This window comes from Malaclemys terrapin, chromosome 1, assembly GCF_027887155.1.
Source record: "Malaclemys terrapin pileata isolate rMalTer1 chromosome 1, rMalTer1.hap1, whole genome shotgun sequence".
NCBI classification, from domain to species: domain Eukaryota; kingdom Metazoa; phylum Chordata; order Testudines; family Emydidae; genus Malaclemys; species Malaclemys terrapin.
This window is the reverse complement of record NC_071505.1, coordinates 163,260,703-163,837,418: the sequence shown is the minus strand read 5'-3', so window position 1 is coordinate 163,837,418 and position 576,716 is coordinate 163,260,703. Positions and strand designations below refer to the sequence as shown.

The 576,716-nt window shown below is 40.7% G+C and overlaps 1 protein-coding gene across 3 annotated transcripts; it reads right to left on the bottom strand.

Annotated features, from left to right (window-relative positions):
* Nucleotides 1-250,554: 250,554 nt before the first annotated feature.
* On the bottom strand, nucleotides 250,555-551,205 carry EPHA3 (EPH receptor A3). Of its 3 annotated transcripts, none has more exons than XM_054046029.1 (17): nucleotides 551,029-551,205; nucleotides 528,486-528,550; nucleotides 453,573-454,233; nucleotides 350,446-350,601; nucleotides 349,184-349,519; nucleotides 321,684-321,808; nucleotides 316,983-317,145; nucleotides 312,821-312,923; nucleotides 312,279-312,346; nucleotides 305,740-305,865; nucleotides 297,698-297,883; nucleotides 288,544-288,605; nucleotides 284,925-285,134; nucleotides 273,307-273,456; nucleotides 270,980-271,173; nucleotides 257,947-258,102; nucleotides 250,555-254,542 (listed from the first exon to the last, which is right to left on the bottom strand). In XM_054046029.1, the coding sequence occupies exons 1-17, from the start codon at nucleotides 551,114-551,116 to the stop codon at nucleotides 254,437-254,439; spliced, it is 2,955 nt and encodes a 984-aa protein (XP_053902004.1). In that variant the 5' UTR covers nucleotides 551,117-551,205; the 3' UTR covers nucleotides 250,555-254,436. The 3 variants fall into 3 exon arrangements, with proteins under 3 accessions (XP_053902004.1, XP_053902008.1, XP_053902012.1); XM_054046033.1 differs by having other exon boundaries at nucleotides 316,983-317,142; XM_054046037.1 differs by lacking the exon at nucleotides 250,555-254,542 and having other exon boundaries at nucleotides 257,943-258,102.
* Nucleotides 551,206-576,716: the final 25,511 nt, after the last annotated feature.

Genomic DNA, 576,716 nt, shown 5'->3' with positions numbered 1-576,716 from the left:
TTGTCAGTAGCCACTGCTCTCTAATACAGGTCTTGTCTGAGATCATCACTGACTTATTCATTCATGTGGTACAAACTCTAATATCTTCAGTTATATTTTCCTAGCAACCACTCCAACTGGAGAACCTCACCGATAGTCCCTCAAGATCAGATATGGGAACCTCAGTGTGGTGGGTGTAAAATGATCTACAGATTAGTCACCGATTTGGTAAATCATTGCAGCCGTCTCTTTTCTTTCCCTGAAATACTTCATTGTATACTTTGTATTAATATTTGATTTAGACCTGGCTCTACAAAGGTCATGAACTGAGAGAAAATCCCTAGTTATTAAATTGCATATCAGTTCAGTTTTATTAAACCACTTGGGTCTTCAAATTACAATAGTATATTGGGAGAAAGTATTTAAGGTTGCTATTTGCATTTAAATAAGCTTTGAAGTATGGAGAATAGACGCAGAGTTTTTCAAATAAAATTTCCTACTGCTATGAAGAAAGAGGTTCTGAAGTAGGCAGCCTCCAAAATTTAGCAAATAATTGCCATGAACACTTTACTTGTTCAGCAGAGAGGAAATTTTAAGTGCTGCTTATAAAACAAGTGCCATGGCAGGGGAAACATAGCAATTGAGTAAGTTAATTTTCAGCAAAATATTTCTTTTCCTCATCACTGTTTAGCTGAAGTCTACATTTTGAAAAGTGATTAGTGATTTTTGGCTGCCTCGCTTGAGACCCCTTAAAGGGCAGAGACCCCTTAAAGGGCACTGATTTTCAGAAGTGCTGAGCACCCGTGCTCTGAAAATGAGACATTTTAAAGGTGTATTAAGTTGGGCATCCAAAAAATGAGGTTGTTTTTGAAAATTTGAGTCTAAGGCTGCTGCTAGAACTGAGGTTCTTTCCATTTGGTGCCATCCACTGTGAGCTGAGAACTGAGCAGGGAATTAAAAGCCCATACACCTATTGGACAGTATGTCTTCTCTTCCCCTTTTTAATACAATGATACTGTTGTTTGCTTCTCGTTGGTCTTATCCTTTGAAAATCTGGAAGTGTTTGCAAGGAACTGTGGGGCTACTTGTCTTTGGACTTGGACTTGCTTGCTGCTTCCAATATTATTAGTTGTAAATTGCTAATTGCCTATGCAAAATTTTCCCCCTTCCCTTGGTCATGTTTATAGTGGATTTCCCAAGATAGGGGTTTTCCTACTGTTTCTGGGCTATTGGTTCTCTGTGAAATCCTTAGCATTACAATCCTTATTTGGGGTTCTCTTTCTTTACCACCTCTCCTTGATTGTGTGTCCTAAAAGAAGGCAAAAAGCAAAGGAGGGAGGAACTGTAGAAACAAAATTCTGTCAAGTGACCTTACCATGATAACACAGAGGATGCAAGGAACAGTTTCACTGCTTCTAATCCCCTCTGCTGTCTCCAATAGCCATTACGATTTTGGGGGCATGCCAGTTAACAGGTCACAAATTTTCACTAGAAATAATTCTATCAACTATTCAATTCACCGGATACATTTCATTAGTCTGAATCAAGTGGAACAGTTTCCATTAAAGATGTTTGACTTGGAACAAACTACCAGAAAAAAAACAAACATTCAAACTTTTATGGGTGTCACTTTCTAGATCAAGCAAACTACTGTGTCAGGGAATCTGAATGTCCATGCTAATGTATACTCCTTATGGCGGTACTGGTTTTCCTGAATAGGATGATGACTGTCAAAGCTCTGCAGGTCACTCACTATTGTCAAAAAGAAACAATCTAAAAATAAAACTGCCAGATGTTTATGGGAAAAGAGGAGTTACCGTACTTTCTCAGCTCAAGTGGGTGAAGATGAAATACACAATAGTGATTAAGAGATTACAATGTAGTACTGAGTTTTCTCTCTTCTTCCTATATTAAATCAACTTTAGATTAATATTTTCATCAATTGTGCACAATATGTCATAAAAAGTAGAGCTAGGAGTAGGTAAAATAAGTTCAATGGATCATTATGTGAAGCAATCATTCGGAAGACAACAAGAAGATTAAGACAAACATGCTTCAGAATGTTCTACAGAAGCTGAAATTCATCCCCACACTGAGGGCAAATGCAACACTTTACATGATATTCAAGCGGAGTGAAGTAGGCCCTGTGCTGGCCTCCACACAGGGTAGTTTCACCCTTTCTGCAAACATTAATGCCATTACAACTTGACCTCTCAATGATTTGCAGGAAGCAAACTCAAAAAGCCACACAGCTGTCGCAAACTCATTTAAAGTTTAAGTGAATATATGTGGAAAATGTTTTTAGACTATTTGCCCTGCTCTAATGATCACACATGTGCCCTCGGTGTATTTTTTTTTTTGCATTGCTTTGTAAGTAGTTAATACTATTGCAGTTACTAATTTCTATCAGTCCAAGAGAACTAGGACAACAATTTCCTGTCCAAAATGATTTATGATCTCACTTTGTTTATGTAAATGTCCAAATTTTAATTGTGAATTAAACTACTGTGGTAATGTGTCAAACAATTTGCAAAATATATTTAAAAGGCTCACTAAACCTGTTTCCACTTCACAAAGCTTTTCAAGTTCATGCCACTTTGATTTAAAGCAATAGAGATGAGGCACAACAGAATACAACACTGAGGCCAAAACCTTTCTACAGATTAGCCCATCACAGTAAATAGAAGCTGCGTGGCTAAAAGGGTACGTCTACACAACAACTAGACACCTGCAACTGGCCCATGCTAGCCAACTCTGGTTAGTGCCCCGCACACCCAAGTCAGCTGGCCAACTGTGGGTTTTTCTTTGCTGCATAGACATACCCAAACAGAACACAAGGCTTTAAACACACACCCCTGAAAATTAAACACTGGCCAAGATACACAGTTTTGCCAGACAATTGGCAACCAATCTGGAATGAGATAGCTTTAAAAAAGATTGAATACACGATTCACCGTTCTGTTTCACCAGGGCAGTTATACCAGTTTTATGCTAGTGTAAGAATGGTAGGAGAATAAGAGCTATAGTATACTGTGAAGGATATTTTCAAAATGCAGCTTCTCTGAGTATGCATGCAGCTTTGTGTGCATGAACACTTGCACACATGCACATCTGAGTACAATCACTTGTACGTGCAGTGTGCAAAATATACGCATGCAAGCTCTGTTTTGCTAAATGGGTGCTGCATGTGCAAATTCTATGTGAAAAAGAGACGGTGCTTGAAAGAGAGGTGAGCATGCACTTGTGCAAAGAAAGAGGTCGGAGGAGGCTTCTTTCCAAATATGGCCCTGTACACCTCTCCATTTCAAATGCATATGGGGCTGATTTTCCAAAAATGAATTTTTTCAATGGAAATTGTGTTCCTAAATCTCTTAGGCACTTTTGAAAATCTCCCCCACAGGACCTAACTGGCCAATGCACTTCTATAGAATAGATATAGTATATGAATCTTTTTCTTTCTTGCCACTTCCCTCTTCATGTTTTAGCCTTCTTCCAAAACTCATGACTGTATGCCTGTCATGTAAATTGATCTCTCAATGCTTTGTGGATATCCAATCCAGGTACCAAATCTTGGCTTTCCCCCTTAATCATCTTCCTTCCATGATCATTGCAAGGGCCATCTTACCAATATAAAAGTCTTGGGTTTCCAATGGACATCCAACATTCCCTCTAATTTTTTCCATCCATGTGCGGAATGAATTTTGTTATGTGCACCAAAACGGAGGTGGTGTGTAACATCACCTCCATATTGGTGCAAATAACAAAATTCATGTGGTGGGTCTGGGGCTGAGGGGTTTGGAGTATGGGAGGTGGCTCAGGGCTGGGGCAGAGGATTAGGGTGCAGGGGGTGAGGACTCTGGCTGGGAGTGCAGGCTCTGGGGTGGGGCTGAGGAGGAGGGATTTGGGGTGCAGGAGGTGGCTGAGGCAGGGGGTTCGGGTGTGTGTGGGGGTGCAGGCTGGGAATGAGTTTGGGGTACAGGCTGTGAGAGGCTCAGTACTACTTGTGATAGCAATATTGCCAGTGATGGAGCAGTGGTGGTGACCAGCAGTGGATGTGCCATGTTCTCTTTCCTGCCTGAAACCAGATGGGATTTCCTGGGCATGAAGTGCAAGTTGACAGCTGTGCTGGAGGAAAAGATTCTTCAATTGGAGGAGCAATTGAGATGTTACTGAGAATCACAGAAACTCAGGAGTACCTAGGCAACCAAGTTTGGGAAACAACAGTATCTAAAGTTCAAGGAAGAATGGAGTTGACCACAAAAGGATTTGGTAAGAGATGAAGTCGGTGAGGAGGGCTGGCAGTTTGTAACCATCAAAGGCAAGAGGTCATGGTAGCATTCTACACAGCTATAGACAGATGAGGATACCAGAAAGAAGAAAAGCAGGAGGAATTCCACACAACTAGAAATTTCACATGATAGCAGGTCATCAGCTGGGAAACTATGGAAGATACCTTGCAAGATCTAGCAGGTCCAAGGGAATGGAGATATGTATAGGACATGATTGGATGGCAGCTAGGAACAACCTAATTAAGCTTATCTACAAAGAATTCTCCATCCATCTGTCATCACCTTGTGGTCAGAGCAGGAGTCAGGCTAGGTCAGCCATCAGGAGGTCATAATTCAAGGCAAGCCAGAGGGCAAAATGGAGAGTCAGGTGTCAGAAGATAGGAAGGAGCAGGTACTGCAGAGGAAGCAGTCCTAAGCAGGGAGATTCCCAGTTGCATAGACAACTTCCTGTTCCTGTGCTGGGTTTATGTAGAAGCTGTGAACCAGTCAGGCCCCCCCAGTGTTCTGCCAGTTGGATTCCAGGACTGGAATACTCTGTCAGGGTTCAATTTCTGATCTGGCAATTGTTAGCAGGTCACTGAGTGGCAGGTTGAAACTCACTAGCTCTTGACAGCTCTGTGGCTCTTGAGAACACTGTCCAAGGTAGACAGACAATCCTTGCTGGAGTTCAGTGCTCAGAACAATCAAAAGAACATTCTGCAAGGGACAGGTAGAGAACAGGATGCTGTGCTGCCTTCCCAGAATCAAAACATCAGCTGTAACTCTAAAATGGAATAGTCAGTCAACTTCAGAAGCCAAGTATCTATTGATGATGGTTCATATCAGCACAAATGACATTGTGTTGTAGGATATCCAGGGATACTGGAAATAGGGGTGCTGGGTGTGCTGCCACGTGGCCTGGCTTGAAGTAGTAATAAAAAACCCCAAATGCATGGTTTCCCATCATCAGCACCCCCACTATAAAAATTGTTCCAGAACTCTGAGGGCATCATGCAGATACTAGATTACTTCAGAGACTCAGAAGCATATTGATGAAGAAGAACATCCAAGCAATCTTCTTTGAGATCCTCCCTGTCCCTTGAGCAAAGGAAGGCAGAAGCTTCTGGAAGTGAATTGCTGGCTAGATAATTGGTGTAGGGTCAAGAGCTTTGGTTTTGTGGAACACTGGTCCACTTTCTGTGGAGAGTGGGGGCTGCATAGTTTGGATGGCTTAGAATTCAGAGAAGGGGGACTGATGTCCTTGGGGACAGGCTGGTTAGAGTAGTCAGGAGAGGGTTAATTTAATAGCAAAGAGGTTTTTTTTTAAAAAAAGATGGAAGATATGAGTGCTCAGTTAGCACCAAATCCAAGATGTTGAGAATGAAATTAAGGAACCAAAGGACATGGAGAAGAAATTCCTGAATTGCTTAGACACCAATGCTAGGAGCCTAGGTAATATAAAAGACAAACTGGAATTGCTGACTTATGAGCATAAATTTGATTTAGTATTATTGAAAACTGGTGGGATGATTTGCATAAATGGAATTTTAAAAATGAATAGTTATAACTCATTGAGGAAGGGTCAAGTGTGCAAATGGGGAGGGAAGGTGGTACTCTAGGTCAAAATGGCATTACCTGTTTCCTCGACACCGATAACTTGGAAGAAAATGACCCTGAATGCTTATGGATCAATGTCTAACAGATCAAGCGCAAGATGGGGGTACTAGCTGGTGTCTGCTACAGAGCACCAAATCACACTAGGGAACAGGATTATTGCTTCCTTAAGCACCTATCTCCAGTGTGTTGGGGAAAAAAAGCTGTGTGATCACGGGGGGTCTTAAATCTGAGTGACATATGGTGGAGGTTTGCTAATACTAACATATGCTGTTAGTACTAAAACATCCTTGAAATTTCTACACATTATAGATCACAATTTCCTAACTTAAAAAATGTTGCAGACAACACAAGGAAATTTTATTAGACCTTGTCCTAACAGATAAAGAACTGATCACTGAACTAATATATATATATATATACACACACATACATACACACACACACACACACACACGCAGTTTTAATAGGGCCAATTTCACAAAGCTGAAAGCGGTTATGAGCCAGATCAGATGGAAAGAAGATTTTAATCAGAAAAATGTGAATGATAATTGGGAATCATTTAAGAACACCTTACCAGATTTCCCAAAAGTCACAATTGAGGAAGGAGGATGTGCTGGTTAGAAACATGACCTGGTTTAGAGGGGAAGTCAAGGCAGCTGTAAAAACTAAAAGAATAATATAGAACAATATAAACTTCCCCTATCTTCCATTTAACGAATATAAATCAGAAATTAGGAATTCTAGAAAATTGATATGCAAAGTCAAGGAACACAAGGAGAAATCTACGGCCCAGAGAGTTAAGGACAATAAAGAGTTTAAAAAAAATATTAGGACCAAAAAGAATCTGGGCAATGGTACTGGTGTATAATGAGATGGAAATGGTAGAATTATCAGTACAAATGCAGAAAAGGCAGACGTGTTCTTTAAATATTTCTGTTCTGTATTTGGGGAAATCAGATGATGCAGTCTCATCATATGATGATGAAACATTCTTTCCATTCCATTAGTATCTCTGGGGGTTGTCAAACAGAAGCTACTAAAGTTAGACGTTTTTCAAATCAACAGGTCCAGGTTACTTACCTCTCAGAGTTTTAATAGAGGTGGCCGAAGAGCTTGCTGGACCATTAATGTTGATTTTCAGTAAATCTTGGAGCACTAAAGAAGCTCCAGAAGACTGGTAGAAAACTAATGTTATGCCAATTTTTAAAAAGAGTAAATGGGATGACCGAGGTAATTATAGGCCTATCAGACAGACATCGATCCCAGGCAAGATAATGGAGCAACTTTTATGGGACTCGATTCATAAAGAACTAAAGGAGGGTAGTGTAATAATGCCAATCAACATGGCTTTATGGAAAATAAGTCCTGTCAAACTAATTTGATATCTTTTTGATGAGGTTACAAGTTGGCTTTATAAAAGTAATAGCACTGATGCTATATACTTTGACTTGGTGCCTCACAACATTTTGGTTAAGAAACTAGAATACAAAATTAATATGGCACACATTAAATGGATTAAAAACTGCTAACTTTAAATGGGGAAATCATCATCGAGCGGGTCTGTTTCTAGTTGGACCCCACAGGGATTAGTTCTTGGCCCTACACTATTTAACATCTTTATCAACAACCTGGAAGAAAACAAAATGATCACTAATAAAGTTTGTAGATTACACAAAAATTGGGGGAATAGTAAATAATGACGAGGACAGGTCAGAACGATCTAGATCGCTTGGACACAAGCAAACTATGCATTTTAATACAGCTAAATGTAAATTGCTACATCTAGGAACAAAGAACGTAGGCCACACTTACAGGATGGAGGACTCTCCTCGAAGCAGTGATTTCTGAAAAAAGATTTGGGGATCAAGGTGGATAATGAGCTGAACATGAGCTTGCAGTGTGTTCAAAACAGCCAATGTGATACTGGGGTGCATGAACAGGGGAATATTTAAATGGGAGTAAAGAGGTTATTTTACCTGTGTATTACTGACGCACCTGCTGCTGGAATATTGTGTCCAGTTCTGTTGTCCACAATTCAAGGTGGACATTGATAAGTTGGAGAGGGTTCCGAGAAGTGCCACAAGAATGATAAAAACAAGCATTAGAAAACAGGCGTTTAGCAATAGACTCAAGGAGCTCAATCTTTTTAGCTTAACAAAGAAAAGGTTAAATAGTGACTTGTTTATAGTCTATAAATATCTACATGGGGAACAAATATTTAATAATGGGCTCCTTCAGTCTAGTAGAGAAAGATATAACATGAACCAATGGAAGCTAAACAAATTCAAGCTGGAAATAAGGTAAAGTTTTTTTAATGGTGAGAGTAATTAATAATTAGAACAATTTACCAAGGGTCGTGGTGTATCCTCCATCACTGATCATTTTAAAATCAAGATTGGATGTTTCTCTCAAAAGTTATGTTCTAGAAATTACTTTTGGGAAGTTCTACAGTCTGTGTTATACAGGAGATCAGACTAGAGGATCATAATGGTCCCTTCTGGCCTTGGAATCTATGATACTGGTGTACTTGGTTCTTTCTTTAGGAAGTACATGAAGTATCTGCTAGTTAAGTAGGTCTAGATAGAAGTATTTGTCTTGTAGAATAAATATTTAGTTCACCGTAAAAAAAAATTCGGAATAAATCTTTGGAGTTAGAGTAATAATTAAGGCCCTATTCACAGAAAATACTTGGATCTCCTTTCTCGACTACTTTTTCCTGTGTCTTAGGGTGAAGTGACAGCATATTCCAGCTTAAAGATTGTGAGCCTGATTCGCCACTGCCTTGCACCTGGTGTAATCATTTGCATCTGGAAAAAGAGTGTAGAATGTTAATACTCTGATTTAGGAGCATTTCCACACTTTTCACTGGTGCAAATGACTATACAAGATGCAAAGTTGTGAAGAATCCGGTTCAATAGGAGTTTGGGGGGTGTCTACAAGTTATTTTACTGGTATTGTTTGATAGAAAATTGATCAACTATCATTACAGGAGACTCGCCTTATATTCCATATTTCACTAATCTGCTATTAAAGATAGATAAACCAAAACTCTGACTGGAAGCAGAGTGAAACTACAAAGTTTTAATAGCAGACGCTTGCAGAGAAGGCTCCTAAATTATTCAGGCTTTGCTACTTTTACAAAATATACTTCAATAAATTCATTAGTATGTTATCTTTCCTATGAAACTACAATAGTCAAAAGAAATGGACAAAATACATTTTGAGATGCAGCATGCTTGATTTAAAAAAAAATCCCAATTGTTTAGTCTCAAATTCACAAAATTCAGATATTTACAAATGACTCTCCCAGTCATTAATGAAGACGGGTGAGGTTCCATTATATATTTAGTTAACTTTAATTATTTTCATCTCTTATTCTATCAGTTTCTCCAGACAGTTAACTATTTAAGATGCCTTCAAATTGCTTCTGAATACAGACGTTTCTAAAAGAATTGTTTCTGTCAGAATAAAGTTAACTGAAATTCAAAAAAAGATTTAATCAGAAAGAAATACTCTGTTTTTACGATTACACTCTGGCTACAGAGTTACAGGTTGTTTAATTACCAGGCTGCAAATTCTTCTCTCTCATGGGAATTTGAAGACATTATCCAATTCTCTTTCAGCTGCCTTTTGGGATTCAAGCTGGTTCACTGAGAAGCAACTAGACAGCTGGCAATTCCCCACCTCCTGCACTTACCACAAGCAGTTTACAATATTGAACCCAATAGCCACAACAGAGGTCAAAACACCAAATCTCCAGCAGCACAGACAAGCCAGGAAATATAGTTCAGAATAACCAGTCTCCTCCATCTGACTAAGAAACCTGCATGAGCAGCTGAACTTGGACATTATATAGGAAAGGAGAGCAACAAATCCATACATCTGATTCAAATAGGCTTTAGTGGCCAAACACATAAATGTATTCCAAATTGGCTCCTTGAAGACGGCCTCCAAGGGCCAAAGGATTCCAAAAGAAACATTCAGATTAAGGCAACGGGTTTCCATGTAAACATATAGCTACAACAAATAGGAAAATGAGTTCCAAATCACACATTAAATGTATATCACATTGTTAAGCTTTGCATTTCTCATATGGACGGATTCTCCTCTCCCCCACTGTAGGGTGAAACTTAACCCTGTGCAGGGGGCCAGCACACCTCTGCAATACTTTTATAGATTTTTAAAGTCACCAGGGACTATTACAATCCTCTAAACTGACCGCTGGGAGAAAACAAATGATATACTTTCATTCAGTAATTTGTGTTTCTAACCCATGAATTTGTGGTTGAACTAGAGCATATCTTCGAGAAAGACATCCAGTCTTGAGTTAGAGACTCCAAGCAATAAAGATTCTACCACCTTCGTAATCTGTTCCAATAGTTAATTACCTTCATTGTGAATAATTTGCATCTTTTTGCGGTAAGGACTGTCTTTTTGTTCTGGGTTTGTGCAGTGACAAGCACAATGGGGTCCTGGTCCAGGACTCGTGCTCTAAGGCACTATCACAATACAAATAAAAATCAATAATAAACCCTTTGTTGGTCCTCTGGCCTCATCCTTTTAGAAGTATTACACTGGTGCAACTCTAGGGGAGATACTCCTGATTTATGCTGGAGAACAGAAGAATATGGGCTGTACTTGGCACATCTTGTTCCCAACAGCATTTTAACTATAACAGTTATACATTTTGAACTATAACAGTTATATATTTTGTACACATAAAGCTGAAAGAATTGGGTAATAGTAATTAAGATAAAAACAGGTATGTCTGAAGCCTGAAAACTAAATGAGTTTGTACTAAAATAGTTCATAGGTATGATGAAGAGTCAGGCTGACAAGCACATACAAAACTTGTCCTTGAGTTTTCTATTAACATATAGATTATAAGGAGGAAAAGTTAATGTGTCCCTGGAGCTAGAATTTAAATTGCTTTATCTTTTTTCTCTGATAACATAGGACCTTTCACTTATAGACAAGGTGGATTTTTCCATAATATCACACATCTGCTCGGTAGGACATCTTCCCTTTTTCCTTCATAGCAAGCTCTGAGCAGCTGTGATTAGTGGGAGGAACAATGCACTGCAGTAGAAAATTAATTGCTTCAATCTACGTTGTTCTTCCCAACTCTACAGCTCATTTTCTGCTAGGCCTTGCACCACCTGCTCCCTCACAGTCCCAATTTTACCTCCCGCATGGCCTAGGGAGGCAGAATACAAAAGGGAATCCAATAGCCTGGACCCTTGCTTGAGAGTCATTAAGCAGGTTGTAACAGATCTAGGCAGAGTTGGGAACATGTTATTGCCCAGGTCTTCACAAAGATAACAGGAAAAATCGGTCATAAAATGAATATGCTTCAATCCATAGCTTTGCTGTAACTCAAACTAACAATCCTTTCTCCTAAATCACCCTAGTGAAGACAGTTGGGAGAAGTACAGAGTATGGTAAATGAATTTCGAGCAATAAATGTGCCTTGCAAATTCCCTTTGTCTTACATGGATTAAAAAAAGAACACTAGATATTTCCTTTCAATTTCCTGAGGATCTGTTGTCAGTTCTTTGAAATTGTCTCTTTGAGCATAAAATGAAAACTTTTTTTTTTCCATTTCACTGCTGCATAAGAGAAGAGGTTTATGGAACTGTTGAGACTCATCACTATTAAATCATCTAAGCAGAAGTTGTAGTACTTTTGATTAACATAGCAGTGTACCTTCATGTAAGAAGCAATATCGTACTTACAGAGGCTGGCACACAGCCCCACTTAAGAATAAGTTGTGAGTTATTTGTCCTGGTGTTCTGGGGTTTATGCCAAGTTTATACAAAAAGCTGATTAAATGCCAAAGTGAACTGTTCACCAAATTTTGTCATTATTTGTCAAAATTGTTAAGAAACTAGGACTTGTCTTCATGGAGACATCCAGAAAAGTTGATCCAAATTAACTAAAGATGTGAATTTGAAGAGTGTTTGTTAAACTGCATTAAAAGCTTGCATAACTCTCTTTTCAGAATTAAGGCTTGTCTATACTTGAAATGCTACATTGGCAAGTGCTTCAGTATCAGATACAGGGAGATACTACCTACGCCAACGGATGGGTTCCCCCCATCAGCATATGTAATCCATCTCCCCGAGAGGTGGTAGCTAGGTCAATGGAAGAATTCTTCCATCAACCTAGCACTGTCTACACTGGGGGTTAGGACGGCTTAACTACATCACTCAGGGGTGTAGGTTTTTCCACACACCTGAGAGACGTAGCTATGCCGATTTAAATTTGCAGTGTAGATCAGGCCTTAATTTGGTTTTATTTTCATTCACTTCCAAAATGAATTAAACTAAGGGCTTGCCTCCACTTAAAACACTGCAGCAGCACAGCTATGCTGCTGTAGCACTTCTGTGAAGACACTACCTACACTGACAGAAGGATTTCTCCTCTTGGCATAGGTAATCCACCTCCCCAAGAGGCGGTAGCTAGATTGACAGGAGAATTCTCCCTATCGATACCATGCTGTCTATATCAGGGGTTAGGTTGATTTAACTGCATCACTCAGGGGTGTGGATTTTTCACACCCCTGAATGACGTAGTTATACCAACCTAATTTCCTAATGTAGACCAGGCCTAAATTGAAGTAAGACCACTTTAATTCCAAATAATGTCTACACATGGATTTAATATAGATTAACTAATTTACTTCAAATTCACATTTTTAGTTAATTCAGATTAACTTTCCTGGATGTCCTTGTGTAGACAAGCCTCTAGTATTTGAGCAATTACAGAGCAGGTTGAATACTGTTAAAACAAACCTTAAAAATGGAAAATTCAGCCAAATGGTATGTTCAACAAATATTTGACCAGCTCTGCTTATATGCCACTTTACGACATCCTACACTGCACAGAAAGCTTTTTGTATATGTGAAGAACTCAATTATGTACATTTTCTGTGTCACATAAACAGCTCAAGACAGACATACTTGAGATGAGCAGTGCTTGAACTACCACACTGCTGGCAGCTTGCATGTACACTAGATTTCTCTGAGCTGGGATGCCCAGGTGAACTGCTGGTAGTTCTGAATATGAAGCGAGTCACCTAGAAAATAAGAGACTTAAAAAAAACTTGAAATAAAATATACAATAAAATGAAAGATTAAACAGGATTTTACTGAATTTCAGCTCTTGTGCAGCCACCTCTGAAGTACAGCTTTTAGGAGAACTAATCCTTCAGGGTATTATTTCTTGGTGTAATGTCACAGTGTAGGACAGCTGGGTGATGACAACGACATCCCCAGCATTGCTACTTTTTTGGGGTGGTATTTAAAGGAACGACAAACAGTGATATCAGCAGCACCATGTTCAGAATAGGCTCTGATCCTCAACTACAGCAGAGGAGCACTTGGGAGCTTTTCCAGGAAGTGAAGCATCTCAGTGACACAGTTTCTGTGAAATTTGCCCTCATTGTTATGCTGGCTGTACCTATTCTGCGAATAAGCAGAGGGCTTCATACCTCTAGACATTCAAAGCTGGCACCCTTCTCCAGCACTATATTACTTGAAAAATATTTAATACAAATAAAATAATGGACTGGTAGCAGGAGCACTTGAAGTGGAAGAAAAGAACAGTTCTGTCATGCCGAGAAGTATCCTGAGTTGGTGACAAGGGCACAGCAGAAAGGCAAAAGGTGTTGCAGGAACAAGCATTGTAGCTATAAGAAGAACTTCAAATGAACCCCTCTTTTTCCTTTCTTTTGCTGCTGAAAGTGAGGCAATGATCAATAGAATGAAATACAGATTTTATTTTTGTTACACCTTCAAAGAAATATTGAGGTGGGCAAGATTTTTCATCTGTAACTTTTTTCACCAGAAAACGTGCAGTCAGGTCAATCAAGACTTTTCACAAATTTGTATTGGACTTGCCAGATTTTTTTTATTTTTTTTGGGGTGAAAAAACATCTGAAAATAAATGGTGTTTTGAACCAAAACATTTTGGTCTTGAAATTTACATCAATTATTCATAAAAAACAAGGTTTCTAAATGCTTGAAAATGAAATGTTTCATTTTGCACCAAATGTAACATTTTGTTCAACCCCAAAAATTGTTTTTAACTTTTCAATTTCCCAAAATTTTGAAAATTTTGTTTTAAGTCAACTTGAAATTATTATTATTAATATTAATTTTTTCAGTATGGCCAGTGAACCAAAAAAAATCAGTTATTTGTATAATTCCAGTCTTTGCTTCTTTTGGACCCAGCCTGATCCAGATCTCCCATTTACTTCAATGACAGCAGAGCACAGTTCCTGTTTAATGTTAACTGTAATGCACAGATGGGATCTGCACCTCCTAACAGGGTCAAGTGAAAAAATTCATAATTCAAATTTATGTTTGTTTTGCATTTTTTACTTCCCTCCCATTTTTTATCTTTTAGTCTTTATTTGTTCCTTTTTCTTCCATTTTCCTCTTTACTTCTCCCCACATTTTAAAAAAATAGATTTTTAAAAAATGACTGGGTGGTGGGAAGGAGAAGTAGAGATAAAAGAAAAGAGAAGGAGAGAAAAGGAGGGGAAAATTAAATAAAGAAAATATTCAAAAATTGTGATATATTTCAAAGTATGTCAATTTTTTATAAACATTGTCAATTTAAAAAATGCCATTTTGTAATAACAAGCTTTCATTCAGTACATTTTGACGAGCTACAGTCATATACATGTTACAGTTAGGGGCCAAAATTTTTTTCATTAAAAGGCACAATGCTACTTGATCTTAAAATACTTATGCATTTCTATAAAATCCTCATTTGGCAGTGGAGAAGGGCAGAAGAAAAGTCTAATTAAAAATAAAGGAGGAAAAAAAATCAGCGGCTGCGAAAGCTTATGCATTCGGGTTTTTGTTTTGCCTTAAAACACGTTGGGTGAAAACCCTGGCCCTACTGAAGTCAATGGGAATCTTGCCACTGACTTCAGTGGAACCAGAATTTGACCCATTGTCTTTTATTGGTAGGCTGAATACATAATGATGCAATAGATCAGGGATCTGCAACCTTTGGCCTGCGGCCCGCTAGGGTACGCCCCCTGGCAGGCCGGGCCGGTTTGTTTACCTGCCGCGTCCACAGGTTCGGCCGATCGCAGCTCCCACTGGCCATGGTTCGCCGCTCCAGGCCAATGGGGGCTGTGGGAAGCGGCGCGGGCCGAGGAATGTGCTGGCCACGGCATCTCGCAGCCCCCGTTGGCGTGGAACAGTGAACTGCGGCCAGTGGGAGCTGCGAGCGGCCGAACTGGTAGATGCAGCAGGTAAACAAACCGGCCCGGCCTGCCAGGGTGCTTATTCTGGTGGGCCACATGCCAAAGGTTGCCGATCCCTGCAATAGATCATACTGAGAGTCAGTTCTTGATTTGTCTTCCCAACATTTTGAACTGGTGCCTATATGAATGGTTTGATACCCTGCATGGGGTCGGAAGCGCATTCACCTTTGCAACAGACAACCACTGTCTCGGACACTGCTTCCTTTCTGAGCTGGGCCATCACAAGAGGAAGGTAATGCTACAGGCTTTCAAAAGGTACGACAGCTCCCATTCTGGCACCTCCTCCCCCAGCAGCAATCTGCTTCCAGACACTCCACCCTACAACAGGGCTGCTGGCTGTAAAAACCAGAAGACAGCTCTAGATTTAAGTTTGTATTGGAAATGACATCCCCACATACATCTGGGAGTTCAGTTCCAATTCATCTCACCTTCAGTAGTGGGAGTTACTCTGGGATCCTTCTTTGATGTACTGGAATTGAGCCTTGGCACAACTCTGACAAACAGTCACAGAAGAATATAGCAAATCTATCTAACGGGGGACATCTGTGAATGTCTGAACTAGCACCAGCAATGCCAGTTATATGGCAGATTCCTTACATCATTCTTTCTATTCACTTCACTATTCATTTTTATTCTGTATTCATTGGTAAGCATTTAAAGGGTTGAGGCCTTTTTGATACGATACAAATTATCGGCAGCCAATTCTACTCATTCAGGATCTATGGTATGGCAGCCCAAGATTTTCTTAGCATTGTCAAAGCTAGGCAAAGTATATTTAGAAATGTTATAAATAACTCATTTTGGCAGACTGTAAAGTTGCATCCTCAGCATTTTTTGAGCAAAAGTCTGGTTTTAATCCAGCTACAGTCTCAGATGTCTAATTCACATACCCTGAGCAACATTAGCAATGGTAGATATATTTTTATCCAAAGGGGTTGTTTGTGGAGGTGGTCTTTTTAAAATCTAGCCACAAATTAAACTATCATATTCAAAAGTTGTAGAAAAATCCATTAATTCTGTGGGTACAGATGCTGATTTTGTTGTTGTTGATTTAGACTTTTGGACTCTGGTGTATTTAGAGAGTGGGAGAGGGATGATGTTGGTATGACAAATCAAGATTTTAGTCAAGTGACAGATCCCATCATTTTTTGTGATCATCTTTTTGTACATCATCTAATAACTCAGTACAGTATGATTAAATTGAATATTTCACTTTCTTTCCCAAGATTTCAACGTTCCTAGTTTCCCAGTCAGGCATTGTCCTTAACCAGGACTGTGTATATAGCACTAAAGCCATTCATTTCCCTGCTCCTCACTGATAGAAGTTTCCATGGCCTTATGTTTTTCTTCCACAGAAAAGGATTCTCTCCCCACTTCAAGCAGCTCAGTTGTAAGCACATCCAATTTTTCCTGTTGATCCAACTGCCATGTTCTAGCAAAGCATTTAAGCATGTGCTTAACTTTAAGCATATGAGGAATCCCAGTGATGTCAATGAGACTTCTCATGTGCTCAAAGCTACATCCATGAGTAAGTGCTTTGCCGACTGGGGCCTACTGTGCCTTTTGCTTGCCTGAAATCCTCCATCCTGGTGCCTGAAATACTCCATTCCTGTTAGTAGGTGTTGCTCCTGCTAGGATAGTTTTGCTAAATCACTGATGCAGGTGATTTGTTTATTTCTCCCACCTATCTATATGGGGACAAGAGTTGCTCTTTAGAGACAGAAGATCTAGGGTCTGGGCTAAACAGTCCTGGTGTATGAACCTGAGAAGACTGGCAGCCATGTGTGGGAGAAGACTGCACTTAGAGGATTTACTAAGGTTTCCCAATTTTACAGGTTATAACAAATAGCAGGATTTTGTCAAGTTCTGAATGCATCACTTATAAATAAGAGAGTGAGAAGGAGCTGTCCAGCAGTCTGAACAAAAGTTCATCACTCAAACTATTGCTCCTTTGAGGTACCAAAAATAGCTTCACTACGTTAGGGTGGTTCCAGTTCAAAGCCTAAATGCAGTCTGTTCTGGGGCTTGTCATCGACAATTTCAACTCTCTGAAAGGAGGGATAAAGCTGGTATCTTGTGTGCCACTTCCATGATGGCCAGAAACTTCAGCAATGCTCTGAAGACACCTCTTTCACTTTCTCAGGTAAAGAATGATGCTGGTGAAGCATATGCAATAGAGAGGCACTCCTTGGTGGAGATAACCCATTTTTTCCTAGTCTACCTACCTACTGAGGCACAACTGGCTCCTTCTAAACCCTCTTGCCATTATTCCCTGCTGTCTATGGCCTGACTCCTGACAAAGTTGGGAAGGGATCCTCTCTGTAAGGCAGGCAAGCCGCAAGAGGAAGCCAGATGGCAGTTGTGAGCTGTTAGAGAGGCCACAGAATGGATGAGAAAGGCCCAGAAGAGAAAGCTATTTGGGAGGCAATGAATACAAGAGCTAATTTATATTTAATGATTAAAGAGGAGATTAAAGCCAACAGCATCATAATTTTGACTAAGCAGCTGGCGGATTTCTTTGTCTTTTGGTCAATAACGTTGAATTACGAGACTTGGGGAACTTCAAAAGTGTTAAAAGATGTTATAATAATAAGGGAGCTCTGTAATTATAGAGAGATTATTGCATATAAGATCTATAAGGATTGCACTTAAACAGCCTCATCAAACTAATTTGCACTATGACTCATTGATTCCACAGATTAGGACTTCAGGTGGGAGAATGAGTAGCAGGAATGGATGAGCACTTAAGAAACAAAGTCCTCGTTTTCATGCTAATATTCTTGTGTCGTAGGGAAGAATGGAAGAGAAATATTAAAATGCTGTGGTAGCGATACCATAGTTGCAGTTGAGAAGGCACTTCCATTGGTGTCGAGCTGAATTGTTTCTCAAGTGAATGTTTAACAAAGTTGTTCATGAGACAGCCACAGCTGTAGAGCTACTGCAATCCCAGCACATTTTGTTATGATAAAAAAATCAATTCTTGTCTGATATTATCAGTGTTACGGACATTCATCTAGCACGCGGGGATTTAAGTGTTAATATATTTTCATCCTTCTTTCATTAGGCAGCAGGAACAAGTTTTACTCTCCTGGGACTGTTCAAAAATGCTGATCTTTCTCCACCAGGGCATCTAGTGGTGTTCCCTGTAATATTAAAAAAGTATTGATTAAAAATATATATACATAATATTAAAACACACATTTACTGTGCCTCCCAAGCAATCCCATACTTTCAGTCTGTGTATTCCTCCCCCCTTCCCCCTTCTCTGTCATCTTCATCAGCTCATCCTTGCTGTAACCAGTTCAGATTGCAAGCACTTCAAGGCAGGGACAGAGTATTTGTTCAGGGCATAAAGTGCTGTGCACACCTATGGCACTATGCAGGGACTGTCCTTAGGTTCATGTTTGTACAGTACCTAGCACAAGAGGGTCCTGGTTCAGGACTAGGACTCCTTAGTGCTACAATACTACAAATAATGAATCATTATTATAGTAATCACATGCCATTCTTTGTACCATGTTGTATTGTACTGCAATATTGTTGTAGTAACCAGGCAAGGTACTAACAAACTTCAACAGGACTTTATTTTTAAAGTGGATACCCCTTTACCAAGCTGCTGCTGCACCCTCGGTAGCTCTCACTCAGCCTTCTCAACTCCTCCCCCCTCCTTCCTGTTTCCTGTCCTGTCAGACTCCCAACAGCCAGTGCTCCCAGTTCTAATAATTACAAGCAACTTCTAAACACCACAAATATACCTGATTGCACTTGGAAGGTTTGACCGAATGCCCATTACAGTGAATAAAAATGGAATCCTATTTCTTTCATTCCCCCCCACATAGAAATCAGAAAGGTGTCATTAAAGCACAGATTCCTGTATTTTTGTATCCTGTCCTGCTGTGCATATTCATTGCTTCAAACACCGAATACTAATTTATTGCTGGTTTTCAGCATTATGTACACATTTTTGTTAGTCTTTTGTTTTTATGGCTTACTTGCATATGGTCCGGGTACGGGATGGGGTGGGTGGTGGGGCTGTAGTGAGATTGTGAGAAAGCTCCTTCCTATTCCACCGCTCACTAAGGCATGTGTATGCTCTTTGGGGGCATGGGCTGTCATTTGTTGTGTGTCTCTACAGCAACTTCAACACAATGGGGCCTAATGTAATTATGGCATTTAGGCTCTACCACAGTATGACTATGAAGTAATAATTTGGATTAGGGCTGTCAAGAGATACCAAAATTAATCGCACAGTTAAACAATAATAAGATACCATTTATTTAAATAGTTTTGGATGTTTTCTACATTTTCAAATATATTGATTTCACTTACAACACAGAATACAAAGTGTACAGTGCTCACTTTATATTTATTTTAGTACAAATATTTGCACTGTAAAAACAGTAGTATTTTTCAATTCACCTAATACAAGTATTGTAGTGGTAATCTCTTTCTCATGAAAGAGAAACTTACAAATGTAGATTTTGTTTGTTACATTACTACACTCAAAAACAAAACAATACAAAACTTTAGAGCCTACAGGTCCACTCAGTCCTACTTCTTGTGCAGCCAAACGCTAAGACAAACAAGTCTGTTTACATTTAGGGAGATAATGCTGCCCGCTTCTTGTTTGAGATTGCACTACAGTACTTTCTGAGGTGAATTGAAAAATTCTTTTGTTTGCCATTGTGACCGGGGTCCTCGTGGGGAGCCAGCTGTGGTCACACAATTAGGGTGAACTGCAAAGAATGGGACAGACAATTCCCAAAAAGCTGGTGGATATTCCACTACTTAGATTTAACAAGCCAGCACAAAACAGCTTCTTTATTCCTTACTGGTTACTCAGAAGTCAAACACAGTTCCTTTAAAGTGATCCAGCCTCAGGCCTCCATCCAGGCACCCACATCAAATATGATGAAAATTTCTGTAAATCTTATTTCATCATATAAAAGAAAAGGTTCTACCAATCCCAAAGGATCAGACACATTACCTCCCAGGTTAATGAATATTCCAGATCTTACTCAAACACGCACTACAATCAGTTCTTATTAACTAAGGGAAATTTTATTAAAAAACAAAAGAGAGTATGGTTAAAAGATCAATATACATACAGACATGAGTTCAATTAATTGAGGAGCAAATTCATAGCAGAGATGGTGAGCTTTGTAGTTGCAAAGAGTTCTTTAGAAATAGTTCATTGGACTATAACCTATGTCCAAATATCATATTCAGGGCATGCCAGCATAACTGGGACCTCAGTCTTGTGACTCAAACTTCCCCTGATGAAGTCTAAGCAGATCTGAGATGACAGAATCAGGACCCAAGGATCTTTTATACAATTTCATGTCTTTTAACAAGTTGAAGCAAAGGGTAATTAGGATGACTTTGAAGGAGGTCCATCACTGGTACTTAGCTATATGAAATAACTTAAGTCCATTTGCTTGTTCCTCCACCATTCACAGTACATTTCAAAGAGAGAGGAATACTGAGGTATCCCACGTTTACAATTCATTTAAATGGTAGGATGTTCTTTTGACCTCTGAATTATCAGAATACAGCATCGACAGATACTGTTGATTTCATTATCAACCCTACCCACACATATGTAAATACACACAAACATAAACATTATCCCTCCACATGTCTTTTGAGGGTTATTTATTTTGCAGGATGTTTAACCATTTCTGGCCATGCGTCACAGCCATTTTTACAGTGCAAGTATTTATTTATCAAAAACAACAATATCAAGTGAGCATTGTCTACTTTGTATACTGTGTTGTAATTGAAATCAATATATTTGAAAATGTAGAAAAACATCCAAAAATACTTAATACATTTCAATTGGTATTCTATTGTTTAGCAGTGCAATTAAAACTGTGATTAATCACAATTAATTTTTAATCACAATTAATTTGAGTTAGTCATGAGAGTTAACTGCGATTAGTTGACAGCCCTAATTTAAATAGCATGTTTTTTTATGGTTAAAAAAAACATTTCTAATTGTAATGGTTTAATATTCAAAGATCCTTGGAAATATAAAATGTCCCTAATCCATTAGCCCACCATGCAAAGAGATGGGATATCGGTCTTCCTATTTTATGTGGGAGGATGGGAACAAATATTCTTGAAAGAGCAAAGCAGTTTGTTACCATCTTTTCTTCTAGTTACTGCAGATAGAATGTGTGACAGGCCTGGAAAGAAAAGTCACTTCAAATTGCAAAAGCCTGACAGTGATGAGCAGGCTTATGGCACGCAGCCTCAGACAATCCTGTCCCTTTCTTGCTCCATTCTTCCCAGCCATCTCTCCTGGGTCACAATAGCCTGGATAAAGGAAGAATGACCACTATCGACCAGCTCAGGTTTATTTTTAGATAACGTATTACTATAGGCTGCTTTTACAGCCTCTCTTTTTTATTTCGTAGTTTCTTCTATTTAAAAGTGCCACTTTAAACTCAGAAGAAAAAAAATTCCCCACTGTAAACTGGAAAAGTACCTCACCCACTGTCTTCTAACAGCCCTGATGGGCACTTTCTGTCATATTGGCCATTCATTTCAGTTTTACAGCAGCAGTTTTCACTTAGGCCCTTATCCTACAAATATGTACTTATGTGCTTAACTTTCTGCACATTAGTAGCTCCATTGAGTTCACACTGGAATTATTCGCTTTTGCAAAATGAAGCACCTGCTTAAATGTTTGTAGGATCGGAGCCTTTGGGACAGATTTCTAAGGTATTTAGGTGCCTAAATATCTTCCAAAATCTGGCTCATCCCTTTTTCAGCACCACCCAGATGGATTCAATTCTGTATACACTGTGCAAAATGTAATGCAGCCTTTAATCTCAGGAAAAAGATATGAGGCTTTAGAAAAGTAAAGCTTCTTGGCTAGCAGGTGCCTTTGTGTGTTTAACAAAAGCAAAGCTTAATTGAGGTATAGAGGGGAAAGATCTGCAATGTCTCATTTGACAGGGTTACTGGCGTATCACCAATCAAAGGCACCAATATCACTGGTTTAATCAGTAAATTTCCAACCTGGGAGAATAACTCATTAACAAGGCGCACAAAAGAAAAAGCAGTTCAATGGTTTTTTTTTCCAGTGACAGATAAATAAAGCTCCCTTGTCATGGTACATTCTATGTAGCTGGGAGAAGAGTATAAAAAATAGACATTGATCTAGAATCCTGATACTTCAGGCTTTATAAAAAGGGGGGAGTAGGGGTGGGGGTGGGAAGCTGTTCAATCACTGACACAAACGGTCTTCCTGAAGCTGGTAAGAGGCTTGTACTGGTATCTGTGACCCATCAGGTGACCCCAAGTCAGAGCAGAGAAGCCCTCTACCTCGATGGAACATGCTTGAGTGACACAGATAATGAAGAAGGTTTGATGGGAAATTGGAAGGGCAGCTCAACAAGATCTAATCTGCATTGAGAGGCAAAACATTCATTCCCTACCCACTATATCTTTCCTGGCGGCTGCAGCCCAGGCTGCTGATTATTGTAGTCTCTGGCTGGGATTATGGTCTTCTAAAAGATGTTATTTGGAGACCTTATTTGCTGAGAAAGAGCTCTTTGCCAACAGTAAATCATTTCATTATAGTATTTACTGAACATTCAGGTAGCTTCCCCCCACTCCAGAGCCCAATAAAACCTGAAAGGAAGAGAGGTTTGGACAGATTGCCATTCCAACTGACTTCCTTTCCACCCCTAACCCCTCCCATTTAAAAAAAAAAAAAGACTGACTAGTTAAGGAAATAGGTTTTATTGGTGCTTGGGAGACGTCATGGGGCTCTGGGGTGGGGGAAGCTTCCTGAATGTTCAGTAAATACTATAATGAAATGATTTACTGTTGGCAAAGAGCTCTTTCTCAGCAAATAAGGTCTGCAAAGAACATCTTTTAGAAGACCATTTTACTATTAAGGGTATTTTAAAAAAAATCATAGAAATTGAATTTGTATCCTTAACCCTAAAGAGCTCTATAGCCACAGAACCACAGACATACAGCCATCTCCGAGGTATGGAGAGGTGGCTAGGCATAGAACTAGGTCATTTTGCAAACAATAGTACAAGAGGGGGAAGAAATTTTGTAGTATAAGGTCCCTGGAGCAAATTTATACTCCAAGAAGTGCCATGGAATCTTTAGCATGTGCAGAGCATCTTTTAAAGTCTCATCCAAAACACCCCTGCCCGGCAAAGTGCATTGTATTAGATTAGTCTTCAGTACCTCAGAACAACGATCAAGTCTACTCAGCAACAAAGAGTCCTGTGGCACCTTATAGACTAATAGAAATATTGAAGCATAAGCTTTCGTGGGTGAATATCCACTTCACCCACGAAAGCTTATGTTCCAATACTTCTGTTAGTCTATAAGGTGCCTCAGGACTCTTTGTTGCTTTTTACAGATCCAGACTAACACGGCTATCCCTCTGATACAAGTCTACACAGATGTGCCAATAGAGCGTCCTGCTGTCTCAAACGCAGGGGTAAGGCTGCTGCTCCAACTCCTGAGTAGCTCAGATCGAGCACTAGTTCTAAATTAAACAAACCTCTGAACTCAATCACATGGTCACTTGTGTACCTCCACAGCTATATAAGAGCGTTTACAGTATAGGGAGAGCCCAGGAATTGTAGGAAAGGCTGTACAGTAATATTGAAAACATTTCAGTTTATATATCTTTAAAAAAAATTGATTATTTTAACTGCAACTTTCTGCAGAGCTCAATGTTGTAAAATTCCAGGGCTCTATGCACCATGTAAGGCCCATGCTCAAGGTTTAAATGGGAATTACAGGGTGCACAGAGGCTTGTACGTGCTCTTTGCACAGAGGTAAACTTCATCCTAAAGCCTGAATCCTGCGAACACGTAGGAGCATGTTTAACGTTATGCGTGGGAATAGCGCTATCAGGTTTAGTACATGCATACATGTTTACAGGAACTGAGCTCTGGAATCTCCTGGGTTTGGTTTTCAATCAAACAGTGATATTTAAATTAATGCCTACGTGAAATGAAGATGGCATTTTCCTATTTTAAAAGACAAAAGAATTGGAGAATTTAGCATTACAAAACATAGAACAACAACAACTGGGTAGAGGGCTAAGATTTGTGCATTGGGATCTATGGTTGGGGCAATTCCACCCTCCCCGCCCCCCCTCCTTTTCTTGGCTTAGAGGAGGCCTCTACATTTATTTTGGTTTGTGTTATTAGCTTGAATTGTTAATACATGGCAGAGGTCCTGGATAAATGCTTTTTAAATAGTACGTATAAATGTAAATAAGATACCAAATAATTGGTGACTAATGTAAACTCATTACTGAGTTGACATTTACTGGCAGCTGACTTCACTGTTTTCATTTATTTTTTCAAGTTGGCTCCTTTAAACAAAAAAGAGTAAAGGACAAATAGGAATAAAATTGCTAGCTCTTTTTAAAGACATTTCAGTTGATTATTTTCATTATGTATTATCTTGGATTCATTAAATGTCTGGCTATATATCAATCTCTGCTGAGTCTGCCTGAGCCTGATTTGCTCTCTGGCATTACCTAAATTCCCGAGGTTTCTACTAACAAAAGCCAGGACTCTGTATATAAGGAAAAAATGACAGCCTAAAGATTAACCTGCTTGTTGATATTCATGTTCCAGCACTTCCCCAGATGAACAGAATACTCAAGGGGTCAGGCTTCACCCTAATCAGAAAAGAGAGAATACAGATTGTTTTGATCAGCACTACATGTGTCTGGAAGGCTAATCCAAAATTAATTAGATTTGGGCTGCACAGAATTCATTTGGATTTGTAAACATGGGGACGGGGGGACGAGGATTATGCAGATAGAGAATGGATAAAGGTAACTAATTTGTACAGTGATGATGCTTTAATAATGTCACAAATGTGCTCCTTTGTCTTAATAATTGCCAAAAACAGGGAATATTTTACTGTAAATTAGTGTGTGTGTAGACAGCATTTCATGCAAAAATGAAAATATTTTACCAGCCAGAATGAGAATCAGATGGAAAACCATTTAGTAACCATTGTTTAAACAACATTCAAATGAAGATTTCCATTCTGAAAAGCTCAAGTCAATTAAAAAAAGTGCAACTCTCCTTTAAAAAAAGACCCACCCTTTGGTCTCAGGAACCAAATCTGTGGATCATTTTGAAATAACTATTAGCTTGGTAACATGTAAAAACTATGGGCCAAGTTTCCAGCTGTTGTCAATTAGCATTGCTCTAGTGATTTAAATGACACCAAGCCAAGCTACACCAGATGAGGATCTGGCCCCATATACCAACACTAAAGAAAACAATACAAGGCTATAGTATTATTTTTGTAGTACTTAAATCCCACAATTACTAATAATTTCAGCACTACTGAGCTATTGCCCATATCAAGAAGAGTTGTGTGTCTAACTTCTCATATACTGGAAAATTTTGCCCGCTAGAGGGCACCTAAAGAGATGAAGGGCACATATTGCAGTGAGGCTCAAGTTCTGCAAGCCAATTGATAAGAGGGGGACAATCAATTCATAGAGGCAGGGAGGGAAATGGGAAAACACGTTAAAAGAAGCTATGAGCATTTATAAATGTTAGCAAAATTGCCTTTGTGTTGAGGGAGGTAATCTTTATTAATCTGCTAGATTACACATTCCTTCCATCCTCTATGTATGGAAGCCAAGGCGGATAAGAAGATAGCTATCTTAGGAAGTGAAATGTGACTGACATACAACTCGGCTGTTTCTCATTCTAGTCTCACAAATGAATTATCACTGTGTGATTTTATGTCCTCCTTTCACCTACTGTTGTAAGAGTGAAGATTTACAAAAAATATTAATACTAAGATTTAATCACATTTTGCGCATAATAAAACTCACTGGCTCTGCATATAAAATTATATTAGAGGCTGAAAAGGTAATATGAAGATTTTACATAGCAATGATAGGCAACTAGTATGGAGTATACTGGGTCTGACTAAATGTTAGGCCAATAGTCCAAAAATAAGAAAGGGAGACAAGAAAAATAAAATGCTTGATTAATTAGGAAGCTCTTAATTAATTAATTAGTACACTGTTATGAGGATTGTCTTTTTGTTCTGTGTTTGTGCAGTGCCTAGCAAAAAGGGTCCTAATCCCTGATTAGGGCTTGTAGGTGCTACAACATTAGAAATAGTAAATTACTACTACTACTTTGGAGAAAATGATTTTTTCTACTACCTCAGTTTTCTGGTGTAAAAAGTTTTACACTAATAAAATTAGATTTAGATCAGATCAAGGGAGAAAAGGGGAGTACTTGAGGGGTTTCCCTCACAAAGAAGAGCATTGAGAAGTATGCTTTAGAAAGCACTTCCTACCTCTGAACCACAAAAGTGGCTGTATGTCTGAAGGATAATGAGGTCCCATAGACCACCTTTGGAACTTGCTGCTGGTTGGACACCTAGCTGTGGGTTTTCATTCTGATTGTCACAGGAATGAAATGAGAAAGGCCTCCCTTCCTGTGCATCCATTCATTTCCTTCAGATATTACTACCTTTGTAACTTGGCCGATCTGCTATAGATTTGTGACAGCTGCTTTCATTTGGTTCTGGATAGAAAACAGGAAAAAAATCTAGGCAGGCACATTAAAAGAAAAATAACCCCAGAAATAACTAAAACATTTTAAAACCTAAAATAACTGTATTTTAACTGAAGCAAAATCACAACAGTAAGTTTTGCTACTACTCTTTCTGCTGCTGTTGCACAACGTCAAAGAAGTATTGTCTTACAGAAACCACCAGCTACTCAAGGTATACTGATTGCTATCCAGAAATTATCATAGTTAAGAATACCCCCACAGGCTTGATCTCTCTCTCTTTCATCTCCTCCATTTAACATACTGTAAAAATTAAGACAAACTGGTGAAACAAGACAACACAGGTGTTCACTGCAAGTATTCTGGGTAGTGCCAATGAATATTTTAGTTCTTGTTTACACAGGGGTATTTTGCACCAAAGAAGCTAACACAGATGCAAACCCTTAGTTTAGGCTTGCTCTACCTGTGTAAAAGGTAATTTACATCAGTACTCCTCATCCTGGTTTGAAACTAAAAAAAATTCCAGTGTAAATAAGGCTTTAGTATTAGTGGTGGTTCAATGTCAAAGGTTTGGACACGATCGCCAAAGTTCAGGGACCAAAATGCATTAGAAGTAGTTAAAAAAATTCAAATGAAAATTATTTTGCCTGAGAGCATAGATAAAAATCACCAACCCAGAGTCAATCAAGACAAAGGTGCATGTCTGGGGGGGGGGGGGGGGGGTAGGAGGAGGAGGTAGAAAGGGTGAGGAACGTGGACACAAAATTATAACTCCTTCTGAGTCTGAAATTCTAACCTAGTAGTCAAAAATGGTTAGATGATGCTCCCATTTTCAAAATACAATCCTGCATTTGGGTTTGTACAATATCATGTTGCAGTCACTTTTACATAGTTCTGGTTTGAACGCTAACTTCTGTGGGAAAATGGCAGCCTGTAGGGGGTTAGTGGTCAGATGGACAGGTGTGGCAGGCAGCACTATGAGCTTGGAAGGGAGAAGTAGGTGTCACCAAATAGTGTTCAGGCAGATTCAGACCGATTCAGACCTATTACTGAACCCTTCACCCTATGCTTGTAGTGACGTGACAAAAATCACAGGATGCTGACATGATCCTGAATTGTGACAGATACAGGTTGTCCCAATTTCTCTCCTATTAAGAGGTATTGATGGTATTTTTATACATATTACTGTAAGCATGTGGCTCCTATACCCTAATCCAGACAAAACATAGAATCTAAACAAATCATCCCTCCTGGGCTCTGATTTATTAACAAGAAAAATACTTTCAAAATAATACAAACCGCAGGCTTGGCTGCATTTAAGTCTTCCTTTCCTGTCTCAAACCCTACCAGTCTCTCTTCATGATGACTACTCCTACCTCACCTATATCCAAATGGGTTAACAAGCCAGCCACATCAGTGATCAGCAAATGCTTTCTAGTGGGATCACCACCTGCTAAACAGGGTGTGGTTTTCAAGACAACACTGACAGCCTGTTTTAATAATATATACACAATGGTTGCCATTTGACTTTATGCACTTGTTTGCAAGCATTTTGTTGGCACACTATTCCCAGTATTCCCTGTGTTATGAGTGTGAAACACTGACAATGGTCATTAGGCAAAAGGCAAAATTGTAAAGAGTTTAATGGTGAGTGCTGTGCACATGTGCACTCATGTATAATTTATATGTGTTTCTGATTTTCGGTTTTAACTGATAAACACTGATAAAACACTAGAAATCATAAATCAGTGTTTATACAATAAACACTCAAAATGGTTATGTGTATCTACGGGTTTGTCTACACAGATCAGTAATGCACACTACAGGGGTGCGATTTCTACAGCGTACTGACATGTTGCACATTAATTGGTCTTTGCAGACCATGCTAGTGTGCACTAAAGGTCCCCCAGTACACTTTAACGTAGTGCTGATCGAAACACTACTATGTTAAAGCACACTGGGGAACATTAAAGAGATGACTTGTTACCGTAAATACTACTATAATGAATAGCGCATGTAACATACATGAGTTATTACAGTATATACACAAAGAAAAAGCCCCGTAACTGCCCAATTTTTGGACATCTACATGAAATACATAAAAATAACTCCCTCCAAATGACATTAATAAACCCCTAAAAACAGACGCATTAAATGTACATATCTGCTGCCCCTTTGGCGCCACAGAAACACCATTTTGTGCACATGTACATCAGGTGTAAATAGGGTGACAAATGCACTCAAGTTTACAGCTGGCATTTTTCAAAAGTCTCAGCCTTATGAAGTCCCCAGAAGTTCAATGAAGATGATATGAAATGATCTATTAGAGTATCTTGATTCATTGTCTTGGGGATATGCAAGACATTTTTGTATACTATTGCTTTGACTGGGAATGAATAGTTGAAGGCTAACAAACAATACTGATACTAGAGGCTTCCTCATAGTAAATAAATAACTAAAATATACATGGGAAGTTCGAGCCTGACTTTAAATACCGTGGGACCAGACTGGAATTCTACAGGGAGGCAGTGTCAATGGTTAGTGATGAGGACTCAAAGCCTGGGTGGCACACAGTTTTTGTACCCATTTAACTAGTTCAGTTTGGATGTGATTTGCTACAGCCCCTCCTGTTGATGCAGGTATATTGTCATCATGGCACTTGTCGGTACAGGGACAAATGTACAGGAATAAGCTACACCAGCATAAACATTTTTATACTAGTATAACTGGACCCACACTAGGGAGGTCTACTGCTTTCTCTATCTCTGTTTCTAAACCGATATAACAACAGCAGAACAAAAAACTGTGTGTAGACGTTGGAGTCAGATGTCCTGGATTCTGATCCCCCACCTGTCACAGATTTGGGCTAGTCACTCTAACTTTTCTCTGTCTCAGCCTCTCTGTCGGTAAAGAAGACTGTCATGGGGTGCATCACTCACTGCTGAGCTAGCACCTCCTCCTGGTCTCTCTGGCAATTTTCTTAAGACAGACGCCCCCCGTGTATGGTCTGCACATTGTCTCTGCATCTGCCTGCAGCCCCCCTTGCTGCCTCAGGAACCATAGTGCCCTCTTTGTGACTCAGCTCTCTGGCTGTGTCACCATCTGTGTTCCCCCTTGGGGGGGGGGTTCGAGTCTCAGTTCAATAATTATGCCACATCCCCCATGGCAAGTCGGAGGGACCCAGGCCTGCTCACTACTCCGGTCCCAGCCCAAGGACCCTGTGGATAACAGCCTCTGGCTACGCCTCTAGTTCTTTTCACTGCTACTATGATGCCTTGGGCCACTTCCCCATGGCCCCAGCACCTTCTTCGTCCTTGCCTCAGGGCACTCAGTTGCTCAATCGCTGCAGCCCACCAGAAACGCTCTTTGGCTCCACTAGTCCCTGCCAGTAACTGCCCTGTCTATGGTGCTGGCTTCCCTTTAGCCTGCTAGGGACACATCCTCACCCCTTGGGGTTCCAACAGCAACTTACCTCAACTCTGCCCTGCAGCTCCTTTTATGTGAGCCTGCTGGACCCTGATTGACGGCTCCTTGCAGTCTCTCTCCTATTGGTTCGGAGGGCTCACCTCCACTGCTCCCTGCTGAGGTTAACCCTTTCTACATCTGTGTGGGGTCAGTGCCCCATCACAGAGACCTAATAATACTTTCGGTCCCCAGTATTATAAAACACTTTGAAAATCTCATCAAGTTACTATTCAAGTTATGGGCAGTGCTGATAGCTTTCTGTTATAAGACCATGATTTTGGTTGCTTATAATTTTGTCAAACTAAGTGTTTGGGAGTCAAGTTTCCATGCTGGGTGTTTGCCTCAGGCTAAACCTTTATGAAAACTTTCAGCTGAAATGGTTTCCAAAACAGGGTCAGAGAAAAACACATTGTTTTGCAATATTAAAAAAACCTTATACATACCATGATTTTGAGAAGTCTGAGCACCCATGGTATACGTCAGGGACCTTAAATTTTGCAGGGTGGTAGCCTTTTTGTCAGGGGTGTTCCTTTCCATATTCCTGTGAAAATCTGCCCAAATTTGGCCAAGATACCAGTCTTAGAAAAATTTTGAGTTGCACAGACTCGGTAGAAATGTCTTAGCAGCTAAAATAGCCAGAGATTCTGTCATCACTGGACATGTTCTAGCCTCTGAGAGCCCCAAATGCTGATTAGACTGTGCATGCACCCCCCCACATAACAAATGACCATGCTCAATCCTAGGGCTTCAGAGGCCAAATTGGATTTTCCCTGTAATTGCAGCTAATGTCTGTTCCATGCCAGGCACTGGAATGGAGAGCTGCCAGCCTCTCTCTCCTGTGCTCTCAGGGCTCCCCCTTCTGCCACCTTGGCAGCACGGAGGATGTTGTCTGATTTGAATGCAGAGGGGACAACAGCCAGACCAAAGTAGATTGGACAAGGAGCCTGGTGAGAATGGGATAGGTATCTGTGCCGGGGTGTGTGAGAGAAACTGGGACTTGGAGTTATAAGAGGAACTGGGCACTGGGGGGAGTCTGGGTCTTTTTGGACAAGGAGATTGGGAGCTGGGGGATGGAGGCAGAACTGAGGGGGAAATTGGAGGTGGGGACTGGAAGCCAGTTGATGGTGGTGGTAGAGAGAACACAGAGCTCAGATGAGGGGCTGTTGTGGGGGAGCTTCAGACTGGCAATCAGTAGGATGGAGGAATGGTGGAGGGGAAATATCTGCGGAGGAGTCATGGTGTATTACTGTAGACACACCAACAAAGATGGGACCCATTGAGTTAAGCACTGGAACAATGCATTATGAGACTGTTTAATCCTGACGAGCTTATACTAGTTGCATGGGATGGAGTCATTTGGTGTGGCAGGTTCCTCTTAGGTCCAGGGAGATTCCCTATCAGAGATCCACTGAAGTTATTGCTAGTCAGACCATTAACACCTTTGCAGCTGTGAATCCTGTCTGAGGATGGGATCTCGAATAACCTTCTCCACTAGATAAGATAATTAAGATGAAATTCTGCAAGGGCAAAATCAAGATAAGTTTTTTTTTTCTTTATTTGCAATTTTTATGACAATATGAATTCAAAATTCACAATGGCTATAAAAGGTTTTCTATTGCTGCAAAATAATGTGAATAGATTTAAATGATTGGAAATTGGTAATATCTTTGATACAAATGTCTCATGCCAGTTGGGAGAGCTTTTGTTTCGGACAGTATTTTTCTGCTTCAATTGCTGGATAAAAGAAACTATCTTTAATTGAACAAGGGTCAATATTTCAAACAGTGGTACACACTAACACCTACTCCCTTGGCAGGACTTGAGGAGATAACCAATACAGTCATTGACGTCCCATACCAAGGTAGGTTTTGCATTCGAAGAATTGGTCAGATATTGACATGGGGATGAAGAATGGTGGCACTTTGTTCATCTACTTTAGGTGGTCTATGGATGCAGTCCCTACAGCTCAGCTCTGAAGTCAAAGACCCCAGGCTTCACTTTAAAGCAACAAGGAGATAATCCTAGTGTTCTTGCCAGCTGTCAAGGCTGTATCCCCACTTTGAACTTTAGGGTACAAATGTAGGGGCCTGCATGAAAACTTCTAAGCTTAACTACCAGCTTAGGTCTGTTCCGCTGTCACCATCCCAATGGATTCCCTCCCTGGGAAGCCTTGAGAAACCTTTAATCAATTCCCTGGTGAATACAGATCCAAACCCCTTGGATCTTAAAACAAGGAGAAATTAACCATTCCCCTCCTTCCTCCCACCAACTCCTGGTGAATACAGTTCCAACCCCCCTGGGATCTTAAAACAAGGAGAAATTAACCATCCCCCCTTCTTTCTCCCACCAACTCCTGGTGAATACAGATCCAACTCCCTTGGATCTAAAACAAGGAAAAAAATCAATCAGGTTCTTAAAAAGAAGGCTTTTAATTAAAGAAAAAGGTAAAAATCATCTCTGTAAAATTAGTATGGAAAATAACTTTACAGGGTAATCAAACTTAAAGAGCTCAGAGGACTCCCCTCTAGTCTTAGGTTCAAAGTACAGCAAACAGAGATAAACACTCTAGTAAAAGGTACATTTACAAGTTGAGAAAACAAAGGTAAACTAACACGCCTTGCCTGGCTATTTACTTACAAGTTTGAAATAGGAGAGACTTGTTTAGAAAGATGTGGAGAACCTGGATTGATGTCTGGTCCCTCTCAGTCCCAAGAGCGAACGCACTCCCAAACAAAGAGCACAAACAAAAGCCTTCCCCCCACCAAGGTTTGAAAGTATCTTGTCCCCTTATTGGTCCTTTGGGTCAGATGCCAGCCAGGTTACCTGAGCTTCTTAACCCTTTACAGGGAAAAGGATTTTGGAGTCTCTGACCAGGAGGGATTTTATAGTACTGTACACAGGACAGCTGTTACCCCCTTCCCTTTATAGTGGCACTTTGTTCATCTACTTTAGGTGGTCTATGGATGCAGTCCCTACAGCTCAGCTTTGAAGTCAAAGACCCCAGGCTTCACTTTAAAGCAACAAGGAGATAATCCCAGTGTTCTTGCCAGCATTCTCTCTCTTAAGAAGAGCCTCCAATGTCCAACAGTACATTTGTGCACAGTGGCTCCCACATGCCCTATGAAGCCAAGTTCAGTTCTATTAGTCTGAAATCATCCTGTAAGAGAAGAAACAAAAAGCTGCAGGAATATAACTATTGATCCAGCTCATGGGCTTAAGCCACCGTTGCTGTTTTTTACTAACATAGTATTATTGTTCAATAGCCCAGGGCTCTACCTTTTACCCAGAAGAATCTTTCAGAATGCATATCCACCAATGTATGTATACCAGTGTAGGTATGGACACCTTAGGGAGACTAATGGTTTTTGTAGCCTGATGGGTGGATATTGGGGGTGTTTACCACCATTTTGTTTTGTAGTGGTTTTATTAATTCAGGTTTTTTTCCCCAAACCATGGCAAGGGTACTAGAAATTTGGAAAGGAATGCCTGTTTGTTAAACCAAATTAGAATTAATTCTATCAGGGAATGCTGCAGAGACAGTTATTCCACTTAAGGTCAAGACTGATTGACATTCTAGAAATTATATTTAAATATTTTGTTTAATTGGATAAGAGGAATAAACTGTGCACTGTGACAAAAATGCCTTTGGAGGAGCACCTATGCTACTTCATCATTAAAAATATAGACTAGCATTAGACCCTGTGGGCCAAATCTTGAGATTCTTGAAATCAGATGGAATTTTACCTCTCTGAAGTGAAAGACATCTCACATTGTAGCGGTTATTGAGGCATTCCATAACATAGGGAGAGTGTCACTATCTCACACAGCTGATCCTCAGCTGGGGTAAATTTCTTTGAAATCATTGTAGCTGTTCTGATTTACCCCAACTGAGGATCAGGCGCCTAGAAACAAAGAAGTGCGGAGCTAGAAGGCACAAAATTATTTAGGCTGAGCATCCTTCCCTTTCCCCTGCTTATGAACTCTTTGAAACCTTTTGTATGTATTTTTATTTCCCCCCAATAAAATTCTTATACTCTTTCTATAAAGATTCACATTCTTACATGTGGTCATTGACTTCATACTACAGGAGGAAATAATCTTTTCTATTTCTGGGTCTTTCAGCATAGCGAATGCATCACTCCTCCATCTGCATAAAATTTGCCTTTTGGCACAAGAGAGAGCAACTGATAGCTTAGTTTAGTTATTTGTTGAATCTTTAACCCTGAATAATCATGTACCAGAAATCCATTTGCCAAACATATAATCCTGTAATATCAATTTATAGTTTATAATTAAAAAAAATTATACTCATTTGTATTTGGCAAGCATTAGTTTTATTCTCCTGTTTAGAGATGAGCTGAAATCAACACAGCTGTTTTTATTTAAAAAAACTTATTAAGTGCTGTTGGGGATATAACTCACCATTTTCACTATGTATGGGGTCTGCAAGTCAAGATCTCTGTTTGTATACCAGTGGCACTTAAAACTTCAGGACAGCTCAAGGAATAATATTTTGTTAGTTTGCACTTGAACCAGCAGAAGAATAAAAGTTCTTTCCATATGCCCATCTCCTCCTACTGCACCAAAATGTTTTGCTTCACTTATGAAGGGCTTGAATCAAAAGTTTTCTAACAAGATGTTTTTCTTTCTGGAAATACCATTTTTGTTGAAATTAAAATGTTTTGCAAGAATCTGTCCATTTCAATGACATTTCATTTTGGGGAAAAAAATTGATATAAAACATTTTAGTATTGTCTAAATGTTCTGTTTTGACTTTATCAGAAGTTCTGATTTTTCATTTTGAAGATTTTATATTATAAATATAGAAGTAAAAATGTTTCAACTTTAACAAAATAGAACATTTTGATTATCAAATGATTTTTTTTTTTTGCAGTTTCCATTATGCGGAAAATTAAAAACAAAAAATACCCTACCTATTCGGAATAAAAACAAGATTCAAAATGTCAGAATTTCTAACAGAACAAGATGTTTTGACTAACTGTACTAGTGACTGTGTAGTGGATATCAGAAACAAAAAGTAGAACTATTTAGAACTAAGTTTAAAATAAAAAAAAACTATCTTAAAAGAATATTAAAGTTGCCAAGTCAAGGACTCAAAAGTTCAGAAATGCCAGAATGAAGATGGGCAGAGCACACGCTATAATGCAGAAGGTTTATGCATGGATATCAAAACAAATTTGAAGGCAATTAACATTTGTGTCTTCCCTACCAGATATGGTCACATGAGATGTCACTTTTTTGTACGACACTTCTCTACAGAACTGAGTTTGCACTACATTTTATTAATTGTTTGCCTTACAGTAGTAGTGGCTAAAGGCCCCAACCAAAATCAGGGCCCCTTTGTGCTAGGCAGTGTACAAATATATATAAAAAACCCCAGCTACTGCCCCAAAGAACTCTCAAACTAAATAGATAAGACAGACAGATGACGAGAGCAAACACAGAGGCACAAAGAAATGAAGTAACTCGTCCAAGGTGACACAAGGTAAGCCCAAGGTCAGTGGCAGAGCTAGGTCTAACATCTAAGTCACTTGCCTTAGCCATGTGATCACCCTGCTTACCATCTTATCTCCTATTATTATTATTTGCATTACTTAATTCTAATTTTTGTTTCTTTCAGCTAGCATGTAGATAGGAAAGAGGGAGACATTCTATTTAATGGTCAGTGCTTCGGAAGGGCCAGCTAGAGTGGCAGGTGTTTTTTTCTTGTTTTTTTAAGGTATGGAAGGTTTTGGTTCAAGCTCCACTGAGAGTGTATCAATTACTGTTTTTAAGAGCTCCTTACAACTCCCTGCAGCCCAGAGATCAAATGTGAAAGGATAAGACAGTACAACCCAAAAGGGACGAGGAGTCCCATAGTTCACCGATTGTCTCTCTCTCTCTCGGGTCTACCTTGAAGTTCTGACCCACTTCGATCCCTACATGCTACCTCACACAGTTCAGGGGCCATACAGGGAGGAATTTCCCTGTCCAGAGGTAGTGCAGGATCAGTGTAGAGCAGTGGTTCCCAAACTTGTTCCGCCGCTTGTGCCGGGAAAGTCCCTCGGGGGCAGGGCCAGTTTGTGTACCTGCCGCATCTGCAGGTTTGGCCGATCACGGCTCCCAGTGGCCGCGGTTCACTGCTCCAGGCCAATGGGAGCTGCCGGAAGCAGCAGCTCAGCCTGCACCATTTCCAGCAGCTCCCATTGGCCCAGAGCAGCAAACTGCGGCCACTGGGAGCCGCGATCGGCCGAACCTGCGGACGCGGCAGGTACACAAATCGGCCCGGCCCTCCAGGGGCTCTCCCTGCACAAGCGGCACAACAAGTTTGGGAACCACTGGTGTAGAGGTTCCCTTTCCCACAGCCCCTGGTGTAGGGGCAGAGGTAGACCAGCTCCAAGGTAGTCATGCAGAGGTTGATGTGAGCTAGAGCAGCTCTGGAAGTTATGTGAATTTACTCCAGTGTTCAGCCCTGAGGGGAGGTACAAAAGTAGCTTAATCCAATGTTGCCCTGCTCTTGTGTTGTGCAATTTGTGCTGTCCCTCCTGAGATGCACAGCACAGAATCTAACTCAATGGGCCTGTCATCAGGCATCTAACCTCCTGATGATCCACTGAACTTGGAACCAGATGTCTGATGACTATTAAGCCTATCAGAATTTAGTTTGGCTCTGCAGTCTAGAAGTCAGGCAGGTGTATTACAGCCAGGAAAACGCTGGCCTTTACAAACACAGTAATCCTTTTCCCAAGATCACTGCCGGGTTGGAATGTTTATGTGGATAACTACTCTCCACCAGCTTTTGCAATAAGAATTGGTTGAGCAGATTTGTAAGCACTGAAAATGTCAAATTCTATACTTGACTAAATGTTCCTTCTGCCTCCTCAGAGTATGTGGAATTGTTCCTGCCTGAAATTCCTCAGACAGATGCCCAGTCCAATGTGCAGCATTTAAATGCCTTCCAGTGGGGTGCAGATAACCTGATGACTGCTTACGCAAAACACTTTCCAATGTGGCCACACATTTTGGATGCCCTGCTTGAGATCTCTTAAAATGGAGGCATCCAAAATGAATGTCTACATCTTAAAATATGACTGTAAGCAAATACTGGAAGATACTGCAAACTTCTGCAGTCTAGAAGTCAGGCAGGTGTATTACAGCCAGGAAAACGCTGGCCTTTACAAACACAGTAATCCTTTTCCCAAGATCACTGCCGGGTTGGAATGTTTATGTGGATAACTACTCTCCACCAGCTTTTGCAATAAGAATTGGTTGAGCAGATTTGTAAGCACTGAAAATGTCAAATTCTATACTTGACTAAATGTTCCTTCTGCCTCCTCAGAGTATGTGGAATTGTTCCTGCCTGAAATTCCTCAGACAGATGCCCAGTCCAATGTGCAGCATTTAAATGCCTTCCAGTGGGGTGCAGATAACCTGATGACTGCTTACGCAAAACACTTTCCAATGTGGCCACACATTTTGGATGCCCTGCTTGAGATCTCTTAAAATGGAGGCATCCAAAATGAATGTCTACATCTTAAAATATGACTGTTAGCAAATACTGGAAGATACTGCAAAAATTTCATCTTGAGTGTTCTGACAATGTGAAATCAGCACAGGTTTTCCTAACGAATGATAGCACTGATATACAATTATGAATTTTCTCTTCCTTCCACTGAAAAGATAATAGGCAGACCTGGGCCCTGGAGGACTTATAGCTTTAGATTTCAAAAAAATCCCACAAACAAAACACAAGAGAGAGAGCACAAAAACCTACTTTGGGGCAACGAGCTTCCCATTCTCTGAAATCACTAATGATAAGTGGATATCAGAAGGTTTAGATTAACACCCAGACACTTACCTCATTAGTCTTTATAACCTACAAACATGGGCTGGATATCTCAGAAGAGCAGGCCTTCCTCTGAGAATCTAAGGTATTGTGATTCTGTTTGGGTCAGAAACACCATAACAAAACCAAAAACTTTTCAGACAGTATTTTGGCACTTCCCTTTCTGCTCCCAGATGGATTCAAGGAGTGAAGAAAATACTTCTGCACAGACATCCTGGGATTTCACAAAGCAGAGTGGCTAATGCAGCACGTAGATTGAGAGCACACATTTACATAAACCACATAGTAAAGAATAAAGCAAATCATTCACAATGCATAAAGTATTCAGAGAATTACACCTTTTTATCTGTTTGCAAACCGTAGATCAAGTGGGACCTGGTCTGTTTGAAGCTAATGTGTATGATTGCAATATAGCAAATAACAACAACAATAGAGGATTGTGAAACATGTACATTTATTCTATATTCCAAACTAGTGAATTTCATCAGCTAATGGTTCTTGATCCACAGGTCACTTGGAAACCGTTTATTAAGAATGTCCAAAATTCTTCAGTCCCACATTGTTTCCTTCTCCTGCTTTCACCACACTTATAAATCTTCATCCCTCATTGCAGGGCTTCTCCTCCATCTCTTCATCCCTGAAGAGCCTCCCAGCCAGGAGCTGCTCCTTCTCAGGTCTTAATGAATCCCTCCACACTCTGAGGGAAGATTGCTTCTTATTTTCCAGGGCACTCCTTCCCAGTATGCTTTGCTGCAGCCTTCCTACTGTATTTTCCACTGCATGCATCCGATGAAGTGGGTTTTAGCCCACGAAAGCTTATGCTCAAATAAATTTGTTAGTCTCTAAAGTGCCACAAGTACTCCTTGTTCTTTTTGCTGATACAGACTAACACGGCTGCCACTCTGAAACCTAGTAGGAGTCTGTCTTTCTGGGCTGGGAGGCTTGCTCCCAGCTGCAGTGTAGACATACCAATGGTGACTGTGTTTTTTTGGACCACTGTATAAGGTAATGTGGCCATCAAAGCACAATGCTCACTCACTCTTCTTCCAAATGGAATTGCTATCAGAAAGGCCATTCTGATCAACAAGTGTTTGAGAGGCTTGTGCAAGAGGCTCGTGCAAGAGGCTCCATATCCAAAATTATCTTGTCTCCATTGATAAGCGCTGGGAATGCACACCTCCCTGCTTGTTGACATAGTACACGTCCATGGTGATGCCTGTAAGCTCATTAACTATGCGCTGTTGCAGGGATGGCTGATAGGGTCTGAGTTTCAGGATATGACTATGGAGACTGAACCTTTGAAACATGTGGGAGTCATGTACTTGGAGGTCTAGACAATGTGCACCCCAACCCGGATTGGAGGGATTGGGAGTGATTGTGACGGTAGGAGAGTGGGGAGCAAAAAGTGTGCCCTATAGAACTTTGTCTGTATAGTGGGAAGTGAAGATGCAGTAAAGTGCACTAGATAACCGAGTGGCTTTCGCCCAGATATAGAAGGCACCAAACATGGGAATCAGTCTCCAGTATGATTGATGGGCTCTTGAAGCCCTTATGGGCATGTCTATGCTACAGCTGGGATTCTGAAGCCCACCCGAGCCCCAGGTGGCTAGCCAGAGCTGCAATGTCCACACGGCTATTTTTTGCAGGCTAGCTCAAACCCGCTAGCATGAGTCTGTACCTCCAAACTGGGAGCCCGATATAGACCCAGCGGTGTGTGCGCGTGCATGCACACGCTTCCAAGATAAGGGCCAGATAGATGTGCTAAATGATTATATATTACTGTACAAAGAGTGACTGCAAGAAGCTAGATTAAGAGAAGATCTAGACTGAAGGATAGTTCTATTCACTCTCCACATTGGCAGCATATAAGGAATACAGGTGGCTGTGAGTGCACTCCTTTATATATAGTCGGGCGATGATGTTACCCTCATGCAAAATCTCCTATGCACCCCGATAGGCATGACCTTTCAAGGCAGTTCAACAGCTGAAAACCAGGGGCGCTATATCCCACAAGTAGCAGATATTGTTTTTATAACCTGATTGGAAAATGTAAGTAAAGATCCCATACAGCACACAAGAATACATAATTTGAAGTTTGCAGTGTTTTGATTAGTTGCCTAAATCACATGGTTAAATCTGCTGCAGATTTAACAACCAATATCCTCATATTTACCAGAGCTGTCTGGAGGACAATAATTCCATTTCATACCAACCTTCTGCAGTATCAAAGTTTGTTTTCATTTTGCATCAGAATGAAAACAAAACCCTTCTTTGCAATAACAAAACAAAAATGTGTCAAAATGGCTATTATTAAACTGAAAACCTAAGCTTTTCAACCTGTCTCTCTCTCTCCCCCCTTTCCCTTTCATCCAAAGTGGCCAGAGTGTCCTTGACCACAAAAACCTTCCTGACAAAAACTTCACTGAAACTGATAAGTCTCCATGAAATGTTTCAGATTCGACTAACCATATTTTGACTAAATTTCATGTAGTTCAAAATGTTCCAACCAGCTCTAATGTTTCTCAATAACACTGCCTGCATTACAATTGGAGGAAGTAACTTCAAAGTGACTAGTAGCCTTTTGCCCGAGAAGAAATCTCTTCATGCAGATGATGGTCATGCATCCCAGTGGCAAATGGCAATGTTAGCCATCCATTCCACATACATTCTCCAGTTAAAATTATTAATTAGATTTGATAAAACATAATCCTATTTGAACACACCCTGCACAAAATGACTGAATTCTTATACTGTATTTGTGTTGGTATTTTGATAAGAAAAAGGAAAGGTAGGGTTCTTTTCTTTTAATACTTCATCTGTTCTTTACCAGAGCTAATATCATTTTGAAAACAAGCTTCATGTGATACTTTCAGTACCAGCATATGGATCAGGGTACTTTCAGTGTAATGGAAGCCCCTCCTCAATATATGTTCCATTCTATATGCATCTGAAGAAGTGGGCTGTAGTCCACGAAAGCTTATGCTCTAATAAATTTGTTAGTCTCTAAGGTGCCACAAGTACTCCTGTTCTTCTCAGTGCAGGGGGTTACAATGTATGGTAAATAAGTTCATTTACTCTACAGAGACTCCTAACAGAACCTAGGTACAATGGTCAAAGATGGTGTTTCACCCTTCATTTTGAGCTCCTTGTTTCTTGTATTATTTGAATACCTAATATGTAGTTATTTTATGACTATGAACAAGACTGGGATAAATACTGACAATGACTTTTAATGGTGTCTTTTCTAGCCATAACAAAACTCAAATGAAGATCGAATCCACTTACTGCATCTGTTAGGCCTATGGGCCTATATTTAAATGTGTATGCGGAAAAACTGTGTACTGAAAAGCCTGATGACAAGATTTCTTTTTTTCCTCCCTATAGGATTAGTTTGATAAAAGAGCCTATTTGAGCATTAGACTCTGACTCTTGTGTGCTTCCTTTCCCCTCTTTTAATTGTAATCCTTTCAAAGTCACTTTTTCTCCTTTATGTCTATTACCGCTCCGTATGGCGATAATACACATCCCTTTACACATGAACCTAATGCTTCAAGCTAAGTGGAATGGGCCTATCCAATTCAGCGTTAATATGTACAGGGTGTTTTGCAGCCTCACCTGAAGTTAGCAAGAGATAAAAAGATTTATTCCCTAGGTCTTCAAATGGTAAAAGAACTCATCTTATCTTGTTTAATCATAAAGCTGGGTTTATAGCATGCCTAAAGAACAAGAAAGTAAAAATGGAGCCAGGATTATAGTCAGCTCAAGGGAGTGTGGCAAATACAATATTGGGGGGAAAAGTACATTTCATTCTCTCTTTTGTCCCAGTGAATCAAAGACCCTCTGATTGATAGTGTCACATACTACCCATCAGAAAAGAATTAAGTGGCCAGGGAGAATGTGCTTTTCTATCAAAGAGCTGGCAAATTGCGAGATGTAAAAGCCCAAAGGTCAGTGTAAATCTCCATATCAGAGAGAGAGTAGAATGGAGGGGGAGAATCTATTACAGGCAATCCAATTCCTACATCCAGATCTCTGTGAAAAATACACTTTCATGATTCTGTGTCTCATTTTTCAATCACTGTCTGTTTTCTCCATTTACATTTTTTAAAGTGTGTATCAAAGTGATGAGCTATGTTGATGAAAAATGAAAGATTTCATTTTTTCTATTTATCTTTCCTATTCATTGGGATATTTTTGTCTTGTAGGGATAAACATTTCTACCTGAAGATGAACTGAACCTAGGGAAAAGGTCACTGTAATATGCTCCCAAGCACAGTATAGTGGGTTTTAAAACTATATTATCCCCTCCCTGGTGGCTGGAGTTCATCAACAAATCTATTTTGCTCTGGAGTAAAGGGATGTTGATAGAATCCATTTTGCTTGGTTGTTCTGATAACTGGGCCGAGAAATTTACCCTAATTATGAGCTCATCTGTAAAAAGTGAGTGTAAGTTCATAAGCTGTCACAACAACAAATGTTGCTGAGAAAAAGGTATGAAAGGGAGACAGACTGAATAAGTCCAAAAACAAAGGCCTACTGATGTAACTCAAGGACTGTGTTAAAATTGTGCTTGGTAAATAAGAAAAGTGTAGAACCAGAAATCAGTGAACCAAAATTGGGGTGTCAGAAACTAGGCCTAATTGGTGAACTAAATAACGAGGGGATGGGCTGTGCCACCTACCACTCCTTTGTGTTTTGAGTTAGTTTGTTTTCTTATTCTCAAGAAAGCATTTTGGGAGAAAAATTGGCTACTGAAGAAAGCTTCACCATCATGGCCACCACCCCATCATCTCCTACCACACAGACTTTTGGTATCCTGGAAGATGCCCTGACCAGACCAGGCCAGAGGGATGACATCAAAACTTACTCCAGCTGAATCCCCACCATGACCTGCACTGAAATGGGATTGGACTTTAACAACAACAGCTCCAGCCTCTCTCAGCTAACTTTTTCTCTTTCCCCAATAAGGACAGTTATTACCATCTTTGATACCATTTAAGAGACTATGAAACAAAGGTTTTTCTTTCTAAAAACTCTCTCCAATGAAAGGGAAAGGCCACAAGAGATTTTGTTAACCTTTGAAATCAAGACTTTAATTTTAACTGTTTTTCCTTCTTTTTCTATATCTTTAATAAGAGGTTAAAAAGGATTGTTATTGGTTTGTTTGCCATGGTACTAAATGGGCTGAGGTCTCAGTGTATGAAACCTTGTTTAATACTGCTTAACTATAGACAGTGACTGGGGTACGTTAACACCTGTGACTCTTTGGCCCACATATTTCATCTAAATTAATAGAACAGTATGTCCCTTCCCCAGCTGCAAGCAAATAGGAAAACATCTCTCTGTTATGTGAAGAAAGGAGATTTCTGGGTTAACAAAGTCCACAGAGCCACTGCAATGGGAACTTCGTGCTGCTTTCAGCTTGGGGGCAGAACCAGACTTGTCAATCACTGGCAGCAGGGAATGCCCTGCCCTTGAAGTTCCTTCCAGTTGAAAAAACTTCCAAAGTCAAGATAATTCAATTCTACTTTCCTAAATTACAGATTATGTTAAATATATTTTGAGGAAAAGTAAACAGTACAACAATTCCTCCAATGCACAGCATGGAAAATTCCTCTTAATGACAAGAAACCCAAATCTTCGGATGTCAATGTCCATCTGTTCTGGATGATCAAATTGTTTTCATGGTGGCTGGCTATGTGAACATTACTACTAAAAAAACAAAAGAGGAAGTTTTCAGTTAAGCACAGATACATTTTTTTATTCTTCATTGTGCTATAGGTGTTGTGACAGACCCAGACCAGTGTGGTACAGGAGTCTGGTAGAGGACAAATATACTGGTCACTGGATGAGTAGTTTTCTGTCCCTGAGTGACCAGAGCAGGGGCTGCACTAGAGGAACCTGCAAGAACCAGTTAAGGCAGGCAGGCTAATTAGGACATCTGTAGCCAATTAAGCTGCTAGAATCAATTAAGGCAGGCTAATCAGGGCACCTGGGTTTTAAAAGGAGCTCACTTCAGTTTGTGGTGTGAGGAGTGGGGAGCAAGAGGCGCAAGGAGCTAAGAGTGAGAGGGAGTGCGCTGCTGGAGGACTGAGGAGCACAAGTGTTATCAGACACCAGGAGGAAGGTCCTGTGGTGAATGGAGTGAAAGTATAATGTCCCTCTAGCAGGGGTCCAATCTCGGTAGTGTTGTTAGAGGCAGAATGAGGCTCCATGGTAGTGTTCCATAAAACTTCTAGCCCTACAAAATTTTGTTTGTTGCTTAAAAGTAGATCTTATGCTGAGGTCCAAGATAATTCAGAGGCCAAGGAGGGTATCATATTTCAATTACTCCCAGAAACACTGCCTGAGTATCTTTAGATACTGTAAGTTGGTATCTAGATTATGTGTTAGTAACAAATATTGCCAATCAATTTAGTTTCCATCTGTACATGTGGAACTTTGTGGAATGCAGATGTTATAGTTTAAATGGTTCACAATTAACAGTTATGTCACTGGAACATGAGTCTTTAACAAAGGCAGGTAAAGCACTCCATATGCTTTAAAGCACATTAACGTAAACCTATTATGTTAACATTTGCATCCATTTTTTTCTGTTGGACATTTAATGTCTGGAAATCAGTGGGCTGTTTTGGGAGAACTTCTAGCAATTTCTTTCTGTGTATTTACAGCATTTCTTTTTGAAACTTCACTATTGACTTGATCATTGTCCAGCGATCCAATGCTTTTCCATTTAAGTCTGTTAGGGCCTGAATCTAGTCCCAGACATTGTCTCCTTTGCACTGTTCCAAGGGGATGGAGGGTTCCCCTACCATAGAGGACAAAAATGGCATGTTGGGGGCAGAGACAGAGTGATATTCTCTGGCAACTTCAGTTTATGGAGCAGCCCCTAGAGATCCAGTTTAACCGGTGCAATTTAGAGAAAAAGCCAATTTTAGCACCATCTTTCTTCCCACATAAGTACTTGGCCATCAGACAATATAGTAATTGGCCGTGTTTCTAATGCCATGTTTGAGTTACACCATGTGTGAATTACTTCTACTTACTACAGTAGAGCTGTTTTTGATTTACAGCATGGAAATGAGACGAGATTTAAATCCATAGGGCCAAATTCTGATCCATTGACTTCAATCAAATTACACCATTGTAACTGGGATCAGATTCTCATCTATAGCATTCATAATATAAATGGACATTCTGGGATTTTCAATAGGTCTCCTATGTAGTTGGCATTCCCCCCCACCCCTGCCTTTAGATATTGGTCTATTGGTAAGAAATCCCGCTCCTTCATGCTTACTTATCAGCAGAAAAATGGGATACATTTAAAGGTGAGCTTGTAACCTAAAATTGGAAGGAGCATCTACTGAGCCAGCAAGTGAATTAGCTGAGGGCTTCATTTAGGCCTGGTCTACACTGGGAGGGCGGGGAGGGGGAAATCGATCTAAAATACGCAACTTCAGCTATGAGAATAGCATAGCTGAAGTCAACGTACCCTCGATCGACTTAGAATCACTTCGTCCTCGTGGCACGGGATCAACGGCTGCCGCTCCCCTGTCAACTCCGCTTCCGCCTCTCACAGTGGTGGAGTTCTGGAGTTGACGGCAGAGCGATCGGGGATCGATTTATCCGTCTACACTAGACGCGATAGAGCGATCACTACCCACCAATCCAGCGGGTAGTGTAGATGTACCCTTAGATTTGAAGTCAATACATAGTGTAAGGAGCTGGACATGCTCTGTTAGGTAACACATACCTGCATAACATTAGGTTATCTCTAGAGACCCGCACAGATACAAAAATTTGGATCCGCATCCAATCCACGGCCACGATAATTAACTTGTATCTGGCCCACTATCCACACTCCACCTTTTATATGTATCTCGCTGCTAGAGCCCTGCGCGGATACAAAAATTTGGATCTGTATTTGATCTGCAAAGATGGTAAACAATAGAACTGCATCCACAGATGCAGATATCGGTGGATTTGCAGGGCTCTAGTCATCTCCCCAGGCACTGCTCCATTTATATTTATGGCCGCTTTTACTAGGTTTGATTGATGCAGTGTTTCCATTGACTTTTGGATTTTAACTGTGTAATTATTGAGTTAATTATATTAATCTGTCATACGAACATTTAATATCCCTATAAACAAATGGTAGAATTTTACTAACGTTGTGGGTTAATTGCACGTTGATTTACTTGATTGAATTTGAATGGGCAGTAGAAAGCAACCATTCAAAGAAACAGGGTGATAAAAAAAACTAGAACTGTAGAGGGCAAAAAAGGTGCACGCTAGAAAGATCCAATTAATAAAATGCCTTACCTTATAGTCAACAGATACCTTCTAATTAAAATCCTCTGTTTTATGGGGGATAATGGGCCAGATTAATGAGAGAGAGAGATGATTAGATTGCTTCTTCCAGAATGAAAACACAAATGTAATGAACAAATGGAAAGCTAACACTTCATTTATCTGCTCTCAAGGATTAATTTATTTAAAAAACCTCCAAATAGTTCTAGTAAAAATTACTAAATTCCTACCTGTTTATGGTCCAAATCTGATCATGCCAATGATTACCACAGACCTAAACATTTTGTGCCACAGCTGTAAAACATTGAAAGCAGTGGCAGGGAACAAAGAGAAACTGAAAACTCTCATGGGCCAATGTCAGTTCTGTTGATGGCAAACATGTTTTTGTATCTTCAAGCCAGCCTCTTAGAACTCAAGCTATGGGGGAAAAAATGTTTTTTCAATTAGCTGGCAATTCCCTTAACTGAGGAAAGCATCACTACATTGGTTACCCTCGTGTTTGAATTCAGAATAATTTTACTGTAGTCAAAACTTGATTACTACTTTTTACTTTTAGCTCTGCCCAGCCAGTACAGCTATAGAACAGATAGGTGGAAGATGTTCTATCATTACTGCTACTCCATATGAATATTTACAGTAGGTTATTTTTGATTGGGTATAACCAAAGCCCAATTAAAGACAGGTGTAACAGCTGGGACATTCTACTGTTTATCATAATTGTTGCAGTGTTTATGTATGCTCCTACCATCCATTTATTGCCCTTTGTATCCTCTTGTTGCAAATATATTAACATTTGCTTAATAAAAATGAAAAATAAAAACCAGTTTTTAGACAGGAATTCAAGTTATCACCTGGCTCTGTATTTTGACATTATTAGATTTCTTTCAAGGAGTACCATCTAGACACACAATACTTGCTGAAAACCTTAGGGAAATCATTTAGAAGTTTTTGTTTCGTGTTGAATAATGGTGCTCTAGAAATTCTTCTGTAGAGGATACATTTCCAGAGAATCTGATCTGTCATTTTAAGAAAAATGGTTAATGCTACTAGAGTAATTATTAGATTCCTAGAGTTTTTTAGAATGATAAGTAGAGTCCGAAACTGGGCAATCTTTCAGACTCAGCTAGTGACAAGGAAGGCTCCAGGAAATGATGAGATGTCCCAGGCCAACGAAAGATGAAACATTTGGCAGCCACATAAACGTGCAGTCAGCTTTCTGTTAAAGTAACGGGAGTATTGACTCCCTATGAACTTTTGAAATGTCTCCTCAATTTCAGCTGTACATGGAACAGCTAGCCCACAACTATACTGTTTCTAATATGGCATTCTGGGGTTATAGGTGCTGACTTCCTCTATACCCAGGGGGTGCTCAACCCCCACTCCACCCCTTCCTCCAAGCCCCCACTCCACCTTTTCCCAGCCCTGCCCCAACCTGCCCCTCCCCCGAGCGTACCCCACTCCTCTCCCTCCCTCCCAGCACCTCCTGCATGCCGTGGAACAGCTGATTGCAGCAGGCAGGAGGCGCTGGTAGGTAGGGGGAGGAGTTGATCAGGACTGCTGATGGGCGGGAGGCATTAGGGGGAGGGAGGGAGCTGGCTTCTGGTGGGTGCTAAGCACCTGCTTTTTTTCCCCCCATGGGTGTTCCAGCCCTGGAACACCCACAGAGTCGGCGCCTATGGCTGGGCTAATAATATGAAAGGACTCCTTGCTTGTAAAAATAAACTGGCTTTTTATTAAAAGACCTATTTACAGAGATGTGGAATCTGTAGTTTGCATTCTAGCTATGTGCAAACAGACTGGCTTCCTAGTGCCTCCCCCATAAACTCTTCCCTCGTGCAACCTGCGGTCCTACAACCAAGTTGCATGCAGATTGTTTCATTTACAGTACTAGTAATCTCTCCACAATCACTGTGGTAGTAATCTTAACAACTGTAAAAAAACTGCAATAATTCCACACTGTGATGTTCCATTGAGCAGCAGACCCTCCAAGTCATCCAAACCAACACTTGTCCCTAGGTGATGGCAAGATTTCCCCACTATTGTATAGAGGGTGAAATGGTTATATATTGGCTTTAATTATGATCCACAATCAGGTAAATATAAGAGGTGCTCAAAGATGTAAAATATCCATCTCCCACAGTTAGGGTATGTCTACACTACGAAATTAGGTCGTATGTATAGAAGCCGGTTTTATAGAAATCGGTTGTATACAGCCGATTGTGTGTGTCCCCACATAAAATGCTCTAAGTGCATGAAGCCGGCGGACCGCATCCACAGTACCGAGGCTAGCGTCGACTTCCGGAGCGTTGCACTATGGATAGCTATCCCACAGTTCCCGCAGTCCAGAATTCTGGGTTGAGATCCCAATGCCTGAATGATGCAAAACAGTGTCGCGGGGGGTCCTGGGTACATGTCGTCAGGCCCCTCCCCCTCCGTCAGAGCAACGGCAGACAATTGATTCACGCCTTTTTATCTGGGTTACCAATGCAGACAACATACCACAGCAAGCATGGAGCCCGCTCAGCTCACAGTCACCATATGTCATCTGGATGCCGGCAGATGTGGTACTGCATTGCTACACAGCAGCAGCTAACTAATTGCCTTGTGGCAGTAGACGGTGCAGTATGACTGGTAGCCTTCATCGGCGATCTGGGTGCTGGCAGACGTGAGGCTGGCAGACGTGGGGCTGCATTGCTACACAGCAGCAGCCCCTTGCCTTTTGGCAGTAGATGGTGTATTAAGACTGATATCCATCGTCGTCATATTGCAGTTCAATCATGGGCACTTGGACAGACATGCTCAGTCCTATCGAACCGTCTTGACGATGATGGCTATCAGTCTTAGTACACTATTTTCTGCCAAGTGCCCAGCATTTTCTGCCAAGCACCCAGAAGATGCCGAGGGCTATCAGTCATGCTGCACCGTCGGCTGCCAGCTTAAGATGTAAAAAATAGATGGACCAGATTTGTTCTGTATTCATTTGCTTCCCCCTCTCTCCGTGAAATCAATGGCCTGCTAAAGCCAGGGTTTTGAGTTCAATCTTTGGGGGGGCTATTCTGTGTGACAGTTGATTGTGTTTCTCCCTGATGCACAGCCACCTTTGTTAATTTTAATTCCCTGTACCTGTACGCCATGTCGTCACTCACCCCTCCCTCCCTCCATCAGATACTAGTTTTGCGCCCTTTTTCAGACCAGACGCCATAGCACTGGGATCATGGAGCCCGCTCAGATCACCGCGGCAATTATGAGCACTATGAACACCACACGCATTGTCCTGGAGTATATGCATAGCCAGGACATGCCAAAGCAAAACCAGGACCAGCCGAGGAGGCGATTGCAGCGCAGCGATGAGATTGATGAGGAAATTGACATGGACATAAACCTCTCACAAAGTACAGGCCCCAGCAATGTGCAAATCATGGTGTTACTGGGGCAGGTTCATGCCGTGGAACGCCGATTCTGGGCCTGGGAAACAAGCACAGACTGGTGGGACCGCATCATGCTGCAGGTGTGGGACCATTCCCAGTGGCTGCAAAACTTTCGCATGCATAAGGGCACTTTCATGGAACTTTGTGACTTGCTTTCCCCTGCCCTGAAGTGCCAGAATACCAGGATGAGAGTAGCCCTCACAGTTGAGAAGTGAGTGGCGATAGCCCTGTGGAAGCTTGCAACGCCAGACAGCTACCGGTCAGTCGGGAATCAATTTGGAGTGGGCAAATCTACTGTGGGGGCTGCTGTGATCCAAGTTGCCAGGGCAATCAAAGACCTGGTGATATCAAGAGTAGTGACTCTGGGAAACGTGCAGGCCATAGTGGATGGCTTTGTTGCAATGGGATTCCCAAACTGTGGTGGGGCAATAGACGGAACCCATATCCCTATTTTGGCACCGGGAGCCAAGCCACTGAGTACATAAATAGATTCATAGATTATAGGACTGGAAGGGACCTCGAGAGGTCATCGAGTCCAGTCCTCTGCCCGCATGGCAGGACCAAATACTGTCTAGACCATCCCTGATAGACATTTATCTAACCTATTCTTAAATATCTCCAGAGACGGAGATTCCACAACCTCCCTAGGCAATTTGTTCCAGTGTTTAACCACCCTGACAGTTAGGAACTTTTTCCTAATGTCCAACCTAGACCTCCCTTGCTGCAGTTTAAACCCATTGTTTCTGGTTCTATCCTTAGAGGCTAAGGTGAACAAGTTCTCTCCCTCCTCCTTATGACACCCTTTTAGATACCTGAAAACTGCTAACATGTCCCCTCTCTGTCTTCTCTTTTCCAAACTAAACAAACCCAATTCTTTCAGCCTTCCTTCATAGGTCATGTTCTCAAGACCTTTAATCATTCTTGTTGCTCTTCTTTGGACCCTTTCCAATTTCTCCACATCTTTTTTAAAATGCGGCGCCCAGAACTGGACACAATACTCCAGCTGAGGCCTAACCAGAGCAGAGTAGAGCGGAAGAATGACTTCTCGTGTCTTGCTCACAACACATCTGTTAATACATCCCAGAATCATGTTTGCTTTTTTTGCAACAGCATCACACTGTTGACTCATATTTAGCTTGTGGTCCACTATAACCCCTAGATCCCTTTCTGCCGTACTCCTTCCTAGACAGTCTTTTCCCATTCTGTATGTGTGAAATTGATTTTTCCTTCCTAAGTGGAGCACTTTGCATTTGTCTTTGTTAAACTTCATCCTGTTTAACTCAGACCATTTCTCCAATTTGTCCAGATCATTTTGAATTATGACCCTGTCCTCCAAAGTAGTTGCAATCCCTCCCAGTTTGGTATCCGCAAACTTAATAAGCGTACTTTCTATGCCAATATCTAAGTCGTTGATGAAGATATTGAACAGAGCCGGTCCCAAAACAGACCCCTGCGGTACCCCACTTGTTACGCCTTTCCAGCAGGATCGGGAACCATTAATAACAACTCTCTGAGTACGGTTATCCAGCCAGTTATGCACCCACCTTATAGTAGCCCCATCTAAATTGTATTTGCCTAGTTTATCGATAAGAATATCATGCGAGACCGTATCAAATGCCTTACTAAAGTCTAGGTATACCACATCCACCGCTTCACCCTTATCCACAAGGCTCGTTATCCTATCAAAGAAAGCTATCAGATTGGTTTGACATGATTTGTTCTTCACAAATCCATGCTGGCTGTTCCCTATCACCTTACCACCTTCCAAGTGTTTGCAGATGATTTCCTTAATTACTTGCTCCATTATCTTCCCTGGCACAAAAGTTAAACTAACTGGTCTGTAGTTTCCTGGGTTGTTTTTATTTCCCTTTTTATAGATGGGCACTATATTTGCCCTTTTCCAGTCTTCTGGAATCTCTCCCGTCTCCCATGACTTTCCAAAGATAATAGCTAGAGGCTCAGATACCTCCTCTATTAGCTCCTTGAGTATTCTAGGATGCGTTTCATCAGGCCCGGGTGACTTGCAGGCATCTAACTTTTCTAAGTGATTTTTAACTTGTTCTTTTTTTATTTTATCCGCTAAACCTACCCCCTTCCCATTAGTATTCACTATGTTAGGCCACTATGTAACCACAAGGGGTACTTTTCAATGCTGCTGCAAGCCCTGGTGGATCACAAGGGACGTTTCACCAACATCAACGTGGGATGGCTGGGAAAGGTAAATGATGCTCGCGTATTCAGGCACTCTGCTCTGTTTCGAAAGCTGGAGGAGGGGACTTTCTTCCCGGACCAGAAAATAACCATTGGGAATGTTGAAATGCCTATTGTGATCCTTGGGAATCCAGCCTACCCCTTAATGCCATGGCTCATGAAGCCGTACACAGGCAGCCTGGATAGTAGTCAGGACCTGTTCAAGTATAGGCTGAGCAAGTGCCGAATGGTGGTAGAATTTCCATTTGGACGTTTAAAAGCGCGCTGGCGCAGCTTACTGACTCGCTCAGACCTCAGTGAAAAGAATATCCCCATTGTTATTGCTGCTTGCTGTGCGCTCCACAATATCTGTGAGAGTAAGGGGAGACATTTATGGCGGGGTGGGAGGTTGAGGCAAATTGCCTGGCCGCTGATTACACGCAGCCAGACACCAGGGCCGTTAGAGTGCAGCAGGGTGCAGTGCGCATCAGAGAAGCTTTGAAAATGAGTTTTGTGACTGGCCAGGCTATGGTGTGAAACTTCTGTTTGTTTCTCCTTGATGAACCCTCCCGCCCCTCCTACCTGGTTCACTCAACTTCCCTGTAAACCAACCACCCCACCTTCCCCTCCCCTCTTCGAGCACCGCTTGCAGAGGCAATAAAGTCATTGTTACTTCTCATTCATGCAATCTTTATTAATTCACACACAACTAGGGGGATAATTGCCAAGGTAGCCCAGGGGAGGGGGGGGGAGAGGAGGGAAGGAAAAGGACACACTGCAGTTTAAAACTTTAGCACTTATTGAAGGCCAGCCTTCCCATGCTCGGGCAATCATCTGAGGTGGAGTGACTGGGTGGCCGGAGGCCCCCCCACCGTGTTCTTGGGCATCTGGGTGAGGAGGCAATGGGACTTGGGGAGGAGGGCTGTTGGTTACACAGGGGCTGTAGCAGCGGTCTCTGCTCCTGCTGCCTTTCCTGTAGCTCAACCATATGCTGGAGCATATCAGTTTGATGCTCCAGCAGCCGGAGCACTGACTCTTGCCTTCTGTCTACAAGCTGACTCCACCTATCATTTTCAGCCCGCAATTCAGCTTGCCACCTCTCCTCTCGTTCATATTGTGCTTTTCTGTAGTCAGTCATTGACTACCTCCACGCATTCTGCTGTGCTCTTTCAGCGTGGGAGGACATCTGGAGCTCCGAGAACATATCATCCTGAGTCTGCCGTTTTCTCCTTCTAATCTTCGCTAGCCTCTGTGAAGGAGAAACATTTGCAGCTGGTGGAGGAGAAGGGAGAGGTGGTTAAGAAAAGACACATTTTATCGCTAATCCCCTCGTCGGAGGTGGAGTAAAGAAACCGGTTTAAAGGGCCCTTTAAGTCGAAAAAAGGGACTCAGCCGTGTGAACATGTCCAGGCTTAATTCGATTTAATGCTGCTAAATTCGACCTAAACTCGTAGTGTAGATCAGGCCTTAGTCTGGAGCCCTGGCTGCAAATGTTCTGGTTACTAGAGACTCCTATCTCCTAGCTTTCCCCCTTTATATTGACCAGCTGAGACCATGGGCCAACGTGTGATGCTGATCAGCTGTGTCAGCTGATTCCCAGCACCTGCCCTGCTGGGCTTCTCTCTGGAGCAGGGTCAGCTTCTCCCTGTTTCCCACCATTCCTTGGGTTATGCTGCTGAAGAGGCAAATCCCAATGCATATGGCATGGTACAGCCTTCTTGTGAAACATTTGCATCTGCCATATACACATTACCCTCCTGGAGACTGTGATAGCTAAGGACTCATGAACCGTGATGAACTATCTAGAGAAGGGGGTCTGGTTTAAAAGTGAAACCCACTGTACCCCAGATAGTGTCTGTACACCCAGCACAAAATACAGGTCACAGTTGTTTTCACTTCCTGCTCTAATGAAATGCTATCACAAATATTTTCATTAGTAGATTATTCGCCTTGTCAAATTATATCTGGCTAAAATGGAAACACACCTTTCAACATCACATCTTACAGCTATGAAACATGGACAAACAAACTTTTTCTTTCTTTAGAAATTCCATTGTGCAAGCAGATCATAAATTACACATATAGACAGATAGAGAACATATTTAAAGGAAGTTGTTGTAATAAAGTCAGTGTAGGATGAAACTGGTGTATAATTCTATACATGTTAAAGGAGAGTCATAACTTTGACATTAAGAAGTTTGTGAAAGCCATTTGACATGATTCACAAAAGCATCCATAATTCTCAAAGTTACCACTGCATAATACCACATCTATCTCTAAAATCACTCTTGAGGGTAAAACCCTTCATAAAAATGTGTTAACATTTTCTGGTCTATTACACCTAAAATGCATGCACCCCTGCTAGTACATTAAGCCATGGTACTGAGACATTTAACCCAGGCTTATGTTCAGAAGGGTAGTACATTTAGGGAAGAGGTTTCAGCAACTGATTTTTCCTCAGTTCTGTACTACCATCAATTGATACAAATCCACTCCAGTCAATGCCATCTACAGATATACAGCTTTTGGGGGAAGGGAGAAAAATTATTACAATTAAAGCATGATTTTGGCCAAACCACAGATATTAGAGTTAAGCATGGTAAAACACCCATGGGTTCTAAATCTTACACAAGCCTAACTTTAGTGAACTGAATAAAAATCATCTTACTTTAGGAGCTGAGGCCATATTTAAAGTACATCACCAGGAAAACAGAGAAGACTACATTTATGCCTACAGTAATTATGCTGAAACTTTCTGAATCTTTCCACAGAACTTAGATACCTTGAATCACTCACAAGACAACATTTCATTTCCCCAAAAAGGCTAATGGGCTATGTACTGCTTTTCACCTTTCTTATCTGGAATGATTAATTACAGCTCATAACATCAAATGGCTCAAAGTTGATAAGAATATAACATATTGAAGCCAAAATTGATGATTGTCCACTGAGACAAATTTGTTATTAAAATATTTACTATGAAGAATATTTTTGAAATTGCATTGTATTTTAGCTAAGTCATGGTGGGGATGTTGTGGAGAAGTGGGGAATGGGAGAGAAATTATTCTCTGTGTAACTTATTATTGGGGCAAAATTATATTTGAGCATTTATGCCCACAAACACAAGTATATTTCAAGTTAAAAGTACCTCAGAAATTAACTGCCATTTTGTAATATTTTTAGGAGAAAGTGTTTTATTTCATGTTCACATAATACTTGGCAATATACTTTAAGATTCTACCCGCTGAGTATGTGTTTTTCCAGCCATGGATTAATTACACGGTAGTACAGAAATGTGACTAAATTACATAGCATTGTCATACTGGACAGAAAACAGACACTGCTTGTCAAATGTTTCCCAAAATTCTGCTCAATTATGGTAGCTGTTCTAATAAAATATGTTTTACTTTTAAATACAGACACAAAGTGACTAAAGATGAATTCAGTTTTTACTAATAAAAATCTGTTTCATAGTAAAAAGAGGAAGGGTATTTGCTACTGCTACTCATATTTATTTACACGGGCACTTAGCATGTCCATATAGTTACCACCACTAGCATGAGAATTATATTTTTTATTTTAATCTCTCATTGCTCATGAAATATTTATAAAAATTCATAAATATTTCAAACACATTGTAAAAGTAAAGCAAGCAGGATTTGGCCCAATTAATCTATTTCAAGCCAATGGGACTACTACCATAAGGCAAATAGTATTTGCCTGTTGTGTAAGCAAGAACCTGTGGGGTGGTCTTTAACAACAAAGAATAGTTGTGATGTTCTGTACCTTGTGGGAACACCCTACAACCCCACATTCATCCTTATAATATGATTGTGTGGTATCTAATGCAAAGTTTGTCATGTTGGATGTCTTTGGAAGGCTCATGATGTACTGAGCATTGTTGTTATAGTAATGTTATAGGTTGTAGTTTCATATATATAGTCATGAGGCTGAAAATGTGTCCTCATGGCTTAAAGCAAGCCCAGGCAAAAACTCTCCAGGAACAGAGTCAGGGCATGTATGGGACAAACCCAGCCCAGCCTCACAGGAACAAAGGACACAGGGCTAGGCAACAACAAAGCATCTGTTGGACTCTTGAGTGAGTCACCCACCCCCCTTCCTTTGGCCAGTTTGGGACTGTGATGAGGTAATGGTCCCCTGACTCTGAGGTGGGGGGCAAAGCCAAGAGGGAAGAAAGAACATGATAAAAGGGAGAGATGTTTGCCATTCTCTCTCTCTCTCTCTCTCTCTTCCACCTCCATCTACAGACATCACCACCAAGCAACTGAAATGCTGATCAAAGGGAAGAGCCTGGCTGACAGTCAACCAGCCAGCCTGTGGTGAGAAGCATCTAAGTTTTTAAGGACATTGAAAGTGTTAAGATCAGCATAGAATGTATTTTGCTTTTATTTCATTTGACCAAATCCGACTTGTTATGTTTTGACTTATAGTCACTTAAAATCTATCTTTATAGTGGATAAATTTGTTTGTTTATTCTCTCTGAAGCAGTGCGTTTGATTTGAAGCAAGTTTGGGATAACAAGCCTGGTGCATATCAATTTCTTTGTTAAATTGACGAACTCATATAAGTTTGCAGCATCCAGTGGGCATAACTGGACACTGCAAGATAGAGGTTCCTAGGGTCGTGTCTGCGACCGGAGATATTGGCCACTGTCATTCGGTTGCACAATCCTAGGAGCAGCTTACATGCCAGAGGCTGTACATGAACAGCCCAGGAGTGGGGGTTCCCACAGCTGAGCAGGGTAAGGCTGGCTCCCAGAGTCAAGTATTGGAGTGACCTAGAAGATCACCGGTCCAGATAACACCAGGGGAATGTCACAATAGTACATTGTTTTTTTAAATATATAATTTTTGAATGAATTTTTATATCAACTGTCATGCTTATTTAATATATTTTACTCTTATCTTTTAACACTTCTACGATGTTTGTATGTAATCATTAACTCATACAACAAAAGATATTTTGCTTTAGGGTCCTATCCTGCAATCTTTGCATATTGTGTGACTGCATTGTGGCTCAACAAGAGATGCAGAAGTAAATGGCAGTATCTTGAATTCATTCATTGCCTTGATCAAAAATTCCATTTTAATTACGTAACTCATCCCAACCCAATTTGAATCTTTGTCCCCCTCTAGTGGATGCATCACATATAAGCCTTGTCTATACTTACAGTGCCATGTAGGGTACTTATAGCTGCAAAACACAGTGATAAAAGCAGGCTGCATCCATGCAGTGGTGTGTAGCTACAGGCAGCAGTGAAAGGCTTCAGCAGGAGGGAGGCAGCAAAGAGCATTTCCCCACTACATAAATCACCACTGTGCTGATTGCCATCACTAGGTACATGCACCACTTAAGTCTCACTTTAAGCCTGCAAAATAGGAAATAAGTGAGATTCAGGCCATATCTACACTACAGCTGCTACAGCAGCACAGTTTTGGCACTGTGGGATAAATGCTTCCTATGTCAACAGAAGGGTCCCCTCTTCCCCCTACAGTGAATTGCTGTAGTTAATTCACATTTCCTAGAGGCGGTAGCTAAGTTCCTCTGTCTACCTACCCACGTCTACATCAGTCCTCAGCAAAGTAGCTAGGTCTAATTAATGTGTAAGTGTAGATCAGGCCTTAAATGTGTATAACTCATGCATGGAGTGAATTTCACTCATGCAGCATTGATTTATCTTACAAGACTGACTTTAGCATGGCAAGTGGTGATTTTTTTCCAATTCTTAGAATGTATTGAAATATTTCTATTGGGATAGAACAAATATTGTCCTTTCAGTGTTTACCCATACAGGCATCAGTGTGTGAGATCTTTTAGTTTATTTAAACCTATGTATAAATGTAACAGACAGCCTTGATGTGGAAACATTTATCAAACCCTGCAATAAATCCCTTGCAATGGTAGTTCTGAATGCTATTAGAGACAGTACACAGTAATCAGATTGTGGACAAGGAAGAATGACAAACCACCACCTGAGATATAGTCACACGGGCTGGTGTTTTCAATAAAAAAAAAAAGTGATGTCAAAGGAATAGTCAAAATACAGGTTTCTCTCTTGCCCTCTCTTTTTTAAGCTAAACGATTTAATTTCCCTCTCTGTACTGAAAATGAACAGTGAAGGAAAATCCCATACATATAGTTGCTATTGCTGGATAGATTGCTCAGATTTGGCTCAAGTAATTATTGAGCAATAGCGTGTGGAGGCCCAAGGCAATATCAAGAGCCAGGACACTGTAAAAACCCACAACTCTAGGCATGAGTTGTGTTCTGAATGGTGTTGTCTTGGCTGCATCTGCACACAGAGCCTCTCTTTGTTGTGTAGGCTTAACTGCTTTCTCCCAGCCTTCTTCCCACTGTTAGACCTGGCAGTGGATAGGTGATGGCTGATCCAAAACCCATTCACCCCTGCCAAAGGGGAAACTTTGTATAAGTAGTTGACAAACAGAACTGATTTTACCAGGGTTATTTGAGCAGCATTGGGGAAAAGACCAGGTAGCACAGTAGAAGCTTCTTAGAAGAGTCAAGAAAATGCCAAAAAAAAAAAAAAAAAAAAGCACATATTCATATTAAAGATTCAGTATCCAAGTGTTGCAATTTTCTGCAGTCCAGAAGGCTGAAAACAGAAGCCTGAAAGATTCACCAACTCACTGGATGTAAAAGCATGTAGACGTAAGGAATGGATTTACTTTCCTAGTTAGGGCCTTTAAAAATAATTAGCTCTATATTTTTATTTTTTAAATCTTCTTTAATAGAACTGGTAACAAAAAAAATCTTTTTCCCTTTTTCAAATTTTAAAATTTTGAATTTGAGAAGTGTCAACCTGTTTTATTATAAGCCACAAGTAAACTGAATATGTTAATCTCTTAGTGACTCTGGTTAGCATATTAAGGCAGCACCACACAAGTCCATAGTTAAGGTCACATTGAATTTTGCACTCAGAGCAGCAATTCAACTACTTTGCGATGTATGAAAAAATACAGCATATCACTCCCAAGAATACAGACTAAGCACAGGATAATTTTTTAGAGAATTCACAAGGAAACGCATTAGTTTATACACTTACATTAACACTGCATCCTTTAATAAATTTGGCACCCAGTGTCAGAACTATTTTATCCCAGATGATCTCAGTAATAGAGTACTCTTCAAACTTCCTAAACTCACTGAAATCTTAGCTGAAGGCAAAATGAAAAAAAAAGAAAAGAAAAAGTGCACAAACCCAGCATTGGACATCAATCATTCTATTACAGTCAACAGCAAAAATGGGGAGAAACAACAATAAAAACTGAAAAATTGAAGTTTCCAGTTTCAAAAAAAAAAAAAAAAAAAAAAAAGGAAAATGCAAACAAACTTTTGTGAAAGTTTGATTTAGAAAGAGAGGCCATTTCTCAACAAAGAAAGTTTGTAATGAAAATTTTCAACCAGTTCTAGGAGAGCCTAACCCAATATTTACACATTTTATAAACCAGCTACATGGTCCACGTGAAGCCTGAAGCCAGTTTTGGGCAAAGTTAAAGTTGCTTGCTAAGGACTATTATTGACAGGGATGTAATTATTTGGACAGGATTGTCTTTGGGACCAGTTCATCAGAAACCCATGAAAAGCAGATAAATCAGGGACTAGTCATACATTAAACAAAGCTCTAGACATTGCTGGAACACATGAAATAATATTTAAAGAGACAGCAATGTATAGAACAGAAAAATCGAATCTTGTTTTCAGGCAACCAAACCAATCTGTAGAAGCAGAGAGTGCCTGTGGCAAATATGGCACTCCAGATAAAAATCCAGCAAAAGCATAAATATGGCACAAGTGTAAACAAGGAAATCTGTATGCAAAAATACACAGAAGAATACAAGAATTAAAATGAACAACCCCAAGACAGCACAGACCATGTATTAGTGGGTACAGTCACTGAAGTAGGTGCAGGGTTATCTCTGGTTTCAGCTGCAGCTGCCCAGCCACACCAAGAGCTCAGAGAGGTACCATTCTGGTAAATGACACTAGATCAAGCTTAAATTGGCTACTGGAGCAGAAGTCAATGTAATACACATAATACCATAACAATTAAAAACCTTAAACTCTCTTGCTCAGAAATGGTTTAGATATGGAGGAGAGCTACTGGATGTACAAGTTACAGTCACTGCAATGTGTAAAGACAATGCAAAACATATGCAATTTTACATTGCAAATACAGAAGTAGTACCAGCATTCTCGGGGGCAGCCTGGATCTTAAACTAATCAAGTCAGTAATGACAATGGGTAATATTTCAACTCCAGTTCCATTAACACCTGCTGTGTTACTTAACCTAATAATAGGCTACACTGATTTATTTCATGGACCTGGGCAGTTTCCTGAGAAATCGAAAATTAAATTCAATACATATGTTATCAAAGCTATGTGGTAATAGCCACAAAAATTCCAGTTACATTGGAAGATTGATTGGCTTTGACAGTTGCCCTCAAACATTCCAGTCTCAGCACATGTTTAGCCATTGACCACAGGGAATGGGAAGAGTCCACAGCAGTAGGAGCATAATCACTTACTGGGAAATTGCAACGTGCCTATATCCATGACACCTACACAAAACAATCAAGAAAGACCATTATGAGATGCCTAAATTTGATGAGGTAATAAAAAAAAGACACGATGCCCTGTCTGCATATTGGTAGATAACATGTGGTAAAGAAAGTTCAGTGATATCCCAAAAGGAAGATACAGAGTCACCTGGATACTTTTTGGTATTTATGCAGCCCAAACAGTGTGTAAAAGAAATTGAGGAAAAACCTATGCTTGAGTACTGTGTTAAAAAACACGATGCCATTTTAAGCGCTGTATTACTCTAAAGACCTAGAGAAAAGGGGTTGAATTAAATCTGGACAAATATATTATTAGAACAATTGTAGTCCAGTGTTTGGGTGACATTCTTGGAGGTGAGGGTATCAACCTAGCAAAAGTAGCAGAAATCACTAACATGATACCCCCAGAAGACTGTTATGAGCTCAAAAAGAACCAAGAAGGTGATTTACCTTGCACATTTTGTGCTCTTTCTTACAAAAAACTTGGCACCACTAAGAGAATCTCCTAAAGGAAGGCTCAACATATCAACAAAATTCTGCCATCATCAGACTATCTGCCATTACTTGTGTCTGTCAATGAGACAACAAAGAGGAAAGACCTGGTCCAGGAAGAGGCACTCAAGCAGGGGCTGTTGCTGCAAGATAGGAAGACAATGGTTTATGCATCTACATAGAATCATAGAACTGGAAGGGATCTCGAGATGTCATCTAGTCCAGTCCCCTGCACTTGTGGCAGGATTAATTATCTAGACCATCCCTGACAGGTGTTTGTCTAAGCTGCTCTTAAAAATCTCCAATGATGGCAATTCCACAACCTCCTGAGGCAATTTATTTCAGTGCTTAACCACCCTGATAGTTAGACAGTTTTTCCTAATATCCAGTCTAAACCTCCCTTGCTGCAATTTAAGCCCATTGCTTCTTGTCCTATCCTCAGAGGTTAAGAAAAACAATTTTTCTTCCTCCTCCTTGTAACAACCTTTTACATACTTGAAAACTGTTACATCCCCTCTCAGTCTTCTCTTTTCCAGACTAAACAAACACATTTTTTTCAATCTTCCCTCATAGGTCAGGTTTTCTAGACATTTAATCACTTTTGTTGCTCTTCTCTGGACTCTCTCCCATTTGTCCACATCCTTCCTGAAATGTGATGCCCAGAACTGGAAACGATACTGCAGATGAGGCCTAAACAGATCAGAGCAGAGTGGAAGAATTACTTCTCGTGTCTTGCTTACATCCTCATGTACATGGAAATAACCTATGCAGAGATTGAAAAAAAAATGCATGCAACAGTGTCCAGCTGTGAGTGCTTCCATCATTGTATGTGTGGGAGAAAAGTTACCATGGAGTGTGACCACAAAGCATTTGAAGGCATGGCAATCAGAAAAAAAAAAATCCCTAGCAACATCACCATTGAGACTGCAAAGAATGATGTTGCACCTGCAGAAATAGGATATTGCGGTATAACACAGAACAGGACAGGATATACTAAGCATGGATCTCTCACGGTCATTGTTTCTGGCAGGGTGACACAATATGGAGGAGTCATTTGAGGCAGTGGTTCTCAACTTTTCCAGACTACATACCCCTTTCAGGAGTTTGATTTGTCTTGTTTACCTCCAAGTTTCACCTCACTTAAACTACTTGCTTACAAAAATCAGACATAAAAATACAAAAAAGTGTCACAACACACTATTACTGAAAAACTGCTTACTTTCTCATTTTTGCCATATAATTATAAAATAAAATCCATTGGAATATAAATATTGTGCTTACATTTCAGCATATAGTATATAGAGTAGAATAAACTAGTCATTGTCTGTATGAAATTTTAGGTTGTACTGACTTTGCTAGTGCTTTTTACGTAGCCTGTTATAAAAGTAGGCAAATATCTAGATGAGTTGATGTTCAGCTAGGGGTATGCGTACCCCTGGCTGAGAACCACTGATCTGAGGCACTGGATCATTTAGTCATGTCCTGTTTACTTGTGCCAGGCAAAGAATTGTCAGAACCAAGTGATGCAACACAGCAGGATGCCCAGTAATCTCTGTTGCTAATAGATAAAAGACAAATTTGTTAGTCTGCCAGTGTGACGGGGCTGAGTGCAAAACAAGCTGGTGCTTGGGGCGGCACATTTTTAGGGGCGGCATTCTGGCGCGGGCCATGCCGCCCCCAAAAATGTGCCCCGGCCGCCCTAACTCACCTCCGCTGCTGCCGCCCGCGCGCCACTGCTCGCCCTCCCTCCCAGGCTCTCAAACCTGGGAGGGAGGGAGGGGGAGATCCCGAGCAGCCGCGGCACGCGAAACAGCTGATTGGCGCACCACGGCCCCTCAGGATCTCCCCCTCCCTCCCGGGTTTGAGAGCCTGGGAGGGAGGGGGAGCAGCGGCACGCAAATCAGCTGTTTTGCGCGCCGCGGCCGCTCTGGATCTCCCCCTCCCTCCCAGGTTTGAGAGCCTGGGGGGAGGAGGCAGGGCTGGGGATTTGGGGAAGGGGCGGAGTTGAGGCGGGGCCGGGGGTGGGGTAAGAAAAAACGGGGGGGGGGGCAAAATTGTTTTTGCTTGGGGCGGCAAAAATCCTAGAGCCGACCCTGGCTGAGCGGCCCTGCACTGGTACCGCAGGGGTTAACCCTTCCTTCCTAGCAGAGGAAGCCATGCCCCGGAAGCTCTGCTGGCCATGCTCCAACTGGAGAAGAGGTATAAAAGCATGCAGAGCTGCTTGGACAGGGCTAACCGCCGGAGGGAAAGGAGGTACACCGCCAACTCCTGAGGAGGGACAGATGGCACACCAGGATCCAGAGGCCAGCCAAGCCGGGATGCACCCTGACGTCCAGACGGAGTACATCGCAGGAGAACAGACTGGAGGACCCCCCTGAGCGGAGAACCGTGCATTTATGGTAGGAAGTGACCCAGAGGAACTTTAGAGGCAGACCGCGTTACAGCCACACCTACGCTTAGCGTGTTATGGGCGGATCCCCACTGAGCTGGTGGCAAGGGGAATTTGCCACTACCAGGGCCCTGGGTGGGGACCCAGTGGAGAGGGCAGGCCCGGGTCCCCCTACCATCTCCTCCTCCCTCCCCCCGCAAGCACCCCGGGAATCCTATGGACTCGGGCCAATAGGCCACACTATCCTGCCTGAAAGGGAGATTACATGGACGCTGGCCATTGGGCCACACTGCCCTGATACTTGGAGCGAGTTGCAAGGACTCCAGCTGCTTGGCCACACGACCCAACTTGTGAGGGGGATTGCATGGACTCTGGCCATTAGGCCTCACTGCTCCAATGTGGTGAGCAATTTATATGGACCCTAGCCATTGGGCCACACTGCCCTGACACTCGGGGTGGCTTACTGGGACTCTGGCCGCTAGGCCGCACTACTCCGCCTGTGAAGGGAGAGTTATATGGACTCTGGCCATTGGGCCATTCCACCCTGACTCTTGGGGCGAGATACATGGATGCTGGACACTAGGCCGCACTACCCTGCCTGCAGGGGGAAGGAGGGGATTTATGGACTCTGATCATTGGTCCGTACTGCTCCAACGCTGGCAGCGATTTACAAGGACTGTAGCTGTTAGGGCCCACTATCTCGGGCCATTAGGCCGCATCAGGCTGCCCACAGAGAGGCGAGCATGAGAACTTGAGAGTGGCGAGGTTCCGACACCCATTCCACCCCTGCCACAAAGAGCGGTGCGGTGCCAGGCCCGCCACACACAGGCATAGGTGACCGAGCACTAGATATTCTGGCCTTGATCCTCAGGTCCTGTCAACTACCCCTTAGCACAGGACCTAAGTGAGTGGCTGTGTCACAGTTACATTCCCCTTATACATGGGCCAGGTGCCCATTTCTCTTCCAGAACTCTAAGTACCTTTCCCAGACCTGAGGAAAAGCTCTGTGTAAACTCGAAAGCTTGTCTCTCTAACTCACAGAAGTTTGTCCAATAAAAGATATTACCTCACCCACCTTGTCTCTCTAAGATCCTGGGACCAATCTGGCTACAATTACACTGATAAGCACAATTTAGAGCAGACTCAAAACTACTCTATCTTTTGTTGGTCGTAGAAGAGGGTGAATAAATGATTTTTTTTAGTTCACTAGCAATAGCAAAAATTGAAAAACTTCATTTTGGGTCAAACAAAAAGTTTTGTTTAACCTGAAAAGATTTTTTTGTTTTTTAGTTTAAGACATTTTTTTAAAGCTAAAATAAGAGTGAAGCAAGATTTGAAACCAAAAGTTATTTCAAATAAAAAAAATATCAAATTTTCAGAATAAAACAAAGTCTAAATATTAATAAAACTAAGTTTCTTTTCTAACCAAAACAATTTGGTAAAATCAACACAAATTTGCTAAGTGTTTAAATTGACCTGAATCTTCATTTGTCGGTGAAAAAAAGTGTTGTCTGAAAAATGTTGCGCTGCTCAAAAGTAATGGTGCCTGGGGGCTGTTATGCCAGCCAGGGATAACAGCAGCAAAGTGTATTCAAGTCACTCCCTCCCGTAATCCCAACACATCACTGGCAAACCCTGAACACATCTGTTATGCTGAGGCGCATGAGATGGGCATAAGACAAGGTGATGTAACTGGTTCAGTTGCTCCTCAGCTGGCTGAAAAAGGAAGATTTACCAGAGTAGAGCAAAGAGGGCATACTAGGTTTTGAGGATCTGGCCTTCTGTAAGGAGGAACTAACATTTATGGATGATCCAGTCTTTAAAGTGAAAAGTATGGGGTTTCCAGAGATCAGAAATTGCAAAAAGTTTTTTCAAGCACATGGAGACATAGGAAATATAAGCACAGGATCAGAGATTTGTGGGTTTGACCAGACACAATAGGATCTTGATTTTCAAAAGTGTTGTGAAATCTCATCTCCAGTTGAAGTCACTGGAAACTATAGGTGTTTAATCTAATTTAGCATTATTCCTGTAAAGCATAAATCACATTGGATTACATAGGGCCAGATTCTGGTACCCTTACCAATAGTGTTATCTGAAAGAAAAAGGACAGAGAACATCTAAAAATCCAACAAGCTAAAAGTTGTCACAGTTCTAACACAGAAGCACCTGCCTTTTGGCAGGTCCTCCTCACAAACAGAACACTAAGTCCCATCCCCCCATCCTCTCTCTGAAACCACACGCACCTATAACCCAGTCAGTGAAGGACAGGGAAGCCTATTACATCCATTGAAATCAATGGCACTACTTCCAGACTAAGGTGTTCTTCAATATGAATAAGGGATCAAAATATGGCCCAGAGGTTAGCAGGCTGTCATATGATACAAATGGGATGGCCCAGTCTAAATATGATCACTCAATATAATATTGCATAAAATCGAAGACAGTATCAATACTGTTATGAATACCTGTTCCAAAAAGGGGACTTGAAAAAAAGAAAAAAAAATCATCAAAATTTTGCTAGGAAGTGAGGGGTTTTTTGGGGGGGTGGGCGGTGGGGTGTTAGCTTTAGAGCCACTGAAAGTGAGTAATTTATTTGCATTATACATTTCGAGAGCGTGAATCCTTAGATAGTTCATGTTCTGCAAATTTCCACCACCTTTCACACTGCAGCTGTTTTTAGTTTTCACTGCAGAGTTTTAAATAATTCAGTGAGTTCTTGAGAAGCAGGGAATGTTTTGCATAATTTTGAAGGTTTATTATTATTTGCTCAAAATGCTGCTGATATCAACAGGACTAGCTCTATGGGAGTTATAAAGATGCCCTGTGAATAGAAATTCAAAACAAATTCATAAAGATAAATGGGAGGGGAAGGAAGAGAAGAGAAAAGCATCACAGTGTCAACATATTTTGAAGCTAAAGTACAAAGGTTCTGAAAGTGATGATCAAGATGTAGAAGATTAGTTATTGTTTTACATGTGTTGCCTTTGAATACTTGAAAGGATAATATTCCCCTTTAATCATCCTACAAGCCACATCATCAGTTTCCAGCTTGAGTTCTCAACCATTTTAATTCTTGGGTGTTAATTCATTAATTCAACCCTGCCACTCTCTCCGCCTATTGAAACCAAAAGGAAATCACTAAAATTACATACCTACCTACACCCCCCCACTCCGAGTGCCAACATAAAAATACCATATTTAGAAAACTCTGCTCTATCGGTGTTACTAAAAGAAAGGATGGGATATTAGCTTCCAAATTGGAGATTAGACAGAGCTAGGCATACGCAGATTAAGCAATTGCTTAGGGCCCCAAGCAGCTTAAAGGGACCCCTTATTTGCTTTTTTAGTATGTGTTGTGTGTGTGTGTGCCGCCCCAAAATATTCCTGCTTGGGGCCCCCCAATAGGCTAGCACCGCCTCTGCTGGAGATTATGTTTTAGACCTGATCCTGAGGACTTTTGTCAAAATAGCTTTTAAAACAAGAGGGTTATAACTCCTAAAAACACTTATTTTTATTAGCCAAGGATAGATTTAGTGAAATTTTAAGGATGTGAACCCCAACACAGGATGTTTTTCAATCCATGGTCTTCAGACATTGTAGAAGTCAAATACCATCATCTTCGCAAGTATCAATTAAATCATTGATTCCTACAGAGTTAGTACGAGAATCATCTCAACAAATTCTTGCAGAGACTGATGCTTTGCAGGCCTCAATGACCTCTTTAGAAGGTAAATTTGAGGCACTGACTCTTCAGATCAATAGTTTAGATAGGAGAATGAACAGTACTGAACACTTTATTTACCTCCTTGTTTCCATGCACAAACACTGCAATAAAGTAATATGTCAAAACCCTTTCTGGCCTTTGATTTGATTAGCTTCAAATCCAGTACAAACCTTCTCCCTAGGCTGTGGTTCCTGGGGGGAGAGGGGGTTCATCTCAGAAGACTGCTCAGGTGAAGGCCCTAGAGGTTCCCTCTCTCTCTCTCTCACACACACACACACACACACACACACACACACACACAAAAGGCATTCTTGTGAGGTCATCAGACAAAGGACCTAATAAGAGAAGTCATTCCTCCTCCTCCTCTATTTAGTAGTGAGTGCAACATTTGCTTTGAGGAAGCATGCCCTCACCAGAAGAACCAGCAACAACAGCCAGGGGAGAAGATGGTAGGGCACACATGCTAGATCACTGATTGCAGTTATCCTGGATAACTGTTGATAGTGGGGAGTTCTGCACAATTTAAATTGGGGGTGGGGGGAGGGACATGATCACCCCATGCATCGCCTCTGGATCTAGAGCAGAGGTTTTCAAACCCCCACGGGGGTCACGGAGGAACATTTTTTTTGGTGGGGGAACAGCAACGCCAGGAAGCTAAGGAAGGGAGCACCACCTCCAACACCTGACTCACCTCAGCAGGCCACCCAGCTTGTCTGGGTTGGGGAGGGCGGGGGCACAACCAAAAATTGTAATTCATACGTGAGTTGGGGGTGGATGTGGCGCTCCCTCCCTGGGCCCTGTTGTGTGGGGCTAGCCCGAGCCCCATCTCTGAGGTGAGTCAGAGGATGGATGCGACGGGCCAGCTTGAGCCCTGCTGAACATTCCTCAGGAAGCTCGCCCCACCAGTCTGAAAACCTTTGGATAGAAGTGTTGCTAAATGGAAGGCAGAAATCTTGGGGAGGGAAGTGACCCCACATGTCCCCCCCGTCACATCACTTCTGCCTGCTTGAAGTATCGAAGTTTTAAAGCAACTGGGTCTAACAACTATTCTGCTTCACTGAAGACTTCTAGGACTTCACCACCACTCTGAGAGTAGACAGTGGGTCAATTCAGGTGGACTGTAGGGTCCAGATGATTGCGGTCCTTGGCAGGGAAGAACTCACTGCCATGGAGATTTTTCTTCTTCTTGGGTAAGAGTTGACAGTCACACTCTCCCAGAAGGTGCCGTCTCCTCTGACAGTGGAAGCCTGTGTCACACTGGTCATAATAACCATTGTGTGATGTACATACAGAAGATGGGTCTAAATACTAAAACTTATGATCTCGAGGTCTGTGAGCAAATCACCGATAAATGAACCATATACCCCTGACAGGCTGTGGAGAAGAGACACTTATCTCACTCTGGCAAGTTGTGCAAATCTAGTATTGTATGGTTCAGGAAAGACATGCATTTACAGTCTAAGTAAAATGCTAATCAATAGATTCTGGGGGCTGGCCATAGGTGCTGGAACTAGGGGTGCTGCAGCATCCCCTGGCTTGAAATAGTTTCCATTATATCCAGGGTTTACGGTTTGGTTCAATGGCTCTCAGCACCCCCACTATACACATTGTTTCAGCCCCTGGGGGCTGATGGAAAAAACTCCCCCAAAACAGCAGGGGATCGTGCAGTTTAAATGGAAGACAATTAACTTTTGAAACTGGAGTGCAGATATTCCTTCAATCTATGAGGACAAGGAAAACTGGCTGAAAATTACTTGAATCTCTTTGGCATAAAAAGCAACAGAGAGTCCTGTGGCACCTTTAAGACTAACAGATGTATAGGAGCATAAGCTTTCGTGGGTGAATACCCACTTCGTCAGTTGTCACCCACGAAAGCTTATGCTCCAATACATCTGTTAGTCTTAAAGGTGCCACAGGACTCTCTGTTGCTTTTTACAGATCCAGACTAACACGGCTACCCCTCTGATCTTTGGCGTAGTTATCCACTTCCGCGAGAAGCAGTAGCTATGTCAATGGGAGAAGCTCTCCCATCAACATAGTACTGTCTACACCAGGGATTAAATGGGTATAACTATTTCGCTTAGGGATTCGGGTTTTTCAAACCCCTGAGTGACACAGTTATACTGATTTAAAATCTGTAGCGTAGACCTGGCATGAAATTACTCTTACAAGATGGTGTGTACTATTCCTTTGGGAATAGCAAATGAGAGTTCTGAGAGTGTTCAGTGGACAAGGGTCTGAGAACTGCAGAGGGACAGTCAGAGGTCTTTGGGGTTGTGCCTGTTGCTAACAGAGAGTGAAGCTTGAAGGGCAGTTCTTGTGTGACCAGAGGCTTGTGGTTGCAGGGAGGTAATACACACCAGGTACTGACAAGACTTCCTCATAAGAACATAAGAACGGCCGTACTGGATCAGACCAAAGGTCCATTCAGCCCAGTATCCTGTCTACTGACAGTGGCCAATGCCAGATGTCCCAGAGGGAGTGAACCTAACAGGTAATGATCAAATGATCTCTCTCCTGCCATCCATCTCCACCTTCTGACAGTGTCTAGGGACACCATTCCTTACCCATCGTGGCTAATAGCCATTAATGGACTTAACCTCCATGAATTTATCCAGTTCTCTTTTAAATGCTGTTATAGTCCTAGCCTTCACAACCTCCTCAGGTAAGGAGTTCCACAAGTTGACTGTGCGCTGTGTGAAGAACTTCCTTTTATTTGTTTTAAACCTGCTGCCTATTAATTTTATTTGGTGGCCCCTAGTTCTTATATTATGGGAATAAGTAAATAACTTTTCCTATCTACTTTCTCCACATCACTCATAATTTTATATACCTCTATCATATCCCCCCTTAGTCTCCTCGTTTCCAAGCTGAAAAGTCCTAGCCTCTTTAATCTCTCCTCATATGGGACCCTTTCCAAGCCCCTAATCATTTTAGTTGCCCTTTTCTGAACCTTTTCTAGTGCCAGTATATCTTTTTTGAGATGAGGAGACCACATCTGAACACAGTATTCAAGATGTGGGCATACCATCAATTTATATAAGGGCAATAATATATTCTCCATCTTATTCTCTATCCTCTTTTTAATGATTCCTAACATCCTGTTTGCTTTTTTGAGCGCCTCTGCACACTGCGTGGACATCTTCAGAAAACTAGCCATGATGACTCCAAGATCTTTTTCCTGCTTTGTCGTAGCATGAGATTCCTCATGCTAAGGACAGGTGGTGAAGAGTTGCCTCATAACCCAGGACACCCTGAAGAGCATCACAGTGACATCAATTTAAAGGGGCTCTAAACTGGGACTTATAAAGAGGTTGGTGACATAGTTGCCTCTGGAGAGGAGAGCAATGGTGTCATGGACCCAGACACGGACAGTCAGACATAGTGGTCAGAGCAGGAGTTTGGAAACAGAGCCAGGGGCAAAAGCCAAGGATGGGGCATAGAAGCAGAGGTCTGGAGAAAGGTAGGGGTCAAGCAAGAAGGATTCAATGTAGCAACCAGCCAGGAATTCACCTACTTGCTCAGTCAACTTCTTGTGCCTCCTTCTAACTTAAATTGTCGGAGAGGCCAAACATCTCCTCCAATCAGGAGTTTTGTGGGTAATTCCACTAGTGAATTAAGATACACCAGTTCAAGCTCCCTGCTAGTGACAGTGAGCTGATGGGTGATGGCTGTGGTCTGAGGATTACCTCAGAACCTAGAGACCTGAGTACAAAACCCACAATCCCTCACAACTAGTCCTTTAGATCATCATCCCTGATGAGTCTGTGGGGTCCAGAGAGCAGGGAGAAGAGTTCACCATACATATCTCTAAGCTCTCTCCCCTGAGGGGAGTTTTAAAAAGAAATTCCAGGAGGTAGGTGGTTGTTAAAGGCATGCCCTTCAGCTGTTTTCCTCCTCCTTTGGAGGGTATGCCATTAACCTAAGGCAAGAAACTGTTCCTTATTATATAAAGTTGTGTGGTATAGCATGTTTGTTTACTTTTTTCAGATTCAGCCATTTGTATCTCTTAATGAGCAAAAAAGGAAGACAATCTCAGTTGAAAAGTTATGTGTTTGCCTCCATTCTTTCTGCTACCAGAAATGCTGCAAGCTGCACTTTGATATAATAAAGATCAATATGACTGTATTACAACATTTGAATCTGGGGAACAAACAGCATTAGGTTAAATGATAATCTTATTACCTCTGTAGAAAGCATCAATAAATGGGAGCCTTTCTTGCTCAGAAAGGCAAAAAAAACCAACCAATCAACCAACAAACAAAAAAACAAAAAAACAAAAAACAAAACAGATTGCCAGTTAAAAACACTGCATCTTTAACACAAATGAAAGATCAATATTCTTTTCAAATGCACAACAGGCAACTGCCATCAGCAAACTTAATTACTACAGCAACAATGCTATCTCAGTGGGAGTATTTGCAGGTACTTCTGGTTCTTTTCTGTTAAAGATACACATTCTAGTGCTGAGTCTATTCAGGAAACAGTGGCAATCTGGCTCAAATATTACATTTCTTTATCCATTAATATTATCAATCCTGATTTTTCTTTACCTCTGTTTTACCTCTGACAATATCCTTACAAGAATCTTCCAACCTTAAAATCACAATTCAAAATATACATCATAAATGTACAGTGATTATAATGCCACCTAATTTTCCTCTTGTTTATTTTTCCTTTACTTTTATTTTAAGTCATGGGAGTGACTTCAAAATATATACATACTTTTTCAAGCAGTTTTCTTGTTGAAATGAATACTGCTGACAAGACGACAATGGAAGCTTTTGAGATTTGGTGCTGGCAAAGACTTGTTTATTTCCTGGCTAGAAATGACAACGAATGCTTATGTTAGAAATGCTATTGGCGAGAAGCTATCTGAAATCAACAAGTGAACACATGTGTACTTTGGTTACATCTGTCATAGAGAGGGAAATAACTTCAAGAAAGTTATCCTGGAAGGAATGGTGGCAGGTCATCGTAGCAGAGGATGACCAGCGAGGAGACGGATAGATGCTGTGTGGTGGATGGCTGGGAGGTCAGCTGTTGAGTGCTCGAAGTGAGCAATGGATTGAGAAGGCTTCTGAAAATTCTGCTATGATGTCACCAATATTCAGACATGAATAAATGAATTTTACTTATTTACTTGTTGCAACAAGTTTCTGATTAGGAGACAAGAGGCTAAGATTTGTCAAGAGTGACTTCTGATGTTGGGTGCCCAACCTGGGACACCTTAATAAGGTCCTGATTTTCAGAAGTCAGGGGCTTAACTCTTACTGAAAATCTGGCCTCTTTAAAGCATCCCAAACTGGACACCCCAAATCATTAGTTGCTTTTGAAAATTTTGGCCTGAAGCCTTCTTCTTGCCACAGTAGTTCTATAGTACAGGCAACAGCTCTTCAAGATTTTCTACATATGCTAGCAATACGCTTCAGCTGTTACTAGGACCAATCACTTCCGAGGAAGAAAAGGTAATTCACTGTTCATGTCCATTCATGCCATAGCCTCTTTGCTGAATGAGCCAAAAGGGGTGCCTCTAATTGTGGTGTAGGTACTTTACATACAGACTATTGTTATGTAAATCACATGCAGGGAGCTAGGACTAGAATCCTGATCTTTGAGCTTCAAAAAGACAGTTCTCTCTTAGCTAAAACAGTTCTTTAGTTCAGATATCTCTATCAGTAGGCCCCTTATTGTCAGTGAACCACTGGAAGGTGACGTTACACACACCCACACCTACCTACTCTGTATTACAACTTGGTCATGAGAAACCTGTGATGTGACTAAGTGGACAAAGCCCAGTGACTCCTTTCTTGTAAGGCCGAGGAGAAACATCATATATTCTTTTGGGGCACTATCAACATGAACCAGTGACTGGGGTTGGGGTGGTAAAAGAATTTATATCCGCTCAGTATCCTGATCCAGTCCTTATGTTTTGGGCATTTAATTTCTTTTTGTTAGTACTTTGTTATATTAAATTATTGTGATTGTTAAAGAACACACTCACATGCTTTAAACATATAAAAACACTAATGCCCAAAAGAAATACAAGAACATAGAGTAAATTGTGATTGGCTTTGAGCAGGTCTGTAAAAGGAAGAGCCTATGTAAAGAGCTACTGAATCCTCCTAGCACAAGGACAGAGCACAACAACATTCTCTTAGAGCTTAGTCTCATCAGAAGCAAGTCATCTGGAAAACAGTGGGGAGAAGGTGAGGCCATCCCCCTTCCTCAACCCCAGAAGCAGCCCGCTGAACAGGGCCAGTGCATCAATCTGTACCACTCTCATGCACTATGGTAGAGCCCTGCAGCTCCACGGATATCTGCTTTATAGCTGTGGATATCCGCATTTGCAGATATCAGTTTTATATCCGTGCAGGGCTCTATTAATGAAAAGTGAGTTTCAGATTCAAAAATGGGAAGACTTCCCCTTGGAAACTGGAGGCTATTTGCTTCTCTCGCTGATTTTATTAATAGTTTAATATTGAAGAACTTTCATTGAAATCCTCCATTAATGTACTTTCAGTAGAACTATGCCAGTTTCCACTAGCTGAGAATCTGGCCCACGTACTTCCCTGAGAGAAATAATAGAACTTCCAGGAATTCAATCCTAAACTCCTCATCCCAGAGTATGTAAATAAAATAAAGAAAATAAATATATGGAGATATACCTATCTCATAGAACTGGAAGGGACCTTGAAAGGTCATTGAGTCCAGTTCCCTGCCTTCACTAGCAGGACCAAGTACTGTCCCTGACAATTTATTTTTTTGGAGGGGGGAGGGGGTGGACGGTTGTCTGGAAAACTGTTCAAATCGGTGTTGAAGGAGACTAGATTTTTACCTGCAAGTAGACACATGGATGGATTTGGTTTTCTGAGGAGATTTGCTTTGAGTTTTCTGATGATGGCTGAACTATATTTAACCTGTTTACAACCAGAGATTCAGAAAAGTAGATTCAGAAAAGCCAGCCATTATCTTTGTTATTTTAGCACAAGGATTGAGCCTATAGATTATATGCAGGGATAATGCTCAGTGAAATATGCAAGGTATCATTAGTACTTATAGCGTCTCCATATATTTGTCTAGTTTAAAACTTGATTCATTCTTGAATCCTTATGTTTTTTGCTGGTGTTAAAACTACACTTCTTGAGCATTAAGACTGAGTTATTGGTGAGCAAAACAAAACAAAATGGCTGAAGAAAAACCCTCCAAATTTGGGGTTGAATTGTACCAAGAGGCACTGGGAATGGTGTAGAAATGCACTACCCCAGTGGAAATGGCAGGATACATTTTGAGTATTCATTCTTCTCACAACCTAATCCTTTCCTGTGTGCTATATTCCCAAGAACTGCATTCATCTCGATGTGTCAACATCAAAGGCTAGCCTAGCTAGTGCCTCTCAAAACACACCTTTGATTAAACTCATGCATATCTGTGTGCGGACAAGGCCTTATATGCTAAAATGCACAGAACCAATCTCCTTTTCTCCTGATTGTTTTCTTTTAAAACATACCCCAAACAAATTAAGGCCTTGATTTAGGAAAGCATCCCTATTAAAGACAATATTTAAGCATGTGATTAAGTCCCAATGAAACAGGTGCGATTACAGATGTGCCTACATGCCATCCTAATGAAGGCCTAAATGCAAGAGAGACCTGTGTACATGGACTAGTCAGGTTACATACTGAACAAGAAAAGTCAGCGTTTTCAGTATTGCCAGTCCCAAGCATTCAAAAAAAGTCATGCATCATTACCACCCCCCGCACCTTCTCCTCTACCCCCTCCAAAATAAATAAATAAATAAATAAATAATAATTAATTAATAATAATCAGGAGATTGTTTTAAAAACTAATAATTTTGGATCCTCCCTCCCAGTCTTCTGGTTTTGTAGCCTTTATCATGCACTCAATTCATATTGTCAAGCTTTTCTCTACAACCATGAGCGCTTGAAACTTAATTACAAAAAAAACCCTGAGCTTCTAATGACATAGGCTTCTCCGTGCTATGGTAATACAAATAATATTGCGGTCTCTTGATTCCAAGACTGGGGGTTTAAGAAACACACCAGATATGAGAGTTGCAATAAAATCAGAAGCGCTAGCAAGTCTAGGGTTCACAGAGTTAAGATTTACTCATTCACTTTATACAAGTTAGTATTTTTCATTACTAACATTAATTCCCACCTACATATACATGATCTGGATTAGTTAGTTTTATTATGCATTATTGCATTCCCTGTGTTTCAATTTGTCAACCATTAATTTTCATAGTCTTGTTGGTTCTTTTTTGTTTTATATTAAAATGCATTGTTTTTGATCTCAAAGACTGCTGCATTTTTGTCTCTCTCTCCATCTGATCTAAAAATGTACTTATATTGAAAGTACCAATCAGTTTCAAAAGGAAATTTGACTTTAGATTGGTCTAGTTTCTTACATTCAAATCAGGGATTATCCTCACACCAATTTTGCTCATAAGAACAAATCCCTGGTTGGGACTTTAGGCACCGCTATTGCAGTGTCAAGTCGATGTGGATATGATACTGGTATATATATCGCTAAGTGTCTTGCAGTGTTCAATTTAGTTACACTGAAATATAATAAGCTTATTATGATGAATTCCTAGCAAAAATTAAACCTCCATTAAAGTCAGTAGGCCCATTATGTATACATTATTTGTATGAAGACCTACTTGGTTTGTTTCTGTTTTCATATATTGTATTTGGCATGACCCACTCTTCTCTGAACTTAGATTTGCAATAGTTCTTCCTGCAGGAAGAGAACATGCGATTTCTAGAACTGTGTGGTAGTTTGCTTTTGGAAAGCACCTGTGCCCCACCCTGCTAATATGTGGGTTGCCCTGAATACAGGATCAGATGGACTGAGTCCGACATCATGCACGTGGACTGGCTCATTAATATCCATGGTTTCAGTGAGAAAAATAATTTTGGACTTATTTAAAAGAAACAGAATCTTTGTTTAAATATGGATTTGAGATGAAGTGTGAATTGAGAGTCTTTGCCAATTGAAGGGTTACTGAAAAGGCACAAGTCCCCAGGTCAGAAGGGATCCTCCTGACATAACAATACTGCACCATCCTATTTAAAAAGAAACCAACACACACAACCTCCTCTCCCTCCCACCCCAAACCCTTCAATACCACAGTTCTGATTGAGTTATCTGTATGTCAAAGTTTAAGAAGGTTGATTTTATTATTATTATTATTTTTTTTTTTGCAACATCCATGTCAAGCTTTAAATAAAGCGGTATGGAAATTGCCTTAGCTGTCCTCACATATATTACTTTGCTCCTGGCTGGAAACTGTTTAGAAGGGAAGAGAAGGGGCTGGTGCCAACTTGAATATGATTGCACAACAACATAGCTTCTGCAGCATATGTTTCTTCCCAGCTTGGAGGTGTTCATATAATGGGCCTCAATTTCTGACCATTTTAAGTTTGAAACCAGTGAGCGACAGGTTTCTAATTTAAGACCTACATGGGAGCAGATTCAGCTATCAATAGTTTAGCAAATTATATTTTAGTTCACATGTAATCCAGCTCGCTACTCTAGCCATCCACAATTTGTGATATGTGGGAGGAGGAAAGCTAGTAGGCAACATATACAAGACAACTCATGTTGGGTGTTTTCCTTTTATTCTTCCAATTTCACTCTCTATGTAAAATATGGGCGATTTCTCTCCCCCCCCCCCTTTTAAAACAGTCAACTCAAACCAAACAGGGTAAAGATGAGCAAAATTGCCAACTCTCAGAATATTTGGTGCTTTTCTCTAAGTCTCAGCTCTTGTAGTCATGTGATTAACCTATACAAATCTCAGTTTCCAGTAAGCAAAAGTTTCTAGCCTTCATGGTTGTGCAGAAAAGCTCGAAGCTCAAAAACCAGAAGAAACAAAGATATGTTTTTTTAAACTCATAACTGTTGGCCAATCTCATGATTTTTGAATGCTAGGTGTTGGCAGTACTGACACCGAGCTGTGAAGATCTTCTAATTACAGGCTATCCTTCTCCCTCTCCTCCCCAACATCTGATCTCACTTTCTTTCTCCCAACCTCATTCAAAAACTTACTGACTAGCTAAGGATAATACAGACAACACAAATGCTCAAGAAAGTACTATCAATCTGATCACATATTATTCTTATCCAGATTATGCACAAACTTTTCCATCTTCCTAAATGTACCTATCTTAATGCGAGTTTGTAGCTGGTGTCCAAGCAAAAATTTGCTTCCTTGATAATAATAATTCCCAAGTATCTAAAACTATTTGTCACTGTTTGAGAAAGTCATTTCCAGTCTTTATCAACCCAGCCCCTTTGGCTGCAAGTACTTCTGCCAGATTTACTTTGAGTCTACATAGATCACTAAAGAATGAGAGAATTCTCTAATATTATCATGAGCTCACAGGAGCTAGTAAAAATAATTACTTTAGAGGATGCCATTTCTGTGCTCAGTTGGTCCTTCTGGTGCACCTTGTTCATACCTGTCTCAGTGCTAGGTGTTACGGTTTAGCTGAACAACATAGGGAATAGTGAAGAACATAGTCTTTTAAAAATTGAACCTAGTGCTCACAATGGCTCTGGAGATTAAAGTCCTCTCTACAGCTAGGAGACAGGTAAAAGCAGCAAGCTCCCCACACATAGCCCCAACTTCACTTCTAGACCAGACATCCCAAATCCTGTTCTGAAGGGATCATGGAAAACAGTTTTCAATCCAGTCTCTCTGCCAGGAGCACCGCCAGCTTTTTTGCCGCCCTAGGCGCCCTGCCCCTGAAATACTACCGATGCCCGGGGTGACCGAAGATTCGGCCGCCGCGGTCACCGCCCCCCAAATGTTAGTACCCTAGGCGACTGCCTAGGTCGCCTAATGGGTTGCGCCAGCCCTGCTCTCTGCTGTAAATGCCAGTTATACAGGAACTGCATGTTGCAGAGTCAGATTCAGATCTTACATCGCAAGTTCACAAGAAATTCCAAAAAGTTTGGTTTCATTCTAATTTGGCACAAAACTCCAATTCATAGGAATTCTTTTCCCACAATTGTAAAGCCCCCATTTTGGACAACTCTAATAATGAGGCATAATTGTTCCGAGCTGAAACTAGACAAAATTAATTATGTGACCCTCCTTTAATTCTTTGTTGATTGCATCCCATATCAGTCTTTGCATGAGTTTGTCTGTGAACTGCGGCAGGCTAACCTGATGGTTACCAGGGTAATCTAGTCAAATATTGGCACCACATTAGCTTTCTTCCAGTCTTCTGGTAGCAAACCTTGGAACAGTGGGAAAGTTCCAAACAACATTAGTAGTTTAGAGACTTGTCCTTCCACAGTATATTTAGGTTCTAGATTTGCATCTTAGTGACCATGCTGTGTTTTGGATCAACCCCTTAATTAGCCTTAGTGCCACAGGCACATCTCCTGCAGTGTCTACACTGCACACCTTACAACGCGCAGCTGTGCCACTGCAGCTGTGCAATTTAAGGTGTGCTGTGTAGCCGCTCTTCATGCTGGGCGAGCGCTCTCCCAGTGAGAGATGAGGGGTGGTAGCTTTGTTGTCAGGAGCGCGGCTCCCTCCGCCGAAGCATTGTCCACACCGGTGCTTTTCGTCATTAAAACTTTTGTAATTCAGGAGGGTGTTTTTTCGCACCCCTGAATGACAAAAGGTTTAACGACGAAAGTGCCAGTGTAGACAAAGCCTAAGATGCTTACAAAGCTTGTTTTGCACGTGTTCTGATAATAGTTTCTCTGTATTCCAGTCACTGAAAGGTGCTCAGAAGCAAAGGCTATTTTACTTACTTAAAATAAACACTTCATTTTCAAATGGGTTTCCTAGTTTATTTGTGGTGCTTTTCAGTTTTGTCCACCTTCAGGTAATGGCCAATGCAAAGTGCTTGTTTACCTTTAAGAACAAGGATACCTGAGTTTCAAACTTTTTCACTGCTTTGCACGGCCAGTCACATAAAGGACATTAAGTAACTTTATTTTTTCTCTCTCCCTGGTAGTGTATCGATCACGGAAGATAACATCACTTGAAAAAAATCATTAAAAAAAGACTAGCTACAAAAAGAAATATATATCGTTCAAAGCTGTTTGTGCTTCTGGGAGCACACTTGAGTACCCATCTGCTCTTTCAGCTCTACTGAAAACCACAGAGCTCCTGTTCCTGATGCTTTTTAATATGATTCTTTTTCGCTTTGTAAAGTCAAATGTCATTTCTCATTTCCAGTGTGTTTTAGCATCGACTAGATTAGTTTTTCTTAATGGGGTTAGGTAGGAAGAGGTGGTGCTGGATCTGAAATACTTATATATCTAGGCTGTTCAGAATTATAAACATATTGTTACTTTTAGAAGCAACAAAAGGAAATGGTTTCATTAAATATTCACTGTGGATTCTTTTCAGAGCTGTGCAAATGATTAGGAAAAGAAATTCAAATCTTGCTGATACCAACCCTGTTTTGCTTCATTTTCACTACATATTATCATTATGCTATAACACAGCTGAACTAAGTATCCAACGCTATACCGATCATGACTTCAGAGTAGACAAAGACAAGTCCTGTACAGCACTGTGACAGCTGATTATGGCTAAACCCTGGTCACAGCAGGATTTATTATTAGTAGCTGACATGATATCAAACACAACTTGTTCTTGGCTACACTAGCCACGAGGTTCTGGTCAGCACTGTGTTAGCCAACTTCATTCTTCACAGTTGTATCCTAACAAAATGGAAAGCAGTAGTTAACACAAACTCATTTAGTTCACTGAAGTTAATCCTAAATCTCATGAATGAGCTGGATGGACCCTATACCATCCTTTCATCAGTCCTATGGAGCTCAGGGTGGAAAGATAAGATAGCCAGAGACCCCAAGTCAGGAAAACATCCCTAGTCAGAAAAAACCTTAAGAACATGGTAAGTCCCAGTGAAGTTAAGAACATGCTTAAGTGCTTTCCCAAATAAGGATACATTTAAGCATGTGCTTAACGTGCTTCCCTGAATCAGGGCCAGAGATTGTATTCCTTTTCCACATAACCTCCCTGCGGAACCCGCACTTTAAGAGGGACTGTTTGGGCAGCTGTTGGCTGTAGATGTCCATTGGAGTTGTGCTCCCAGAGCTTGGGTGTGTGTGTGGGGGTGGGGGGTGGGGGTGGGGAGGGGTGCATAATGCAGGTGCTCAAGATATGCGAAACAGACGGCTGCAGCCTTGTGTGCATTCTGAGGGCCTCTTAGGTAAACACTAGATACAAGATGAAACAAATGGAGGAAACCTCCTTTTAGAGGAACCTTGTGGCAGTTAGCTCCCTTTAAACATCCCCTTCCACAGAAAGTGAACAGGAATGGGGTTCAGACACCTGTTTTTAGAAGATTTTAGTCAACTGTGAAATGAACAGTTAAAAGAAGACACTGTACTCTGCCCCTGTAATCCAACAAATAGGGAAGTGGATCTTCATTTTGGGGTGGAAAAATACTACAAATACCTGACTCCGTTGGACACAGTTAAATGAGCAACTTGTATTATGGAGCTGTAGATTACACTATAATAGTATATGCCACAATGTTCATGAAACAACTGCTTAAGAAAACAGGAGTCTTTCAAGTGTACTCCATCTTTATGTTCTAAGAAGAGCATATATGCTATATATAACAACGTTCTCAGATCCTGGAGACTGGGTGATGGCACATTCCTTGATCCAGTTTGTAGGGGTCAATTTGCAGACAAAAATATATTTTCAAGAGACTTTCACCAATGTGGCAGGTGGACTTTTTCCAAACAGAAGTAGGTGAATTCATTGAATGACTTTTAGTAATATCAAGACCCCCATCTAATGAGCAGGCCAAGTTATTCTTCTTTCTAGCAAGAAAAATCCATTAACATATTGAAAATGAAATAGAGAAGTGAGAGAGGAGTAGAGAGTTCATGTTTTTTAAGTGAAGGGGGCTGAATCAAATTCATGAATAATTAGAAATACTACTGTGTGCTTGGTGAAATTTTCCCTTGAAATAAAGTAATTTTTTATAGAATATGCTTTTAGTTGTGCCTTAAATTTGTGCACCAATATAGGACCCATACATAGAAAGTATATTATATATATATTTATATACATACACAAAATTATGACACTTTCTGCAATTGCTTCATGCATCACATGTAAAAGTCAAAAAGCTTGCATCTGTTTAAAATTTGCTTTCCTAGCTATGATTAAATCATTCACTACCCAAAACAATGCCTAATAAATTTGACTTACAGACCTGTTTGAGATGCTAATGTAGAACATTGAGCAATCTGAGGAGTGGCTAGACTACAGGCAATAAATGCTCCCCTTACAAACATTAAGGAATTCAATGCTCTGCTAATGAGATCACCTCTATTATCTGTCAAACTAAGCTCCATTAGCTGTGCCATAATGCTGAAGATAATTAGTGCAGGCTTGTCAATTTGATTTTTGCTAACTTTATGGCCTTTTTATTTTATTCTTTATATTAGGATCCCTTTGGGAACCCATGGTTTGAATGTTTGCCAAGCAAAAAGCATTCATTCTGGACCAAACAAAACACTGTGTAATTAAGAGGTGTCATGCCATTTATTGTGTACCACGTGGCCCACCTTTGGCTATAAATGCAAAGATTTGTCAGATTCAATTTCTCTGCTGTAATTTCCTATCAGAGAAAATGTGATACAAGGCAGGGATCCAATTTCCCATTTCTATTTAGCATTTATATTGACAAAATTAATGATTTTATCATCATCTTTGGCTTGCTGCTAAATAGGAGACATATATATTCCCTCGTGGAATGGTAATATATAGATGCATTATAAAGTCATTGTCCCATGAGGAAAGGTACCTCATTTTATTAAACCCACTTTGAGGTCGCAAAGGTGAGTGATGGGAAAGGAATTCTGGAACATTCACAAAACAGACCCTGGAGAGCATTTCTAAAGAAGGGTGAAGATGTGCAGGTCCCTTGCATGTTTATCGTGACAGAGGATTCAGGAAGTCCCAGGCTGATGAACTAATACTGCACTCATGGGACAAGTTTTAATTCTTAAGATTTCCAGAGGGAATCCCATACAATATGTATACTGCACATTTTCCAAAGCTGCTGTACAAGAAGGTTCAATTTCCTCTTCTCCGAATAATAGACAGACCAAAGGAAAATGAAGTTCTAAAGATCAGGAGGAAAATGAATTTTATAAAGATGTAATGTAGTGTAATCATACTATATGTACTATTTTAATAGAAATCCAGATTCCCTTGTTACAGCTCTTGAAATTGTTAACTGGACCAGATAGTCATATCTTGTACCGTCAGCATACTAACAAGGGCAGAAATCCTTTCCTCATAATCAAATCATCTTTATGATTTTGCTAGAGGTCACTTGTATTAATTTACTGCTAAAATAATACAAAGTGGAGGGCATTTTAAATCCCTTTTCATGAATATTTTATACCTCAGATAAGTTTATATGGTTTCTTTTGCAAGTTAGACTTACATTATGAGGGGTTTCATTTTAGTGTGTACCTGCAGATTCATCTGCTGTGGAGTGGGGCTAGTGAGGGGTAAGAGGGCCAAGCTTCAGAGGGTGTGGAATATTCAAAATAGCATGGTGGAATGGCTCTGTATTCTGTGCATAGTAAGCACAGTTGCTGTAATAAAAATCACATGTACATCAAAAAGCCTTTGCCTTCAGCTCCAAAAAACCCACAGGTACTTGAGCTACAGGAATTTTTCTTTCACTCATTCAATCCACACATACAAACCTTGCACATTATAGTGGGATAGGTCCAAGCAAAGGGGTCATTCAGATTCAGAATCTGAAGTTCTGGGGCATTTCTAAAGCTATATACATAGCAGATTACTAAGCGGACAACAGATGTGCCAATATTTCAGAGGCAATGCCCACCATAGACTTAATACTTCTTAAGCACTTGACACAGAAGTTCCAATCTCTCTCCCCTCCACCCCCTTTTAAGCTGGAACCCCAACCTCCACGCCTTGTGATGACAGTAAGGGGATGTCCATTCCTCAGCCCATCTGCCTCATGCATGTCTACTTTTTGTTGTCCATACTCTCAGATTTCCTTTTGTGTCCATTGTGTTTCTCATCATCTCTCTTTACTTTCTGCCTTCTATTTTTATTCACATTCACTCTGTTTGTTACCCCATCTTCTCTCTATCCAATCACTCATAGCTACATACTGCTCAGAAATTTTCCATCATTTTTTTTTTGGCGGAGGAGGGGGGGGGGGGGCGGAGGGACAGAAAAGTGCCATTTCCAAAAAAAAAAAAAAAAAAGTGGAAATTCTCTACAGAAAAAAAGTTTTTCAATTTTCCCATGGGAAAAATAAATAATCAAAACAAAATATTTAGTTTAGGTTGGGTCAACATGAAACAAAATTGGATTGATATTTTTCCTCTGTATTTGTTAAGTGCCTGGCATATTTTGGGAACTCCTGCAATATAAAAGATAAATAAAAAAAACAAAAACAAACAAACAAAAAACAACCACCCACTTAATATTAGTTTTGGCTACGGCATATCAGCCAGTATACTTTTTTTTTTTAAATCCTTTAACTATTTTTATCAGTGAAATAAAGAATATACTTACAATACCAATAATAGGGAATTAATATAGTTAAACTTGGTGCTGTACTGGGAGTTTTGTGCAACACTAACAAATTTTATATAATGAATGAAATAAGTGTGCAAAACCATGTTCTTGGGAAAGATGCTACAACATTTTTATAATAAAGTTAGAACACTTTTACATTGCACAGATTACAGGTGGACCTATTACTGTATAAACTGGATTCAATTAATGACCATTTGTAAGGCACTGAGATGCTCCGATGATACTTTGCAGTTCTACAGCGTCTATATAGCGTCAGAATTAGTTTATAATAAGGATATCTGCACTCAAGTTAAAGACAACAAATGTAATAGTGACTTCTGTTGCCTGGTATGGTGGTGTTCTATGATGGGTTCATCTTTGTCAAGACTGATAAAATTTAATGGAAGCAATAAGATTTGCTGAACATTTTAATTATTTTTGTTACAACGGCCTATATAATACCCCCTAGATCTGCATGGAGGAAGACCCTTAGCACAGGAATCTCCACTCTAGTGCATGGAAAGCAGCTTAGATACCTTTATGGCACTGTCCTCCCACCCACAGAACACTTAAGAGGCTATGCTAGGAAAGGGGATGGAGGCTGGGAGGAAATGCGGGTGTGCTGGGGAGGGATATCTCACCTTGAAGAAATTTCCTGGTTAATTCACAGGGCTGACAACGTTATGATTTAAAAAACAAAATACAGTTCTCATAATAGTTGGTGTTTTTCTTAATGCCCCAGCTGCTCCTGGTGTCTTGTGGTTACATGAGAAACTCCACTTTCTTTTTTTGAAAGAAGGAAGCCTCTAGCCCTTCTGATTGTTGAGAAAAGCTTGCAAACATGAATGCTAAAAGGCACAAAAACCACAAGGCAATTAAAAAGAAACCTAATCAGAACAAATATCATGATCTGTAAGCCAATTGATGATTTCCTCAGGCCTGACTCATGAGTTTTCTAGGCTCGGAGTTGGCACTGCCAATTTTAATACAGCCTATATTTTTTTCATGGAGCGCATCATGGGGCAGCCTCTGGTTCAATGGAGACAGCCTGTCAGTAGTAGTTGTGGTGGTGGAGCAGAGAGAGAGAGACAGAGACAGACAAGTACCAAAGCAGCTCTGGAGAATCCATAAAGATGGCCCTGAATTCTCACACATCTGCCAGGTTTGGAAGAAGGCCTTGCAGCCATGCCTACAGAGAAGTAACTCTGGAGCCTCATGACAGAATGACATCAGGGATGCATGCAGGGTGTCCCCACAGAGGGACTATTGCAAAGATACACAGATTTCCTCCTCCTACCCCCTTTCCTGGGCATTTTATGGAAAGAGTGAGGATATCAAGCCTGAAAGTGTTCCTGTCTATTTAAAAATGATTATTTGGATCCATCTTTTATGACAATCATACATTGTGTGTAAACTTCAAAAACCTTAATCATCTGACAGTGTGAGTCTGACTTTCCTACAAAAAACTTGCTAATTAAAAAAAGTCACATTTGCATAAACACAAATTGATACATTTCCCCCCCAAATACATATGTTTTGGTGAGAACATGAAGCTAAAAAAAATTGAAATAGACAGTGGTGCTTTAAGTTTAGAAGCTACTCTTATACTAGAATAACTCAACAATGATATGTTAGGACACTCATTACATATGCAAGTGTAAACAATGGCTTGGCATTAATACAGGATATATAGTTTTGGCAGATTTATATTTTTAAGCACAATTCTGACAGATTTCAGTGTTTATTTTAAAGCATTTTTTCCCTATTTTTTAAATCAATTTATATGCAAAATTATGAGATTTTTAAGCATTCTTTCCCTGGTTTTTATTATTTAAATTTTCACAGTTGCAGGAAATTATTGGGGGGAGGCAGAAGGAAGGGGTTAGACAGCTATTGAGCTTCAAAAATGTAAAGCTTTATAACAATTAGCACAAAAATTGTCAACTTTGCACGTCAACATATACAAAGTAAATAGCCTTAAATAAAATTCAAACAGCATTTTTCTTACTTTGCATATCTGTACATTTCAATGATCTATGGAAATATTTTTTCATTGGTTTGTGTGTGTATGGTGAAATTAACATTTATAGACATTTACTGATAAAAATCTAATCTGTCTAAGCCTAATTATATGGCTTGTGTGATGGGGTATACAAACCCCACACTGAGCCTGAAGGGGCAAAAATGCACTACTGGGCCCAGACAGCCTCATCCCTCCAGGCCTGCCAAGCGTGCTCCAACTGGAGGAGCAGGCTATAAGAAGCTCAGAAGCCCAGGTACAGCGTAGTGGACAGATTGCAGGGAAGAGGACTCCTTCTCTGGGAAGCCAGACAAAAAGAGGTCTCCTGGAGGTGGATTTACTACAGGAGAAGCTCTTCACTGAAGACGCTACTATGCCAATGGACATGCTATAGTGGTGCTGCTAAAATGCTGCAGTGTTTTAAGTTAGACCAGCCCAAAGTCTCCCCATGTTAATTCATCATAGTATTTTTACCCCATTAACCTGATACTGTTGAGACATTTCAACTTTTTCTATAATAGACTAAATATTAAAAATCCTAAAACTTGAAAAAACAAAAACAGGTTTTTCTACTTTAGATTTGAAGATTTGGCGGGTAATCTAACTTGTAAACACCAACATCCTTTGCATATATGATACGATACAGATCACTGTATTTATGGGTATCCCAAAAGGTACTAATTCCCTTTTTACCTACACCAGCATAGATCAAGAATTAAGTGTGCTGAAGTCAATAGAATTACACCAGTGCTGCAAAGAAGATTAGAGAATATAGTCCGGATTCTACTTCAGGGAAGTTGTAGGACCAAAGCAACTCTGGAGAATCCATAAAGATGGCCCTGAATTCTCACGCATCTCACAACAATCAGGAGGGCTAGAGACTTCCTTCTTTAAAAAAAAAGAAAGCAGAGTTTCTCATAAGCGCACTGTGGGCCAAATCCAGATCACCAGACACTTTTGAATGAATCTCAAAATTGTATTTACTTATTTTTTTTTTTTTTTATTTTCTCTGGAGTCTGGACTTCGACTATACCTTCACAAAAAAATAAGTGATTACCTCTGCTTATCATTTGCATCCTCTCTGGAAGAGTGTGTTCCACTGTGTTACTGTGAGATGGGGAGGGGACCCTTACAATAATTTCAGAGAAATAGTTTTGTATCAAAGAACCTCCACGTCAAAGTGGAGGTTTCTTTACTGCCAGCATCGGAAACCATTGCTGATCACATAGTCAAGAAAAAAAGTTATTCTCTGAGCTACTGAGAAATATGTGCAAGCCAAACAAAGTGACTTTACCTTCCAAAAGGAAATAATAAAAAAAAAGCCAACACACTAATTTCTTATGCCAATATTTCAGGTGCTGCTTGACAAATAAACTGTTGAGAATGCAACTTTAAACAACAGACAGGCAACATTTCAGTTGCTTTCCAATAGTGACAGGTGCAAAAAGGCTTGAGGAAAGTGTGTTCATTACGGGCAAGGACTTAAAAATTGTGGCTTAATTTAGGTCATTTATCATTCTCCTGAAAGCCCCTTTTGTACAATTGAATTCTGAAGTGTTTACTATTAGATCATCCCAGCTGCTGCAGTATCACTCAAAGCAGATGTTTCACAGAAAGAAAGAGAACAGCTAATTTTCACAGAAATGTGGTAACTGCGAGTCACTTTTTGGCAGTTCTACCAGAGAATGTAAATACACCATGCAGGTGCAACCATACACAGCCATTTGTAGGAGATGCTCTTGGAGTAAGTGACAATAGTGAGAGAACCCTAAAGGATTTCACTCCTAATGGAATCAGAATCAAAACCACATGATATGGACTCTGGCTTTCTAACTTATTTTCCATTTGAAATGATTGGGTAATAAAATTAGCGGGGATAATTATAGGGCAGTCTCAGCTATCTGCTTTTCACTAAAAATAAGAGGCAACTGGAACTCCTTGATGTTGCAATGTTAGAATTATTCCCTGTGTGATACTTGTGTCAACTGTAGATTCACCTCACAAGCTAACAAATCCTTTGCACATTCCTTTGAGAGGAAAAGCAAACTTATTTTGCATGCAACCTGCCCCCCAGCCCCAACAGTATTGTATTATTATGCAAAGATGTATGGAATTAGGAACTGGTGGAATGGAATTGAAAGGTATCCTACTGTTTCAATGACTGAACATAAGTGCTAAAAATTTGCCTGCTCTTCCTGATGGTTAGTAATAACAATTCTTTAGCAAAGGAACAAGGTGTTTTTTTTTTTTAAAATAAGAACATGAATGTGTATTTCTGTTCCAGGGGGGAAAAAAAGGAACAATGAATTTGCTGAAGTGTTTAGAAGACAGTTGTGGAAATGCCTGCTTAAAACACTCAGGTTCCGCCAATGATCAAACCCAATACAGGACAGTTTTGAGATAAATTTAGCTTAATGGCAGGCATTTCTTGCTTAATCATTACCTTATTTTTTATTAGAGATGAGGTACTTCATTAATGCACACAAGGGAACTTTTAGTACTTCCAGCAGGGTCCATATGAGCCCGTTATCACACAATATGCTAGCATGAACTGGAATTTATGTGGCTTAAGGCACTATGTAGACAAGCCCTTAGTATCCAGTGACATTCTGATTAAAAATTAGCAGTTTATAATATGAGTAAAGCAAATTTTAAATGGATTAAGAACTAGCTGACAGATCTCCAAACAGTTGACAATGGGGAATAATCATTGAATTGGAGAGGTTTCTAATGGGGTTCCATAAATATCTATATTAGGTCAAACACTATTCAATGTTTGTGTCAATGTTATGGAAGTAAATATAAAACCACTGTTGATAATATTGATGGATGACACACAGATTGAGAGAGTGGCAAACAATTATTAGGACAGATTGATCTGGATTGCTTGATACACCGGGCCCATTCAAACAAAATGTGTTTTAATACAACCAAATGCAAAGTTATATGCCTATGAGAAAGGAATACAGAAGAGGAGGACTATCTTGGAAAGAAGCAACTCTGAAAAGGAGTTAGGGGTCATAGTGGATGAGCAACTGAACATAAAGTCCCAGTATGATGCTGACAATAAGGGCTAATGCAATACTTGGATATATAAAACGGGGAGTAGTGAGTAGGAGTAGGGAAGTGATTTTACTTCTGTATACCCAGCATTGGTAAGACTGATACTGGAATACTGCATCCAGTTCTGATACCCACATTTGAAAAAGGATCAAATGAATATCTTAGATGTCTGTATACTTATGCAAGAAGTATGGCGAATAAACAGGAAGCATTACAAACACTAGTAAATAATCACAGCTATGACAGTTGGCATCACAGAGACTTGATGGGATAATACACAAATGGAATATTGGCATAGAAGGGTGCAGTTTGTTCAGGAAGGACAGGCAGGGGAAAAAGGGAGGCAGTGTTGCCTTATATCAAAGATGTATACACTTGCACTGAGGTGGAGATGGAAATAGGGGACAGACTTGCTGAAAGTCTCTGGGTAAGGATAAAAGGGGTAAAAAACAAGGGAGATGTCATGAACTGGTTGAGAGTCTGAAAGTGGAATGCAGCTTAGGTGAAAGTGATCACAAAATGGTAGAGTTCATGATTCTAAGGAATGGTAGGAAGGAAAACAGCACAATAAAGATAATGGATTTCAAGAAGGCAGACTTTAGCAAACTCAGGGAGCTGGCAAGTAAGATCCCATGGGAAGCAAGTCTAAGGGAAAAAATATTTCGAGAGAATTGGCAGTTTTTCAGAGACATTATTAAGGGTATAAGAGCAAACTATCCCACTATGTAGGAAAGAAAGGAAGCATGGAAAGTGACCATCCTGGCTTAACCAGGAGATCTTCCTACAGAAGCAGAAGCTAGGTCGAATTATGAATGATAAATATATATATAAAATATAAGCATGTAGGGACAAAATTAGAAAGGCCAAAGCACAAACTGAGATTAAACTAGCTAGAGACATAAATGGGGGTAGGACCATTATTTAATTGATTGGGGGGGGGGGGGGAAGGGAAGAGATACAACAACAAAAATGTGGAAATACCGGATTTGTTTCAGTGAAAGTGAGGCAAGATCTGAGGCTAAAATAGGTGAAGAACAAGTTAAAAATTACTTAGATAAATTAGAGGTCTTCAGGTCAGTAGGGCCTGATGAAACATTCTTGAATACTCAAGAGCTGATTGAGGAGATATGAGTTTTTGAAGATAATTGCTAATGGTTCGTAGAAGATGGGAGAGATTCCAGAGGAGCAGACGAGGGCAAATATAGTGCCAATCTAAATCCAGGGAATTACAGACCAGTCATCTTAACTTCAGTATCCAGAAAGATAATGAAGCAAATCAAGCAATCCATTTGCAAATCACCTAGAAGATAAGTAACAGAGTCAATGTGGATTTGTCAAAAGCAAATCATGTCAAACCAACCTAATAGCTTTGACAGAGTAACAACCCTTGTGAATAGGGGACCGGGGTAGGAGGTTGGGGGGGGGGGAAGTGGTAAATGTGGTACAACTTGACTGACCTTATCATCAAACTGGGGAAATATAGCCTAGATGGAGCTACTATAGGTGGGTGCATAACTGGTTGGAAAACGGTTCCGAGAGAGTAATTGTAATTACCAGTGGCCCACAGTCAAGCTGGAAAGGCATATTGAGTAGGGACCAGCAGAGATCAGTCCTGGGTCTGGTTTTGTTCGATATCTTCATAAATTATTAAGATAATGGCATAGAGAGTACATGTATAAACTTTGTGGATGATGATACCAAGCTGGGAAGGGTTGCAAGTGCTTTGGAGGATAGGATTAAAATTCAAAATGATTTGGACAAACTGGAGAAATGGTCAGAAGTAAATAGGATGAAATTCAATTAGAATTCAATGAAATTCAATGTTCCTGCCTAAGTGGAGTACTATCAATTGCACACAATCAAAATGGGAAATGATGCCTAGGAAGGAATACTGTGGAAAGGGTTCTGAGGGCTATAGTGGATCACAAGTTACATGAGAGTCAACAGTGTAATACTGTTTTTTTTTTTTTTTTTTTTTTTTTTTTTTTTTTAAGTAAACATGATTCTGGGATGTATCAGCAGGTGTGTTGCAAGCCAGACATGAAAAGTAATTATTCCGCTCTACTCTGTGCTGATAAGGCCCCAACTGGAGTATTGTATCCAGTTCTGGGTGCCACATTTCAGGAAATATGTGGACAAATTGGAGAAAATCCAGAGAAGAGCAACAAAAATGATTAAAGGTCTAGAAAACATGACCTAGGAGGGAAGATTGGAAAAAAAAAAGTGTTTGTTTAGTCAGGAGCAGAGAAGACTGGCGGGGAGAAGGGAGGGACATCAAAATTTTCAAGTACATAAAAGGTTGTTAAAGGAGGAGGGAGTTAACCTCTTAGGATCAGACAAGTAGCAATGGGCTTAAAATGCAGGAAGGGAGGTTTAGGTTGAACATTAGGAAAAGTTTCCTAACTGTCAGGGTGGTTGAGCACTGGAATAAATTGTCTAGGGAGGTTGTGGAAGCTTCATCTTTGGAAGTTTTTAAGAGCAGGTTAGACAAACACCTGTGAGGGATGGTCTGGATAATACTTAGTCCTGCCTTGAGTGCAGGGGGCTGGACTAGATGACCTCTTGAAGTCCCTTTCAGTCCTACACTTCTATGATGTTGAAAAAAATTATTTAAGGTCTGGAGAAAATAAGTCACAATGACAGAAGATATGCTTTAGCCAAACAAGTTATTGAGCTGAGAACTGGGGTGAACTAGGTGAAGCATAGCAGCGTGTGAGATACAGGAAGGCCAGACTAGATGATCCAAAAGTCCTTTTCAGCCTTAAACTGTGTGAAACTATGGGGCCTAACGATCAATAAAAATCCTAGATTCAAAAAAGATCTTTTACAGCCGTTGTCCAGAGATTCCCTTCTACACCCTCACCACTATCTTCATATCAAATTACTGAAGTCTCAAGTCCAATTTCTTAAACAAGGAGGAAATATTATTGGCTTTGTGCCCAGAAGCCCCTGAGAATTACCTACAGATATGTGGCTTTTTATCTGTCACAGACTCTTACCTCCCTCCAGTCTTTGTAGAGAGAGACTGACATCATCCACAGTGAAATCTAACAGGAAGTTTAAGTCTCTGATAAGCATGGTCCCTGCAGGAACTGTCACCTGAGGTTAAGGTATAGTGTTTACCCAAGTTCCTATAAAACCCTACCATATTTTAGAAATCATTTCCTTGACTTTCTAAATCCTCAAGGAGCAGTTTCTAGAAAAGCACTTCCATATGGCAGTAGGCTCAATGGGAGATTCAACTGGCCCAGGCTTTTCTCTCATGAATAATGTAAAGATCCCAAGGTTATAATTACATTTTGAAGATTAAGGTGTACACAGGCAGTTTTCCTCTTTATGCCTATGTACTCCCAATTCAGGAAGTTCCACAAAAGTGACCAGCAGAGTAAATGTTATTAGTTCAAGTTAAGCATTTTCATTCAAAGGGTCAGCTGGAAACAAATACATTGTGGAAATCTGAGACGGCAATTTCTCAAAAATCCATGAGATGTTCCCTTTCCACCCACAACAGAAGAGATAGGATCTAAGGCTGTGTCTACATCTGGAAGGTCAGGAGTTGCTCTGATAGCTACTTATGGATTCTCTATTGTAGACAAGGCAAGGCCGGGCCCAAGATCTGCCTTCTCAAAAGGAGACCACCTTATTGTTTACTAGTAATATTTCATTTATGTGCAAAGACGACTATACAAAGACCCCCCAGGCATAGTCTGGCAAGGAGCTCTGAGTCATATATATTTAGATTCACTTCCTTAAGACTCTGTGTAAATGGTTTGAAGTCAATGACTCAGAGCTCCTTGCCAGACTATGCCTGGGGGTCTTTGTATAGCCGTCTTTGCACGTAAATGAAATATTACTAGTTTATATATATATATACACACACACACACACACACACATATAATTTGATATCACACAATATACAAAAACAATTTAATATTTATAATCATGCATTCAATGGAAATAGCAAATGCAGTAAATTTTTGCAGCTTCTCTCCCCCCGCCCCAAAAAGGAGGTTCAAGTCAAGGAATATCACCTAGCCTGTGGGAAGCAAGAAGTTACCACTGTCATCTCACATTCCAGGTTAATGGGTTACAAGAAATTTCCATTTTGTCACCACCGATTCCAGTAATGATCAGACAAATGCAAGGCCCTTGCACCTGTTATGAGTAAATTGTTGAGAAAAAACATGGAAGGGCAGGTAGTACCCCTTCCTCATTTGCTAAACCACCCTCCTACCTTCTTTACAACACCAGTGGATCCAGGATTTCACCCATGATGTCAGTGGGAGTTTTGTCATTGATTTCAACAGGTCCAGGATTCCCCTCCCCTCCAATGTGTGCACTGAGGACCAAATACTGTTCTCACTTTATATATCAATGGATTTAATCCAGATTCACACTGTTAAAATTGTAAACATTGGCCTGCAATTAGACAAAAATCTGTAGGACCCCCGTTTTGTTTGCTGTGCACAAGCCAATATACACACTGAATGAGGCAGGGTCCTGAAGAAATAATAGCATGTGATCATGCAATTAGAGACAGTATTGTAATTCACATGCACAATGGGGCACAGTGAATGAGGATATGAGCACTCAAAGGTCAGATAATGTCAAAGTGAAGATTGCACAATTCACAATCTTAACATTCTCAGACTCCAGGGTTTTTAAAGTTGTTTTTCCTAGTACTTTAAAAAAAATACATAACAAAGAACTATTTCAGAGACCCGGTCACAAATTATTCACAGTTTCAGCAGGAAATACTAATGGTACCCAGTAAAATGAGGTCCCAATCCTGACTGGGACCTCTAAGTGATACTGGAATATAATATAAATAATGACTGACTGGATTGTTTTCAGGACAGTCCCCTTCTTGGTCTTACCCACCAAGTTTATTCAGGACAGACATATGCTGTCAAATGGTGGAAATATTAATTCCATCCTTCTCTCTGCTGAAGAAGCAAGTACATAAAATGTAAGGAAGCCCAGGGATAATGGTTCTCTCAAGATGTTGTGATAACTGGTATTTCTTTGTCACTTGTTTAGACAAGTTCTTTGTTACATACAAGACTCTCTAGTGAAAGTGGAGAGGAAATGCAAGGAAATTCACCAGTGAATACCACTCCTGGATGATTTTTATAGACCTCTTCATGATCTTCAAAGATGGGTCCTTTACTATTTATATTATACCGGAGCATTCTGACACTCTAGAATAGCATCTCATTTGTCTAAACATTTTCTTTTATAGCTTGTTTATTATGTACCATAGAAATAAAGAATAATGCTTTATATGTTTATAATAATACTAGATGACTAGCCCAAGCCACCACCTCTGCTGCTTCAGCCGCACTATTTTTTTCTAGTGCGCTAGGTCAAGCAGAGCTAGCCAAGCTGTCTACCTATGTTGGGAAGCACTCTGCCAGCTGCTGTGTAGCCATACCCTTAGGTATTTTAGCACATTTCAGCTAAGAATCTCAAAGAACTTTTCAATAATTAAACCTCACAATTTGCCCAGGTGTATATATTATAACCATTTTCTAGATGGGTAAACTAAGCCAGAGAGCAAGGTTAAGGGCCTGATTCCGATTTCATTAGATTATATACTTTTGGAACAGAAAGGTTCTATCTCCCCATATGTTTGTATAGCACCCAGCACAATGGGACTCCCTACCTCATTGGGTTCTTTGGGCGCTTCCACACTACAAGTAATCATTTAACACATTGTAAAACGAAAAGTAACTCCACTTAAAGTAGTGGAGTTAGACTGATGGCAAGCAGGGGTAAGAGAGATTAGAACCATGCTATAAGTGACTTGCTGAAGGTCATACCTCAGGTCACGGTGACACAGCTGGATAGAGAAAATAGAAATTCTTACTCACTCCCTGGCTTTAACCACTAGACAATGCATCACATCATCTGTGCAATATAATGCAGCATATGAAAATTTGTATTACTGGTAAAGAACTAGTGAGCACAAGGGTCAAAAAAATGGAACAGCTCAATCTCATTCCATTCAGGGTCAGTAGTGGTTATCTCATGTTTTCAGATACAATCATACCTTTAGCTTAATCTAGAACAGATTATGTTAACAGATGTTTTTCGGTGGGGAGTGGGTGGGGGAAGACATAGTATAAGTAATTTAGAAATTAATACCTTCACCCTCAGCTGATTTTACTCTATTTTATGAAAATGAATCTCAGAACAATACATTAAAATAAAGCCATTGCACTTCCTCTTAACATAGAAGTAGCAGTTCATGGCATTTCTACTCTGTTATGTTTCTAAATTTCAGGGAAATTTCTCTATTCATAAGGCCTTCTGTATGTTGTAGTTGATGCCATTCTAGTGTGTGTACATCATAAAAAAGTAGTACAGAACTGCCAGAATAAGCAGGTACCAGTCATCCCTTCAATAGAGGAAGTAATGAAAGACCTTGCCTTCAGGCTCCATTAGGCATTTTTAGCCCTGAGCAAGACTGAAAAATGGAGTCTTGCTTCACTTTAGATAAATTGCTGTAGCTTATGTAGTCAGTGATTCTGGTTACCTTGGTAAGGAAGCATACATTTTAAATAGATGCAATCACTGGGGAACAGGGGATGGAGGGTTAACAATTTTTGCCTGAAACATACTTCCAATGTCTTGCATGTTCCTCATCAGCAGGGGTGCCTCATGCCATCTGGTTAACAGAGTAGGAAAGAAAACCATGACACGACATCTGGAGGATATTAAATGATTTTAAATAGCACATGTAATGTAACCAATATCTTAAAGATCTACAAATCATCTCAGATACCTCATGCTGGGACACTCAAATGTTGATGCTTATGGACTGGATGCAAGGAGCACGGGGAAGATTTTAGGGTTATTTCTAGGGTTCTAGTGTGCTAACAGCTCATATTATTGCTCATATTAATTAACATTTACCTAGTGCTGCAAGAGTAGACTGAACGAAGGTAGAATGTCAACAGAAAATACATTTCTTTATCTGAACCTGCTAACAAAAGTGTTGTGCCTTTACATATTCCTCTAAGGGGAAAAATAAATGAGACTGTCACTTGTAGACTGGAAGGACTGTGACTTAGTTATTGTGTGTCATCTACATATTAAATTAGTTTAGGGGTCTCAGTCTAGCTGCCTTTGAGAAAGTGTCCATCATATGGTCACGACCTTCTGTTACTACCTACCTGGGCTGAAGCTGAAACCAATTATTTACACAGGGCCAAAAGTGTTCCATGTACTTTACAGACACACACACAAAAGGTACAATTATCTTTTACTCCGGGATATCATGTAATTGGGGTTCAGTAAAGCCTACTGAGTGGTATCCAAATACCACCTTTTCCACCTTCAGAATGTCCACAGAAGATTAACCTTTTCTTGGATCATGAGAGTGAAAAACCCTTTCCTGAATTTCAAAAAGGAAGGCTAAAAATCATTGTTCTAATCAAGTTTTAAAATGATACATTTTGATCACAAAGAGGCAATATACGTGCTGCTGTCCAGAAGCCAGCATGTGGGTAACCTGGCAGAAGGCAATGTGATAAATTCAGGAACTGAATGAAATGACAGGAAGACTAGAACTGAGAGAATGGCTCAATATATAACAATTGTTGGTTTTTACAGGAATATTTAAAAGGAAGAGAAACATGAATGGACCAGTGGCTATTTATGATGGAGGTGCAAGTCATGGCTCCATGATTCAGGTTGAGTTGATGTATTTAAAGGAAAACAACCCGTAAGTCTCACTAGCTGAGGATGAACTACACTGGATGAACAACAGTACAAAGCAGAACAAATTAATGCTTACCCCCTTTCTCAGTGCAAGTTCCTATCTCCCAGCATTCCAGATGCTGAAAGCTCATTTGGGAAAAAGTCTAAGATCAACCAAAAGGGATTGTGAAGTCATCGTGAGCTTGTTTCTAAGGAACAAAAGGCCAAATTCTGCTGTCCACAATAACTCCTCTGATTGAATTATTCCAGATCACTTCCTGTTTAAATGAAAGCAGAATAGGGCCCAATGTCATACCTCCCGGAGTGAATAACTGACAGAGCTATTTCCACACATATAGATGAGGCTCTTCCACCATTAAGATGAGGAATTTGTGCCACACAAGAAGAGCCAACAAGTGCTGCTCTTCACACTGGCATAAATCCAGAGTAACTGTTGAAGTCAGGGGAATTACTCCAATTTATACCAGTGTGAGCAGGATTTAGTCACTGGTAAAGAGGAGCTAATGATGTTCTTTCATTTCAGTGAGATGCTATTATTGAATAAAAAGTCAGCATTGACATCCTAGGTCAGGGGTCGGCAACGTTCGGCACGCAGCTCGCCAGGGTAAGCACCCTGGTGGGCTGGGCCAGTTTTATTTGCCTGCTGACACGGCAGGTTCGGCTGATCGCGGCCCCCACTGGCCACGGTTCGCCGTCCTGGGCCAATGGAGGCAGCGAGAAGCCGCGGCCAGCACATCGCTCACCCACGCCGCTTCTCGCCGCCCCCATTGGCCCAGGACGGTGAACCGCGGCCAGTGGGGGCCGCGATCAGCCGAACCTGCGGCGTCAGCAGGTAAATAAAACTGGTCCGGCCCGCCAGGGTGCTTATCCTGCCGAGCCACGTGCCGAACGTTGCCGACCCCTGTCCTAGGTAGTACATTTTGATGTGTCCAAGGACTTTGCTGTTTTTTATATTTTATATATATATTTTCTAGAGGTGTGAGATTTCTAAAATGCACCAACATGTTAGGTACTAACTGGCATTTGTAGACCCTGCTGGCATGAATTAAAAGTTCCCTAGTGCACATCACTATACTTTTCTGGGGTGCATATTTATCTTTGCATATTACTTTCTTATTAAAGACTTTTACTATTTAGAAATACTGCATAATAAAGCATGATGCCTTCATCCCAAGAATTTGAGGTTTCCGAGTTATTTATTAAGTGAATTAAGGCCTATAAACAAGTTATTTTTTCATACTGAAATTCTCAAGACTGTCATAGTATGACTGTTGCTCATATTAACACAGATAATATTTTAGCCTTAATTTTTTTTCCTTTGACCATTCAGAATTCTTTGTATGAGAAAGGGCTTCCTGACCTCTACCTCTGGTTCCCTTTTAAAACATCCTACTTATGACCCCTTGTCTTTTCTATCTTCAGGAAAAGATAGCACTGCCAATAATTTCCATCAAGCAAGGTTCTGAATATTTCAGTATGGTTTTTTCCTTAACTTTTTCCCCTCCAAGTGTATATTTTCCCCAGTGTACATCTAATTTTATTAACTTGACTGTAAAGCTCTTACTTGCTGACCCTGTGAAAACCCTTATAGTCCATTTAATGCCATTTTCCATGTCTTGGGACACCTCATAACATAGTCAGAAAAAGATAACAAGATGTTCTTGCAGTATAATACAAAGTGCTGAGAATATTCAGAATATTGTCAATTGTCGATGCCTGGAGGTATCAACAGAACAATTTCCATCATTACCTTTGGAGTTAAAAATAAACACCAAAAATATAATTTTTCCTATTGTTTAAAGCTGAGAAAAGATCTCTTCTATAAAAAGTATCAGCTCCTTCATTTTCTACTATTATTTAGTTTTGAGTATGTTATGGACTCAATATGCAACATCATTCTTAAAGTTGTTCATAATTCCTTTACGTTGAAGTCAACACCCAGCAGAGTTTAAAGACATAAAATACTTCAAGTCTCGACATTTATTCAAGACTCCCAGTGTTTTCCTTCCAAAAACAATTCAAGCATTTATTACCTGAAGGTCAACATGACTGGATGAAAAGGTGAAGGTCCATAAATAGGAACATCAATTAAATTTTTACTGTTATTATGCATGCCTGGATGAATTAAATATTATTTCAAAAGTTTACTAAATAGGAGACAGTAAATAGTGTAGTCTTTAACCTCAATGTGGCAAATTGAGGTAAACCCAAGGTGGGGGGTTTGTTTTGTTTTTACAAGTATCGAGTGTTCTAAATCTATTTAGATTCAGTGGATACATACTGATCACCAAGACATCGCTAACTATACATTTGGACACCTAAATCAGGTAAGATATTCAACTTGAGTAAAACACTAAAATACTGCTAAATTTTCACTACACAAAAGCAAAAATTATTCTCATAGCTTTGCATAAAAACTTTTTAGTCCTGTAATGTATTAAACGATCAGGTATATCAGCATCATATTGACCAATTTCTGCGTTGTGAGATTAATTTGTCTTAAACTACACTTTGCTATACTGTTAATCACAGAGTGGTGGACCCTGGTATTTAATATTACAAATATACAGAATAGGCTCCTTGAAAATTGCTTCGTTTTGTCGGGCAAACAAAACCACAAAGGCTGAAATCCCTGTTAATTATTATGCAAATCCCTATAAAAACGGGCATGGATGAAATAAAAGACATTTTACTTATTAAAATGCAAATTCTGGCTTCTGAGCCTCTCCTGCGCAAGTTGACAAAAATCACTGTGTCCTGAAATATAGTAGGGGAGATTTGTTTTCCCTTATTTTCTACTATACTTCCTTTTCCTACCTCTTCGCCCTTCCTATAGCTATATTTTGGTGGTTCCTCCTCCTTCTCTCTTTCAGTAGGAGTCCCAGAGTGCTCTGTTGTTGGCTCGCTCCTATCTCTACACCTTTGCCAGGTGATCACATCCTCTCACCTGGCTTTAGTCAGTCATCATATGGATGAGTCTCAAATCTGCACATCCATCCCTGACCCATCATCCCTCCATCCAATTCCACATTCCAGCCTGTCTCTCTGACATCTTCTCTCCCCCTGGAAGTTCCACCATCAACCCAGACTTAACATGGCCCCAAAACACATCCATTCTCCCTATTTTGTCACCATTGACCATACAGTCAATCCTGTCACTCAGGACCATAGTTTGGATGCTATTTTTGACCGCTTCCTCTCCCTTGCCCATCAAACCCAGGTTATTTCCACATCTTTCCACTTCATCCTTCTCAACAGATCTAAGATCTGACCTTTACCTTCTGAGGACAGAGCAAAATCTCTCACCCATGCCCTCACTTCCTGTTCTGAATAATACAACCTCTTCTCTTGTAGCCTCCCTGTCACCGCTGTTGCTTCCTTCCTTTCATACAACATTCAGTTGTAACCTGCCTATTTTCAATTGAAACGTCTTTTTTCCAGTTTTTAAAAAAAGTGAAAATAAAGAATTTCTTAAATTTCATTCCATTAAGTACTTTTTACTCTCCAAAGTGTTTCTCTAACACAATTATATTGCATTCCAGACAGCAAATTTCAGCAGTTGAAGGGATTTGACTTGATAGCTTATTTGAAAAGTAAGCTGCTCATAAAAAAAAATGCTTGTTTCTGCTGTTCCTGTGATATTTCTATTGTTTATGGAGGTGGAAATTATTATTGTCAAGAACGCTAGAAACCTACAAAAACTTGGTTGTTGAAACATCATGAAGGGAACCACTGTTTTATTTGTCTGACACAAAAGGTTGCTGATGCCTCCTGGGAAACTTTGGCAAAACAGTCCCTCCTCATTCTATTGTTTTTTTTTTCCCTTTTACACAAAGAAATTATGCAAATTTTCTGAAGTAATAAAATAAATGGCAGAATAATGGTCTCATTGGTTTCTTAAATTTCATCTGCTCCTGCTGCTTGTTCTGCAGCTGGAGTCAGTTCTCCATTTGTGACACCACACTTGGTTCTGTGAAGATGACTGATTTTGCAAGGAGAGGTTGTGACTTTACCTGGGAAATAAGCAGCAGCAGGTAAACTCATCCTTTTTACAAAAAGAATGTCTCCAATAATATAAAACCTCAGATGGAGAGAAGTGTCCCAACACCACCAAATATTCCAGCACAATGAGCAGAATGATCCAAGAATTACATTAGCTAACATGGTGACCTTATAATTAAAAATTGAAATCATCACAGCACATCTGATCTATTGAGCTAATAATTAGCATTGCTGGTGCCATTTGTAGGGGCGTCAATAAAACCCACAGAGAGCTGTTTGTTTTAAAGATGTCAAGGCTACACACAGCCTTATTAAATCAATACTAAGTCATGGTGACATAACATCCCCTAGTACCTGCGGGCACAAATATGTTAATGAAGCCTGCAGGCCCAGTGGGCCAGAAGTCTGTGTGCAGCTAATTAGGATGGAGCTTAATTTTGCTGCAATCCCAACTTTCTCACAAGATTGGGCTCACTCACCCATGCCCAATCACAAGCCCCATTCCAGGGTCCATTTCCAACCTTTCCTGCACCTCTGCATATCTCAAACCCACATCTGCACCCAAACTTCAGAGTTGGGTTGCCAACTCTGAGGTACAAAAACCCAGGAGATGAGAATGGACAATCTGGCTCAACTGTGGGAGGGCAGAGCTCAGTGCCACTTGGTCCCTCCATGCCCCACAAACTCTGTTTGAAATGGTGACACACTAAGGAGTGTAAGGGGAGAGTGTTGAGCTATTGACGGGCTCTGCAGACCCCGGCCTGGCCCCACATTCACCACCAACACTACTCACCTAGGCTTAAGTAGAATGCTTGGGTCTCTCCCACAGGCAGCATACCCCAGACCTCAATCCAAGGCAGGCTGTTCTTCATCCTGCCCCCATAACTCAGACTCAGTGGAGGACCAAACAAAGAGTGATCCCTTGTACAGAGAAGAAATGTGGAGGGAAAAGATGGGCCAAGCCGGGGAAAGGGAGGTGCAAAAACTGGGACTTAAGATTCACAGCTTTCCCAGGACACACACAAAAAAGGATGACGCTGGGAAGACCTGACCGTTGTCAACACAACTTTGAGGTAAGGGACTAAGACAAAACTAACTTCTACCATCAAGGACTTTCATCACAAAACGTCAGCAAGGTACATGAATGTTCCCAGTTGAGTACATATATACAGCTTTCTTAGGTATCTGAGTCAGCGTTGGACAAATGTACCCCATTCTCATGAAACAGGCATGGATGGTGTGAGGATTTGGGAATCTTTCTGTACAGTTTATTAACTATGTGAGATCATGAATTCTCCATATCTGCATCAGGCTTCAAACACCATTTTGAATGTGCATCTCATTGCCTGTTTGCCCCCCTGTTGGGCTGAAGCTCCAACAGGTAAAGATAAACAACTGACCATATAGGATAGCTGACTAAGTACCTAATCATTGGAAATCTATTCACTCTAGTCAAGAGACTGGCCCTTGCCCAGAAGGGCTGGTTTAAGAGGGCAAAGTTGCCTTGGTAACAGTCACCTGGCCACGGTTTGTACTCATGTGTGGAAGCTGGGAAGGGTGTCAATGGACACAAGGGGCTGAAAGTTTTAAAAAGGCAGAAACTGGTCTGCTCATGGGCCATTGTCCTCTGTAGATTATAGAATATCAGGGTTGGAAGGGACCTCAGGAAATCATCTAGTCCAACCTGCTGCTCAAAGCAGGACCAATCCCCAGACAGATTTTTGCCCCAGATCCCTAGATGGTCCCCTCAAGGATTGAACTCACAACCCTGGGTTTAGCAGGCCAATGCTCAAACCATTGAGCTATCCCTCCCCCTCTGATCCATGACCGAGAAACAACCCAGTTTGTAGCAGCCCACGAGTCATGCAGTGAAACAGAAATGACCCTGGACAACCTAAGGGACACTGAACCAGCCCAAAGAATGCCCTGGAGTGAGGAGGGAACTGAGGCAGGGATGTGCATGTAGTGTTTACTGCTTTATATGGTCTGTACTTTACATGATTAAGTAAAAGAGCATAAATGTGTTAGACTCTATGCAAAGCATGTGTTAACTACTTCACAGCTGCTGTGTGCCACTGAGAGCTTCATATACCTTTTGAGAGACAGTGTGTTTAAGTACCAGTGAAGCCAAGGGACCACTGATGCACCCAGAGGGGTTAGGCAGATAAACAGCGGCTTCCAGCTCTCAGAAGGGGATTCCAGATAGAAGGTCTGTGCCTCAAGTATGCACTCTGGAACCCTGAGATGGGGGCAGTGCCTCGACTCCATTCATGCTTGAGGGGCTTTAAACACCAGGGGAGATCCAGAGACACAGAGGCTTGGATTCTCTGCACAGCAGGCCTAGGAAACTGCCAGGTGGGGGTGCTTATTAGAATCTGTACAGATGGCTCTAGAAAATCTGGCCAACCCCATCATCTGATCCTGAAACATTTCCACCTTTCTACTAGCTCTTCTCTGATCTTTATCCTCTCAGATAGGTTTGTTAACATGAGGCTTTTGTGATTAAGGCATTCGTCTGGGACTAAGATCACTTCTCAGCTCTTCTGTGGACTTCCTGTATGACCTTGAACAATTTGCTCAATTTCTCTATGCCTCAGTTCCCCATCTATGAAGTGGGGATAGTACTTCCTCCCTCCCATCTTTTGTCTTGTCTATTTAAATTGTTCTCTCTGACTATCGACTATCTCTGATTATGCATATATACAGCACCAAGAAGAATGGGGCCTTGGTCTCAGTTGGGTCTCTAGGCACTACAGTAATACACATAATAAATTATAAAATCTTTGATCATTGTCCTTGCAATGTATTTATTTAAGGATTGCCAGCAGAATTGCCTCCAATGCAGGACTACTACATTTCAACACAAGGATTTCTATTTCAACAGGACTTTTGTTATAGCTCCTCATTTTAGTAATACCAGTTTACCTCCCCTCTCTATGGAGAATGGAGTAGTTTGACTGTATTTTTGACATAATGGTGTCCAATTTGCAGATATCAACATTTGGACTCTCTCCTAAACTATTAGGAGTTGAGCATGTCATTAGAAATTACAGTAAGGTCTCACATTGATCAGTTGCCTCCATTTCAGACTGCATTAGTGATCACTGTAGTTTAAGTGATTTAAGATCACATTTAGTTTAGGTTACAAAACCATGAAGGTTAAAAAGAAAACACCTTGAGTCATCCTGGACCTCTCACCAAAGTGTAGAATAAGCTGACTCTTCCTTAATGCCTGTTTAGTCTTGAAAATGTAATAGAAGTTGGCAATGAAAAAAATGTTCCTCCATTTGCCATAAACAAATGAGTCATTTGAGTGGAGCACTTGACATTTTCTAAAATTTAAACTTAATTACAATGAAGAAACCCCATTCATAGATTAACCCAGACTCTCAAATTAGTAGTTGATCTAGTCATTAGAAACTGTTGTACTTAGCAACTTTTGTACTGTTTCCACAACTATTATATTTTTGTGAACAAGTGATGGGCCTTTAAGGGACTTTTTTCCTATTGTAAAGGCATCTTTGCTGAGGAGCTGTCAATCCAAATATGGATTCCAAGGGGTGGGTTAGCTGTTGTGAGGAGACAGGAGAATATAAATCTTCATGGATATAAGCTGCACTGTCAGATTCATCACTCTACAAATTAACATCCGCATAGTCCTGCGGAGTGGAATAATCAATTTCTACCTCCAAAATTCTTTGGCACAGAGGCTTAGCAACTGTACTGGTTTCTGCATTTGCCTTCCTAAGAGTTGGAACAGAATCAGTTTCTAGGACTAGCTTAAGACTTGTAGTTTTCCCTCTAATTCTGTTATTAACTGCTATCTTTCTCCTCCTCCAGCCTTCTCCTGTTCCTTCTCTCCTATTTAGCACCTCAGGAATTAACTAGTATACTGCCTAAATGAAAACCAAATTAAAAAAAAAAGGAAAAAAAAAGCCAGACACACCTTCAAAGAAGCATCACACTAGCGCACCACTGCTATATCAACTGTATAAAACACAGCCAGGTTCTTATCTAATACAATATTGATAATTGCAAACTGGAAACAGAAATCAAGAGACAAAGCACAGTATAAATCCAAGGATGAGTGTCTTTATAATCAATGTGTCAGAAGAGAAATTGAAACCTTTATTCTTCAGAAATTCTGGCAGCCTGTTTCACTGTACAAAATACCAAAGAAGTTCAAGAACAATACTATTTCTGAGAGCTTGAGAAACTAAGAAATATTCTGCAAAAAATAAGCCAGGAAGAAAAATTCTTCAACTTTTGGAGACAAGAGATGGCAGAAAGAGCCTTGGGATATATGAAAGCCTGTCACCACATCAAATGAACAATAATACAGAATGGACACATGGTGCACCCTCCCCTCCCCCTGCCCAGGCACAGATGCTGTGTTAGCATTGGCAACTCTTGTATACCTTGTCATGCCAATAAAGTTACTGAAAGCGAAATTGAGATTAAATCCTCTGCAAAGGAAGATATAGACTAAATAGACTTCTTTTTGCACCTGCCATTACCAGATTCCACTTTTTAGATAGCTGCTATCAACATTTCCACGTGAATGGGAGGAATCTCAAACACTCCTGCTCAAGTTGTTGTATGTCTTTCTTTCATACTGGTCTTTGCTCATCAGGTGCTTGCTGCCTGTTACCCTGGGTACTTAGAACTATCCACTGGAATTGTGGTTTATTTCACTCATTCTTGGCTATCCTTCAGGCACTATTGTCCCCACTCTCTATTGATTTCTTTCTTGGAGCTGACCAGCATTTCTCTTCTGCATCAGGATAAAGCTGACACTCCCCATTTGCTCACACTATAGACATATCTGAATACAAATATGTTTAAAATGTATGTGCTTGATATTGGCCAAAGTTTTCAAAAGTCACTGAAAATTCAGCATGATTTTGGGTGCCCAAATTGAGGCACCTTAAAGGCGTCTGATTTTCTGAAAGTACAGAGCCTACGCCCTCTGAAAATCAGGTCCCCTTTAAGGTGCCCTAGGATAGACACTGAAACAATTCAGACCTAAATAATTATTATTAGCCATTTAAATAGTCAAATTAAACAATAACATCATAATACCAAGCTTGTACATAGCACTTTTCACCAGTAGATCTCAAAATGCTTTACAAAGGAGGTCAGTATCATTACCCACATTTTACAAATGGGAAAACTGAGGCACAGAGAGTTGAAGTGACTTGCCCAAAGTCTCCCAGCAGGTCAGTGTCAGAGTCAAGAATAGAACTGAGTCCCAGAGCAGTGCTCTATTCACTAGAGCCCACTGCATCTAAGACAGAATTATCTAGATCAGGTTCTTATAGCATGAGGGTTTCACCATAGTCCATTCCCTGCCAATGAAGAAAACATTTTTCAGTGCTTGGTCCAGTTTAGTTTGAAATAACACAAGCAATAGGACCTCCAGCACTGGAGAAGACTGTTCCATTATCTCTTGGATCTCACTATAAAGACAATTTTTCTGCTAGTCAGGGTATGTTTTCCCTTGGTTTTACTTTCTACACAGCATTTTAGGTTTAGTCAATTTATCAAATGGTTTTCAACACAATCTGGATCTTAGATGCTGATATTTTACTTGTACTACTTTATCTTACATTCAGCCTGAGGACAGAATCAACACAAATATCTAGGAAAAGCACAAAGTTGGAATAATATATGTTTTTTTGCTTGCCCCTTGTGATCCACATCCAGGGAAAAACAAACAATTTTCAATTGTTACACAATAAATCCCTCTGTGTAGCTGCTGGAAGTATTCTACCTGTGACCTTTTGTGGGTTTTACAGACACTTAAACCGCTCCCCCTTGCTCCACACATAGGAGGAAACTTTTGTAATAGCCGTGGGAATCTTTTCTTTAAAGAACGAAAACATCATATAGATTAAGTTTCAAGGTTGAGTTCCTAATATTAACAGTACCTTTTTGACAAATTGACTAAACATGTAAGCACAGAACGGTGTGTGATATCAGTAAGCTTTTGTGGGCCAGAGGTAAATGTAGACCTAAAATGAAGAATGATCTCACAATGAAGTCCTATTGCATGGTACAGTTCATACCATGTATCAAGAATCTATACACGTGCATGTTGACTTTTTGCACACCAGTGCCCTTTCTATGGGTATATTTCTTTGTGTTTTATTATATATTGCTTTTTTGTTGTGCCTGAAGAACTATATCCATTCTGAGCTTTCCAACAGTGCATTTGCTAGGTCCCAAACTCCAACTAGTCACAGCATGGTTGTTTTGCAAAGCCATTACTAGTGTGTGGAAATTTATATTTTACTGCAGACATTGCCTGTGTTAATGTGGTCTTTTGAGAAGACTCCAAGATCAGAATGTAACTAGAAGTAAAATTTGGGTGTAGAACAGTAGGACTTAAGGACACTATGGGCCTAATTCAATGTCCAGTCAAGTTAATGGGTATTGGATCAAGCTAAGTATGGATGAATCTCAGAGATAAAGTTTCATTTTTAGCAGTCACACGTTGGATGCTCTTTAAGATGAAGATGGAGTGGGGCTAGTGTATGTTTTATTTCATCAGGAGAGTGGCGTTAAATAAAGTTTATGGTTTGCATTAATAATGTTGTGATGGTGTACCCCATAAGGCTTCATGGGATTATGTTTATGAATGTATATATGATATAATTGGAATATGTTTTATGCTACATATGCCACGTAACATATCTATGTAAAGGTTATGATCTACTGAATACATTCCTCCTATTTATATGCATGTATCATTTTTGTACTTGAAGTTAGGAATATTGGCTGTATACTTGCTTGATAGCCTTAGTTAATTTGCACATTTGACCAAATGCTTAAGTGCCCAATCAAGAACCACTTAAGCTAACAATGAACTCTAAGACGCCAATCCACATCGGAGCTTTCCCAGGAATGTGGCTTGGCTGGTAAGAAACTCAGTCATGCATGGACATGTGACTTGCCCATGTGACTCCAAAACTCCATCTTGGAGCTGGACTTTGCATAGGAGAGAGGAGGGTGTCTCCACTCACAAGAGAAAGTCTACATAAATCCCTGGGAGACCCCTCCATTTTTGTCTTCAGCTGGCCAAAGAGCCTCTCCACCCCGAAGGATACCTGAAAGAAACTGGAACAAAGGACAGTAACTACAGGGGGTGTGAGTGGTTGCTGGACCCAAACTAGAAGGAGACTAGCCTATAAAAGGAAGCTTACTGGAACTGGTGAGGTTTTATCTGTATTCAGTTTTCTTAGACATGGACTTGCGTGTTCTATTTTATTTTGCTTGGTAATTCACTTTGTTCTGTCTGCTATTACGTGGAACCACTTAAATCCTACTTTCTGTATTTAATAAAATCAATGTTTTACTTATTAATTAACCCAGAGTATGTATTAATACCTCGGGAGGCAAACAGCTGTGCAGCTTTCTCTATCAGTGTTATAGAGGGCGAACAATTTATGAGTTTACCCTGTATAAGCTTTATACCGGGTAAAATGGATTTATTTGAGGTTTAGACCCCATTGGGAGTTGGGCATCTGAGTGTTAAAAACAGGAACACTTCTGAAAGTTGCTTTCAGTTAAGTCTGCAGCTTTGGGGCACGTGGTTCAGACCCTGGGTCTGTGTGGGAATAGACTGGCGTGGCTGGCCCAACAAGACAGGGTGCTGGATTCTCAGGCTGGCAGGAAAAGCAGGGGCAGTAGTAGTCTTGGCATATTGGTTGGCAGTTCAAAGGGGGTTTCTGTGATCCAACCCATCACAAATGTATACTGTTTACCTGACAAACCACAATTATTCAGTCAAGTGAATATGATTTAAGATTGTGCCTTCAGAACAAACATATTATGTATCTGTTTTGTACAAGCATGTGCAAAGACTCGCACATGAATCATCCCTGCTATCCTGCATGTCTACCAAGAGGCCCAGAACATTCTTACCGAAAGGATTAAAATCTGACTCAGAGAATGAAATGTGTAAAAGGAATTTATTCACATTTCTTCCCTAGGAGTCCCACTTAGAGATAGGCGAACTCTTTCCCACGAGATAAGTTCTCATCCATAGCTCAAAACTCAAAATGAATGTGAACAGAATCTTTGTCATTAAAATAATTGCCTCACAATTTTAAGTTTTCTTGAACCTCTTATTAATGAGTGGAAGTTAATACCATGAGTAAGACCATTCCAATTCTTTCTCTATCCCTTCACAAGAGGTATAGTATTACAAGTCTCCTGTAAGAGAATGTTCTTATATCACTACTGGATTTCTAGACCAAAAAGGTTTGAATAAGTCTATGAACTTTTGGATGCCTCTTACTTGAGTTGAATCTCTGGCTATTTTGAGGTTAGCCCATCAATACATTTTTATTTATTACTATTCTAACTACCTAACACTAGAAAGGCATAGCACTTTAGTTCTCATTTTTCACTATACCCTGCAAAAACTCCACTTAAATAACTAAGCTACCTTAGTTGTAATGCCTTGACATGATAGAATATGTTTTGTGCACTTCGAGTATAAAAATGGCTAAATGATTTCCCTGACTTCACAACTGTGGGATAATTTAGTCTGAGGCTGAGAGCTTTTCTGGCAAGTTTCAGCAAAGCACAGGGTGTTTTTTTTTTTAATATAGTCCAGAAAATAGGAAGTTAGACAGGAAATGCTGGCATAGCCTTAATTATGGTCTAGCTCAGTAAATGGCGCCACCACAAGAGCATATGCTAATTTTTTTTGGAAAAGGACTGTCATCAAAAAACTCTCTTGTTCCTTAAAAGTTTTATTGCTGTTAGTGGTAACGATCAGCTTTTTCACCAGCTATTTTGTTACTTTTGGCAAAGGCATATATACACACCATCAGGTGGCTGTCAAAACTGATCAAATGGGTTTTTATTTGATTCAAAGAGCCATTTCTTGATAACAGTCTTTTTCATAACTGCACCATTATGTTGCAATACTGGAGGCTCGTCACTGGAGATATTCCTTCTGGATGTGCAGCTACACAAAGAAATCATGGTGTGCTGCTTTCTCAAATTTGGAGCTGAGCTTTCTCACTCTCTTTTTTAAAAAACAACAAAAAACACAGAGCCAGGTTGTCCTCAAATTTGCCTGAACAATGACACACATGTAGAGCTTACCATATGTCCTCAAGAACGAGTGGTAGATCCAAGGACATTTTCTTCTCTTGGATCCCCAAGAATTCATCATTACTGGTGTCATACATCTTATTGCTTCAGGGAAAAGCAGAGCCCACTCTTCTTGAAGGACTTTTTGTTGTCATTGTTCTTAATTTAACACATGCTGACCAAGGGGAAGAAATGTCCTCATAATACTAGACTATATTTTCCTTGGCTATTACTCAGTTCAGGTGTTTAACCCCCTCCTTTTCTCCCCCCCCCCCTTCCCTTCCTCCTGGCTCAAATGCAAGAAGCTACAAATCAGCAAAAACAAAGACTGGCCACTAAGCCTAAATCACTAATCTCCATTCTTTCTGAAGTGCTAGTTAATAGAATTGAATGAGCACTGTTAGCCTAACATATATCACTACCACTTCCTTTTCTGAATACTACCCTCCTAATTAACCAGTTGGTAACTAGTTTTCATGGCCTAATTAATAAGTATAGCTGAAGCCATGCAGCATGGTGTCACTGGCTGTTCTAGGGACTGGCACACAAAGATCTGTTTGCCTATATGTACTCATTACTTAGGGGAGGTTATAAACTGCCCCCCAGTGTTCTGTTAAAATTTAGCTAAAAGGCCCACTTCTTTGGAGCCCCCTTCTGCAATATGGACATGTGCGCTGTACAGCTTAAATCCCAGGACAGTTGTCCCCCACCCCCACCACACTATAGATACTTGAGCTGGAAGATCTAACCTGTTAACCACTGTGAATGGCACATACAGAATTTCATAGGATTATATTTTCTCTGCTTATCTGGAGTAAGGCAATACCCTCAGCTGCCTCAATCCAAGAACCGTTCATTGAGTGGAGCCACAGTTAATCTTTTTTACAGGAATACATTTATAACGAACAAGAGGAGTTCAGAACAGGCACCCCCAGACAGACATTTTTAGAAGCATTTTTTGCACTACATTTTCAAAATGTTAAGTGCCACATGAGTAAGAAAGTTTGTTAGTGTTTTGTCTACCCCAGTTAGATTCTGTGAGAGCTTGTTATTTTCCCAACCAGCTAAACATTATGACTCTTTTCGCTCCCATCTTTTTATTGAAAAAGGGAGAATGAGCAAGATAGCAGCACAGCCAGTTTCAAATACAAAAATATAGGACCTCCCACAAAGCACCCAAGCCACTATGTCCAAGGCTTAACGGGCAGCTTTCCCCCACACCTGCCCCAGACTATACTTCTGTGCCAGTTGGGAGGGTCAGCAGCAGGAGGTTCAGAAAGGCATTCAAAACTGATAGGTGTTTGTACAAGTAGATAAGGCAACAGTCAATGCTTTCCTAAAAAAAAAAAAAAAAAAAAAAAAAAAAAAAAAAAGTGTGTAGGAACCAAATTTGCCATATACCCCAGCCAGTGCAGGACTTATCTCAACTTCCAAAGCCTCTTGTATTCCAACACCATTGGACCCCGGAGCATGAGTAGTAAATGTGTAATAATATCCCAAGCTTGGGGCCTAGTGCAACTGGAAATTTTGGCACTATTCCCTAAATAGGTCCCCAGTTAACACAGACCAGCAGCAGTCATCTTTCCCAGACAGAACTTTCCTCTCGCATGTTTATTCTCAGGAGTTTGTATTAAACTTTTTATAACAATACTCAGAAGGTTTTAAAAAAACAAAACAACCCAACCCCCCCTAACCTGCTGGTGCTACAAAACCTCCTTCCTTGTATACTAGTGTTTGTTATCAGTGTTGCCTGCTGCAAGTGTATAGCTCCTGATTGCCTTCAGTCAAAAACGCTGCTTCATTAACGCAAACATTTCCACCTGTGCAGGTTGGGGACCTGAACAGCCAATTAATTTCCTGTGAAAGCTAACCAAGGAAGTATACACTCATCCTATCTGAGGGCTAGATTCACAAGAGCATTTAGGTCCCTAAATGACACTTTAGGTGGCTGAATCCCAGAATGAGGCCCCTGTGAAAATCACAAGACCGCCATTCAGCTGCCACCAAACTCTGTAGGTGCCTAAACTTCCTTAATACCTAAATTTTTTGCAGCAAAATTTCCCTAGATGTCTATGTTTCTGCCTCTGTAGATGCACACTGCTGCCTTACTCCAGGTTTTCAGACAGCCAAGTGCCAGAGCAAATGCAAGAACTAGGGGAAAATTGGAATTCCTCTGCCTAAATTGCCTGAGGGTCCCAATCCAGTAAGCCTACCAAATCAGGCCACTGTAGGTGCACCCACACCACCGCAGCCAACCTCCTCTCTCAGAGTCGTAATGTTTAGCCTAGTGGTTAGGATATTCACAGGAGCGCTGCCAGCTTTTCTGCCGCCCTAGGCAGCGGAAGGTCCCGCCCCGAAATGCCGCCCCCCACAGAGGCGGCGGAAGGTCCCGCCGCCAAAATACCGCAGCGGTTGCTGCCCCCCAAATTGTAGTTCCCTGGGCGACCGTCTAGGTTGCCTAATGGGTTGCGCCGGCCCTGGATATTCATCTAGGAGGTAGGAGATGCCTCTTCAAAGTCCTCCCTCTGCCTGAGGAAAAGGAGGTATCTGAACAAGGCTCTACCACCTTTCAGGTGTGCTTTAACCATGAGGCTATAAGATAGGATATGGACCTCCATTTCGCCTGTTGAAACTGTTCCATTGTGGATAAATAACTGAAAAAGTCATTGGATTGGGGGTAGATCCTGGGTCTTCTACCTGCCAGTTGAGTACTCTAACCAACAGACTACACAGTCATACATTCTCTTGCTTGTTTCCCTCACCCCACCCCCAACACCACCACCTAAATTTCGTTGTTAGTCTAGCCCTGATCCCCTTCCTCATAAAATCAGTGGACTTTGAGTCTCTGACATTTCTCTCTTTCAGGTAACAGCTCTCTCAGGGCTAAGGTTTTTGGTTTTGATTTTCAGATTTTACTTTTCTTGGTCACAGGTTGCTAGTAAATTGCATGGGTGGGGAGACAGAATTATATATCAGATCAATAGTAGTCAAAGATACAGCTGAAAACGGATGGGGCTATTTAGGAGGGAAAGAGTTCACTTGATGAAATAGTATCAAGAATATTGAATATGAGGAGAAGACAAAAGAAAAGGAGGTTTCCCTGGGTTAAAATGTCTACCATCCAATTTTCTATCCGTCGGTGTGGGAGCTCCCCTCAAGATGAAGATAGAGAAGAGAGTGGAAGGTAATTTACATATAGAGAGCGGAACTTTGACTCTTGATTTTTCTACAAAGCCTTGGTACAACATAGAACATTCAGGTCAGAACAGATATGAATGATTGCAAAGGTTACATTAAAAGGAAAATCCTGGTGCATCCTAGACTGTAGAGCTCCTATTTGTGCCTCCACAATGTGCTTTGATAATTATGAACATTTGAATGGTCAGCCGTGAACTTGTCCTACGCTATTAGAATACTGAAATTGTGGCAGATGTCTGGATAGCTAATTTCCCCTAGATTTCTCAAAAAAACCCAAAACAAAACTAGGACTTTAATGTCATAGTTTTAGCCTGAATACCTACCCTACTGATAGAAAGATATCTATCGTGTAATAATATATACACATACTTTCCCTTGCCCAGAGATGATAGTTGAAAAGGAAGATATCTGTCCTAGTGTTATTTATGAAATATATCTTATAAGCATATGCAACTCTTCTCCATAATATATAACCTGCATACCTTGTATGTAGTAACAGCCTTCTATAACACTATTAGTTATGCCCTATGTTGTATATAGTTATTTTGAAAGTTATATTCATGCATGTTCTCTATTTTAATATAACTATAATGCTTAATCATTGTTTGTTAGCGCAAACAGAAGAAATTAAGCAGCAGCAGTGCCATTCCTTGTAAAGAATGGAACTTGCAACTCCAAGTCACATGGAAATCACTAGGAGTAATATTAGGAACACCTCCTATTGATGATTAATAAGCAGGAATGAAGATGTCAAAAGAACATGAACTCTTAAATAAACAGTGTCAAATCCTTGGCTGCACTGAGGCGCACACAGCAGGAGGTGCATGGTAGCATAATGCTCACCTTTACGCTCCCTCCCTGCAAAGGCTATTCTAAGTTATGTCATGCACCAATAACCCTGAAGTTGGACAGATATAGGTAGGATATGGGAAAGCCTTGGCTACACCCATGACAGTGGCAGTGAGTTGACAGCCTCTCCATACTATGGAGACCCCATTTTTTAAATGGAGTACTGGAATGGACTGTGGCAGGGACAGAGCTGTGATGACAGAAAGATGGAAGAGAGCAGTAAGGAGCCATATGGATGTACCAAGCTCTGTGATGGCTCCCCTGAGCCTTACATGTACCTCCGAGGACTCATGGGTTGTGGGGTGTCAAACCCCTGTCTGTTCTGGAGTAGGGCAGCAAACCCCTCCTCTGACTGCTCTCTTGGAAACTGCAAAGGGAAACTCACTGAGGCCTTGGCTACACTTGCAGATGTACAGCGCTGTGAGTTAAACCTGACTTCGTGCAGCCGAGTAGGGAAAGCGCTGCAGTCTGTCCACACTGACAGCTGCCCAGCGCACTGTCATGGCCACATTTGTGGCAATTGCAGCGCTATTGGGAGCGGTGCATTACGGGCAACTATCCCACAGAGCACCTTTTCCCGTTCTGGAGCCGTGGGTTGTGGGAAGGGGGCGTGGGTGCGGGGGATTCTGGGTCCTGTCCCAATGCCCTGTGATGCATTGCTTCGCATCCCAGAAATCCCTTTGTTTCCGTTCACCTTTGGCGCCATCTTTCAATGGTTTCTGTGCAGCGCGATCTGTCTGCGGGAAATGGAGTCCGAACTGCTGAGGCGTATGCTGACGAGTCTCGCCAGCACATCACGTTTGGCTGTCAAACTATTCCTTAAGATCCAAAGTGACAGTGAGAGTGAGGGTGAGAAGTCCGACGATGCTATCGAGCTGCGTAACGCGTATGACACGAAATTGCTTGTGGCATTCATGGACATGCTCAGCACTGTGGAACGCTGCTTTTGGGCTCGGGAAACAAGCACCGAGTGGTGGGATCACATCGTCATGGAAGTCTAGGATGATGAGTAGTGGCTGCAGAACTTTCGGATGAGAAAAGCCACTTTCATGGGACTGTGTGAGGAGCTTGCCCCCATCCTGCGGCGCAAGGACACGAGATTGAGAGCTGCCCTGCCAGTGGAGAAGCGGGTGGCTATTGCAATCTGGAAGCTGGCAACTCCAGACAGCTACCGGTCGGTCGCAAACCAGTTTGGAGTGGGAAAGTCGACCGTTGGAATCATGTTGATGCAAGTTTGGAAGGCCATTAATCGCATCCTACTCAGAAGAACCGTGACTCTGGGTAACGTGCAGGAAATAGTGGATGGCTTTGCACAAATGGGGTTCCCTAACTGTGGAGGCGCGATAGATGGGACGCACATTCCTATTCTGGCACCACCCCACCTAGGATCCGAGTACATTAATCAGAAGGGGTATTTCTCTATGGTTCTCCAGGCACTTGTGGATCACCGAGGGCGTTTCATTGACATTAACACAGGCTGGCCCGGAAAGGTGCATGACGCACACATCTTTCGGAACACTTGGCTGTTCAGGAAGATGCAGGCCGGGACTTTTTTCCCAGAGCGGAAGATCACAGTAGGGGAAGTTGAAATGCCCATTGTGATCCTTGGAGATCCCGCTTACCCGTTAATGCTGTGGCTCATGAAACCCTACACAGGGAGCCTTGACAGCAGCAAGGAACGGTTCAACTACAGGCTGAGCCGGTGCCAAATGACTGTGGAGTGTGTCTTTGGCCGTTTAAAGGGCCGCTGGCGATCTCTGTATGGGAAGCTGGACTTGGCCGAAAACAGCATCCCTGCGGTTATATCCGTGTGCTGTGCCCTCCATAGTATTTGTGAAGGGAAGGGTGAAAGCTTCACTCAGGCATGGACCTCTGAGGTTCAACACCTGGAGACTGAATTTGCACAGCCAGAGAGCAGGGCTATTACAGGGGCCCAGCGCGGGGCTGCAAGGATTAGGGATGCCTTGAGGGAGCAATTTGAGGCTGAAAACCAGCAGTGATATCTGGTGCCCTGCAAGTGCAGTAGTTCCAATCTTTAGGAATCAGTGTTTGCTGTTCTGGATGAGACATTCGAGGAGATTACCGCGATGTGATAAACCACATCAATGCACTATTCCGCATCTAAGCATGCCTGCCTAACCCTCCTCTCCCAAAGAGCCCGCACCAAAAAAATTTCTTCCCGAAAAAAAAAAAAAAACCCACTTACCGGGAACCTGCTCTTCTGTTTGTCCTCCACCAAGTACCGGCCGCTGCGACTGGCTACCTTCCTCCTGGCTTGAGAAGAGCTCCTGGCTGCATGGCTCCAGGGATTCCGGGGTGTCTCCATCCGGCCCACCACCATCACTCCCGTTTTCCTCCTCCTCCCCCCCCCCCAGCTCTGAAGTGTCCATGGTGGTGCTCGGAGTGGAGGTGAGGTTAACCCCAAGTATCACATCCATCTCTTTGTAGAATTGGCAGGTCACAGGGGGAGCACCAGAGCGGCCGTTCACGTCACGGGCTTTGTGGTAGGCACTCCGCAGCTCCTTCACTTTAATCCTGCACTGCAGGGCGTCCCGGTCATGGCCCCTTTCCATCATGTCCTTTGATACCTTCCCGAAGGTATCGTAATTCCTATGGCTGGAGCGCAGCTGGGACTGGACAGCTTCCTCCCCCCAAACACTAATGAGGTCCAGCAACTCGCCATTGCTCCATGCTGGGGCTCGCTTGGCGCGTGGAGGCATGGTCACCTGGAAAGATTCACTGATAGCACTCCACATCACGCTGGGCTGAGCAAACAGGAAGGAGATTTTTAAAATTCCCGGGGAATGTAAAGGGTGGGTCACATGGTTGGTTACCTGAGGCCAGGGCAGTAGAGTTTGAACTGATGACCAGAGTGGCTAGAACAGGCATTGTGGGATACTGCCGAATAATTCTGGAGGCCATTCACAGCGCATTGGGCAGCCACACTGGCGCTGCAGCACTGCAGCAGCAGCGCAATACTCGCTATTCCTCTCGGAGCGGTGGAGTACATGCAGCGCTGCAACCACGGAGATACAGTGCTGCAAATGCCTTGCCAGTGTGGACGGGGAGAGAGTTACAGCACTGGGGGAGCCTTTACAGTGCTGTAACTCGCAAGTGTAGCCAAGGCCTGAGTCTTCCCTCCCCCTCCCTGGTGTTTGCCTGGGAAAGGGAGCTCAGCCCCCCAGGCAATTCTTTGATAGAAAACCCTATCACAAAGCTGTGGCCATTCAAACTGTGTATTTTGATGGAAATTAGGTACCTGTAGTCTATGAATTAAGACCAGCTAATGAGTTTGAGTAGCCTCCATCTCACTTAGTGTTCTTGTCCCAAACAAATAGAATTACCTTGCCTGCCAAGTTGTCAAAAAACATGTGAAAGGAGCCCTTTTACCTGTCTCTCTGCAAGCTAAGCAGCCCTTTCTGGCAGCTGCAATGCTGTGGAGTACCACTCTGGAACAGCAGGCACTCCGCCCCCTGCTAAGAAAAGCCATTCTTACTTCTGCTAATTTTGAAATGCTTCAAAATATTGGCATACGAAAGGCTGAATCTATAGCTGGGTTGCCTAATTTGCATACCACCAAGGATGCATGTAGGACAGATGTGGGCAGCACTGATACCACATCCGAAATACTTCCTGGATGAATGTATCACTAATGAACTGACAAGAATTGACTTTTTGTAGATTCACCACCCAGTTGCCTGTAACTGAGCTGTACTGTTCCTTGGCTGTCATCCTAACAAACTGCAGGTGGGCAGGGAGTTGAGGTTGTGCCATTACAAATTATCAGCTGTTAGATCACAGAGTGCACAAGGAAGAACCACAGGTGTGTATTAATAGCTAAATTTCTCTCTAGTCATTTAATAATTGCTTCTAATGTGGCTTCCATGTAGGGTAGACACGTGGACTGCAAAAGCATTCTGATGAAGCTTACTACATTACATGCGAGGAATACTTGTGTGCTAGATTACAATGTTAGTGTTTTCTTTCTTAATGTGCTTCTTATCTCTGAGTGGGCATGCATGCAGGATGATCTACAGTGTCATAGCAAAGAGCTTCCACAGTCCCTTTCAATGCTACTCTTGGGAAAATTTGAGGGTTTTTCTCCCCTTTCCTTCCTAAAAAAGTTTTTTTTTTTTTAATTGCACACCACACAGATTTAAGTGGGGTTGCACAGGCATAAAGGAAGGTCAGATTTGGCCTGCAAGGTGTGGGTTATATTTTTATAATGCTCACACAGAGAAGCTGTCTGACTCTGCAAGTCATTTGCATTATTGCTCAATAGTACTTTTTTGGTCCTCATTACCATAGTATCTGACCATCTCACAATGTTTGATGTATTTATCCTCAACACCCCATTGAGGTAGGTGAGTGCTGCTTTTCCCATCCATTTTACAGATCTGGAACGGAGGCAGACAACCAGTGACTTGCCCAAGGTTACAAAGGAAGGCTGTAGCAGAGCACAGAATTGAACTCAGGTCTCCTAATTGCCAGGCTACAGGGATAGAGCACTAGACCATCCTTCCTCAATGGATGGTAACTAAATGATGCAGCATAGTAAGTAGTCTATTGTACTTGCAACTGAGAGACAAAGCACCACAGCATAAAATAAGCCCCTGTTGTTGCTTTCAACATGACTTGAACAGACAAATGGAGTATTGGCTGTTTTGGGAAAGGAACTTTGTTGTTTAGTGCCTGGTGCCAAAAGAATATGTTTGGCTCTTATTGTCTAACAGGATACTTATCGAAACAGTAGTGCATATGAAACCAAAAGGTTGAATTTTCTTTTGAATTTTACTGAAATAAAAATCATAATTTTTAAAGAGAAAAGTAGATTTAAGTCAGTGGTAATTCTACGAGAGTCCTAAAACGATTAAGTCATTGTAGATTTATGAATCATAACACTGAGTCCCATGTGGTAAGCATCCCCATACCCTGAAAGTCTCATGTCTTATCCAACCACCCTTCCAGCCTGAGAGGGTTGGCCATGTTTACATCATGCATCCCAGAACTCACTCCTGCTGATAAAAATGCAAGGAGACAACTTGAGTACCTCCTTCTTCCCCTATTCCAGCCCCCTTCTCCTAACATCCCTGATCATTGCCTCCTTCTCATGCTACCATGCTGCTTATGGTGCTTTCAGAACTACCCCTGAAATGCAGGGCCACTGAGAGCGGGTTCGGGCCCCAATGAAAATTTTTTTTCAGGCCCCGGCAAGGATGGACTGCTAAACAGCCGGGGAAACCAGGCCCCGGGCCCCCTTCCGGACCACTGGGCCCCGGTAATTTGTACCGGCTTCCCCCCCTCTCGTCGGCCCTGCTGAAATGCTACAAGTGTGTATCTTTGGCACTGAAATCCTTACTTTTGTCTCCTGTAAGGTCTGTTGCAGTAAAATGTTTTTGATTTGGTCTTGCTTGTTGTGTATTGTTAAGGTTTTATTGGAGAAGTGGTGAGATTCTCTGATGTTTTTTGTAGAATGTGATGCATTGGAGAGGATTTTTCTTTATAAAAACGGATTTCCTCTACAGGAGACATACAAAATGCTGCAACTGGCTCACTGCACAGTAGGTGGAGTGAATCACTTTACTACAGAGATGAGTAAGCAGCTATACATAAGGCTCACAACAGGCTCTGACTCGCACCTGCTAGACTGTTTCAAAGAACAGAAATGTCTCAACATTCAGGCCAGAACGTGCTGCCTTTTGCCAATTCTGCTGTGAGGGAACATGCTATTTGGCAAGTAAAAGACAGGTCAGCAACCAATTCTTTCTCCCCAGTGTCACTTTAGTTATTTTAAGTTCCTTCCGGGGGTGAGGGTGAGGTAGTATGTCACTTTCATTAATTGTATTTGCCAAGCAGCTGTATTTACAAAAAGCCATCAATATGATTTACTTTTAAAAAAAACTTGAACTTTTCCAGCCTAACATTTCTGGATTCTGAAAGGTTGATACACCCATTAGTCCAGTACATTTCTGCATCTTGTTTTCCCTCCCTGCCACTTATTTGTAACTAGCTATAATTGTCTCTTTATGATGGGTTGGGCCCCTTAGGATGCCACCTGATGTGCAGAGATACCACTGAGCCCACCTGTTATGCCAGTTTGGGCATCCTTTTTACCTGCCCTGCTGGATCAGGCTAATAAGCCTGCTGCAACACACAGAGGCAGGGCTACCCCCAACTGCAGAATGAAACAGACACTGAGATCAGTTCTGGGAAGGCTCAGCTTAAAGGACTTGCTCTAGCACACAGTTGTCCACCTCCCTGGAGTGCAGGCCCAAAGATATATTATAAAATCCACCTCCTCCCTCAATGTGGAGGAAGGTATGCACAGATTCTTGCCTCCCCTATTAGAAATTACAGAAACTGGGTTTAATCATAAAGAAAACAAAGTTTATTAACTATACAAGACAGATTTTAAGTGGTAAAGGGGGGTAACAAACAGAACAAAGAAGATTATTGACCAAATGAAATCAAACATGCAAACTAAGCTAGTTTCACTAAGAAATTGGCTACAAATAGCATTTCTCACCCTAGATATTGTTGTAGGCTGGTTGCAAAGTTTGTGGTTCAGAGTTCCAGTTATATTCCTTTTCAGACTGAACCCCTTTCTCAGTCTGCCCCCCCCCCCCCCCCGCCTTCCCTTCAGGTGGCTTTTGCAGACTTTCTTAGGGTGACCAGATGTCCCGATTTTATAGGGACAGTCCCGTTTTTTGGGTCTTTTTCTTATATAGGCGCCTATTACCCCCCACCCCCTGTCCTGATTTTTCACACTTGCTGTCTGGTCACCCTAGACTTTCTTGGGCAGCCAGCCCAAGAGGAGAGGAGGAGCCCCATTTACCTTCCTCCCCACCCTTAAACAGGATTTACATAAGGTGGGAATCCTTTGTTTCCCAAACTTGACCCTCCTGCCTTTCCTTACAGTGGAAAGTGACAAGAAATCCCAGGTAATGCTTTCGTATCAGGTGACAAGACCACTTGACTCTGTGGTATCACAGCGTCCATAAGTCAGTGGCAGTATGGAGCATCCGCAGGAAGGCCAGGCTTTTCACAGTCCATTGTCCTTGCTAATGGGCTATCCGCCCTGTCTGGCTTTTCCATTGTTGTACTTGAAGTGTTAGCAGTGGGTGTCACCTAAAGTAGCATAGTTGAAATACAGATACATAGCCAATATTCCTAACTTCAGATACAGAAATGATACAGGCATACAAATTGGATAATCACATTCAGTAAATAATAGCCTTTTCAATGATATCTCACATGAGCCATCTTGCATAAAGTATATCTCAATTATGTCATTCATATCATAAGCATATTTTCATAAAGAATATGGAATGACACGTCACTCTTATTCCCATAAAGTACTGAGCATATTTCTCATTGATTGCACTAACGCTCATGAAGGCAGCTGAGCTAATCAACCGCAGCCTCCGGCTGCTGTGCTCAGCCAACAAGCCACTCATGACTGAACAGATGTTACTGCTTTTCTGGGCCAAAAGAAACTTTATAAGGTTTTCCTCCCTTTCAGGGACAAGTGCCAGAACAGTCAAGAAATGGGAAATATATAACTTTGTACCCATTTCTAAACCAGAAGGGAAATGCTGATGCTGGATTCGTCAAAACGATCTACATGGCCAAATTCTGCTCTACTCACACTGGTGTTATTCCCATTGACTTCAATGGCAGTGGTACTTGCATAAGCGAGAAGAAAAACTCTCAATTTCCAAAGACAATCAGGTCCCACAATTTCTAAAAAAAAATATAAATTAACCCAAAACTACTTCAGAGAACGATGAGCTGCTGAATTTTAGAATGAATCCCAAGAGCTAATAAGGAAGAAAGGTTTGTTTGTTTGTAACATTTTTATCTTATCACATTAAACTTAACAGTATTCTAGATAAGTTTGCACACTTCCATTTAAGCTTTTATTTTTCAGACACTTCAATTAAAAAAAATTAGTTATTTGGCTGAAGTATCTGAAGCTTGTTTTCAGCCCAAACTTCACTTTTTTTTTTTAGAATGTTAAGTGAAATTCCATTTGCCTTTAAAAAAAATCCAAATCAGGAAAACAAAAATCAGTTAACTAGTTACATTTTTCAACTGTATTTTACACACTTTTGTTAACTCATAAGTCACTCCCATTTGCTATGGGTTTTGCCATCATACTCAGAGGACTGGTGCCTTTTATAAGTTGGAATCATTTAAACTTCAATATTGAAGTTACAAGCAGTACAGATAGGTTTTGTGTTTACACTGTGAATACTGAATCATAATGCAGTGCTGCATCTGGAGCATCACACCTTTAACCAAACAGAGTGGGATTTATTTCAATAATTAGATGTTCCAATAATGTGCTCTGTGAACATCCAAACTGATGATTTTGAAATCATTGTCACTAAGCATTTGGACAGAAAATCCTGCACCACAAAATGGCTCTCTTTGGCTTTGTTTCTACAGCCATTGTGTGAACACAAACAACATTTGCAATACCTGTATGTGATAAAGTTATCAGGCTGCTGTTCACAGGACATTTTGAGTGAGTTGGGTGCACAAAGGACTCCATTTATCTGCTTCTAACCAGTGATGTGAGAGAACAGTTACATTTTCTATTTCTATCCCCTCATCCTTCCACTTCATCAATCCAGTTGCTCCTCTCCACATCTCACTGGCCGCTCATGTGCCCACCCATATTCCCCCTCTGTACTCCAAATATTTTCCTCTCAAAATCTCCAGCCCATCAAATTCCCCATCTGCCCCCATTTGTACCAGTCACTCCCTTTCTGTTCCTCCCATTCCCCAACACTCCCTTATTCCCATTCTTGCATCCCACATCACCTGCATCCTCACATTGTCCTGTCTGGTGACAGTTTCCCCCCCCATGAGTCATTGGAGCTGCCAATTTCATTAAGAGCTATTCAAGTGGAAACACCACTGTGTATTAGTCCTCTTGAGTTGGGGTAGCCTCCCTTCTACCTGAAGAGGCTGTAGGGAAAGGACAGCTCTCTTAACTGAGGGCCACCTGGCTTCAGTTCCATTGAAATTAAATGGGAGCTGTCAGCCATTCATCATAAGGGCAAACGTTTGAGATATGACTGCATAAGGTCACGATAGCTTGACTCAGTAATATTTTGTAAGTTGGTAACTCTGCACGGAGGTGAACAGTCAAACTTCTAAGTTTTAGCAAGCCAGTGAACCAGAATGAGACTGTGCAAAGAAGCACGAACATATTAAACACAAGCTTTGCCTGTAGGCTCACTGTGAGATTAATCCATGAGAACAGTGGTTGCCTGTGACTGTGAACCTTTTCAAACATCTAAGCTTGTAAACCTCTAAGAACTGGATTCCATTCAAGACATTTGTGAAGCCCTGGTGATACAAACTTGGAAGGGTTTTTACAGCTCTGACTACAGGTGTTTATTAGAATGCATTATTCCATATGGAAATATTCAAAGCTTCATTTGACTCTAAAAGTTAGGTAGACTATTTTAACATAAATCTGTGCTTATTTACGTGTAAAAGCTATGCTATTGAAATAGTATTGGTTGAGCTTTTAAATGAACCAAAGCCAGGAAATTCAAACTTATGGATCTCATAGCAACTGCAACTCAGTCCTCTTGTGGATACAGGGCCAAGTTCTGATCAGAGATGAGTCCATGTGAGTATTTAAAAGAGAGAGAGAGACTAAGCAGGTGTAATTTACCCACTGAGGGAGCAGATAGTATAAATTACACCAGGATAGACCCCTTTTGACTTACCCCCCTCCCCATTTACAAAATGGTAACTTATCTCATCCCCACTTCACACAGTGCCTCAGAATTTAGCCTCTTTTGCCTAAGGGAGCCTTTGTTATTATACTAACTAAACCATAGACACTGGAGCACCTACGGAAAAAAAATTAGTGGGTGCTTAGCACACATCGGCAGCCAAGCTGCCCCCTCTCCACCCAGTGCATCCCGCCTGCCGATGGCCCTGCTGATCAACTCTTCTCCCTCCCTCCCAGCACCTCCCGCCCACCATGATCAGCTGTTCCACAGCGTGCAGGAGGCACTGGGAGGGATGGGTCATGCTTGGGGGAGGGGGCAGAAATGGGCAGGAAGAGGCAGGGTGGGGCCTCAGGGGAAGTGGTGGAGTGGGGGCAGGGCCTGGGGTGGGGTGGAGACTGAGAACCCCTGGGCAAAGGAAAAAGCTGGTGCCTGTGAACTAAAGGCTTGTCTACATGTAAAAAATGTATTGCTATAGTTAAAGTGGTACAATCCCCCTAGGGTGGATACAATTTTACTGGTATAAAGATGTTTATATCTTTGTAGCTATTCCCATACAGGAAGAGGAGTAATTATTCTTTATATTGGAATAACTGAGTCCACACTACGGCTTTTACTAGTATAACTATTTTGTTTAAAAAAAAAAAAAAAAAAAATCACACAAAGTCCTAACTGACATGGTTAAACGTCTACAACTTAAGTTTAGATCAGGCCTTACATATTGAGGGGAAAAAGAGGAAAAGTAACATATGTAGCAGGAAATGCAAAGAATAAAAGGGAGAAAGATCAAGATACAAGTTAAAATACGGAATAGCCTACTATAATGTGGATGCACTGAATGACTTACCAGGTGTTCTCCTATCTCTAACTTCTACAGTTCAATAAAGGTTCAAATAAGGAGCTCAACTTTCCACCTCCTCAAATCTGCTTTCTACAATTTTCCTTGCCTTTGGTTCAGCACAACTGTCTTCTTCTCCTATAAAGACCTCCATACACTCCTTAGTTTGAAGGAAATGTTGCCAGGTGCAGCTGAGACTCTGCTAGACCCTAACACCTACAATTTGAATTCTCTTGTAATTTTGCAGTCTTCAAGACATGATACATCTCAGATACCAGCGCATGACAGATCTCCCAAAACTCGAAGCAGAGATGCCTTGCAAAAACACAGCCAGGCTCTTCTCATCTATCAAATAGGTAGCATGGTGTGTGAGGATGAGGAGAGAGATTGGCTGTAACTCGATTTTTGCCTAGGATTATAAAGAGCCTGATTTTATATTTCAGTCTACAGGCTGTTCTTGAACTATCTACTTCAATGTTGATTTTTGGCTATTTGCTGCCCGCATTTATACTTGGTGTATGAAAGGTCACCTAAGTCACATAGCTTTTTTCTGCTTCCTGACTGGAAGACATTAGCAAACAGGAAGGCCATCAAATGTTTTAAGAGGTCCATGCAAACAGCTCTTCCAGAAGTCTTTGTTTATGTTTGGATAATTTGAGAGACTTTCATTTTCTGCTAATATTCTTGCTAGTAAAAAATATTCCTCACATGAATATCAACAGAAGATAAGGGAGCCTATACAGGAAGGATAGGCTTCATCTAAACCAAAAGGAACCAGATTGCTGGCATGTAAAATTAAAAACTGCTCTGTGACCTTTTTAAACTAAGGGCAGGGGGAAAGCTGACAGGTGTGGAGGAGCATGTGGTTCAGACAGAGACATCCCTTGGGGAGGATCTATTAATGGAGATTCTCTGTATCGAAAGGGTGGAAGATGATAAAATATGGGCAGAATCTGATGAGAAACAGTCAAATGAAAAAGAGTCCCATTCAATTACATCATGTAATGTCAGGCAGTTAAAAAGTGACAAGTTTAAATGTTTATATACAAATGCTAGAAGTCTAAATAATAAGATGGGTGAACTAAAGTGCCTTGTTTTAAGTGAGGATATGGATATAATGGGCATCATAGAAACTTGGTGGAATGAGGATAATCAATGGGACACAATAATACCAGGGTACAAAATATAGTGGCACTATATGTGAAAGAAAGCATAGAGTCAAATGAAGTAAAAATCTTAAATGAACCCAACTGTACCATAGAATCTCTATGGATAGTAATTCCATTCTTGAATAAGAAGAATATAGCAGTAGGGATATACTACCGACCACCTGACCAGGATGGTGATAGTGATTGAAATGCTCAGGGAGATTAGAGAGATTATAAAAATAATAAAAAAACCCTCAATAATAATGGGGGATTTCAACTATCCCCATATTGACTGAATACATGTCACCTCAGGATGGGATGCAGAGACAGATTGACACTTTACATGACTGCTTCTTGTACCAGCTAGTCCTGGAACTCACAGGAGGAGAGGTAATTCTTGATTTAGTCCTAAGAGGAGCACAGGATCAGGTCCAAGAGATGAATATAGCTGAACCGACTGGTAATAGTGACCATAACATAATACACTTTAACATCCCTTGGGGGAGAATGGGAATAAAGGCTAACACCACAGCAGCCCCCACAGTAGCATTTAATTTCAGAAAGGGAAACTACAAAAAAAGAGAAAGTTAAACAGAAATTAAGAAGGTACAGTGCCAAAAATGAAATCCCTGCAAGCTACATGGAAACTTTTTAAAGACACCATAATAGAGGCTCAAATTAAATGTATACTTCAAATTAAAAAAAACAAAACAAAAACAAACAACCACAGTTAAGAGGACCAAAAAAGTGCCACCATGGCTAAACCAAAGTAAAAAGCAGTCGGAGGCAAAAAGGCACCCTTTAAAAAGTGGAAGTTAAATCCTACTGAGGAAAACAGAAAGGAGCATGAACTCTGGCAAATGAAGTGTAAAAATATAGTTAGGAAGACTAAAAAAGAATTTGAAGGACAGCTAGCTAAACACTCAAAAAGTAATAGCAAATTTTTTTAAGTACATCAGAAGCAGGAAGCCTGCTAAACAACCAATGGGGTCACTGGATGATCGAGATGTTAAAGGGGGATAAGGCCATTGTGGAGAAACTAAATGAATTCTTTGCATCGGCTTTCATGGTTGAGGATGTGAGGGAGATTCTCCAACCTGTGCCATTCTTTTTAGGTGACAAATCTCAGGAACTGTCCCAGATAGAGATGTTGAAGGAGGTTTTGGAACAAATTGATGAACTAAACAGTAATAAATAACCAGGACCAAATGGTATTCACCCAAGAGTTCTGAATGAACTCAAATGTGAAATTGCAGAACTACTAACTGTGGTATGAAATCTATCATTTAAATCACCTTATGTACCAGATGACTAGAGGATAGCTAATGTGACACCAATTTTTAAAAAAAGGCTCCAGAAGTGATACCAACAATTACAGACCAGTAAGCCTAACTTTAGTCCTGGGCAAATTGGTTAAAACTATAGTAAGAACATTATCGGACACATATATGAAAACGATTTGTTGGGGAAGAATCAACATTTTGTACAGGGAAATCATGCTTCACCAATCTACTAGAATTCTTTGAGCGGGTTAACAACCATGTGGACAAGGGGGAATCCAATGGATATAGTATTTAGATGTTCAGAAAGCCTTTAACAAGGTCCCTCACCAAAGGCTCTTAAGCAAAGTAAGCTCTCATGGGATAAGAGGGAAGGTCCTCTTATAGATTGGTAACTGGTTAAAAAATAGGAACAAAGGGTAGGAATAAATGGTCAGTTTTCAGAATGGAGAGAAATAAATAGCAGTGTCCCCAGGAGATCTGTACTGGGTCCAGTCCTATTCAATATATTCATAAATGATCTGGAAAAAGGGATAAACAGTGAGGTGGCACAATTTGAAGATGATACAAAACAACTCATGTCCAAAGCAGACTGCAAAGAGTTACAAAGGGACCTCACAAAACTGGGTGACTGGGCAACAAAATGGCAGATGAAATTCCGTATTGATAAATGCAAGTAATGCACATTGGAAAACAATCTCAACTATACATGTGTAGCAGGGTGGTTACCCTCTCCTGTCCTGAGGGTTTTAAAACAGCCCTGGAGGAGGGCTGTGGAAGGGCAAGACTCCTAGGCTGATTGGGAGGAAGCAGGCTCAGTTGGGGCCATGCCCCAATCAGGGCCCAGCTGGCCCTATAAAGGCTTGAGCCAGGTGCTCAAGCAGGCAGTCTCTCTCTGCATTCAGAGAGAGAAGGGCCTGGCTGCAGGGAGTTAGAGATGAAGTACCTGAGTAGAGCAGGGCTGGGGACAGGCTGAGGAGCTGGGGACCTCCAGCCTGGAAAGCCCTGGGCTACGGCCTAGCAGAAGGCCAAGAGGTACTGGGGGGTTGCAGAGGGCAGCCCAGGAGTAGGCCAAGACAGCAGGTCCAAATCCAACCTTGCCAGTGATGAGTAGGCGGATACTGCAGTCTGCCCCAAGGTGTGGGGCTAGACAATGACTGGCAATAGCCTTATACTGAGGTGAGGTGGGAATAGTGGGTGGGTGTTCCCTGGGGAGGGGAGACCCTAAAAGTGAGGGGTTACTGCCAGGGGCAGCACCCCCAACAGGGCACCGGGTCCGGGAGGGACATGGGGGCCAGAAGTGGCAAGGGCGCTCCAAGGCTGAGAGAGCTAATTCCCAAGATGACCAGCAGGTGGTGCCTTAGGGGTGAGTCTGCACTGTTACAACATATAATATGATGGGGTCTAAATTAGCTCTTACCACTCAAGAAAGATCTTGAGTCATTGTGGATAGTTCTTGGAAAACATCTACTCAATGTGCAGCGGCAGTCAAAAAAGCAAACAGAATATTGGAAATCATTAGGAAAGGGATAGATAATAAGACAGAAAATATCATATTGCCTCTATATAAATCCATGGTATGCCCACATCTTGAATACTGTGTGCAAATGTGGTCACCCCATCTCAAAAAAGATATTGGAACTGGAAAAGGTACAGAGAAGGGCAACAAAAATGATTAGGGGTATGGAAAAGCTGGGACTTTTCATCCTGGAAAAGAGATCCCTAAGGGAGGATATGATAGAGGTCTATAAAATCATCACTGGTGTGGAGAAAGTAAATAAGGAAATGTTATTTACTCCTTCTCATAGGGGGTCACCACACGAAAATTAATAGGCAGCAGGTTCCAAATAAACAAAAGGAAGTATTTCTTCACACAACGCGCAACCAACCTATGAAACTCCTTCCCAGAGGATGTTGTAAAGGCCAAGACTATAACAGGGTTCAAAAAGAACTAGGTAAGTTCATGGAGGATAGGTCCATCAATGGCAATTAGCCAGGATGGGCAGGGATGGTGTCCTTAGCCTTTGTTGGCCAGAAGCTGGAAATGGGCGACAGGGGATAGATCACTTGATTGCCTGTTCTGTTCATTCCCTCTGAAGCACGTGGCATTAGCCACTGTCAGAAGACAGGGTACTGGGCTAGATGGACCTTTGGTCTGACCCATGATGGCTGTTCTTATGTTCTTAATTTAAAAGAGTTACAAATACTGAAACTAATTTGCAGTTTTTATTTGAATGAACATAGAGAAATACTTCCAGAAGTATTCACAAAGGTGTAAGAATACACACTTTCTATCAGAAGTTCATAAGGTGTGCAGCTCCCGTAACTGGCGAATGCATCTGACAGTGCATGATGCTTTAAAAAATAGAGAAGTGGTCGCTTTGAAGTTGTATTGCTGCACAGGAATTGATTTTCTTGAAAGCTATTATTTTTTTCCAGGCAGGGGAGCTCCTTCTCCTCATTTACAGTTGTGATGCAAAGAGAGGCAGGGTAGTTTCAAAATCAGACATCTGTCTGAAAGGGGAGAACAATGGGTTTTGGTGCTGAAAATTGGTGTATTTCACTAACACAAGAATTGTTTTTCTTTATGACAAAAGAACAGTATTAATATCCAGGGACTGGTTCAGCTTAACCAAAACATCTGGTCACTTTCTTGCATCTGGATTGCTCCTCTTTCTTTTTACTTTGCTTTGTTAATCTTCGTGCTGGTTAAGCAAGCAATGGCAGTAAAATATGATGCAGTGTAATCATTGGCTTGGGGTGCAGCCAGCAGGACATTATGCAAGCTGCTCCGTGTTGAGCTTGAAGTGACTGTGATCTTGAACAAAAAGACATCACACTCTCTTGGGAGGAGAGAGAATTCAGTTTTTTTTTCTGGCTCAAATCTTCTTACCAAAGGCTGCCAGTTCAGCTGTGGTGTGTGGATTTAATCCTTACAAAAATGATCTGAAGCCATCTAATTCATGTCCCCAGCAACTTCATCTGGGGCTTGAACACTGGCCTGGGAACAGCATTGAAGTAGCTGTTTCAAGCCATTTGCAATTCTTGGACTTTTGGATGCGAGAAAGGAATGCTGAACAATTCATGACCTAGTCAGAAAACTTAGCACTTCATCTCATTCAAAACATACCTCTCCACCTTTGTCACAACCCCATACAGACACTTTTAAACACTTTCCCATACTACAAGCAGACTGGATGGCTCAGGGGTCTGTTGGACATATACAGAAGCTTTTATCTCTAAATAATTTGTTCATATCTGTCTCAGCTTGGTATTTTGCAGAGGTCGTCTTTGCTCTGATGGATGATCAGTGATGTATATGGAATGATTTTGGTGGCTTTGGTCCTGTTCCTAGTGGACGGATATCAGCCAGTCAACCAACCAGCATAGTTAGAAGCAGCTGATATCCTCGTATTAGCCGAGACACCAAAGACTTAAAGGGAAGAGTGTGAACTACACATTTCCACCCCCCCCCCCAAAAACACACACACACACACCAGGACAGTCTCTTCAGGATAAATTAGCCCATGGGCAAATCTAAGATATCACTGCCCACCCTGTATTTACTCTAATGAGGAGTCCTTTCCTTCTAATACTGTATGTAGTATACAGTGTGTAGTACCTTTCAGAACTACCAATACATTATAGAATTGTTTAACTTTTTTAAAATTTACCCCATGCTTTGTTAAAGCTGGCTAGAAAAATTTCTACAAAATATTTGTTGGAATTTACTGAATCATTGAAATAGAAACATGTCTCAGAGATGGTTCAATTGCTACAAAATTCTAATGGAACCCTGTCTACCTGGTTTCCTGCTAGCTTGCCCACCCAGCTCCCGGGCAGACCATTGACAAACTGACTCAGAGTTGGGGATTCCAAGGCTTCCAGAATCCCCGGCTCTGGGCCAGCCAATCAAGTCTACTGCCCAAGATTTGGGGCTCCATTCCCCTCTTGCAGATATTTTTGAAATTTTTGGTTTTAATTCCAAAACTGAATGAAACCAAATTTTGAAATAGCAGCATCTTCCATTAAGCAGAATTATCTTTGTGTGAACAACTCTAGTCATTAGTAAGGCAGGACATCTTAATCTTCAGATATAGTCTTGCATTTTGACCTAGTATTCACATAGCCAAGTAAAAATCTTCTTTCAAGGACACTTTCTGGAAGCAGAAGATATGCCATTTGTTTGTTTTTGAAGAGCATTAATTATAGTACAAAACTTAAATTTTATGTAATAAAAGCAAAATACATTTCCATGCATAGCATGCACAATAGGGGGCTGTATATCTATGCCTGTTTATATTAGTCAATGCATTTCATAAAGCAATACGGCTAGGGATGAAATCATACATGAACATACTTGGCCCCTATACAGCACTATTCAGCTGAGGATCTCAGATTATTAGTGGCTCAACACCTCTCAGAGGTAGGCATTCAGATATCATCATCATCATCCCTAGAATTACAGATGAGCAAACAGATATGGGGAGATCAAGCAATTTCCCCAGGTCACATCATGAGTCAAAGGCAGAGCTCATTACAGAAACCAGGAGCCTCTGATCCCAGTTCCCTCTTCTTACTCCTAGAAAACACTCACTGCCTGGATCATGGGTTGAACTTATTCTCAACAAACTCAGGGGCAAAAATCTCCATGCCGGCAGGAATAGGATAGATGTTGTCTTTTGTGTTTGGAGCAAAACTTAGTCTGGTGATGAAACAAATCCAAAGCCCAGGTTCTAATCACCTGAGTGCTCTTTCTGCTAGCACCAGCCATCCCTGAAGCGAGCATGGTGGGCCACAAGAGAAATTGCCCAGTGTACCAGGGACTTCTGGTGATGGATGGCCAGCATAGAGGCCTTAAGACACCATCTCCCTTGCTGCCAATGTAGGAGGCATAGTTGAGGGAAAGGTCAGACCCGGGATGATGCTTATGCTCTGGAGAGACCTGGCTGCCATTTCAGGCTGTCAGTAGGTGGTGTAAATTGGCACAAGTCATCAAGCTGCTTTACCCTATGTATGGGGACTGGCCCAGTGCAGAGATGGAAACAAATCTGAAGGTGATATGGCACCTTTGTGTCCCATCTTAAGTGCACAGTGTGCTCTTTAGTTGGACCCAAGGCTATAACCTGAAGAATAGTTTAGAGAGAGATTAATGCAGATGTGAGTAGGACAGATGCGAAGTTCCCTAACTGACCTAGAACCAGTTTTCAGATCAGTTCTTGAGAAGCTTCTCCCACATAACTCCAGGAAGGATAGAGAGTCATGAGAGTGAACTGTTATTGATTATTCAATGATACTGAGGCCATTTGCTAGCCTCTTCAGAGACGAGGAACCATTTTGTGAGTTTCACTTACACCACAGTGTCAGAAGCTATAAATTCTGTGCAAATGTATAGGCTGGCAGTAATAATCATAAAGAAAGGAAATAGCAAACCATTACAAGAGATAAGAAAAAGGAAGTCATTATGCAATAGCACCTAATTAAAAAAAATGCACAGCACTGCAGATAGCAAAGGTCAGGGACAAACATTACAAAGAAAATGGAATATAAAGAGAAGACTGAAAAAAAAAAAACTGGAATTAGCGTCACTAACAGTGGGCTGAATATTTAAGACTGGGGTTTTACGCATGATTTTTAGAGAATCAAAGCTCCTGTCCCTCTCAATTCCCATTGAAGTTAATGGCAATTGTGGATGTTCAGGCGCAATATGCTTTTCAAGCCAGTCAATATGTATACATGTACTTACAGTGCCAGAAGTGACAATGTGAGTGTACTGATTATGAAGACTCTTGAACATTGTGGGGTCTTTGCTTCTCTTACCACAGTTGATGACTTTCCTATCTGCTGGTTCAGTGCAGACAGACATGCTTAAATGCTCTTCATTTCATTAATGAGTGCAGGATAAACAGACTTAAGAGAGCTCATTAGTAGAGCTGGTTGTGGTTGAAGTTTTCCTGTTCAAAACCTCCTCTGCCCCAACAAAAATGGCTTTTTTTTTGTCATTAGGGATATTGCCACAGGAAATGTCTCCTTTTGACAAATTTGGAGGGTCTTGTCAACTGAAAGGTTTTCAGAGTTCGGATTTTCAGTTTCTTGAAAGAAACATAAAAGGTTTGCTTTTTGTTTTCATTGACATTTTTCTTCCAAAGATGCCTTGCAAAAATTCAGTTAGGCTCGTTATATCTATAAAGCATGGCTGGTGTGAGAGGATGAGGAATTACAGCCAGTGATACAGATATACTAGGAGCCTGTTTTTTTCACCCTGTTTTACAATGGTCTCCCCGTTCCCACCATAAACACACAGATTGATGCTAGGAGCATTACTCCTGAATTACATGGATGAAAATGAGTTAAATCAGGTGCTATTGTTGGACAAACTAGACAGAACTGGAAAAATAAATTCTGTTAGTTTAGCCTTTATTATCTTTGAATTATCTGAATTCTGATTTTTACAAAATTTGTTCTTCAGAGTTGTCTGGACACTGTAGGCCAAATTTACAAAGGTATTTAGGTCCTAAAAATGTAGACAGGTACCTATCTTCCAATGAAATTCAATAGAAGTTGGACATCAAGCACAATGCCTAGTGCTTTTAAATGGTTTGGTCACTCCTGAATTGCAAAGCCTAATTTTTTTGTTTCAGCTTGTGTTTTCCTCCCAGAACAATAAAGCCACCACAGCAGACATATATGCTTAAATCAGCTGCTTCTCTCTCCCCACGTCTCTGCTCGGTCCAAAAATAACATACAGGTGCTTTTGTAAATCTCATTAGGTACCTATCTTCAGCTTCAGATAGGTTCACATAATTGTAAATCTGGCCTTTTGCACAAATATTTCAGCCTATAGTTTCAGCCAAAACTATTTGCTTCCATGCTGTGTTTGGCTTTTTGCTATTAATTACTAGTTATTCTTCATGTAGGCAAGGTCACCTAAGTCACATGGTATTGTTTGTTTTCTGACTGCATGACACACTTACAAACAGGAAGGAAGTCAAAGGTTTTAAGACATCCATGTAAAAACACTTCCATAGACACTTTCCATAGGACCATAGCATATATTTGCATTGTTTCAAATACTTCCCCTCCCTCCCCACCACTAACACTCTTGCAAATAAAAACAGTGTCTCTCATGTGACTATTAGCAGAAAACCATTCAAACAGGGTTACAAATACTGAAGCTAATTTGCAGGTTTTATTTGACTCACCATACACAAATGATTTTGGAAGTATTTATTAGAATAAGCTTTATTCTCAAAGCCTAATCAACTCCCACTGTTCTCAGTGTAACCTATTATGTAGGTGCTTAAATGGGAGCTGGGCTCATTTTAAAATCTAGATCCAATTGTGGGAGCACTTTTGAAAGTCTGGCCATCAGTATAAAACAGGATTTCCCAAATTTCTTAGTGTGGACCACGCTACTACAGAGACTGTAGACTACATCTCTGCCCTTTCATGATAGAGAGCACCTCCCGTCTCGCCTGGAACCCCACATTCCTGTGGCCACTACAACAATTGGTGCCATGAAAAAATATTAAGAAAGTAATAGGTTCTCATTGACTTTTAGTGCAATTTAGTAGCTGGCAATAAAGAAAAGAGCCAGCACCACATGCCCAGCTAGTTTATGGACCATCAGTAAGCGTTTGACAGTCTATAAAGTACTCCACAGACTATGGTTTGGGGACCAAGGCTTCAGGGCTCGGCAGGTAATTGAGTTTCAACTGTTTTGGCCATTCTTAATTATGCAGCAGCATTCCATAACTGATTTTAGATCTAGCCCAGCTCACACAAACAACAGATCTGAAAAAAATGTGCAGTTACCCCTTCTAATAGTGCTTTTGCTTCCATCTCTATTTTCAAATGAAATTCTTTGTCTCCAACAAAAAGAACAGGAGTACTTGTGGCACCTTAGAGACTAACAAATTTATTAGAGCATAAGCTTTCGTGGGCTACAACCCACTTCTTTGGATGCATATTGAGTGAAACATATATTGAGGAGATGTATATACACACACATACAGAGAGCATGAACAGGTGGGAGTTGTGTCCAACAGTCACCCTTACAAAGGCACCTATAATAAGACCCCCAACATCAGCAAAGCATAGGTCTCCTTGAGTAGGCAGAGCTAATACATCACCAAGAATAATCCTTCTGATGATTTAGAGTCCAAAGAGATATCCAGAGACTGCCATAGTGAGGACCTTTTAAGAATACCATTGGGGAAAGGAAGCAGGGGACTAAAACCTACTCCAATATTTTAACTTTATTTTCACCTTGATAGACAAGGTGTTTCGTTTCATAGCTTTAAAACCAAATGAGCCTTTTTTGCTTCCTGACTTAGTGATCGTGATAAGGCAGTGACACGGGAGATGGGGATTAAAATTTTATCTTTCACAGAAAATGTTTATCTTGCTACAAAGAGAAAAGGGACGTGGCTTGAGTAGTAGTGTTTATATGAAGTCAGTTATACATGGCAATTTAGAATAGCAAGAGTGATCATCTCCAGTTTGTGTTTCCATAGCATGGATTTAGAAATGAACAGAAAGGCTTAATGGGTAATGCTGAATCATAGCTAGCTCACTGACAGATAAATAGCTCAGTGCTTACACGTATGTAAAGGAGAACACAGGTGACAGTTGTGGTTTGGCAGTTACACTCCTTCCCTTAGGCCCTAATTACCTGCTATTGTTCAGCAGCCATAAACCTGGACAATCTAGCCACCAAAAATAACACTGTGAAAGGGAATTCCCAGGTGGCAGAGAACCATCATAAAGGCTCTAGTGCCATCCCCTCTGTAAGGGGTTTACTCACCACTAGGGCACCTCCTCCTGGTGGCTCTGGGGATTAGCTCCTTCCAGGTCCAATGCCAGTTCTGTCACTTGTTCATGCGCCCTGGTGCCTCTCTTTGTCTGCAACTCAGGGTGCTCTCTCTTCGTGGCTTGGCCTTCCAGCCAGGTCACTGCGTCTTTTCCCTTTCCAGCAGTTATCAAAACCTCCACAGCCAAAATGGCAGTCTTCTCTCTCCCTGCCTCAACAGTGCCACTTTTCCAGTGACTAGTAGGGGAATCCAGGCCTGTCCTCTACTCTGGGTTCCAGATCAGGGAGCCTCTAATCAGCAGTCAGTGTCTGCAATGTCCCACTTTGCTGCTATTTCTCTAAGCCTTTTCTCACTCTGCCTCTCAGGCTTCTGCTCCAGCACTCTTCTGGATAAACCCTTCCTTCAGGGCCTGGATTCCCCAGGGTTCTGTTCTCCCCCAGGGTTTCCTTCCTTCCCTCTCTAACATCCAGAAAATGGCTACAGGTTTCCTCACTGCAGCCCTTTTCTGATGCCAACTTCCTGACTTTATACTAGTCACACCTGTTCTTTCTGAGCTGGGCTCCATTAGCAATTGGGGTTACTTAGGCCACTTTATTCCCATCAGATGTGGCTTATCCACTTAATTGGCCCCTTCTCAGCCTCATTACCCTTCCTTGGCTAGTGTGGGATAAACACCCCACCACACCCTCTCACAGCCACTGGTGTATAGCGGATATGCTGGAGAGTGGCTGGGAGTGACAAAACATGGCCAGAGAGTTGCTGCATTCCAACTATTCTGGGGGGTCAGAAGGGCCCCTTGGGATTTGCTACAGCTGAGTGAAAATTAGTTTGCAGTATGACTGAAGTCAGCTAAAGTTGGGGCTCCCCAGCACCTCCAAACATGAAACCACTTCTATACAGATGCAAGGTTAAATTTAAAAAAAAAAAAAAAAAAGCTTTAATCGCTCTGTGCCTTGGTTTTCTCACTTGTGAAATAGGGATATTATAATTGCCAACCTCACAGGAGTGTTATGAAACCAAATTCCTTACTGGCTAATGAGAAACTCAGATGGAACGAGATCTCAGTGCAAGATATTCTTATTGAATAAGGATTCATTTAAAAGGAAACAAAGTAGTAAGAGCAGGTATGTGTACTGTAAACAGGAGACTAGACTAACATACCCTCAGTTTGTGTCCAGGTATTTCTTTCCCCACAAGAAAAATATCCTATTTGTGGAATCCAAATCTTTCCTAAGTATTTAGAAGGATGGACAACACAAAGAGAAAGCCCTGCCCTCAGGAACTTATTATCTAATGAATGCATATAAGAGAGTTCACAGAACAACATGTAGTCAGTATAGCATGGAAAATGAGGATTTTCCAGCAGTACATTAGGTACAGGAGGGAAGTGAAGTATAATAATTGGGAAGCTGTTCCAAATATAAGGAAAAAATTAAAGGCATTAAACTGGGAATAGGAAAGATTAAAACAACAAATGAGATACTCTTCTATAGGGTGATAGGATGAGATGAATGCAGAGATGCAGTTGGGACAAAGGTTATGAAGAGTTTGAAAACTAAAGTTAGAACTCTGTGCAGTGTAAGTGTAAACATGGCCCAAATCCAAAACAAAAATCTCTCCTCCGTATTGTTGGTGGAGGGAATCAAAGCACATCTTGATTTTTATGTGCTACCGTATAGGGTAATTTACAGTCCTCCTAGCGGAGATGACCCATGCCTGCCGATAGTGAGGGGCAGAATGATGGCAGCTCACTTCAGCAGTGTTACCGAGCATGCTCAGTACAAGCCTAGCAGCAAATCTGCAGGGGGCACATGAACCCCCACCCCCCAACTCCTCTGCCTCCTAGTATAGAAGCACTGCTGTGGACAGGACATAACTCATCTCACGGGTATTTCCATCCAGTCCAACTCAAAAGATGCAGAATTCCTTTTATTTTCATAGTTCAGAGCTCCTCCTCTTGGCTTATGTTTTGAACAGACCAAACCCTCCCTCTGCCTCTCGTTTTCTTCTGAGTGAATTTTACCCCCATGTAGAAAGACAGTGCAAGCCATATGCAACACTAAGTGCCTCAAAATTACTTCTGTCCAGAGTAATGGTTCCAACATAGGAGAGACCCTGATTTGTCTCCTGTCAGTGCTGTCTCATACATTATTGCATGTTGTTATGCTCATGGCATAAACACAGAAGTTAAATATAGACAGATACTGTTTGCAACCCTCTAGCAGAGTAGTACGCAAGAACCCCAAAACAGAGACTAAAAGCAGGCAGGTACCCAGGACAGAGGCACAATTCACCATTCTTTACTCTAAGCTAGTGTTTTCCAAATGGTGGGTTCCAACACCCCAGCGGGTGAGGGAAAGGTTCACGATGGGTTACCAAGGTCAGGATTAACCCTGCACTGAACCCTGTCCTAGGCCAACAACACTTGTCCCAACCTGACACAGAGGGGAGGCCCTGCAGGGGCAGCCAAGCCAAACCTGAGTGGTGCTGTGAGCCCAAGTGCCAGGTGTCACATTCTGGGATGCAATTCAGACTAGTGAGCGGTTGTGTCACTGCTTGTCCTAAGTGCGTTAAAATTCTCTGGTGCTACAACTCTCTGTCTGGATGCTCCCAACTGGCATACAAGCATGCCCATAGCACCTGTGTTGAGCAACTCTAGCTCCAGCAGCCTGCTTGTTACACCACAGCCACACTATGGTCTCCACCAGTTTTGGTTACTATGAGCCAAGTGACCCCAGCACACCACAAATCCAAAATTTCCCTACAGCCATGTTGCCTGAAATGTCCAGTCTTCTCCTGGAACACTGAAGTAGCAATGGAAAGCCGATTGCTGCAGAGGAGCATGTGGATCGGACAGAGACTTCTCTTAGAGGAGTCTCTATTGATAGAGATTCTCCAGGTTTTAGTCAGGAGGAAAGGATGGAAGAGGATAAACATTCACATAAAAAAGAATCTGATGCATCAGAAAAGGGCGGACAAATAAACGTTGACAAGTTTTTAAAGTGCTTGTACACAAATGCTAGAAGTCTAAATAATAAGATGGGTGAACTAGTGCCTTGTGTTAAAGGAGAATATTGATATAATTGGCATCACAGAAACCTGGTGGAGTGAGGACAATCATTCCGGGGTACAAAATATATCGGAAGGACAGAACAGATCATGCGGGCGTGGAGATTGGCACTATTTGTGAAAGAAAATGTAGAATCAAATGAAGTAAAAATCTTAAATGAATCCACATGCTCCATAGAATCTCTATGGATAGTAATTCCATGCAATAATAAGAATATAACAGTAGGGATCTATTATCGACCACCTGACCAGGACAGTGATAGTGACTATGAAATGCTAAGGGAGATTAGAGAGGCTATCAAAATAAAGAACTCAATAATAGTTGGGGATTTCTATTATCCCCATATTGACTGGGTACATGTCACCTCAGGACAAAATGCAGAGACAAAATTTCTCGACACTTTAAATGACTGCTTCTTGGAGCAGCTGGTACAGGAACCCACAAGGGGAGAGGCAATTCTCAATTTAGTCCTGAGTGGAGCGCAGGATCTGGTCTAAGAGGTAACTATAACAGGACTGCTTGGAAATAGTGACCATAATATAATAACATTTAACATTCCTGGCATTAGAAAAGGTTCAGAGAAGGGCAACTAAAATGATTAGGGGTTTGGAATGGGTCCCATATGAGGAGATATTAGAGGCTAGGGCTTTTCAGCTTGGAAAAGAGGAGACTAAGAGGGGACATGATAGAGGTATATAAAACCATGAGTGGTGTGAACTAGGAGCCACCAAATGAAATTAATGGGCAGCAGGTTTAAAACAAATAAAAAGAAGTTCTTCTTCACACAGCGCACAGTCAATCTGTGGAACTCCTTGCCTGAGGAGGTTGTGAAGGCTAGGATTATAAGAGGGTTTAAAAGAGAGCTAGATAAAGATAAAACCACTTTAGGTTAAGTCCATTAATGGCTATTAGTCAGGATGGGTAAGGAAAGGTGTCCCTAGCCTCTGTTTGAAGAGGGTGGAGATGGATGGCAGGAGAGAGATCACTTGATCATTACCTGTTAGGTTCACTCCCTCTGGGGCACCTGGCATTGGCCACTGTCAGCAGACAGGATACTGGGCTGGATGGAACTTTGGTCTGACCCAGTATGGCTGTTCTTATGTTCTCCTGAAAAAGAGACAAAAGCACCACAGCTCATTGCTTTAACTGAAATTAGTAAAAACTTCAAGTTAATCAGAAGTGGACTAATTTAGAATAAAAGTAAAATAATTTTCTTCAATAAAAAAGAGGTTTTAAGTGAGTTCAAGTACAAGGGATAAAGTTAGAAATGGTTTTTCACTTTCTAGTGACTAAGACTTAACAAAACTACAGTCTTGGTTCAAGGTAAGATTCTTACCATACTTCCTTACAGCAAGATGGCTGACAGTCTCCCACAAAGTACTCAGTTCCTTTGTCTTCCTAGCTGAATGATAACTGGGGTTCTTTGGACTATAAAGGAGAGGGGCAGTGAACTTTAGAAATGTATCCCTCTCAAATTCCAGTGCACCTGCTGTGAGGAAAGATGCCCTGGTGTCTGATGCAGAAGGTTCCATGCTGGTTTCTTACTCACTGGTGCTTTCTACAATACAAATTGATCTGTCCCTGCATCCTGTGATATGCCAACGAATGGCCAATTGTCAGGATTGCACCTGGATGGAGGCATTGGCATTTCCTTTGTCTGAAAAAAAATGTTTATCCACTCCCCAGACTTTTCTGGTTCAAATTAATTTTAGTAACATCGTACAGAAGGAATTCATAATTCCACAGCTACCATTGTGAAAGACATATGTTAATGTTAATACTCAGCATGTTATTAGGTTTCAGATGAGACCTCATAAGGCATATTTTGTCCAAATAGCATTACAGTAATGTGTAGGGTATGAATACAGGATTGTCTACTGGCACCAGGGTGCAATACCACTCACTCATATTTCACCTATTGTGCCTCCATCATGTCACAGGGGCAGCTGAGCCAAACCTGAGTGGTGGTGCAACCCTATGAGCCATTTTTCAATGCCACTCACTGAAATTTGACCTTGCTACACTGTCATGGGGTCAGGAGCAGATAGGCTAACTCTGGGGGCACTGCAACTCCATCAGGTCACAATGCCCATGGGACAGGAGCCATGACTCTGGAGGGAGTACGGGGTGTGCCCTCTGCACCATATCAGGATTAGAGTTGCAGTGCTGGGGCAAAGAGCACCTCTATGTAGTGATGGGTCACAACAAAACACTAAATGCAGTTGATGGGTCACCTTAGTAAAAGTCTGGAAACCACTGGTCTCTACTATCTGCAGACTGACTGGTGCTAAGCCCAACTCATGTGCTTCTCCACAAATCTGCCTAGCCTTCAAGCAGGACCAAGAAAAAAAGACTGAAATTTCAAGGAATATCTTAACATTTTAACACAGCTCTCAGTACACCATAAATTATGTACAGTGGCTGGAAAAAGTTAGTGCTTTCATGAAATCCATGAAAAATATCAGTGATTTCATGATTTCCCCTCCTCTTCTTGTGTTGAGTCTTGTTGAATTCATGAATTCACTGTCAGGTTCATGAAATCAACTGGCAAGTTTCCAAGTTGATACGTTTGAAAGAAAAATGACTAAACACTTTGTTGAACGAGCAAATACAACTGGAGTTGGACTGACACTGCCCTCCCCCAGCCCCATTATTTGATAATGATTTAAGGGAAAAATATTTTTTTTTGAAAAGGCTCACCCCAGCTCATGCACAGATTAAAATACTGAAATTCTTTTTTAGTAATTACATTTGTATTACAGAAGTCTTTACATAGTATACATGTTGAGAGGAGGAAGAAAAAATTATATGGTTTGAACTTGAGTAGAGATGTAGCATTTCAGAATTTTTCCCTATATTTGCATCCTCAGCACCTCCTGTTTGATCTCTGACGGTATTTTTATGGGAAAAGAGTGATCCATTATGACCTTGTTACGTTTCATTCCTCATCACTGAATTGCAAAGCCTGTATTCTGTCAGTCTTGTTCATCTGTGCAAGTCATCTCAATTTGTACTCTACACTTCAGATGTAAAAAGAAGAACAGGAGTATTTGTGGCACCTTAGAGACTAACAAATGTATTAGAGCATAAGCTTTCGTGGACTACAGCCCACTTCTTCGGATGCACAGTTCAGCCCTTCATAGCCCTGTGACTTTTCCTGGTCACTGACAAATTGAACAAAATATGCCTACCTAGAATGTGGGACTTCATTATATACCTCATGGCATCCCAAACTATTAGTCCTTCTTACCAAATATAATACCAAGAAGTGACCCAACGAGGGCTGAAAAAGCAGTTCCTATATATGTCCAATCTGTATCTCCAGCAACCAGCGAGACTTTCGGTCAAGCTAAAACTCCTATTGGTTGCTAAAGGTTTGATTCCTTCTTTGCATACTTCCAAAAGATACAAGATCTGAAGTCCCACCCCCGATCTCAACCTCCCAAATTTAAAACAGCATGACTGGACCATTTTCATCTTATTATATGATGGATCAGCTACTGAAGCACAAACAGGCAGAAATATAGGCGTTTCCTTTAGAAAATAATCTGTGGCCAAATTTAAAAGGCACCCATCAACCTTTCCTTAGCTTTCTTCTTCTTCTTCATTAGATACGCTGCCTCTTTTGTGTAAAGAAATAAGCACAGTACTCAAAGCTAGGCTTTTCTTAGCTGTAATCTCAGCTCTGACATTGACTAGTCATGCAACTTTTGGCCTTTCCCTTAGTCTCTCTGTGTTATCATTCCCTATTTGTAAACTACCAATTTTATTACCAGACCTACAGCAAAAGGATTTTGCAAGATATAACTAATTCTTGTCCATATAGTGTTTTGAACGTGTAAAATGCAAAGTATGTTAGTTCTTTATCCAAATGATTAAGTAGTATAGTAGACAGTAGCTAGTTTTGGATATCATACCTTCATTTTGCTTGGTTTTATATAAACCTGTGGTAATCTCATCTTCATTTATATTGAGGCCAATAATAGGTTTGCATCGGACATGAACTGTTGTTTTCACCATGCTTCATGAATTTCCTTTTGCACCTTGGTAACCTTTTAAGTTCCAAAATACATTCTGTGTGTTGACAGTACAAAATTAGTCCACCTTAGAGAATGTAGCAATTTAGAGGAAGTCTGTAAGGGATAATTTCCATTTCTAATGCATTAACCTGTTCAGCAGAATGTGATATGAAGTTTAGTAGGTCTACAAGTTCAGGGCTTTAGAATTGCCATGGTGTTTTTATATAATAAATTATATCAGAGCACCTAGGCAAACAAACCTTTACTCAGACTAATAGACTGCACGTAACAAATGTAAATTTGCAGCTGCATCTCTGAAAATCCTTATAAAATGGACCTTAATTTGTATAAAAAAGGATTTATACGATTAGAGATGTATCTCAGCTGCTATGGGTGATTTGTAGATACATAATTTCATGTCATCAGTTGCAAGCATTTTAACTAAGAATCTGAGAGAAGACACTAATTAGTGCTAGACAGGGCTGCATAGGGGATTGAGGAAATACATATGTAAGAACTTCTGGTGCAAAACATCTACAGACTTCAACTGAGTTGAAGTTTATGGTTGAAAATCATCACAATTTATGAATTTTACATACAGTACCTTGTTTAATAATTATGCATGAAAATGAACAGTAAACATAATAGATATATAGAATACATATTAAAGTACAATAGCATGCTTATTAAATTCTGTTTAAATCTACCTTCCTGGTATTCTGTTTTAAATATGTTTGGGTGACACCTTCTGGTAGAATGCAGCACTATGCTCCATTTGTGATACTAGTTCAAGAATGTACACACTGAAGAGCTAGGAGATTTAAGTTATACCCACTGTTGATTTGTCTACACAGACTCCAGGGTATAAGTCTACAGTGAACTAACTTGTCACAATAAAGGGCTCTGAAACAAGAGATGGGGCAACTGAATTAGGAGAGCAGTAAGTTCCAAAGACCTGTTAGATCATCAGGTCCACTTTCCTGCATGATCAGGATTTAGGGCCAAATTCAGATTTTGTGCAAGCTGATGTGACTTAGATTTCTTTGTGCTAATACAGAGATCATCTGCATACAAATTTGTACCCAGTTAGTTAAGTGGATTTAGTTGGTCTTCATAAGGGTTTTCACCAGTTGTTCTTATCTCAGTTTAAAAGTGATTTAGTTCTGTTCCTTAAAGCTTCTTCCTAATCAACTTAAGCTAAAATGGAACAAGTCTGGGTTAAGCAGAAATGAGCATTTTGCTAACTTAATAACTCAACTGGTTTAAAAATCACCCCTTCGGTTAAACTTGTTCATGTGAGTGTTGACAAGCCCTCAGACTTCCTTATATCCATTCAATTGATATGCAATGGAGTAAGGGCTTGTCTACCAGCACACTAGTGTGTAACAAGCCAAGGCATAAAACATCAAAGAGCATGATAGAACTTTTAGTGCATGGTAGCACGGTTCACAATGGCCAATTAGTATGTGACAAGCTAGTGCACTATAGACTTATACCCTGGAGTCTGGGTAGACAAATCAACAGTGGGTTAACTTAAATCTCCTAGCTCTTCAGTGTGCATATAATACCCACTTGATTCCCTTACACCTATTTATGCACGCTACCCATGTGTAAAGGTGTCTAAGTCAATGCAACAGGTCTTTTACCATTTTGCATTTCACTTCTGAATTTGCCTATGATAACTTGACAGAGGACATCAGTTCTTAAATCGATACCATATTTGATTCTAGCTGAGATGGACTGTTTTGTCCCACCCCCCCCAGTCTCCTTCTGGGTAATCATTTATGGAAGTTTTAGTAATGCAGATTTGTCAATTTGAGTTTGGTAACTAATCTCAATTACATTTTTTATAAACCTACTGTATTTTGTTATTTGAATGCTTTGGTTTTCCATTTAGATTGCAAGGGTATATTATGCCTTTACTCCCCACCTCTCATGCGTGTTCACTAAGTCTTTTTGGTTTGTATCATAGAAAGTTATCTGAATTACTTACGTTAGGCCTCATTGGGGGTAATGCAAATCAACTGCATTTCTGTTCATCTATAAATCTTTAATGTAATGAAAGAAGGGACTTGACATTTACTTCATGTCTTGTAATAAATCTATAGAAAACATGAATCCTCTTAATTTACAGGATTCTATGTGTCAAAGTATCAGAGGGGTAGCCGTGTTAGTCTGGATCTGTAAAAAGCAACAGAGGGTCCTGTGGCACCTTTAAGACTAAAAAATGTATTGAAGCATAAGCTTTCGTGGGTGAATGCCCACTTCATCAGAAAGCTTATGCTCCAATACATCTGTTAGTCTTAAAGGTGCCACGGGACCCTCTGTTGCTTTTTACAGGATTCTATGTTGTTTGTTTAAAAGCATCACATTTTATGTCAGTCTACCTTATCCTACTGGTCAAGATGAAAGAAGCAAGTTGGTGTTGGGGTATGTAAGGGTTAAGTAAAGACCTGGGTAACTGCTATCATGGCAGTAGGGAGTGAGGCACAGGCAAGCACTATTTCTTCGCTTGATAGATAAAGTTGCCATCCTTGTCCCTTCCCTTCTGCTTGCTAAGGATAGATAAGCGTTGCAGCTGCATAAGGAATATGATTGTCTGAAGGATACCCTTTGTGTGAAGAAGAATTATCTTCCCCCTCCCTTCCTCTCCCAGCTACATAAACGAGCTCGGGGTCATGGCCCCTTCCTCCCTCCCCTGTGAACTGCTAATTAAGGGAACTTGTGGCTACCGTTATTGTAAATAAATGCATCTTCAAGGTAAAAATATCTGTATAATATGTTTAATGCTCTAAACAGTAAACAGGGGTGGGTATAATTATATTCAGTACATTAATATTAATATTCATTATATGGGCATTCATATTATTAAATAAGGGTTTTGGGGGCATTGTAGTAAATGTGGGTATTTACATATTAGCTTAGATAAAAGAGTGTGATGTGATTAATTGCGGGTTACTTGACAATTGGGTCAAGGGGAACAAGTACCTCAATAAAGAAGTCTGTTTACTCAATCTGCCTCTGGGCTGGGTCCTCCTGCTCCTTCTTTCCATCTCTAACAGTTGGTACATGACCCAGTGAGAGACACAGAAAGATGAATTCAACACCACACAGATGTGGCTGCAAGTCATTAGAATCCAGATGTCTATGGGCATCAGAAAGGCAGACGACGTAGGATGGCCTTATACTTACGTAGCATTGAAGAATTTGTTGCAATTCCATTAATTGAATATAACCTAAAGCCCAGAATCTGATTTCCCTTCTCACATTAAGTAATACCTTATTTCAGCAGTAGTCTGCTTCAAAGTCCTGCTCCCCCAACCCTGTTTACAATGTTCCTAGATACCATAATTCAACAGTTAATGTTGTTGAACTCACATGGTCTTCTCATTGTGAATAGGGATGATAGAATCTGGACCATAACCTAGCAGCCTAAATCTAGACTTGAGTGCAAAGTTCATAAGTGGTCAATGTGCCATTAAAAATACTGGGGATAAGACCAAACATCAAGACAGAATTTATCAAATAATGCCCCATCAGGCCTGCAGCAGAAACTATGGGTAAAATTTTCAGATGTGCCCAAGTAATTTAGAAGCCTAATTCTCATTTTCAAAGTAGACTCAAGAGCTTATATCTCATTGAAAGTCCACGTGACTTAGGCTCCTAAGTACATGAGTTATTTTTGCAAATAGGAGCTGAGCTTCTGTGTCATTTAGATGCTTTTAAAATTTACCCATATAGTCTTAATTGGATGATGCTGAGACACTTACAATATTTAAGCATCAGTTACAAGAACGTATCACACTGATTGTAGCTTAGAAGTATTAAATTGGGTGGAGGACAATGCAAGAGAAAGACAGACCATGAAGAAAACAGAGCACACACCAAGGCACTAATTTAAGAGAAAAATAAGGTTATGTAAAGGTAAATGGAGCAACTGAAATGCCAGACCTGTTACAGCTGTGTCATGGGCAGCCAGACCTGGTGTCCACGGTCATGAGAGATGGGATACTGGGAGATCAGAAGCAGGAGTCAAACTTGAGATCAAAACCACAAGACAGGCACCAGGGTAAGTAGGATACCAGGAGGTCAGAGGCAGGAGGCAAACTAGAGCTCAGGAACCAGAAGTCAGAAGCCAGAAAATCAAGTGAGGGGCACAAGAAACACTAAGCACACAGTCCAGAGCAGGGTGGAGCCCACTTGTTCAGACAGCTTTCCTGTTCTGCTGCAGACGTAAGCAGAGCCAGCCGGCCAATCAGCTGCATGGGACTCTGCCAATAGGACCTGAGGGGCAGAGCGTCAGACTGGGACAGGGCTTGAAGGGCCCTAGGTAAGCAGCTGTCAGCAAGCTGCTGGGTGTAGGGTTGGAATGCAGCCACCCTGCAGACCCAGGTTTGAGACCCCTGGGTTGTGCCACGTTCAGAGCACAGATTTAAGAACCTTTAGATCAGGAGTGGCTGCGTCCTGTCAAACCTGCTGGGAAAAAAAGTAATGTACCCCTATGGAAATGAAACAGTAGGGAAGATATGTGGGAAAGATTCCCCTGTAGGGAAGAAAACTAAAAGAATTTGGAAAATGTGATGCTTTCAGAAAATGGTGCTCATGAATGAGAAGCTACAGGTGAAAAATAAATGTTTCAGGACTTTTTTTTTTTTTTTTTTTCTTGACCTGAACCTATGGAGTTAGGCTAAGAAACATGTTTTCACTGGAAAAAATATGGATAATGGGTTTCATTTCATCCTTTCTCTCGCTCTCAAAGAATTTAAGATTTCAGATGCTGTTTCGACGGACAAACTTATCTCTTACCTCCCACACATCCAACTTGAGCTCAGTTATGCTTCACTCAGGATTTGCACAAGTTTAACTGTAAGCAGAATTTGGCCCTCTGTCTTTAGGATAAAGTGTAAAAGCAAAGCTCAAATAACTGGTATTCCCTAAAGGTCCCAGGGGATTTTTTACAGCAGTAGGGTTATTCAGTCTAGGTGCTAGCCAAAGTTTTTAATTTTCATGAGTACATTTTGCCTAGCTAAAGATCTCCTGGAATTTCACATTAATGTGGTATTCTTTCTTTCTGAACTTTTACTATCTGTACTGTTAAACAGCTGCTTCATTCTACCCCAGATATGGCTGCATTTTAGTGCTGAGTAAAGTAATTCCTGTGTATATACATACAGTGAGTGGGATGGATAGTCCTACATAAATATACTATTTTTATTAATTGCTAAGCAATTTGTCTACTCCACCACCAACTTTCCCTGATGTAAAATCTGTAGCCGTGCCAAGTAAAGTCATGAAACTGCCACTCCCTCCTCCTGAAAGTCATTCTTTACAAACTCTTGTTTAAAGTGGAAATCAAACAGTTATTGTTTTCTTGTTAATGTAATACAGCTATATTATAACAACCTGTAGCTGATATACAAGACTTGGACATTCATGTTAACAGATGTTTGAGAAGGGAGTAATTTATTTGTTTATGAGCCAGCAGCTCTTGCTCTGAATTTAGTTATATATTTATTTTTAAGTACATCTTTCTCCCGCCTGAAAATATTTATTAGAGAAAGGACTAAATTGATCCCTCATGTAAATCCATGGAAGCCAATAGCAATTACATCAAGGATGAATTTGACCCAATATGGCTCATTTATATTGGTTTAAAAGCATGAGTATGAAACCATGTTTCCCATCTTCTCCCTTTCTGAAGAGGGTTGGACTATACCAAATAATAAAGTGGATTAGACACGGTAGCTTTTGGAGTATGTACTGAACTTCTCCAGTTATTTGAGGATAAGTTTTCGTATGTTTGACTTTTACATTTGGATAAAGGGATTACACTGTGAATAATGTCTGACAACTACTGCGTACATTTTATTTGCTCTGCAACATCTGTTGAAGATGTTGAAGATCAAAACCAATAAAAAGAAAATTTAAGAAAAACAAGCCTCGACAATGTACAAAATTAGAAAGCTTGTCCCTTTACTTGAAGACAAATGTTTCCATATCAAAAAAGAGAAGTCTGAAGGGGGTGGGGAAGGAGAGGAGAATCCTATACTGCTTAGATAGCACATGCTGTTTGGACATCTGAAATGGCACTATTCCAGTCACACACAATAATTTGCATTAGTGATGCCAACAAAAAATATAGAATGTGGAAAGAAAACAAACAATGGAAAAGAACAAGGGGTAAAATCAATACATAACTGAACTGAAATGGAATTTTTTAAAAGGATGCCAAAAAGTACAGAGGGGGGAAAAGGCAGAGGAAAGGTTTTGCTAGTGAGGTAATAAGATAATAGAAAGAAATTGAAAAGTGCTGCTGTGGATGAGATTGTCGTCTTGGACATGCCTTTATCTCTTTAAACAAATCGTACATTTGCAAAGAATTTGGGTGGCCCTTGAGCCTCTTTTCCTACTCTTTGAACACTGACATATGGAACATGTGTCTTTAGGGGTCTGTGTGGAAAACTACACACACACACACACACACACACACACACACCAACCAGATGGCGCTTCTTGTTTATTGACAAGTACAAGTTAATAACTTACAGTATTGCAGAGATTAGCTTTTCTTTAAACTATTTCCTCCTCAAGAGGAGCAGCTCATTTAATGATTCCAGAACCACAAAAACCACCACCACCTCTAGGAAGGTGGGGCCGGGGGGGGGGGGGGGGGGAAGAGAAAGAAACACACCCTGCCATCTGTTTTTCACCCTTATGCCTTCCCCATAATTGTTTCACCTTTTATTATTTAATAATGTATTTATCTTCACATCCAGTATAAATGTCTTTGATCAGCCATGTTACATTATTGCTTGGGATCAGGGTACCCCTGGGATCACACTCTGGCCCAGATTGGAGAGAGAATGTAGGCATATGTTTAAATGATTTCCTATACAGGGAGGTTTTCCTGAATTGGAGAAGAACCCAAATGAGGGGAAACATTTCTGTAAGAGGAAACATGTCTTAGGGTCATCAGAATATATAGTAGACTGTTAGACACTTCTGTGCTATCCAACAATCATTTTACATATTACAGTGAAGATTCTTTTATTTAAAAACCACATAACAGTATAGTGACTTGATGCTCCTAGGACTATTTGCATTCTATCCTTTCCACATCAATTCTCTGATTGGGGGAGAGAAAGGAAATAGGGGGAAAAAAGAAACGAATGAGGGGATGAAAAGATGTAGGAAGAGCTCAAGAATAGTCCAATTTTGGGGGGGGGAGGGGAGGTGGCTTACCTGAACTGAATTTCTACTCTTATGTTCTCCCATCACTCAAGCTTGTATATTTTAAGTTGTATATGCTAATTCTCTTTCACTCCCTTCTCAATCAAAATATTTTAAACTTCTTTTGAGTCAAAACAAGTTTGCTTAGACCATCTGCCACAGGTAGGGGCATAGCTGAATATCCTTGTAATATATACATATCAGCAACATTCCAGCTGATATTCCTGGAACTATTGCTCTCAAGATATCTCAGGAAACAATGTGAAAGTGTTGGACAATAGTGACAAACATTTACATGGAGATGGAGCGCTGTTTCAGTGCTCTGGTACTTTTATTTACAGTCCTCTGGTTTTGGGTTGAATGTAGAAAAGTAAAGCAATAACAATTTTGGTCTATCGTATAAAGTATGTCGAATCAATTAATGATGCAATGGATTTCCCTGGAAGACTATATTCTCAAAAAACCTGAGCCATTTGCAAATGTTTACTGGACACAGAATACCTGCTTGACTTGTCATTGAAGAGTTTGCTATTCTTACCCAAATGAACTATCAGTTCCATTTAGTAAAAGAGAACATCTAGCTAAAGGGGGAAACTTATAAGTCTCCAATTAGTAAAAATTAGCTGTAGTGTTAATTCACTTGTAGATAGATTTCTTGGCAAAGTTATTGGCTTGCACTCCCATGTCATGCTTAATTGCCAGTCTGTTTCTTCTTAATGGATGATAAAGTATGAAGGGGTTAAAGCAATTTAAAAAACAAAAATAACTCTCAGGTTATCCTTAGTCCCCCAAGTTGTGAAAGATGTGGTAGGACCAACTCCCTTTAAAAAAAAAGTGTTCTTGAAATGGAATTAGGTATCTCCTATCTGCTACTGCTGGAGCAAATCTGTTTCCTATATTTACATTAGTATAGCAACAACATAACAAATACCCTGTCATATCTAAACCAAAGAACAAATTTTATGCAGATAGTCCACAATGTCTGTATGATCCAGAAAAATCCTTCCTTATACTTAAATTTAAGAACAGGGGGGAAAACAAACATTATGTAATAGTTCTAGCAATTGGTTGGATGAATCCTAAGTGGAGATCTCATAAAAAAGTTATTCATTGTACTTTGGGTGATTACAAGTGCCCACTGTTTATTTTAGGTTACTGTCTTGATTTTTGGACAGTGCAGACATATCCTATAGATGGGGCAGCTCGTTGTTGAATCCACATTGGAAAGGCTAAAAATGCTGGGCCAGAATCTACTGTGAGAGAGAAGGTTGAGGGATTAAAATATTTTTTAAAAAAGCATGTTATATTCTTTCATCCACTCCTTCATGTGTCACTTCTGTTTTTTCTTGAAAGCTTTTGGGGACAGGGACTTCTATTACTGATATGACTTTCCACATTTTGGGTGCTGAATAAACATAGCTACGTTTAAATTAGCAGTAAGACTACTGGCTTCATTTGAGTCATTTCTGATTAGAGTTGGCCAAAAAAATATTTGTCTAATGGTTTGATTTATATCAGTGTGCTAGTAGAATTAGGGTCACTGAGTAAAATTAAGTTATTGGTGCAGAAAGAGCTACCACCATGGGACAGTTCAAACTAAAAGAAGAGCCACTGGAAAACATGAAGGAGAATTTCTCCCTTAATCATAATAGGAGCCAGCGCTAGCTATTTGTTCTAGAAGTATGAGTCATTAGAATATTTCCATTAATGAAGACACCTCTTTTCCAGCATGGCTTAGAATAAGCATATGCTAAGCTATAAAAGAAGCTGATAGAAATGCTTTGGTAAATGAATGTAACACTGGCTTTGGAAAGATCGTCTAACATTTGCTAATCACAAAAAATGATACATTTGAAGATGCTACTCAGGCTGTAATGAGGCTGACAGTATTAGCCTTAGTTTCATTGTCACTCCTGCTCTCCACCTCACCATGCTCATAGCAATTTAATCCTTTAATGAGTCAAAGGTGGATTCTTGAGAGGCACCAGGGCACAGTAGACAAGGCAATCGGCTGAGACTCAGGACATCTGAATTCTATTCCTGACTCAGCAACTCACCTACAATGTGACACTGCACAACCATTCCCTTTCCATCCTTTGTCTTGTCTATATATATTGTAAGCCCTACAGGTCAGGGACTGTTTCTTACAATGTGTTTGTGCAGTGCTCAGTTGGGGCCTCTAGGTGTTACTGCAGTACAAATAAAAAACAAATAAGGCTCATGTCAGCTACATACAACAATCAAATAGAAGAACCACCACCAAGAGCCTGTGTTGCCTAGTGGACAGGGCACTGGGTACTGGGTTCTGTCCCTGGCTCTGGTTTGCTGGGTGACCTTGGGCAAGTCATGTCCCCCAGGTCTCAGTTTCCTCACTTGTAACATGGGGATAATGATACTGACTTCCTCTGTAAGCTTCATGACAGTTAAGTATTATTGCCAGATTTATATATTGTCATGGTTAATGGTATTTTAGAGGGAGAGACTTTGGTACCCCCAAAAGGGGGAGAAAACAGTGACCTAGCTGGAAGGCCATGCCACAAAGACAGCTTCCTGAATCAGAGAGAGGCAGCAGGGCAAGTGGACAAGTGACAGAAGGGCAGGACTGGACCTGGAAGGAGCTAATCCCCAGAGCAGCCAAGAGGAGGTGCCCCAGTGGTGAGTGTATCCTGTGATAGTCTCCTAAAGTGTTGTGGTGGGAAGAAAAGGAGTTGGACTATTTGCAAGTCCTTCCCTGTTAAATTGGTCAGGACACTCTAAAGTTTTGCAAAAAGTTTAATAATAATAATAATAATAATAATAATTTGCCCAGTAAAATGAAAAACTAGAGGGTGTCAGAATAAGCGGTTTCTGTTCCAAAAAGTTATTCCTGCCAAATTTAAGGCCTGAGGAAAAAGCTTTCCATGTTTATTTTGTAACATCCTTGCACTTTGTGTGCAATATTATCTGTATTACGGTAGCTACTAATAGTAATGCCTACCTAGTGTCCCAACCAAAACCAGGACACCCCACCCCCCCAATTCTACTAATCACTGTACAAACACATAGCATCAGTAAGTTAATCTTCTAATGTATCTTACTATGTGAGATATTAGAATCAGTAGAATACAAAATTTGGAAAGTCTCTCTTCTTCCTCCTTCCTTTTGAAACAGTCTCAATCACTGAAAAGACAAATTTCTGAAATGGACTTCTGCATTAGTAACTTGGTAACTCACCCTGAAGACTCTTAAACATTTCCTCTTGTGACTGAATTCTCAGCTGGGATTTGAGCTCATGGTGTCGAAAGGCATTTGAGCATGAGAAAAGTGAAGCCTGATGGAATGAGTCACCCTGCTGATCATTTTTCAGTAAACACTAGAGTGCCTAATTGCTTTTATTTGATGCCATGTGGAAGATTCCTCTATCTGCTTTCTCCAAGGCCAGCTGTTTCTTTTTATGAAAGCATGAGAGCACCTTCTCCACTTAAGGAATGTTGGGATTGCTGTGATAGATTTTTTTTAATGTATAATCACTGTATAATAAATCAACTTAGAAATACCTTCGGTAATTACAAACATAAGCTCTTTTCTTTTTCTACTCCAGATGAACCAAAATACAATGAGAATAACACAACATGCCAATAACTTGTCAGTTCAGAACAAGCTTAAAAGGGGGCTCATTTGGTATTCCTTTCTTCTTTGTGATTCACAAACAGTGTGATGCAGAATGATCAAATATCTTTCCCGCATACCTATGTCTATGAAGTGGTGGTGAGAACCTTGTGATAAATTTAGTTGTCTTGCACCATTGACTACCTCACCTGGCCCTCAGCCCATTAATCTGTCTTCTCTGGAATTTATCCAAACCCCTGAGCATCTTCAAACAGCTGTCACTTTTGATCAACTGGACACAAAATGTTTTATCCCCAAAGTTACACCTGCCTGAGGCCCAGGATCAGCACAACTTGGTCCTACACCCGTGGTCATGTCTCTCTTCATAAAAATGTCCAAATGTAAGGTCCAATAATAAATTGCAGCTTGCAAAACTTGAAATGAGAGATTTAATAAGGAGAGATTCCCAATGGAACTCAACATTTGCATTTAGTCTTGGACAGACTCAAGATAATGGATTCTAAAACTGTGACACACTCACATATAGAAAGGCTATATTGTGTAGTTTTTAGAGGTTTGCTTCTGGCTCACTCTCACTTCTGTAAAGCTGGGCTCATGGTAGCTAGAGTTCATTGGAAATAAACAATGTAAACATCTGCAGATACTCTAGCCATAACTGGGCTAACTCTGGTCTCAACAAAGGCTCCTAGCTTTACTAGTGGAGGGATATATTTTTTTAAAGGCTCATTTTTTTTCAAATGCTATCATTTTCTTAACCATTACTGTAGCATCTATTCTATCTATGATGTCCAGAACACACACACCATGTATTTAAGGCTTTATTGGTTTTCATTTGAGATTTGCCAGTCAATGGCGTGGCCATTCCAAATTCCTGTTAAGAAAGCGAGAGGAGGGGGAAGAAAATGTAGGGAAAAAAATTGAAATTGTTCCCTTTCAGCATGGTTCAAAACAGACCCTTTTTCGTGGTGTTTTTTTTAATTATTTTTTTTGCCCCAAATCATCATTATAGAAATTGTTATCCATTATTTTTATTTAGCAGCTTTTGGAAAACACACAAAAAATCAATTCTCATTTCAATTATGGTGGTGATTTTTTGACAAACTATTAGAAATTCTTTGTTTATCATAAATTTCCTAAATTTATGGATTTAGAGCAGTTTTTCAAATATTTTTCTCAAGTATTTAAGGTTTTTGGACAAACTTTCTGGAAAAACTCAAACTAATCATGTCAGTGATTTGAAAATTAATATAGCTGCTACCACTACAATTATTGCATTTCTGTTACCAATTCCTTATCACCAGCCACCTTCATATGTTGACATCCCAATTTTATATTAAAAACTAAGTGGAAGTGCGCTATTCAAATCATGAATATCAATACAATTAAAATTTAAAAAAGGAATTGCTGACTAACAATGGGACTGAGCCTTGTAATTCTTCCTCTGAAGTCACCAGTTAGCAAAGAGACAAAGTGGGGAGGGTGGGGAATCTCCCATTGGGAAGGCAATTTAAACCCTTCTCTGCTTCTTGTAAGGATTTGGGAAGCCAGATGGAAATGCTAGGGCCCCTGATGTACTGGAGTCAGGTCAGTGCTGTCTTATTCGAGTCACATGTTTAACAATGACTAACTTGTCTAAGAGGGGGCTCATCTAACACAGAAAATCAGCTATAAAAAAACCCCACTTTTTTGAGATAGCATCTCTATATTCCCCATTTATGAGGCATGTTCCTGATATTGGTGAGTTTGGGAACTTTCCAGAAAAAACAATGCGCGTTGGGATCCTATAAGTTCCTCCTCCTGACACCAAAATTGAGACTTCAAGATCTCCCATCTGCCTCAGTTCCTTCCTTTTGACGTTTTGATAGTGTAGGTTGTTTTCAGGTAATTAGATTATTTTAGGCACTTTCTATAATGTTACAGTTCAGAGTCCAAGACCGTATGTAGATCAGTTGTGGAGCATCATGTTAGATGCCCAGGAAAGAAACCACTTCAATCCAATCTTTTACACTCCCCTCCCTCCCCCCCCCCCCCCCCCCCCGAGTCTGCACACCTACTTGCTATCTGAAGTGCCTCAAGGCAGGCCATTTTGCAGATAACTGTTTTGTGCAGTAGGCACTTAATCGCTAAACACTCACTTCCCACAACCTGTCAAGGCCCAATTGTGAGACAATGGGTGACTGCCATTTGTCACCAGGGACTCCTGGGTCAGAAAGTACAGGAGGTACAGAGGGTTTTACAGGGATCCCCTGGGTCGGATATATGCATATTATGAAGTTCAATGAAGGGTGGCATGGGAGGTCTATCATGAGCCAGTAGCCCACTGGTCATTAGAATTAGTGAAATACATATAGATAGTATTTAAGGAGTTAATTTTTAGTATAGACGATCTTGGAGTTTAGGCAGGTCACCAGGTCCTTTCAAGCAGGAGGCAGCACACACTTATCTCCTTGTCTGGTCATTTGTATATTGTATGCCTCACAAGGTAGGCCTATTTGCATATTGAGCCACAGACAAAAAGAGATTGAGAGATCAACAAAAGGAAATGTATAGGATGAAACAAATAGCAGGGGCTGTCCTGTTTATGACCAAAGATAAAGGATTGTTAGGCTATTTCTAAGGGTACAAGGAAACACACCAAATCCTTCACCTAGGAGGTAAAGTGGACCATGTATCTATTGCAGGAGAGGAGGGTCGCAGCCAAGCCTTGCTGTAAAATGCTGTAAGATGCAAAATGAGCTATAGTCTACAACCATGAGTGTATTTAGTTAATTAAGACTAGGCTGTAGGATGCCTGTTACAATTTTGTTTTATATGTAACCATGTTGGCAATAACTCTAGTTGCTATTACTTGAATCTCTATGCTTTGTTAAGTAAACTTAGATATGTTTGATGTGAAATCAAATATAAGTGCCAGGCCTTAAATGGAGAGGTGAAACTGGTAAACTGGGGTGGTACCTTTTTTTTTGGAAGCAGTAATTTTTTGAATACTGAGCCTGTCGAGTAGAAGAGGGGCTGGACACTCCAGGGAGATGCTCAGAGGGCTTGGTGTTGGAACACACCTATTGCTAACTTGCAGATTGACAACAGAGCCTGCATAGGCTTGAGAGGAGTGCTTGTGTTGCCCAGGGCTGCTGGAATTGGGGAGCTGGCACAGACAAAGCTTCCTCCCACTAAGGACAGGTGGTAATGAGGTGCTTTCACAACCCTGGGTACCCTAGGGAAGCACCACAATGACAAAAGATCCAAACGGAGAGAGAAAAATAGTTATGCAGGAAATTTCAAATGCTAGAGGAAGCATTCCTTCACTGTAAATAATGCTTCCTGCAACTTCAGCTCCCCTAAGCAAGAAGGGGAATAGCGTCTTCACGCACCAATTCACCAGCCTAGTGAGGAGGGCTTTAAAATAGGTTCAAAGTGGGCAGGTGAAAAAAGCCCACAGCTAAGCATAAAAAGGTGACTAACAAAAGGCTAGAGGTTTGGGATGGGAGGGGGGAGAAAGAATATGAAAATTTCAATAGGGACATAGGAACAACACAAGGGAAATCCGGGGTGGGGGAGGGGAGTCTGCTCAGTATCTCATGTCAGTAGACAAATGCAAGGAGTATGGGGAATAAACAGGAAGAACTGGAAATATTAGTACATAAGCTAATTATGACTTAATTGGCATAACAGATGTGGTGGGATAAAGCTCATGGCTGGAATATTGGCATGGTGGTACAGCTTTCTCAAGAAGGAAAAAAGGGAGAGGTGTTATATCATACATATATACACACTTGTTCTGAAATGCTGGATGTGGTTAGAGGCACACCATTTGTAAATCTCTGGGTAAAGATAAAAGAGAAAACCAACAGGTGACATCATGGTAAAGGTCCATTATTGGCTACCCCTTTAAAAAAAATGCTGTGGATGAGTCATTTGTGAAATAAACAAATATCCAAAATACAGGTCTATTATAATGGGGAACTTTAACTAACTATACATCTGTTGGAAGAGTAATATGGCAAAGCACAATATTTCCAATACGTTCTTTGTGTTTCAGGAAGTGGAAGACCAGGTGGACCACCATTTTAGACTCAATTCTGCCCAATGGGGAGGAAGTGGTTGCGAATCTGAAGATGGAAGGCAAATTGAGTGAAACTGATCATTAAAGAATAGATTTCATAATTCATAATTTCATAATTCTAAGAAAAGGAAGAAGTGAGAGCAGCAGTACAAGGATAATGGACTTAAAAAAAGGAGCAGATTAACTCAGAACTGGTAGTTAAGGTCCTGTGGGAAGAAAATCTAAGGGATAAAGGAGCTTTAGGATAACAGGCTGTGTCTACATTGCCACTGTCATTGCTAAAACTTTAGTCTTTTCAGACCCCTGAATAAACACCCCTCCGAGCGACAAAAGTTTTAGCGCTGAAAAGCACCAGCATAGACAGCGCTTTATTGCCAGGAGCCATGCTCCCAGCACTAAAGCTACCACCCCTCATTCGGGCTGGTTATTTTTTAGTCACTGGGAGAGCTCTCCCCCGGCGATAAAGCGTGACTACACTGCCCACATCACAGCGCTGCTGCGGCCGTGCTGTTAGGTGGGCAGTGTAGACATACCCTCAGTTGCTCAAGGAGAAAAATATTAAAGGCACAACTATAAACTAACCTGATACAAAGGAAATATAGGAAGAGGCCAATATGTAGGCTCATTAATCATCTAAAAAAAAAAAAGGAATCATACAAAAAGTGGAAACATGAATTGTTAAGGAGTACAAAATAGCATAAGCATGTAGGGACAAAAATCAGAAAGGCTAAGGCACAAAAAGAGTTACACCTAACAAGAGACATAAAAAGCAATTAAAAGATGTTCTTTAAATACATGAGGAGCAAGAAAAAATGAAGTGTCAGTCTTCTACTTAGCAGGGAAGGACAGATAACATCAAAAAGGCTAAGCTGTTTACTGTTATTTTACTTCAGTCTTCACTAAAAAAGGTTAAAAAACACAATATTAACACCATGGGGGAAGGAACATAAACTAATGGATATAAATAAGTTGGTAGGACCTGATGAAATTAATTCTAGAGTATGTTAGGAACTAGATGAATCAATGACGTTTGAGAACTCATGGAGGACAGGTGAGATCCCAGAGGACTGAAGAAGGGTAAACCTTGTGCTTATCTTTAAAATGGGAACAAAGAGGATCCAAGGAATTCTAGATTAGCCATCGTCGATACTTGGAAAGATATCAGAACAAACTATTAAAAACGGTCAATTTGTAAGCACCTAGAAGATAACAGGATTAATAAGGAATAGCCAGCATGGATTTGTCCAGAACAAATCATGCCATGCCAAACTAATTTCCTTCTTTGACAGGGTTACTGAACAAGTGGATAAGGGGGAAGCAGTATATGATCATCTTGATTTTATTATAGCTTCTGACACTGTTCCAGAAGACACTCTCATAAGCAAACTAGGGAAATGCAGCCTAGAAGAAATTACTATAAAGTGGGTGTACAACTGGTTGAAAGACAATACCCAAAGAGTAGTTATCAATGGTTTGCTGTCAAACTGGGAAGATGCATCTATTGGGGTCCCACAGGAGTCAGTCTGTCTAGTACTATTCAATAATTTCATTAATGACTTGGATAATGGAGTGAAGAGTATGCTTATAAAATTTGCAGCTGACAGCAAGCAGGGAAGGGTCGCTAGTACTTTAGAGGACAGAATTAGAATTCAAAACAAATTTGAAAAATTGGAGAATTAGTCTGAAAAAACAAAATGGATTTCAATAAAGACAAAAGCAAAGCACTACACTTAGTTATGCATTTGATTTTTCCTTCCTATCAAAAAGGGACTAACTGGCGAGGTGGTTGTACTGCTGAAAAGGATCTGGGAGTTATAGCGGATCACAAATTGAATAGTAGTCAACAATGTGATGCAATTGCAAAAAAGGCTAATATTCTGGGGTGTATTAACTGGAGTGTTTATGTAAGACATGGGAGACTCTACTCAGAACTGGTGAAGCCCCAGCGGAGTACTGTGTTCAATTCCACGAACCACATTTTAGAAAATATGTGCACAAATTGGAGAGAGAGTGCAGAGGAGAACGATAAAAAAAGTTTAGAAAACCTGAACTATGAGAAAGGTTAAAAATAAACTGGGCATGTTTAGTTTTGAGAAAAGCAGACAGAGGGGACCTGGTAACAGTTGCCAGATATTTTAGGGGTGTTATAAAGGGGACTGATCATTTGTTCTTCATGTCCATGGAAGGTAGGACAAGAAGGCGGCTTGATCTTCAGCAAGGGAGGCTTAGGTTAGATATTAGGAAAAACTTTTTAACTATAAGGGTAGTTAAGCTCTGGGAATAGTCTTCCAAGAGAGGTTGTGGAATCCTCATCTTTGGAGGCTTTTTAAAGAACAGATTAGACAAATGCCAGTCAAGGGTGTTCTCTGTTTACTTGGTACTGCTGCAGTGCAGGTGGTCTTTATGGGTGTGTATTGTACAATATATGTTCATATGAATAATCATACTGGTATGAAACATTTGCACCATTAGCCCTTTTGGGAGAAGAAGAGGAGTAATAAACAGCACTTCTGCCATTTTCCCCCTTTGCCATCTCCAAAAGATGACAATTCCAGCAGCACAGAAACCTCTTGAAAGACATGGGAGGGTTTGTGCAGTGCCGTATTAAAATATAGGAAAGAACATTTACTGAATCACCCACCACACTTCCTCATATACCTGATTTTTATTTGGAGGTTTCTGCTCCAACGCTTCAAACCAAGCCAGACCCAGATTAGCTAGTGACATCTGGCAAGATCACAACCCAAGAAGGTGTGGCTTGTTGGACAATAATTGAATAAGGCTGTATCTGGTATAGAAAAAAATTCAGCACTGTAGTTATGTGTCCATGTAATCTGTTCATGGACCTCAGCTCCTCTAGGGAGTATCACAAATTCATATGATGTTCCTGAATACTACATTTTACATTTACATCTCAGATTTAGCGGACGTGAAAAAAATACTGTAGTCAGATACTTCCCAATTATATAGATGGCCGCTGACTAGCGGAAGTTATTCCAAATAAGGTCAGAATGAGTTTCCATGTGGAATATTTTCTCCTGATCTGCCTTTTTCCAGTAGTTGGTTGTATGATTATGGTTCCACCCATGTTTGGTCAGGCTCCCCGCCCCTCGCCAAACTTGAATGTAGACATGGAGATCTTTCAGCAGGATGACATGCTATCAGCCGAGCTAAAATTAGAGTCAAATACTTCTATCTGATGTGTATATGCATAATACTAAGTAACATCAAAATTCAGGAGATAACATGGATCTCATGGTTATATGGGCCTAAATGGTCAGTCAAATGTTTTATCTGAACTCAAGCTAGTTGAAAAATTGTTTTAATGGAAAATTCCCAACTGAAAATGCAGTTGAGCAAAATTTTGCTGATGTGACAAGTTTGATTTTCTGTCTGGAAAAAAAGAAATATTCTCTTTTGGGGTTGGTTTGACCTAAATCAAAATTTGGTTGTAGAGCTCACCTGCAGAATTTTATTTAGAGGCAGTTCAACATTCAACTGCATTTCCGTAGTGCAGTGCATTGCTTCAGGGAAATTATAGTTCAGGACCCCATTCTTTCCTATTTGGTGCAGTCCCTGGCTGGATTGCATTTTTCATGATGCAACACAGTCAAGAAAGAAAGTGGCATGGTGCATGATGGAAGATAAAGTCCAGCCAGGGAATCTGGGCCATATGGGAGAACGGGGCATCCAGCAACATGAACTACCATTCCAGTGGGCAATGTGCCACAATAGGAAATTCAATTTAATGAAAAGTAGCACTTTGAGACAGTTCAAACAAATAAATGAAACATTTAGATTCAGGAATATGCTGAAAAACAAGTGCTTTTTTGGATCAAAAAATGCCAAAAATGAAACTTATCACCATTTCCAAATAAAATTGTTAGAGTCCCCCCGGCCAGAGGAAAAAAAAAAAAGATATATTTAAACTTTTTCCATATTCAAAATGAAAACAAGTGTTGAAATACTGGAATTTCCTGCTTGATGAAAAATTCAGATTTTTCAACTCAGCTCCAATTTGAGCTGATTGAATACAAGCTCTGTAATAAAACATTGCAGGCAAATAATTTGGAAGCAAAATAGGCGGCAGATCATCTGGGTATTACACCAGGCTTAGTCACTGGTTCATATAAGGAAAGTCATTTATCCTTATTTCACCAATGAGGAAATTGATGCAGAGAGACTAACCGTATTCACCCGTTTGTGGAAAGTGCTTTCTGATCCCCAAATGAAAGGCACTACATGAGTGACAAGTAGTATTATTAATCTGGATGCGTAAAAGAATTATTCATCCAGATGACTGATTAGGTATATACACCATACACATGTATATACAAAACCCATGTAAAAATAGTTTAGGAAAGAGGTAGTCAGTAATTAATGTTGGCAATTTTACATGAAATACAGACAACTAATAGCTAAGATAGCTCTACTGCTAAGTCTGATTTTCTCTGCTATGTTAGCTCAAGTGTTTTGCGTATTCCAGGATCTTAGGAAACAGGTATCTGTTGTTACCTTCCATGAAGTGAGATGAAAAAAAGATTTGCTGCATTGGTCTGTTATGAACAAATAGCTCTGTATTTCTAACTGCTCAGAACACAGCTGTCTCTTTTAGCTTAATTTCATTGCTTTAATTTTATAGATCACTATTGTATCGGAGGACACAGCATCCTCCCTAGATATACAATATAAGTCTACTTAGCATAGATTTGGTCTAAAGATCAAGGTGCCTATTCTATGCGAGTCCTATTGTTAAACCACCATCTTTGGTTCCCCACCCCCCCCAGTTTTGCCTGTTAGTAACATAAAATTTATATCATTTTATAGACTTCAGTGGGAGCTATGTGTGCTCAGCACTACAACTGGTTAGGAATTCTTCAACAAAATGTCCCCCCCCACATCAAATGCGGATATATTAAAACTATTCATTGGAAAGAGTCAGTTTCAAGTTTCCCTGACTTAAAAACAGTTGGAAACAAAGACTGTTTTGACATTTTCAAAGCAAAAAGTTTGAAATTGGACTTATTTTTTTCTTTAATACATACAATAAATTGTCAAAACTGAAACAATGTTTCAGATTGCCCAAACGAATAGTTTTTTGATTTGTCAGCCAAAAAAAGAATCGATGTTTTGTCTTGATACAGGACAAGAAAAAATTCTGAGATCTTGAAAAGTCTCATGGGATTGAAAAGCAGTTTGACTCATTTCTACTCAGCCCCTTTAAAATTCAGGGCCCTTATTTCTTCAGATTTCTATATACAGATTTGGATGCATAGCGTTTGGCACAAGTTCAAACATGTAGGCCCTAATGACTAATTTCTTTGCCTTATGGCACTGTCTGACTGCTCCGACTAGTCCTTTTTCAACTGCTATCTATGCAAAGCATACTCTCCCCTCCCTCAAATTTCATATACCTTTGTTGCTTTGTTCTATGCACCTTCCCTATTCTTGCTCTACATAAAATATTAGAATAGATCTAATTTGCACAAATATTTACTTTAACCCTCATTCTTCCTTTCCCTACCCCATATGTCTGTGCTTTTTATTTGTCTCTTCTAGGGCCTGATATTGCCCACACCGTCTCCCAAGCATGGCACTTACCACCAGAAGTAGACCCACTGAAGTCAAATTGTCATTGAGACACTATTATAACACCACAGCACAAGACCCAGGGATCACCCAAAAAAGTTAGTAAGTACAGTAACTCCTCGCTTAATGGTGTAGTTATGTTCCTGAAAAATGTAACTTCAAGCGAAATGATGTTAAGCGAATCCAATTTCCCCATAGGAATTTATGTAAATGGGGGGGGGGGTAGGTTCCAGGGAAATTTTTTTCACCAAAGTATATATTATATAGATATACACACAGTATACGTTTTAAACAAACAATTTAATATTGTTCACAGCTATGACGATTGTGAAGCTTGCTTGAGGTCAGGGGCGCTCCATGATTTCTGCCGCCCCAAGCAAAAAAACAAAACAAAACAAAAAAAAGCCGCGATCGGTGGCAGCAGTTCGGAGGCAGGTCCTTCGCTCCTAGAGGGAGTGAGGAACCTGCCGCCCCCGAATTGCCACACATGCTGCCCCTCTCCCTTGGCCGCCCCAAGCACCTGCTTATTAAGCTGGTGCCTGAAGCCGGCCCTGGTTGAGGTGGTGAAGTTAGAGGGAGGGATATTTCCCAGGGAATGCCTTGCTGCTAAATGATGAACTCACACTCAGCTGAGCCCTCAAGGGTTAACACATTGTTGTTAATGTAGCCTCTCACACAAGGGAGGGGAGACAGCATAGCAGACAGAGACAGACCCACACCTTGTGTATGGGGGGGAGAGAGATGCACACTGCCCCTTTACGTAAGCTGACCCACTCTTAAGTGCATTGTCTTTTTAAGTAGATCAGGAAGTTGAGACACCAGCTGCTGCCCCAAGCTCTCTCTGTCTCTTTCCCTCCATGTCCCCTCTCTGCTCTATATGGAGAAGGGGTAAGCGAGGTGCAGGAGCAGGGGCGAGGGGGACACCCTGACGTTAGCCCCCCCCTTCCTCCTCTGCACAGCATGTAGGCGTCTGAGAGCAGCTTCAAGGCTGAGGGCAGGAGCAGCACATGGCAGTAGGGGGAGGGACAGCTGAACTGCCAGGAATTGATAGCCTGCTGTGCGGCTGCAGCACAGGGAACTTAGGGGAGTCAGGAGCTGATGGGGGGCTGCCAGTCCACCCTGGTTACAAGCCCCTACAAGCTAGCTGTAACGGGCTGCTCTTCCTGCAAGCAATGGACAAAGCAGGTGGCTTTCAAATGATGTTAGAAGGGAACATTGCACAACTTTAAATGAGCATGTTCCCTAATTGATCAGCAACATAACAACGAAACAACATTAACTGGGATGACTTTAAGTGAGGAGTTAGTGTAACAGATTTAAAAACCAAAAGAAAGTACTTTTTCCACACAACACAATCAACCTGTGGAACTAGTTGCCAGGGGATATTGAGAAGGCCAAAAAAGAACAGAGTTCTAAAAATAACTAGATAAGTTCATGGACGATATGTCCACCAGTGGCTATTATCCAAGATGGTCAGGGATGCAACCCCATGCTCTGGGTGTCCCTAAACCACTGACTGCCAGGAGCTGGAACTGGATAGAGGATGGATCACTTGATAATTGCCCTATTTTGTTCATTCCCTTTGAAGCATGTGACACTGACCACTGTCAGAAGACAGGATACAGGGCTACATGGACCATGGATCTTACCCATGATCATTCTTTATGGCCCTCCTTTTTGTCTGACTTACAGATTGATATATGCCATTGAAATGTCTATTTTAGAACAGGGCTATCTGGACTATTGGCAGATAAATGCCAGGAGTACATGGGAGTAAAATGTGCTATCATGGTCATTTTTTATAAAGTGACAAAAAAAAATCATCAAAGTGAGATGAACGATGACTTGGCAATCAGTGAAGGTTTTGGAGTTTTATTTTTGAATGCCAATTTATTCAAAAACTATGGCTTTCAATCCACATGGATCTTATGCCACTGCTTTTATTAAAAAATACAATCTCCCTGTGCAAAATTATTGCTCATTCTTGAGTAATGAAAAATATGTATAGCCAGCAGCCTTCTGATATTTGAAAATGAAAATTGATATCCAGATATTAAAGCATCAAAGTTCAGTTAATCTTTTTAGAAAGCTGTTTGATTTTAATGCCAGAACGGCCACTTTGTTTAATGACTTTTTTTGCAACAGGTTCCCATGAGTAATAAACTTAGATTAGCTGATCCCTCCCTCACACTTCCCACCAAACCTTGTCAATATTTCTTTTAGCTTTAGGATGTAACCAATTAATGACTATGGAGACCCTCAATTTACTCTGTGCATTTTGTATTTTACCACTTTACCATGTCTTATAAGGAAAGCTGCTTATATGCACAGAGAGGGACAGCCACGAGGCCCAATCCTGCACACTTCTCTGTTACAAGTAATCATTACTCCAGTTAGTTGTCCTGTTGACATCTATGCAACTATTTGTGTGAGTAAAAACTACTTGCACAAGGAAGGGTTGCAGGACATGACTCATGCAAAGTAAGCTTATCTTTAATGGCAAAGGCAGTTGTCAAGAACACCATGTTAATGAACGGAGGGAAAGTATTATAAAAGAATTAAATGTAAAAGTCATATTGCAACTGAAAAGTATTTATGGTACTTGAGTTTGGTTTGTGGTTACTTTGCCACTCAAACCATGTTTACTCTTTCTTTCTCAGTCTCCTGAACTGGATTTTAAAGCCCAGAAGCACTTAAAAGTACCAATGTAGGCCTCAAATTCCAGTCTCCTATATTTACCAGAGTCTCTTGGCTACTCTTCAGAAAGTAAGTCTTTAAAAATGCTTTGGAGGTGGGAAAGATCAATGTGACCTACCCAATCTCTGTGCTTCAATCTCATCTGGTGATTAGCTTCTGAGTCCTCAGAAGGGCCGCTCAAGCGGCTAAGTTTACACTCCCACTTGTTTAATAAATTCTCAAAACCAGAACTGAACACTTATGAGAGGTGCTGGATTGAATGAAAGTGAATGCTGCTCTTTGTCCAACTAATAGCTGCAATATAGGCAGTGGTCATGCTAGTGTCCCTTTGCATGGATTTGCTAATGTGGCTCAGCCTTGTGCTGGAGGGACCACTTCTAGAAGTAAGAGGGTATTAGCAGCTCTATGCTCAGTCAATGATCTCAGACTGTTGACAAGGGTACCAATCAATGCCAAGTGAGGTTTTGCAATGTGCCCATGACCACTAGGATCTGGTCTGACACCTCCAACTCATCACATATGCCACCAAAGAACTTTAAACTAGTAGTAATTTTCACCACCAGCATCCTGGCTAGAGTCATGTGTAGCTGAAATGCTCTAGTTCTTATGACCAGTCTCCAGAGCTACCCAGTTGAAAATCAATGCTGAAGTTACAGTATTTAATGACAGCCACCAGTGAAAGGCTGGGATTTCCATACAAACCCCAAAATAAAATTGGTTAGGGCCAATTCATTACTTTTATTGCCTTTATTACAATAGTGCCTTGAGGCCCATTGTGCTAGGTGCTGTACAGACCCATCACCTTATACTTCAGTCCTGCAATAGTCTATGGTACAAGGCATTTTAAGTTGTTAGTTCTCCTTTATTGGGGTAGGTAGCAGAGCAGTACCATGAAAGGAGTAGAACAGGAAGAAGGCAGAATTGAGACCTTTCAAAGTTTTGGCTCAAGTGAGGGGGAGTGGGGGCGTCACATGAGCTCCCCGCCTCAGGTGCCAAAATGTTGTGGGCCGGCCCTGGGAACAAGGATATGGAAGTAGAAATTACAGCACAAGCGAGGTGGACATCAAACTCAAACAGTTCGATGTGACTAAATTGAGGGGTCCAAGAATAATAAAGGAACAGCACATGCAATTGCCAACCCATTAGAAATCCTTGCTATTGTATTTGCAAACTCAGGGGTTGTACCCTATGAGAATTGCCTATATTTAAGAAGGGGAAAAATGAGCTGGGAAACTACAGGCCTGTTAGTTTGACCTCAATTGTAAGGAAGGTCTTGGAACAAATTTTGAAAGAGAAAGTACTTAAGAGATGCAGATGGCTATTGGGATAAATTACGTGGTTTCACAGGAGTTGAATCATGCCAGACCAACTTGTTCTAATAAAGGCTCAGCTGCTTACACAGCACACTGCCCCCTACCAGCCCCTGCCAACAAAAAACACACCCCCCACTACCACACAAAGACTCACCTTCAGCCCCTGAGGTACGGGGCTTGTCTACTCCCCTTTCATCCAGCAAAGCTTCAACTCCAGCTCCCTTGTTTCCAGCTCTCAGTCTGCTAAATAACTCCTTGGCTGCCTTTCATCATCATCGTGTTTCTATTATGCCTCTGGCGCTTAGGGCAGTGACAAAGTTCCTCCACTCCTGTCTGTTTCTGGCAAGCCTTTCAATGGTTCCCCAGCTGTGCCCCAGGTTTTTCAGCTCGGCTTCCATAGCTCTTCACCATGTTGTTTTCGGGCGGCCTTGTTTTCGCTTGCCATCAGGTGTCCATCTTATTGCTACTCTGGTGAGGAAATCAGTTTCCATCTGAAGGACATGGCCAATCCATCTCCAACGCCTCCTGGAAATGATGGTGCTTAGATCCTCTTGGCTGCACTGTGTCAATAGATCTTGATTTCAGATTGTTCTTGGCCAAAAGATACAGAGGATTTTTCCGAGGCAGGTTGTATGGAATGAAGACAGTTTGGACATTTCATACTTTCTCATTCTGCACTATCAAGTAGGGTTGAAAGTATTGGCTGTCTTTATAGGGTTCCTAATCAGGGTAGCCCTGCCTGATTCAAGGCTCAGCTGCCCACACAGCACCCTGCCCCCCACCAGGCCCTACCAACAAAAGCACACCACACCACCACCAGAGAGACATAAGAACTCACGTTCAGCCCCTGAGGTACAGGAGCTTGCCTAGTCCCAGAGAGCTTGCACTCCAGCTCCCAGTGTGTTAGGTGACTGCTTGGCTGCTTTTGTAGGGTTCCTAATCAAGGCAGCCCCGGACCCTAATTAGGGCTCAGCTGCCTGCACAGCACACTGCTCCCTGCCAGCCCCTGCAAACAGAAACAAATGACACCACCAGACAGAACCACAAGAACTCCCCTTGTTGCTCCTAGGATACAGAGTCTTGCCTACTCCCTTCACTTCCTGCAGAACTCCAACTTCTCTGTTTTGGGTTGTTTCCTCTGCCAGTGGTTGACTGCTTGGCTGCCTTTATAGGGCTCCTGATCAGGGCAGCTCTGCCCCCTAATCAGGGCTCTGCTGCTTTCACAACACAGTCCCCCCTTCCAGCCCCTGCAAACAGAAAGAATCACATAACACAACACACAGAAAAACACAACTCACTTAACTGCCCCAAGGAACAGTAGTTTGCCTCCTCCCTTCTGTTCCAACCAAGCTCCCACTCAAAATCCCCTGTTTTCAGTTGTATTTCTGTCTCCTGTGCTACTGCTCTTGACCTCAGTCCTACCATTTCTAATCTTTCAAAAATGTTATAGGATCATTAATGACCACAACTGGTCAGACCACCATTTTACATGTCATCTTAGACCCAAACAACTTCAGCAGCACCGGGCACTGTGACAGCATGCTGGAGCATTCATTCAATATTAACTCCCAGGATAAAATGAACTATGACCTCCACTTCATACAGTATACTGTGGCTGGGCCTGAGGAGATTGTGAATGGTTTCATCTGATGGTCTGATTTGCACTCAGCACATATTTACAATTAGTGAAGGAACAAGGGAACAGATATTTCTTTCACCGTATCTAGGCTTGTACACCTATTGTGTACGTGTCAAAAGGGATTACTTACTGAATTATCAACAGATATATACAGTTAAAAGATTATTTTTATTTTGAGCCAAATCTTCTCCCATTTAATTAGTGCTCCCAGTCATTTCAGTAGGACCAAAACTTGGATCAGGACTGTGGCAATTTTCATCTTTGCTCATTAAACAACTGCAGCTGTAGAACACCTATCATCTGATAAACCAGAACCGCAGCAAACCTGCTATTCCACTAGAGTAAATCGATTGAATAAATTCTCAACAATTTATTTCTAACAAAACAATTTTGACAAAATGTTTTGATGAAACTGCCTTTTTTCCAGGGAAAGATAAAGATCAGTAGAAAATTTTCAACATGCTCTCCACTGTGCAAATGAAAGAAAACACTTGGACATTTTACAATTACATTGTGACTTACTATAACCTTTGATAATCCACTACTGGTATGACTGGATCATACTAATTATCCTCAACTAAGTATTTTAAAACTACGTTTAATCTTTGGCTTTTTTTTCTTTTTCTTTTTTTTAAAACATTAACTGATGTAAGGTCCATTGGTCTGGAATTCTCAGAATTACCCCCCATTTTTTTTTGTTTTGTTTTTTGCTAGCTAGGTATAGTATTTGCCAGCCTCAAGTTCTTCAGTACAATCTTGTCAAAATCATGTACATTTTATATTTGTTAGCAGTTCAGCTGCTTCATTCTTAAATTCCTCTAACATCTGGATGATTCCCATCCAGTCCTCGTAACTTGTTCTTTATCAGTTTCATTCTGTTTCACACCTCAGTGTCTGACTGCCCTTACCTGTAGAGCCCTGCATGGATACAAAATGTGGATGTGGATCTGCATCCGTAAGGATCAAGTTGTATCCAACCCATGATCCGTACTCCATCTTTTATCTGTATCTGCATCACACCTGCAGCATCACGCACGGTCAGGAGGAGTGTCTGTGTGCACGCGTGTGTATTGTATAACAAAGTTAAATGCCTTAATAAATGTGCATACTATTATTATTATTATTGTTATTATTTTTTAAAAAAATCAATCTTATTATACAACTGGCATCAGAACAAATAGCCTTTTGCATTAAAAATAATAAAATAAATGTCTCAAGCCAATAATGCTCAAAATCACAAACTCATAAAATAAAAAAGTCTGCTGCCTGTTTAGCTTGTGATTTATAAAGCCACCACACTTAGAGCTCAGCAATCCCAGTTTCTTTGCACCAGCCACTGTTATCCCTGAGGAAGCATGCAAGTGGACTACCATTGCAGGGTTACAGTGCTTAATTTTTGCCCTGGCTTGCCTGGGATGAGCCCCAACACCTCTCGGCTTGGCATGTCAGCCTCCTACGGGGGCTGTGAGGAGGGGAGCAAGGAGCAACAACAGGCACACTGTGACTCTAGGTCAGTTTCCACACATGGGTGCAGGAGCGGGGTGCAGGGGTGAGGGACACAGGAGGCTGTGATAGGGAAGAGGAACAATGACAGCAGGCACTCCATGACTCCAGGTCCATGTTCCCAGTTGAGTGCAGGAGGGGGTGCAAGGTTTAGGGACAAAGGGGGCACAGTGTAGGGGTTGGGGTGCAGAAGGGGGGGTGCAGAGGCTAGGGGTGCAGGAGGGGTGTGAAGGCAAGTGATTAATTTCTGCCCTATCAGGTCAGTTGGAGAGGGAGGCAGCTACTTCTGCAAAGAAAGTCAGTCTCACTTCCCCGCCTTTGAGATCTTATATTTAGAGCCCTGCACAGATACTGCATCTGCATCCAATCCCCCATCTGCAAAAATGGTCTGCGGATATCCATGGATTTGCAGGACTCTACTTACCTGAAAAGAGCATGCTGCCCTCCCACCCCCATCACCTTCTCCGAGGGAAACATTACCCATTATTTCTTTCCTTATTCCATCCTACTACCTATCCTCAGTCATTACAATGTCTCCCAACCCCACCAGCTTTAGCTAGATTTCCTCATGGTGTTCTGGTATCTTGTCTGCAGGGTTTTGATTGGATTTTTGAATCCATGTGCATATGCCCTGAGGCTTTCCCACGTCATAAACAGCCTAGACTACATTGCCCTGACTGTAATAACAGAAAACCTCCAGAAGTCAAGAAATGTATAAGCAACAGCTTGTCCATTAATTTCTCAATCCCACTGACACTCAAGATGGATTTCTTCAAGGAAAGGGTGTGTGTGCATGAGAGAGAGAGAGATGGGGTGCTAACATGAATATTTTGTAAATGAAAGAAAGCACCGAGTTAAATTTAAGATTTGGGCTGAGGTTCAGGTCATTTGTTTTTCTTTATCTGATTCAGCTACTGCCATAGAAAATTGTCTGGGAGAACATTTGCCCTACACTACAGAGTCAATATTTCCCAGTCAAACTGAACTTTGGTGGGGAAATTGTTTTCATTTTAGTGCTACCCTTTAAGGCTGGGCAAGAGGGAGACTGACCTTTTATTCACCGCTACCCCTATGTGCTGTTATGGGAAATGAGAGTGAATGTCACCCAAAGCATCAAATGCATTAAAGGCTTGTGGAAGTGGTGTAGTGAAAGTAACAGTTATAGGTCTAGTATGGTTCAGACCTGGAGCAAGATAGACAAGTAAGTGATAGGAGGAAGCCTAACATAAAGATAGAGGGGACCACATCCTGCACAGAGACTAATCTCCGAAATGGGTCAGAGGGGGAACTTTGAAATCTGAGAAGAAATGTGATTTGAAATTAAAGATAAACAGGGACAGATTTGAAACCATCCAGTGAAAAAGCCAAGGCTAAAGAGAGATTCATAGTATCTCTGGGAGATATATTCAGGCAGGAGATGGAAAAGTGATTATAAAGTAGTGCATTTGAAAAATTCTATCTTGCGGCAGAGGACATATAACAACCTTTCCCCCCACCACAAACACATTTTTTACAATGCTTTCCTTTACAATATACTATCTTTTTAAGGTTTTATTCCATGCCTGCTAGGGTCAGTGCTGCCAACTCTCAGAATTTTGATCACGAGTCTAATCAAGTTTTTCTTAAACCTCCAGCTCCTGCTTTCATGCGAATGTGTAAGAATCTCACTTTTCATTGAAAAAAGGCTCAAATGTTTGTGGTTGTGGAGAAAAGCTTTAAGCCATGACATCTAAAGGCTCCAACACTAAAGGAAACAGGAAAAAAAAAAAAACCTATCGTTTTTAAATCTTATAATTTAAGCCAATGAAGATTTTTTGGGGGGGAGGGTCTGACTCTCAATTTTTGAATTCTTGGTTTTGTCAATAATGTAATTGTTCTTCATAACTTGCAGTGACATGATTCCCAACCCCCAAAACGTTTTTGGAGGAGATAGTCTATAAAAAGGGGACCACAGACTAGCAAATCATGTGAATTTCTGAAACACTGCCCTGCAAAGATGTGCAATATACGAGTTCCATAGAGTGAGTCTAGCTGAGCTGTGAATTTGAAAAGCCTACTCTATCTTAAGTAGTTTCAGCAAATAAAATCCTAATATAAATTTGTCTGAGATATATTGGCTTGGGAGAGGTTACTCTCATGGAGTTGTCTGACAATTTTCTTTGTCTTTAAAATCATGCTTAAAATAAAGCAGAGGACAGGTAAAAGTATTTAGACCATGTCAGAATATTTTCATCCATTGGCTTCAAATTTTGTGGGCAGTTTTCCACTTGAGACACCATTTAGCTAATTTAGATGTCTTCACAATCAGTGCAAAGTCTGGGACTAATTTTCTAACTCATCTAAATTGTGAGGGTAATTTTGTGCCTGTAATTCCTTACACTTGCAAAATGGCTAAGGCCAGGATGAAAAATTGGCCCCAAAATGTAAAAACTATGGGTAAAATCCAGTTCTCCCTCTGTAGTCAATGGGGAATTTTGAATTTGACATCAATGGGACCAGGACGTTACCCTAAGTGCCCATAACAACTGATCTTCCTCTGTCATTTGAATAGGCAAAGTTCTGTGACTAAGCGACACAGTAAAAACCATGTACAATATAGAAATTAATTTGCAGACCCAGCAACAGTCAGGCAAGTTTCTGAAAATTTGAAAACAGTTCATCTTTACAGGCTTGAGGAAGATTATTTATTGCCAATCTGGCAACACCCACAAGAAAGGGTAACTGGGAAAGAGGAGAAATAGGTATCACTTATCCACATGAATTCATAATATAGTTTCACATCTTGAAGGTCCTTCCTCTCTAATGGAATTATCAGTGTATGGAAACATAGATATAATAAAATTCCTTTCTAGTGAAGTAGAATGAAAGCCCATTTGTTCCTATGGATTGCTATGGGAAAACTTGAATTTCAGTTAGAGTGAATCTCTATTTCACTGAGCAGCTTCAATGTAAAACTGTGTCTTCACTGTAATGAGTCTGCATGGTGTCTGTCCATAAACTTTCAGCTATGATTTCATGTATGCATTTTAAAACAGACTCCCTAACTAGAATTTTTTTTAATTATTTCCTTTCTTTCTTGCTGAATTTATTGCTGCACTTATCAAGATTAGAGTTAAAAGCTTATGCACATCCAGAGTATAATAGCAATTTATTAGTCTTTAATCAATGTGTTAAATAAAGCAGAGCATTAAGTGCTTTAAATCGTACAAAGGTACAGATTCCCTCCTGGAAAGAAAAAAGATATAGAGTGAAAGCTGAACAAGTAAGGTACTCGCATAAGACAGATACATACTAAACAAGTGTTATTATGGAAAATGGCAATTAAGATTGTCTTAATTAACCTGTCATTTTGTATTTATCATCATAATGTTTGTTTTACAAAGCTTTATTAAATCTGGCTTTATGACAAGCAGTCTGCTGGCAGCACATCCTGCTGTGCAACATATGGTGTTACACCTAATGAATATTAATGTGTGAAATACAAATGGTCTTCAGGGACAAGCACCGATGGCTGGGAAACTCCTGCAGATGGTATTATTATTCGGAAAGGTTAACTCACGTGTTTCTCATCAGGTCTATTTCACAACTACCTAGGATCCTGTGGCAGAATCTTAATAGAAAGTTGTAACGCTATTAAGTAGTACTTTTCTTTCTTATTTGCCTGTTTTACAAGCATATATTATAGTCAGATATCATGCCTTAGGTGTTTCTTATCTAGGTAACACAAATAATAATCACTTTCCATTTTGAAACTAATTCTCAGTGTCTGCAAACATTCTTGCTAGGATGAAAACATTTAATTGAGTGTCTCTGAGAACGTCATGAAATATATTCTAATCTTAGGTCTGTGGCACATTGTGCATCTCAAAGCTTATTCCTGTACAAGCCTAGAAAAAGATCTTTTGAAGTTTACCAAGATATATTTCATCTATGGTTAGACTCCAATTGCTTGGACCTTACAAGCTTTGGTACAGAATACAAATATATTCAGCTGTTCTTCCCTGCGTGTTGGATCTTGGTTGCAAGAAATAAGTTCATGAAGATAGTTCTGTTTTTGCAACATTTACCAGAGTTGCAATAAACTATGGAAACAGGACTGGCTCTAGTAGGCACCAGCAAACCAAGCATGTGTTTGGGGCGGCACAATTGCAGGGGCAGCATTCCAGGAGGTTTTTTTTTTTTTTTTTTTGCTTCGGCAGTTTGTTTTGTTTTGCTTGGGGCGGCAAAAAACCTAGAGCTGGCCCTGTACGGAAATACCACGCTAGCAACCAAAACTACATCCCAAGTGATGATTCAAAACTCAAGTGTCCTTTAGAACAAAGTGTGCTAAATAGATAGAACAGACTTCCAACTTTTCTATTGTGTCCTCTGTTTAAGTACAGTAATACTTCTAGATTAATCCACTGCAGTTTTAAATCCCATTCCATCTATTAATCATTTTTCTTAAATATTTCTTAAATAAATTCTTCTTTAGGTAAATTATAAATATATACACATATTCTGCACTATCCAAAGACCTCAACAGATCATACTTAATACTTACTCTATTAAAAATATCCCAAACCTCATCACATTAAAAAAAAAGTTAAGCTTGCAAATTTAAGAACTCAGATGTCAGGCAATGCCACAGTTGATGTTACATGTGCAACTTTAATTCTATCGCCATGAACCTACGCAGAATTACAGTATTATTCCATAAGTGTTTGTCAAACAATGTATGAGGAAAATCTAAATCAATATAAACTCCACACCCAGAGGGCACACATACATCGGGGCAACCTTTGATGTGTTTTAAAATAAAACATAACAAGGAGGGTGAAGCTACATATAAATCTATACAGTATCCTCTACTGCTTTATACATTTTGCACATGTAGGGTACGAGTTATATGGGCTTACAGAGAAGGGCAAAGGAAGAGACAAGCAAAGAGCAGTGGGTAGGGAATCTCCGAGGACAGCAAGAACAGGGTAGGAATAGCACAGAGTGAATTTAGGTGGCCAGTGATAGGAGGAGAGAAGGAGCAGTGGGAGAGAGACTTTGTGGCCAATAATTAAGGAGTGAAGGAGCATCAAGGGAAGAGTTCTTGGGTGCCCAATAGAAAAAAAAAAAAAGGAAAAAAAAGGTAGAAGCAGCAGAAATATGTCATTTAAACACACGTTAAAAAAATTGATGGGCCAGTTTTTGTAAAAAGACACTTTACTTACAGTACTGCAGACTGGGAATGTGCTGCTTTATTCAAATATAAGGGGTCCCACAGGGATCAGTCTAGGTGTGGTTCTATTCAATATCTTCATCAATTATTTAAGATAATGGTATAAAGTGTACACTTATGAAGTCTGCAGAGGATACCAAGCTGGGAGGGGATGCAAGTGCTTTGTAGGATAGGATTAAATTCAAAATGATCTGGACAAACTAGAAAAATGGTCTGTAGTAAATAGGATGAAATTGAGTAAGGACAAATGCTAAGTACTCCACTTAAGAAGGAACAATCAATGGCACATATACAAAATGGAAAATGACTGCATAGGAAGGAGTACTGTGGAAAGGAATCTGTGGAGTTTAGTGGATCACAAGCTAAATGAGAGTCAGTGTAACACTGTTGCAAAAGACAAAAAGCTAACATATTTCTGGGATGTATCGGCACAAGTGTTGTAAGCAAGACATGAGAAGCAATTCTTCCACTCTACTTCATACTAATAAGGCCTCAGCTGGAGTACTGTGTCCTGTTCCGGGCAACACATTTCAGGAAAGATGTGGACAAACTGGAGAAAGTCCAGAGGAGAGCAACAAAAATGATTAAAGGTCTAGAAAACAAGACCTAGGAGGGACAATTGAAAAAAATTGGGTTTGTTTAGTGTGGAGCAGAGAAGATTGAGTGGGGGACATGACAACAGTTTTCAAGTACATAAAACATTACAAGAAGGCGGGTGAAAAATGGTTGTCCTTAACCTCTGAGGATAGGACAAGAAGCAATGGGCTTAAATTGCAGGAAGGGAGGTTTAGGTTGGACATTAGGAAAAGCTTCCTAATTGTCATGGTAGTTAAGCACTGGAATAAGTTACCTAGGAAGGTTGTGGAATCTCCATCATGGGAGGATTTTAAGAACAGATTAGACATACACCTGTCAGGTCTCTCTCCCGCCAACAAACAGTGGCTACACTGCGCGCCTTTTAGCAGCACGGCTGTAGCAGCACAGCCATGTCATTAAAAGCTACATAGTGTAGACAAAGCCTATGTGTTCTCTCTCACTCACACACACACCGGTCACGATACCCAGTAGAATCTCCCACCCACATGGTGTTAGTTTCTGGGCAGACGCAGTCCTTGTTTTAGGTGTGGCACTTTGTCTCACAACTAAGTTAAAGGAAGGGTGCATTCACACATCAGTTTAAATGAGGTATTAAGTCAACCCATAAACAGGTTTCACCCACTTCATAACAATATTATTTTACTTTTAATTATGCTTCAACATTATCAAAAGGAAACATCTGGATGATTCCAAACTATCTGTTTTTTGAATTTCCAATCTGCAGTAAACTGTGAAATTTTGACTTTTCATTCCAATTCAGAATGAAAACCAACTTTGAAATGTTGGAACTGTCTGTCTATAGAAGCACTCGGCCTGTCTCCTACAATAGCCCTGGTTGCCTGCTCTTCACCAGGAAGCAGGGAAGAGGGGAAGACAGCTAGTCAGAGGGAGTTTTTCCCTGGGAAGGGCTGTAAATATTGTGAGAGTGAAACTTCTTGCCTCGAGGTTGTCTCTAGCAAAGCAAAAATCACATTATTTGTGATTAAATCATGAAAGCTGGTCACAACGTATCCTTTGTCATCATCCCAGCAAGACAGAGGTGCAGAGCTAGGGATTTCAGAGAACTGTGTCGTGACACACAGAAACAGAGAGGTAATTACAGTATTGCCAACCCTGAGTCAGAAACCTCCGCTCCCCCCAAACTTAAAAAAAAAAAAAAAAAAAAAAGATTTTGTGGGGTTTGGTCTTTTTGATTTTTGAACTGCCCCTTCCCTTTCCTTCCCTTCTGGGTGTATGAAATAATTAGTATTGCCCACACAAATTTATTGGGTAAGGTGATTTTGGCTCCCACTACAGGCACTCTCACCCTCACATCACCCTGACCCTTGCCCAGCAATTCATTCTGCCTAACCTCTAAATCAACCTATCCTCCCCCTCCCCCAAGATCCCCCATCAGTTCTACCCCTGCTCCACATCTGCCCAGCTTCCGCCAAGCCTCCCATCAGTTCTGCCCCCTCATCCCTTCCCACCTCAACTCAGTTCCTCCTGAAGCTGATGGCGTTCTTCACCCCCTCTCCCAAGCTTGGGGTGGCTGCAGAGGAGTCCCCTCCCTCACTTCCAGACTGCTCCAGGGGACAGCTCCAGGGTTTCTCCACCCCTTTGCCAGACCTGGTATTGAGTGGAGAGGGGCAGAAGAGCCAGAGAGGAGGAGGGAGAGGAGCTTCCCTGAGATGCCTACTGGGCTCCTTCTGCTCCCTCCCCCCATGACAATGGCGTTAGCTCCTGAGACAAGGGAGACAGGACTCTGCCTCCTTCCTCAGCATCTCTGACTGGCAGCTCTACCCAGAGGTGGTGGGCAAGTGAAGTAGGCTGCCACTCAGAAGGGGTTACCCCTCCCCAAGCAGGGCTCAAGGTCCCTTGAAGGCTGGAGCTTCTCTGATCATTGCCAGACTGGCTCTAGTCACCGCCAAAATCCTGTCACTCACCAAAAAATCATGAGTTGGCAATGCAGTGATGTGACAAGGTGTGTGTCTTGACATCATTCAGCACCACGGATTTTCTGAGGTGTTGGCTGCACAAAGCCCTGTGACTAGGCACTCAACCAGCATGGATTACATTAACTGGGAGCAGATGTTCCCCTCCTTGGTCTTCCATAGACTTTGGAGAGTGCAGCACTCTCCAGAGTGCTCTCCCCTCCTGCCTTTTCACTGGCAGGTGATTGAGACAAAAGAAATCTGATGAGGTTCAACAAGGACAAGTGCAGAGTCCTGCACTTAGGAAAGAAGAATTCCATGCACCACTACAGGCTGGGGACTGACTGGCTAAGCAGCAGTTCTGCAGAAAAGGACCTGGGGATTATAGTGAATGAGAAGTTGGATGTGTGTCAACAGTGTGCCCTTGTTGCCAAGAAGGCAAATGGCATATTGGGCTGTATTAGTAGGAGCATTGCCAGCAGATCAAGGGAAGTGATCTCTATTTGGCACTGGTGAGGCCACATCTGGAGTACTGTGTCCAGTTTTGGTCCCCCCCAATACAGAAGGGATGTGGACAAATTGGAGAGAGTCCAGTGGAGGGCAACGGAAATGAATAGGGGGTTAGGGCACATGACTTACGAGAAGAGGCTGAGGGAACTGGGGTTAATTTAGTCTGAAGAAGAGAAGAGTGAGGGAGGATTTGATAGCAGCCTTCAACTACCTGAAGGGGGGTTCCAAAGAGGATGGAGCTTGGCTGTTCTCAGTGGTGGCAGATGACAGAACAAGAAGCAATGATCTCAAGTTGCAGTGGGGGAGGTTTAGATTGGATATTAGGAAACACTATTTCACTAGGAGGGTGGTGAAGCACTGGAATGGGTTACCTAGGGAGGTGGTGGAATCTCCATCATGAGAGGTTTTTAAGGCCCGGCTTGACAAAGCCCTGGCTGGGATGATTTAGTTGGTGTTGGTCCTGCTTTGAGCAGGGGATTGGACTAGATGACCCCCCTGAGGGCTCTTCCAACCCTAATATTCTATGAGACTCTTCTGAGTCTCCTACCTGAAGTATCTATCAATCTACAGGTATGTCGACATTGGAGCTGGAAGGTGTAATTTCCAGCTCAAGCAGACAGACTCATGCTAGCTCTGATAGTGCTAAGTGTGCCAAAACTAGCAGTGTAGCTGCAGTAGCATGAGTGGTGGGACAAGCTAGTCACCCAGAGTACATACACAGGGTTTCAGAGGGCATCATACTTGGGGCAGCTAGCCCGTTTCACCACTTGCGCTGCCATGGCTACACGGCTATTTTTAGCATACTAAACTCAACCAGAGCTAGTATGGGTATGTCTACCTGAGCAGGAAATTACACCTTCCAGTTCCAGTGTAGACATATCCTGTGAACTGCCAAAATTGGTGGTCTTCCTCTCCTGCTCTGATCTGATGTAACTATTGCTTCATAGAGCTGGGCAAACCAGCTCAGAGGCCTGGCAGTGGACCTGTTGGGGTGGGGGGGAATTAACTGAAAAACGGGGAAACAGTTTTTTAGTTTTTACCTGCTGGCCGCCCCCACTACTCCTTTTCAGGGAAAAACCAAACCCAAACAATTTTCCATTTTGAAAAAAAAATAAAATAAATAAAGTGTTTTTGTCAAAGAACGAAGTGGACAGAAACCAACATTTTTGTTTAGAAAATAAGCCATTTTTGTCAAACATTTTTTTTTCTTTTAGTGAAGAGGTTTTGCGCAGTGCTGTTCGGAATCATTGCTGGCCAATCAATGGTGATCAATAAATGCACAGAAGCATTGCTGCCAAGTGCTGTCTGGAGGGGCAAATTCAGAGTTGGAAGTAAGGACAATTCTTCTCAGTCTCCCCATAGTGTTAGGTTTGAGGGATTTGCATGAAGATAGAATTTCTCTCTCAATAAACTACTAAATTTATTTTCCTTACACAAAGACAATGTCATTTCAATCTGGAACAGCTTCATTATGGATTTGGGTTAAAAACGGAAGTATCTAAAGGAGCCTGGTGTGTGACCTGCTCCAATATACTCCATCAATTCTGCCACACAAAATGGCAGCTCTACTTGCAGACAGACAGGCTACTGTGGCCTTGCTTTGTCTGTACTGCATCAGTTACAGAGCTACAAACACCACACAATACTTATGCAAATGCCTCCATTCTGATTCACTCCTGTAAAACCCTGCACTCTGACTGGCTGCCCAACACAGAAGTTACCAGGTATACGCTTCTTACTTCTTCCTGCTGAGAAAAGAAAACTTTCACATTTTAAATCAAAGATGGGAAGGGTGTACAAAAATAGCATCTGCCAAAATGCTGAAAGATGAGAAGCTTGGTTGTTTTATTTTTAAATGTTTAGCCCCTCAAGCTTCTTTAGCTGAGACATAAGTGGAAGAAATCCGTGGCTCAGTTATCTGTAATATGTCATTTTGGACACCTCAAATCATAAAGCACATTTACTCTTCCAACTAGAGCAGGAAGAAGAAGTTATTCCTAGGTATTGAACACCTTGTGTCATTTCCATTACATTTGCTATTTCAAAAGCTAAGGAGAAGCCCAGTTTTTCAATCACACAACAAAAATTCTGAAAGTATGAAAGTACAGCCCAAACTCTAAATGCCCACTGTGGTTTCCCAGCAAAGAGAACTGCTGTAAGAAGAACGATTAGTTATGCAAAGTAACACTCCCAAAATACATTGGCTTCTTAGGGATCATTAGAGTAACCGAGACACTGACTCAGTTTCATTTTCTTACCGTTCCCAGCAATATAGTTACCCTAATTCATGGAGATGTTACCTCTGATACTTTTGAAGAGGTAACCTAGGCTAAATACACTATACAAATGTATAGTACATTTAGGAAATAAAAATTAAATCAACGTAGTACTCATGAAAGATGCCAGGTGGACTGCCATGAGCTTGAAGTCTCTGTTTATCTGTAGAGCAGCAAAGATGGGACAGTAACCACTTCCCATATTCTCCTGGCAATGCTGAGGATCACCTGTAGACGGAAGAGAGTAGGTCAGTCTCCATTTATTCTGTGTGATCTCTGTGGATGTGTCAAAAAGGGTGCCATTTAGTGAGTCATACTGGTGATCTTCTAGGAACAGGACTTAGACCACCAAACTCACTTCACATATGCCACCAAATAAGTACAGGATAATGTCCCTGAAGTACTACTGACTTAAGGCTATATTTGTACTGGGTGACCTATTGGTGAAACTTATTCTAGCCCACTATTCTTTTCCCAAGCCCTACATATGTTGTTTAATTTGACATTTTCTAAATGTTTATAATCAAAGTCCAAGAGGTTACAATATCTCCCAGGAACAGTAAACACAGACAGCTGCAGTTAAAGCCAGAACGGCTCAGTTGTTTGAAATCAACTAAAAAAATCCCTTAGGTATAGCTTATGCTATTTTATGTAACCATACGAGCAACCAAAACATATTTTTTGCTATAGGCAAGAGCTCTCAATATGCCTAACTTCCAAACAACAGACGCCTTTCAACTCTATGCCTAATATTCTAAATCGTGCTAATCTCCAGCAAACATCTGAGGAACTCATTAAAATGACAAAATTAGAGCAATCTATTATTCTGGAAGAGCCAGTAAAAATTGCTTTGCCCTATTAAAACCTCAGCACCAGAAGGGTACACAAATAACTATTATGGAAAATAGATCAGCAAAGGGATTTCCATTTCAATGGATAGTTCAGTGTTCGAGAGAATTTACCTGCAAGCTTCTATATATTTGGTATGGTGTTACAATTACAGGGATAGAAGGGGAATGATGTGGAACTGCATTCAGTTTAGACCCCATTCTTATTCGTCAACAGAGTCATGAATTATGGCAGTCTTTGGAACTGAGGTTAGAAGCTGCCCTGCCAATATTCTTCTTTATTGCTTGGTTTGTTGTGTACCTTTTCCATTTGGCAGATGCTATTCCACAGTGTGTGTGTTATGATTAAAGCAGAAGCCAAACTGGCCCTCTTTCATTTGTTTTCCTGTTTGTTTACCAGGATCATCAATAATGTAAGCAGATCTCTAAGAATGAGATTTGTAGTACTTTTTTATTACTGAAGCCAGAGAACATAAAAACACGGCCGGGCGTATTGTGCAAGTGAACAAACAGTAGCTACTGTTTTACTTATAAATGTATTGGCTAGAGAGAAAAGCCATTTGGAAAAAGTTATTTTCATGTAGAATCCAGAGAACATATGTCACCAGACTAGACTAAATTTTAAGGAAGCAGAGCCAATTTCAGACATAGACTTCTTAAAGGACAATATCAAAGGGGGCACTTGATAGGGCTGTCCACAAGAGGAAACTTCCAAAGAACACTAGCCAGTTGCCTGTGCAGGTGGCTCTGTCTCTCTGAAGAGCTTGAAGCAGAAGGAAATGACGTGTTAATCCATTTCCTCCAGTATCACGCTCTATGGGGAACTGGCTACAAAGAAGAAAGGACTCTAACAATCCAAGTCAGTTTCCCTTCTCAGCTCCCTAAAGTGTCTGATGCAGAGGAAAATTGATTACTCCTCCTCAGTTTCCCTCTGCAGACAAAGCTGAAATCATTCCTTTCATATAACTGCAGCTGACCTTGCAGTGACCGTAAAAAGGAAATAGAGGCACAGAAAAAAATTGAAGGTGTATGAAGGGCAAAAATGGGGCTCAAAGAAAGTCAAAGAATGGCCAGAAAAATAAGGGGGCAAAGAAAAGGAACTGGAGACAAAAAACTAGAAGCAGAAACCTTAAATACAGACCAGAGGAGATAAAGACAGCTCTAATCCCGAATCCTTTGTACCAGCTCATAGCATCACTACAACCAGTGTCAAAGGATTCTGGGACACGTTTGAGAGTAACCAATGGCAACAAATTTCCTCTTCACCGAGGGCATAATTGCACCTAACACTGAACTCAGAGGCAAGTCAAATCTCCAGCCTAGGTTACTTCAGTGACACATAGTTGTTATATGATCTTGTGTAAATCACTTCAGCATTGCCTTATTTGAGCTCATATCATCTGTATTACAGCAGCACCCAGGAGCCCTAGTCATGGACCAGGCCCTCGTTATCCTAGGTGCTGTGCAAACCCAGAACAAAAAGATGGTCCCCGCCCAAGAAGTTTAAAATCTAGTTAACACAAGAGACAACAGATGGGGCAGTTGCAGTTCTCTAAAGTAACTGATCTTTTCCAAATCTAAAAGAAAACTAGAGTTTGTTTAGGGTTCAGTGTTATTCTTGGAAGGCTTTAATTTTACTAAAACAAATTAGTCCATCTCAGATGCCATTTTTTCGAGCGAAGTTTTAAATATTTTTCATTTAATCCTGCCCATTTCTCTTGCAAACTGTCACCTCTTGAGTTACAAGCAAAGGCTTCTAAAGGAAAATGAACTGACTTGTACCAAAGTACCACATTTGCCCAATATTCTGCCTTTTCATTTGAGCACTATATTTTGATTAAAAAAAAATCAATAAACAAAATGCAATAGTATAGATTGCTGTATTCTGACAGGTATAGGAAAGGAGGATTATAGAATGTTGTACTTTGAAAGGGAACCCTGTAAAAATGGCACTATAGGATTTCATGTTTGAGATCAAAATTGCTCAGTGTGAAAGTTAAAAGGATACTGTAACTGCTGGTCCTGGAGGAAAAGAAAAAAATCACCCTGTGAGTTGAAAAAGAAGCTTGGTTGCTTCTGATCTATATCTCAAAACTACTATAGATCGCAAAATTCAAATCTGGTGGCCACTTACATTTGAACAACTCTGTTTTCTTAAGATTACATGAAATTCTCTTGTCCTCAGTGTGGGCACCCAGGTGTACAAGGCCAGAATTTGGCCCTTCAGCTGAATTTAACCACTTTTGTTATGTTTGAGCCAGAACAGAACCCAGCTCTCTCTCCTATTGCTGTGCAGCCTTCTCAGTACTAAGGAGAATTCAAAGCTGGTGTGTCACACACACACACACACACACCCCTATGAATCTGACTCAAAACTCAGATGGGGATAAGTCAACACCGCATGCTGACTAGAAATGCTGGTAGTGAATCCTGGCTTAGGTGAGTAAGGACACACCTAAAGGCTGTGGGTATGTACTTGAATACATGCCCAAGCCATGTCCCCACCATCTACACTGCTATTTTCAGCAGTATAGGGTCCTGTTGCCACAGCCTTTCCTCACAGTGCAGGGGAGGCAGTGGGGAAAGGTTGGGGCAGCTCCCCATGGCTGGAGCCCTACCCCAACACTAGGAATGTCTATAGCAGGGGAAGGCAGTGGGGAAAGAAAGACTCAGCCTCCGCTCTGCTGGAGAGTCTTTTACTGACATCTGACATACTGCAGCATGGACACAGCTTGTTTTCACTGCAGTTGTAGTATGCCCTTACCCTACATGCCACTGCTAGTAGTGTAGATGTAGCCACAGAGAGCTGAACTGTTGGGGGAAACACACATTATGCAGTAGGAGGTGAAAGGCGGGATGGGCAAGTCTCAACAAAATAAAGATGTCTTTAACTGATGAACTGCCCATGAAGAAAAGGAAAGAACTGTTTAACTCCACTGTTCTGCCAGCAAGAATACACAGAGCAGAAAGCTGATCAATGACAAAAGCGGAGGAAGAAAAATTGGCTGTCACCCAGAGAACCATGGAAAGGCGAATGTGCAAGATATTGCTCCATGATCATAGAACGAATGAGGAGATCAGAAGGCATACAGAGGTGACCAATGTAGTGCAGGTGATGTACGATGCAAAGTGAAGATGAGCAGGTCATGTAGTCCGCAGGCAAAACAATAGGTTGACAACCCTCATCCACCCTGGCCCTGCTTTGAGCAGGGGGTTGGACTAGATGACCTCCTAAGATCCCTTCCAATCCTGATATTCTAGGATTCTATGATCAGCGCCTGGATCTCCAGAGACCACAAGCAATTGCTGGGCAGACCAAAAAGGTGCTGGGCCGATCCCATGACAAAACTTTGGCCAGAAATCAGGTCCGGCTCCAGCTTTTTTGCTGTCCCAAGCGGTGAAGTCAAAAACAAAAAAAAGCCACGATTGGCGGCAGCTCTACCACACAGCTTCATTCTTCGGCGGCGAGTCCTTCCCTCCGAGAGGGAGTGAGGGACCTGCCGCCGAAGACCAGGATGTGCCGCCCCTTTCCATTGGCTGCCCCAAGCACCTGCTTCCTTTGCTGGTGCCTGGAGCCGGCCCTACCAGAAATGGAAAGAATGTGCTTGCAACAAAACAGAAAGGTGTGGTGTCGACTTGCATTCGTGGAGGGATGGACGAGGACAAGACAGACAAAGGTGACTTTTCAAAGCAGAACCACAATCTAAAGTCAATTCTTTATTGAAACAGACTCACAGATACAAGACCTAGACAATCATCATCATTCTCCTTTAGACTCCTTTAATATTCTGCAGCCACTCTTCTGTAGAGCCTACGTACAGTAATATAGTATAACACCCACGATTTTCAACTGCCCTGCACCTTGTGTAGTCACTTACATCTGAGCCATGTAAGTTTAAAATGCTACCATTCAGAACTGAGTTTGGCATACCTGTAAATAACTAGAAGGGTGAGAAACGGTAGAAAATCCTGTTGATTCTGTTATATGAACTACTGACATGTTTCAACAAGTTGGATAAAAGTATTTTGTTAAACATTTGTTTTCTAGAGAAGTTGTTTTGTTAGACTGGATCGCTTGGAGTGCTGGGGGTTCTCTCTTAAAAAAACAACTTAGTAGTGATGAGACGATTATACTTAAAAAAAATAAAAGTGGTTACCAAAGACTAGCTTCTTCCTCTCCACTGCATCTAGATACCCAGCAATGCAAATACTCAACAGCGCTCTTTAAAAGAGAGAGAGTTTGAAGCCCGATATGCAGCTTTCCCCAACTCTCAGTTGGGGGATGGGGAAAGAATGCTCTATTTAGGTTGCTGAGTTGCAGCCTAAGTAAAAACTTTTGTCATTACTATACCAATAATCTGGTCAGGTTGCTGCTGATTTCACCCAAGTATTTCCAGCAGATATTAAGATCTAGTCAGCTGAAATCTTCTTAAGCAAAAGCATCAAAAGTTAAAATGGCATTAATAGTGATGAATCGTGTGCAGGTTTTCTCCCAGATACGTACATGCACACATACAGCATGTGAATAATACAATATGCTGTGCTCATGCACTAACCAATTAGCTGGGAATTCTTGCACAAATAACAACTAAGTTGTATTTTAAAGTTAATTGGTGCTATATTGATGGTAAATGTCAGACACTGAGTATCCAGGAACTACGCAAGATCCATGAACGCAACAAAATTGGCAGATGTAATACATCATATCTAATGTACCAAAACAAAATACTGATGGCTGCATTTTATAAGGTCCAGATTTACTGGTGCTTCTCTGAAAAACAAACCAAAAAAACCCCACAACCAAAAAAGAAATCCATAACTTAATAGTGGTTTCTACGTGATCTCCATAGGCAGCTTAATGAGGGGGAAATCACAATTAATGGCTGCTTTCAGCCCAATGGATCAGAAGGGTGGGGGGAGAGCTTATCCAGAATTTATGAAGAGCTGATTTTTTTCCCCTGGTGGTAAGAGTACAGAAAAATTGCAGAGAGATAATAAAAAGTACCTTCTATTACTGTGAATGTATAAGACGACTCATGATGTGAGCAATTGTCCATTTGGGGGATAACAAGCTTCAGACATGACACCAGAAAATGTTTCTTGTGGATGTCTTAACCTCTCCCCAGATAGGGTGACAATGAATAAGGTTTAAACAGAATCTACAAACTGACTGGAAAACATTCTTGGGATGGTATTTGCTCTGTATATCAGTGCTATATAAAATGACCTGCAGAGGGCACCTCTCTGTGTGGGCTGAACTGTGATTTGAGAGTATAGGGGGGGGAATGAAAAGGGAACTGGAGAACATGGTTTCAACACCTTGCCACTCAACTGCCTATGACAAGCAAAAATGCTATGAACACATGTTATATGATCCAAGTTATTTGGCACCCTGAATGATCTGAATGAAACTAAAGCACTAGAACAGAACAGTTCCCTGTGTCAGTCTGTATATTACAAAGGAAGTAATTAACTCCACATTTACAGTGCTAGAATATCAGTAGCATAACAGGACACATAAAGGACCTGCTGAGTTAAATGGGACAACTGCCTATTTCAGTTATCACTTGGAAACAGATGAACCTGGATTAGTAATTATAAGTAAGTAAATGATCAAATTAATGCCCCTCCCCAAACCTTTCCCCATTTTCTCTTTTTAAATAAAGGTGCATATGTGCTCTAAATGCAGTCACTGACATCATAATCAAATGCACCATCAGGGTAAACTGGTTGTAGCTCCTATTGTTATGGACCAGCCAGCCATGAGGTTACAGGACGTCAGCAGGAAGTGTGTCTTGTAAGTGGCTCATGGCACAGTTGCTCTGGGGACATGGACGAAACATGGTTTGCATACATTCTAGTAGGGGATGTGTGCTTCTGCAACAGAGGCACCCAGCGATGTGAGAATAAAACCTGCAATCAGCCTGGCAAGGTCTTTGTTGTGTGGTAGGCAGAATGTGGCAGCTGACATCAGGATGTTGGTGTCTGGTAAGCGCCATTGGCTCAAGACATATTGTTTTGTTGAGCACTTCTAATGGCTTAGCCTAAGCTTGTTTTGCATTCTTAGCATTTCAGTTAAACTGACCCACCAACTGATCATTTTGCCTGTTGATGGCAGTTATCAGGCAGATACAAATGAAAACAGAGTGATGAAAGCTGGCATATTAATTCCAGTTATGATATAGACTGTGCAGATTATTTTTTGAGTTGTAGTGATGAGTTACAAAAAAGCTCCTATTTTCCTTCTCTGGTAATGTGTGCAAATCAGAATAGGCAGTTGATGACACCAGTAAGCAGAGTCAATAAGTCTGACTCTCCTCTCACAGCCACGTGGCTCTGCTAACTTCAGTGCCTTTACTCCCAATTTACACTGGAGGGTAAATTAGAGGAGATTCAAAGCCACTGTGTTCTGGCGAGGTCTTTGCAAGTCAGGGCTGAAGATGGCGCCTACTAGAATCTTGATAAACTAGAAAGCAAGGCTTAAAATAGCCTCAAAGAAGTGCCAGTATCTGCCATTGCATAGTAATGGACTCCTAGTTTATAATAGAATTTCAAGGCTGGGAGAGGTAGTTTAAATATATGTGTAAACTATTACACTGCTGTTTCCTTGGAGGGGGCAGGGAAGTGTTTAATAGTAACTAGCAGAAGTAGAATGGATTCTAGGTGGAATTATTTGAATTGGCACTGCTTAACTGCATCAGTTCCTTGGGATGGACCAAAAAAGAAGTGCTCATTTATTGACTTCACCTTTAAAAAAAAATCTGATTGAACAATAGAGCAGGTGCTAATTAGAACCCAATACTTAACACTAAATTTAAGAAAATTAGAAGGAAATGAAGGGATAGCAGAATCATACGGCAGCCACCATGGACCAAGTCCTGTCCCATGCAATCCAATTTGCAACATTTTGGCAGCCAAAGTAAACTTGACCTGCCCTTAATGAAGATTCCACCACTGAAAGGGAAAATCTCCAACTGGCATAGAGCAAGCATAGCTGGGTCTGCACCATCCCTTCATAGCATCTTGGTGCATGGAGTGTGTTGGAGTATGTCATGCTGCCCTCTGGTATTATTTGGCTGGTATAAAGCCCCATAGGGTATCATTATAAGGAGTACAACTGCCACTCTAATTTACATGGGGTCAAATTGTTTTCTCCCCACTGCTAGGACTGGGGAGCAGAAATCTCACAGAAAAGCCACCTTTGAACTCCCCACCATGGTCCACTGAATGCTGATTCAACCCCAATTCTGTGTTATTGCCAACATAGTAATTCTCTACTCTGCTGTGTCAAATAATACCTGATCATCCCATTTAATGCAAACACAGAAAACATACAGCAGAGCTGTTTGTAGAGCCCTTTGGTGCCCCTATGCTAGTGGGTTTGATTATTAGAAGTGAAAAAAATTAATATGCATCTCATTACATAAAGATAAATGTCAGAGCAGTCTTCAGCTGACAGAGAAGAATTAACTCAAAAAAAAAAAAAAAAAGCCTGAATGTTTTGTACAAAATCACTGAAATGCTTAGATAGGAAAGCCACCATTATATATTTGTGTGCTCATTGCAATTATGTAGAAAGTAACAAAGCAAATGTAATTAGTCTGTCATAGAAACACCAAAAGCCTGTAGATTTACCAACCGACTGCAGCATACAGACTGAATGTATCTGTGGTAATGGCCTTTCTGCCGACAATATTCTTTACAGCACTACTTTTTTTCCAAACTATATTGTTTCATCACTAGTAAAATATATAGGTAGTTTAACTCTTTCACACAGACACACTCAAAAATCATTCCAGTTAGAGAATGAATTGCTTTATGCTCTAAATTGTATTAGAAAACTGGAAAAAGGACTGATCAAGGACATTAAGAGTGACAATATTAGCTCGAATGTGATCAAAAATTTAGGTGTGTGATAAACAAACTTTTACAGTCACTCAGACCAAACAAAATGTTTTCATGCCTCTGCCAGCAACAAGCATCCTATTTTGTATGTGGTTTTAAGAAGAGTGAGGTTTGGAAATTTTGTTCCAGAGATGGATTAAAATTCTTATCTAATAAGAGGCACTCATAAAATAAGAACAGAGGACAAGCACATTTATCTTCTCAAACCTGCTATTCTGAGTTTGATCTCACAGAATTATATATCCATCTTTGTAATAAGTCGGTGGATTTCCTATCCATGTATTTCAGTGTGTGAGGCAGTGGAGAATCAGGCCCATAGTGCATTGCTGATCAATGACTACATAAGTGTAAGTATCAGTGCATTGGCACTCTCACTGAAGGACTGTCTGGATATGTGGACTCCTACTCAGACCCTACGCCACCAGCACTCCCAGCTATCTCCGTGACACCACTGATTTCCTGAGAAAACTACAATGCATTGGTGACCTCCCAGAAAACACCATCCTAGCCACCATGGATGTAGAGGCTTTCTACACAAACATCCCACACACAGATGGAATACAAGCTGTCAGGAACAGTATCCCTGATGATGACACAGCACAACTTGTTGCTGAGCTCTGTGACTTTATCCTCACGCACAATTATTTCAAATTCGGTGACAATATATACCTCCAGACCAGTGGCACCGCTATGGGCACCCAAATGGCCCCACAATATGCCAACATTTTTATGGCTGACCTGGAACAACGCTTCCTCAGCTCTCGTCCACTCACGCCCCGTCTCTACCTACGCTACATTGATGACATCTTCATCATCTGGACCCATGGGAAGGAGACCCTGGAAGAATTCCACCATGATTTCAACAGCTTCCACCCCACCATCAACCTCAGCCTGGACCAATCTACACGGGAGGTCCACTTCCTAGACACCACAGTACAAATAAGTGGCGGCCATGTTAACACCACCCTATACCGAAAACCCACCGACCGCTACGCCTACCTTCATGTCTCCAGCTTCCACCCCGGACACACCACACGATCCATCGTCTACAGCCAAGCGCTGAGGTACAACCGCATCTGCTCCAACCCCTCAGACAGAGACCAACACTTACAAGATCTTCACCAAGCATTCTCAAAACTATGATACCCACATAAGGAAATAAAGAAACAAATCAACAGAGCCAGACGTGTACCCAGAAACCTCCTACTACAAGACAGGCCCAAAAAAGAAACCAATAGAACTCCACTGGCCATCACCTACAGTCCTCAGCTTAAACCTCTCCAACGCATCATCAGTGATCTACAATCCATCCTGGACAACGATCCCTCACTTTCACAGACCTTGTGAGCAGGCCAGTCCTCACCCACAGACAACCCACCAACCTTAAGCATATTCTCACCAGCAACCACGCACCGCACCATAACAACTCTAACTCAGGAACCAACCCATGCAACAAACCTCGATGCCAACTCTGCCCACATATCTACACCAGCAACACCATCACAGGACCTACCCAGATCAGCTACAACATCACCGGCTCATTCATCTTCATGTCCACCAATGTTATATATGCCATCATGTGCCAGCAATGCCCCTCTGCTATGTACATTGGCCAAACTGGACAGTCACTACGCAAGAGGATAAATGGACACAAGTCAGATATCAGGAATGGCAATATACAAAACCTGTAGGAGAACACTTCAACCTCCCTGGCCACACAATAGCAGATGTAAAGGTAGCCATCTTACAGCAAAAAAACTTCAGGACCAGACTCCAAAGAGAAACTGCTGAGCTCCAGTTCATTTGCAAATTTGACACCATCAGATCAGGATTAAACAAAGACTGTGAATGGCTACCCAACTACAGAAGCAGTTTCTCCTCCCTTGGTGTTCACACCTCAACTGCTAGCAGAGCACCTCACCCTCCCTGATTGAACTAACCTCGTTATCTCCATACTGATTTATACCTGCCTCTGGTAATTTCCATTACTTGCATTTGAAGAAGTGAGGTTCTTACCCATGAAAGCTTATGCTCCCAATACTTCTGTTAGTCTTAAAGGTGCCACAGGACCCTCTGTTGCTTTTTATAAGTGTAAGTGAATTCATGACCCACGTTTAACCTGAAGATATTCTGTACTTGTGGCACCAAAATAATTTTCAGCAAAATTTGAATTATTTGATGTGCACACTGATCTGATTAGTAAGGAACAGATTCACTTGGGTGAATTTAACCAGTGGAAACTTTCAGATGCAGAACTTCAGTGATTCTTGCTCATCACAGATAATTTCCTGATGTGAAATAGAACTGTCCAAGCTGTTCTCACCTCTTGTGAGCTCTGGGGTGCACAAAAATAAGGGCCATAGTGATCAAAGGCTCATGCTTAATCCCCCCAAATCAAGAAACCCCATATGGCTTGCCGTGAAAATTTAAGCCTGGGAGGAGGGAGAAGGGAAGCCTCCTCACTGAGGCCAAGGGCTAGCAGAGCTGCTGAACATTTACAATGAGATCTTGCATCAGGACTGGGTGCCATTGCCAGTGCTTGATATCAATGCAGCTGACAGTGTGACTGTCTAAAATTCTGAGAGGAGGGAGCAGAACCAAGGGATCCTCACCCCCTGGAGTGGTTGACAAAGGAAGAAAACAAATGCGTATTGAACAGTAAAATCGTCACCAAAAAAAGCCCTCCACAAATATAAACACCTGAGCATTTTCTATTTTGGCTTATATGCCTTAAAACAGGACTTCTAAACGTTGCAGAATCACCATCCATCACAATAATTTGGAATTTAAACTCCATTTCTACAGTCAGAAAAACAAGGGTCAGATTCGTTTCCAGCACGTGGGAGAAACTGCTTTGACTTCAATGGAATTGTTCCCCCTTCTGCCAGTGAAAGATTTAGCTGAAGTACATAGGATGAGTATTTGCAGATTCCAGCTATGCAGAGAAGACTAAGTTTGGAAGAGACTGAGACTGGACCACTGAGAATTTAAGTCAACCTTACCCTACTTAGTAGGGCAGATTTGTTTAACTGTATAAAAATATTGAATTTACTCACCAGAATGAGTATGGCAGAGAGATCCATGTTCACACAACTCAAATATCACAAACCTCTAAAAGCAGCAGAAATATACTTTCCTGGTATATTTATTTATAGTAGCAGATATGTATCTGCTTCATGACACCTACACAACTCAGGGTTAATTTTATGTGGAACGGAGACAAACTGATGATGTTGACATTTCGGACTGATAGGTTTACAAACCGATAAGCTCTGTTAGAACAAATTAGAATTTATGGGTCAGATTCTTCCCTGATTTTTGCCCATGCAAATATCAAGTCTCATTCTTACCATAACATTCTAGCATCAGAGAAATTTTATTGAAACGTCCCTTACACATGCTAATTTTACTGAATGTATAAAGGAAGAGCGAACAAACTTGGCAGTGAGGAACAGGCAGGTGTGGTTTAACCTTATGTGTTGAATCTTGATCTTAAAATCCATCAAAAAGTACTGGTGGTTGTGAAATGATTATCTCTCTCCCCACCCCGCCCCGCCGCAGAAGGGAGAAATTAAGCCATGTTGTGCAGCTGTCATTGGCTTGTCATCATGACAGGTGACAAGACAGCACCTTGGAGGCTTCCAGAGGCATTTAAATAAGGTTAGACCAATAAGATAGTAAGAACAAATGTGATCTGCTAACAACTACTGCATAACTGTGTCTGTGGAACTCTAAACTGATAGAGATTGCATTCAAAAAAACTTCCAAAGGTATAAACAAAGCTTGTAAGGTTTGACAGACTTCTTGACGTCTCCTCACACTGAAACAGAATCTTTAAGTTACTTACTGCTATTTCATTCCAAAGACTGAGAAAGTGTAATGTATTCCTGTGGGAGTTTGGCAACTCTGTCACCTTGCTCATTATTTTTACCGTAAATTAATTAGCTGTTCTGCACAAAGTTCTGTAGACACATTTTCTGTTTATACGACTTATCACTGTGATATGGATGCTGAATTTCCTTTCTTAAATATCTCAGTTTCAGCATGATAAATACTGGATGCCACAGATAGTGGGAGTGGGGGAAGAACGTTACAAATAAACAGCCCAACCATGAGAGAATTCTAATCCAAGGGTAGCAGTATTTCAAAATATACTTTTGGATTCTACTTGATATTATGGACAACTGCTGAAGTTACTTATGTAAAGGAGGGTTACGGTAACTGCTTTTATTACTAAAAGCTACATATGCCATTTGAAAACAGACACTGTATGACTGCCGAAGAATGAAAAGGGAGGAAACAGGTACCAATGAAGAATAATGGATACATTGTTGTCATTTTTTTAAGGTTTGTCATTATGAGCTCTCATTGACACTCATAGTAAATGAACATTTTTTAATGTGTGAAAATCTATTAGCATTCCCCCACCACCACCTCAGTCTAATAATGATATTCTGGCAGACTTGGATAACTATGATTATTATTTAGTAAACATTTACATGTGATAGTTCCCTTAAGGCTCAATCAGGATTAGAGTCCATTGTGCTGGTGCAATATAAACAGAAGAGAGGAGTCAATAGCTAAACGGCAGTGGTTTGGGCTCAAATCCATGCAAGTTGATTGTTTTCTCTCTACTTCTTTTAGCCAATTCCAGTTTCACTTCAAATAGGGCAAACTATACATATTGGCTGAACATTCATGTCCGCTCTGTAAGAACTGATTAATACATGTAATGTCTCCCGCTGGCTCCTGACTAGGATTTGCATTAGCAGCAGCATGCTTGGCTCGCTCAGCCAGCATCCCATGGAGGTCACCGTCCTACTAATGGGCACCACAGTTCCCTTCTCTTCTTAAAATGAGAGAGTCTTGAACATCAATCCCTTTAGATTTCAAAATGATACTAATACATTGACTGCTAAGAACTATGAATTCCCACCCCCACCCCACCGAGGTTTTACCAGAATTAGTTGAGGTTTGTGAATGGCTTTGAAGATCGGCAATGCTACATAAAGCTTATGACGTATTTAGGTTTAACAGATTGATTTGATCAGGACACGGAGGCAAATGAACAACAGACCCAGGGGATTTAAGCGACATGATTAATTGATCACCATCCAGCTATCAGGGTGGGATTACAGGGCTCCCAGCATATACCCAACAACTCTGGATAGACCCACCTATGCCTAGGCTTCACACTCAACTCACTTCTGAATCCTCCCAGCCTCCCTTTGTGTGTGTGTGGGGGGGGGTGTTTGTAAGGGCGGCTTAGAGGTTAACATGGGGAGAGCTCAGTCTGTGAAGATTTTGGGTCACCTTTTCAGGTCTCCCCCTTAGGCACATGGTCCACCAAAAAATTCCAGATCTCTTTTACCTCTAAGAGCAGGCCTTTTTAGCCTTGATCTGTGTCCTGCAAGTTGCGAGGAGGTAGACAGTCACCTTTCCTAATGTTAAACTTTCAAGCCATAATGCTTCCAACCCAGCTCTGCCCTCATGACACTGGGAGGAAGGGAAAAAACAAACCAAAAACCAAACAACAAACAAACAAACCCATCAACTCACCAGACCGTGGCCAATTTGGCTCAATAGGAATGATTCATTCCTGATCCCAAAACAGGTGATTGGTCAGACCCACCACATCCTAAAACACAGCTCCTACTACACCTAAGGGGAGGGGGGGGCAGTTAGCAAGGATAAGAGGCTTTTGAAAAGCTCAGGAGAGTTTCAATAGGCAGGAGGTGGCACATGAAAGCCAGTCAGTCAGCCTGGTCCGCCCAACCCCAGCCAATGAGAAGGCAGAGAACCTGAGGAGGGGCCATCCCCCCTCCTAATAACCATGTGCTCTCACCTCCCCCTCCCCAGCACTGTATCACATCCCTTGCTGTCTGATCAACAGCTCCCTCCCATTGCTTTTGGGGTGAGGGAGTAGTCTACTCTGATGTGATTGTTGTATGCATTAAATTAATTCCTGTGGGGTCTTTCAAGAATAAGAAGTTGTTATATAACATAATATAATATTACTGGGCCAAGTTTTTCAGGACTTTATTTGCTCCTCACCCATACAAGCTCCCAAATAGTAGAAGACTGAGTAAAAAATTGAATAAGGCTCTCAGATTTGCTTTTTATTATTACTGGCCCCCTAAATGTATGTTTTAGCAACAAGCGACAAACTAAATCCTAGACTCTTAACTTCGTCCTTATTTAAACAGGAGGGAAGGAAATGTAGAAAGAAGAAAGGAGAAGAAACAAAGAGGAGAGAGATAGAGAAAAAGGAGGATGGAGAAGGAAGTGAAATAAAAGGCAGAAGTAGCACTGGTCCTAAAAGCGAGCAGATTTCCCCACAGAACGATGCAAAATGTGACAGTAAGTCACTGAACAAATAATGAACTATACATTCAGTTACTGCATACACATTCTACCCCTAATATGATGCTTCCTAGGGATACCCAGGGTTGTGAGAAGGCACCTCGCTAACACTTGACCTTTCCATGAGGAAGCCTTGTCTGCACCTAGCTGGGGTCAGCTCCCTGACACCACCAGCCTCTTGCAACACAAGGGCTGCCTTCAAAGCCTCCTCAGGCCCCAGTTTCTCTTTACAGGTTAACAATAGGCACACAGCCCCAGAGTCCTTCAAGCATCCCCCTGCAGTGTCCAGCCCCTGATCCAATGGATACTCACAGAATTCCCAGATCCTTTATTCCCAAGGAAACAGTATACCCCAGCTTACTCAATACACCATAGTACACAGCTCTGCTCAACACACAGCCCTTAGATTTGTTTATAGAGGAAGAAAGTGTAAGTTTGTTTAACAAAGAACAGAAATTCATAGGCTATCAGACAGAAATATTGAAAACAAAGTGTTAACATATAAAATAAAATCAAAACACTTTCTAGAGCCTAAACTTAACAAAATATTGTCATGTCATATTGCACAAAAGCTCACCCTTCCAGCATATTATAACCAGGCTGTGATCTTCCATTCATGAAGCAATTCACGCTGTGCTCTTGCATCTTCAGGGCAAAGATGCAGAGTTTGTCTCTGTCCGTACAGTTATAGTCCAAAAATCCATTGTCTTCACTTGCAAACAGGATAACCCCCGTCACGGGGTACTCACTCACCACAGGGGATGCCTCCTCCTGGCTGTTCTGGAGTTTAGTTTTCTTCCAGGTCTGACACCTCCCCCGTGGTCTCTCAACCCATTGTGCTCTCTCTCACTCTGCAGCCCTCTCTTGCTCCAGCTTCCTCTCCAGCCAGCTCACTAGGTGGTTTCCCCTTCAGGGGTCTCACTGGACCCCATTGTCCAGGCACTGCCACTCCTACAACATGCAGCCAAGGTCTGCTCAGTCCCTAACCTTGCTGCTCTCTCTCAGGGCTGTTTCCAACTCTGCCTCCCACAGGCTTTCTACTTCACCTTTAGCTCTTCAGGGCATGCTCTTCCCTCAGGGACAAGCTCCTACTCTTTACCTACATTCCCTGTATCCCTCACCAACACATGGAGGATGGCTGCAGACTGTCACTGCCACCTTTTCTATTGTCAGCTTCCTGGCTTTATACTAGCCCAGCCCACAGCGGCTCATCTGAGCTTCATTTTCTAATTGGGGTTACTTCTCCAGCCTAAGCCTCTCATGTGTGGCCTATCCCACTAATTGACCCTTTCTCAGCTATCTTACCCTTTCAGGGCTGGTGTGCGGTGAACACCGCCATCACACCCCTGCTGCTTGCATTTTCCTGTTCAGAATCTCCACTAGAGACTGCAATTGCTAGATTAGTATTTTGCTCAGCCTGTAAATAAGTGTTCACTGTGAAGTATACAATAGTCACTTTACATGTAGGTAGGCTAATAAACATCTTCTGCTGAAGGAAACCTGTTTCTCACCTTTTGGTGACCAGCCTCAAGTTACAGACCTTAGTATAAAAAACACTCCCTACATATTATCTGTATATACATTTCACAATGATTTTGAGTACTAATGTGACACAGGCTTTCAGCAGAGACCTTGCATGATATCCTTTGGCAAAGGAGTATATAGATACCAGACCCAGGGGATCCCCATAATCCTTACATATCCCTGTGCCCTCTGCCAGATAGCACCAAGAAGTCCTAGAGTCACACATAATCTTTGGGCAAGCCTCTCATTGGCATTTAGTGGGAGATCTGCTGTGGATCAAGGGTAATATGGAGTCCTACATTTTTACCCTAGCCCACAGACCATAATTAAGAATGGAATTCAACCCTCGTCACAGAATACATATGCCATATCAATCATTGGAGCAGCTTATTAAGGGACGTGGTGAATTCATGATCACTTGGAGTCTTCAGATCAAGACTGGATGCCTTTCTGAAATATTTGCTCTAATTCAATCCCAAGTTGTTGGGCTTCACAGTATTCATTTACATAGTAAGGAAGAACGATTCCCTTCTGTAATTACTGGGTGAAATTCAGTGGCTTGTGTCATGCATGCAACAGGTCGAACTATATGGTTGTATTGGCCTATTCTGGCCTTAAGATCCCTGAATCTATATTTGTACATGGCTGTAGGAGGAGCTCTTCTATGTAAATCATCCATTGGGACATGGCCCAATAGAAATAAACAAACTGGTGTTTTCAGTGCAGTAAAATGGAATCCAATAAAATAAACAGGAATGTGAGGTTTCCAGTATCTCTTCCTACTTACTCTAGGATTACATCTTTTACAAACAAGAAATAGAATGATATATGGTAAAAAACACATGGCTAATGACACACATGTTGCCGGCCCAGAGGGCCCGAGGGGGGCAACTGGGTTCGTTGCCCGGTGTGCGCCGCACCAATAGACACACCAGGGTGGAGAAGCAAACCAAATTTATTCAAGAGCTTTGAATAGGCACTAGGAGACCAGCATGTCTCAAATCAAGCACAGCAAATACAAGCAAGTTTCCCATTTTATATTCCAAGCTGTTTGAGTAAGCCTTTGTTCTGTTTCTCCCTTACCCCTCCCTTTCCGACAACGGTTACAGCAGGCAGTACATTGTGGCATGTGAGAGAAGTTCTCATCCGCATGTTTATCTTTGGCCTTGTAGGTCCATGCGCACGCAGTCTCCCCCCGCCCCTTCCCCGTCCTGACTGTTACATATTCTGCTTTTAGGCTGTCAGCATGTAGGTAGGTTAAGGTTCACAAGATGGAGTTACTGTGGCTCACTTAGACCCAGAGCAGGGGGGTTTCATTGGCACTTATGGCTAGGGTGACCATACGTCCCGATATTTCCTTGTTTGTCCCGCGTCCCGACCGATGTGCGGTCGGGACACTGGACAAACAAGGAAATGCTCCAGATCCCAGAAGTGCTCGCGCCCCCCCCGCCCCGACTCCGCTCCCTCCTCCCCCGATTGGCTCCCTCCCCGAATCCCCACCTCTTCCCCAAGCTCACCATTCTTCCTCCCTCCACAAGTGCTGGAGGGAGGCCCCGGAGACGCAGGGAAAGCGCGGGGCCGGGGTGAGTAAGAGTCCGGCCTGGCCCCGAGCAGGCAGGACTCAGTTGGGTGGTAGGGAGAGGAGGGGGCGGCCCACGGGGCCAGGCGGCGGCTGTTCTCCCCCCTGGGCAGTGGGACTCTGGAGCAGCCACTGCTGCAGCTCCCACTGCCACGGGGGAGGAAGCGGCCGATGGCCAAGCTCAGCGGCTGCGGCTCTGGCGCCTGGGCCGGAACCCCCCGACCCTGGGCCTGCTGCGGGGACCCAGCAGTGTGCACACTGCGCCCAGCCCCTGGCCAGTCGTGCCTAGGCTGCTGCCCAGCTGGTGCTATCCCGCGGCAGCCCTGGGGCGGAGGGATTGGCAGCCCAGCCCCGTTTGTTCCCCTGCAGGACCCGAGCGGGACGTGGGGGCTGGGGCCTGCTGCCCCCACCCCGGGGCCACCGAGGAATAGCACCAGCTGGACAGCAGCCCAGACGCGACTGGCCAGGGGCTGGGCTGGGCGCAGCGTGCACGCTGCTGGGTCCCTGCAGCAGGCCCGGGCGCCAGAGCCACAGCCGCCGAGCTTGGCCATCGGCTGCTTCCTCCCCCCGCGGCAGTGGGAGCTGCAGCAGCGGCTGCTCCCGAGTCCCACTGCCCAGGGCGGGAGAACAGTCACTGCCTGGCCCCGTGGGCCGGCCCCTCCTCTCCCTACCACCCAACTGAGTCCTGCCTGCTCGGGGCCAGGCTGGACTCTCACTCACCCTGGCCCCGCGCTTCCCCTGCGTCTCCGGGGCCTCCCTCCAGCGCTTGTGGAGGAAGGGTGTCTTTCTTTTTTTTTGCCCCTCCCCCCGCCCCCCTCCGCGTCACCCTCCCTCCCTCCCCCCGCGTCCCGATATTTGACTTGGGTGATCTGGTCACCCTACTTATGGCCTTTCATTCCCCCAAGTTACCTGGTAGCTATGCCTAGTGACATCAACACACACACAAAGGGGCAGATTTTGCCCACCGATGCACACCCAAAGTGGCTTGTTGCTATTCGTTATTTTTATACTTTTAAAAACAATTTTTTCAGGAAGAAAGGATTGTGTCATATCCTCTCACTATGAAAAAAATAGTTACAATAAGTTTATTGTGTTTATTTATTTACAATAAAATCTCTCCTCCTTTTTAGTGATTAGGTACCAACTGTACATGACTGGAACTTGGTCAACAGCTGTGACATCAAAAAGGATCAGCCAGCCAATCAGAACATGACTTTAGACAATATCTCCTGCAATCTTCTTATATTAAGATGATGGATCTAAGAAACTATTATTTTGACAGTCATGTTAAAGGCTCTTCCAGGAATAGTTTACATCAAGAGAACTAACTAGTCTAACCAATGCCCAGTATGCCCTAATCACATTAGAAATATTGAGTCATTAGGGTCAAGCGATGTAGCCACAAAACGATTAGACAGTAATCAAAAAATCAAAAGTAATTAGTACCTAAGTTGATTCAAATGGGTCAAAAATAAACTATGTCTACATGGATTTATGACTAAGACCCAATTTTGAAGAGTGATAGGAAGAAATTTGAGAAACTGGCTAGATACATGTCATAGCATGCCTGAACTGAAGAAAATACACTTGGTTTCAATGGAAAAATGTGGAATAATGCAGAACATATAGCATCACATCTGGCTGACATTTTCATATTCGAGTCAGGCACCAAAACAAAGTGACCTGATTTTCTGAGGTGCTGAGCACCCAACAGCATCTATTGACTTCAATGGGGGCTCAGCATCTCTGTAAGTCAGGCCACTTGTTTTGGGGCTGATATATGGATTTGGATGCCTAATTTTAGGAATCGCCAAGTTTGAATACTTCAGTCAAGATGCTCCAAAATATGAAGGGAATATGCCCACAGAAGATATGAAAAATATTTTAAGAGGCTAAAAGGAAGAAGATAGAGAAGTAACAACTAGCATCCAATACTTGACAGAACCTGGTGAACCCCAAATGTCTGGCGTTTACTTTTGGGTGTCCACACTAACTGAGAGGTTCTTTACTGAACTTCTTTGGTCTGCACAATTGGGTTGGAAGTATTAAGAGTGCAAGGTTCTGCAAGATTTCTAGTGCTTCCTGCTAATGGTTGTGGTATTTCAGCAGGTTGTCTTCTATTCTCTGCTGAAACTAGGAAATGGAAAGGAATGTGAACATGAAAAATCATGGTGAAAGACAGCCATCCAAACTTCTTTTTGCATGTGAAGTTCAATTCTGTTCTAGTGCCAGATGAAGATTTGAAGCTTGTTCTTCTATGGCCTTGACTCCTCAATTATTTATGCACACACTAAACTTTCTGCATGTGCATACTTTCTTTGGGCAATAGCTCTACTCAGTGTGTACAGTTAAGCACATGGAGTAATTCTCTGAAAGCCTGGGGTCTTTATCTGAACTAGCTAATCTACCCCAATTGTCAATGGAAGCTATCAGTAGATTTTATGGAACATGATTCTACCTCCCTTACCCATGTTTTGTAGCTTCATAGTCAATGAATGGTCCCATTGAATACTCAAGGGGTAAGGTAACTACTGCTCAGTATGGGTAACAGAATCAGGCTCACGGTAAATAACTAGCTAGTTACTATTTGCAACTGTAAAATTTGAAAAATCCTGGAATTATAGTAAGTGAAAGAAAAGCTGAAAAATCCCTCTTTTCACTATAGCTATTGTACTCCAGCTCTCTGCATTATGATCACCTAAGTCTGCTTCTTTAGCTCTGAGGCCTGCCACATTAGTTGATCAGGCATCTGCACTGTTATATTTTGTATCACACGGGTATGTTGATATCTATTACCTCTGAGCATTATGGCAAACAACAAATCTCTAGACACTGCAAGAGACGCTAACATGTATGATTAATTATTCTACTCTTCCAAGTTTTTGGTAAATGTCCCAAAGGGGAAGGAGATGAAAGCTGCACCCCTTCCTATCCCACCTTCATCCCCACCCCACCCCCCCAAAAAAAGTGAGAGAGGAAGGTATTGCCTCATGCAACAAACACAGACCACTTCCTCCCATGTGAGGATGTGTCAAGACCACTGTTTAAGTATAACTATATTGTATGTACCTCTGTGTGAACTCAGACTTTAGCAATCAGGCCATTTCTCCCTCTTCTAAAGCTATCAGAGACTCATTTCTTTTAGGCCTAAACCAATTGAAGTTAAAGATAACAACCTCAGATATCTTGAGCTAATGTTTTACAACTTTGCTGGTGCATATTTATTTGCTCCCTGCTGGGGCTTTTGGGCTCCCTACAAGGGCTGGTAAAATATTCTGTCAAAACTGTTTTGATGAAATATTAGAGAGACAAGGTTGGTGCAGTAATATCTTTTATTGGACCAACTTCTGTTGGTGAGAGACAAGCTTTCGAGCCATCTCTGTGTTGACAGCTTCTCTCTCTCACCAACGGAAGTTGGTCCAATAAAAGATATAACTGCACCCACCTTGTCTCTCTAATATCCTGGGACACAATTACAACTACACTGCATACAATTGATGAAAAATTGACTTTTTGACTAACTGAAATTTTCCACAAGAAGTGTCTATTTTCCATGAAATTTTTTTACACCTCGCCCCTCCCCCTACCCCAGAAAAAGCACCCAAAAAACAAAGTTTCAGTTTTCAGCTTAAAAACAAAAACACATTTGGTTTGAAAAACTGACATTTTCAATTTGGAAATGCTGCTGTGGTGCCTTAATGGGGTTGTAGGTCAGTTGGCTCATGTCCCCATTCTCCCTTATGGGCTAGGCACCCCAGTTGAAATACAGGTCTCATGAGCAAGAAGGGAGATTGTTGTGCCTTATGGGAAATCTAGTCCAGCCAAGGATCTGCAGCCTACAAAAGGAGAATGAGGACATGAGGCACATGAACTGCAGCTTCCACGACATACTCTCAGTGGCATTTCCAAAGCAAACTGTTCCATTTTCTGCCAATTTTTTTCAATTTTTGCCAAAATAATCAAAAAATTGGGGCCCGGGGGGAAGCAATAAAGGAGGGACAATTTCCTGACCAACTCTACTCCCCATATCCTCTTGGAATTTTGTCCTGTAGTCAGAGCCCACAATTAAAAATGGTTAGTGCAATCCAACCAACCACTCTCCAACCCCTTGACTTCTAACCATGATATATAGCAGGTCCATTTGCAAGAGTTTCCTTTCAGGGGCCTGCAAATGATAATAGTACATGGTGACTTGGACAGCTTGTTCAAAACGAAGTATGATTTGCCAAAAGTTGCACAGCATTCAATAAAATGTATTTAACATCAGAGATCTATATGCATGCTGTCTTACCTATGCTTGGCATTCCCCTCAAGCTCCTAGGTAGACATGACTTAGTCTTAGGGACTGTAGAAGAAAAATTTACCAGCTGCACATCCTGTCATGGCTGGGCACGTCATAACAGGTTTTCCTCTGGCACCCTTTGCCAACAGCTGCTTTGGCCCTGCGGTGGTCGGCTTCTCTTTGTGACTTGGCCCTCTGTCCAGATCATGTTGATTCCCACCCCTTCTGGGGTAACAGAGCCCAAGAAACAATGGACCAGTGACCTTATACCAGGTCTTTGGCCCCCAACTCAGGCCCAGTGTTCCTTACACCCCTTGTCCTGGGCACTCAATAATCCTTACACCTTATATCAGGGGGTTTCACACCACCATGGTCAGTGGCCAGAGGTGGTACCCAGGTCCTCCCTCAACTTTGGGTTCCCTGGAAAGGAACAGTGGTCAAATTCCTTCCCTCTTGGTGCTGGGCAGGAGATGACAGCTGAAGAGCAGCACTCTAGGCCTGGCCTCAACGTGCCAGGGGTTCGAAGGGAATAGCCCTGACTCAGGAGAAGGGAAGCACAGAGTAAAATCCTGATCATCACACCACACATTCATGGTAGAGTGAGCCCAGTGGATTGCTCAAGGGCTGTTAGAGTTGATCTCCTATTCTTCTGAACTGAGGCAGAGTGAGCAGAGCTCCCACTTATAGACCCCCAAATGTAACAGCAGCAGTTGCACCTCAAACCCCATTCAGCAGGCTGTAGCACCAGCAACCTGCTGTTCATGTTTTCTAGGTCCTTGTTGTAGTTGTAATGGGTGGGTTTTTTTTTGTTTTTTAATGGAAACTCGCATTCATTAACAGTTGATGGCATTGCCCATGTTACCCAGGACAGCTTCCCACTTGTCCCAGGTGAGTGGGATTTTGCAAGTCCAGTGTCGAGCATGCAGAGCATACTATACAGAATTTTACCAATCTGACAGAAATTTAATACACACTAAAGCAAAAGGGTTAATAATGAGAGAGACATGTAGCCCAACCTCTCAAGCTCATATACACCTCATCATAAATAACACAGAATAAGAGTAGGATAATGTGATTCGGGAACTTGTCAGATTTTATACTACAGGCTTCCTGATGTTTGTACACTGAATATTTTTGCTACAGTAATCTAAGGTTTTCTGGCATTTCTAGCCTCTTTTTCTCCACAGGTTACATACAGTAGCAACACCCACTGATAGCAACAAGACTGTACTCTTGCAGCAGGCTTCATGGCAGTGCTGGCCAACACGGGGACAGTAATTCATGCCAGAAAACTGGTACTTAGTGAGCCCAATGCTATTTTCTCTGGTTTCTGCCTACTCCTCCTCTTCTCACTAGACCTTCAGTGCCGCTCCAATTATTGCTCTTGTGACTAGTAAGACAAACATACTCATGTCGGTTTCTAGAAATGAAAAACAAAAAAGACTGAGTCCAATACATTTTTATAAGTCCAACACTAAAATGGCAAAACCAAATCTCCTAGGGCTTGAAGAGCATATAGCCCTTTAGCTCCACCTCCAGGGTCAGTTACACATGGTAAACTTTTAGTCATTTTTCCATGACCATGGAATATATACCCTGGGAAAACACATACGATGAAGGAGTTTGTTGAGAAACATTTCTCTAACAGTAGTTTCTTCATCCATTGATTTACAAGCTACTGATTTACAAGCTGTGAATGAATAGTAGCCTTCAACAACAGGAAGCCCTGCCATTGAGAAACTCTATAGCTTCAGATGGAGCCTGGAGACGAGCCTGTCTGCTTACAGGAAAATTCACTCCAGGAACCCCCGTAACCAGAGCTGTTAACCAGAAGGAAATGTCTTCAGTACTCTTAAATGGCCCTTAATCAGATACTGACAGAGAGCCTTTGATCAATGAATTTTCAAAATAAGGTTAACTGCAGTTTACAGTATGTCTACATAGATTTCATAGGCCATTCCAAACATGTACAATCAGAAATTATTCAAACCTCAGTCTCCGTTCTATTTTTATTTTGGTGTCTCAGAAGACTGAGTCAAAGAGGCTTAGAAATTGGCAACACACTTTCAATGGTACTTACTGGCTTCAACATTCAAGAGTGAAAGGAAGGGGGGAAACCACATCTGTTTGTCTAGTAACACTGAATTATTCTAGAGATAAAGCAATGGTGGAGGATAAGTATACAGCCAAGTATTTGTAATCTGCCATTTCCTGTGTCACCAGATTCCCAAATTCATACTGAAACAACACCTCATGAATATAATTGCAATGAAAAAGTTGGCATGGTGGTATTATAGGAGACTGCAGAGCTCTGCATTCCAAAATGTTATAATATTGTTAGTGACTTAAGTTGCCTAGTAATCAATGTACAATACGTTAGGGATGATGTATGTACATTCTTATACTGCACTCAGTCAACAATGAATTGATTTCATCTTGTCCAGATAAAGCAGTGCTGGGAATCCACCGTATTTGATGTAGAAAAGGTCTGGAAAAAACCCACAATACTACTATACTCCACTGGTATTTAATTTAACAACATTATCAATAGTGAAGTTTGTGTCTGTAGTCTAGGTCTCTGTCTTTGTCAACAAGAACAACAAAATGAGCCACTGAAAGGAGTAAGTTCATACCAACTTTGTAGAGTATCTCTACTTCACACCATAAAAGCTTTAGACAGATTTTAATATAAATGATGAGATGATATCATCAGAAAAACAGATTCAACACAGTACAGAAACAAGAATTTAAAATGGAGAATGGAAGTGCTCTAAGAAAAAGAAGTTGTTTTAACACCCCAGATTATTACGAGAAGTATAGAGTTCAGAATTACAAATAAATATATTTGAGTCAGGCAGTAAGCCACACTTAGCTCACCTGGTTGTACCTCGGGACAGCAGGGCTTCTAGAACAGTGGGTGATCTTACATAGTGTATGCAGTGGACTGTGTAGCACATATGGTATGTACATTGCAGAAACATAAGATAAAAGGTTACCCGCTGTTCTGTGGCTTTCTTAATAGAGTACCTACACACCACAGGGTGATTTAAGAATGAAGCAGCAGCTTTAACTACATTTCCTCACATCAGAGTTAGAATCCTTACCTTGTTTAAAATAAATTATACATTAAATCACTGAGAAAATGAAGAATGTGATGGTAGGACACATTGTCACTTAAATGGAGCTAAAGAACCTCATAATGCTAGACAATTTAAAAACAATCATATTACCTAGTAAAAAAAAAGGTTATACAGTGAAGAGAACAAGCCCACATACTGCAAAAACTATACACTAAAGGGAAGAAAAATGGCTCAGAAGTCTGCAAGAGTATCACCATTTTTGTATAGGAAGGCTTGTCAATGAAGATGTTAAAAGAAGAACAGAGCTATCATTCAAGTATTTTAGAAGACGGATCATCTTCAGCGATGGCAAGAAGATAAGGCTGGCAAAGAAATGACATTTCATCTCAAATAGGAATGAGTTTGACATAGCTCCTGTATTCAATTTAAATATCTTTCTATGCGTATTATTCACATTTTCATAATGGAAAAATCCACCAAATAAGCTTAACTACTCATTTTCCATAGACTGAATACTGGCAGCATTCATAAAATTCAAAACTTTTATATCTGATGAAAAACCAGAGAGCAACTGTAACGTAACACAATTGGACTACATAGCTATGAATACAGGCAACTATTTGGGTTTATGATGTGCCAGACTTATGAGAGATCTTGTTCCTACTGGCCTAGTACATACTTTTTTTTTTTGGTAATATAGTGACTAAGATTGAGGAGACTGAAGCAGCCAAGGGTTTTAGATCCAGTCCTGTGTCTCGACCACAACTTTTAAAGACAATGTACTAGAGTGTGAGCATTTGGCTTTTATATGCAGGCAGAACTAGTTTTAGAATTCTCTGAATTTATGGTACTGATCATCATGTGTGTCTGGGGAAATTCCTCCAGGAATTATATAAGTCTATGCTATTCATGATATCTGAATCTCAAAACATGTATAATTTGAGGATTTTTTTATATGGCTAGTATGGACAAAGATCATATCCATTTACTAACAGACGTTGCTAGCTTATAGATGCGCTGGAGCGAATCCAGAATGCTATTGTAACTCTGTACAAACACAGTACTGACCGCCTTGATTTTTCCATTGGACTTGATTACTTCTAGGAAAGTTCTGCTATCAGAGCATTGTGTTCTGCATTGCAACATTTGGGTTATGTGCTCAAGTCTTCTGATGTGGGAGGAGTATGTACACATCCAAAGAACCTAGCAAATCCTCTGAGATCAAATAAGGTGCTAAAGGCATCTTGCCTTTGCACATCCTTTATCAAGATGCTAACAAAGCAGTGAAAGTTCATAATTACATTTACACTGGTGCTAGTAACACCCTGGAGCCAGTCCAGTCTTGACCAAATCTGGCTTGTTAGAGAAAAACAGTGATTTGTTTTGCAAAACAATCTTAATCTGCAGAATCACTTCTGTTGCTGCAAGGTTGCTACCATGTCTTCAACATATGCATTTGACCAGGAAGAAAATGTCCTTTAAAAATTGTCTACATCTCTGAAGGGCAGATACTGGACAGTGCTATTAATCGGGACTGTCAATAATGGTCAGAGATGACTTGATTCAATAGCTGTGACTAATTTCTAAGTTGTTTTTCTTCTAAGACAAGATACGGGACATCATTCAGTTACTCACTAGAACTTAGTGTTATACCTTATGTTGTGGCCCAGTAAGGTAGTTTTAGCTTTGTTCCCAGCTCAAAACTGTTAAATATTGCTGCTGTCCATGGATCCTTGCATGACAAAAATTCTTTTCATTGGTTGAGAGGTGATGATGGCATACTAGAGTCATCTTTGGAATAAGAACATGCCCTCATGTCTAAAGGAAGTGGTAGTGAAACTTCGTTGAAGACAACTTTGCTACACAACAGGGGTTGGATGATCAAGAAGAGAAAAAGTAATGGCAATACAGATGCAGTAACAACTGGTTGGTAATTACCTGAATGAAAATTTGAGCCTGGATTTAGACATGGATACTGCATTGAGACTCACCTGGATGGACTTGTGAATTATTTACTTGCCATATAGAAAAGGAAAAGAGGGACTTACATATATTGTCTTTACCATCTATGTCTCCTGACATTTTGGAAATATGAGCTATTTGTATTCCCACTTAACAACAGATCCAACCTGATATAGGGCAAATTCTTGCTGCTCTGTACTGAAATTTCTTGCGATGATCCAGAGGTTTCAGTTTATTCTCCTAATCTCTTTAGAAGTGCTATGCAGAGGATAGGTAAAGTTTTATCAGAGACAGATCATGCCACAGGAGTTTGATCTGCCTCTGGGTTTTGAACATTTTTAAAGTTCAAATATGCACGAACATGAAATTTGTGTTTGATTCATTTAGTCACCACTAGTTTTCTTGAGAATGGAAGTTAATTCCTCAACCCATTTTCCCCAGTTTCAAGTCACTTTCTCTTACATACAAATGCTTTCTCATGATAAAAATAGTTTCACACCTTCATTCATCCATGCAGAGTATTGTTATTGATCCATTCTGTATCGCTTATAGAAAGACTGACCTACTAAATGATAATGATTTCTCTATGGCCAATTCTGCCACTTCTCTATTACAGATTTTTTTCTACAGAGACAATTTTCCATGCTTTGATTGTACAAATGTAGAGTAATGTTTTATTCTGTGATAGCAGATGAAAAATATGACCCAAATAAAATAGTTGTCTCTTAACTTTCTGCGTTCCCTAGCAATCAATTTCTTATCCTTGTAGTCAAGCATCATAGTCAAGAAAACATAATAGTTTTATGAACTGCCACAGCATAAGTCACATCTATAAAACAAGCAGTCAGTAATCCTATCCTTAAATCTATACATATTTTATATTAGATGCACATACGAAAGAAAGAAGAAGGACATGAGTATGGTATAAAAAAAATCATCATACATTTAGGATGGCTGCATTATTTGGAAGTGGCCAAACAAATGCTATAAGTCAATGGAAAATAGGGCCTCACAACATACTAATGATGTATGGGAATGTCTATACCTTGAGGTTTGTGAGATCTCAGACATTAAAGATAGAATTCTGATTACGTTCTTCTTTCCCTCATCTCCCACTTCAGTTCTGATCTTTTATTATTATTTATTGCTCCAGCTGAGAACAATGTAAAAAACGAGCAGCAAAAATAGTGAAAAGTTCATTATTAGCCAGATTTTCAAGTGCTTAGCACCTCCAATTGGGGCCACATTTTCAAAAGAGCTCAGCACCCATTTAGACATCTAAATAAAGTAGCTAAATTTTCATGAGTACTCAGCACCTAGCAGCTCCTACTGAGAATACAGGGAGTTACTGGATAATGAGTAGAGCAAATCAAAAACTGAAATTTCTGTCTTGTGAGAAATTCCACTATTTCAACATTTGTTTTCAACCTGAAATGGGATGAAAAGTAGATATTAGAATTTTTCATGAAATAAGAGTTTCAAATAGAAATTGTTCAGAACTGTTCAAAGGTTTCTGCCCAACTCAGTTTGAATTAAACTATGTCCACCTGATCCATCTCAGTGCTTCATGCCTCTTTTTTTTCCATGGGTTGGATGCAGTTTCCCACAATGCACTGCAGTGGTTTAGGCAGAGGGGAGACTGTGGTGCACCACAGGAAACGTTGTCTAGCAATCATAGATTAATGTCTAAGCGACCCAAACCAAAATATTTCAATTCTGTTCAACAAGTCAATGTTCTGATTTTGGATAACCCAATAGAAAAAAGAAATATTTTGTTTCTATTTCCCTGACAGAAAAAAAATCAAAACACTGCAGCAAAAATGGACATGAAAGTGTTCATTTTGTGAAAGCCAATATTTGGACCAAAAAAAAAAAAAGTACTGGTGAAAATTCATGGCCAGCTCTCTCTTGAAAATCTGATCACTTATGAAGGTGCCTAAATGTGAACTGTTGGGTGCTGGTCTCTGAAATACCTAGCTCTAGTTTTGTTTTGTTTAATTTTTTACAGTTCTAGTAGTTTATATTATTTGTAATGCAGGTAAGGCTATTCATTCAAAAAATGAAAACCCCTCAAACCCACCTTTTATAATGTGACTGTGTCCTTTTGGATATTTCAAAGCTACAGTATTGCCAACCTCAAGCATCTAAAACTCCAGGAGATTTTAAAAGATAATATTTTGGGGGGTGCAGTTGGGGGCGGTTTTGTTGTTTTAAATTTACCTTCTGGGTAAGGTGGTCACATTTTCAAAGTTTTCTTCACAACTAGAAGGGCAAGAAACATTTTTTTTCCATGAAAGGAGACATTAATGATTCTAGAAGTTGGTGCTTTATGAAAAAAGTCAAGTATTATGAGACTTGGGAGAAGACTCAGAAGTACTAACACCACAAAGTATTTTGAAATGAAGAGTGATTGCTACATTCTAAGTATTCCTATTATTAGTAAGGATTCCAAAGGAAACCAAAATTGAGCTAGACCAATAAATATCAAGATTTAATTTAATAACATTCATTTAACCCACCTGACGGGCAGTTGGGGGTTCAGCTCATTAGCCAGGCATGATTAGTACAGAAACAAATAGCAGACCAATCCCCAAGGAAAAGGAGAGACATTACAAACATAATAAAATCACATTAATTAGCACCAACACTGTTCAATTTCTTTGATTAGGATACAACTTCATGGTTGTATCGGTAAAGTTCAAATGTCCATAGCTAATAGTGGAAACTGGAATCTCTGCCTATCTGCTAGCTACAGTATGACAGATGTCAGACATTATAATATTGTCCTTGTGCATGTTTATATATCATTTAAAATCCAAAAACAAACAAACAAATGGGACCACTGTGTGCCCACCAGCACAAGAGCAACCTTGTGTGCTAGCTCAGAGATTGAAAGCAGATGTAGAACTTTGTAATTAGGCACGATTCAAGCTGCCTGTAATGCATAAAAGCAGTTGTTTAGGAAATGGTGGGAGGAGCCAGGCTAACGTAAACATTATTTGTCTTTTTTGCTGTACATGGCAACAGATTAAAGCCAACGTGAGAGCATTAATCATGGAAAATAGTCTTCAGGGAGAGCACTTACATAAGTACCTCTGGAATCCTTCAAAAATGAAATGTTTAAAAATAACCATTTCAGTGCTTATATTCTAATTATTCAACTCTACAAGTCTGATATCAAAGCTGAACTACTTTAGTATGTTCTGTATTTACTGAGCACGTTGCCCCCAAGAAGCACCATCACAATGACTGGAAAAAAAAAATCAGTGAGAAAATCTCTCATAGTGTCTGATCCAAAACCCTACTGCAGTCAATGGAAAGACCCCCTTTAACTTCAGTGGGCTTTGGATGAGGCCCTGGGTTTTCTGCAAACACACTTGCATAATATCTGAAAGGCACCTCTACAAATGAATAGCAATAATACAGAATGATGCAGGGAGAAGGCAGTAGTAATGTATTTATTGCCTTTCACCCACACTGATGGAAAAAGCACTTCATAACCTATATCCAAGCAGTACAAGGTTGGCTGCATTTCAATAATGTGTAGAGTGCTTTGAGATCCTTCAGTGTGAATCACACTATACGCTTAACAAGCTGAGTACCATTACTAAAAGTCTACCATACCATTGCAATTATTTTGTTTCATACCACCGCAACCTATGAGAAGTTGGCAAGCATATAGCTCATGAATAAAATATGTTTTATTAAATACTCTAGTGAAATTGTCATTAAGATTAATATTTAAATTCCTACAGAAATAAAATCCAGTATCTATTGTAGTATCATACAGGCAAGGTCCTCTGTTATTCAGAAATTAGGTCTGATATCACTGAGGGAGGTTTAGGCTGGACATTAGGAAAAACTTCTTAACTGTCAGGATGGTTAAGCACTGGAATAAATCGCCTAGGGAGGTTGTGGAATCTCCATCATTGGAGATTTTTAAAAGCAGGTTAGACAAACACCTGGCAGGGATGGTCTAGATCAGTGGTTCCCAAACTTGTTCCGCCGCTTGTGCAGGGAAAGCCTCATCCCTCAGCCCGTGACACTTCCCGCAGCTCCCATTGGCCTGGAGCGGTGAACCACGGCCAGTGAGAGCCTCGATCGGCTGAACCTGCGGACACGGCAGGTAAACAAACCGGCCCGGCCCGCCAGGGGCTTTCCCTGCACAAGCGATGTCCCAAGTTTGGGAAACACTGGTTTAGATAATACTTAGTCCTGCCTTAGTGCAAGGGACTGGACTAGATGACCTCTCGAGGTCCCTTCCAATCCTATGATTCTATAATTATGCTGAGCAAATCAGTCAGAAATATTCACTTTCCTTTGCTTATACAATAGCCATCTAGCTAATGTGCCAATATAATTGGAATACATGACACTCAGAGTAATCACTCTATATTTGCAAATTCATGAATATCTTCACTGTAATTAATCTTTATTTAAAATTCTCAATTCTTAATCTGAGTTTAACATTGTTAGACAACTCAAGTGATTTTGCTCCTCAGAAGCAGAGATTTAGTAACAGATTCCAAGAGTTTAATTACCAAAGTTATTGGCTGTATTAAAGCTTGTCAGACTGCCTTTCATAGGATTTAGCACACAAGTGGTTAGTCTGTATTTCTAGACCTTCTAAGATGCCCCTGTTTATTAGAGAGGAAGGAAGGATGATCTTGTGGAAAAGTCACAAGACTGGAACACAGGACACCTGGACTGAATTCCTAGTTCAGCCTGAGATTGCCAGTGTGGGGTTAGGCAAGTCATTTAGACCCAGATTTTTACAGATATTTAGACATTGCTCCACTCAGCAATGGCATAAGTAATTTGGACATCTAAAGACCCATTTTCAAAAAAGTGACTTAAGAATGTAGGCGCCTAAGTCTCATTGAAAGACAGGGGCACTTAGGCTTCTAACCTGTGAAACGTGGATAGTAATACTTCCTCTTTCCCTCCCCACCTTTGTGGCTATTTGGATTGTAAGCTCTTCAGGGAGGCACTGTCTCTTGTGATGTGTCTATACAGTCCTTAGCCCTGATCTTGGCTGTAACCTTTAGGAATTACAGTAATACAAATAATTAAAATATTGTATGTGCACAAGTTAAAGTGAGGTGGATTTTAAAGAAATAAACTCAGGGAAATCTTGGCCGGTATATCCTTTCGTGGGTGAATAAAGTGCAGTTTCCAATCCCCAGCATCCCCCACCAAAGAACCAACAAAAATGACTCATCGATTCCTGTTTTGACCTCCACTTCCAAAATCTTTTTCAGCTACTCAGGATTCTGTAATTTGGTCGGGTTTGGGGTCCCAGATGGAAGAAGATTGAGGAATGCGTTTTAGGGGACTTTTTTCTTTTGTCATAGCACCAGTAACATACTGATTTCCTTTTTGGAATTTTTTTTGTCTGAATGTTGTAAATTCAATAAAATTTCAGGCTGACATAAAATATAAAATCCATAAATCTGCACCACCACCGTCCAAATTATTGAAGGACTATGTCTCTCATCCAAAGAGATATTTAATTCACATGAACTTGAATAGCAGGTTTTGCCTCACAAAGGAAGAATTGACCCCTTTAAGCTAAGAGATCATAGACCATAGTGGGTGGACCACCTGGATCACTACTCTAAGGGTCCATCTTCACTACCCGCCAGATTGGCGGGTAGTGATCAATCTATTGGGGATTGATTTGTAGACGCGTAGTCTAGTCTAGTGTAGACGCGATAAATCGATCCCCAATCACTCTGCCGTCGACTCCGGAACTCCACCGCGGCAAGAGGCGGAAGTGGAGTCGACGGGGGAGCGGCAGCAGTCGATCCTGCGCCGTGAGGACGCGAGGTAAGTCGAACTAAGATACGTTGACTTCAGCTATGCTATTCTAGTAGCTGAAGTTGCGTATCTTAGGTCGATCCTCTCCTCCTCACCCCCCCCCGCAGCGTACACCAGGCCTAAGGCATGATCTACACCTAAAACTTAAGTCAACCTAGCTCCGCTGCTCAGGGGCATGAAAAATTTGCACTTTCTCCATAGTGTTGGACCTACCAAAACCCTTGGCTTACATCCAAAGCTCAAAGAAAAAAAGCGCCAGGGTTTTCACATCTAGCCATGACCCTTTCTTGGAGTAGTGCTCACATTTGCTGGCCTAATCTAAATCTTTTGAGTCTACAAATCATTTATTATAGTGACCACACAGTTACCACAAACAATTGGTGCCTGTTTATACTCAGCATCATATAATTTTACCCTCAGGTTTAGTTTTTACTGTATTTCTTAATGCTAAGGGGAATTTACAAAGTTTGTATATTTTTGGCAGCTAACTAGGATCTATATATGTCTGATGTGTTATACCCTTGAAGAATGTGAGGTGTTCAACAGACTGGAATCAGGGTCAGCCCTAGACCAAATGGCGCCCCAGGCAAGGAGCATCTTTGGAGCCTCCCCTCCCCCCTCCATTTGTTAAACACTTGAATAGCTTAGGAGATTCTACAAAGATCCAGAACATTCTAGGAGGTTAGTGAAAAATTAATCCACATATGGAAGACCTGAAACATGTTACTTCAAACATTCTATTTTCCTTTTTGTCACTAATAACAAAAACAGCCCCCCAACCCTGGAGCCCTCCAGTCCCAGTCGACTGGGTCACCTTCCCCTAAATCCTGCCCTGCTTGGAATGCATCTTATTCAGTAAATTTATTATGTGCTTCTTGATTCCTCTGCATTTGCAAATTATTGCAGGAGTTCTGGAACAATTTTTATAGTTGGGGTGCTGAGCGCTGTTGAACCAAACTGAAAACCCTGTATATAATGGAAACCACTTCAAGCCAGGGGGTGTGGAAGCACCCCGACATTCCTAGTTCCAGCACCTATGAACTATTCTGAAACTAAAGTGCGCAGGGAAGTTGTTGTTCAAGATTTCAATTTCAACAGCATAATATCTGTCCTTGTACTGACCCATCAGCATTGTTTTGCCATACAGACTCATTTAGTCTCTGTTATACAAGCTTAATTTTTTATTTCCCCCCACAAACATATAACACACTGCATGGTATGCTGTGTATATGGAATATTTACTTAAATCGTTAAGATTGCAGTTAAGGTTGTGAGAACTGCAAAGGAGATTAAGGTTTTCTGTCTGGTCTTTTGGAGGCAAAAGAAAGTTCCTTGTGAAGATGTGGCATCTGTCACTGTCATCGGAAGTGTGCTCCATACCTGTTAGGAAGTGGTTAAGAGATGACTCATCATTTGGCATTTCCTTCCTTTTATGAGTTTACATGGGAGTATCTCATTTAAATAACTGTAATTCCATTTAAACAAAGGCATTCTTTATGGAATACATTTCAGCACTTAGTAGTGTTACAAACAGGCTTCCCTCCACCTGCGATGTGAAACTGACAAGGAGCAGAGTAAAGTTGACAACTTAAGCCCATATGACACTCTAGGTAGGTAAGGGAAGGAAGTTTACTTTGCTCTGCAACTTTATGTCAGGCAGCTTTCACCAATAAAAAAAATAAAATTAAACCAAAATCTGGAAGCCTTATGCATAGCAGATAGAATGTGGCTTTACAATCTAGGTACAGTACTATTGTAATTGTCTAAGTACCTGATTTCCAGGAAGGACTGCACATGATTACGATTGGAAGATTATTATGGGACAGTTCATACCATTTGTTCACTTACAGCACTGCAGGCACAGAACCAGGTAGAAATAATTTTCATTCTTGTTATCTGAGTCACAAAAATAAGGTCGTGCTCAGCAGCTGAGGTTTGTGAATAAATGACTAGTAGCAAATTGATTTAAGGTGCATAAAGTGAAACAGCTCAACAAGTGGAAAATTAAATAACGATAGTACAACTTCATGGACTATTGATGCTGAGACCTATGGCTTGAGCTTCTGAGGTTATAGCGGAGGCTCTTCTCAATACACACACACACACACACATATAATTAGCTTGGGTAAGGTACATAATGGAAGCCTCACTTTACATTGGTAAACTGCATCTGTACTATTGTAAATACATCAGTAACTAGACTGGTGAAAAAAATCCCTAATGTAGACACATTCTTAGAGCCAAGGTTACTCAAACACATTTCTTGTCAACAAAATCACTTAACAGTGAGGAAATCACCCACCAAGGCAACATTAACATGAATCCAACTTAATTTAAATGCCTCACCTCTCTCTGATCATCATACTGGAATGAGTAGACTTCTCACAGGTAACAACCCCACTCTGTGTACACATCCCAGGCCTAGGTTCTCAACCTAGAAATTTCAGACAAGCCAATGGGGGATCATGACTGCCTTTCCCTGTCTTACTGGCCACATGGGAGGGTGGCCCTGAAACCTTCTGAGTTGTAAAACAGGGACATGGTACTGCAAGCATTGAGAACCACTGCTCTACGTCACACTCAAAGCAAAAAAAAAAAAAAAAAAAAAAATTAACTCCTGACTGCCAGACTGCCATAGTTTATCCATGACTTACTATCTAAAGAAATCTTATGTCAGAATTAAGGTGAGGGGAGAAAAGAATAGGAAGCACTGTGGGTGTTTGCAAGGCCGGTGCAACCCATTAGGCGTCCTAGGCGGTCACCTAGGGCGCTACAATTTTGAGGGGGGGTGACCGCAGCAGTATTTCGGTGGTGGGATCTTCCGCCGCTTCTGTGGGGGGTGGCATTTCGGGGTGGGACCTTCCGCCGCCCAGGGTGGCAGAAAAGCTGGCAGCGCTCCTGGGTGTTTGGTGATGGAAAAAATACAGTTTAGAAAGAGCATATAGATTTTAGAACATCTGCATAAAACCAATTTGTCTCCCTGGCCCGCCTAACAAAAGCCATTTACTTCACTCAGATCCTTTATGTGGCATACTGTCCCCTTTTCCACTTGATTACTCACTGCTGCCAGTGTGATTCTTAGTTAGCCTGTGCTGGGCAACGCTGTTTATGCTGTGCCTGCTTGCTGAGTGCATCCAGCTGGGGAGTGGAATTCACTGCTGTTTTCTCATTATGTTTGTATTCCTTATCTGCATTGATGATGGGGAAAATAGACTAATTGAACCAAAGATTTTCCCCTTCAGGAGGAGGAACTGGTCTCCCCATCCAACTTTACCTGCTCTACAGTCTGCACTGCACCATTCTGTTGCCCATTTAGCCCTTTCAACCAGAGAAAACAGAAAGGGAAGGTGGGTGGGATGGAGAATTCCCTCTGTGTAACACACACCTACTCACTCAGCAAAGCACTCTTCCCTTGCTCCCCACCCCACCCAAGTGGTGGTTAAGACTGTATGCAGAAGTTGATGGAGCTGTTATAGCTTTGGCTAATAGAGGTGGCTCCTTTAGTTCTGGTGATTCAGGTTCATGCTTTTAGAACTAGAGGTCCCAGTGCTGACAACAAACCCAGGGGCACAGCCTGACATTGACACAGGGGAAAGGCTGAGAAATCGGAACACTGCCATCATTTAAAGTGGTGGGTGGGCACTGTAATAAAAGTTATAATTCACTTTTTAGGCATCAATAAAAGACAGGTCTGATGTCATGTTCAAGAATTACCATTTTTACTGTGATGTCGTATTCAAGAATTACTGTGTTTACCATACACGCTTACAACTGTTTCCATCTTCAATCTCCCCTCATCAGTGACCTTGGGCTCCAGTGGTGTGCTACCAAACGCCATGCCACCAGTTTTTAAATCAGAACAAAAGTACATACCATTAAGGACTTACACCAGAGGTGGGCAAACTACAGATGTGGCCCGCGGGACCCTCCTGCCCAGCCCCTGAGCTCCTGGCTGGGGAGGCTAGCCCCCAGCCCCTCCCCTGCTGTTGCTCCTACTCCCGCAGCCTCAGCTCACTGTGCCACCGATGCAGTGCTCTGGGTAGCAGGGCAGCAAGTTCCTGGGGAAGCGCAGCTGCAGAGCCACAGCCTGACCCAGTGTTCTGTGCTGCGCGGTGGCGTGGCTGGTTCTAGCCAGACAGTGCGGCTGTCTGTCCTGGTGCTCTGGGCGGCACAGCTGTAGCGCTGCCAGCCACTGGTGCTCCAGGCAGCGTGGTAAGGGGGCAGGGAGCAGGGCAGGTTGGATAGAGGGCAGGGGATTTTGGGGGGGGTGGCTGTTACCTGGGGTTCTTTCAACCCAAAGCTCTTGGTAACTTTTACTCTATGCAAGATGGTGTCAGGAAATAAATCAGGGGAGACACGGCCATCCGACCGATACATGGCTGGCACAAACAGGACAACACAAGAGTGCTTTCACTTAAAGCTAAACTTTACTTAGTCTCAAGCACTTACACACGTCCGCAACAGGTTAGTAAAACACCCCCAACTCTCGATAATTACTGACGAGTGTGGCTTTTGAGTGGCACAGCGGCCGCCCATCTGCTAGTGGGGAACAAGATGCATCCAGAGGGAGAGTCCAGTCCTGAAGAGAGTCCCCCCCCAACTCTTCCCCCTTATTTTATACATTAGTAATGCAGTGACAGGTCCCTTAAAGAAAACTTGTTAAGTTAGCAGTTTCAATGGTCAAGCAAGAGGTTCCTTCTGATTCTTGATTAACCAGGTGTGGGTTTTTCCAGAGTTTGCAGCCTTGAGGCCCCAATAGACATTCCTGGGGCACATCTTGCTGTTTTAAAATGCATGTATCAGCAACTTCAACACAATTGTTATCAGGAAGGACGTGGGGTCAAGCTGCCCTTTTTGTGGCACCCAAAACCCCCTCCCCTCCTGCCTTGGTTAAGCTAAGCCTGCTGACTAGGCCGCTTTTAGCAATAAGCCATAATGGTTTCAGGCACTTTACTGGTTTGCCAAAATCTCCCCATACAGCGGTCAGGGAGCGGGGGTGTGGATAGGGGTCAGGGCAGTCAGAGGGCGGGGAACATGGGGGCAGGGATTCCAGCGGGGGGCAGTCAGGAAGGAGAGGGGGGCTTGGATGGGGCAGCAGGGGGCAGTCAGGGGCAGGGATTCCAGGGGCAGTCAGGGAGAAGGGGTGGTTGGATGGGGCAGAGGTCCCAGGGGGTAGTCAGGAATGAGAGGAGAGGTTGGATGGGGCAGCGGGGGGCAGTCAGGGGCGGGAGGTCCAGGGGCGGTCAGGAGTCCCAGGGGGACCATCAGAGGACAGGGAGAGTTCAATGGGGAAGGAGTCCAGGGGGGTGGGGGGTGCGTCAGGGGGTGAGAAGCGGGGGGTAGGGGTTGGATAGGGGGCATTAGCCGGGCCACGCCTGGCTGTTTGGGGAGGCACAGCCTCCCCTAACCAGCCCTCCTTACAATTTTGGAAACCCGATGTGGCCCTCAGGCCAAAAAGTTTGCCCGCCCCTGACTTACACACATCATTCCCTGCATGTTGAGAAAAAGAATACTGCCCCTTCATCCAGGAGCTGCTCAAGGCACATGGCATAAGTGCTTTTTTATTTCCTCTACATATAGAAACGAAACAAAAAAGAGCAGCCATGGGTGAAGAAGGATTACTGAAACCCAAAGAAATGCAAAAGGTTTTAAAAATGAAACCAATGGCATTTGAGTGGTTCTGGATAATAGTTCAACAGCAGCCATGCTGTTTTTAATCTAACAGAACGAAGGGACAAATGATAGCGTCACACTAAGAGTGATGTCCTCTGTAGATATTTGCTCCTTAGTATAGATCTTTAATGTTCTTCCTAATCAAATAAGAAAATAAACAGTGCATCAGGAGCAACTTTTATTTTATGAAAAAAGACTTTAAAAAAATCAAGTATAGTTTTTTATGCTTTAGAGTTGCAAACTGGGATAAGGTCTTTTCATCTGAAATGTGTCATTTGCTGTAATTTGATTGCATTTTTCACTATATCAGATCATCAAACACAAAACTAGAAATGGAGACAGGCACTTAAGGACTTCAGCAGGGTCTTGTGTTTATCAATCTGTAACATTGGTAGGCTATTTACTGATGAACCTAATTTGTTTATAGTAGTTTGGGGGGGAAAAAGTTTACCTCAGTGGCAGGCAACATACCTACAAGTAGTATCAGAGCACTTCCGAGGATCTATCACTGTAGTATCTGAGTGTTTCAGTCTTTAATATATTTATCCTCATAACATCCCCAAAAGGCAGGGAAGTATCATCCCCATTTTTCAGATGGGGAACTAAGGCACTAAGGCCCAGGTACTTAGGCTCCAAACTTAGTCAACAACTTGCCCAGTCATTCAGTATGTAGTGGGGCAGGGAAATGAACCTAGGACTAGACTAGGGTGTCCTCACCTCTTTTTAGCTTCCGATCTGTTGAATGAACTCTCCCCTCGTAGGACTAATCAATGCTACCCTGCAACCTTGGCTTAAAAGTTTTGAAAATATTTCCATCCTATTTAGAAGGAAAAACAAACAAACAAACAAATAAAGCACCTACCAAAAGCAACGGACATGGATTTATCTCTATAATAGCCATTTTCAGCAATAGCCCATACAAATACTTTGTAACTCAATAACGTATCCCTACTTCTTCCATGCTGATGCTTGTCAATGCTCTTGTTGGTGCTAAGGTTAAAGCCACTGCTGTGTATTGTTATGGAAAAGCTGGTGATAAAAATGCATGGTCTGACTTATAACTACACAACATTTATCTCTCCAAAGTATGGGTAAACCTACAGGGCTTGGTCCAAGGACCCATGAAGACTGATTACAGCAAGTGCATCCAGATGGTCACTGCAAGGAATGAGTGGATTAAACACTCTCTTTCTGGTGGATGGGGATTGGCAAAGGAGTTAGCTCCAGTGAATCTCCTCTGTGATCACATCTTCACCCTTTCATGTTTAGATTAGCAATTTAGATTATCATATTTGCCAGAATTAGATTGTAAATTCCATGTGAGGGACCTTATCTTTTAGCTATTTCTAAACACTGTGTGCCTCTATGATGCTCTGTAAAACATTCTGCAGAGTATCAGAAAGCTGACATGCCTCTCCACTATGGCCCCATTTCCCTTCTCACTGCTCCTTCAGTGCCTCCTGAGGTAAGGCCATGACAGCAAGGCTGAGGAGGTCAGTGGGCTCCAGCAGGATCTCTACCCCTTTCTCCTTACACACCTTTTCTAAGAGATCTCGTTCCACTCACACGATTGCAACTACCAACTCTATGGTGATGACTCACAAATCTGCCACACCACTCCACTTCTGATCTGGCTCCAAATTTACATGTGAGCCTCTCTCACACATCTCTGCCTGTGCGTCTTGCCATCCAAGTCAAACTTAATATGGCTAAAACTAAACACCTTATCTTTCCCTCAAATCCCTCTCCACTCCCCACAGTCTCTGTTGACAATGCCACCATCCTCCCCTCTCACTTAAACCTATGGCTTTTTTTTTTTTTAAACAAACTGTCTTTAGCAGCTATGGTGGCAAAGCAAACTTCTAAACCATGAACCAAGGGTAACCAATGCAAGGACATCAACCCCGAGTCGGCAGAGAGCCTGAATTAATAGCTCTAAGAAGTGTGAGCTGTCCCATTAATCTCAGTGCAATATTAACTCAGATGCCCAAAGATCATTTAAATGTCACTGAACTTCACTTCTCAGTAAAGCTTGGGAAAGTACCTCTGGTTCCCCCACCTCCCAATCAGATCTTGAGTAGACAAATGTTGATGTAGCAAGGGGAGCTCAGTCTGAGGCAGCTGCTAGCCTTTCCTCTCGTCCTGCCAAACCGGCACTGCAAGCCTGGGCCCTGGAAGGCTGCTCCCAGCCAATGACCTCTGAGAGGACCTGGGGAGCACCACCCGGGAATAGAGGCAATTGGACTGTAATTGGACTCAGAAAGGACCCCAGGAGTGAGCTGAACTCCTGCTAGGAGCAGTGGGATTGCCCAGGAGTGTGGGCTCCTGTAGGGAACTGAGGGGCAAGAGACTCAGAAAATCACCTTGCCCAGGGTGAAGGCTGGCTGACTACAGACCCAAGCTGAAAAATTTCTCTCATTTTTTTTTAAATCTTCTCAAACCTCTCCCCGCCCGTGTAGTCAGTGAGCTTAAACCTCAGCTCTGTGACACCTATAAAAGATAGCTCATATATGGAAGATAGTACGATAAGGTAACAAAAAAAGATAGTATGAATCTTTCATTGACTCCTATGGTTCAATTAACAAAGAAAATATTCATGGTGCAGCTCCTCAGCAAAGCCTAATTACCATAGCTGTTGTTCTCTAGCTCTCCCTGTGTTGGAATAATCAGCAGCAGTAAGATTTTTGAAAACAAGTGGTGAAAGAGAATTGATTGGTGGGCTAAAGACAGAGGTGATTATCTTAAGCAAATGTCTCATCATTCATAACCTTGACTCACGTGTATAGTAAATATATCCTCTTTTTTTTGTGCTTGTTGACACCTACAGTAATTACTCCCAGAAAGGTAACTCTCTGAGGCAATATTTCCATCCTCCTTAATTGCACAAGTACCAACTTACACTCTATCAGCCTTGATGAGCAGTGACATCCTCCTGTCAGCCAAGTAATTTGTTGGAAGAAAATGACACAGACACTTTAGGTTCCATCTTTCAAAACTCCTCATGCAAATGAGGCACAGTAATTAGCACTGACCTTCGGCTAATGTTGGTTACCAATCAATGGTGTGCCCTACTCAGCTGCTGCCTTCATATATTCCATTTAACAATTGGGCATACAAATGGGAAAGCAGGAGCAATGGAGAAACACCAGTGTTACGTACAGCATTCATTCATGTTACTTACAGGGCACTATACATGCTTTTAGTACTTCATGGCCCTAGTAACAAAAATGTGGAAAGGTGTATTTCTGTCTTGAGGCAATAGGAGCTGAAAACACTCAGCACCTTGAGAGGGTATGTCTACACTGCAGCTGGGAACATGCTTCCCAAAGTAGGTAGAGAGACAGACACACACACACTCTCGGAGCTGACATGCTAAAAATAGCTGTGTAACTGGAGTAGCATGTGCAGCAGCTTGGGCTAGCCACCTGTGTACATACCCACCTGGACCAGTTGGGTACGTACACAGTTAGTTAGCCCGAGGTGCCTGGCTACACTGCTAGCATGAGTCAGTCTACCTGTGCTCGGAAGCACACTGCCCGCTGCAATGCAGACATACTCTTAGAGAGAAAGTTTAGGCCTCAAAACTAGAAACATAACAGCACACACAAACTCCTGTGCGTTTTGATGAAAGCCATACCTCTTTCACCAACTGATGAATGTTCTGAGCTTGTGAAAATCTCTTATGCCATCTTTCCAAAAGCTACCTCAAGCAGGGCCAGATTCAGGGTTAGGGTCTCTTGTGATAGCTGGGCCTACAAATTTATGCAATTGTGAGCTCATCTGTAAGAAGTTAGTGAAATTTCATGGAATGCCACAATAAGCAATAGGCTACGATAATGAATGTGGATGGGAAAAGGTACTACGGCAGATTGAATTAGTCCAAACAAAATTGCTTACTGATATAACTCAAGGATTCTGTTAAGATCATGCCTGGTAAAGAAGAAACGAGGACCAAAAATTAATAAACCAGAATTAGTATATGTAACAGAGTGGCACTCACCTCTTGAGAGTGCTCCCAGCTGGGTGCGCATCTGTACCTCTCTCAGTCTGTGGTGAGCCCTGTCGGTGTGTTCTCACGTGGTTTCAGTGTTGCAGTCCTCCAGCCAAGTAACATACACTCTGTGTGAAACACAAACAAAGCAGACCCATTCTGCGGTTTCAGTCCAATAGGGTCCTTCTGGTGCCTTCAACACCATCTTTTAATTGTAACCCTGTCCCTGGGCTCAGGTCTTTAAACAGTCCCGGCCCCTGTATTGAGCCAGACCTCCAGGCTTCCCTCCCTGGAGACAATGTCTTCACCCTTTCTGGGCTGAGCTCTCCAGCTGGGCCACTAAACAGTTCAGGTCTCCTTCTGGGAGTGTATCAAAGTCCAGACAGTTCAATATCACTGACCCTCTTTGGGGTGTGTCTCTCCCCTCCCCAGGGCTTGGTTCAATTCACCTCTCTGGGATTAAGGCCACTCCACCTGTGGCAGGTGCGGGAAGGAAGAACCAGGCCCATCCACTACTCTGGCTTCCAGCCCAGGAATCCTCTGAATAGCAGTAGCCTGCTGCATCCCTTTGAACTGTCCACACTATGCTGCTATGATTCCTAGGGCCACTTCTCCACAGCCCCTACACCTTGTCTTAGGGCTTACAACTACCAAGTCACAACAGCCAGCCAGGAGCTCCCTCTTGCCTCCCTGGTCCCTGACAGCAACCGCTTGGTCCAAGGTACTACAGTCCCTTCAACCCACAAGGAACACCATCCTCATGTCTCTCAGTCCAAGCAACAACTGCTCTCTGCTCTCCACTCCAGTTCCTTTTATATGGCCCTGCTGGGCCTGGATTGGCTGCTTCCCTGTAGCCTGTTCCTGACTGCCTGTGTCCCACACAGCCTCTCTAGACCATTTGGTGGATTCAGCTCCTTTTTGGGATGCCGTGTGGCAGGACCACAAGGCCTCCAGCAGGTGGCCTCTGGGTCTAATATACCCCATCACAGTATGTGAGATTATTAGGCCTAATTGGAGGACAAAATAATGAGGGCATGGGCTATCCCACCCATCACTCCTTTTTGGTGTCCTTAAAGAAACTTTGAGGGAAAAATTGGCTACTGGAGTGAGCGTCACCATCACTGCTGCTACACCACCATCTTCTGGGAGCCTGGACCTTTGTCATCCTGATCCTGAGAAAAGTCCTGACCAGACCAGGCCAGGGAGAGGGACACTGTGAACTACACCATCCCCAGCTGAATGCCAAACTCCACTTGACATGTGAGACTTTGTCTTCCCCCTCCTATGTATTCTTTATCTTCCCCGCCTTAGTTCTTTCTCTTTCCTATCCCTCTCCTTTTCCCTTCTGCCTAATAAGAGTCTGGCTGAGCTGGCCAAGCCTGTATTTTGCAATATTGCTGTAAGCCTGTGACCACAAAGGCAGCTTAAAGCAATGCCTTAAACAACCCAATGCTGGTAAAAGTTTGCCAGGCCTTGGAGTGCCTGATAAAACTGTGTGCTGTGCCTGTGTTTTTCCAGCAATAAGGTTGCAAGTAAGAGAGGAGGTTGCATCTTCTATCTTTGCTATTCTTTTCACACCCTTTTTGTGAGTGTTTGTCTTGTTTTTCTTTCTAGGAAACAAGACTGGACTTCAACAACGACGACGACTCCAGACCACCTCACCTATTCTCTCCCCGACCCCACCAAAAGGACTGTTATTACCATTTTAATGCCTTCTAAAAGACTGTCAAACAAGGGGGGTTTCCTCTAAAAACTCTTAATCATTAAAGGGGAAGGGGACAAGGGATGTTGAAATAAAAGCTTTGTTTAATACTTTACTTTTCAAATGCTTTAACTGGTTTTCTTTCTTTTCTGTATCTTTAATAAAAGGTTAAAAGGATTTTAATGATGTGTTTACCATGATAATAAGCAAGCTGAAGTCTTTGTATACCAAACCCCAAATCTTGTTTAAAAATGTTCAGTGTTGGATAGTGACTGGGTTACTTTAACAGCTTTGACTCGTTAGCCCCTTTATTCCATCTAAATTAATACAACAGGTCAGAACAACAGATGACAGAGTTTCACTGGAAAACAGGTTTAAACACACATCACTGGGGAACTTGGGTTTTATTGCAGGGGGTCTGGTTTAACCCACATAGTGAAAGTCTCTAGCCACATTCATGCAATGCAGCTTTACAAACAGTAAACTCAGCAATTCAAAGTACCAACCGAACAGGGGAGTTCTTATGCTGCCCCAAAGCTCCTGGTATTGCCATTTGATGAGCACAACCCATCTCTAAGTTACTGCAGCTAATTAGCTCTCAAATGGGAGTGCCTCCTTAAGCCACCCCTGAACACTGGCTGGGAAATAATATCCAGAATGCCAATCACTACTAACCAGGGCCTCCTCTGTGGCAGGCTATGGGCTCACCGCTCAGTGGAGAGATGAAGGGTTAAATGTAGCCAGGATATAAATTACCTTCTCAGAAAATAGCCTTCCAGATCGTGGGTGAGGTATATTGGTTACTCTGTATCTGTTCAGTGGGTAAAGCAGAGAATTTATATTCATGATTGCCAATCTAGTGCCTTTCAGGAGCTCTCAAGTTCACACACAAACATACATGAAAAACATGGGAAATTACTTAATGTTGTAGTGCAGCTTTTGCTCCTCTGTAAACAACTTCATTTTCCTTTTTTTATTAAGGGCTAAAGGGGAATTATCTGCAGTTTCTATGAGCATTTGGTACAAAAGCATGGATGGTATATATGGTTGTCTTCCCTGCTGATTAAATCTAGCAGCTATGAACAGCTGTTCTGTCCTTAGCCTCAGCCATTATTTTTCCATTTAGAAGACATAAAAGGTTTTACAAATATTTGAAGTTTTTTTCAGAGGAAAAGCACAGTAATAAATGCTATGATTTGTTACAGCTCTTGGCTTGTCCTGTCACCTGATATCATCTTCAGGTGTGTCAATTTAAAGTTCTGCTTCATTAACTTGCTTGCTTGCTTGAAGGGACTAAGGGTATGTCTATACTGCAGCCCAGGTAGACAGATTTGCACTAACTCATTAAAAATGTAGATGTTGCAGCATGAGTGAAGGAATGCCAGAAAGGCAGAGTAGTGGTAGAACTGTTGCATGAACAGAAAGAAGAAGGGTGCAGGAAAGGACAGTGAACTGCTGGGGAACTATTTCAGAAGGAAAAGGAGAAGTGATGAAGCAGGAAGCACAACTAGTTCCAGAAAATGGGGAAGGAATTTAATCAATACCACAACCCCTACCGACAGTTAGCTTGGTTTGGCAAATGGGCTTTTTGTCCAAGCTGTGCAGATAATTGGATATGCCTTCACAGCAAGTATTGATGCACCATTTGAAGCTTCAAAGCAATGAAGTCCAATAGTTAAAAGTGACCACAAATCGCTGTTGTTATTAACAGAAGGCACTTCAGAATGCCAATTCTAGGGATTTGAAAACAAATGATAGATAGGCTAAGATTAATATGGTTGGCCAGTGTCTTAGAAAGAACACAGTGTACGTCTTTCCTTTGCTTCCAATCCTTAAGGGTTTATCCCTGGTTCCTCTGCTGGAGGTAAATTGGTTACAGTCTCCTTCACTGTCAAGTGAATTCACTAAAAGATAAATCATCCTGAGTTAATCTTTTACAGTTTACAGAAAATACAAAGGAAGAGTAACTTGACACTTTAATAATTTTACTCTTACAAGCCTCTCTTTCCAACTATACTAGCAGTTCTTACTGTCCCAGATCTGATCACTGTGAGCCAGCCACACCTGTCAGAGTCAAATATGCTGTCTCTGGAAGTGCTAACTCAGTCTGTCTGATAGCATTAGGATTAATAGAGAAATCAGTGGAAGTGGTGGATACCCAGCAGCTCTGAAATGAGGCTTCAGGTGTAGCAGTTTGGGCACCTGAAATATGAGGCATACAGTATCAGTGGCCACATCTGAAAGTTTTGGCTTCAACTTATGAGGAACAGATTGATTGTGTTTTGAAGGCCTTAGTAAGAAATGAAATTCCCCAAGCTTGGATATTTTGGGGGAGTGGGGGGAATTCATTGCAAACTGTATATTTCTAATTCTGAGTGGTGACTGATAGGACATTAAAATCAAATCAACTGTTGACACATTATGTGCAGTAGTCAGATATAAATGGTTAAAGGTGGCTCAGAGAATGTCACTTGCACTGCACACATTTTATTGGGTGTATAAAATCCAGGAAACTATGCTACCTACTCTTGAGCACCATCTACTGGCACATTTCTGTTAACTATTTATCTATATACAGGTTTCCAAGTGGTAGCCGTGTTAGTCTGTATCAGCAAAATTCAAGAATTATAACATTCAAAAACCAGTAGGAGAACACTTCAACCTCCCTGGTCACTCAATTACAAACCTAAAAGTCGCAAGTCTTCAACAACAAAACTTCAAAACCAGACTCCAACGAGAAATCGCAGAACTGGAATTAATTTGCAAAATGGACACCATTAAATTAGGCTTGAATAAAGACTGGGAGTGGATGGGTCATTACCCAAATTAAAAACTATTTCCCCATGCTAATTTTCCCCCTACTGTTACTCACACCTTCTTGTCAACTGTTTGAAATGGGCAATCCTGATTAGCACTACAATTTTTTTTTTCTCCTGCTGATAATATCCCACCTCAATTGATTAGTCTCAGAGTAGGTAAGGCAACACCCATTGTTTCATGTTCTCTGTGTATATATATCTTCCTACTGTATTTTCCACTGCATGCATCCGACGAAGTGGGTTTTAGCCCACAAAAGTCTATGCCCAAATAAACTTGTTAGTCTCGAAGGTGTCACAAGTACTCCTCGTTCTTTTTACCTATATACAGTGGCTGAGCACTCTCTCATGATGTAAACCTCCCGGCAACATGTACAGCCAACTAATAATGCTACCTGAGGGGGTCCATATAAAATTATATGAAGCTATAATCTATATAACCAATGATGAATCAGAACACAGAAGCCTCTATAAGCAATCTTTACATCAGAAAAGGAAAGTGCTTCTTCCTACTCCATAACAGTCACACTCACAACATGGTGGAAAAATATTCAAGTAAGAAATTCACTTTCATGCCCTTTTAGGATTCATGTTGTTATATATTGTTTCATTATGTAGCTGCAGACAATATACTCTGTGCTGTAAAGGACACAAAATAAAGACAATTTCTTCCTCAAAGTATTTACATTTTAAGCAAGACAGACCCAGCAGTCAGGATGCACTTGAAAGCCCAGAAAAGCAAATGGCAGCGATTTAAAAAAAAAAAAATATTTACTTTTTGTAGGCACCCTGGAAAAAAGTGAGTCTTCAGACTGAAAGACTGAAGAGAGTGAAGACTCATGGCCTAATCTGCAGAGGTCCTGAGAACCAGCAACTGCCAGTGAGACAGTGAAGTCAATGGAAATTGCAGTTTCTCAGCACCTTTAAAAATCATGCATGTATGCGTGTGCACGCGTATGTGTAGATACATAGAGATACATAGAGATGCATATAAAATAGCCTCTTATTTAGTTTATAATCACCACAGGGCACTCAAAATGAACAGAACAAATCAACTAATAAATAGGATTACTTTTTAAAAACCTAGATACTGAGGTTCCTAGGTTTGGGAATTGAAACCAGATATTAGTTTAATCACCGACTGAATTACTGATTATTTCTAATTAGGGCTAAGAAAATAAATATGAAATGTTTGAGAGGGGGTGGGCAGAGAGAGAGAGAGAGATTGTTTTTGTCTAATGATAGGCATATTCTCTTCAGTATTATACCATTATTCAATTATTCAGAATCTGTTTGCAGTCAAAGGAACAATGTGGTCATGTGCTGTGTAGTATTTACCATTTCACCAAGCTGTTTGACATTAACACATTCTATTAATAGACTACCAAGAAGTGACACTAATGAAACTACACTAAAGTGGTTCAAATCATGTTTAGCTCACAGACAATTTGTCAAGGTGGGAGGTTGAGTTTCAAGCGTGGAGTTTAATTCAATTTAGTGTTCTTGCGACAGTCTGCATTAGTGCTTTCTGTGGATCAGAAAACTGACACTATAAAAGTATGCAATGGGATAAGTGAAATGATCATTCCTGAGAGCCTCAAAAAAGAATGCATTTTATTTTCTAGTAAATTGAGCCCTCTCTCTGACATAACCTGCACTGTAATCTTTTCCCTTTGTCCGTTTGCCACATCCACCATCCATAATCCTTTCTACTACACGGCATTCAGTGTAAAACGTTTCATGCTGCATGGTAGAGTTTGGGGTTAAGCAGTCCATTAAAGGAATCACATATAGGTCACTGCAATTAAGAGTCTTCCTGCTTTCCCATTACAGGCCCTTTTCTTTTAGAGGGTAAAGTAATCAGATAGTACAAATTCACCAGCAGCCAAATCCTAATCCCACTGAACATTGACCAGGATTAGGGAAACTGGTGAGCTGTGACCATAGCCCAGTAGGATGTCCAATATTGTTTCACTGTGTTCTCTTGTCTGTCGGTCTCGTGTCCACGTGTTGTTTTATATGTAGATTGAGGCCTGGACTGTTTGTTTGTTCTGTGTTTGTACAGCATCTGGCACAATGGGGTCTGGTACACCCCTGGTAGGTGATACCATAATACAAATAAATAATATTAATAAATCAATGGGAATTTTACCACTGACCTCAAAACAGGAGCAGGATTTGGCCCATTGTGTAGTAATGAGTCACATATACAGTCGTATTATACGATATCACAGCCCACATGCATATAACAGTAATGAAATTTGAAGGGATGCAGTGTATTTCATATGAGCAGAAATCATCAGTAGCACGAGGAAATGAAAACTCTTCAACCCAAGGCTAAGCTAGTTCCGGGATCCACAACTTCTGATGAAATAAAATCAAAAGTTTTCTTATGATTCAAGAAAAGAAATAATGAAAAAATTAAAACATGAAACACAAATCTTAGAGAGAGAGACAGAGAGAGAATGGAGAAAGAGACCAAAAGAGAAAAGTAATACATGGAAATCTTCCCAGGGTGGGGAGGAATGTTCTACAGTGTGCTCGTGTTCCTCTCTTTCTAGTTCTTCCAGAGCTATGTAGCCCAGACATCTGTGGGATGCGGTCAACAAGGGAGAAAATATAATAAAGCAACTGTTCTCCTTCAATGCATGATTGGGAGCTTTTCAACCACATTTTGATGCCCTTTGGTTCACATAGCAGCTGGTAGCATGTGGGCCCGGGTCTGCAGGTGAAGAATGCAAGAAAAAAACAGAGAAGATGCTAATGTAACTGGATGCAAAAAGGCCACAGGAAGGGAAGGAGTTGGATGCACTGAAAATGAGAGAAAGAAAATGACAAAAACACTTTTGTCTGAAATGGTCTCATATTTTAAATAAAAAACCTGTTACCTCCAAAAATCCAAGTACTACCCAACAGGAAATCACAAGCAGCGTTAAGAAATTCCAGGGAATTTAAGCTGTGTTAGTAGAAATACCAGACCATGATTTTATCAGCAGCCCTGTAAATGTGGCAGAAATCTTAACTTAGACATTTGAGGGGTTGTGTCTGCCAAAATTGGGGCCTGGACAATGCAGAGCTGGGAAGTCCAAAATCACTTTCTCAGCATGAGGAAGTGTAAGCTTGTGTGTCAACTCTACCCCACTGTAAAATATCAAGTGTATTGGATATTTCTAATATAGAATATTGCAGATGTAGATGTAATATAGAGTCTATGATGTGGACTGCTTGATTTTTGCTTTATTGAAATAAAGAAGCTGAATTGCTTCATTTTAGGAATGTGTGGTACTTCTTGGGAAAGCTGATGCACACAGTAATCACACTTTGACAGTGCTAAGAGAAAGGGCAGTTGAGGCAGGGGGCTTACTGTGGAACATACATTTATTAACTGAGGCTGCAGCAGTGAATTGGTTACATGCTAAAAGAAACATGCTGCCTCCTCCCCACTTTCCCTTATTATTTTGAGTTTTTATTCGTTGTCTCACATTAAGTTCCTTATTCTCACATGCACCAGTGTTTTACTGGGCACTTATGAGGATCAGCAAACAAAATCTTAAACTTGGTGTTCCCGTGTCCTGATGGTACAAATTAGAGCAGCCTCTAGACTGCTTTACCTTGTGGTACTTTTAATAGCCCCAAGGGGCCCTTATGTAGCCAGAGATCACCCAAGTGCGCCATACTCCCACCTACTCCTGACACTAGCATAACTCCAATGCCATCAGAACATGGCGCTGCCTTGCATAGTAGTCATTAACACTTGTGCAAAGGAGCTGCCTGTCTGATTTGGTAGTGATTGATGCCTACTTTACACAGTGTAAGTAACTACACAAGATGCAAGGCAGTGGAGAATCAGGCCCATTAACTCAAACTCTCTTCCTATTTGGTTTGCTAGAGTGGCAGGAGGTGTAAGGAGAGTGAGGGCATAGCAAAAGCAAACTATGGTGTAAAGCTACAGCTCTTAAGCCTGCAGTGCATTGACTGGCTGTGTGGACGTCCCTAGCAGGCACTAAAAGTTCTGCAGTGTGCTTTCACCTACTACTGAGCGCACTATGGGACTTTTAGTGTGTGGTCGCAGAGTCCACTTGACTAGTTAGTACACAGCAGGCCAGAGTGTAGTAGAGTTATACACCAGCTTGCCATGCGTGAGCTCTGTGTATGACATGCCCTGTATTTTGACCTGCAGCACAGAAAGCAAGGCTAACCCATACATCCCGATGCAAGGCCTTTCCCTGAATGAAGGTCTGTACTGGAAACATTATGGGCCAAATCCTGCTTATGTTAATGGACTACAGCACTGGTGAATTTATCCCTTGATATCTCAGTGATTGCGCTCTTCATTATTCAAGGTAGATGGACATAGACATGTCCATACTGATTTATACCTGCCTCTGGAAATTTCCATTACTTGCGTCTGATGAAGTGGGCATTCACCCACGAAAGCTTATGTTCCAATACTTCTGTTAGTCTTAAAGGTGCCACAGGACCCTCTGTTGCTTTTTAATAGACATGTAGTGGTCACTGCTACAGTTAAAAAGCCAGCCTGTGCAGTTTATCCTAGTGCAAAGATAGTGAATATGGAAATGGAAGGAACTTTGTAGGTGAAATTGCACATGTTAAACATGAAGCTCATGTCTCAAAAGACCATCACATGACAATATGCATCTTTCTGGTTACTTCAGTCTCCAGAATTGCTCCCTTACGACCACACAGTCCATGCCAATGCATTCCTAATGTCTTCACACACCAAATATATATCCATCTAGATGTCTAGGTGATATGTTCAAGGAGCTTACCGTGTGAAGTGAGAGCGAAATATGTCAGTGCATGCGGCAGGTTTTTTTTTTTTATATATATATATACACACACACACACACACACACACACACACACAGGCTCATCCTTTCCCAAACATTTTCTAAAAGGAGATAATGAATCCCGTACCCACCTTGGAATAAATCTGCAACATATTAAGCATCTTGAAAGGACATGGAACTCATGCTGTGCCAGACTGGAAGGCAATGATCACTCAAAGCTTTGATAATCAAGAAAAAGGATAGACAATCTTGGAACTGGATAATCCTTGAAAAACAAGATACAAATCCAATCCAACTTGATCATTTTTTATTTTTGTGATTGTTTGGCTTTAGCCCAATGAGGTTTCTTTCCACCCTTAACTGTAAACAGGAATTAAACTGAAGAGAAGGCCCAATGTATTTGATGAACCCACCCACACAGTTCTGTAAACATGCAGCGATTCTACATGTGGAATCACTCAGTTATTAAATAGAAACTTGTGCTTTCACTATTCTAGTCACCGTGTAGTTTTCTGCAACCCAGCGTAATGCACTATTTTGTGTTGGACAAGTAACACACACACACACACTGCTGATTTTAGCTCTGAAAATGAAACTAATTTATGATTTGAGTACAAGGCGGCCTGAGGATTGTATTTAACAACATCCTCTGGGATGCATCTGCTCGCTGACAAGATGTAGCAGTATTTTTGGTAGGTTTCCATATTTCTATTTCAGAGGTTGCTTCCCATTCCAAACAGCTGTACAGTAAAAGAAGGAACAATCATACACTCTTTGTACAAAGAAGGTCTTCGTGAAACTGGATTCAAAGGGATTCAAGAATAAATATTAAATATTTTGCTTCTAGATAGGTCTGCTGCTGCCTGTAGTTCACAGAGTTGCTTTCAGAGAATGGGTGTAAACTCTAATGTTTCAAGTTTTAATATAGTCTCTTTGGCGTGCCCCTGTCAGGCAAGACCCAATACATTTAACAACATGGTTCTCTAGCTTGTGTACACTATAGATGGAGAGTAACAAAGGTAATGGTTTTGTTACCACACAATTTATCTGGACAAGCTCATAGCTAAACATGGACCATTTACTCTGCACTGGGTGCCCTACTGAGTGTAGATTTAGCAGAAGATCTCAGGCCCAAATTTATACAACGTTCAGTCTACTCCACTGAAATCAGAAGGTTTGCTGGGATTTAATTGAGGGTAGAACATGACACATGGTGTCGACAAGTCATCAGTAGATTAAAATATCTTGGCACGTTACTTCTTGCACCCTATATTGTATAGTCCTCTTAGGTTACAGAAATGTAGTTTCTGGTCCTAGGACCTTATAGAGGCCAGAAGAGATGTTGCCCACATGCTTGTTTCTAGTTTCTCTCTGGAATGCCCTACAACAATCAACTTTAGCAGTGTGACTGAATTTCCCACATGACATAGGAGAATTCTTGTCTTTGAGCTAGAAGCAAGGATCCTCTGGAAACAATGCAAATCAGGCTGATTTCTTCTATCCAAGCCAGCATGATTTTCAGTAAGTGTCACAGTCATCAAGAAGAGTTGAGAATAGTGGTGGGGAGGGAGGACATCATGCATAGGAAAGGAAATGATAATTGTAGGGAGAAGGAGGGATTTATATAAATGCATCTCTTGTTAATCATTAATGTACACATTAACCTTCCTAATTGTACCCCATAAGCAACTCAATTGCTTGTATTGAACAAATGGCTGTACACTGAAAATACTAGTTAGTCAGCACAATCACTGTATCATGACTATACTATCTGTGTACATATGCTACTAGACTGGCCAAGACTTCTATTGGGAATTTGGTGCCCCAAAGGGATTATAAGAAGCTCTACTCAACGTGTATCTTCAGCTTGCTTCTTTCCAGGTTCCTACCTGGCCCTTCTGTTTTGCCATAGACATCACTTTTGATGTTCCCTTCTCCCACTCCAGTCCACATGCCAAATGGTGTCCTATATAGGTTTCTGCTGATCAGGCTTGGTCAGAACCTGTCCCAATCCTGGTGCTGCTGGAAGTCATTTATAGCTATTGCAATCAAAATTTCCTCTTTTAATTTCCTGCCTTGAGGCTGCAGTATACCCCAGGCATTCTACAGTATCAGGAAATCACTCGTTAATAATCTGGATGAAAACATTCACAATTTGGACCATCAATCTTTTCTGATTTCCACTGTTTATAAACCACTATAACTCCATTGACCTCAATAGATCTGCTCCAGATTTACAATGATGTAAGTGAAAGAATCTGGCCCTAAATCAGAAGAAAATACATGGACAGTATTACACAGATGGATAACTCTGGTAAATGAGAATACAATTAACTCCTGTTGAAATATTCAGTTTTAACACACACTACCCTGAACTACATTAAACCTTCCATTAAGAATTGGAACATATTTCTGAAGACTGTATTCCACAGAAAGGATGCCATTAAATGCAACTAATCTTCACCAATGAAAATTGTCAAAGAAGCTGAGATACCCATGTAATTTCTAAGGATTTTTACTCTAGATTGATGGCCCACTTCCTACTATGAAACACAGAACAGAATCCTTCATTTCAAACTCATTGCATTGTCATTTAAATGTCTATATCAGCCTATAAATCTACTTAGACTTCTCAGGGGCCAGCAGAGGAATTTCTTTTAAAACAAAGCAACTCGATTGGCTCGAACACTTACTGAGAGGCTTTTATTTATTGACAGAATAGTTTTTTTTATGTAAATGTAAAAAATTTACAAAAACATTTGACAACCACATGCATCCGACGAAGTGGGCATTCACCCACAAAAGCTTATGCTCCAATACATCTGTTAGTCTTAAAGGTGCCACAGGATTCTCTGTTGCTTTTTACACACGTATTAGGCTTCTCAAGAAGGCTAGAGGAATCTGTCTTATTTGAACACAAATGAATCCATCCAGTGCAGAATCGGGCACTAAGGAAACACTGAAAGTTATATTCCCTCTTGGATTCTAGGTTAACAGTGAACCTGAGCTACTGTAACAACTATATCTTGAAAGATGTAACATATGCTAATGAAGGGCTGAGAGCAGTTCCCATACCAGTGACCAGTCCAAAGATAACTAAAACCCTGATTTTCCAAATGCTTAAGCCGATGTGGGATGTAGCCCACGAAAGCTTATGCTCTAATAAATTTGTTAGTTTCTAAGGTGCCACAAGTACTCCTGTTCTTTTTGTGGATACAGACTAACACAGCTGCTACTCTGAAACCATTCACTCATGAGAGTACTCTCAGTAACTTCAGTGGGACTGTTCCCACCAGATTGCAGCCTAAAGAAAACAAACAAAATCTAAGAAAGTTAAAAATGCGGCAGTGTCTAGAAAAGCAAATTCTAATTGTACAAGTGCCTAGTTCATTTTTTCTAGTGGAAGTTTCTAATACAATTGTTCATAGATTTTGAGGCCAAAAGGCACCATTATGATCATTTAGTCTGATCTCCTGCATAACATGGATCATAGAACCTCAACCAGAAATTCCTGCACCAAGACCATAACTTGTGTTTGAGTTCGAGCATCTCTCTTAGAGCACTATCCAGACTCAATTTAAAGACGTCAAGTGATGGAGAATCCATCACTTCCCTTTTCAATTGTTCCTTTTCCTGTTGTTTTCATTACTCGTATTATAATAAAAAGAAGGAAAAATTAGGAGTGCAGGAAAATAGCATAGTAGTGATCACCAAAATCTTTAATAATTATCCCCCATTGCCTATGCAAAAAGAAAAAAAACATAATCAGGAAAATATCTTTTGCTGAGCTCCAGAACTGACAATACATTTTTAGGTTTCCAGTCATTATTAGTATGCATTGTAATGACACAGTTCCTAGTGAAGTTACATTAAAGTAATCTTTACTTTGACAGAAATTTCATTACATGCTAATTCAGTAAGAACCGATGCACCATTAAAATGCAGTGTTTCTCCAGTACCTGATGAAACGTGTGTGAAATTATTACAGCTGCAAACACAGTCACTTCACTTATAGCTCTAAAAGTTGTCAGTGAAATAAACTTGTGTGATTGTTTTTTATTAAGTCATCTACTCCAACTACAGTTTTAGTTTCTACATTTAAATGTATTGTAATTTAATTTATTAAACTTTAAAAAAAATCATACAAGTAGATGTCATGCACTCACATTTCCTGAAGCTCCAACTGACGTGTAATAAAATTCCCCTGTGCATTGCAAAATAGGGCTGTCAAGTCATAATAGCTTTATTACAGCTTCTGCTTCAGTCTCTGCTAGCCTTTCTATGCACTGCCAAAATCTGCACCTACCCAAGGGAAGTTATATTCAAAAACAGAGAGGAAAAAGTTGTGTTCAAATGAGTTGTTCCCTTACTAAACAGATTAAATAGGTTGTTCTCTTGATACGAAATTGCTAGTGAAGGAATGAGAGGATGAGAGAAAAATTATGCAGATGAACAGGGGACCAGGAGAGGAATGTGTGTGGGTTTTTTTCCCTTGTTTTGTTCCTGAAACAGTACATCGCTATTTTGTATTATTTTCTGTAATAATTAAAATAATAGAAAGGCAGCTTAGTCTAGTGACCGAGACACCAGACTGTGAATCAAAAGACCTCGGTTCTATTCTTGGCTGTATTGCTGACCTGCTGTGTGGTTTTGGGCGAGTCATTTCACCTTTCTGTGCCTCAGTTTCTCTGAAAAATGGGAATAATGATATTTACCATCCTTTGTACAGTACATTGAGATTGAGGTCTGGAAAGTGCTCTATAAAAGCTAATAATTATTATTGGTTTTGAAAAAATATTTAACATCCAAGCGAAAAAAACCCAATTGTTCAGCATGTTCAGGGGCTATTCTCATAATATCCATTCCTATGACACAATGGCACCATTGCAAACTTTGGCATGATGTCTGTGTGGGATGAGAGAAGTTAAGAAGGGTAGTAATTAAAATTGAAAAGGAACAATACAGTTGAGATGTGCAACAATAAAAATGAAGATGATGATGGATATTGAAGATAACAAGAGGCTGGTGCATATGATGACATTGCACACCTTGAAAGATAATATGGTATTCCTAATTTAGGTATTATAGCACATATGGTCCTCTATTGATAGACCCCAAAACAATATTGAAAATAATTTAGTCTCAACTGGTGAGACTTTTCAACCCTATCAGTACAGTATTATATTATTATAATACCATTTACATTACAGGAGCTCCCAGATGTCCCAATCAGAACTGGAGACTTGCTGAGCCAGTTGTTGTGTACACACAGGAAACACTGTCCCTGTTCTTCTGAGCTTACGATCTAACTGCAAACCTTTTAAATCCTTCATCTCCTTGCAGCTGCCTCATTGGACCCCTGATGCCTCCATACATCTCTGGTCCACCCCCAGGTTCCAGCTGGCCGCCGTGTACTCACATATTACTAACATGTAAGTATCTAGACAGACCGACTCTTTGCTGCCTGCAGATCTCCTGAGCTTCACAAGAGAGGAACTCCTCTGTTCTGCCTCTCAGGAGGGGCACTGTAGAGCAGCTTCCCTACTAACCCCTTGCAAAGGTCTACATGAGATGAGCTCCCCTGCTGTCTCCCCTGTGGCTGTTAGGAGGTCAATAAGAGAGGAACTCTGCAGCTGTGTTCTTTAGCAGAAGCTTATGTGAGGACTCTGGAATTAAAGGAGTAACTGAAATGGTCTTTTCACATAAGGCATTTTATTTGGTAGTGAATTTAATTTTTGTTTGACTATTTATTGTTGTATTTGTATGGCCTGTATTTTTTGTTTCTATTATATCAGCCTAAAACAAGGTGTCAATCCTTTAAGAACAGGACGGGGCACTTGCAAGAGTCTCCTAGAGGATGAGAGACCAGTTTGCAATTCCAAAAGAGTCTCTATAAACTAAACCTTTGTTCCAGCTTAATAAAACATTCTTCAAGAACACAAAGCTGCATTCTTGAAGGCACTTACAAGATGTGCAATGACAGAGCATTTGTTCATCCACACTATAATATCCAGTGCCTAGACATGCACATGTGTGTAGCATGCCCTTCTTTAGCTGAGCACCTTACTGAACTTAATATAAAAGCCCATACAAAATGTACTGCATAGGTGCAACACACACCTTTCAGTAGATCCTAACTCAGTAAAATCAAAACCAGCACTCAGGGGGGCCTATTTTCCTGACAAATGTCAGCTTTCACACCCCACCCATTTTAGTTCCAGAAAGTTGCCAGGTTTTAATGGGGAAAGTATTTCCTCTCTCCACCCAGGCGCACACTTTTCTTGGATTACAAATCTCAGTTGTTTTTGCTTATACCTTAATGAAATAATACTAATTTTAAAAAACTCACACACAACAAAACCAAACCACAATTACAGTCAAGCAGGGACCTAGCCCTGGAAGATTCCAACCCAATGGTGAAAGCTGTGACTTCAGACAAACAGGAGCTCTACTCAAAAAGCACAAGACACTGAACATCACAATGAGCTGGAACTCTTTCACCAATAACCAACAGTCCCATAACATTAGTTTGCCACTGACTCAGTTGTTATGCCAACCTTCCATTGACTGGCCCCAGAACTTTAAAGATTAAAAACAAAGATTAAAAGCCTTCTTTCCCATGATACCTGGGATAAGGTGTGCACACTGGAAGGAGAAAGATATATACACATTAATCTGACTTTATATGAAAACTGATTGGGAATATGTTTATTGTAGTGGAAGTATGTCTCCTGCATTTTTCTCCAGGCACTTTTAAGAACCCAGTATAAAAAGTTTCACTGCTCGTTCCTGGGAATACAAAGTTTTAGATGCTTATTGAGGTGTTTTGAATGCAATATCTGTAAATGCTGCAAGAGTCAAGATACTTTTGTTTCAAAAACCCTACATTTTTATTTTATGAGCTACACAGAGATTTATGGTACATCTCTTTCATGCTGCATGCAATACCTTACGTGATACCACTGGAGAAAGAGGTAATTTTAGCTCTATGGCCATGATCTACTAAGGCAAAGTGAAGGAAACAGAATGCTCCCCCAGAGATCTCTGCCCCGGCATCTTCCACTTGGTATTTCAGGTACTCAGCGAACCCCCTCCTGTTTTTTCCCTGCCACTGGAAACCTAATCAGTTCTTCGCAAACTGTAGGTAAAGTTTCTGATCACTCTCCTGAGCCTTCTAGAATTTTTTTACACTAGCAGACATAAATGTTCTGTGAATACTAGTGGCAATTTCTCCCCAAAGCCTTAAAGGGGAACTATCAAAAGATAGTGTTTTAGCTAAATGTAAGAGCTAACTATATTTCTCATGTATGTTTCCAAACCTATTTCATTTTTATGGGGTGTATAAAATATATATGGCTCCAGTGCTGTTTTATTTCTAAAATGCAAACATCGGCCATTAGTTCAGGGGAAGCCAAGAGCAAACAAACCTTAGTATGTTTTACATTATGGGATGAACCATTAGGACAGACCAAGATTTATCGATAACAGTGAGTAAATAAAATCATACTAACAATTCTAACAACCTGTTTGACTCTGTTCTTTTAGGTAAGTTGCAGGATACCATTTGTGATCATTCATTACTTTTGATCCCACCCCCATCCATTCAGCCAAGGCATTGCTTCAAAGGCGAGAGCACAAACTAAAAAAAAGCATTTTTATTCCCATTTCACACTCCTTCCTCCTCACTGAATTTGGACATGTTCAGGCTGTTAGGGGAAAGGTCATTTGATTTTAAAGTTCTCTAGTTTCTCAATAGATATTCCTGCAAAGAAGCCAAGTTGTTTTTTGTTATTTTTTTTAAAGCAATATCTTCCTTCAACATAGGACACAAATTATTTGCGACACCCAAATGACCCTAAAATATCCTCCTTTTGCTGGGGTAAAAATAGGCTACCTCTACAATAATAACAATACAAAAACCTCCATAACAGGTACTTACCCACTAGAGGAAAAGATAGCCAACAACTAAAATGGCCACATTAGAGTTGATGCTGCTTGGTAAGCTAAATTTTAAGGGCAAGTCTCAGCAATACATGTTAGCAGAAAAGTTCCTATAAAAAAGCAACTCTGCATTCAAGAAGTGTTAACAAAGATCAGCAAGGCACTGAAGAAGGTGTTGTTGTGGGAAGAGGTTGTTTTGGTGTGTGCTTATTGCATTTGGGACTAAAACCTAAACCTATTTCTTAAGGTTCGGCCTAAAATCCACTTTAACCAGGTGTCCTATGGAAAAAAAAATCCACCATAGTTGTGGCTGTGGCGCCAATTAAAGTGACCATAGTTAAAGGACAGTTTGTGTCTATGATCATTCATAGATTTTAAGCCTGAAGGGAACAATTTGATCATCTAGTCGGACCTTTTGCATAACACAGGCCACAGAACCTCACCCAGCTGATTGACATTTAAAGTCTTCATAAGCTTTCAGCCAACATGCCATTTTGTTATCTGTCTGCTCTATCTTAGGCAAATGTAACATGCAAGATCATAGTACTATCTTGGTACCCAGGACAAGAATTAAATATTTTTATACCCATACATGTCCCGATCCGTTTCTCTGCTTCTGCCACGTGGGAGAATTCTTTAAGTATAACTATGTTTCCTAAAGAGTTCATTTTAGTTGAGTCTTTTAAGGATAGGAAATCTCTCATTTTAGGTATAGGTCTGAAATAACCTTTTTAAGTGTGCCCACTGTATTAGAGAAGGAGACATTGGCTTGTGTGTAGCAGTCTCTAATGGGACAAGGTTTTCATGTACTGTTACAAGGTGTCAGGGGTTGACTTAATGGTAGAGAGAAATGTAGGTGAGTTTGGCCTCTCATATTTTGCAGACACCAAGTTTTTTAAAAAAATGAGTTTCTACAAAGACCTAAGGTCTATTTATTTTAAAAATATTTCTGATGCATGCTTTGGCTATGCTTTTCACAGTTTATGTCTTATGCAACCCAGAGAGAAAAGGGAAAGGATATAGACTGAGGAAGAGGTGAGAAAGGGAAAGCAAAAAAGAAAGGGGGAAAAGAAGAACTAGAGAGAGAATGAAAGTTGGCAACAGAGAGAAAGAAAAAGGAATAAAGTAATGACATAGGGAGAGAGAAGGCAAGAAAAAGATAGCCCTATTAAACTAGAGATTTTATTTGTTCATGTTATTTCCTATGTGTCACTGTATTTCCCTGGCTGGTGTCCCACAGCTCCATAAGTTAGAGGAAGGGGAGTTGCAAAATCATATCAATGTAGGGATTGAGTTTTATTGCTTTGCTATTACAGCTAATAGCTATTACAGCTATTACGGCATATATTAACTCTTTTAATGAGGCATAGATTTTTAAAATTATATACAACAACATAGGTAATATTCCTCCACTAAACCCTCCAAACAAATACTTTAGGAGAGGGGGAATGATTCTGGAATAAAAAAAATGTCTCAGCTTCAATGGTGAAAATGAAAAGCAGGGAATGATTAATGCTGATTCACCAACAGCCAGCCTGAAGGGAGACTGCATGTTCCACTAGTAACCAAGAATTTGAGCAAACAGCCAACTAATCACTCAGCAAGCCACCCACATGCCAGACAAGAAGATGTAAGGGATATTAGCTGATATTAATCTCTTGGGATGTTAACTGCTCACTGCCTAAGTTACTGTTTTAAGCATCTGAAGAAGTGAGGTTCTTACCCACGAAAGCTTATGCTCCCAATACTTCTGTTAGTCTCAAAGGTGCCACAGGACCCTCTGTTGCTGTTTTAAGCATGTGCAGCTGCATTTGAATACTTTTTTAAAATGTGCATCTATTCTTTTCCAGGTTGCCTGACATACATTTCAGATGTTAAAAGGGAGTATCTTGGTTTAACAATTCATTTAGAAGCCTCTTTGTACCCTAAACTTTCCTCTAAGGTGATTCACAACTAAGTCCTGACCGGAGAAAACTGTATCTTCTTCACCTTATCCTATCATCTGGGGTCACGTCCCTGTGCGATCATCCGACATCGTCGTCTGGCCAAAGCATCACTAAGGGCCACCTGCTTGCCATCTTCTTTTATGCAATCCATCAACCACTTCCTTGGCTTTCCTCGAGGTCTCTTTTCTACCACTTTCTTCTGCCATGCTCTCTTTACCAGGTCCTCTTCATTCATCCTCTGTATATGTCATGCTTTCTGGCTTCTATTAGCCACATCATGGACTTGGAATTCCCTCCTAATACTTTCATTTTGAAATCTTGGGGTCCAAGCAGTTTTATACTTGTGGTGAGTTACCAAATGGCAGTAGTAGATACCAATTAGGAGGGAAAACTGTATCCATTGTATAAACTTTATGGGACAAATTGAGAGGCATGTCTAAAAGTCTAGTGGGAGTCTACTTTGGTGCATCTTTCAAAGTAATAGGGCAGAAGAGAGGAGCATAGCAAGTAAAGCAACTAACAGGAGTGCAAAATGTAATTTAGAGTAGCCCCCAACCCTAGTTTCTGTTACAAGTTCCTTTGGCTCCTTGGCACATAAGCTACATGAATTCAGTCTCCTTTGTACTCACACATCATTAGAATAGGTATAAGGAAGTGAAAGGGACTCTATATAGGTATAAGGTGTCTTAATCTAAGTCTCAGTGAGAGGAACGGGAAATATATCTCCTTACACATACCTATGAATTTGGTTCTATAAATGCAGTTGCTGAAAATGTTCCTTCCATGAATCTCAAAATCCATCCACTTGCAAATATTTCTATACTATTTCTTGGGGGTGCACTCCAATCTCACACTTGCACCTGTATTTTATGTTCCTAATCTCAGTAATATTCAAAACAAGTTTTCATGAGAACTGGGGTGGTTGTAGAAAGGAGAAAGAGAAGATACAAAGAAAGCACAGAAAAGAAGGGGGCTTTTCCCTTGTTAAATAGTTGTACTTTAAGCCCAGATTCAGGGGACTACTCAAACTACTTAACTGTGCAAAAGAAAATGGGAGCTTTGAGAGCAATGAAAGGACTAGAAAAACTGAACCACTCTGCGCAAAAAAAAAAAAAAAAAAAAAAAAAAAATCATTTCAAGATGTAATCTTTATGTGCAAGGATCCATGTTGTACTGTTGGGAGTATGACATACCTCTGCAGACCTGAAGGATACTTACTTGAATCCCTGGTCACAGCACTCCCCAAACAGACCTTCATATTTTCATTCAAACAAATTATTTTTAGTGTGTGGCTCTTCATTCTGGCTTTATTTCAGCTCAGTGTCTTTTAAAATTAAATGTTATGCTCCACAATTGCATGTAACATATTGAGATGCAAATACCTGGTTATGTTTCTTACAGGCTAGGGAGTGAAATTCAGATCCACCCAGAAGGCCAGGCCAGTGCCCATGCAACACTTTAGGGTTTAAGTGATGCATAGAGCTTGCGGTGAATTTCACCCTGGCCGAATTCCTTGTCATATGCTGCTTTCTAGGTAGACATGGATTTCTCATTGATGCTAATGTGAGTTCAATTTGTGGATTGAGGTACAGCCTTTATACATCTTATGGCACAATTTCTTTCATGAACAATACATAATTATAAGTACATTAGCAACGCATATGAATTGTGCACCCACGGTGAGGTAATAGCCAAGCATGCCTGAGATCTCATTAATGGTGGCTGTCACCACAAGTCATTGTTTCTGCAACCATGATTTGTTGCTTTGAACTTATATACACTCTACACATGGCATAAGCGATGAGTGAGCTAGTCCAGATTATAAGACCCAGCTGCATGTTCTGCTTCCCTAAAACTGAACTACTGAAACATTTGAATAAAGAATTGTTAAATTCACACTCACTTGCCCACCTCTCTTATCCTCAGTTTTGGATTGGAAAAGAAATGCAGGTACCAGATCATCCAGAGATGAGCTATTCTTACCTTTCTGGCCTGGCCGGAACCAGGAGATCTGAAAAGAGGGTCTCTTTTCATCACACTGGCAGGCTGATTGCTTGAGAAGAGGCTTGGCACAAATCTGCCCTTTGGGATTCTTATCTGAAGTGATACCACCCCATTTCCTTAGGTTGAGCCATCACTAATAATCCTTTTGTTCCTTTGTGTCACCTTTTAATATAGTTTATTGACACTGCTGGGAAAACTACTCTGTACCCAATACTGGGGAAACTACTCAGTAACCAATACAGTGAATATCCTTAAAGAGAAGGGTTGGTGGAGAAGGATGGTACAATGGTTAGCGCACTAGCGTAGGACTTGGGAGACCTGAGTTCAATTTCCTGCTCTACCACAGACTTCTGGTGTGATGTTGAGCATGTCACTCAGTACCTTGATTTCCCATCTGTAAAATGGGGATAATAGTACTTACAAAGGTGTAGTGAGGATAAATACATTGAAGATTGTGAGGTGCTCAGATACTATGGTAAATGGGGCTATATGATACCTAAAATAGATTAATATTCTAGTGATGTTCATTCTACAGCACTGAAAATTCTGTCTACATATGGAGGCGGGGGGAGGGAGAAGAAATGGTGTTTTGCTGTTAGGTTAACAGGATATGAAACCCCCCTTAACACCAGCATAGATCTCCATCAAGGCTGCAATACTAGTAGCTCACTTGACCGAAGATATGTTAAACTGTATCTATGTTAGTGTTAAGGGTCTTTCTAATAACACTAGGCTAACTTGATTGGAAAAAAATAACTCTCCCCGCCCCTCCCCCCATGTAGAAAGGAACCCACTGGCAATGTGAACTGCAAGATTTCAAGTGAGCCAGGGCATGGAATCTCAATTAGCTCTACAAGACCTCCCTGTCCAAGATGAAATTTGTACAAGTAGTGATGAATGCAAGTAACTCAGTCTAAATAAAACCCAAGGAATACAATTCTCTTGCCAAACATACTTAGGTAAATGCTTTCTCCGGTGATTACTTGCTTGCTAAGCTGTAATGGTAAGCTGAAATGTTTGTATACAGCACTGAAGAGGACACTAAGCCAAAATGTTTTCCCACAGAATTTTTTTCTTTTTGTTTTACTTGATTTACAATGAAGTGCTGTTAAGTCATAGATTTGAGTGACTGAAGTACTTGTAGGGGATAGGAACAGACCATAACTTCTCACATAAGACCAGAGTCAAATAAAACATTTGCAAATAGAATGGAGACCAAGAATAAGTCATGATTACAAATTCCACCTCGCTGGAGTACACAGGAAAAAAAAGAGAGAAAGCAGGCAGAGGATGAATCAGGGCCGGCTCTGGCAAAAAAGCCTCCCGCCGTCCCCCCGCCCCCCCTCCCAGCGTGGCAGGGGAAGGCGCCGAGCCCGGCCACGGGCCGCTCTCCCCGACCGGCCGGAGCACATCCAGAGTGCCGGGAGGAGGGCGGTTAGCCCGGCCAGGGCTCCGCTCTCCCTGGCAGCCGGAGTGCCGGGGGGCTAGCCCACTGCGGCTCCGCTCTCCCCGGCGGCCGAAGCCGGAGCGCCGTGCCGCACTGCCCCCCTCCAGGTGCCGCCCCAAGCACAAGCTTGGTGGGCTGTTGCCTGGAGCCGGCCCTGGGTTGAATGATGGGTGGATCACAGGAGCTCTGCTTACAATTACTAGAACTGGTTAAAAAGTTGGAATTTTCTCTTCTGTGGGAAGTTCCAAAATTTTGAAAAAAAAAAATTGTTTAGTTTTGGAACTAAAAGTCAGAACTTCATAATTTCTTGCAGAATGGGATTTTTTTCTGAATTTCTTTAGAGCTAATCGGAACATTTCATTAAGCAAATTTCAAAATGAATTCCCCCCTGGAAACCCAACCTCCAAGGCCCCAAACTCAGTTGTGGCTCCAGGGCTTCTCAGCGCCCAGCTCCTGGCTAGGGAGCCTGGAAGCTATAGGTTCCAATGCAGTGCAGGAGGCAAGCTGGCCTGGAACCGCAGACGTTAGGAGTCCTGAAGACCTGACTTCAAGGCAGCCTGCCAGGTGGGCAGCATTTGGCTGGCAAGAAACCAGGCAGGTAAATTTCTAAACCTGCCTGGTAGTCAGGGTTCCATTGGGAGATTTGTCAAATTGATGTGGCATGGAAAAATATTCCATTGGGAAATTTCCAACCAGCTATAACAATTACCATGACTGACTGGTTCTCAGATGGGCTAACTGTGTGCACAAATGACTAATGGGCTACACACTTATCTGATTAGAGTCACAGCAACTATATGTGGAAACTATATATGGAAACTAAGCAAGAAATTGCCTTACAACTTGTCTAAATACCAGGCATATAAATAATAGGGGTGGGATTTCTTTGGTGAGCCTTTTAAAAGGCATAGCACAGACCCTGCAGCCCAGAACAGGGAGTATGTGATATTAAGCCACTTTTGTGCCCTCCCCATCCTGGGCTGCTCCGGGCACTGAGGAGGCCCCTGGTGTCACAGACATTGGAAGGCCTGCCTATGTTACAGCTGGGTCTCCCCGGGCTGCCCTATGAGCTGCAGCACTGCCCAGAATCGTCACTGCACTGCATGCTGCATCTCTACCCCAACATACCGCCTTTCATGCCCCTACATCAGCTCTTGGGAGGGGGTCCCTGAAAGGAAGCCTTAAAGTTAATGCAGGGATTTAGTTGGGGGAGGATCCTCCCCTAACCAGATCTGGGGCTTTTTAGAGCCTGTTTACCCCATTCTAGTCCTTTTATCTGGCCTAACAGGGACAAGAATAGGGATTAAGACTACACACTGTATCTTCAAATAATGGGGGGATGCAAAGACATTTATAACTGCTAATTATTTGGAAGTAACACACTGGGGACTATCTTAGATTACATTGTCTGTAGATATTGATTTCAGCTCCTTTTGGAATAAATTGGCTATAGATTATTTGACTATATGGTTTGAAGGGGGCAGGACTTGTAATGGATTTATAGACAATCTTTTCTTTCTGTCCCGTCTCTAATAGGAATTGTTGAAGATTCCTTGAAGCAATAGCCTGACACTGTATGTTAATTTTGTTGCATCTCAGACAGTTTGAGGACAGCCTTTGGAGATGTGGTGATTTGACAGTGTTGAAGATTGCTTGCATCTAATTTGGGTTGAGTGGTGACCACTGACTTTAGATAAAAGCAACTATCTGACCTTATTTTAATGATGTAATCTCTACCCACGGGACTCGTATTCAATTTGAAAATGTGACACAACATGGAATATGGGAATTTGGGACCAAGTAAGTGCACAGATGGTTTTGCATGTGCCAAAGATTGGCTGTGTGGTTCAGTGGCTATACGAGTGCACTTCAAGACCTTCTTCTGTTCTGATATTATCAGTCCCAACAGTGTTTCCCACCTGAAGTATAGGTAATATCTATCAATCAGGTTGAATCTTTCAAAATGGAAGATACTTTGTGTGACCACTATACAACAACTAGGCTACTAGCCAGATCAAAAAATGATGAGATATTGTTACCTTCTGAAGGCTTCTTAATGACAAACCACATAATCGAATGAATAGTGGCTCTCAGGTCCATTCCTTGTGGATGGATGTTCAAAGCACTTCTTCCATTGGCACTGATCCCTGGCAATTTCAATAAGAGATGGATAAACAGGCACGGGGTAAAATTTTATTAAGAACTTTAGTGACTTAGGCATGTGAATCCCATTTTCAGAAGTGCCATAGCAGCCTACATCTCAATAAGGCTTTCAATAAAAGGTTTAGGCGCCAAAATCCCCCTCTGAAATTGGGACTTAAGCCTATAAGTCACTTAGGCGCTTTTAAAACTGTACCCGTGGATAATGAACTGACTGTTAGTGTTTATACTGCCAGATTTGAGTTGAGGACTGAAGTGGGTAGGATGGAGTTTGCTTCCACTGCTGCTGCTGATGTATCTATTCTGTGCCAGTGCTGACAGTCTAGAACCTTTCATGAGCACTAATATTCTTTTACAATAAATAAAATAGTTATAACAGATTATTATCCAAATCTCCTCAAGAAAATACTGTTAGGTCAATGTGCCAAAACACCACAGGACAAAACCAAATCATAAGTATTACTGCTAATAGCAGTCCATTCACAGAGTAAATAGCTTGCATACTATACAGATTAGACCAACCTAGTAGCTTAAGAACGGCCATACTGGGTCAGACCAAAGGTCCATCTAGCCCAGTATCCTGTCTTTTGACAGCAGCCAATGCCAGGTGCCCCAGAGGGAATGAACAGAGCAGGTAATCACCAAGTGATCCATTCCTGGTTGCCCATTTCCAGCTTCTGGCAAACAGACGCTAGGGACACCATCCCTGCCCATCTTGGCTAATAGCCATTGATGGACCTATCCTCCATGAATTTATCTAGTTCTTTTTTGAACCCTGTTGTAGTCTTGGCCTTCAAAACATCCTCTGGTAAAGAGTTGCACAGATTGGCTTGGTTTCCACACCATTCAAGCATACTGTTCAAACCCCACATTGGAATTTAGATTTGCATCATATGCACCCACTGCAGCATAGTAGGTAGCATAGGGATGTTATAAAGAGGCACTAGCTTTTGCTGCAGATTTGAATGATTGCCTCCTTGTTTCTGTTCTGTGGTGTTAAATGGCTCCTCTTTCAAGTAATATCATTTAACAGATAACACTTGCTAAATTTGCCCACATAGACTTACTCCCGAACAGCTCTGTAATACATTACTTTGTATGGTTAAAAACAGAGTGAATTAAAATAAAAGCATGTGCTCCTCATTTGTAATACAAATGGATACAATTTCTTTACTCATCCTAAGTAATTTTAACTGGAAAAGCAGAACATTCTGAAACATTCACATTCTTCTAGGAAGATAGCTCTCAAGAGGCAAAGCTAGGCTGTACATTTGTATTTTCAAATGATTCATGCCTCAGGGAAGCACATAAAAACAATACTTTTGTTTTGGTACAGTAAACAGGAAAAAAAAATCACTGCCTCTCACACACCCCCAGAGGACATATCATTAGAAGATGCTTTGTTTACAATTCAGAGGAAAAAAATGATCATGGGGAAAAGTTTCAGTAACTAATGGGCTTTGTCTTATTTTGTTGACAAGAACATCTTTTTATAGTACTTAAGCATTCTAACAAGACCAGTGGAGGTCCAGTCCCCTTGAAACAAAAGTAGAAGTTTGGAGTTACTTGGCTTAGCTAATGTAAACAACAACTTTCTCAACACCCTATATGCAGTTTGTGACTGAAACCGTCTTCCCATACGCATAGAGTGATTCACATCTTCACACTAATGTAACTTGGCATAGCACCAATGGATCTGGCCAGCGTGTCTACTTTAAACATTGCTTTTTTAATAGGTGTTCCTAATTGTAACTAACTTTAACTGCAGCTGTGCACTGAAGTTGAGAATTTAGCCACAGGTAATGCATTATATTTAATCCCAATTTAATCAAGCCAGTTAGGTTTTCTTTCAATCAAATTGATTTACTTTGCCTCAAAATAAGCATCTGGGTATTCCAATATGTAAAAAATACTTTCATTATGTTTATTATAAAAATATAAATGTTTCCACTACAAATAATTTTACATTAGTAAGAGGCCATCTATAATTGCACAACAAACTAAATGAGTAAGTAATGTTTTGAATTACAAGTTAAAGTAAGTACATATTACCAATCAAATCACATCTATACATTGCTTATTGAATGCTAAGTACAGCACAAAACTAGATATGTTAACAGAAATAAATTATATATGTAAACTATATTTAAAGATACAAAACCAATAATATGGTACATAATGTTGTGAATAGTTTGTGTTTTGTTTGATGTAAATAACCAATGCAGATCCTGTACAGGAAGATGGCCACAAGAATTCTAGTACCTCTACGCCACATTTAAGAATTGTACACTGTTATGTTTACATATGTACAGGGGGGAGGGGAGTGTGGGATGTTTTCAATAAGAGGCCACTTAGAGTACATGTACAATTTTGAAGGGTAGAGGAAGCTAAATTTGTTTAAAACCACTCTACTCATAACTGCAAGCAAAAACCAACCAAACAAAAATGAATTCCCTTCTTACCAAGAATCAGTATCATGCACTTACGCTGAGCATGCTCAGAACAGTGTGCATGGAGGATGACTAGATACTGAGAGAATATTAAGGGTGGTCTAAGATGTAAGATCTCAATTTGAAACATTTTTCTGGTTTTGAGAAGCATTTAAAAATTTCCTCCTCTAAAGATGCCTGAATGAAGATTGAGAGAAACATCTGTAGAAAAACCTTGTGAAAAGATTCCTCCTACACTTGTGTCCACACTGGAGCTTGGTGGCATAAATTGTTTAACAATGTCTGAATTTTGAATCTTAAGCCCAAATTTGAAGAGAAGAACAATTCTGAACACAATAAGCAAGATGAAATTGGCATTTGTGCTTTCTTATATTGGACCACCCATCCCTAATTGGGCAGGACCGTCCTGAAATTTACATTTCAAGTCCTGGTCCCAGGCTGAATGACTCCGGGACAGCATTTGTCCCAGATTCTCTACGGCATTCCTATGTGCCTGCCTGCGGCTCAGGAGCAGTGCCAGCCTTTTCCTGAGGTGGGCTTAGCTCCCCCTTACCACAAGGATCTACCTCAGGCTCCTCCTCTTCCCCCTGAGGCTCCGCCCCCTGGCCAGGCCAGAAGCTGGAGCCTGGCGGTAAGAAAAGCTGCCCAGGGAATCCGGGCCGCTGTGGGGGGCCCTGGAGTCCCAGACCCTTCATCTGCCCTTGGCAGTGAGTCCCGGGGTGTGTGGACACAGGTTGGGGGCGGCTCTTGTGCATCCCAGCCCCCCGCCTAGGACTGGTTGAGAGCCTGGGGCTCCCCACAGCGGTCTGGGCTCCTTGGGCGGCTCTTACCACTGCCCAGCTCCAACTTCCAGTCTGGTCAGGGGGCGGGGCCTCAGGGGGGAAGAGGCGGCGTAGAGGTGGGACTCCTGCGTGTCCCAAAAATGTGTCCCATTTTTGCAGTTTGAAAAGATGGATGACCCAATATTGGGTCATCCATCATATTTCACTGCAGAATCCTGGTCTAACAAGAGAACACACTAAATAGAAAATCACAATGATTTTTTGTGGTCTAACTGCTTTCTTTTAATTTTCTGCACTTTTCAATACTGTTGGTTCAAATTTTTGTCAAATCATTAATAGACATTATCAACTGAGCATATTTCAAATCAGATTCTTCTGAGCATGTTCACTTGCCACGATTTACTAAAAAGGCATCTATAATTCGGTCTCCATTTATCAGTGAGTGATAAATGTGTTCGCTTTGCATTGTTCATGTTTTGGATCCAGAAAGAATAATTTAGAAGCAGATTCAGCCTGGAGAATTCTAGGAATTCAGCCTCATGCTTCTGTGTACTTCAGAAGAACCAGCAATTGATTTTGCATTCATGGTAACCGATTCAACTAGATACACAGCAATTAAGGCTGTGAGTTTGTCATGGAGATCACGGAAGTCACGGTTCCTGGCCAAGGGGAGCTGTGGAGCCGGTGCTTGGGGCGAGGGCAGCGCGAGGAGCTAGGAGTTGGAGGGACAGACATGTCGCTGCTTCAGGGGAGCCACAAAGGGAGCCTGTGAACCCTGCCACCCCCCAACCCCAGCATCAGTAGGGGTCCCGGGCTGTGTGCCACCACTGCCCCCCCAGGACCCATGGCGTCCCCCAGCCTGCCCCCTCATGAGCACCCGTGGCACCCCGTGGCCACCCCCTCTCTCCCAAGATTTAGTCAGGGGTTTACTGCCCGTGTCCATCCATGACTTTTACTAAAAATACCTGTGACTAAATAGTAGCCTTAATAGTAATCTATACTACATCCTACAGCCCTGGAGCCTTTAAAATCCATGTGTCTTGTCTTTTGTTTGTTTTCACAGGAACTCAGTGTTATTCAGTGGAATCCACTGTGCAGAAGAGGTGGAAGTTTAAGGAGGGCAAGATTCCAGTCCTATGTGCAGCACTAAGTCACATCCTAGTGTAATGACCAGGGACTGTATGCGTGTGTGTGTGTGTGTGTGTGTGTGTGTGTGTGTATCTATCTATAAATGCCATGTCTTCCTGCTAATTATGCACACGTGACAATCAGGAATAGAATCCCTGATGTTCAGCTCCAGACTCAGACTCAAATCTTTACCATGTGAGCTAAAGAAGCAGTCCCACTAAATTAGGGTACAAATCTGCCTCCCTTATATTGAGTTCTAGAACCTCACTCTGCAAATAGCTCCACTGAAATCAATCTGAATAAGGTGCTACTTACTCATCATGTATAAGGATGGTGAAATCAGGTCTTTGGGAAGTAATGGAAACAAACATGCTTAACCAGGCTGGATATTGATCCATGGAACAAGTCATATGTTGTACACACACAGTTCTGCTAGTAGATTTACTCTAGGTTAGAAGTGTAACATATTACTGTAAACAGAGATATGACATAGATGGAATGTCTGTAACTCCAGATGGATTGTTCAGAGCAAGAGCTGGAAAAAGGCTTTTCTTTCTTGGATTTCAAACAGAGCAGTACGAACATACAACAAAATCTAGTAAGTAACACATCATACAATTTTCTCAGGTTAAACCATCGATTCTGATCAGTGAAGTCTGACTGCATTTGGCACATGGCAGTAATAAATCTAAGTTAAGATATTTAAGCATAAATATAAACAATAAGGAATAAAAGGAAATAAATATGCCTTTTTAAAAAAAATTAAGACTTTTTTTGTTTTTTTAAATGGAAACATTTAGGGAAGCTAACGTAATGGCAAAAATCATTTGTGAACTAACTCAAAGTCACTACAAACTTTATTTCTGTATTCCTTTCCACAGTTGAAACAGAGGATTACAGTGACATTATTGTATGGCCAGATAAGTTTGAGGCATAATCCCTCAATTTTGCTTGCCTTTAAAGAAATAAAATACCTGTTACAGATCTCTTCTGTGTATAAAAATACTGCAAGTCTTTTTTTTCTTCTTGTTGCTGCTGTCGATCAAACACACAGCCTTTGTGTCCGTGGTTTTTCATAATATTCAGACAGTCAATGTTCAAATGGCTCTGGGGTTCAGTTTCACTGTATTACTTGGAAGGATTTTTACATATTTTTTCTTTTCAAAATTATTATCTGTATTATCAGTTAGTTACTAGAAGGGGAAAAGAAAGCTCCCACTCTTTAGGATTAAACATTTTTGTTCCTATCTTTAAGGCATTGATACTCAATATTTGAGTTTCTTAGTGGGCTTGAAATTTCCACCAATGTTCCCAACAGTGTTGTGAGAGCTCCTTTAATTCGTGCAGTTTTCTCAGCCATCACTGTTTGCCCTTTGAAGCAACTTCTCTCTCTCTCTTTGACCTGAGCAACATCATTTTGGTACCTTACACAGGAACAGGGCCATTCTTTGTATGATTTTCTAGCGCTTTAATACTGCTAATAATCTTCTTCTGAGGCCCAACAACAGTAACACCAACCTTCTTCATATCACTGAAAGAAAGAGAACACATGGTTGATAAATGTGACGTACTCTGCCTCTGTATTTCATACTGTCTTTTCCCTATTGCTAGATCAGAGTGTATGAGTACAGAAACCAGTGAGAATGTGTCTCAAAAAAAAAAAAAAAAAAGCACAAGAAGAGAAGACCTCACTTAGCTGTGTTCTGCTTTATTTAGCACCAGAAAATACCCACCCAAAAGACGAGACACGAACTAGTGTTGATTATGGACCAAAGTAGAATATTGAGATTCCTGGGGTCTTTTCCCTGCTGTAGCGGCATTTCATGCTGTGACCATCAGCATGATTTTTTCCCCCCTGAATCAGTCCTGCCATTTTGCACACAGAGCCCTTTTAGCAGTTTGGCTTTCATAACTCTGGTATTGATGCTGAAATTTATAGCTACATGGTCATATTCACAGGCCCTGCTGTGTTTTTGCCTTCTGTTTCTCCAGACAATCTAATCCCTTTGTTGGGCTTAGTGGAAATGTGGCTTCACACTTCTGCTGTGAAGCTAATTAACTATTAGTCCACAGGAAACTGGCCATTACCAGTGGGTTTCTGCAATGTTCTCCGGGGTCGTTGCTATAGTAAGCCATTATCAACTTTTTTTTTTTTTTTTTTTTTTAACAATTGCAACAACATGCTAATTGGCTGTATTTGTGTTTTAATTCCCATACTGCAACTATTGGTTACTTGTTCTCCATCACTTAACTGCCACCAATGTATACTATTAAGAATTCAATATTCTCTCTGGCACAGTATCTTCATAACCATACCTGACATGTTCCCAGATGCAGAGAGACTATTACCACAACACTCTATACTACAGGAATAAAGATGGTACACCTTTAAATTTAAACAAACTAATTCATTCCAGGTGGATGCATGAATTTGTAACACCAACTCCTCCAGCTTGTTCCTTGAGATGCAGGAGGAAATTGGAGCTCATACAAAGCACCAATTTGAACCAGTTCTTCTCCTTCTCTATAAATGGACTTTAAGGTAGATTAGAAGGATTGTAGCATTTGTAACGTTTCGAGAATAATGAAAAACATTCTTTTCTCAATGCATGTGTGCGTGTCTTATTAATATTAATGAGTATTGTGTATGCACATCAGGTGATTTGAACAAGAGGATGATAAATTGTTTAAGGGAAGCTTGGTTGCAACCAACAAATGATTTGATATTTCTATTTGTCCACATTCATGCATAAGTACAACAAATAGCCGGTGCACATTTAAGGTCCCAACTATACCTTCATTTACCTCGATGGCTATGTGATCTGTACCTAAGGGTGCTCAGGGATTAATTGGGTTAAAAATGTTCTAAAATCTCTTAGGTTTGCTTATCTCCTTTAAAGATTCCCACCCTCTTCCTGAGAGAGTTAAAACCCCCAGTAACTTCTTCAGGCTCTCCTCCTGCTTATAAATGTAGTGATCATCTAATCAGGGACAGAAAGGTGACTTCTGGCCAGTCACCCAGCTAACATAGTGAAGACCCGCAGCAAAAAGTCCATGGACACAGTCACTGTAGAGACTACTGTGTCTTTGAATTGACTCTAAAACACAACCTTCTAATGTTATTTTGCCTTCCTCATATGTATCATAATGAGTCCCTTTTACCATCTGTTATATAGTGTTTACATCCAAGATATTGAGCTCTCTGCAGCAGTGGCTGTCTTTATATTGGTTGTTTGTACAGTAACTTACTCCTGGGAGAATTCTGTGCCACTGTGTACGTGCATAATTTATGAGCTACGCATATTTATTATTTTTTGCACAGAAAAAAGCTTCTGCCAGAAAGTTGCTGCAGTTCTGCCTTTTGCCCACCAGAGGGCGCTGTGGCAATGGAACAGAGCAGCAGCTCCCAGCCAGCTAAGGAAGAGAAAGCCTGCCTTCTTCACAGTACTTTTTGGGCCACGTCAGGAGACAGGGGATATAGGGAGACAGTGTGGGGCTGCTGGGAGGTCAGACAGGGGCTCATAAGGGCTAGTGGGGGATGAAAGACTGGGGACAGAGGGAGCGGTGCAGGGCCACATGGAGATGGGGGAGTGGGTGTCTAAGTGGGGGCTAAAGGACACATGTGGACAGGGAATGCAAGGACACATATGAGTGCAGGGACACATAGGGACAGGTGCAGATGTGCCTGACTAAATGGGAGAGGCTAGGGGTCAGCCAGGCTCTGCATGGGGAGGGTCCCTAACAATCCTTCCCCGCCTCCCCAAAAAACCTGTTCCATGCTTTTCCCCCCCACACCCAATAACCCCCCAAGTTCACACCCAGGCTCCTTCCCAGAAATTACTTCCCTCCCCCTCAGTTCCTCCATTACCCCTGACTCTCCCAAGCCTTTGCACTGCTTCTGAGGGGTCTGGGAAATACGGTTCTGTATTGTAGTTTAAATGAATTATTACTCAGCATTCTGTATTTATATGCCTAGTAAGGAATCTATTTGTCAAAAAACATTTCCTGAATTTTTTGTTGTTGTCTATAATGTTACGGACATACTTGCTGACAGGTATTTTGAAATAAATGACCCAAAATAATTGAAACTGGTGTGATTATATTGTGTTATTTTGACAAATCAAATATGCAGAATTTTGCAGAATTTGAAAATATAGCTTGCATAATTTTTAAATTTTTTTTGGTGCAGAATTCCCCCAGGAGTAACAGTACAATGGGGCTCTGTGCAGTATGCCTAGACAATATTGCCACCAATATAATAAAGAGCAGTTTATAGTCTGAAATATATTTCTCCAAACATTCATCAAATAAAAGGAACAACAACAAAAATAAAGTTCTGGATGGAGGGATCTGTTCTCACAGACAACTTGGGAACAGATATAGTCAATAGGAAAAGTGTTTGCTATGTATAGCTCTTACACGGCACCAGTAATAGTTGGTAATTGTATTTTTGTTTTTCACAGCAAAACATTTAAAACTGAATTCTAAATCCCATTAGGACATTGTCAATGGCTGAACTTTTCAAACTGGGTTGCCTGCAGTTAGTTTCTTAAATAAAAGTGGCCTGATTTCCAGAGGTGCTGGGCAACTCGAGATCCCACTGACTCTTGGCCAATGACTTCTCAAGCCCTGATCCTGCGATTGGCATCACATGGAAAGACCTTCTCCTCACTTCGCTGGGTTCTGTGTGAACACAGGAGTCTGCTTACACAGAGCAAGCTGCAGTTGTCCTCACGCCATCTGCAAAACGATTTGTTTCCTATACATATAACACAACTAAATTTGAATTTAAAACACTTGAAAATGGCCTTTAAATACAAGAGAGTATTTTAAATCTACTCATGTTAAAGCTTAGTGACTTGTGCATGTTTAAAAATAAAAATAGCCATGGGCAATACTGACGCATTATTATCACTACAAATGGCACTAACTTACTCTATGGAAATCTTGGCTATTGTGTCACATGAACTGTATTCCACGCCTGTGAAGATGTCCTTGCACTGTCCTGTCCGAAACCCGTTGAGCCAGTCATCTGTCGTGCGGAAGGCTGAGATGTCAACGTTGCTTTGGTCCAGGAGAAGATTTGATGGCCTGGAATAAAAAGAACGTGATCCAAGTAAGAGAGCTGGAGTAAACATAGATAGACTTTGTGTCTAAACTTAACACCAACACCAGCAGGAGTTTCCAGCTGCTTTCCTGTTCATCTATGGAATTTATCTACCACTGAGGCCTCATTTGTTCAAGCTGGCAGCATTGACGAACACTGTGTAATCATCTGGTTTACGAGCTCCAACTACTTGGCTCATCCCTGTGCTTTAACTCACCGAAGCATTAACAGTATGTTATATATATTTTTACATTATAACTTATTTTTTTAAACATTAACAAAGATGAGCCTAATTTAGACTATATTTATGTGACTTGACTAGTCCAAAATAACAGACTAGTCACTCAAGTGATGAGCTCTCTTAATTTCAAATTCAACTCATTGATGGTATAATTTACAGATACTGAGCATTTGGAATATTGCAGCCTTACGGAAAAATTCTAGATACTGCTATTAGAGTTGAAAGTAAAAATAAATTATCATAGACTTCTGGGGCTTTAAAAACACCAAAAGGCCCATAACGGCTCAAAAATCACACAATGATTATTAAGGGAATTAAGAGTGTTAGTGGAGCAATTGTAACCCATGTGGAAGGTTTGTAATTTACAATGCATAAGCAGAGGCAAAATTAGGGAGGCTCATTATCGAATACAGTTAGCAAATTTTTCAAGTCACTGTTAGAGCCCTATCTTAAAAACTGTGGGCATCCCAAAACTAGAGCATCCACTAAGGCATTCTGCAAGTTGTTGTGAAATTATAACACAAGTTTCTTTTGACTTTAAAATTAATCATTGCTCACAAAGGATGCTGAATTGACTGAACATAATTCTGTGTTTATCCACAAAACAAAGGATGACAAAGACACCCCCCATGCAAATTTTCCTCTTTTCCTACCCTCGCAAGGCACTTTGATTCACTGCTAAAGGGACCATGCTTAGATGGTAGGTCAAGTCTCCACACTCTTATTTCAGCCTTTGCTGCAACGTACAAATAGTTATCTAGAAATTAGATTGTGCTCATTCACTCACTTCATCAAAATCAGCATGCAAACAACAGATGGTAACATCTTGGAGCTACAACTGCCCTGGGCCAGGTCTGAAGTGGCGAGTAAAGGCCCCGTATTCCATTAACAGTCCACTGAACCAGTCACACCAGGGCTTAGAGTAAGGTGGAGAAGTGCCTCCCCTCCATTTTGAGTCTAATTCAACCACGATTCAGAACAGCAACCAAGTGCAATATTAAAATGTGTGACACATGCAAGCGTGCCATCTGAGTTGTATCTTTTCCAATCTCCACCTTATGTGGTGTCCCACATTGCTCACTTGTGTACTACTTTGTCTATTATAACCCATTTTCAGTCTGTATGATTTCTAACAGGAAGATGTTGTTGGATTAATAGCAATGGGGAAGTCAATGTGCTATTGAAAATAAGCATAAAAAGTGTGACAAGGTAGGTGAGGTAATATCTTTTCTTGGGCCAACTTCTTTACTGCCAGGAAGAGCTGGATGACTGATACTCCTGCATTTGGTAGCATTACAGAGGGCCATACTTGCTGCTCTCATAATGATCTACCAATGCAGCCATACATGATGATGGGGCTCTTCTTTTCCAACATTGCTACTACACTGTAATGTCTTACGTTAGTGCACAGATGTGGACAGATGTCTGGCCTCCCATCTGTTGACACTAGTTGTTTTTTCTCATTGCACTGTTATCTTTTTTCTAAGCTGCACACAAAGCCTCTGAATAGCCATGTGATCAGTACTCTTTCTGGTGGCCATGACATCTTAGTGTCCATATTAATTACTTCCCAATTGCAACACTAATTAACATTATACCATTTCCTCCACCTGTGATAATATCTAAGAATATGAGCCACTACAGTAGATGCTTGTTTGCAGCAACACCTTGTAAGAGCAATCGGCGCTTACGAGCAACATTTCCCTATGTTCCTGGGACCCAGTGAATTGTCGACACTCCTATAAGAGCAACAGCTGCTTAGGAGCAACTTAGCAAAAGGACACTGATATGTTGCTACTAATGACTGTCTACTGTATTCACTTCAAATTTGACCTCCCCTACAGCTACTGTGAGCCTGCCCTGATTCAGCAAAGCACACACTTAACTTTAAGCACATGCTCACTTTCACTGAGGTCTATTGTGTGCTTCAGTGCTTTGCTGAATTGAAGCCTTTTTTGTGACTGACTTGAAACTAAGGGACACAAATAACTGAACTCAATTTTATTGCCCACCTGAAAAGCGCACAGGCTATACCATGAGCTCCTCCTACTGGAAGTTCCAACAGAATTACCCCAGTTTTATTTTGGCCCTAAAAATCACCGTGAAGCCTTTCCTCCAACTCTTATTACCAATCCCCACCTTCACTATCATTGTAGACAGGAGACAAACAATGTAAACCATTTGAAATGTACTAAGCACAAAACAAGACAGTGAAAATGAATGTGTCTCTTGATACACAACATCTGAACCACTTAGCAAAACAGGAAGAGCACCGGGACTCCTGCAACAGTGTCTGTGCTTGTTTCACAAATACACTATAATATGCTCCACTGAGCTGTGGACAGTATGCTGAAACAGGTCCTTAAATAACAAAGAGAGGTTGCCTGACAATATGCTGGTTTAGTGTTTGGCAGGAGACAGCCATCCTCAGCACTGAAGCTCTGTGTGAGGGCTACATGGTGGGCCTGCCAGCAGAAGAGCCTCATCCTATGTGCACTGCAGAGAGGTTCACTGCACCAGCACCAAGAGCAGTGGAGAGTAGTGCTCAGATGACAGGCCACACCATCTGCATTTACAGAGGTGGCCCACCCACATCAGGCAAGTGACGTAAAGAGCTGTTGGGACTTCCCTGTCATCTCAGGCCCTAACCCTTGGCGGTTCATCTGGACAAAATCTAATTATTCCAGTTTAAGGCGGCTATCTGAATTTCTTCACCAGGAATCGGAAGCAAAGGAGAGTGGTTAGAGAACAAGCTCCAAATGCCATGATTTAAAGTTAAATGATCATGCCATGTTACAGCTGGGTACGTGGTTCATTAATATTTGTAATGGGAGAACTGAGACCTACCACCAAGAACTGTTCTCCCAAAACTTGAACAGAATCTGAGGTTTGGAAAAACTTTTAAGGCAGAATTTATGAAGGGACCCCAAATGGAGTTAAGTGCTCAAATTCCAGTGAATTTCAGTGGGAGCTGGGTGAATAATTCTTGAAGGTTTGAAAATCCCAGCCTTAATCATTTTCATGTTCTTTTGCTCTTTTAAGTTTCATCAGGATCAGAAGTACTAAAAGAGCATGTTCATGTGGTACGTCTGACCCTGTTGGGGATTAGGAAATACCAGAATTCTTACGCATGCAATTCTGACCTCAATTTTTAAACTAAAGAAGTTTTGCTAAGTTCAAATAAGCCACTTTGACTTTTGGCTACATGTCCAAACCAAACCTTCCATCTTTGAGGTTTTGCCTAGCATTAGTTTGATAAATGGATTCCTCTTATAAATTATAAAATGCTTTCAGAAGGCAGGCTTTGGAAGTTGTGGCTGGCTGCTTGGCTGCTGTAGGAAAAATACAAATATCACCACCTATGAAATTACCCAGACTGTGCACAGTGTACTGCCATGTACTGTAGGAGACCCATGTTTGGTACAAATCACTAGATTTTCCCTTTCTGGATCACTGGACACTACTGTGAAGCCAGTAAGAAGCTTCAGAACATGCTGCCTTAGAAACTGAAAAGGTCTTGATAATCAGCGCCTTTCAGTAGTAATTGTTGCAGCCTCACATTCAATTCTCAACCAGGTTCAAGAGCAGCAACTCAGTATCTTCTTAGTGAGGGCAATATGTTTTGCCTGGCCACACTCCCTTTAAAGGCCGAGCAGTCAAACAATTGTTTGTTGTCTAGAGTAATGGGCTTGGGAGATATCTGAAGCCTGATCCTCCACTGATGTCAATGGTTGTAGCTCCATTGATTTCAATGGCACCATGACATTTTACACCAGCTGGCCCCTGTGAACAATCTTAGGTGAAAAAGAAGTTTCCTGACTGTCTACCATCATGCTCCATTCCACTAAGAGAATACAGGTGATAGAAGACACTGGAAAACAGTACAATAGGCCTGGTGGCAGGGGAAAAGAGCAACAAGGGACATATGTCAAGGGGGGGGGGTTAAAGAAACAATTTGCAGACATGGCCCTTTAAAGCTAAGCACATACATTCCCACTGTCATGCCAAAAGCAGCCCTTAAGCACCTATGTAAGTGAAGTTTTGAACAGTGAACACTTAGATGCCCACGTTTGGCAAGCAGGCCCAGGGTGTACCCAGTAGCCATATGGTCTACACCTAGCTAACTACTGTTTGTCCTATGAAGAGTCACTTTTTATTTATGTTTTTCTGGGTATAGCATCTGAAATCCCAAGATATTTATGAAGTGTGCTTAGTGATAAAGCATGGAGAAATTTCTTCTCTATTCAACTTAGTGTGTTACTTTTTTTTTTCATCTTAACTCTAATAAAACAGGGCCCGACTCAACAATTGCTTTGAGAAAGAATGAGCATAAACAAGCTGAAATAGAACAGGACCCTAGGATTAGGGAATAGAGTGGCCCAACAGAGCTTTTATGTTTATTACTTGGATCAAAGTATTACCAGGACAAAAAATATGACCTAATTTTTATGTAAGTGACCTCAGACTAACCAGCACTGTAAAGTATCATTTTTCTCCTTGTAGGATTCCAAGCAAAAATTAGTTACTTTCCTCCTCAGAGAGGACATCTGGACAGTTTATCAATGAACAGGAATTTGTCTCTCACTGTGAAGAGTCTGTGATGTCTCCTCCCATGCACCAAGGGAATGCTGGGCTTTCAGAGCATCTGCACACATCGGCATTTTTCTCCCCCTGACCCAGCCCCTAGACAGAAGGTCTGAACATGAAATTTATGGGCTGGGTGATGTGTGCCATGAGCTCACACTTAACTAGACAAATTAGATGGGTTGCAATCCATGCAGCTGTAAACGACGTCCTGCAGGGTTCCACCTGATCTTTTACAGCTTTTCATAAATCAGTACCTACCAGCTTCAGAACAGAGTCATTAAAAAGAAATCATGGAAATTGCATGTTTGCTCAGGGGAAGTGAAACAGAACATTTCCCCGTTTTTTTTTTTTTAAGGCTCTTTTTGTTTTGTCCTCACCTCCACTCCCCAACCGCTACATTTTCAAATTATTATCCATCCCCTGGCATGGAGAAAATTATCAATGCTATTCTTGCATTGTATATGGCTGGAGGCCCGTATTTGCTGACATGTGACACCCCTTTCCCCAAATAAATAAAAATACAGCGACAAATTCAACCGTGAGATGCCAGATTGTACTTTCTGCAAAATGCCCTGCTGCAGTCAGCTTTCAGTGGACTGGACCATTGTGTTAACCACTGGAATGAACTCTTGTGTCATGCACATAAGACCATGGTTTGCTGTCAGTAAGATAGATTTTGTCACAATGCAAGGAACTTTGTCACAGCACATCATGTCTAGAAATAAATATATAAACGACAAAGGAACTTCAGTCCCTGCTTGTACAAATCTCTACCATAGGTGTGCCAGCTATCCAATGAAAGAGAGATAACAATTTGTAATATTCAGGTGCCAAGACCACCAGAAGGATGAAGTACTACTTCTGTGTAAAGGATAGCATATTACTGCTGGGTAGAGAAATCCCATATACTACCTCCTGCATTTCATGTTCTGTTTTTTCACCTAATCAATGCAACCGAATTCCCTATTTCTAAATTTGGAAATATCCTTTATACATTCACATTTAAAAACAGGCATCTATAATTCCCTTTTCTCTTACAAAAAGTGAAATGACACCTTCACTACATTGCTTTGAATGCAAAATGACTTTCTTTCTGGTGTAAGTAACTTCAAGCACTGAAATTCTGGACTAACGATAAGGTCAACATAGTTATCTCCAACCTTAGAAAAACAGAGTGCATGTGAGGCAATTTTAGTTTTATCTTCTCTAGCAAATGGAATCATGAGTGTATGTGCTTCCCAACAGGAGACCAGTAAATAAATGTCACACTGAGGAGAAGTAGAGTCATTGTGTTTACTTTAATTATCCCTGGACCTTAAGGACTAGAATCTTTGCAGTTACAGCTATTTATGCCTGGTTTAAAGTGTCCCTCTGGTAAAATTAGTAGATGGTTCTTAAAATAAAATTTGCCTTGCTGTTTGGCATATTTTCTTCTCCCCCTGAGATTTCATATCATGTTTGCTTAGTTTGAGAGTAAACCGGATTATTGCTCCTCTGTTTTTGAGGTCAAAAGTGGGTACACTTTGTTGTTACATAGATCACCAGTTAGAAATTGCGAGCAGGTATCTTTCCCAGCTTGCTTTCCAAATACAGCTCACACTCTTTACAAGTACAAGCTTTCTTCCCCCCACTTTGCATCGTGGGTTTTGGCATTATTAACCAAGAAAAAAATGCAAGATATTAAAGATCAGCTCACACCTTTTCCTCAGACTTGGCTATTCCTGGGGTTCCTCACTCAGGACTGCTCAGCCTACACCCTAAACCCTTGCCCTCCAGACAGCCATCACACCCATTTTATATTCAGGTGGGGGAAAGGAACTACTTGCCTCACTCAACTCTTTTACATAGTCCTCCACCCAGCCAGGCCCAGGGCATCTCTGGTTCCCTCTCACTGTGAGGGACTAAATATGTAATCTCAGTGCCCAGGTGAGACTAAAACTGTAACCTCAGTCACACTGCACAATTGGCCAGACCTGCATGTGAGTTCAGAGAGGTCCCCCCTTATCTGTCCATTGTCAGGGCAATTACCGGTGAAGGATGTGTCTGGAGTTTCTATAGCTGCTGGTAATCAAAGTAGCTCAGGCTGTATTCAGCGATCCTGCACCAATGCTTGGATGCCCCCTGAGTCCACTGGGCTGGTTATTACCCTCCTTTATCTGTACAAGCAGTACACACATTGAAGTCTCAGCGCTCACAGTCTCAGCAAGACCATGTGTTGCCCCCATTGTCACATTCTACAGAGGGACACAGTTTTTTGCATATACTATTTTCCTCACATAAAGAACAAACCGTAGGAAGGGCTGCTTGCGCCTACCTAGAGTTTGGATGAGCATCCTTTTTGGTTTTGACCTTAGCATTTCTTCAAAGTCACACTGCCTCATTTGACAGTCCTTGATTTATTTACACTCCCCATTGCCCACAGGCAAAATACACACAACAGGAAGGCTCCTCCTAGCCACTGCCTCTTCACAGTGTCCAACCTCTTTTAGTTTTCTCCCAAAACGTTCCTTGAGCGGATCCTTGGATGACGTGTCAGGTCAGGGTTGAAGTCACAGCCCTGGTGGTTTACCGAACAGTTCAGCCTCCATGAAAGAGCCTCTTGCCAGCTTAGATAGTTGGTGCCGGTGTACCCTTATCTGCATCCTCCAAAGCAGACTATTCAAATCCTATTCTAAAATAATTCAGTTCTCCGGCAGTTCTTTCCTTTGGCTTGAGCCAATGCACTGCCTAGCTGTCCAACTGCTGGGCAAAAGAAAAGGGCTCACCCTGAAACAACTTGTTGGTACTTTTCTTCCACGGTCCCCAGGAAGTCCAGGATGGCAGGATCTCGCTCAGGGTCAGATAGTTAGCTTGTGCCTCTCTTGTTAAAAACCAAACAGCCAGCCTAGTAATCCTCTTCCTTTGTCCCCCACAGAGGGGGTGATGTGCTGCTGCAGCAGAGAGCTGTGAGTCAGTGAAAGTGACTAGATAAACCTATAAGTCATCACCTTGGACAGGTAAAGGTCAATACCCAATGCTAGTCTGAGCAGTGTCTCTAGTTGGACAATCCTCTGGAACCTCTGCTCCAGGAAAAGTCTTTGCTGGTCCTGGTGTGCTGCCGCCCAGGCCTGCTGCCATAAGCTGCAGAAAGATCTGCTGCTGTAATTCTTATTGTTCCCTGACCCATTTCAGGACCCACCTCTTTTCCCCTTTTGATCCCCCTTTTCCAGTGTGTCTTACAAACAAAAATCTCCTGACACTACTTTTACATTTTCCAAATTGCTCTGAAAACATAGTCCGCATCCTATTTACATGGAGTCTAGCTTTATTAAAGAAAATAATAGGAGTAGCTTAAGTCTTCTCAGCCTTGGCTGCTTCTAAAGTTCCTCACTCAGAGCTGCGCAGCCCACACATTAGGCCATCTCTCTCCAGGGAGCCATCCCCAAACCCACTGTATCCAGGTAAAGTAATAACTCAACAAGTCACCTACCTCAGTGTCAGTATAATTCACTTTACAATTTCCCAGCAGGATCAACACTGGCTACCAGCGTTGGATGTTTTAGGCCAAAACCACCACTGTGTACAGGAATATATTTGCAACTTGTTATACACAGTGCAGTGTTAGCTATGCAATTAAGCAACTGATGTCATGGGGTAGGGTATTTCTTGGGAATTCACGACTGGCTGAGAGTCTGCCCATTAACACCATCCAGTCATTATTGCTAAAACAATCTATAACCTCTTTAAAAGAGAAAAAAGTGCAATTAGAAGGCGTATAAAATGTTGTACTGGCTCCCTGTCTGTTCCATTTTGTGTCTGTGACCTGCCTTATGCAGACATCACATCTCACGTTTGGCTGTACTGTGAATCTCAAGGCAGACTTAATGCTTACTATATCAGGCAATGGCTTTGCACAGTTTGTTTTCTAGCACCTCCAGCTTAGAATTTCCATTAATGCTAATGAGGGCTGCACAGTAAAAGCCCTGAATACTGAGTTGAGAACAACAGTATAGATCCCTTCCAAATCACACTAAACAGCAAGTAATAAAAGAGGAGAAGTTATTCTCCTTGTGCAGTAACTGGAGTTTTTCAAAATGTGTCCCCCTGTGGGTTGTCCAGTTCAGGTGTGCATGCACCCTGAGCTTTTGATTGGAGATTTTTGGTAGCAGTGCCCGTTTAGCCCGTGCACACACCCTCCATATCCTTGTGCCCCATCCTGAGGTCACAGAAAGCTACATGGGCGAACTGCCCTCAGTTTCTTCTCTATAGCAAAGAAACTCCAAAACAGTGGAAAGAAGGGAAGATAGTGGAGCACCCTAGGGGACACACATCTCGAAGAACTCCAGTACTGTACAAGGTGAGTAACCTCTTCTTCTTCTTTGAGAAGTATCCCTGTGGGTACTTCGCTTCAGATGACTCCCTAGCAGTAGAGTTTTGGAACAGAGTCCATCACCGAAGAAAGAACTGCATTACCTACTACAGCATCTGACCTTAGAGAGTGAAACAAAGGGGTGGAAAACATATGTACCAAGGATCACGTTGCAGCCATGCAGATTTCAGCAACTGGAATGTCTTTGAGTAAGGCTCTAGGGTAGATTGTGATAAAGTGCAGTCACTCATAAGGGAGATGGAACCTGAGCAGAACAGCAACTGCCAATAATGCATCCATGGATCCATTTAGAAAGTCTCTGTGTGGAGACAGAAGCTCCCCTAGATCTATTAGCAATAGAAACAGAGTCTAGGGGTTTTCCTGAATGGCTTAGTTCTATTTAAGTAAAGGACTAAAGACCTCTTCACATACAGCGTATGGAAGGCAGATTCCTGTGTAGATTGATGGGGCTTAGAGAGAGAGAGAGAGAGAGAGAGAGAAAGAAAAAAAGAAAGAAAGAAAACTGGAAGGTGAATAATTTAGTTAATGTGAAACTCAGAAGAAACCATAGGTACAAATTTTGGATGGGGTCATAATGAAATCTTCTCCTGACCATACTTATGGTCTCATTAGGTGGCATTCTGCCAAACCTAGGCACTGTTAAAGTGCCCTGGCAAAGAATCTTTTCCCTCTCACAGCCAGCAGAAATCTACTACTAATAAAGAACTAATTACTAATATAAAGAGCAAACAGGCACACACTAAACTCCATCTCTGGCTGAAGGCGGTTGAGAAGGACCAGAGGGCGGTTAACCCACAAAACCCTCTATAGCCTCAGTGCAGGTCACGAGGACGTGTAGGGTATGTCTACACTGCAATTGGAGGTGAGATTGCAACATATGAAGACCTATGTGAGCTTGCTTTGATCTAGCTAACTGGAGTAACAATAGAAGTGAAGCTAAAGAAGTACAGACTGTTCAACCCTACCCGTGATCCTGGGTACGTACTCAAGCAGCTATCCTGAGCTGAAGTCCGTGCTTCACTGCTATTGTTACTCCAGCTAGCTAGATCAAAGAAGTGCTGCAGTCATACCTCTGACTGCAGTATAGAAACACCCTGGCAGGCATCTGCACAGGAAGACTGGACTAACTCTTCTAAGCATCACCTATTCACCAGTAATTAAAGGACAAAATAGAGAGCCGACTGCTTTGAAGTTCAACCTGACCCACTGGTGAAGATGCATAAATTTGGACAAGGCTCAGGGTCCCAGGGCAGACAGAGGAACTTTGGGACAAATAAAAGTCTGCCCGTGAACTCAGAGATTGTCTCGGACTAAGAGAAAGGGCCTGCAGAGAGCTGCAGGCTGGGGGCCTCGTGCTCAGAAGGGGTGACTGGGATGAGCAGAATCCACCTACATGGACAAAGAAAGGATACGGTTTAGGTCAGATAAGATGCATAGAGGCAGTTATTGTTTCAACCTTATTTCTTTCTGCTTGTTACATTTCTATGCACCAATACTTCACACTTGTTTTTGAAGACGCTGTCCTGATTCACAGAAATCTCATATTGGTCTCAGAGAGAATTATAAAATAGGACTCAATGCCCAGTTGCGCCAGCTGAGGTAAATATGGTTAGTAAACAGGGAGTGCTGTAATTTGATGATCCAGTCTCAGGTGGGGTGAACCATGGGGTTCCACTCTCTGAGATATAGGCCTCTCACTTGGAAAAAGTGCCCGCAGAGGAAGAGAGAGAGCTCACAGGTGAAACTCACCCCTGAACTGTAGCAACTAGTTTCTGAATACTTTGGTATGTAGGGGTCACAGAAGAATTCTGTGCATGGGTTTGGTATTAGATGGATGAAACAAATAACTATTTTGTTTTAAATACTAGAAAAACGTATGCATTGATGCCCACAATCCAAAACTAAAAACAAAATAAAATATGGAAATTATTCCCAGCTCCAAATGCAGTTAAACACTAATGCACTTGCTTAAATTTAAGCACATTCTTGTGTCTTTTGCTGAACTGGGGCTTAAAAGACATTTAGCACAAACTCTTAACTGGGGAAGGTAATGCTTAAACTAATTTGGTTTTAATACAATCAACAGCCATATAACATGGAATAGCTATCCTAATAAACTTTTATCATTCACAATGTGTTAAAAAACCCAGCAATTAATTATTAAAACATATTTACTGTGCAGGAGAATCAAATCTCATTATATGTTTTTAATAAACAAGCCCATTAGTATCGCTGCCTTCTTCTGCCCATTCTCTTCTTTGTGTACTAGTGGGAGAGAGGTGATTAGACTAGCAAGCTTCTACCTCAGGAAAAAAAAAAAAACACTGCTTGGGGCAAGAGGAAAAGGAGCCAGGTCAATTCTATTTACATAGCAGGCTTAAACACTAACCAAGTTTTTTACAGCTCCGCCCCCATTTCCCTTGTTATGACCTCCCCTTAGCTCACCAGGATGGAACAGAATTTAGATCTAGTAAGGGCTAGGTCAGCTGTGGAAGACAAAATATTTTAAAAACAGATAAAAAAAAGAATAAACCCCTGGGATTCATTTTTAAAGGATATTTAATATTATACTTTGTTGAGCCTCTCTCCTGAAAAGATGTCCCCTCAGGTCATTACTGTGACAAATGTGTAAGCCACACCGCCACTACCCAGGCTGTACTATTCTGTGGATATAGGAAATCAGACTCCAGGCTGTCAGTCTGGGCCCTGTGATCAGCATTTACACTTAAAATCAGGGCGAAACCCCTTTTTAAAACAACCTTATAATCTTCATAGCCTCTACATAGCAGCCTCTTTAAGAGCCAGGTATTTTATATGCAGTACAGACCCGTTAATCTGTACCCTACTTAATCAGAACTATGGTATTTAACCATATCCTGCTTCAGTCCTCAAATGCCACGGCATTCATCAGTTATTCCCTCCTCTTCATCAGGACACTGCTTATGTCCCAGAACTCTCTGGATAAACAGGATCGTAAATGAGTCTTTTTAATGCAATTAGAAGCATTGTATCAGCATTCATGTTAGAAATTAGATCCTTATTAAGGCCCCGATTCAGCAAAACACTTCGGTACATGCTTAACTTTAAGGATATTAGTCCTACTGAAGTACATGGGAGTACTCCCGTGTGTAGGGAATTTGCTGGATGAGGCCAGAAGAGAGTGGGGCATCACATACCTTTTCAGGAACACAATTCAGCAAGATATTTATGCACCTGCCTAATTATAAGCATGTGAGTTGCTGGGTTCTAGTTAATGGGGTTACTTATGTGCTTAAATAACTTGTTGAATCAGAGTAGCTGTGAGATACTGAGCACCCTCAGCATCAGCTGAAGTCAGTGGGGGCGGGGGGGTCAGGGATTTCATCACATTGCAGGATCAAAACCTATCTGACTTGCAGCTCAGATATTCATTTACCCGAGTTTAAAACTTTTCTATCTCATCTTAAAATTAGCTGGTTTTGCAAACAAACAGCTGTTATATTTTTATTTACAATAATCTCTTCTGACCAGAGAGCGGAACGCTTCCTCTAGCCTTCAAGCATGCAAATAAGCAATGGATAAAACCGAGAAAGTGGATGGACAAAGCAAACATATTTTAATTACTGTAGGTGGAGAAAGCAAATATTTATTTTCATTAAGTGCGATGTAGAATTTAACATGTCACCTTGCAGCCGCATTGGTGATTATTTTCAGACTGCTGGGATTACGGATCAGCTTGTCCAGGATGCTGACAATCTGCTCAAACTTGGGTCTGTTGTTTCTGTCTTTCTGCCAACAGTCCAGCATCAACTGATACAAGGCAGCTGGGCAGTCCATAGGCGGTGGTAAGCGGTACCCTTCATCCACAGCCTTGATTACCTAACAAGGATAAAAGTTTTTGGAAAGTTGAGGCAATTAAATTAACTTATTTTATCAGTCCTGTGAAACAAATTAGCACAGACACTTTATGTTTAAACAAATGTGTTTATTCACCAGTTGTCTTGCAGTGTAACACTTCTGGTTTATCTGCAAAGTAAACCATGTAGCGAATTAGATATACAGAAAGTGCTACAGGAAGGTTAAGATACGGTATGAAGAAAGTGAGACTCTTTAAAAAAAAAAAAAAAAAAAAACTTCTCCAAACTCACACTGATTAGATTAAAGCCACGAAAATACTACATTTCATAAGATGTGGGCTCTATTACACCAAAGACCAGATTGGTGGACAGTTGGGGGACATTTAGGACTAGAAGGGTTGTCACTCCCGATCTGACTATTGATCATTTGATTTCAATATCTTCATTAATAAGTATTAATACTTATACTTCAGAAGACATCAAAGCCACCATTTAGGTATCTTTAGTGCTATATGCTTTCCCCTATGCACAGCTGAACTCCCATTGTAATCAATAGGTTACCTCACCTACATCCCAATGGAAATTCTGAGTATGGGGATCCTTGAAGAGAGGACAGCACATAGTCTTTAGATCATAATAGATGTCATTTTGGCAGGAGGTTGCTAATATGACAAGTTCATACCGTCTACTGTACAGTGCAGGTCAAATTATCTTCTTCTTTGCCTAGGCGTGACCTCATTGAAATCAGAGACTTGATGTAAAATTTTGCCCTGCATCTAAAATTTTATAAGATTTTTGTATATGTTACCATTTTCTTTCTCTTCTGGTGTTACAATCCTCCTTACCATTCCAGATAATAGTTTTTGCATATGAGTTACAAAATTACATATCCAAACTAGATGATGATATAGGGGATATTACACTAGCATTTGTGTTTTCAGGACTGCTAGATTCCAAAGCAGTGAAAACTGGTTTGAGACAGGAATCCAGCTAGAAACACATTATGTGGTTTAAGTAGCCCTGTAGTGAAAAAACACATACATACACTTGCCCTGTATTTCATTTTAATATGACCAGCTATTGTGGAAGGCATCCCACTACAATCTAAATGCAATTAATTAACCCTGACCAATAGTAGACCCATTATGACACCTAGTTAAAAAGAATACAGTTTTCTGTTCAAGTCTGAGATACAGCCAAGAGTCCTTAGTTGAAAGGGACAGTTTTGTTTTGTTTTTTAATGAATTTTTTTATTTATATTCACATTTTTAGGCGAAGGCGGAAAGAAAATGCTCTGCCAGCTTGATTCTAGTTGCCATTTCTGCTCCTTTGTTTGTTTAGTGTTAAAAAACTGGACATAGAAAATCTTTGCCCAGCCCATGTGTGACAGAAAGTTATAGTTTTACTTCTATCCAAAAATGTTGGGTTATAATTGACTCGTGAAATATATCAAGAGAAACAACACAATAGTTTTTTGTTTTTAAATAATCTTACTTTGGGAAATGCTATCCCTCTAAGAAAACAAACATGTTAGCAGAGATGCATTAATTAAACCCAAAAAGCATGGCAGACCTGTATAGTTTACTGATGACATAACTCCACATTAAAGGTCTTCTAAACAAATGAAACTATCTCCCCATGTTATCTGTTGACTGCCTCCAGAAAATTTTGTTGTTTAATTCAAGTCTTAGTACAAATGCTTCCATTCTCTTCTTCACAGGCTCCAATAACAACTTACTTTGTGCATTCAACCTTTATGGAAAAATTATATAGACTGTTACAGAGATGGAACCAAAAGGGATCTACAGACATTTAGCCTGGTTCAATTAAAATGGCTCTAAAAACCCTTGGAGTGTAAAAAAGAATGACATCTTTCTGTAGACTTTTAAAAAACATCTTTTAGAATATCTCAGCACGAATATAATTCTCTATTACATTGTACATAGTGGTCCAAAAACCTTTTAGAAAGATCATCATTTTCATTTAAATTCTACAGGTCTTTTCTACAAGCAGGGAGACTTGGAAAATTTTCTTTTTACATCTTATTCAATGTCAGTGTCAAAAACTAGGAGCCACCTGGCTTCATTATGCTCCACTTCCTCTCACAGCTTGATTCTTTATTTGACAACATAACTCAAGACTACAATATACTCACGTCCTGATTGGACATCTCCCAGTATGGTCTCTCTCCATAGGACATCACCTCCCAAAGGACAATCCCATAGCTCCATGCATCACTGGCTGATGTGAACTTGCGGTATGCAATGGCTTCTGGTGATGTCCATCGGATTGGAATCTTCCCCCCCTGGAAGCAGAACAATCCTTCTATTATTGTAACACATGTACATCTACATATGCTTTGTTACCTATAGCCATGTTTATCATATGGAATAGTAAATACCTTAAGTTACAAAATTCTATTACCATTTACCACGGAAGCAAGCCATTTCTTATACACAATGGTTTATATAACACATAGTGCATTATATTGTATCACAAAACTCTTCTGAAGCTCTACGTGTATATATTTTTTCTATATAAATCAAATCATCAATGTATTTATTTACACTTAAAGAAAGGGTGGATGAGCCAGTCTCATTGAATTCAGTTGGAGAAGCAATAATATGTCAGGGGTCACATCCTCAGTTATACTCCAACCCCTTTATGCTGTCCAAATGGGGCAGAGGGGCCAGATTCTGGCCATAAACGGCCAGTGCAGGTGAGCTTCCTGTTAGTGTAAAACTGGCAGAATTGACTTCTACACTTCCTGCCACACTCTCATGTTTTGGGGAAGGGAGGGGAAGTGGTGCAGCTTTCTTTCACTAACGCCAATCCTCTGCTTGCATAAGATCCATGTGGATCACATGAAGGGGCACCTCTCTGTACAGGCAAGAATCTGGCCTAAGACATTTTTACTGTCATGAGAAGAGACATCATTAAATGATTTAAACTTGGAAAAGAAGAAAAACTACTGTTAAAATTAGACCTGTTGTTATGGGGAACATCTCTCCCTGATTGAGACCACTGTTTCGTGCCATAAACCAAATTAAAAAAATGCACGCAAGGAGCCTCAGGCTGCGTTTCTGCAACACGAGAACTAGAGGGAAGAGACTGAGTCACTTTCCAAAGGCGCCAGCTTTTACAGAAATCTGTAAGTCTATGATTTGGGGTCATGCATGAGGAAACAAGCCCATATTACACAGTAAAACAAAACTTTGGCATAAAATAATTCAGAAATGAATCTAATTGAATGCAGAATACAATGACAGGTTCAAGTAGTTTCCAACACCAGGGATGTATAGTATATGTAGCACTGGTGAAAGATCCAGCTCAGACTTCAACTCAAATTATATCAATATATACGAACTTCCACTACTGCATAATCTGAGTGCCTCACAATTTGTAATGCATTTATCATCCCAAAACACCCCTGTGAGGCAGGGAAGTTCTATTACTACCGTTTACGAGTTGGGGAACAGACCTCCCCAAGGACAGGAAGTCTGTGGTGGACCTGGGTCTCCTGGGTCCATCGCTATTACACCAATCTTCATGTCACATGAATCCCTCAAAATTGGATGGGTTTAGTCCCTTTTGCTGTCCCCCCATCACTGTAAAATAAAACCCCAAACAAGCAAAGAGCAGTGTTTGACGCCATTTCCCAGAACATAGATTTAATCCATGTTCCAAAGCCAGACTGGCCCTACAGTCTTCCTCTTTCAAACTCAACACCCAAAATGAGGTGTCTCCTACTCACACTGAGTAAAATGCTTTGTATTTGTATTTACAGGTTTTTCCCACGGCCCTCATTGCTGTGGCATTAGAGAGCCACACAAACATTCAGAAATTTATGGTCTTAATACCTCTCTGAGGAAGAGGAATAATACTGTCCTCTTTTCATACATGCCCAAAGTCACACAGCGAGTCTGTGGCAGAGCTGAGGATTAAACCCAACTTTCCAGAATCCCAGAGCGCTAACCACCAAACCCACTGCTTTAACTCATTATTTCTATTAGATGTATTTATTTTTTACAGTTTGTCTATAGCAGTCTCTCCAGGGTCACACAATAAACAAGTAAATGTGAATAGAAGAGCTGTAATCTAAAGGTACAAAACAGCCCCACCCCCACATACACTCCAACTCTGAAACTCTCCTGTTCATCTCACCGGCTCAGAAACAGCCCGAGTAAACAATAAGCCATGTCACATGACTGAGTTCTGTCAGTGGAAGGGGAAAGTGATTTGAGAAGCAAGGGCCTTACACAGACTGGCCAGTCTTCAGAAGTACAATTCTAGGGACTATCTCCTTACATGTCCCAGCTGCTCTCAATTGTCAGGGTAAAATTACCTTTATGCTACCTGGAACCTAAACTACAAAGGACTTTTATAGCTCAAACCCAACCTTTGAACTACATCTGGAAATGAATATGTACCCACTGCAGTCTCTGGAACACAGATGTAATGTGTTGCCAGCATGAAACACCGATGAGTATGTCAGCAGCAGAATTCTACATTTAAGTGAATTTTCTAAGAGATCCTCAAGGATAGGCACTTTGCAGTTATGTAGATAGGAGATGACATAGGAACCGATAACTGTTGAGCTTTGCTTTGATAGGAAAGGTTGCAACTTCCTAGCCAAGCAAAGATAGGTGGGGGGAAAAAACAAAACATTAGTCTGCTTTCTAAAACAGCAGTGGATACTACATTGTAAACCTGTGTAAAAAACAAGGGACAAACTCCCTCAATCAAGGATTCAGATATCACTTCCGGCAATTCGTCCAGGTGTTTCCCAACTCACCAATATCACCAGGAAAGCCAAGTGATGGCACCATCTGATTTGGGAGAAATTAAGACCAAGAGCTAAGTATCATCAGCATACTAATAGCACTGTAACCCAGAATCTCTCACATTGTCCCCTGGTTTCAGCTACACAGTGAATAGAGGGCAGGCAGAATATAAACTTGCAGTACACCACACGACAAAGCTCTTGAGCAGATGAACAACAGCCTGCTACTAGCCTCTGGGTCCTCTCCGAGGAAAAATAATTGATCTACTGAAGCACGACTACAGCTAAACCACCAGGTTTCCAGACATGTAAATACCATGTTGTGGCCAATGGTACTAAATACCCCTGCCAAATCCAAAAGAATCAGCATAGCCATCTCTACTCTGTCCATTTTCCATGAATAAGCAACTCAGCTCAAACATCAACTGCCTTCAGACACTGAGTACATCTATTTAACGTCTGCTATTTAATATAACATTCTGTTTATGTGAGGAAAATAATTATCTTATTGTTCTTACATGCAGGTAATGGCCTATTTATTCCTCTTAAGACGATGTCAAATGAGAGTCTTCAAGATCGGACTCACCAAAAGTCTGAATTCCCGGACCTGATTTAGGAGCTGACCTGGTCATGACCAATCTTGAATGAAGAGCCAAGAACAAAGTGAGATTAAAATGGTTGCAAAATACAATTTTATTCTCCCCAAGAGAAAGTGGGTGCCAATTTCTAACAACACAATGCAAGGGAATAAATGCAAATTTGGATCTGACTCTCGTACAGCCCTAAATGCTTTCCACCCCAACTGCCTTCAGCTTCTGAAAAGTTTAGAAATGGAAGAGACTTCCATGTGTCAACATGTAGATAAAATGTAGGCATCCCAGGAACATGGGAAATAACAGTAAAGTACAACTTACAGTACAAGTCCAAAATCAAGATCATTCTGACTGGATCTTGTAGAAGTCACCAGATGTCAAGGGGCAAAAATTAGTCTATGATTGAAAGGTAAGCACTTCATGGAGGGGAGGGAAATACATAGTTTAGCACAAAGTCCTTACCTGACATCATCTTAAAAGGGAAAAAATATCCTATTAATAAAAATAATGGCATTATTCTCCAATGTTTTAGAAACTACTGTATTAACATATGAAAGACAAATTCAGTAAAACATCAAAAGTTCCTTTTTTATGCACATTTTAATTGGTTTTATGAAGAACATATGCCTATCTATGCAAAGTTAAATTCCATTGAAAGTGAAGAGCTTTTTTTCCTCTCCTAAGCATCTACCATAGCTCTGTTCATGATACTGAAGGCATTCATCTATGCATTGGGGGTGAAATCCTGGGACCACTGACTTCAGTGGTCCCAAGATTTCACCCTGAGATCTTAGGATATAACAGTTACTTCTGAGAAACATACAACACCTCTGCTCCCCTTTCACAATACCTGACAGTTTTATAGAGGTACAAGTATATAAGAAGCATAATAAATCTACATAACTTAAAAGCAAGTGATACAATACACCAGTTTCATAACCAGATGGGACTAGGACCTGCAATGATACAAAGTGGAATATTTCAACTGCATGTTGTATGGAAGCTATTATTCAATCGGCACAGTATATGTGAGGAAATTCTGGCACTAATTTCAAGTCAAAAGCAACATCACATTTGCCAGTTTTTCCTGCAGAACTACAAATTCATGAAAAAAAGGAAGAGTCTAAAATGTAATGAAAGTATTTAAAAAAATGGGAAACAGTAGAAAATAAAACTGAAAAGCTAGTTTAAAACATTTAAAGTTCAACATTTTGAGAAAACTGAGCCATCTTAGATCTAAATTCCACAGAAAACATTTAAATGTTTTTTTTTCAAAAGTAATACTTTAAAATCAAACAGAATCTCTCATATGTGACTTTAGAATTTTCTGAAAATCAGATTATAGAACCCAAGCAATCAGAATTGAAAATCAAATACGAGTTTATGCAATGTTCCTGGGAAATACTTCTACTGAGAGAAGGAAGAAGGCTTTCAGAAACATGAGTGAAACCAAAGCTTTTAACAAGGTGTTTTAGCTATTTTAGCTACAAGTATCCACTGACACTGAATAGGTCCTGCTAATCGGACTATAATTTCAGCACCAAAAGCTAAGGATTTTTTCTTAAAATTGGTGCAACATTTTCAAATATTTCCACATATTTTAAATAACAAATAAAACAATCCCATTAATTGTTGGAAACTGAACTTAGAATTTTTATGCACTCATCCATTTTTTGAAAAAAACATACAAGCTACTCTAGTTTTAAAAGCCGGTGAACTCAAAGAGAGCACTCAGTGATTGCTCAAGTAGCAGAATCTTCCCCACTCCTCCTCTCTCTCTCTCTCAGAAATGCTTGTCTGAGTTGGAGATTACATGAACACCAACAGAACACATCTGGTTAATTTTTATGATTTACCCATAGCAAAGATGTCATATAACTTATGAAGAACAGGAGTACTCTCTATTATTATTATTATTAGCATGCTCTAATAAATTTGTTAGTCTCTAAGGTGCCACAAGTACTCCTGTTCTTTTTGAGGATACAGACTAACACGGCTGCTACTCTGAAACCTGTCATATAACTTATGGTTAATCATGCAGTAGACTAAATCCAACATTTTCTATTAAGCTATGAAACAAAAATGGGCATTTGCCAAAGCTGGGGCTTCTTACTTACCAAAGCCCCTGCCATTAACACAGGCAAAACCCTGGCTAATATTGTTGGGCTACTGTTCTTTAAAATTAAAAGCAACTGGGCAAAGTGGAACACGTAGAACCAAAGTTCAGAATGAGGACTCTATATCTATGCCTACAGAAATGTGCATGCGGATGTCATGCCCACAGAGACCCACCAGTGCATGCCAAAAAAAAAAAAAAAAGGTGTAATCAAGTGTGTAAGTATGTACATGCATGTGCACGGTTACCTATTGGTGTCCTATTTTTCCACTTATTTTCTGAAGACAAAGATCTATTATGTACACTTCCAGCACAGTCTCTTTTAAAATGTAACTAGGAAAAAAATAGCAAGCTAGACTCTTTCTGCCCCTGCATCCTCCTCTTTCTTTAATTTTTAAAGAAAGATGTGAAGATGAACCCCAGGATTGTGAAATGTGTGCACCCCACCTTAAGCACTGACAGCAAAGCATTGATTTGGCCAGCACGGCATAAAACAAAGTAACCAAGAGAAAACTAAGGGCTATTGTGGGGACCTATCCAGGCATGTCGAATAATGCCATGTCAGACAGTGTCTGAGTCACTGGGGCAGTTACACGTGTGTGGGAGTATGTCATTATTTTAGAATCTGGCAACATTTTAAGACCAAGGGCTCTTAGTTTCCTGCTATGTCAGTGTGAGTTTGACATTATCATACTGATGGAAATTTAAAAAAAAAAAATACTGAGGGTAACCCACCGGATCCCCTAGTAGTAACATAATCATGGTCCTAGCCTCAAACAAAGCCACAGGCTTATTAATATGATCATACGAACAAAAAATGAAAAGCACTAGCTCAGCTAATTCAAATGGCTGAATGCTACTATAGCTAGTGAATTGACTATATAATGTTACAGCACTATGGCACACTGTATACTGTAACACACTTGGATCTGATTACCTAAAAACGTTTATTATTTGATGCTATTTGTTCTCTCTTTTCCCTCTCTGCTTTGCCCACTACAGCAGGGGTTCTCAAACTGGGGGTCGGGACTCCTCAGGGGGTCGCAAGGTTATTACATGGGTATCGCAAGCTGTCAGCCTCCACCCCAACCCTGCTTGCCTCCAGCATTTATAATGGTGTTAAATATATAAAAAAGTGTTTTTAATTTATAAGGGGGAGTCGCACTCAGAGGCTTGTGATGTGAAAGGGGTAACCAGTACAAAAGTTTGAGACCCACTGCATTACAGTGACTTTCAACTGCTACAGTAAGTTTATTTCTTAGATTTTTTTTTTTTTGAAAAATACACCCACTTGATGTTCAGGGAGACTGTGCAAACATTCGTTGATTGACAAGACATACAAATTAAGACCAATGTCCAAAATATAACATCCTCCTAACATCTAGGTCTGAGATCTGCTGTTGTGTGCTGGAGCAAAAGTGTCAGTAGTAATTGAAAGTTTTGTTTGCTGTCAACAGAGTTGTGATTCTTATTGTATCTGAACTGTGAAGCATAAATCTGCCGAAACTAAACAAAGCCTTCAATTTATTTTGAGTGAGTCTGCTACTCCAGCACACAGCAGCTGCTTCCAGGCCTACGTATCCCAATCTCTTATTTTGATTTATAATCAGTTAGAAAGCGATTGTCACGGATACTTGACCAAGTGCCTGGGAAGAAAGGAATCAAGAGAAACGGATTTTAACAAACGGGTTAGAAGAATTAGGCAACAAAAATGAGAGGGCAAAATCCAGACCCATACTCTATAGGGTCACATGACAGGAGAATCCGTGACGTATTGGGCACGAGGTCAGTCCAAGAGCCATCTAGCTGGTACAGGACAGAATGGCTCACAGTGGCTGCTGGAAGCCTGACCAATTCCCTTAACTAGCAGAATGTGTTTCCCCTTGTGCATTAATGGACATGATGACCAAACCCATGAGGTAGTATCCTCTTGAGTGGTAGGTGACAACCCTACCCTGTAACTGTGTAAATGCTTAGGGGAGGTGGGATAGAGCAAGAGAGGCTTCCTATGGTCTCACCCTCCAAGGCACCCCACAACACAGGGCAGGATTTAGAACTATGACTTCAAAGAGAGAAAGAGAGAGACTAACAGTTAATTGGACTGCGTTCTTCAATTAAATGTCAGGCACATTGGTGATGTGCCTAAATATGCATTTAAATAGTGGTCCACACGCCACACTACGCTCTACACTAGTCTAGAGTATATAAATATTACGTATCTCTGAAGCACAACTATGGCCCTTATACAAGTGTGATCTTTGCATTGGTCTTCAGAGGACTTGCAGAAGCGTGAGTATTACCGATTACCTATTTATAAAGACTGTAAAATTATATTCCTAATGGAAATGTAGATACAAAGGCCCTGCTCCTGAGAAAAGATTGGCCCAAGTGTATGCCAAGTGACTGGGGCTTAGCACAGAGGGTCTGTACATGCACAGGGGCTCTGCCTGGATGAGTTCTCTTTGCAGGACTGGGGCCTGGATTATCAAACAACAAAGTCACTTAAGATATCTTATTTCACTATCTGAAAGCGAACATTTGGAAATATGGTTACAGCTTTGATTTCTTTAGTCAATTTCAGAAAGCTTCTGAGTAACTGCTACCCCTCACTTTAGCTGGTAAATGCATCAAAGTCTATGGGACTATTCCATTATTTTAAAACGTGGTCCCTTTTTTTCCTTCATATGAAGTTAGTGGCTGTGAAATCTCCTGGGATTGACAGTCTAGGAAACAATCTTCTATTTAGCTAAATAACCAGGCAGCAGCAGTGCAAACATTCCTTCTCTTTGCTAATGAGCCTGAAACGGAACTGAGAAGGACTCAGGGTAAAATTTTCAAAAGCGACCAAGTGACTTCACTGTCAATGAGACTTAAGTGCCTAGATCACTTTTTGAAATGGAATCTAGACACTTTTGAAAGTGTTACCCACACGTTGTAGATGTGTGAAGATAGTTTTTATATACATGCCTGTTCAATCACTGCCCTCTCTGCTGAGACAGACAGCAAGAATGCCAGCTATAGAAAAAAGTAAATGGTGGCTTTTGTAACAAATGGCACTCGCACCTTCCAGTGGGCAACCACCAATTCATTTCACCTAGAATGGTCATCACACAATGGTAACTTGTGGTCCTTACTGACCTGGACTGGATTTGTACTGGCAGCACAGAGCTTTGAAACTCCTTTGTCTTATCACCAAAGTTTTGTGACAACCACCAATCCAATTGCCCCCTTTTCACCCAGATTCATATGAATTTAAAGTAGCAGCAGAGGCACTCTGGATTATAGTAGCAGGGAAATCAAATGAGGATCTAAACAATCTCAGAGCTAAACCCCAAACAGTGATGTCTTAATTGTGAATGAAGTGACTTCCCCATCTCTGGAGCATGCTTTCTGATGCCATTTCAAAGGATGTTTATACACTCTCCCATTTATCCTGTGAATGAAATTAGATGTGGTCTAGATTCTATTAAGAGATTCTAATCATGTTGGTAACTTCCTGCAGTAGTTTGTGTTTGTGCCATAAATGGCAGATGGGGTTTATTGAATGCACATGAGCACGCTTTGCAAAATGGTTTCTTCACATCTGATTTCTTTATCTAAATGTAAATAAGCAGAGAGACACAGAAAGGAGGTGAAGAGTAGACAGAAAAGAAGACTTCAGCACTCTCATTGGAACATCAGATTTCTGCATTGGCCAGAAATTCCAGTATCACATAAATCTCTTCTCCATATTTCCTACCCAGGGAACCTGCAACTCACACACTTCAGCACATACGCTTCATATTCAATAAACTCACTTCCTTTATAAAGCTTTTTGCTACACTGTCTGATGCACAGCTATTTCTCCCCAGGCAACTTTTTGTTCCATACCAGGGAGTCACAGGTTTCTTAGGTCTTAAAGTGGCCATAATGTGGCTTGCCTTGAGCAGCAGCAGCAGGCTCCAAAATAATGAAAAAATGGCCAAAGGAAAATTATTGCCCTGCCCCTTTAAGGCTTTAGCGTGGAAAATGGAAAAGGCCCAGGCTTTCCTCAGCTCTGGGTCCGTGCCATGAGTTCTTTGGCATGCTCTACTTCGTCTTTACCACAAACAAAAGAAGAAGTAGCAGACAGTCTCATCTCTATGTCTCTTCAGGCAGAGTGCAATCAAGAAGGCAGACAAGAGGCACTCCACTCCTTGGGGGTCTCCTGGCTCTGGTAGGCTCCCATATCTGCTTATCCCTAGGCTGGGAGTGGAGGGTGGGAGAAAAGTTACCTTTCTCTGCTCTTGAAAGAATCCCTTTTCCCTTCCTGCTCCTTTTCATCCACCTTGCTGAGGCCAGGTGAAGGTTCTCATACTCCAACAGGCAGGCAATACAAATTATGCAGGGATGGGGAGGAATCCTGCAGTGCAACAACCATACTCAGGCTAGGTCTACACTACCCGCCTGAATCGGCGGGTAGAAATCGACCTCTCGGGGATCGATTAATCGCGTCCCAACGGGACGCGACAATCGATCCCCGAATCGGCACTCTTACTCCACCAGCGGAGGTGGGAGTAAGCGCCGCCGACAGAAAGCCGCAGAAGTCGATTTTGCCGCCGTCCTCACAGCGGGGTAAGTCGGCTGCGATACGTCGAATTCAGCTACGCTATTCACGTAGCTGAATTTGCGTATCTTAAATCGACTCCCCCCTGTAGTGTAGATGTACCCTCAGAAGTGATCACCTAGAATAGTCATCACTGAAGGACTTGATTCACAAAAATCCCAGCTTGGTGGCTAAATGTGCTTGATTTCACATAAGCCCTCCCTACCCCCAGGACCAGATGGTCATGAATAGAGCTGGTCCAAAAATTAGCTTTTTAAAAAAAAGAACATTTTGGAAAATATTTGTATCAAATTTTTTTAAAACATTTTTTAATATTTTGTATGTTCCTTTTTTTCTTGTTTCTTCTTTCCATTCCTCTTTGGTCGCACTCTCCCTCCCTGCCTTGATTTTTTCTTTTGTTCCCTTTTCCTTGTTTTACATTAAACTGATTTCCCCCCCCCACCCCCACCATGAACATTTTTTGGCTTTTCAAAATTGAAAATTCTTGGGGGAAGAGAGAGAGAAGGAAAGTAGGACCTTTCCAGACCTTGTACGATGCAAACAGATAAACTTCTAAATTTCTGCAAAATTCTTTTTCATTTTTTGACCAGTTCTAGCAATGAACTACCAGTTTGTCTCTAACAATTTTTACAGTAGCAAACCACAAATGGAAAGCTTTGGGTTTGAATCCCCTCTCACTATGCTTTCACATACCGTTATAGTTTAATTGATTTCAATAGAGTTACTTCTGTTTTTAACTAACATAAGTGTGAACAGAAGAAAGTCATTCATGTGCAGTTAACTGCCTTCTAAGCTGTTCCATTGAAGTCTCATTTTCTAGCATTTAATCAACATGTATTTCTCTGATGACCTAACTCTGTTAAGGTAAAAATTACATTTATGTTTGCTATACAATCATCTGCATTAAAGGGCAATCTGCTATACCATTCCCTGCTGCCTCCCCTCTGCCAGAGCCTTTCATTGCTGTGGTGGGGAAGGGCTTCAGCAGTGGAGAGGCACCAGGTCACTACACTGCTAAAAATAACAGTGAAAATGGGGAAGTCACTCAGGGGCGGCTCTAGCTTTTTTGCCGCCGCAAGCATGGCAGGCAGGCTGCCTTCGGCGGCTTGCCTGCGGGAGGTCCCCGGTCCCGCAGACCTCCCGCAGGCATGCCGCCAAAGGCTGCCTGACTGCTGCCCTCGCAGTGACCGGCAGGGCGCCCCCCGTGGCTTGCCGCCCGAGGCACGTGCTTGGAGCGCTGGTGCCTGGAGCCACCGCTGAAGGCAATGCTTGGGTGAGAAGAGAGCCATATAAGATACGTACCATAAGGTTCCAGCATGTCTTTACTCTACTCACCTAAACAGTGCCTTACTGTCTACACTGCTGTTTATACCCATGCGAGGGGGGCGTGCAGTGTATGTACTCTATTTATCACCATAAGTGAACGTGCAGTATAGACATAGCCATAGAATGATTTGCTACCAACTATAAATGCAGACCTATAATTTTATACTTGTATCTTCCTTGACAAATGTGTAGGAATTGGCTGCAGTAAGCTCACCAGCAAGTCTAACCAGCTATTGATCAAATTTTCCCATGCTCTATGGTCCATGTGCCCCGGTTTAGGAGTCTTGAGGTCACATGTAGTCTCAGGCTGCACTTCCAGCACCCCAGTTTTATAGCTATAATTAAGAAAGGTATAAACATATGAACTCACTCTGGTTGTGTAAGCAGCTTCTGGGTCATCCTCCAATACACGAGAGAGGCCAAAATCCGAGACTTTGCACACCAGATTACTATTGATGAGGATGTTACGGGCAGCTAGGTCACGATGGACATAACCCATATCTGACAAGTACTTCATGCCAGATGCTATCCCTCGAAGCATGCCCACTAGCTGGATGACTGTGAACTGAGCATCATGTTTCTGCAAAACACACAGAATGCATGATTAAGAGACCGATTGTACAAGTTCACCATGCACAGATTTTCCATTGAAGTCACTGGGAGTTCTGCACATGGAGGGCTCATAAAAAAAAGACCCAAGATAAAAACCATCCATGAAAATACTGTAACCAAAGGAGAATAATCTCTAAATCAACTGGAGGCAAACAAGGGACAGGCTTTAATTTCAGATAAAATTTAGCTGTTCCTGTGTTTATTCCCACCTGAATTTCACTTGCCCAAATATAAGATAGGTGCAAATGTCAGATAAATCTAAACTATATGCATACACTGAGGCTAGGATTTTCAAGGCAGCCAATGGGAGTTAAACACAAAACTCCCACTGATCCATCCATTAGGAAAATTCCTGCCTTAGACGGCACAATAATGTAAGTTATATGCATAGAGAAGCAATTTTTAAAATTGCAGATGTTTATCTGACTCAGAAATTGCTAAGTGCCATCCAAATTTGAATTTGTTCTCCAAAATCTTTCTCAGCTTCAGAATCAAAATCACTATGTCACCATTCTTAGGCTGAAAACCAATAAATGCATGCATTCCTAATTTGGCTAGGTTTTCAGCCCCCAAGCTCTTGCTAATGGGTGTTGCTTGTAAAAAGATAGCTTCCATCTTGCTATGTGAATCTACATATGACCAAAAATAAAATGTATTCAGTGATCAGCTTTCAAATACATTAACCTCCCACTCCTGCAGTCACATCAGTGCGGGCGGCCTCTGTGCCCCATGTGGAGGCTAACTATATAAATGGGACTCTTCACTCGCACATGAGTAAGACCACATGAACCCGACTGAAAGACGGGGCATAAGTTTTACTTTTGACCATTGTTCTCAAGGGATAATATTGGCTGTGTAAACATTAGCTGAACATATGGCAGAACTGGCACTGAAATGGCAGTCAAGTGTTTGAAAAGCCCCTTGGCATTCACTTTCAGAGTGAGACTCATGGTTGGAAAGGATGCATTTGCATGAAACTTGCCTTAACTTTGATGACTTGATAAGTTAAAAATACAAATTTCAGTGAATAAATTAGCAAATAGAAATCAGTACACTATATCTGAAATACAGTGCACCAATGAACCGGTTAAATTGCATTATGTATATAAGGTAGGGCATGATGTAATTGGCCAGATTGGGGTCTGAACAGTAAGCAGTCTACATTATTTATCATTTTATACTGCCCTATAGATTGCTAGCTGCTGCACAGAGAACACAAAGACAGGTCTCTGCTCTGAAGAAATAACATTATCAATAATGGACTGCGCAGGCAAATGAGCATATAACATACCCCAGGGATGGGAACAAGGACAAGTATTATTAGAATAAGATTGTACAGGTACTCTCTATAGGCCTGAATTTGTATGAGTGATTCAAGCTTTTTGTTTAATTTAAATTTTGCAGGAAAATCATTTTTTGTAGGGACAGAGTTTTAAGGAGGAACTCTGGAATGAGATGAGGGTGGAGTCTTGCTAAACTGAGCTTGGCATAAAGGGGCAGCATGGAGGAAGACACTGAGATGCTTGTGAAAAAAAGAGACACAAGTTATGAAGGAAGGCCTTGCTGGTGGAGCAGACAACATGGATAAGAATGCAGGGAGAGATCAGGCTGAAGATATAGCTGGGATTGTGTGATGCAGGGCTAGGGTGACCAGACAGCAAGTGTGAAAAATCAGGACAGGGGGTGGGGGGTAATAGGAGCCTATATAAGAAAAAGCCCCAAATATCGGGACTGTCCCTATAAAATCGGGACATCTGGTCACCCTATGCAGGGCCCTGAAAGCAAAGACAAGAAGTTTAAATGTGATGTGCAGTGCAAAGGAACATGAGGGAAGGCGTATGAGATTATAATGTACATAAAGTGGTCACCATTACAAAGTCTGCATTTGAAAAAAAGAGAGATAATGGATACCAATGTATGGCACTAGAACTGGTTGGATGATCATAGTTTTTGTGCAAATATTAGGCTAAAGGGGTATTTTGGTGGGGAATACAGGTACAGGAGGATCCCTGTGTTTTCCTGAAATGTTTCAAAACTGGTTCGGGGCAGTTCAGAGTGATTCAAGGGATTAAGGAATTGAGCACACGGCTAATTTAGCTGTGCACGTAGGTGCAACATCACCATACTCTTTCCTTTGCAGCTTTAACCTTGCCACTTTATGGATATGTATTGTTACACAGTTTTTAATCACGTGAGTGCATATTATGATTTCTGACAGAACTTTGCTTCTCATTCAGGGCATGATCTAAAGCCCACTGAAGTGGAGTGGGAGTCCTGCCATCGACTTAAGCAGGTTTTGGATTAGGTTTTCAGGAAATAGTGTGGAACACTGAACAATACAGCAGACTAAAATCACTGAATTACATGTAACAAATACTTGAATCAGCGTGTGTGTATATATCAGAGCAATCATTGGTCTTGCAGCCTTGAATGACCAAAGTTTTATTCAAGGATTTTTATCCTTATCAAAGGTATATAATTCGAGATAGATTTATTACATGAGATAGATTGTTAATACAATATTTATATGCATTTCATATGCTTCAGCAGACACCATAACATATGCAGTATATACAGAAACAAGAGCTGATAATAGATCTCCTTTTGGGGTTTAATATCTATTTCAGTGTTATGAATTTGAGGGATAGTGTCATTCAACCATGACAGACCCAAGGCAAGGTCCGTAGCCAGAGTTGAGGTCACCCTAACAAATGAAAATAAAACCAGTGCTTCTCCCTAGGAGTGAGTTTACTTCTGGCACACTAGTTGTTTTGCCTCGTGTAAATCTTGGTAACACGGGGAGCATTCAGGTTTTGTCAGGCCCATTACCAGCTTTAAAAGAGAAGGAGAATAAAATAAGCAAAACATTGCAGGAGTGGGGAAAGAGGATGTTCTAATAGCACTTGGCAACACAAAATTTCTACACCTCATGGTGAGAGGTTATTCTTTAAACATCTTGCATTTAAACTCTTGGCTCAGCATAACAGTTTACCATTATTTGGATAGTGTTTGGTATGATGTATAGGCTACCTACCAATATCAGCAAGCATCAGCGCATTAAAGCTATTAATTTAGTCCTCATAAAAACAATTTACAGTTGTAATTGCTAGTAAATCGTTCTTTTCCCAAAGCTGGAATGTACTAAATAACATTTCTGCTTTCTTCAATAAATTCCCGAACAAATCTGATTGTAAAGGGTCAAAACAGAATACCAGTCTTCTAGATGCCTTTGTGAGCACACGATAATCCACCCCAAAATAAAAGAAACAATGAAAGATACAACATGGGACAAGAGTTATGGTGACAGAGTAAAGCAATAGCAAAGACAAAATGATGACAGGACAAGATCAACACTGTGCCAACAACCTTGTACTTACTCGGAGGAAGCTGTCCAGAGAGCCATTCTCCATATACTCAGTAACAATCATAACCGGTTTACCTGAAAATAAATTAAAAGCACCAAGTAAGCATTTAAAGAGAAATAGAAAATTCACAATACATGAAAAATGGTTTATGTGTATTTAAGAAATTTGCTTCCAAATGTTTTTTTCCGCTAAATACAGATTGTTTTACTTTTAAAAAGAAACGAAGAAGAAAAAAAAGAATCACAAAGATAGGAAGGTTAATGCGACAAATACAGCGCTCGCAAATAGTAAATGCAACTCCATTGAAGCCAGTGGCAATGCACCCACTTGTACCAGGGCTCAATCTAGCCCCATTTGATTTGTAACCGTTCATGTATAAAGACATAAGGTGTAAGTATTGGTATTTCTGCCTTGAGTTATCACTAAACCCTGGTCACACCCAGTGATGCAGAGCCCATAATAGGTGCTCACATGGTAGTGAGTGTGGTTAAGGACCATGCACAGAACAGAACATTAGAGGTACCCCCATTCAGGAGCATCCCTATTATGTGTTTCAACATTCTCTCTGATAACACACTGGCTTTGATATCTTTCCCCCTATTTATGATAGGGTGGATTCTCTGATCAGCAAAGTCATAAAGTGACAGGAAAGGCCAGTGGAGAATTCCCCCTGTGCATAGAAATTCTCTGCCAATGAACAGACTCTTGCACCAAGTCTTCCATCCCCTGCACCGCAGTGTAAGAGGAGGAAGTGGGGCAAGGCAGGTTGTGAAGCCACAGTGGAGCTCCACTTTGACCCATCTGCCATTGTTGTAAATTAGAGTTGTTCCCCTATAACTCTAATTTGCGCCAGGGCTGGGCATCTTAGGATCAGGGATCCACAACCAGCTCTCTGATACGTCTCCTTCTGCATCCAAGTGGAGCTTGGATGTGATTGAGAATCTGGCCCTATATGTTGACTTTATATTGCAGCAGGGTACTCTGCAAAGAAACAACTCCACGCTCATGCTGACTTCCTCTTCCATCGCACATGATTTCAAGTCTCTTTGGTCAGCTCTGGTCTGAATTATGACCTGGGAACCCGAAAAGCCACTAACTAATCCACTTAGCAACCCATGTAGCCTCCTAGGGGAAAATCCCCCTTTCCCCTGTTTCTTAGAGTGTCTTCTATAGAGCAAACAATGCAGCAATCAATACATGGATCAGACTATAATACATTAAAGAGCTTTAATTATTAATAACCATATCATAGTGGCATGCAATTTATCTAGACAATGCACTTTATGCATAACGCGTTCCTACCTTGTTAAAATAAACCATTTACAATATGCTTGAAAATCCCTTGATCTACTGCCAAAACCATTGCTAAATGATACCCTTTACATCATTACCCTTTAGATACAGTTTGAGTCTAAGGAGTATGACACATAAGATAACTAACAATTACCATAAACACAGCACTAGGGTGTGTATTTAGCAAGGTAATGAAGCATATGGTTAATTCAAAGCATGAAAGTATTCCCATTAGCTTCAATGAGACTATTCTGTGCTCAAAGATAGGCATGTGGATAAGTACCATGCCCAACTGTGGCCTAAGCTAACCAGCGTTATAAGCAGATACCAAGTTCCTTGATATGAAAAACGAACAAGTACTTACTAATCCCAAGCATTCAAAAATCATGAGTCAGGCATCAAAACCACCTGAGATTGGCTTAAAAATCATAAGATTATTTTTTTTAAATTGGTTCTTTCTATTTGCCTTCTGGTTTCTGAACCATTCTGAACAAGAGTAGAACCTTTTAAAAAAAAATGCAAGCTGAGAGTCTCACTAATCAGTTGACTCCAGAATCTCGGGCTTTAAGAAAAACACCGAAGACTGGGACAAAATCATGAGAATTGGCAACACTGATGATGATACCCCACTAGCTGCCCGGAAATCCTCTCTCAAGCACAGCTTCCATAGCACTGAGACCTTGCTTTTCTGGCCAGAACTCTTATTTCAGGCAGGCTCCTTCAGCCTTATCTTGCTGCTCTTCATGGCTTGTCTGGTGAGAAGGTGCCACACAAATGAATCTCACCTCCTGAAGTTTTCCTGACCTTACCCTGGTTTTTCCTCTTGACCCATCCCTTAACCTCTCACTCATCCACAACTTCTGGTACTGTAGCTGAACCCACAAAATGGAGTCATGTATATGCTCCCCTTTTTTAAAATTGTCTTAAAATTTTGCATATATTTCTTTGTTTATATACAAGAGTACCCTACACCCCAAATTGTAAGCCTGACTAAGATACATTTCAGTCGTTTACAAAAAATGATTATTTCCTCAGTGGATACAATGCACAGTACAGCTGGTATTAAATATCCTTCAAAAGTTGGGAAATTCAGTGTGTACTACAATTTGAGCTTTGTAAAACCATTCTTTTTGCATCAAAATGGTGACTTATGTGGAATTTCACATACTAAAGAGAGATGAATAAAAAAGGATAATATAGTGACGTTTCTAGACAAAAGTCACTGTTCTGTTGATTTAATATCATCTATGTCTATGTATTCTGTGACCGACTCAGTCGTACAGGGGGTCATTATCATGACATTTCAATGGGCAGTTACTTTGATCCCGGTGGTGCTCATCTTCTTTCTGGGACCCATGTGAGGCAGAGCAGTGCTATTATACCCATTGTACAGACGGGGGGCAGAGACACAGCAAGGCCAAGTGACTTGTCTAAGGTCATACTGGAAGGCCATGGTGAAGCAGGAAATCAAAGGTGGGTTTCCTATGTCCCAGGCCAATGCCCCAACCACAAGGACATCCATCCCTTCTTCATATCAATCTATGAATTTTATTATTTAATAATGCTTTCCAAAGTTTGCTTTATCTGCCCTTTTGCCATGGAGGAGGAGATGGGTGAAAGTGGGCAATGTAGATATTAAGGGAAATGTATTGTTATTTCACATATTGTGCAAGAAGACATGGGAATTTAAAGGCATGACAACAGCTTGCATAGTATTCACAACCATAGAGCAGCTTCTGAGGGCTTGTTTACCTGGGGGACTAATGTGCACTATGGGAGTGTGAGTTCTAATGCACACTAGCTTTCGTGCATTAGTAAGTCCATGTAGATTCTGCTGGTGAGCCTTAAAGGTTCTGTACTATGGTTTAATGTTGTGCTGGTTGAAAGAACACTTCGTTCACGTGCACTAGGTAACCTTTAAGGTGCACCAGCAAGGTCTCACGAACCAATGAATGTGTAACACATTAGCGCTGTTTAGAAATCACACCCCTGTAGTGATTATTATCTCACCACGTAGACAAACCCTAAGGGTAAGCAATGGCTCCACCTCTCAACATGTTATCTACCATAATTAAGTGCATGAGAATCAAAAAGAGCAAGCTCCACAAACGGTAAAAATTAAAGCTGGTTGGAAACTTTCCACTCAATTGTTTTTTCCCTCCAAAAATGCTATTTCCACAACATTGAAATTTGCAACAAGGAAATTTTTAGATTTTACTTTAAAATTTTTTGTTGGGAATATCAAATTGAAATATTTCATTTTGTTGAACCAAATCAAAATATTTAATTTGGGGTCAGTACAACAATAATCTGGGTTCACCTGAGCCATCAAAGTGATTTGTGGTAGTTGTAGTTTGGGGGCTTTGTACCTTTATTCCCTTCTATGACTGGGTTCCCTGGCTGGAATACATTATATGAATCATGACAAACATATGACCATGGTGCATCACAACAGACATAGTTCGTCTCCCTGTATCTCTTGCTATAACCGGGGTGGACAAAATCTGTGTGTCCACAACTTTGACCTTGTATTCAATTATTCTGCAGCCTTTCAGCCTGTTGAAAAGAGAGAAGAATCTAGGCTCTCCAACAACCTTCTGTTGATTGTTTTCAATCAGGTTGTCAAGCAAGGTACAGTAAGATAGAGAGTGAGAACACATATGCGAAAAGCAAACAGTTGTTATTGGTAACAGTAATAGCCAAGTGTTACTGATAATCTATGGAGACTGACAATATCTCTACAAATTCTCAGACTAAAATGTAGCGTAGCATCAGAACTGGGCTATCCACAAAGTTTATAGGATAAATTCATGCTCTTATGAAACTGAAGTATTGTATCATCTTCAAATGCCTGGTTACCATACAAATTCAATTTAATGGTGTGTCAGAAGTCTGAGATTAGTTAAGGCAAGAAGGAAAACCTTTCAAATTATTAAAATAACATCTCCCTCTCTTATTTGTCCTCCCATATGTTGAGTGCATCGAGTGCAGGTTTTCACCCACATTCAGTTGGAAATCTACATGTAATCAGAAACATATGCTCTAAAGCAAAGCTGCGTACTTTCAAAGGAACATTCTGCATTCATTTATCAAAATGCAGCCATTTATACACGATAACAACTTGTGTCAACAGTGTTTCAGAAATTTATTATACTAACAGGCTACAAATTGCTGTAAATTATTAGTAAACTAAGGAGAACATGTGTGCTGGCTATTAAGACTGCCGCCTATAGGGCACCCTTGAGACCAGTGTAGAAGGAAAGTTCTGAACAGAAACAAATATGAAACAGGGGAATAATTCAGTGCTGGAACAAAGAATTGAGGTCTTATTTAGCTAATGCATCTCAGCACATCTCCTGTGTATTGTAAGGCACATTGCCCCATTCTAGATTCCGAGTGGTCACTTTTAGATATGGGAGTCATTGCAAATTGCTAGGTGTTGCTTCAAAGGTTATAATCAGTATGAAAAGTCAGTTCATTGCTAAAGGCCATCTGTCAAAAATATTTTGGTTAATGAAGAAAGGGTCACATTGTCTATTTATCATGTTACATATACTGGGAATGATCCTGTAAATTCTCCATAAATGGACCCTCCACTGCCTGTATATCAACTCCTATTCATTGCCTGAAGAGTGCCTAGGACACTGTTAAGTGCTATATAATTTCTATTAAATAATGATTATACAGTATTGCAAAATTGTCATTAAAATGTACCAGCCCAGGCAAATATGTACCTAGGCAGAAACCTAGAGGACAGTGTGTCTTATTTAAGTATCTTGAATAGCGTGATATAAATGAGGAAAATAAAGGGCTCTGGATGAATAATTAAATAATATTCTGTGTGTGTGTGTGTGTGTGTGTGTGTGTGTGTGTGTGTGTATGTGTGTGTTCCACTGCCTTGATGATTGATTATAAATGGAAAAAAGATATTTTATTTGCCCATCCAAAAAAAAAAAAAAAAAAAAAAAATCACTCCTCCAGAATGGATGTGCAGAAATTTGTAAGGCTTCCAAAATACACATACGGGATCTCCATGCATGGTGAGGTAGAAGGACAGAATCCATTATTTTCCCCATTTATAATCTCACTATTCAAAATATGTAAAGAATATGCTATATTCCGTAGGTCTCTGCTGATTTAAAAGCATAGGAGACTCAAATCTTGCCTTCTCATACTTAAACATGACCATCTATATCACAGACCTTTGATATTCAACACCTGCTACTGAAATGGTTAATAGCCTATTGTGAATAAACCAAGAATATAACTGATTAGAAAACTTGCTGAAACCCAGTTGCATAAGAGTACAGCGAGAGTTAGCTATTCAAAGAGTGTATCTGCAGCACACACAGCCAGCGATGCACAAAATTGTGTGTGCAGAGAAAAAAAAATATTTTCAGAAGAGTCACTGGATTCTTTTGTGCCACTGAACATAAAGGATTTGCTCTGCTCAGTTGTGTGCAGAAAACCATCATCAGAATTTCAAGAAATTCAAGGAATTTAAAATGCAACTTTGACTTTATAGAGTAGCTCGTTAGACATAAGCATGAGATACATGGGATGTATACAGGCAGATTTGGCAGCCTTTTCAGACTTACTTAGGTTGTGAGCTCTAAATCAAAAAATAAATTATTTGTCATCTCAGGAAGTAAAGCGTGTTTTGACAGATCAGACCCAGATATGACATTTCTATTTGAACTGTGTAAATTAGCTATATTTTACATGACTTTACATAGTTTTATATTATTTATTTTTAGATATGCCATGTCTCCGTTTTATTTGATTACCTGTGGGCTTATGTAAACAAACAAGAAGTCGACACCTATGGCAGCATTTAGACTATATACATTGCACACCCCACCTACCATGGGTATAAATAGCAGTGTAGATGGTCAGGCACTGCCCAGGCAAGTAAATTAAAGACACGTCAGAACCTTAAGGTACGTACCTTTCGTGGCTATCTCCACACCCAAGCAGCACACTTCCTGTTCATACTGCTATTTTTTAGCAGTATAGTGTCCTGCTGCCTTCCCACTGCTGGAGCCTTTCCAGGAAAAGGATTCAGCAGTAGAGAAAAGCTCTGGCATTGGGAGACAGCGGGAAAAGCTCCAGCAGCTACCCACTGCAGGAGACTCTCTCTGCTGCCACCCCCAGAAGAGCCTTTCACAGCCACATGTAGTCACATACCAGTATGGACGTGGCCTACTTTCTATTGCAGTATGTAGCTACACATATCGTAGACACTGCTGCCAGTGTACAAGGCCCTACTTCTCAGCGAGCAGCACAAATCTACCCTGCACTACCCTGCCATGCACAAAGAGTTGCATAGCATGCTTTGATCTACATTGCTTTGAAACAGGAGTAGGTCAAATGGCACCAGGGAACATCGAGTGTGCTGCAGAACTCTCCACACAGACTCTTGGTGCGTGGCAGGCTTGTGTGGGGTAGATTTACATCCCAGCTTGCCACCAACTACGTGCTTGTGTAGACAAGCCCTTTGTTCCTGTCAGTTGTGAACTTCTGGAGTTACCTTTACACATTTCGGAAAACTTCTCCCAAGCAATTTCAATAACTGCAGAAACATTTATTAAAATAAGTATACAACCAATGATATCAATTTAAGTTGCAAGAGGTCTCCCCCCACGCCCCAGCTCCAAGCAAAGCTACTGACTGAAAGAGTCAAAAAGTCGCTCCTTCCAGGGGTTTGTTTTATTGATTGACTCCTACGGAATTAGATAGGGAAGGGTAATCTTTCTGTACAATTTTCAAATTAACCCACAGAATTCTAGAGTGGGGATATAATTTTCTATTAAATTCTATAGGCTTTTAAGGTTAATTCCTATAGATGCCTTGTGGTCTCATGCCTATTAACTCCTACAGGACTTTTCCATGAGGGTGGACTTTACATTGCATTTCCAATTCAAAAAGTGCAGGTGGGATAGCTGTATTTAGTTTTTACAGTCCCCCAAACTAAACCAATCTTGGTATTTTTCATCTGTCCCTTCTTTGCCCTTTCTTACTTTCTCCTTCATTTCTTGTTTCAAGGTCTCCGGGTGGGAGACAGAACTTGTCGAAAGTGTGTTTTAAATATTTTCAGCAGCCACCTAAGGAGACCCATGTTGAATGAGGCAGGGAAGGCAGAACAAGAGCCTGTGTTCCCTTGGGAGGTCAAGGAAAAGCACCCCAAGCCTCTAAAGTATAGCACTGCTGAGGAGGAGGGGAACAGCAAGGCAGTGCTCACTGGGAGATTAGGGAGCTGGCCGGCAGGCAGTCACACTTGCTCACCGATTGCTAAGCAGCTAGTCCTATCTGCCTGTCTCTGTGCCTCTTCCTTCTGACCTTTAGTTCTGTCAGTAAAAGGAAAAGAAATGTGTCTGTATCTTGCCATTCTTCCTTTCTATCTCTCTCCCTACCGGACACCTCCCAGAAGAAGGGATTATGGGTGAAACTCTGGCCAACTCATATCAATAGCAGTTGTAGTATAGACTTCAAAGGGGCCAGAATTTCAGCCCGTGTGTCCTCACCACAAACAGATGTGTAACATCTGAGGAAGAACAGAAAGGGAATGAAGTCAGCTGGAGAAGACATGGGAAGGCAGCAATCAGAAAGCTTTGTAGGGCTAACAGGGAGCTCAGCAAAGAGTGGGCATGTGCAACAGCATCCAGCCTGCTCATATTCTCAGAAGTTCTCCACCTGCCACCTATAAATCTTTTTGAAGGCTGAAGATTGCTTCTTAACAGCCCCCCAACCTCCATCTCCCGTTCTGCATGACAAGCTTGTGGGTGGGAGCATGGGTGCCCATCCTCCCCCGTTACCCCTTTCACAAACATCAACATGATCTGAGGTTGGTTATTTTTGTTATTGTTTTAAGACTAATGCCCCAATCCAGGAAAGCACTTTAGTACATACTTATATTGTTTAACGTAAGCAGTACTTGTGTGCTTCCCTGAAATGGGATGCTTTCCTCAGTCAAGGCTCAAGTGTGGACCTCAACCTGGTATCTGTATCAACACAATCTGACGTGATTTTAATAAATCATAAATGTCAATGAAAAATGTATTTTTAGCCACAGATTTGAAATGATGTCTGCTTGGTAATAAAGGAAATAGCTGCAGTAATACAATTATTACTAGTAAAATAAATGTTCCGATTTAAAACTTTGGGTCAAGACTTTAAAGGTGACTATTGACTTGGAGTGCCCAACTTGAAGCATCTTGAAAAGGGGCCTCCTTTTCATAAAGTACTAAGCACCTACCCTCTGAAAATCTGGTGGGGCTCAAGTTGGGCACCAAAAAATTGAGGCACTCAAAATCTCTTAAAAATCTTGGATTTGGTACTTAAAACTATTACTATTAATAACTTCAGAAATGTCATGAGACTGTTCATTAAATCTATGTTAATGATAATAGCTAATGATTTAACTTGAAAATGGTGCATATTGCTTGTATCCAATTAGAAGACCTTAGGAAATCAGGCTCCAAAGAGATTATCAGGAAGAGTTTGTTGGCTGCTTTGCAGCAATTAGCTCTGGAATACTAAATTGGTTAGTACAATCTGTCAGTGTATAATTTAGCTACCACACTCTTTTTCTTTCTTGATTCACCAGCATGCGCTATCGCAATGGAAGCTTACTTAGTCCTGCTCATCTGAATATTTGTTTCCTGCTTCTGAGATAATTTAATGTAAATCATGAAAGTAAAGGTGCATGTTTCCCTTGTTAGAACTTTAGAGGAGTGAAATAGTTTGAACACATTCTACTAAGGCAACTGCATAAAACAATTCTGGTAGGTTTTCAGAATGCATGTTTTAAAAAACTAGTTTATTGAAACACTGTTCAGCACGCCCACAGATGGTGTATACTCTACGCTCTTACTTTTGGTGACAACTCCCTCGAGACGAATGATGTTAGGATGGTCAAACTGTCCCATGATGCTCGCCTCACCCAAGAAATCTCTTCTCTGCTTTTCGGTGTAGCCAACTTTCAGGGTTTTGATTGCCACTGAAATTTCCTTTTTAGAAGGAAGCTTGAGGCGTCCACTGCACACTTCTCCAAATTCACCTGGCAAGGTGGAGGGGAGACAAAATGTGAAATCTAGTTATTCCAGCTGGAACTTCAGAGAGAAGGCTTAGCATTATAGAAGAGTCACTGAGGCAGTATCTTTAGTGCACAAGTCAGGGATCTGAGTTCTAAGCATGAGACTTTCAGGCAGTCACTTAACTTTTCCATGCCTCAGTTCTCCATCTGTAAAATTGGGTTAATGTCACTAAGCTATTTCACAGGTCCTGATGGCCCCAGAACAATGAGGGCAGAGAGTTCACTTCAGGTGTGAACTGATGCAGTGTAGGACAGCTGCAGGAGGACAAACTGAATTGGTGTAGTTATAATCAAAGCGGTGATGCATCTGCATGGACCTTGAACTGACGTAATTCTGACCAAAATAGAGTTAAGCTGATTTCAAAACAGTTTAATTATTTCAGTGTAAGTGGTGAGATAAACCACTATAAGACAATTTGAGTATGGATACCTGGCAGTAGCTGCCAGAAAAAAAGGAAGGTTGTATCGTGCAGCCTTCCCATGCAGACAGGCCCTTTGTAATATTAATCAGTTAGGATCTTATCTTGCAAACACTCATAATGTGACTTCTATGGATCTATGAGACTACCATGGCAATAAGCACTACACTTGATAGTGTTTGCAGGATTGAGTCCTTCATGAAGTGCTTTTGGATCCTGAGATGGAAAATGGTAGATATTTTCTAAATATTTGTATGCATAATTTCCTGGATCAACTTTGTTCCGTTTTATATGCATATCAGCAAAAAAGGACTAATTTATAATGCAGGATCCCCTCCAAAAAAATTATCTCATGTTCCACTTTGACAAACACAAAACGTGTGGACAAATTGCTAGGTTATAATCTCACTCATGCTGTACTAAAATTCTGCATCTACTTAATGAATATAAAAACCATAAAACAACTGAACCAGGACAATTTTAATATCGTAAAGAAAAGCTGCTATGGCAGCTGATTTTGACTCTCAGTAATCTAAATTCCAAATATTTTACAGGAGTATTTCACATAATCTAATGAACAGTGCATACAGTATCAAAGCGCTAATATTCATCTTTTTGATGCAATATAAAGAACATAATGAAAAATGTAGCAAAAATGGATAAATATGCATAAATTGCATGTTAGGTATACAAGTGACCACTCATTTATAGTTTATGATTGTGGTAGTAAGTGCATGTGACTTCCCCCGTGTGGTTTAGTTAAAAGACATAGAAAACATTTTGTTGAACAGACAACAATGGAATTACGAAGACTTTCTCCCATAGGCCACAGTTGCATGGGGCTATTTTTTAATGTCCACTCTATATTGATAATCACCTGGTCAGCTCTCTTCCTGAAAATGCTTTGGATTTAAATGGAATGCTGTTCCCTAAATATCATAATTAGTCAGATGTTTTTGTGTAGACAAGTTTGGCTTGGAAAGGAACTAAAGCTACAGATTTGAATCTGGACAAGTTCATTTTCAGGCCAATCAGGAATTTTGTTCATGTATGTGAATGATATAGCATGTTAAGAGCAATTATCCTGTTCATACATTAACTTCTTACTAGTTACAATGTAACAATCTAATGTGAAGTAGGATTCTCTAAGCCTATGGACAACAAAAGCACTTTACAACACAATGATTCACTCTAACATCAAGTTTATTTGAGCATAAATGTTTGAAGTGTTCTCCTACTGGTTTTTGAGTGTTATGATTCCTGATGTCAGATTTGTGTCCATTTATTCTTTTGCGTAGAGACTGTCCGGTTTGGCCAATGTACATGGCAGAAGGGCACTGCTGGCACATGATGGCATATATCACATTGGTAGATGTGTAGGTGAATGAGCCCCTGGTGGCGTAGCTGATGTGATTAGGTCCAGTGATGGTGTCACTTGAATAGATATGTGGACAAAGTTGGCATCGGTTTTTGTTGCAAGGATAGGTTCCTGGGTTAGTGTTTTTGTTGTTTAGTGTGTGGTTGCTGGTGAGTATTTGCTTCTGGTTAGGGGGCTGTCTGTAAGCGAGGACTGGTCTGTCTCCCAAGATCTGTCACACATATCTATTCATTGGCCAAACCGGACAGACTCTATGCAAAAGAATGAACCGACACAAATCTGACATCAGGAATCATAACACTCAAAAACCAGTAGGAGAATACTTCAACCTCTCTGGCCACTCAGTAACAGACCTGGAGGTGACAATTTTGCAACAGAAAGACTTCAAAAACAGACTCCAACTAGAAACTGCTGAGCTTGAATTGATTTGCAAATTAGATACCATTAACTCTGGCTTGAATAGAGACCGGGAATGGCTGAGTCATTACACTACTTGAATCTATTTCCTTATGATAACTATCCTTACACCTCTTGTCAACTGTCTGTAATTGACCATCTTGATTATCACTACAAAAAAAATTTTTCCTGCTGATAATACGTCATCTTAATTAATTAGCCTCTTAGAGCTGGTATGGCATCTTCTCTGTATGTATATATATACTCTTATTAAATGTTCCATTCTATGCATCCGATGAAGTGGGCTGTAGCCCATGAAAGCTTATGCTCAAATAAATTTGTTAGTCTCTAAGGTGCCACAAGTACTCCTGTTCTTTTTACGGATACAGACTAACACGGCTGCTACTCTGAAATCTAACATCAAGGAGTTGATAAGCAATGTTTCTGGACACTAAAATGACTGGAAAATGTGGGAATAAAATATTTTGAAGTCCACCCTTTATCTTGTGCATTGGTTTTAATGGATTTAGTGCTCAGAGAAGCATGCTTGCTGGATTGACAGTGCTAATTCCTCCACATCCACCCATCTACCTATTTTGGAGCTATCAACTCTAGGGTGAGAGGGTCGTCATTCTCCACACCCACTTGCCTTGTCTTCTGAGATTGTGAACAATGGTGTCAAATGAGATATATATATATTTTTTTACACATATAGGACTATATCCTTGTAAATTAACAGAGGTCACCAATTTAAATGGCATAGGCCATCACACAGGCATTATATGGCAACAATTTATCATCAGCACTATTCTGGATTGAATTTGAACCAACCACCCAGAAGCAAAAGACTCCATATCACATCACCAATCTCTATACTCTCCAGTCCTCTAGCTAGGAACTTGTTATGCCATTAATGGCATAAAAATCGAAGTAAATTAAGGTGGAATGAAATGGTGTGTGGAAATATCTCTACATACAACCGTGTACACTATTATAATAATATACATTATATTATACCCACATTCTCTAAGTTATCTCTACCTACATATTGCAAAGCCACCCACAGGTTAAGAAAATATTGTTTTAAATCATTTCTGAGTTCTGTGGAGTGCTAAATTCTGTTCCAGAACTTACACAAACCACAAAACTTCCTGATTAACCTCCCTCCCCAAACTCTGCAAGCTAAAACTGCCAGTATGCTTTATTAAGAGCAAACAGCGCTTCAGTTCAGCTATTACCCTCAGCTCAATAGTGTTAGAACACCCTGTGAGAGGAAGACCAAAGCGTGGCTTTAAAACAAGAAGAAGAAGAAAAAACTTGCAATAAATCTTGTGATGTCCCAGCTTTGTATTTGCTTTTCTTTATGCTTTAATGGTCTGCAAAGCTATAACAAGCTAGTCTCTTACAACTACTGTTTGGTCACTGCCAATGGGGCTTGTATTTATGGTTTCAGAAGCTGGGCATTCAGGCATTCCATCCTTCATCTCTGACCAGAGTCACGAGTGAGCTGTTTATTTGATGTTTGTTTGATTTTTTTGTGAAGGGAAAGGTTATACTTGATGTCCTCCATCTCTCTGTACCATTTAGCACCAACTGTGCAATTTGGACATACGATGAATTAAAATGATTTATAAAAGTACAATATTCTTATTTCAGACCCAGTTTGAAAATCCTATTGACCTGATTTTCAGAAATGCTGAGCACTCACAAATCTCATTGAAGCCAATAGGAGCTACAAGGCACTCAACACCTCTGAAAATCAAATCACATACCAGTAAGACGGTAGACCCCACTCGGTTGACTGCTTTATCTGTGAATAATGAGTTTACCTACATAAAACAATTTTTTTGGCTTTCATGTAAACACTGTTATGCTTTCTGAGCTGCCAAGAAAACAAGTTAATCCTTGCATAGAGTGTAACAAGGCTCCTGAGGTGTTCCAACTGGATCAACCTTTAGTCTCTTAGCATACAGTACAGGATGGGCACTGAGAGAGACCAGCTAACCAACACCCATACTGACAAGCCAACTAAAACAATTATACCAAACTTTTCTCCTATGAACCATTGTTCTGTATCCACTTAGTGGTACCCATCTGAGAAAAATGGACTGGATTCCAGCTGAAAAAAAACAGCAGACACTATCTCAGTTTAGAAGGCAAGGGGGCTGTGCATACTAATGAGAATGCAGATAATGTGAGGTAGTTTTTAAGACAGAATACTAGTGGTTTTCCCTGAAATGTTTCAGTATTATTCCCTTCTTAGGTCACATTCACAGAGTCTGCATTACTTTGCCTTTCAGTCTGGTATGTCTCTTTGTCAGTAGAATGCAAATAGATATTATTGAAGGGCAGTACATGATTTAAATCAACCCAGGGAATACCAAATGTTTCTGTTAAACTGGTTGTTCGCTGCATCAGCCTTTTGTTGTGAATTTAGCCCCAGGGGAAGAATAGTAGATGAGCCTTTCTTCTGGTGTCTTTTAAATCAAAACTCCACTGCTGTGTGTGGAACGCCCAGTGATGTCCCAGTTCCACCACAGACTGGGGAGGCAGCAGGGATGAAAATTTCATAAACTTTGTGAACCTCAGCAATCTCAGAGACATATATTGCAAACTGTAATTACTGTGCTACCAGGGCCAGCTCTGGCTTTTTTGCCGCCCCAGGCAAAAAAGCCTCCCACCGCCCCCTTCCCCAGCGGGGCAGGGGAGGGCGCCGAGCCCAGCCCGCGGGCCGCTCTCCCCAACCAGCCGGAGCGCTGGGGGGAGGGCGGAGAGCCCGGCTGGGGCTCTGCTCTCCCTGGTGGCCAGAGCGCCGGGGGGGGAGGGCGGAGAGCCCGGCTGGGGCTCTGCTCTCCCTGGTGGCCAGAGTGCTGGGGAGAGGGCGGAGTGCCTGCCGCAGCTCCACTCTCCCAGGCGGCCAGAGCGCCAGGGAAGGGCGGCGAACCCACTGCGGCTCCGCTCTCCCCGGCGGCCGGAGCCGGAGCACTGCGCCGCCCCCTTCCAGGTGCCGCCCCAAGCACAAGCTTGGTGGGCTGGTGCCTGGAGCCGGCCCTGTGTGCTGCAAACTGTACTGAAAAGGGAGCGGATAATCCATACATGTTAGATGTGCATTGTTTAATAAAACATTACACTAAATGTCTGTTCAATCTTCAAAAGAAACACAAACACTTAGGCCCAGTTTCAGCAAAGCACTTGCTTAACTCCATTCTCAGTCAAGAAAGTTCTGACCATGTGCTTACCTCCCCTTTTAAACCAATGGCACTTAACCACATGCTTTGCTGCAGTGGGGCCTTAAAAAAAATAAGTGAACTGTTTTAAATAAAGGAATGAATCTGGTGAAAACTTAAAACAAGGGTGGCCTAACTTGAATTTTCTGATGGTCAGCCTCCAACTCATATCCCTTATATATTGTTTTACGTTCCATTAGAGATATTTCCTTGTCGTACAGGGATATATTTTCAAAGTAACATGGTTAAGGAGGGCCTTTCCCTACTCCTTCCATTAAAGTCCCATGGCTAAAGCCCTGTGGAAAATTTAAGGAACTGCACCAAAATGTCAAGATTACCTCTCAGTTCTGCTGCTTCTGAATGCAATCCCTTCACTCCTCTGTTCTTACCCGCATTTGTAAAGAAGGTGACTGACAGGCAGGGAAACGCCAAGACATCGGCTCAAATAGCATTTAAAATAAAGCCAGAATGCTCCCCTCCACATATGGGAACAGAGAAGAGACTAGGGATGTGGCTGGAGGGAGTGCAAGCTCAATAGAAGACCCTCCCGGGTATTTCATGGGATTGGGGTTCTTTTAGAGACATGCTGTCATGAGGCTGGTATGGGACCAGGAATACTAGAGGCAGCACTGGGGCACAAGACCCCCACAGGGCTCATCCATCTGTCAGCTCCTCTGAGATCAGTGAGGATCTCAAGGGATTTGCAGGTTTTCAGGGCCAAACTTATTGCCATTTCTACTGGGGTGGAATGAGAAAAGGAATTTCTTTTTTCTTTTTTCTTTTTTTTTTTTTTTAAACAGTCTCTTTCTTCCCCTTTGCAATACATTTATTTTCAGGCTTCTCTGAATCAAGTCTGTTCCCCCTCAATTTCATATAATATCCTATGCACCATAATAAAAATAAGTCATAACAATGAGCTATATATATGGTATACAATTGCATATCTTCTGCTTTTAAGATTTCTATGGTGCGTGGAGACTAACATATTCACTAGGAACCACAAGGTTATCCAGGACGACTGTGGGCAGCTTAACAGAAACAAAATTTGCTCCTGGATTTGGATTTTTTTAATCTCTCTCTCTCTTTCTGTCCCTCACCCCATGTTACGTCTACCACATCTGTGTGTAGTGTGCACACTGTAACACTGCCTTTATTGAAGACGATGGAGAACAGTGCACTCTTGTGGGACAAAATTAAAACTACGAGGGAACACAAATTTCACCATTGTGGAAAATAATCTGACTTTTTCACACTCACCCTGGCAGCAGCAAAAAAATAAAATAAAAATGGCACAATGTTCCTTCAAAGGGGGCCTGTGATGAGGTGCACTGAATGCACTTGCTTGGCTTTTTTCTTAAAAAAAGAAAATCCTACCAAAGCTTTCATCATACAACAGAAGGCTGCTCTTTCTCAAATTTCCTCAAAATTTGAATGAGAACAGTAAAATATTAGGGGAAAAAGTGAGACGGAAGCAATAAAATTAATCATCAGAGAATATCTGGCAATTTTCACTGGATTAAAAATTGATCCTGATTCTCACACAAATGATTTAATTTAGGGGGAAAGTGAAGATGCTATGTTTCTTATTTGACAAACCATATTCTGTCACTGTACATGAAGGAGTGAGTGTCCATTATACAATGGGTTACATGCTACATTGCAATAGGAACAATGTAATTCAGTGAGATATTCAGTAATTTTTTTACTCTTACTCTGAAATCCACCCATTTTTACTGTTTGTTTTTATTAAAGCCAGAATTCAAGGGCATCTGTATGGCTCAGACAATGGGTTATGGGGCAGAGAACTCTTCACTCCTAAATCACTAATTCAAATCCAAGCCAGTGACCAAAATCAAGCCAGTGACCAAAGGTCAAAGCAGTCTGATGTTTGGTGACCTGTATGAAATAAGTTTGAGGTATCAGTCCAGTCCTAATAGTCACATGTCCATATAACGAAGCACATCTTCACAGTTAGCACTGTTTCCCATGTGACAGATTCTAAAGAGAGACTCGGGACTGAATGGGCATGGACTATGAACCAGCCTTTCATTTTTTATGGTGCTTTCTCCAAAAGAGGGTGGAGTGGCAGTTTTGGGAAAGGGATCACGTTGTTGTCTGCACTGTGCCTGCTCTGGAGAAAAATCTCAGATGCGTGGGTTCAGAACTGGCAATCTAGAACCTTTCGCATGCACTAAAGTCAGCTTGTTAACCTGTTCAATGTCATCCCAATAACTGTTCGCTTCTTGCTGTGAAAAGAGAATGCTACAGTTACACTTTGCCGATACCTGTCTGAATGTGTCCAGGTATAACCCATTAATGTAAATAGGCATAAAGATTTAGAGTAATATACGGAGGAAATCACCTCATGTCTTTCAATTTGACATTAATTATGGCTGTTACCTGCTCCGACAACTTTATCAATTGATATAGTGGTAGCGTCTAGTTCCTTGGCAAATTCATGGACAGCCTGATTGGGGTCCTCGTACGTATGTGGATCTACATAAGTTCTGAGACCTGGGAGTTTTACTGTTAAAAAAGGGAGAGGAAAAAAAAAACATTACTTGGTGTTAATTACTCATACCTAGGGAACCAAATGAGAGCATAAACTGCAACATATGAACCTGGCAAATCACTATAGTAATAAAAGGGCCCATTACTTCCTCAGATTGAACATGTGAAATGAGCTTCTTTTGAAGGTTTCTGAGATTTCAGGTATTAATAACATGGACATGAACTTGAAACTCAGAAACAAATACACTTTTTCATGTCATTAATGCATTTATTTGTATGTAGATACCATTAGGTTTGAAAGGATGCTTTTAAACTCACCTGTACTTGATAAGCTTGGTGGCTTTTTGAATATTAAAGCTCAATCTCATTAAGTTCTCTCTCTGTTGAGAGGCTTCTTTACACTTACATTTTTGGGGGTAGCACACAGAGGCAAGGCCTCAAATGCATATGATAATACTGCAGTGTAACATGAAGAGCTCTTAAAAAAGATTCTACAGAACACTAATTTCAAACATTTTAGCTCTGAATAGTCTCAGACTTCCAACTGGATGCATTAGAAAAGACGGTGGAAATAATTAGCACTCTATAAGGATAGTGGCAGATTGTTGTTATTTAGCTTTAGTGACACTGCTCTACAGCCAAAATGCTTCTGAAATAAATGTAGTCAAACTTTACTAATTCTGGGTCACTGAGAACGAAAATGATGCTTAAAATTGTTGATTGGCTCTAGTTTTCAAGATATGCTATTGGGTCAGTATATACGACCCTTGACTTGGGAATGGCGGAGGATAAGTGAGTTATAAAGGGAAGGGATCTCAATTTAAACCAGAAATGACTAAAATACATCTTTGACTGGATCTATGAATAAATCTATGACTGGGTTTGGACAGTACTTGCTTTTTAGGCAAAACAATGAATGATGCAATCTGAAGCTGGTATTGCATCATACATGATATGAATTGCATCATGTTATTCCTAGAAGTCATGGATGATGCAATCATAATGAAGCTTACATCACTCTGCTGAACAAATTGCCCTATATCAGCTCTAGAAATCATACAGTGTTGTGCTCTCTTATTTGTCAGTGTTTCATTTTGCAAAGGGACACATTTCTGTTTAGCCAAAGTGACCACAGATGCCTCGTACGTGTGTGAACAGCGCAGATAACTTCTGCTATGTTTGTGGTGAAGTGACTTTTGCATCACAAAAGCGAGTATAACCACTATAGTTAAGAAAGCCTATCACCTTTATTTTGGCTGCAAAATTGGAGATCTGGACAAGAGGTGGGCCTCACACATATGCTGCAACACTTGTGCAACAAATCTTCGCCAGTGGTTGAACAGGAAAAGGAAATCTATGCCTTTTGCAGTGCCAATGATTTGGAGAGAGCCAACAGATCATACCAGCAATTGTTACTTCTGCATGGTGCCTCCAGTTGGGAAAGGTGTGTCAAAGAAGAAAAAGTGGACTGTGCATTATCCAAACATTCCATCAGCTATACGCCCAGTACCCCAAGGAGAAGGATTGCCGGTTCCTGATGCACCAGAATCATTCTCACTTGAGTCAGACGAGGAAGAGGAAGAGGATGAAACTTCTGGTCCTGAACCATCAATGTCACAGGACCCACATTTTCTCACATCCTCCTCCTCTGAACCACACCTCTTAACACAAGATGAACTGAATGACCTTGTCAGGGATTTGGAACTACCCAAGAGTAAGGCAGAGCTGATGGGCTCCAGACTACAGCAGTGGAATCTCCTGGCAGGTGGTGTTAGGGTTTCCATGTTCCGTGACCGTCCAAAGGATCTTGTCCCATTCTTCTTCATGGAAGGTGATCTTGTAGCCTGCAACAACATCGATGGTGTGATGGCAGCCCTCAACATCGTTCACAATCCAGATGAGTGGAGACTGTTCATTGATTCATCGAAGACGAGTCTTAAAGCTGTTTTACTGCATAATGGCAATGTTTTACCATCAATTCCAGTTGGTCATGCAGTCCATATGAAGGAAACCTATGACAACATGAAACAACTTTTGAGGTGCATAAACTATGACCGACATCAGTGGCAGCTTTGTGGCGATTTGAAGGTTGTTGCTTTCTTGCTTGGTCTGCAGACTGGATACACAAAGTCCTGCTGTTTTCTCTGCAAATGGGATAGTCATGCAAGAGATTCCCACTACATCAAGAAAGATTGGCCACTCTGACAGTCATTGGAGCCTGGGAGGAAAAGTGTTCAGCATCCACCACTTGTTGAATCAAGGAAGATTTTGTTACCACTCTTACACATCAAGCTGGGTCTGATGAAGAACTTTGTCAAGGCCATTGACAAAACACAAGCAGCTTTCAAGTACCTCCGTGGAAAATTTCCAAGGTTAAGTGAAGCTAAGATAAAGGAAGGTGTCTTTGTTGGTCCTCAGATTCGTGAACTTCTTCGAGATGATGCATTTGACCATGCACTGCGTGGCAAGGAAAAGACGGCATGGAAAGCCTTCCAGTTAGTGGCAATAAATTTTCTCGGAAACAACAAGGCAGACAACTACAGGTTGTTGGTGGAAAACCTCCTCAAGGCATACAAAAGCCTTGGTTGCAACATGTCACTAAAGATACATTTTTTGCACTCTCATCTAGATTTTTTTCCACTGAACTGCGGAGCAGTGAGCGACGAGCACGGCGAGCAATTTCACCAGGACATTGCAACAATGGAGAAACGCTATCAGGGCAAATGGAGCCCATCAATGCTTGCAGACTATTGCTGGACAGTGACAAGAGATGCTCCATTTGATGAATACAAGAGATAAGCCAAGAAGCACCAAGTAGACACTGAATAGGACTAAACTATGTACATAATAGTTTTTTGCCTTTTGTTTCATAATACATTTTATTTATATAACCCTTTTGCTGATTTTTAAAGTGTTACATAAACAGGACAGGTGAAATATTATCATGTAAAGCAATCATAAACACATGAAAAGACCTAGGTTTACAATTTATGATTAAAACTCTACTATCTACACAATGTACATAGACATAAAATGTAAAAACTTAAATATCTTAGAAACAGTAGCCAATCAGTTGTTTTAATTGTCATATTTGAATTCTGCACATCAAAATACATAATAAATAGCACATTTTATCTCTGAAGCAGACGACTTCTCAACAATTGTAGACCAGTGTAATGCTGATACCAACATTATCATATCATTGCCTTCCACAGTTTTCTGGTCTGTGGTTATCTGTTCATCCAGGGCAAGCAGTAGAATCAAATGAATGCTTGGGACTGTATGGGTTTTAGGGGCAAGTCACAAGTTGACCTCATTATTCCTTCCAGCAGCCGGGCGGGAGAGAGGGGAAACACATTCCAGATTCCCCCCCTGCCTCTGGCAATGATACTAGAGGCAAGCCATAGCCTTATTCCGCTTCCCCTGCCACTTAGTCATGGGCCGCTCCTGCTTGGGTCTGATAAATGAATACAGGCCAGTTGTACAATTTAAGTAAGATGTTTCTTTAACAACAAGTAAAATAACTACACACTCAGGAGTATCCTTTCCAAGTATGGCCCTACAGATTGTGTCAGACCTGTGCTCCATTTAAAATATGCTTTGCAGTGAGAGAGAGAGAGAGAGAGAGAGAGAGAGACAGAGACAGGGAGACAGGAGTGGGGGAGGGAAAGAGACCTTTCCAACGTCAGGTAGAATGTGGCATTATTTTAACAAACCATTACAAATGTCTTCTTGCAAAGCTTATGAAATATCAATTTTAAGAAGATTTATTGGCCTCAGAACTGACAGAGAAATTACAAGAATGAGTTCCCGTGCTAATTGCCTCTAAAACAATGCAAACTAAGAGTCATACTCTGAACAGAAGGGCTGTGTGTGTGTATACTATAAATACTGAATGTGTTTCCCTAAAGGGTCTGATGATTAAAGAATCATTCACAAGTAAAACAAAAAGTAATTGGCCGTATATTGCTGTTGGTAAAAAAAAAATCTCGTAAATGCTCCTTTCCGTCCAGTTTCAATGTATGTTACAGGCTCCCTCATACCCCCCCAATAAAAATAACAATTAAAAGCTTCAGCATGGTGGGGGGTTTGGCTGCTGATTTTTAATGCTGACCCCAGAGGTTCTCAAGATCAGGCGATGGTGACTGCAAGGAGAATAATCCCTTCACACCAATAATTAAGGGCAGCCCGTATAGTAACTGGGTTCTGTCATGAAAAAACAGATAATAAACACATGCACATGTGTTAAGCTGTGCTACTTTACAGCTCATTCTGTGCAAACATAATAATTTACATTTCCATTTTACCAGCATGAACTGCCCAAAGGGTAGCAAAAAGTAGAAAGGGCCTAGCTAAAGTGGGCAAGGGGTGAGGATCTGAATAGGTGAAACATTTCTTGTCCTTTGAGGTACTATTATAGGATTTGTAATAAGGCTGCAGGGAATAGTTCATGGCTGGAGCTTTTTTTTTACGTAATTCAGAATTAACTGACTGAAGTAGACCAGCTGCTGTATTTAAGATGCAGAAAGTTTATGACAGCCATGGAAGTTATTTTATCCTCTTGCAGTTAATACAAGAGAATTTTTGTTTCTTTGAATAAGACTGTAAAATAGCAGAAAAAAATAAAGTTTCAACAGCCACATGCGCACACACAAAAAAATCCTGACTGCTATAATGTGTGTGTATAATCAGTTACTGCTTTTAGGATATTTCTCAGTAAATTTATCAAAGCTCAGAATACGTGACCTATTGGATTCTTACCATATCCTCAGGATCAGAATGACACTACTCAGAAAACAGTACATAGATAGACAAAGCCAAATTTAAAGCAGTATAATCCACAGGAATGTAAGTGCACTGACAAGTTTAAGAATAGTGATTGTGACATTCCATTGTGGGGGGGTGGAGGGGGGGAGTAGGGAGAGCAAACCCTGACCTGTTATTTGTCCATGACACTTTTAGTTAATGGTGGCTTTTATTTTATAACCTAATTAAATTTGAGTGATGAAGCATTAATGTTATGGGACACATACAACTATATAGATTGTTTTAGCCTAGTTTGTTAGCTGTCAACATGCAGCACTAAACAATCTGATATCACAGCCTGTGTGTTCCATGAAATGGGGCAGGAGGCAGAGAGAGAGAGAGAGAGAGAGAGAGAGAGTGTATGTGCACGCGCGGTTATTGGAGAAGAGATGGCTCCAGACAAAATGTATAATATGAACTACCCCAAGCATCAAAGGCCCCATTGTGACTGTAATTAGGAAGCAGTTCTAATTTCCAGCTAGTGCAAGGGAACACTATTGTGGGAAAAGGTCATTTAATTTTTACTTCGGATACTACTACCTACTACACCAAACCACTGTCTTGTGAGATGGTAATGTCACTGCTATGCGCAAAAGGGTACATAAAGAGGAAAGCCATTTAGCCATAAACTAAAATAACCTTAAATTGCAATTTGCTACACAATATAAATACAAGATACCATATTCTTTACAGTGCTGTTTTGGGGCCTTCATTTGTAGATGAAGCTGTTTAAAAACAGACTATGCACTTATTCTCAGAATGGACTAAGTGCATGAGAAACTGTTTATGAATGGTGGCTTCAAAAATCATGTTCTTTTCTGCCAGAATCATAAACACAAAAATAACTTGAGTAATTAGCTTTAAGATGTTACAAGGGTGTCCAAAAGAGGCCTTAGACCAGACAAGATCTTGTATCTTTATAAATCGCTATTTGATGATTGTAAAATAAGGCCCTGATGTAAAGACTACTGAGATCAATGGGAAGACTCCCATTCTCTTCAATAGGCTTTGTCAAGCCCTAAGAGAGCACAACTAAATGCTTCACTCTTGTCAACTGGCTTCCATGCATTAAGACATTACACAGAACACGTTCATTAAGCACATTGAAATTTGTAAATGACACCACACTTAGCAGGCATTCCTGTCTTCAGAAACTGCTCCAAAATCTCTTTCAATAAATTGAACCTAATTCAAATCGAAGTTTATTAGCAGACCAACTTTGTCAAGTAAACTGTTTTTGTTGGTCAAGATAGGATTCACTGTTTTTGTTGTTTGCTTCGGAAAATGTTATTTAGATGTCACCAATGGTTAATAATAAGGCAGTTGATGCTATGCTTCGCATTTCAGTAATGCACAGTTTAATCGATGTAGTATTACTAATCACATGTATCATTTGAGAACAGCTAACACTTTTTTGTTCATTACTAATCTGACCCTGGAGGAAAGAGGTTGAAACAAAGATTAATTAGTGGGGAGAACTCTTCTCCACAAAAGAAAAAAAAATATTTTCTCCCAATTGCATTTCAATTTATTAGTTTCCTTTTTATTTAATCTGAAAAAACATCAGTTGTCTTAGGGATTCACTTTGTAAAACAGGAAATTATAAGTCTTCAGTAACTTACAATGTCCATTACCAAAATGCAGCCTCTTCTCATCAGCACCATGTTTAGATTTGTTATAGCCACAGAATCTACAAGCAACAGAGAAAAAATATGAAGAAACATATAAAAGTTTATATGTTAATTGCATATGGAAACAGAATAAAATGTTTTCCCTAAACAATTAAATGCCTGTTTGAAAGTTTAATGATATTTACATTCTCTGTACCCTACAGAGGCACACTATGTTCTCAGGGAATACAAGGCAATTGATTAATGAGAGGATTTGGTGATTTTTGACCCCTACAGTTTAGTTCTACAATTGCCTAAGAATGTGTTTGTAGCATTTTTTAACAACTACTATATGATTGGTGCTGCTATTGTTAGCAGGCTCATTACAGAATATGCAACAGTGCTTTGAGCTGGTAGGCTGCACACGATGGGAAGGTGAAGTCCAACTATTTTACTGCCTGACAGCATTTGATTGACTGTGCTCATCAAGTCACCATGGCAGATGATGGAAAATGGAAGTAGGTGTAAATGTCTAAGACAGATGATGAACTAACCTCCCAATCAGGACGTACACCACGACTGTGAGGAGAATAATTGCTACGGCAGCTGAAATGGCAATCATTACAACCTGGCTATTTTCGCTGGAGATGGAGAATGCTGGAAAGTTAAAAAATAATGTAAATAAATTAAAAAAATGGCATTAAACACATCACAGCACACAAACCCAGGGCAGCTAATAAATTAGGTAACCGCTGCTTTGTTCTGAACTTTGAAAACACCTTCCTGCCCTATTCTTAAGTAATTCTTCATCATATACAAACATATGGAGAGAAAGGGAAAGTTCCCCTCATTGCCTTTGCAAATTTACAAAGTTTTTTTCTGATAAAAAATATTATTGTTATTGTTATGGATGCTGCTGCTGCTAATATCTATTATTGTCATTCCTGAGGAAGGATGACATTTTTAGGGAAGAAGTCCAAGCAAGTCAATACCTATAATTATTATTTACACTTCTATAAGATAATGTAGCTGAGGATCTCAAAGGAATTTAGTGAGCTAAGCCCCATAATATCCTTGTGAGGCAAGAGATTATTATCCTAATTTTACATTTGGGAAGAAACTGGATCGGAAAAATGCCTCTTCAGAATTGGGGCAACAAGTTTGTGGGCTGTTGAGCAGAGGGAAATGGAGAGAAGGAGCTCCAAGATGGTAAGAATCTATAAATGAATTCAGGGAAGCAACTCACTATGAGGTTCAATGGGGAAGAACTCCTTAGTGATGGCTCAGTTTCTACATTGAAAGAAGTCACTATGCATTATGGGCATGACCTACCTCATGTTCCACAGATTAGAGACATACAACAGGGCTTGTGTGGCCTTGGTAGCCTAGTAATTGTGATCAAATTGTGGGAAATTTCATATCTACCCATATAAAATGTACAGCTATTATGGTGATATATATTTATAGTTGTGGCCTGTCACCTCTTCTCCAAAAGGTATTGGTCTTCTTCTTTCTATTTATCTTACAGTGGCATCTTCAATGTATACATATTTTAATCATGTTAAAAACAACCTAAAATGAACAGAAGTGATCTTTTCCCCCTTATCATTGCTACCATTAATGCCTTTTTCTTGGTACTCCTTGTTTGTCAGTTATGCTAAAAGATGAAGGTCACCACAATAACCATTTGAAACGAAGTGATTTTAAAACAAGGAGCTCAGTTATTTCCCAGAATAAGAGCTGGGTGAAAAAACAGTTCACATACCTCAAACATGTCAAGTGCAAGACCATTTGGCTTCTTGCTAAATTTCTGTGTTTATTTTTATGACATTGTAATCTCTGAACAGAATGTTTCTTAAACCTCAGACTCTCAATCCTTATTACAAGTCTTGTATCTTTATAAATTGCTATTTGGTGATTGTAAAATAAGGCCCTGATCTAAAGACTATGAGATCAATGGAAAGACTCTCTAGTGCCCCAACTACAAATAAAGGACTCATACTTGCAAATGTTTACTTATTTCAGTAGTCCTTACATTAACTGTGCCAATGACTTCAGTCAGGATACTTATGTGATTAAAAGTGTGCCGGATATAACCCCACAAGAGAAGAGTTAATTCATTAAATTGGATTATGTTATTAAATTATTGAAAGAAAAAAATTAATTTCTCTTGGAACTTCTTACACTGGATGTTTGTTTTATGCTCAGAGGGTGTAAATTGCTCATGTGCACAGGACCAGTATAAGGTCTGTGCACTACTTTGCTCCCATGTATATGGTGCATTGGCCTGGAATAGGTACCCTGAACTCTGCAGGACGGGTGACCATTCTGAAAACATTTTCATTCCATTCCCAGACTGAAATTTTATCTTGCAAATTTTTCAGCTGGATTTTTTTTTAAAATAAGCTTTTTTTTGGTTAACTTTTTGAAATCTGTCATTTTTGAAAAAAAATCTACCCGGTTAGTAAGCTGACTAATTAAAACTTGCAAGGCAAAATACCCTGGAAAATGATCAGTGGAAAATGGGCCATATTGCCTGAAAGGGCCACATAACAGATGACAAATGACAAATAAAAACTGACAACTGGGCTGAAGAAAACCAAGCTAAACCTTTCTTCTAAAGTTACTGTAAAAAAAAAAAATAAGGAACATTTAAAAAAAGAAAGAAAAGAAAATCATTTGGCAAAATGTTTCACGTTCAAATAAAGCCCATTTATGACTTGCCCCCATCCCCCACCCATCTCTAGTTGCGCGGCTCAAACTGTTTTTCCAAGCAAAAATGAAGGGGTATTGGCAGTTCAATTTTCAAACGTGGAAGAGTGCTGCACTGAAACAGAGCATTCTAACAGCCCGCATAGGTAATTTTGCTCATGTAAAGAGTCTCATTGTGACTCACTGCAAACTATTTATGCATGCAAAGGTAAACTGGTATTACTCACGTGACCAAAGTTATGCATGTGCATAAATGTTTGCTTGACTGGGGCCTAAGTATCTAAGGTCTCGATTCAGCATTGATTTCAATGGAATAACTCGTTCTTAACGTGAGATACATACTTAGTACACTGCTATAATCAGTATCTAAATGCACAGCTTGTGTGCCTACATACTGATCTAAGGCCAGATCTACACTACAAACTTACATCGGTATAACTATGTTGTTCGGGGGGATGAAAAATCCACCCTCCCCCCCGCGCGACCCAGTCATACCAACCTAATTCCCAGTGTAGATAGCACTATGTCAATGGAAGGGATTCTCCCTTCAACATAGCCACTGACTCTTAGCCCTAGTCTACACTACAAAGTGAGGTTGATGTAAGCTACCTTACATCGACCTAACGCTGCAAGTGTTTACAGTAAAATGTAGCTCCCACCAATGTAACTTGCCCACTCCACCTCCGTGAGCGGCATGGCGCTTAAGTCGATGCAGTTAGGTCGATGCAGTATCAGTGTAGACACTGCGTTCCTTACATCAACAGTTGCTGCCTTTCAGAATCTATCCCACAATGCCCCACACTGACAGTTAAATCAGTGCAAGCGCTCCTGGTGAGGATGTGCACCGCCAACACAAGACGCACAGTGTGGACATGCAAAAGCAAATTAATTACTGCAGTGGCTGTATGTTGACATAACTTAGATCAACTTAATTTTGCAGTGTAGACTTTCCCTCCTGGAGGTGGATTAACTACACCAAAATGAGAAACACTGCCATCAGCACAGTAGCACCACTGCAGCGTTTTAAGTGTAGTCATGCCCTTAGAATTGAAATGTAATATTTGGACAAGCTACTACTGACCCTCTATTTGAAAACTGGGCCCAAAGTTTCCTCAGAGGAGAAACATCAGGAAAGGTACACTGGTCACCATAACTTTTAGTGTTGCTTTTAAAAACATCTCTAAGTCTTTAAAATTGCTCTTTTGACTTTCTAACTTCAGACAGGACCAGATCTTTCAGTGCTAATGGAACAAATAAAATAACCACTCAACTCTGTACTACTTTAGTAGCTCCATCTAAAACACTCAAAGTGTTTCATAAAGGCTAGTGATTAAACCTCATATTGCAACTGTCAGGTGGATAAGTATTGTCTCCACCTTATAAAAGAGAAAACTGAGTCACAGCATTAAATGACTTGTTTAAGGGTCACACAGAAATTTAGTGGCCGATATGGGAATAGAACTTCCATTGTCTAAATCCAGCCCTGGGATTTAACTGAAACACCATCCTCCTTCTCCTGATTATACCAAATTCACCTCATGGCTACTTAAGGCAAGCAGCTATGCTCCTCGGTGATGAGGATAATTATGCACTGACTTATGGGAATAGAGGAAAAATGAGACCCTCATTCTCTTGGAGCACTGAGTTTTTACAGTTCGCAGAGTGAGGCAACAAGCTTGGAATATTATGACATTATTAAGCTGTTACTGTATCAGACTTCCTTCCTCAGCAGGAGCTGCCATCGAGCATAGGATCATATTAATCCTGGCAACAGGAATAAGATAGGACAGGGAATGGAAGAAAATATCACCTGTGCTATTTACAGTATACTCTATACAGCATATTTTAATTTTAATGATAAACTATAAAATTATATAGTTCTATTGCCCCAAAAAGACACATAATAAATAGTTACAAATCACCTTTGCTAAACTAAACTAGAGAGGGAATGAAGCTAGCCATTATTGAGCAGGAAAACACTTCGTCATTTGAAATAATACATACAATCTGGACTGGTTTCAAACTCAAATTTGCGGCTGTTTGTTCCATAGCCAGCTGCAGTCCGGGCTCGGATTTGGAAGACGTAGGTGGTATCAGGTTTGAGGCCACTGATGGTAACGTTGGTTCCTCTCGCTCTCAGGATAGTATAACTTGTCTCTTGTTCCTGCTTTGGGGAAAGAAAACTGCTACATTAAAACCCAACATACTCCAAATCAATTAAAGCAACACCGTGTTTACTACAATATTACCCAAGAAGCATTGTCAAGTTTTTTTCAGTACTAACAATTACGAACTAAGTCAACTTTGTGCAGCCATGCGATTTAAATCATCATGGATCTGCAGATGAGCAAGAATCTCAAATCATTAGGGATTCTTTTACCTGGTACTATATATTCTATTTATGAGACATTTTATTTAACATTTTGCTATTGCTTCGCCTATACTATTCACTTGTTCTATTACATGAAAATGACAATAAAAAATGTTATTTAAAACCCATAAAACCTAGCATCTCCAACTGCACCAAATTAGAAGCCAATTTAAGTCCATTTAGAATCTTTAGTGCCTTGCAGCCCTACAGCTTTGGCTCAGCCTTTACTGCTATATGTTTTACATGGCATTTTTTACCTTTATAGCAATAAGAATAATACTCAAGAACTTTACCTTAGTTTACACACAGGTTAATAGAACTATATAGCACTTAAACTCTGGACCTGAGCTTGCAGCCCTCTCTCATGCCAAAACACCCTAAAGTCAGTGGAGTTTTTGCCTGAGTGAGGTCTGGGCTGTAAGAATCAGAGAGGTCAATGTATCTGCTTTTTTCCCCATCTGCCAAAGAATAATGTGTAATATCCATACTATGTATAGATATATATATTTGTGTGTATGCACATACATATACACACACAAAAAGCACCGTCAGAAAAAAAAAATAAAAACCACTAATCTCTGTACTAGTGTTTTATATATTTATTTTTCTGACTGTGTTTTGTATGTAAAAATAGACAACTTAGCAAGTTTGGGCACATTTTATACCTTGCAAAAAGTTAATTCTGCTAAGAAAATGACTCAGACCCACCTGTAACCACATAGTCCAATGATTTAAACACTTGCTGCTTTATAGTGTTTGTAGTTCTAAGACTGTGCTGTGCTAAAATGGTGTTTTTGGCTTCCTAAAATGGCAGCTGGTTCCCGCCTCAGGAAAAGCCTGGACAGAAACTATACATGCGGGGAGCTGTGAGGAACTCAACTGCTTTCGATCACAGAGGTTCATGTGAAACTCCTAGTTTTTGTTTGTTTGTTTGTTTGTTTGTTTCAAAAGTTGATTTATTGCTTGGAAGACTTCAAACTCAAAGCAAAACTCTGCTGGGTTCACTGAGTTTTGCCAGCTGAACTGAATTTCAAGTGCGTGTTGAGAGTAGGCACACTCACCTAGCTTTGCATTTACTGTAAAGTTTCACAGAGCATTAACATGAGTTTGGAAGGTACTACATATACCCATGAAAGTACTAAATTGAATATTGAAGTATTGATACTGAGCTTGGAAACTACCCTACATACTCTCAGGGCCAAGACATGCTTATTTTACTCATGTGACTACTTCTATTAACTAGGGCTGCCTTAGAGCATATTTACATGACTTTGTAAATCCAGGTCTGTGGGACCCGAGTTTGTGGTCTTGCCGTTTCCAAGCCCACGCTTGAGCGTCCACACCGCATTTGAAATCTGGTTTTACATTTGCTGGGCCCAGGTCTCAGAGTTGTACAAATGTCCATACTGCATTATACAGACCTACCTGAGGTCTGCAGCTTGAGGTGCGTCCACACTGCAAAATGTCAGGGCTTGGACCCGAGTCACAGTGAGACATGGCCTCCAATCCACCCTCTACCCCCTACCTCCCTAGGACCTGAGTAAAACGGATTTGTGTGGACCGAAGGGGGGTTGGTTTCAAACCTGAGTGTGAGCCCGGGCTTAGTGTGAAGTGTAGACACACCTTTAGGGACTCAAATCCCAATTCACAAAAGTACTGAAGCATGTACCAAACATTAAGCACGTGAGTGATCTAATTGACATCAATAAGTATACTCACATAAAAGTAGGCACACATTTAAGTACCTTCCAGAATCAGGGTCTTAAATAGGACTCCTTGTGAGTGCTAATTGGACTAGATTTATCCCTGAAAAATTATCTACAAAAGCCTCTCTCATGGTTCATTTGATTTCAGACTAAGAATGAAAAAGAAATCGGCAATTCATTTTATCTGGAACTTCTGCCCCTCTCAACAAAATAAAGCTTTTAATTAAAATGTTTTAATATACAGTATGATATGTGTATATATAGTTTGAATGGATAGTCAGTTTTATCTGACTTTAAGTTATTTTTACGCAATGCAAATTTTTCCTTATGCATCCAGGCACCCGAGAAGAGAACACATGGTCATGGCTGTATCCATTAATACCACTCAATGCTACTCGGTAAATAAATGTTCAAAACTGTGATATGGTGGATATCATAGTATCTTAGTTTATGGTAAACTGCATAAGACATATGTTTTATATGTCAATTTGTATGTTAATAGTAATCAAATCAGCACAACACCACACACAAGCCTTGGTTTATCTTCCATGGGGGAGGAACTTCAGGAGATATTGCACACTATTCACCACAAGCAGCAAGTATATACAAGAAGAAAAGAGAGTGTTTGCCAGGCAGAACTTTAACCAAACACTCAGTTTGTTGATGAATTAAAAACTTGACCCGCAAAGTGTTTCTACATAAGCATTTCCTCATAGTATACTAGATACCATCTTTAATGGCGAGAAAATCCTGCTGCTGTTAGTTTTTCATGTGCAATGAAAATTGGGCAATTTTAATCTATATTTTATTGAAGGTACTTCAGCTAAGTTTAACATTTATAGTGGCAACATTAGTAAGAGTGAAGGCTATGTTCTTTTTTCATATACATAGTCTTTATACTGTATTAGAAGGAATGTTTTATGTAACTCTTGTGGGCAGCACACATAAGGAACAAAAAGGAGTTGAAACCTCTTCAAAAGCAATATATAAATGCAATAATATCCCCCTTCATCCAGAATCTAAATTGTACACTAGTATGACAACACTTAGAAAATTCACATCACAGAGCTGACCTAGCCCCAAAAATGCGAGAGCTGGAATTTGAATGCAACTTAAATCCGACTGTCTATAACTTGCTCTCTACCCTCAAGATCACAAACAGCTTTCTTTTTCTTTATCTTTTCTTTTATTAAATTAATCTGCTGCACAAATGGCAACATCACTGTTGGGGGCACATCTATCTTAATTGAGTGAAACTGTTATTAACACCTAGTTGCCATATATATCAATGGTACTTCTGGGTACATTTTCAAAACAGCTTGTGCAAGTCATTATGACCAGCCACTGTGTAACATGTACATAGATTTATCCATAGGGGAAAAGTTGCAAATTTTCTCCCCAAATAATTTTAATAACCAGACAGTTGGTTTGGAAGATATCAATATATGCCCAGGTTCTATATATTTGTACATCAAAATAGGGCACCCTTAAGACCTAGAGTAGCAAACTTTTAATAAAAGTGAGTAGACATATTGATTCAGAAGATCTATTTGCATGAATGAGTAATTGTGAGAGTAAGGATTTGCAGGATTGGGCCTTTAGGCCACAATTCAGCAAAGAATTTAAGCATGTGCTTAATGTTAAGCACATGTATCTTTCCACTGATTACAACGGGACTACTCACATGCTTAAAGTCAAGCACATGCTTAAGTGCTTTGCGGAACTGGGGCTTTATTTTGTACTACTCCCGTAGCTGTGCTGGTTTTACAATGTCAATAATGGGGGGAAAGTGGTAAAAATTCACTTTTAACACTTGTTTAGGCAGCTGGCCAAGAGCTAAGTATTTGTACAGATAAGCCCTTTGTTCAATTCACTTGATTTAAACTAATTCAGAATAAGGTACTCTTATTCTGGAATAAGAATGTCCACACATGAAGTTAATCAGGAAGAGTTATTCAGATTTAAATCCACACCCTTCTTTATTCCAGATAAATTTGCATGTGTAGACAAGCCCTGAGACTTCATTATCTTTACAAAATATATGATGTACCGGCAAACCACTTAAAATATAATACTATTGTCAAAATAAATCAAAGTACATTTAGTGGTGCACTTCCCTAGTTTTATTTTCTTCCTTTGCATGTATTCATTTATTCACTAATTAGCAAAATTCAGTCATTCACAATGGGTCTCCCAGTCTTTACACTGCATTACTGGAGTGATGTAAATTGTAAACAAGACACTAAACAGAGAGATCTAATTCCTCTCAATTCACTTTTTTGCAAATATTGTTTATGCTGCACTGAAACACCAGCTCATTAGTACATGCTTATTTGAAGCATAATATATTTAAGTAAATACAATGGAGAAGAAAAAGGCTGCTTTACATTTCACCTGTTTTAATCTCTACACTAATTTTGGAGCATTCTGACATGAATTTGATGCACAACACTACTTACCAGCTTTTTTCAGATTCTCATCATATTCTCCCTATTATTATTAAATTGAACAGTGTCAATATTTAGTTGCCACTGCAAGTGAGTGAATGGGTGCAGCCTACCAGCTTTAGTGAAGGGAAGAAGAAATTATTTCATTACACACACCTCCCCTTCAATCCTTTCCTCCCACCTTTTCGTAGTACTTGACCTCGTAGTCCAAGATGATGCCGTTAGGCTGCTCGGGTTCTTGCCAAGACAGAGAGACACTATTTCGGGATGTCCGGTCTTTCCTAATTATTGTGATGGGGGATGGGGCTGTAAGGAGAGGAAGGTAGGGGAGAGAAAAAAAAACAAATGGAGTTTATCACTGTTCTAATCCTTGGCAAGGAGGTATTGTTTCCATTTAAAAGACTCCTGAGTATAGGCCTGGCCCTGTATCAACACTCAGCAGCTGGATTATAGTCTTGGTACACATGTCTTGAAGCATACTGGCCTGAAGGAAAGTGAGCTGAGACTTTCTGTTACTGGTGGACTAGTGGCAAGACAGCAGATGTTTTCAATCCGTTACTATAATGTAAGCAATAAAATACATCTGATATATTAAAAAAAAAAAAACCAAAATAATGGTACTACCTATTTGTTACAATGTTGCAGCATTATTATTACCAGGCTCCGCAGATCATTGATAACGTTTTCATATGCAAGGATATAACAGGACTGGAATACATTACATACAAGGAGTCTCATGGCATCCATAGTTAATAATAATCAGCAGCATATTGCGGAATACATCCTTTTTTATGAGAGTATTTAGTAAGGATTCCCCTGATGCAAATTGTTCCCACATACATCACATTTCCTTTACAGTGTTTCTTTTAAAATAAAAAATCTAAAATGCAAAGTACATGTGATTAAACTTACACTGCCAGTAATTTTATTTCTGAGATACATTAATCACAAGTATGGATGACAAGCTATGGCATGCCACCCACTAATCCACTATCCAAAACCTGGAAGTACTAGAGGTCTGGCAGTAAAAATCCTGATCTCATGAGATTTCCAACATAAAGAATTTCAATTAAGCTTCAGACCACCATTTTTTGGATGCTTTTCCAAACCAGTGCTGAAATCCTGGACTCTTGAAATTTAAGGCAAAGCTTCCATTTACTTCACTGGATCCATTCTTTCAAAGATTGGCCATCATCAGTTAGGAGAGGTAACTCAGCAACTATGATATTTTTGCTGTTGGTAGATTTGTTAGTTTCAGCTATTATCCATCCCCAAGTATTAGCATAATGCTGTTATGGTTGGATTTCCAGTGCTGCAGGAGAACTTCTAAATGCCAGACAAATTGTTCTCATAAAAATTAAATAAATAAACCAACCCCCCCTTTCTAATCATACTTGGTTTTGCTAACATTGAAAAAATATATCCACCCCAGCCAAATGTATGTACTCTATATTCTGTATTTTTATATTCAACCCCGTTCTTTGCAATATACTCCCTAACAACATTTGCATTTCAGAAATACTCTCTCTTCATTCAAATCTAAGTAAACCTTTATCTTGCAGCAATTAACTATTAATGAATCTGGAGTTTTGGAGGATGGGGTGGGGTGGGGGGTTTTATCTTAATTTTACTTACATTGACCAGATCTACAAGCTCATTGTGCTTGTTGAAAAGCATTAAGCGAGGTATATAGGATTGGTTTGTAATGTATATCCTTGAGTAATTCCACACTTTCATAAGTATAGGCCACTGCTAGAGGCAAAGTATCAGTGTGATTAGCCTTTTGGACAGTTGTAGTATAGCAAGTGCTATGTTAAGTCAACTCCTCCTGCTTGCTGCTTTTATGCCCTTGTAAGTCATTTTTATGCCCTTCTAATTAATGATATTTGTCATTTTTGTATTTGAACAGAATATCAAGCCCAGTACCCCATCTGGTAATGTTTCCCATTAAGTTAACACTCACAAAAATTAATAGTTAATAAATGATTAACAGAAATGGCTTTTCTCTGATAAATTATCGTAAGATTTACTCTAATGTTTTGTTGAGACAGACCTAAATAATCATAAGTGCTGTGTTAAAGCTTTCTTATAACAGTGTGTTAGTTATTTTAAACTTATTTATACATCTCTGTGGATGTTACAAGTAACACATCTCACACCAGTTTATTAGGCCTTGGCTACACTTACCAGGTAGTTCGACGGCTGGAAATCGAAGTTCTGGGTTCGACTTATCGCGTCTAGTCTGGACGCGATAAGTCGAACCCGGAAGTGCTCGCCGTCGACTGCGGTACTCCAGCTCGGCGAGAGGAGTACCGCGGAGTCGACGGGGGAGCCTGCCTGCCGCGTCTGGACCAAGGTAAGTTCGAACTAAGGTACTTCGACTTCAGCTACGTTATTCACGTAGCTGAAGTTGCGTACCTTAGTTCGAATTGGGGGGGTAGTGTAGACCAAGCCTCAGAAAAGCGTTTGCTATGCATTTATCAATAGCAATTTACATTTACACAGCTCCTCTCTATCCTATGGATCCTGAAGAACCTTAGAAACTATATACACATAGCAGTTAACTGGTATGTGCACTGGTACTTGTGTGGAATACATGGGAGGGGAAATTTTAATCATAGCAAAAATATTGTTAGACAAACTTCTTTGACGGGGTGGCAGGCCTTGTGGATGGGGGGAGGTGGTGGATGTGGTGTATCTTGACTTTAATAAGGTTTTTGATACTGTCTCGCATGACCTTCTCATAAACAAACTAGGGAAATACAACCTAGATGGAGTTACTATAAGGTGGGTGCATAACTGGTTGGAAAATCATTCCCAGTTATCAGTGGTTCACAGTCATGCTGGAAGGGCATAATGAGTGGGATCCTGCAGGGATCGGTTCTGGGTCCGGTTCTGTTCATTATCTTCATCAGTTATTTAGACAATGACAGAGAGTACACCTATAAAGTTTGCAGATGATACCAAGCTGGGAGGGGTTGCAAGTGCTTTGGAGGATAGGATTAAAATTCAAAATGATCTGGACAAACTGGAGAAATGGTCTAAAGTAAATAGGATGAAATTCAATAAGGACAAATGCAAAGTACTCCACTTAGGAATGAACAATCGGATGCACACATACAAAATGGGAAATGATTGTCTAGGAAGTAGTACTTCAGAAAGGGAACTGGGGGTCACAGTGGATCACAAGCTAAATATGAGTCAACAGTGTAACGCTGTTGCAAAAAAAGCAAACATCATTCCGGAATGTATTAGCAGGAGTATAGTAAGCAAGACACGAGAAGTAATTATTTCGTTCTACTCCATGCTGATTAGGCCTCATCTGCAGTATTGTGTCCAGTTCTGGGCGCCACATTTCAGGAAATATGTGGACAAACTGGAGAAAGTCCAGAGAAGAGCAATAAAAATGATCAAAGGGATAGAAAACATGACCTATGAGGGAAGATTGAAAAAATTGGGTTTGTTTAGTCTGGAGAAGAGAAGACAGAGGGGACATGATAAAAGTTTTCAAGTACATAAAAGGTTGTTACAAGGAGGAGGGAGAAAAATTGTTTTTTTTTTAACCTCTGAGGATAGGACAAGAAGCAATGGGCTTAAAGCAAGGGTGGTTTAGGCTGGACATTAGGAAAAACTTCCTGTCAGAGTGGTTAAGCCCTGGAATAAATTGCCTAGGGAGGTTGTGGAATCTCCATCATTGGGGATTTTTAAGAGCATGTTGGACAAACACCTGTCAGAGATGGTCTCAATAATTTAGTCCTGCCTTGAGTGCAGGGGACTGGATTAGATGACCTATCGAGGTCCCTTCCAGTTCTATGATTCTATGGATCTTTAATGTCCACACAAAGAACTGGTCTCATCTGAAACATTCGACCCACAGCATATTACTTAACTACAGCTGGCTATCCCAGGATCTTGAACCTAACCTGCCAAGAAAACCAGGAATTTGAAACCTGATGTTTAAACTACTAATCTGCCCCCTCTAAAAGGGCTGCAAATGTTATTTCATTAATATATATATATATTAACCTCCAGCTCCTGCAGAAACAGCTTATCTAGTTTGGGAAAGGGTTATTTGTTTTTAAATGGTAAACTTAATTCTCCATGTTTTGGGGCAGACAGAAGTTTAAAGAATAATAAAGAGCAATTTACTTTCCAAAGAAATGTTCTGTCCATTTTCCATATAATCTTGGCATGGGGTTTCCAGTCTGTTCTTGGAAATAGGGGACGAGTTTAAACTTCTTAGGTCCTTATTCAGGAAATCATCCCTATTCAGGATACCACTTGAGCACATGCTTATGTCAACTGTAGTTAATGGGACTTAAACACATATTTAAAGTGAGAAGAGTCAGTCAAAGGTAATTGACAGTATAAACTATTTTAAAAAAGAATGAGATCAGACTTTAGGTTCTTTAAATAACCATAAGAAGGTAGAGATTGAGGATTTCTCTCCAACCTGAACATTCTCAATAATTAGAATAACTTCAGACTGAAGAAAGATGTGTCCTATCAGCAGGATCAGCGGAGAACAGCTTCACATTAAAAAAAAAAAAATCAATTTCTTAACATGCCATTTGGATTTTACTTTCTTCAAATGCTGCCAAAAACAAGCGGTGCTAGAATGTTTTGAATATACTTTGTCAATGGAGACATTTTTGGCTGATGTAAACACAGACAATTTTATCGGTACAGTTTGCTAAAACAGGCATTTTGTGAACTGATTGTGTAAACATTCATTTAACACAACTCAGAGGTAATCTAAATGAAACTGTTTTACTTAGGAAAACGTATACAGATTTCAAGGAAAGACTGTAGGAAAAATGTTTAGGTTAAGACTTGTAATAAACCATGTTAAGACTGCCACGGGCATCATTAGGTGTTGGATAAAGCCTCATATATCAGTGTTCTAATGTTTGTATTGATGGTGTGATGTATCTATTATCATCCTTAACTTTCTCACGATGTAGGGTTTTTTTGTTTTTTGATAACAATCTTATTACATATGTACATCGTGAGTGAGTACTGAGAGATTAATTTTCCTTTATGAGTAAGGAAGGATGTATATTTTCAATACACATGTGCAATGTATACATCCATAAAATTATTTGTCTATATACTGTATGACTGGTTCTTGACTACTCAGTTAACATACACAGACAGAACTCCCAACACTAGGGGAACTCAGACAAAATGCAATATAGGTTTATTGGGAAAATGTACTTTGTGCATTCAATATTGTTAGTTGGACTTTTGTGGCAACTGGGGACATGGATGTTGAAAAGGTAACAAATTGTATGGACTGCAGTGATCCAGGGAGCTTAAGCTCACAAGTGTAAAAACCTCTTCACTCATAACTGTTAAAAGTGCAAGCAAGTAACATGAAGGGTGTAGCAGAGAGGACAATAAAACTCTGCTGAAATTGATTTCCCAGAGAAACTGACCCCAACAGATCATTTGTTTCCCTCCAGTTTAATAGCAGCTGTATATAAATCTTCTTATTGACTTTTTTATTCCTTGGTTATTGTTTTCATATGTGACTGGTTTACAGATGTATATACTGTAAGTGAAATTTCCATGTCCTATGAGAGGGAAAGTTCAGAATTAACTCCAGGAAGCCATGTATATGCAACTGGTGAAATGTTTAAAGCCATCTTGTTTCTTGTTTAGTCCTGCTGGTCACAAATTACATTTTATTAAAAATCTCATAAAGTTATGTAGGATTTAGATCTAAAAAGGGTACAGGCCACTGTCTTCCAATGGCGAGGCACTCACTTAAATCAGGGCTGAAGTTGGCCCTGTATCTTTAAGGATAAAGCACTCCAAGTAAGTTCAAGTAGAAAGGATGGAAAATTAGTGCTTTAGAGAGGATTTGTTCAAGAGTGGGTCTGAGGCATTGGGAGTGCACTAGCTAGTTAAGAACGTTCCCTGAATGCAGATTTTCCCCTGAACTCTTTTAAAAAAAGAGATTTTTTATTTATTGTGATCTGATGACATTATTGCATAATTTTGACTTTATAGTCTGAATAAACCCCACCCTATTCCCTATAGACACTATGCCCCCTGTCTCTATAGGGAATCTCTATAGAGATTGCCATGGAATGATGTATTTTAAATAGATTTAAGTTTTTACACTGAGGGTTTGGGTTGCTTGGGTAATGAGATACTGAGCCTCCCCTCTCAACACCACTTGTTCGCTTTCATCCCATCACTGGCACTACTGGCACCCTTGCTAGAAGTCCCACTGGAAAAAAACAAGGACTGAATGGACATGAAGAAAAAACTGCTTTTCCACATATATGCCTCACAGAATACAGAAGGCACATTCATATCATAGAGCTATCTGGGGAAATCGCCATGCTGCCAGTGCTACGTGGCTAAATAAAAACCTTAAGTGTTTATCTCAGTCAAGCATCTTTCACAACCAATTCTCTCTCTCTCTCTCTCTCTCTCTCAGCAACAAAAAAACAAACATTTTTTTTTTCTTTCAACCAGACTTTACAGCAAGGAGAAACCAATACAGAGATGGTTTTGAGATTGTGCTCTCGCAATTCTGGCTTTATCAGCATACCACTATCTACCAGCGTTCTATTTGTTGGACAGTCAAATGAAATGGCAGTGAAGGCACATCTGCATATCTCAATAACTTCTATTAAAATTCTTTCTTTATGAACCCTCGCATTTCTCTTTAGATTTGTGACTTCCCCCCTCCCCCCATTTCTCACACCCTCCCCCATCCCAGGTTGGTATCTAACAATGGTTTATTCTTTAACATTGCTTATAAAAAAGCAGGAGTTGAAATATTTTTAATAGGGGATTTTCTTTGATTGCATTACAATGTACTCTCTTAATGAAGTGCAGTTAAACATGCTGCCACCATATATAATGTTTTTCTAGAACAAATAATTACAAGGTTAAGCACATTCCAAAAACGGTACAAACAGAGCATTGTATCAGGTGGCTCATAAGGCTTGTGGAAGAGAAAGGAAATAGTTATATTTTAATGACATCTTTGGAAACCTGCTAAACCCTACACCTCCCTCCCCCAGATACAATCATCCCACTCTTGAATGTGTGCACAGACACAGTCCTTTACCCTTTAATCTCCAGGATATGTAGTTAAACTAACATTGCACTTTTGTATGGGTTTTTGCACCTTTTGTTTAAGTTACTACAGACTCAATATATTTTTATGACGTGCACTGTGAAATGTCATCTGATTCTGTAGAGTCATTAAGCGATCGTCAAACCAAATCGAATTCACCCTTCTTGTCCTCTCTTTTCACCGGAGGACTGGAATTTGGGACTGTATCAAGCCCTGAGTCCGAGAGCATATGTCAGGATACAGTGCTCTGACCCTGGATCTGGATCAAATCTTTGGTGGGACACACTCAGGCGTATGGAAAGGGTAAATGTTTCTGACAGAGGGCGGTCAGGAACGAACAGTTTACACTAAAAGAAAACAGAAAGATCCAGTGGTAGGAGGAGGAAGAAGAGATGTTAGCAGGGGGCATGTTAACTTTGGAAGACGTGGAATTCAAACCTGGATTATAAGGGGCTGGGTTTGGTTGTATTCCAAACCAGGCTTTTTGTCTTAAAATCCTGTGGCTCTGCTTGTTTTTTTTTTGTTAAAGTCAGTCTCCACTCCTGAGAATAGGCACCTGGGAGGGAAGCTTTCCCTGGGAAGCCTTTGGCTATTGGAACTTGACAGCTAATCTGCAACTTCTGGGACAACGTGGAATAACTGGTTCTGTTCTGGATGTGTGACACTCTACAACAATGTTAAACTTAAGCTGTTTATTTTAGACAGTTTTAAAGGAACTTTTGCACTGCATGGATGGCCTCTTGCATCACAAAGAGAAAGGCTCAAATGTATTCTGCAGATGAGAGGACTTTAGAGTGACCAGATGTCCCAAATTTATAGGGACAGTCCTGATTTTGGGGTCTTTTTCTTATATAGGCTCCTATTACCTCCCACCCCTGTCCCGATTTTTCACACTTGCTGTCTGGTCAGCCTAGAGGACTATAGCGCTTGGCTGCAGACCCTGGGATGACAGCAGGCATTGCGCAAATGACAAAGAAAAGAGGGTAGGGCAAAGAATGCAAAGGGAAAAAAAGAAGCTCCAACAGGAACTGCATTAAAATACAGCTGGTTACGTTCACTCTTAAGCACAGAGGAAAGCCACATTCTGGGCAGCAGCTGTCACTGGACAAATGAGTATCAGGGGTAATTTCTCACCATAACAATTCATTTTTTAATTAAAAGCCAGCTTTATTAAGTTTTGCATTTTCACATCCTCACATCTCTCTCTCTCACTGTGTGTTTTTGCTATCTCTTTTTAAACACCTGCTGCACTACAAGCAAAATGTTTGACTTACTCATATGCTTACCATGTGGGTGATAAATCACGGGCACACCATGTCCATTTGAGAAGTATCAGGCTGCACAAGGCACTCACTAAAGAAACTAAAAATTATGGTTCCGTGGCATTCACAGTTATTATTTCACAGAGGAAGGAAATCTCCTGTATGCTTTCATAAGGTTTCATCCTAAGGTACTCCTAACAAAAATGTTATTCTTTCTATTCTCTGTATGAAATGGGAGGGGGCAAGAAGGAGAGAGAGAAAGCTTCTCAGCACTTCATATTTTCATTCAATATTTTTAAGGCTATATCAATTAGCCAACCAATTTAGCTTCCCCTGCCCAACCCCACTGTCAGGTTCTTTCATGCTTTCCTTTAGCCTCGTGCCTCCTGGTGTGAGCTTTCAAGAAAGAGGGAATTATTCACCATGACTGCAACACCAACTGTCAGATGCTTACTAGGCTATTGCTCTTCAGGAAACTAAGTTATCACCTCAGTTGGAAAAATCCCTCCAATTTCTTAGAAATGTCATTAAGAACTACTCGTGTGTGTGTGTATGCCAGTATCTTAAACTGAACTCCTGCCCTGAACGGGTGCTGTTGGATTAAGGATTTCTGAGACAAACATCTTTTTTGTTCTCGGCAGCAGACCTGAAGTCCTTTAACTGGTCTGCCTGCAAATGTCATTAGAACAGTCTCAGTCTTGTTCCAGAATATTGGGGTACACAGTGAACAGAAGCAATCTAAAAATGGTATGAAATCTTAATTTTTTCAGAGACATTGTTCTCTTTTCTTTCACTCTGCTTCTCCACAATTCTTTGTCATTTCATGGTTACACCAATGCAGATGAATTTTCAGTTCTTACTTTAATACACATTATCTCTGAACGACACTATTCTTTCACAGAATGGCTGCCCACCAGCTTCAGCTTTAAATGATCTAATCAGCATGAGCTGCTAAACTGCTTGCACTGGTAAACTCCAGCTAAAAAAATGCAACCTGCTCTGGACTTAAATGCTTTAGGCTGAAAGTATTTCATAATAAATGAAAAGTGACTTCCACTCTTCTAAGCACTTCCAGAAGAGATGCTGGTGTCCAAACTAGACAACCCTACAGCCTTTCATTTTGAGCCACCTCTACCACTGGCAGGTTGGAAACAGTTACTCAGTGTCAAAAGTCTACAGAATAAGTTTGGATTTCAGAGCACGCCAGTCTACAAGAGTCTGATGGGGTGGTGATGCTTTAGGGCTTGTCTACACTACTGCCTTAGTTGATGTAACTTACATTGCTCAGGGCTGTGAAAAAACCACTCCTCTGAGCCACATCAACTTACAGCAACTCTCCTGCCGACATAGCTTCCGCCTCTCATTGAGGTGGAGTAATTATGTCGATGCAGCTGCACTCATGTAGTGTGGTATTGAAGACAAGCCCTCAGACTCACATGAACAATAAGGCCTACAAACCAAACTCCACATAGGATTGCCAACAAAAGACGATTCACAGTTTTAAATCAATAATTGTAGTTTAACTGAGGAGGATTTTATTAAGTCCTGCATATTTTATGGACACAAAACTCCCCCTGGCAGCCATAGGAGTTTTGAGCATACAAGGAATGTTGGATTTGGCCAGAAATTGGTGGAAGGATGTTTGTAGTGTGGATCAAAGAAACAGATAGTTTTAGAATTGTCTTTCTAACTAACCAGGCTTGCAAGCTGTCTAATAAAGACAAGCTTGCAAGTTGTTAGCTTTTTTTTTTTTTTTTTTTACAATTCAGAAGTACACTGATTGCCTCTTTCACTAGTCATTCACCTTGCAATATTAGTGCTTTTGCATTGAAAGAAAAAATAATAAGATGACTGTTACATGTTTAGCCTGATAATAAATATTCTCCTTGCTGTAATTTCTTTCTTTTTTATTATTTTAACAAACTGAGAAGTTTACGCAGAGATCCTCAGTGTCACGTGAGCTTGCATTTAGAACCTAAAGAAACGCATACTAAAACATAAATGGATACGTGGATCAATGTTGTTGATGATTATCCATTGACATCCAATCTACCATTCCAAAACCTACACTTAAAAGGTAAGGAGGGTGGGAGTCAAGGCGTGGGAGATTGTGGGCATCAGTCACAAGCTCCATATTGGAACTTTCTCAGAGATCAGAAGAGTTCAGACCCAAACTGTTGTTTGGCACATTGAAGAGATCAATGTCAGCCATAAAGTTCAAATCCCGGGCATAGCTTCCCAAAGGTTTGTGGGGGCTGGAATCAAAGGCTTGGAGGGGGATCATCTCTACCCAATAACAGTGGGAGCATGGAGGATGCTCCTACACTTCCCTTTTTGCATTGCTACAGGATGAGTGTTTGTGATCCTTCAGCAGCCCTGGGGCTGAACTGTAAAACACATTTGAAAAGCGTAAAATCCTTATTTATGCCAGGAATGTTTGAAACTCAAAAGATAAATGTCATTCAAAAAACAGGCATGTGCTAGGTATCCAATATGTAATGGGGCACAGCTGTAATAACAGTCACTGAACCACAGGCTCCCTACATCATGTCATTAGTTGACTTTTAATAAGTCTATCTTCTGGTCCTTTTTATAAGGGCCATTGGGAAAGAAAGAAATATATCATGCACCAAACATCTGTGGCTTTGTCATATTGTGTCTCCTAAAAGATATATCTACTTATGGGACCTGTCTTAGGATACATATTGTAAAGTGCATACAACCATTGCTAAAAATGGATTATATTGAAACAGAGAACATCATACTTTGTATGTGAGTTGCTAAAGACTGCATTTTAGTGTAATACAAAAAAGCATGTTTTCGCACTAGGCTCTAATAGTTCCTAAAAATAATCTAAGGTATCCTTCTGACCTTTCAATAGAGCTAAAGGCCTGGTTGAATACCATGTAATCTGTATGTTGGACTCAATATCGAGTTGCATTTACTGTCACTGCATGATTTGACTCCAAAAGATGAGACAGACACAGAATTCTGAAGAAAAAAATGTCATGTCAGTGATGTGCCCTAAGCGAGCAATAACATACAACAGTTATTTATGTTACTGCTCGCTTAAGGCACATCATTGCCATTTCCCGTTCACATTTTGCACAAGCAATTTCTATCCTATTTAATTTTCATACACATCATATATGGGCAACATTCTGCTCTCTGGTGCACACTGTGTGGCTTTCAATTCAAATACACTATTTTCCCTTTGTGTCTTGAACTCATATTGACTTTCTCTGATTGGATGAGCATAAACCTCAGATTCAGCCCATAAATAGTTGGGCATGCAAGCTTAAAGTCAGAGTTTTTTAAAGCTTTAATCCCAGTAAAGTAGGATCCGTGTGTTTCTGCCCATGGCAAGCAGACATGAAAGCATGAACACAGGCAAAGCTAAGTTGTTTAAAACATTCACATGACTCTTAGTGGAGAACTGTTACACTAGTTCTATGCATGGAAGGAGAGAGGAATGTCCGACCCGTGCTCAGTTCTACATGTTGAATAGTATTTTACTCACCGTGCTGTTGGAAGGAAATTGAGCCCACTCTGCTTATCCCAAAAGTCGGACGCTTCAAAAGAGGATGCCAAATTAGTTCTCATCATCAGTTTTAACATTTATTCAGTTGGATGTTATTATTTATTTGTATTATCATAGTGCCTAGGGGCCCCAATTATAGACCAAGGCCCTGTTTTGCTAGGTGCTGTGCAAACAGAATAAAAAAGTCCCTGCCCCAGAGAACTTACATTTACCATGCTGGACTGAGCCAAACAGAAAACATTTTGCTCTTATTTCCTTCCACTCCATGCTCCTTTTTAATATCCTTTTCCCCATGCCATGGCTATGTCTGGAATTCCTCCTCCTCTTCCTGTGAGCTAAACTACCTCCCTCTCATTTCTTCAAATCCCTCTTCTAACCACATTTCTTCCATGAGGCCTTTCAACATTGAATTACCACATGTAACACAGATTTACATACACACACAACCCATCTCCCTCTCTAGAAGGTGTCTATCTCTCTGATTTAGACTGCCTGCATCTGATATAGATTCTAAGCTCCCAAAGGCACAGGCCATGTCTTCCTCTATGTCTGTTTACATATTATCAGTGCTCAGTACATAAAGAATACCATATAGCTTATTTTCCCCCAATAGCATGAAGCATGAGAGTAGGATTATGTGCATCACAGGTCTAGAATGTATTTAATGTTATGGAATCAACATTCACAATAGGTTCTGAAAAGTCAACGTTTGCACTGGCCTCTTTACACTTGCAGACACATTTGTGCAAGAACACATTGCCAGTCAGCTGCCTATTAACTCTAAATGAGAAACTGCTTCAGGTATTCTGTCTGAACTGTAAAATAACTTGTGTCCCTAACAAACATCAGTTGAGGGATTTCAGAAAGCCGAACATAAATGAGTGGCACATTGGGCTAATCACACCCCAGCGATCCAAGTCATGCCTCATCTTGGAGTTTTACCCTCTGAAACCTGCAACACACATGGGTCTGGTGTTAAGTGTGTTTGGCGGCATGGAAAAATCTCCAAGCTCATCAACTGAAGTGTGTGAACCACAACAGTTAATCACTTCTCAGAAACAAACAGTGGTGGAACTGCTAACAGGTTTTTTGTCCTGAATACACTGTTAAGTAGCAAATACTTTACATATTTTGAGAATGATTCAAAGCAAAATCTTATTGCAACACTTACATGTGCACTGGATGTTAATGGGATTAAAGATCAGCATACAGGCAAATGCAGAGAAAAGTATGGAGAATTTTTATGTGCATACAAGTCAGACCACATGGTCTTAGCTGAAACAAGCACCTTGATTCCCCATAATCCAGATATAAGCAAGACGACATGATGTTATAGAGTAATTTTAAGTTCAGTGAATCTGCATATCCAAGAATTATAGTACCATGCTTAGGGATCTATGCAACATTCTTTGGTTTGCAGATATCTATTTTCCTGTCTTCTTTGGTGGATCTTTTATAAGGCTCCACAGACACAGGATAACTAAATTCTTCTTCTTCATGAGTTCCAGAAATGCAGAGGGTGTAGGAGAAATGAAAGAGAAATATAGAAGAGAAGAGACCTGATTATCAGCCATATCCTCTCACAGGGACCTCTCAAAATGAGTTAATATATTCAATGCATCTTATTATTAATAATTATATTATAGTTGTGCTGAGAGATCCCAGTTAGCAGCCAGGCCCCGGTGTACTCGACACTGTACAAACATAGTTAGAGGAGTGCCCCAAAGAGCTTACAGTCTAAATAGATAAAATATGGGTGAAAGGAATCACCATTTTACAGTTGAGAAATGGAGATAGGAGAGATTGTGACTTCCCCCAGGTCACATAGGAAGTCTGTGGCAGATCCAAGAATTGAACCCAGATCTACTGAGTCCCAGTCCAGTGCATTAATCAGGACACCATAAACAGCAAAGGCCATGTCTTTAGTTTTACACACACACACACACACACACACACTCTCTCTCTCTCTCTCTCTTTTTTTTTTTTTTTTTAAACAGCCTGACTCTTAGACCCCACCCCTCCCATTGTCCAGAAGTCCCCACTCCACCTCCATCCGGACTGTTTCACCACAGCTGATCAAACGTTCCAGACTTATTTCACCCTGTCCACTCCAGAGACACAGACACAATCCTCAGCAAAAAAGAGGTGAATTATCATAATAAACAAATGCTGCACATTAGCAGAAGACAGAGTGGCTGTTACTCACAATTGTATCATGGAGTCAGAATAATGTGCTCATTAAGGGGAATGGCATTTGGATGGGTAATGTATAATACTGTGCATTTATGGGCCCTATCCACATTAGGAAAATGACTATGTTCTGAAGTCATTTTCAGTGACTGATCTCAAAAGTGTTTTTCACTCACACAACTAGATCAGCTAGATGGATGGGGAATAACTCCGCCCAAAAAGGTCTTGAAAATTCTGGTTCTCCAAGCTCATTTAAAAGAAGCTCTGCCCCCATTTTCCCCCCGGTGGGCTCAGGTGAGCAAGTGGAAAGCCAGACAGGCTGTTAAAACTGAAAATGGTTTCCAAACCTGCTGAGTTTCCCAGTGTAGATGAACCCTGAGCTCTCTTTTCATATAGGGATTTCAAAGCAATCCACACACAGTTCAGTAGTTCAGCCTCATGCCCTTTCTTTATGAAGAATGGGATATACAGGGATCACTTCTCCCACCCTTGGCCTGGGACCCAGCAGCTGTTTGACAGCATAGGGAATAATGAAGGATCCTGTATCCAGCAAAGAATGCAGAGGGTGTGGAATGCAATTCCCAGAGCTGGACTCCAGCATGGACGCCCCGACCCTTGCAGGAACTGTGACGGAATATTTATTAACCACAAGTGGCTGGAACTTTCTGTCTGCAGAAAATTGCAAAGACTTGAAATCTGGGGTTTGGAATGGAGATGTGGTTACCAAAAGGCTCTCATAACATGCAGGGGCTTGAGGACATGTTTCATGGAGCCATTAGAGCAGTGCCAGCTACTAACATTCTGATGTGTTCCAGCACCATGTGCCACCACAAGAGCTCCAAGCGGTCAGTATCACTAGCCCAATTTTGCAGATGGGGGGGGGGAATAAAGAAACAAAGACAAGTGACCCACCCAAAGCCACAGACAATCAGACTCCCAGGCTCCTGTTCTAACCGCTATACCAATTCTGCTTCTCCTGATTCCTGTTCTGAAATCAGTAATCTGTGAAGTGACATGGGAAACAGACAAGCCTGCTTGGAAAGACTGGAGAAAACTGTAGCCTTAAATCCCTGTCACAGTGCATTGTAGGTGCGTGACACAATAATTCTGTGATGTCAGCAGCTCACTCTGACATACCTCATCACATGAGATGATGCAACATACCTAGCTGCTGCTGAGCAATAATCCAGAACCATCAGGCACGACAGGGCAGCAAAGCCCCAGGAGGGAGAGGAAGCGGTGTATGTTCATTCAGGAGATGGCCTGGCGTCTACACAAAAAGGAATAGGGATGCTGAAGGAATATTACACCCGTCAAGGGAGTGCCACGAGAGAGCTGGAACAAAGTGGACTCCTAGGAAGTGCTGCACCAGACACAATGAACAGGACACCAATGGAGTGCCATGCTGTGCCAAAGGGGACACAGAAGGAGTGCCGTGCTGAGGCGATACCAAGCTAGTGCTGTGCCAAAGGGGACACCAAGGGAGCACTGGGCCAAAGGGGATGCTGAGGAAGGGTTGGGCTGAATGGGCCGCTGAAGGGGATGTCAAGGGAGCAGTGCACTAGCCAGGCTGAAGGGGATGCTGAAGGAGCACTGCACCGAAGCTGATACCAAAGGGGCCAAGAAAGCCCAGTGCCAGCTGGCACTGAAGGGAGCACCCAAGGAATACCATGCCAGCTGAGGGAGTGCCAGGCCCGCCAGGCCCAAGGGGGCACCAAAGGGGATGCTGAGGAAGCGCTGCACCAGCCAGGCTCAAGGGGTTGCCAAGGGAGCACCAAGATGAAGACTGTTGAAGGAGCAGCACACTCGCCAGGTCCAAGGGCATGCCAAGGGAGTGCTGTGTTGTCTGGGCTGAGTGAGAGCAAATGAAGGAAGGTTCCATGACAGAAGAATGATGACACCTGAGGGATGAGAAAGGAGTGACAAAGGAAGAGAAAAGTGAAAGGCAGGGCTTTGTTATTAATCTCTGCCATGGTTTTCTCCATGGATGAGGGGAGAATAAAGTATCTTTGTGTTTGTACAACAGTTACCTCCTGTGGTTTGATTCCCAACCCTGGCAGTTACCTTGGTGTGAACAGGCCTCTCTGCTGCTCCATTTCTAAAATAGGGAGTGCTGAAGACTCCCAACTCTATTGCGTCTCTGTATGTGCAACAGAGAGTGTGAGTGTGTGTGTGTGTGAGAACAGACCCTCACATCTTCAAATGATGAGGTTCAAATCAGGACACACATCCCCTGTGACTCTGCCTGCTTCTGGGGACACCCTGGACACATATAAGCACAATACACCAGCCAATCTTCCAGAGATGCACTCGATACGGACATTGGTTTATTGCAGGTGGCTGACCTGATCTGTTGTCCCCATTCCCTGATGCACTACTCAGACATCATCATCTCAGGTTTCCTAAACCTTCATTGACCAGACAGGTAAATATTCAAACTATGTGTTGAAATTATATAAGTAACCTAAGCTGAAATATCCCTTTGATGAAGTAAGGAACCAAAGGGTCATCCCTAGAGTAACTTGCAAGTGCTGGCACAACCCTCCCCTCCCCCACCCAAAGCAGTACCGATTCATGAGTAAAATTTCTACCCGGTCTTTTTTGTTCATTAGCTTGCAGTGAAGAGTCCCTGGTGAATGAGATCTCTGCTCATCAAGCATCAATCTGATTGACAGGACCTCCCCCTAACAACCAAGCATGCGCGCGCGCACACACACACACACACGATTAAAACCTTGATCATGTTATTTTTATGATGAAGAAAACAGCTATTTGGTTGCTAAACCACAATACAGTAAAGATACAGGAAGCCTGCACTTTAGGCAACTGCTTTCATGTTTATTTGCTCCGTTTAAAGTTAACTTGGAACAATGTGGTCCTTGCTGTGGAGTTTGGTAGCTGATAATTATACTACCAGTACTTTGGACTCACTGATTCATGTTGCCCAGACGGGCGAAGCAGCAAACAGTATAAGTGCTCAGGAAAATGCATGTGGAAGCTGTGAAGCTCGAAGATGGAATAATTCGTCAGCCTAATACTAAGGAGCTAGCAGAGAACCAGGCTGCTGCTGTCATTGCAGGTTACGGGATGAGGTAGTGGACTTAGCTCACTGCTGTCTCCAACCTTGTGAAGGGTTTTGATTGGCCAAATCCATGAGCTCTGGCAGTGCTCCCAGTTAAGCCCATTCCCTGCTCCCATTTGTGTTCGAGTACAAACAGCTGCATTTGGTGCCTGAAGTGGCTACACAGAGCCATTTATGTTATGACCAATAGAAATTAAAGATTGATTGGTTCATTGCATCCACTTCTCTTGACAAGGCAAAATTGTTCTTCACAAACCGCTTCCCCAGAGCGTACATAGGTCCTTACAGCTAAGAAGCCCCAAGAGCACTTCAAACATAAGTTAACTGTCTATACAGGAAAACAGTACTGGTTTAAATTTAAATTGTTTTTTAAACTGATTAAGTTACATTTGGTGCAAACCTCCATGTGGACACTTCTAGTTTAAACCTGTTCCCAACCAATTTAAGCTATCCCAAGTAAAGTCACTTTTAAACTGGAATAAGAGTTCCCAAACACAGGAGTTGTGGGGGTTTAAATGTCAGATTAACTTCACAATGGAGGTTATTCATGGGGCTCATCTTTCTTGGATGTGTGCGGTTGGGGATGACTCCCTCAAGCTACAGTCAGCTGTTTCTCAGTGTTCAAGCCCCACAACAATTGTAACTGTGGGCTGAGAGAGGACTAGGAAAGAATATCCAAAGGATTCCCTCTTCCTCACACCCTCCCAACTGCTGCTTTTCTCCTATACAGTCAGCCATAGGCATCATGAAGATCAAGAGTGAAGACAGTGTGACAGAAATCCAATCTGGAAGCTCACCACAGACACACTTTGGATTGTGAGAATTATACCCAGAGACTTTCAGCTTCATCACGAGGCCAAAAAATGTAACTGAACAGACAATGGGTGGCATCTCTTTTGTGCAGCTTATTATTCAGCTTCTGGATAGTCTATATCAATCCAGAGCAGAGAGCTTCCTGAAGGCTGAATGGTATCACTGATGTGTTAAAAACTATCGGAGTGTATAAACTGCACTGTGGTCTGTCACTGCCATGCTTGTAATATTTGTTCCCAGAGAAACTGCAATCTGCCTGCATTTCAAAAACAAATTGAAAGTGAACAATACAATGTGGCAAATACATGTCTAAGGTCTCAGATCAGCAGTCCATCCCTCCCTGTTCAGCAAAGCACTTTAAGTACATGCTTAACTTCAGGCACATGCTTAAGTTCCATTGAATTTGATGAATAGGGATGAATTTAAGCATGTGTTTAATTTCTTTGCTAAACTGGAGTCCAAGTCCTGTATTATGACCTCCGCCAGCTAGGTCTCTGTTTTGCCATGCTGTGTTATTGCCCAATTAAGGACTCTAAGTTGAAATAAATTAAGGAGATTTTCATTATTTGTTTTGTTTTACATGATAAACACCATCAACACTTGGAATTAAGGCATGCTACTGGCATCTAGTTTGCAAATATTTATGTTTGCTAAAACTAACAAATGCAAAACAAAATAAGTGAACATTTAAAATTAAGCAACTACTGAGGATTCTCCTTCATCACTGCAGTGGTCATTTAGATTGGTCAAGGTTCTTTGCGTCTTCTCCAAAATTGCAAGCACAAATATTCTGCACATTTCTATTTAAAGTGTAGTTATGTTAATAAAAGCAATTACAGGATAACATAACTTTTTGCTCAACACCTAGGTGCAATCAGGTTTTCCTAGTGTTTGCACTATGGAGACAGCAATTTTACAGAAAACGGGATATTCTGCCCCATGCACCATCAGCAAAGATGTAGGCTCAGTTCTTACTGAAGAATCTTCATTACTGGGTGTAAAGAGCAGAAAGACCAGGGATTAATTTTTAGATCTTAGTGTGAGCTTTCAGTGATGCCAGATAGAAAATCATCTTTTGACTGGTAAAATGAGCATATTTGACACAAATGCCATCAAGAAAAGATAAATAAGCACACAACTAAGTTCCACAGTACCACAGTACCATTCTTAGAATCAATTTTCAGACTTGTAAGCAAGTTGTTTTTAAGTGAGGTGAAACTTGGGGTATGCAACACAAATCAGACTCCTGAAAGGGGTACTGTAGTCTGGAAAGGTTGAGAACCATTGCTTTAACTAATGAAAGCAGTCAGAGTAAGCAAGCATTGACTCCCAATCCTGGAGCACTAAACAAATCCACTAGGGCTGCTGTGTTGTCCCCAGTTCCTCTCTCAGGAGTGGATTCCACAATGTACAACTCCTGTTGACTTCAATAAGAGCTCTGTGTGTGGGAACAAGTGCCAATACCCTTCGACTTGAGAACAATCCTGAATGGGATAGCATCTTATCTTCATTTAGGATGCTGAAGTGACCGCTCAAAAAGTGGCAAGTGGCTGTGGGAAGCAGCCAAATAAGTATAATCTAGGGAGCTTAAAAAAGAAAAACAAAATACAAAACAAACAAAAACAACAACAAAAAAACCCACACAAAAGACAAAACTACAACCAGGAAACCTACAAAGCAAGTAAATCTGCATATGGGCCAAAAAGACCTGAGAATTCTGCACACAGACCAATCAGTGTGGCACAGCTGTCAGTATCTCTGCATGACATTCATAATTAACACCCCACCTCCAGGGATTCTGACTTCCATATAATCTCCTGTAGCAGTCAGTGACCCTTCCTAAGCATGGTTGATTGGTATTATTAGGAGATAACATCTGTGTGAAAACATATTGATGCGAGACTGGAGGAAGAGTTCTTCCCTTCAGCATGTGTGATAGGCAGAGGTGTACTGCTCCAATTTACAATATCATGAAGCATAATTCAGAGGGTGCCACATCATGTGGGCATCTTGAGGTACACTATAATGCAATTAAGAGGAAAAGCAACAAATTTAGCCTTATAAAGTAGATTAAAATGAAGGAAATGTCTTTCCTCTATTATTTCCATGTCAAAGACAGAAAGGCTTAGAGGAATTAGAAATATTGCAGTGTCATATCAGTAAGAGCCACATCTTGCCCGAGGGCTCATTTTTCAAGGCTGTCAGTTCATCAACTTCACTGGAATAGAAGGAAAACAAAAAACAAAACCCAACAAAGCAAACTCCCACCAGGAATGGCATTGTCCCCAGTCTTTCTTTTCACACAGGGGAGTTAAAGGAAAAAGCAAATCGCTCAACTCCCAAAACAGACACTAAATTAATGGGCCTGATTTGCCGTTCCCCTGGAGTTTTCACCAGGGGCATTCCACTGAGCTCAGCAATGTTAGTCCTGATTTACACCAGTGAGAGAGGAGAATCAGACCCAAATTTCTTACATGCATAAAGCACCTTTCATCACAATTTTTTTCTCCACTTAAAGGACTTTACAAACTGCATGAAGCCCTAGTGAAGTGCAGCCCCATCTGGGTTGGCTATCAGCTGGCAGCATAACTGCTAGCGGGGATGTTTTAAAAAGACTACATTTGAAAGACCCATACACGATACATGCCATGGTACTCAGTTAATCTGTCTTGGAAGGACTACAGGCTGAGTCACCCCTTGCTGGGGGTTAAAAGCTGATATGTCAGGAGGCTAAAGGGCTGGATCCTGGTCTCATACCATCGTAACTCCACTGATTTCCCTGAAGTTACTCCTGGATTTACACCAGAGTGAGATCAGAATCTGGTTTTGGGTGTTTCAAACCTGAAGTTAGACCATAAGGCACTCCCCATCTCCCCCATCAAGAATGAAAAAGATCTACTGAAGTTTCATTAAGCTTTATATTTATATGGTACTGTACATTTCACAAGTGTTAAGACCTAGAACTTTGTAGGAAGTTTGTGTCAATACCCACCTGCTGAAGTGAAAAAACAGATTGACAGAGCCAGACGAGTACCCAGAAGTCACCTCCTACAAGACAGGCCCAACAAAGAAAACAACAGAACACCACTAGCTGTCACCTTCAGCCCCCAACTAAAACCTCTCCAGCGCATCATCAGAGATCTACAACCTATCCTGAAAGATGATCCTTTACTCTCACAGATCTTGGGAGACAGACCTGTCCTCGCTTACAGACAACCCCCGAACCTAAAGCAAATACTCACCAGCAACCACACATCACTGAGCAAAACCACTAACCCAGGAACCTATCCTTGTAACAAACCTCGATGCCAACTCTGTCCACATATCTATTCAAGTGACATCATCATAGGACCTAATCACATCAGCCATACCATCAGGGGCTCGTTCACCTGCACATCTACCAATGTGATATATGCCATCATGTGCCAGCAATGCCCCTCTGCCATGTACATTGGCCAAACCGGACAGTCTCTACGCAAAAGAATTTATAGAACTTTGTAGTCATTTTACAAACATCAGCTGATTTCTCAGCAGCACTTAAGATGGTTCTCTGTGGTTTATTTATATATATATGTATGAAAAAGATGCATTGTTCCTTATAGCTGACTGACTTGCCAAAGCATCACCTCCATTTATTTTAAAACAGCTTAGCAGAGCTCTCAGATGCCACATTACCAAAAATCAACACTGTCTTTGTTCTGAACTACAGTATTAGGTTGCTGATGGATCCGTAAGCAGAAATGCCCATATGAACGGTGACAAATGTGGAGAGAAATATTTGCTCACTTTTTAGGGGGCTTTTGGACCTCAGAGATGCAGCGATTATAATGCGAACTGATGCTTCACTTGAAATTTTCCAACTGGCTGAACTGCCATAAAAATCACATTTTCACCAGTGAGGGAAGTAAAACATTTTGCCTCAATGTCTTCATAAATTTCCCCCTAGGGGCAACAAAAGGCAGTTTTGTATAGGTGAAAATCCTCAATCCTCACTTGGAACAAAGATGTACAAAGTAATCACTTTTTACTAGACTAGAATTTCTGTTCAGTGCGAAAGAACAATATTTCATGACTGACCGTATTTGTGAATTAACATGAAAAACAATGGGGGGGAAATCTCACGTGACTGTCTGATGAAGCAAAACTGGATGGTTTTGCTCAGCTCTTTTCTGAAATCTTTGTGTATAAAAACCAAGCAGAAATCTCGACACAGGCTTCGACAATGAAAACACTGTAAGCCTGTAAAGCCACTTATGGTTTGGGTCCTGTGTAGCTTGAAAATCATGGGCCAGATTCTTATCGGAGACTCTCAGGAAGCCCAACCTATGGAGAGGAAGGCACTTCTGAATTCTCAGCATAGCTGGCGGCCAAACTGGCTCATGATTAAAGTTAGTGAAGCCCCAAGGACTGCTGTGATTTATACTAGCTTTGAGTGACATTCAATTAGCCCAAAATAGCCAGAACACAGAGAACTCTGGCCACACTTCTATTACAGGAGTTGTGTGAGGAACTGGTGAAGAGGCCTACACTGGCTTTATTCTGTCTGGGGAAGCATCTGGCCCTGTCCTCTGTCAGAAGACAGGATACTGAGCTAGATGGACCATTGGTCTGACTCGGGATGGCTACTCTTATGTTCTATAAAATATAGTAGGATTAATAGAAGAGTTAGACACGAATAATATGAATACAAGAGTTACATCAGCTATTATGATTATTATTTAATATGTATATTGTAGTTGCAGGATAAAACTATAGAAGAGATTAACTCTCATGCTTCAAGTTATAAGGCCTGAAGTTAGGAAGAAACTTCTCTCACCTGCCTGTTATTGGGAATTATCTAATATGGAAGATTTAGTCCCTTCTCTCATGCTTCTAGAACTGGCCACCATAAACTGGATACTTACTTGTAAGCTGTTCAGGCAGGGACCATGTTTACCTGTACTCAGAGTGCTTGCAATAGTAGGTTCCTGAGCCAAAGTAAGCCCTCTTGGCACTACCACAAAATAACTGACATCAAATAAATCTGGAAAAATACAATTCATTTGTTCCTATGGGCTATCGGGTAGACATGTTTTTATTAGGGCTGTCAAGAGATTAAAAAAATTTATCACACAATTAATTGCACTTTTAAACAATAACAGAATACCGTTTATTTAAATATTTTTGGATGTTTTCTACATTTTCAAATATATTGATTTCTATTACAACACAGAAGACAGTGTACAGTGCTCACTTTTTATTTATTTTTGATTACAAATATTTGTAAAAAAAAGAAATAGTATTTTTCAATTTATCTAATACAAGTACTGTAGTGCAATCTTTTTATCATGAAAGTTGAACTTACAAATGTAGAGTTATGTACCAAAAAACAAACAAACCTGCATTCAAAAATAAAACAATGTAAAACTTTAGTGCCTACAAGTCTATTCAGTCCTATTTCTTGTTCACCCAGTTGCTCAGACAAACAAGTTTGTTTACATTTGCAGGAGATAATGCTGCCCGCTTCTTGTTCACAATGTCACCTGAAAGTGAGAACAGGTGTTCGCATGGCACTACTGCAGCCAGCGTCGCAAGATATTTACATGCCAGATGTGCTAAAGATTCATATGTCCCTTCATGCTTCATCCACCATTCCACAGGCCAGGCGTCCATGTGGATGACAGGTTCTGCTCAATAACAATCGAGGTCAGAGCAGAACAATGAATGTTCATTTTCATCATCTGAGTCAGATGCCACCAGAAGAAGGTTGATTTTCTATTTTGGTGGTTCAGGTTGTGTAGTTTCTGCATCAGAGTGTTGCTCTTTTAATACTTCTGAAAGTATGCTCCACACCTCATCCCTCTCAGATTTTTGAAGGTACGTCAGATTCTTAAACCTTAGTTTACCAAGTGCTGTAGCTATCTTTAGAAATCTCACATTGGTACCTTCTTTGCATTTTGTCAAAAGTGTTCTTAAAGTGAACAACATGTGCTGAGTCATCATCCAAGACTACTATAACATGAAATGTATGGCAGAATGCAGGTAAAATAGAGCCAGAGACATACAATTCTCCCCCAAGGAGTTCAGTCACAAATTTAATTAATGCATTCATTTTTTAACATTCCATACGGCTAAATGCAGTGCCTTTCATGGTGTCAAGTATCAGAGGGGTAGCCGTGTTAGTCTGAATCTGTAAAAAGCAACAGAGGGTCCTGTGGCACCTTTGAGACTAACAGAAGTATTGGGAGCATAAGCTTTCGTGGGTAAGAACCTCACTTCTTCAGATGCAAGTCATCTGAAGAAGTGAGGTTCTTACCCACGAAAGCTTATGCTCCCAATACTTCTGTTAGTCTCAAAGGTGCCACAGGACCCTCTGTTGCTTTTTACAGATTCAGACTAACACGGCTACCCCTCTGATAATTTTTAACGAGCGTCATCAGCATGGAAGCATGTCCTCTGGAATGGCACGTAAATGCCAGCTACAAAAGAGCCATGCAAATGCCTGTTTTCACTTTCAGGTGACATTGTAAATAAGAAGCTGGCAGTGTTATCTCCTGTAAATGTAAACAAACTTGATTGTCTTAGCGATTGGCTGAACAAGAAGTAGGACTGAGTGGACTTGTAGGCTCTAAAGTTTTGTACTGTTTTGGTTTTGAGTGCAGTTATGTAACAAAAAAAAATCTACACTTGTAAGTTGCATTTTCATAATAGATTGCTCTACGGTACTTGTTTGAGATGAACTGAAAAATACTATTATTTTATCATTTTTACAGAGCAATTATGTGTAATAAAAATAATAATATAAAGTGAGTAGTGTACTTTGTGTTCTGTGTTGTAATTGAAATCAGTATATTTGAAAATGTAGAAAAACATCCAAAAATAGTTAATAAATTTCAATTGGTATTCTATTGTTTAACATTGTGATTAAAACCGTGATTAATTGTGACTATTTTTTTAATCGCCATTAATTTTTTTGAGATTAATCGACAGCCCTGATTTTTATTAATCTAAGTAAAGTAAGGAGACTAAAAATAAATGAAATGGAAATGTAGTTACTTAATCATTAGTGCTTTTTAAAGCCATATTCTAGGGATAGTGCCTAGCTATTTCTGAAGCTGGTAAAATATATGGTATACCCAAATTTTAGAGTGATCTTGAAGTCAGACCTATCTCCTTTATACTAAGGGCCATATTTTGGCACAGACTGCATGGCCATGCAGGGGAGTAATGGGTCTAAGGCAGCCTCATGTGCCTCTGTTCAGGCCATACATACTGTGAATAGAAGCACAGGGAGAAATGTAACCTTCGAAGTGCCCTTAAATTCTCCCTGCACAGTGGCTACGAATGGGTGGGGAAAGAGCGGAGTAAAGGCATCGGTTAGCAGAACTGCTGGTGCTCGGGAGGTATGTATGCTATGCTGGGCATAGACACAGCACAGCGTTCTTCCCCATTGCAGCAAGGTAGAAGCCAGAAGGCAGACTGTGACTCTCAGAGGCACAACCAGCCTTCTGGTCTGGCTCCATGGGCAACTGAACAATGTTCTGCCCCTTGCTCATGGAAAGCCAAAAATTAATACTTAGTTATTAGATAAGCCATTCATTGTGTTGTTCTTGGGCCCCTGCAGACTTGCTTTTACCTGACTGCTCACATGTGATTATTCCTCTCATTTATATGTTACTTAAAAGAAAACAACTTTGGTTTCTGAACCAAAGGAAACTGCAGTTACACAAAGTATCGTAACTCATTGTCATTTTTGGTATTTGGTCAGAAAGGGCAGGCTAGAGAAATCTTGCTCTCATAACTGCAATTCCTGCTAGAAGCAAGATGATTTAGATATCTATTTAAGGCCCACATAGTCCCATTCATTTTGTGTGAATTCTTGTATATTAAGGCACTCCGCATGAATGGGGGATGGTAGAATCAATACAGTGGTAATTTATGGCACTTACGTACAGTCAGAGAAACTCTGGGTTATTGCCCAAAATGAACAAATTGCTTAAGAAACTACACAACATATTGCATTATACACAACAAACCACTGCTGCCGCATGTTGGAAATCACGTCTGACAAAACACAGGCAAAAGCAACCAAACCCATCTTGCATCATACCATAAAGGCTACCAACTTTGGGTCTTGGTGGACTACCAAAGGAAGAAAGTTCCAAACGCTGGAGTCCTCTACTGAGAAAGCCCTTTCACTGGTCCTGGAGAGTTCATTCCCGGGAGCTGTGAGCAAGAACATCCCCCGGCTGATTTTTAACTAGTGCCGTGGAGCAAAGGATGAAAGAGAAGAATCTCCAATACACAACAGCAACAACGAAACAGAAGAAAAAGAGCTTTCCTTGAATACGGGGATGGAAGACCTCACCAAATGATTGGACATCTTATATATACATACAGATATCAATAATATCCAGGGATGTCACAATAAACATTCTGTGGAAGGGATATTAAACCCTGTGTCTCAGAACTTTAGCCAATCAGTAACCATTAAAGATCAGGATGAGCCAGCTAATATGGGTGCGGGAGGCAGATTACCCCATATTTGCCTATTGCAGGGTTCTTACATCTACCTCTGAAACACTTGGTACCGGCCACTGTCAGACAGAGGATACAGGATCTCATTCTGATCCAGTATGGTAATTCCCACGGTGCTATGTCCACCACCCAAACCCAACTGTGTTTCCTAGAAGTCGGTAGCTACCCTTCATTCTGAAAAAGTGTTTTAGATGTTGTAACCACATATCCAGGATCACCTTAACGTCATGTGCATTTGGGTTTCATTTTTGAGAAATAGAAAAAATGAAGGCTATTTTTTTAAGGCGACATGGGAGATTGGAAGAGGAGGGAGCAGACATTCCACAAATATATGTGCTTTCTGCCAGATGATGATTTATTGCCCATAATAGAACTATAAAGAGCTAGAGGGAATCTAGTCTCCCCTTCATCAGCAAATGTTACCCCAATCTTGGCACCACTAACGGAAGCTACATATGCCCGAGGAGAGACTAGCTCCCTGAGATCTGTCACATAAATGAAATTTTGAAAAATGAGAAGCAAATGGTAGAAATGAGCGACGCTTTGATCCTATATTGTGACCTCTGCTGTGTTCATGCAGAACCTCAGTGATTGTAATAGGGCTCCAAGGAAGCCCAGCAGTCCATCTGTGCACTAGCAAATACAGGATCAGGGCCTAATTAAGGATTTATATCCACATCCCAGTAATGCTGGCAGTGGTCTGGACTTGGAAGAAAAATGAAATGTGCTAAGGGAAAAAAATCTAATGTACAGTGTTTTAAATCTCTACAATTTAAAACTTAGCTTTTTATGTTCCTAATATCAAAGCATTTTTCACCTCTATTTAATCAAAATTGATCATTATGATTACTACTGTAATTTATGTTGGAGATTATTGAAATTAGTATTTTATTAAAATCTGGTTTCATTAATAAAACACATTCCAGCTATGGCCTCTTACCAGGGTGTCATTAGAAACTACTGACTAGAGGCTGGAAGTTAATCATAACAGTAATCCTGCCAGACCCTTTGACAGCTTCCATTTTCACTGGTGTAATCAGGAACAACTTCACTGAAGTCAACAGTTACATCAGTGTGTCAACATTCATAGAACATGTGAAATAGGAAAGGGTGATGGGACTACCCAGTTCTTGATATTTTAAATACTTGAGAGGGAGACCAATACAATCACACTCACCAGCCTGATTAGTTGTGATGCTGACTGCGGCAAATTGCCTTGAGAATGTACTCAAGTCGGATACCCCATTGACTGCATCAATCTCAAACGTGTAGTTGGTGTGTGCCAGGAGGTCTACTACGGTCACCGTGGTGTTGGTGAGTCCAATCTGACGGGGTAAGAAGCGCACGTTGGCGCTACATGGTTCACACAACTTGATGTTTCCCCCACATTTTTTGCAAATGATGTTGAAGGTGACATCTTTCCGGCCTCCTGCATCAAGGGGCCAGCTCCAATCCAGGATAACAGATGTCTCGTTGATATTAGAGATAACGTTTCTTGGTGCAGATGGAGGTCCTACAAAGGTAAACCAAAAGGGAGATTAATGGGATATTTTATCTGGTGCTTTTCCACAAGAACAACAGGACACACAAATATGGAACCAACCACAGTAAATAACCATATTGTCTTTATTCTTCGCCTCATGGTCCTCCTGAGATGTTCCACTGGATCAGGGATCAGCAATCTTTGGCATGCAGCCCGTCGGGGAAATCTGCTGGTGGGCCGGGATGGTTTATTTACCTGCAGGATCCGCAGGTTCGGCCAATCGCTGGCTCCCACTGGCCGCGATTCACCACTCCAGGCCAATGGGGGCTGTGGGAAGCAGCGCGGGCCAAGGGATGTGCTAGCCGCCGCTCCCCACAGCCTCCATCGACCTAGAACAGTGAACCGTGGACAGTGGGAGCTGCGATTGGCCAAACCTGCTGATGCTGCAGGTAAACAAACCATCCCGGCTTGCCAGCGGATTTTCCTGATGGGCCGTGTGCCAAAGGTTGCTGATCCCTGCACTGGATTATAGACACACACAATTGAGGATTGCTAACTATCTTCAAGACATGACTCAATTTGGAAGATGCTTTTGCAGAAACATAGAAAACAATTTACTGCTAACTACAATACCCATGTGATACACTATTCTGAAAACACTGGTATTAGTTTTAAACATCGCAGTCCCTTTTTCCTATTAAATCTGACAGATAACAGCAGAAAGGAATTGAAAACAGAGATATATAAATCCATTCCTATAAGCCTGCCTAATATAAAGCAGGACCCGAAACAAGAGAGATGAGGGGGTTTTGTTTGGAAATTGAATTTATTCTGTATTTGAGAAACAAGGTACTGAGACAGATCTGGAGAAGAAAGCTTTGTACACAGCTAAAGAACTTAAATGGGGCAGAGGACAAAAGACAATCACAGCTCCAAGCCATCATGATATTACTCACTGGTGCAAGCCATGGATGGAGGGTCTCTCTCAGATCTAAAGTAATTCTTCTCACACCTGCAGTTCACAGAACCATCTTCGTAGGTAGAGCTGTGAGGTGGGCATTTGGCACACTTCACATTACCAGCAAAGGCCTTGTAGAACCCAGGTCGGCACGCTGCAAAACAATGACATAATTTTAAATCTCATGGGTGCCTGGCTCATTGTAACATTCTGCCTTTATCATCATTTTGACATCTGTTCATACATATATCGCATTTTTGTATGTGTTTATTATCTATAAAATATGTACTTTCTTACAATGACGGCGCTGATGGCAATAGCCCTCTTGCTACATAGGAGTTCCTTATGCAAAAAAACTTAGTTTTATCTCGCATTTTGTGTGTCTCACGTAACACTATACTCCACAACAGGAGGAAGCAGTTTCTACTTTTCATCATCAAAGCTTTACTCCCCTCTCCTTCCTCCCCATCCTGGTTAATTTATAAAACTGGCTCTGTCATGCAAAGAACCTAACTGTCACTCTCTTGCCAAGGCTTGCTTATGGAAGCAACACGACTGTAACCTATGTTTGTTCCAATAGCATGACTAAGCAGGCCAAAACCAGAAAATAACCTGCATGGTGACAGAACTTTTTCATTTCTGAAAGACTAAGGCAGGCTCAATGAACTGGCTCGGGTATCGAGTGAAGACCAGGAACTCTCACCAAGTGTACTAAAAGGATGACTTTTGCATTAAAACACAGTCCTCTAGGAGTAGTGCCAGACCCTGTATGAACTGCATCTGACAAACTCTATGTGTTGTTTCATTAACATTCACACGCTCCAATTTCCCTCTTATTGCATTTGAGATGGATTCCGGTGCCATACTTGCCTCAGAAGGAAAAAGGCCCTTTTAAAAAAAAAAAGACAGATGTGAACAATTAAGTAAACAAGAACATTTTACAAAATCCCCAACCAGCAAAATAATGCTGTTGCTTTCTCTGTCAAGATGACCTCGCTATTATCCCAGAATAAAAATACACAGATAAGCACCAAACTCTCCTGCTCATCTGTGATAGAAACATGGACTTCTCTATCTAAGAAATGCACCTGTCTCCAAATGAAGAGGTTTAGCAAATACTGTTGTCTTGCTGAAACTCTGCCATTCTACACAGACATACATCCATTGAACAGTGGTATGCAATAATAGCAGCACTAACAGATAACATAGCAAAGTTAATGTCTTAGAACACGTTAGCTTTGCCATTTATTTTTTCCTATAATGGTCTGCATTAATACTGTCTAATGCACAGACTTTATAGGAAACTCCCCAGTATCTTCTAAATGGCATATGTGACAAAAAAGATATTCAAAAGCATTCTTTGTGACACAAAGAGAACACTTCTTTCCTGGGCCAGAACACCATCCCACCCTGTAAAAGTCTCTCTTGGGGGTACGTCCATATCTGGGTTGGGGCCCCTTTGCCATGCCCAGTTATCACCACGGGGTCAGCCCAGTTCAAGTCCCAGACCCTTAGTCATTGCAGTGGGCCCCACCCTTGCAGGCGTACTTAATTTATTATGGGTGGGGAAAAGCAAAAGTTCAAAGTCAACAGAGAACAAGCTCATCCTGGGTTCAACAACAACAAAAGTATCAGTGGCACCAGAATGCGTGGCTAGCAGCTTTACTGGAGTCCTTAAGGCCAGGTAGCCGTGTCAGTCTCTCCTTATTAGGCAGAGCTGGGTCAGCTCTGGTGAGGGGATTCCTCCTGCTGCTTCTGGACCCACTCTAGCAGTTCCCGTCTCAGGGCTTCCTCCTTCTAAAGCCCTCCTCCCTACCGTGCATGATTGGCAGGTCTGGAGTCACCCTCACACTGAAGGTTGGCTAGAGGGGACCCTAAATCCATCCCTGATTTACATGCTTATCTGAAGCCTGAATATGAGTTCATCAGCTCTAATATCCTGCTAAACTGGCTATCTTCATATAAAGACAGTACAGTGTATGGGGGACAACACTATGTGATCTTTTGGGCTAACCCATATGCTGCCCAAATGTAGAAAATGAACACCAAGGAAAATGCATTGGAAAAAGACAGAATAAGCCAAACAATTATTTGTTGTTTTTTTTGGTGGGGAGGGAGGGAAGAGGTATAGGGAATAGGGGAAGGTGAGAAAGTGGTCACCGTGGCTACTTTCTGTAGCTTAATGTCAAGATAGTTTTTGGATCAGACAAACTTGTTTGTTAGCTTCAGGACCTGAACAAGATAACTGAAGCATGTTAATAAGAAAAGAACCAGACAGCATTGAACATAGTTTGAGAAATATGACACATTCCACAAGAAGTCCTCCCCATCTCAGCCACCCTTTAGCTCTCCACAAACCTTACATATAAAGCCAGACTGGGTGCTGCTGCCGTATCTTAGCCATTAATATGTCCCAGAAAGAGACCCTAGATTTGAAAGATTTTTTCTGTTAGCCTTATGAAATGGTCCCGTGTTTAATCTATGATGTGGAAGCCACCAGGCGTTAATGAAAACAAACCTGGCAAGAATGACCTTGCAGGCAAAATTCACATGGCCTAGTACCAATGACTGTATCTGCATAAACTTACATGGCTTTCTCCCTAGGGCTATGGCTTCTTGTGCCACCATCTGGTTAAGATTTTGGTGGTATGTGGGGTTTGGGGTTTTGTTTTGTTTGTTTGTAAATAGGAGTCAAACCTCAGGCCCCTCCCAATAAAGCTGAATGGACAAAAATATCAGAGCCACAGTGAGTCACTGTATTTTAACTCCTGTTACCAGAAGGCCACCACATTACTCCTGTGACCAGAAGGCCACCACATTATCCTATTTCTTGGCATAGAAAGTCATCAGCTGAGCCCTAAGAAGAAATTCAAAGTCAATGAAGACCTGATATCAGTGCAGACTTTAGAAATGCTAGTTAGGGTAATTACTTCAAACTATGAACTCACACTACGTTTGTCATGGATGTATGTAGAGTGCATGTCCACCAAAAACTCTTTCTTCAAATGTAATTCTAGTTATCTAGTTCAAATGGTTTCACATAAAATCATTTACTTGGATTTGAGAACCATATATAAATAAAATAATATATTCTCTTAAAATAATGTTGCAAGGTCTTCCCTTGCAGTGATACAAGGGTTAATAACCTAAAACAGAAGTCCATATCATGATGTCATCCCTTCCATAAGACATAACGACAATTGCTTTTTAAAATTATTTTATTTACAAGACTGGTATCATCAATAATGTGATTACAGGTAACTGCTGGGGGTTGAAGTTACAATATAAGAATTTTTATTACAGGCATTTCCAAAACACCGACCATGTCATATCTAAACCATTGCTCATTTGTCATTGGTACATAAACTCATGGGAGATAAGTATATTTTTTTCAGTTGGATGGAGAGGGATGGAGGAGAATGAGGAGTAGAGCTGCTTTGTCACAAGGCTTCTCCCTTTTGACCCCCCAGGGGAAGGCCCGTAGACCTCATTTAAGAAAAGAAAAGAAAAAAAGAAGCAGGATAATGCAGGAAGCATCTTAATAAACCTAGATTAGGCTTTTTTCTTTTCTCCAGGGGAAGGAACTTCATTGTCTTTATGCTTTCTGTGGTGCTCTGCTATCATACTATGAAGTCAGCAGTCAGAAGGGAAATGAGCTAGTTAGAACCCTGCTGTCCCTGAATGCCGTAGTGGGAGGATTCCGATTTGTTTCTTCCCCTTAGGCTGTCTTGCACTTTCTGTCTTTGTCTGTCAGACCAATTTCAGATAATTCAGTGCTCTACAACCCGAAGGAGAAGAAATGCAATTATACTAAAAATTAAAACCTGGAAAGAGGGTGGGACTAAGGGGGATCACACCATTTTTGTATTTTTTTTTTGTCAGTTATTTTTGACATACAAGATAGAAAGTGAAATCAGTCATTTCAAGAGAGATTACTTTTCTGGTGTAAGTAGGATTGGACTTCTTTGGTTGAGAGAGCAGAGCTTGGCTCTTTGGGATGAACAGCACTGCATGGTTTCGGGCAGGTAGACAAACATACTGGCACATTCATCTTCACAATACTGTATTTTTTAGTTTCAAGAGGGACCCAGCTGTGAGCAGCATTTGCATTTATTTAAAATATCCTTCTACAGTTAATGTTTGCTCCTCACTGCCTCTCTCTCTACTTCCACATTCACTGTAAATTAGAGGTAAGAAGTATGTTATCCTTCTCTTTGGTTGCTTAAACCACCGTTAGCTAAAGCTTTACTGAGAAGAAGAAAAAAAAGGATATTGGCCAACCCTGAGGGGTTTTAATCTTTCAGGATTGGGCCTGTGTCCTGGGTTAAATGGATGCTGTGCCTGAGAAAATGCAGTGTTTCTAACCATTGGGTTAGGGCATAGATGTAGCCAGTCCCTGGTTCCATGTGTAACCCACACACCTTCCGAGTTTGGTGTTCTGTCCCTTCTAGTGGCACCGAGATCACTTAGAGAGAGAGTTAAATGAGTCTGCTCTACAGCCTTAGCTAACAGCCAGCTGGCTTTAAGCTCATGCGGTCGAGCTGGGTGGCCAACCTGTGGCTCCGGATCCACATGTGGCCTTCAGAAGTTAATATGAGGCTCCTTCTATAGGCTCCGGGGATGGAGCTACAGGCGCCAACTTTCCAATGTGCCGGGTGGTGCTCACTGCTCAACTCCTGGCTCTGCCACAGGCCCTGCCCCCACTCCACCCCTTCTCACCCCCTCCCCTGAGCCTGCCATGCCCTTGCTCCTCCCCCTCCTTCCCAGAGACTCCTGCATGCCACGAAACAGCTGATCAGGTGGTGTGAGGAGGGAGGGGGAGGTGCAGATTGGGGGGGCTGCTGGTGGGCAAGAGGCACTGGGAGTGTGGGGGGGGTGGAGCTGATGGTGGGGGGCTGCTGACATATTACTGTGGCTCTTTGGCAACATATATTGGTAAATTCTGGCTCCTTCTCAGGCTCAGGTTGGCCACCCTGCGGAAGAGGGTCATGCACTAAGCTCCAGAGGTCCTTGGTTCAATCCTGCCCACTGACGACCGGGGACTGTCAGCGTTACACATGCACTTCCATCTACTTTCTCAGTTGGCTCTCCTCTTTTTCCCCATCAGGTCCTGCCTCCTTGCCTGCAAAGGAAGGCAGCAGGAGGTGCAGACTGTACAGCAGCAGCAGGAATGAGGTCTTCCTTGTATGGATCCCAGAAGGAGTCCATCACCATTAGCCCATAATGGAAGACTCCTCTGAAGCATATGGAAACACTATACCTGCAGCCCACCTCAGCCCCATTGCAAGACTCTAACAGTGAGGAAGGAAATGTGCCATCCCTCCACAGTAACATTAATTTTTCCCATGCTTCACAGGTAATAACTATACCGTATCAACTTGGAAGCTCTGAAGCAGAAACCAATGCAGGAGCAAGTAAATGCATTGGGTTAGGGAGCAAAAGGCTCAACACATTGCAACTGAGTAAAGGAAGTTTTGTAAATGATTAAGTGGTAACTATACGCTGTGATTATCTGAAGGAACCCAGAAAATTAGGTGGCCAACACCTACTGAAGTACAATGGTAGCTGAGCATCTAACTCCCTTAGGCCCCTTTGACCATACATTAAAACAATATTTTAAAAATCCTCAAACGAGACTCTGATCTCTTTTATCTCAGTGTAAAACCACTGACTATTCCTCATATACTCCTATCTGACCAAGAGTATTTTCAGGACTAAAGTCCTGTCATATTACTAGATAGCAATTGAGTTCCTTAAGCAATAATTGTTGGGTCTGACAAAGAATGGGGAAAGTTAACTTAGTGAAAGTAAAACAGATGCATTTAGCAATCCAGGATAGTTACTGATAAAAGAAATGAGGCAGTCTTCAACTGCAAAGTGTGTTAACTGTGTTTGACTTTCAGAGGAAAACAGGGTCCTAATTAAGGGTTACATGGATCATTTCAATCTGAATTAATTTTAAATTAAAAAATAAAGCTGTTGGTAAATAAGGGCCTTTTAGTATTCAGCCCTTCAGCCCCTTATACACAGAGCAATATCACCAATTCCCAGCCATAAACACGAGCTAATGACCTGAACCAACACTGACTAAACAGATGATTTCCAGGCCCTGCTATTCCAGGCCTGACAGGGCCCATTTGCCTGTTCAAGGTCAAACTAACTGTTTATACGCAAATTGAGCTGCACTCCACAATCCTACAGGAACTCCATTCTTTGCACTCTGAATAGAGGTAGAATGCTTTGAGGCAAGGCTGAAGCATTTCAATGAACTGGAAGTGGATATATACAGTCATTAAACACCATGTGCAATGGGCAGCATTTATAAAGTGATCAAGTGTTTCTTTTATTTGTTCCTCTACAGCTCAATAAAAAAGCCTGAGGGCAAAATGCCACTGTGGTATTAAAACTCAATGTTTAGAAAATAAGGGGATTCAATCAAAAACTGGTACGGCTCATAGATACCTTAACAACATTCCCCTCCACCTGCTCCCCGCCCCTGCCCCCCACATGCTTTAACAAGACAGGTGTCAGTAGCCCTGTAATAGATTTCAAGCTCTTTCCTCTACAAAGAGAATGCTAATGCACCCCCACCCCCAGAGCAGATTGTGTTATGGAAGCCTTTCAAACCACTCCAGCTTTCAGATGCAGAAACTTGGTGTGGAAACTAGCAGCAGTCGAGGTTCTCCAGACCTGCAGCTTGCTGTGGAACGAATGCTACAGAACATTTCACCTTAACTCAGTGGTAAATCTTAAACCTTTGGAATGTTCTTCTGACCCTTCGAAAATCATCTGTGCAGCTCTCTTGCACAATATGTATATTAATCTCACACTTCATAGATGACAAAATGCTGGCGACGGCACCGCATTTGCCATCGGTAAGAAAATAGCACAAAAAATGAGATGCAATGCAGTTCTCAGAATGTGATAATGAATGGCACAACACACCAGTATGTGATTAATCTCATAACATGCCCACGTACATTTTATTTTAATTATCTTAGGCATTTCCTCCCCTTCTCTGTTATTTCTGTCTTTCGGTAAAGAAGAGATTAAATCAGATATCAACTATAAATGAAGATGATCTCAGTGCTGTGCATTTCACACTGCTGATGTCACACAATTACATTCACTTGGGAAATACAGAGGCAAAATATTAAAACAATGCAAAGGCTCTGGCTCAAACAAAGAGCAGGAAATTCAAAGTGAAGGTACAGATCCTGGCCTTCGTCATCCTGCTATACATTCCTGCTGCAGGTCATGCGCTATATTGACAGAACGGTGAAAATGGCTGGGTTTATCTTCCATTCTACTGTGGCATCCCTCACAGCCGAAAACAGTGCATTATAATGTAGATTTCCTGTAAACTCCCTCAGTGCTGAGAAACACTATTCAACATCTCCCCTTGTACAGAACTATATGAACATTCACACAATATACAGAACTACACGTGTATGAGCTCTCTCTCTCTCACACACACACACACACACACACACACACACACACACACACACAAAAAAGAGTCCCTCAGTAACCTCTTCATTACCTAGGCATAACAAACACTGGGATTAAATAATTACCTTGAAATTTACTCAGTATTTATTCTATCCTTACTCCCATTTAACTCAATGGGAGCTTTCTGGACTAAGGACTGAGCAAGGGAGTCAGAGCCTAAGTCAAGAACCCTTCATAGATACATGGTGATGAAGACAGAGCTGGATATCATCAGCCTACTGAATATGTCCCGCCCATTTGTCTCCTTGGTAACCTCATATATATGTTGAGCAGGAAAGGGCAACAATATAGTCCAGTGGTAGTCCATGGTAAAGAATACTCAGGGAAGGGGACAGCTGGCCTATAGCTACACTTCACAGAGCGCTGAGTGGGCAGTGTGGTGGGAGCAGCCCCAGCCACAGCGCTCTGGGCGGGCAGCATGGCCAGAGCACCCCCAGCCACAGCCCCAGAGCGCCAGGTGGGCATCATGACCAGAGCGCCCGCAGCCACAGTCCCGGAGGTGGCCAGAGTGCTCTCCACCCCAGCGCTGGGCGGGCGGCACAGTCCCAGCGCCACCAACCCCAACGCCAGGTTGATTGCGCAGCGTGGCCCCAGCCCCCCCTCGCCTTGTGAGCACTGGCCCCAGCCTGCCTGTCCCAGCCTCTCACCACCAAAGAGTGGGAAGGGAACGAGAAGCAGGCAGGTGGAGGCCTGGGGGTGGAGCATAGGTGGGGCCACACCAGGCTGTTTGGGGAGGGACAGCTTTCCCTGGCCTATGCTACCCCGCTGCCCATGTGACAGATCTAAAATAATCACTACAGATATTTATGTTTCTCCGTTGCTAAGAGGAAATAATCAACTAACACAGCCCATGCAATTTCTGTCCCCCCAAACCTCTAATCTTATTGACTGGGGTCAGGAAACCGAAGGACACAGGAAATTATCAGGGTTACCCTGCTAATAACCTTCTCCAAAAATGGGAGCTTGGCTATTAACGGCTAGTTAGCCAGCCACAGCGTCAGTATCTAGAATTAGTTTCTGGAGCATGGGCCTCACAATGGCTTCTTGCGCCTTAAGGAAGTTTTCATATCTCAATCAACAGTTGACCTATTACTTCATTGCTGGCTTTCAACAGCCAGAAAGGTCAAGAGTCTAGGTCACAAGTTGTAGCACAAGGCTGTTCCAGCACCTCCATAACTCCAGAGGGAGACGCAGACAAACACAAGCAGATTGTTCTGTTTCCCCAGCATTAGACGGGTCAATCTGAATCCAATCAATTTTGCCTGCAAAGTAAAGAGAACATTCTCCACAGAGAGAAAATCTCAAACCCAAAACCCAGCAGAGGGAGCAACATAGTCAACCTTAAAAAAAAAAAAAAAAGTGTATGCTTCCATGACTAACACCAGATCTGGAGCATGTCCAGCCTTATGAGTGGAATCAAAGTGAATATTCCATTGGTTTAGTGACAGCCAAGGAACTCAAGGATCTAGAGAAATCATCAGCTGCTGTAGAAATCATCAGCTGCTGTTCCGGACTGTGAAACCACAAAACGCTTTTGGCTAGGTGAGTCCATTCCACTGTAGTGTGGAATCTGATCAACTCAAAGAGTATCTCTGCAATGAAGCAATAACCCATGCACCAATATTAACCCTATTCTCTTTCCTTGAACACCCCAGCCTGGAAACCATACTATGTCTGGCTGAATTGGGATTGAGAGAGAGAGAGAGAGTTCACTTCCCCACCCATGCAAGGGGATGTATAGCACAGTCCTTACAGCATTGTGTAAATACACATTTTGGAACCTTTCAAAATATTAGATCCCGTTTCCTAATTATTTCCTTTTTTATTTACTTCCAATTTTATAATGCATTTTTTTCAACATGTGGTGCAAATAGCTTATAGAATTTCAGTTTATGACAAAGCAGGCTGGTTTTATAAGCTTTCTATAGACCCATCACTTTAGTATGTTTTTCCTTTTTTCAGGAAATACAAATCTAGGGATACTTCTTATTTTTATTTTTTGGAGCAGGTTAAAGGTGGGCCCGAGCCAGCATTCCTTGTGTATCCAACCCCCCTAGAGATTTAGGCCCTGTCTACAGGATGGGTGCTACAGTGGCACAGCTATGGCACTGTACGGGTGCTACTGCGATCCCATTTTTAGACACAACCTACAATAGTGGAAAGCGTTCTTCTGTTGTGGCGCTTACCCCTGAGCACCATAACTATGTCGACCAACGTTTCAAGTGTAGACCAGGCCTTAGCGTAGTAATGCAAGATGAGGCGCTTCGTGGTGTCAAAACCAATTTTCTTCAAATTCTGTTACAAATCAAAAGCTTTTTTTGGTCAGGAACTTGGTAAGGCAACTTTCCAACCATAGCACACTTTTTTATGGATGAGCTGGTTATACAGAAGTCAGGGAATTTACAGTGGGAATGATGACAGAATCTCAGTTGCTGAAGGGTGAACTTCATCACTATCGATAGTGCAAGGATTCAGTGCTGTGTGACATTGCAATGCCTCTAGAAAAATAACCTTTAAAATGAGCACTTTTCATATTTTACATTTGAAAGCTGCTGTTAGTGCAGAAAACATATTCCATAGCATTTAATCTTACCCATGAGTAAACTTCTGCCATTTACTTCCCACTTCATATTTCACAGTGATCTGTGACCTTAACATATTTTAATCAGATGCCTTTTAAATTGGTTTTACTCCCAGGTCAAGTTATTCAACAGAAACAATTCCTACCCTTTGTTTAATAAGTGTTACTGGCAGACATATTAATTATATGTACATAAGAGATAGCTTTATCCTGAGGGAATAACACTGTACTTTCCAACTGTAGTCTGTAATAGCTTCCCATTATCCTTTGCAGACTTCTGTATCCTTTTTTTATGAAGTATATTATAACAATGATTGCTAGTAGCAATGTAGTTAAAATGCACACTGTCAATGATGGTAGGTTTAAAACTTAGCCCAACTGGAAAAAGTGATTTTGTTTGTGGGCACACATACAAATGCCTCACACTGTAAGGTTGGTTACATTTCAACCCACTTGCAGCCACTGTTTTCAAAAATATATAAATGTTTCAGTAGGAGGAGGAGAATTAAAAACTACAAACTTGATTCAGAAAAACAGTTAGGCATGTGCTTAATTCCATCCCTATTCAAGAACGCACTTAAGCACACATTTTGATGTCACTGACTTCAATGGAACTTACTTGGCTTCAAGGCTCTTCCTGAATAGGGATGCTTTCTTGAATCAGGGCCTGTGTGCTATACAGTAGGTCAAATTGTGAGCTTGCCAATCTTAGAATCTCTCATGCTCTGTTTCTTCAAACCGGTTTATCTTAGGTCTGGTCTATACTACCCGCCTGAATCGGCGGGTAGAAATCGACCTCTCGGGGATCGATTTATCGAGTCCCGTTGGGACACGACAATCGATCCCCGAATCGGCGCTCTAACTCCACCAGCGGAGGTGGTAGTAAGCGCCGCCGACAAAAAGCCGCAGAAGTCGATTTTGCCGCCGTCCTCACAATGGGGTAAGTCGGCTGCAATACGTCGAATTCAGCTACGCTATTCACGTAGCTGAATTTGCGTATCTTAAATCGACTCCCCGCTGTAGTGTAGATGTACCCTTAGTCTGCTAGTGGAACATGAAATGCGACTTCCCAGTCCAAGCGGCATTGAAAATAATCAGTATGGACTTCAATGGGCAAAACTAATCACACACACACACACAGACATACACACACACACATTTGGGAGTTTTAGATGCTTTTTGGCAATCAATAAAAGTCAAGAGTTTTGGTTAAAAAAAATAAAAGTACATTATAAGGTACATCTACTTTAGGAGGCACAGGTGTGATTCTCAAATACACATATTCATGCTAGCTTTCATTGAGCTAATGTTCTAACAACAGTACTGTAGCTATGCAGCATGGGCAGCAGCAAATGGCATCATGGACTAGCGCCCCCCCCATACTAATCTGCCTGAATCCCCTGGGTATGTACATTCGCAGTCCAGCTAGCCTCTGCTTCTGCCCTTGCTGTCCTGGTTACACTATCATTTTAAACACACGAGCTCAATGAGAGCTAGCGTGAGTATGTCTGTGTGAGCTGGTTAATCACACCCCTACCTCCTAGTGAGGACAGACCCTACAATTCCCAGAAGACAAACGAATTACGCGATCTTAACAGCTTCACAGAATACATGTTTTAAAAAAAACTTTTGTATAAGTGTGTGATAAGTATATGCACCATAAGGACTCCAAATGGGTGAGATAAGAAGGTGTTGCTGTGAATCAGCCTTTCTGCAGCTTTCCATGTGTATGGCAGAGCTTTTAGAGCAGGTCTTGCCCACGAGTCACTATTAACCTCATGGGTGTGAGGACACCCTCCACTGAGTGTGAACACAGGAAAATGTAACTGAAGCTCCATGGAATATGTAGGCCGTTCATTAAAACATTCTCTCAGCTATTTTCTTTCTCTGAGAAGATAAGTCAAAATGGCACGTGCCGATCCTCCTGGGATCGATTTAGCCAGTCAGTGAAAAACACATTTCATCATGTGACTAACGTGATCTATCAAGAGCAGCTTAAAAGAGTCCTGCAAAAATTTGACACCAAACATTCAATATAGTTTGCTGGCAAAAATATGTACACACTTTTTTTTTTATTAAAGAACACTGCATTTTTTAAAAAATAGCCCTGTTTCTACTAAAGTGAAAAACAAGGCAGGTGAGGTAATATATTTTATTGGATCAACTTCTGTTGGTGGAAGAGATAAGCTTTTGAAGAAGTTGGTCCAATAAAATATATTCCCTTGCATACCTTGTTTTCTTGCAGAACCAGGGCAATTTTATGAAAATTCACCTCGTCTCTCCTGGGACTAACACAGCACACTAAGAAAGTAGACATTTTGACAGAATATTAATATTTCACTTAGCACAGGGTCTCACTAAGAACTATGTGTAATGATGAAAATCTGATGGTCCCTAATGATTCTCAGTGACCAAAATTGGTGAATTAGGGATTTCTGATAAAAAGGCATTCTGATTCAGGGGTTTGGATGGCTCAGGGAATTAAAGACAGTCTCAATTACCCATGTTACCTAATCATGCAGATCCAGGCCACGTCAGTAGTGATTATTATTAACAACAATACTGTACTTATCATAGGAACACAGAAATTGCCAGATGGAATCAGACCAAATATCCATCCAGTCCAGTATCTTCTCTCTGATAATGGCCAGCACCAGATGCTTCAGAGGAAGGAGGAAGAACCAGGCAGTAGCAGATGTGGGATATTCTGCACCCATCTTTTAAGTCTCATCCTTATTTCCAATAGTTAGAGACTGGCTTACACCCTGGAGCATATGGCTTAATATCCCTTCCAAAAATATCATAATTATAACAACTCCAGATATTCTTGTTATCGCTATACATGTTTAATCTTTTTTTGGATCGTACTAAGTTCTTGGTCTGAACGACTCACTGTGGCAATGAGCTCCACAGTTTAAATAATATCCATAAAGCAAAAAAGTATTTCCTTTCATCTGTTTAGATTTTCCCACCTTTTAATTTTATTCACTGTTCCCTTGTTTTTGTTACAAGCCAGGGAGAATAGACGCTCCGAATCTACCTTCTCTAGACCATTCGTTATTTTATATATTTTTTACCATGTCCCTTCTTATTGAACTCTTTTCTAAGGTAAACAGTCCCTAACTCTTCACTCTCATTTTAGGAGAGTTCCTTCCTGCCCTTGATTAGTCTCATCGGCCTTTTCTGAACCCCTCTCTACTTCTGCAATAATGTTTTTGAGATGGGGCCCTCAGTACTGCACAATGTTCCGCATGAGGCTGCACCACTGATTTACATAAAGGCATAATAGGTTCTGTATTACAGCCCACTCCATTCCTTATGTGTCCTAATATCTTGTTTGTATTTTGATCACGACTGCACGCTAAGCAGATGTCTTTGCTGAGCTGTCCACAATGACACCCGGGTCCCTTTCTAACTTAACCGTGTCAGGTCAGGAACCTTGTAAGGTGTATGAGTAGTTTAAATTTTCCCTCCAATATACATTACTTGGCATTTATTGAGACATAGCTTCATTCCAAGGCTTACCACATACACTAATTGGAGGAAGGTAACCATTGTTGTCCCCATTTTGAGATGGAGAAATTGAGACAGAATGGATAAGTGAATTTCCCAAGGTAACACAGTGATAGGACCAAAAACCAAATCTTTTGAATCCCAGTCCTGCACTTTATCAAAAAGCTGTTTGGTGAGTTGGCCGGAGTTGAGGGGATCTCAGTCCAGTTCCCAGCTGACGTGGGAGCACTACTGCAATTAGCATGAATTAGTATTTTTATTTGTAGCCTCAGCAGAGCTGTCAAGTTAATTGGAAAGGAAATTTAACAAATATCTTGCCCCTTCGAGATATTCTTTTAGATCAGGTTTGAGGCACGTTGATTGAGCAGTGTTGCTTCTGCCCATGCTGAATCGGTTCTTTGCATATCAATAGAGGGTTTCAGTTTCTTGGGGCTACTAATCTGGTACTTAGAATTCCAAATGACATTTTATACTGCCTTGCTACTACTAAATGTCTACCAGCCTTCATCTCTCTCAAAACTATTGCCCACCTCCATTGCTCATTATACTGTTTCAGAATAAACAGATAATTCAGATTGAAACAAAGATTAAAAAGCACTTGCTATTCTAACAAATCTTTAAAACAAAAACACATACATGCAAGAGTAAATAGATATCATCTGTGTTTTACTGTGTCCCCAAGGATTTGGAGTGGGTACACAGAGATGTTTCAGTGATTGCTTAAGAGGAAACTTATTCTCAAAAGTAAAGATGTTGTCTTCACAGTTCATCACTCTTCTCCCAAGTCCTTATTTAATAGGCTGAATTTTCATTCTCCTGCTGGAACTAAAACTTGAAAATTAAACACCTCGGGCCTCTAGGGACAACTCTAGGCTGACAGTCTTCTGACCACAGCTGAAATGAATAGCTCAAGGCCACTGAAAAGCTACCATACCACACAAGCATAATATTCAAGCATTGTTAGTTATATTTTAGCCTTTATTTGGACTTCCCTGGCTTTTGTGGTTTGAAGACAGAATCTTGTAACTTCTTAACATGGGTTTTTGTTTGCATGAAAAATTCTCTAGCATTCCAAAGTATGTAGTTTACAGACATTTATGTTTGTGTGCTATAGCCCAGAGAGCTAGCTTTAGCATTTATTTTATCAGTAATGCAAGCAACCTACATGCCTGTATCCTGTAAAACATTGGCTTCAGCAGTTAGCATAAGTTTTGAGTCCTATGGACTTTGGCACAGATAAATGGCCCAACGTCACCCTTAAGTTTTGAGGAGTGTGTTTAAGGGGAAGTTTATACATAACACCAGGCAACCACAGGAATATAAACTAACATCAATTTTTGGATATTTTAGTATAGGAACATCCGCAGATGTCTGACCACAAGAATGCCCTGTCTATTAATTGACTTATATGATAATAAGTTGAGATCATTAATATACTAAGCTGTAGGAGAAAGGCACCCCAACATTAGTAGGGTGAGGAAATACAAATAAGGACGAGGGGGAAAATCCCTATACTGAATATACATTAGGCTTAGTGGTGGTAGCATAACGTATTATGTGTGCAGGAGGAGGGGAAGATTCAGGGATGATGCCCACCAGTGATGGTGATAAGGAAGATACTGGCTAACATTTTAGGTTGTTCTGCAAGGTATGGTGAGAGTATATAGATGTTCAGATGTACATTTTGTATTATCTAAATCAACTTGCTGGGTTAGAGTGTTTGTGACTTCACTAACTGTATTAATAAACTGTTACAAGTACAAAAGGTTCCTAAAGTCTGATTGTTGTAAGTGTGCACATCATGGGCTTGATCTTGGGACAAGAACCTATCAAACCTCAGAGTGATAACTGGGAATTGATAAGTAATCAATTAATACACAATCCATAGACCAGGCAACACTACTCAGCAAAGAATGGTAGAAAAAGGTGGCAAAAAACAGTTGTCTCTTCACTCACTAGTTTATGACCTTGTGGCAACACAAAGTAGAACACCTCAGATTTTTATGTAGAAAATAGGAGGAATCAGATGGGATACATTTTATAATGCACGCCTTGAAGGCTTAACATTTCATCTATCCTGCAGAAAAGGAGATTGAAAAAACAAAACCAAACCTGACAGGAACTCAGTGCTCTTTAACAGAAATTACTAAGTAGGGCTGGAAAATCACCAGTAGGACAGAGGGAATTTTGGGTTTTCAGGATTACATTCTATTACATTCATGTTTTTATTTTTTAGTCAATTATTAAGACCCATTTTTTCTGCACATACTGGGCCAAATTATCTCCAGATAGCGGTTTTCAACCCTACTGGAGCAGAGCAAATTTACACAACAACAAAGCTTGTGCCATTTTCATATAAGAGAATACATCTGATCAAAAGTAACAAAGTACTGTGACCTGTATGAGTTATTAGTTAAAGAATTGCCCTGGGAATCGTTCACACCTTTAACAACTTAAAATTAAGATACTGCTCAAATTTCAATTCTGGGCAACTAGGGGCTATTTTGTTTGGTGAATAAGAAACTTCTCATGCTAGGGGACAGGACGATAGTTCACAAAATATCAGGCCAGGTTCACCAGTAATTTGGTTATTTTGAGCCATTCCTCAGGGCTGAACCAGGATTCTCATTGATTTGCAGCACTGGAATACTACTCAGCAGAACAAGCAATCAGTCTGGCTCACAGTTTTGTATCTCACGTAAACATCACAAAAAACACTGTTTAGCACCAGTGTTTCCTTTTTCAATAAGTTCCACAATTATCACAAATTGTTTAAAACAAAAAAGAACCACCAACAACAACTAACCACACAGAGGTGAAGTGTTACCATGGGCTGTTCTCTTATATATAATTTAAAAAAAATCATCTGTGGTGGGAATCCAGCAATGACTACTAGTGTCTGTTGCCTTCTGTACCTTAGAAAATAACTGATCTGGTTTCTGAACCTAGCCAGCCTTGTCAGCTATGCTACGTACTGGTCTTGGAAACCTTTTTCTGCACTGTCACATGGATTATGATACAGAGCTAACATTGCTACAAATACCACAGGGATGTGAAACTCATTTACCTATTTTCACAAAACATTTCTGGGACCTGCTAATCTCTAACTGAAAAATCAAAAAGACCACTTCTTCTGAATCCAGACAGGCATTATTTTTTTTTAAATGAGTTTTGCGATTTGTTTTTGTAAAAAACTTGTGACAAGTGGTCAGGCGTAGTAGGGTCTTCTGGACTGAACGAAGACTTTCAAATCTTCTCACAATGGAGAGATTGTAATGAAACTAGTCCATTTTATTCCATTTCACCTTTACGATTTTGGGTTAGAACAAGCCTGAGACAAAGCAAACCTCAAAGGGTGGGTGGAGGGAGCCCATCTGAACCAAATAAAACAAAGTCAAAAGTATTGAAGTGAATCCAGCAAGACTCTGCCTTTGTGGTTACAGCACTAATTGTACAGCATATTTCCATACCAACCTCTCTGCTTAGTAGAAATATCCCTAGCCAAGCCAATGAGATTTCCAGGATTTATCTCAGAGTCTTATACTGCACAGTGTGTGGCTAGTCCTAGTAACTTTTCAATTTTACCTGGGAAAAAGGCATGGTTGGTTAAATGTCCCTGGCACACAGAGGGGATTTCATTGCTTTTTCTTCTTTGTAGAAATCATGTCTTTGACTCATCGGAAGAATTGCATCCGAGAGATCTAGTCTGATAATTATGTTCTTTATAACCGGAACAGACCATAAAACCGGATGCTGAACCTGAACAAAAATTTGATAATAAAATTATTTATATGATAGGATATTGCTCCAAAATTGAATGTGACTGGGTCAGGGCAGTCTGTTGCTGTCTGGATTATAAGTGATATACTTTCATATTGATGTGTGTCAAACATAGGAAATTTTGAAGAATTAATACATTACTAGTTTAATTAACCCTATACAGAATATTGCATGCCTTCAAGAACAGGAGCATTCTTATCTGGCTGTAAAATTAGCAGAAAGGACAATATTTCAGCATTTAATGTGGCCTTTTAAAATTTTAATTGCATGTGTTAAAAAAAATGGCTGCCATAGAAAGTGGAGAAAATCTCAAGTCACACACAAGTTTGCTTCTTTTTTTTGGCAAGGTCATCACATATCTCTATTTATGCTATATTATTAAAAATAATACAAAACAAAACAAAAAAAGAACAGCTGGCCCAGGTTCTGAACACCCCAGTTAAAATATACAGTTCTATAAAATAAACAGACTCCCCTGCTTTCTTCCACTACACAATATTCTATTGCAGTATAATTTAAGCAAACTTAAGCTCCCTCCACACAGTCATCCTGCTGACCAGGTCTTTATAATTCTCCTGCCTCCAAAAAAGCAAGGAAGGAAAGATGGGCCTTGAGGCATGCAAAAAGCTCAGTATATTTGAGACAAAAGGGAGAAGGTTAGTACATTCAAAAGGTGAGGAAAACACGCTACCAACAATCCCCTCTTTTTTTTATATACCCAGGGGGCTTCACAAGTAGAGTTGGGCAATATTTTTCAGTTGAAACTCTTTTTGGGGGGGTGGGCGGGGGAGAGCGGTAGAGAGATTCAAAAATGCAGATTTGGTGACATCTAAATCCCTCACAAATTCATGTCGGTTTTGATGACTTGTTCATTTAAAAAACAACAAAGTACATGAAAAAGTTGGAACATTTCACATCATCATTTTCCAAATGAAATGTTTTGATTTTTCAGTTCAAACTATTTTTTGTTTAGAAATTTATTTTTTAAAAATTCAACAATGTTTAAAAGGGCTCAAACTCAAAACATTTTTTAACTCACTGAAAAATTTAAAAATATTTGGTTTGGGTTTGACCCAACCCCCTCCCTCCATGCCCCACAACTGCCAGTGATTCACCCACCTGTTAGCTCAAGCAAGAGCTCCCAGGGACCCCAACCAGACCAGTATCTTGTTCATTTCAGTCAAAACTTTGGAGCTTTCAGATTTCTAGAAGTATCCCCATTATAGCATATGCAGGCAAAGAAATTGCACTGCTGAGGCACATTACTAGAAGGACAACGGGAGTTACTCTACACATGGAAAACCATACTGCATTAATGGCAGGACATTATCTAAGATATGCAGCACATATTGTCATCTGGCTCAAGAAATATGCTGCTGGGAATACAAAGTTTCTCAGACTGAGACGCATGTCATATAAGGAGTCTCCACCAAGAAAAGAGGGACTGTTTATAAACATAATGGTCGCGGTTTAAAAGCAATGATTTACCAAGAGCTACCACTATATGTATTTGGACAATTACTCTCCACCATAAACCTCCACTAACACTCTCTCTTGAGCTCTTTGTCACCAGAACACTTTACAAATATTAACAAATTAAGTTGGGGTGGGAAAGCACCTAAAGGAATTAGGTGCCCAACTCCCATTAACATTTAATTGGATACCTTAATTCCCTTAGGTGTTTTTGAAAAGCACACACTCTATCTTCACAGGGCCCTTCAGAGGTAGATAAGGCAAAGGCAGTATTATTCCCCACCCCTCCCCCAGTTTACAGATGTAGAAACTGAGGCATATGATTTTCATTAAGTGATTTGCTCAAGGCCACAAAAGGTGTCAACGTCAGAGACAGAATTAGAAATCAGGAATTCCTGGTTCCCAGATCAGGACGCCATAAGACTACTAGCCCACATACCTCTTCATACACTGGGTAAGAGCAGGAGAAGGAGGAGCAATCACTTCTTGATTAAGTAAGCACACAGATAGCACATGTATATGATTAATCATTTGTACTTTTAATCAAAGATGGATTGAGGCAAAGGAAGAAACCGAAAAGTTCATTCCCAATCAGAAGCAGTATATTTGTGTACATCATCGATAGTCTCTTGGTTTTCTCCAAAACTAAAGTTGAGGACTGTCATGCTGAGCTTTACAAGCTCCCAGACCCAGATCAGAGTTGTGCCTTAAGGCTAGACTTCTATGGCTGTGCAAACTGGAGCCAACTTGATAGAGATTGATTTAAAAAGGTTTTTTAAAAGGAATTTTCTTTCTGTAAAGGCATTGCTCTTCTGAACATAAGGGAGCACTGAACCACCAGAACAGTAACGTATATATAAAAAACATTCCATTGCAGTCTCTCTCCAGCACAAGTGCACATGTTTATCAGCCTGATGAAAAATGTTCATTGAGTTCCTTCTTATGAAAACATTCTACCAACAAATGCAAAAACTAGAGATGGTCAGGAATAGAAATTGGAGACTATCAAAATAAAACGTTTCAGCTTTTTCCCGTTGAAAATGTTCATAGAAAATGACATGTTCCCCCAAAAGTTTCAATATCCGTGAAATTGCACTTTTCCATGGAAAAGTGTTAGGTTGAAAATATTTCAACCAGCTCTAACAAAAACAGCTATAAAAATATTCTAGATTAGAAGTATCTTCAATATAAAATATGAAAACTTTATATATTTTCTGTTACAGCACACTCAGTAGGGACAGGGAAAAGAATATGTCAGATTATCAGTACAGAACTAGCAATTGCAATAGGCAAGTGCAAGCTGTGTATTTTGTTAGACACTGTCACAATATATTAGTGAAATACCATATTAGATAACTAACGTGAAATGATGTTCCACTGATAGGGATGTCACTAATACAGTAGTCTGTTGTATTGACATCACGCAGTAAGGCAGCTATTCACAGTTATAAACTGGGCGTCCAAAATAAAGCCAGAGAAGCTGTTTTAAGTGCTTGCATTCCCACCTGGTCCCAATAAAGTGGCAACCAGCATCCTGGGTTTTGGCCAATTTTCATCCTGTAATTACCTGTGCATCGAATCTGTGTTGGACCCGTTCCTTGTTGACAAATGCTGTCTTCTGAATAACGATGGTCAGCAATGTATGTGAGAGGAGGGAGAATGCTCTTCTCCCTTGCTTGATGCCACTTGTAGATTAAAAGGGTCATAGACGTGCATTGAAAATGTATAGAATCTGTTTCAGGGGAGCATAAGAATGCAGAAACTTTTTTTCTCTTTCTTGCAAAGGAACACACTTCATTAAAAAATGTGTTTTTTTCCCCTCCTGTCTTTCCTGGTCAGAAAAATCCTGGATTGAACTGATGTACAGCAACAACAAGAAATGATTTGGCAGCTGTGTCCCACTTGTTAATTTCAATGATTAATAGATGGTAAAAGCTGGAATACTTAGTGCTGACTCTAATAGCTGCCAACAGTTCCAGTTTAGCAAAGACTAGTCCAATGTTTGCAATCTCACGCCAAATACTAATTCTGTCCAGAGTCCTGGGACCACAGCAGCAGGGGGCAATTTTGCTTTTTTGGTCAATCAGTGACTCCTTCCTCTCCCCGTGTCCAATATGCAGCAACAGCTCCCAGATCTCCCTCTCCAGCCACCTCTCAGAGCTACATTCAGGCGGAGACTGATACCACAGCAAAACCTAACCGGATGAAACAGGGAGCCAGTGCTGAGAGAACAAAAGCAGTGGATCAAACTCAGTAGAGCAACATTGGAAGGAAGGAACAACATTTTTCCAGGAGATGATTTGTTTTCAAAAAATAGTTGAGGACAAGCATCCCCCGGAGATTTCATGCACAAACCCTTTAAGAAAAACAAAACAAAAACAAACAAAAACTTAAAATGCACCAAAATATACCCAACAGCTATCTGGTGGCTGGAGGCCTGGCATTCCCACACCTTGGTTCATTAGAAGAACTGTACCTGGAAATATTTTTTCACATGTTGGCAACTCTGGCTCTTAAATTAAAGTACGACTACAGATTTGTAGACCCATTGTTTCTGACAGAATAAGAAATGCTGGCACCAACTCTTCTTGCTGTTTTATGAATATCAATGGAGAAGCTACCACTACAACATAAGAGAACCATACCTTATACTTTATAACCATAAAATCAAAACAAAACATAACTAGCATTCTCCAGAGACTTCATAAGCTTACAAGTTCATTTTCTACGACATTCAGAGAGAATTGTCCCCACTTTCCCAGCTACTACAGAAGGGCAAAGTCAGAACTTCAACAGTACCCAGAGAGCAGGAAAACATATTCCATCAGATCTGCCTGACTCCTTAAGCTCTTGGACTTGTTGTATGCTCACCTCACAAGGTTAGAAAGACACATCCATCCTCTGGAACATTGCTTGAAGGATTCCAAAATGACAGGAGAGAGAAAATGAAACGTTCAAACATTAGGAATATTCATCCTCATTAAAGTTTCATTATGTGTCGCTGCTTTCTATCTCCAATAACAAACTTGTGGCAGTAGTTGTTATCCAGAGAAACCAATTCTCCTGTGGGGAATGGAGTGTTTTTTTCCCCCCTAGTGTCTGAAATATCGGAGAAAGTTCATTTTTTCCCCTCTCCCTCTCTTTTGGCTATTTTAAGAACTGAAACAAAAACAGGGCTGTCTCAGAAATAAGATAGTTTAAGAAAATACTTTGGATCTTCATGGCTCTGACTTTGACTAGTTAGCCCCCAACTAATGAAGGCATTGCCTGTCCAAGAGAGTTTCAAAATTATCTCTCATAAAAAGCCCCATTTTTAACATGCAATACTATGGGATCTTGTCACAAGGTATATCTGATGTTGAAATCTTAGTAGGATTCAAACAAAGACCAGACATTTAGATGGATAATGAGAACATCCCAGAATTGCAATAGCAAGAATTGATTTAAAAAAAAAAAAAAACACCTGTGGCCAGGTTATTCTTTAACTTTCTACTAAAGAGTTTCTTAGATTTTTTGGGAGGGGGCGGCGGGGGGAGAAGCAGTGGGAGACATCTGATACTGACCCACTGCCAGAGACAGGGCATTAGAGGAGATGGACACTGGTCTGATCTACCTATTATGGCAGCTTTTGTGTTCCTAGATTTCAAATTAGCTAGACATGCCAATGTCCTGAGATGAATATTTTCCCTTAAAAAAAAACAAAACATTCTATATTGTTTCTGCTGGATACCAATATTTGCCTCAGCTGCTTCTTCACACTGTTCCATATATAGACATGACTCTTTATTTATGTTCCAACAAGAAATTAAGCCATTTATCCTTTATGGCAATTAAGGGATGTAATTAACTGACATAGACCTGGTTTTCACAGCAGCATAACAACTTTTTAATCTATCTTTTGAAAGCTCATCCTAAGCGCCTTATTTTTCTAACGCATGGCTTTTCTTCATACAGCATTGCAGTCGTTTATTTAAAGGAGCAATTTTAAACTGAGTTTGTTAAACCAGTGCGGGTTTAAACCTGTCTTATTTCAGTATAGCTTAAGTCAATTAGACCTTGTCTAAATGAGAAAGCCACACTGATTTAACTAAAGATGTAATTTTAAACTATTCCAGTTAAGACTATCTATACAGGTTTGCACTGCATTATTTTGTTTTAAGAGTGACTTACTTTGGGTTGGCCTACCTGGGTTCCTAATCAAGTTAAGTTGAAATGAAATAAACTTGATTTAAACTAGTGTACACACAGGAGTTTGCACCAGGTTAACTAAATCAGTTTAAAATCATAACCTTACTTAAACCAGTGCCACTTTCTCCTTGAGAAAAGCCCTTTGGAACAGATTTAAACTAAATCAAAATAAGGCACTCGAACTGAAATCAGGCTATCCACATATGCACACGTTTAAACTGGTTTCACTCAATCTGTGCAATCTTGTGTGAGACAATGCCTATCATTCTAAATCCTGCAGATGGAACAATAGGACCTTCTATTAATCACAATATTAATGGAAACTATAACGCCAAAAAGTCTGGGTTTAAACACACTCCCAAAGCACCTTCTTTTAAACCTCTGGTTCTGGCATTTCCACCACAACTCTAAAGAGCCTGCAAAGCATTTAGAAAGAGTGAATGAAGTTATGTTTTAAACTAGTGTAGTATTTTTGTGGTTTATTCATTTAATCTCAAGCATTCTAGATGACGAGATATCTCATTCCCATATTATTCTATCTTTTCCCTTCAATTCTCTTTCCACATCAGTACACAAGGACCCTTTCTTTCATGATTTCAAACTTTTACACAGACTTTCCCTTTTTCTTGGTTACAAATGATTCTGCTGTTTTCCATTTCACATTCACAGACACATTATAGTTTTTGAAATGTCTCTTATTTATGGTCTCCCTCACACATTTAAACCCTAGTAGCTGGGCACATATACAAAGTACAAAAAGCAAGTATGCTGACATGACACATCTCTCTCATCAAGAGAGCTTTCTTCTCTTACCTTTGTATCTGTAATACAAGCATTATGAATGGTGTGATTGCTTGAAAGCTCATGATCTTCTAAGCACAAAGTCCAGCTGAGTTCATTACCCCAGTCTTTTGAAGAACAATTATTTTAAAGATGTTGTCATGTAGGATTTTCTACCTTTCCTATAACGGAGATCTGTATCTTCACAGTTGCTTCTAATTTGCAAGGTCTGTCACCTCTTCCAACATTCTTGTCATGGTCACGCAGATCATAGATCAATCAGCTGATAGACCAATAAGATAGCAAGTTATTATGGCACTACCACTGTTCACATTCTGCTAGGGGCTCTCTTTTGCTAACAAAGCTTTTCATTCAATGTAGTATTTCCTGTTACATGAAGTTGTCTGTTAGCTGTGCCATTTACCAAACACCAACGAGAAGATTTTTTTTTTAAATACAAAATATAGAACTTTGAGGGAGGAGTTAGGTTTGATTACTCCCAAATCAGACCATGAATAGTTAATGGGAATTTGATCCATGATCATTCAAATTGTGTTCTGATTAGCTGACATTTATGCAATCCAGTAACATTTAAGATAAAGAGAAATCCATAAACGAAAGTGAGAATAAGATGCTATGTAAAAAGAAGGCAAATAATGCTTCGTGCATCATTTCTATCTTTTCAAAAAACAGTGTGTTCCTGTTTTTTTCCATTTTCTCAAATAATGATGTGACGTTTGTGTTTTATTTCTGCTGTTTCCATCTTTTGCATATCCATTGACAAGATGATTGAATAGCTCTCCTCCTTTCCCAAAAATAGAATATTAGAAGCCTAACATTAAAGGAAATCTGGTGCATTGCATTAGAATTGAACAGTTTTAGAGATTTGTTGTTTTTACTGAAACTGAAACCTTGTAGTTATTTCAATTTTTGAGTTGCACAGTATCCTGTTGTCATGAATTATAAAGGACAGCATATCATGCTCTACAGAAACTCAGTTTCTTTTACCCAGAGGTCTAGTTTCCCTGGAGGACCACAAAGCATACAATTGTATCCAGATAGCCCTTTGTTATTATAGGTAAAGATTTTTACTGTACTTCCTTCAGCAGAGAAAATACCTTGGTGAAATATCAGTTGGTTCCTACTCATTAGAAATCTTCATATTCTTAATCTATTCCTGAAACTACAGGTAACTATGTGTGACTCTGCAGGTGGCTACAAGCTATGCAAGATACCTTTGTTAGTGCACTAACTTTTACTTCTGGAGACCAACATTAAAACTCTGTTTTAGGTGAAACGAATGAACAGCATTTTGGTGATTTCATCCATTTCCCCAGTGAACCTTTGAGTACATCATGAACTGTTCAGGAAAACAGAGAAAGAAAGAGAGGTTTAATTATCAATAAAGTACATGCAATTTCTTTCAGGTAGAAATAATCTGATACATATGAATGGTATAAAATACGAGAATGCTGGCTTAGAAACAGTACTACAGAAATAGGAAAGCAACAGAAATCCGAGTACAAGGTATTTTCTGAGATTAATGACTGGTGGGGAAGAGTTGCCAGATTTAACATATGACCCAACTGATACGTAAATAAACACATGCACTTTCTGAAACATACCGGGTAATCATCAATGAAACACGTGATGTTTCCCAGAACCATTGGAAAATTCTAATCACACCAACCTACACATGAAATGCTCTGGACCCAAGATTATTTTAGCTACTGCAAATCATAAGTGACCAGAATGGGTATGTGTGACAGACCCAGACCAGTGGGGTACAGGAGTCTGGTAGAGGGCAAATATATTGGTCACTGGATGAGTAGTTTTCTGTTCCCTGAGTGACCAGAGCAGGGGCTGCACTAGAGTAATCAGGAACCTGCTAGAACCAGTTAAGGCAGGCAGGCTAATTAGGACACCTGGGTTTTAAAAGGAGCTCACTTCAGTTTGTGGTGAGAGTGTGAGGAGCTAGGAGCAAGAGGCACAAGGAGCTGAGAGTGAGAGGGTGAAGGTGAGGGTGTGCTGCTGGAGGACTGAGGAGCACAAGCGTTATCAGACACCAGGAGGAAGGTCCTGTGGTGAGAATAAGGAAGGTGTTTGGAGGAGGCCATGGGGAAGTAGCCCAATGAGTTGTAGCTGTCATGCAGCTGTTACAGGAGGCACTATAGACGCTGCAGTCCATAGGGCTCTGGGCTGTAACCCTGAGTAGAGGGCGGGCCCGGGTTCCCCCCAAACCTCCCAATTGACCTGGACTGTGGGTTCTCCCAGAGAGGAAGGTCTCTGGGCAGTTCCCCAACCGACATAGTGAATCTCTGAGGCAAGAAAATCCGCCAATAAGCTTTGCCAGGTTGCAGTTCTGTTACAAACACAAAGTTCCATGACCCTTCCATTCAGCCATAAAGAAACCAAGGGTGGTCACCACCTAGTGGAACCTGCTCACAAAACCCCAGCTTAAGAACATATCATCTATGACCAGGAAACCTCTGCTCACTAACGCATAATTTGCTAAGTCGCTGCTGAAAAGAGGCCCACAACTTGAATAGCAACACTGTTGCCCATTAAAACTCAAGTGTGTTGGCAGAGTTGTACAGAGACCTTTGCACAGCACATTGGCAGCCCTATTCCTGATATGAGCTAGCATTGTTAATCCCTTACTTTCATAAGGACTAAATTCTTTATTTTAAATAGGCACAGAAGATGCTGTTCTAATCACTAGTCTTGCATGTGTGTCTGAAAGCTTAAAGTACTTCCTTTTGCCCAAGTGATGTAATTACATGGAAAGTCGATGTCCTTCAAGCATGGAAACTTTAAGCTCAATATTATTATAAATTAAAAACCCAGTCTTCTTGTAGAATAAATATGAAAATTGTAAAACCAAAAGATCTAAAGAAAATGACAAAAGATATTTTCCCAATACAGGCTTCAGGATAAGTGAGATGCTTCAGAATCACTATGTATTAGCTACGTAGCTAGATTCATATTTTCAAAGAGAATATTGAAACCAAAGTAACAAGTTCAGATATTGAAATCAGAAAAAAAAATCAAATTACTGTATAAACAAGATCATACAGATTGTGTCCACACACCAGTCACTAGTTAAACAGGAAAAAGTGTCCATTTTCTGCTAGATTGGGGAAAGTTTGAAAAAACATTTCTTTTTCACTATTGTGCTAATGAAAGGTGCAAAATTAACAGTAATGGAAACCAAAATCCTTTATTTATCATCAGATCACAAAGCAGAGATCACAGCAATGCTAACTTCTCATATTACAAAATGTATGTGCCTTAGTTTTCTCCTGAAGAGACCATTCATGGTCTCAGTGAAAATACAGGCCCTCTCTGTTGAGATGGTTTAACTACAGTGTCAATTTACATTTTAATTCCTTATTATATTGTTGCTATCCATTAAGATGGAGACCACCAACTCATTTCCAGCAGGCCATCTAACATCCTGAAAATGTTAATAACTTTCACTCACTACTGAACTGGGCTGGATATGAAGGAGCGATGCATAAGAAATATGCTACAGCCCTTTACAAATTGCCTAAGAGATCCAGTCACTGTCTGATAATGCACATTAGTTTGAAGAGGAAGGATGGATGCAATGCTGGCAACAGCAGCAGAATCAAAACAAGCCTGAAATGTACTTGTTACAAAAAAGAGAGGGAATCAGGAAATGAAGAGATTTCACTCATTGTCCGAAAATGAAGCAACACTAGCTAGATGGGGTAATAAAAATTTAAAATGAAAAGGAAAATATGGCTATCTCCAACAAAAAAGTGCCACTATGCTGCTGAACATTTAATTGCGATTTCTCAAGTTGCGTCTTAAATAAATCCATTGTTCTCTACTCCATCGCAAGTTTCTTCTGTTTTCAGAAATTACACAGTAGCTGTTCTGTGCTACTGAAGAATGGGCTAACCAGCCAACAGATCCTCTGAGCTTAATAAGTTGTAATGTTGAAAGAATATCTCTCTTTAAGAGGGCATGCTAATGGGGTGGCTGTTATAGTGAATATATTGTAATTATGTTGGGCTTTAATGAACTTAGAACCCGAGAAGATTGTAAAGTCTGTACAAAAGACAAGAATAGTAGGGCAGGCAGCCCTAGCATGAAGGTGGCAAGGAGTTTGACATTTACAAAGAGTTAACTGGAAGTAGAAGGTAACGGTTTGGCACCAATTCAGATACACAGTTATTTTGACATTGCAGCACCAGTAAACTGATGTATTCCTTTAATTGGTTGGCTTTCTTCTGCTGTGGGTCACATCCTTTTGAGTCACTTTCTGCATGTCGGATTGCTGAAGCTAACACTTTTTGAATAACTGGAGATAAAGACATTGTTTCTCTTTTTGCTATTTCCTATGTCACCTTTCCAAAGCTCAACACACAGACACAGATTTTTTTGACGAATACCAAGCAATATCTTAACCAACCAATTCAAAGGTTTTATTGAAATTTTTCTGCTGTTTTGACTTCAATAATTTACGCCAAACTGTATGCCTAAACTTAACACTTAAGCAACATTTTCGTAGGATCCAGTCATTTGCATTGGTTGAACTTGCTGTTGTGATGTTCACACTTTTACAAAAATGCTTAATAGATGGTTAACAAAACAAATGTGCAGTTGGCCTACTTATGTATAATTAACCTGTGTTACATTTCAAAGATCTAACACATACAAACTGTGTCAGAAACAGCTGAAAACATCAAGATGCACAAAACACCTATGTTTTAATATATGTTAACAAGAGGTGTTTCTATTACTAGGTAAGCATAAGTAGAATGTTCGAATATTTTCAATAGGGTTACCATCTGTCATGCATTTTAAAGAGACAATACTTATTCAGTAACCAATGTCCCACGAGCCTTAAATGATAAGGAGCTATTAAGAGGCATCTGACAGGATGAAAGTATGGGACCATTTTCCCCATATTCAAGAGTAAGCCTTCCACAAATTTTAACTCAGTTGCTTCTTCATTCTTCTGGGGTTGGTTGTCCCCTCGTCCTTTGTGAAAGAAATAAGTTTCATCCCCCAACACACATGGCTCTGGGGATTTCCAGGGGGCAAAGAGTGCCACTGATGCCCATTGTCTTCATGATGCTGCCCAGCCTCACCAACAATCCCTGGCCCTTGGTTAGCTGAGCTTCAGAGGCTGTCACCAAGGAAAGGAGATTCCACAGGCTGGAAAGGAAAGCAGTGTAAGATACTGTAGTGATTCTAGCTTGTGCTGCTTCCTTCTGTGGGCTTTTGGAAGGGAGTCTAGCTAGACTTGTCCCCGTCAAATGCACAAAGTTGGAACCCTGTAGAGAGAGTTAAAAGTAGGTTGGAATGCAGCTTTCCTTCATATGCAGAGCCAGAGCGAGAACTGGACTATATCTATTCAAACAGGGTGGTACAAATGTCAGGTACTTGTACCAGAAATAAAATGTTATTGATTGGAATCTCTTACCAATAATGTGTACCATGTATTTCATGAAATTGTAGATGTATTTCTATGATGCATACAGGGTTGGTGTTCATCCAAATTTGAGAAGGGTGTGATCTTTGGCAAATCACTTAATTTCTGTGTGCCTCAGTTTCCCGTGTTACAAAAAATGTGGATAATGCTTCCCTATTGTTGTGGGTTTGTATTAAATAAATTCATTAATATATGTGAGGTGCCCAGATGCTAAAATGATTGGCTCCCTAAGTGAACATAGCTAGACGGAGGGCATGAAGATGCATTTGAGGTAATGGTAGTATTGCTTCTCCACTAGCATAGCTCAGGACACAAAGGAGAAACACCTCTGGGATTAATCAAAAAAATTAAATATCAGAAAATATGGAAAATTCCACAGGGTCTCACTTCATCAATCCCCTTGACTCTAACCCTGGTGGCATCAGTATATATTCATAGATTCCATGGCCAGAAGGTAACATAGGCATGATCTAGTCTGAACTCCTGTATAGCACATACCATAAAACTTTCCCAATATAATTCCTAGATCATATATTTGAGACTAAACATCCAATCTTGATTTTAAAAATGTCGGTGATGGAGAATCTAACATGAACATTGGTAAATTATTCCAGTGATCAATTTCACTCACTGTGGAGAATGTACACCTTATTTCTAGTCTGAACTTGTTTAGCTTTAACTTCCAGCCATTGGATCACGTTACATGTTTCTCTGCTGGACACTAAAAGCCCATTATTAAATATTTGTGACCCATGTGGATCCTTATAGGCTGTAATCAAGTCACCCATTAACCTTCTTTTTGTTAAGCTAAATAGATTGAGCTCTTTGAGTCTATCACTATAAGACATGTTTCCTAATGCTTTTTAATCCTTCTCATGGCTGTTTGCTGAATGCTCTCCAATTTATCAACATTCTTCTTGAACTGCGGACACCAGAACTCGACACAGTATTCCAGCAGTGGTTGCACCAGTGCCCAATATAGAGGTAAAATAACTTCTCTACTCCTACTCAAGATTTCCCTGTATATGCATTACAAGATCGCAATAGTTCTTTCATCACAGTGTGACACTGGGAGCTTATATTCAACTGATTATCTACCACAACCGCCAAATTTTTTTCAGAATCACAGCTTCCCTGGGGGTAGGTCTACACTTACCCGGTAGTTCAGCAGCAAGCAATCGAACTTCTGGGTTCGACTTATCGCGTCTTGTCTGGACGCGATAAGTCGAACCCGGAAGTGCTCGCCGTCGACTGCGGTACTCCAGCTAGACGAGAGGAGTACCGCGGAGTCGACGGAGGAGCCTGCCTGCCGTGTGTGGACCGAGGTAAGTTCAAACTAAGGTACTTCGAACTTCAGCTTCGTTATTCACGTAGCTGAAGTTGCGTACCTTAGTTCGAATTAGGGGGTTAGTGTAGACCTAGCCTAGGATATAGTCCTCCATCCCGTACGTATGGCCTACATTCTTTGTTCCAAGATATATACATGTATATATGTGTATACAAACATAAATACATTTAGCCGTATTAAAACAGAGTGTTTGCTTGCACCCAGTTCTCTAAGCAATCCAGTTCGTTCTGAATCAGTGACCATCATCTTCATTATTTTCCAGTCCCTCCAATTTTTGTGTCATCTGCCAACTTTACCAGCGATAAGTGCATGTTTTCTTGCAGCTCATTGATAAAATTGCCAAGAACAGATTTCTGCAGGATCACTGGAAACACACGGCTTGATGATGATTCTCCATTTACCTTTTTATACATATCAGCTAGCCAGTTTTTAATACATTTAAAATGTGCCATGTTAATTTTATATTGTTCTATTTTTTAAAATCAAGAATGCTATGTGGTACCAACTCAAACCTTAGAATGTCTGTAAGTATATTACATCAGCATCATTACCTTCATCAACCAAACTTGTAACCTCATAACAAAAATAGAGATATCAAGTTAGTTTAACACTATAAACTCATGCTGATTTACATGAATTACATTGCCCTTATTTAATACTATATTGAGTGCCGTATCAGCCACTCCATTATCTTGCCTGGGATTGATGTCAGGTTGATAGGCCTATAATTACCCGGGTCATCCCATTTACCATTTTTAAAAAATGGCACAACATTAGCTTTCTTCCAGTCTTCTGGAGCTTCCCCACTGCTCTAAGACTTTATTGAAAAACCAACATTAATGATCCAATGAGATCCTCTGCCAGCTCTTTGTATACTCTTGGATGCAAGTTATCTGGATCTGCCGATTTAAAAATGTTTAACGTTAGTAGCAGCTATTTAACATCCTCATGAGATAATAGTAGAATGGAAAGTGTGTTATTACCACATGAGGAGACTAGTCATACCATCTGTTTTTCCCCAAATACCGAACTGAAACATTTATTGAATACTTCTGCCTTTTTTTTTGCATTATTGATAATTCCACATTTCCATCTCATACTGGATCAATATCACTGTCAACATTCTTGTCCTCAACTCTCATGGCCATAGATCTCTTCTTGTGTCCCTTTGCTTCCATTTTTGTTTTTTGTTTTTTCCAATTCCTAATTTATATTCATTACAATTAACTTCCCTTTTCTTCCTTTTATAGCTGCCTTCACTTCCCTCTAAACCAGGTCAGCATTTTAACCAGTGGTGCCTTCTTCCCAGACTCTGGCTTTTTAGGCATCTAACTAGATGTTCTTAAATGATTCACAAATATCATTCATAATTTTCTCATTAAATGCATCCTCCCAGTTGATCTGGTTCATAATTGTTTTCAGCTTTGTGAAACTAGCCCTATTAAAGGACCAAGTTTTTTTATATATATATATATATTATATATATAGTGGAGATAACAAATATGATCAAGTCATGATCACTTATATCTAAGCTAACATCCTTTTTCAGTTCAGTTCATTCCTCCTTATTTGTTCAGATAAGGTCTCATTTAAAAAAAAATCTCATGTTGGCTGCAACACTTTTTAAGGTAGGGAAATGTCATCTATAATGTTTAGAAATTCCAAGGAAGTTTTAGTATTGGCAGCACGAGATCTCCAGCATGTGTCACTCAAACTGAAGTCCCCCAGGACCACACAGCTTTGTTTCCTACACATTAGAGATAGGTATGTAAGGAAATGGTCAGCCTGTTCCCTAGTGTGATTTGGTGGTCTAATACCTCATCTTGTGCTTTATCTGTTAGGACATTGATCCATAAGCATTCAGGATCATTTTCTTCTGAGTTAACGGTGACTTGGAAACAGGTAATGCCATTTTTGACAGAGTGCCACTTCCCTTTCCCATTTGCCCACACGATCCTTCCTAAATAGGTTATAATAATTGATTTTAACATTCTAGTTGTACAAATCATCCCCCCCGGTTTCAGCAATACCGTCTAGATTGAATTTATGCTCATAAAGGAGTTTCTCCAATCCCTCATGTTTATCACCCAGGGATGGGGCTAGCATTGGTATATAGGAAATTCAATAATTTCTTCTCTTCATGTTGTAAGTTTTTACACTTCGATCTTTTCCCTTTATTTAGTTTCAGAGAATAAACGTGACAAACAAAGCTGAAAAGAAGCTATGGCATAGTCTGCAAAATGCACCATAATTACACAAGCGGTAAATGCATTAGAAAGTACAATCTATAATACTATAACCTCTGAGATCATATAACAGTGTTAAAACCTGCCTGGTCTATTGTGTTATATTGTCTTACATCAAGCCACAAAAAATTAGTAACATTGGTGACAGAAGCATCCAGTACTGATTGAGGAGAGATGACCACTTTTGAATAGTGTGTTATTTATTTAGGTGTAAATCAACTAAAAACATTCATTTCCAGAGGTTTAGGGAACTGGTGGACCTCAAGTGACAGCAAGGCCTCGTCTTCGCATCGGGCTAAAATATAAATCACATCAGATGCCTATGGCTCAGCGGGGATGTGAGCACATTTGTTAAGATTTGACTGCCAGGCATCTCCAATTTATCTCCAGTGACTGGGCACTGAAGCTGTCATAAGGCACAGTGTAAACCTGCTCAAAATACATCAAACCTCACATGGAACGTGAAGCAGTTCATCAGGAGAACAGACATTTTCATACATCATACTGGCCAGGCACAAGTCAAATAAATCAGCCAAAACTTTTAGCCAGGCAAGACAGAAAGTTCTGTTCTTCTTGCTGTCAGTAAGCGATGGAGTTATAAAGTAAAGCAAATGATCCTTGCACATAATCTCATGCAACATTGCACTTCAAGGTCCTCAGTTAGTAGTTTAATAATAACTCTTAAGCCTTAAGTACCTAAATTGCCTAAAAGGTATTTCAGATGTGCAATTGATCTTATTATTCAAATATAATGTAAAATATTCTCTTGTCCCCTCCCCCTCCTCCAGTCTGAGGCCTTTGTTCAAGAGTAAATAAAGTAAAAGTGCATTTATTACTGTCCTTAAACATCTTTGCCTATACATCAAGCTGTTTGAACTGTTCTACATAATTAGGTTCTGGAGCTTTGGAACACTGTAATTTTTCTCCAACCCAGGCGTACATCACATCCTTCAGGATCGCTAAACAAAATAGTTTCACACACAACTTTTGTTCGGCAAGGGTACTTAGAAAAATTGAACAACAAGCTAGTAAATAGTGAGGTTTTCACTGGGCTTCTCAGAACTATTCATTCAAGAACAAGTACCAATATATGAATACTAGGGATACACTGCTAGTGACATCTAGCATGGCATGGGAATTCAGTGTCTGATTTTCTTGTGCACACAGTGAAAGATCAGACCAATATCCAAAGAAAGGAAAATGACAGTTTAGGGGTTAGGGACATTCACCACCAAACAGAGATCAAGGAAGATTCAATAAATAGAAGAGATTTCAGAGGGTGAGAGTAAAAGACCTAGGTTCTATTCTTCAGTCTGTCATTGTCATTGACTCAGTGTGTTACCCCAGACATGCCACTTCATGTCTTTAAAATAGGACTACTACCAACTGCCTTCCAGGGCATGGTACTCTGTATGATTTTATGTAACAAAGTAGACTTTATGGATGTCCTGATGTTGAAGGATCCTATATGTGAATTTTCTTTACTTCAGCAAATGGTATTTCCTTCATGATTAACAGTTACAGGAATGGGAGTATTTTGTACTCTGACCCCAGTAGCCTTTATCCAATAACCCATTCCCAAACACGTCTTTGGTCACATGCCAGAAATTGCATATTTTCACGGGTGAAGGAAAGCGGCTACTTATGATTGCTTTATACCATTCTGCAAAGTGATAAATATTACAGAAAATTTGACTGGGTTTCCAAAAACTTGCTTCCAAAACAAAAATGCATTTTTGTGGGCTAAATTCAGCAGTTCTGCATGCTCACTGAGACATTAGAAAACGTTAAATATTTTGGCTGGTCAAAAGTTGCAGTCCAAGAGCGCAGATTATTCATCTGTACAAAGCAACTTAGGTACAAATTCATTTTAGTGTGTATAAAGGCATAAAAAAGCCCAACATATGTTTTACAAGTGCACAGAGGACACAGCGTAACACACTCAGAGGTTCACAGAAGCAAACCTGTTACAGTCATCAGGAAGCCTGGCCTCCAAAGTTACGGGGCGGAGATCATGCAGCTGTGGATCGAGTAACCGACTGAGGCTGAGAGGGTGATAGTCTACAGTGGCAGCCTGGCTGGATAAATTGATAAAACTTGGGACTTATAAAGTATACTTTACACGATTCTCTGATTATTTATATGGTACTCCAAATGTGCAAGGCAGATCACAGGCAAATAAAAAGTATAATTCCTGCCACACACAGTTTGCAATAGGCAAAATGAAGGGATGGGAAGAAGAAAAACTAGGCTACAACAAGGTCACGTGTAGAGTCGGTCAGAAACTGTTATTTTCCAGGGGAAATTTTGGATAAAAATTAAAAAAAAAATCCCCTCTTGTTGAACTGCCATCGTGATTCATGAGAGATACAGGCCAGGCAAGGAGCCCAACCCACAGAAAAGAACAGTGGCATGAGACACCTGAACTACAACTTCCATAAGGTACCACAGTGGAAAATCCTAATCAAAATATTATGTGTCTGGCTGAAAACCAAAAACTTTTCAGTTTTCAGGAGTTCGGTTTGTTGAGGAAAAGTCACAGAAAGCTTCCCATTGCTTATACAAGTTCCCTCAAAGTTCTACCTCGTTGTGTGTGCTGTGAGTGGCCTAATTAACCCCAGTCAGGGCCAAGGTGGCAAGGCAAACAAGGAATACAGGATTAGCAAAGGAATTTCTTAACCACGGACACTGTTACTACTAAGAAAACACCAGAGAGCCATACGTCTTTGCAAAATAATAAACACTTCTGAGACATCCCCTTACTCTGACCTCACCCTCTTATTTGAGTACAAAGGTCTGGGCAGTGTTACAGGTTAGGCAGAGTCCCTCCTGCTGCTTCTTGCTCTCCAGCCCAGACTTCTGGCATGTGGCAGTGGACATCCCCCCTTTTCAGAGAGCATACAGTCTCTCACCCTGTTTTGCCCTGTGCACAGACTGGGAAATTCTAACCCCTAGCCAGGCAAGTCCCATGTGAAGAAAACAATTGTCCCCTGAGGAGTACCAGTATTCCAGAGTCATTCTAAGGTGATAGCCCTGTCCATTGTGTCCCATACACCTCTTCTGTCTGGAATGGCTGGCCTTGTTAATGGCAGACTAGCTTTTCAACAAAGAACACAAAATGACAGCACACAAAACGGGAGACACAAAAGAAGTTTGCAGTTAAATACAGATATCCCCCATCCTGTCACATGTACATTTTCACATGTTCAAAGCTATGTTCGAACAAAATGAAATCATTTCACATCTTTATTAGGGGAGTGATTATGTATCATCATCCTCATTTAACAAATGGTTAAAAAGAAAGCACAGATTAAATGATTTCCCATTTACAGAACCAACTCAGGACTTCCCGATTCCCAATTATGTATTCGATCTCTGAGACCATGACATGTTTTCAGTTGTTTGCCCTTGGAGCTTTAGAAGAACATGTATACTCCTCAGGAGTGTTTGCATCGAAAAGCCATCACATGTTCTGAAGAGAGTGGGCTCTTGGTCAAAACGTGGCTCAGTGGAGGGAGAAGAGCCTTTGGTTGGATGTGTTACACACACACACACACACAATTCTGAAAGCATGAACAATGACTTGCATTTCATTTAAAGTTTTTTTTCTCGTTTTCCATTCTTCCATGTATGCTTGCTGTATACAAACAAGATAATACCTGTTCTTTGTAGCTTGTTTGCACATCCATGGAAGTACAGTCAACAACATCATTCTTCTGCTCAAGAAGCTGTAAAGAAGTCTCTTTAACAAGAATGAATTACATGGCAAACTGCCATTGGACATTCATTTTTTTTTAACCAACCTGGTCTTTTCAGAAAAGGGTACATGATAACAAACCTACTGAGAACTTGTTAATAATAATGTTCAACTAATTATCAGCTAGTAAAACAGAGTTTGCACCCAATTAGTTCACCCAAAAGGTCACCCACTAAATTGTAATCTAAAGCCATGCACTTTATATTGATCTAGTCTAATGGGTGGGGAAAATGCATCGCCTGGCTGCTCCTGTCTTTGTTACAGCAGTGAGGCTGCCATTTCAATAAATTACACAGTGTAGTAAGATTTCAAGACAAGAAAGAAAGAAAATAAAAAATAATAAAAGACACAAGATGAAAAAACATGAAAATTCATACATATTTTTTCCTTGCTACTTTTTCTAAAGACCCAGAAGACTTTCATTGCAACCTCTCTGTCATAATACTATATATACACGCACACACAATGGGTGAAATCATGGCCCCATAGAAGCCAGTGGCAAAAGTCCCATTGCCATCATAGGGTCAGGAGTTCATCTTTTACACTTACACACACACTTTCTCTCAGAATGTCCTCATAACATTTTCAGGTAGATAAAATATTACCATTTCCTGATCTGTGCGCCTTACATTGGTAAGTCTCACATTTTCCCCAACCACACACACACAGCTATAGGAGTTATGCACAATGTACTTTCCATTCTAAACATTTGTATGAATGGATGTCATAATACAGTTTCTTGGTGTGCTTAGTTTTAAGATGATAGTGTGCCTTCCTTGATACAAATGAAGTACTATGATGATGTATTGTGTTGACATTTACAGCCCTTTTCATAGACTATCTCAAATAGATTCAGAGGATATGAAGTGTACAGTACTGAAGTGTCTGTGTGCAGGCAAACACAGCAGTCTTTATACGATGAGCGCTGTTGTATTCATGACTGTTTGCATTAGTACCATTTATTCTACAGGGAACTGGGAGACAAATACAAACTTGTATTTAATGCAACTCCAGTGGTATAGACCTGCAATTGCAACTGAACAATGATCTAGTATCACAAGACTGAAATAATGTCCTACAGTTTATCTGTTAATAAATATTGCTTTTGTAGGCTTCTGTGTATGACTCAAAGTATCAAACACAGGCCTACTGTAACAGTTGCATCATTACGTTTATTGCCAGAGGCGGTTTCAGAACCAGTGTTCTTACCAACAATTTTGTAAAGTAACCATCCTCTCTTACTTTTGGACCATACATACAATTCTTCCAAAAAAAAAAAAAATGCTCTGGCCCCTCCATGCCACTTCTCTTGGAGTGAAGTGCATCCCTAGAGATAAACCAAAGGAATGGAAGCAATGCCCTATGCTTCCACAAGGGCAGGGATGGAATGTCTGCCTCAGAACAAGGTGCCCAAGAGATGAGCCCATTCAGCAAGGGTCAGGCACAATCCAGCCATTAAGGAGGACATGTTTTTTCTGGTGTCATTGAACTGATTCCCTCACTAGTTTACTCTTGCCTGTTTGGCCTCACTTGGTTCTCTCCATCCATCAGGGTAAGGACAATGTTCAAAATAATTATCAGCTCGTTAAAACTGCATTCACACCCAATTACTCCATCTGAAAGGTCACTCCCTAACCAGTAATCTAAAGCCATCCACTTGTATTGATCAGGTCTGTGAAAAACACACTGCCTGGCTGCTCCTGTCTCAGCTAAAGTACTGAAGCTGTCAATTCAAGAACATGTAAGGCACATAAAAACCATTAAGATTTCAAACCCAGGCACTGTAGCTGCATGCCGTTAACCTCTATTGACCAATCTCAGACATAAAACCAACTTGATAAAAAGAATAAATGTGCTTTATGGTAAATCATACAAGTACAGCTTGAAAATCCATAACACATTTCAGCTCCATTTCCCCTAACATGTCACATACTTTAGTAATTTGACTACCACTCATGAACATAGTAGCAGTTCTTTCTAGAGTCACACTAACTTTTAAAATGTAATATACTGTAGTTAGTACTGAGTCAATTAACACATTTACATTTCATGCGCTCACTTATATGCAAAAGAATTTGCTATGAATACCTGCACTGGGAAATACTACCAATAACACCAATTTCCATAAATTTTGCTTCTTCCACACTTACAAAAAAACAATTACGCCAAAAAGAAAAAATATATATATTAAATTTGGATGCACTCACACCAGAATTGCAATATAGGTACCTTAGACTTAGAGTCTCTTTATCAACTATTATAGATTGGCTATATGATCATGATTTTATAGATAGGGAACTGCACCAGAGATAGGTGAGGTGACTTACCTAAGATCTCATAAGAAGTGTGCAGCAGAGCCTGGAAGTGAACCCCATGTCCAGTGCCTTACCCACAAAGCATCCTTTCCTCTCACTATGGGGGGAAAAAAGTTAAAATAATCTGGAAAGTTGGATTGACTTTACTATTTTATGAATCAAAATGAGTATCTTTCTAAAAAGTCACTTCTGTATTACAGGAACTTCCAGATAGTTCTTGGGCAAAGCACTTCAGGAAAAGGAAAAAGAAATCTCTAATATGGATGGAAGAAAAACCTCACAGTATGTGTCAATGCTTTTCATAGACCCATTAGATGGAGAGGGACGGTGGTCCCAATTAAGTACGGTACCAAATCTGACCAAATTGCTGATTGGGATCAACTTAGTTTGGGTTCAGCAATGGGTCCACTACTTTCAAAAGCAGGGATGTTTACAGCTAAATATTAAAAAATAGGTTATTCTTGGAATCTAGGTTATGTCAAAAAGTTCATGAGAAACCAATAACAACAAACACTCCCCTGATTGAGCAGTTTACCGATAACAACAACTACATCACATCGATTGAGCAGTTTCTCCTCTTCATTAGATGCCACAGGGTAATCTAGAAATTAATCTGCAAAACAAATGGGAAGTTTCATAGCTGGGAAGATTATAGAATACACACAATTGGCCAGCTATATCATGGAGACATTCTACTGAGTTTCCAATACATTATAAACTATTGTAGGTGTTCAAGCCTACCCTTTTGCCAATATTTACAACTCCAGTAATATATTTCTCACAAAACTAATAACTGGGATTTAACATAAGGTTAAAAAATAATTTAATCACTGGGTAATAAGGGTATCATCTCACAGTTCTGTAGATATTTTAGCAATAGAACATCTGGCTTCCTGAACGGTTGGGAAAAATATAGTTGAGAATAGGCAATGTAGTCTTAGATGAGCTTTTTCTATACACACAATCATAATTGTAAGCAATTAAAAGATACAGCACCTTATCTCATCATATCTTAAAAAATAACATTGAGCTATCAGGGACCAACACTGGAGGAGATGTGGGAACAAATATATCTGGTGGAGTTGCCCCCAGGCATGAGATTATTAGGACAGGATTATGGATCAAATCAGGTCAATAAAGTAGTCTTCTTATGTATGCAATAGTCATTTTTAAAAGACTTAATGGTATGGCCTATTGAGAATATAAATTTTTAACAATAAATTTATTAGCAGCAGCAAAGCATAGATGAGAATTGGAAATTAAAAAAAAAACAAAAAAACATTCCCCTCTAATAGTAGCATGTATAATAAAGTTAAGGACAGAGTGGTAATGTAAAACTTCACACACCAAATTTTAAGTCAATAAAGGAGACCAAGAAATCCCAATTATATATCTTTGTAGTTGGCTTCCTTTCACTGAATTTTGGTATAAGATATATTCACTAGTTGTAAAACTTCTATTGAAGAGGACTATCTACAAATATAATAAAAGTTACAGACCTTCACAACACCCCCCTTTGAAACGCAAAGAAAGAAAATGAAGTTACAATAAAACTATCACAAAACTACCCTTACCTCACCAAAAAAGGCAAAGAAATATAAAATAATTAACATATTATACAATATTAGATGAGAAAACATATAATGAAAATGAAGACCACCACCAAATCAAACTTTTTAGCACTCTGATTGCGAAATTAATTATACAAGTACCATATAAAACACTTCTTATTAAACTCACAAGGCATCTTATGATTTCAATATTTTAATACACATCTCTAAATTGTTTCATTAAATGGCCATAATTTTAAATAAAGTATGATTTAAAAATAAAATTAAGCAAAAGCTAGATTCTGTACATAATTTGAAAAGGTATGTTTTTATTTAAATAAAAACCACAGCACAAAATGAACTAAAATAAGATATCAAACTATTCTCATTGATATAAATGTATTCTGCTCTACTAAAACAACAAGGAGTCCGGTGGAACCTTAAAGACTAACAGATTTATTTTAGCCTAAGCTTTCGGGGGTAAAAATACTCACTTCTTCAGAGGCATGAAGTGAAAATACTCTACTTTAAATGCTCTTCTAGTCATTTATTTTAATAGGGAAACAATGTTTGTAATTTTTAAAATAATATTTTAAAATAAGATCACATTTAGACATATTGTATTAATGTAGCACTAACAGAGATAAGACAAGGTATAAAATTCTTAGCTGATGTAGGCAGGGGCATCTCCATTGGCATCTATGAAGATGCAACTGCTTAACCCAGCACTAATTTGGCCCAGAAAATATATTGTAAGGGGCTGCCTCCTTCCTTCCCTAAGTTTGTAAGGACTCCAACCAGACTGAATGGCATCCCCCCGAGCGATATGTTACATTGACCTAAACACCAGTACGGACAGTGCTATGTTGGCAAGAGAGTTACGCCTAAGGTTAGCTCTTGAGAGAGCTTAGAGAGGGGAAGCCGCACCACTGTAAACTCTTTTGTGTAGCCATAGCCCTGGTCTTTTCCCTGTCTTGCTCCTGAGTCCTGCCTTTGACCCCAATCCAGCTTGACCACGGTACCCCATCTCATGACTCATCTTGGTAACTAATCTCAACTCCTGACTTCGACCCTCGCCCAGCGGATACTACTGGCCCAGCCGCGTATGCCCTGGCCATTAACACAAGTTGGATGAACGATGGGACTCAGAGAGGTAATGGTTTGTATACATTTTAATCCTCATGGCACAGCACCTACTGATAGGTATTACTCTTTATCATTTGTATTGCTGCAGAGCATAAGACCCTGATCTGAACCCCCTTGTACAGGCATTGTACAGTCATACACACAGTTACAAAGATCGTTCCTGGCCAAGAACATACAGTATAAACAAGCATTCCCATAATAGGTGCTCTGCGACGTTTGGGGACAGGTCGTGGCTCCTCTTTCCTGGATGTGAAAGGGAAGAGGAAGTGGAACGCTTTTTCCCCTGCACTCCACAGGAAAATGTAGATTCCTGGTGTTTCAGCTTCCTGAGTGATGCCAGTGCTTATTTTGTGCCAGGGCTGAGCCCTGGCACCTCTAGGTTTGGCAGTTCATAGCCCCGGCACCTCTGGGCTTGCTGCATCAGTTATGAATGTAAAAAAATTGTTTGGGCCCTGGCACCTAATTGCTAGAGCCCTGGCACCTCTTTCATTACAAATTATGTAGCAGGGCCCTGCTCCCTTTCTCTTTCCACTTGTGGCTCAGAGCGAACAACGGGAAGAGTGCATCCCACACATTGTTAAAGAGTACAGTAGTTGCTACTCCTCCGACCATTTCTTCACAGTGATCTCAGAGGCATTCTGACTGTCTCTGTCCTCCACTGGCAGGTTGCCTGTGATATTAGTCCCTGGTGATGCATTTCCATATTCCATAACATAGCTTTGGCTTTAAAAGCCATGCATAAATAAAAATGAACATATAGAAGAGTCTAAATATGCTCTTACGAAATACAGCGGATGCCAGTTATTAGCAATTTCTTGGATCCCAGCACAATGTTGCCATTATCTGAAAGTTGCCAAATACTGGAAGGCCTTGTTTTCAAGTGCATGTATATATGCATTGGTATGGAACAACTATATACTGTAGTTATGGAAACATGGCATTAATATGCAATTATTTATTACATTTTTGTTTGGTATATTGTTAAAAAACATTTGATAAAATAAAGCCATAAATTCTGTTCACATTCAGATTCTATCCTACCTCCATACCAGCTGTTTGCATGACCCAGGTGTGTAAAACAAAAAAAGTACTAAACAACTGTCCTCACACCAAATAAAGCAAATACCCCAAAAATCCATATATTATACTTACTAATCAATATTCCAGGTGAGTCACACAAAGCAAAGCAGCACTCAATTTCATTACAGATGGAACCTCTCTTCTAATAAAGCTGTCAAAAAGCAGCATGACAGTTGCTTGCTAATATCCGAATTCTATTAACATTAAAGTCAATGGGACAGAATCAGTTCCAGGGAAATGATGCTAATACCCCAAAGTTTTTTTTAATCAAGATTGCTAATAACTGGCATCCACTGTATTACTACTATGCATTTATATGGTATCTTTCATCTAAGGATCTCAAAGAATTTATAAAGCTGAGTATTATCCCCATGGCATACTTGGGGTAACTGAGGCATGGAGTAGTTGAGTAATTTGCCCAAGGACAGGCAGTAAAGTCAAAAATGGAGTGAGGAAGCCAGATGTTCCCATTCCCGTTCTCCTCCTCTAACTAACCCATTTATTACCTTCCTCTCTTATTAAGTGATATTTTCTGTAGGAAAAACTGAGGTTTTGGATGTGCCACTACACAGCCAAAAACCTAACTTTAAATATTTAAAGATCTTACAAAAATTTGGCTCACAGAATATTAAGAAAGCAAAAGGTCCACCACTGCAATGCATACACATTCCATTTTGTACACACCCCTTTGAGGCTATCTACCACTTGTATAAAACCAATAGAAAAAACTAAGTAATAAATAAAAGAATGGTTGTCTGTTTGGATAAGAACTGTAACTTATTGACCTTGGACAGAAAAATTGCAACTGTGAAATAATTTGTCTCGGTGTCTGTGTCCCAAAGGCAATATTTTACACTACAGCCCTCAAAAACTAGTGACTATTCATATTACAGACATGCAACTTAAAAGAAGTATAATTTGACAGTTTTGCATATTTTTGGCACACACTGATTGTTCATAAATAAATGTATGGTGACAGATGTCATTACACGCCTCAATATTCAGCAGCCTCCAATCTATTTCCACTGTAGAAGAGTGAAAAAGAAAATACAGTGTCACACACTTAACTTCTGTTACAGTAAAAATTGCATAGTATTAGAATGTCAATTTACTTTACTTTCAGCTTCCAAAATCGTATCAATGGGGTTATTTCTGTGCTGAACACTACTAGCATCTGGGGCTTGATATTTCCATTGCCCTGTACCTTGTGTAGTTATTTATAGCAGTTGAAAGTGAATGTAAAATGCTACCAAATCCAAATGTACATACTTTCTATAGGTGTCAACAACAAGGTACAGTGCAGTGGAGAATCAGTCCCCCTGTATCTATCTAATGTTGCAGTTACTAATATGTCCATCACCATGGTACATAGGCACCTATACCTGTACTGGTTACAGAATACTTTTTTTTTAAATTACGATTTACAACAAACTCAGGGGCATTGGATAACTCAAGAAATCAAGGATGAACCTCAGAACTTTCCACTTTTAGATTAGCTATTTGATTCTACCCTCAGAAGGTAGGAACATTTTATGACTATTCAGTGACTTTTATGAGTTTCTAGTAGACAAGTGTCCACATTACACATCCTATCAACTATACAACCTATCAAAATGTACACTTTTGTTGGCAATCTCAGTGGTGTGGTTAAAGCCTGAACAATCATGGAGAATGAACTAGTTTCTAAGCCAGGGGTAGTCAATAGACGGCCCCCAGACCAAATCCAAACCGCCAGATGCTTTTGAATGGACCCCAACATATGTTAGTTATTATTTGAGGGTTTTTTATTATTTTCTTTGGAGTCTGAGCCTTGACTATATTTGGACCAAGACATTTGGACCTTGACCAAAAAAATAATTGACTATACCTGCCCTGAATATGGTGTGTCTAGCTCAGGTAAGCACACTGGTGGGGCAAGATAGGTAAACTTGCATTACCACTGCCTATATAATACTGCCTCAACTCTTTGTGTTAGATGAATAAATAAGGGCTTCATTCTTCTGGGCTGCCACTGGCAGTAAAACAACAAAAAAATTTTCACTTACTATACATGCCTCCCTCCTTACCAGTCCCCTAAAGCATTCTGTATCGTTCCCCCTCACACAGTTGAAAACTAAACAGTAAAATTGGAATTAATAACCTCAATAGGAAATACATTAATATAACATGAAAACAAGGTGTGCCTCATCTTTGCTGTGCTTTTTGTCCTGTTGGTTATAAATTCATTCCTAACCCATAGATATATTTTCACAGTAGATATAATGGGCTTGATTTGCCCCAGTGGGTGCAGAGGTCTCAAGCTACAAAATCTGTACCCAAAGTGATCAGCTGTGCTGAACATGGGGGCAATTAGTTTTCTCCCCCATCAGACCAGATGTAAATTGTATGCTGGGTCTGCACAGGAACCACACGGAAAGACGTTCCTGAGCATATTTACTTACTTAACTATTTAAATTAAAATCTCCACCCACTGCTCTAGGAACATTTGGCAAAACATAAAATACGCATCATTATAGGACACACAACTTCAATAAAAGGAGATACCCAAGTGGTTGGATGAGACTTTCAGCTGGCATAAATCAGCAGGCATCACTGAATTCAATGGAGCTACACCAGTTTACAGCAGCTAAGAATCTCACCCTTCACCTTCAACTTGCATTATCACATTTGTTTTTTGTCCTGGTCCCGCCTCCTCCCAGGTTGGTCCCACCCATTTTGTGAGTTGCATGGCCATCCCCAGGCTTCCTGGCAGAGGTTGTGAGCAGTTTTTATTCCTGGGCTCTCCCCCTCCAGGTGGGCTTTCTGTCCCTGGAAGCCCATAATCCAGATCACACTGGAGGAACCCAAGGACTGAACCTCATCTACTGGAAATACACTGTATTCACACTCCTGCATACATTACATTCTTACCTTCTAAGTACAGAACACTTAACATATCCTGAGCTTACTGCCTTGTCCACATGTATACAACTATGTCATGGGTAGATAGCTGTCTACGTAAGCTAAGGCCGTCTCTCACAGCTGTATCGATGGATCTCGTAATACATTTGAAACCCGATTATAGCACACTCGACTCTCTGAAAAACAATCATCCCCTCCAGGATAGTTCACTCAGCCCTGATCGATGGGAATAGAAACATCACTTGTCACTGCTGAAGTGCTTTGATTTGTATTAGCTGTACGACAGGCAGCAGAAACAAGATGACAATTTTCCCCCTGGTTTTCCTCACCAGCCCCCAGTAGCCTTCCTATTGATCTCATGTTAAATCTGAAAAGCTCTCCCTACACTATCACTAAGACGCAGACAGACTGTCTATCCCAACATTCACTCTTAGTCAATGTAAAAAGGCCTCCAGCTTCCTATTTGACCTACCAATCTTTAGTGTCTCAGAAAAATCATGTTCAGGAATCTTTGTGAAATATGAAGCATCACTGAAGAAATCCCAGTGCATTTTCCAGGACTGAAACCAGGGATCTATGTTCTTTATACCACACCAAACATTTGTATGATTCGGTTGTTCTTTATATAGTGCCCTGCATTTTAGATCCTGGCACAGACATCCAGATTTTGATTTTCAAGTCTTATTAGTCCTTTATTAACTCCATGTAATATGTCCCAATACAGGAAAAGATTTCTTTTAGGATTTAAGGAACACATGGGTTATTGATTTTTGCTTTCTCAATATAGAAATGAGAATTGGAATAAGCTAGCGACAATTCAGATCTTCAAATCAGTGTTACTCTCAGGGAATAGTAATTTTATTGATTTATCAGGGATTAGGCATTTTGTATTATATTAAAGAAAATAAACTCAGTCCTTTTAAGACATTGCAAAATGGATTCAAAAGCATTTATTTTGAAGCCCTGTGTGCAATTATGCTGAGGACTCAGATACTCCACATGCTCTTTATTACTCGTCATTGACACTTTGGCTCCTTATTTAGTTTTAAAAGGTTCTAACCATAGTTTAAACTAACAATTAATGAAAGCAGCCTACAGTAACTAGAGGGCATAACACACATTTGCTTTACCTACACCTCAGCATTGACCAAATATGCATTTTAATAGAACACTATTGAAAGATGAATGGACTCATTTAAGAAACAGTGGGATGTCACTTGTGATCAATTAACCAAAATCCTACATGTACAACTGGCTGACAGACCAGCTTACTTCACTGAATACTGAGTAAATTGAGCCATTTCTCTGAATTTTCAGCTCCATTTACCCTGGACATTTATTAAACAAACCTTTAAGCCTTTAACCAATTATCTATAGACAGCTGTTTAAAAGGAAAGTACAAAATTAATCATGGATAGCTTGAGATGTTACATTTATAAATTAGGTCTTATCCAATGCTTTATCTGTAAATAGTATAGTACAACAATTGCACCTCATTGACCTTTTCCCTCTCTTCTTTGGAAGACAAGCTGAATGCAGATATTGTATTAACCAGGACTGCACAATCTACGAAAACAGCCTATGTTAAAGTCAGGAAAGGCCACCTTTAGCAGGCAGCCATCCTGTTAAGTAAAACAATAAAGGAAACCCTCCTGTCCGTTTCTGAAAACCTTTTTGGGGAGATTTTCCAAAGCACAAATGGCAGTTCGGCGTCTGGTTCCCAATGACAGTCAAAAATGAATAAGGGTAACATTCTAGTATCCTTTCTCCCATTCAGTAAAACACAAACCTACTCCCTGAAGTGAATGGGTATTGTGGACTAATGAGCTGCTCAGCATGAGTAAGGGTAGAAGAATCTGGTATTAAATAAAGATGTCCTTTTTAAACCTTCATCTACATTCTGTTTTGAATATGAGGACATTAAGGTAAAAAGAATCTAAAAGGTCACTGTGCAGTTGAAAGTCATTAGGAATTCTTTGTTCAAAACGAAGTTTTCCTAAACACAAATGTTTTAGGTACACTGCCTGAGGTACTCTGTCACATGATGGTCTTGCACAGTTTACACAGAATCTGTTTTCTGCACATATCCATTTGGAAGAGAAAAAGACAATGGAAAACTGGACCAAAAGCACAGGGCACTATATATGAAGTCCACAAGACCACAGGATGACTCTTCTATGGTAAAGGAAGTCGACAGAAATCCTGGAATGTCCTCCTGCTGTGTTTACACATGGTATTCCACTCAGTACACGGAAAACTGAATTGTTTCATTATAACAAACACAGTGAGCAAGAGAAACCCAGTGCTGCTAAAGTTTTCATTTAATGAAACTTAGTAAACTAATCATGTTTCCATTACTCAGTCTGACAAGCTGATTTCCCCACCTGGAAGAATGGAGCTTCTTAGGCCTATAACCACCTACAGTGCACCCACATGCTCACTGCTGCCTTTATTCAAGAAAAATGATACACATGGGCTACCAACATGCAACCAAAGACCAGGAATACACTGGAGTAAAATCAGGCACTGCATCTGAATAGTGTTACAATATGGATGGGATTAAAAATAAATCTTTCAAAATGAAAAGTAGAGCATAAAAAAAATATAACAAAGTAGCCTTCAGGGTAATTCGCATTTAGCAGAAATCATCTGAAGTTCATTTTAAGGGACTTCAGGGGAATTAAAGACTTTTTGAAAGGCATCTTATAAAAAGTATAAGCCCATCATGAAGCTTGTAAAAGCAAAGATCACGGTCAGAAAAATGAAATATGATCAAGGGGAACCTCATGAACTTAGTCAGTAAGGCAGCTGCAGCAGCCAATCTTTTGCCACTAGTATGGTGTATGACCCGTCACACTGTTAAACAAGCCATTGCCACCCTGTCAGAGGAGCATTCAGTAATAAACAAATCCAAGTTTTCAATCAGCTTTGGAGGAGGGGAACGGAGTGGTGGTTCTAAAACCATCACAAAACAGTGTGGTTCTAAAATGAGATGGGTGAACCCAGGAGAAATCAGGGTGTTAACTATTCTTGCCCATTTCTATTTAGATTTGCCAAAATATTATAGTTCAACTTTTTAACCTCCACCCAGCCCCAAATGATTTTTTCAATTTTTTTTTTCCAGACAAAGGGTACAAAGTTATACCACGCACTGGGGCTGGATGAATACTTCTGAAGAAGTTTGCCTTGCATACTTTTTATAGTACAAATTGTATCTAGTTTTTCTTCCTCTCCTCCCCCCGCACTCCACTCCTTTTACCAATTTACTCACAGTATTTGTTTTTCTCTGATTTTTATACTGTTGCAGAGGATTCTGCTCTCTACTGCTCTGATTCAGGAAATGTGCTTAAAAACATGCTAAACTTTAAGCATCCGTCTAAATCCGCCTAAATCACTTTGAAGTCTATGGGACTTCAGCATGTGCTTAAAAGCTTTCCTGAACCACGGTCTTTGTTTCTTTTTACTAGGCTTTTTATTAAGCAAACTGAAAACCTGAGAGTGCTTGAGTCTGAGGTAAACCCACAAAGTTAAGGTGATTCAGACTGGGGGAAATGAGTTTACACATTACTAGTTCTAAATTCTTTTGGTCATTTGCCATATTGCTGTTGTCACTTCTTTGCTGATGGGCGCCAATTCTGATCCTTCAACTTAATGTCAATGAACTCTCATTTACTTAGGAGCAGCATATCAATACACATCCCTTACAATATAAGGGCCAAGCTTGCCAGTAGCAAAGCTTCCCCTGTGAAGTCCCCCATTTCATTGACTTTAATGAGTGCTCATGGTGCCCACTACTTTGCAGTGTATTACTGATCCCATTCTACTGTATAGGATCAGTTTATAACTCCATTAACACATAAGTAAAATGAAATTTAGTAGCGGTTCCAGGCAATTATTTGTTTATATAATCATTACATTAAAAACTACCATTTTAACCCAGTGAAGCCTGGCATATTAGTGCCAGCAATGTTGCCCCAAAGGAAAAAGACAAATTACTTCTATGGCTCAGCCACAGCCATTGTCTCTTAGAAGTTTTATAACAAGATATGTTCACATTTAGTAACATACATGATATGCATGAGAGGATTTTATTATGAAAGTAAATGAAGTAATAAATCTTAACTCAAAGTCTCAAAAATATTTGAAGTGCTGGACAAAACCATGGAGTAAAGCCTGAAAGATTAATGGATTGAGTAAAAAGGCAAAGCATTTCCCAACGTGAATATTGAGCTCCCGATCTGGCTATCCACAAAGCATAAAATGTATTCCACTTGTATAGCAGCAAGCAGGCCAAGGTGGCCTTTAAAGCCTGCTATGCTGAAAGTCAGAAAAAATCTCAGCTAACCATTCAATTGACCAATTGGAAGCTTTAATTTAAAAGAATATAATTGCTGAAACTCTGTTAAGTCTATCCTTGATTTAATTTTTTAAATGCAGAACAAAATTGCTGAAACCTATCTGAGTTAATACTGCAGCTGTACTGCCTCAAAACAGCACTGACTCACAGATAGCTCCTTTAATACAAAATGTGTTCTTTAGTGTTACAGAAAAAAATACATCATTTCCTGTGTTCTGTGGGAACCTAGACTTCCTGAGAGAGCCTTCAGCATAGTATCATAAATCTTTCCATCGAATACAGAAAGCAGGGTAAACTTACTCGCTCACTCAATCAAACTTATTTCAGGAAGCTTTTTTTTTTTTTTTCCAAACAACATCTAGGAGGTAGAAATAGTACTGTATCATTCTCTGGTGCTTTTTGGCTCCTATGTTTAATTTATATCCACATTTCAAATTGCTATATTAAAATAGAAGAGAGCACGTTATCTTGGAATACGTTACCATCCAAACTTTAATTAGACATATGGTAGAAAGGCTCTGCGATACCATTCTCTTCACAGGCAGACAACTATTTAAAAATTCCTTTCCATTCAATCACCTTTTTTCCTTTCTATAAGAATCGGCTTGTGACAGGTAGAATGATCAATAATACACGCACACGGGCTGTGAAGTCTCAGCATGGTATACAGCACTTTCCTCATATTGAGAACTCAGTTGAAGCTTATTAAATTGTCTTTTTAAATAGTACAGTGTTTTTACGGCTACTGGTCAGATTGTGTCAGCATTATCATCATAAAACCCTATTCTTAGGAATCTATAACTCCAAGTAAGATTGTAAAATCAGAAAAGGTCTTCAGCAGCAAGCATACAAGACTACAGATTGGCAGCCTTGAAGGGTGAAAAGTAAACCTCTGTTTACTTATAGATGAGCTTCCCAACACTACCCCAGCAAAGTGACATTAACCTGAAGTAGAACAACCATGCTAAGAAATGAGTGGGTCATTCAGGGTTTGTCTACACTGCAACAACATGCCTGTTGCTGGACCAGATCAGTTGGCTCAGGCTGCGGGGCTATATAACTGCAGTTATATAGATGTTCGCTCCAAGCTCTGGGACCCTGCAATAGATCAGAGGTACCAGGGCCCAGGCTCCAGCCTGAATGTCTGCACTGTAATTTGATATCCCTGCAGCCCAAGCCCCGTGAGCCAGACTCAGCTGACGGGCCAGCAATGGGGGAGTTATTGCAACGTAGACATACCCTCAGTCTCAGCGTCCTCTGCCTCTCTCCTGAGATTGTCAACAGAGTGGAAAATGATGATGATAGATTTTGCAATACAAACTAGAAACTGGGCCAGTCAATACAACATAGTCATGACTTTTGATCATGGAGTCAGCCAGTTTTATCGTAGATAAATTTATCTTAGCTCAAATTCACCATTTTTGAGAGAGATCAAAATGCCTGTTAGCTGATGAAAATGGCAAAATATCACCATAGATTAACTATGTCAATACAACACATTACTGTTTGCATCTGAATATCTTTCTTGGCAGTCTTTTGGCAAAGAGAAGTTGATTATTGGACATGTCTTCCACTAAGGGACCTGGGTTGGCTTAAACAAATAAAGAGGCCTCTGAAAAACATTGACTCAGGCCTCCCCTCCTCACTCTAAAGCCCAAAGATAGCGTGCAACTTTCTCCCCCCTTCCAATGGGGCATACTCCCAATGGGGCAGGGAGGAATGTTTAATCACAAGTATTTGTGGCGGGAGTAAAGGGAAAAGCAGAGAAAGGTATCATTGGAAAGGTTATGCTTTACTGAATATGATTATCCTATTTGTATGCACGTATCATTTTTGTATCTAAAGTTTGGAATATTGACTACACATCTGGACTACAAAAGTGTTTGCACCTGGGGATTGCCTACCAGACAAAATGCAATCAGTCTGGCTGGGGACAAGTCAATGAACCATTTGGGAGAACAATAAGTCTTTGAAGATGTTAATCTCCCACCTTCCTGGGATGCTACAAATGGCCTTTGACACATGGCTGCTTTGACTGCAGGGTCATGTGATCATGTCACCTGGTACTGGACTCCATCATAGAATATCAGTATTTTTCCACTGAGTAGGGGGTGGGAATTACACTGAAAGACAAGGATTCCCACCATATGCAAGTGCAAGGCAGGGAAGTGAGTTAATCAGGGTTCATTCTTCTCCGAATTCATACCCAGGATGGCTGCTGGAAACATCTAAGTAGAAACAAAGACAAAGGGGGAGGGGGAGAAGGACTGAGCCCAGGCTAGAAAAGGCGTCTGGCCTGTGAAAGAAATACCTAGAGTTTTAAGCTGCAAGCAAGAGCAGCTTGCCTTCAAGAAACTCTGCAATCTGCCTAAAACAACATTTAGGGTGAGAATTTGCTAGTTATAACCAGTTTCTTTAGTATATTAAGCTTAGCTTGCGTGTTTGTTTCATTTGCTGGATAATCTGCTTTGATCTGTTTGCTATCCCTTATATTCACTTAAAATCTACCTTTTGTAGTTTATAAACTTATTTTTGTTTTCTGTAAAACCAGTTTGTGGAATTCATAACGGGGGCGGGGGAGGCATTGAGGGAGGGAGCAAATTTCATGAGCTTGCACTGTACAGTTCTCTGTGCAGCACAAGCCAGTATAATTTTGGGTTTACACTCAGGAGAGGGCGTGCACTTGAGTGTTGGGCAGTTCCCTAGCTGAGCTTTCCCATGCAGACCTGATCTCAGTTTCTGTGTCTTTCTGCAGCTGGGTTTGTCCCTATCTGTGTGTGTGCTGGAGAAGGCTTGAGGGCCTGGCTCAGCAGGACCCTGTAAGGGAACCTAGGCTGGTGGAACAGGCCAGAGTCGGGGGGTTACCCATCACAGATGTGACTTGCCTTTTTGCACAGTTCTAGCTGAGATAAAAGGCAAGAAGGCCAGTTCTCTCACCTTCAACTTGCAGCACTTCATCTTTAGTTTAATAAATTAGAGATGGATTGTACTAACTTTGAATCATCCGAAGAACTAGGAGCATGCTTGGTATTTCACAGGTGAAGATGCTGAGATGCAGAAAAAATTTGACCAACAAGACATTAAGCTAAAGGATGCTGCAGAAGAGTGCCAAAAGCAGGTAGAAAGGAAAGGAATGGGAAAGGGGGGCAGGCAACACCGCAGAGTGTGAGACATCTAAGGAACAATGGACAGAAGGAATGAGGGTGGAACATGACAATGACAGTAACAAAGACAAATCAACCCTGCAGCTGGACTACTCTTAGGCGTTCCTGACTGATTATACCATTTTTTCCTGGAATCCTCTGAACAGCTTCATTAGGATAGGTGCCAGGGGAACAATCATTAGCCCTAATTATGCTGAAAAAACAGCCAATTAATGATGGTTCTAATGAGAAAATAGCAGTCATACAAGTACAAAGCTGAGAGTATAATTTTGTAGTTGACGCAATCTCTCCTGCTCTAAGCTACTGCTCATCTATACTGCCATACTGGCAGTCACACAGGATACATCTTACTGTAACAAAAAGCTTAGTTTTATGTGACCATCCTCTAGACTTCCATATTGATGAATCGAGTTCCACATCATTGCACACTAAACATGAAGAGCTGTCATGTATATATGAATACATAGAGACAAAGAAAAAATGTAGAGCTGGTAAATATCCATTGGTGAGGAAAGAATAGAATACTCTCAAAAATACTCTATAATCTCAATTGAAAAACAGAAGTTTGTGCATCCATACTATGTACCATGGTCTGTTTTACTGGAGAGGCAGTCTACTAATTAGAGCAGAGAACTAGGGAGTCTAGGACTAAATGACAACTAAGTGAGCACAGATTCATCCTTAAGTATTTGAAGGGTATCAACACCAAGGGAAGGGAGGAATGATTGAGAATAGTAGAAAGGGCATATTAAATAAACCAGGAGTACAGGTAATAGGATGAAACTATGGGGAGAAAAATTAATGAGTTTTTTTGGGGAAAAAACTGTCTGATGCTGAAATAGACTGGAGTAGCTTCCCAAGAAAAATAATGGAACCCCCACTATTTAGGATATTTAAAACAAGATTGGAAAAGCAACAGCAATGACACTATAAACAGCAATCCTGCACTAAAAGAGAGGGACGGACTACGAGAACTAATATGTTTTTTCTACGATCCTTCAGGTGTCACATAAATTATTAACATGATTAAAAGGATGCTGCCAAGGCATTTTCCCCAACTATGTTATAAATTCTCATTTTTTGTTGTTATAACAACTTCTTCAATGATTGAAGGGAAAAACACTGAGTTTTTCTCTTAATCTCATGCTGATTTGTTGTGGTAGGAGTGTTGGGATTCAATATTTTAATTCTGTTTAGAAGAAATACTACAATGTTTAAAGACTCTTTACATGAGTCTACTCTACAAACATATGTAACAAAAGTAAACCAGGTAAATTTTCAATACAACAAGCTTGACAGTGTTTCTTTAAATTTTAAGATGATGAGCTACCTTACATTTACCTCTCTTATGGCTTCTCACCAAGGAATGGAGATTAGCAACACATCTCTCAGCAACAGAATTAGGTAGCACTTGCTTTGAGAAGAAGGAAAGTTGATCTTTTGGAGGAGTTTACTTCACCAACACTATATCATTACTGGAAGCAAAGCTGAGTAAAATATTCACAATGAAATCCAAACTATGTGAAGCTTAGCTGGTTTGAGATTTCATGAAAAATTATTTCTGGTTGTCTTAAAGACTCAACACTTAGACCAGATTAGTCAAATGGTTCACAAAGAGTCTTGAGCCTTTCATGTGAACCTGGGATTATAAATCCTTTTGCATAATTCAGATATGCAATTTAAATGTTATTATGGCACTATAGAGAACCCTCCAGGCATCACAGGTCCTAGAGAGCATCCCTTCCTGGCCACTCACGAGTGGAATCCAAGCTTGCGTGCCCTGGATCGCCTGAATTTTCTAGTCCCTGGAGCCTGAACTGAGCCCAGCCACTGCTCTCAATCTCAAGGTTCCTAGGAATACCTGCAGAGCGCAGACCTTCTATCTAGCACCGCCCCGACGAGTGTTTGAACCACTGTTGAGTCACCTACCCCCTCTGGATGGCAGCACTGACCCTTCAGACTCCCTAGTATTTGAACACACACCTCTTCCTGAACTTCACCAGGAGGTGTGAAGCTTCTGGTTTATAATTTGCAGTCAATACACATACTTTGTATAAGTTAATGTCTTTGTGCTCTTTTATATTTAAAATGTAAAGCACAGGAGAGTACAGATCATACAGAACACCACCACATCCTAAATGCAATGTCCCTCACTAGCTCACCTTTCCTTTGGGGGATGATCTGTGTTCAGCCAGTCACTTAGGGTACGTCCAGACTACCCACCGGATCGGTGGTTAGCGATCGATCTATCGGGGATCAATATATCGCGTCTCGTCTAGACGCAATATATCGATCCCCGAACGCGCGCCAGTCGACTCCGGAACTCCACCAGGGCGAGCAGCGGTACCGGAGTCGACGGGGGAGCTGCGGCCATCGATCCCGTGTCGCTAGGACGGGAGGTAAGTCGAAATAAGGCCTTGGCTACACTTGCGAGTTACAGTGCTGTAAAGCCACCCCCAGCGCTGTAACTCACTCCCCGTCCACACTGGCAAGGCATTTGCAGCGCTGTATCTCTGTGGCTGTAGCGCTGCATGTACTCCACCTCCCAGAGAGGAATAGCGTGTATTGCACCACCACTGCAGCGCCAGTGTGGCCGCCCAATGCACTGTGAATGGCCTCCAGAAGTATTCGGCAGTATCCCACAATGCCTGTTCTAGCCACTCTGGTCATCAGTTCAACCTCTACTGCCCTGGCCTTGGGTAACCAACCATGTGACCCTTCCTTAAAATTACCCGGGAATTTTAAAAATCCCATTCCTGTTTGCTAAGCCTGGCGTGGCGTGGAGTGCTATCAGCGAATCTTTCCAGGTGACCATGCTTCCACGCGCCAAGCGAGCCCCATCATGGAGCAATGGCGAGTTGCTGGACCTCATCAGTGTTTTGTGGGAGGAAGCTGTCCAGTCCCAGTTGCGCTCCAGCCGTAGGAATTACGATACCTTCGGGAAAGTATCAAAGGACATGATGGAAAGAGGCCATGACCGGGACGCCCTGCAGTGCAGGATTAAAGTGAAGGAGCTGCGGAGTGCCTACCGCAAAGCCCGCAATGCAAATGGCCGCTCGGGTGCTCCCCCCGCGACCTGCCGATTCTACAAAGAACTGGATGCGATACTTGGGGTTAACCCCACCTCCTCTCCGAGCACCACCATGGACACTTCAGAGCCAGGGTGGGAGGAGGAGGGGGAGGAGGAGGAGAAGGAAAACGGAAGTGATGGTGGTGGGCTGGATGGAGACACCCCAGAATCCCTGGAGGCATGCAGACAGGAGCTTTTCTCGAGCCAGGAGGAAGATAGCCAGTCGCAGTGGCCAGTACTTGGTGGAGGACAAACAGAAGAGCAGGTTCCCGGTAAACGGGTTTTTTTGGAGGGAAAGGATTTTTTTTCAGTGCGGGCTCTTTGGGAGAGGAGGGTTAGGCAGGCATGCCTAGATGCGGAATAGTGCATTGATGTGGTTTATCACATCGCGGTAATCGGCCTCGGTAATCTCTTCAAATGTGTCATCCAGAACATGTGCAATGCACTTGCGCAGGTTTATCAGGATAGCCACCGTGGTCTTTGTCCCAGCCAGGCTAATGTGTCCGCGCCACTGTGCTGCGAGGGGACCATTGCTGCACACAGGCAAGCTGCATATGGGCCAGGGCGGAAGGCGCATTGCAGAAGAAGACCCTCTCTTGCTTCCCAGGTCACCCTCAGCAGCGAGATATCGTCCAGGACGAACTCCTGTGGAAAATGTTGGGACAGTGTTCAGTGCAGGTGCTCCCTGCAGCTGTTGGCTCGCCCCAAGACACAGAAACCCAGAGGACAGTACAGCCCTGAAACAATCAGTCCCCCTTACTCACCATTTTGAAGCTCCCGTGGGTTGTGTGCGCTCTGTTTGGGACGGGAAAATTATGCTATTGTGTAGACCCTGTGTGTGCCCTCCTTAAGTGCAGGGGAAATCATTACTCTGTCTGCTATAAACAATGCTGCCTCTATTAAATGTTGCATTTTGCCTATACAGCTGCAACAACCTTGAGACCTCAGCTGTCCCTCTTATCCCCTGATCAGAGACTGCAAAGACTCAGGAAGAGACCGTGAAAAAACCAAAGACATGCTGCAAGAAGTAATGTGGCAATCTATTAAAGAGAATGAAAAAGCACAGAACTGGAGAGAGAAAGCAGGATCCGCCAGGAAAACTCAGCGCACCGGCGGCAAAGCACGGATCGGCTCATGAGCATACGCGAATCTGTGATTGTACCGTTTCCCACTCCACCCCCTTGCCCTTTCTGATTCCCAAGCAGTTGTGCTTCTTTTCAATAAATAAATTTTCTTTTCAATAAATGGATTTTTTGGCTTTGAAAACATTATTATTGCATAAAGTAAAAGATTCCTTAGCCCAGGAAATAAACAGGCACTGCAAGTCTGCTTAGCAAACACTGATTCCTAAAGATTGGAACTACTGCACTTCACTCCCGTGCAGGGCACCAGATATCACTGCTGGTTTTCAGCCTCAAATTGCTCCCTCAAGGCATCCCTAAGCTGGGCCCCTGTAATAGCCTGCTCTCTGGCTGTGCAAATTCAGCTTCCAGGTGGTGTTCAACCTCGGAGGTCCATGCCTGAGTGAAGCTTTCACCCTTCCCTTCACAAATATTATGGAGGGTACAGCACGCGGATATAACCGTGGGGATGCTGTGTTCGGTCAAGTCCAGCTTCCCATACAGAGATCGCCAGCGGGCCTTTAAACGGCCAAAGGCACACTCCACAGTCATTCGGCACTGGCTCAGCCTGTAGTTGAACCGTTCCTTGCTGCTGTCAAGGCTCCCTGTGTAGGGTTTCATGAGCCACGGCATTAACGGGTAAGCGGGATCTCCAAGGATCACAGTGGGCATTTCAACATCCCCTACTGTGATCTTACGCTCTGGGAAAAAAGTCCCGGCCTGCAGCTTCACGAACAGCAAAGTGTTCAGAAAGATGCGTGCGTCATGCACCTTTCCTGGCCAGCCTGTGTTAATGTCAATGAAAAGCCCACAGTGATCCACAAGCACCTGGAGAACCATAGAGAAATACCCCTACCAATTAACGTACTCAGATGCTAGGTGGGGTGGTGCCAGAATAGGAATGTGCGTCCCATCCATCACCCCTCCACAGTTAGGGAAACCCATTTGTGCAAAGCCATCCACTATGTCCTGCACATTACCCAGAGTCCTGGTTCTTCTGAGTAGGATGCAATTAATGGCCTTGCAAACTTGCATCAACACGATTCCAACGGTCGACTTTCCACTCCAAACTGGTTTGCAACCGACTGGTAGCTGTCTGGAGTTGCCAGCTTCCAAATTGCAATAGCCACCCGCTTCTCCACTGGCAGGGCAGCTCTCAATCTCGTGTGCTTGCACTGCAGGGTAGGGGCGAGCTCCTCACACAGTCCCATGAAAGTGGCTTTTCTCATCTGAAAGTTCTGCAGCCACTACTCATCATCCCAGACTTCCATGACGATGTGATCCCACCACTCGGTACTTGTTTCCCGAGCCCAAAAGCGGCGATCCATGGTACTGAGCATGTCCATGAATGCCACAAGCAATTTCATGTTGTACGCGTTACGCGGCTCGATAGCATCGTCGGACTCCTCACTCTCACTGTCACTTTGGATCTTAAGGAATAGTTTGACAGCCAAACGTGATGTGCTGGCGAGACTCGTCAGCATACGCCTCAGCAGTTCAGACTCCATTTCCCGCAGACAGATCGCGCTGCACAGAAACCATTGAAAGATGGCGCCAGAGGTGGATGGGCGGGGAGGGATAGCTCAGTGGTTTGAGCATTGGCCTGCTAAACCCAGGGTTGTGAGTTCAATCCTTGAGGGGGCCACTTGGGGATGTGGGGCAAAATCAGTACTTGGTCCTGCTAGTGAAGGCAGGGGGCTGGACTTGATGACCTTTCAAGGTCCCTTCCAGTTCTAGGAGATGGGATATCTCCATTATATATATATATATATAAAAAAAAAAAAAAAAAAAAGGGATTTCTGGGATGCGAAGCGATGCATCATGGGGCGTTGGGACAAGACCCAGAATCCCCCGCACCCACGCCCCTTTCCCACAACCCATGGCGCCAGAATGGGAAGAGGTGCTCTGTGGGATAGCTGCCCATAATGCACCGCTCCCAATTGCGCTGCAATTGCCGCAAATGGGGCCACGCCACTTCGCTGGCAGCTGTCAGTGTGGACAGACTGCAGCGCTTTTCCCTACTCAGCTGTACGAAGACAGGTTTACCTCACAGCGCTGTACAGCTGCAAGTGTAGCCAAGGCCTAAGATACGTCAACTTCAGCTATGCTATTCCCATAGCTGAAGTTACGTATCTTACATCAACCCCCCTGCAGTGTAGACCAGGCCTGAGGCAGGGTCTTCCCTCCTTACCTACCCTGCCCCTGAAGAGCCTCCCTCATCTTAATCTAGTGCAAAATAGCTCTCTGCCCTCTGAGAGTTCCTTTATAGACTACTGCAGGAGTCACCTGTTTCTTTTGTTCTGCTCCTGGTAACTTTCCATTATTTCTAATCTCCTTCCCCTGGCCTCCCCAGCTTCAGGCAAGAGGAGAAAGTATGTTCTCTCACCTCCAGCAAGCCCATTGTTTTATTTTGAATAGACCATCTTTGACTGCTGATGACTGTCCATTGTCTTTTTCATGGCAGAGACATGACACAACCCTGCTAAATCATGGTGGAGCCACATAGATATAAGCTTTCTATGACATAGTAATTTCATGATGCAATTTCATAAAATCATCCATAATTCAGAGGTGATACAGATAGAACCCCTGCTTAGCTACACAAGGCAAAGAAAAGTTAAATGGATGTAGACACATATGAGGTCAACATGAAATCAGGTGAAACTTAGCAGTTCAAGATTTAGCGCCAAATTCAGATTCAGGGAGAGCAGATATTCTGCAAAGATGAACAACATGTCTTTGCTAACACCTCATCTAAATTTGGCTCTTAGAATTTGTTCAAATCCCAAACTAAAAATGCAGCTTATGGGATAGAAACCCGTATTATAAGCAAAGAAAATGTTCAATGTATATACTATGAAATGAAGCCACCAAGTTGCACACACACTGCTTTGATCAAAAGAGCTTTATGTTGTAGAATCCCTAAATCACTGTGTGATGGGGCGGCTGCCCCTCACTGGGGTTAAAGTAACCCTGGAGAGGCTGCACGGGAGGCAGCCAATACGGAAAAGGCTTGTAGTGCTAACCATTTAGGAGAAGGTTTATTGGAGGAGCCAGTCAGGGCCAGGCTGACCCATATAAGAAGGGGCTGATGAGCTGAGCTGAGCAGAGCAAAGCAGGGGAGCAGAGCAAAGCAGTCACTCCCTGGAGTTTGAGGGAGGAGGATTGGCTGCTTAGAAGGCTGGAGCACTGTGGAAAGAGCAGAGTATGAGAAAGCTCCAGGCTGACACCTGCCCAACTGAGGCCCTGATATAAATGCAGTGGAGGTGTAGGGCTTTGGGAAAGTGGCCCAAATAAATAAATAAAATTATTTATTCTTATGAACCACCAGTCACCAAAAACATCTAACTGCTAAAATAATCACAGAAGATTAACCCAGAAGAGGTGCAAATGCAGTTGAAGCAAATTAACTGCAGAAGTTCAATTACTACAGTATTTGTCAAAAAATGGTCTGCAGTCTTTTGCCCAGCTCTTGTTTCAACCATTTCTGAAGAATCACATAGCCCTGAACTTGGCAGGTAAATAGCTCATCTTTTAATTCAAATGTATTAACATTTTGCTAAAATAGCCAAAGTACGTGTCTTTCAGATGTCTTTGTCAACCAAGTTGTCACAGTAATTATTCATTCTAAATATAGGAAAAAATAGCTGTACATGATATAACAGTGGAAACTTTTGGCCAATGGACTAAAGAGGAACCGAATGATTTGTGCATTATATGTTCTTATTCCTTCGGTTTTGTCAATAAAACTTTTAAAAACATTTTCAATTAAATTAATGTAGGTTAAGTAAAGCACAACAGTTGCAACCCTTCTCTCGACTAGCGTACCAAGATCTGACACCAGTATTTCCTGATACTCATTTCCTCCTGTATCATTCTACTCCTTGATTTCCAGGGGGAATTATAATGCTGTTGCTCATACTACGCGTGTCAGGAGTAGTTCCTGACTCCTCACTTTTTTAATGAGAAAATTACCATGGCCCAGATAAGCCTATTTCATGGAATCATAGAAGCCAGAGATGGAAAAGACCTATTAGATCTAAGTCATTTAGTGCACCCCCCTTATCAGTGCAGGATTATTCCCAACAATATATTTCTTTCCTTTTGCTGGGCAAGTAACATCTAAATTATCCACAGTGTAAAATACCCACAGATAATTAATTACATGCTTTCAGTGAATGTACAGTATAAATGACATCAAAAACTTAAGATCCCATACTAGCAGACAGCAGCTAGAATTCATTTACAAAGCAAACAGTAATGTTGTTCACCAGCTCCTTAATTTACTACCGGGGGTCTTGTAACATTTTCTTTAACTTTCACAATTTAGCTTTCAGAAGATAACATTACTTTTCCCACTGACCCAGTTTAATTTTCTGCTACATGTTTTATTCCATTTCATTTTCAACTTTGTTACCAAAATATAGAGCCAATCTTTCTTCTTCTTCACTTCTGTCAGGCAAGCCTGGCTGTACTGTCACCACAAGAGAGCATAAAATGTATCTAAGCAGTGGATAAAAGTTTGGAAGGAGTGTGCAGGGAAAGAAATTTCACTTAAAAAAAAAATCCTCGTATGGCATTTTGTTTTAAATTTTTTTTAAAGGTCAACTATTCTTGAAGGACTTTAAAGGCTAAGTAGGTGGATCTCAATGTCTGAGCAAAACAGAATATATCATAAGATACTGAAGCAGTGCAGGGATGACATGCATGGGGACATTGATAAATTACGAGGCCAGTGATCATCAAACTTCACCTTCTTCATTTTTGCATTTACCATTTGTGTTCTAGATTATAAAGAAACTAAAGAATTTTTCCATTTAGTTTTCTTGACTCTCCTTACATACAGTATTATGTGTTTGTCACTGTTACAACATAACTTGCATTTTAGATCCTTTTGCAGTACCTCTCCAGGGCACCCAACAGGTGACAGGGTTGGCATTCTTTACCTCTCTCAAAATTCAACCACTCTTGGACTAGTTTATAGCTCCCTCTTCCTCCCTCCCCTCTCCACACACACACTCCATTTCCCAACTCTTTAAACAAGACCTATCCAACTGTATTTGGCATCTGCAAGAAAATTCCTCTCCAGGAGCCTGTGACCAGCTGCTGATTAAAGTGACTCAGAACAGTTTTTATCAAAACATACATTTTTTTGTCCAACCGAAAGGTACACAGCAAGCAAAGAAAGAGGACAAAAAACCAAAAGGCTCATATCTCTGGGTCTTACCTAAACCTTATCCTTGCAAGCTTTTGCTAAACTTGACTCAGCCCAGACCCCCTACATCTGGGCAATGAGGAACAAGCATTCTTTCCATGTCTCTCTGTAAGAGTCATCTCCTGTCCCTACCTCCCCACTCCCTCCCCCTCTATGCAGGAGGTTTTAATGGTTTAATGTCCCTTTGATCCTAAACTCTGACAGTAGGAGAATAAATCTGCTAACCTGGCTGGAGACAGGTAGGTAGGCAGGCATTTCCTGATTAACATCCCACCATTGTTCTCATAAGGACTCTTGGTATTCTCTGTGAAAGCATCTTCTCTCTGTCATTGTTTCTTTTCCTGTTTGTTTTTTGCCTAACAGCCTCCTTTGATTTAACTCTGTGTAGTTAGAATAATATCAAGCAAGTCAACTGAGGTACATACGATAGTCACAAAAATGACACACATTTCTCCTTTTTTCTGTACATGGTGTCTGTGGTTTTTGGGGAGATATAACAGGAGGATTAATTGCTCTATGGATTACCTACACAAAAATGTCAAGACGACCTATGGAGGAGCTAACCACACTGACAACCTGAATTACTACCTGAATGTTATGAAACACAATCCAAATAGGAAGATCATGCTCAAAGACATGTGGAGATTGTGTTACTTTTTATTACCAAGTGAGTCAACATCTCATGACTGGTGAACTGTCTTAAAGCCCCACCTGTTTTCAATATACAATTAGGGTGACCAGACAGCAAGTGTGAAAAATTGGGACAGAGGGTGGGGGGGTAGTAGGAGCCTATATAAGAAAAAGCCCCAAATATAAGGACTGTCCTTATAAAATCGGGACATCTGGTCACCCTATATACAATTTATATGGAGAGTCGAAAGCATAATATGCAGTAAGAAGACGACGAAAGGCAGCCTGGCAGTAGGGTGATGTACTGCATTTGAAGTGTTAAATGGGCTTCTCTGCTCAACATCTCCTGAAATGGCTTTATATCTCCCAATATAAGGACTTCCTTTCATGAATGGGTAACTTCTTTATTTCTCATTAAGTTGAATTCTGTACTTTTCTTTGCCCTTCTTCCCTCACAAAAGGAAGGGCTGCAGAGTTGTTATTTACCAATGTTGGCCTTTTGGCCTATGAACTTTCATTAAAACATTGATATGAGAACACACCCACACTGACTGGTCCACCATCTGATTTTTTTATTTTTAAGAAGATATTACTTTCATACAGATATGTGCAACATACTCGATGCTAAAGTCTCAAACACACTCAGAATGAGGCTTGGTTCAAGTGCCTGAACCTTGCTTCAGTGTTTTGTTTCGCCCAAATTCTGCTAGCTTTTGCCAACCTTGTCAAAACCATATAATTTATTGCTGTACTTGCATAGCCACAAACATTCTAAAACTGCTGTCCACGTGCCCTATTAGGAGTTTCAACTATGCTGCTGGGAAAAGTTACAAGATTTTCTCTTTTCTAATGTGGCTAGCACTAGACCTACTTCCAGAGAATCAGTAAATTGATACAAACATGTCTGAGCCTGAACTTTGTAAAAATCTCATTGTGAACCCACTGGTTATGTGAATATCGGGGACATTCAAACCCCATGTCTTTCCACATTTCAGGGTCTGAGAACACATGACTCAAAGTCACAAATCAATTATGTACAAATTGGTACAACTGGAGTTTTAGTCTTCCCTCCCACCTCTGGAATATTTGAGGGCACCATCTCATCCTTAAACAGAAAAAATATGGTTAGTACATATTTCTTTAAATAACTAACTCCTCAGTATTTCAAGTCTACCTATGAAAGAATTCTGCCACAACATTTCAGAATGTATGTACATGTGCAAAAAACTCAGCCTCTCATGTTTTAGCAATCTGTATAGAAAAGCTCACATACAACTCAGACTTTCCCAAATTCAGTTTCACCACACTGCCAAGAAAAAAAAAGGTATATTAACTGCATAGAAGCTTATTTTGTGGATATTTCTGCTCCCAAAACTCCTGGGATCAAGTGCAAGATGATATGAATTGCTTATCAAATGCTACTGAAAAGAACAGCTGAAATATAAGACACCATAATGAACTTGCACCGTACTCTGCCATCCAAAGCAGACAGCCAGACTTTCATGATTTGTACTTTATTTTTTGTTCCTGGAATCTCCATACTATCAGCAAAGCTTTGAAGCTAGTTCAAAACCACAAGTATTTGGAGGGACAGCTTGTGCTCTACTAATCAAGGTAAGTGCTTATTGAGAACATCACTGCCTGAACTGAGTAATCTCCCTGAAATCCTCCTCTCTTTTCTTTACATGAGAGACCTGAAGCTGGCCTTTATTTTTAATACACCATGAAACTGGGACCTGATCTCTCCCTATTATACATAGGGTCACTGTTGACACACTCAATCTAAAGAATTAAATATGCATTACAGCTCTCAAGAGGCTAAGTGAAGTTACAGCGCGGTAATAGCCACTAAGACCTATCCTGAACCTGAAGAGTTTTTGCAAATTCCCTTTTGTATTAAAAACAAAAAAACAAAAAACGGTGAGGGGAAAGAATGTCTCTGAATATTATGTGCTGGTAATTTTTCATACCTTTTAAAGCCTGTAAATCCTCTCTCTTCATATACTAAAAAAATATAGATCCACTAAGCAGAAATGTACTCAGGAATCTCCAGGCCAAATGGAGGTGATATTAGCCTCCACAAGAAGGTCTCCAGGAAGTAATTTATAGTTATTCACAAGGGGAAACTTTACAAAATTTTCCAAAAATGCAAGCATGGCAGCAACTCCTGCTGGGATCAGGAGTATCATTTGCAGCACTACTTTAACCACTGTTTCACCTCTCCACTTGTCAATGCATAAATCTTACACTATCAGTGGGATTACTGAATGACACCTGGGGACTGGACTGAACAAGGATAAAAAGAAAACACCCCACAAAAACCAAAAAACACATGCTACCAGATTAGTTTGAGAGGAAACCGAGTCAATATGTTTTGGTCAGGCTAATTTAAAGTGTTCATTTTAATCTACAGGCATTCATAAAATGGGATAAAGGGGAAAAATGGAGCTAATACACTTCACTTAGAAAACTACATGACAGTTATACTGTAAATTTATTTTATAAAACACTTTTATAACAGCTAGTAAATCTTTTCCCATTCTCATCAACATAATGATCTCCATATTTTAACACGATTTTCTAAACAGGTGAGAAATCTACAACATCTGCCATTTAAATAAAAAATACTTACTGTTTTTGGGAGGGTGAAGGAAATTAACAAGCTAAATTTGAGCCCATTTTGAATTTGCTCAGGCAACTTACAATTCTCTGAAACACAGAATTTGAAATACAAACAGGGACATAATTTAGACTATCAAAGCATGCAAATGTTGTGTAAGGTTGGCATGCATTTCTAAGACTGCAAACTATTCAGGGCAATACACCATGTCTCCCAATATGTTTGGAAAGCATGGAGCACACGGGAGCACCAGAAGCTGATGGAGACCTCTGACCTCTGTGTGCCTCACTGCAAATATTAAGTGAATATAATAATGTAACAATAGCAGTAACCACCAATAGTAATAAAATATATTAATAATGCCAAATGGATTTGCATTGCGGAAAATGGATCTAAGATACCAATGACCTAGCTACCTGGATTTCATAACCTGAAGTATACTAGATGGTAACATTTATAACTACAAGTATAAAGGGGGGGGGGGGGGGGCAGAGCAGCCTCCTCATGCTTGTAGATTTAGAATGACTTTTGTGGGAGTTGCAAAAACTTACCAGGGCAAATCCACCCTCCATTTTTATAGATCGACAGACACACACAGACAGGGGCCATTTTAGCTTTATTTATTTATTTATTTATTTATTTAAAACACATTTGATTGATATTTATTTTTACAATGACAATAATACAACAAGGAGGCAGGACCTGGGAAAGCTGCCCTCCACAATTCTGCCCATTCATCTCAATCCTAACCATTAAGCACCATAGTTCACCAAATGCTCGTTCTCCCCCTTGAAACAGTTGGCTAATTCTATTAGACTGTGTCACAGATCTGTGTTTGTTTGTTTGTTTTTAAGATAAACCAATGCCACTTGGACAAGCCTGAACCTGAGACCATCAAATTTAAATCACACGTGAACCAAGAAGTTGTATATCTATCCTGGTCTTCCAAAAAGTAGTAACGTTAGGTGGTAAATGAAATAAAGTTTTTTCTTTCTTTCTATCTCCCCCCCTCCCACTGAAGAACTTGATTTTAGTAGTTGCTGTTGATGGAATATTCAACACTTGGCAAAATTTCACATTTATAGATTTATATTTGCCATGCTACCATTACAGGTGGGTTAGCACTTGCAGCACAATATGTTATAAAGTACTTTCATACTGAGGGTTTTTAGTGTCTCTTTCTGATCCTCATGCATGACAAGTTACCCTACAGAAACAGGGCCAGCGCAACCCATTAGGCAACCTAGGCGGTTGCCTAGGGCACTACAATTTGGGGGACGGTGACCACAGCGGTATTTCAGTGGCGGGACCTTCCGCCGCCTCTGTGGGGGGCGGCATTTTGGGGCGGGACCTTCCACCACCTAGGGTGGCAGAAAAGCTGGCGGCGCTCCTGTACAGAAAGTAAAATATCCCTTCCATTCCAAAGCAGTATAATTAAAAGGAAAATGTTGTATTAATTTAGATGGAATAGATGAGCCAAACATGTTAATATAAACCAGTCACTGACCAACATTAAACAGTGTTAAACCAGGTCTAGGGTTTGGCATACCAAAACCTCAGCCTGCTTAGTACCATGGCAAATACATTATTAATCATTGTTTTAACCTTTTATTAAAGATAAATCAAAAACAGAAGACCAGTTAAACCATTTGAAATGTAAAGTATTAAGTAAGACTTTCATTTTAACAACATTCATTGTTGCTTTTCCCTTTAGCTGAAGAGAGTTTTTAGAAAGAAAAAAAACCCTTGTTTAACCATCTCTTACATAGTACCAAAGATGGTAATAACTTTCCTTTTGGGGAAAAGTGAAGAAGTTAGTTGGTATGAGCTGCAGCTGCTGTTGCTAAAGTCCAATCCCATTTCCTCTCAGATGTTGGTTGAGATTCAGCAGGAGCTGGTAGGGATGGCAATGTCATCTGGATTCTTCTCCCCGGCCTGGTCCTCTCTTAGGATGAGGATGACTAAGGCCTGGGGGCCCAGGACATGATGGGGGTGACAGAGATGATGGTAAAGCTTGCTTCAGTAGCCTCCATCTGTTCTTCATATTTTTTCCCCCAACCTTTTTTCTTTAAGGACCCAAAAAGGGAGCAATGGGTGCCAGAGCCCATCCTAGGGTGACCAGATGTCCCGATTTTATAGGGACAGTCCCAATTTTTGGGTCTTTTTCTCATATAGACTCCTATTACCCGCCCGCCCCCGTCCCGATTTTTCACATTTGCTCTCTGGTCACCCTAGCCCATCCCCTCACTAATTTTGTCTACCGATTAGGTTTAATATCTGGTACAAGGGTTTTTCCCCTAAGCAGGATTTCAACATTGTCCTTGAACAATATTCGTAGACTTGTTTGTTTGGAATAATTCAGTTTTCCTGTCTGGTTTTCTTGCACCTGTTCCCATCCACATTTGTTAGTACAGGTTATTATGACATCTTATGAACTTCCACATACATTTTTCAGTTGAGCTTACAATTAGAATAAATGTGTAAGCCCAATTATCACAACCCAATTAACATCTTTACTGCACAAAATGCACCTTCCCCTTAATAGAAAGGAAATTCCAAAACATGTCTCTGGAGGAATCATGCGTGTTATACATACTTGTGTGCAAATTTCACTGGTACACAAATTCTCTCCCTCCAGATTGCTGCATGACATTTGTCTTTATCCTGTAGCTTCTTCACTGTTCAGATTCTTAAATAAATCAATACTTAGAGCAAAAAAGATGAATGAACACATATCTGTCTTGAGCCTCCAAAGAATTAAGTAGGAACGTAAGAGTTGCCATACTGGGTCAGATATCGTGTCTCCCACTGTGACCAGTAAAAGAACTTCAGGGAGAGTGTACAGCTGGAGCAATCTTTGAGTGATTCAACTGTCTTTCTCTCCTAGCTTCTGGCAGTCAGAGGTTTAAAGTTACTCCAAGTATTGGATTGCATCCCAGAGTTTTGTGGCTAATAGCCATCAATGGGCCTATCCTCTATTAACTTATCTAATTCTTTTTCGAACCCAGTTATACTTTTGGCCATCACAACGTCCCATAACAATGAGTTCCACAGCTTAACTATGTATTGTATGAAAGTATTTCCTCTTATTTGTATTAAATCTGCTCCCTATTAATTTAATCAGGTGGAGCCCTGGTTTTTGTATTGTTGGAAAGGATAAATAATACCTTCTCTGTTCATTTTTTCCACACCATTCTTGATTTTATAGACATCTGTCATATCCCCCCCCTTAGTTGTTTCTTTTCTAAGCTGAACAGCCTTGATATTTTTAGTTTCTTCTAGTACATAAGCTGTTCCATACTCTGGACCATATTTTTGCCCTTCTCTGAACCTTTCCCAGTTCCACTATATTCTTTTCAAGATGGGGCAGCCAGAACTGTACATAGTATTCATGGTGTGGGTGCACCATGGATTCATATAGTGACATTACAATATTTTCTGTCTTATTTTCTATCCCTTTCCTACTGGTTCCTAACGTTCTGTTAGCTTTTTGACCGCTGCTGCACATTGAGCTGAAGTTTGCAGAGAACTATCCACGGAGATGCCAACATCTCTTTCTTGAGTGGTAACAGCTAATTTAGACCCCATCATTATATATGTATTTTGGGGATTTTTTCCCCCAAATGTGCATTACTTTGCAAGTGTTGAATTTCATCTGCCATTTTGTTCCCCAGTCCCCCAGTTTTGAGAGATCCCCTTGTAACACTTCGCAGTAAGCTTCATACTTAACTATCTTGAATAAGTTTGTAATAACTGCAAACTTTGCCACTTCACTGTTCACTCATTTTCCAGATCATTAATGAGTAAGTTGAACAGTACAGAGCCTTGGGGACCCCACTACTTGCCTCTCTCCATTTTGAAGCACTTGGAGAAGAGGAAGGTGATCAGGAACAGTCAACATGGATTCACCAAGGGCAAGTCATGCCTGACCAACCTGATTGCCTTCTATGATGAGATAACTGGCTCTGTGGATATGATATATCTTGACTTTAGCAAAGCTTTTGATACAGTCTCCCACAGTATTATTGTTAGCAAGTTAAAAAAAAAGTATGGATTGGATGAATGGACTATAAGGTGGATAGAAAGCTGGCTAGATTGTTGGGCTCAATGGGTAATGATCAATGACTCAATGTCTAGTTGGCAGCCGGTATCAAGTGGAGTGCCCCAGGGGTTAGTCCTGGAGCCAGTTTTGTTCAACATTTTTATTAATGATCTGGATGATGGGATTAATTGCACCCTCAGCAAGTTCGCAGATGACACTAAGATGGGGGGAGAGGTAGACACAATGGACAGTAGGGATAGGGTCTAGAGTGACCTAGACAAATTGGAGGATTGGGCCAAAATAAATCTGATGAGGTTCAACAAGGACAAGTGCAGAGTTTTGCACGTAGGAAAGAAGAATCCCATGCACTGCTACAGACTGGGGACTGACTGGCTAAGCAGCAGTTCTGCAGAAAAGGACCTGGGGATTACAGTGGACGAGAAGCTGGATATGAGTCAGCAATGTGCCAAGAAGGCCAATGACATATTGGGCTATATTAGTAGGAGCATTGCCAGCAGATAGAGGGGAATAATCACTTCCCTCCATTTGCCACTGGTGAGACCACAGCTGGAGTATTCCGTCCAGTTTTGGTCCCCCCACTACAGAAGGGATGTGGACAAACTGGAGAGAGTCCAGCGGAGGACAACAAAAATGATTAGGGGGCTGGAGCACATGACTTACGAGGAGAAACTGAGCTTGTTTAGTCTGCAGAAGAGAAGAGTGAGAGGGGATTTGATAGCAGCCTTCAATTATCTGAAGGGGGGTTCCAAAGAGGATGGAGCTAGGCTGTTCTCAGTGGTGGCAGCTGAGAGAACAAGCAGCAGTGGTCTGAAGTTGCAGTGGGGGAGGTCTAGGTTGGATATTAAGAAACACTATTTCACTAAGAGGGTGGTGAAGCACTGGAATGGGTTACCTAGGGAGGTGGTGGAATCTCCATCCTTAGAGGTTTTTAAGGCCCAGCTTGGCTGGGATGATTTAGTTGGTGTTGGTCCTGCTTTGAGCAGGGGATTGGACTGGATAACCTCCTGAGGTCTCTTCCAACCCTAATATTCTATGATTTTATGATTGTAAGAGACCTGCGGAGGCTGTTCAAGAGCCATCCTGACCTAGCAGGGTCAGATTCACATAGCTCACCAAAATGAACTCCGAAGGTTAATTCATTCACTGCTAGTTAAGAAGGTCCCTTCACATTTTTCTCTGTAGACTGGGAGCATGTTTAGAGACTTGATAATATGATCAACAGGCTTTCAAGTTCCAACTCCATTGAGGGCCAAATTTTGGTCCCACTGAAGGGAAAATTTTCATATGATTTCAATGGGACTGAGATTTAGCTCTAAAGACATGAGTGGGAAAGAGAAGGAAAATATTTATGCTTAACCCATACTTACAAAAATCACTCGTTATACTTAGGTCAGAATCTGAAGTTCATAGCAGGGATAAACGGTGACCAAAGCCAATGGAAATTTTGTCTGAGTGAAGGCTGCAATATTCAGTGCTTTATCAAATAACATTGCAATTTGTTTCAGGTTTGATTGTACCTTTTTGGATAGCTAAATTGGTCTAATTTTTTTTATATATATTACTTTTGTTTTTGTCCTGAGTCATTACAAAATTGAAATATCACCAATTTTCACAGAACAAAAAGATCAGAAAAAAAAATCTATTTGGAAACATCCAAGTAAAAATTGCCAACATCTTTAATGCAAACGAAACCTTCCAACATCTCCCATAGAAAATGTCAATTTTGACACAACCACAATATTTCATCAGTAACATTTTCCAATCTAAAAACGTTGACCAGCTCTACTTGAAGCTTTACTTATTCCACAGGAAGAAATGCTTAGCATGACAACTAGATCTAGAATAGCTCAACATTAGAATCCAAACCTGCCAAGGCAGTTTACCGGGGTATGGCCGCTGTCACATACTTACAGCTACTTGGAGCCACTGGTGAGAGCTGGGTGTACAGTGAGGACCAGAGAGGAAAAGAACCACTCAAGGAGTGAGGCAGTTCGAATCACTCAAAGGTACTACCTCTCCCATATACCCCATACACTCCTGGGCTAAAGTAGGTGAGGGTAACTGGAAGTATGGAAACTGACAGTGATTTAGGGATTGCTCTCCCAAGCATACGAAGACTGTTCTGGTAGCCAAGGCGGAAGAGACCATATATTGGTCCAATGGCTTGAAAAGCAATGCAGCAATATATTGTGGAAGGTGGAAGACATGACGTGGCACTACAGAAGTCACGGCTATCCATTGCAGCGAAAGAAACCTCCAGTTATAACAGTCTTTGTGCCACTGGGCCAAGGTTCAGCAGCCGAGAGAATGGGACTGTCCCAGTGGAATGACTCCCATTTTAATCAACCTCATGCACACGTCATTCCTTCGTCCTTTAATGTCATTGTGGAATCAACGGACAATGCGAAAGAAAGAAGAATCCAAGCCAGCATTATCACAATGCTGTGCTGAACAGGAAGGACAATAACAAGTCAGAATAATCAGAGAACCCTGTGCATTAGCTTTACATTTACTGTAATGGTTTCCAGCAATGTTAGGCTAAATATCAAGGTCTGAAACAAAAAATCTTCTACTCTCTGGACTATTATATACTGACCTACTATCCATATTCAAAGTCTAGACCTGCAGTTTCAAAAGTGACTAATGACTTTGGTTGTCTAAACTGAGGCACCTAAAAGCAGCCTGATCTTCAGAAAGTGCTGAGCACCCACTCTCTGGCAATCAGATAAGCAAGTCTCAATCCCCTAAAGTCAAGGCACCAAAAATCACTAGTCACTTTTGAAAAATTAGGCCCTATTTTTTATGTGGAGCAGAATTAAATGTAAACTTGTAAAAAAGAAAAAAAAAAAAAAAAGACTGACAGACAGAGAAAGTTGGGTGAAGAAACAAAAGAGAACAAGAAAGCTCGAGTCCTTGTTTGATATCAGGGAGTAAAGATCTATTTCTAGTGCTAAGATTTAAAACTAGCTCACTCATAACTAGGCAGACAAGTTGTGCTTGGACACCTGAATAACTCTTAATACTGGAAAGGAGGCAAATTTAAAACTCAATGAAATCTCCTATTCTTCCCCCACAAAGTATTGCTGGTTTCCTAAATGTAAGCTGAAAAATTATTTTTGGCTCAGAGTACTCCACATGGAACCATTTCTATCTTCTATTCATTACAACCTATCAGCTGGACCAAAGTTTTGTACGGAATATTTTGGACTCATCCTTCCTATTAATAATAGTTGGAAGAGGCCAAGTAACCATAAAGCATAATAAGTAGAGATACATGTGTCCTTAAGTGTATCAACAGTTACACTTTCATGTTTGATGCATTATTTAGCAAGGGTTCCAAATTTAATAAAAATAAATTATTCTGCTTTTGAGTTGTAGGTGTGTGAATAAAAGGATTACTTACTATTCTAAGCATCAAGCTACAAACACCCTTGCTGCCTAAAAGCACAGGTTTAAATCCTCTCAGGGGTCCATTCAACTTTCCATCCTTCTAAGGCAGAAACAGATTTCCATGCAGTTCACTATGCAGGCATACCTCAAGAAAATCCTTAATATTTTCTTTTTCTGCATGGACATTAAAAATATGCATAGCATTTTCCGCTGAGAGTATGGTTTTGCCTTGGTATCCATGGTGAAAACATCTCCTCCTTGATACTGTTGTGTGGCATACTAGTATGGTACCCTACTTTCACATAAGAGGTGGCTGTGGTCTAATAATGTGTATGTTAAAGTTTGTGGAATGCTATAATGTTTAATAATAATTAATAGCAGCAGGTCAAGATTTTCTATATCTGAATTGTTTATGTAATAGCACTTGATTTTTATGGTGGTGAAAAGTACATAGCCTTGGTTTAAGATTTAGCAAGTTTAATCTCTACATAGATCACGAACATGGCCCACCCAAACCTGAATTATAAACTGCTGAAAATAAGGAATTATAAAATAAACATGGACGGATTCTTAATTGTACAGCAGCACCAGATTCCACAATGCTGCAGAATTTACTTCTGGGGATATTAAAATATTAATGTGCACTTACATCCCAGCTGGTCAGAGGTTCAGATTCTTACCAACAAGGGCACTCCCGCTGAGTTATTACAGTCCATGACCCACCTTCTTTCAATGGCAGAGGTCCCCAAAGGAATTCTAATTTAGTCCACGAAGCTCAGTGAAATTTACATCAAACCATAGGCTTGCATTTGAAATCTGCACCCAGAACTGCCTTCTTGTTGCAACTATCATCTTAAGCTCCTGCTACAGTAAACCAACAGCTGGGCATAATATTGCATGGCATTGTACACACTTGCACATAAACAACCAACACCCAGGGCCCTTAAATAAATAATTCCATTAAATCAACAGTGTTTGCAAAACATAAAAAAGGAAGCAGCTTTTATTTTGGGACACAGATTATCAGAAAGATTCTGATTTTAAAATTAATGGAGTTACATTGGATTTACAGCAGAGTAATGGAGATCAGAATCTGGCCTATGGGACAGGAGTAGTGTAACGTTGTAGTCAACAACTTGCTTAATATGGTGGAGAATAGGGAAAAAAAGGAAAATCAAAATTCGTATTGGTCAAATATTTGATAAGGATAAATAAACCTTGCAAATATCCAATTTAATGCTGTGCTGGCATTTCATTTTTCTCTTCCCCTGCAATTGGCAAAGAGCGTAAGTATATGTTCACTTTGTGCATGGAAACCTGCAAAGCAAACTCCTGATTCACGAAAAATAGCTAATGTGCAGTTCATTTGATTTAATAGGGACACTTTTTTTTTTTTTGCTCACACATTGATACAAATTGCACAATCAATTATTTGCCTCAGGTACAGGACATAAAGGCATGGAAGAGGAACATGCTGCCCTCAACCCAGTCCTGCAAAATGTTTAACTTTCATTGACTTCAGTGGGTGTTCTGTACCTCGTAGAATCAGGCCCTAGCTGACCATCTCGTTAATACACTACATGCACATTCCCAAGGGTAACTCAGATCATCCTGTGTTGTGTGATGTTACTAATCACCATTTCCTTGTTCTCCCATAGGAAAAACAAATGTCACAGCACAAAGCAATAGACAAGGTAGGCAAAACTAGAAGGCACTGATGATAGATCTACTGCATCACAGCCTCCTTGTTTCTTGTCTGTTTGCTTTTGCTGCTGCTGCAGTTAAAACAAGCATGGCATAATTTCTAGCAAATAGCCAATACATGCTGCAATCTTCACAGAGCAAATGAACTGCTAAGAAGGAGATACACCTCTATCCCTATACAACACTGTCCCCGGGAGCCAAAAAATCTTACCGCGTTATAGGTGAAACCGCGTTATATCGAACTTGCTTTGATCCGCCGGAGTGCGCAGCCCCGCCCCCCCTCCGAGCATTGCTTTTCCACGTTATATCCAAATTCGAGTTATATCGGGTCACGTTATATCGGGGTAGAGATGTAAAAATGTTTTTTTAAGAGAATGGATTATATTGTGTCACTGAGTAATCTTGCTTACATAAGAATATAAGAAAGGACGTACTGGGTCAGACCAAAGGTCCATCTAGCCCAGTATCCTGTCTACCGACAGTGGCCAAAGCCAGGTGCCCCAGAGGGAGTGAACCTAACAGGCAATGATCAAGTGATCTCTCTCCTGCCATCCATCTCCACCCTCTGACAGACAGAGGCTAGGGACACCATTCCTTACCCGTCCTGGCTAATAGCCATTAATGGACTTAACCACCATGAATTTATCCAGTTCTCTTTTAAACTCTGTTATAGTCCTAGCCTTCACAACCTCCTCAGGTAAGGAGTTCCGCAAGTTGACTGTGCGCTGCGTGAAGAACTTCCTTTTATTTGTTTTAAACCTGCTGCCTATTAATTTCATTTGATGACCCCTAGTTCTTGTATTATGGGAATAAGTAAATAACTTTTCCTTATCCACTTTCTCCACATCACTCATGATTTTATATACCTCTATCATATCCCCCCCTTAGTCTCCTCTTTTCCAAGCTGAAGTGCTTGCCTACACTATCCGTGAAAATGGCTCTCTCAGAGCATATATATGTACACAGAGCATATATATGTACACTCAATAAAGAGGGCTCTAAAATGCTGCATGCCATGCACACGTGCTATTAAGGACCCAGATTCTATATTTCAAGATGCAAGAGTGATATTTTCCTAAGTTCTCTTTCTAGAGGACAATAAATCACATAGCACGTTACCTCTAAATATTAAAACCAAGTCATTGTTCCTAGAAGAACTATGTAAGCATGCCTGGATGGAAAAAGACAACACCATATATACTAAGATTAGCATCACTGGTTCTTTGCCAGGGTTTCCCGTGACTGTCACACTAACATGCTATTTTAACAATCTGATAGGCTTTCCTCCCTAAACTAAAATGTCAGGAGGAACAGCTCCCTTCTTTGGCCCCAGTGAGGTTCGAAGACAAACTCTTGACCCTTCACCTTGACTGTGCTCAGTTGTCAATTTTGCCTACTGCAGCTGTCATATATTCTGGGGGATCAGCTGGCCAGAGCAAGCCAGGGAATAGACCTATTAGCATCTCTATGGCTCAGCCCAGTCTGCTTGATTACAAATTCATTCAAATTAATTAATTTTTAATTTCATACTACCTCAGCTATTATAAATCTAGTCAACCGAGCCAGCAAAACATTCACTGAAATATGAAACTGTCTATGAGACGCCTGATCAGAGGCTCAACTTTGGCAATCTGTCACTTGAGAGACAAGAAACAGGCAAATTACTCCTCACAGAAATTATTGGAAAATATTGCCTTGATTAATCATGCTGTTTCAAAAAGGTCACTAAGGGAAAAATATTATAGCAGTTTTGAACTCTCTAATCCAGCATTTGGGAATCAGGCATGCTGAATGATTTATTAAAAATCATCATGCAAAACCATTTCCATTTTTTAACATAAAGAAATAGACTTTCTTTACATAATTAAAAATAATAATGTTTTAAATATTAACAGTCCTAACAGATCCATAGACATTAGAATAGTAACTGTGATCATTAACAGACACCCCCCCCCCCCCCCCCGCAGATTTCTCTGTAACAACTCCAGGGAGAATGAAAAAAAAAAAATCTTACCTTGAGATATTGGCAGCTGATTAAGAATCACCTAATTTCTCTCTCTCTTCTGATGATGTGGTCACTCACCAAATATGTTGCTTCCCTCCTTACCAACAACATGCTTGAAATCCTCTGAGAATGAAATCTATATTAAAAAAGCATTTGCCCTCAACAACTAAATCCTTCTTGATTAAGTGACTTTTGACGGTCTAGAGTCTGATTTACAGAAAAAATATAAACAGCCTATGTATATGTATTTTTAAAATTCAGTATTATGGAGACTAGTATTCAGATTTGAGGGCCAAATCCGATCCTGATGTAAAGCCGGCAGAACTCCACTTAAGCTGCTGCTTATTCCAAGTCTGAGTTTAGCCCTGAATTTTACGGACTGTGCTGTGTGAATTCCCGTTCACTGGGCCAAATTAAGTGGTAACACAAGATGCAAGTTAAACATTGGGTATAAGATGTAAAGTAATGTATTTCCACCAATCTGGGGTTCAGTGGGCATGCACCAATTCAGTGTAATTTACATGCTAATGAGGCAAAATGGGGCTAGAGCAGGAAAAGCAACTAATAGGAGGCTATAAGCTAAAGCAGCCCTCCCCCCACTTTATCTTTAACATTCCAAGAAACTGCTTTCCCTGCTATCCTAATTTCTATCTTCAACATTCACTTTGCACACACACTGAATGTCAGTTGGTGCAAGCTAATATAATTTAACACTTAAGGATACAAATCGTCATAACCAATATCCTCACCAGTGACCAATAGATGAGCAAGTTATGTACAGTAGAACCTCAGAGTTATGAACACCAGAGTTACGAACTGACCAGTCAACCACACACCTCATTTGGAATTGGAAGTATGCAATCAGGCAGCAACAGAGACAAAAACAAAAAGCAAATACAGTACAGTACTGTGATAAACGTAAACTATTAAAAAGAAATAAAGAGAAAACAGCATTTTCTTCTGCATAGTAAAGTTTCAAAGCAGTATTAAATCAATGTTCAGCTGTAAACTTTTGAAAGAACCATAATGTTTTGTTCAGAGTTAAGAACATTTCAGAGTTATGAACAACCTCCATTCCTGAGGCGTTTGAAACTCTGAGGTTCTACTGTATGTTATCACAAATAAATGGTGATAAAACCATTGTCCCACACCACCATGCACTCTGCATATTTCACATATGTTCCTGAAAAACTATTATAAGAATGTTTTAATAAATATAAGGATTGCCATACTTGGTCAGGCTGATGGTCCACCTAGCCCAGTAGCCTGTCTTCTGACATGGGCCAACGTCAGGTGCTTCAGAGGGAATGAACAGGGCAATTTTGAGTGATCTAGTCCCTGCTGTCCAGTCCCAGCTTTCCCGTGTTGGAGATTTAGGGACACTCAGAACATGTGTCCCTGACCATCTTGGCTAATAGCCACTAATGGACCTATTCTCCATGAACTTACCCAATTCTTTTTTTAACCCAGTTATGCTTTTGGCCTAAACAACATTCCCTGGCAGTTAGTTTCACAGGTTGAGTGTGCGTTGTGTGAACAAATACTTTCTTTTCTTTGTTTTTACAAGTTTTGGGGACTTTTTTCATAAGCCTTCACTGGTGAAGCCAGGTGCTTTCATTACTATGAATCCAACTGTACAGGGCTCAAAGGGGGCCATAAAAACCTCTAAAAATCTGTCTAGGTATCTGTAATGACACCTCATCATATGAACACTTGGTATATGAACACTTTACAAATGATCTGAAATAGTTCTATATATAAAAATGACACAATTTTACAGCCTTATATCCCAGGCTCTTTGAAGCAGAGAAGCAAATGCTGTAGGATTCAATGGAAAGCTGGGAATCTTCTCTTTCCCTTGGGATAAAACAACCAATCCTATCTCTGTTGTGTTGTGAAATAACTAACTTTAAAACCACAACATTTTTAAGCGTAGAAAAAATGACGCTGATTGAATTTTGCTTAACTTGGCCTAGGCCGGGGTAGATTAGGAGGAAAAAAATAACCTTTGGAGCAGGAGGCAACATTTTACTTTTTTTCCTTTTAAAAAAAATGACAACTTTGAAGTAGCTCAGAAATTCAGAATTAGAACTGGCTTTAAGAAAAACCACCGAAACACTTTGATGGATCAGTCTTCCATTAAAAAATGCAGTTCTGTCAAAATTAACACAATGTGTGCACGCATATATGTTTGTGTGACTATCTATGTAAGGCATACACATTGACTAACAAAGCACATAACAATCATTGATAGGTCCTGGAATTAGATCATTAGACCACTGGAATGCTACACGGTTCAGGATTTCAAAATTACTCTTTTGATTGTGCATAGATCATTCAGTACTACACTCCAACTTAATTTGGGGTTAGGGTGGCGGGTGGGGGGAATATCAAACGTCAGCTGAAAAGTGTTGTATCATTATAGCAAAGTTTGCATGAAGTGGGATCCTACATTAGTGAGGGGAACAGGGAGAGCTGAGATGGGGAGGGATTGTGCAGGATTTATGGCCTTAAAATAAAATTATTTTACAATAGCACTTTCGCAGACTCCACTATGTGAATTCTCAGAGTGTGCACAGATTGCTTGCATTATTTGACTGACAGCATTGAGTTTTTGCCTCTCTCATCAGGAAGAAGCTGCATCCATAGTGTTTTCAACGGTTTATTCTTGAATTTTATGTGTATAAAAATATGGAAGCTAACACCTGGGATGTACGGAGAAGCTCACTATGGTTCTGTTGCTGAAATGCATTTAGGCAGGCAGACCCAGCCCCTCAAAGGGAACCTCACTGAGTTCAGTCGGGCTCCATGTGGTTGGATTGTCTAAAAGAGTGGAGGTCATTGCAGGATTGAGGCCTAACTCCAGAAAAGACACATTTGCTGAATATTTAGTTATTTGACAATGCTTCTTCATCTATTGTAAATAAATGAACTAGTAATGAAAAAGCCTAAAACCAGGATTAGCTTTTTCCTGTATTGTCTTCATAAGTACTTTGATTTATGTAACCTGTACCTCAGGGTCCCCACTGATCTGTTTTGTTTGATTCAATATTATGTTGCACTACTTCATCATTTTTCTTTTTTTCTCCCCTTTGTATTTGCAGTGAGAATAATCATAAAGCACAAGATAATATGAAAAGGAAAAAAGAAAACAGTAAAGGCAACACTCACTCCATTATCAAGGGCAAATTATATTCATTTAAACACAAACATAAAAGGGTTTCTTACAGACTGAAACACTATACATACTACTTTGCATTAACACTACAAAAAGAAATTGTGTTGTCCTCATCTCCTACCCTCACAAATTCTGACACAAGCTAGTCAATATATATCATACAGGAAACATATATATAGGAGCCACCAGAAACAATCTGGTGCTTTCTACATCAAATTCCTTCTATTAACATAGGCCAAAATGAGAACTTTTTCTCCTAACATATCTGAAGTACGATGGCTTGTATAAAACAGAATCTGGATCTGAACCAAACACAATGTGGGGCTGATTTTGCAAAGCCAAGACGCAACCAAGTCTTTGCAACATCCATACATGGGTTCCTGCACCTTATTTTGCTGAGTATTAACTCACAACCCCCCAGCCATTAAACACTTAATAATACTGAACAAATAAAATCAATATATCATATAATGATTTGCCAAGCAAGTGAATACTAAGAGTTAGATGGTTTGCTTTAAAGGTACAGAATGTAATTTCAGGAGAAGCAGAACTCAAACAACCAAGTACTATTCTAAGGCAACCTTTCCAGACTACTGTACCCCTTTCAGGAGTGTGATTTTCCTTGCGTACCTCAAATTTCACCTCCCTTAAAAAACTACTTGCTTACAAAATCAGACATAAAAATAAAGAAGTGTCACACAGCACACTGGTACTGAAAACCTGCTTACTTTCTCATTTTTACCATATAATTATAAAATAAATCGATTGGAATATATATATTGTACTTACATTTCAGCGTATAGTATATAGAGCAGTATAAACAAGTCATTGTCGATATGAAATTTTAGTTTGTACTGACTTTGCTAGTGCTTTTTATGTAAAACTAGGCAAATATCTAGATGAGTTGATGTACCCCCTGGAAGACCTCTGCATACCCCTATACGTGAACCCCTGGTTGAGAAACACTGTTCTAAGTGGTTTTCATACACCATACACTGCACAGCTATATTAGTTTTATTCGCTCTCTTTTCACAGAAAAAAAATCTCACTTTTGATTTGTTTCAGGTTACTGGGCTTCCTCTAATTTGAGAGAAGAAATTTAAATACACATCATAAAGTAGATCTTGTAATCATTCAAAGGCTAAACCCTGACTGAAGCCAACAAGATCTTTTCATGTGTAAGGACTGCAGGCTTGGCTCCTCAACAAATGCCTTCACTTAATACTGAAAGGTTTCATTGTTTAACCATATTACCAGTACATATGCATGTGTTCAGAGTCATTCACCACTCTCAAACAGCAAGGGGCTGCTATGGTACAGTGCAGTGACCATGGAACTGAGACTCAGGAAAACTGGGTTCTGTTCCTCATTCTACTATGGATTACTGCATGGCCAAACAATTTAATCTCTTTGAATTTCAGTTCCCCTCCCCACAATCTGTAAACTGCAGATGATGATATTGAACTAATGCTCCAAACTTGTTCACATGGTGCATTGGTGATTTATAAATATATATAAACAGTGAGATTTATAAATTAAATAGCCAGCATAAATGTTGAGTATTATTGCTAATTGATTATTAAGGAAAAAGACATCTTGGTAAAATAATTATTGATACAATGAAACATGTACAAAAGACCTTTCATTAGGAAACCTGGTATTTTAACAGATCACCCTAAAGTATCCCCAAATATGTCACGTACACCTCTACCTCGATATAACGCTGTCCTCAGGAGCCAAAAAAATCTTACCCCATTATAGGTGAAACCGCGTTATATTGAACTTGCTTTAATCCACCAGAGTGCGCAGCCCCGCCCCCCCGGAGCACTGCTTTACCGCGTTATATCCGAATTCGTGTTATATCAGGTCACGTTATATCGAGGTAGCAGTGTACTATTTAATTCCACCTTAATTAGAAGGCCACCTTCAATAAGCAACCAAGTTTTGTAGGCCACTTGATGTGTCACAGAAGACAGTTTCACTGTACTTACAAAAACACCCATTCATTTTCCTTTCGATTACCCACTGCAGGCAAAGACGCTCTATGTAAAGTCTGATTGAGCTAGAATTCTGAGGTCCTGCAAATGTTCACTCTTTCTCATTCAGTCAGTAGTCTTAGGAAATTCTGATAATCTGTTCTCTCTCTACGCTCCTCCAACCCACTCCCCCAGAGAAATATATGCCATAGTTTCAGAAGTGCTGCCATCTTAAAAATGTCATGGCATTTGAGGAGGCAAAAACTACAAAGTGTATTTCAACTGGTTCTTAAGCCTAGCAACATTCCCAGAAACCACCACCTGCGGGAAATAATTCATATTTCAGAGTAAAGAAAATGACACACAAAAATGTTCTATCGTAACAAAAATGTAACATTAACAAAGCTAAGAAAATATGAACTATGAAGTATTAATGAGTCATTCATTTAGATTACATTTCAGTAATTTATTGCACCATTCAAATAATTATTTTAAAACAATGCTCTGTACAACATTACGAGCCTTCCTCAGGGTAAAATGGACTAAAACAGCTGTTACACGGGGAAGGTAATTCAATCACAGTTTAAATTAAGCTCAACACACACAAACAATCTTTGCTTCAGACACTAAGGTTGTTATGGGATTTACATAATATACAATTCTTCATTTTAATGTCAAGTTCGGATTCCTTGTTCAGATGCTCCGTAATAGCTACACTTTAAAATGAAATTCTAAATCAGGTTTTCCTATATGCCTTAAGCCGATAGGATGACATTATTATTTTCTGATATAGTTTGTCTCCCCTTTTCAATCAAATTAAATCCATTTTCTTATTTCTTTTCACATTAGCTGACCTGAGCTTTTAAATAAAATGTAGTATGCATGTATTATTCTTTAATATTAAGTAACATTTTTCTGCTGCATGTACTGCCACTGGGGCATTTCCAGACTGGCTAAAACACTATATGGCAGCAGTGGTCTGGGGGCCAAATGTGTCTCATGGTTACTCTAATCTTCGCTCATGGAGACTGCCAATCCCAGCATGGGATCCCTCTAGCTTGATCCCATTGGCTTCCGCTCAGATTAAGATGGAGCTCCACATGCTGGGACAAGTAGTCTTTGTAGGCTGCACCCCCCTGGTTTCCATATGTTTTCAAATAAATTTCCTTGTCCTGTATGTTATAAATTGGTCTCTCACGGGATGCAATCTGAGTAAGGCTCGCCTCCTCTGCTGGGACATGTGTGTGGAGAGGGGGAAGGGAAAGGGGAGTTAGTCCTTTCAATGCTGTAAAAGACAGAGCTGGATCAGAACACTGGATCCAAACACCTCAGACTTCCAGAAAGTTCAGACCTACAATTTTGCAATTCAGATCCATATCTAAATTATAATGATGGGGAATTAAAGCTCCGCATTGTTTCCGTGTACTTCAAACTGAAGAACTTTCAGTGTCCTGCAGCGCTGGCTTAGTGAAACTCCTTTTAGAGGGATTGTGCTTTATGAAAAAAATGGTTCCAGAATAAGATGATTCTATCATAACAAGACACATATTGGCTGATAGTGATATTTGCTCTTAGTCCCAAACTTTTTGAGGGTTTTAGTCTTGGAGGCGCAGCTGGGAACTAATGATATTCAAACATATAGAGCCTGATTATGTTATCCTTAATCCACAATGCTCACTCACGAAAGAACTCAGTGTGAATAAGGTGGAAAAATAGAGTTTCATGAATAGTGGAAACAGTCCAAAAATAATCATCTGAATTCTAAAGTGAATTTCATTTGGACCATATTGTAACCCCGTCATGTATAGTTACTGCAAATATTTCAGCACTTAATCTCTGCTAGTCCAAATACTTGTAAAAAGCAAAATTTTAAATGGACTATTTGCTAGAGAAAATTTCTAATTGTTTATTTGATTATAAAATTCACAATTTGTAATTCGTGCTGTCTATTAGTTCAATTCCATGTGAGTTTCTTTTGTTTTCCTACTGGATAATTTACATAATTAATGAATACTACACACATATGTAAGTGTATATTTCACTGTAATTTTTGCAATTTGCATTCATATTAGTTATATATGTCATCTGTCAGGACACAAAACCAATGCTACGTGACAAATATAACTAGCATGGTTTCAAATGGTGAATTACAATATTCTTTAAAGTGTGCTTGGATGATTAGCAGATCAGAAGTTATCTGCTAGAGAATATCATGAATGATGATTAATATTTTGAAAGTTTCATAATCTGAAGACAATTCACACAGTAATTGAAATTTATTCACTAATTGTGATTCATTTCTTTGACTTAACCTGCATGGAGATATGTTTATTTTAAAATAAGAATATTCTACTTAAAAGCCACCCAAAAATTCCTCATCTATCCAAAAAAAAAATAATAAAATTAATTTCTTGTTTTTGACCTACTTTGACTCAATCCTGCTCATACTGAAATAAATGGGAGCTTGGCCACTGATTTCAATGAGCGCAAGAGCAGGCCCTAGGTGTCAGAGATTTGGCACTTTAAAACTACAAAAATATTCCACAAAGCAGCTCTCCCCCATCGCCTCCCTTCGGATAATTTGAATGAAAGCTCAGCCGACGAGGACAGCGTTCCCCTTCAGTTACACCACTGCCTCTTCCAGCCAACAGAATCCAACATGCAGTCATCTATCTTAGTCATGTGTTCCACCAACTCCTACTGAGAACCAGCACTGAGCATCAATCCTCAGTTTCAAAGCCTGCCAGCAATAGCTATCCAAGAAGAGAAGGGGAGAAACCTGGGTTACCCACCCCCCCACACACACACTCATACCAAAGAGCAACACAGTAGATGCGGGGGAGGGAGGGGAGCATGTGCAAAGGTCTAAGGGTCCATCACAGCAGGAGAAGGTGAAGTAAAAAGTCATGTCAACAACAACAACAAAGAAAAAATGAATGCTTTGATGTTATGAATAGCCGCTGATGCAGAAGGCAAGACATGCTGCTCACGGCGTAACATCCACTCCCATTAGAATCAACAGCCAGACAGTCACATTTACAGGTTTTTGTTGAATGGGGAAGTCCTGCAGAATGAACAGGAAACCATATTTCTGAGCAAAGCATTTGAATAGAAGCTTTATACTTCTGTTTTTTTTTTAAAGCCCTATAACCATGTTGATGCTTTTTAAGCTTTTCCAGTAAGGACTTTTTTAAAGTTCTGGATAGCTTGATAAACATTTATATTTATACAGAGTTTTGCTTCAATTTTACCTAATCTAAAAACAAAACCACAAATGAAAGGCTTAGAATATTGTCAGCATGGCATATTGGGAGTTACTAATATTACTGCTTTGGATTTAAAGAGCACCTTTCATTCAAGACTTTCAAAGTGCTTCATAAATAATTATGCCTCGCAATCAATACCCACAAGTTTCTCAGATAGTCCAAAATAATCATGAAGGGGAAGAAACCTGTGTCATTCCCCCTTTTTTGTTAAGTATAAACTTTATCAGATTTCTGGGGGGGTTTATCTCTGTATCACAAGTCTATAGACTTCCAAATTGGATGCAGATACACTGTACAATGGTATATTTTTAAAATCTATACTGAGAAACCTTTTGGAGATATGGGCCATATTTTCAGCTTATGTATAACAGCATGACCTCACTGCTGTCAACAAATTTACGCTAATTTACACTGCCTGAAGTGGAGTGTTATTAAAAGTTCATTGCTATCAGGACATTATGATGGCTAACCCTGACCCTAATTTAAATCAATTGTCAGTAAATGGCTAGCATACTTCCAATAAGTTTGTTGGAAAATGCAAGCCACTACTTTCAGGGATCTTGATTATGCTGTTTTAGCCTAGGACATTGCAGCTTCTCCTGGGCTCCTAAACTCCGTTCAAGGTGAAAAAGGTCATTTTAGCCGATGGACTGTTACACTAGCCATCTTTTTTAACTTTGGCAAGGAAGGTGTCTTGTGATCTTTAAGAAAATGTTCTCCCATTCCACGTCCCCTCCTCTTTCTGCCAGAACTCATGCAACGTTTCAGAGTAGCAGCTGTGTTAGTCTGTATCCGCAAAAAGAACAGGAGTACTTGTGGCACCTTAGAGACTAAGTTACATACCCTTCCGGGGAGCAGTTTCTTAAGCAATGGCCTTTTCAGTGTCTTGCATGGGTGCAGCAGCCACGTTCCCGCCATCCATCAACATGCTCCCACATGTTGACCACTTGGATTCCAGTCACTAAGATGCTAGAGATGCTTTGAACAACATGCTCCTCTTCAACCCCATCCTCCACCCCCGTCCCTTGGTGGGACAGAAAAATATTATAACCACTAATTCTTTAAATATATGCAAAACAGATGGAATGTCACTGTTTCAAATATCACAGTATTTAAAACCTCAAACTTTTTAAAACCAAACCCTCTGAGAGACCCATGGCACATTTTAAATCCAGAAACCAAAAATAGTAACTTTTCCATGGCCATTTTGGACTTATTTGGTAAAATGGGAAACCTAGAAAATGTGAAGCCTTCTGATTTACAAAAAAGCAAACAGCACCAAATCCCCTTATAACATGAAAAATATATGCTGAAAGGAGCAAATTTCATGCACATAAAATAATAATGACATTCTTTGGATATCAAAGTCTGGAAGAGTTACTGAGTTAAGCAAAGGTTTGACAGATTTCAGGGACTGAAAAAAACCGGACCATTAGTTTTAGACATAAATCCTTATAATGTAGCTGAATTATAAAATAACCCTAAGGTTTTTGACTGTCAGGCCATCTTCCCTTACTATAAAAATATTTTATTGCAAAATGCATACATTTTAAAATTATTGTTTCAGTGTCACACTAAATCTTCAGCTTTCATCTAGGTTTTGTATAGGTGGGATTTGGGCTACCTTAGAAAGCAATAACCTTTGACTTTGAAAGATACTGTCATATGCCCAATGTGAGGCTATAATCAAGCAATGGTGTCTGCTCAGTCTTTATCAGACTCTATTCCATAGAACTAAACTCATATCAAGTAAGACCAGCTGTGTGTGTGTTCAGGAATGACCAGTGCACCCTGGATTACTTTGCTTTCTGAGGGTGACCTTTTCAACCCAGGGCTGAATTTCATAGTGAAAGCAAAACATTATGCCTAACTATGTATCTGCCTGCAGAACCTTATTGATAAAAGGAGAAATTCAGAGAAACTTCAGCCAGCTGGCAATCCAGCTTTAGAAACAAATGGACAAACAGCCTCCCATTAATTCCCTCGCCAGAAACATTGGAAAAGAAAAAAAAAAACAGATAACTTGTTTATGAAAGATATCTGATTATATAACAATGGAGGACCTATTTTTCTTTTTCTGAAAACTGTACCCAGGAACTTTTTCCTCCGGCAAGAAAAAAGTAACAGTCAGCAACTACTTATATTCAATACATGTTAATATATATATATACTGTTTACTCAGTACTGTCCTAAAGTATTTGGTGGTGATAGTGAAAAAATAAACAATGCACTAGATCATGGTTTCAACCTGGTGGTCAGACTTGATAGCCATTTCAGTGTGATTTAAGAGTTTGACTACTATGACTCCATAAAAGAAGAGGCAGCCCAACAGATGGATAACTGGCATGCTATAAAGTAATCCCTAATTATAAAAGAATTTGGGATGTTTAGCATGCCTCGTTTTAAGGAAGCAACTTAAACAACATCAGACTGGCCCCAAGAGCTAGCTATTGTACAGAAGAACAATATATCCAATTCCAAGGAAGCATTTAATCCAAATGTACACAACCCCCATCTAAACACCCATGTGACTGAACACCTGCTTTTAGCACAAGGTTTTTTTTATTTTTATTTAAATTAGATAAGACAATAATATCTAGTTTTATTAGGGAGGCAGCAGGGTCTATTTGTTAGAGCAGGGGGAAGTGAGTCGAGAGACAGGGCCCTGTTTCTGATATCACATTGTTGTAAGTCAGAAATAATTACTGAAATCAATGTAATCACACCAGTGTAAAACTGGTGTAACTGGGATCAGAATCAGGCTTCCTGGTTTCTATTACTAACCCTGTGACCGACTCACTGTGGGCTAGATTGCCACAGCCCTCACTCTGCTGGGTAGGGGGATTGGGAGCAGCAAGTCCCCCCGCCCCCGCACACACCCTTTTCCCCTTGGCTCATTTCTGCTTAGATTGTGACTGAGAAGGGGAGCAGGGGCTAGTCAGTTTACACTCCCCACTGAGAGCAAGTGAGCAGGGAAAGGGCAGAGAGCCCCGGCTCTGCCCCTGGGCCCCTGCCCCCTCCTCCAGCCATTGTTCAGGACAGCTGGCTGAGTGCACGGAGGGAGAAGACAGCTCCATGAAATGAAATGAACTCTCTAGTTCCTCCCAAGGGAGAACAGAGGATGAACTGCACCTTTAAGTCCCATTTCAGTCCATGCTTTGCTCCTTGGAACTCCCTTATCCAAGGCAAATTATAAATTTACAACCCAGCCCTATGTGCTTATGGGCAAGTCTCAAAACCTCTCGTGTCTCAGTTTATTCATCTGTAGGCTGGGATGAAGAGTGCTCTCCTACCCTTGCATTTGATGGAAGGTTCTATGTCAGTGCTAAGGTGTATTTATGGGACAAATAATTCCTTAAACCGTCAAAACTCCCAAATGAGCTCAATACAAGATTTGGCCCTTTGCTTCTATGTCATGAAAAAGTGCTTTATCCAACAATCTAACATAATTGAGCTATTGTGCTCTCAGCACTTCTGAAAATTAAGCCACTTATTTAGATGCCTAAATATTCAGAAGCCTAATTTCAGACAGCCATTTCCTAACATCTGCTCAGTGCTTTCATTGTCTCTGCCAGATTGATGGCATCCAAGAATAGGTGGAGTAAAGCCAAGTCCAACAAACCAAAAGGTGGCTCCTTCTCTAGGAATGCTCCTAAAAGCAATCAGTGGCTATCATCCTTCCCCTAGCTTTTCCCTTGGGGGCCTCCTGCCTCTATTTGTTCCCACCTGGTTTGCTGGCACCAGCACAGACAAATGGATAAGGCACACCATTTGAAAGAGGTACACATAGAATTCAAAAGGATCCCCTGTCACAGAATTCTCCCTCTCTTCTCTTCCTCAACCCATCCAAAAGGAAGGCAATATGCAGGCAAATCCATCACCTTCTCCAAATTGGGGAGCAGGAATTGTGTTGGGGGGTCATACTCCATGCTATTTCTGGTTCTGAAGAAATCAGGGGAAAACAGGGCAGTCCCAGTTTTAATGACACTCAACAAGTCAATTCAGTCCCACAAGTTTAAAATGGAGACCACTCAGTTTACCAGGGGGATTTCCTAACTTCAGTGGAATTGAAGGAGGCATTTCTCCAAATTCCTGTTCTTCTCACAGACGGTACTTAAAATTTGCATATGGCTCTCAGCACATTTAGTACGAAGCCCTTCTTTTTGGCAGTACCACTGCTCCAGGTATTCACAAAGCGCCCAGTGGTAACAGTTGTGTCCCTACCTCAGAAAAGGGTACATCTTTCTCAATTATGTTCTGTTAAAAGCCCTCTCCCTATAAAAGTCAGTCAAACCAACAGACAGTACACTGCCTTCAACAACATGGGTTTATAATAAAACTGGATAAAAGCCAGCTCATCCCAAAACAGATAACAGAACACCTGCAGTTTGGATGGACACCTCACTCCACAGGGCATTCCTCTCCAAAGACAGGCAAGCAAGGATTTTGGAGCAAATGTACAAAATCCTTGACCATCTATACTCCCGCACGAAGGACTTAAGTCAACTAGGCATGTTCGTTTCATGTATACACCTACTCCCATAGGCAAAGTTTCACCTCAGGTGTCTCCCTTTGAGCTTCCCTTCTCACATTCATAATTTCAACCCTTTCACTGTAAGACTTTCCTCCACAGTAAAAAATAAAAAAAAACAAGAACAAAAAAACCTCAGATGGTGGCTACATCCAACAAAATTCACATGTGGTATCCATTTGGCAGAACTGTAGAGACACACAATAACGACAAATACCTGTTTGGAAGGAAGGGGAGCTCACACCATTTAACACATTAAGGTACAAAGTCAGCTCACACATGGAATCTCACCATAAATTATTTGGAAATGCGAGTAATTCACCTAGGCGTTCACGCACTCCTCCCTACCTTAAACCCAGACACATACCTGCATACACAGACAACACTACTAGCATGGCATATATAAACACACTAGGGGACACCTGGTCAAGCTTATTACAAGCGAAAGGTACATCCTTCCTCAGGCAAACAGAGAGAAATTCTGTCAGCCCAAGCCATGCCCATCAACAGAAAACCAAATGCCATGGCAGATTGGCTCAATAGCAAAATCATGGACCAGGGGAACTATGGCTCTATCAGAGGGAGTTTGAACACCTAGTCCAGACTTTTAGGAGAACAACATGGGATCTCTTTGTATACAGTTCCAATGCCAAAATGAACAATTTCTATGCCAGGAGGAGAGACTGTTGGGCCAGGAAAATCAACATCTTCTCCCAGTTATGGCCAAAGGCTGTGCTAAATGCATTCTCTCCTTTTCCCATAACATACACCATCCAACACATACAGAGACAACAGGCTATAGTGATTTTAACTGCTCTGCACTGGTCTAGATGTTCTGGTTGTCAGACCTCATGGAGATGTCTGCAGCCCCTCCCCTACCACTACCCTACAATCCCTAAACCCCCTACAATTCACTTTGGATCTATCATCTCAGGCCATCTGGGCCATTGCAACCTGGCATCTCTGAAACGGACTGCCTGGTTATTAAGAGGTCAATTTAAATAAACAAGGATACTCCAGTGACATGATCTCAACCATAATTGTCCACTGATTCTCAGTATACAATAATATGGAGAAGATTTGATTACTGGTGCACCTGAAGAGAATACGTAGCAAGATCAGCTTTGGTCAAATTGCTGCTAGAATTCTTACAAACAGGTCTGTCTATGGGACTATAGTGCCACACATACAGAACTCAAATGTCAGTTATATCCTGAATTCTGGCAGGGGTCATTCTCCCTTATTCCATCACCCTCATATCCAAAAAAATCCTCAAAGCTACCGGCCTAATCAGACCTCTTCCTATTCAGTCTAGTTCCCTGGGATTTTTCACTAGTATTGAAGGCACTCTCGGGTACGCCTTTCAAACCCCTGTCTGAAGTGTTTTTCTATTTCCTGACAAATCACGTTTTTAGGGGCCATTACATCCCCATGGCCACATGAAGGGTCTCAGAGTGTGGAGCCCTCTCTCATCTCCCTCAAAATTTTATTTTCCACAATGACAGGGTGATACTAGGAACAGACCCTTCATTCATCCCTAAGATAAATTATTTCTTCCACCGGTCCTAGGAGATTTTGCTCTGGTCCTTTTGCTCACATCCTGCCTCACCCTCCCAAAAAAAGAGCATGGCACACCTTAGACACCCAGAGAGCAATTACAATCTACATTAAGAGAACAAAATCCTTCAGAAAAAAACTCCACTTGGTTCACTCTAATATACCACAGGGCTTGGGGACAGAAAACTTCCAGGTCCTCCACAGCAAGATCTATTAGCTGGAAATTTGTGACACACAGAAAGCCCAGGGGAAGACTCCTCCATTCAAGACTGAAGCGCATCCTATGATGGCAATGGCTGCTTCATGGGCCAACAGGTCCAATGCACCATGTGAACAAGTGTCCAGGGAATCTCTGCATACATTCACCAAATTCTACAAGACTGAAAGACTTAAGTTGAGTGAAGCAAACCATAGCTCTCTCTCAGCTCGTGGGAGAGCAGGATACTGCTACAAAAATCCCATCCACCTTGTGGACCCCTCCCCTACAATGAGAATGAGAGAATTTGTCTTACTCACCTGAAGTTCTCATCCTCCATAGGAGGATCGGTCCATAAATTCATCCAACTGTGTATTTTCCATCTTCTTCTTACAAGAAGTTAATTTTCAAGAGTGTTGCAATGTCTCTCTCCCCCTCCCCTTTTAGGGAGAGCTGATGGAAAACAGGATTCTTACATTTAATCAATGGCCTTTGGGTTCATCTCAATTGATATTCACAATTTTTTCCCTTAGGATAGACAGCTCTTCTTAGTAGTAGCAGACGTGTGAACAACTTAGAATTAAGTAATGTTCTCTGTTATTGTTAATATGTGTTGAAAGAGTATTTTATTCAGATATGAGAGTTATTAGCTTTGAGACTCTCTGGAGGGGCCCCTCGGGGGGAGAAGTTATCTGGAGAGTCATCCCAGCCAATCAAAAACATCTGACTCTGCCTCAAAGTAAGGGAGACTGAAGAACTTATCACTACTGTACTTGTGGACTCATTCCTCTACCAGAATGAAAATTTTTCCGGTGAATGAGACAAAATTTCTTGATGTCTATTTTCCTTTTCCATTCTACTCCATCAGCCTCAAGCAGGGAGACTCGGCAGCCTGCTCCTTCCTCCTTCTTACCCTTGGAGCATGAGGGAAGGAATCTGCCATAGATAATTAAATGTTATGGACAAGTGTAATTATCTTACTCTATTCTTTCACCCTCCTGTCCCTGTAACCCCTACATCCACATTCACCCCCTTACATGTAAATGCTCATGCAAGGTTTTGGACTGATAACCTCACAACCAGATTTCACCTGAAGTCAATAGTATTTTGTGTAAGCGCAGGATTTTGGTCACAGATCTGAGGTCTTCATTTGATTCACGGAGCAGACAGAGCATCTGCTGTGGCAGTTTAAGATATCCCCAAACTTCCTCCTGCTAATGTGTCTCCCAACCGACTTCACAGTCTTATTTTTTTCAGTATGAAAACTAGATTTAGAGATGGAATGGCTATTCCTCTCTCATTTTCTTCACGAATACACCTAGAGTTCTCCTCAAGTGGCAGTCTCAGAGCCCTGAAGTTGCTTTTATTTTTCATATAACTCTTCCAGAAACCAAACCTGGAAATTCCTAAAACAGATTTGAAGAACTGCTGGTTAAAATAATTGCTTGTACCTGTCATCTCATTATTATGATCATGTTACAGAAAAAGGGCTCCAATGGCAGGATTTTATATCCTGTAGACCTTCAGAGAATTCCAGTGGTTTCACAACCTAAAAGAGAACTTTTTTAACAGCTGGAGATACCTCCATTTAATTGGCCCTACCTCACATTCCAACATTTGCTTGCATTTCATTGTACAGTAATCATTAATACATTATTCAGTTCACTATTAAAGCATATAAGTAATCTTTAGTTTATAACCAAGTGTACTTTATTTTTAAAAAATACATCTCTACACACACTGATAAAAACTTTTTTTCCCCTTCAGGGAATAAGCTTTGTTATAAAAGAATATGGAGAAAATAACTCCGAGGCTCCAATTAAAATTAAAAAAAAAAAGCTTCTAAATTTGTATGGGTAATTTTACATGTACTAACAGATGCACATGCAAATTGCAAAGAATGCCTGCACAGACAGGATGTACATGTTCAAATCAGGTCAAATCTTGTAAACTCTATGTTTGCAAATGATTGTGTGCAGAGAATTGTGCAAGTACATTGTACATAATTTCTGCTGTATTGTACTTAATCATTTTAATTTGATGACTGCTGTTGATTCACATATCTGCAAACAGATGACCATTTCATAGTATCTTAATTGCTTTATCAGTGGTTATTTTCTGTGAATACAGCAATCAAATGATGGAGAGGTGTTCTCATTTTTCTTAAAGTATGAGATGTAAAACTGTTGTCTTGCACACTCATACCATATATCCTCATTATATGTTATTAGAAAAAAATATGGCTTCAGAGAACAAAGAAAAATATGGCATTTCTCATTGAGACTGAGAGCTGGACACTTGTGGTTTATCTTTTCTATCATTCCTTCCCAATAGAGAGTTGTGAGAAGCCGAGGGTGGCGGGGGGAGGACAGGGGAGGGGAGAGAGAGAGAGTGAGAGCATGCCCAAACCTGCTAGTTGTTCCATATGTGCTGACTCCTGTAGCCTATGCAGAGTTAATTAATGGATGAGCTATACTCATGTTTAACTTTAATAGAATTTAAGCATGTGCCTGAAATTAATGGGTCTTAAGTGGATACTTAAATGCTTTGCTGGACAGAGATGGACTGATGAATTTAGGCCATAATGTAAACCTCCCTAATACTGTAAGTCTAGTTGCCAGTTTTGAAGCATTATTTTGTGAAACAGTAATATGTTTATACTAACAGCAGGTTGGACAGGAATATGATGTATTCGATTTTTTTTTTGTTAGCTTATAATGTTACCCACCGATCCACTATGTGCCATCGTACATCATTGTCAACATTTCAACAAAGAAAAAAAAATAATTCCAGCAAGAGTAACACATGATACATTCAATAAGCAGTACACTTGACCAGAAACACAAAGGTTGGAAATATCAATGGCAAGGAAAACTGAATTATTTCAACCGTATTGTTAAGCAGAATTGTCCCATCTCATTTATGCTGTTATTCAGGGTTGGCATATTGTCAGCCTTTACCATGTTTTTTTTTCTTCCCTTGTTGAAAATGAATCTTCCTTTCAAGGAGCAGCTGTTCTAAATTAGAACATCAAATTTTAACCTTACAGTAGACAACAGTTGAACCCACAGATACATGACAGTGACACATTTTGCCCCCATGACCCTGGAAGTATTTGTGCTTGTTTGTGTCTAAGCTTCATTTGTGTTTAAACACAAGACCTGCTTGTGTTTTTTTTTTCTCTTGCCACACCAGGTATACTGATTTACATGGCATATAATGTTGATAAGCACTTAGTGCAGAAACTACAAACAAATCCTAGACAATGAATTCCTAATCACTCTGACTCCTCTAACAAGTGTGTTAAGACTAAATCATTATGGAACAAGATTATGCCATTAAGGACCAAATACTGTTCAATGCAATTTCAAAGCCAAGGAGAGTGAACCATTGTGGATAAAATTTTGAATATCCAATTTGTAATGGAGAGTAACAATCAATTCTGCAATTTTTCTTGCAGTCAAACGTTCAATAAAGTTTGATATCAATTACTGGTTATTTAGATGTCTGCCAACAGCCTGTTTTGACAACATCCTCTACTTCAAGCTGAGGAGCAGCAGTCATATATATGATTCTCAACTTCTCATACTCATCTTTCAAGATGGTTCTTACTTTAAGAGCATTTTCATCAAATGTTACCAAAACTTACACTTCTCATTACAATTGCTCTCTATTAAAGTCTAGTGCCAGCTGTCAGTTGTAATGCAAACCCCTATTAGCCTTTATAAGTTCCTCTCTGGAACTAATAAGGGATTGTCAAATAACTCTAAACACAGGCACAAGTGGCGAAGAAACTGCTGGGCGGGAAGCGGAAGAGGGGGAGTGCAAAGTGTTCAATGAATTCATACTGACAATACAATCTTTGTGTAACTATTAACTAAATCTTATGCCTGAGTACCCCAAAGCTAGTGCAAGGTAGAAAGCGGGGGAGGGGGGAAATCCCTCAAAAACAAGAAAACACCACCACTTAAAAAAATATATATATCTTGTGAAAGCCAACAAAGAAGCAAAACCATTAAAATGAAAAAGGTTGAGGAAATACCAGCAAGGTCCCTTAAGAGCCCTTATCACACATAGCTGAAAAACATTTGCAGCAAAGACCCGAACAAAAACTCAAAAGCAGATGCTTTGAGGATATCTCGTACAGTATCAAAATCAGAAACAAACTGCAGGTTCACAAATAGGAGCCAAATGGACCTCAGATACCCCTTCATTTTCAAGCAGGAGCAGGGATGTTCTAATGTGTGTACCTTCTATTGCTTAAAACGTAACATTACCGGAGATGCATGTTGCAGAGTGAACAGTGGGTAGTTCACAGACATAGCAAATCGTCTTCTGTGACAAACATAATTTGAGTTATATAAATGTACAGTGCAATTTTCCTATTTTAAGTTGCACTAGGTGCACTTCTTAAAATATTGCCTTTTCTGTGTTTCCCACTAGCTTGAAGTGCACTCTGAAAATCCAGCTCTGAGTATAAGAATTATAAAATATATAGACACTGCCCTTTTACACATAATTTTGGAGGGAAATTTTAGAATTAAAAAATGTTCTAAGATAAGATTATCATTTAGTCTGTTAATATCAAAAATGATTATGTAAGTAGAAGTAAATAAACACAAAATATTTAGAATTTTTTATCACAGCTGGCAGCAAATTTGTTCTGCATTATTGAAAGGCATCTTCTCAAGTAAATATACATTACTGGAACTATTCCATACTATTGACTAGAGCAAGTTATACAATACTGATTCAGTGAATTTTTTTTTTCTTCCTTCAATTAGAGAATTTTCTATTTTAGTTTTGCCTATCTACAGAACTGGTCTGATAATGTGACTAATATGTTTGCAATTATGTATTAAATTCATTTTGCAATATTTGTAAGTAAGTTACCTGATTTTTTAAATTATTCATCTAGCTCTGCTTATGATATTCAAATCAGAGAAGATACTGGTTACCATCGACTTTCAGGGAGAAGAGTTAGGCCAGTGCTGAACACTTGTGAAAATCCTACCTAGAGTTCTGTTCATGAACTTTTAGGATCTGAAACTGGATGAGAACATTGCATATTTCATAGCTATAAGTAAGGAATGTGTTGTAATTTATAGTTATCTCTATGTAATGTAATTTTAGATAGATAGCAGAAAAAGCTTAGCAATCCTCCTTTAAACATTTTGTTTTGTGTTAAAAACAAAACTTTTTCAAACTTAAAATGAAGGCCACTTCAAATTCTGGTGTCCTAATATATGTGTATATTGTAGGACCAGTGCTTGATTTTGTGGCTTTTCCAGATTTCTGTAAAGACACCATGTAAATGCTAACTTTTGATGTTACTGTTGCCACTACGTGATTATGCAGTCCTACTGCAACAACCTCTTAATTAAAAACTAAGTACAATGTGATCTTGTAGATAGGTGCATAAGTGTAATTAGTAGTCTAACTTAGTGCCCCGATTGTATATGCAATCTGTCAGATATTCAGCCATTTCATGGGGAAACTACTGGCCTCGGTGGCTTATAGATCAATAAACCTTGCTCATAAACACACACTACATGTCCCCTCTCCTGTGTGCTCCCACATGCACCATGTTAAATAACTCCTAATTGCTCCTTTCCCTCTTTTCATTCAAAAAATGTTTGTTGAAAGCAGGAATACAATTATTGGTAGATGAAAATTTATAATTAAGTATGCTGAGGCCAAAATTGTTATTTATATTTAAACATCTCTCCAATTCCTTTTTAATTCCTCACAGTATATGAATATCATTTTTCATAACGATACCTCAGAAATACAGTATTCATTTCTCAGAGAGTTCAACAAAAATGAGATTGTTCAGATTTATATAGGTGGGTTTGGCATTCTTTTCATATTTCCATGAATTGAGAGATATAAATCTAGTTTGGCACACTGTACTATAGAGCTTAAGTGTTTGAATAATTTAGTGTTAGTAGAGAAATTGAGAAAGCATTTCTGCGATAACCATGTATGTTACACATAATTTACCTCCCCCCACCCCACCCCAACTTCCCAGGACCATTTTCTCCTTTTACTTAAGTGGACTGTTCAGTTGAGTAAGAACTATCTGCATGAGGAAGGTTTACTGGATTCAGTCCTTATAAGTTTTTTTGTGTTTTGTTATATAAAATTTGTCTGTCAGTTGTTGAAGTTTTAAACTTTATCACACAGGAAATTTACAAGAAAAAAATAAAAACCATTTCATAAATGCCTTTATAAAATCTCTCAACAATTAGAATTTTGATAATGCAGAACAAAACATTGCAGTAATTCAGGATTACTCAAAAGTGGAAATCCATCTAAATTTTAAACTGCAGTTTGTAATACTAGCATGTAGATGAACATGCACTTGTGTGCTTAGAGAGCCATTCTTCTCAGGCCTGTCAATTTATTTTTGTTCTACCATTTGGAAACACAATGGATATTGTGCTCTGAAGTGTAACCTGTTGAAAAAGTACTCAAGTGCCTGTAAGTTCATTTTTACTCCCAAATGGGGACACAATTTCCCATTGTATGTTTGCAAATTTCCCTTGGGAGACTTTCAGATTATTACATAGGAAGTTGTCAGGCTAATTTTTTCCAATATTTTGCCTAAATTTCTTTTTTTTTTCCCCATCTCATTCTTCCTAGTTATAAACCCTTGCACTGTGCAATTTAGTTCCTCACCCTCCTTCATTTCTGGAAGGGTATAAACTTAGCATGGACCCTCCCTCCACCCCCCCCCCCCCCCGACTATTAATTAGCCATGCTATATACATTCTCATTATCCTCATTCATTTTTGTTCTTCTTTGGAGGGCATCCAGTTTATCTAAATCTTTTTGGTTATGACGTACCCAAAACTGACCACAATATACCAGATGAAGATTCTCCAGAGTCATATAAATGTCCACTGTATTACTAGAGAAGGACTATTTCTGTATTCTCTATCATTCTGTAGAAAAGATTCCAACTGGAGAAGACACCATCTTGACTCTTACCACTGGAAAGGAACTGATTGATAGCATGATATTTGGAACCAGTGACCAGAGGCTTACGTTCACATATTGAAGCAGCAGTGCAAGGTATTTAATTGCAGAAGACCAAAATTAGAGAAACAGAATACTTTAGTGAGTAATTGTTGAGAAGTGGACATATTAAAGTCCAGCCATGTAACTAAAAGATATGATAATTAAGACACAACAAACAATTCCTCCATATCACCAAGAAAAAACAAACAGAAAATGTATTTGAATAATTGGGAAGGGAGTCAAAGTTTGTAAAAACAGACATTCACCTATCTAGGTACTTATATGGCCACTGTCACCATAGGATAGGAGTGCCTTCATAAAAATTAGGTAAACAATTAGTTAAAGATATACATCTGGTCAATATGCATTATAGAGAATTATCAAATGAATTTACTGTTTTTGACAACTACTTTTGAAGAGTCATGGACAACTGAAGGTAAAATTTTAAAAAAGAATTAAATAAGTACAGCTTGATTAGGGGTGACTGAGTGTGGGGAAATGAGAACAGTCTACAAATATTTAAAAGGTGCAAACACCAAAAAAAGGAAAGGAGTTATAAAGTACACTGGAAAGCAGCATGACTAGGAGAACAGAGAATGACCCTAAGAAAGAGAAATATTAAGATGACAAGCAGGAAGAGTTTTCTAACAGTGAGTTCTATTAGTGTGTGAAATAATATCACAAGGGGAGGTGGTGGAAGTCACCCATCACTTGGGACATTTAAAACTAGCCCATGCAACACATAAGCAAAATTACAATAGAGAACAGTCTTTATTGGTAGGGGATGAACTAGGAGACATAACATCTAATTTCTAAGATATCCATAATGGTCTCTTCATTCTAAAAAATTAAACGTCACTGCTTTGGAAGAACGGAGCTAGGTCATGTAATTCTTTCACACATCCATCTTCCATGTCTAGGGACTGACACCGGAAGTTCAAATCAGGTTTACAGCTGAATTGGAACAAGTCAGGTGAAAATCCAGTTCTAAGCAAACATCAGAAAACTACCACAGAGTCCAACATAAAATTGGTAGTCTTTATTCAACCGAAGCCTAATGCTGTTATTGGGAAAGAGTGCTATAAGTCAAATCCGCCAACACACTGGCAAAGTTATGTGAAGAGAACAAACCCAAACACATATTGCTGTCCAAATTTATAACAAGCATCTCACTCAGTAAGATGCTTTAGCAATGTTTATAGCATTCCAAGGCCCTAATCCTGCAAAGACTTACACATGGGTGTACTTTACATACCAAGTAGTTTCACTGACTTTAACTGGGACTAACCACAGTGCCTCAATTCAAACACGGGTGTAGGTGCAGGATAAGAGCCTAAATCTTAACAGTTACCCTGAATGGATTAAATAAGCCAAATTCCTCAACAGGACTAACTGTACATTTTCTAAAAGTGATTTTCCCTCACACATATGTTAACAAAGGTGGCTACATGAAAGAACAAAGAAAATATGAATAAGAACAACATTTTGCTTTCCTGTAGCAAAATAAAGCCCTGATTATGCAATTGATAGCATGTAGGCAGACAGTCATATATCCACATGAAGCCCCCTAATCAATAGAAGTTTTCACTGGAGCAGCAGTCTGCTCACACGCTATCAAATGCAAGATCGGAGCCAAAAAACTAACAGACAATTTGTCTGATCTTGACTTAACAACATGGAAACAAACAGGAAGCAATACTTTTAAATCATATTTGTAAAAGCTAAGCCCAGAGCCTATCCCCCAAAAACTTACTCATTTCCTTGGAATGCAGTGGAAGCAAGGCTGTCTTTAAAATGTATATGAAAAATGGTGTGTGCTGCTTATTTGAGGGCAAGATTGAGCCACAACACTTTTGCCAATATGAAGAGAAGTTGTGCATGATGATTTCGAAACCAACTTTATGGACTCATCAGACCTCATTAGAGGACTTAATTTCATTACCTGTGACAATATTCTTCTAATGCAAGATGACTGCATATTTGAAAATCTGTTATGAAATCCTTATAAGGACCAGTATTAGAGCAGAGATAGAATACAATAAAAACTGTTGGTGTAAAAGCAAATCAGAACTTCAGAAAGTGCTTGCACACAGGCTCAACTGGCAAAAATCCCTTACATAATTAAATGTTTTTAAAGCACTCTGAAGATAAGCAGTGCTATATTATTGCTTTCCCCTCTTCAGATTATATTAAATTAATTTCAAGTAGGGGAATTATATTATTTCCAATTCCCCATTCATTCAAGTCTATGTATGTAACCCCATTTTGTGTCTATTCCAAACAACACAATCCTGAATCCCTGACAAGCAAAAAAGGGGCAGAAGCAGCCAAACTGAACCAAAGTGGTCAGTTAAAAAAAGTATGTGAAAAATTGAACTCCATTCCAAGCTTTCCGATTCCTGCTGTGGTACTGACGTCAACAGCGGTGAGGGGTTGGATTACCAACTGCTTTGAGAGTGCCACTTAAATCACACCAAGGTGAAAGCATTTGACAAATATGAGTCTCGAAAAAAGTTGTCAGGGCAGCAAGACATTACATGTAAAGCCAGAGTAAACCATAATGTCCTTCACTTTTGCTAATGGTCTGATCATACAAAGTCCATTTGATGAAAATATGCAATTGAAGCCAAGGGAACAGGACAGAAGGACCGGATCCCAAGAAATTATGGTAGGGTTAGTGTCGCCTTTTATCTTTTAAATTCATGGTCAAAATCTGCCCTAAAAAACAGACGCGTAACCCTTGCTGACTTCAGTAGGAACAGCACATGCTATGTCTGAGAACAGAATCTGACTGCAAGGGGAAAAAATAGCTTTTTTACTGAATACTGCATCATTGGTTCAGGTTTTTTCCTGATACTCTCTGCAGCAACTGTCTTTTCATGCTCCTGTGTGACTGTAATTCTAAACCAAGGGCTTTCCATCATTTCCAGGGACAAGGGCTCTAATGTTATAGCAAGAGTATATATGGTGGTTAGAGTAATACCAACATTTTCCCCAAACTTTTCAGGAATTTAAAATGTGGCTATAGGAGCCCCAAGTATCATGGGTGCCTGAATAATAAAATTCCAGCTACTATTGATTTTAGTGTCTAATAGAAAAATCTAATTTGTGTTTTTTAATTTGTCTATAGCTAATTAAAGCGAAAAAATACATAAACTTCAGCTCCTTGAGCCACCCTTTCAAAAGGAAAGAAGTTAACATCCAATCCAAAAACAACAAACATTGTACACTTGATCCCTTTGGTCTCCCATACTCCTCTCTCACATTCTGTGGGAAAGCTATTTTTGTTAGAAGAGGACTCAGAATTGCATAGCTTTGGTTGCGGAATCAGAGGTGGTTGCTCCCATCTCCCACGATTTCTCCTACACACATGAAGACTGTTGGATGGCCTATGTAAAAGGAGTCTACCAGTCTCAAGGAAGTTCAAGGTAATGGTCTAAACTACAACTTATTGCACTAGCTGTTTGCTGGGATAATTGTAATACCCCTTTTTATACGAGCACATTTCAAGAAGAATCATCATAAAAACACTTTTTTTGGCAGTATGAGGCTAAGGATTTACAGAAAAATTTTCATAATGAAAACAAATTACAAAATGGCATTTCCCACAAAATGGAAATTCTGAGTTTTGACCATCTCTAGTCAGTAGTGACCAGTCAAGTTACTGACCAAGGCACCAAGAGACTAAAAGAAAGACCCAAGTATCTTTGAGTAAAAGGCAAAATATAAAATCATCATTTCATTGAGACAGCTGAGCAAATGTTGAAAGAAGTTTGCAAATGAATCTAGATTCAAATGCTTCAATAACTTGGCTTTGACCAATCAAGCCCCAATATGTTCCATTTCTAGGAGTTTTCACTTAACCAAGTTTCACTGACTCACATGTTTGCAGAAAATGACTGAGTCAAAAGTTTGAGGATTCATGGAAATGTAACTTAGAATCTGCAAACATTAGTATTCGCTTTGCAAGCATTTGCACACACAACCAATGTGGAACCAGAATCAAAACCATGTATTTTACCTGACCGGTCACAAACTAACCAACACAACTCAAGTATCAAATACTAAACACAGAGGACTGCAAGCAATCAAGCCAGAATTAAAAAGTTTCAAATACTTCAACACAACATATACATTTGAGGAAATTGTAATGGGCTGTTAGAAAGTCTGTGAGAGGGAAGCAAGTCTAGATTTGCTGAATTCAGTATTAGCTGTGAATTATTTACTCAACCCTAATAAATAAATATGGTTAAATAACATTATTTACATAAATTAAACAAGAACTAATTTAATGAGCAATTTTGTGATCTAATAAATCTCTCATTAGCTTCTGAAAAATTAACATAAGCCAATATATGGAACATAGACAGATGGTGAAATCCCTGTTAATAACTGAACAGTGAACATGAAGTACTTTTTTACCTTGGCATTCATAGCCTCTTTCTTCATAGCCAGCATTACACAAACACTTTCCGATGGGCACTAGCCATTCACCTTCTGTACTGCAATACATCTTGGGTGGGTCTTCCTCCTTGGAGTGATTGACACAAGAACCTTGCACTTCCACTAATGACTGAGAGTCCATAGGTACTGTATCTGGAAACATGGCCAGGTTTTTTACAGTGAAAGGGCACTTCTTGAAGTATACTCTCACTGATACTAAGGCAACACATGCACCCACATCTTGAAAAGCCAGGTAAAAACCTTTCCTGCTGACAGGTCCCACCTCACGAACTTCCGTATTGAGCTTGAGAATTCGATCCCCAAGATCCATTTGAGTGAAGCTCTCATCAGCTGCAATGGTGTCAATCTTTGTAAACTGATGTTCTCTGAACTTGACCGAATGGTCATCATCAGACTCCATATAATAGAGATTGAAGGTCTCTTTGCAAGTGCCCAGAACCAGAGGGATGCTATTACAGTCCCTCAAGGTAAACTTGAGCTCCACATAGATTTTCTGAGCTGAGTTGCGTGGAATCCAGTTTGTTCTCAGCCAGTTGTTCTGACTGTGATCCATAACATTGCATACCTGATAAGTTCTGATTGGTGTATAATGTTCATCAACTCCACTAATTTCTTCCCACTGAAAAAAAGAAAAGAAAAATATATTAAGTATATGGATTATGTCAACAGCAAGAGTAATTGCATTTAGAGCTTCACATTATGATGAAACAGTATAATGAAGGGTCTGAACTCACTTTAGAAAATGTCCCTGCTGTACCTAGAAATTTGATGGGAAAACCTTGTCAAATGTACACTTCCTGTTCCCATGAATACATTAAGCATATATAGCAGTTACCATTAAGTAGTCAACATTTATCAAGTTACCACAAAGTTTACAAGAAAATTGATAGTTATTTCCCTATATTTAGAAGTGGTAACTGTTAAATGTTGACTTTTTAAATGAGAGAGACAAGGCGGATGAGGTAAAAAAAATGTATTGGTGAGAGAGAGATGCTTTCAAACTACACAGAGCTCTTCTTCAGGTCTGGGAAAGGTAATGGGAGTGTCACAGCTAAATACAAGGTGAAAAATATTGTTAAAGAGTTAGTACAAGAGTGAAGTCTTCACCATTCAAGGTGAAGTGGACAATTAACACCTCTGCAGTCATAGGATAAAGGAGCGTTAGTGGGCTACAGATTGCTGTAAGGAGACATCAAAACAGCATCTCAATTGAGTCCATGATTTTTAGTGTCTAGCAAAGTGATGAATTTAAGCTCCCCATCTCATCTTTTGAAGTTGTTGTGGAGGTTTCCTTTGAGGACAAGAACTGAGAGGTCAGATATGGAGTGATTGTTTTATGAGAAGTGTTTGCCACCAGTGTTTTTGTCTTTTATAATTTTTCTGTGTGAGTTCATTCGAGAGTATAGTGATTGTCTGGCTTCATCCACACACTTGTTATTGGGGCATTTGATGCACCGGATGAGGTACATCACATGTTAAATGGTAACCAGTGATGTCTTTTTAAGACATTAAGATGAAAGCTTATGCCCAAATAAATCTGTTAGTCTTTAAGGTGCCACCGGACTCCCTTATTGTTTTTGTGGATACAGACTAACATAGCTACCCCCTGATACATTTTTAAGGCTGATCACTGTGTATATCCTTATACTTAGATACTCTAAGCAGTTGAAAAAGTCCCTTACAAGGTTTAAACAGACATCTCAAGAGAAATTCACGGTCTGTCATTGGCCACTGTTGGAATTCAATTAGTTCATAATGAAATTTTAGGGCTTTAACAGTTTCTTTAGATGCCTCTCACTAGAAAGCAACCTACTTCAGAGATTGCTGTTTAGTTCATCTGGTACCATGACCCAGTCCATTTTAGCTTTGCTACCACAATTATTAAAAAAAAAAAAAAATACCATTAGCTTACCTTTCATAGCATCCTGATTACTCAGGTCCTCCCAGTGCTAGATAGGATTTTACACCACACTCTTCACAATGGTATCTTACAAATATGGTCCCATCGTACAAATATTTTTGGATATTTTATCTGACAAATGTATGTATTTTTCCCGTTTGCAAAATATTCATGAACCAGTCCCAATTTCTGTCCCCATATTGTTAAAACACAAATATTTGCAAGTTACTTTACAGAGAAAAAAAATCACCGGGGAGGGTGGTCACTTCAAGTATTCTCCATTAGGCCAGGTCTCCACTACAAACGTACATCAGGATAAGTACATCTCTCAGGGGTGTGAAAAATCCACCCCCCTGAGCGACACAGTTATATCGACCTAACCCCTGGGTAGACATCGCTATGTCAATGGGAGGGTTTATCCCATCGACATAGTTATCGCTTCTCTTGGAGGTGGATTAACTGCACCAGTGGGAGTTGCTCTCTCATCAGTGGAATATTATCTTCACTGAAGCACGACAGTGGTGCAGCTGCACAGTGCAGCTCTCCCACTGCAGCATTTTAAGTGTTGACCTGCCCTAAGTCACTCAGCCTGTGTGACTGGACTCTTAAGTCACACCGTATTTTTTCTGCTCCTGAATGGATGACTATAAAAAAATTTTAAATGAACAAAAGCAAACGGTGAGCAGCTCTTGGTATATTAATACTGTTTGCAAATGACTATGAACGTGCGACTATAGTATCAATTCCACCAAAACGTTAAGCAAACAAGAATTTGGACCTGCAAACGTTCACAAGTATTAAATAATAAGGAGTATAAACCGGACTGAACTTTGCAGATATTTGTTTGAATTCTTCGGCATTACTAACCATCTTTTTGTTTCAATACGGGACAAGCTCTAGTACATCAATACCAACATCAGGCTGCTGCCATTCAGCATGCACTTTACGCATTATTACAGTCACCATGTACAGGCTCTTGACTGCTAGCAATTTCAGAATATCCATCAACCCAAGAATGGAGCCTGACTTATGTGAAAGACTCAGATGACTAACATTTTAAATTAAAACAAAACAGAAAGTAAGAGACAAAATACATCCAACCCTGAGACTCATAAAATACCTGTTACAACTCCCAAACCTATTCTTATAGCTTTCAAGGGGACTACATGTACACACAGGAATACAACTGTTGTCATACTGAAGTCTGGCTGTTTTTAGCTGTTACAGAAATTCACCTCACACATCATTGTCACTCTTAGAGATACACACAATACATTCAATAGTGAAAACCCTATGTCACACCAGCAACCTGATGTAATATAGCTAGGGAGTACTCAGTCCTAAAACAGAGCTTCTGCATGGTACAAATTTTGGAATGTGTGAAGTAGATGGAAGTAAGTATTTTCAGAGGGACCACAACTATTCTTCAGGACAGATCAGAAAATTTTCCAAAGAAGTGCCTTCCTCAGTGCACCGACATCAATTCTGCATTTAAGTTTTGATTCTGATCAACATTCATCTGATACAGCATCTGCCATCCAATGATCTCAAAGTAGTCCATGGTAAACATTAAGTCACTAAGCTTCACAAATAGGGTTGCCAGGCATATGGTTTTCGAGTGAGGGTGGGGGAGAGCAAATGATGGAGGGAGGGGGATGTAGAGAGGGGGTGGGGCCTCGGAGAAGGGGTGGAGGAGGGGGGGCTTCAGAGAAGGGGCGGGGCAGGTGTTCAGTTTTGAGCAATTAGAAAGTTGGCAACCCTACCTACAAAACCCCTGTGAGACAGGGAAGTATTATCAACACTTTACAGATGGTGAAATAGTCCCAGAAGGATCTATTGACCTTTCAGAAGTCACATAGCAAGTCAGTGGCCTAGTCAGGAATAAAACCCAGGAATTGTTAATCCCAGTTCCATTGAGCAGCATTCCAGGGCTTCTAAGGGCCTGTCTATATGAGAACGTGGCATGGGTTTAATTTAAGATATAAGACACTATTACCAAACAAAAAGTGTCCTTATAGGGATTTGCACTGGATTAACTACATCCATTTAAAAGCAGATTTAAATTAAACCAATGCAACTTCTGTAAATGGACAAAGACTCAAAGGAAAATACTATCTATATGTTAATCATCAACTCTTGCACTTTAACTATGAAATGTAGGGTTTCCTGAACAAATAAGGTCAATTATTGAAATATCTCAAGATTAAATTAGATAGGATTATAAATAACAGTTACTAACCTCTATAGTAACTGGAGTTCTTCGAGATGTGTGGTCCCTATCTGTATTCTTCTCTGGCATTGTCATGCACTCCACATGCTTGAGACAGGGTAATTTTTGCTAGCAGCATCCACTGGTCCACTACTGCACTCTTCCTTCCTCTCCTTGTGCAGAGCAACCATCTCTCCAGTTCCTTCTACACCACAAATCATGAGTGAAGGATTGAGACAGAGGAGGAGGAGTGCGCAGATAGTGGAATACAAGTAGGGAGAACACATCTCAAAGAACTCTAGTTACTGTACAAGATAAGTAACTTTTTCTTCTTCTTCAGGTGATAGTTCCTATGCATATTGCACTATGGGTGACTGACAAGCAGTACCCACTGAGTAGAAGGTGTGATGCCCTATGTGGCTGTGAGGTGGATCGCAGCTCTTATGGGTCCAGTGGAAAAAATTTTTGACAGGAGGCTGGGAAGGAGGAGTGTTGTGTTTGTTTCTCTGCACCTCTGCCACTTTTGTGGCATTTCATATCCCCTTTGGTGGTAGAAGGCTTGTGGTACTTGTGAGGCTGCCCATGACACGTCTTCTGTGTCACCATATATATCCCCAAGGAGCGGAGGGTCACCCTTGAGTCTTTAATTCAGTCATTTCACTAAATAAGCTATTTCCATCAAATCCTCCACAGGGGATTGAACTTCCCTGGGGAATCCTGAGGAATGAAGTCAGGATTTGCCCACCATAACAATGCAATCACCATTGATCTTGAGGCTGTCATCCCCTAGAGGGATGTTCTAGTCACCAATCTACCCTCCTTGATAAAGGATTGAAATTGTTCTTTATCCTTGCCTCTGAATTCTGAAATCTTACAGTAGTTCACAAAATCATACTTTTACAGCAAGGCCTGGTAATTGCCTATTTGATGTAAATACCTTCCTTGTGAGGCGGTCCAAATGTTTGGCTTCTTCATCTGAGAGGGTGGACCTTGGGAACTGTTGTCCACCCCTTTCAGTGGCAGCTTGAACCACCAAAAAAGTGTGGGGCAGGATGAGTGAACAAAAGCTCTGCTCCCTTGACTTTACCAATTCAGGATATTGCATGGACAGCTCCTGTGGTGCTCCTTAAGACCAATGAGAAGGATCCAGCATTGGTGAAAGTTGTCCCAAAGAGATAGGTTACCAACAGTCCCAAGGGGGGTACCCCATCTTCTAAGTTCAAGGTAGGTCCCAGGAGATTATGGATCCCCTCCCTGGACTCACATCTTTCAGTGGAGGTGATATTGGTCCCTCCCAATGTCAGATTCACCCAAAGAGGAAAATGAAGGTTCAATTTGTAATGGTGGTGCCACCAGGACCATTGATGCAGAAATGCCAGGACTGGCAGAAGCAGGATTGACTTCTGTCATAGAGTTCATGGATCGATGGTGTCAGCATCTCCCTTGTAGAAAGGACCAGATCTGATAGAAGGGGAGATTCTGGATCCTGACGGATAACATCATACTGAGTAGTGTATCTATCCCCACTCAGAGAGAGAGAGAGAGTGTGTGCGTGCGCGTGTGAGAGAATGAGCACGAGCGTGCCAGCCCTTGGAAGCTGATGTCTGCTTATGCAAGCATGACGCTGCATGTGGTTCTTGGTGCTTGTACTTTGTCACTTCCGATGGTTGTCCTGGCCTTGGCTCACATCTTTCCAGGCTCAGTTCCAAAGGTCCCGCTCCTGTTGACGGTGCCAATATAGAGGCACTCAATTTTTGGAGCCTGCAGGTCAGTATAGTGACCTTTATGGCATCCTGATCCTTGCAGAACTGGGCACAGAGTCACTTGACTTGGAAGGTGATGGGGAAGGCGGCCTCCAATTAGGGTGGATCAGAGGGGTGAGGGGGAGGATTTCTCTTTAGGATTTTGAGAGGGCTTTCTACCCTTATGGTGAGCCTGGGAGAAGGAGTCTTTGGCTCTACCCTTGTTCGCCCCGTATCAGAAGTGGTAGTGCTAGTGGCTCTCTCCTCAATACCTCTGCCCAGTGTACGGGAGGTGGAAGAGAGGTCTGCTCAGCCCAGATCAGACTGGGGGCCTCATGGCACTCTCCCTGAGATGTTCCCTACATCTAAACTCCGGTGCTTTCCAGGTTCAGCTGGGAAAAGAGCAGGAGATAGTGTAGTTGGTGGACGTATGAGCTTCTCCGGGGCAGTATAGGCAGCTCTAATGGTTGTTGCTAAACCAGGAAGCATCACGGGCAGGAGATTCAGCTTTTGAAGCAAGAATCCTGAATATAACCTGTGTCCCATACCAGGGAGTATGCAGAGGAGGGGAAGCTTGGAAGGAGGGGTTCCCAAAACCTTTAGCTAAATGAACTACTAAAAACTAAGAACTAACAACAAATATTTATATTTACGGATTAGAAGTTGAAGGACCAGTCTGTGGACACTGGAGGGTTCTATCTCAGACCACACAGAGGTAGAAAGGAACTGGAGAGGCAGGCATCTCTAATACCCTCCGTCTGGAGCACAAGGAGAGGAAGGGCACAGGTGCAGACCAATGGACATTGTTAGCAAAAATCTTCTGGACTCAGGTGCATGGAGCGCATAAACAGCCACAGTGGAATACACACAGGGACGCACTTGAAGAACAACAGATATTTTATCTGGAAATTTAAAGTAATTCACAATGATTTACAACTGATTTACTTACCATCGTCTGCATCAATTAATATACTTACGCTTCCTATGGTAGATATAAACAAAAATAGGAACTTTATTTGAAGAATTAGAATTGCTCAATAGACAATGCAATTTTATTGCAGTAATTACATTGAAGTTTCATACGTCTACTAACCCAACAACTTTCTAAGCCACCAAGTTTACGTAAGCACTTGAATGTAGATGTATTAATTGTATGATAAAGCAAATAGCACCACTATCTTCTCCACATAGACGATTGCAAAGAGTAATTATCACTTCATTAATTTGTAATGAAGACCAAATGGCATGTAAATGATTGCAGATTGCCATTCCAGTCCAATTGTTCCAATGGGAAGGCTCCAAATACTGAGGTACTTCTGAATAAAGAGCCCAATCCTTCTTCTGTTGAAGTTAACAGAACGTTTGCCATTGACTTCAATAGATACATGATTGGGCCCAAAAAGCAGCGTTATGAGCCCTAAATTACACTCTTCATGCAAGAGACAAGGTGGGTGAGGTAATATCTTTTATTGTACCAACACCTGTTGGTGAAAGGGACATGCTTTTGAACTCCTCAGAACTCCTCTTCAGTTCCCTGCAGCTTGGAGTCTTGTCTCTTTCACTAAGAGAAGAAGCTGGTCCAATAAAAGGTATTACCCCACCCACTTTGTCTCACTCATATCCTGGGACCAAAATGGCTACAACAACTCTTCATGGAATACATTTTTCAAAAAAACATAGTGGCCAACCTCACATGATAAAATTCATGTATCACCCCCCCCCCCCCAGCATGAGATTATCTTAAAATCATTATAGATTTTATTAATATAATAAAATCATAATAAAATAACAACAACAACAATTTGGAGATTCAAAATACAATTGTACAAGTTAGCAATACTGAGTAAAGGAGATAGCTGTTCTCAGTGCTAATTTTACTGACTTAAATAAAGGATAGCATGGCCACATTTGCTATGACATCTAATCCTATGAAGGCACATATGCATAATTTATATGGGCCTTTTTGATCAATCATATCCTACGGGACTTCTCATGCACAAGATTGCTCTGAACATGGCTAATCCCAAGGCCCCTGTTGTTTGACTGTTGCTAAATGCTACATTCATGCCCTACTTCATACCATCAGAAAAGTGAACAAGCGAGCTCTCTTTAACGTAAAGGTCACTGAGATATAAACCATCACCCTCCCTCCAGAATTGCAGTTGTAGTATTCCCTTTATGATGTACTTGAGCTCTGTTGGTATAGAAACAGATCAGATAATGCTCAAATAAATCTAGGTCTCCTAAAATGCAGCACCTTTTGTTGGCACCAGCACATTTACTTCTATTTTTTATCATTATGTTGTTAACAGATAAAACAAATAGTCACCCGAACCTTTAATTACAGTAAATGAATACTTTAGCTTGGTAGGGAGAGGTAAATGTCACTGGAATATTTTCTGATTACAGATCTTGTTAGAAGCTAAGTATCATAGGGGAAACAATCAAACAGCCTATTTCAGAGCATCATTACACAGTCAATGTAACGTTACATGTAATGATTTACGGACTGAAATCACAGTACGAAACAGAAAGCTTGGCAGAGGGAGAGAAAAAACTAAAGACTCAACATGAGATAAAGTTGCTTTCAGCTGAGATTTGAAAATAGAGTGTAAAAAGCGTAGAGATACAGGAGGATTGTTCCGGATAACAGGAACTGCAGTGGGGAAGGCTGTCAGTTTAGTAGTGAGATTTTGAAAAGGGCCAACGATAAAGCAGAGAAAAGATTAGAAAGACAAAATGGAAAAAAAAAAGTATGGAAGGCTTTTCAAATAAAAGGATATTTTTGAACTGGAGCCAGAAATGCCAGTAAATGCAGAGCCCAGCGGAGCTATTTGAGAACTGCAGTGATGAGATCACAGTTCTTTGTGTATGTGAAGTAGAGGGCAGCATTCTGACTATACATGAGCCTGGAGAGTTGGGACCTCAAGAGGTCACAGAGAAGGAAAATGCAATAGCCAATATGAGCGAGGACCATGGCACTGATGAGGATCTAAGCCAAGGGTGGGCAAACTACAGCTTGTGGGCTGGATCCGGCCCCTCAGGGTTTTGGATCCGGCCCGAGGGATTGCCCCCCGTGGCGCCACGGGCCCTTGCCTCCAGGCTCCGCCCCCCACAGCTCCCATTGGCCAGGAACAGGGAACCACGGCCAATGGGAGCTTCGGGGGAGGTACCTGGGGGCGTGGCAAGGGCAGCACATGCGGAGCTCTCTGCCCCACCTCCCCCAGGGACTGCAGCACTTCCTGGACCAGCGCAGGGACAGGGACAGGGACAGGGACAGGGCAGGCATGCAGGGAGCCTGCCCTGGCCCTGGTGCATGCTTTCCACCCCAGAGCCTGAACCCCTCCTGCACCCCGGCCCCCAACTTCCTGCCCTAAGCTCCCTGACTGCACTGCGCACCCCTCCTGCACCCCAACTCCCTGCCCTGAGCCCCCTCATAGCCCTGCACCCCTCCTGCACCTCAACCCCCTACCCTGAGCCCCCTGTTGCACCCTGCACCCCTGTGCAGCCAAACCCCTGCCCTGAACCCCCTCCTGCAGTTCGCAGCCCTCCTGAACCCCTGCCCTGAGCCCCCTCCTCACCCCAACCCGCTGCCCTCAGCCCCCTCATACACCCCGCACCCCTCCTCTGCCCCAATCCCTTGCCCTGAGCCCCTTCCTACATACTGCAGCCCCTCCCACACCCCACACTCCCTCCCACACCCCAACCCCCTGCCCCGGCCCTGCATACAATTTCTCCACCCAGATGTGGCCCTCAGCCCAAAAAGTTTGCCCACCCCTGCTCTAGGCCGAAGTGGTGGTAAAGCAGTGGCATAGATAGGCAATGATGTGGCAGAAATATGAGATGAGGAAGAAGAAAAGTTCAGGTTCAAGGCAGATAGTTACAGACGGAGGCAAACAGGAAGTCTGAGTTCAGGAAAAAACTGGAGCAGACAGAGCTATGCTTGAAGATAGCTTTGAACATGTTTTTGTTGAAAGAGTCACACATTTACCTCATCCAGGTAATCAGGAAAGGTGGATGGAGAGAAGTAATTAAAATGTTTCAAGAGATGTTTACAACTAAGTACCACCAGCATAAAGAGGCCATGAAAGGAACTTATCAACTGCATAGAAAGACCACTCAACCTTTGGCTCTTCCCAGATGTCCAAAATGAGATATTTTTGAAGTGTTCCAGTCTGAAGTTATATACTTCTCAGATGATTCCAACTTAATACCCTCACCCAGTTGTCCTACTGCCTATGGACTGGACCACTTCTTGCCTCCGTCCCTCAAAATGATTATTATTCTAATGCTCTTAGTGTACATAGCACTGTACAGAACAAACAAGAAAGGTCCCCTTGCCTCAAAGCCTGACGGTCCAACTCAGAAAAATAGGATACAGGGGAAACTGTTTCTTTGATCCTTTCATTCACTCTTCCCTTTGAAGAAATTTCTCATCTCAATATAAGCTGCCACCACCCTCCATTGTTACATTAACCCCCTATTCTGCAATCTCACACTAAGGGTCCATTCTGAATCAAGGAAGCAAGGTGGCCAGAGATTATATAGCAGTACATAGTTTCATGGCAGAACTGAAAGGGAGCCGTGGAATTGTGAGTAGGCAATTTTCTTTTAAGACAGGGGTTAGGAAAAGACCTAGAGGGGGACAACTGAGTAGAGAAGCAATAAACTACCATTATTTCTTGTTGTAGAATGTCCAGGGTGTGGTGGCAGTTGGGGGGGAGAGATTGAGGAAGGGAATCAGTTGGGACATTGGCAAGGCAAGTGAATAGGATTTTGTATTTATTTAATGTACCCAACAGTGACAGATGAGACCAAAAACTGAATTCTGGTCTTAGTTATACCAGTGTACAACCCAGAGCAACTTCATTCTCCTCAATGGAGTTACCCTGCATTTACGCTGGTGTAACTCAGGAGAGAATCTGGTCCATACTACATGACTTCTAGAATCTGTCCTGGTTGGTTTCAGATCATAGCATTGTTTGCAATACTCTGCTATTTCATCACCATTACTGTAAGTGAGCAACAACCCATTAAACAATCTGATTGAGATTTTCAAAGGCACCTAAGGGATCTGGCAGCCTAATTCCCATTGAAATTCAATATGAATCAGGGGTTTAACTCCTCTAGGTTTCTTTGACAGTCTCAGGCAATAGGTTGAACAATATATTTTTACAAATTTATTTTTTATTATTTGTTACAAAATGTGATATTTGATGTGATTTGACACACACACTGTTCACAATTACTTTCAACTATTCCCCATGTTTAGACTACTGTTTTTTTTGTAATGATTGGTAGTTAAAAGATATATAAATGAACACATCTGAGACACAGCGCTGAACCCTCCTAGAAAACATACCAAGAACATGTTGCTGAGAAAAATCAAAGACAAAACAACCCATTGGAAGCAAAGATACTGGAGGCACATGAAGATTGTTTCATGTGCTAACAAGCCCCAGACATCCTGGACAGAAGGGGAAAATCACCACTTAATTCCAAATAAAAAATAAATTGTGTGTGATATTCTTGTTGTTAGCCTAATTGACTTGTGCCACCTGTGAACTCCTCACACAGGCAATAGCAACACCAGAACAGAGGCAACAGAATTTGATAATGTTCAAAATTGTCATAACTCTCAGTCTAGTGGTTTTCTCCATGGTACTCAGTAAAATTCTGCAGCAAAGAAGGAAACATCTTTAGTACATATGTCTGGGAGATGGATATAAACACATTTTTATACCATTTTTTCAACCTTCTGCTATTTATTCAATGAATTTCTCTTCTAAACTATATAATCACTGCAGTGGGAATCTCAGATTTCAGATCGTCTGTATGTGAACATTAACATTTTACTAACTGAATACAAAAGGACTGATAATATCATTCTTTGCTTGGTTGCCAAGCAATTGCACTAACAAAAAGTAAACAAAAAAGAAGGGAACGTATTAATACAGTTCAGCTTCGGGGCCTACATACTACAGGATTAGTGTAGGCAATGGGTGGGTTATGTAATTTTTTTTTTCCAATTTAAAATTACTGTATAATCCCAGTTCTGGCTAACATTTTAAACTTAAGCGTCTAAAGTTCGGTATCTATGACCACATTTCAGCATCTAAGTGGTCTAATGTTCAGAAGTCCTGAGCATCCTTGGCGTAATTCAGGTCCTAGAGATAGAGATTGCCTGTCACCAATAATGGACCACAAGCACAGTAATTCATAATAATGTGCATTATATTAGACCTGGTAGGAAAATGGGTATAATTCTTGGTAGAAAATTTTGATTCTTTGTCAAGAAAATGAAGACTGGATTTCAACCATAAAGTTGGACCAGAACACTCAAAATTATCAGCAGAAAGCAGCTAGTTTGTGTGGAAAAAATTTGTTTTGTCAAAAAACAATATTCCGTCAAAAACTGTTTGAATGGCAATTTTTTTTACCAGTTCTATTTTATACCCTCAACAAGTAGTTCATAGAAATTAATTTGTGTCACTAATCGATAGTGAGTCCACTGAACTTCACTGCTTTTTGAGTATAAAGAAATTCAGTCAACCAGTGTTTTCTTAACCAAGCTTGATTCTATTGAGATCCTCCCCAAATTGCAAGAGTAAACAAATTATTTGGTAGAGTGAAAGCTGAGCATTACATAACCATTAGAGCTATAGTGAGCCCTTTGCCAGTTATCTATTAATCATCAAATCTCACATAAACCCTTATACCATTTGGTGTAAACCAGAAACTAACCTAAGGCCCTTAATCTTACTCCCCAAAGGAGCTGTGCCATTAACTTTAATAGTAACATGAAGAGACCTCTAGAAGAGGCCTCTTTCTGCTATGAGGCTTCCAAATCAAAGAAAGGAAAATAAACAGACAAACCTCCTACTCGCCAAACAATGATCATTAGAGGCATCAGCAGAAAAGTCCTTCTTTTTTTTTTTAGTTAAAATTTTATGACACTATCAAATTATTTCAAGTAATTTTCTGCCTTTTCCCTCATTAATTAGCTAAAAATATAATTGGTGGTATTAAATATCTTATCTTCTGTATATCATTGCAACATAAGGCACCAATCCCCAAAACCTTATGCTCACAAATATTCAGCACTCATTCAAGTACAGCAGTCTGGTTAATTTCAACTGGACCACCCTTGTGAGCAAGACAATGTTTGTGAGTTATGGTTTTGGAGGATCAGGCCCTAAACTGCTGCCTCCATATGATATGGGAAATACACTAATACTTCTATTTAATTTCTGCTTTCCAGTCTGTTAAATACTTTAAATGATTTGTATGTTTTTTTAATAGCATTTTTGGAAAGAGCATTGCAAACATTCAAGATAAAAAGGAATGATTAGGCACCTTTTTGTTTTTAAGATGATAGTTTTCTAGTTAATGTTTTATACTGTAGTGCTAAACTTCGGCAAATACTGATCAGTACTGAAAATATCATGATACTACATTTCCTGTATCTTTTCTCTCGTTTCATCATTCAGCTTCACAACATGCAGAACAGAACAAGAGAAAGAAATTATAAGATAAATATGGCTCAGTGATTGTATGAATGCCAAAACATTACATGTAGAAAGCCTTGGAGAATGGCAATGGAGGATTTTGTAGGGGGGCTCAAAAAGTAACATGTAAGTTGGAAAGAGTCCAGAACTCCTCCAGTGTACACACTGTGATATAGTGTGAGACGAGGCTATGATGCTGGCAGACCAGGTGCCAGCTCATGCCAAGGCCCCAGGCCACACTGAACACTTACAAATGAATAGCTGGAAACCAGTCTTGCTTATGTGTGTGTTAGCGTTGTCAGAATAGATATTAAAATGTTAAGTTAATAAGAATATGTATAGTGTTTATGAAATGCTTGTTAGGAAGCTGCAGGTATTGATCCCACATATATTTACCTCTGTGGCTCATGGTATAAAGTTATATTGAGTGTTTGCATTGTAAACCTCTGTAATTGTGTAACCCCCCCGTCAGGGTTCCTTCCCCACTCTGAACTCTAGGGTACAGATGTGGGGACCCGCATGAAAACCCCCTAAGCTTATTTCTACCAGCTTAGGTTAAAACCTGGTACTCTGCCACCACCAAGTGATTTAACAAGAAACAGGGAAAGGACCAGTTGGAGTTCTTCTTCCCCCAAAATATCCCCCCAAGCCCTTACACCCCTTTCCTGGGGAGGCTTGAGAATAATATCCTAACCAATTGGTTACAAAGTGATCAAAGTCCCAAACCCCTGGGTCTTTGGACAATGGAAAAAACAGTCAGGTTCTTAAAAGAAGGATTTTATTAAAAAGAGAAGGTAAAAATCATCTCTGTAAAATCAGGATGGAAAATAACTTTACAGGGCAATCAGATTCAAAGAGCCCAGAGGATCCCCCTCTAGCTTTAGTTTCAAAGTTACAGCAACACAGGGATAAACCTCCCTCTAGCAAAGGAACATTCACAAGTTGAGAAAAACAAAGAAACTAATACGCCTTGCCTGGCTATTACTTACAAGTTTGAAATATGAGAGACTTGTTCAGAAAGATTTGGAGAACCTGGATTGATGTCCGGTCCCTCTTAGTCCCAAGAGCAACCACCACCAAAACAAAGAGCACAAACAAAAGCCTCCCTCCACCCCCAAGATTTGAAAGTATCTTGTCCCTTTATTGGTCCTTTGGGTCAGGTGTCAGACAGGTTACCTGAGCTTTTTAACCCTTTACAGGTAAAAGGATTTTGGTGTCTCTGGCCAGGAGGGATTTTATAGTATTGTACTCAGGAGAGTGGTTACCTTTTATAGTTATGACACCCCCCAAAACAGGAAAAGCAGCATTAATCAAGGTAAAGTGTCCCTCCTGCATACAAGATGGCCCATTGAAGGCAAATAAGATATTGTGTAGCACCAAAGGACAGAGGCCCTGTTGACTGCATTCCTAACTCCCTCCTGGAGACCTATGCATCAACACATCCCATCACTTTGGACTCTGGGGTGCAGGGGATAAAAATCCCTCACAAGGAGAAACTGGATCTCTCTCTCTTTTTGCTATTTGGATTCTCACAGGGCTGGAGCTATGAAACCAAAGCAGAGATCCCCAGGGTCAATCTGGGTTAGCCCTAAAAGACATTCAGAACTGACAGATTACTACAACTCTGTCACTTTCAGAACCACAGACTGTAATTCAATTGTGTGTATATGTTGCCTGCTTCATCCTGTAAATAACTCATTTATTTTCCTAGTTAATGAATCCTTAATTAGTTTACTATAGGATTGGCTACAAGCATTATCATCTTTAGTATGATATTGGAGGTATAAACTGACCTGGGGTAAGTGACTGGTCTCTTGGGACTGGGAGCAACGTGAATCTTTTGTGATCTTTAGTGTATAGCAACCAGCTGTCACTTAGTCCAGCTTGCCTGGGTGGCAAGATAGAATGAAATGCCCAAGAGGACTATCTGTGACTCCATGGTAAGACTGTTATAGTGCTTCAGGAGTTCACATTTGTTATTGGGCTGGTGAAATCTAATTATAGAATGCACAACCAGTTTTGGGTGTCTGCCCTGGTTTTTGACAGTCTGCCCTGTGGTTGATACTCATGGTTGTGACCCACTCCAGACAGTGTGACAGGGGCATAAAAGAATTCAAACATAAATGAAAAAGTGGAATCTTTTCATATATTGGCTAAAAGTTTAAGAAAATAGTGATTGGAACCAAGACTTGTGAATACCTGAGATTAAAGAAAACCCTATTTCTGACTAATATAATGGAAAAATATTCCAAATCAGCTCATCAATATATAAACATTGTCCTCATGATGTTGCTAAAGTCACTGAGGCTGAGTCTCATAAATACCTATCAGCTGAGACCAGGGTCTACACTACCACATTTGGAAGGTTGAACTATTCTTTCTTTCATTTTCTCTGTAGTTGGTGTTCAAGAGCCAATGAAAATTACTTAGCAGGGCTGGATCTTCTGTTTTCCTTCTCCAGCTTGGGGAAAAAAAAAAAAAAAAAACGATTTCATCCCGAAAAGGAGGGAGATGCATTCCAGTACTTTTCCCATTAAAATATATACACACACACACACACACACGAATCACCACCCTGACAAAATACACAAATCCATACAGATCCTTATGTGCTTTTCTACAGCCTTTTTTAATAGACTGCATTTTCTTACTCACTAGATACACAGTGGAGATGAAATAGCATTACCGTAACAAAAAAACAGAGTAGAGAAGTCATTGCCACAGAGTTTAGAGAAAGACATACTACAATAGCACAAAACTAGTTACTACAGAATGCTGTTCTCAGATCCACATGGTGGACCTGGATTCCAGTTCTCTGCTCTCCCTCTCTGTACAGGCATCCCATTGAAGTTTCTAGGATTTGGGGGGAGGGTGGAAAGCAAAATGATAAGCATTAAGAAATTCCATGTGACTCTAAAAGCAGAATTATGTTCTTATTCTACTCAAAAAAATACATTTGACCTTGACTAAGTAAAACACTTTATCTGAGCCTCTAACTGAGGCATGGGAGAGGATTCTAATACAGTAGGATACAGATACAAAATATCCAAGTATTAGTTTTAGGTAGCAAAACAACAGCCCAAACAACATTTAGCTTTTACCAAACAAACATCTCCAGATTTGCCAGTACTTATCGGAAACAGAAATGGGCCAAAACAGAAAACCCCTATCCAAGACTGCCTCCCTCAAGCTTTCTATATTCTGGTAAGACAGGACGTAAACTGAACTACTTCCAATTTTGGTGCGGGTTTTCTGAAAAAACAAATGCTGACAGCAAGCTTTTCTGAATAAAAAGCGATTCTATTTTTACCTATGTCTTAACAGAACGTGCTCGTATAGATGTTTGCTTTCTGTATATAGCAGTATGTTGAAAACAGTCCATAAAAATGCTCTCTATCTAAAGTATAACTGATAGAATACCAATAAAATGCACTGCCACAACAACTGAAACACCCATTTTCAATTAAACAGACCAAGTTAAAACAGAGCATAGCAATTAAGGATTTAAAACAAATTAACCTAAATTCTGAATATCCTCCTCCTACACTGGAGGAAAAATAGACCGAGATGTTGAACAATCTGTTTCTTTCACTTTTAGCTTAAGGGAATGTGAAATTACCCAAATTGGGAAGGATAAAAAATAAGGGAACCCCTCCTCCCAGCTTCCAAAAAGTACACACATTATATAGACACACATACATAGGTTATATACATACATGCATGCATACGAAAGAGAAAGATGGTGATATTAGACCAACGTAAAGAATCCTTTACTTATCTTCATATGCTTTAGTTATCACTATTTTTGAATCTCTCCCCAGTTCAATGACTAGATACTTAATAGTCCATCTGTTCCCATCTCAAGATATTTGCCTTTTACACTCCTGAAAGCAACATTCACTAAATCATGAACAAATAAATACAGCTCCACCAAAGAAACTGTCTGGACACTTAACTTTCCAATATAGGGTACTTAACAAAATTTCCAAATACACCATTTAGATGCCCAGTTCAGAATTTAGGCAAACAAAACAATATTTAAGGTTCTTTCCTTTTAACTGTAATTCTTGAGAAACAGATTTCAATTTTTTTTAACAAGAGACTATTATTTTAAAATATATTAATTGTTTATGTGTTCTATCACAATAATACCCTTGGCTGTCATCCCTTATGGTTAGCATGGTATGTAAAAACAGCACCTTTCATCCTAAGGAGCTTTACAAACCAGATACAGGACACTTCATTACCCCATAAAATGCAGCTACTTAAGGAGTAGAATCCAGCAGCTGTTTAGCATAATGGGTACTTCGGTGAACAGAATTTTATCCAAGTTGGAACTTGCCAAGGTATTGAGCAGAACAATTCTAAGTCTGATGAAAAATTCCACTGGGTCCTTGGGTTTTCCACTTCATGTAAAAGATGGCACTTCCATCTGTAGTACTCGTAGCATATGCTGGGCTCTTGATCAATACTTATTATTAATTATTATTATTATTAAAATCTAGCTCAGTGCTTTTCCTTTTAATTATCTGATGATTCACTAATACAACTTTCTGCAAAAAGACAGCCAAACAAGTCCTGACCTAGCTAAACCCTACTTATTTTATGAGATGGCAACCTACTGTGGAATGATTAAAAAGTAACTATGGTATACAGGTTAGAGTCTGGGAATCAGTTCTAATCCTGACTATCATTTGCTTTATAGGTATCTTTGGCCAAGTCAAATAACTCATCTGTACCTCAGCTTCTCCATCTGTAAAATCAGGCAAATCTTAGAATCAGAAGTGCCTTACAGGGGCAAATTGTTATTTCACTTTTGTGTCCTAACCTGCAGCTCAGAATAAATAACTTATATCATGGTTAATTTCCACACAGCATAACTTGCAAAGGTAAAGTCTGTGGCTTAATTTGTCCCGGTTTTAGCAAACTGGCATAGTCAAAATATATTCCTACATAATCAGGGGCAGCAGGGGCAGATTAGGGTTTTGTGGGGCTCCTGGGCCAGAGCAAGTGAGGGCCCCTGCCTACCCCTTCTGCCTGCAATCCTCCCTAACCCCTCCCTTTCCCCCCCAGTGCTCATGCTGGGGAAATGGGGTCGGGGCATGGGGCTTGTCCTGCTCTGCCCACCTGGTGTACCTGCTGGGGAGCGGGGTCGGGGAGCAGCAGGAGCATCAGGTGGGTAGAGCAGGTCAGGTTGCGGGGATGCCCATTTTTCCAGGGCCCTCCAATTGGCCGGGGCCCCTGAGCATGGGCCCCGTTGGCCCAATGGCTAATCTGCCACTGCCTACATTTACATTAAAGAGATGATCATACCAGTTTACGGACCTAAAAAAATATAAATGTATCCTTTTATGTACCAAGTACAGCTAAGAAAGCAAGCAAGCAAGTATGGAGAGAATATTTGAAAAGAAAAAGGCCACCATAATAATAAGAGGGAAAAATATTTGCAACATTGAAGCATTATGAAAATCAAATTTGGAAAATCTTTGCAGTTTTTGGCTTTACTTTTGCCAGCACAAAAACGTGTTTACATCAAACTGCACAAGCAGGTGCATAATATATCATTTCCTTGGTACACTCTGTCTTTCGAAACAATATATTACTACACAATGGAATTTCCTATAGAAATCCCAATTCACTACATGTACTCCTATTGTCATTTAACACGACACTGAATGTACAGTGAAATTCAGTAGTTCTGTGCTGTAAAACTGTAAAAAGCACCAGCTGGCTGAATTAGAAATGGCATTCTTCCAGGTCTCGAATGTCTTATTTATGTACAATGGAATTCTGCCAGGTGTTTAATATTTAAAGCTAATAAATATAATTGGCAGTACTATTAGGACATGTAACACAAATATGTATAAAATACTTCTCAAAGGAAAATTTGACTTGTACTTATTTGACGATTTAACTCAAAACAGGATGAGAAGCTAAGTTTTAAATAACTTTTATATTTAAAAAAATCTAAACAATATTTGCTCGTTTTGTCAATGGAAAATGAATGGGAAAGCTAGGCATCTTCATGCCAGCAGCTATAAACCCAACAAAGCCTTCTGCCAGTATGCACCATGGATATAACATAACATAAGAACGGCCATACTCAGTCAGACCAAAGGTCCATCTAGCCCAGTATCCTGTCTTCAGACAGCGGTCAATACCAGGTTCCCCAGAGGAAATGAACAGAATAGGTAATCACCAAGTGATCCATCCCCCATCGCCCATTCCCAGCTTCTGATAAACAGAGGCTAGGGACACCATCCCTATCCATTCTGCTAATAACCATTGATGGACCTATCCTCCATGAATTTATCTAGTTCTTTTTTTGAACCCTGTTATAGTCTTGGCCTTCACAACATCCTCTGGCAAGGAGTTCCACAGGTTGACTGTGTGTTGTGTGAAAAAAAAAAAACTTCCTTTTGTTTGTTTTAAAGAGGAATCATTGAGGATGGCAAAGTGAGAAGCAAACTCATGATAGTAAGCAAAAGAAAATTTAGGAGGAACATCAATAAAAGTTTCCTGTTACTGAGATTTACAGCTCTATGACCTGTCTTTCAGTGGAACTGGTGTAACCCCATTACTTGGAATATTCAAACTATGGCCTGATCCCACAATTTACTCCAGGAGTTGGGTCCCTGCTCCCACATGGAGTCCCTTGGATTCTGACTCAATTGTAGGAATGGGGTGCTATGCTTGTAATATTCAAACTACTCCCAAAGCATTTTAGAATAAACGGTAGGGAACAATTCTCCACTGCCAGGCAATGAAGTAGGTGCCCCAATGGTTCTTTTCCATCTGTAACATCTAGGATTCATCAAAATGCTCTCCCACTCCTTGCCAGCATGACCTGGGTGGAAAACTGATCTAGAAGTGAAAAAAGCTTGATTGAATAAAGCTTGCTTAGTTCTAAACTTCATATACAAATGACTGCATTTGAAAAACTGATGGAAATGATATCTTTTCTCCTTTGTAAAGTACATTGAGATCTGCAGATTACAAGTGCTACATAAGATCAAAGTATTTTTACTTCCCCATCCATTGGGGGCCATTACCACTTCCCTAATATCAGATTTGTAGTTAACCTAATCATATCTGCCACAATGAGTTAGCAGGAATCAAACAACATTTCATCTGCTAACAAGATGGCTCAACCACGGAATCCTGTCACCTTGTTATATTCCATTACAATAGGGAGATAAATGCTGACTTTTGTTATGGTAACCACTATGAATGAAATGCTCTTTTCTGCAACAAACACATCTCACTCATAGAAAACAGTGTTTGTATCTCTACAGGCCATTCAGGTTTATAGTGGCCAATAATTGATTTAAAAAAAAATTCACATAATGTAGGCGAAAGAGATTTCCAAAAGCATGAACAACACTCTGTGGACCTGTGTGATGACAAACACAAAAGCAGTAAAAATAAATAAATAGAAACTACATTCATAGCGGAAAAACAGTGACCAATGTAAACAGAAAGGAAGTATGGTCTTGTGTTTAAATCTTAAGATGCTGAAGGAAAGAAGATTTGAGTCTGACTACTCACTGAGCCACTGACTTGACAAGGTATTTAATGCCATGCCTCAGTTTCCTCCTCTGTAAATTGGTGACACTTCTAGTTACCTACCTCAAAAGCTTATAGTGACATCTAATCAGTAATGCTTGTGGATCACTCGGAGGTGTTTGGCTGGTGCTACAAAAGTCATACTAAGAAGACTAGTAAAAATATTAAAGTTTATTTATTTTCCTTATTCCACTCGCTTCACATTTTAAAATCCAGGCACCTCTTATGGTTTTGAAAAATAACCACACTTCGAAAGCAAAGCTGAGTCAGTATGCATAAGGCTGCATAAGTAAATATCCTTCTATAAAGGCCCATTATTAATTTGTCAAATGTTGGGTCAAAGGGGCAATGACAATTATATTTTCACTGTAATGCTATGAAAATTATTTTCCCCACCATGGCTTAAGCAATTTGACAAAGTTAATTCTGTACATGTAAATTTCCAGTCATTTCAACTGCAAAATATGTTTTTCTTGCACATAAATGTCAAACCACAATTTTTCACATTTTGGGAAGAGGAACTTTTTATTTAGACAGAAAAAAAAAAGAACAATGGAGTGTAGGAAGTCTTGGGGCTAGTCTCCAGGTGTTTTATCAACCGGACTGCTAGCCACATTGCCCTTAACCTTTTGTAATGGTCTGGAAATCACCTCTGTACATGCAATTTCAGTCAGGCATGAAGCCACAAGTGAGCCCTGCCACAGTTTCCCTTCATTCAGCTTATAAACAAGTCCAGACAGACTTTTTTTTTTTTTTAATCAAAGAGCACCCCCTTTGCAAAGGTTTTGATGATTAACAGTAATAAGCATAAGTACGACCTTACTCAGATACATTCAGGGGCATTTGTCATCTCAGGCTCAGTCCAGCTAGCATTCCCTAGCTCTTTCTGCAAGCTACTCTTCTTTCCTCACCTGGAAACAGTCTCTCTTTCTAGGACTCTTCACAATTACTTCTTTTCCAGCCTCCCTTAAGCAGTAGTCCCCAGCTCTCCTCTTCAGAACTGGGCAGTATTAATTAGTCCTGCAGTCTCACATTAAGCAACTCCTTCCCGAGCTCTCCTCTCTGGAGCTGAGGTCTATGAATCAGACACACTTGTCCTTCTTAAGTAGGAGCCCTCAGCTTTCTTCTCTGGAGCTGAGTTTTGGGTTAACTAATTGTAGCCCTTTGCCAGCTTCTCCCTCAGCTGGCCGCTTCTCTTTAGCCACCAGGCTTGTGGGTGCTCAGCAAGCCACCTTTCTCCTACTCATATTTCCTGGTGTCTGCCCTATCATCAGGGAGGAGGCAGCCTTTATGCTGTTCCCTTTCTCCCAGTTCATCCCAATTAGTTAGGGGAGAAGGGAACCTTGCCCTGCTCTCCCTGGAAGGCTTCTGGTTCTGGGCCCTTAAAAATAGTGATGGGATTTCCTCCCAAGTACCACTCATTCCTGGGGCTGCTTCCTCACTATCCTTCTCCTCTGTAGGCTCTTAGAGACATAGCTGTCGGCTGGAACTTTCCAACCCTTGAAGGCCCATGCCACATGACAGGGCAGGCTGACCACTAGCCACTACTGCCCTGGAAGTGCAGACTGCCCCATCACACCTCTCATTGCCCTAAAATGCCACTCAATGACTGCTTTTAATATTCTGCATTATGTATATAAGCTGTCTTAGCCAGGATTTCAACAAGGACTCCCTAACCCAAACGAAGACCTTCTTCAACTTTCAAGCTTCTCTCATAAAGCAGACTGAAAATCCACCACTTGGTGAGATGACATTCTCATTTCATTGTGTGATGAGTTATACACACAGAGCTGTGCAAAAAGAGGAGAGTATGAGGCAAATATAGTTTTGTATGTAAGAAAGCAACAGTCATCCATAACAAGAGGGTGAAAAGGCAGTTTTCAGGTCTCAATTAGGTGTAATCTAGGATCCAGTGTTACCAAACACATCATTAATTTTTTACCACAAAATGGTGACTCATAACATCAGAAATCTTGCAAGAGCAGTTCTTCTCATGACATCGCCTCCATTCTGTGCGTCATCTGTACCCTATCTGGTGGACAGGCCAGTTCCAGTTTTGTGTCCTATTCAGACCCCGAACCGTAAGGCCAGGTTCTTCTGGCTCAAACATCTACAGAGGGAGTGGGTCACACAGAAGACTAAAATTAGGCTAGCCTCATATATTTTAGAAAAGCCCTGGATCAAAGCCACAGATCTGAATACCACATTTTGTGTGTGTGCTTTTATTACCTACGTACGAGACAGGAAGATATCTGCATAAGTACAGGAACTCCGGACTTATAATTCTAGCTTTGAAATGGACAACATCCTCCCCATCTGAAAGTAATAATATTTACATTTCTATATTCCCAGGGGTATTGTAGGGCTTGTGAAGTGCTTTGAATATCTAAAAAGGGTTAATTACCTTTATCATCACTGCTGCTGCTGCTGCTTTAGTTTGGAGACAAAATATGGTACCAGGAATTCTTACAATTAGATCTGAGAAGTCCTCATTATAGAAATATTTCAAATTGCAGATAATTTAGACTTTATTGACTTCGGCTTTACTTTTTTACAATAGCTAGCCTTGATATAGTTGCATGGCATCTGCAGTTTTTGAATTCATATATTCAAATTACCCAGTCTCTAGGTCTCATGGCAAAAAAATGAAGTTAAACTTTCACTGCTCTCAGTGAGACACTGATCACATACTGTGACAAGCTCAAAAATTGAAAACAACTATGCACGAAAGATTTTTTTCACCAAACTGCAGCACTAAACATAAATGATACCCTACTGGGAACATGTATCTACAAGTGTGAGTGTGGTTGACTCTGTTCTCTGTGTTTGTGCCTGCATGTGAAAAAGAAGAAGAAATCAGACAAGGATTTCATTGTTTTATTTATTTAGATGAATTGTTGCTCCATACATTAAAGTATAAGCAGCAGCAGAATATAATGAAGCCTTCTATTTGCCCACCAATCGGACCCACTGAAGTTAACCATACAGTCTTCCATACGGCCCTGACAATGACCTCAGCCGCAAGAGAAGAGCCACCGCTTCAAAGATAAGCGATGATTTAACCTTCATGCTCTCTCAATCCCCCGGGCTTTCGCTGACCAAAGGTTAGCAACTGAGTTACTATGTCATATTATTTGTGCTTCTGATTAAAAACGATGCAGTCTCAGGGGTGTGAGATAAGATCACCAAATTCATTCTATTTCTATTCTCAGAAGTCAAAGGCTAGTCATGCATACCCTAAGATAAAAATTGCTTTTTAACATACTGGACATTGATTAGAAAAGTTAGCCTATGAATGAAATACTGAAGACAAACATTTCTGAGGAAGGAATCTAAAACTGCTAAGAATCCTGGATACTCTTGGAGCTCAAACAGTCTTGTGCCATGTAGACTGAACTTAACATGAAATGTCACGTGTGAAAAGAGGAGATTAAGACTGTTCTGCAATTCACAGGGAGTAGAAATATATGAGTATTGCTACTGATTTATGTTCTACAATATGCAGCTAATGATACAGATTTACTAATGCTGCAATACACTTTGAAAAGGGCATTTCATGAACAGTGGTGCAAGTAGATTTTAAGTCTTACTGGTACGGTGACTCATGGGAGGGACACAAAGGGGGGCACCAGCTAAAGGGTGGCACATGACCTGCCCATGTGACCCCTCCAACCTGACTCCTCCACGCCCTGCCCCCAGCCCTGTCTGTACAGACCCCAGGAGACGCAGCTGCGTGGAACAGCTCGGCGTGGGGCTGGGAGTGATACAGCCGTGCCAGAGGAGCTGCTGGCATGGGGCCGCCCGGTGGCCCCATGTTCTGCTCCTTTTGCCACTGCAGTTCCCAGGAGAGCCCTGTGGTGTTCAGCAGATACCAAATGTGTCTTTCTACTACGGCGTACCGGCAATAAATGTCTTAATGCTACAGCATACCTAACCATACCGACTTACTTGCACCACTGTTCATGAAGCTGTTTCATGTCCATATGCCCAAAAGCCAGCATCACAATTGGCACTGTTAGGTAGCATGACAGACACTCTGAACCTCTATCTCTAATTCATAGCTCAGAACTAAGGAGAATGTGTGTGGAGGGGGAGAAATGGGTTAGTGGGGGGCTGACATTGAGAAAAATGCAAAGCAGTCTATTTGAAAGGACAATGAAGAAACTGACTGGGGCAGAGTCATTCAGACAAGTCTGAGAGGTGTGATATCCAAACCAAGGTATTCAGTCTTTAAAATTAATTATCGTTAAATGCTCTTGATAACCTCAGTGGTACCAGACCCCCACATTTTGTGTCAAAGCTTGCTGCAGGAAAACTGGCATTTTTCATGAGAACTGACATTTTTCCACAAAAAAATGGTTTAAAGGGGAAAAAAATTCTGCACAAAAATGTTAGCTATCTTCTACTCCATGAATACCCTTAATGGGAAGCTATTAAACATTGATTTTGTGTCCAGCACTTTGGCAAACACCTGTATTGATGTAAAAACATTTTGGACTGATATAGGCTTTCAATATTAAACCAACCCCCATTAACTATCGAATGAGGCATCAGGCTTACCTTGAAATGATTCTAACCCACAACATATCCATAGCACTGCACAAAAAGTAATAGTGCTGCTGGCTGGAAAATAATTCCAAAACCAAAAATGTATACTGCTTAGAAAATATCAATTTATGTTGGTTTTAATGATGTTTTTAACAGGTCAGTAAAAAAACCTGAGAAATAATTCCATGCCTATTCAGAGTACAGTATCAGATTTAATTCTGCTTAATGTTGTATTGGCTATAAGATTTTGAAAACAAAATAAAAAAAAAACTTACACCATATGTCGACAGAGCTAGAACATAGGCAAAAGTTACTACATAAATCTATCTAGGTATGCAGGGCAAATGACAAAAAAAATATAGTAAAAGATGGTGAAAGGGAAAAGAGAAAATTTATTAGAGCTACAGCTTTAATGAAAAATGACACACTATGTGGTATGTTGAAAAGCAGTGTATCTGATTAGTATTTAGTGAACTTTGGAACAATTGGACTATGTTGTCTGATGTGTACAATTGATATTACTGTTGTGTTATTTTATTTCACACTGTCTATTAAAGTCCTTTCAAACGTTGCGTGAATTTCTTTTCTTATGGCAAGTGCCAGACTCACAACTGTGCAGACTCAATTTCTTATTTGCCAAAATAAGAGCAGCACAATAGTGCAATTGTAAACCTGCCATTGAGTGCATGACCACACAGACACATAGCTTGAGTTCAAATATGAAATTGTAATTTTGACTTCTAAATACTATTTTCTTCTCTTTCTCTCTTTTTTCACTAAAGACTAGAAAAAAATCCACAAAAATTACAATGAAAATATTTCATTTTTGTTGAATATTTGTAGGGGGAAAAATTCTTAATAATAAAAATAAAAATCCTATTTATAAGGTTTGGGCGGTCTACTCAGAGAAACAGATGCGATGCTGTGAAATACCACACAGCAAACCTCTGAAGGGATAATCATTGTGAGCACCCCATTGGCTGAAATTTGTTCACACTAAAGATTCAAACTACTTCAAATGTGGACAGAAGTCTGTGAATGATCACAGTCTGTTCATGGGCAATTTACAGGCAGGAAAAAAAAATCAAAATGTACTGAACAAGTTGTCCATTGTGAATTGTTTGTGCTGCTCTATCTGTAAGTGCAAGACTATGTTCCAAGCAGGAAGAGGAAAGGATTGTTTTAGAGAAATGAAAAGAAAAACCAAACAAGAATTAACTAAAGCCCAAGTGTTTGTGGATGGGAAAGGAAAAGGGGAGTGTGGGGCCAAAGATGCTGTTAGAATTGCTAACCTAAGCGACAGGAGAATGGAAGTATAGTCAATGGCACAGAAGAAGAGAGTAGTGTAAATATGGCTGAAATTAAGAAGGGGAGAAGAAAAATGAACCAACGGCCATCTGAATCCAGAGAGAAAAAAGTGGGTAGGATTCAAAAACAATCAAACTAAAGAGGAGGGAGAGTTGTGGAGAGTGGGAACAAAGTCCGAGATTTGGAGAGAGAAAGAAAATCAAGAGTGATGGTGGCGAGAAAGCAAACCATGTAAAAACAGATGCAAGAGCCACTCCCTGTTATGCAGAGTTGTGGGGAAGGGACAGAGGGAACAGAGCCTGGAGAATAGGTGGGAGATTAAAGCCAGAGAGGGACGATGGAACAAGTCCATGGAGTGTTTCAAAAGTCAGGAAGGGGACAAAGGACGGGGGCGATACACTTAAATTATTTTTAGCAAAAGAGCAGTCTGGCTACAGCATCCTGGATTCCGTCATACTCAGGGTATGTCTATACTGCAGCTGGGCATGTGCTTCTGAGAGCAGGCAGGCAGGCAGACATGCACTAGCTCTCCTTGAGCTAGCACTCTAAAAATAGCAGCATCGCTCGGGGTAGTAAGTTTGGGGGCTCGGGCTAGCTGCCCAAGTATGTAACCTGGGAGCCTCAGCTGGTTTGAACTCAGGCAGCTTTGCCCAAACTGCCTCCCATTCTACCCCCAGATTCACTATTATCTTTAGCATGTTAGCTTGAGCAGGGATGTGTCTGTCTACCCGCACTGGCAAGCACACTCCCAGTGTGGACATACCCTTAAAGAGAAATGATTTAAGAAAACTCAAGAGGAGGGAACTGCAATTGTTAAAACAGGAAGTTCAAAATATTAGTTTTTCCAATAGTAATTAAATTGTGCCTCTGAATATTGTATTAGAATATACTTTGACTTACTTCCAAGTTAGTTCTTAAAAATATCCAATGACTGTATGCTGCACCTGCAAAACTTGCAATTTAAAAAAGACTGGACTAAAAATATCTTTTAACGACTTAGTTGGAAAGAGTCTAGAAACATGGGCATAGGCTGTTTCTATCATACAGAAAGCTGGATGAACTTTTTGAAACAAACAAGCTATTTCTCTCCCTTTCTGTTGTCACACTGGGGTCACAAAGAGATATTTACAAAATTGTATGAAAACTTTGCATGAAAAATTCATTGGTAACTTCAAACGGACTATGTGTTGTCCCATGATTGTTAGCTGTATGGACTCACTATTTACTGATTCCACTATGGGACTAGTCACCTGTGTTATTATTGCTCTTCTAAGATTGGATGAGTGCAATAATAAATAAAATAATAATAATAATAATAAAGAGGGAGATAATGTGACCAAGGCTTTTGACACTCTCAAGCAGGTTGGGAACAATTTGGGGACTTGGGAGGAGCTAGGCCAGCTGTAAGAGGAAAGAATTAGACAATTTTAAACCTTTTGCTTCTCAGGTCCCTTGAGTCAGGGCTTGCCTAGATTCCACTGCAAGGAAAATATGGCTATGGTAATATTATAGACCAGAGTTAGATTTAGAACGACTTTTTATACACCATACTCATACCAAGTAATTGTTGGTGGCAACTGCATGCACAGTCTCTACCACAAAGGGTGTGGCCAGTTTCTTGTTTGGCTTCAGCTGTCTCTGCGCCAGTGCTCTACCTAAAGATTCTGCGCAGACCTAGTTAGGAAGACTGTGTTTGCATATATGTGACCTTTTCATTTAACTCTCAGTAGTAAGGATCCGACCTGGGGGTTTAAAAACACCATCTTCATGAGTAGGACCCCCATTGTGTTAGGCACTGTACAAACAAAATAAGAAACTGTCCCTACTCTGAAGAGCTTTCAGTCTAAAAAGGCAAAGGGTCAGAAGGGAAACAGAGGCAGAGAAAGTTTAAGTCACTGCTAATAACAGAACCCAAGTCCTTCTGAGTGTCTGTAGTCTGATCCCTGCCACTCTCTCTCTGTCAGAGCTCTGTGTGTTCTGGGTTGTTTTTAAGCATTGCCCCATATGCAACATCTCATCTATACATATACCAATGGTAGTTTTAATTTACTAATCTCTACTTTTCTGTCAGGCTTCACTATGGTCATCGTCACATAGTAATTTTGGGAAGCCTGTTTGTGTGTGATCCTAGCTGGAAAGAGTAAGATGAGATCACAGGAACTGCCACTCTGTCAGGACTCTGGGGAACATTTCCAAGTCTGGCCAGCTGTTGCGTTAATTAAGAATTGTTCTATTTGTAACTGCTTTTACTGGTCATCAGCACACACAGTGACAGAGGTAGCAGGGGAGACCTGTAAAAAGTACAGAGTTATACACCCTGCGTAGCTATCAAGATGATGTTTCCAGGCACCATTACCATAGCTCTGTCATCAGAACCTGGCCTTTGTGCTAATAGATTACATCAGCCATTGGCTGCATGCAAATACCAGTCGACTTTGCACAGTTCGGCTGAGGAAAAGCAAATTATATCAGGGACCAACGGGTCTTCCTCCCCCGCCTTTTTTAAAGTAGAAATGATGTGGCATAGGCTGCTATTCAACTGAAAATGATGAAGATAAGGTCAGTGTTTGTTATAACTATGCATTTCAGGACTGCATGTGATATCTTTCTTTCCTCTGAGAGAAAATGAAGCAAATAGCCACAATGGTGCTAATTACTCTAGTAAAAAGGAGGGAGGAGTGGCATAAAGGAGGAACCGTACATACGGCTCACAGAGGCTACATCTACACTTGGAGGTAAGAGTGTGATTTTCAGCTCAAGTAGACATACTCACGCTAGCTTACTGTAGCTGTAGTAGCACAGGAAGCAGCAGGGGCATGGGCTAGCCACCCCAACTACGTAATGTACCCAGGAGAGGTGTGTACTTGGGACAGGTAGCCATGCCACTGCTCCCTGTGCTACCACAGCTATGCCACTCATCAAGCTAGCACAGGTCTGTCTATTTGAGCTGGGAATCACATCCACAGCTCCAAGTGTAGACATAGCCAGACAGTGAGAACAGGACATAGAGGAGGATAACATGTAGAGCCTACGCACTGGTATGTGTGCACCCCATTATGTGCTCCATGCAAAAAACAAACAGACAAACAAAAAACCTGCTAGCAGTTGTCTTACTCACAGACAGCACCTGCTGTCTGTTATTCCTGCAGATTATTTTAATTCAATTAAATTGCGCTATGGGGCACAGAAAAAATGTGAGACACTCAGGATACTTACCTCTGTACTCTGGATTTGGCACCTGAGGGACAGGCAAGACACTCAGTAATCATGTGGAAGCAGGTGTTTATCCATTATAATGAAGGCCAGTCTTTCTGTATTGCCTGTGGATAGGCAGGTACACACCTGCTCGTAACTATAGCATCTGCATGCTAAAAAGCCACTCAGAGTCAGTCCTTGACAGGGGACAGCCTGGGAGTTGTACAGCTATGTAAAACAGGGCCTTCCTGAACTAACATAATAATAAAGATGTATAATGGCAGACAAAATAATCTGCCTTCTTTGCACTCCCTTTACCATGCCAAGCTGGTGAGAAGCAAACTCAAACTCCCACTAGCTGTTATACCTTTGAAACTATATACAGGAAACAATCTATGTATGCCCTTTATGTTCATGATGACATGCCAATATAAAAAGGGGTTACTTTTCTCAAATCAATATAGAAGCATTTTGGAGGTCATCTGTCTTTATTGAAGGTCTTCTAGGAAGTCAGAGTGCATGAGGAGCTTGAAAGCATCTTTTTTTCTTTGCAAGTTGCAGTACATTATTTTACCCAGTTTATACGTAAACAGCATATCTTTAGACATTCACCAACTGCCTCTATGTTTTGCTTGTTTTAGAAACAACCAGAATAAGAATCCTTCTAGCAAACCTCCTGCCATGAAAAATGTAATTACCCTGACATGAAACTATGCAAGTACAGTGTTCATTTCTTGGTTTTCAAAACAAACTGACTTTCTATGTTCATGAATTTGTTTAAAGCCTTTCTACCTTGCACAATTGAACCCAAATCCTTGTTATTATTCATGCTTTACTGTCATAAAAATATGGCACTGTTTCAGGACTGAAGATTAAGCTGAAATTAAACTGACTTACAATACATTAAACTATGACAAAGACAAATCTAGATTTACTCTGTCAACAGAGATTGCAGACAGGGAACAAAAAGTCTGTTGTGAAAGGTTAGAGAAATGACTTTAAAATCTCTCTATATACTAGAAACTTTAAAAAAAGTAAGTCTGTGAAGGAGTGGCTATTGGCTTATCTACCCTCTGGTGCCTGGGCACCGCATAGCCAAGTTTCTTTATCTTGCTCCCCCTGTCAGCAGTGCCTCTGGGCATCCGGTGCTTCATCTTCTCTTTCGATTTAGCCTTATGACCAGCTTGTGTTCACAGTCATACCCCCTTTGGAGTATCAAAATCCCTAGTCCCTAAACACCTAAGTCAAAACCATAGTCCCTCTACCTTCCTGAGCCCTCAAAACACATAGCTCAAATCTCTCCAACCCCAGCGGACCTACTGCCGTTGTCTAATCCAGTCTCTCAGTTTGTCACTAGACCCTGTTTTGTATCCAGCACAGTGAGAGTCTTTGTCTCCTGCAGCCTCTGTTCACTCATGTCTTACCTTAGGCTTTTCCTGCCCCCTGCAGTCCTCTTGACATCCTCAGCCTTCTGGGCTTTTTTCCAAGGGCCCTCTTCCTGCAGGGTTTACTGATGAGGTTTATTATACCACCAGCTGTCTGTTCTCCCTAGTTAACACCCTCTTTAGATTCTCATCCCTTCCTCTCAGGCCCACCTCTTACTCCCCACTACCCTGGGGTTTTCTTCTTTATAACTCTGCCCTGCCAGACATAAACCCCTTCCCCAGGTGTAGCAAGGCAATGCTAATTAAGGTCTTATCCGCTGCTTTAACCCCTTCCCCAGTCCTGCTCCCCTTCTGGTGGAGGGTGGTTTATACCATCAGGCTCAGGGCCCTAGACCAGCCCGGTGACTGTCATCAGCTAAATATGGTGGTATTACCAACATGTATGGGGCATGACTCTGGAAAAAATCTTTAACATACATTTTAAACAAATCCTTTTGTTACTATTATTATTTATTACTTGTACTGTGGCAGCACCTACAGGACAGGACCCTATTGAACAAAGCACTGTACAAACGTATAAAGAAAGAGTGGGCCCCTGCCCTGAAAAGCTTACAGTGTAAACAGTGCAGACTACTTAGTATTATTTTGAAGTGTAGACTTGAGAAAGAAGGTCCCCCTTTTTTATGCAGGATTATCATAGCATGAAGAGGACAGTAGGTTTCACTGCAGGAGTTACAGAATTTAATAGCTCTAAGGCTAAGGAAGCTAAGGTGTGCAATTCTGCTATGTGTGCATGAAAATACTTGATTCTGCATATGAATGAATACACTCAGAACCCGTAGCAACACTTTTGTGAAACTCATCTGAAGTTTGGATCACAAAGCATATAACTCATAGTGGGACAAGGCAAGATTCTCCTAAAGGGGTGAATCAAGCCCTAAGTTTGTGGGTTTCTAGTATTCATTAACTAATATAAACTGAACGGATAGAATATGTAGTGCAAACAAAATATTCAGTAAACTTTTGTCAAGCCCATGTGAAGAGACACTGCAAATCAATTTACACCATACAGATTTTATGCCCCATTCTGCCTGCAAAAGTATAACTTACTTAAATCAACAGTCCAAGTCCTCACTCTTTTCTGCTTGTCTCAGTAAAGCATGTTATGGATCATTCATATAACAATGCTTAATATAAATATGAAATCTACTGTACTATATTCCCTCAGAGTTATTTTCTTTGAAAGAAAACTTCGAATCAAACCACCCTGCCTTTGTTATAATTGTCCTCTCTTCTCCAGAGAATGTCTGGCTTTCTAAACAGTAACAATGTTTCTGGCAGCTTCTCTTTGCTTTGTTTCATCCTTGTTTGTTCTTTAATAAATAAACAAACAAGCAAAATAAAAATAGCACAATCCAGCAGCCCTACAATGATATGAAACCGTCATCTACTCATTCAGACAGGGAAGCCTTTAAGTACGCTTGGCATAAACAGGACGCTAACAGCCCTGCAATTATCAGTAATTTGAATCAAGTGACCAATGCAAAGGTTAACTTGGAGTAAAAGAAATCAAAGCAACTAATTAATATGTCAGAGAAGTACTCCCTCTTCCAAAGGAGTTAATGAAGCTTACTAAGGACACATGTGTACCTTTTGTAGACCAGTCGTGACTGTGCAGCATGGCACAGCTGAGCTACATTAAATTGTATGTTTGTTACTGGCCAGTTGGCCACCACCTAGCTGCTTGTGCCACCATCCTCTCCTCCCCCCTATCCCTCTTCTCAGCCTTGAATGGCAAGCTGCTACTATTAAGCATCAACTAACGTCTGACAATTTTTTGTCACACAATGGGCTCCTGACATGTGAAAGAGGGGCATGGATACAATATGAATAGGGAGATTTTCCCATTTAGTTTCATAATGTTAACAACAACAAAACCCCATCCTCTGTGTCTGTGCAGCCGTTAGCATTTATAACTAGATGCTAATAACCTTCAAGCTAGCTATTACTATACAGCTAGTAGACTGATGGCTTCAGACACGGACAATAAAATAGGTCTTACCCACTACAAAGAAGAAAAGTGGTTTAGAATCTTCTTCCCAAAGATGTGCTCCTATTGACACTAAGCTTCCATCTGGGAAGAACTGACACGTAGTCCCAGCCCGCTCCTGAGAGAAATTACCCTTCTCCAGTTTTGCTCTACATGGGACATGGATAAATGTAGATTGTAAAATAAATATTTGAAGAATTTGCACCAAAATAGGGAAAGGGCTGTCTCGACAGTTTCTCAGAATAGAACAGAGCATGTACAATACGGTACATTGCAGTGTTGTGAAGATAAGATAGGAGCCATGGCAGTTTCCACACCTGTAGGAAATCTGCTTACTTTTAGCATCATCTTTTGATGGAATAGCTTTTGAAGACTAGATTGTTTACTTGTAAGATGATCTGTTAATTTTTCTGGGCATTTTAATTCAAAATTTGATACACTTTAAACAAATATTTGTGTGTGTCCACATGAAGTAATTTGTATTTCTGGCTTCATTGCCTTATTGTTCAGTCCTGTTCTATGAAACAGAGAGTAGATTTACATACATGCTTAATGCTCCCTTCCACTTCCTTGCAGTCAGGGCCGGCTCTAGGTTTTTTGCCGCCCCAGGCAAAAAAATGTTTGGCTGCCCCCCACCCCAGCCCTGGGCTCTCTCTTCCCCCGTCCCACCCGCATCTCCTGCCACCCCAGTCCTGGGCTCTCCCCCCCCCACCCGCATCCCCTGCTGCCCCAGCCCTGGGCTCCCCCCCACCAGTGATGACTCTGTCCGCACCCCCTTCACCTCCAGCCGGTCCGGCGCTGGCAGAGTCAGGGTAAGCAGCGGGGCTCCTGGGCCGCGCGTCAGCCCAGGGTCCCTCCATCCAGGGCTCCCGCCTCCAGGACCGGCTGGGACCCGGGAGGGCAGAGCCGGGGGACCACCCTGGCAGAGGAGCTGGGGCAGGGTAGCCCCAGAGGCAGCAAAGCCCCGGACAACGGGACGCAGGACCCGCACGACAGCGCCCCACCCTCTATGGCCCCGCTGCTGCTTCTGGCCACCCTGCCACAGTCTCTGGGCAGCTTGGGCCGCTTTGCCCAGCCCTGGCTGCAGCGCTGGGGAGCAGCCACCCTGCGGCACCTGCAGGTGGCTCTGTGTGCCCCATGGGGTGTTCCCCAGCCTGGGTGTCCCCCGCTCGAAGCCTGCCCAGCCCAGCCACAAGGTGTGGGCGCTGCTCCCCCACGGCGTGAACTGCAGCGGCCCAGGGCGCCCCCCACGCTGCTGCTGCCAGGGCCGGCTCTAGGCTTTTGCCGCCGGAAGCACAAAAAAAAAAAAAAAAAAAAAAAAGGTCAGAATGCTGCCCTTGAAAATGTGCTGCCCCAAGCACGTGCTTAGTTTGCTGGTGCCTAGAGCCAGCCCTGCTTGTGGTATCACTTGTTCAGTAAAATCCTCAAGAACTAAACATCCATTTGTGTAGTCTTCAAGCAACATTTGAAAGAGAGAAAGAGAAAAAAGAAACGACCCTGCCAACTACTCAGCATGACAGCATTCATTTCTTCCGACACTCAGAAAACATCATTAATTCTGATTAGTGATATTTGATCACTTATGACAGTTGCTTCTGTTTCCATGACTATCTACGTTTATGTTGTGACACCATGAAATCGAATCTACCATGCTTCTACCTGCAAAAATATATTGCTCAGGACAGCAGACATTTCTGATATTGCTTGCATGCTTTTGTCCCCACCACCATGAAGTGGCCTTATAAATAATCAACAGAAGATGCTAGATTTTTGTTACACTGACCTACAATGCACTTTTTAACAAACATTCATAAGGACCAGCTTTCATATGGAACATGAAAGCCTACTAGAGATGCTTGTGTATAACTTGAGAGATGCTTCTATATACACGGAACCTCTTACCAACTCTGATGAGAAGCAAAATCTTTTAAGTGTCCCTTATCCCCAATGGGGACAAGAAACAGCAGAACTGAATTGTTACAAAACCAAAGTAGTCAGTACAAAATAAACTTGAACTTTTCAAGCCCTAAATGCATCTGTTTATCAGGCATACAAACATGTCTGATGAAGAGATTACTGAGCAATTTCTACATGCATTCTACTAAACAGGGGAACAGAACACGTGTGAAGGCCTAGAAGAAACATTCATTCCAAACGGTGCATGGATTATGATAGATGACCTTATTTAAAGAAACTCTCACTGAAGATACTAAACGAAGCATGTAATGTGACCAAAAGTAGGAAGGCATAGCCTTTTGCACCAGTGTTTTGCATATTGTCTGAAGCTAGCAGACAGGTTAGGGTATCTGGAGAGGAGTGACATTTCATTAGTGCAATATATTCCATGTACTTCCTGGTATAAATCTACATGAACCCTAACAGGAATTTACTCAATAGGGAGCTGTCTACCTACAAGTGATTTTATACATCTTTCAGCTAAACTCAGAGATCTACATGCAAAATCCGGCACACAGGGCATCAAATGGATACCTGATACTCTCTAGAAGACTTTGAGATCATAAACCAACAAATGGATTGCATTCAACCATTCACATACTTTTCTCATCTGTGAAAGGCAGACGTGCAGCAATATGGGTGTTTTTTTAATTTAGTCAATCATTTGGGTATAAATTCAATCTAAACTAATATAAATTACAAATATTCTTCATTTTATAATACTTTAGACTATTGTGTATGAGAAAACCCAACCAAGTGGAAAAGAGTAAGAGAGGACTGCAGCATTTTGCAGTGCATGGCCAGAGTCTCGGAGAAGTAAAAGGCTATACCCTGTGTGATAAGGACCAGCTACACAGATAGCTTGCAGACATTTTGAAATTATTTCATTTAATCCAATTTGGGAAAACACATTCACCTAGCGCTCCAAGGACATATTAAAAAAAAGTTACTTCAGAATCAAACGCACAGCTCCTTGTTACTCAGAGCTAGAACACTCCCCCTTCCCTAACTCCCACTCAAAACTACCCTCTCAAGGAAAACCTTGAAAGAGACAAGCCTCAGCACATGCCCTGAAAATCCACACATGCAGGCTCTGTAGAACTAAAAGGGGAGATAAGTCCCAGAGCTGTGCACCTTGTGCTGAACATCCTCTCCTTTCTCCATCTACAGCACCGATTGTTATCCACTGGATCCTCAAAAGAAAAGAATGGAGCCTAGAAATGACTGCTCCATTTATACCTACCAGGTTCTTTGGGGATGTTGATCAACTAAGATCTTAGGGGCATGCAAACTTAACTCTGTCCCCTCGTGCTTATACATTATGATTCAGTCAAATAATATTACTCCCCTCCCCCGCCCAGAATCCCTGCCTCATTCACTGCATGCTGGATAGTGCTCAATCTATGAGGCAGCTGCTCAATATTTGGCTTCATACCTCAGACACAGAACCTCTATTTTGATAAAATTATGGCTTCTGCAGACCTAGCCTTCATCTCAGGATGCTCTTGGCTTGTTCACCATCCATGTAACACATCAAGGGCCTGATCAAATGAACTGAGAAAACAAATTGAGATCAAATGAAAAACTCCTACTGACTTCAGAGGGTTTTGGCTCAGGCTCTGCATCGGAGAGGTTCCAACAGAAAAGTATTTAGTTAAAGACTACATCATAATGGCGCTTTTCTTAGGAATAGGGTTTTGCCCAGATATACGTGGTCAACATTTTCTTTTCTATTAGCCTAACCTGTTGATTGGCTGTCACCTTCTACCCCCGAATTACCTGCAATACAGTAGAGCTGGATAGCGTGTCCACATGGTAACTTCAGAAGTTTGGGGGAAGACTTCAGTATTCTAACTACTAGATAAATGCAAATTATCATAAATGACAGCTTGTGTATGGACTAGATTTAATCTTTTGCAAGTTTAAACTGATATTAAAAAGATTAAATCAAATGAAGTTTGGATCGCAAAGGCAGAACAAATGCGGCGACTGAGTTCCACAAAGAGGTTGCTTTTTAAAAAAAAGAAGTTGACACACAGGAAAATGTAAATGGTTACAAAATAGCCATAATAGCCTTAGTTAATATAGCCAAGGCTGAAAGTGGGAAAACAGCTCAGTTCCCTCAATGTGGGGACTTTTTCCCCCAATCTTATAATTCATATTTCTGGCATAAGAACCTCAACCATGATGCAGCCATATTGGTTTCAAAGTAAGTTACATGCAGCACAGTTCCCTGTTCTCCAGTGCTCTATTCAGCTTATTCTGGCCATGTGCAGGAACTGACTTCTTCCTCTAGCCCCATGGGAGACTCAGGAGCTGCTTTACGGGCAGAAGATAACCTCTCTGGGTGTATTTACCAAGATGAACTGTCCCCCCTCTTTTTTTTTTTTTAACTTAACTTCTCAATTTAAAAAAGGCAAATTTGATTCAGGTTTTTAAATGTCTGTAAAGTAAATGGAAAGGATGAGAAATTGATCGTGCAAGCCGCGGGGAGGGAAAAAAAAGGTTCCTAAAGTGCTGTTAACTTGCATGTGTCAGAATATAATCTTTTCTGTTCCCATCTTTATTGTTCCATATGTAAATTCTTATTTTTCCATTTATACAGTTAAACTTATACCACAAAACATACAAGATAAGCAATGTAGTAGAGTTAATAAAATTGCAAAAACTTAAACTTTTGCATTTCCTGCTTTGTGTGTTTGATTTCTCAACCTTAACATTCCCTTAAGTTCCTTTGCACTGAATATTTGCAGACACACTATCCATATAATGTAACTTTTGTCTTTGCAGTGCTAGAATTTCTGACATTACTTTGATCATGGTGCATTGACTGATAGAGGTCTACCTTGACCATGTCAACCTAATAAAATGAACAAACTGTTTCCAGTCCCAAAGATTTAAAAACAAAAATTCCACAGTTCCCAAAGTTATCTGCTTCTTATCAAGATCCATGTTTGGCACCAGATGCATTTGATTCATTCATCATTGTCAATGCACTAGCACACTAATTATTTCAAATTGTTTCCTCAGGCAGAGGTCTAGGACAAATGCAGGCAAGCCAAAAATAGCAGTTATGAATAATTATGCATAATTTACCTCAAGGCCTGGGCCAGTCTATCATTAAAACTTTTACTTGCCACCTGTGATCCATGCTAATTGCAGCTTTTAAAATGAGTTCAAGATTTTTTTTTAATTCATTGCCAACCTTTAGCCCTCCTCTTAGTGGATTTCTGATGCTTTAAACATTTATAATGAAATGCCAATAAGAGTGGGTAGGTTTTTTTTATTTTTTTGGTTTGTTTCAAGACCTTTATATTTTGCAGCCCCCCAACAAATTCACTAATACAATAAACCTTCAGAGCAACGGTCAGTATGTGTGACCTAGCTGTGGGATTTCCATCCCTCTTCAGCTGACAAGCAAGGTTCTCAGCCATGGACAAATACTTCTCCACAAACTCAAGGTGAATTCCAATGCCTAGATCTAAATTTGTTTTTACTTCCCCTATCACTTTGTCTTTTACATTCAGATCTTCTTATTGAGAACAAAGTGAACTCTCCCTATATTTAGAAATATATTCTATTAAAGAGAGAGAGAGCACATTATGAGACTAGCCATGATTTTAAAAAATGAATTCATAAAATATGATTGACCTAGTCCTGCAAACTTTAAGATAGTTATAACTTTACACATGAGCAGTCATGTGAACTTCAAAGAGACTCACATGTATAGAGTTATTTAAGTGCATAAGGGTTTCCGGGAACAGGGCCCTATGCTGCTAAGTGTATTATGAACTACATCTTAGTATACCAAGTTAAATAATGAAGTTTACCCATATAAAATAAAAATAATGGCAGGGGGCAGGGAGAATTGACAAGACAAGAGAAGGATTATTTTTTAAACACAAAAATTGAAAATACAGTAGATAGCCTGTTGGTAACTCCCAGAGAGATACATGAAGGCTATTCCAGATGGCACAAACATGAAGTTTTACATTTAGTTAAATTTAATTTCTAGATAACTAAGAATAAGCTACAGCAGCCAAGATCATTGACACGTATTAAACAAATATGTTACCTACACAAGAAAAACCAAAGAATTCTCCTATTCAGATATGGCTACACAAAGATCAAAACTAGGGTGACCAGAGGTCCCAATTTTATAGGGACAGTCCCGATATTTGGGGCTTTTTCTTATATAGACTCTGATTACCCCCCGTCCCAATTTTTCCACATTTGCCATCTGATCACCCTAATCAAAACTGTCTGGGACAATCAATGCTCCAGATGCAGCATTCAAATAAACATTAGCTTAAAGGTTCCAACTAAACAAAGCTGTTAAGAACTTAAAGTTAAGCATGTGCTTATGTGCTTTGCTGATCTCGAGCCAAAGAGGACTCCAATAAAAAGGTGTAAGACCTCATGGACTACTTTTAGAATCCTTAAAACAAATGCAAAAGTTTTAAAAAATTAAACACAGTGTAAAGGAACTAGTGAAATTGCATGCATTCTCAAAAAAAAAAAGACACAGGGTTATGTGTACTTTTGTCATGAGAATGATTTCAGGATTAGAACTACAACTGAGTGAATAGTGCGTATGATATGTCATGAACAGTCTTTCAGATTTTTTTTTTAAATGAATTCACTTTGTTTGAATAGGTTTTCAGAAAGTGAACAGGAGGGATGCAAAAACAATGAAGTTTACAGCCAGGAAAGTTTGCAGAGTTAGTTTTAAATGAATATTGAAGAATATTTGTCAAACAAATTTTGAATCTGTGAATGCAAGTATTTGCACCATAAACCACATTTTAAGGGTTATTTTTATTCAATTAGAGAACAGAAGCACATCCTGAGACCTATGAGCTCAGTCAAAACCAATCAACAATTTGAATTTCAAATATCTAACTCTAGCAGAGAAATGTGTCGACACAATCTATTTGCTGAATAACTTCAAATAATGAATTTGAGAATATCTTTAGAAGTTTCTTGATTTTCATACAGAAAATGAAGGGACATTTGAATAAATTATTTATCAAGTTCTAATCACTATACCATGGACATAACAGTCCACACACTAGTTTCTAAAAAAACAAAATTCTGTTTGCATGATGGATATTAACACCAATGTGCTGCTCTATCTATCTAGTACAATCATTGGTTGTCAATGGGAGTTTCACATATCCAGGGAGAGCAGAGGATCAGAATTGCTATGGGCTTGATCCAAAGCCAATTGAAGTCAATGGGAATCTTTTCACTGACTTCCATGAACTTTAGATCTGGTCCTGTATGATGGACGTGTCTCAGATGCAAATTTTGAGAAAGTTTTAAAGTTCTCTTTTGTGATATTAAGACAAATAACTTACTTTCTACAATACATAGTCTCTCAAATATTTCCAATATGGCATCTCTCATCAGAGTTAGAGACCTGATGAGAGATGTTCTACTCTTGTCTGTGTATGTATTGCTCCGTGTATGTATTGCTCCCATTAACTTCAATGAAGATCACCAGAAAGCTGCTCACTTGACACACCATGGGAAATATTGAAGAGTGGTACAATTAAACAGAATGGGTTGTCTGGAAATAGTGGGTCTGCCATCTCTCAAATGTACATGGATTAGAAATCCTAATTTATATTTTAACTCATCACCCTTCTTTTCTTATGGAGTGAGAGGGAGACAGGAACACTAAAATCAAAGACATTACTGAATATTGCAGGTGAGAACTGTCTCATCCAGAATGTCACAGTAGGTAGAGCACTGGACTGGGACTCAGGAGACATGGGTTCTATTTGTGGCTTAGCCACCAGCCTGCTGGGTGACCTTTGGCAGGTCACTGCACTGTCCCTCAGTTTCTCTATTTTTTAAAATGAGGATAAGGATATTTAACTTGTTAGTAAAGCATATTGAGATCCACTGATGAAATACTCTATATAAGAATTGGGTATTATCATCATCACCCTCTGCAAGTCTGTATGTGGATTGCCTTCACCTAAAATTCAATGTGCAAATACAAATTTTAGTTTTGTGAAAACCCAATAGCATTTCTTATCAAACATTTGCCCATGTTTTTTGTTAGACCTACTCAAACATTATTAACAAATATTTTATCTTATGAACTCATTTTTTTCACTCAATAACTTATTCCTGAATAAAATTTTTCAATTCAGCTCTACTCCCTACAAACAATCCTGTATCGTTAATAACAGGAATTCCCATGAAGGCATCTTTAGTCAGAGTCCACCACACATCTTTAATTTCAGAGCACGATCATTTAAAGCTTTTGTTTTCCCAGCTGCATTTTCAATCATGAACAGTTTCAAACCATTGCTACAAAGTGCAACTGTCGTGACACAATTGGGATAAAAGGAGACTAGGGGTAATCAGATTTTCCCATACAATCATACATAAAAGTTATAAAAAGGCAGAGAATGCAGAACCTAAGTCACATGTATTATAGGAATCAAATGGATGTGAATTAAACAAAGTTCTGGAATGGAACTGGAAGATCAGTGCACTTGACTCATTTGAGTTTGCAGAAATAAATTTAACAGAAACAACAAACAGAAGCAAGATTTAAATCAGTCTACAACTTTGCCCTGGCATGACCTGAACCAGGCAGAAGTAAGTATAGAGGGAGACATGCAAGTTCCATAAAATGAAAGAACTTCAAATTTCAGTGTAAAAAGGGAGTAGTGCTCATGGTGAAGTTGATTATATAAATCTTAATTGGGTGTGACACACTTTCTATACAAAAATCCCATTTTAATGATTGCAGAGTTCACATTTGAATTCACATTAATTTAAAATTTAAAATGAACTATGGGAACTGATCCTACTTGTCATAAGGGTGGCCTAGATGACCTAAAAGGCCTTCTCCACCATTCACTTCTGTGGTTCAATCAGGGTTGTTTCGCTTCCTCTTGTGGCGCACGTTTGTGGCACTTGGCTCCCATATGGAAGGTTCATAAGAAAAAATTGAAGAAATAGGGTAAGAGTATCAGCTTTCCTCCCAGGGAACAAACACCAGTCATGATGGATTTAGTTCAAAAAGATATCCCATCCTGGGGAATACAGATGTTTGAGTTTAACAACAACAACAACAACAAAAAGAAACTATGATCACTTTTCTCAGGGTCACAAAGTAAATGGTGGAAACCAACAAAACAGTCTAGAATGAAGTAGAGCTTCCCCTGGTTCTTTTGGCAACAGTCCTTTATGGTGGACTTTTCAGTTTGTCTCCAAGAACGTCCATCCCCCAACCATAGAAGTCCAGCAAGTTATAGATATTCATCTAAGTTAATGACAGCATGATGAAGTTCTAACTACTTCTTAACACTGCTGGGTCTGAATACATCCTTACAGTAGACACAGGAATAGTGGGCTTAGTTTCCATTGATATTTTGGATGCCTGGGTCCTGTCCCTGGAGTCTGAAAGGTTAGAATATTCCAGCTTCACACCAGTTTAAATCCTTTTCTCCCCGTAATGTTCTTTTCTTTGAAAGCTCAGAAAAGAGTGAGGTGCAAAGATAAGCAAAGAACCACACTGTGTGTCTTCTCTTCTTTTCTCTTGAAGTACCATGCACAGCTGACACACAACTACAAAACTACACAGCTGGAATTGTCTGGTTAATGCATCACATTTACAGAGACATCTGCACAAAACAACCTTGGTGCTGATCCGCTGGGGAAAAAAAAAAAATCACAATATTCAGTGTCCCACAAGAGTTGCTTTTCCTCCTGTGGTTGCCTTGTTTTTCTGTACTTATCAAGCACACTTCTTATACTTACAGCAGAATAAATATTTCTGGTTTTAACAGAAAGGGTAGCAAATAATGAACTCCTTTATTTTCCCCCAACAGGGGTCCTCTACCAAATACTCCTCCTTACCTCCCTGTTCCTTTCCAATATCATGGCGTGTCTTTTTGTACACTGGGTGCTCACTTTTTGTGCTATATAGTTATCAAAAAAGCAAAACATTTTTCCTCTTGGACTTTGTTCATGCATGCTCACTGCAAAATATATTTATAAAACCAAGTTTTATTGTTTGTTCAGTCAAATATAAACCCAATTATTTTAACTATCATCAAAAGGCATATGAATTGACACTGGAATACATACATTCAGTCCTTTAGCCACTGGGACACTAAAGATACTGGATGCTTCTCACCCATGCCTCATTATGTATGATTTTGCTACTGACAATACTGCTCCCCAGGGGCTCACTTTGATGTCTATTTAATGTAACATCATTAAATTATTTACAAGAAAACATCTGGATTAAATAAACCAAAATGTATAGAAAAACCTTTTATCTGAAGGCCAAACTTTGCTGATCTCATTTACATAAGCAGACCAACAGTAATCTATGGTGTGAGTAAGGCACTAGGTATTTATTCCACAATCTGGACCAAATTTGAAGATGTGGTTAATGGTGGCATAAATTATATGCATTTAAATGGGTGTAATTTGTGTGCCAAAGGGTGGAAGGGTGGGGCTGAAATGGGAAGGGGGGGGGACCTAAAAGAAAGCTGGAAGAAAGCAGGGGGCCTGTTTTACTTCACACTGCGTTACAACCCCCTGTAATTTAGTTCTCTTGCTACAACCCTGCCCTCTCACCCATTGAAACGTAGCATCTATTTACAGGGGTCACCAGTAACAATTTGCCCTAAAATCACCTTCAGTAGCTAAGTAACTTTATCTCACTATTCAAGATCTTTCCTATAGTAAATGCAGGAAATCAGAAAATATACTAGACACATAGTGGTAACCTCCTATGTTTATCAAAGGCAAATCTTGTCAGCTCCTGACCCTCTAATTTTTGGTCAATTCCTTGTATTTTCCTATCCAGCTCTGTTTTACTTTAAGTACACAGCTCCACAATAGAGAAACTCTTTTGTGTTTCGAGCAATAGCCTCATTGAACATTCTGTGCTCCTATATTGAATTCCAGCCTTCCCATAATCCAAATTTAACTCTGCAATTCATTTACCTATTGACTATTAAAGAATCCCTCATACACTACCACCTACCAAAAATTATATAAAAACTTTTTGATATAGTTAGAATATCATCCCTTCCATTTTACAAAATATTCAACAGAGTTTAATTTAATACATTTCCCACACCTTACATTCAACGAACATATGGGTCACAAGACTGGCAAAAATTACAAGGAAATATGTTTACTTGTTAAGTCTCAAAAAGACCGTAATAATTTACTAGACACACACAATATTAAGGATGCCCCCTTTCCTACCTGTCTTTTAAAATAAATATTTTTATATGCTAGGCCAGGGGTCGGCAATGTTTGACACGCGGCTCGCCAGGGTAAGCACCCTAGCGGGCCGGGCCAGTTTATTTACCTGCTGACGCGGCAGGTTCGGCCAATCGTGGCCCCCACTCACCGCGGTTCGCCATCCCAGGCCAATGAGGGCCGCGGGAAGCGGCGCGGGCAAAGGATGTGCTGGTCGCGGCTTCCTGCCGCCCCCATTGGCCCGGGACAGCGAACCGCGGCCAGTGGGGTCCGCGATCAGCCAAACCTGCCGCGTCCGGCCGAACCTGCCGCCGTCAGCAGGTAACTAAACTGGCCCGGCCCGCTAGGGTGCTTACCCTGGCGAGCCGCGTGCCAAACATTGCCAACCCCTGTGCTAGGCAATATAAAGTTCCTTAATGGCCATGAAGGGAGACATATTTATATGTCAAAATTTATTTAAACATAATACTGGATATCAAAAACCTGTTGACTGGATCATTTGTGATGACTGATAAATATAGCTATATTTTCTCTCTCACACTCAAATTATAAGTAAAAGACAAATATTGTGCCTCATTTGAAGATCCCAAAGCACTTGGGATCAAGCATCAAATAATAGAGCTGGATAGGCACTTTGTCAGAAAATGCAATTCCAACAAAATAAAAACTTTATGCCTGAAAATTTCAATTTTTCCAAAAAAATTCAATTTTCTATTGGAAAAAAATCAAACTGAATTGAAACATTTCTGTTTGTCAAACCAAATCGAAATGTTTAGCTTCTGGACAGTTCAGTATTACTCTGTACCCAACTGAGGGTGCCATAGTGCCTCCTGGGTGCTGTAGTTTGATGCCCTGTGCTCCCATTCCCCTTTATGAATCAAGACATGTGGCTGGACAACATCTCCCAAGATGAACCTATGGTACATCATGACCACAATGCATCAAAGGTTCCAAATCTGGTGATCTTCTGGGCACATGGCAAAAGAGGGAAGAGGGTATGTTTTCCAATGATGAAGCGGTAGAAAGGAGTTTCTGTAGATGGCTGGGTGGGTCCCTGGCTGTGGAGTTTTATTAGTGATACACTAGGGTGCCTAGAGCCTTGGATAGGCATCTGTATAATTAATTTTAAATCGATATAAACATAGTCTGCCAGGGAGAGCAGTCCATACAGGAGAATGGAGGCATGAAGCACACAAACTACAACTTCCACGAGAGACTGCAGCAGCCAAAAGGGATAGATTTAATGTTGAACCAAGCTGGAGCGAAACGTTTCAATTCAGTTTGACAAATGGAAACACAATGTTTTGGGAATGCTGGAACATCTTGTTTCAATTGAAGACATCTAAACAAAATACTTCCCAAACTGAAATTTTTCTGAACTTGTCGTTCCACGAACACTTTAAATAGTTTGACTTTTCATCCCAATTTGGGATTGAAACAAAATTTCAAAATAGTGGAATTGCTCTTGAGATGGAAATTCTGAATTTCAATCAGCTCTACTAACTAGGCAGTACAACATTCCTGGGAGGCAGATATCATTCCCATTTTACAGATTGGTAAAGTGAAGTACAGGAGTCTTATGACTCAAGAATTCTGATTCACAATCTCCTGCTCCAAGCACTAAGTCAACATTTCCAGAAGTGTCCTACAGTTTTGGTTGACTTTAACAGGTGCATGTAAATTGCTTCACATAAGGAAGCCATTCACAGTGCATAAGATGCAATGCTGGTCCTACGAAGTCCAAAAAAAATGCTGCGTATTATTAAGTGCATCTACTGGCACCTTACCTATTGTTTACAGACCACACCTCCCGTTTTTAGAGCACTCCTGTAATACACAGTTTGATATGGTAGATGAGATTTCAGGAAGAATGGAACACCCACAACTCCAAACCAAGTCAACAGGACCTGCAGATGCTCCGCAGCTCTGAAAATCAAACTTAAGGAGTCTAAAGTGCAATGGTAGTAGATGCAGAAACCGTAATCGTTGGTATGCCAATAACCACTGCATTTTTGCAACCCTGTTTCTTGGTAACACCGAGAAGGGTTTATCATTAAAGTTTACTGCTCAGAAGGAAGGTGGGAGCTTTTTGGTCTTTTTAATTTTTTCATTAGTTCTTTTATTTTCTACTACCTCAACAGCTAGAAATCACCATACAAAAAACAGCAGCTAAAAGCTTCTCCTTAAAAATGTCCTTTGTATTCCACAAAATAAAATTTTGGTTTTATGCCAGTTTTTCAGCCAGCCTCAGGATGGCACTTTGGTTCCCTTTTGCAAAAAAAACACACAATAGAAAAACACACAAAGGCTTTGTGATAAACAAATCCTCTTTTTTTTAATTTTTTTGTTATCCATCACTGAATAACACACACCACTCGTTTTAGTCTAAAAATATCCACCAATTTTTCATTTTAATTACTTGTGTATGTGTGTGATTTTTATAGTGGAAGACTCCTAGATGTTCAAATAAACCTAACCTCTAAAGCACCCTAATACAAAGGAAGTGCTTTCCCTAACAATCAAAATTATATAAAATCTACTATAATTTTTTTCTGATTTAACTGCCTACTTGTAATTAATGATGAGAAAAGTTTATATTGATTAACAATAATCTAATATATAAAATATCTAATATATCAAAAAACATCTGATGTCACCATTGCCCATTTACTTTTTTTTTTGTGGGGAAAACAGTGGATTAAATACAAGGAAGTTAGACAAAATTATTATTAGCCCATATTCTGATGGTCACACCTGTGTATAACAAGAGTAACGTCACTGAAGTTACTGGAATTACACCGGAGTAAAAGCAGTGTAAGATCAGAATTATACCCTGAGAGTTTCCTTATTAATATTTAAATCGACTGGCATTACAGAAAAGATTAACTAAAGCATAAAAAGCCCTCAGACATCTTGATTACCACTGCCACTGAAATTATTCTCCAGCCCTGGAAAGACTCATCACAAATTACTTGTCTGTCAGTGGGTGCATGCTTTCCTCATGACTTTCAAATTAAAAATGGATTTATTTGAAAGCCACAGCACTAGGAGCGCACAAAATGCCCAGTCAGGTTCTGCATGCCAGCGCCTAGCAGGATCAGGATCCACGTCAGCATCATTCTTTAGCACACTGAATCACTTAACAATTACAGCCATCAAACTAATATTATGCATCGCATACCACTACCAGTTACTGGACATGTATTTGTTCAGTAATAATCAACGGTAGCTTTTTTGGCACAAACATATTTAGTGTATCTTATTTATCATCATTTTTCATTTGAATTTAACCAAACCTGGGAGCCTAAAAAGTCAGGTTCCTAAAGCCATACTTCGCTCCTGAAAGTAAGTTGCTATGATTTTCAGAGATACTGAGCACCTGAATCTCCAGCTGAAATCAATTTGAAAATATGGCTTTTTTAAACTACCTAATTTTAGGCATCTAGAATTTCAAAACTAGGCTTTTTTCCCCCTGCAATTTTCTACTTGTAAGTGTTCCCTCCATTCTTAAATACAGTTATTTAGTGTTGAATGCCCATCTCCCGAGTTATCGCTGTCAAGGTGTTTATTGACCCCTTTAAGGATTCTGCACCTACCTAACTTTACTCATGTGAGTAGTCCCATTGTAATTACTGTAGTTCCTTACTGTAACCATTGCTCCCATTAAGGTTATAATGGGGTTCTCTGTAAAGTTTCAGGGTGTGGAGTCTATTTCCCCAGATGGAGGCACCGGACATTCCAGAATGTAGCACTTCATCTTTTCACTCTCCAGTTAATGTGCTTAGCTTCGTAAGGGTCAGTCCTGCACAGCAAGCATGCATCTAAATTATTCTCCCAGAATAGATATGTTTCCTGTTTAGTGCCGGAGGACGCTTGACAAGATGACAGCACCCTCGAAGACAGGCAAGTGGGTGGAGTCCCTGTAAGTTGTTGCATATATATGACATACACAGGACACCTGGTGTGGCATGAAAGTTTGGTCAGCATCAGTTTGCAAGGAGCTGTTCCCTGAATTCATTCTTTCAAGCCAAGTATGAAGGGCTTAGAGGAAGCCATAAAAATCTTCAAAAGCTACCGAGAACAGCTTTACTCTGCCTAAAAGTGTTACAGTGTTAATGTGCAATATCTCATGGTTTAAACTGAACACTAACGCAGGATTGAATATTGGGCCTTGGGTCAAGGGAAATGCTGGCAGCTTTAATTCCACAATTTGTGGTGGGGAAAACCCATTTCTGTGTCAAAATGATTTTTCTAAGCTACTTGAAACTACTCAGACCTTTGGAATGAAAGAAATAGCCCTAAAGGAAGTGGATTAGTGACTACAGGGCAGGTGAAGTGGTCACAGGTACATGATAAAGGCATTAACCTCACACATATGGGAAGATTTTTAGATGATATTTACTTACACACAGAGAGAGATCATCACATAGGAGGACTAAGTGGCAGAAAGAGGCCCTAAAAGCCTGCTGACTGAACAGGAGGAGGAGGTGGATTCCCGCAGTGAGAAGACACTGGAAGACAGCCATAAGACTGCCTTTAACTGCCTTGTTATAACTTAGTCAAATCCACAGAAGCTTCTAAATTATGCCAGGGCCTCGCCTCTCCAAGTCCTGGAACAGTCCAGGTTCTCAAGGGCAGCTTAAAGCTACCATAGTGCCCCTTCCCCCTGGACTGTGTGTTATGCACTACACCTCTTCTAGGTGCAGCACAGAATTTCATCTGCACCCACCATAGTTCCTAAATTCCCATCTGTTTGCATAATCATCACAAACCCATTCAGTGAATCTCTCCTCTGGAATCTATTTCTCATTTTCTGTAGCTAAAACTTTTTTTCTAGCAAGATTAATGCTGTAATTTCAAATCCCTGAATACTCTAAACATTCCTTGATTCAGTATGCAGCACTAGACATGCACTCATTAAACAACAAATAAATAAGATGTGATTTTTTTCAGTTCTTGTTACATAAGAGAATGTAGCTGCAAACAATACATCTTTAAGACCTCCTTCTTATTACCAGATGTTATTTTCTCTAAGGCCATGAAATGATTGACACCTACTACAAGATCAATAGTAATGTCACCCAGTCAGTATTTACAGAAAAACTGAACTTCTTAATTATGAATAGTAAGGTTTCACATCTAAAGACATATGAAAAATGCATGGTAAGAGACAATATTTTAAAGTGCAAGTCAAATTAGGTAAATAGCTTGCGTCAAATCCTACTTGCCATACCCTAAGTCCCATAGTAATCAAACAGGACTGTTCATGAGAGTAAGGAAAACAAGGTTTGCTCTCCTTTCTTTTTTCATGCTCTGTTCTTTTACAAAAATGAAAGATATTCCTTGCAAGAGGTTTCCTTTACTTTAAGGATGAAAAACAACTCAAACTTGGGAAGACATCATATTCTACATTGTCAATCCACTAAAGTAAAGGATCAATGGCTATTAAATTAATTTGGTATTCATTGTAGTACCATTAATCATGAAGTACTTAATATCAATACAACAGTCTGGTTTGTAACCTTCATCAGAATTACCCTCAATTCTACTACAGTTTGAGAATTGCTTTTCCTGTGTTAGTTTCATTTTTGCATTTTCACTAAAGTAAAAGCTGTTTTCGATAACTTGGCCACATTTCTCTTAGTCCATTCTGTATTATATTTAGTGATTCAGTGTACTGTGGAGCAATGTAGTCTACAATTCAATAATTGTTACTCTACCAACTTCTATGAAAAGTGTGCATTTTTAAAGTCTGTTTGGAGGTATTTAAAAGTTTGTTTTCATATGCGCATATACTTTTTAAAAAGTCATGCACTGACTAGTCCTATGAAATGAGATAGATTTCCAGATATTACAGGCATGTTAGAATTCTGAATTGTGAGAAGCATTAGTATTTAGTCTCACATAATTCAAATCAATGCATATTTGCTATATAATGAATGTCATATGCTATAGGTATCCAGCAACTGCCGTCTTGTATTACACATCGTTGATAACAGCTCCCATGCCAGGAGAGAGAGAGAGAGAGAAAGTCCCCTCTTTTAAGAATGATGCCAAAACACCAATGTCTGGTTCTGCCTCAAGATTTGAATCTAACTAAAATGATTAAAACAGAAAGCAAACTTCCTTGCTGCTTGCCAAAACTCCCCCAAAATGAAACTACATCACAAACAATCCAAGCATTTCTGTAGTGAACGAACAGTGCTCAAACTCTAAGAAAAAACTTGTAAGAATGTGTGTAACAGCATCATCTGGGACTCCCACCATAACAATACAAATTAATATCTAACTGTAAAACTGATAAAAATGTGATAGATGCTTGAAACTTTAGAACAAAATATATGGAGGACTAAGTGGCAATACATCTGAACACATGAAGAAATTGGTCCCTAGCTGGTTGCCTTTGAAGTCCTAATTTACCAAACATTTTTCACAGCAAACTTTGGAAACTATTACTTCATAGGAGAAAGCCCAGAGCAGGGAACAAGGTATGAGAGTAACTCAAAAATTCAAGAATAAAAGCTTCAAACCACATCTTCCGGGGGAGTGGATCCATCACTTTATTCATCTGCTCATATTCCTGAAGCAAGATCGCGCATGCGTACAGATATTTGGTGTAGGGGAGCTCTGTAGAAGAGGACTATTCCTCTACCCTCCTACACCAACCTCTCAAAAGGCTGCACAAATCATCACAGCTCTTACCGCAAACTCAGTAGGGAAGGTAGCCTGGATAAGATGAAAAATCTTACGACACCCACCCCCATCCATTCTTTTAATTCCCTTAATTCTTCCTATCATAGAACTGGGGCTCTGCAGCACATACAGTTTACATGGGCTCCCACCATCCTACACCCTGTGCACTAGTTCTTCTATGGGCAGGGCCCTGGTGCTGCAGGAATGGGATGGGAATATGCCTCAGAAAGCAGTGTTAGAAATCTTTGCATGACAGAGCATACAAGCTGACTGAAAAATAGGACATGCTTGAAAGCAGGTTTGAAATCTTGTTAAAGGAAAGTGAATAATGTGGAAAGAAAACTGAACAGACTGGGGAACCACCTGGACCCAAGAACTTGATGCCTCCAGAAAATGGGAACTGACACAAGGGATTTGAGAAGAAATTAGTACGACAGACAAATTTACATCTTGAACAGCTGCCGAGACATGATTCAGTTTAGCCCAACAGATAAAGTTTTTAACATCATATCCATTGAAAAGTTTCTCTCTCATGTTCTCAACCCTACCTCACGTGACTTTATAAGTCCTCAATAGGTCAGAAATTATTATAGGATTCTACAGAGGGAACCCTTCCAACAAAAAGAAATCTGGGAGAAGAATGAACATAGCTGTGTCAGAGACAGGACACTGCAGTGGCTAGCAAAAATTTGTAATATATTTTATGACGTTATTTTTCCCCTAGACCTAAGCCCCCTTATTCAGAATTAATAATAATTAATGATTAACAATGTTTTTAAGAGCATGGTATGATTGTCCTATTCCTCCCCCCCACACACACACTAAATTTATGTGCAACACAACACAAAATAGCAATAATAATAATAAATAAAATAAAATAATAATTATATGTAGCTCTTATGGGGTGCTTTTTTAATCTGTAGGTCTCAACACTTTAAAAGGAGGTAAGCATCATTACCCTCATTTTACAGATGGGGAAAACTGAGGCATGGGGAGGGGACATGCCCTGCCAAAGTGCACATAGTAAACCAGTTGCCAGATACCCAGACAACCTGAGTTCCAATTCAGTGCTACATCCAATGGTCCACGCTGAGATGTCCAAAGACTATTGTATGAACTTATATATTATATATACACACATATATACACACACACACACCATACAGATATAGTCCTGCAGGAAACTCCAGAACACAAACTCTAGCCTATATATATATATATCACATCATTGGAATTAATCCAAATCCCCAGGTAGGTAGCAAGTCTGGAGGAGTCTGCTCCCCTTGGGAAAACTGCATAGACTGACTTGAACTGTTGAAGAAAGCTACCAACTCCCCCCCCACCCCCAAAACCCAAACCAAAACAAAACACCCTATATAAAGTGAGCAATCTGACATAGGGAAGGTGGTCATTCGATGGAAGAACTGACATGACATTGTGACCAAGAGGCACAGTCACTGGGGAAAGGGTGAGAAAGTATTTTGGTCCAATCAGTATTTCCATGTGTAAAATGGATGACTGCTTGGTAAGCTAATTCCTGATCTAGACCTCAAATTTAGGTTGGCCTACCTACATGGCTCAGGCATGTGAAAAATTCTGTGCCTTAGGCACAGTAGTTTGATCGACCTGATATAGACGCAGCTAGGTTGATGGAAGGATTGTTCTGTCAACCTAGCTAACACCTCTCAGGGACATCGATTACCCACGTGGACAGAAAAGCTACTGTAGCACAGGTGTGGCCTAAAACTTGTATGCAAACTCTTTATTGTTTTCAGGATATGTTTTCTCCAATGCTTGTATACTGAATAAATACTCCTTTGCTTTATGACAGCTCACTGGTTAACCCTGTCAATGTCGTTATCCCTGAAACAGCAGAACTGCAGGTGCTGAACTAAACTCAGACTTGCTAAGGTGATCACGGTGAATTGCAGGAGGGGTTGCAGCATAAATCCACAGTTTAGGGGTAGGCAACCTATGGCACTCATGCCGAAGGCGGCATGTGAGCTGATTTTCAGCGGCACTCAGACTGCCTGGGTCCTGGCCACCGGTCCGGGGGGCTCTGCATTTTAATTTGGTTTTAAATGAAGCTTCTCAAACATTTTAAAAACCTTATTTACTTTACATACAACAATAGTTTAGTTATATATTATAGACTTATAGAAAGAGACCTTCTAAAAACATTAAAATGTATTACTGGCACGCGAAACCTTAAATTAGAGTGAAAAAATGAAGACTCGGCACGCCACTTCTGAAAGGTTGCTGACCCGTGGTTTAGATGGAGGGTCCTGGGATAGCTAGAGGTCTGACCCCTAAATGGGAGTTGCCCTCAACGTGGCGACAAAGGGGCGAGAAGTACACTTCCATGCAGTTGATTGTGACAATATGTAGCTGCTGCCCAAAGGTACTACAGTTCGGTTATTTGGGGCAGCAGATAAACTGAACTCAGGGGAGGGGAGGGAGAGAGAGGTAAATACAATTACAGTAGAATTAGAAAGTGCAAGAATGTGCTGTCTCCACAGCAGTAAGAAAGGGAAAACAAGGGAAAAACCATAACACTTAGCTGCTGCAAGAGAAGAAGAATGCCGCTGCCAGTTACAAAATGACTTATTGAGGGCTGCCAAATTTCAAGGGCTAGCCCCGGAAATAAGTACTTATTTAAAAAAGAAAGAAAGAAAGAAGCTATGCACTGGGGAGAGTTAGTAGGGACTAGGCAGTCACTGGGGAAAGTGCTCCTGGAAAAGGGGTTGCCTTGATGTTGCACCTATCACAACTACTGTATATCTCTGAAAATGTATGTAGTGTAGTTTCAGCTGTGTCAGTCCCAGGCTATTAGAGACACAAGGTGGGTGAGGTAATATATTTTATTGGAACAACTTCTGTTGGTGAGAGAGACAAGCTTTGGAGCCACACAGAGCACTGACACCCACACCTGAAGAAGAGCCCTGTGTAGCTCGAAAGCTTCTCTCTCTCTCTCACCAACAGAAGTTGGTCCAATAGATAATATCCATTATTAGTTAGTACCCATAATTTTTTTTCTTCCACATTTTAACGATATGGCAGAAGTTGTGATTACCAGAGCCCGGTAAAGTATTTTGGGCAGGTTTGCAAAGCAAGTTTTAATGTCCTCTGTTCTTTGCCAAAGTGTAATTGTTCTGCAGCTCCCATTGTTATCTTATTATGCATAGGACAAGCCTGAAGAGTCTGGGAAGGGCAGTGAGATGATTTTTGGAATACAACAATTATGTAAGATTAGGATGACCAGATAGCAAGTGTGAAAAAATGAATGGGGGCAAAGGGGGGGGGGAATAGGCACCTATATAAGAAAAAGTCCCCCAAAACAGGACTGTTCCTATAAAAACGGGACATCTGGTCACCCTATGTGAGATGAATCAGTTAAGATAAGTTTGAGGGTGTATGTGAAGGGGAAGGATATGAACTCCCCACATCCAGCCAAATGCTGCAGAAATGAACCCAGCTGCTTGTTCCTTTCATCATCTTATAAGTTTTCAAAACCATCTTCTCAGGAAAAAGGGCCAGAAACTTTTCATTTTTAAAAGTATAGCATGAATGTTATGGTTGTCCTTTTTCAAAATCCTTGAAATTATCAAGTTCCAAGTGCTGGCTCTGAGCTGAACCTTTCACAAAAATCCTGGAAAAAGGAAAAACTCAGTTACTCTGAGATTTGAATGCAGAAATGAAAACAGCTAAAGTTTTGTACAAAACTCTTGGGCCTCAGAAATCTATCACCTCAACTTGTAAAACGCATGCTCATCCAGAGACAGCACAACGTTTTTCCTTCTAAGACAGAGACTCATGCTTTCATTTTGGTCTCATGACAACACATTTGACACTTGGACACAGGGTATATCTTTAGAATAGTAAACTCCTGTGACACTTTATAAAACCATATACAATCCAGGGACCTGAACAAAATTCACTACTTTTATTTTGAGTTTCATCTTCAGCATAGCAAAAACAAACAAACTCACTCTCGGGGTGTAAAATCATATGACAAACTCACCAAAAATTAATTCATTAAACAAACTCATTGCAAACTTGTGGAAACTGTCAAGATTTATACAGCTTATAGATAACAAATATGTTTCTAAAGCCCAGGAAGAAAGTGTACATGTTCATATACTGAAAAATGCACACAGAATTAGCAGCATGTGACTTTGAAAATCAAGCACCTATAGTTTCAGCTACATCAGCATCATGCAAAAGAAAGCGAGAGACTATAAAATATGTGCACATTAGTTACCTTGTAAAGGAAAATTGCAGGGGAAGCTTTTATTATGCTCAGGAAAATGTAGATTAATAAAAGCATCTAGTATGTAATTTTTATATTGTACAGTTGAAACCAGGATTTCTTCTTTGCATTCATTTAACCTGCTAAAATACCTCTTAAAATCATGGATAAGAACACAGAAGATTAAAGGCAGCAAAAGGAAGCACCCCCAAAGTAGGTAGCTAGAATTCTACATAGGTAGTAATTCCTCCCTCCCCCCCAAAAATTGAGGAACAAATTTTACCTACAGATACAACATATACAGATTTTCTGAAGCTGTAAAAACACAGACACATTTTACCTGGAATGGTACAAATTGCATGTTTTTTTAATTAATGTTTTTTTTTAAAAAAACCAACAACTTTCATTAGAAATTTGAGCTGGTAAGAAAGGCTTTTTTGTTTTTTTTTCAACAAAAACATTTAACAAAAGTTTTTGGAGGAATTTCTGGAGGGCCAGTGGGGAACAATGCACTACACTTGCCCCTTCACTCAGACCCATAGAGAGCCCTCTGTAAATCTAGGGGAAAGGAGCAATATTGCCATGAAGACTACCTTTTCCATGCAGAAGGATGTGATGCTACATGAATTCTATACTACTGCCATAGCAAACTATGGGCAAAGTTTATTCCTTCCTAATCTCTGATCAGTCTTCAAAATTATGTATTTTAACTTGTATGGCTATTATTCATTATTATTTGTATTACCATAGTACCCAGGAACATTAGTCGGAGACCAGAACCCCACTGGCCTAGGCACTACACAAACATAGGGGGGAAAAAAAGACAGCTATCCATGTCAAACTAATTTTTTTTCCAAATATAATCAGCCCATAATCATTAATATTGCAAATAATGAGACCTATGTGTTTTCTCAGGTTTGGAAGTGTTCACTACAGTTGTTCCTCACCTTCCCTCCACTACAGTACAACTGGAAGATGCACACCCTTTCACACTGTACCCTTGACAGTGGCCACCATCTTTTTCCCTCTCTCTCTTTCTTTACTCACTGTTCACTCTTCTCCGTCTTGTCTTTTGTCATTTTTCTTTCCACCTCCCTTTATTTTTTCCACTTTTTTGCTGACTTTTCTCCTTTGCAGCTGCACAGCCTTAACTATGTCCCCAGCTGCACAAGATTTATGATAGACTTTTATTACATTATCTACTATCTTTTCTGCAGTAACCCCACTTCTTTCAGAGCAGAGGATGAATGGTGCTCAGTGAACAAGCTGATTAATATTGAACTGGTCCATGATCAGTTACTCCAATGCAATCTTGCTTTCACTACTTCTTTTCTTCTCTCGGGAAATGCATTATAAAGGTATACATGTTTCTGTAATCTTCCCGGCCAAAGAATTGTGGTCATTCAAGCAAACCATTAACTCACTTTGAATTAAGCAATATTTATGGTCATTAAATTATCCCACTCACTTCTAAGAGGCTACACCACTTCCTACATTGACCACTTCTTCCTCAAGTAATTTAATATCTTCTTATTCTTTATTTTGACCTTTTTGCACTCTTCCTTTACTATCAATTTTATATGGTCATTAACCATCCTGTAATCTTATACGTTGCTTACTCCACTCATCATTGATTGCTTATTACACTTCCGTGTTCATGCTCTCTTTTCACAGCAAATGCATTTACAGCCATTTGAGACCAATAACTTATCTCTGGGCACTTATTTCCTCTCCATGACTTTATCCCTTTGGATTTCACTCCAACTTCCCATTGTGTTCCAAAATGTGCTTTGTTGAAATTTAATACTTTTTATTTTCATTTCGCTTTTTTTTTTTTTTTTTTTTTTTTTTGTAAATGTGACAAGAGTCCAGGTTATGAGTATTACTGAATCAAGACAATAGAGATGAAAAAGCCCCATTTGGTTATCCAGCCCTTCCTTGTCCTACTTAGTGCATGAATGTTTCTTGCAATGGGTCATGTTCCACTCTCAGTTACACCAACGTAAATCCAGCTTAGTTGAAAGGCAAAGTAATTTAACATTAGACTTTCTTTGTCCAGTCTATTTTATTTGCCCTGAATGATGCAGCTTCCATCACTCCCTTGAGAAATATTCTACATCCTATTAAACATCACAGTCAGAAAAGTTTCCCTTGAGAGTCACTCAATGTAATTTTGCTTAATTCTCTCCCATTTCTTCTATTTATAGCCTTTTCTGCCAGTTTAGATAATTGGTCTTCATGTTTCCCATCTCAGCAGTATCTTCTCCAGCACTGTACCTGAGATCCAGCAGCTTCTCTGCCAGGCCCTTGGGCAAAGACCAGTGCAAATTGCCCAACAATCTGGAGCTTCCGTGTTACATTAGCCCCAAGGCATCTATTGCCAGACAACTCCACAGTAAAAATCTGATTATTTTTGATGCTTGTCTGAACTGAAAATTCTCTTTTCACCTCACATCTAATTAGAAGCAATAATATCTTTTGCCTTTATTTTTTTCCTAATGCTTTGCTTCTAGTTCATTTTGTTCTGTCAGTAAGAACTGATGTTGCTGACTTTGTTGTTCTGTTGCAATGTTCATAAACTATTTGTTCATGTGTGCTCTCTTACCATGCCTACATATCTGAGGTGTTTCTAGGCTGCTCGTCAACCTGGTGTAAAGCCACATTGGGTGGGATTTTTAAAAAGCACCTAAATGCCTTAGGAGCATAAACACAGTTGATTTTTCAAAGGTATATGTGCAAAGGCCAATGTTCATGTTTAAAATTTTTAAAACAAACAGATGTACCGCCAATGGACCATAGGCTATGTGCCACTGCTCCAGATAAGGAATAACCCCTGAAGTCAATGTGAGGGGTACAAAAATTATAACAGGATATATAACACTAAAACAGTCATTGTGTTCACACTCAGGTCAATCCGTGTAGGAGTGTGGGTGTGTGTATAGCGCGCGCGCGCACACACACACACACACACACACACCCCCTTCATGGTCGACAACCCACCTTGAAGGGACTTTGAGGGGGACTGCAGTAAAGTGAGGCCTTCACTGAAGCTGCATTGCAATGGGGAGGATTACTAGGATCCTAAAGCCAGGGATGAGGTACAGGGCAATTGGAGGATGGTCCTGATCTCCCACATTTCCTCCAATATTCCTGGGGCTGGAGAACAAAACCACAGCTTATTCTGCACGGGGGGAACACAGTCCACACTACAGCAGCAGAGGAAAACTGAGAGGGGAACCTCACATTCCCACCTTTTTATCCCCTCCCAGTGGTTTTATCAGAGGAGGTCGTGTCCTGGTGCTCAGTCTTTAGTGAGTGAATGCTCTCGGAGAAGTCAATAGGATTTGGCCTTATGTGCTATACAAAGTGGCCAGAGAACTGGATCAAAGGTGTTCAGGGGTCAAGGGAATAGCACTCCTGCTTGTGTAAGATTTTGTTCTCTTGTTATAAATTTACCCTCATCAAGAGAGGAGACTAGCTCAAGTTGAACAGAGTGACCACATTTGTTTCTTCTTCTGATTGCAGGAAACTCACAAATTATGGGTAGTTTGTTGCATGTCTGTTTTCTAAGTCATTGATGGCTGGGTAAATCTTACTATCCTTGAGAATTTAAAACAGGTTAAGGGGTGAGTGAAAGTTTGCTAAAAAAAGAAAGCCCAATACTCCGTTTTACAGAAGAACTCAAAAGGAAAGTCTGATCCTGTATATCTAAAATCAGGTCTTATAAATGAGGATAACTAGACAGATGAAAACCAGGCCCCCATTCACTAAATGAACCGACTTCCTACACAAAATGCCCTGCAACTTGGCATGCCAAAACTTGTTTACATTCATTCATTGTGATGCCTTCAACTCAACTACTAAACTAGGTTAAACAAACACACATCAAGTTTGACCAATGTTTGTAAATACCTCTGTATGCACCAGTTACGATACATGTGGTTTAAAAAAAATTACTTCAAAACATGTCAGACACAATTAAATACAAATGTTACATGGAACATAAAAACACACTGGCAGATGCTCCACAATTATATTACTATGCAAATTACTCAAAAAGAACCCAGTGGTACACTTTTAGCTATTATAATGTACCACACTGGTCCCTCTTATATGATCCCACCATTCTTCATAGTCATTTATAAAAATAGAGATTATGCTATTTGATCATAACCAAACACTTTTGTTCCTTGTACAACTTCAAAATAGATCCCTGCCACTTTTCAGTCTCCTCAGATTGAAAAGTGACTCTTAGCCGCATAAAATTTCATTGTCTGTATGAAGGTTTCATAGTCACCAGTGTTCTAGGCTCAAATACAGTGACCCACACAAATTTCAACAATTTATGTGCACCTGTATTATTAACTGGTCTAGCCAAATATATGATTTAGCTCTATGGTTTCAATGCTGCCCTCTGCCTTGTAAAACCAGAAACTACACTGGTGCTGCTCGTAAACAGCAGCTGAATTTCCATGATTCAGTGTTGATACAAGTACTATCAGGCTACATCTATACCACAGACTGCTGCCGGTACAGCAGTGTTGGTCAGAGGTGTGAAGAGGTGTGATTCCTGACTGACGTAGCTATGCCAGCAGAAGCCCCTAGCACAGATGCAATTATACTGGGAAAACAGTGCTTTTACCAGTACAGCATGGAGGGTGGTTTTACAACACCAGTATAAAGTGCAGTTTTGCCAGCGTAGCTGCATCCACACAAGGATCACTTTACTGGTATAGCTTACATATAACTATGTAGTATTCCTATACTGATAAAGTACTTCTCATGTAGAAATAGCCTTAGTATTTCCCCAAAAGCCCCATGGATAGAACTCCCATCATATTCATTTGCTATCCCCATGTTTTCTTCTCCCCAAATTTCTCCCAGCTTTCAATGTATCAAAACACATTGAAAAAAGTTAAAATAAATCTGCCAACTTTCGAGAAACAGAGATAATTGGGGTGGCTTGCATTCCACCCTCTGCTATAATTACAGGGAAAAACAGTATTTTTATCCTATCTTCTTCTACATCAGGATGACAATTGCAATTACACAACTGTGCAAAATCGTTGCCTTACTTTATTGTCCTCTCTTCCCACACACCCTCATTTCTTTAATAGCCGGTAACATTTGTATCATGGTGACATCTCAAGTATGCTCACCCCCTCAGGTTACCAGTTTATGTGAGGAGCTCTTTTTGCATATAAGAGACTAATATGCAGGACAAAGATTCAGATGGTCCATGCTGGCTGACAGTGTTGTAGTGGGTAGGTTTGCAGCTGGGCTGTACATTTATTTTATGAGCTGCCTCTCACTGTCCCCCCGCCCCTCCCAATCCAAACAATACTATGATATCAATTCTGTTAATGTTCACCCCTGTAGATGTTTTCATTGTAAGAGAATGTTCTCATTTGAAAATCATTTACTCCTGAATGGATGCCACTGAATTACAGTGCCAGCAGGAGGGGCAGAGTTCAGCTCCTCCACAAAACATTCCTTCAGGCTATAGCATATTTCCACAAATGCTCTGCAGTCTCTGCATTTATTACAGGTTTCACAGTGAAATTAAATTACCTTCATGGGTAAATAGCAATAAATGCGACACAAATATTCATGCAACATTAAGGGTTCACAGCTGAGCCACAAAAATATCAGGAAATGCAAAAGCTCATGTTTCAGCAGCAACATTAGCCTATTAGCCATGTTGCTTGTCCTGTAGGTTTCATTTGTCACAGGGTGAATGCCCCAGTGAATGAAGTAGGTCCAGTTCCAGGACAAGGGTTGCCATATAGTTGCCATATGGCCAATTAGGAGGGTGGGGCCGCATCTGGGGGACAAAGGACATGGGGAAAATCAGAGACATGGAGACACCCAGTGAGTTGGGAGAGCACAGACTGGAGGAACAAGGAAAGTGAGCTGCCTGAGTCAGAGGCAGGTGAGAATTCCATAGACAGAACTACAGGGGACTGTACTTGAGAAGGTCCCACAAAGAAACAGAAGGTGGTTCCTGGGAAAAGGCTGAAGGCAGAAGAGCAGCAAGATGGGTTTGCTGGCTGGCATCCCCAAGCCAGAGCCAAGGCCTGAGGGCTGGAGGGGTCTGAAGGCAGAAATAGCAGCAGAGAGAGATGTCTGTTGGCTCTAAGCCAGAGAACCAGAGCCGAGGGCTGGAGAAGGCTGAAGGAAGGGCAACAGCAGAAGATCTTGCCCACTGACATCTCCGGAGCTCAGAGAGCTGGACTCAGAGGAACTGTGAGAGAGCAAGGTGGAGTGAGGGATACTCCCCAGGCAAGGAGGCTGTGGGGGTCCCTGCTGGGAAGAGCAAGGGCTGGGATGGCTGTCGAGGTTACAAGAACAGGAGAGGACTGACAGACTCTGGGTGTCCTTGAAGGTGCTGACATGTGGTACGTGGGGCATTGAGGGATGAGATGTCTTGAGTTTTAATGACTGCGTATGTTGGGGACATCCCAAACTCTGCAGAGTTTAAAATTTTCAGATTAGGGATTTTGGTTCAGGCCTAACACTCCAGTTAATAGGCAATGAAAAGAATGTATGCTCACTGGATTTCTGTACATTTGAGCTCCCAAATTAGTGTCAAATTCAGCTTCTCTGAACCATACGAGTGTCCCAACAACTTAGTTTCAGCTTCCACTTGCGTGTACCCTGTATCCAATATTCAGTTCTCTCAAATTTTGTTATTTTCTAACATTTCTCATTCAAATAACATCATGAACACACTCTTCAGCCTTTTACTTGCCACATTTCAGCATTCAACTGTTTTTGATTTGTGTAACTACACTCCTGATCCATCCCACTTCTTGGATCCCTTCTGCAACCTCAGCTGGGTTCTCTGCATGTCAGTCCCTCATGGAAGCTACCATGGTAATGGGCATGGCATCAAAACCTAGCAAGACCAAGCTAGATCATCTGTGTCACCCACACAAGAGAAAATTCAGCAGCAAGGAGTAATTTCAGACTATTGTGAGTGATAAATAGGTTCTCATTTAAATGTTATAGCCTCAGCTACAGAACTCCCGGCATCACCAATATTTGTTAGCAGCAATTAAGTAAGTATCTAAAATTAAGGCACACAAAGTCATTGTTGAAAATTCAAACCAGCATCAGTTAAACTTGTCCAGACCTGAACACAGGTGGAGTGCTGGTTAAAAGCTAATTTTATTGTAGAGCTTGTATAGTACACTGACATTATAGCAGAAAGGAATGGCTAAGGGGCAAGAAAAGATTCCTCAACAGCAAAGATAAGCATTTCCCTTTTCTACATGAGATATAATGTGGCTGATACTTGGAATCTATAAATCTGATGCATTCATCATAATTAGCATGTATGTCCTGTATGTAAAATGTTTATTTTGGTTTTAATTTATTATTTTGTTTTAAAATCAAAGATCATATGCAGAGCTGTTCCAAACTTCTTTCTTGGAGTCTAAACAAAATCCATTCTCAGTCATTTTGGGGAAGAATTGAATCAACTGCCTCTACTTGCCCAATGAGTTATGTGCTCAGCTCACCAATCACACTGTAGGGCAGTGTGTCAGTATGTGTGTACACAGACTAACCAGCAGCTGATGATCATTCTGCATGTCTTTATTTCCTTTTGGGGCTTATGAAAATCAACTCTTTCAACAGCGGAAAATGTAGCTCCAGTCTGAGTGGCAACAATGGGTATTAGGCAGGGAAACTAACATATAGATGAAAGGACCAAATCTCATGTAGCACAGTACAGCAAAACTCACAGATTTAATCACTGTGCTATGTGTGTTGTAAGACAGTATCTACACATCATGCATACTGCCTTTGACCTCACCATGCACCTCACTTTGTGCTTAATGGTAGTTCCGTCACAGACTAAGAACGGTGAATATAAATAATACAAATAACCTGCACTTGTATAACACCTTTCATTCCAAAGGATTTCAACATGCCTTTTGAGCATAAATTGAAATACACACCGTACTCCCATTTATCCAAAACCCTATTATCCAACCTCCATATTATCTGAATCCCAGCATGAGATACAAACCTTCTAAAGCAGGGGTTCGGGAGAGGAAGGCGTACAGAAAGGTCCGGGCCAGCCCCCATGGGGAGCAGGGAGGGAGCGCTACACATCCAGCTCTGCTCTGCCACAAGCCTCCCTCCTCCCCAAACCCCATTCAGCCCCCAGGCCTGTTCTGCCTCCAGGCCTGGGCCAGCCCCCACAGGGGGCAGGGAGGGAGCGCCACACGCCAGCCTGGCTCTGTCCCCAGACCAGCTCCACCTCCAGGCCCTGCTTCGCCTCTAGCCCCATTTCCTCCCCCATCCCCAGTTCTGCACCCAGCCCAAGCACCACTGCCAAGGAAGCCTTGGCTGTGCAGTAATGGAGCGGGGGCACAGAGATTCCATTAACGATAAGGGGGCCGGGTGACTGGAAAAGTTTGTGCATCACTGCTCTACAGCATGTATCTCATGCTGGGGGACAATGAAAGGATTTGGATGAGGACAAGTAGATTCAGATCATGGAGCAGAGTCCCCTGGCCAGTACAGCGAGGACAGGCTCCTGGAAGCCACCCTGCTGCTGAATGGGTACTCCTGTTCTTTTTGCGGATACAGACTAACACGGCTGCTACTCTGAATCCTAAAATATCATAACCCACACTTACACAACATGGCTTTGTCTCCTCTAGAGGCTGGCCAACAGAGGTTGATGAGCCTGCTACTGAGCTAATAGATTTCAGTCTTTAAACTCAGGCTGGAGAGGCTCATTATTTTTGATCCAGAAGTCCAGGGTTTCAATTCTTGGTGCTGATAACCCACTGAGGAGCTTCAGGTAAAAATACTTCACTTGCCAGCTTCAAAATTAGACTCCGTGAGGAAGTGGGCAAATGAGATGTTGCCAGACTGAACGAGATGTTGTCAGAAGTCTGAGCACACTGAGCTAACTGCTCCTGCAGTTAATAAAGTGCTATTCCCTTGTCCTCAGCCAACTTGACTCCAGAGCATTTATAAAATAGGATGTTACCTACATGTACAAGATGTACTTTGCAGTCCCGCATTTTGTAAAACAAGGTAAAATGTTTACAGAAGTCCTCATCAATTAATAGGCAGAACTGGTCTGCAACAAGGAGGAATATAGTATCTGTGATGGTAGAAGGGATGGGCTGCATTGTCAAATAGATAGTTAATAGTGATGGTCATTGGATCCTTATCAACGAGCATTGCCTGACGGACACAGAAGCTGAAGCAGAGATAATACGTACTTGGCCCAGGCCCAGAAGGCTGTATTATCAATTCCATTGTTTGCCAGTACATCACCTCTAATAGTAATTTATTCCATTTATTCCTTTACCTCCAAGTGCCCCTTTAGAAAGTAATCTTTGTTTTTTGCCACAAGTCAGCTATGACACATGCAAATAATTACTTGTTCGTGGAGAGACATTTAATTTTAAAGATATTATTGACATTTTAGAAAAATAGATTAAATTAGCCACAGACAAACAAATTAGATGGTAAAAGTTATGATACACTAATAGCAACATTATCAAGAAGAAAAACAAAATTTACAAGGGATTTTTAGTAGAAATTATAGCCATCAGTTTTGTGGCTCAACTTGTTAGAAAACATTTATTTTTCCCTAATCTTTCTCAGAGTAGTACTGTCACAAATATGATCTACTCTTTGCATTTAAGACACTATATGACATACCATGTTTTTTCTTTTTGTTTTCCAGTCATCTTTAGTATTTAGTTATTATATTGTGTGCAAATAAATTCTGCACAACAGGGAATTGGAGATGTTAGAAACTTAAAGGTAAAACATTCCTTTAGAAAGAGAAAAACATTCAATGGTCATCTCTTTTCTGATAACTTACCACAAATGGTCTGAATTTATCCTGACAGACAGACAGAAATAAAATTCCTGCCCACAAAGGAAATGATGCTCTTTCTAAGCTTTGAAGTTCAAAGGAAAAATGGGATGCTGGAACGTGTGCAATACTAGTTCCATTCCAAGGCCTACATAAAGATTTTATTTGGAAGTTGAAACTTGCATTTCTTGAAACCAGAGAAAAATGATACCCAACCTGCAACAACCTATTATACAAATGGCAGAATGATTGATTGCATAACTAATGAAATAGGATGGACTTCCAATATTTTCTCCAAAAACTTAATAAGGGCATTGTACTTCCTGTATGCTTAGCTGCTTTTTTGTTTGTGTAATATTCTTTTTTTTTTAAATAGAAATGCAGCAAATAATTTGAAGCAGTGTGGTGATAAACTGAAAAGACTAATGTCCAAACGGAAAATAATAAAAGGAGATCATTGCTGTGGGAAAGAGCAATTTGAATTGGAATAAAAATGAATTTGCTATTACTCCACAAAGAGTTATCAAAAAACATGGCAAGATACAAACATTCCTATAATCAGAATGAATTTGTTAATCAGTCAGTTTAATAAACAAAGGAATACAGATTAAGATTAGAATTTACTAAGCAGTCCAATAATTTATATAATGAATTTGGTAGTTTTTCCAACATTTTAATGAGGGGGTTTTCATTAATATTCACTCACTTAGTAGCACTGGAAAAATAATTCACAAATCTATATAAATGTCAAAATGTTTTCAAATTATTTCCCACCTCTCCTTTTTCATTCAGCTCCAGCTAAAATAATAATGACGTCGTTTTCTAACTTGTAAACCTTTGCTTGGACTTTTTATTCTAAAAACTGGTCTTAGCAACTGAAGTTAATATGCTGGTCAAAAAGCATCAAAGCCGACTAATGTTCACAAAAAGTCTGTCCTTGAATGTACATGCATGGTTTCCATTCACTTCAACAGAAGCTGCGAACATGCATCTGACAAAGAGTGATACTGCCATTAGGCTTACACATCAGAATTCAAACAATCAAAAAAACCTATTGCATATCCTATGGTTAAAGCTCCTATGTATAGTAGCTATGAAGAGGAAGAGTTTACTGTACAGACATGACTGTTTGACTTCCGCTATAATTTAGTAAAATGAAGAAACCACTGACTCAAAAAATTTCATCTTCACAATCTGACTCATGGCTATGACAATTTAAACGAATGACATTTTAGTTTAAAATACTGAAATTTTAAAAGCTTCAGGGAAATACAAAGCAAAATTCTTCACTTTAAGGGTGAGAAATACTAAAAACTGCCCTAATATTGAAAATGAAGTTTCAATCCCAAGGAATGAGACTTTACACACACATTTATATATAGTTGCAAGGAAATGAAGAAAAAATATGTAGGGCATGAATCGTAACACTGCTTTTGAATTTAATCAGAAGATCAGCCCAAAGGTGAAAATGCTATATTTAAGATGTATCCCAAACAGCACACTTCCAACTGACCAAGAATCATAGAACACATATGTCAAAAAAGTTGATTTCCCTCAATCAACTATCCAGCATATGAAGGAACAGTTATAGTGTGTGATTCACAAAGACAGAATCCCAGGTGGTTTTTTCCTGACAACCAGTTGTCAAAATACTCTGTTTGCATTTCAGACATCATCTACAAGCACTGAAAGCTAAAACGACAGTATACAACATATAAAATTGTTAGGAAACCAGAATTCATGCATAACGTTGAGAACCTAAAAAACAAATGCATATTTTTTAATAAAAGCTCAATAACCTCTAGTGAATAGGCAGAGACACTATTTTAGACAATAAAACACACCCTGTTTCCATTCTGAAGCAGGTTTAGAAAATATCTACTTTATTGTTAAATATCTATTTTAATCTTTTGTGTTACACAATATTTAGCATTCAGGATTGGTTATTTAATCTTTGAAGTGCTTTACTAATGTTTAATAAAAACGCACACAACACCCAGCTGAGCTGTGTAAGTACCGTCTCCTTTTCACACAGGGGAAAAAATGAGAAGATAAGTTACTTGTCCAAGGCCAAAGAGTGAATCTGAGACCAAGGTATCAGTCAACTTTAAATGCCTAGCAATAAAAAATGCAGATGAAGTTTGTCCTTTTTCATCTGAGAGACTTATCACGGACAAGGACCCAATCTGGATCCATACTGTATCCAAGCTCTCAGAACTCCCATGGGCACCAAGGATCTCACAGTGGCTAGAGTACTCTGCTTCTTTGATGCCAATATTGGAAGAAAAATGTATCTTGGTGGACGTCCCTACCCTGTGGGTTGTTTGATCAATTGGCTTTTTACCAGGACTTCTTTTACCAAAGGCAAATACAACCATAAAGATCTCCTTCCTCCACATCTAGTCAGGAATGACAACCAAAGGCATATTTTACACAGATTTTTCTTCTCTCTCTCTCTCTCAAATCCCATGAAAAAGACCAGAAATTGAACATGGTGTCATGTGCCAAGTATGTCAGCTAAAGACGGGAAACAGAACAAGTTTAGCTGGGGGCTGTCATTTCAAAGTTAGTATTCTGGTGCGATGGAAATATCCAAGAGGAAAGGGCGGGGGGGGGGGGGGCGGGCAAGGGGGCTCTTTTTCCAGCATCCTTTTAAAAGGAAAAGGTCTCAGGAAAAGCACACGCAGCCTTTCCTTATCTTGGCCCAATTTCAGCAAAACTTGATTAAGCATTTGCTTAATTTGAAGCATGTGTTTTAAAAAGTCCCACTGAAATCAGTGGATAGAATCAATGTTGAACAAAGGTAGAGTTAAGCACATGCTCAAGGGCCTCAATGGGACTTCATGGGTCTAAGTCAGTGAAGAGAAGGGAACTACTAGCATGAATAAAGGACCCAGCACTGAATTTGTGTCTTTGAATATTTTTCCCATTGGGAGGCTGTTAGTTTATTCCTTAGTCACCCTGCAGTTAGGGCACTTGGGAAACCTGGGTTCAAGTCTCTGCTCCACCATAGATTCCTAATGTGACCTTGGCAATGCACTTAGCTTCTCTGTGCCTCAGTTCCCCATCTGTAAGATGGGGATACTAGCCCTTCTCTACCCCATCAGGGTATTGTGAGGCATGCCAAGATTACAGCGATGGGAGGGGGGTCCATATAAATTCCTGAGAAAGACAAAACAAAGGGATGTGGGACCAGATTCCAATATGACAGACTATTTTCAGCCTTTTTGAAAAATCTGAAATAAGCCATTTTCCTCATTTTCATTAAGGGTTGATCCTGCTGCCATTCAAGTCAATGGAAAAAACTCCCACTGACTGTAATGGTGCAGGATCTAGCACTAACTGGGCAACTGGGCAAATTTTGCAGGAGTAGGAAATGCTGTTCTTCTCTCCCTGCCACCCAAGCCACAGGCTCCCTAATTGGGATTTGTAGGTTCTCTCTGCCAAATGCCCATGCGTGTGAGGGTAAGGAATAAATGGGCACACAAGCCAAATGTTCAAGTGTCTATAGTAAGTCCCCTAAATCTATAATTAGGGACCTCAGTAAGTCCCCTGAATTTCAGTGGTATTGAGCAACCACAGCTCCCAGTAAAGTTAAAGTGGAGGTGCAGGTACTCAGGGATCATAAATGCTAGCTATAGATTTAAGTGCCTTACTTCAGGCATCGAAATTTGAAAATGTTGGCCATAATTTGTTAACTCTGATTATATGCAAGACAAATGTATCCACAAATAGGTAGGACACATTAACCATATATGCAAGGAGTGGTTATTTTCTATGGTTACTAACAGACAGACAATATAAGAACTGGTTTTATCTTTTTTTCCTGTTAACCACAGAGAAAACAAATACATTTTCACAGCCAAAAAACATTAATGGTAACATTTAAAAATTAGGCCATGCCCTAATGATACTGCAGTACAGCTAGTACATTTTATATTCATGTCATGTCATGAGGCGGGGACATGAAAGTATTTGAGATTATTTTTTTCCAAACCAAAGAACAGCAACCTAGGGTCAAATCCTAGTCACCTTATTTATGAAAAAAAATCACCCTGAAACCAATATGACCACTTACATAAATATGCATAACGGGGTTTGGACTCTACTCTTTTTGTCCTGTATGAATTATCCATCACATTTGTATTGTATATTATTAAAAGTCACTTGCTTTTTTATCTTCCCAACCCCCCACATCTGTGCTGCTGTAATTTACGTGAATTGTAGTTAATGATCAGTTGCGTTATGCTTAATCAGCATATCAATAATATACTCTGTAAAGACTAAGTAGCTCTTCTTTTTTCCCCCTTTAATGAAATCTATGGAAATGGAATGGGTATTTGACTGACAGTACAAAAAGGTTGCATATGCAGGTGCTAGTGGTGGCAGCACAGGATACAGGCTTTGTGGCTGCTGCCAATCACATTCAACTACAAGCACACCCAGCTATTCTATTTTTTAAAGCAGTTGCTTTGCCGTCTGGATGGGCCAAGGTTTATCTTGAACTGGTTTGAATGAGTTTGACCAGATCAGTGTCACTGATGCCAAGATTACGGATGTGTGGGATGGCTCAAGGAATGATCACATTCTTACAGGGCAATATTTAACCAGGGGGCTAAAACACTGCCATCAGGGAGTTATGTGGGACACACACATCTCTGAATACCAATGAGCCATAAATCTTAACATAAATATTCAGGAATTACTAAACGCTTCTGTTATATAACCCCAAGTAAAATCAGATTTCAGAATGAGATGTAGCACAGAATACTGAGCATGACAATCACTTCGAGTCATTTTCTAGAATCGGGTAAAATGATTAACCTGAAAAATCTCTATTAGATACCTTTTGATAAATCACTGGCTGTGGGGTTATTTATATAAGTAACCCTCCTCAGCATATTGACATTTATGGCTTCTGATGGGAATACTGCTGGATCTTGGAAAACATCTGGCACAATACCAGCATCCTCATTTGTGAATCACAGCCTCAAGTGTAGCTCTATTAGCTTTACCTTGTAAATCACCACCTCGCTATTAGCAATGTTTCAGTACGAGGTGACATCTTTATTATAATGTTTTTTCCACTGAAGTTTAAGTTCATATTTTAGTTAGCTGGAAGACAGATGCAGCCATATTTACAGGGTTTAATTAACCCAGTATAAATAAAGGACTATGAAAAGGATGTTTCACTTTTCCACTGCCATTTAACTTTCCTATTATTACATCACTTTTATGGCACAGTTCATACTACTTTATTTTTCTATTTTTAAAAATGTATATATAAGTTTTTAAGCTTAAAGTATCACAGTATGTAATGGAACACAGTTTGGGGCCTGGTTCTGTACCACAATCGCACCAAGATAAGAGATATAAGTGAATTTACTATTCTCTGACTTCAACCTAAGAATCTCATTATTTTAGAAGCACATCAGTACATTTCTATATGTATTGTACAGTTTTGTTCCCCAGGGATATTATGGTAGGTAGGAACCGCATGTACAGGAAAAGCTTAGGCAGACTTACCCAAACCAATACTGACTTGCAAAGGCTAAAAAAATTGCTCTATGGGATACGAGTGTCCTGGTAGAGTAATCTAGCAAGTCTGTTTTTCTTACAGCCGTTATGATGCCCTGTATCATTCCTCTGCCAGCTGCTTTGCCTCTTGCTGCTTTAGGCATCCAAGGCAGAAGAGGCACAGCTGCAGGGAGATCAATAGAGAAGCAGAGTAGAGCAGAGCGGCTGCCAAAAGAACCAAATGAGGCTTTGCAAATCAAAATAAACTAATACACAATGGAGACTAGAAACTGATGAGCTAGGAAATAGCTGGGAAGTTCTGTCCTGGACACCCTACTCACCAAAGTTGCTTATTGAACAGTCTATGACAACAACAATTGTAAACTTTGGATTCTACTATCCCTCTCAGGGCCGGCTCCAGGATTTTTGCCGCCCCAAGCAGCAAAAAGAAAAAAAGTGTGTGGGGGGAAAAGCCACGATCACAATCTGCTCTACCGCCGCCACTTCAGTCTTCGGCGGCAATTCAGCGGCGGGTCCTTCGCTCCCAGAGGGAGTGAGGGACCCGACGCCAAATTGCCGCAGAAGAGCCGGACATGCCGCCCCTCTCCGTTGGCCGCCCCAAGCACCCGCTTGCTGGGCTGGTGCCTGAAGCCGGCCCTGATCCCTCTTCCTATCCATCCCACTCCAGAATAAAAACACTCAGTCATGGTCCCGTCTGGACACACAGATTTTTTTTCTATAAACATTTTAAACTATTATTTTAAGGCACTGTGATCATACAAACGATACTATTTAGCATTTCCAGGACACTGGCTATTCACATAGCACTTCATAAACATTAACTAATTCAGTCCTGTGAGGCAGAGAAACAAGTGCTGCTATTTCCAATGTACAGATGGAGAAGTAGACTAAGACGACTTGCCCAAAGCTAGTGAAAGAGTCACTCACAGAACTAGAAGCAGAAGTGTGGCGTACACAATTCCCAGGCTTGCATTAAGACCAGAGGCCAGATTTTGATATGATGATCAGAACACACAATTGGCGTCAGATTTTTAAAATAGTACACTACCCTCTAGGCATCTAAATGTATTGGCCAGGTTTTCAGAAGCATTCAGCACTGAGTAGCTCGTATTGAAAACTCACTATACTGAGCAGTTAAAAACTGAATATTATCCTGGAAATGAAAAATCTGATTTTAAAAAAATTCTCTTGCCAATACTGATGGTTTGAAAACTAACTATTCTGTGTACCCAGAGTTTCATTTTATGTCTCTATCATGTCATAATTTAATGTATTTCAAGCAAATTCGGGTAGGGAAAGTGAAGAACAACACACACTGACGTACAATTATTTATAGGGAGGCCTGAGGTCAGATGTTCTAGCTCAGCACTCAGCAGTTCCCATCATTGAGATACCTAAAGTGGCGGCTACTGGCCTGCTTTTTAGGAATGCTCAGCGCCCAGCGGCTCCCACAGAGAGCACTGAGTTATGACAGGGAACATCCATAAAACAAAACAGATGCACAGAATAAAGTTGACAAATGAGCAGTTTTGGCAAGATTTTTTATTAATATTTTAAACTGCCCAACAGAACCTTGAAATCTGAGACTTCGCACACTAACTACTTCTCACTCCCATGTTAGCCATCTGATTCATCTTACACTCACGGAAATGCCAGAATCCTGGCTCAGATCAGACCACTGCCTCCTCCAGACAAGCTGATGAATCACAGGCTAGTGATCCTTTGGATAGGGGCGGGCAAACGTTGTGGCCCGAGGGCCACATCGGAGTATGGAAATTGTATGGCGGGCCATGAATGCTCACAAAATTGGGGGTTGGGTGCGGGAGGGGGTGAGGGCTCCTGCTGGGAGTGTGGGCACTGGAGTGGGGCCAGAAATGAAGAGTTCAGGGTGTGGGAGGGGGCTCCAGGCTGAGACTGAAGGGTTTGAAGGGCGGGAGAGGGATCAGAGCTGGGGCAGGGGATTGGGGCATGGGAGGGGGTCAGGGGTGCAGGCTCCAGGCAGCGCTTACCTCAAAAGCAGCTCCCAGAAGCAGCAGCATGTCCCCCCTCCTGCTCCTACACAGAGGCACAGCCAGGTGGCTCTGTGCGCTGCCCTGTCCGCAGGTGCAACTTCTGCAGCTCCCACTGGCCGCAGTTCCCGGCCAATGGGAGCTGTGGGGGTAGTGCTTGGGCGGGGGCAGTGTGCGGAGCCCCCTGGCTGCCCCTACACGTAGGAGCTGGAGGAGGAACATGCCGCTGCTTCTGGGAGCCGTGCAGAGTGGAGCAAGACTCTGACCCCACTCCCCGGCTGGAGCGCCAGAGCACGCCAAGCCCGGACCCTGCTTCCTGGCAGAAGTTCGAGGGCCGGATTAAAACATCTGGAGGGCCGGATGCGGCCCCCAGGATGTAGTTTGCCCACCCCTGTTTTTGGATACACTAGAAGATTGGGCATTCAGCCACACTCAAGGTATGGCAGGAAGAAAGACAGATAAAGATGAGTGATCCGTGAAGTATGGATAATATGGAGCACCCATAGTAAAATAGGAGATGGAATTACCTTCAATTCTATAATCGAATATCTCCATGAGGAAGCAGCAAAATGGCTATTTAAAGTAGCATTTTTCTCAAAACTACCACTAATCTGGAAGGAAAAGGAACACAGAACTCTGCCCCAATTAAAACATATTGCATTGTTTCATCTGTTGTGTGCCAAACAGAGTTCTCAGATACATGCATGCAAAGCCAAAATGAAAACTCCACCAAATCCAAGGAGAGAATTTGGCCCCTGGTGCTTTATTGTCACATTCAATTACTCAAACAGCAATAAAAAGAGTATTTGATTTCCAAATGGCTCTTTTTTTGTACATTGTTCTTCTAATTTACAGTTGGGAAGAGACTGAGTGAATACCAAGAATGGAGAGGAATAATTTAGTATGGTACCTAGGAGCATGACACATTGAGGAGTAATCAAACTAAATTAAGAAAGGAAATATTTAGACTGAATATAAGGGGGAATCTTTCTGACTGAGACATATATTAAGCTATGGTTTACTTTCCCATTGGATGGTGAGAAAGCTTCTTTACTTGGGATTTTAAAACTGACTGTGCAAAGAATCTTTTTTAAAATGTACTCAGGTGAACCATCCTCCATTGTGATACAGGAATTTTGGAGTTTCTTTTACCTACTGGGAAATCAAAGTTTAAGCTATCAAATGGGTGATCTCTCCTTTAGTAACTGTGATAACAAATAAAGAGGTAAAAGTTTGGTAAACCATAAATCAAGTATTAAAAAAACAAACAGAATTTGTGTCTCTCTCTTTTGCTTCAAAAAAAAATAAATTAAAAACTAGAAGTATAGGAATCCTAACACTAGACAATTTCAGAGTTACAAATAAGAGATCCGGTTTAATTTGTTCTAAACAATATTAGAAAACATACAAGAAAACACATAAGAAATTTATCCAGACATTTGCCTAACTTTTACCACAGAGAGAACAGCACCTTTAGAACAAGTCAGCCAAAAAACAAAAACCCACAATATAGACATTTGTGACATCTGCTGAAAATTGGTCTACACATTTCCATGTCAGTTCTAGTTCATCTAAGAGCATCACTAAGCAGAATAGTTCCACACTACATGTTAGAAATGCACATCATACAGGCAGGAAGATTTAAAAACAATTTGCATAAAATGGGGAAGCCCCACCCCTTTAATTCTTTCCATTAAGGGTGACCTCACCATGGGCATTACATGCAATATGATGTATGTTCTAATGAAAAGGTACCATAGTAATACAGAACAAACCCTAATTTCAAATTTAGAATAGATTATTTTTGAAGCTCCAAAGAGCCCCAGCATAGCATTCTCTGAAGAGGAAACAATAGTTAAATAGCACATTGATCTGTAACAGCACTTTCCCATTTCACAGTCTAATGAACTCACCCCATGTGATGGGTAGGAGATCCAGCCCAGCTCCCCTTGAATTGCTTTTGAATCCAGCAGATTAACTATAAAAGAAGACAAAATGAAGAAGAATGAGTTTAAATTTGCCTCTGTCCCTTTAACCACAGTTACTCTCTACTAAAAGATCTGTTTATTTGGGGACCTCATGAAGTGGTTGATTTGTTCAGGTGGCCTGATGGTTTACTACATGAAAGAGATTAAAAGGATCAGCTTGTTTATATTAAAACATTGTAAGTACAGAGGAGGTAGAACTTTTAAAGTAATAGGCAAAACTAAGCAATGGGTGGATCTCTGTCCAAATTCATTACAGCGGGGAGGGGAGAGGAGAGAGGAAAGAGGGAGGAAATTGAGCTGGTCTATCTGAGGCTAGGTCTACACTACCCGCCTGAATCGGCGGGTAGAAATCAACCTCTCGGGGATCGATTTATCGCGTCCCGTCGGGACACGACAATCGATCCCCAAATCGGCGCTCTTACTCCACCAGCGGAGGTGGGAGTAAGCGCCGCCGACAGAAAGCCGCAGAAGTCGATTTTGCCGCCGTCCTCACAGCGGGGTAAGTCGGCTGCGATACGTCGAATTCAGCTACGCTATTCACGTAGCTGAATTTGCGTATCTTAAATCGACTCCCCCCTGTAGTGTAGATGTACCCTGAGGCATACAGTACAAGGTTCTCCCCTCATACGCCTGAAATTTGGGTCAACGCATCTAACTACATAGGTGAGAATGTGAATATTTAAATCTTTATTTGATTAAAAATAAAATCTTACATTTTCCCATATATAATTTTCTCAGCATACAAAAATAAATAAATGCTGTCTAAGGGCTTTACCCTTTCTGCCTTCTGATCAGATTGATTCTCCGAATCATCTTGCACTAATCGAGTATTTTCTAAAATTTTATTAAGTAAAATATTAGATTTTTTTTTAAACCACAGTGCTTTAACTTCAAGAAAACTGCCACTGGATAGCTATCGTCAGGGTATTCCTTTTTCTTTTAACCTTCTACTAGAAGAGTGCAGATTTTATTTTGGAATACCTTTGAAATGAAAAGTATCTAATTAATGAAATGAGGTTCTTTTAAGCTCTAAAATAGATCTAATAAAGCCCATTACTCCCTGATACTGCTATTTTGCAAAAACAAGAGCAAGTTTTATTCCATTTGACTAGAGTCTACAAGTAATTGATCACATAGCTCCACAAACCACACATTTATTTATTAACATGAATCAGGACAGATGAACCAATACACATTAGTGACAACGAATCACTGTCAGTCTTAACATTAGCACCAGCCAATGAGACACATTAATACACAACAACAGGGATCCATGCATCTCTAATATTTATCATTTACAATTAGGGATATTTGTTTTAAATATAAAAACTACTGACAATGACAAAAGGAAGACATTTCATTCCACATACAAGGGCGTTTTAACATCTCAGTATGATGGATCTTTCAAAAAGAAATAACCACATAACAATCTAGGCAGTTATGTTGTAGGGGTCTTCTGTTTTTAAGCCTGAAGGGTTGTCACTGTTCCCAGGACCAAATGGTGAAGGCATTGGTGCTCAGAGAAAGAAGAGGAATGGGATTAGGAGGTGGAAAACCCTGAAATTATCTATAAATCTGTTAAGTAGAGCTATCTGCATTAATTTTGGCATCCCTCATGACTTGCTATTTAATTATGGCCATTACTAAGAAAAAAAAGCAATTAAAACCTTTTTTTTTTTTTAAGGTGCCAAATGGGGGGGGAGGGTAAGGGGTGGGAAAAAATGGGTGTATGAACTCAGAAATAGACAAAAACAATACATCATTATAAGGATATAAATATATTTTCACAATTGTGTTATTCCTCAGTGAATGAGTTATCCTCCAGTCTGTGAAAACAAAAGTATTTCCCTTACAATTACATACACATTTTTTAAGAAAATTACATTCTGACTTATTTCATTTTTTCGAAGGCCTGGTCTACACTACAAATTTAGGATGACATAAGCCGCGTTAAGTCGAACTAATATTGTGTGTATCTACACTATGAGTCCCTTCCGCCAACCTAAGTGGCTTGTAGAGTCAACTTCTGTACTCCACCTCCATGAGAGGCGTAGCACTTGATTCGACGTCTACAGGTCGACATGGGGATAGTGTAGATCAGGGATCTCAAACACGCAGCCCACTGGTTCTTTCGTGTGGCCCGCCAAGCTCCCCGCACCTCCCGCCCCTCTGTCTACCCCGTGGCGCCACGAGCCCTGCACCGCTCCCTGAAGCGGCTGGAACTATGTTTCTGCAGCCCCCGGGGGGGAAGGGGGGGAGAGGAGAGTAGAGGGCTCCGTGCTGTTCTTTCCAGGCATCTCCCCACACAGCTCCCATTGGCTGGAAAAGGGGAACCGCGGCCAATGGGAACTTTGGGGGAGGTAGCTGGAGGAGCAGCAAGAGCAGCACGTGGTGCCATTTCCTGCTCTCCCCCCCGTCCCCTCCAGGGACTCCGGCTGCTTCCTGGAGCGGAGCGGGGCCAGGGCAGGCAGGCAGGCAGGGAGCTGCTCTAGGTAAGCGGCGCCGGGCCGGAGCCTGCACCCCTCCTGCACCCCAACCCCCTGCCCAGAGCCCCCTGCCACATCCCACACACCTCTCCTGCACCCCAACCCCCTGCCCTGAGCCCCCTGCCGCACCCTGCACCCCAACTCCCTGCTGTACCCCTCACCCCTCCTGCACCCCACACCCCAATTCCCTGCCCTGAGCCCCCTGCTGTACCCTGCATACCTCCTGTACCTCAACTCCCTGCCCTGAGCCCCCGCCACACTCCGCATTCCTCCTGCTCCCCCTGGGGGCAGGGAGGGGGCAAAGCTGGGGTGAGGACTTCAGGGAAGGGGTTGGAATGGGGGCAGGGCCTCATGGAAGGGGTGGAATGGGGGCAGAGCCGGGGGCAGCAAGGGCTAGGTGTCAGTGATGCGGCCCTCGGGCCAGTGCACTAGTCCTCATGCAGCCCTTGTGGTCATTTGAGTTTGAGACCCCTGGTGTAGACACTGCATTGTGTAATTCGAATGAATTGGTCTCCAGGTGGTGTCCCATAGTGCTCTGCTGTGACCGCTCTGGAGAGCGCTTTCAACTCCACGGCACGTCAGCCAGGTACATAGGAAATAGCTGCTCCCCTGTTAAAGCCCCTGGAACCTTTATTTCCTGTTTGATCAGTGTGGAGAGCTCGCCAGCACAGCTGATCATGAAGACTCAAGGCCGCAAACGCGCTCCAGCATGGAGTACCCAGGAGGTGGTGGATCTTATTGCTGTGTGGGGAGAAGAGTCTGTGCAGGCAGAGTTCCTATCCAGCAGAAGAAATGCTGACATCTATGCCAAGATCGTGCGAGGCATGCGGGAGAAGGGCTACACCAGGGACACGCAGAAGCACCACATGAAAATAAAGGAGCTTCAGTAAGCATATCAGAAGACAAGGGAGGCAAACAGTTGTTCTGGTCCTGCCCCACAGACATGCCACTTTTATGAGGAGCTGCATGCGATTCTCAGCAGCAACCCCACCACTACCCCCAAAATACTCCAGAGATACTTCCAAGGAGCCCCAGGCAACCTCGAGCAACAACGACGAGGACATCGTTGAAGAGGAGGAGAAGAGTGCGAGGCAGGCAAGTGGAGGATCCATTCTCTCTGACAGCCAAGAACTGTTTTTAACCTTGGAGCCCATCCCCTCACAGGACCAGCTGGTGGCGTAGCACAATGCCAGGGAAGGCACCTCTGGTGAGTACACGTTTCCAATCAACCCATTGGGGTTACATGCTATTATTTTTTAAGTTTAATCTGAACAAAAAAGTAGGTGTAGTGGGTTTCTGGGAAAGGCTGCCTTATTTCGTCCATCATGGTAGGTCACTTTCCCGTGCCACTCCAATATTAAGTCTGCTGGCATCATTGCAGTACACAGCATTGCAGCGTAAGGACCAGGTCTGTACTCAGATGCTTGCAGCATCTGCTCCCTTGCCATAAAGTGTCAATCCACTGGGGCAAGGAGGAAACATCTGCTGTCCCTCTATACACCTGGGGCTCCAGGGATCTGTGGCATCTGAGTCAGAATGCTCGACAGCAAAGCAAATCCACCAATCATCCTGACTAAGCATTTAGGATCTGGCAGTCTCCTGCCCAGCTCCAACTGCCATTCTTCACAAACTCACTTTTATCAGACTAATGATGAGCAAAGAGAGTCCTGTCGCATAGCACCCCACTTATTTCAGATTGTACCTACCATGGTTGCCATTAAAAAATTCTCAGTAGCTAACAATTACCACACTTGAGTATGAAACGTTATAGTTTCATAGAAGGAGGGGACAGAGGGTGCAGAATGGTTGCAACCTCGGCCCACAAGGACCACAATGTCTCACCCGATCCCCAGAGCTTCAGGTCCATCAGCAAAATCCCAGGTCTTTTACTGCTGGGAGCTGTTCATTTTATCCTCTCAATCACACTAGAAACTGGCCACAGAGGACACCAGCAATTAGCTTGGTTGCACCCCACCCAAGCTAGGTATTATTATTTAAAGAAACGGAGTTTCAAGGGAAAACAAACAAGGGAAGCATACAGGTATGACAGACGTGTGTGTGTGTGTGTGGGGGGGGGGGGGCAGGATAAGCTACCCACCCCTAGCATATTGGATTTTCCAGTGCATTTTACGATTTTATGGCTATCACTAGGTAAAACAGCCTGTGGTTATAACACACTCACTTTAACCTATACCTCACAGGTAAGGAGTTAACTTGATTGCACGTCCAAGAGGCTCAGCTGCATTTCTTTCAGACACATGTTGTTCCCCTTCTTTGATATCTGCATGTATGGATATATTGTCTGAGTTGGCCTCTTTACATCAACACAAATAAAAATGACATGTTTGAAGTTTCCCTCATCCTAACCATTAGTGTACATACCATTCATTTATATAGCTCTATTCCCAAGTTAGCATGGCATTAACCAAGTTAGAATGAACAAACAAATTACAGAGCAGGAGAAAGTCTGCAATTTAGACTTAAAAATAGCAACCAAATTAGCTAATAGCATCCATCTGGGGGGGAAGCGGGAATTCTTCCAAAGGGGAGTGAGGTGTTGAAAAGCACCGTATTAAGCAGTAGCAGCCAGGTTATCATCTGCAGCACGTTGAATGCACAAGCTGAATGCAATAGAGGTCTTCATCTAACTTCCAGTTCCTTTTGTCCCTGCTTCCACTTCTTCCATCCCTCAAAACAGAAGCACCAGACACACCACTTTCACATGCATCCTACATAATTCACTAACACTTGCAAATATTTATATACGGATAAATTCAAGGCGGCAAAAGCTATGCTCCGAACCGGTCATTCTGAAACAGTAGATAATTTTGTGCAGAGCTTATTGATCAACTTTGTACTATATAATCTTGTACATCCCCCATCACTTTGTGCTGGGAGGGGCAGAGACTGACAAGTCTACTGCAAGTTACATCTCTGATGGAAAGAGATCAGAAAGCCTTATGTATCCTCACTTGTCTAACCAGGTTATCCCCACTCATTATAAACACAGCTAATTTCTCCTTCTCTGTTAAATAATGGGAGGTAAAAAGGAAGAGAGCACGGGTGGAAAACAATCAAAGAAAAAAAACCTGGGGGATATTGATTGTCCTTGTAAAACATCTTGCCCTTTGCTCTGTGGAGTCATCAGTTGTCTAATGGGATTCATATTGGAGGTTGGAAAATCTCAGTCTGGCTTCCACTGCATAGGAACACAGATAATTTTAACAAGAGATAATTTTGTTTCTCAGAGATTTAGGTTACCAAGAACCTAACTCAAATTTGAAGACAGAACATTTTCCCCCTAGAAACAGCCTTCAAAGATATTTTTTTCCCAGAAAGAATGAACATCTTTACCTGTATCTAGAAATATACAATTCCCCTCCCCACCACGTATTACTTTTTTAAAAATAAATATCTTGCTCACTGGAAAAAAAGTCATAAGATATTCAGCTCATTTTTCCTAAGGCCCATAGGAAGAGCAAAAACATACAAATCTCATTTCCACATACTTCAATACAGGGCAAACAATTAATTCAGCTAGACCTTATTAGGCTGCAACAGGCACAATGCATGGCACAAAGGCATGGAAGAGGAAAATGATTGATACAACTAGACGTCATGTGTCACAACATGATCCATCATGCTAGAAATCTAGAGGGAGGGAATTTTTTTCCTAGAACGTAAAATGTAAGGACAAAGACAAATAAAAATGTGAATTAAATATTTGTGGCCTAAATCTTTTTGCAAGGAATTACTGGATTATAATAAAATAATATGTCAGATTGTAGAGACTATTGACCAGGGGCGGGCAAACGTTTTGGCCTGAGGGCCGCAACAGGTTTCGTAAACTGTATGGCAGGCCGGTTAGGGGAGGGGGTCATGGCCTGGCCCCCACCTCCTATCTGCCCCCCCCCAGACTCCTGCCCCATCCAACCCCCCCTTTCCCTGACGGCCCCTCTGGGACCCCTGCCCAATCCACACACCCCCACTCGCTGTCCCCTGACTGCCCCCAGACTCCCGCCGCCCCATCTAACCCCCCCTCCTTCCTGACTGCCCCCTGGGACCCCTGCCCCCATTCAACCTCCTGTTGCTCCCCCCGACCGCCCCGCCCCCTATCCACAGCCCCGCCCCTTTCTCCCCTGCCCTCTATCCAACCCACCCTGCTCCCTGCCCAGAGCACTGGTGGCTAGCAGCGCTACAGCTGCACCGCCAGGCAGGAGCCGGGCCATGCTGCCGCCGCCGTTGCCACCAACATGCAGCACAGAGACCGGGTCAGGCCAGGCTCTGCAGCTACACTGCCACAGGAACTCACAGTCCCGCTGCCCAGAGCATTGCGCCGGCGGCAGAGCGAGCGAGCTGAGGCTGCGAGGGAGGGGGAACAGAAGGGGAGGGACCGGGGCGTAGCCTCCCGGGGCGTAGCCTCCCGGGGCAGGAGCTAAGGGGCCAGGTAGGACAGTCCCATGGGCCGGATGTGGCCCTTGGGCCATAGTTTGCCCACCCCTGCTATTGACCCACATAATGAAATCACTTCAAAGATTTGATTAGATGGGTGGTAAATATACCATAATATACTAAGACAGCATGTTGATTTATAAAATCAACCTGACCAACTCATTAAATGTAATATAAAGAAACATCCAGCCAGATTTTCAGCTGGTGTATATCAGGGCAGACTGGTAGGTTTTTAAATATGCAATTAAAATACTTCTTAATTAAGAACAAAAATATATATTTAAATTTGATCTTATGCGTTTTAACATGAAAATCAGGTGAACTGCATAAAGTTTGAGAAAAAGTAGCTAAGATGTGCAGCTATTTACATGACAATATTTTTTTCTGTATGAGAAATTATTATATCCAAGAACACTATTAGTATAACCAGGAACCACTCCAGTGAAGTCAGTGGTGACATAAATTGTTGCAAGTGCACTGAACACATGGCCCGATTTTCAGAGATGTTGATTTCAATGGGATCTGTGGATGCATGGCATCTCCAAAATCAAGCTACTAACCTCCCTGTTTTACTAATTTTGGGAAGGGAGGAGGGGTGAAGTGTCTAATGGTTAGGACAGGGCACTGAGAATCATATCTCTTGGTGTCTTTACAGTTCTCCCATTGATTCACCTTGTGTGATCTCAGGCAACTGATTTAAACTCTCCAAGCCTTTGTCTCTACACTCCTATAATGGTTGGATTATTTATCTACCTCAGAGTTGTGAAGTTTATTTCATTAATGTTTTAAATACTCTGAGATTTAAGCCCACTGAGCCCAATCCTGCACAATGTTCAGCTTCCTCAACTGTCACTGACATCACAGAGTGCTCAGAAACAGATTTGATTTCCATGGCAGCTGGTATTATAGAGACGGAGTCTTATTTAAAATGTTGCCATAAGAACTTGTTGTTCATTCCTCCAAACCTCCAGCCTTACTAGCATTGCAATATTTAATTCTTTGCTCAGTTTGTTACTGTGGGAGATGTAATGTGGACTCCAGCTGAACAGATACAATGCCAGATATCGCTGCTTTAAACCGTTTTTCTTCTCTACAGAGATAAAAATCAACAGCTCACTAATACCTCAGTGCATTGCACTAGTCCACAACACGTGACTGTTTTTAAAACAATGCTAAATACCTGTGAGAGGGACTTCATAACCTTGTTGCTTGCCAGTATTTAAATATCACAGCGATCTACACAATGAGCAACAATCACAATCCCAGCTTTGGGAATTCAATAGCTTTAGTCCTTTCACATAACGGACTTGTTCGCTGTACAGTACACTCTGGCTATTTATGCCATATGGCAACGTGCCGGCAATGCTGTCTATTAACCACATGTTCTTTCCTAAGAGCCTTGCCTCCTTGCCTGCTGCTTTGGGCTCCAGAGTAGTTGACTTCCCAATTTAAGAGAAACCATAATAAGCTACCTCAGTTCAGGCTGTGCTAAATTGTCAGAATGCATCTCTTCCCAGAGCTTGGAACGGGAACATAACACACATGGAATGCAAGTCTGCTTGCGTTTTTGTAGGTATTGTGGTACAAGGAACTAGCAAAATGAAGGGGTTTGAGATGGGTTTGATATACAGGCCCACTGACAACAGAAACTCCAAATATATGGACTTGTTTCTGTTCTCATGTATACCACGCTAAATCAGGAGTAATTTCACAGAGGACAAAAGAGTTGGGTGTAAAACTAGCCAGGGATCAGAATCAGATTCTCCATCTGAAAGAGGCAGCACTTCAAGGAAGATATGAGGTTCAAACTTCTATAGTAAACCGAATACAAAATAAATACATTCCGTATCTGAAGGCAAAACAATTAACCAAAATGTTGTGCCAAGGAGAATCATCCTGAGATAGCCTGTGTTTCATAAAAACTGGAGGAGAGAGCCTGCCAACAGTCAATTTTCAAGATCTAAAGTACAAGGATTTGATAACAGCAGCTTTGTTAGTCACTAAACATTCCCCAATAACGTCAGGTAAGAAAGACATTCAGAAGGATCACTGATTGGGCTAAAAGAACTGATTTTTCAACTTTTTCAAGTTAAAGTGAAACACCACCAGGTAAAGGTTAGAAAGTCAAGGCGGGTGAAATAATATCTTTTATTGGACCAACTTCTGCTGGTGAGAGATTTACTTCACCCACCTGGTCTCTAATATCCTGGAACCAACACAGTTACAAAAAATACCGCATACACGTAAATGTTGTCTGCTCTGGTTAGGCAACCCCGTGTTAATTTAGAATAATATTAGTTATTAGAAAAATGCTAGCAAAGGGGAAAAAAACTTATTGTGGCTATCCAACACAAAAAACGAGGATGCCCATAACCAAAATATGCTTTGTAACTCTCTGGGAAGCAAAGAAGGCACTTTGAAGCAGGAACCTAGCCAGGATTTGGTTTTGGGGTGGGACAGAGTGGAGTCTGTTCACATACTGACATACATTTTTAGAATGGTAGCCTCCCTGTTGCCAAGACAATCCGCACCTGAATTTTTATACACTTAATCAACTATGGGCACAGGTCTGAAGGTCGGCACCTCTAAACTACCAGATTACAGGCAGAAGGGAAGTAGCTGAAGTTGCAGTTGCTCAGATTTGGACCCAAAGTTTGTTTTCTGGGTGGAAACGGCAACTGTAAAGAGACAAGCTGGGTTGTGGCCAGGGTGAAGACATGCCCCATTGTGTACAGACATCTGGGACGAACCATCATGATGGTCAAAAATAAGGTAAAGGGTTTCTATGGAATTTCTGGTTATGTACAGAAAGCAGTTTGCAGAGTAGGAATTCTGGTATAAACAGTTCTAACCAATGCTATGTCCCTGTTCAAGTAACCGTGTTCAGAAACAACATTTGGTTCTAAATTATGCTTGCCCCAAATCCTTTTTAAGTAGCTGACTTCTGAAGTAGCCTGATTCTCCACTCATTTACATGAGTATATATTCATAATGGTCCAGATTCTGTAGTGATATTACAGCCCCTTTATGCTGCTCAAGTGGCATAAAAGAGCTGTAAGTTCATGCTGCAAATGCCCAGCAGAGAATTCCCCTGGTATAGGAGAACTCTGCTAGGTCCAACTGTGTTGCTCTGGCACCTTTGCCTCCTCAGTCCCTGGCACAGGGAGAATACCAGGTGTCTGGTCATGCTGCACTCCACCTATCCTTCACTGGTGTAAGCGCCCTAGAAACCCCAGTAGAACCTTGCTATTTCTTATGCTCACCCGCTCAGTCGCCTGTAAGATTTGGTCTTTTGTGCTCTACAGTTCTCATTCCAAATGTGGGCCTTAGGGGGAAATCTGCTGGCAGATTAAGGCAATGCCATAGCCTTTGGGGAGAGACAATTGTAGTGAGAAATGCAGTTTTTCTGCTATGCCCCTCTTATATTGAACAATACAAAATAGGATTTTGTGCAGAGCATTACAAATTTGGCCAATGCCATTTTCAATCTGTGGTTAAACTGCTGAGTACAGAACTGTACAAGCAAAGAAAAAGCCACATCCAAAAACAGGGAACAAAAACAATTTGCCATAAAATTGAGTGCAGCGGCAACCGATAGAGAAAACAAACTGGAGGGTACAGGCTTCCATCATTCTAGCAAAGATCGTCATTACACAACAAATAAACCATGTCCCAAATCTAAAAGTTATTGCTATGAACCTTAAATAAAAAGCACAGCCCAACCATATTTAGATGTGTCAAGTTACCTTTCAAATTATTAGTGTTACAGAAATTCATTTTTATTATATGGTAAATTCTCTAAATTAGTTTAAATCATGTATTGACTTTTTATTACATGTCAAATCTTGCAACACTGATATTTTGCAACTTCTGGCAACTGTCCTTGTACTTCAGGAGCAAGATAATTTTATTTTTCCCGAGTTTTATTCTTTTCAGCAAAAATGCTCCCGAACTCCTTGTGGAGCCAGATTCATGTAGTCAGTTCTTCCTACGGTCGATCAGAGAAGCTACCGAAATAGGAATCTCATTGTAATTCTCGCTCACAGGACTTAATGAGGGGACTCAGCACAGTGATGAGCGCTACAGAAATGCCCACAAATAAAGAGCTAGATTATAAACTGCAATGCCCTAGGACCAGACTAAGAAGGAAATGGTGACTGAATCACAATTTCCCCCGACTCCCAAATTGCTCCATACAGAAAGTATTTTGCTGCTGGCTCAGATCAGTCAAACATTTCCTCACTACCCCTTCTCCTCATTGGCTCAACTAGTGCTAGCTGGTAGCCAAAGGCTCTGTACACTCCTCACTCCTGCCCATTCACTCTCCACCCACTTGCACAGGCAATGGAGATGTCCCGCAGGGCTGTTCTGCTTCCAACTCTGATACCCACTAGATGTGATACCTACACAAGTGAGTAAGGGACAAGTTACATCCTTCTAACTCCCCTGCATGTGTATAGAACAAAGGACAGTTGTGCCCCTCCCCCTACAAAGGCTTGCTAAACACTATGAAATCCTCACACTAAAGGTGCAGAAGAGCAAAATATTATTATTATTGTATTTTTTTTTAAATCATAACGTTGAAAACATTTGGAAAGAAGAATTAAAGTTACTAAAATTCTGTTACTGCAAAACAGAGAGCTCACTGCATGCTAAAAATACTTTCCCCCTCATCTCAGTATGGAGGGTGTTCAAAAGATAGCCATGGAGATGGAAACTAATTTGATGTGCAAACTAATCTATTTTGAGCCTGATCCTACAGAGTGCCAAATGCCCTCAAATTCCCATTGAACTCAGTGGTTCATAGAAAGACCATGCCCTATTTCTCTCAGAATAAAAGAAAAGGCACATTTAGGCATCTCTACTCAGAAAGCATCAACACTGAAATAGTAAATGTGTTGCCAGTCAGGAGAGAGCTGCTTTGGCAGAGATACCTGGTGGATTTTCTCACACCTGTCTGTGTTATTTTGACAATTTGCCTAGAAAATATTTGTATGTAGATCACCACCAGAAACGTACATTTATTTTTCCCAATCTGAAACTTTTACACAAGAGTCGTACAGTGCTGCTAGAACTGTGTGTAACTCACTCTCCAACTGTATAAAAACACATCACTGGTGTGCTGGAATAGAACGTTTATCAAATGGGTCTAATAAAGTTTCCGTTTTATTAGCCTCCTATTTCCTGTCGAGTTGTTATTCTGCCAGTTCTTTTCATTATGCCAGGAATATAAAAATTAAGAATGGATGAGCCTAATGAGGCCCACACCGCAATGCAAACCTTCAACTTACTTTTGTGTAAAAAAATTCATTCTAATTCACAAAGATTTCCTGTCAATTAAACCTATCCTTCCTCCCTTCTCAAGAGCAGTACTTTAAAAAGTAAAAATAAAAATAAAAAAAGTAGACATGAGTACTCCAAACCCAAATGGGCACAATATGTCTGTATTCGCTTTGTCATTCAAATTTTCTCCCTTGCCCTTTTTTCGCTGTTTCCAAATCCCTTAATACCTGAATTCAAGTTCAAGTTCCAAACACTTAGGGACTGATTCTACTGTTACTCCGTGTTAAATCAGGAGTAACTCTGCTGACTTTAGTGGAATTACACTGATATAATCCAGGGTGAATTCAGAATCAGGTCCACAGAACTAGGGAAGGTGTGAAATTAGGAAAAGGCAAGTTTACCCTTCTATAAGGACCAAACATTATGAAGTGCCAAATGCCACACAACTGACTTCAATAGGACCTGAACACTTTCCAAAAGGGCCTCAGCACCTTGCACAATCAAGCCCTAAAATTCTTCCTGTGGTCATAAACTGCACTCCCTACTTGAGATAACTTATGGATATCAGCTGTATGAAACTTTGTATGTAACTGATGGAGTTTTGTAGAATGGGGCCCTTTGTGGGTCTGATAAAGCTGGGATCTACTGTATTATCACAAAAGGCCCCATCCTGAGAGATTCTGAGCATCTCCAAGATGCTGTGTGCCTTCAAATTCTACTGACTTCAATAGCGGTTGAGGACACACAGCATACCACCTCATAGGATGCGGCCCTTTCCATTAGATCAAAATACTTTACCCATATTTGTTAAATATGTCAGCAACTAAAGAAACAACAGCCTCAGCCTCTAGAACTCTTGACAGCAGCAGATGCCATAGGAAGCACAGATTTCATCATGAATAGTATCCACACCTAGAATGGCTCCCCAGATCATGGAAACTTTCCTTATTACTGCACTGCAAACACATTGAAGGCCCTGAGCCTAAGAGTCTTGAACGCATGCAACTCCCAATGAAGTCAGAGTCTTTGAGACAAGGACCAGAACCCAAATAACCAAATGTTTGTGAGCTAATAGGGCAAGTGACTGTTGAATCACACTGGCATTATTTCAGATTTTTGAAGAAGTTGCTTTTCAAAGTTAGCTTAGGCAAGAAAAAATCCTTGCCATTTCTTTAAAAGCACCGAATTAGTAAGATCTATCTATGCATTAAACTATGCTCAGCCAATACGTTCAGAGGGCCATCCAGACAAGTGCACCTCCCATAATTTCATGAATCTCTTCTTCTCTTACAAATTGTTATGAATCAAGTCTTTCAACTTGCACTGACATGTTTTGGCTCTTACCCAGTTACCCATATGTATAGAATATATCCATAGGGCAAATGGTTAAATGTTTTGGTGTGAACTGGGAGAACAACATGCTCATAGCATCAGAAAGCTCCATAAGTGTCATGTTGAGGAAACCAAGATGCTAAAACCTGTTCTATTTTCCAATACACTGATGTCACCAATATTCTATTCTCTTTGTTTTCTAAGTTCACTGAATTTATGGAGGTAATTAATGCAGAACATGTGTGCTGCGCTATCCACATGAAAAATGGAACTGCCCCGACTTAATTTGATGCTGTTCCAACCCAAACCTTGCTAACATTCTCTTGCTCCTTCCACATGTGAGAAATATAAATATTTATAGTAAAGAAAAGGTAAATGCTAACATGGCTGTTGCATTCTTACCCACCCACCCACAGACCTTAACCTCCTGCTTTCTAACCGCCGACCATTAGCCTCCCCCACACATGGTAAGCTCCCAGTATTTCCTTATCGAACATCCCCACCCTTCTTCAGCTGAGCATATTCTTTGTGCATAAACCCCACTCTCTGCCACTCCTTTCTCCACTCTGGAGTGCGAGGCTGATACTGTTAAGCGTACTGCTGATTGAGTGCACTCCGCCATGGCCTCCTCTGGGAAACCAAGGACCAAAGGTTCTCCCTTCTGATTAGAAGTGTGTGGGTGGAAGGGAACAGGTAGGAGGTACAAAAAAAATCACATTTTCCTACCCAAGGTAGAAGAGGAAAGAGAATATTCCTTACCTTGCTCACCTGATCATGGTAGGGGGTGGAGAGGGAGGTAAAGAATAAATAGGGATGGGAGAAATTATGGGGAGAAGGAGCGATTGAGGGGTGATGGAGAAGAAGAGGAGACTGACGAGATTTAGATTCCCTCAATCATGTTCTGGCCTCAGAGTGAACGCCTTCTTTCCACAGCTGTCTACCTCTTACTTCCCCTGGGTACTTCAGCCCTCACCTTCATTGGGACAGATGCTCACTTCCTTTCACCTATTCTTTAACTGGACTTTGGAGTAATGTTTGTAGGATTGGATCCTTACACTCTGAGACCTTATATACCCTAAAACTTTGTAGCTGTAAATTCTCCAGTAGTGCCCCTTGAGGGATGATGACATCTGTGGCAACTACAGTATACACAGGGATTGTATGTTTTTACCATCCTGTCATTTAAGTGTTAAATAGGGTGGTACAAATGCCTGAACCCCATCTACACTGCAGCTTCTACAGATACTGGCACCTGTGGAGCTGTATTGCTGAAGAATCACAGCCATGAAGCTTGCTAATGTAAACAACACCTGAACATTTTAGGGACAGGGAAACTGTTTTATTTATGCCTTAATTCAGAATCAAGCACACTGTCAGCACTGAATTAAGAAATATAACAATGCAGCGAATGAGAGAAGGCTATAGGGGTTATGTATTTATTGGGTTTCAGCTCAAACTTCCGCCACAAAAACAACTTCACTCTTCATTATTTACTATTGGGCAAAGTTTGTGGGAAGCCTGAAAGTTGTGTCGTGAAGGAGATTTTGTGGTTTTAAAATTTCCAATTCAGATAGTTATTCTCTTCCTTAGACATTTGCTGTAAAACATTCTCTTTCCTTAAGCGAATAAATTCAAAACAAACTTTTCAATTACGTACTTAAAAATCAGGGAGGCATTAGAGACCAGCTTTCTAGCAGACTTTTCATTAATATTTTAACATGCGGACTGAGGTAACCTTTTTGTCCTTGCCATCAAGAGGTGGATATAAATGTGGTGTGGGAAACAGGCTGGACAAAAAAGAAAAAATGCTTTCACTGTTCCCATAACATATTACATTCAACTGCCCTGACTGGACCTTATTCCGTAACATTCATCCCATTGTTTTCTTAATTGCTAGTAAGTTTCTACTACTGTTCATTTTGTCTGCTATTATTCTTTCATCAATATTTTTCCAGCAGATTAATAGGATTTTCCCTCCATACTTTGCCTGAAACAGCAGGATACAGTAGTTCAAGAAAAAAGGGAGGCTGGCAGTAAAGTTTCTACTTACAGTTTGTCTCGTTTAATAACATCTCTGCAAGTTTAAGACTTTATTTGGTGTGGTTTCATTCATTCCAGCTGACAGTCTCTCAGGCTGGGGCTTAATTCTTTTGTCTCTCTCCCAACATTTTCTTTGAGACAGGATTATCTTTATTTCTAGTTCTTTATTTCTTTTAGTCACACCATTCATTACTGAGTTTCACAAGCAATCTGAAATCTGTGGGTCCCAATTCTGATTTCACATTGGTTTCACACTAGTAAAAGAATTTCTTGGGCTGGGATTTTCAAGAACACCAAACAGACTTAGGCACACCAGTCCCATTGAAACCTCATATGTCATTTAGGTGCTTTTGAAAATCCTGTCCCATAAATTTCAGTGAAGCAGCTCCTTAATTATACCAGCGTAAAATCAGATTGTGCCCTTTGAATTAGTCTTAAAAGTAGATTTATAAAGCAGTTTATAACAAGTTTTGTTTTTGATTTAGGATACACCTGCAGTTGACAACAGTAGCTTTTATTTTTTACATTTATTTAAAGTTTCTGGAAATAAAAATGGCTGTAGCACTTTAATGGATTTTTAGTCAAACTGATAACTTTTAACTTGATTTTGCTGGTAAGTAAAGAAATTATGAAAATGCTGGAAACTTTTCTATAGCAATAGAAAGGAACTGAACAGGGAAAACTCTTTTTAACAAACATTACCTTACTCTACATCAGCTATCATTAGATCATAACACATGAGTGCTACTTGCTGAGTGCTATTTATTTATTTATTTTGGACTTTACTATTACAGATCTCATAAGATTGTAGTTAAGAAATGTGATAGCAGAACACGCTTTCCTACATATTTTTTCTTTATTTTCTCTCTACTATTGCTACCCTTTCCTTCTTGTAAATGCTTTCCAGCAGCTAAGCCTCTTTTAATAACAAACAGAGCTCTGGTAAAGAGTAAAAATTGATATTGACTTTCCCAATGGAGAATCCCCACATCAATGCCCAGCGGAGCAACCAAATTCTGTCAGATGGAATTGTGTCTCACAAGGTGAAGAACTAATAAGATACTTGTTCTTTGCCCATGCATTTTTCGTAACATGCATACCACCTCCTCCTTGCCTGGTTAATTCAGTAGTTTAGGTGCCTGTCTGACTTTTTAATAAATGTCACAATTCTGGTTCTGTAGAGCACAACTTTGAACTTTAGGAATTTTGAGGGATGTCACTGCTCCTCCAGATAATTTCTTAAAGAAATCAAATGGCAGCCTAGGACACTGTTATAACTAGATGAATAACCTAACAGATGCATAATGGAACTAGACCAGCCTCTGTTTAAAAGTCTTCAGATTGTACTCTCGCATTTGGTAACAGCTCTGTAGTGACCCTCACTGGTGATAAAATCCAGATCTCTAAAAACTAAAACCAACACCTGCATCTGTATTTCTAAACCTTTCATCAAATGGGGATTACAAGAATAAGAGTAGTTACATTCTTTCCTGGAAGAAAAGCTGTATATTTTAAAACAAAATCAAAAGCAAGCCTACTGACAGCAAATTTGCTGAATTCAGCATTATTCCAAGGATGATAATTTTTTGAAACAAATGCCAATATTCCTGCCAAATGTACATGCAAATAAATTGCATTTATTCATGAAACATCAAGAAGTTCCAAAGGTTTTACCTGTTATTTACATGTTTAAGGTTTACAGATAACTGATGATCTAAAGCTTGTAGCTGCATATGCTTTTTTAATACACTGAAAAATTTTAAAACAATCTTCTACCTGTTTGGTTATTTTTTTTTTTTTTTTTTTTTTTAAGTTTTGGGAGGAGGTTCTCTCTGTTGGAAAAAATGTATATAAATAAATTGTGAGAAAGACCTTACATTTGGACATGGTTTGATATTTTCAAACATTTTAAGTAATTTTTTTGAGAAGCATCTTAAGTTTTCCTTTTAACACTATTTTCATTGTAATGTGCTAAGTCAGGAAAGATTCAAAGTGACAAACAGAAAAGGAAACAAATTATTCAAAGTATTAAAACCTCTCAGTAAACCCAGGCATGCAAAATAAAGAATCCACTGAACTTTTCCCCCCTGTAATACTGCATTTTACAAACACCATGGTATGAATTTTAAAGCATGCTCATAACTTGTCTGGTTATACAGCTAAGGATTAAAACACAGCAGCTTTGAATACGATACAGCTGTATAAAAAAATAGCCCTTTCAACCTCACCACTTTAAATCCTTTCAAATTCCAACTTTATTTTTGTTAAAATTTGCGCCTTTATAATTACACTTTTTCAATTAAACTCACAAAATTAACAGACGCTGAACTTTAACTGCTTCAGGAATTATGCCATGATACATCAAAACTGGTCATGATCTAATAACAGCTGACAGAGAAAGATAATGCTTGTTAAAAGGAGTTTTCTCCATACAATTCCTTTTCATAGCTGTAGAAAAATTTCCAGCACTTCCAATATTTCCTAATGTCACTAAAACAAAACATACAAACGTATGTGCAAAGTCAGTTGTACGTGCCACTGCACACACAACACTGGTATTTTAAAAAATGCAACAGCTGACATTGTTAGAAAACACATTAATATTAATAACTCTTTGTAAACAGTAAATATTCACACCAATAAAGCTATGTAATTTAATTGCTGAGTTATGCAAAGTTCCGAGATGGTAATGAATGAGGAAAAACATGAAACCTCATCATGGAAACCTCATATACACTGGAAAGAGGGACTGATTACAAGTTGTTTACTATTTACCAAAATGGAGACTATTTGTAACTCAGTACTGTAAACAAATTTACAATATTGGTCCTCTTTTTGGAGTCATTTTCATAAGAAATTAATTTCATGCTAGATTGAGAGGTTACATGAAGTTTCCTGTCTGCACAGTCAAAATATTATTGAAGCAATTCAGGTTGTCAGTAAAAGCTTAAACAAATTTGCTGATAATCCTGTTAATGACCCAGGTCAAGTGTTAACTGTTGTGGGTTATAAAACAGTGAAATTAAGGTTGCTGGTACCCTCAGGCAAATAGCATAGTTACTGAAAAGGATCAGAAAAAGCTATTAAATTACGGAATTGTATAACTCATTCAATTTCTGGATACTATATAAACTGTTTTGAAAGAAACTGCATCCCTCTAAGTGAAAAAGTGTAATCCTCCAAAAGTAAAAAATACTAGATCCAATTGAAATAATAGTGTCTGTGATTTCTATGCAACTTAAGCACACGGCACATTCTCAACCTAAGGTTTTTCTGCTTGTATGTTGAAAATAGAGGTCAACCCTGAAATGGGGAACGATCCACTCATTCAGATGTTAATTCTGCCTGACATTTTTCTATTACTCAAAAAATGGTTCACACTTCACTACTGTACATTGATAAAGCCTCTTTCGGGACTACTGTGATAGTTTAAGAGGTAAGAAATATGTGGTTTAAAAAAAAAAAAAAAGGCCCAGTATGTGGCAGATTTCTTAAGAAATAAGTTTAACAAAAATTACCTGTTTCCATAAAAGAATAGTTTCTTTTAAATAAAACTTTTGGTGATGGTGCAAAGTATATGTTCCATCTCTCCTACACAAAAGCCCCCAAACTGGATTAAATAACTAAAAAGGAAGTAGACCAACATATAGCTATTACTACTACTATTTTTTCTGCTCTTGCAGCGTTTATATTGGCTGTAATGACCATATTTTACACAATGTTTTAGCACTAAAAATGTTTTCACAAAAATCTGCACAATTCTTCCAGATAAAATAAATCTGGTATAGTTTTGGTGGTAGCCCACAAACCACCCTCAATATGCCTAATGTACAGTAGCAGTTACATGTATTGTAAAGCAATTTTGATTGCATTTCATCCTTTTTAAAAAGACTCAACGATGAAAAATTAATTGGTTAATCCATAGTAAGTTTTATACAACTCACATATGTTCTATTTATCCACGTATGGAGACTGGTCTACCCAGACACACCCCTTGACCAAATTCTCAGTTAAAATTACTATAGTTTGTTCATTCTCACAGTTGGAAAAAGAAAACTTTTCTAAATAGTTACCACAAAATTATATAAACATACATTTCCCCTTAACTTCCTTTTTATTTGGGGCGTGGGGTGCGCTGACCACGGAAATTTAGAGCAAAGGGGTGGGAAAGAAGAAAGGTCGTCAGTAGAAGATTTCAAGAAAAAAAGCAAAACCTTTTTGAACTTAGATTTTTAAACTGCATATTAACAATGGATTGTCAAATGCGTGTGTGAGACTGATGTTAGCAAATTATAAAAACTCAAGTTCTTAAATTCACTGTATCCGCCTAAATATATTATAAAGAAATCAAAAACCTATTTCAAGCCTTCCTAAAGTTACCACAAATATTAAATTGTTCAATCTTAGTTTTATTTTTAGAAGAAACACCTAGTTTTCATTTTGGGGAAGGAATATAAAAATAATACTCAATCTGGAAGATTAAATACTTAACACTGCTGTCCCTTTTTGTTGTCGCTTCTGTTGGCTGTGCAGAAAACATTACATCTATTTCATACTGTATCTTACACAAGATTTTTAAAGTAATGATAAAGAAAAAAACTAACGTCAAACTGGATGAGGTATAATGTACATCATTGTCTTATTAGAAGCTTCTTTGGACAGCTACGCCTAGTACTCATTTCATATTGCATAGGAGTTTTTTTCCCCCCGCACTTTCCTTAATTTATTAAATTAAATCTCAAAGCCAGCAATTTTCAACAAAAGAAAACTTAGTGATATTTTAGCAAAGTTCAGTTCTCAAAAGTCTTTTTGCCTTAATTATTATCTTAGTTTACATTATGTGTCTGCCTGCAAGTGTCATGGAAGCGGAGCTACTCTGCTTACTGCCTAACAGAACTAAATACTTTGTGAAGAAGCTTTTGTAATAAAAACACACAGAGAACGCAACCCCTGCTAACATGCTTGTTTTTATTAGCCAAAATCATTTGCGATGGGCGACTCTATTTATAAAATAGCGTGTTGCTGGAGAAAGGCTTAGCTATGCACAACACTTTGAAAGTATGTTCTATTAAATAACCTCCGAAGCATTCTCCATACAAAAAATATTTATACAGACAATATATAACAGCTGCTCTATAGGTTTTATGATAACATTAAATAATTGACTCTTCCCAGCAATAAAAAGAGCCGATGTAAGAATTACTTGGATTTGAAAAGTTTTAATCATTCCTTAATTGTTTTTTCCATTTTACAGGGGGAAAAAAATCATTTTACACAATAACTGCCTTACCCCAAAAGCAGTTAGGACATCACTCAGTTCATCAGCGTTACTTGGGCACCAAAAATAATGATCTTAATAGCGTGTATATTTTCTTCTCTGTGCAAATGTTATATATAAAGCAGGTGTAGGTTCTGTACAATTGTTTGCTGCTAGAAGTTCTTCATCACCTTTTGACCTCTGGATTTTATACATAAAAGTTGCTCTGGAAAACACTGATCCTAGAGGCTGTGTCCAGTGTCTTGTGAGCAGGAGCACCACCTCTATTTATCCATGGGGAATGGATAGCCTTTTATTTTTCATCTTAGATTTTAAATTAGCTTTCAAGACTGAATGTCCAATGGGTATAATTATTTTGCTGAAATGTGTGTATTTTAATCACATTGAATTTCACGTTAACTTCGCGAAAGCTAACAAAAACGATATGCCAATGCCTTGTTTGCGGATTTTTTTTTTTTTTTAAAAGGTGACTCTTGAGTTAAAGACTGAAATTAAATTGTTACAGCAATAAAAGTAAGTTATCTAAAAGGAGTAGTCCCATTGGCTGCTTTTTTATTACATTAAAAGTTTCTGAAATGAAATAAAACATGACTCATTATATTACTATCATTATGCATATAAACAGGGTTTGTGGTTTAGTTACCAGTAAGGAAATAATTCATTAAAAAGGACAGATGCTATAAGTTAATTTTTTTAAGATACTGAGAAATTAGGTAAATTAGATACAAAGAGATTAGGCAACTAATCATAATTACTAATTAATAAATGAGTTATATTCCTTGCATTAATTGTGAATAAACAGTAAGATCAATTTGGTAATTGTGTAGCTGGGAAGGCATTTAAAATATAACCTCAGTGGAAGAAAATCCAAAATTCTCTACACTTCTCTTTCCTTTTCTCAGTCTTTTCTTCCCTCCTTTATCTTTTGGGCTGTCCAACACAGAATATATACTTTTCATACACATAACTATATGCAAACAAGCACACTGGGCATTACTATCATAGTTCCCGTTAGCGTCACCTATGCTCATTATAGTCTGTACCACGGAGCAGCCCATCACCTTGTGAGATGTAATAAACAACTTCCACCTAGTCTGTGAAATCCGGCCACTACAGAAACACACAGATACACTCTCCCTCTCTCTTCCATCTAACGACCAAGCTCCCTTTACTTGTGCCATGGGTCACGGTCACCACCCCAACATGTCATGCCCCCCCCCCCCCCAAGAGAACTGCCCACACGAACAGAGCTACGTTTTCTTTTTTAAACTTTGCTATAAGACGACAACTGCGAAGAAAGCAAACACCCCTCTTTGTATAAATTAACACACAGCATTGTGCACACTGCTGTCCATTTGCATTGCAATTGAAGGTTATAATTGTTCCAGCTGCCACCATCTGATTTTGCAGGATTTTCTTTTACCACTCATTTGTTCAATCAAAGAAAATCTCAGTCCACCCGCTGAACAAACAGTTATCACGCTGGACCACCTTAAAAAAAAATGATGCGGACCCGGTTTCAAACAGGATCCAAACGTTAAGAAAAGGGGAACGTGTAGCCACTGCTGGGATCTCTATCTGTGCCCGGCTTACTTACCTTCGTTGGTAGGATGGAGAATCAGTTCCCCAAAGCAGCTGAGGGCAGAGCAGATGAGAAGGAGGAGGATGGAGATGTGACAATCCATGTTGCTGGTGCAGAGGGCAGGGAGAGCAGCATATCTTCATGCAGCATGCCACTGATGTGAGAGCGCTGATTGCAGGAGAAGTTACCATGCTCCGCTTGCAGGCTGATGTCAAGTTTGACACTGGAGATAAGGAGGAGTCTGCTGAGCTGCCTTTCTGCAGGCTGCTTCAGGGGCAGCTCGCTGGGTCCTAGTGCACCTCCCCCACTCCGAAAGGACAAAGGTAACACAGATCAAGAAGTGATCAAGTGGTCAGAGTCAGGGGTGCTGGGAAGTGCAAAACTGGGAACCAAACTAGAAGAAAAAATACCCAAAATTATTTAAAAATGCAGCACCGGCTTTAATGTAGGTTGCTCTGTTTTAATGCTGTTTGCAACATCCTTCTCTGAAGAGATGGGAAAACATCTCACAAATGGGATGTGTGAGAAAGAGCAAACAGAGTGCAAAATAAAAGTCGCCTTGGGCTCCAAGCCCTAGGATAAGGAGAGGAAAGGCAAACTTCAGCTGCAAGAGAAAATCAATCATACCTGTAATTTACAGAGGCTCATAGGAGCAGAGATGTTAGTCACCCTCCTTCAAAAATAATCGCTAAAGGTGGATCAAAACTGCCTCCCACCCCAACCCATAATGCTACTTAGATCCCTAAGCACACCTGAGAAAAACCCTTGTCCTAGTCACACTTGCCTCTGCTTTTTAAAAGAACAAAGATCCCACATACATTCCCCAAGTAAAAGAGCCCCTCTTATCCCTCATTCACTTGCTGCCTGTCAGTTCCCAGGACCCCTTCCACTCCCCCTGAAGTCCCAGACCAAGCTGGTTACAAATATTTGGGCCTTAAAATTACACATTCAGAGTCCAGCATTCACACAAGCAGCTCCTTCATAACACAGTGTTCAGTTCCCTCACGGCTTCACACAGTGTGATCATTCTGTGGTGCCACATGTAAAAATAAGCATAATACAAATCAAACACACACTACCTACTAATAAATCACAGGAGCAACCCCCTTCACATGCTGCATTAAGCAGCTCCTAGGGCCTCTGCAATAAAGGATGACATAATTCACATAGCTCAGGACTCTCGGTTCAACATTTCATCCATTTACAATCTGATAATATTCAATTACTATTCTTTCCTAGGCTGAACACAATTGCAAAAGTAGTAATGCTATCAGAGCTCAATACTTCCATGGCAGAGTTATTATAGAAATTGTCAATCTCATTCTTAATCCCTGTGCTGCCGAGGGTAATTGTAGCCTGTTCTGCTTCAGGAATTTTGTGATTGGGGGGCTAAGATAATTCATATCCCAATGACTATGTTCTCTTTGAGATAGCCTATAGAAACTATTGTGTATTAGCCCCTCATTTCCCCTATCCACAGCCCTGCTCGTTTTAGTGGCACTAAGGCTTTTGTGGCTTTCTGATCTATCAATCAGAAGATTCCACCCACAATGTATCATTTTAATCCAGTTCATTACATAACTATTTTTTTTAAAATGTCTGCTCTATTTCCCTCATCATAGGCCCCAAATGAGGCCATCCCTGGGTCTGCCAGAGGAGAATTACAGGCAGCTCCTGCTAGAGCTTATCAGCGCTACTCCATGTGTCTGCCAGAGGGGATCACTACAGAGCCACAATTGCTGAACTGTTTCATTTTATGGATCACTTCTTCGGATTGAGACACTCTTGTGGGCACCTTCCCTCCCAGCCTTAGTTACTCAATCTCCCTATAGCAATCAGTGATTGGCCCCATGGAAAGATCTCATAGCGGAACAGTCGGGCTTTAATTAAGCCAGTTTATTCTAGCTCTGCAATCGGATACTTTTGGCAGGTCATCCTTTTGATTTCTTTTTGGACACTGCTCACATTGTCACTAGGTAGCCATCCTGTTGCCAGCGGAAGTGGGGGATTGAATACACTTTTATTATTTGCACCAAGACTGTGTATCCATTTGTCTTTCTATGTACATGCAAAGCAAAGTCACTTGTGCAATCTACACAGACAATAAAATAAAGGGTGGGAGAAAGGAAATAGTATCCCCATTTTACAGATGTGGAACTAAAGCACAGAAAGATTAAGTTACTTGCCTAGATTCTCACAAGAAATCTGTGGCAAAGCCAGGAATTGAACCCAGGTCTCAAGTCCCAATCCGGTATTTTAAGACACAGGATCAACCCTCCGCTGATGTACACAGGTAAGTCAAGAAGCACAGATGTACGTCCCTGGGAGCTCCGCTGGTCACTGTTGTCAGCAAGATCCCCTGGACACTGCTGTCTGTAGCACCCATGGTTGTGTGCATGGTGCCAATCCATGTTGGCTGTTAGGCAACACAGCACAGGAGTTGTAGAAAGAAGGAAATATCCTCAAAGAAGAGTGGGATGCAGTACTGCAAGAGGGGCACTCTCAGCCTTTTGCTTACACAGTACCCATAGGCCTAACAGAAGCCATTTTTATCAGCCACAGTCCTTTGCCACTCCACATCTGTTAGGTAAGTGTAAGTAGCTGATGACATGGAGGCACAAGGACAGACAATGAGCAGGGTGGGATATACCTTGTCCTCTACCAGCTCCATGGAGATAAGACAGAAAAGGTAGTTTGGTTCTGCTCTCTTTTCTATCTCTCTAATTTTGGTATCATCCACAAATTTAATCACACTTCAGTTTGCACCAAGAAAATACACGAAACAGTCACACAGGATGAAAAAAACTGTGTTGGAGTTTTGTTTTATTTTGAACAAGAGGGCAGTTCTTGAAAGCTGAATGGATTCTCTGTCCTTCTAGACCCTGAGCTGAGTGAATACCCCCAAACAATTCCTATACATATTCACTCAGCTAAACATTTATCTCATTCCACTGGTGTTTCCACCTCCTTAGTAATCACTTTCTGGGAACCTTTTACTGAATGAGCGAACCAGCAGGAATAAGCATGGAAATAATGTATTTAAAGCCAGTATTTCCTAGAGTGTTAGACATTGCCCACATGCACCGGGAGACAGACTGACACACCTCTTAATTGTTCTCCAGAATCTAAACTCCAAAAATGTCTGTCTCTAGCTGTTATGGTTGCAAAGAGAGCCTTCAAAATATGGAGGGTAACTTATACAGAAATGTCTTCCCGAGTTTGCAGAGAGCCTATAACTATAGCTTTCAAGCAGTAGTTTCCTTAGTCATGGGTGCTTAATTAAAGACCAATTATAATTTAAAATGTCAGCATTGTTAATTATTTCACTGCTCAAAGCATGAAAAATAAGAGTAGAAGGATCATATTATGAATATCTATATCAATGTTTCCCACAGTGGGGTTGGAGTGGGGGCCATGGAAGATATTGGTATTGCCAAACTCAAGCCTTTAAAAATCGAGTCAGGATGCCCCCGCAAAATGAGGGTTATTTTAAAATAATATATGTGGGGATAAGTTTTCTCTGACTTCTAGTTTCTGAGTATTTAAGGTGCATTGGGGTCACATTTCCAGGTCTTCCCCCCCCCCCCCCCAGAAAAAATGCTGTGAGTTTCATGCAGAATCTGGATTCCAGCAGTAGGGCATTTAAGGGGAGGAAAACCCCTTAAATCTCAGGCAATAAAATTGTGAGAGTTGGCACCCTGTAGGTTTTTATCATCAGATGGTGGAATTGCAGGGAGTGCAATTGGTTTCATTTTGCTTAAGGGGCACAGCTTTCCAAATACTGAGAGTTACTGTTTTAAGCAAATATCAGACATTCATGGAATACAAATTTTGGATTTGTAACCATATCTACAGTAGACGACTTATGCAATCAGGAACACAATATCAAGTGAGCCAATCTACACAGATCCCATTTGGGATTTCATGTATTGACAAGGAATAAATCTCAGATTAAGAATGATTAACATATATAATTCACAAACAGAAGGAAAGGTAAAAATTCTATTCTTACTACAGTATATCCAAATGTATAGTCTATACTGGTATTCTGTATAATCACTGAGTATACATGGCAAGATCTTCTCTCTAGCTTCCATAAAATCAATCTAGAGAATCACGTAAGTGTGATTTATGGTTTTCTGCCAACATTATATTTTTTTAAAAATACATTAGAGATTAAAATCCTTCCTAAACACAAATTTTATCTCATACATTTGTCTTTCCTGAACAAGAAAGCGAAACATTCTTGTAATACGAAGATGTGGGGTGGGGGGAGGAGGATCACATCACCAGGACAGAGCACTCTAGACCTCATGCTCGCATACAAAATAGGAAAACAACTTTCTATCTGATGAAAAATATTACAGGATTATTAGAAATAACTACAGAAATAATCAATCACTTCATCCATTGGGACTATAAATCACAATCTGCTTCCAAAAAAGCTTTTTAATATCTGTGGAGCTTGATTTGTACTTTTAATTAATTGTATCACACAAACTTGCATCTAATCTTCAAGATTTAAAATCAAAATAAATATCACATAGTCAAATGTAAAGTCAATTTTTGCAAAAGGTCTAACCAGCCTAGAAGACTTGAAATCCTCCATTTATGCATCTAATAGGTACAGCAGCACTCGTACAAACTTCTCCATGATGCCTTGCCAATATGCTTGGCATCCTTGGGCTGATGGGATCAATTTTAGGGGTGACAGGATGCTTCTGCCTGCATGTTGCTTCAGTCTTCAACCTCTGTTGCTAATTCATGCCATCCTGGGCGTATATTGTGAGGTGGATCCCTCGCCACCAGAAGTTGGATCGACACCACCAGCTCATTAAACATAAGCCACATAGGGCCACATTTTCTTTAAAAAACAAAAACAAAAACAAACAAAAAAAACCAAACCACACACCTGTACCCAGAATCAAGACCAGATTTTAAAAAGAGCTCAGTTTCCATTTAGGCACCAAAGTAGCCAGATTTTTTTTTTTTTTTTTAAATTCATCAGGCTGAATGCTGAGCTGTCAACATTTCGGCCCTAAAGTTTCATAATGGGAACTGCTGGGTGCTGAGCTCTTGAGAATGTAGTTGTGACAGACTGAAAATATCTTGTAATGTCCTGATCCAACCTTCTGAAATTAAGATAAACCTTAGTGAATTAAGGTTAATACCTTTAGGGTCCATTGTATTAAAATGTGATTGTGTACGTGTTATTGGGGTATTGTATGTACTTTTTCTAATAGGAGGAGAGATGCTAATATACTTACTCTGTTATTAACACTTTGAAGACCCCCCTCTGAAGAGGTATGAATATATACTAGTTCAGACTGGATTCTCCAGGGACTGACAGAGATAGGGCTTTTGGATAAGTAGCCTGGTTTTAAACTGTCTCAGGCCTTCCTTCCTGATCCAGCAAACAGACAGACCCTTGATCCAGAGAGTGCCCCAGTTCTTAGGGTAATGTTGGAAGGACTGGGCCTATTGAACCCTCATAAGACTGGGTGCTTGTTCTGAGCTGAAACTGTGATGAACTTGTTACAACAAGGAATCCCCTTTGGGTTGGAGGTCTGAAAGATAGTTCCTCACAGAATCCTTGTCAGAGTTGCTGTGACCTCTTGTAAGCTTATTAGAATTAAGATTGCCAACTTTCTACTTGCACAAAACTGAACACCCTTGCCCTGCCCCGCTCCTCCTCCGAAGCCCTGCCTATGACCCACTCCTTCTCAAAGGCCCCACCGCTCACTCACTCCACTCCCCCACCCTGTCACTCGCTCTCCCTACCCTCACTCACTCATTTTCACTGGACTGGCTTAGGGGGTTGGAGTGTGGGAGGGGGTGAGGGCTCTGGCTGGGGGTGTGTGGGATCCGGGGTGCGGCCAGAAAAGAGGAGTTCTGGGTGCAGGTGGGGGCTTTGGGCTGTGGCAGTGGGTTAAAGATGCGAGACAGGGTGAGGGCTCTGGTGGTGAGTGCAGACTCTGGGCTGGGGATGAGGGGTTTGGGGTACAGGAGTGTGCTCCAGGCTCAGACTGAGGGGTTTGGAGGGCAAGAGGGGGATCAGGTTTGGGTAAGGGGTTGGAGTGTGGGAGAGGGTCAGAGGTGCAGGCTCTGGGTGGCGCTTACTTCAAACAGCTCCTGGAAGCAGTGGCATGGCCAGGTGGCTCTGCATGCTGCCCTGACCACAGGCGCCACCCCCGCAGCTCCCATTGGCTGCAGTTCCCAGCCAATGAGAGCTGCAGAGCTGGTGTTTGGGGGTAGGGGCAGAGTGGGGAGCCCCCTTGCTGCCCCTACACGTAGGAGCCAGAGGGGGGACATGCTGCTTCTTCCGGAAGCCACACGGAGCCACAGCAGGCAGGGAGGGAGCTTCCCTTGGTCCTGCTGCACTGCCAACTGGACTTTTAATGGCCCAGTCAGTAGTGCTGACCAGAGCCACCAGCACCTTTTCGACCGGGCTTTCCAGTAGAAAACCGGACACCTGGCAACTCTAATCAGAATGCATGTACTTTTTAATTGTTTTGATACATTTCCTCTGTAATCCTTTTAAACTTAAGAATAAAAGAAGGCATGTATAAAAAGTGCTTCATGGTACCTTTTATAACGGTAGCAATGACACCTGTTAACCAACTCTGATGAGAAAGCAAGCAGCTGGCCTTAGACAGTCTGTCTCTGCTGGGGATACCACAGTATAGGCGGGGAACGGTGCAGCCTGGAAATACCCCAGCCCAGCCAGAAGATGGGTCTCCACTCAAGAGAGGCAAAGGCTAGGTAGCTGGAAGTCTGAGAGCAGGTGCCCTTGCTGGACCACTGTGGGAAAATACAGGTTCAGTTGCCCTGAACTGTGAGACTAGCCCCTCACAATCATCAAATGTCAACAATCCACATCCACTCTTAGAACTGGTAACCAGGCAGGGAAAAGCTGCATGTTTGATTACCATGCCCTGAGCCAGCCAGCCTCCAGAATTGGTCATTTTAAGTACTGTATGGGAAATTCATTAAAGAAATACACACCTAAGGCTTCCCATGCTGTACAGTATTCACCAACATCATAGCATTCATTTGAGAAATGTTAAGGAATAAGGGAAGTGATCTAATAAATAAAGAAGATGAATGAAGTATAAAAAGTTACTTATTTTAAACTGAACTTCAACCGTTTAATCAATTCTAACATAATAATTACTTCAAAATTCACAAAGACTATCTGATTAACTAGAGAGGAAGCAAAATTAATTCAGCTTTGAACAGCAACTTAGCTGCAATCTTAATTAAGGAACGGCTAGGCACAAATTCCATAATAAGAAAAACACGTGACTTAAAATGGGGATGGAATATATTAGGAAAGCATATGAAATGTAATTGCAATTAAGCTGTGCATTTTCTCTATAAAGGGTGAATCATTTGCTAAGTATGCAATAAAAATGAGTCAGTGCACACACTTATACTGACTTTACCTGAATTTATTTATTTCTAAACAAAAATGTATATTAGTCATAAAAGATAAGCTTTACTGGCAATATTGGCAGTTTTCAGGGAACAGCAAACTTTAAGAGAAAAAAAGAATTACTGGTTTGTATGAACACTTGTCAAATACTAAGTAGAAATATATGCACAGGGGGAAAAGTGTCACGGTAATATGCACATACAAGTTTCAACTTGGATTGAATGTGTACAGGAAAATTATATGAATCCTAGAAAGTAAGGGGGTGTTTAGAGGTGCTGGCAGACCTCAAGACTGGAGTGGTGTGAATGATGGCACTAAATTTTTGTAGGATTGGAGCAAATGTTCACAGGAGATTTCTCTTATAAAGAAAATGTCATCTCTTGCGCTGCTGGACATCAAAAGGTGAAATGATGTTCTGTTGCCTGTCATTCATTCCATTGCTTCCTCCCAAAGTATATTGTCAAGCTTAGGACCAAAATTGAGAGAGACTAAAAAACAAACATATTTCATGACATCATTGATACTCTCACTTTCTATTCTTACAGGAAGTGGGTGGGTAGAATTTAAATATTCGCCTGAGTTTTTGGAACCAGGCTTGCTCATAAGACTAAGATGCTTAATGCCTACTTTGCTTCAGTCTTAACTAAAAGGAATAATTCTTCTTATTCTATGGCCTGGTCCACACTAGCCCCCCATTTCGAACTAAGGTACACAAATTCAGCTACGTTAATAACATAGCTGAATTCGAAGTACCTTAGTTCGAACTTACCGCGGGTCCAGACGCGGCAGGCAGGCTCCCCCGTCGATGCCGCGTACTCCTCTCGCCGAGCTGGAATACCGGCGTCGACGGCAAGCACTTCCGGGATCGATCCCAGAAGATCGATTGCTTACTGCCAGACCCGGAGGTAAGTGTAGACCTACCCTTAACACAATCCATATTAACAACAAGGGGAAGGAATGCAAATTGGAATAGGGAAGAACAGGTTCAAGACTGTTTACATAAGTTAGATATAGTCAACTTTGCAGGGCCTGATGAAATTCACCCTAGGGTACTTAAAGAACTAGATAAAGCAATCTCGGAACTATTAGCGATTATCTTTGAGAACTCATGGATGACAGGTGAGGGCACAGAGGACTGACTAAGGACAATCTTAGTACCTATTTTTAAAAAGGGGAACAGAGAGAATCCAGGGAATTATAGACCAGTGAGTCTAACTTCCATAGCTGGAAAGATAGTGGAACAAATTATTTCAGTCAGTTTGTAAGCACCTAGAGGACAATAGGGTGACAGGTAATAGCCAACATGGATTTTGGGGAGGCAGGAATTAACCCCAGAATCAAAGATACACTCAGATTGCAACATCAATGACTATCTGGGCAGCAACAGAACTCAAAAAAACAGGACTATTCAGAGGTCCCTATGCAGAGTCACACATACAACTCCAGCAGCAGTACAATATGCTATGTCCCCAATGCTTAAATATACTTAGTAACACTATCCAACAAACAGTCCACACTACAGCCATCCTATGTCCATTAGTCCCAAAACAACATCCCTCGTGTCCGTGGTGGTCACTGATGGTTGGGTACAGTGTAAGCTCAGAGTGGTGGATCCCAGCCTCTGCTGACTGTCCCTCTGCTTGTCATGGTTTCCTCCCCTGAGTCCAATTCACTCTTCCAGCTTGGCTATAGCTGTGTCCCCCTGGCCTGACACCTAGCCCCAGGTACTGGCTGTGTTCAACTCTGTGTCCTCTTGGACCATGTGCTCTCTGACCAAGCTGGCAGCCTTCTCCCAGCATTGCCCCTGTGCCAACTGATTGGCCTCGTACTGACCAGATAGCTTGTCACCAACCTCCACCCCTACCTGGGCAGGGCTGAGGCTCCTGCTCCAGAGGGATATTGCTCTCCACCAGTGACAAGTGAGTCAGGGGTAGGATTTCCTCCACCCTTTAGCCAATCAGGATTTAGGGGCAAGGGGCCAGCTCCACTCATTACATGCCCCTTACTCAATCCAGGCTCATGAGGGGTAGGCTGGGTTTTCACACTGCTCACATTCATATGTGAAGTGGGGACACCAGTGTCACAAAAGAGCCTTAAGACGCACCGTTTTGTAGGATAAAAGAAAAAGATGCCAAGAGAGCACGTAATGAAGGGCCTACCCCTCCTCACTGATGGCAGGAGCAGAAGGACACAGGGGCCCAGAGTGTCGCACACGTAATTGTCGGGGAAAAATCTAAAGCCCAGTTGGCCCCTCTCTTCCGTGTGGCTAAGCTTTGAAATGGAGCTTGCAAGACTACTTGGCTTTTGGATTGCATGCTCCCTTTTATGTTCTGCCCTGGCTAATGTTCAGTCACGATAGAAATGCCAACCCCATTTAGAGTTACGTTTTATGCAGTCCCAGAGAATTCCCTCAAAATACAGGATGAGACAAAAGTTGAGAATTGTTAAGAGAGATGGGAACACTATCCCTCAGCATAAAGAGTCTTCTCCTGGGCTGCCTATCCCAAAAGGCTCATTTTAGGACAGCAGGTGCAGACGCTCACGACCTCTATTTCTAGTGTGCTATACATACAGAAAAAAACCATTAGAACCTTTCTCCCCCCTGTTCTGCTAAGAAAGAGTAGACTGGTACACTTTCACTGCTATGCTATGCCCAGCCCTGAAAATCCAAAACTGGGCTCTGTGTTTTCTATTGAGCTGTCAACTAAACCAAAGGCGAGAATTTATGCATGTTAGTAGGATGGTACCAAAAAAGGTGTTGAAAGCTAAATTTACTAGTCATTTCTATCACTGACTTAAAATAAAGTTGTCAAAGAATGTCACTGAGACTGAATCTGTCGTATCTCTAAGAGTGTTAAAGGGAGAAATCAAAATAACATTCATCTTCCAGAATCAGAATAGCTTCTGTGACAGATGTGGAGCTGCTATGTAATAATGTTATGAATACTGAGATGTAACAATTTTATTAACCTGGTACGTGATCTGGGCAGGGAAGGTAAGTTATTGTCTATTAGGATTATAAGACTGCCCTGTATGAATGCATGGATCTAGCATAATAGGGGACTGTGGGAAGAATAAACAGAAAGTCACCACAAGATTCCATACAAGTAAGCTCCCAGCGGATATCAGGGGAAGTTACAAGACAATGGCATGGTTCCAGGCTCTAGGTCAAAATGACACAGCTGTTTGGCCAGGTTGAGAGGCTGGAGATCAAAAGAACACTACTGAGTTAAAAAGTGCTTCTCAGCAATAGAAGCAGCAACACTTAGCTGTGGAGGGAAATAGGCTGACACAGAGAGACACATGTACACATACACTTTGCAAAGTGTATGTGTACATGGTTTTTCTGTATATAAAGAAATTGGGCCTTCCCGGATCCAGGGAATGGTAAGCCTCATCGGGAAAGCTAGATATACATACAGCAGGTTTTATTGTTTTCTCTGAAATTATTTTTTTAAAATAAACAACACTTTGCTGGTCAGTCACTGGGTCAGACCTGCTGACGCATATCCCGGTTGCTATACAAAGGACTGCCACCCAAGGGCAGGTCTGAGAATGAGAGATTTGTGTGATTACATTGCAAGAGAGGTGACAGCCCAAGGCTTTAGAGCTGAAGCAGGTTGCACTCAAAGAGACCAGGAGGGGCCAGAAGTGCCGTTAGCCTGGTATCTGTGACATCTTCCTATGGTTAAATTTTCCTCAACTGTACTTACAGTCTTTCATGAGCAAGCTTGTTTATCCCCATAATACAAAACCAAACTGTTTGTATTAAAACCGCAAATGATAGAATTAGCTTAAAGTTAAAATAAACATACAGATGAAGAAACACACTCACTTGTATGAATTCCATGTTTAAAAAAAAAAAGTTGAATCATCAACCTATTTTTTTTTTTTTTAGGAAAAACACACCTCAGAGCTCCTGGTACATTCTGTGTTGTCTGTCTATTCAGAATGAAAGCTAGCCAGACCGAGATAATGTGTTCCTCTCTCTTGTAGAGTGCCACGCATACTTATAATGTTGAATTGGTTAGTTATGGTTTGAGTGGACTGCTCAGACCTGAAGGTTCAAACACTCTCTCATACAGGTTTGCTATTAGGCACAGGCCAAGGATTTGTGGGGCCCCCAGAGTTTAGACTGGGCATTTGGAATCCATATTTTAGATATCTAATAGAAGCTAAACCCTTGAACCTCTTGGCTATGAATGTGTGTGTGTTTATTAGCAAGAAAACGGGATGAGTTGTCTTCCCATCCAGTGCTGCGTCTGGGGGAGATGATGATTGTAGTTGGGTGTGTGTTGGTCAAACAATTAAAAATTTGTGAGCCAAGTTTTTGACTCCTGGGGACCAAGTAGTTGCCTGCTTTGCTTCTTCTAAGATTGTCCTCGGACAATGTAATTTTATGCCAGAGGCGTCTATCAGCTCAAATAAATAACGGTTTTATTGTTTACCCATTAAAACATGATAAAATGAACCTGCAGCTATCTAACATTTGTCACATATTAAAAACCATGACTTACAAGAAGTCAGCTCTTTCTACTACTTCAGGTGGTCTTCTACTCTCTCTGCTCCCCCTCCCCAAATGGTGCAAGATACAGACAAGTGTCTGCAAATTCTTTCCTCTCCCATTACAGAGGAATTGTTTTTTTTAGAAGCCTCCACCCTTCAGGAGCTTAAGGGGAGTTCACAGCCCCTACCTGTTTAAAAAAAATCAATTGCTACATGAATTAATTTTAACCAGTTAATTTAGTTTTAAAACAGATGTTAATAACAGCAATGGAGCTGAACTCTCACTGGACACACCGCACCCACTGAAAGCATAGCATCAAATTCTGCTCTCAGTTACTGCGGTGTAAATCCAGAGTGACCTGTGTTACCACAAGATTTCAGTCAAATCAGATTTTAAAAGCACTAGCCTGCTGTTTACCTCAGTAGCAGTACCAGTCCTTGCAGCTTTTTCAAACCTTTCACATTTTTTTTCTTAAATCTGATTGATATTACTGGTGAATTCCAAGTGTGCTGAAAGATTTACAGTTTCACCCCCTCCATGCACTCAAAGCCAGAGCTGGTCTCCTAGCTGAGCATTTATATTGCTAGAGAAAGAAAAAAAAAATCTATTAAAAAAAACACACAGTATCTCTGCCAAAAATATTGGTATCTTTCGGAAGTAAATGCAGGCACACACAGAGGTACAGATATAATGCTCTTATCAGATGTCTGCCCCAGCCTCTAACAGCTTGTGCACTAGGTCTGATATTATATGGGAACATTTACCAGTTTTCTTGGATCTTTTGTCATTTTGTGCAATTTTTTTTCTCCATAAACAACCCACTTGTTTGTTTTCATGATGTCTCAATGACCTGGAATGAAAAGTAAGATTTTTGTGTATCACTGGTACTGCTTGTTCTCCATGGATTGTCAATGCACATCGAGTTCTTCCAATACCAGTTCTATTTTTATGTTGTCTATGTTTGCCATCAAATCTTCACTTACATGCTGATTCTCCACATATTTTAAGCACCATTATATTCTTCAGGTTTCTAAAACTGTTGGTTCCTCATGATACCAGCTGGAGTTCTTTTTCAGTTACTTTCTTTTCAGTCAGCAGCTGCTTGAAGTCTTGATTCTTCTGTCTCAGAGCATCTTCCAGCTTCTTCACTTGGCTTCAGATTTCGTCTTCACAACATCACTTTTCAGACCTTCACCTTTATCATCACATTCCATATAATGCTGCTTGTCAAAGCCTAGAGACTCCCTATCCCCACCGCTTCTAATTCTAGTTAGAGTGCACTATGGTTCAGACAGGTCATGAACTCTCCTCCAATCACATAGATATATTCAGTTCCCTCTGAATCAGCATAGTCTTTTTCTGTAGTCATTGCCTGACAGACCTGCAATACACACCTTGGTTGTATATATGTTTGCATTATGCAGCATAGCAAATGTCTTCCTTTACCCTGACTTGAATTTTAAAATTGTTTATCTGGATGCAATGATGTATTTTGTTCTATCTAGTGTATTTCCTTGCCAGATTTATGATGTTCTTCCCAAATGGTGATCAAGCCAAGAACCCTCTTGGGTGGGGTTACAACACACCACATGTAAGATTCTAAAAATCTCACATCTTGAAACTTGTCCTGCTGTGACTATAGGTTTCCAGGACTTTCCCACACACACATTTTGCTCATAGAGTCACAGGCCCAGAGGACGTAGAACAAACAAACAGTCTCATAGCTTGTCCAATGTTAGTTCTGTCTTACTAAGAATTGCCTGGAAGATAATGTTGCAAAATTTGCATCCTTTCACAATCCAAGCTGGCAAACTTGTTTGTGTGCACCAATCTTGCGATGTCTCACCTGATTTTTCTCTCACTTCCTGAAGACAATGTGTTTTGTATACCATGTTGTTTTTGAGGGAATAGTCCAGTGAGATCACTAAGATTTTCCAAAGAGATCTTCTCTTCCAGCTGCTGTGTAGGATAATATCTTTTATTGAACCATTTCTGTTGGTGAATTACACAAGCTTTCCAGGTACACAGAGCTCTTCCTCAGCTCTGGCAAAGGTATTCAGTGTGTCACAGCTAAAAGGTGGGACAGATTGTTTAGCGTAGCTAACGCATACTGTGAGAAACTATTCAAGGCAAAGTGGCCTCTGCAGTCACAGGACAAAAAGAGGGATTAGTGAGTTACAAATTGTTGTAAGAAGCCATAAATCCAGTGTCTTTATTAAAACCAAAATTGTTAGTGTCTAGCAAAGTGATGAATTTAAGCACCCAGGCTCATCTTTTGAAGTTGTTGTGCGGGTTTCTTCTGAGGATGAGGACTGAGAGGTCAGATATGGAGTAATCATTTTGTGAAAAGTGGTCGCCCACAGTTGATAGGATGTTCTTATCTTTTATCATTTTTCTGTGTGAGTTCATTCAAGAACATAGTGATTGTCCGGTTTCACCCACATAGTTGTTGTTGGGGCATTTAGTGCATTGGATGAGGTACACTACCTGTTGTGATAGACGTGTAGGACACAGATGACCCAAGCCTGCTGATACTGGGGGGAGGGGGCACAACCCCAGAACAGCTCAAGTCATTCCCCCCAGGTAGCCCCTCCTCCCAAAAAGCAGTGTCTTCCTCCTCTCCCCCGCCCGCCCCCGGAAAGCAGCAGCCCCTCCCTGTATCTCCCAGCTGTTCTTCCTGCCTCTCCCTCCAGCTCATTGGCTCACCTATCCTGCAGGGAGGGGGCCTGGCCACACCATGTGACTGAATAAACTTGGGGGACATGTGACCAACTTCCTCACTGGTGTGTTGTGGAGGGGTACTGAACACCATAGCGGTGGAGATATGTCTGCAGGTTTTGCATCGTATGACAGGATCTGCTGCTGCTTTGAGTTGGTGTGTCTGATGATGAGCTTGATGAGGCTGGGGTGTTTGGAGACCAGAAGAGGGAGGCCAGTAAAGATTTCTTTCAGGATGTGGTCCCCATCGATTATGGGTTGTAATTTACCTTCTCACGCAGAATGTAGAGTAGGCAACTTTTCATTTTGGACTTTCAGTTCTGAGTATAGCCATCAGGTGTTTGAATCCATGTGTTTGTTTCTGCCATTTTTAAGCAACTGCTCCATCAGGGTTTGAAATGGAAAAAGAAAAAATAGTGGTAACTCCCCCAAAACACACATATGAAACACTAACGTGAGACAGATACTGCCTCCCCGGAATTCAGCAGGCTTCTTGCTCCCCTTTGAACCCTGAATACGGAGACACAAAATGCCACTTTTGTCCCACTGCTTCCACTCTGCAGCAATCACATCTCAACAAAACAGAGAATTGGGTCCAGGGATTTTCAAATGGTAATTTCAATTTGTACCAGTAAGTGCAGTCTTATCTCTGTATCTGATCGGAACAATACAAGTGGAAGTGCCATCTAATGCTACAGTTCCATTTTTTAAGTGTTTAAATTCAAATCAATATTCTGAAGTTTTGCATGACTGTGTTCAAGGCGGTTTGTGACAGTTTCAGGGCCATATCATCCAGTGAAAAAATATGACTGAATTTCAGACCCAAGAGCCTTTGATAGTATTTCCAGACATCATCTACGCCATCAGTTTTACCCAGTGTATATGCAGTACATAACAATACATGTGCATTTGAGTAAAATTAGTAAATATTTATAATTTCCAAGTACCACTGAAAATTAGGAGTGGAATACACTGGCATTTCAGACTTGCTTTGCACTATATACATTTACAGACACCAGGGGAGGAGGTCTGGAGGCTCTATCCACTTTCTCTTCAAAACACACACACAAAAAAACTTCCCATAATCAAAGAAGGATGCAACATCATTTGGCAAAGCCTTATTAAGTGCCTTTTGCGGGCTTTTTTTTGGGGGGGGGCATTTCTACACTACCACTTATCTTGGCAAAACTTGTGTCACTCATGGGTGTGAAAAAAGCACCTCCCTGAGTGACATAAGTCACGCCAGCATGAATGGTAGTGTGCACAGCACTATGTCAGCAGGAGAGCTTCTCCTGCTGTCGTAGCTACTGCTGCTCATTGGGTGTGATTTAATTATGCCGACGGGAGAGCTCTCCCCCATCTGCATAGAGGGGCTACATGAGAGATCTTCCAGCAGCACAGCTGCATCACTACATCTGTGCCGCTGTAAGCTCTCTAAAGTAACAGCTCCTGAAAGGAATGCAGCGTACAGTGATGGAACAGGCACAGAGTTTAACTTGCATTATTTGAAATGGTTGGGTACAGAGACCTTGCTGAGAGGGGCCAAGGCTTCAGTCCCTCAAGTATGTTTTAGAGGAGCATTCAGAGCAATCTTATCAATTCCAAGGGCAAATGTTGCTCTCCACAAGTATTTTTATGGGCCAAAAGGATAAATCATATTTGGCAGGGGGTGATTCCATCAGAGACAGGGAAGCAATTCACATTCTGCCACAAAACTGAACGACAGGTTGGAATAAGGGACTCCTGCAAGTTCCCGCTAGCATCTCAGTTTCACATTTACCTACAGGGAGCCTGTACAGCCACAGAAATGTCTACGTTGTGTTTCTCTTTGCTACTTCTGCTTATTACAGATCAGACACCGAGTCTCATTCTGTATGCATAAATATACTTGACATTGCTTTATTTACAGGGGTTTTCCCCCTGCAGTACAACTGCCCTCTTAGGAATTAAACTTGTGCTTTCATCATTTCTCATTCCACATTAGGATGGGGCAGGGGAGGGGGGGTAATAAAGGGAACACTAGTCGGTAGTAGTATTTTTCCAAGAATTTCCCAGCATTGTGTTTATAAGTGCATCCTACCAATAGTGAGAACACTTGGGCAGACAATACATTAGTGTTTTAACTATCGTCATTTATTCGTTTGAGTAACGTCTATGGACCCCAACCAGGATTAGAGCCTTTTTGAATTATGCACTCTTGAAAGATAGCACCTGTCATTGAGAATTTAGAATTTAAACAGACAGGACAAAGGATAGGAGGGAAAAGAAGCACAGAGAAATGAAGTGACTTGCCCCAGATCACAAAGCAGTTCATTAGCTGATCCTGGAACGGAACCCAAGTCTCCACACTCAGGCCAGTGCCCTAGGCACTACACCATGCTGCCTTCACTACCACTACCACATGCTCAGGACAGGTCTGAAGGACATGGTACATTAACATTTTAACCACTACCACGCTAGTGTAGATAAGGCCAAAGGAAAGAAGAACACTAATCTGAGGGTGGCTCAGAGCAGCAGGATTGAGGTGGATGTTACAGTAGCTTTCCTAAATTACAAATTGTCACATTCACTATGAAGCCTCGGGTGATCTTAGGGAGTGGCCAATGCTCAGTGAGTGGCCAATGTTACCTTTCAGGTGATCACCAAAAATTAGAGCTGTGAAATGAAGTCTTCAAAACAAAACAAAAACACAACAACCACCACCACCACAAAAAAGGTTTGCACATTGAGGAAGCACCAAAATATACTTCATCATTGCCTCATTTTTTTTGGCAAAGACAACATTTTATTATTATAGATAGGAACCCATCACCTTTCTGCAAAAAAGGTGACATTTCTACAGAGAGCAAATTAGAGAAACCTTTGTTTGACAGAGAGCAGAATGTTACCAGTTTTCCCATGAAACTGGGTTTGCTCTTGGAAATGGTGACATCTGTATCTGAAAGCTAATTTGTGAAGAACTGTAAAGCAACTGATAGTTGCCAAAGACAAGGTCAAAGGGGGAACTGGGGTTTGTTTTGATGTTATGATAAATCCATCCTAGAGCCATCTTTTGTGTACTGCCAGCAACTCACTTGTCTTCACCCCCTGTGTTTTAAAGATAACAGTGGATCTAATTTTCCAGTTATATCAATTATACACCAGTGCAAGGCCACTGAACGAATTGTTAATAGAATGGAGAAACAGAGCCTGTTTGGATACTAAGAATACCAAAATCTGGAGTGATTCTTTAGCCAGCCACTAGGAGGCCAAGAAGAGCATGCAAACTCTAACATGCTGACTGTGGGTGCTGGTATGGTCTCACACTTAGAATACAGCCTGTTTCAAGTGGCTCATAGGATGGGAATCCCTTCCTCAAACACATACATCTCTTGTCCCAACACCATGTATGATTAACTGTAAAACAGCTCAACAACCTTTTCTATGCAAAACCTACACTGCTAACTCTGAAATAAATAGTAATAAAATATAGGCTATAAATCGCAATACAGTTTTCATTGTATTTAAACAGAACCTCAAGCCCTGCCAGACACCTAGGGGTGAAAGGGATCAGGTAAAGTATACTTTAAACAAACTTTAAAATACAGCACTATTGTGAAAAAATACCCTGTAAAAATAAAGCAAGTTGAAAGTAAATTTATTCAGGGAAAAAAGGAGAGGGAGAAGGGTGAGCAGGAAAGGTAATAATTAATTATAATGATGGTACAAATGTGATCCTGGCTTTCAATATGCTGTTTTACCAATCCCATTAGCTCCACTGGAAGGGCAGAGCTGACAAGAGCTGGAACGTTTGTGCTGGTAGTAAATAATTACATTAGCAGGTAGTACATTTGATTCCATATGGTGGTAGAATTTTAATGCTGGATTCTCTGGTCCACTAAGTTGACTTTATTCTGCATAAGTGGTGCAAAGTGAACTTAAAGCAACCAGGGATCTGTGCTGGGTAATTTTCCCAGCATAAGGGGATTCTCTACCAGCCTAAAGCAGGTGGAGGCAGCTCTTCTGCTTCCCGCATCAGCTCTGCAACCCAGCTACCACCTCGTGTCACCCAACACCAGGGGACTCAGAGGTGTGTACCCAAAGGAGACAGGGAAGAAGGCATGGCAGAATCAAGTTCCAGTATACCTTATTCTCCAACTGGTGAAAGAGGCAGCTTTAAGTCGTGCTCAGGCAGGGTAAAATGGTCTGAAAAGTGCCATAGGAACTCCAAAAGCAGAGATGAATAGCCAGCCCAGAAGACAGCAAGGAGCAGAATTCTGGACAAAGTTGTTAGAAAATAACTACTAATTCTACTGTCCAATCTGAGACACCAGGCGCCCATTTCTCAGAGGTGCTGAGTAACTTATGAATTGGAATAAGTTGACATGTGCAGAAAGCTAAGGAGCCAAAAACAGAGGCACCCCAAGTTAATGGAAACCTAAAAGTATTAGCCTTCATAGTCTCCATTTTCTTCTCATCATGAAATACTCAGGCCGGGCGTTTAATCTCTGCTGATTCAGATCTCCCTTCTGTGAGAACTAGTCCACCCACACACTGCTGGTTATCCGCAGCTTTGTTTTCCTGCATATTCCCACGTCACAGTATGGCGTGGCCACACAAGCATGTTGCAGTCCTCATTCCCTTTGCTCCTTCCAGTTCTTAGTGCTGCAGTCCTGCAGTCAATAACGGATAGTCAGTTGCGGCCAATAACTAGGGACACAAATTGCTTTCCCTGCCCATTTGCTCACCTTGGCTATAATCCTGTGAGCTGTTCCCTACAGGCAAACCCTAAACCTCAACTTCATTGGTATTTCTACAGGTGTAAGGTCCTCTTGCCCAGACCAGCTTATAGTATTGATGCCCTTGACTGTATTTGTACTACCTTTTTGAACAGCCCAATGCACTCATTGGGGAGGGGTATGTGCCAGTCAAACCTTCTTGCTATTAGCTGTGGAGTGTCATTGGGGAGGGGTATGTGCCAGTCAAACCTTCTTGCTATTAGCTGTGGAGTGTCCTCTCCATACCTTGTGGGGTTGGTCTCATGAATATTGCACAGCACTGCTTCTGCACAGGTTCAAGCCCTCCCCCTGGCCCACCTTCCCATGTGCTATTTGGAAAGATAAAGCCATTGAGACTGGACATTAGGATATATAGCCTTATTGGACTAGTGCCATTTTGGATTGTGCCTAAATCATTCTGCATGCAAAAGATTAAAACCAACTGATCAGGCATTTGGCAGGTGAAATTATTTTCCCCACAAGAAGCGGGTACAATGAGCTCTTAAGCATGTATACTTGAAGTTCAAAGGTATTCAATTAACAAGTTCCTTTTGTAAGTCACTATTCATTTCTGAAGCATTGGCATATAGCAGGCTTATTAATTTAATAGCTCCGATACTCTATTTCATCATGTGTTTTATGGGTTGTTATTCATTTTGATTTGTTTATTCCTCTTCAAATATTAATTTAAATAGGTTACACTAAATTGCTGTATAGTAAATGTATCCTTTTGTTCTTATTCATGGAAGCTCAAAGATACACATACTGCATACTAAATTCTAAGTGTCCTATTCTGGCATCATTTAACCCTTCAAACTGAGCGCTGCTGGTGCATCATAAGGAAGAGACTAAACAAAGGCAGCAGAACCTAGGAAGTAGTGAAATGCTATATATCCACACAGATATCCCCACTGTAAGTGTGGTATATACTGAGTTGTCAGTTTAATAATCTAACTCAGGAGGGTAACATTAAGTTCATGAAGGGGACAACATTAGGAGCTAAGGCTAAAAACAAGTAGATGACAAGGAAATAAAGCCAATAAATTATCTCTGAAGTAGTGCTGGGTCTACTGTAACTTCTGACATTTATATGCATGCACCTATATTTGGTTGCAAGAAGTGATTGATCAAACCAATTACCTCTGTTAGGATTGGGTTAGATCATTCCATTAAGGCAGCCAGTTATTCTTGATTAACAAGGAATCAAGCAGCATGGTCCAATTCATCTCTCATGTAACATGGAATATACATATACTGTACATACACACACACACACACACACAAAATAAAAAATGTTCCTTAGGTAAATGTCAAAAGAAAAAAGAATTGAATAAGTAGTTCAATAATTCTAAGCAAAACAAGGCTTTGCAAGCTTGTTAGCCTCAGAAAATCACCCCTAAATCTGTTTTTGTTAATATCTAATATTCAATGAAGGTGGTTAACAGACAAAGTATTTCATAAACATGTTAGACAAACACTAAAAAAAAAAAAAAAAAACACACAACATACACACACTCTGATACCTAAACCAGAGGGATTTCAGATGCAAACTTTGCAGGGCGGAAGCCAAACAAGAATTAAAATACCATTGATTCCAAATGATTAAAGATTTGACACAAGGAGTTCTGAGCTAATGAGGAAAGAGTTTGAGAGCAATAACAAGCAATGGAGTCAGACGAGGAAAGGTTTTGTCATTTGAAAAAAAAAATCAATGAAAGACAGGACTGTATATTCATGCATCCAGGTACATGCACAGACACAAATGCGCACACAGAAACACACCCTTCTTTCACAAACGCACAGTCTTGCGTGCCCAACATTTTTGCAAGAGGGAAGTTCTCGATTCGTGACATTTCTTTTTACTTTCCAAACACAGTCAGTCTTCTTTCTATTCTTGTGCTCCACAACAACAGCATGATGACTTCTAAGGTTGGTAGTTTGGTGGCAGGCAACCGAGGGGATATCAAATATATGTAACACTTCTGAAGCCCCAGAGCTAAACTGCAAATTGGAAATGCACTCCTGGTTACTCCATCAACAAAGGAGACTCTTGATGTGCGACTCCACTCATCATCCCTCTTAAGCCATTATCAGACAGCTGAGATCAGACAACAATGAATGCACATGTGCCTGATTGTTAACATGTCAGACATACATTATTAAAAACAGTAGGGGCAAGGAGCGAGATGAGAGGAAAAGCATTAGTTTCTTTGTTCAGATGTTTGAGGGCTTATTTGGGAAGAAAGGAATTGTAAGATGCATCACCATAGATAGCAGGACTTTCTAACATGAAGGCATCGGAAACTTCTCTGTTCATTTGGGTAAAGAAGAAGTTTGGATGGTGGGTTTGTTCTGCTTTGTTTATTTTTGGTTGGTTTTGAAAGGATTACATCTGCAGTTTGTCTGAACTGCAGATTCATTCCCATACCTGGCTGAATTACTAGTATTTCTTGATATTACAAATATGCGTCTTGTTTGGCAACTACTTAAGGTCTTCCCACTGTTAAGTCAAAAAAATTATCAGCCCCTCAGCTTGCCTATAAAGAACACATCTCTGCTTGTGTTCAAGTTGGTCTCCAGACATCCACTATTGTAAGGAAAGAGAAAGCACAGCCCCAACATTTTTACATCACACATCAACTGCCAAGTTTTAACAATAATGCTTATATAGTACTTTTAATCAGAGCATTTAACAAACATTAACTACATTATTCAGAACATCCTACAAATGGGAGAACTCTTACAGAGCAGTTAAGTGACTTGCATAAAGCCCCAGCTTTGACAGTGTCATCAGTGCTACTGGGAAAGAAACTACTGAAGATGCACACAAATCTTGATCTTCTATATTTGCAGCAGTAGAAGCAAAGAGGACATTTTAGGCAGATTTACCATTAGCTCAGCCTAATGTAAGTGTGATGAACTATGTTGAAGGAAACCTAAACTTCAGTGAAATAAATTCACTCAGATCTAAATCATAGCCCTAGCCAACACACATTTTAAAGAAAGAACGAACTAAAAAAAATGAGCACAAATACAAAAAGCCATTCAAAATACCAGCGAATGAAAACTTAAGTCGCATTCTTAACGGATACTATGGCCAAACTGCAAAAAACCTTTCCAGTGAAGAGCTCCACATAAGTTTAAATTTAAACTGAGTTGCAAAACTATGCTAAATGACATGCTCAACAAAAAAAAGTGCAATTTAAAGATAAAGCAATGGGGTTATATAGACAGTCAAACCCTAGAGGAGAAAAATAAGGGAACTCTCCAACTTCAGATAGATACTCAGCATGTACCATGAAATGTAGAGCAACTATAAATCAAGGCTTTGGCAGAGTCACACCACATGAACGAAAATTTGATTCAATTGAAGTGTCAAAAGACACTAATTCTTTACACACCTGGAAAGGACTTGAATCCAATGAAGCATTTGAGCAACCCAATATGATAAAATTTGGACTGTATACTTCACGAACCTAGGCAAAAGCATCCAGATTTAAATCCTTACCAAGGAACAATCTGTTTTTTTTTTTTGAAAAAATTCAGACACTTGAATTCTGTTAATAAAGCCTTCCAAAATCTCTTCAGTGACCCATGAATCCAGAAACTCAGAGAAAATCTCTAGAAACTCACACTGAAGAGATGACATGGTCCAGGTAATCAAGTGAAAGTGTAAAATACAGCACTGAATACATACAGGAAAACTCACGGCAGTTATTTAAGCTAATCTTCCAATTTGGATGCTATCCAAATGGCCAGTCAGATAGTCAAATGCCCTCAGTTCTAAAATCTGGAAATACTTTCTACTCCATTTACTAAAACAGCAGCAAATTATTTTGCATCCTATATCATACAGTTTTGCATCCTATATAATACAATACCTGAGCAACAACACCATAATTTATATTATCAAATTGGATTAATAAATGAGAGACGATCCACCAGCCACATTTTTGCCCTAGAGATGCTAAACAAACATGTAATAAAAAAAATCAAAAAGAAAATAAAATGTTTTATATACTTTGGAAAAAAAACTTCTACTCAACCTAGTGTCTATGACTGAAAGTTATATGGTAACAAAGCAGAATTGGCATGATTTATACCAATTCATCAAATACAAAGCTAAAACTTCAAACATGAAAGAGGATTAAAACAGAAATCTCACTCTGTAAACATCTCAGAACCTTCAGAATGGTCTAGTTCAGGTTTGATCTAGAAATAAGAGAGATTTTAAAGGATTTTTTCCCCCCCAAACCTGTTCAAGCAATCCCAGTTACTAACTTAACTTTATATAACTGGCAGGTGACAATACTCATTACCTGCTATAGGTGAGGCACAAGCTTTCCATAAAGCATTCTACAGATACTTATGAACGAGGAGTCAGCTTGAACGGGATCTCTGAAACCAAATCCCACAAATGTTGAGAACGTTTGGATTCAAATGAAAACAACCTGCATTCATCTTTTCATACCGCATGTCCTGAAGTGACTTCACCAGGCTTTGGATGAGGCAATATCTATCACTGCAGAAAACAAATGCTGGCAAGCTAATCAATACAGAAAATCAACAAAAGAAACAGCAATATTTGTAGAGATGTCTGTGTCACTGGGGATGAGAGAGAATCTAGAGATTTTGGTGAGGGGGGGGCATAAAGGGGAGCAAGGCACCATCCCTGAAGCCTTTGGAGCTTTCCTGGAAAAGGTCTGACTGTTCATTATGAACCAGTCTGAAAACATGTTGTTTAGGTTTTTTCCTAATGTTTTCAACATTAAACAATGCAAGGCAATATGTCTCTCTTGTTTTTATTTTCTCTTAAACACTGAAAACATTTTTCTAACTAGACACATGAGTTTATATCTTGCAGTATTACAATAAAGTGTAAGGAGGTTGTTAGATGTAGAGTCCCCCAAAGGCTGAATTTCCCAGGGTTGAAGTCCCCAACTACTCTTTGACCTTGGCTTCTTTGGTTGCAGGGTATAATCGGTCTTCAGTTTTTTCTTGCTTTCTCTTCCTCTCTTCCTTATGCCAGAATCTCTCTTTATTAAAGTCCCCGGGATCTGTCATATAGGCGAAGTCCCTCAGGCTTCTGCCAGCAAAAGTGAGTTTTGTGGCTGGTCAGAAATATTAAAAAAGTATCCATGCACAGAAGACGCCTCAATTGAGATTTCTCAGAAGAAAAGAACGTTTGAAAGTTTCCAGGAGACAATTATTTTCTCACTCCTAGAGCTGATCCCTCTTTATCTGGGTTAGTGCATGCTGGCTATATGGTATGAAGGAAAGGATTTACAGAAATCTACAGGAATTCTGCCTCCATAGCTGTCAATCTGATAACAGAGGCCACAATTTCAAAGAATGAAGCCTCAAGTCAGTGTGCAAGTGCATTCAGACACCATTAAAATTACACCTACAAATACAAACGCGCACACAATGAATGGATTTGTATAAGCTCCATGATGGTAGTTGCACATAAATGTTTCCATTTCTGTGCATACAAATGGACCTTTGTCCATGGAAAATGTAGTACTAAATTCACAAGAAAATACAAGGTGTGTGCTTATCTTTAGCTGACAGTCTGCTCTCAGGCTCTCTCCAACCATCGTCCTGTGTTTCTTCCTCCTCTTTTATCCTCCCCTAGCCTAGCCCCCAACCTTCTGGTCAGTTGTCATATTCCATAAACAATGGATTGGTAATAAACATCTAGAAGGCTATTACTATGCATTTCATCCCTTTCCCTCACCATTGGTCAGCACTCATTCTGAGTCTACTATTCAGAAGAGTTGCAGTACTGAGCCACTAATTTTATCTAACTGTTAAAGAAGAATTTCTTACTTTTAAGCCCTTTATTGTTTCACCTGATTTTTATACAGGTATGTGTGTGTCTTTAGATGCATCTCCCAGGAGCAATCTTTTAGCATTGGAATTTGAAAATTCTATGAGGAATGGGATGATGAGAGCAAAACAGTCTTGAGTTCTTTTCCTAGTGCTGCCAAACGTGCCAAAGCTGGAATGGTCCAAAAAACTTGAGGAAAGCTACATTGTAGTAGTGTTCCTCAGCTAAGTAATACATCTTTGCAATTTCATAAGAATAAACAATTTCTGTCTACAATGCTTAGATAATACGTACTGTGCATGCAAAGAACATAGTAAATATTTTTATACTATTAAAGAGGGCTTAGTATTTTACCTTCTGAATACTAACCAATGTTATATGACGATTTTCAAGCATCTGTGTTGCTTCTATTATTGTCTGCTGAGTGTTAGAAAGCAATCATATCCTTTGCGCACA

Excerpts from the sequence above, each read along its gene's own strand:
- EPHA3 (XM_054046029.1), bottom strand. The coding sequence starts at position 551,116 with ATGGATTGTCACATCTCCATCCTCCTCCTTCTCATCTGCTCTGCCCTC. Across the intron at positions 454,234-528,485 it reads TCTCCTACCCATCACATGGG|TGGGAAGAAATTAGTGGAGT; the intron begins GTGAGTTCATTA and ends TCTTTTTTTCAG. Across the intron at positions 305,866-312,278 it reads GCATTTTGGTAATGGACATT|TAAAACTCCCAGGTCTCAGA; the intron begins GTAAGTTACTGA and ends CTTTTTTAACAG.